The sequence below is a fragment of the Schistocerca piceifrons genome, chromosome 3 (assembly GCF_021461385.2).
Source record: "Schistocerca piceifrons isolate TAMUIC-IGC-003096 chromosome 3, iqSchPice1.1, whole genome shotgun sequence".
Taxonomy (NCBI): domain Eukaryota; kingdom Metazoa; phylum Arthropoda; class Insecta; order Orthoptera; family Acrididae; genus Schistocerca; species Schistocerca piceifrons.
In genome coordinates, this window is record NC_060140.1 from 708116520 (window position 1) to 708693235 (window position 576716).

Here is a 576716-nt window from a genome sequence, read left to right on the forward strand (position 1 = left end):
ATCACGCAAAGTAATATTAAGAACATATTCATCACACACGCGAGTCCTCAACTGATACCGTGGACGAGTACTTCACTTTATCCTTTGTCTCGTACACAGATTGAGACTCACACAGTACTCACCACGTGGAAGTACTCGTCTCTAATTTCAAGTCCTGCACATGCCATTTCTTAAATATTTCAACTTATGGTACACACGCTATTTCTTAAATATTCAACTTATTGTACACACACTAGTAATTCAGCTTAACTTAAGCGCACGGAAGTATTTCAACTTATTGCTACATGTGGTTTCATTGTGACCGTTGGTCACTTCTGAAGATTACTACAATCCCATTAATATTACCTGCCTGACATTTAATTCTCCCCACAAAAGTTCCTGAAATAGAGAAATTATTATTTCAAACTACTCTTAAATATTCCACATGCATACCATGTCTCCACTCTTTTGTCATTACGGATCACACCCAAGACAGGTCTTAACAGCACAAGATCCAGCTGCAGAGTGCTGAAACATGGCCATTCTTCAGGTCATCTCGCACCTCTGTCGAGGTGGGGGAAGACCATGCTACAGTATTGGTCAGCCATATTTCAGGCGCTCAAAGCTCCGGTAAGTTTCATCTCTTTGGTCCCACCAAAGGTGGCCAAAGGATCATCTCAAAGATGATCATATATTCACATTCACTATCTGCGGTTAGCAGACGACCATACATTCATTCATTTCACAGATCTCACCAAACTGGATGTAGGGATTTATTTTGTGGGAGTGCACATGTGATCAATTAAATAAATAAATTGTCATTCTTTCCCACACTGGTATCCGGCATCGCTGTATTAATTGAAATTGAGCTATTTTAAAAAAAAATATGTGTTGTTCTGACAAAAATAATGAAGTGTGTTGTACCTATTTTCAATGTCGGGCGGTACTGTACCCTTTCAATGTTATCCTGGTATCAGGATGTGGGGAGCCATCGGGTATGACTCTAGGACGCCACTACGTGTTTCTGTCGCTAGTAGATGTGTGGGACCAGCTCGAACAATAACCCCACCCCAGGGTATCAATGACCAGCTACATCAGCTGTCGTGCAGCTTGCCTCAGGAGAAGATACTCCCTCCTGAACCGAACCAACGTCCAGCGCATATTGATGACTGGACTCATACTGCCAAGTTGATTGCATACTTCACTCGATACTGTAGTCACTGAAATAACATCACATACCCCGTCAACTCGTGGTGTATCACTTCTTTCCCTGCTCCCCTCCTGCGTGCTTCATGTTTTTATCAGGCAGTGTAGTTCCAGAGAACATTTACAGATGGCGTCAGCGATCAGAGCTGTCACTGTATCTTCCAGGGAGTCCATCGTGTGGCTGGCGCTGTCCAGTGACGGCAGTCGCTAAGGGGATCGGTGTATAGTGGGTCCCAGTTCGATCCTCGTATCCATCGCTACTAAGCATAAGACGTGACGGCAAGCGTTCCTTATGGACGATGCTGACTGTCGTTGATGGTTGCACCAGCGGACGATGACTAAGGGCGATAGCCTGCTTGATGCTCTTTGCCGGCTGGGTGTGCGCTATTTATACGCGCGTTGACCATGTGCGTTGTTGTGTAGACTCCTTGTATATGTAGACACCTGTCGTAAAGATGAAGTGGCTTTCTGGAGTTCTGCAACCCTGTCGGTTGCCGAACGTTTCACAGTATGGCACAATACCGAAACAGCAGCTTCAGCAGTTTGCGGAAATTATTCAGCTGTCAGGTGGTGACCTGTAAGAGATGGCTAACTGTTACTGCCAATAGCAACATTTAATTGCCGGAATGAGAACATTTCTCCTCGCTCTCGTGCAAATAAATAATCTCCTCTCTGCACACTGTGACTTAGCAATAACCTTGTTTCCATGCCTTTGCCGTTTCTGAAACTTAACCAAAGACAAACGTTACTTTGGGCACTCTGTCAGTCTCTGCTGATAGTTCTGTGACTACTGGTAAACCATCTATTTTTTACGTAATGATCTTCCGCTATGAGCTTTTTGGCAGATCACCCAGATTCCAAGTGCCTGATGCGTCGACTCCGGTCGACGAGGAATTCTTCCTCTGGGATAAGTTCAATTGTGCGAGCCTATGCTTGAGCTACAGGAACGCTTGCTGCGGCTGCTCGTGACCTTGCAGCTAAACGATTTAGTTTGTTAGTCCCGGACATTGAACTGAAGCCACCTCTATCTGGGATCGACAAACGGTTGTGAGAGAAGAATGCTGAGAAATAGCGAAGACTTATATCGGAGAGCGAAGACGTTGTTAAGAGAAGTAAGTCTGAAAAGGGAGGGATTTGCAGCAAATGTAATCTGGATGAATATGGACATAAAGGCCAAAATAAGTGAGAAACAACATAAAATACTGTGAGAAACAACATTTAGGGCAAGAGAAAAGACAAGACCCAAGCGGGTTCTTGAACTCAGGAAGGCTTGCTCAGAACAGCGCATCGATGTGGAAGGAAGAACTGGAGAAGCAAGTACATAGATAATTATATCATAGTTCCGCTACAGAGAACGATACAGTAAAAACACAGCGAATGGATCAGACACGAGAGGCGAACACTGAAGGTCTCGGAAGAAGTGCAGGAAAGAAGAAAGGAAGGGATGAAAAGGTCGTGGAAGTAGTAGGAGAAAACGCAATCCATGAAGGGGTCACTCATGGTCCTACAGAGGACGCATCGTTAAAAGAAGAACACAAGTAGTATTGGTATGTGTGAGGGTAATGATATGTGATCCGATTACTATCGTCCTGCTCAGTATTAATTGCCTGTGGAATAAATAAGAGCAAGCGTAATTCAGCCGTTGTTCATTGCAACACATTGTCTATAAAACTCGGGATTTTATGTGTGTCACAGTTTCCCGAGAAATCTTGCTGTTTAGAGCACGCGGATACCTCAGTAAAAACGAATGCCTAAAAATTGTTGGTAATGGAAGGGTAAGCTCTGAAAATGAGGTGTTTGATCTACCTCCACATAAGACACAAATTCTAAACGCTGTTCTTTCGCAGAAAATGTGTATTAGGGAGATATTCAGACTGTTGTGAGAGACTGTGGGGACGAATTAATTTCTTACTTCCGTTAAAATTGAAGTTAAAGAAGAAGTTAAACATTTTCTTAACTTTAGCCACTACATGTGTGCGCTTCACGAACATTAAATAGTTCATTTTTGCGCACGTTATTACACTATCTTACTGAGAATCCGTGTGTACGTCTTTACGATTTACATATACTTGTAGGTCGTCAGAGAAAGAGAGCATCACTTGGATATTTATGTATTGAATAAATTATAGAATTCTTCACAATAAAGGATGGCAGCCAAAAACAGTTGCAGGATAGAATTTTTTTATTAAAATTCTTGACCAAGGTTTCGGTACATATAAATATACCTTCATCAGAAGTAAAACTTCCTGAATAGAAAGACACATTCATTAGAAAAGCCATATCAACGAAAGTGAGAAACAGAAGCTTAAATAACGGTGAAATTGCTAAAGTAATACAGGCATACAATCTTTAGTACTTACTAAAATTACATCATGTACTGGAGAATAATAAAACAATTATGCCAAAAGGCGTCGTCAGTAATTAAAATATCATCTCCATTTGTACAACATGTGTAATGGGCACAGGATCAAAGCGAACAGTTTAACAATGTTACTTCGCCTATGAACTGTTGAGACACGAGTGTGAAGGCACTAAGGTAGATTGTTTCGCCGAGAGAGGGCACTTGCATGTGCCAGACTCGCGCATATTACAATCCATAAATACATACACAAGCGCATCAAAAATTATTAAAGGTTGAGTTAATTCAAACTTTGTCTTAATAAATAAAGCGTATCACGCCAATTAAAGACATTTATGTAAACTAGAAATATAGAACCAAATTTACCTGTGTCCTAGTGTCAAACGGATAAAGCTTGCGCTTGGAACATCTAACGAGAGGGGGCACTACTGTAATGCGCGAGAGTCTCGCGTAACGTAGGCAGTGAAATACATACTAGCGAAACAACCAAAATGTTATAATAAAACGAAACCATCTGTCTGTATGAATAAAACATAGTAGTCATTTAACCACACATACACATTGAAATTCATAATTAACAAACATCACAATATGTAGATCCCAACAAGACAGGAAAAGCGCATTTCACTGGCATCAACAAGCAAGAAAATAACTCCTAGTCAGCCAGACCATATTACATTAAGGCAATGAGGGGTTTGAAACTGTCTAAAAAATTTTTGTTTCGAAGCTGCACCTGTTCATTAAGAACAAAACCATCTTTTAGAGACAGATGCTTGAAAATCTCTAATTCTTCGAGCAAGTCTAGTTTGTCACCTTTATCAGCTTCATGAAGCAGCTCTACGTCGTCCAGTTCACTTGGCGTGTGCTGTAAGAGCCATAGATGTTCAGCAAAGGTGGAATTGTATACGTTTTCCCCATTTTTACCTAACCTGTGTTCTTTATACCTAACTTTAATGGGTCTACCTGTCTGCCCTATGTAATAGTTTGGGCAGTCGTTCAGGAAGTTTTACTTCTGATGAAGGTATATTTATATGTACCGAAACCTTGGTCAAGAATTTTAATAAAAAAATTCTATCCTGCAACTGTTTTTGGCTGCCATCCTTTATTGTGAAGAATTTTAACAGTTGCTGCTGCAGCCATGTTTAAAATCTTGAAATATGACCTGCCCAGGTTTCAAAGGCTGTTTCGAAATACATGGACATCTCATTTAAAATCCTGAAAACAGGTATGGCTATTTACTTCACTAAACAGTGTGAGAGACGCCATTTGACACCGAATTATGTGAAGGCTTTTATCAATGTGAAACAGTGTAAGAAGTTTCCATCTACTAAAGCTAAACTGGTGAAACAAATTATGAGTGACAGAATCAGTGACCTTTATAAGAAGAAAGATAAACTAAATGAAGAAGCTTACTCTTTGTATCTCTGTATTACTAGAACTTTTAAAGATTATTTTAACTTTCACGTAGACAGTGTTTGGCATAGTGTTAATGAGTGGTTACACAATCGTAAGGTTGAAATTCAGTGTAGGCATGATTTTAAACTTCATAAACTGGAAAATGTTACCCCAAAATCTAATGTTGTTCATGCAAAAAGAACTGTCAATTGCGAACACCAATTTTTCGACAGAATACTAAACAAAACTTCTATAAGCTTTACCCCTCAAGAAAGCGCCATGCTAGCGAGAGGTTTTAAATACAATTTCATGCCTGATATTAACGATCCTAAAGTGATAGATAATTTTATTGTTGACCTTAAAGTTGGTCTTGACTCCGTAAAAACTGAAAAATCCCAACAAAATAGGATAGCTCATGAATGTAGCGCAATTATAGAAAGAGAGGTCAAGTCGGTAAAAAACAGTGATTTAAAACAGAGAGGTGGTAACATTATTACTAGTATTAACCGTAAATTAAAAAATAATGAGGCTCTCATCACTAAATCAGACAAAGGAAATTCGCTTGTTGTAGCCTATAAAAGTGAATACATTGCTAAAACTTTGGCTTTTTTCGAAGAAAATGGTATATTTGAAATTGAGCTGGATCATACCCCTACGTTACAAAAGCAAATTAGAGATACGTTAAGAAGAAGTAAACATCTTATGAAAGAGTTTCAAAAGAAAACCTTAATTAACATGAACCCTAGAGCACCTACGCTTAGAAGTCAGTTTAAGGTACACAAAAGTCAACACCCAGTTCGTCCCATTGTTAATGGAATAAAGAGCCCACATCACAAATTAGCGAGATTTTTACACACTAAAATTAAAGAAGCCTTTGTTTTTGAAAACAATTACTCGGTTAAAAATAGTGCTGAGGTAATAAACAAGCTAAAATCAATAGAGATCACTTCTTCCTCTCGTTTGGTTTCTTTTGACGTCGTAAGTTTATACACTAATGTTCCAGTGGATATCACTCTTAAGATTATTGAAGGTAACATTCGACAACAAAAAACTTTAAGTGAGCTACAGTTGTCGGAACTTATGTCACTACTGCAGGTTGTACTAGATTACAATTACTTTCAGTTTAATGGTAAAATGTATGAGCAACCATTCGGCTTAGCCATGGGTTGCCCGTTAGCTGGCATCTTTATGAATGCACTAGAAGAAAATTTCTTCAAAAACAACCCTACGTTAGGCAATAAGATTTCTTTTTATGCTCGTTATGTTGATGATATACTCATACTATTTCAAGGTTGTGACCAAGATCTACAACAACTGTTTCATGTTTTCAACAGTTTCCACGAGAAAATGAAATTTACAAAAGAGATACAAAATAACGAGAGAGAACTCAATTTTCTTGATTTGAAACTTAAGTTATCGGGTAACACTATTAGCTTCGACATTTTCCGTAAAGAAACTTTTTCTGATAATATTATTCCAGCAGATTCCTGTCATCCTCAAACTCACAAGATCGCCTTTTTTCATTCTGCAGTTCATCGCGCTGTGAGCACACCTTTAGCACAGAATTGTTTTGAAAATGAAATATTTTTATTAAAATCAATAGCTACTAACAATGGATACGACCCTAAATTAATTGACCAAATTGCTAAGAAAAAAACAGCTGTAAAATTTTCTACTTTAGGAGATAACAGGGCAAAAAACTATGAGAGTAATAACTTTATTTCTATTCCATTTTTAGGGAACGTTTCATATAAGATTAAAAGACTTTTACAGAAACAATACGGTTATAAAGTTGCTTTTTCCGTAAATAATAGCCTCAAACGTAGAGTAATTCATAATATTGGAGCACGAGAAGAACTCAGCACTAAGTCCGGTGTATACAAAATTACTTGTAACGACTGCCCAAACTATTACATAGGGCAGACAGGTAGACCCATTAAAGTTAGGTATAAAGAACACAGGTTAGGTAAAAATGGGGAAAACGTATACAATTCCACCTTTGCTGAACATCTATGGCTCTTACAGCACACGCCAAGTGAACTGGACGACGTAGAGCTGCTTCATGAAGCTGATAAAGGTGACAAACTAGACTTGCTCGAAGAATTAGAGATTTTCAAGCATCTGTCTCTAAAAGATGGTTTTGTTCTTAATGAACAGGTGCAGCTTCGAAACAAAAATTTTTTAGACAGTTTCAAACCCCTCATTGCCTTAATGTAATATAGTCTGGCTGACTAGGAGTTATTTTCTTGCTTGTTGATGCCAGTGAAATGCGCTTTTCCTGTCTTGTTGGGATCTACATATTGTGATGTTTGTTAATTATGAATTTCAATGTGTATGTGTGGTTAAATGACTACTATGTTTTATTCATACAGACAGATGGTTTCGTTTTATTATAACATTTTGGTTGTTTCGCTAGTATGTATTTCACTGCCTACGTTACGCGAGACTCTCGCGCATTACAGTAGTGCCCCCTCTCGTTAGATGTTCCAAGCGCAAGCTTTATCCGTTTGACACTAGGACACAGGTAAATTTGGTTCTATATTTCTAGTTTACATAAATGTCTTTAATTGGCGTGATACGCTTTATTTATTAAGACAAAGTTTGAATTAACTCAACCTTTAATAATTTTTGATGCGCTTGTGTATGTATTTATGGATTGTAATATGCGCGAGTCTGGCACATGCAAGTGCCCTCTCTCGGCGAAACAATCTACCTTAGTGCCTTCACACTCGTGTCTCAACAGTTCATAGGCGAAGTAACATTGTTAAACTGTTCGCTTTGATCCTGTGCCCATTACACATGTTGTACAAATGGAGATGATATTTTAATTACTGACGACGCCTTTTGGCATAATTGTTTTATTATTCTCCAGTACATGATGTAATTTTAGTAAGTACTAAAGATTGTATGCCTGTATTACTTTAGCAATTTCACCGTTATTTAAGCTTCTGTTTCTCACTTTCGTTGATATGGCTTTTCTAATGAATGTGTCTTTCTATTCAGGAAGTTTTACTTCTGATGAAGGTATATTTATATGTACCGAAACCTTGGTCAAGAATTTTAATAAAAAAATTCTATCCTGCAACTGTTTTTGGCTGCCATCCTTCATTGTGAAGAATTTTAACAGTTGCTGCTGCAGCCATGTTTAAAATCTTGAAATTACAGAATACTCAAACTGTCCTGTCACGATCCCTGAAGCTCTCGAAAGAAGTGCAGGAGAGAAGAATGGGTTTGAGATATAATTTTATTTTTGGGTAGCCGAAGCTGCATCCATACGCTGAAATTTTTTGCTTCCAAGTCGCCAAAGAAAGCTACAATGCATAGTAGTGCTCCTTCAGTTTCTTTTTATTCTTCTAGTGCGGTCCCTCCGCCGGAGGTTCGAGTCCTCCCTCGGGCTTGGGCATGAGTATTGTCCTTAGCGTTAAGTCAGTTTAAGCAGTGTGTACATGTAGGGACCGATGATCTTAGCAGTTTGGTCCCTTAAGAATTCACACATATTTGAACATTTGATTCTTCTACTTGTGAACGCACTACTTACCGTGGCGTTGGCGTAATATTCTGGCTGCTTTCTTGTCCCAAATAAAATGAGGGTCACCATCAGCTGAAGTTTTACGTCAGCAGTTGATAACCCCATCGAAGGTTTGAGAAAGATCTGCTTCAGTTCTAATTAAAAATTATCACCTTATCACCTTTTATTGTACATTCAAGCTGCTTCAGCCTTCGTTGGGGTGTTCAACGGCAGAACAAAGGATACTTTTGCCTCCTCAGATACGTGTATACTTTGGAAGAAATTACTGTTAATACCAAAGTACCTTGGCGTAGTTCAACAAAGATTACAAAAAATTTTCTTTCAAGTCACGACCGTGTCAAACTAGTTGTCAATTTTTTCGGTAATAACTGTAAAAATAGAAGCGAAGAGAATAAGGTTCTAAATACTGACTTCAACAGTTCAGCATGTCTCACTGAAGCTGTGGCACACAGTACGTGGCCTTGGCTTCAGGTACAAGAAATAGAGAGTCAAAGACTAAATTTTCAGTTTGCTGCAAAACAAATCGGCAATCTAGACAAGATTACTCAGACTGCTAAAGGAGGTCTCACTTCTCCATCACCTTAGTGCCTGATTAAATTGCTAGCGTTCGAGCATACTGTCGCGACTTTTCACGGGGAAAGGATTTCGAAAAGCGAAAAGCTCGCGGTAAGACTCAAACATTCCCAAATCGACAGTATTACCAGAAACGTCCTTTTCTTGTTTTTACGTGAGGATAAGGTCTTTCGTTCGAATCAGACGTCCAGACAGAAAGACTAAATGGAATGAAAGCAACAAGAAGAAAGCAACAAGAAGAAACCAGCTCTGGCTTGCATCTGTTTTTAGCTTTCATAGATTACACAAGCTCCGCTAATGTCGTTTAAGCCGACGTTTTTCGTGCGTAGCATATCTAGAACGAAATACTGTTATTTATGTTATTCTGATAATTATGTTAATCGGTAAACGTATGCAACTATGTGGGACGGCAAAGATTCCTGTGCATCGTTCTGCAAATGTGAGCCACGATGTTACATATTGCTTTCAGCTTAACTGGTTAGAGCAATAGTTTTCTGAAAATATACCGGAGCTAACAAGTATAATTAAATATGATCGGTATGAGAAATAAACCAGAAAAACAACACGGTCACTGCTTAGTGCAATAGAGAGTTTAAGCCCGTGGCACTGTTTTCTCCCCAGTGACCTCCGGGAACGCTGACTGGATTACTGGCCAGGAGCGGCCTGCCTATTAAATTTCCACCTTCATTGAGAGCAGCAGACAGAACAACGGCTTTCCTAGCAGTACAACAAGTGCATGTGTAGAGGAATGTGGGACCACCGAGCTTTATCAAACTGAGGCGAAACACGTCGGTCAAAGCAAATATTGTTTGTATTCAGTTGCACACAGACGATCCTAACTTAAAAACCATTAACCCTTTGCCGTAGTTTGACGTGTCCGATTCGTGAAAATTTGTGCGGACCAAACGTAAACATCACGAGACATACTCATGGGAACGAAAGTCGCGCCAAACCTCTTTTTGTGTCGGATAAGGCTCTGTTCAATACGTATATGAGTCGAGAAAAAACACACGTTCAGAGAAAATAAATATATGTTGATTGCCGAATAAATGAAGTAGAGGTAATGTTAAAAAATGTCCAATTGTCGGACTACGAAAAGCGTGGAAAAGATCACTAGATCACTAGGTGAAACACCTCTTCGACTTCAGACACAATATTGGGCCCATCCCCCCCCCCCCCCCCCAAAAAAAAAAAAATTATTCGACGCAAAAAAGTAGATGTGCAATGTCTGCATGAGACAGAAAGTACGAAGCGAAACGACGTGGGGATGCACTGAGTGTTCAGTAGCGTTAGATCTACCACAGCGCTTTCGAAACTACCTTCTAAAGCAGGACTACTGATGTTTGGTGTTGCAGGTATTTCGTTCGTATCAAGAATAAGAGGTCAGTTAGTGTTAATTTCAACGAGAGCAGTATCACGTGAAACCAATAAATGTGTAGCTACGTAACAGGTATCCGCATGTCGGTTTGTACTGCGGTTGTTTGGGCCATCAGGCTGTTCCGTTTCGCACGCATCGCCTCCAATTCCTTGGGCACGGATTTCGTCGAACGATACGGGAAGAGGTTAATATACTAATTATTATAGTTTTATGTCACTATTACAATCCATTTGGAACGGTGTGGCACCATATTAGCCAGAATGCGAGGTATCCTGGACCCACTTGGGGATAACTCTGCTTTCTCGACCAGTAGCACAAGTACATCATATTTCTATCGTATCAACAGCTGGCACTTATTCCCGTTTCATTTGCATTAACAGCTGATGTAGCTGTAGACGTATTTCGAAGCGCAAAGATACAGCTACCTCAAGCTATTGCGTTTGAAAGCTTTAATCGTCTATTCTATCTAGACATGAGATTTAACTGTGAGATTTAACTGCCTTCGCATTGGGTACTTTACAACCATGTGAGCTCTTGTTACCCTGCTTAAAGAACTGGCCTCTTAGACATAGATCTAAATTACACGTCCTAGCCTCCCAAGCCAGTGGAACTGGCACAAATGAAAGGGTAAAACGAAATAAATTTATTTGCGTATTTGCATCACCACACAAATTCAGTGTCTTCAGCCTCTCTCTTACAGCTGGGCAGTCATTACAAGCCTAACATTAGATTTTGTGCAGTATATGAGCAGATCATTATAATGATGACACACTGCAAGCACGATTTCAAAAAAAATATTATTCTTGTTAAACACAACTAGCCCTTTATTCCCTCGAAGTAATGAGTGCTATCGAAAGGGATTTCAAATTGATTCCGTGTTTCTAGATTTCCAGAAGGTTTTTGACAATGTCCCTCACAAGAGATTCTTAATAAAATTGCGTGTCTATGGAGTATCGTCTTAGTTATGTTGCGGGATCTGCGATTTACTGTCAGAAAGGTCACACTGCCTAGTAGTCGACGGAAAATCATCGAGTAAAACAGAAGTGATATTCGGTTCGCCAAGAAAGTGTTATAAGCCCTGCACTGTTCCTAATCTACATAAACGATTCAGGAGATAATATGAGCCACCTTTTTAGATTTTTTGCGGATAATGTTGTCATGTCCCGTCTAGTGAAGGCGTCAGAAGATCAAAACCAATTGCAAAGTGACTTAGTCACGATATGTGAATGGTGCGGAAAGTGGCAATTGTCTCACAATAAGGAAAAGTGTGGGTTCATCCACAAGAGTGCTAAAAGAAATCCGTTGAATTTGCATTACACGACAAATCATACAAAATTAAATGCTGTAAATTCGACTAAACACCTAGGAATTACAGTTCCAAACAACCCAAGTAGGAACGATCGCATATGTAATGTTGTACGGAAGGCAAACGAAAGAATGCGTTTTATTGGCAGAGTACTTAGAAGATGCAGCAAGACTGCTAAATTGACTGCTTAGACAACACTTGTTAGTCCTCTGCCGGATTACTGCTGTTCTGTATAGGATCCGTACTAGGTAGGATTGAAGGAGGACTTCGAAAAAGTTCAAAGAAGGTTAGCTCGTTTTGTATAATCGCGAAATAGGGGTGTCACAGATATGATACGCCAGTTGGGGTGCTAGTCACTGAAACAAATGCGTTTTTCGTTTCGGAGAAATGTTTCCATGAAATTTCAGTCTCCAACGTTCTCCTGCTAATGCGAAAATATTTTACTGTCGCCAACCTAAAATATTTTACTGTCGCCAACCTACATGGAGAGAAATTATCATCATAATAAGATAAGAGAAATAAGAGCCCGTACTGAGAGATTTAGGTGTTCCGTTTATCATGCACGCTGTTAGAGAGTGGAACGGTAGAGAAATGGTCTGCAGGTGGTTCGAAGAACCCTCTGCTAGCACTTAAGAGGGAACTGGAGAGTAGTGACATGGGTGTAGGCGTCACGTATGCAACTATCGAAAACTACCACATATCAACACTTTGGAAACCACTGTGAAGTGAATGGCAGCGAGCACATTCCATTGTATCACTTATTGGGGCTTCTTATCGTTCCATTCGGACAAGGAGCGCGAGAATAAAGACTGCTCAAAAACCACTGCGCACATTGTAGTAGTCGAACATTGTCTTGGCGATATCTGCTAGAGTAATAGGTGGGAAGTGGGAGTGTATTTCCACGGTTCTTACTTAATGCTCGTTCTCTAACTTTTTAAGTGGCTGCCTGCGATAATCGGCGTCCATCTCCAAGCGGCCTCTATTTGGCGTTTTTCACATCTCCGTGATGCTCTCCTATGTGTTATACAACTCTGTGACCACACATGCTACTCTTCTTCGCGTACGTTCAATATCACCTGATAGCCCTATGTGGTATGGGTCCCACACATTTCCGCAATATTCTAAGATGGGTCCCACGAGCGTTCTGTAAGAAGTTTTCTTCTTAAACTGACTGTATTCTTTTACTGGTTCCTACCACCGAATGCCATATGCTTTACTTACGACTGTGCCTACACGTTCACTGTATTTCACATCTCTGAGAATTGTACACGCAGGTATCTATGTGAGTTGACTGTTTCCAACTGTGGATCATGGATTCTGTAACGCAGGAGAATATGTTTTTTCTCATTTTGTGAAGTGCGCAGTTTTACAACGCTGGACATATTGCAAAAATGCTCCGCAGAAAAATCCATGAAAAAGGTTTCTCCAGCTACGGTTGGGAGCTGTAAATTATAGAACGTAACAAGAATTTGAAGTTCTACGTTGTATTAAAATGTTATCATAGCCCTATATTCGTAGTAAGTGTAGCGTGAATTGTTAGGTACGACTTCAGCAGACGAAAATTCAGACCAAGAACATCCTTACCGCTATAACTCCGACACAACGATTTTCAAAATTTTAATGTCCGTCGATTTGATACGTAAGGTATCCATAAGATTTTAACCATCGCCTCGAAAAAATTGTTACTTAACTTGTAAGTAGGCTGTTTTGGATTTTATGTTGGTAACGCCACGTAGCGCTCTATATTGAAATCACTGACTGTGCAGTGTGAAGGCTGTGGTTGGTTTGCATTGTTGGAGTATATGCAATTGTAGTGTTGGGCAGTTGGCTGTTAAAAGCGCGTAGCTACGCCGCTACTGCATGATTTCGCTTTGGTTACTGTGTCAGTGTGCTACGTACCGTGGCATGCGTAGAGCGATGTGTAACACAGCTGTAGACATGCGCCCGCAAAAACAATAACTATTTTTTCGAGGTGACAATTAAGATTTCATAACTATCCCTCGCGAAGGACCACCGGAAGCGGCAAAAGCACTTGCGTATGCAGTGCGTACAGTACACGGTCCTGCCATATTAAAGTGACCACCGCCTACGTCCAACTTCACCATGCAATAACCTCTCACACACGGCAAGTGGCAGCACTAGCAGTGGAGGGTACATAAAGCGTGCCGGGGGGACGCTGAAAACAGTGCACTCGTTATCGTAATGCGGGAACGGAGCGATTTATTTCAGGTCTGAAGGGCATAATCTTTGACTTTTGGGGCAAGGGTGGTAGTATTTACGGAACGATTGAGTCTGTAAACTGTTCGCATGCCGCCATGTTTAAAGTATACCGTGCATGGCAAAAAGGCGCTATCCAAAACCTGCGCTGACGCAACTGTGGTGCATCAAGGGCCATAGATGAAGGGATGAACGACGGCTGTGGAGATGTGTACGGGTGAATAGAGGTGCACTGGAGTCACCTGTCGGTACCTTCCACAACGTCAATGACTCTGTTCCTGCACATTTCGCATCGGTCCGCGCTGAAAAGATGGTTATTCGGGGTTTTGACAGGTGGCTATGTTACCGTTTTGTTAATGTAACTACATATTGCATGGTCAGGCATCCAACTCCAGCATCACCACGCACCTAAATACTTGGGAGTCACTCTCGATAGAACTCTGACGTTCAAAACTCACTGCAAGAACACCAAAATGAAAATCTCCGCTCGAAACAACCTAATTCGCAAACTAGCGGGGACACAGTGGGGGATCACATCCACAAACTATTCGCTATTCTGCAATTGCACTGTGCTTTTTTACTGCTGAATATTCTTCACCAGGCTGGTACAGGTCATCTCATGCCAGACAAGTAGACATTGCTCTCAACGAAACCTGCAGGTTGACCACAGGTTGCTTAAGACCTACCCCAACTGATAAGCTCTACTGCCTGGCTGGAATAGCGCCACCATGGGTACGCAGAACAGTGGCTGAAAGTGGAACAGGACAGTGCCCATCCACTGCACGGACATACGACTGAGATCGCGAAAGAACTTCCTGGGAACATCCGAGAAACTCACCATTTCACCAGAGGAGGCAAGGCTGGAGTTATGGAAGAAGTCGACGCCTCACCTGCAGACGCCAGAAGCTGAAGAACTACCACCTGGACACAACGAGAGCTGGCTGGTGTGGAAATCTTTAAACAGATTACGATAAGGAGTTGGACGATCTAGAGACAACCTGAAGAGATGGGGCTTCATAACAGAAGGTACGTCCTGTGATTGTGGACAAGAACAAACCACAAGCCACCTGCTCCAGTGCCTTTTGTGCCCTACATCCTGCACGAAGATTGATCTGCTGCAAGCCACTCCAAGCGCCTTGGAAGTTGCAAAGTACTGGGCACAAGTAATATAAATACAATTTGTATATATATATATATATATATATATATATAGAGATATATATATTGATATATTGATGCGTATGGCTACTGTAAATCTGTATGTTTCTGACTCGAGAATAATAATAATGTAACTTTAATCTATGCAGACCTCTAACTATGGAAGAACGTCGGCAAGAAGAAGGGGATGATTCCACCTTGAACCAAGCAGTGTTGAACAACACAAGTTACTTATTACGCAGATCCTGTCCTGACAGTCGGTCTTTCAATGGGAACAGAAGTTAAGACGTCAAGTTGTTTACTTTTTTTAAAGACTAGCACAAATTAGCCGACATGCCTTAATTGGCGTATTAAAATTAAAGGCTTCAGTTGGATAAGGATTCTTGGGAATTAGTTTTCAATTCGCACGCGCTGCCCTAATGGCGGTTAATTGCTATATTGAGCAGCGAGTGTGTTCCACGCGACGGGTGCGCCCTGCGGACGTGTCTGCGTATAAGCTGCAGAGCGGAGACCGGATTCGTCCACAAAAAGCCGGCGGCGCAACGCGCGTATAATTTGATCAGCCGCCGGTACACACTGCTGGAATTTAAATTAACATTTAAATTGGAAAATGCTTTACGGCGACCGGCCAACAAATTCTGAATGCTCTCGGATTTCTTGGCGCTGATACGGAACGTGAGGCGCAAGTTCAATTAGTCAGACTGGACGGTCTGACCGGGAAACAAGGCTTTTCCTATTTACCCAGTTATACCGATGGTCGATAAACAGTGAGGAGGAATGAGGTTTCCGAACATAAATCGAACTCTCGGGCAGAAAGCTTGTAAGGTGTTGGAACTAATCGGTGGGCGTGCCGAGCAATTAGTCAGCTGATGCTGCTGTTTATTGTCTTAAGGAGGACAGCGGCTGTTGGAATGGTACAGCCACCGAGAGATAAATAGAGGCTTTACGACGCCCTAGAATTTCTTCGATATTGCTGTCGGAGAACTTCTGGAAAAGAAGTGATTACTTATAGAGCCGCCCTGGCTTCCACAATCGGAGCCGTATAGTTCCGCACCATTAAAAAAATAAATAAATTGATTACGTCGACTTGAATTGTAATTGTGTTTACTGCATATAAATCTGCACTCCGCAGGCTGCTAAATGGTGTATGCTGGAGGACACGTTCTGTACCGCTATCACCACTTCCCCACTTTCCTTCCCCAGTCGTGAATGGTGCGCGGAATTGTTGGTAATTTTACTTTCATCGTATTTTCACGTTATATACTGAAACGCCCTGCTAAACCCGCAGGACAGGACAGGTAGTTTAAGTTGTGGAAAGGGGCCGAAATAAGAGGCTGTCAGTTACACTCGAACATACAATCTTTTATTTGGTCAAACATTACAAGGGCCAAGAAAATAAAAAAAAAGACCACAGCTTTAGTTTTGGAACTTAATTAGCGGCTGAATGCCTTAAGGCTGAAAGCCAGTAACTTAAAGCTCAACCAAAATCAGAAATTTAAAAGCCAAAGCCTTATCTTAAAACAGTTCTTAAATTAGGCTGAAGGCCCAAACCATCTGACGCCTTAAGGGCAAACAACCTTAACCTAAAAATCGGCTAGAAGTCATACAAGTACACACAACAAGAACAAACAAGAAAAGGCAGTACACCCAAGGGCGCTCAGAAGTCCCGAGTGTCGGCCTGGAATTCAAACACTAACGGTCGCTTAGGTGACACAGGCAGTCGGCCCAACCATTGTCGATCCGACGAAAACCCAACCGAAAAATGTTCAAATGTGCGTGAAATCTTATGGGACATAACTGTTAAGGACATCAGTCCCTAAGCTTACACACTACTTAACCTAAATTATCCTAAGGACAAACACACACAACCATGCCCGAGGGAGGACTCGAGCCTCCGCCGGGACCAGCCGCACAGTCCATGACTGCAGCGCCTTAGACTGCACGGCGACAACCCAACCGACAAACGGTCAACGGATCCACCGACAAGATAATCTCCGCTTCACACGGCCAGCACACAACAGGGAGTTCAATAGAACAAAGTGGAAGGTATTGGCGCCCACAATCAATTATACATTGAGCTGCAAAACTACACACCGTGCTGGACAGCGACAACACGATGAGGAAAATACACTGCCTGAATTTACGTCAACGGCCAGGGCAGGTAACCGGAACGTTAACGGCCACGAGGTAGAAGATTCCGCCGGTGCACTTCAATTCAAATAACCAAGTGCAGTTAAACCCCACCGGAGGGTGGCTAAAATTTGCCAACTTGAAAACACAAGTTGTTGCTCGCGGAAATATCCCAACAGCCGACAACGAACTCCAAACGACACAATGTGAACAGTCGTAACTTGCTGGTAGATTAAGTCAAGACTCAACTTTCATGTCCGGGATAGATGAGCCACGATCCTCGTAGCAATGGGAACAGCACCACACACTCCAACACCGTATAGATGCCACCAGCGGGCCTGGCCAAACTACGCGCAGTTGAGATTCCTCGCTGCTCCACGCCAACCGACCAACTGCCCGCACGCAGCCTAGCCGGGAACTATAAGCGCCAGGCCAAAGATAGTCCAAGGTGCGAATATCGATACACACCACTGCTGCCACCCACAGAAAGAGAGGACAACAGCATAACCGCAGGAGAATAAACACAGAATAGCAACCAAGGTTTAATCCAAAGCATATCATGAGCCAGCCACGGCTCATATACATAGTGATTCAGCTGCCCCTACCAATGTCGTTTTATGCAACCCGAAATGTTATATGTGGCCTTCAAAAAGCACATGCGAGATTTTCGTATTCATTCGTTCGCTACGGGCAAATATTAATCCTACAGAACAAACGAAGATGACCTTTTTGTAGTAAATGTAATGTACAGGGTGTTTCAAAAATGACCGGTATATTTGAAACGGCAATAAAAACTAAACGAGCAGCGATAGAAATACACCGTTTGTTGCAATATGCTTGTGACAACAGTACATTTTCAGGCGGACAAACTTTCAAAATTACAGTAGTTACACTTTTCAACAACAGATGGCGCTGCAGGTGATGTGAAAGATATAGGAAGACAACGCAGTCTGTGGGTGCGCCATTCTGTACGTCGTCTTTCTGCTGTAAGCGTGTGCTGTTCACAACGTGCAAGTGTGCTGTAGACAACATGGTTTATTCCTTAGAACAGAGGATTTTTCTGGTGTTGGAATTCCACCGCCTAGAACACAGTGTTGTTGCAACAAGACGAATTTTTCAACGGAGGTTTAATGTAACCAAAGGACCGAAAAGCGATACAATAAAGGATCTGTTTGAAAAATTTCAACGGACTGGGAACGTGACGGATGAACGTGCTGGAAAGGTAGGGCGACCGCGTACGGCAACCACAGAGGGCAACGCGCACCTAGTGCAGCAGGTGATCCAACAGCGGCCTCGGGTTTCCGTTCGCTGTGTTGCAGCTGCGGTCCAAATGACGCCAACGTCCACGTATCGTCTCATGCGCCAGAGTTTACACCTCTATCCATACAAAATTCAAACGCGGCAACCCCTCAGCGCCGCTACCATTGCTGCACGAGAGACATTCGCTAACGATATAGTGCACAGGATTGATGACGGCGATATGCATGTGGGCAGCATTTGGTTTACTGACGAAGCTTATTTTTACCTGGACGGCTTCGTCAATAAACAGAACTGGCGCAAATGGGGAACCGAAAAGCCCCATGTTGCAGTCCCATCGTCCCTGCATCCTCAAAAAGTACTGGTCTGGGCCGCCATTTCTTCCAAAGGAATCATTGGCCCATTTTTCAGATCCGAAACGATTACTGCATCACGCTATCTGGACATTCTTCGTGAATTTGTGGCGGTACAAACTGCCTTAGACGACACTGCGAACACCTCGTGGTTTATGCAAGATGGTGCCCGGCCACATCGCACGGCCGACGTCTTTAATTTCCTGAATGAATATTTCGATGATCATGTGATTGCTTTGAGCTATCCGAAACATACAGGAGGCGGCGTGGATTGGCCTCCCTATTTGCCAGACATGAACCCCTGTGACTTCTTTCTGTGGGGACACTTGAAAGACCAGGTGTACCGCCAGAATCCAGAAACTACTGAACAGCTGAAGCAGTAAATCTCATCTGCATGTGAAGCCATTCCGCCAGACACGTTGTCAAAGGTTTCGGGTAATTTCATTCAGAGACTACGCCATATTATTGCTACGCATGGTGGATATGTGGAAAATATCGTACTATAGAGTTTCCCAGACCGCAGCGCCATCTGTTGTTGAAAATTGTAACTACTGTAATTTCGAAAGTTTGTCTGCCTGAAAATGTACTGTTGTCCCAAGCATATTGCAACAAACGGTGTATTTCTATCGCTGCTCGTTTAGTTTTTATTGCCGTTTCAAATATACCGGTCATTTTTGAAACACCCTGTAATTTGTTCTGAGATTCCTTTTCACTACGCTCCGTAGTTTTTGAGTTATTCGAGAAAAACGAACAAAAGTCACCTTCAAATTCACCATCACTGCGACAGTCAGCCCCCATCAGTCAGGATTTCCAATTATTTCTCACATCCGACTTATTGGGTGTTCATTGACTGGCATTATTACGCCACAGGCAAAGTCGAGTACTTACAAATTGCAATTCTGTGAATTTTAACAACATAAAATAAACAATTACATCGTCGAATTCATCAGGCCTTCTGATTCCAGAAATACTGTGTTTGTAAAGGTTACGTTCGGATCGGATTGTCAACATAATTAGTTTTAGTGTAACGTTTATAGAAGTTTTTCTCTTTCCTTTCCCTCACAAGTTAATTTAAGTTAAAAATGTTAAAAAGGCAGCCGGCTATGCTGGTAGCGTAATAACCCAGTAAACAGAAATCAATAAAGGTCAAATATAGGAAACAGCTCATGTAATCGAAAATTTTCGTGCAGTAGTAGTAGGGAATGCCAGGAACAGCACACTAGAAATCCAGACTGGCGAAGCATGAGTGTAGGGATGGAGGTGTGTTTGAAGGTCACTTTTGTACATTTTTTTTGAAGGTCCTGTTCTTTTTTTCCGTTGAACTAAAAGTGTGCGCTTAGCGAGTGAGAGAAAAAAATGGTTCAAATGGCTCTGAGCACTATGGGACTTAATTTCTGTGGTCATCAGTCCCCTAGAACTTAGAACTACTTAAACCTAACTAACCTAAGGACATCACACACATCCATGCCCGAGGCAGGATTCGAACCTGCGACCGTAGCGGTCACGCGATTCCAAACTGAAGCGCTTAGAACCGCACGGCCACACCGGCCGGCCGAGTGAGAGAACACGTGGTTTGTGAAAACTAGGTATACAAGTGCAGGTTGCATAAAACGACATCGGGAGGGGCAGCTGAATCACTTTATATGTAGGAGGATCAATGTATTGGCTGATTCTTTTAGGAACGCACGCTCTCAGAATTGTTGCTGTAAAACGCAGCGCTCCCTACAACACCTCTATTACAACGTCTGCCAGTGGAGTTGGATGAACCTCTCTGTGACTTGTTCGCACTTAACTAGACGAACCTGTGACGAAACGTGCTGCCTTTCTTTGTATCTTCTCTATTTTTCTCCACCAGTAGTATATGGTGAGAGCCTCAGAGTGATCAGCAGTACTGCAGTTCCTTTCGAACGAGTTCTTTATCAGCTACCGCCTTTTTGGGTGGACTGCAATGGGGGTCACCAAAATACGACCCTCGGGCCGCATTCGGCCAACTACGTTAATTCATCCGGCTCGTCGACAATGCATGCAATTGGTTGATCAAACGTATGGAACACGAGGCGTTGTGATACAATTTAAATTTAAATATTATGTTTAGGGTACTAGGAGATCTTCTCGCGCGAGGAGACCACCTGGGTGCTATGCACATTAAATTTACTATAGTGAAGGCAGCAGAGGATCAAGTAGGTAAAAAGACGAGGGCTAATAGAAATCCTTGGGTAACAGAAGAAATATTGAATTTAATTGATGAAAGGAGAAAATATAAAAATGCAGTAAGTGAAACAGGCAAAAAGGAATACAAACGTCTCAAAAATGAGATCGACAGGAAATGCAAAATGGCTAAGCAGGGATGGCTAGAGGACAAATGTAAGGATGTAGAGGCCTATCTCACTAGGGGTAAGGTAGATACCGCCTACAGGAAAATTAAAGAGACCTTTGGAGATAAGAGAACGACTGGTATGAATATCAAGAGCTCAGATGGAAACCCAGTTCTAAGCAAAGAAGGGAAAGCAGAAAGGTGGAAGGAGTATATAGAGGGTCTATACAAGGGCGATGTACTTGAGGACAATATTATGGAAATGGAAGAGGATGTAGATGAAGATGAAATGGGAGATACGATACTGCGTGAAGAGTTTGACAGAGCACTGAAAGACCTGAGTCGAAACAAGGCCCCCGGAGTAGACAATATTCCATTGGAACTACTGAAGGCCGTGGGAGAGTCAGTCCTGACAAAACTCTACCATCTGGTGAGCAAGATGTATGAAACAGGCGAAATACCCTCAGACTTCAAGAAGAATATAATAATTCCAATCCCAAAGAAAGCAGGTGTTGACAGATGTGAAAATTACCGAACTATCAGCTTAATAAGTCACAGCTGCAAAATACTAACACGAATTCTTTACAGACGAATGGAAAAACTAGTAGAAGCCAACCTCGGGGAAGATCAGTTTGGATTCCGTAGAAACACTGGAACACGTGAGGCAATACTGACCTTACGACTTATCTTAGAAGAAAGATTAAGGAAAGGCAAACCCACGTTTCTAGCATTTGTAGACTTAGAGAAAGCTTTTGACAATGTTGACTGGAATACTCTCTTTCAAATTCTAAAGGTGGCAAGGGTAAAATACAGGGAGCGAAAGGCTATTTACAATTTGTACAGAAACCAGATGGCAGTTATAAGAGTCGAGGGACATGAAAGGGAAGCAGTGGTTGGGAAGGGAGTAAGACAGGGTTGTAGCCTCTCCCCGATGTTGTTCAATCTGTATATTGAGCAAGCAGTAAAGGAAACAAAAGAAAAATTCGGGGTAGGTATTAAAATTCATGGAGAAGAAATAAAAACTTTGAGGTTCGCCGATGACATTGTAATTCTGTCAGAGACAGCAAAGGACATGGAAGATCAGTTGAATGGAATGGACAGTGTCTTGAAAGGAGGATATAAGATGAACATCAACAAAAGCAAAACAAGGATAATGGAATGTAGTCTAATTAAGTCGGGTGATGCTGAGGGAATTAGATTAGGAAATGAGGCACTTAAAGTAGTAAAGGAGTTTTGCTATTTGGGGAGCAAAATAACTGATGATGGTCGAAGTAGAGAGGATATAAAATGTAGGCTGGCAATGGCAAGGAAAGCGTTTCTGAAGAAGAGAAATTTGTTAACATCCAGTATTGATTTAAGTGTCAGGAAGTCATTTCTGAAAGTATTCGTATGGAGTGTAGCCATGTATGGAAGTGAAACATGGACGATAAATAGTTTGGACAAGAAGAGAATAGAAGTTTTCGAAATGTGGTGCTACAGAAGAATGCTGAAGATTAGATGGGTAGATCACATAACTAATGAGGAAGTATTGAATAGGATTGGGGAGAAGAGAAGTTTGTGGCACAACTTGACCAGAAGAAGGGATCGGTTGGTAGGACATGTTCTGAGGCATCAAGGGATCACCAATTTAGTATTGGAGGGCAGCGTGGAGGGTAAAAATCGTAGAGGGAGACCAAGAGATAAATACACTAAGCAGATTCAGAAGGATGTAGGTTGCAGTAGGTACTGGGAGATGAAAAAGCTTGCACAGGATAGAGTGGCATGGAGAGCTGCATCAAACCAGTCTCAGGACTGAAGACCACAACAACAACAACAACAACAACAACAATATCCATTGACTAGGATTCAATTGGAAGATTTGGAAATTCTGGGCGCTCTGTTCATACACTGCAACATAAACAGCAGACACTCTGTTGGAAAAACTCTGATATTCCCTGAGTGTTGAAACTATTCTCTGCTGTGAACTTAATGTGGGGACACGCTCTCGGTCACAAATTAATTCCTGGCTTTTCTTGGAGAAATTAAATTCGAATTCTGGCGGTTGCCTTATCACACACCATTGAGATGATACAGTTGCGATAAGTCCTGTTTCGTTTTTTACAAACTCTTAAAGGGAATATTTTTCTCACTCAAAATATAGAACTGATCCACAGCTGTAAGCTCCCATCTGGCTGTCAAAGACGTCATTTTTTGGTGATATCACGTCCTCACCCTGAATGAGCTGAACTTGAAACTTCAGGAAAGGGATAACCTCGTCTGTGATCTCTACAGAATCATCAAGGGGTCCGAAAAAAATTGCTTTTGTTTGAAGCATAACTGCTGGATGCCATCCTCTATTTCCGAGAAAGCTTTTTCGTAACTTGAAGAAGCACTTTCTGAGAGTTATTCAGATTCTGACAGAAGTGCAAGTGATATTCTTCTGTTCCAGAATCCGTATGATTGTAACCGTAATGATATGCCAGTTACCTACACCAGGAATTCATTGATTTACAATCAAATGGCTTGTTTGAAAAGATTTACAAAGAAGAAAAACTTTTTGGATTTTATTGCTGCTTACCTGAAGTTGAGTGTGATACTGTAGGTCACTGGTATGGCATCAGTGGATGAGGAAAATCAAATCTGTGAGCAAACGATTTCGAAAATGAGGCATGTTAAGTCAGTACATCGAACGCGATTGACTGGTGAACATTTGAAAACAATTATGTTAACAGGATGCAGCAATAACGAAGCAAACACTGATGACATTTTGAAAGACACACATCAGTTTCACAAATCTCACTGCCATCTTTTGCTGCTTAGTTTGTGAGATTCGGATATATGGACACTAGACCTGATGTAACTTTATTTTCAATAACTCTGCCTCCGTTGAAAACTTTTTTCGTAAATAGTTATGTTGGTTGAATAAAATGTTCTCGGGTTTCCAACCGCGTCAATTGGTTTATTCAATGTTATCGCCGCGAGACTCTGCATTCATACAGTTATGTTGGTTGTCTTTGGTTTTCGTACTCTGCATGCCACTCACCCACGATTAACATGGAATCCTGAACGTATTTCTTCTGTTCCCCCCCCCCCCCCCCCCCTAGAGTTTTCGTTCTGGCTTGCAAGTACTGTGAAGAACGATGATGTGGCTCGCGCTCGTCATTTTGGACGTTACCCGGCTCCCTGTGAAAGAAGTTTGGTTACCTCTGTACCACATTACCTGAGGATCCTTACAATGAATCTCAGTTGGACACCTGGCTTTCCACTTCTAGTCGTCGCGTACGCACACTTTCAGATATTTAACGGATGTGACTGTTTAGCAACGGCGTTCTCATACAGTAACGACGATTTTCATCTACTTTTCGTAATACATAACATGTGTTGATGGTGAACTGCCACTCGGTCTCAAACTGCTCTCTGAAGATCTTCTTGCATGTCGCTACAACTTTATGGCATTGCGACTTCTCTATATGCAACAACATCATCCGCGAACAGCCTCAAGTCGCTTTCGACACCATCCGCTCGACTATTTACACAGTGTGTTTCGCAATTGCTCTTACAGACTTTTAGGGCCTCTAGAAGGGTCTTAGAAGGTAAAGGTTTGATACCATGGCCGAAAGTGCACCGTTTGGATATGAAATAAGTTTGACGATCGGAACACTTTCAAATCTCCCGCTTCACGGTACGGTACGTAGTTGTAGAGGTGCACAGCCCGTGCACCGAGAAGATTTTCCGGGTGGCCTCAACAAAGTCTGCGAGAAATTGTCACGTTCGCAACTAAGAGGGTTCAGTGCGGTGCTCCACAGACGAGCACCAGGATTTGTGGACCGTGTGTATGAGAAAAAAGAAATAAAAACGATTTTTCGGAAGTTTCTAAGAGGACTATCCCCTTAAGATGAGGGGAGCGAACATGTAGAAGTACCATTAGCAGATCTTTTAATCAAGCTAATAGTCTAATGAGAGAGAAATGAAACACAGAATGTCAGGAGTCATCCAGAGACACGTGCAAAGATTACGTCAAAATTAATCCGGTACTGGTGACTAAGTTTAACCCACTCGTCGAGACGAGAAACATCAGTACCCTAAAAATTGTATAGGAAACATTGCAATGGATTCTTTACACCTCCACAAAGGGGCTTCGGTAAGGAAGAGGATGTCAGAAACGTTTTCTTTGCCTGTTCGAACAGGTACGACACGACCAGTGGACAATTACAGTTCCTAATCAACTTCTCTGCCAACCTCTACAGTATGTGACTGTTGTTGTGGCTTACAGTCCGGAGACTGTTGGATGTTGCTCTCCGCACTCGGCTTCCTTGTTCAGATTTCTTCTTTTCTTCATAACAATTGTAACCTATTGGAACCTGCTTACTATCTTCCAGCCCCTGTCTCCCTCTACACCCCCCCCCCCCTTCCCATCCCCTCGTTGGTAATCCTACAGTTGCCACCATTAGGGAACTGACGCTCTCTTGAAGCCTCAGAACGGTTCTATCAAACAATCATTTTTTGAGTCAACTTTATTGCTTACCGCCAATTATACTCATTTGTAACTGAAGTACAGGCTATAGACCACGGGTTCCTTATTCATATGAAAAAAGTACAAAATAAGTAAAAACTGAGTAAACACTGGGCAATGACTGCAAGAAGTAAAGCCGGTTATCTGACAGCATGGATATGGTGGGTGCGTGAAACGCGGGAAAGCTTCCTCCACAGCATACAACGGAGAGTCATTAAAGTCATATCATATGGATGCTTGACATTGTTCACTATTATCTGCTCTTTACTTTCTGTACCTGTACCACAAAAAATATCAATATTCTACCAAGCTATTGAAGTAGTGTTACAGGTCCTCTGCCGTTCCTTATCTATATAAACAATTTAGGAGACAATCTGAGCAGCAGACTTAGGTTGTTTGCAGATGATGCTGTCGTTTATCGTCTAGTAAAGTCATCAGAAGATCAAAACAGACTGCAAAACGATTTACAAAAGATACCTGTATGGCGCGAAAATTGGCAGTTGACCCTAAATGATGAAAAGTGTGAGGTCATCCACACGAGTGCTGAAAGGAATCCGTTAGACTTCGGTTACACGATGAATCAATCAATAGATATAGTAAAGAGACTGCCTACACTATGCTTGTCCACCCTCTTTTGGAGTAATGCTGCGCCGTGAGGTATCCTTACCAGATAGGATTAACGGAGTACACCGAGAAAGTTCAAAGAAGAACAGCACGTTTTGTATTATCGGGAAGTAGGGAAGAGAGTACCACTGACATGACATAGAATTTGGGGTGGAAGTCGTTGAAAGAAAGTTAGTTTTCGTTACGGCGTAATGTTCTCACGAAATTTCAATCACCAAATCTCTCCTCCGAATGCGAAAATATTTTATTGACGCCGATCTACATAGCGAGAAACGATTATCAAAATAAAATAAGGGAAATCAGAGCTCACACGGAAAGATGTAGGTGTTCGTTTTTTCCACGCGCTGTTCGAGATTAGAATAATAGAGAATTATTGATAAGCTGGTTCAATGAATCCTCTGCCAGGTGCTTAAGTGTGATTTACAAAAGTATCGATGTAAATGTAGGAACTAATTTTTCTAAATATATGAACGGAAAAAAGTCTAGTACATGTTGTCGACACCCTCTGAGCCATAGTTGAGTTGTCTTGTGACAGCCAGAGCGAGAGCACCAGCAGCAGCGAGTACTGTTTGTATAAAGCGTTTTTGTACTTATTTGCTGCGCTTAGCTTTTAAATAGTTTTTCTGGGAAAATCTAGCGTAGTTTTCGCGTCTCGTATTTCAGTGAGTGTTTCTTGATTATCAGAGTAGCTCATCAGAAGATTATCTTGGGAATTTGTCACCGTATAGAGTAGGGTAAACATAGTCATGTGTAGGGACTGTGGTTGTTGTGAGCGGACGCAAGGAGAATTGGCCACTCTTCGGGGGCAGGTGGAGGCTTTGTCTGTTAGGCCGGTATTACACTATCAAATTTCTTTGTCAAAGATTTGATCAAAGATGTGATCCAATATTCCGTCCAATATATTTGACAAAGATCTTTGACGTAGCGCTACAAGGGGTATTACACTATCATCAAATTTTTCGTCAAAGTTCAAGATGGCTGACAACAACTTGTTATTAACCGCAGCAGTTCTACGTACTCCAATTGCATTGTGTGCACATGCGGAAAAGAAGTGGGGGGAGAAAATGGAACCATACATACGAGGTTGACAGTCTTAAAAGTCCTGGGATTACAACTTGATAATAAATTCAGTTGGGAGGAGCACACCACAGAACTGCAGAAACGCCTTAACAAATCTGTATTTGCAATTCGAGTGTTAGCAGACATAGGCAACATAAAAATGAAAAAGCTTGCATACTTTCATTCCATAATCTCATATGGGATAATATTTTGGGGTAAATCTTGAAGTCAAACAAAAGTTTTCAAGGTCCAAAAGCGTGTAATACGTATTATTTGTGGAGTAAATTCACGGACCTCCTGCAGAAACCTCTTCAAAGAACTGGGTACTTCAGATTCTTGCATTGGTACTGGGGGAAAATAAGAAAGAAAATGAAACTGTTGGCGGGCCAGAAGTACAGTGAGACTGTCGTTTGGAGGTACGAGATTTGCAGGTTAGCTTTTTTTGTTTTGTATTTCATGCCTAGATACTTCCGTAGAGATATTGTTGCATGTGGATCATTATATGTAATGATTATTACAATACATGCAACGATATGTTTGTACAGTTATCTAGGCAAGAGAAAGAAACAAAAAAAAACTATAACTCTCGTAGGCCAAAATGACAGTCTCACTATACTTCCGGCTCGCAGGTTAACTACTGCCTCTCAGTATATTTACTTCTTAATAAAATTTGTCGTAAATAATATATCTCTTTTTCCAACAAACAACTCAGTTCATACATACAATACCAGGAACAAAAATAATCTGCACAAGGACTTAAAAACACTTACTTTAGTTCAAAAAGGGGTCCACTACTCAGGAACACTCGTCTTCCATAATTTGCCAGGAAACATAAAAAATTTAGTTAGAAATAAAGATCAGTTTAAAAGGAGCCTGAAAGACTTACTACTGGCCAACTCCTTCTACTCCATTGGCGAAATTTTTAATAGAAACAAATGATGTATTTATTCATACTATTAGTATTTTTATTTCAGCTTAAAAAAAAACGACATGTTCCACATCCACGAGGATCTCCTCAGCACGGATCTATGGAACGAAAAACTAATCTAATCTGGGTGAAGCCGTGGGTTTTACGACGACACGATAAAAGCATCCAACAAAACTTGTTACGTGAGCTTACAGTGGAAGACGTCAAGTCGTACATCAATTACTTAAGAATGGATGAGCATACATTTCTGTATGTGCTCAATGAAGTGTATCCTCATATCACAAAGCACAATTTTCACTTAAGAACTGCTACATCTTCAGAAGACAGGCTCACTATAACACTCCGATTCCTTGCTACAGGAGAGGGTTATGTTATGTTAGGTTAGGTTAGGTCAGGTTAGGTCTCCAATCTTCTTAATATATTTTTTATTCAGGGTGCCTCACGTTGTAAAGCGCCTCATAAGCTTCAGACATCTTTATTAATTCTGTAGTTGTCAGCACACACCAATTGTACTTACCGGCAATGGTTATAAAAACACTACAGACGACAGAACGCTGCAGCGATGCTAGCGCTCCGCGTGGTAACATATCGCATTGCAGTGAACAGAAGACAAGCGATTTCTTTGATCAAATATACGGCCTCGGCCTAGATTTTATCAAATATTGGACGACATTTGTCAAAGATCCCTATTACACTATCAAATATCTTTGACAAAGATATTGGACAAAGATATTGGACAAAGAAATTTGATAGTGTAATACCGGCCTTAGGCTCATCGAGCTCGAGGCGCAGGCGTCGGCTCGTAGTGGCGTTGGGGCAACTGTGGTGAGACCTATGCCTACTTCGGTGGCCTTGGAATCACATGGAACCCCTGATGTCGCTGCGTCTTCCGGCAGTGAGCATCTTACCGGTCAGCCATCACTCCAGGGTGAATGGCGGACAGTGGTGGGCTCGCGCGTGCCTGGCCGAAAGGCGAAGGTGGGATCTGGCCGCGTGGCAGCTGCCTTACCCCTTTCCAACAGGTACGGGGTGCTTCCTAGTGGTGATGACATCGTTTCCGAGCCACCACAGGATGCCTCGCCTGTTGGGCCAGTGGCCGATTCTCCGGCAAGGTCCCGACAGTCACAGAGGGCGGGCCTATTAGTTATAGGGAGCTCCAACGTTAGGCGGGTTATGGAGCCCCTCAGGAAAATAGCGGGTAGGTCGGGGAAGAATGCCAGTGTGCACACGGTGTGCTTGCCGGGGGGTCTCGTCCGTAATGTGGAGGAGGCCCTTCCGGCAGCTATTGAACGCACTGGGTGTGACCGGCTGCAGATAGTAGCACATGTCGGAACGAATGACGCCTGCCGCTTGGGTTCTGAGGCCATCCTTGGTTCCTTCCGGCGGCTGGCTGATTTGGTGAAGACAACCAGCATCGCACGCGGAGTGCAAGCTGAGCTTAATATCTGCAGCATAGTACCCAGAGTCGATCGCGGTCCTCTGGTTTGGAGCCGTGTGGAGGGTCTAAACCAGAGGCTCAGACGACTCTGCGACTATAATGGTTGCAAATTCATCGACCTCCGTTATTGGGTGGAGAACTGTAGGGCCCCCCTCGACAGGTCAGGCGTGCACTACACACCGGAAGCAGCTACTAGGGTAGCAGAGTACGTGTGGCGTGCACACGGGGGTTTTTTAGGTTAGAGGGACCCCCCCTTGGGCGAAACGATAAAATACCTGACGGCTTACCAGAGAGGACATTATCATCGTTGATAAAGAACGTCCGTCCTCAGAGACCAAAAACAGGAAAAGTTAACGTAATATTGGTAAACTGCAGGAGTATCCAGGGCAAGGTTCCTGAATTAGTATCTCTTATTGAAGGAAATAGTGCGCATATAGTATTAGGAACGGAAAGTTGGTTAAAACCGGAAGTGAACAGTAACAAAATCCTAGACACAGAATGGAATATATACCGCAAGGATAGGATAAACGCCAATGGTGGAGGAGTATTTATAGCAGTAAAGAATTCAATAATATCCAGTGAAGTTATTAGCGAATGCGAATGTGAAATAATCTGGGTTAAGTTAAGTATCAAAGGTGGGTCAGATATGATAGTCGGATGCTTCTATAGACCACCTGCATCAGCAACCGTAGTAGTTGAGCGCCTCAGAGAGAACCTGCAGAACGTCGTGAAGAAGTTTCGTGATCATACTATTGTAATAGGGGGAGACTTCAATCTACCAGGTATAGAATGGGATAGTCACACAATCAGAACTGGAGCCAGGGACAGAGACTCTTGTGACATTATCCTGACTGCCTTGTCCGAGAATTACTTCGAGCAGATAGTTAGAGAACCAACCCGTGAAGCTAACGTTTTAGACCCCATAGCAACAAATAGACCGGAACTTTTCGACTCCGTGAATGTAGAAGAGGGTATCAGTGATCATAAGTCAGTGGTTGCATCAATGACTACAAGTGTAATAAGAAATGCCAAGAAAGGAAGGAAAATATATTTGCTTAACAAGAGTGATAGGGCACAAATCGCAGAATATCTGAGTAACCACCATCAAACGTTCATTTCTGAGGAAGAGGATGTGGAACAAAAATGGAAAAAATTCAGAAACATCGTCCAGTACGCCTTAGATAAGTTCGTACCGACTAAGGTCCAAAGCGAGGGGAAAGATCCACCGTGGTATAACAATCATGTACGAAAGGTACTACGGAAACAAAGAAAGCTTCATCATAGGTTTAAGAGTAATCGAATCATAGCTGATAAGGAAAAGCTGAACGAAGCGAAAAAGAGCGTAAAGAGAGCAATGAGAGAAGCATTCAACGAATTCGAACATAAAACATTGGCAAACAATCTAAACAAGAACCCTAAAAAGTTTTGGTCATATGTAAAATCGGTAAGTGGATCTAAATCCCCTATTCAGTCACTCGTTGACCACGATGGCACCGAAACAGAGGACGACCGAAGAAAGGCAGAAATACTGAATTCAGTGTTCCGAAACTGTTTCACTGCGGAAAATCGTAACACGGTCCCTGACTTCAGCCGTCGCACGGACGCCAAAATGGAAAATATTGAAATAAACGATATCGGAATTGAAAAACAACTGCTATCACTTAGTAGCGGAAAAGCATCCGGACCAGACGAGATACCCTTAAGATTCTACAGTGATTATGCTAAAGAACTTGCCCCCTTTCTATCAGCAATTTATCGTAGATCGCTGGAAGAACGTAAAGTACCTAGCGACTGGAAGAAAGCGCAGGTCGTTCCCATTTTCAAGAAGGGTCATAAATCAGATGCGAATAATTATAGGCCTATTTCGCTTACGTCAATCTGTTGTAGAATAATGGAACATGTTTTGTGTTCTCGTATTATGACGTTCTTAGATAATACAAATCTCCTTCATCATAACCAACATGGATTCCGCAAACAGAGATCATGTGAAACTCAGCTCGCCCTATTTGCCCAAGAAATTCACAGTGCCGTAGACACTGGCGAGCAGATTGATGCCGTATTCCTGGACTTCAGGAAGGCATTTGATACGGTTCCGCACTTACGTTTAGTGAAAAAAATACGAGCTTACGGAATATCGGACCAGGTTTGTGATTGGATTCAGGATTTCCTAGAAGAAAGAACACAACATGTCATTCTTAACGGTTCAAAATCTGCAGATGTAGAGGTAATTTCGGGAGTACCGCAGGGAAGCGTGATAGGACCTTTATTGTTTACAATATACATAAATGACTTAGTTGACAACATCGGTAGCTCCGTGAGGCTATTTGCAGATGACACGGTTGTCTACAAGAAAGTAGCAACATCAGAAGACTCGTACGTACTCCAGGAGGACCTGCAGAGGATTAATGCATGGTGCGACAGCTGGCAGCTTTCCCTAAACGTAGATAAATGTAATATAATGCGCATACATAGGGGCAGAAATCCATTCCAGTACGATTATGCCATAGGTGGTAAATCATTGGAAGCGGTAACGACCGTAAAATACTTAGGAGTTACTATCCGGAGCGATCTGAAGTGGAATGATCACATAAAACAAATAGTGGGAAAAGCAGGCGCCAGGTTGAGATTCATAGGAAGAATTCTAAGAAAATGTGACTCATCGACGAAAGAAGTAGCTTACAAAACGCTTGTTCGTCCGATTCTTGAGTATTGCTCATCAGTATGGGACCCTTACCAGGTTGGATTAATAGAAGAGATAGACATGATCCAGCGAAAAGCAGCGCGATTCGTCATGGGGACATTTAGTCAGCGCGAGAGCGTTACGGAGATGCTGAACAAGCTCCAGTGGCGGACACTTCAAGAAAGGCGTTACGCAATACGGAGAGGTTTATTATCGAAATTACGAGAGAGCACATTCCGGGAAGAGATGGGCAACATATTACTACCGCCCACATATATCTCGCGTAATGATCACAACGAAAAGATCCGAGAAATTAGAGCAAATACGGAGACTTACAAGCAGTCGTTCTTCCCACGCACAATTCGTGAATGGAACAGGGAAGGGGGGATCAGATAGTGGTACAATAAGTACCCTCCGCCACACACCGTAAGGTGGCTCGCGGAGTATAGATGTAGATGTAGATGTAGATAGTAATGTTTCACTAATTCAGATGTCCATAAACAAAACGTACATCAGATGACTTAAATCTGTTGGCAAACTGAAGAGCGAGGCCGCGGGTTCCCATTCTCGCTGCCTAGAAATTTTGCAAGGAACACATATACTGCCCCTTACGCAGCTTCCTATTTAATCAGTGGTGACGCAGTGAACCGACACATCTCGGGGGTGTTCACTTTTCAATAAGAGAGTTTCACTATACCAAATTCAGATCATGGTTTCCTTCTTTTAAATTCCCGGCGGGGTCAGGGATTTTCTCTGCCTCGTGATGACTGGGTGTTGTGTGTTGTCCTTAGGTTAGTTAGGTTTAAGTAGTTCTAAGTTCTAGGAGACTGATGACCATAGATGTTAACTCCCATAGTGCTCAGAGCCATTTGAACCTTCCTTTAAATCACTATATTATACAGGTTGTTTCAAAATGAATATACATATTTCGAATGCATATATTTATTAAACTACAGGACATGCGTATATGAAACTTACACACATATTTACGAACCTCTCAAATTCAGATTACAGATGTTCAATATGTCCTCCATCAGCGACACGAACAATATCACATCGACACTCAAATTTCTTCCATACGCGGGCAAGCATGTTCTTCGTCACTGACGTTATGGCAGTACGGATCCGGTTCTTCAACTCGTCATGTTCTGTGGTAGTGGTGGTACATAAACGTAGAGCTTAACGAAACCCCACAGAAGAAGTCACATGGTGTCAAATCCGGTGACCGTGGGGCCTAGCTGAGACATACTAAATCTCCAGCTCCTTGACGACCACTCCAACGGTTCGGTACAGAGTTTCATTCAGATTTTCACGCGCGTGGCGACTCCAGTGTGTGTGTGTGTGGGGGGGGGGGGGGGGGGGGCGGGGTGCCCCATCTTGTTGAAAAATGAAGTTGTCTTCGTGTAGCTTAGGAAACAACCAGTTTTGTAACATAGCATGTAACGTAACATGGAAAGCAGTTTGAATTCGTGCAACATTTTCTTCAGGAAGACGAGGCCGGCCAGGACTCTTTCCTTTACGTACACATCCTGTATCTGGAAACTGTCGATACCATCTGCGAATGTTCCACCCATTCGGAGGATCAATTTGGTACCTTACCCTGAAACGTCTTTGCACTACAGTCACGGAGTTGCACTTCGCAAACTCGAGACCACGAAATGATTTCTGCTGCGGAGCAGCCCTTTTAAAAATGTGACGGTTACCAAGCAAAACAAAAAACAACTGATATCTAGCGGCTATTAATATAAACTAGACTATGAATTCCTTTCTCCAATAGCCGAGCCGAGGCGCAGCGATCGATAGTTTGGACAAAATAAAAAAAAGGCAAAGGTCCCCCGAGTTCGAGTCTCGGTCGGGCACACAGTTTTAATCTGCCAGGAAGTTTCATATCAGCGCACACTCCGCTGCAGAGTGAAAATCTCATTCTAGAATATGTATATTCTTTTTGAAGCACCATGTAGATTTAATTGGTTAACATAGGAGGGTAAATCATAAGACTAACAAAAATCAAAGTAATAATTATGTATTTATTGATTCGAGTGAGATGCTATTGCCATACAAGCTAATTACCGTTAAACGCAAATGAAAGAAAGAATTATCAAGTTCCTCTAATGTTGGCCAAAATCTTGCAACATCTATTTTACGCATTCGCAAGCAGATAACCTTCCGTGCAAGATGCAGGGCGTAGTCGACAATCCAATAGTTGTTCCGCTGTCTGTAATTCTTCGCAGTCAGTTGGTGGTATCCGCAGGGAAGTGCCATTCCTGGAGATTACTCATATTCCGGCTTCAGAACGAAGACGGGTGACCTTCACACGATTCAGTTTCGTTCTTGGCCCGGTGGGAGGGCTGCCGAATTACATTAACACAGAAAAGAAACTCTTAAAGGTAACATAATTTCAGGTAGAGCTATTTTAAAATCGAGAAATCCACAGCTGCTGTAGCTGCTGCTATTTGCAAAACTGAAGGGATCTTGAGGAAAATTCTTCTGGACCTCAACTTTGCGGCTGCCAGAAGGAGCCCATATAATGGCTGGTTTTTCTGAGGAAGCTGGTTTGTCCTCTCCGCGTTGGCAGCTATCTCGTGGCGCTATGTCTGCGATCTGATAGAATTTTACAAGTCGCATAGGTATCAGACAACCTGTAATAAGCCTACGAGTTTCGTTTAATGGCTTGTCAACTATGTCTGCGAGGGCAGAATTCAGCAGGGCTGGGCACGCCTACTTTGCAGCACTGTAACGTGTATCTATAGATCTTTCGTCCTCGGGGTTTGTGGTCGAGAGTCCCAAGTGCTACAAATGACCTTGTGAGTGGTATTATTTCTGGCTTCCTTCTTCTTCCTCGTATTCTCGCAATGTTTCTTGTACATCAGCTTACGATCCAGGGAGACTTCCAGATATTTCGGACGGGGCGTATTTATTAACTGTATCCCGCCCTTCTGATATTAAGTTTGCGGGCTGCCTGATTGTGTATTTATTTATAAATGTAGGACGCAATATCTGTCCGTCTCTATGCATGATCGTACACTATCTCCTCTTCAGTAGATACATGTACCTCAATTGGAATTTCATCATCGTTCTCTGCAATTATTCCAAAGAATTTCGGACTTTTTGATATACGGTGAGTGGGGAAAAGTCATGGCAAGGCGATGACTGTGATGTTAAGATTTTAAGCTTTTCATACGATGTCGGATTTGCTCCTTGTCGTACGCTGCAGTTGTTCTTGCACATTTGCGGTATAAGTAAGTCTCTGTGAACGAAACTGCTGGATTTCAAGTTCACCTATTACGCAACTGTCTTTATATATACACTTTGTAGCACCTTTGTTCCATCATCTCAGTGGGTCTGTAAAATATCAACATGTCTAAGTAATAATTAGTCGAACGTAATTAGGTCTAGAAACATGTAAGTCTGCAGGCTTTCGTGGCCGTTGCCACTAAAGTTAAAATCTTCTGGGTTGTTAGGTCGTGTCATATTTTCTTCTAAAATAATCAACGTTTCGACGCCTCTGCTGGGATCTTCTTCAGGATGTTTCGGTGTCCACTATTTCTGAAGAAGTCCCAGCGGAGGGGTCGAAACGTCGATTATATTGCTAGCAATAAGGGACACCGAAACATCTTGCAGATCCCAGAAGAGGGGTCGAAACGTCGACTACTTTAGGATGAAGTATGACGCGGCCTAACAAACCAGAAGATTTTAACTTTAGGTCTAGTAACAGTTCCTGTCTATTGTTATAACCATATTTTTTTTCCTATATTGGATTCGCTACGACCTTCTTTACATTAATGTGTACTGATATCTTCTCACAAACATAATTGTGTGTTTCCACCTCTCGCTATATGAGGAACACTGTCGCACCGAGCGAGGTGGCGCAGTGGTTAGACACTGGACTCGCATTCGGGAGGACGACGGTTCAATCCCGCGTCCGGCCATCCTGATTTAGGCTTTCCGTGATTTTCCTAAATCACTCCAGGCAAATGCCGGGATGGTTCCTCTGAAAGGGCACGGCCGACTTCCTTCCCTAAACCCATGAGACCGATGACCACGCTGTCTGGTCTCCTTCCCCAAACAACCAACCAACCAACACTGTCGCAAATGATCGTTTCGGTAGTCCAGGCGTTATGGTGTGGGGAGGCATACGGTTGCACGTCTGTACTGACTTCCAAATCTTTGAAGACGGTAAACTCGCTGTCACAGTTGTCGTGACACTGTAGTCCTTCCCCATATGCGTCTTTTAAGCTGCAAATTCGGCCCTGACTTTATTTTTATGGATGACAAGGCGCTCGACTGCATCGAACTGTGCAGGTGGACGAGCTCTTGTAACTAGAGAATATTCGGAGAATTGACTGGCCTGCCCGCTTTCCCGATTTAAATCCCATCGACCACGTCCGCGATTCGTTGGAGAGATATATTGCACCACGTCCACGTGTATCAACAACCATCCAGCCTTGTCAACCGCACTGTTGGAGGAATGGAGCGCCCACCACAATAATTCCTTACCAATATTGTGCCCAGCATGAGAGCACATTGCAGAGCATGCACTGCCGTCCGTGGTGATCATACAGCGTGTTAAGAACCGTGTCGCGCTTATGTCCAAGGCACTTCGAGGGGACGTTAAACTCTAGTCTTCCTTCCTTCTGCCAGTGGAATATCATAAATCACGGTGGCTTCATTATAATTATTGTCTTTGAATAAAAGTGTCAGTTCTGATTGTCTCACTGAGTATTTCTTTGGTTGCATGGTTGGCTGGTTTGGGGGCGGTGACCGGACAACGAAGCCATCGGTCCAATCGGATTACGAAAGCATGGGGAAGGAAGTCGGATGTGCCCTTTCAAAGGAAAGTGATTTGCCTGAAGTGATTTAGGGAAATCATGCGCATTTCTAACAATTAAGTTCTGTACTATACAGTAGCAGTTTTTTCAATGTACGGTCCAAGTTTCATCGAGCTATGTTACTTAGCAGTGAGACATCACGCGGAAGCTACTTTCGTCCTTTGAGTTTTGCACACCAGTGTTTAAAAGCACTATTGGGACTTAAAACATCTGAGGTCATCAGTCCCCTAGACTTAGAACTACTTAAACCTAACTAACGTAAGAACATCACACACATCCATGTCCGAGGTAGGATTCGAACAGTGAAAATCCGATGAAACTTTGCACAGATGTTTTGGGATATGTCTCTAGCATGCCTGTTGATCGCATCACGTCGCTCTTGGGGTTCCCAGCGCACATTGAACACTTAAAGGCGCCTATAAAATAGCATGCCCGCCAAGTATGAGGGCCTGGTGAGAGATTTCGCTTGATGCCATTCAGCCCACATAACATATCTGTCATGTGTTTCCTTCCTCTTGACAATTCTCGGCCGCACTCGGCAGGGCCAATGAAGCGACTCTGCAGCGTTTTCGGTGGGAAGTGTTTGATTACCCACGATACAGCTCGTCATTGTCTCCCCATGAGTTTCATCTCTGCTCCCATGAACCGCTGGCCACGATGACAACATCTAACCACGAACAATGAGCTACAGACCAACGTAGAGAATTGGTGGAAAGCACAAGCTGCTGCCTTCTGCGACGAGGCCATGCGAAAGTTGGTACAAGGCTACGACAACTGTCTAACACGGAGCGGCATTATGTAGAGAAGTAGCTGGAAGCTGTAGCTGACTGTTACAAATAACACATTTTCGATTTTCGCAGTGGTTTCCGTTTCGTGACAGATCGAACCTTACTTTCCGAACAGCCCTCGTACTTTGTGGTTACGTACAGTTAGTTTATACAACATCCGTTCTTTTTAAGTTTCTTTCTTTCCTGGGGCCTTTGTCCTGCTTCAACATGGGGTCGGTCATGTTACCGATGATCTGCCATTGTAAGTTGCAGAGGATGGCTGGATGCCCTTCCTGCCGCAACCCGAAGCCCCCCCCCCCCCCCGGACGGAATTAGCGTACCTCAGCTGTCTGTGTCTAGTGTAAGCCATGGAATGTGCGAATGTTTTCAAATGTCTGCGAGTCATGTAACTGAGGTGGAACGTGGGGACCAGCCCTGTATTCATCTAGTGGGATGTAGAAAACCGCCTAAAAACCACATCCAGGCTGGCCAGCATACCGGCCCTCGTCGTTAATCCGCCGGGCGGATTCGATCCGGGGCCAGCGCGCCTACCCGAGTCCAGGAAGCAGCGCATTAGTGCTCTCGGCTATCCTGGTGGGTTATCTGTTCCTTGTAAGTAACCGCAATATTCCCGAAACATTTTCGCGCAAAAATTACTTTTATGGAAAAAGTGATTATTTTATTAACTTTCCAACCAAACACATAATAATATCAATTAGTTGCATTTCACGGGCTATCAATATACAGAAATGTACAGAAGGTCCTACAGAGATGTATAGAAGGTCCTACAGAAATCAATCCAGAAAAAATTACGATAATAACAACGGACAAAAATGTTTTAGCGTAATTTCACTATTATAACTATTCCTTAAAACACTTTACATCTTACAGAAATGAATAAGAGTATCCACTGATGGTGTCACAAAGCTGCTGAAACATATTTGGGAATTTATAAACAAAATTTCTTCATAATAGGTGGACCTGTAATCCACTAATTTTGTCTGCAAACCAAATGATGAAAAATCTGAGAACGACTATTATTATTTATTGTTTTGCTAGAGAATTTAGAGAATAGACTTTCAGAGTCCTGTACACACTGAGGATGTTGCACTAGGCTGCAGATGTTCTTAATAATTTTTATTTTTTCTTCCTATGTTTTTATTCATTGTGTCTGAGGCTGGCCCTTTGCGTCACATTGTATTTATGCTGGACGCCGCCTAGAATCTTTGACAGCGATTTTCTGCAGGGTTGCGACGGGGTAGAAGAACGCGACAAAGACCGGAATCCGCGCAGGCGCAGCAGGGAGCCGCGAGATAGTCCACCCCCGCAGCTGCGCCCTCCGCGGGACAATCGAGTCCTAAATGGGCCTCGACCCGCGCATGTGTCGGCGACTGCCGACTGGTGTTTGAGTTCGTGGCTGGCCATAGCGGCGGCGGCCAATGCACGTGCGATACAGACATCACTCAGCGCTCAATTCCGGAGGGTAGTGCTGAAAGAGGCCACCCCACCCTTTAATGATGGCCGCTTAGGGCGGCTGCGCGGTGAGAAAAGGCTTATTTATTGCAACGGCGCGGTCAAATGGAGGACTGCAGCCCTCGCCTCTGGGCGGGAAGGGGTGTGCCTGCCGCGTAGCTAAAGGCTGCATTCAACCCCCGCACGAACTTCCCACGTCTGATCCGCAGGAATATCGCGTGCACACGGACGGCCCAGGAAGATTTCTCGTATTTCACCCCTGCTCGGGTGGCCTTAAGCCGCAAAATTGTCGTCTTACAACCCCTCCCCTCCCTGCTGCTGACCTTCGCAGCTCGGAGTGGAGGGGTTGTTTACCTTCTGATCTCTGCTACATGAATGTACGATTACGGTACTAAATTCTTTAACGTAACACAGGATATTCGAGGAGAAGGGATTAATATTCGGGGATATTACAGGAACGATTATTCGAAGCAAAAACGTCTAGCAAACATGGGTTCTGAAATGCGTGCTTGAAGAGCTATGTGCACTTCATCTTCGACAACGTGAAACAAATCTCTTCTACGGCCACTAGGAGAAAGGATTAATATTCGGGGATATTACAGGAACGATTATTCGAAGCAAAAACGTCTAGCAAACATGCGTTCTGAAATGCGTGCTTGAAGAGCTATGTGCACTTCATCTTCGACAACGTGAAACAAATCTCTTCTACGGCCACCTATTTTCTTTCCATATTTTGTGGGGAGGTAGTGTGGACCAAGAGAAGAAAAATTATCAAGTAAACGTTGGCTCTAAAAGGCACTATATTAAGAGCTGCGAGGACTCGTTCGGTAGAAGAGATTTTGTCCACATTATCGAAGATGATAATGTCCTCTAAGATCTTAAGATATGAATTTTAGAGCCCATATTTACTAAACTTTTTTGCTTCGAATGATTGTTATTGACATGTCCCCGAATACTGTCCATTAAAAACGGTGGCTCGAGTGATATTCTGTTAGTTTTGATATTACGTTCTTATTTACGATGAATCCTGTGAATGAAGCTATTTCATTTCATAAATAGCAGATATTTTCCGTACCAATAATGTAGCTTTATTTAAATACTGTCTCATTACAAACTATTTCCAGTACAGCAATGAATATTATGGGGAAAGCCTAGCTGTTGTCAATATGTTTATGGAGATCTTCTAGCAACGGGCGGTGCAGACATCGAATAAAAGAGCAGCTAAGCTGTTCCGTTATGTGGATGATACTTCTGTAGTTTGGACACGCCGTCAGGAGGAATTGTATGTCTTTTTAGTACATCACAATAGCATCAATGTAAAAATACAGTTTCCGATGGTGAAAGAGAGCAATAAGCAACTTCATTACGTGGATGTACGAGTGATAAAACGTGTCGAGGGGACAACGACCCATCCGTTTTACAGGAAAACTATACACACTGATGGATAGCTCCAGAAAGAATCCAACCACCATACAAGACAAACACGGAAGTGTAATTAAAACCTTGATGCTCAAGGCTTCAAAAATTTTGCAGCTGGTAGACTTACAGGAAGAGCTGAATACATACAGTCTGCTTTCAACAGAAATGTTTACTCCAATAGGATTTTTTAAATGACCTCATATTCGTTATGTGTACCATTTATTACAATATTAAATACTGTAGTTTTGACTTTTGGTTATTTTAAAGTGGTTACAGATGCCGTAAATAATTTCTACTTCCGGCCATTTTCAAGTCGTTACAGGTGCCTAAAATACAGCAGTAGTCGCCCAGATGGTTCAAATGGTTCTGAGCACTATGGGACTTGACATATGAAGTCATCAGTCCCCTAGAACTGAGAACTACTTAAACCTAACTAACCTAAGGACATCACACACATCCATGCCCGAGGCAGGATTCGAACCTGCGACCGTAGCGGTCGCGCGGTTCCAGAATGAAGCGCCTAGAACCGCTCGGCCACTCCGGCCGGCTAGTCGCCCAGAGAGCCGGCCTTGAGAGACTGCAGTACATCACCCGAAACTGCGGCTTCGGCCACACCACGAATAGAAGCATGGCTTCAACTGCTACCCTTTTAAGGCCGAAATCTTACGGTCACAACCTCGTGGATATAAAATCAACTAAAATGGGTTATCAATGGCCCTGAGGCATGCCCCTACGATTCCACATAAAGTACGCGAGCTGGCAACAATCTGCCAGAAGCTGCTGGAGGAACGATGATTGGGAAAGTAAGGAAGTCATTGCCATCATTAAGACGCACACAACTATAAATCTATATTGATGAGGTCATTCTGTTGTAGAATTTTAAAACACGTTTTACGTCCGCGTACTATGACCTTTCTGAAGATCGAAAATTTCCTATACAGAAAGTAACATGGATTCCGAAAACTATGATTATGTGAAACCCAGGTCGTTCAGATTGTCCATGATACCCAGAGGGCAGTAGGCGCCGGTGCGCAGGTTGAAGCTGCGTTTCTTGTTTTCCGGAAGACGTTCGATGCAGTTCTCTCTGCCACCTAGTCAACGTGTACACGGCATGTTAGACCAGCTCCTTGATCGGAATGAAGATTTCCTGCAAATAGGACCCGTATACGATGTATACCGGTCTACATCTACCAGCGATGTATTATATGTCAAATGAAGCGTAAAGCTTAAAATATGTGCTTGAAAATTACGGTTTAACTTGGCCAATTGCCCGGATAATAAACAGATTATAAACTACTTGGACCATGTTTTCATTCGTAAACCAGTTGAGGCCGTGGATCGTTACAAAAACAAAATTTTAAAAAGAGTGCAGCTTGTCATTTTTAACAGAAACATGCAGACGTAAATGTAGCTTAAATTTCCTTTACTTCACGTCTATAGTCACAAATTTTTTTTCATCAGACTACCGGTTTCGGTCTACAATGACCATCTTCAGATCTGAGTCCTGCTGACAAAATGACTCATGCATATTCTGTTATTTCTACACTATGTGATCAAAAGTATCCGGACACCCCCAAAACATACGTTTTTCATGTTGAGTGGATTGTGCTGTATCCTGCCGCCAAGCACTCCATATCAGCGACCTCAGTAGTCATTAGACATCGTGAGAGAGCAGAATGGGGCGCTCCGCGGAACTCACAGGCTTCGAACATGATCAGGTGATAGGGTGTCACTTGTGTCATACGTCTGTACCCGAGATTTTCACACTCCTAAGCATCCCTAGGTCCACTGTTCCTATGTGATAGTGAAGTGGAAACGTGAAGGGACACGTACAGCACAAAAGAGTACAGGCTGACATCGTCTGTTGACTGACAGAGACCGCCGACAGGTGAAGAGGGCGGTAATGTGTAATTGGCAGACATCTGTGCAGACCATCACACAGGAATTCCAAACTGCGTCATGATCCACTGCAAATACTACGACAGTTAGGCGGGAGGTGAGAAAACTTGGAATTCATGCTCGAGCGGCTGCTCATAAGCCACACATCACGCCGGTAAACGCCAAACGACGCCTCGTTTGGTGTAAGGAGCGTAAACACTGGACGATTGAACAGTGGAAAAACATTGTGTGGAGTGACGAATCACGGTACACAATATGGCGATCCGATGGCAGGATGTGGGTACTGCAAATGCCCGGTGAACGTCATCTGCCACCGTGTGTAGGGCCAACAGAAAAATTAGGAGGCGATGGTGTTATGGTGAGGTCGTGTTTTTCATGGAGGGGGCTTGTACCCCTGTTGTTTGGCGTGGCACTATCACAGCACAGGCCTACATTGATGTTTTAAACACCTTCTTGCTTCTCACTGTTCACGAGCAATTCGGGGATGGTGATTGCATCTTTCAACACGATCGAGCGCCTGTTCATAATGCACGGCCTGTGGTGGAGTGATTACCCGACGATAACGGAATGGCTACTTTGTGCCAGGCCTCACCTAGCGACATCGATACCTTTCCTCAGTGCAGCACTCCGTGAAGAATGGGCTGCCATTGCCCAAGAAACCTTCCAGCACCTGATTGAACGTATGCCTGCGAGAGTGGAAGCTCTCATCAAGGCTAAGGGTAGGCCAACGCCATACTGAATTCCAGCATTACCGATGGAGGGCGCCACGAACTTGTAAGTCATTTTCGGCCAGGTGTCCGGATACTTTTGATCACATAGTGTATATATTTGACGATGCTGGTGCTGATTTTGTATTTAACATTTGACGATGCCACTATGGCTCTAGTATGTTAGGACATGTTTCTGTAAAACAGATCTGGAGATGGTCATTACAGACCGAAACCGGTAGTATGATCACAAAAAATGTGTGACCATAGGCGTGAAGTAAAAAAAATTATATTATATTCGGGTCACCATGTCGCAGCTTGTGTAAATGTAGCTTTACTATTACCCCAGAGTGACCGTTAAGGGTTACAGTACACAGGGCGAGGCAGCTAAGACAAGCCATCCCAAATGTATCCAGAATGAATAAACATGTCGAAGTGTGGTTTTTGCCAAGTTTCAGCTGACAAAATCGAGGATTTCTTAACTTTCAAAAGTAAATATTATCGTTCATAGTCGTTCGAATTATGACACTGGCTTCGTATTTTTTTCTAATCGAACTATACGCTTTGTATCCATGTCATTTGAAAAGAAGCTTCTAAGAGAACTTCAACGGCGTAATGTGTATGGAACTTGATGAAATTTTTTATCAATATAACAGCACCACAAACCACTGTCCCACCGTCAGGAGAAGAGGTTCGACAAATGTCTTCCCTCTTATGCCAAACGTAAGGAAACACGGAACTTTGGTAGGGTTCTTGTATTTATTATCACTGCTGTCATACTACGTACTCAGAATGTTGATTTTGAGCGTTGCTACACGCTATGAAATGATTCTGGAGAAGAAAGACTGCATGTTCATCTGGAGTTACCGGCAGCGCAGGCCCGAGTATTAACAAATTCCGTGCTAAGGGGAGTCATCGGTGTTTCGTAATACACCTTTCAATTTATTATACCATTTACTTTTCGCCACAGATGAAAGTGTACAAGTATAAATTTTGTAGAGTGTATAGACCATTCTGCGTTTACTGAACGACCATTCTATTGTCCTCCAAATATTATGTTTAGGCGGACTTCCATTACACGTTCGGAGTGGGAGAGGCATCCGTCATGTTGGTAGCACACTGATTGCCTTATTTCCAGTGTCACGTCTTCCAATAACCGTGGCAACAGCGTATCCTAGCAGCTGGAGGTACTCGGGTGTATTTAGATTCCCATCCATTAAACAGAGACGAAGGAAGAGGGTCTTGAAAGAGAAGCACCAAACGGTGATAGACCAAAGTTGTCGTTTCTATCCACTTCTTTCGGTGAGCATGGATTTTCAACTGGCGACTAGTTTACATTGCGAAATTGACTTGCCCGTGGCTCGTAAACGATGCTTCTTACTTAAACAAAAACTTCCGCATCACTTTGCACTTTTCGTAGACGGAGAACAACAAATCCCAGTTATTATTTGATTGACGTTAATCTCTGATTAAACGATTGCTCATAATCATTGTAAACACACCTATTAAATGCCAGGTAATACACTCACGGAGCGATTTAAAGTCGATTGAGCACATTAAACTGGTCACAGCAAAGGCAGATACAAGTCTAACATCCATTGGAATAAGTGTAGAGGATAGAGGTTGAAGTAATAGAAAAAATATAAAAAAGACCTAAGAAGTGCAGTGCGTTTCGTCTAGAATTTGTTTACTAATGGCAACAATCACGGAAATGCTCAGTCACCTCGCGCGCCAATACAAGATAGCCGATCTCCACTACGGAGAGAATTACTGTTAAAATTCAGGGAGCGTGCATTCCAAGTCTCACTAAATGACCGTTATACAGGAAAATAATAGAAATGAGAGATCTTACGGATGATTTCCGACAGACGTTCTTCCCACTCGCCATTTGTGAATGGGAGAAGAAATGGAGGAAACAATAGCAATACAGGAACTGCCCTCCACTATACACAGTACGGTGTATTTCGGAACAGAAATGTAGATGTAGATATGAACCGAAGTTATCTCTACAAGCGCAAAAACACTGACTTATAAAAGAATCATAACACCAAGAAGCAGTTGTGCGACATAACGACAGTTGATAGGCGTGTTTCTACATCTGAAAGATGATGTCTATTAAAGTTTCGCTCCATTCGCGTAATCGTGCCACTAGTAGCGCCACTATGAGAATAGAAATCAAGTTTGCTTTATATACACCCTGTAACGGTCGTGAGTGTTAGTTACGTTTGAGATTGGACGTAGTGAGTTGATACCTTTAAGCCGACAAAGACGCCATTATCAACACATCACTGAGTTTGAACGAGATCATATAATAGGACTGCGAGAAACTGACGTTACTTCCGCGACTTGGCATGAATGTAGCCAAAGTTCATGACTGCTGAGAGCGCTGGTCACGACAGTGTACGGTAGCAAGAAGACCGGGCTCCGGACGGCAACGTGGCACTGCCGAGAGGCAAGACCATCGTGTTCGGTGTATGCCTCTGGCGCATCGTACTGCATCTGCAGCAGCAATTTAGAGCAACAGTTGCCACCATAGTGACACAAAGAACTGTTACAAAAAGATTACTTCAAGGACAGCCCCGATCCAGACGCCCTGTAGTGTGCGTTCAACTGACCCCAAACCACCGCGATTTGTGACTTGAGTGCTGTCAAGCGAGAACTCATTGGAGGGCAGGGTGAAAGTCTGTTGGGGTTTCGTGATGGAAGCTCATTCTGGCCTGGTGCCAGTGATGGCCGTATATTGGTTAGAAGGAGACCAGTTGAGGGCGTCTGCGTACTAGACACACAGCCCTGTACCTGGAGCTACGGTCTGGGAAGCGATTTCGTATGACAGCAGGAGCACCCTCTTGGTTATCCCACGCACCATGACTACAAATTTGTACGTTATCTGGTGGTAAGACGTGTTGTGCTGACATTCAGGAACAATATTCCACAGGATGTTTTCCTATAGGTTAACGTTCGCTCATATATCACTGTTGTAACCCAATATGCTCTACAGGCCGCCTGTTCGAATACCAAATCTGTCTCCACTCTACTACATATGGGACATCATTGGGTGACAAATCTGGCGTCATGCACATACAGCATTAATCGTCCGTGTATCGACCGACCAAGTGCAACAGTCATGGAATTCCATCCCACAACTGACATTCGACACCTGTACCATACAATGCATGCACGTTTGCATGCTTGCGTTCAATATTCTGGAGGTTACATCGATTATTAACAAAATTTCACAATTGCAATAGCTTATCTCGCGCTTACATTAAATTGTGATCTTTCAATGTTAATCAGTTAAATATGTTACATAGACATTTGTATTCCCGAAATTTCATTATTGCATATTAATTATTTTTTGATGTTGCTGTTTTTCTCCGTCAGTGTAACTGCACCTACAGAAGCTCAATGAGTTAATTGCAGTCTCATAGCATCGTTATGTGGACTAAGGGCGATAAACCTTTTGCATTTCCTTTATGTTTTCGTCTTCTTTAAAGGCAAAGAGAGAAGATGAAGCGTAGCTCATCATAGAGCCTATGCCTACCGTCATGTATTTTTTGACTTTCAGTTGTTAAAAAACAGAGGATTTTTTCTGGTACCAGTAGGAGGAAGGAAGGATTCGCGCTCAGCTAGTGAACGAGTGAGAAGCACGCCATTTTTAGCGAGTAATTGTAGACCGCCATTTTGGGGTCGCTATGAATAAGTGAGGAGTATGTATTTCATATGTGCACCGTTTAGAAAAGTACAGTATTGTTTTATTAACAGAAAGGTCGTGTGAGTTGTTATTTCAAATAGTACAATAATTACAAGAACTGAAGCCCACCTGTGTACTTTGGAAAATTACGAAGATCCGATAAGCTTAATGGGAACACGGTGAAGACTTCAAAGGTGAACACGGCGACCAAACGTAGCATTATAAAGAATGGTAAACACAAATCTACAGTGGAGAAAGAAACTACTTCGCCCTGCAAAATAATATGAACTAAGACGAACTTATTTCCAGGCATAGCTCAGCTTATTGTGCTTGTCATTCGTGCCGAAAAATTAATCTCATTAACTCAATACATTTTAAAAAGCCACGCATTTCAACATTTTATTATTATCTATTCCATTATTTTATTATATTATAAAGTGGCGACCGTGACAGGACGATACGTAGTGGGCAAAACTGTGTGTACAAGTATTGTTAGGAAAATGAATATACATGTATGTTCCATGTACGCTGATGATGTGACGGAGACGGTGATGTGATACTGAAGAAATACTATCAAAAGGAAATAAATTAGAAGGAAGAAGGCGACAATACCAAGAGCACACAACAAAGCACAATAGAGGAAGTACCATTTACAAGACAACAATCAGGTAGGACCGCGCAATGCATATAGAGAATGCGTTCCCAGTAGACCTATTAGAAAATCCATCCACCTATTTCCCAAAATCCAGAACCTAAAACTTCAGAGATTAACGCTATTGTAGTCAAGTAGAGATAATGACATTTCTTTATTGGTACGGAAAATATATTGATTGAAGAACAGTTGAGACTACAATTACATACAACTGTATATGCATTTTTTCGCGTGAGAAGTAGCGCGGAAGTAAAATCTTAAAAAAGAAAATTTTTATTTTCATAACTGCAGTGGTATAAGGATTTCTATAATGGAGGGTCAAAACAATAAGGAAATGTCATTCGAAAATCAGAATGCCAATGTAGTGGATGTTCATTTGCAAAATGCATCAATGAGTGGTTTGGAACTGTTTAGCGGTGATTATTTGGATGCTGGGCGCAACATGCCATTGTTGCATTCGACGCCCGTGAATACAGAACATTTAATTACAAGCAATACGTTGATTACAGTAGACGTAACTAATGGCACCTCGAGGCCAGAGAGTATTTTAAATGAGAGCAGTACGCGTAGTACGGACGCAGATGCTGACAGGCGTAGGCCGGAAGTGAATACGGAAGATATGCAAGCCTTATTTCGAGCCTTAACAGAAACCATACAAACAAGCATGAATGCAATGAAAGCAGACATAAATTCAAAAATGTCGGGTTTAGGGACTAAAATGTCAAGTTTACAAACGATACAAGCAGACATGACCACAGTAAAGTCCGAGATCGGGAGGGTTAATACAAACATGACACACATTTCAGACGAGGTAAAAAATTTGCGCACGGAACTCAACAGTCTGGACACGAAGTTCACACAGCAGATTTCACAAATCTCCACGGAGGTGGAAAGGAAAATTAATGAACAAGTACAAATTTCGGTTCACGATATGGGTGAGAAATTAAAAGGCATAATGGGCGAAAAATTTGAAACACTAACACATACGTATCGACAGGAGCTATCTGGAATTAGAGAAATCCAAGAGAATTTACAGGCAATGCAAAAGAATACGCAGATCAACTTAGACAATGTACAATCAGAAGTAGCGAAACTGCATTCTTGCTGTGACGACCTGCCAGAAAATGTAGAAAAAATCACATTGGAGGTAGGATTACTCAAGTTAGAAGACAAGAGGATCAACTCAGACATTATGCAGCTTTATGAATCGGTAAAGAGCAATGCAAAGGACGAAAATACAACGTTCGCAGGAAACGCGTACGTGAACAGCGTACCTATGTGGAAGCGGTAAAGGAAGTAATGGGGGACAAGGAAGAAAAAATCTTAAAACGCGTAGGACATGATATCAGACAGTTATAACAACGGTTAAGAGACGAAATAGTTAACAAACAAAGTACGGTAATATCATCGCCGGGGGCGGTAAGCGGAGCGATAAACGGCCATCCGCCAGTGGGAGAAATCAGTGGCGCGGACAACAATGCCCAACCCACGCAGCGCGACCGCATGTCGACGCGCGAAGCGAGCAGTGGGCAAAACTTTGCTGAAACAAATATACCATCACCGCAGGGACATGCTGTTCCGTCGTGCTGGACAGCGTTGTTAATGGATGAGAGCTTAATAAAACATCGACAGTTTCCCGTATTCTCAAATGAGAAAAAGCGAAAGCGCCCGGTAGTGTTTGTCCGAGCCTTTAGAAATGTACTGCCCGGAACTTGGACAGAAGCTCAAATGATTAAATATGTAGTAGGACACACCGAGGGTGATGCCCTTTTGTGGGCTACGGAGATGTCAGAACTTTGGGAGAAATATGATCAGTTTGAGAATGCATTTTTAGGTAAATATTGGTCAACAGCTATCCAAGAGAGGTTAAGACGAGAGGTATTTAACCCAGTACCGTATCATTCAAAATTCGGGGGGCTAAGAAGCTATTTTGAAAAATACCTAAACAAGACCCGTTACTGGAATAATCCGATATCTCATGTCGATGTACTGAAAATCTTAAAGAACAAGTTACCTGCAAATGTTAGGGAAAAGTTAATAACTGTTCCCGAAAATGATCTCGAGTATTTTCTTTCAGTGCTCGACTCAATAGATCTGATTCATGAGGATGGGCAAGCCACGCCTAGTTATCGTAACGATAATGGGCACAACCCAAGCGGGAAGAACTACGTTAACGGCAATGGCTTTGGAAATTATAACGGTCGTGTGCGTATGAATGAATGGCATCCGTATGCACCGCCGCGCCACAACGGAAATCCTACAATCGGTCTACCCATCAGCCACAGAGTGACCGAGGGTACGAAACTAAATATCAGCCCCATAGGTACGGTAATGTCCGAGACAATAGAAATTCGAGGGAAAACTTCGCAATAGGCGACAAGAAAATGCAAATTTCCAGGAACGGAATATGCAACACAGGGATCCGAGAGATAACAGGCAGCCCATACAGTCAAATCGAAACAACCGGGACACGAACTGGCGAGCACGTGAACATACGGTAAACATAGTAGAAGTGACGGCAGAAAATGAAACAATACCTTTACCGGTCCCAGGAAATAATAATCGAGCGTGACTAGAGCATATCCGGAATCTATTTTTAAGGTATGATAAGGACGCAGAAATGAAAGAAGACTTGTTTATCGAAGAGAAAGAAACAACACGCAAGGTAAGTGAAATTATTCAAGCAACAATAAAGGTAAAGGTGGGAAACATAGATGTACTAGTTGTTTTGGATACTGGCGCGTCGACAAGCCTAATGTCTACTAGCTTGTTCAAAGAGATAGTGAGGGAAGTAAATGTTCCCACACTACCTGTAGAGAACTGTAAGATCGTAACGGCGATGGGAAGTAAATCTAAAGTTATGAAATTACAGGCCAGCATACCCATTAGCATATGTGGTGTAATTTTGCAGTGTACTTGCAGTGTACTTGGTAGACAAACTTATAGTGAACTGTATACTTGGTATGGAGGTGTTCAGAAGATATGGGATAAAAATAGATATGGGCAGCGGGGAATGTCAGTTTCATGTAGGGGAGCGCACACTGACTGTGGACTTAATAAGAACTACAATGACAAATCAGATTAGGCCGATACCAGACATTAATGTTAAACTTGTCTACCCTCAATCCTTAATGGCAAAGGAGATGGAACTTGATGACGCTGGTAGGGTGATCCTCGATGAGCAAATAGTAGACAGTAAAATAAGTAAATCCACTTGACTTAACAATGAACAGCGAAGTGAACTGACAAAATTACTCTTCAAATATCGTAACATTTTTCGTAAACAACCTAGTGTTATTAAGGGATATGAGTATAAAATGGAAGTATACCCGAATGAAACATATTGTAGAACGTCAAATGGCTCCCCCTGGGCAAAGAAAGAGGCAGTAAGAAAAGAAATAGAGCGTATGATTAGGTTGAGGGTTATTGAAACATCGCACTCACCTTACTGCAGTCCGATTCTCGCAGTTCGTAAAACTGCCGGAACGGTTGGTGTTAGACGCGAGGGAAATAAACAAAATCATCGTTCCTACAAGAACAAGGCCAGAGCACCTAGAAGAGCAGCTATTAAAGTTTCATAGCGTTAAGTATTTAACATCCCTTGATTTGAAAGCTTCGTACTGGCAAATTTTATTACATGAAGAGAGTAGAAAGTATACAGCTTTCATGAATGCCGGGAGGAGCTACCAATTTAGGATGCTGCCTTTCGGATTAAATGTGAGCGCTGGTGTATTTATTGAAGCATTAGACAGGGTACTTGGACCGGAACTGCTTAGCCAGGTTACACTCTAAGTTGATGATCTATTAATTGCAACTCAAACATGGGTTGAACATGTATTTTGGAAAGGATTTTTCAAAAATTTGATGAATACAATGTCACAGTTAACTTTAAAAAGTCTGAATTCGGAAAGGAAAAAATAAAATTCTTAGGGCATGTTATTTCACCAGTAGGAATTCTACCTGACCCCCAGTAAACTAGATGCGATACGGAATTTCCCAACACCCTATACTAAGAAATAATTAAAAGGTTTTTTTAGGAAAGGCCTCGTTTTTCAGGAAGTTTCTGCCACAACTGTTGAACAGTAGTTCACTATTAAACTTACTGCGTAAAAACCACAGTTGGTTGTGGACTAAAGAATGTGAAAATGATTTTCAGCAGATTAAGCAGGCGCTGATTAACGCGCCTATCCTGAGACACCCAAATATGGAATTGGATTTTTGTTTAAGCACCGATGCTAGTTATCAGGGGCTCTGTGCGTGCCTGTTTCAAATAATAACAAAGGATGGTAAGGAATAAGTCAATGTAATCAGTTTTGCCAGTAGAACCCTCACAGAATGTGAAAGATCTTATTCCGTAACTGAGCTAGAAGCGTTAGCAGTAGTTTGAGCGTTTCGTAAATTTCAATATTACCTTTGGGGAAAACATACCAAAGTTTACTGTGATCATCAAGCCTTGTACTTTCTTCAGACGTGCAAGTTGTTACATACGAGAATAGCGAGGTGGTGCATGTATGTCCAAGAGTTTGATTTTGAGATAGTGTACATAAAAGGGGTTCAAATGGTTCAAATGGCTCTGAGCACTATGGGACTTAACTTCTGAGGTCATCAGTCCCCTAGAACTTAGAACTACTTAAACCTAACTAACCTAAGGACATCACACACATCCATGCCCGAGGCAGGATTCGAACCTGCGACCGTAGCAGTTCCGCGGTTCCGGACTGAGCGCGTAGAACCGCACGGCCACCGCGGCCGGCCATAAAAGGGGGAACAGAATATTTTGGCAGATGCATTATCACGGTTGCCTCAAGGTCTTACCGATTTGCATGAGTTAGAGGAACAAACATCAGACTTCAAGGTGCTTTTAATAAACGATGGAACTTTTAAACCATGTTATATTAAAATGTGCAAAAACATGCAACGTGTACAGGAAGAAGACCCGAGATGGAGCAAGGTAAGGAAAAAGTTGCAGGCTAGAACACGCGAACGCTTAGACCAGTATTACATTATACATAATGGCGTCCTCTTTCACAGAAGAGATAGACGAATGTATAAGTGGTGTGTGTGCATACCTCAGGAATATGTGGAAAACTTAATTCAACACACGCACCGCATATGGGGGCACTATGGAGTGCTGAAGTGTGCCGCCAAAATTTCTACGTATTGTTATTTCCCTAATATGAGGCGACGTATAGAGCAAGTAATCAGACGCTGTGCGGTGTGTCAAAAGGTCAAACATCAGAATAGGACATGTCTTAACATACTACACCCAATAATGCCAAAACAACCAAGAGATCTTGTATCTATTGACGCCGCAGGACCTTATCCCCAAGCCCGCGGCGGAGTTAAATACATCGTAGCCCCGTCTGATGTTTTTAGTAAGTATCTCCAGCTGTACGCAGTAAAAACAGTTAGGTCAGGGCCAATTATAAGGCGAATTCTGGAAGACTACATACCACGCAATGGGAAACCCCAAGCAGTCCTAACTGATAACGCCTCAAATTTTCCATGTGACCAATGGAAATCATTTTTAAAATCACAAAACATACGTCATATTTTAGTATCCCAGTTCCACCCGGAAGCAAGTCCCGTCGAACGGTGCTTCCGTGAATTTAATAGGTTTATCCGCACATATATACCACAGAACCAAAGGAAATGGATAGAATACCTGGGTTCGTTTCAGCACATAGTAAATCACCTACCACACACATCAACAGGGCACACATCGGCCGAACTAATGTTTGAAAAGGTGGACCTAGATGAATGGGCAAAACCGATACCTAAATTACGGCACAAAGACGTAGTCTTAGATGAGAAAGTACGGCGAGCGCCAACAACATTGGAAGAGCAAGCTCAAATAAGGAAAGGAATTAACAACAGGAAATTGAAAAACGTAACAGAATTCCAGATTGCACAGGAGGTACTACTAAGAACGCATCCGAAATCATCGAAATTAAAGGCACTGAATAAAAAATGGCAATTGTTATATGTTGGTCCGTATATCATTGTTGACAAGCCACATCCGGGGTGCTACTTGATAGGAAATATAAAAAATGGTAAAATAAAAAAAAGGCATGTATCCACATAAAGATTTGCGGAAATTTATTAAATGAAAATTCAAATCTCATTCTGTCCTTATCTGTTGCATCAGTAAAACGCAAGAAGGTAGGAGGTTTGTCGCTCTTTGACGAATAAACCGACTGGCGCTCGGTCCCTCTCCGTCTATGGGGTACAATATTTATATTTCCGGTGCCCTCTCCCTCTTCTACTATCCTGCTTAGTCAATAAGGAATGTTCAATTTTCTTTTACTATCTAACATGCAGAGAGTGAGATGCAGCCTAGTGAAAATAAATTTTCCTTGTATTTTGATATTGTACTTACTTAAGACTTAATTCACAGCGCGTGAGCTTTAAGCGAGAGGCATGAGCGATGAGGTATACTGAGCCGTGCTGCCGCGCTTAAAGCAGAGCGTACTTCAACAATTATATACGAAAAGGCTAACAGCTGATCGTAGGGGCCAAGTAGGCAAAAAGCAACTGCGCACCGCGACGGAAACCATTCTAGAATTTAAGGGAATCGGCATCCACACCGCGCAACCAGCTGGACAAAACGGAAGCGACACGAAGTGGGGTACCTATCAGCTAGTTGCTCTGACGTAGATGAGCAACACAAACTAAAAGAATAGAGAATTTATTCCTAAGTCGGCGACTATACTGTAAAGAACACTAATTTTAAGAGTATATCATTAAGTTAAGCATATGCAGCTTTAATAAAATGAGCGCATTGACGCAAGTAAACTATAAGGAGAGTAGAATACGCTAAATTTGTGAACTTAACACAATCCATTGAACGTACATAGTTATACTTATTTCTCAGTATTCAACGTAGAAGAGAATAAACACAGGAAATGACCTATCTGACTATATACAACAGGATTAAGACAAGTTGAAAAGGGAAGTAACAACATGTACACTTGAAAGAACGCGATTAGCACATAACTTAAGAACTAAGCGACTTACATAAAACACATAAGTGAGCGACGATGTGAAAGGTAGAATGAGATATAAACATAGAAAAATGCGTGTGACTGAGACGTAATCTATAAAATAACATATCGTACAAGTTTTAGCGAGAGGAGCAGTTGTACACTTATAGAACTACACTTTTTTACAGACAACATTAGAAGTAGTGAGCTTAACGTACAGGGAGAATACATATCCACAAATTTGTTATTACAGAACTCACTTATGTTAGTTGCTATTAATTACACGATACCTTATAGTATAAGCAGCAAAATAAAACTGTGAACATGAATTGAACAACACGCGGGAGATAAGCTAAGTAAATACAAATACCAACCAATACGCACACAACGTAATTACATGAGCTTAAAACAAAATAACTGAGGTAAGTACTGTATGTTTACAAAAGCGATATGGAGAAATAAATGAAATTTCACTGCTGGATAATATTTTGAGGTAGAGAGAGTGAAAGGTTTTATTAGATTCGATTGAAGGTATTAATTAGTTAATCTAAGTTTGTGGTGACGTACCGTGCATGGAGTGAATCTAGGAAGAGAATGGAAGTGTATTAGAGTAATATGAGTTTATTTATTTTTGTGGGAAGAAATAAATAGGGCGGTGGTTCTAGTGTGAGAACCCTGTAGGTAGTACATGAGTATAAATGGCGATTTATGTGGAATATTTTTAATGAATAATTATATGGGTATACGGCGATGAATATGAAGATTAATATTACAAGGGTACCTAGGAAAGGACCACGAAGCCGACGTAAGAAAGAATACACTATATAGTTTTAAGTCTTAGAATGAATGGTTGTATGAGTGTAGAAAGCAAGGTATGATGATGTATGTACGGTAAGTAATTATGAAAACGAACATCACGAGGAAGCAGTGAGGAGTATAGAAGAAACAGTGAAGTCGATAGTAACAATGGTACATGATAACATTTAAAACACACCACAGCACAGTGATTTGCTACACAGACATCAGAATGTAAAAACCTAGTATGAAAAAAATTTCCTTAACGACGAACTGTTACAGCTCGAGAAACTATAAGGTTAATATAAATGAAAATATGATACACGATTCGTATGAGGAATGAACACACAATGCCGTGAGACAATATTTTCTACACTGAGTTCTTGACGCACGCAGGAGCGAAAGCATTATTTTAGCACATGCGCGCTCTTACTTAGCGGTAATGAATTATGAGTGGAGCTACACCTGACAAAAATACGGTAAAATTATCGGTCACACGTCACAAAGGTAAACATTTACATGTCGTCGCATCAATAAGGCAGAAATATGGCTTGAAATATGCGTTAACGAATGTGGAATATTACGACGATTAACAAGCAGTGATGAAGTCAGGATTGTCAAGGGATAAAACATCCCCCACACTCGCTCACAAACGAGCACTTGTAAATATTATACATAGTATGAAGATTTATCAAATGCCAAGGATAGAATAAGTACACTAACGACGCACAACAAATAGCAATCCTAGAAGTAGCTTGATCTCTGAAGCAGACCTTAGCAAATCCTGTTTTCCATGTAGTGAGTAGTGCTGGGACGTATTTCTGTGTGTATTTGTGATGGTAAAAACGCGCAGGAGGTTGGGCCTGCAAGTCAAGAGAAAAGCAAAAATTCAGAACAAATGAGAGATTCCTTCTAATTCACTTATTAGTGTGTAAGATGGATGATGCCTAACATGGAACCCATATAGGAAATGTGAATGTGACTTGTAGATTTATGTGTCAACTTTATTATTGCCAATGTCGATGTCTATGAAAATATGTATGTAGTATTTTCTATTGTAGTTGTGGATGTAAAAACGTGCAGGAGGTCGGTCCTGCAAGACAATAACAAGAAAGAGCAAACATTCAGAGCAAGTGCAAGATTCCTTCTAATTTACTTATTGCTGTGTCACATGCTGCTTAACATAGAGTCCATATACGAAATGTGAATGTGAATTCGACATTTATTTGCCAACTATATTATTGTTAATGTCGATGTCTATGTAAAATGTATGTATGTACTCTTTTCTTCTTTTCTATGTGTAGTTGTGGACGTAAAAACGCGCAGGAGGTCGGTCCTGCAAGACAAGAATAGAAAATGCCAATATTCAGAATAAATGAAAGATACCTCCTGATTTACATATTAGTGTGTAAGAGGGTGCATGTCATGGAGTCCGTATATGAAATGTGAATGTGAATCGTAAATTTATGTGTCAACTCTATTATTGTCAATTTTTATGTCTACGTATGCACTATTATCAATTTTATGTGAGATTTAATTCTTGAAGAAGAACAACTTATGTATGTATGTGAAGTGCAACGCGACGGACGAGTAAAATACTTGCACGTGTGAAGTGATACAAAACTATTAAGGCTTAATAATATTGAAAATAACGGCTCAGCCGTAATATGAGTAAACGCTACAGTCTAGCAAAGTGAATACAGAGAGTGTGATGCGTGTGCGACGGAGATATCAGAGGAAATCCGTATAACCACGAGTTGAGGTGTGAGAACCGCTGAACCATAATGCACGACGGAAGATAATGCCGTATCCTGCAGTGCGGCTCTTACCTTCAATGTCACTGGCCGAAAACCTCGCCCAGGCGCGAGATGAGGTATTGGTGTTCTTCGGGTTGAGCGTTGGAGCTGAATCCGTTGTATCCAGTCTCCGGACTGGACGGCATATACGACACCGACTTCATGAGCCTGGAGCGACATTACAGTGTGTGCGCGGGCAGTGCTGCTGCTCACGTGGCGCTTGCATCACTGCGTCGGGCGCGTTAAACAATGAGCTGCTGCTGGCCATAAGTGCAGCGAACAATGAGATAACGTGTGCAGAAAGGACAGCTTCTCAGAATGGCTAATGAACCAAAAGCCAAGGAGAAAAACAATTTTTAAAATATAGTGAAAGGACAATTTACGAAATGTAACATTTTCCCCCTGGTAATACTCCTTAACAAATGTAAGGAGAAAAAGAGACTACGACGTTAGCACACCATGGACGTGCGATATGTAATATGAATATATGTGAATGTAATTACGTGATATAAGTATATGTGAATGTATTTGTATGTATGAATTTGTAATGGCCGAGAAAATGAGCTTTGTAGATATACTTGTAGTAGCATAAGGATATTAAAACTCCATTGACGTGCACCAAGTGACTGAACTATGAGCTCCAAGGTTAATAAGGCTACTGTATACTGTCTCCCTAAATAAAGAGACTTATTTCCGACAGTATACAGTAGGGAGGAATTTGTGATAAACCTTTTGCATTTCCTTTATGTTTTCGTCTTCTTTAAAGGCAAAGAGAGAAGATGAAGTGGTAGCCCATCATAGTGCCTATGCCCACGGTCATGTAGTTTTTGACTTTCAGTTGTTAAAAAACAGAAGATTTTTTCTGGTACCAGTAGGAGGAAGGAAGGATTCGCGTTCAGCTAGTGAACGAGTGAGAAGCACGCCATTTTTAGCGAGTAATTGTAGACCGCCATTTTGGGGTCGCTATGAATAAGTGAGGAGTATGTATTTCATATGTGCACCGTTTAGAAAAGTACAGTATTGTTTTATTAACAGAAAGGTCGTGTGAGTTGTTATTTCAAATAGTACAATAATTACAAGAACTGAAGCCCACCTGTGTACTTTGGAAAATTACGAAGATCCGATAAGCTTAATGGGAACACGGTGAAGACTTCAAAGGTGAACACGGCGACCAAACGTAGCATTATAAAGAATGGTAAGCACAAATCTACAGTGGAGAAAGAAACTACTTCGCCCTGCAAAATAATATGAACTAAGACGAACTTATTTCCAGGCATAGCTCAGCTTATTGTGCTTGTCATTCGTGCCGAATAATTAATCTCATTAATTCAATACATTTTAAAAAGCCACGCTGTCCAACATTTTACTATCATCTATTCCATTATTTTATTATATTATATAAGGGAAACAACTGGGCCAGTTTATTTCAAATGACCATCGACCTACAGAGGCAGGCTCCTAAAGGCACACAGATTCATCGACTATGTCCATGGAAATTCATTGTCTGGAGTTGCTTCTTCTCCTTTCATTGTAAAATTTAGAAAAGTTTCGTAAATCCTACCGACATTTTTCTTTTAAAATTGTTGTGGTATTACTTCTTTTAAAGCCCGACCATTTTGCATTTCTGAGAGAGATGCAAATGTTAACAGTCTGATAAACCATCGTTGATGACACAGATATATCTATATTTCTCGTCATATTTACCCAATAGAAAAATAATAATGAGTCAACCATCACGTTGGAATTACTACAAGAGGTTCTTCGACGATCTAGATAAGGGACTGAATCAGATTTTAATTTCCGGAAGCAACAAGATAATTAACATCCAATGACGTCACTACCCCGTAAGTGGGTAAGAGATTACAGGAATTTTAAAGAAAAGCACTGAAGAAAGCACTGAATCTCTTATGTAAGAATCAAACTCTACTCTGAAAACGACAGTAGATGGTGGCGCCCAGTTTGATATCGTGTTCCTTGACTTCCGGAAGCCGTTCGGTACAGTTGCACACTGCCGCCTAATGAACAAACTAAACCCGTACGGAGTATCAGAGCAGCTGTGTGATTGGATTGCAGACCCTCCAGAAAGCAGAACACAGAATGTAGTTTTCAACGGCGTGAAATTTTCAGATGAAAATATAACTTCGGGATACCCCAAGGGAGTGTTACAGCACCACTACCTTTCAAAGCATATGAGGGTTGAAACTTTAATAGTGGCAACTGTTTACTTACAACTTACACAGAATGGAAGTAAGTTGCAAAGTTTTACTGCCCTTCAGAGTAGTCACCAGCATTGCGTGTAACCCTTTGCCAGTGACAGTTGCAGGCAGAAAACCCAAAGAGATTCTGGTCATACATAAAGCACACCAGTGGAAAGACGCAATCAATACCTTCACTGCGCGATAACAACGGTGAAGTCGCTGATGACAGTGCCGCTGACGCAGAGTTGTTAAACACGGTTTTCCGAAACACCTTCACCAAAGAAGACGAAGTAAATATTCCTGAATTCCAATCAATAACAACTGCCAAGATCAGAAACATAGAAGTAGATATCCTCGGTGTAACAAAGCAGCTTAAATCACTTAATAAAGGCAAGGCCTCCGGTCCAGAATGTACAGTACACCAGTCAGGTTCCTCTCAGAGAATGCTGATAAAATAGCTCCATATTTAGCAATTATATACAACCACTCGTTCACAGAAAGATACCTACCTAAAGACTGCAAAACTGATCAAGTCACACCAATACCCAAAAAGGAAAGTAGGAGTAATCCGCTGAATTACAGGCCTACATCACAAACGTCGATTTTCAGTAGGGTTTTAGAACATAACACTGTATTCGAACATTATGAAGTACCTCGAAGAAAACGATTTATTAACATACAGTCAGCACGAATTCAGAAAATATCGTTCTTGTGAAACACAACTAGCTCTTTACACCCATGAAGTAGTAAGTGCTATCGACGGGGGATGTCAAATTGATTCCTTATTTTTTGATGTCCAGAAGGCTTTCGACACCGTTCCTCACAAGCGTCTTCTAATCACTCTGCGTGCCTATGGAGTATTGCCTCAGTTGTGCGACTGGATTCGTGATTTACTGTCAGAAAGGTCACAGTTCGTAGTAATAGACGGAAAGTCATCGTGTAAAACAGAAGTAATATCCGGAGTTCCCCAAGGAAGTGTTATAGGCCCTCTATTGTTCCTGATCTATATTAACGACATAGGAGATAATCTGAGTAGGCGTCTTAGATTGTTTGCAGATGATGCTGTCATTTACCGCCTTGTAAAGTCATCAGATGATCAAAACGACTTGCAAAATGATTTAGATAAGATATCTGTATGGTGCAAAAAGTGGCACGTGACCCTGAATAAAGAAAAATGTGTTATTCACATGTATACTAAAAGAAATCCCCTAAATTTCTATTACGCGATAAGTCACACAAATCTGAGGGCTGTAAATTCAACTAAATACTCAGGGATTACAATTACAAATAACCTAAATTGGAACGATCTCATATATAATATTGTGGGTAGAGTAAACCAAAGACTGCGATTCATTGGCAGAACACTTTGAAGGTGCAAGAGGTCTACCAAAGAGACTGCTTACACTACGCTTGTCCGCCCTATTCTGGAGTACTGCTGTGCGGTTTGGGATCCGCATCAGGTGGGACTGACGGATGACATCGAAAAAGTACAAAGAAGGGCAGCTCGTTTTGTATTATCGCGAAATAGGGGAGATAGTGTCACAGACATGATACGTGAATTGGAGTGACAATCTTTAAAACAAGGGGTATTTCGTTGCGACTGGATCTTCTCATGAAATTTCAATCAGAAGTTTTCTCCTCCGATTGCGAAAACATTCTGTTGGCACATCCTACATAGGGAGAAATGATCATCACGATAAAATAAAAGAAATCAGGGCTAGCACAGAAAAATTTAAGTGCTCGTTTTTCCCGTGTGCCGTTTGAGAGTGGAACGCTAGAGAGACAGCTTGAAGGTTGTTCATTGAACCCTCTGCCAGGCACTTTATTGTGAATAGCAGAGTAATGACGTAGATGTAGATGTAGATACGCTTAGCAGCGCCAGCTGTATTGGTAGCTCGAGTGGAGCGGTCTGTTGCCCGACGAATCTGAAGCGAATGCCATGAAGTGTTTTCTTCATGTTAAGAATCGAGTTGAAGTAACAAGAGCTGAAGTCTAAGGTTTGTCGAGGGTGGCTACAGAACACCCCAGGCCCATTGATCCAAAAAGTCAGTCACAACCTGTGTCATGTTCGCCCGAGCATTCTCCCGCAAAATGACAGGCGGGTCCTGCAGAAAGTGTCGCCGATTATTTGCCTAAGCTGTTCATTTTATGGAAGCCAATCTGCGGCCAGCTTAGAAAAATAAGTGGTGACGTGACGCTTTCTGTCGGACCCGCCCATCATTTTGCAGCAGAATGCTCAGACGCGTATGACGCCGCTTTTGACTGAGTTTTCGATCGATGGGGCCAGGAAGTGCTGTATCGCCCACCACACTCCCCCGCCTTAAACTCTTGTGACTTCAACTTGATTCTTAACATGAGAGAAGCACTGCACGGAATTCGCTTCAGAAATGTCACAGGGATTCGTCGGGCAATAGACCGCTCTACCAGAACTGCCAAATCAACTGGCGCTCCTAAGCGTATCCTGAAACTTCTACATCACTGGCAACGGGCTACACACAATGTTGGTGAGTACTTTGAAGGACAATAAAACTTGTAAATACATACCTATTTCGTATAAGCTGTAAATAAATAGTTGGCTCCATGAAAGTTCCAATCGTCGTATGTAAATGACTAGGTGTATAATGTCAGAAGTTACATGAGGCTTTTCGCGGAATGATGCTTACGGTAATGTCGGATTTACTTACGAAAAATACCACCATACAGGACAAGTAGCACATTATACGCAATATTCTGCTTGCTAAATCAGTTGCACACTACTACTGAAATGGTAATGATGGGGGGAACCGGGGATTGTAAAAACGCGACTGGAGCCCGCACTCATCAGAAAGACTTTCTATGCATTTTTCCACAAACAATTTACATAAGACACAAGTTGGTAAGCGAAGCCCATAGTTGAGCACTCGTAAGATGATTATTGGATTGTTTAAAAGCGCCAATGAATAAAGCATGTACTATAAACACCAAAATAGTTCAAAGGCGCCCATGAGCAACTCAAACACTATAACATCAAAAAAGTTACTTAAAAGTGCCAGTAAAGAAATCACACAGTAAACAAGGAAATAATTAAAAGGTGCCAACGAGCAAATCAAACAAAATGAACAGCAAAATTTATTTAAAAACGCCAATAAACGAATAAGTGACTATAAACATCAGAATAGTTTAGAGGCGCCATAAGTAAATAAGACACTATGGCGTTCATTGGCTTTAAACGTAGTAACTGACAAAGTTCCAGGAAGAAGAATTAAATTAGAACCACAGTTTCTTTATAATACCAAAACAGCCGGTCAATAACCGACGAAGAATGTCAAAGACTCAACCTCAAAAACTTCGTTCAGAAGCTGGTATGAGGATCTTTACGTCCAGCCTTTTTCCAACTGGCCTCCCGCATGATTTAAACAGGTAAAATTAAACAGGTTTTAGAAATCTAAAACAGCGAAAAACGATAGTATAACATCTTAAAATAATTACACATAATTTGAAAGATGGTACCAGCGCCTTACCGTAATTCACCAGCGTACGTCAGATTACTACCACACGGCCTTAAAACAATAGTATATAATTCAGAAGAAGGAACTAGAGTTGCGATATGTACAGGGTAAATTAGAGGTGCACAAAAGCTACTATAGGCACCCCTTTTAGAATCTTAAAATAAAATGATTTCGTAAATGTAACATATTGTTGCACGATACATGGCTCCTGTTTCCAAACACAAACACGGAACCAGCCTTCGGTGACACTTAAATGATAGGACAGGCAATCACGCAAGAGCAATGTCAAACTTCTCCCACGCAAGTACTGTCGTCGTGCGCATAGGAACAACTAAGCGCCATTACAGTGTGACTCGGCTAGCGGTATCTCAGCGCTAACTTGTTTTAAATGCTGATAATGACTACTACGCCGATCTCAGAACAGGTAGACCTTCGTGAACTATCTCCGAGACTGGATCGCAACCTGGATTCACAACAGTGAAATGTTCCAGACCAGCAGCAGAAGGCCACGAAGGAACCTACGAATTTATGTGTCTAGCAGTCACATAGCCAGCTTCGAACTGAAAAACCCATCGCTTTTCCAAGTTGCCGATCGTTATCGTGCGTGGTTTATCTTTAAGTACTCGCCGCTGCCAAGAGACATAGTTCAGTGTCCTACCCGAAAGCCTTCCCCTGCCCGGCGCGCGTGTACCGTCTTCAACGCGGCGCTGCTCTCTCGCGACACGCCAGAGGGAAGCCAAACGTCGAAACACAGACGCTAGCTCATAGGATGTCAGTAAGAATATATTAATAACACCTGACAAAAATTCAGTTTCTGTAAAACAGTGGAAACCAAAGAAAAGGGAAACTACGAGGTTCACACCCCCGTAATAACGGTTTGGCGCTGTATAAACAAACAAAGATAATTTTAAAAAATAAATAAGTTTGGTCGAATATAATGAGATCACTACCCGCTGCTCTCAGAGCTCTGAATTTCCTCTCTTCCCTTCAAGGGGAACGTGTTATGTACAAATATTTTGATTCGTCACCATATAGCCGGACTTGTGCTAACGAGGGATTATTATATATTTGTAGACATAATTTTCAAACAATGAATGACGTCTGTAAGGGCGAAAACAAGCAGCATGGCGTACATTTGACAACGCATTTGCAGCGAATGATGTCGATTGTGTGATCCATGATCTTCATAATGGGGATCACACAACTAAATAAATAAACAAAGTAAATATGTAAATACCTTTGTTTTGGCGTAGCACAATGAATTATTTTATAGTATAGCAATTGTAAAACAACAGTCAGATTCAGTGAAATGTTAAGAAATGGCAAATACTGTCAACGAGGACAATAGAAACCTTGTTTGGTCAGGCTCCAGCCCCAAGCAAATGTTAATTTTTTGGGCTCCCTTCACTCCCCAGCCATGTTTGTACTTGCAGGTACTTATTGAAACAATGGAACTTAACGGATCACTTGTAGGTAGTAATCTGGCCAGTTCATATTTCTCTTTTGTCACAACACTGGACGGGAATACTCGGTAACGCAGATCCTCCAAATCATCTACGTCGAAGATTTTATCTACTTCTCTCCTGCCTTATAAATGTGGTTGGTGTTGCCTCAGCGTCTTTGGGAACACAAATTATGTCTGAGAGCCAAGGGTTTTTCTCATAAACTTACGTTACCTTCTTCTTCCCAATTCCGAAGGGTGCTGAAGTGGTGTCACTCCTACTCATTGGGGGGTGGAAGAGAAAGTCTTGGCTGCTGACTTTGCAGGAATCGAATGAATACAAAACACTCGAGGTGTTACCTCTCCCACTATTCTCGAAACAAGAGTTATTTTTCGAGGAAGCTAACACTGTCAAAAAAAAAAAAAAATCAAAAGATCGATGCCTTATCCTGTTATGGTGACACTATCGAAGTTGCCAGTTTTTGGTAAATCAGTTTCCACTATAATGAGATCGGCATCATTCGTTGCGTGGTCCATCTGTATTTCTTTGGCTTGCATTTCAGTCATCAGAAATGTGATGAATTTCTTCTTGTTGGTATCGTTGGAAATTGTGGTAACAGATACTGTTTTGGAAAATTCAAACTTTGTTGATGCGTACATCGAACACCGTCGATATCGTTCTGTTGTTTTGTTGATCTGATACCTTCTGCCAACAGAATAACCATCGGAAACCACAATGGCATTGCTCCCAAACTGTCTTTGAACAAATTCTACGCAATTCTGGCACACCAGTTCAAGTATGGCTTTTGATGGTGTTTTCTGTACAACTTTATGCAGTAGGTACCCGCCTTCAATAACTGCGCATTTGTTGCTGCCGAGGTCTACTGGTTCCTATGTAGGAGTGAATGCCTCATACAACATTGACTTTCGGTCATTTTGCGTACCCTCATCTATGAAGAGAGACATCGGGAAGGGACTAGCTCGTATTCGAGCAATGTCCTGAGGTCAGCAACTGATTGTTTGGTGAAGCAAATCCGCTGAAATAGAGTCAGAGGGTGTACTGTGAACTTTTTGTACTTAATTTTCAGATAACAGGAAACAGATGCTAGAGTAACCACCTCGCTCCTCCGCCTCAACGTCATATCCTTAACAGATCTTCATGGAGGTGATGCCAAGAGTTCACGCTCAGTGGCAGTTCACAGCTTCAGGAACAACAGCTTCTGTGGCTTCTGACAATAGCTATTGTGTATCAGTGAATGGTGGAAAGTCAGCCAAACAAACACCAAATATCTTGATGTCTAGAATATCCCTGGCAACTCAGGAAGTCCTCATACTCACGTGCTGTTCAGCTGTCTCTGAGCGTACTGCAGTGAGCGCCTCCATCGGCCTCCATCAGCTCAATGAACCGTAGCATACCCACAATCCAGAGAGACAGTACACTATCACTGACACCACGCCCACGAGTCGGTCCGCCATAAATCTGCATGACTCGCACAAGAACCTGATCTGTGGTCATGTCTGATTAAATTCCTGCCAGGAATTTGTCAGTTCTTCGAACAGTGAAGTAGTCCTTACTGATAAACTTTTCATATTCTTGAGATCCATTTTGTCCTTTAACGTAATCATATCCCAGTAGTGCAGGTATCCGCTGTTGGCGCAGTTTAAAAAAAGTGCTGCATGGAAGTAGGGGATTTCTCTGACTGAGTTATGGTGGAGGTTCCGGTCGCCCGTATGTTCAGCTCTGATAAAAATTTTCATTAGCGTACACATACGAAAGTACTGGATCCACAGCACAGCAATTGGTCCTCTATCCTCAGTTTCCTTCAGCACCTTCGTGAATTTCACAGCATGTAATGCTGGATCCTTAGAATTTATCTCGGATTGGTAAGAAGAATCAGTAATTGCATCTAGTGTGAACAACTCTTCTTCTTTCAACTCCCAAGAGTTTACGCATTTACAACCCTGGCCTAAATACTCGTATGTCCAGATAGTGTCTTATCATCACCTTTGGCAGCAAAAATCTCGCATAACTGATTTTCAAACCACTCCGAGCCATAATAGTCCCTATGGCATCCTTGAATGACCTTGTGTAAACCTCCTAGCCTAACAGCGATGTTATTGACATCACGAGTATTCCAAATCAATGGGTGATTAAAAATGACAACACATGTTTGTTGCTTAATTTGCTTACAATCTGTGGATGTATGTACTGTAATCATTCACAGGTGTACTGATGAAAGGGAAGCACACAATCTTGAAGTATGCATATTTCTCTCCCTGCATCGTCACGTCCATGGATTTATTCCAACAGGGTACGATTATGAATACGTGTTCTTCCTATACAGGCAGGCAGCATCAGAGGCAGAAGACTCGATGTCCTGTGCAGGAATGATATTTATGTGAAACAGTTATACAGTTTTTAATTCTCCATCAGCTGAACGAAGAAGCCGCTTAACTTCAACAGTGTCAGCCTTGCTAGCTACGTCTGATGCTGAGGTGACTTTCATGAGAAATACACGTGTCTGACTGGATGCAGCATCTCGGGGAGAGAAGGGTGGGAATTTTTACTCTCCATTCATCGCCTCGCAGTCTTGAATGTGACAAAATCGTGTTTGATACCTCTAAGAGTGTCATTTTGACCACGACACTGCGCCTTTCCTTAGGTAATTTGGTCCGCTTTCGCCAGTACTCTTCAGTAACCTCTTCCTCTCATAGGAAGCACTTGTTGTTGAAATCAGATGATAATGATGACCTACCTGAGCGCTTTGGGTCGAGAGCAGTTGCAACGGTGTGACGTTCACGACGTAATGAGACCAAAGTCTATTTTCTGTTCTTGTAATTCTTTTGACAGTCCGCTTGAATTTTAATTTCTTCACTCCTTCTTGTAAACGTTGATATTCAGGCTTCTTGCTTTTGACACTGGATGCAAGAAGCGTAGCAACTCCTCTCTTTTGAATTACAGCCAAACTTTCTTCAAATATGAAACATTGGTACACAGTTCCATAACCACTGAAGATGCCATATTAGCACAGTACCACCACGTAAATAATTAGAGTTACAGCAGATCCAAGAAAAACACGTTGCAATGTCACTGAAATAAGAAGTCACCAACGAATTTATTGTATTTTTGAACCACTGTACCCCGGTAACTGTTGGGTCAAACAATACTTTTGACGAGTGGAATGTGCAGGAAATTTAATGCTCTTCAACTCTTTAAATAGATGTGTACTGCTAAAAATCGCCCTGTTTGGAAGTTATTAGCAAGATAATGAAGAAAAGTGGAAAATTTTAAGGTTTTTCCTACTCCCCCCAGCCTCCAAACCGCCAAGTTAGCATAGGGTCCTTTGAATTCGAAAACTCAGTTCTAGCCAGCAGAGAACCAACAAACGACATAATAAAGTAAAATTATCTTTGCAATACTTCGTATGTACTCCTCGTCATTTGTTGCCTGCCACCGGGACCTTTTTTTTTTCTTTTTGAGTCGTCAGTCTTCTCACTGGTTTGATGCAGTTCGCCACGAATTCTTCTCCAGTACCAACCTCTTCCTCTTAGAGCAGCACTTGCAACATATGTCCTCAATTATTTGTGTTCCAGTCTCTGCCTTCCTGTACAGTTTTACCCTCTACGGATCCCTCTAGTATAATGGAAGTTATTCCTCAATGTCTTAACGATGTCCCTTCTTCTTTTCCGTGTATTCCTTTCTTCACCATTTCTTCAGAGAACCTCCTCAGTCCTTACCTCTTCAGCCCACCTAATTTTCAACACACTTCTGTAGCACCACATCTCAGATGCTTTGAATCTCTTCTTTTCCTGTTTTCCACAGTCCAAGCTTCACTAAAATACAATGATGTCCACTAAATGTACTTCTCAGACGTTTCTGCTCAAATTAAGGGCTACGTTTGCCACTTCTCTTGGCTACAAATGTCCTAGTTGTCAGTGCGAGCCTACTTTTTATGTCCTTCTTGCTCCGTCCATCATGGGTTATTTAGTTGCCTAGATAGCAGACTTCCTTAGCTTAATGTACTTCGTGACCAACAGTTTGTAATGTTAAGGTTCTCGTTGTTCTCGTTTCTGCTACTTCTGATTACTTTCATCTTTCTTCGGTTTGCTCTCAATCCATATTATGTACTCATCAGACTGTTCACTCCAATCGTCACATCTTGAAATTATTCTTAGCTTTCACTGAGGGCAGCAATGTCATCGGCGAATCTATCATTGATATCTTTTCACCTTGAATTTTAATTCTACTCTTGAAACTTTCTTTTATTTCCGTCATTGCTTCTTCGATGTACAGATTGAACGGTAGAGGCGAAAGACTACATCCCTTCCCACACCCTTTTTAATCCAAGCACTTCGTTGTAGTAGGTCTTCACCCTTATTGCTCCCTCCTGGCTCCTGTACATATTGTATATTACCCGTCTTTCCCTAGAGCTTAGCCCAAATTTTTATTTATTTATTTATTTATTTTTTTAGAAATTTCAATCACCTTGCATCATTTGACACTATCGAACGCTTTCTCCAGATCGATAAATCTTATGATCATGTCTTGATTTTTCTTTAGTCTTGCTTACATTATGAACCACAACGTAAGAACTGCCTCTCTGGTGCCTTTACCTTTCAGAAAGATAAACTGGTCGTCATCTAACACATCCTCAATCTTCTTTTCTATTTTTCTGTATGTTATTCTTGGCAGAAATTTGGATGCATGAACTGTTAAGGTGACTGTGCGAAAATTCTCGCACTTATCGGCTCTTGCAATCTTCACAACTGCGTGGTGATGTTTCTTCGAAAGTCAGATTGTCTGTTGCCAGACTCATACATTCTCTACACCAACGCGAATAATAATTTTGTTGCCACTTCACCCACTGACTTTAGAAATTTTAACGGAATGTTATCTATCTCTTCTGCGTTATTGGATTTTAAGTCTTCTAAAGCTCTTATAACTTCTGATTCTAATACTGGACCCCCAGTCTCTTACCTATCGACTAACGCTTTTTCTTTTATCATGTCATCAGACATGTATTTCCCGTCATAGAGGCCTTCAATGCATTCTTTCCATCTACCTCCTCTCTCCTCTGCATTTTACAGTGGAATTCCCATTGCCGTCTTAATGTTATTTCCCTTCCTTTTAATTTCACCGAAGGATGTTTTGACTTTTCTGGATTCTGGGTCAGCCTTTCATCAATCATTTCTTTTTCTATTTCTTGACTTTTTCATCGAGCTGTTTCGCCTCAGCTTTCCTGCACTTCTGATTTGTTTCACTCCTAAGTGATCTGTATTTCTGTATTCCTGAATATCCCTGGACATTTTTGTACTTCCTTCCTTCATCGATCAACTGAAGTATTTCTTCTGTTACCTTGGTTTCTTCGCAGTTACCTTCAAGGTACCTATGTTTTTCTTTCCTGCTTCTGTGATTACCCTCCAAGCGATGCTCATTTCTCTTCTACTGAATTGCCTACCGAGCTATTCATGACTGCAGTACCTATAGCCTGAGAGGACTTCAAGCGTGTGTCTTCTTTCTTTAGCGCTTCCGCATCCCACTTCCTTGCACACTGATTCTTCCTGACTAGTCTCCTAAACTTCAGCCTGCCCTTCCGCACTGCCAAACTGTGATCTGAGCCTATATCTGCTGCTGGGTGCGTCTTACAGCCCGGAATCTCTGGATGCCCGTGATGTAATCTAATTGAATTCTTCTCGTATTTTCGGCAGTTTCCAAGTATACCTCCTCCTCTTGTGATTCTTGAATTAAGTATTCGATATTACCAGTTGAAATTTATTGCAGAACTCAATTATTCTTTCTCCTTTCTCACTGCTAGTACCAAGTCCATATTGTTTCCTAACTCTTTCTTCAACTGGTTCCCTTACAAATGCATTCCAATCCCTCATGACTATTAGATTTTCATCTCCTTTTGCGTACTGGGTTGCGCATCCAAGATCCTCAAGTACTTTCTCTATCTCTTCTTCTGTCGCGATGCCACCAAGTATACCTAAAGTATTGTTACCGGTGTTGGTTTGCTGTCGATTCTGATAAAAACAACTTTGTCACTTAATTGTTCACAGTAACTCACTCTCTACGCTACATTCCTGTTCATAAAAGCTTCTAAATCCGTTACGCCGTTTTCTGCTGCTGTTGATATTACCCTATACACTCCTGACCAGAAATACTGTCTTCTTCGCACGTCAGTTCAGTGACACTTATTATACGAGTATCTAGATTGAGCCTAAGCACTTCCATTTTCACATTTTTCCAGTTTCCCTGTCACGTTCAGACTTCCGACGTTCCGTGCCCTAACTCGTAGAACGTTGTCCTTCCGTTGGTTATTCAATCTTTTTCTCATGGTCACCTCCTACTTTGCAGTCACCTCGTGGGGGCTAGTCCGGAATCTTTTGCCACTTGCAGGTCACATGTCCTGCCCCCGACCATTACATCTCGCAAAATGACCGCGACGACAATCATTCTACAGATGCACCATTCGCAAAACCGAATTGGGAAGGAGGGAAATTATAAATGATGGTATACTCAAGCCGTAGATACAGATGTAGAAATTCGGATACTGACAGCCGAGGCAGCGGGGGGGTTAGATGTCCCTCAATGTGTACCTGTAACGCGGGTTGCCTGAGGAACGGGCGTCTTTCTGTTTGTGGTGTATTTCACTTGCCACACTTCACAAGACCGCTGCCTCCTCAATACTGCCTACATATACGTCTTCATACATACTCCGCAATCCACTGTATGGTACGTGGCGGAGGGTACCTTGTAACACTACTAGTCATTTCCTTTCCTGCTCTGGCCTCAAACAGAGCGAGGGAAAAAGTTACTTGCCTTGACCTATTTTCGCGGTCTTTATGCAAAATGTACGTTGGCGGCAGTAGATCGTTCTACAGCAGCCTTCAAATGACGGTGTCTTCTGATTCGATTTTCTCAAACATTTCTGTAATACTTGCACGTTGATCGAACGTACTGGTAACAAATCTAGCGACTCGCCTCTAGATTGCTTAAACGTCTTTCTTCAATCCGATATGGTATGGATCCCAAGCATTCGAGCAGTAGTCTAGGATGGGTTGCACTAATTCTCTACACACAGTCTCCTTTATACATGAGCCACACTTTCCTAAAATTCTCCCAATAAACAGAAATCTACCATTCACCTACCCTACTACCGCCCTTACGTGGTTGGCCCGACTCTTTTTGGAAAGTATGCTGTGGGAATTTCAGCTGTAAATCCATCCGTGAAAGACATCGCCTCTATTGTAGCGTCTGCCAGCGGATTTTGCTTAACATCTCCGAAACGCTCTCGCGCCTGTTAAACGACATTGTGATGAAACGCGCCCCCAATGAATTTCAGCCTGACATCTCCTTTTCCTACAGTTTGTTTTACGTGGTCACTCCAGTCTGCCATGTCAGAAAGGACAAGCACGATACATAGACGAGACAGTCAATGATCCCTTCAATGCAAATGCACACCAGGCTTGAACTCTTACGGGAATCGGCGAAATGCCGAGGGTAATGAGGATAATTGGCAAGAGGCACTAAATTACTAGCGTATGGATAAGTTGAGAATTTGGGTCTGACGGGAGGCATGCTCAAGTAGTCCATACGGTTGCAATTACTGCTGTGTCCGGATGGCTCAGATCATCTGCCTAGTAGCGGGAGACTTGGGTTCAAGTGCTAGTCCAGCACAAATTTTCAGTTTTCTCCACTGATTTGAATCAATGACCTCTCCCAGTCAGTGTCTGATTCCTTTGTGTCCGTCTTCATTCCACTTCATCCTCTTTATAAGACAACATCGACTGAAAACAGCTTCATGGAATTTCCAATGATATCCGCTAGATTACTGATATACATTGTAAATAATTAAGGCTCTATAAACACTGCCTTGGATACTCCTGAAATTAACTTGTAATCTCCCCTTTCCTAATCGGCCTACTGGTTTGTGATATGACTGGCCGCGATCGCATGTGCCGAATGAAAATCTACAGTGAATAAAGCATATCGTTACCAAAGGAAAATAACACAGGTTTGTTGGAGGAAAGTGTACAATAGACTCTCCTGAAGGAAGAACTATTCTAAATTTAAGCTGAATTTAGATGATAATTCTGAAATGGGTGAAATGTAGTGCAATCGCTCACGAACCGCACAAGGGGGAAAAAGGGTACTACGCAATATTTGCTACAAAATCACTGTTAACACAAAGGAAACGCTGATTAGCTAAAAAAATGGATAATTAAACGGTCGCCACCCCGCTAAGGCAATGAATCTCCAGAATTTTCAGAAAGGTAATAATAGCAAAGAAATTTAAGCAAATAATCACTGGCGTGGCAACAGAAAGTTGTCACTCTTTTCCACAGCACAACACTTCACAAGAAAACAAATGAATCAGAAAGCACTGAGTTTGCAGTTACTTTTTCTGAAATACTAAATTTTGAAAGTAACGAAGTAACGTTAAATGACATTACTAGTCAAACAAATAACTGCCTCAACTTAAATTTCGTTATGGAAAAAAAAGAACTTTCAGTAACCTCAGTGAAACTAATGCAAATTTTAGGAAAAGTCAAGCGATTTGCTTTTGATTATAGAAAGACAGAACTAAATTCACTTTAAGCAATTGAGTAATTGGAGTTACTTTCAAAATAACAACAACAAAAATACATACCAAGCTAGCAGAAGTCACTTGCTAAGCTAAATACAGAATAAATGAATTTGCGCTCTCTTAGTTTGAGCTGAATCGTTAGTTCTTGGTTTTGCCAGTGAAATTTTACTTCGCTTTAATTAGCCTCTGTTAAGCAATACAAGAATGAACAGTTACTGTGGCAGAAAATTTAGACTGAAACTGGCGGTAAATAGTTAATTTTTGAAATTCTTTCGACACTCAGTGATTGCATGGAAAGGGAAGGGACTTGTTTGGTAATAATGTCGGATGACAATGACAAACAGGTGCTCCACAAATTTTAACTGTTGAAAGTTATTATTCACGTTATTCATGCTTTGTGAAAGAAATGTTGCTGGGCAAAGCCTCTACATTACTATGTTTGTCAGTTTACAGTCTTACAATGTTGCAGCTGTGCAGATGATGAAGAATGTAGCCAACGACAATGCTAAGCTACCGTTTTTGCTGTTGCTGCTGCTGCTCGATGAGAAGAACTAAGAGTCGTCTTCAGAGCCACGGATAATTATAGGAGAGGCAGTGGTAGAAATTGCAGCTTCCTCCGCCTGTCCACTCCTACCGTGCGCTCAATACTCGCGGGTTAACAAGTCAGGCGCGTCTACACTGATGCGAGCATAGCTGCACGCCGCGGCGGCGGGAGCGCCCAACAAACACGTCCGCACTCTTTCATGGCTCAAGCTGCTCTGCTCCCTCTCTGCTCGTAAAGCGACGGAGGCTCTCTATACACAAAGATAAACAACGGCACAGCTACTACCATTTCGTCATTGCTATCTACACATTTCAAAAAAGTTCCCTTGGATATTAGCCAGCAATGTACAATATTTTTATAATAATTACAATCAGTTGCATACAGTAAAAAATAAATACACTAGTACATCGATTACGTATTAAATATAGTTTTTGTACTAAACATTACGGCTTCAGAATCAAAAGCACAGTGCAAGTTATAAAGGAATAGTAAACGGCGAAAAGTTTGGATGGTGCAGAAGGTACTTTATCTGCATTTTCGGTGTTACAACCCTTACACAAATTATGTCAATTTTGTGCCGTTTGGAAGAAAGTGCTGAGTTCTGTTGGCAGGGAAGTCGTGAATCATGTCACAAATCTGCCTCGATATTCGGGAAGCTCGTATTTGTTCATTAAATGACAGTATAAAACTGCTCTGAACGCCAATGTAAAGTCTAGAAACGCTGCAGCACCTGCGCGCCTGTGTCTGCGGCGCTCTGGGACATTTGGATGGATACAGCGAGCTGACTATCGCAACATCTCTGTTTGCAAACTCCATGCTGCTTTTTATAGAGGAGATATTCACCAAAAAGATTCTAATGCGTGAGCATTAATCATGTTCGATAATTCTACAACAACTTGTCGTTAAGTATATATTCCTATGATTATATGTATCATTTACCATATAAGAAACACTCAAGTTCGAAGTGGTTACGAAAATTTCGGGCTTTTGATCTGGCCCTTAACGTGGCTATCACTTATCGAATGCAGAAAATTTTATATTGTGGACATCCACAGCAACAAAACTGTATCACGATGAAAAAGACCATATCAGCTGTATGATAAATATTTATTTATGATCCTTCTAGTTTCATAGCTTTAGAGACACATCTTCAAGGGTACATATGCATATAAAGAAGAGCAAAACGTACAAAAAAGTGCTTCGGTCAAAATTTTGTTGAACTGTACACGATACTATGTATGAAAATTACGTACTGACATTTATTGCATAACTTAGTTCAAGCGTTAACCTGTAGACGACCCAATATTCTCCGTTCAACTGTAATAAAATTTTTCTGTCGTCAAGAGGTCGGTAGTCAAGGTCAAACACGACAGAACGTAGAGAAGAGCATTCCGATAAAGGAAGCTAACAATAAGTAAAAACGATAAACCAGATCGAAGTAAAAGGATAAAACAAATGATATATGCAGGTGATGAAAACCTAGGGTAACCTAGTAAGATGAAGTAAATCCCAAAAGCAGAGCCTACAAATTTTTACGATAGGTAACGACTATCAACACTAAATAAAATGCTGCTTACAAAACAGACCGTCATGGAGATAAAAGAAGGAATGGAGAAAGGAAAATTAAAATATTACATAGACATACCAACGGCGTACTGTCGTCGTGCGACGTGCGATGTGAGGCACGAAGCGACCGCCAAGACTGGAAATGAGGTGAGGAAGGAAAGATAAACGGATGCACGCGAGTAAGAACATATACAGCAAGAGGCGACGTAGGAATAGAGTCATAAAACGTACCAGAGAAAGTTTAGTAGCGTCTTCACAAGTAGTTTTACAAACGAAAGGTACAACAGCTGTTCCATTGTCCAAACAAGGAGTGGCAAGCATGCGCAGTGGAATGTAATTATAAAATGTAACGAATAATATAGAAAATTATTAAAAACATATTTTAGAATATAAAATATATAAATGACGATGCATGATTCACGTAATAATTAACAATTCTAGAGCTCACTTATTAAATTAGTTTGGATTTGCGAGAATCACAAATTCACACCATGGTTCAGGCGTTATCTTAAGTAGCAGGAAGTCTCTTAACTTGATGGATAAGGACGTCTGAATACAGAAGGGATATGTCTCATGCAACGGTGGATCTCTGATACAGCAATGGGTACGCAAACAATCATCCATTTTGATGCAGCCTTTATTTAACACGGGTCACAAAGACAAATGAGCGTATTTAGAACCAGTATACAGTGCAACTGTAGTTCTAAGTTCCGAAATGCCAGAAAATGAAACTACAATCTTGTGATGTGTCTCACTTGACGCCAACTACAAATGCTGATCAGCTGGTTGGCAGTTTTCATCTATCGACACGCTGCTGACTCGTCAGTGGTATTGATTCTGTTGTGTTACATGTTCTTATAGTTGACACCTAGTGTAGGGGTAAGTTTGTTTCAACCAGTTTAAGCGCTCAATCGTCGTAATGTCACAAACGCAGCGCTCGATTTCCGTCGTTTCGTTTCAAAACAGTATTCTCCAACGCTTCGGTTCATTAAACCACTGCTGTGAGTCATTGGAGCCATAACGTGAGCAATGCAGCGATGTTCACTGATTCGTTTTCTGCCAACGTAAGTCATCTGTTCGTAAGAACATGAAAGTTAAAAGTGTCAGCCCGTACTGTATTAGACACAGATAGATATTATGTTTAAAAGTGGGCCATCCAAGGCTTGTCATTTGTCTTGTTTAAAGAACGTTGAAAGTACTCGTCTGGGATGTGGAAACCCATCTTCCTTACATGGCCTACATCAGTATACCGCTATATCTGCTGAGAAACTTGAAATCGATTTTACACTCTTTGAAACAATGATCATCTCCGTTATACGGACGACGTTGCGCAATTAAATTTCGTCATTGTTTTTCACAAGGAAACTTTATTTCCAAAAACAAATACATCATGGCCTCATGAACTATGCGCCTGGCACTGTTTTCCAACATAGTCACCACCAACGTTAAGACATATATGGTAGCGTGCAATCAGTTTGAAGAAACTACTCTGATAAAACTCGGTACCCTACAAAGCAAGGAATTGTCACACAGCCTGCTCCACCTCAGCATTGATTTAGTAGTACTGACACAAGAGAGCGGCTTAGGAAGCAGAGTACAGGTGGACGATAGCTGGGTGATCCAGTCTTTCCCAACCGCTGTGACGAATCTGATCTTGTGTGACCCTGGATGACGTACACACTAGCCCCACGTGCCATTCATACGGGATAACAGCAAGCACTTCCATTGGCAGCCACGTTGTCAGTAGGCGTCCCTGTGGCATCGTGGTGTGTACTCGAATAACTTTGGGCCGGTGTACTACAACTCTCTCTTCTACGGCACTCTGTGCATGAAGCATTCCTGCTTCCCTGACGCTCCTACCGTCGTTGAATCAGCAACGGGATTCATATGGCGTGATTTGTGTCATCTGGTGTACCATATTATCTTTAAAGAAACGCTGACGAAACTTACTTTCGGAACATCCCTAGTAATATGTTTCCGTTCACCAACTGTGCGTACCCAGCAATGTTGGCCACACCACTTGAAAGAGTTTTAAGAATTTTACTAAAGAGCCACAGACCATAGCAAACCGAGCTGGTATCAGAATAGGAGTTCGGCGGCGTGGTGAAGAGTTTCCAAAGCAACAATGACAGATGGTGCTGTCTTAGGTCTGTAGCGTCCGCAAACATATAAAGTTTCATATCTTGGAGGACGTCGTTATCAGGAGAAAGAAAACTGGCATTGTACGGATCGGAGCGTGGAATGTCAGATCCCTTAATCGGGCAGGTAGGTTAGAAAATTTAAAAAGGGAAATGGATAGGTTAAAGTTAGATATAATGGGAGTTAGCGAAGTTCGGTGGCAGAAGGAACAAGACTTTTGGTCAGGCGAATACAGGGTTATAAATACAAAGTCAAATAGGGGTAATGCAGGAGTAGGTTTAATACTGAATAAAAAAATAGGAATGCGGGTAAGCTACTACAAACAACATAGTGAACGCATTATTGTGGCCAAGATAGACACGAAGCCAACGACTACTACAGTAGTACAAGTTTATATGCCAACTAGCTCTGCAGATGACGAAGACATTGAAGAAATGTATGATGAAATAAAAGAAATTATTCAGATAGTGAAGGGAGACGAAAATTTAATAGTCATGGGCGACTGGAATTCGGTAGTAGGAAAAGGGAGAGAAGGAAACGTAGTAGGTGAATATGGATTGGGGGTAAGAAATGAAAGAGGAAGCCGCCTGGTAGAATTTTGCACACAGCACAACTTAATCATAGCTAACACTTGGTTCAAGAATCATAAAAGAAGGCTGTATACATGGAACAAGCCGGGAGATACTGACCGGTTTCAGATAGATTATATAATGGTAAGAGAAGGATTTAGGAACCAGGTTTTAAATTGTAAGACATTTCCAGGGGCAGATGTGGACTCTGACCTCAATCTATTGGTTATGGAATGTAGATTAAAACTGAAGAAACTGCTAAAAGGTGGGAATTTAAGGAAATGGGACCTGGATAAACTGACTAAACCAGAGGTTGTACGAGGTTCAGGGAGAGCATAAGGCAACAATTGACACGACTGGGGGAAAGAAATACAATAGAAGAAGAATGGGTAGCTTTGAGGGATGAAGTAGTGAAGGCAGCAGAGGATCAAGTATGTAAAAAGACGAGGGCTAGTAGAAATCCTTGGGTAACAGAAGAAATATTGAATTTAATTGATGAAAGAAGAAAATATAAAAATGCAGTAAATGAAGCAGGCAAAAAGGAATACAAACGTCTCAAAAATGAGATCGACAGGAAGTGCAAAATGGCTAAGCAGGGATGGCTAGAGGACAAATGTAAGGATGTAGAGGCTTATCTCACGAGGGGTAAGATAGATACTGCCTACAGGAAAATTAAAGAGACCTTTGGAGAAAACAGAACCACTTGTATGAATACCAAGAGCTCAGGTGGAAACCCAGTTCTAAGCAAAGAAGGGAAAGCAGAAAGGTGGAAGGAGTATATAGTGGGTCTATACAAGGGCGATGTGCTTGAGGACGATATTATGGAAATGGAAGAGGATGTAGATGAAGATGAAATGGGAGATATGATACTGTGTGAAGAGTTTGACAGAGCACTGAAAGACCAGAGTAGAAACAAGGTCCCGGGAGGAGACAACATTCCATTAGAACTACGGACAGCCTTGGGAGAGCCAGTCCTGACAAAACTCTACCATCTGGTGAGCAAGATGTTTGAGACAGACGAAATACCCTCAGACTTCAAGAAGAATACGATAATTCCAATCCCAAAGAAAGTAGGTGTTGAAAGATGTGAATATTACCGAACAATGAGTTTAATACGTCACAGTTGCAAAATGCTAACGCGAATTATTTACAGACGAATGGAAAAGCTAGTAGAAGCCGACCTCGGGGAAGATCAGTTTGGTTTCCGAAGAAATATTGGAACACGTGAGGTAGTACTGACCCTACGACTTATCTTAGAAGCTAGATTAAGGAAAGGCAAACCTACGTTTCTAGCATTTGGAGACCTAAATAAGGCTTTTGACAAAGTTGAGTGGAATACTCTCTTTCAAATTCTGAAGGTGGCAGGGGTAAAATACAGGGAACGAAAGGCTATTTACAATTTGTACTGAAACCAAATGGCAGTTATAAGGTTCGAGGGGCATGAAAGGGAAGCAGTGGTTGGGAAGGGAGTGAGACAGGGTTGTAGCCTCTCCCCGATGTTATTCAATCTTTATATTGAGGAAACAGTAAAGGAAACAAAAGAAAATTTCGGAGTAGGTATCAAAATCCATGGAGAAGAAATAAAAACCTTGAGGTTCGCCGATGACATTGTAATTCTGTCAGAGACAGCAAAGGACTTGGAAGAGCAGTTGAACGGAATGGATAGCGTCTTGAAAGGAGGAAATAAGATGAAAATCAACAAAAGCAAAACGAGGATAATGGAATATACTCGAATTAAGTCGGGAGATGCTGAGAGTATTAGATTAGGAAATGAGACACTTAAAGTAGCAAAGGAGTTTTGCTATTTGGGGAGCAAAATAACTGATGATGGTCGAAGTAGAGAGGATATAAAATGTTGACTGGCAATGACAAGGAAAGCGTTTCTGAAGAAGAGAAATTTGTTAACATCTAGTATAGATTTAAGTGTCAGGACGTCTTTTCTGAAAGTATTTGTATGGTGTGTATCCATGTATGGAAGTGAAACGTGGACGATAAATAGTTTAGACAAGAAGAGAATTGAAGCTTTCGAAATGTGGTGCTACAGAAGAATGCTGAAGATTAGATGGGTAGATCACATAACTAATGAGGAGGTATTAAATAGAATTGGGAGAAGAGGAGTTTGTGGTACAACTTGACTGGAAGAAGGGATCGGTTGGTAGGAAATGTTCTGAGGCATCAAGGGATCACCAATTTAGTACTGGAGGGTAGCGTGGGGGGTAAAAATCGTAGAGGGAGACCAAGAGATGAATACACTAAGCAGATTCAAAAGGATGTAGCTTGCAGTAGGTACTGGGAGATGAAGAAACTTGCACAGGATAGAGTAGCATGGAGAGCTGCATCAAACCGGTCTCGGGACTGAAGACCAGAACAACAACACATCTAGCGAGGAAATAAATTCAAATCAGACCTAGAAGTTAAACCTGCTACACCAGAAACGCAGCGTGACCAATTAAAATCTCTTCTATCTCATGTACCTTTACTTGCTGAATTCAGTCTCAGAGGGGAAGACGAAAAATTAATATCATTGTATCTTAAACCACTATGCTGGCAAGAAGCGATTGTTTGTTACATGCGATTAAGGCGCTAATTTTTGTAAGGAGTTTAATAATAATAAAAACAATTACATACTAGTAACCATTATAAAAACCACTGACTTCATTATTTCATTATTCTTGAAATTACTACTGATGGATATATATGTTACAGTGTAGTATTTTTGTATTGGTTGCAGGGAAGAAGCAGAGCAAGTGCGTAGAGCAATAACATTATTTTAATATGCCATCTCTCTCTAAATAAATCGTAGTAATTACTAACGAAGTCGCAACAACTTTGATCTCTGTAAGTGCTATGACACATTTTGACTTCCGTATTGCCAACGATAAAATTTTATGATTGTCGTTAGTGATGTATTGATTTTGCTAATAAAATCATTGAAAATATTTTATAAATGAAGTTGTGTGGATCGCTTAATATACGTCTCTGTTTATGACGACGATTCGGCTATGACGTCATCAGATCAAAACTTAGAACTTGCAAAACAACGTTCAGGTGGGCCAAGTTGACAATTGACGCATCGATTAGACATAGATGGTACTGAATTTGACGCTGAACTTTCTTCTACAATTCCTAAATTTTGATCTGATGGTGTAAATAGCCAAAAAGGCGTTCCATATAAAGGCATCTATTAACCGATCTAAGGTGTTTTATTCACAAAAAATTGCGTATTCTTTCATGTAGAAAGAATTAGTGATACCAGAAATTGCCCCTGAATTTCCATGATGGTAGATAACGTGAAATATAGCAGTTGGAAGAATTTATAGTTCCTTCTCGTATTACAATTGTTGTGTATTCTTTTTTCATGAATAAAAATCTGATACAATGATAAAGGGAAAAAAAAACACGCTGTTGGCTGGAAAACCCTAGAGCAAGATCCAGGAATGAAATTTCTAGTACGAGACGAACGTCACTGGATCGAGCCCTTCAAAAATATCGTCATAATTACTAACACTTCCAGTGCGGTACCTTTCATTGCTATAAGTGTTACAATGTATTTTGTCTTTTATGTTGTCAAAGAAAAGAATTTTACCATTCACATTCATTACTGTTCAGGCAACAGTTTCATACGGAAAGTGTTAGCAAAGGTAGAGTCACACGCGAGAAGGCGAGGGGAACGGCAGACAAGCAGGAGGGAAGACGCTGTCAAACGCTTGAATTATTTCGAGCCAAGATTGATAGTTTCAAATGTAAAACAATTCGTTATTGCTTTAAAATATACAAGGAAGAAATTATTTACCTTAGTGTACTAAATTATGCTTTTTCTAAAAAAATGTGGTTAGTTTCATGAAAAAAAAAATATTTCGTGAAATTCTGATCAGTTATGAACGAACAGGGAACAATGAGATGTTCGATGCTATTGAGCAATGTCAACGTTGCTCGAGGGAAACCTCGCGTTTGGTCGTGAGAGGGTTTGCACGTGCCTCTGTTCATTGTAAAATATAGAATGTTTCTGCACTGTTGTTTAATTATAGAATTAACATTAAATTTTTGTAAAGTGCAACTAATCAGCTCTGTGAAAGTATACTGATCTGACAGATCAACACTATAATTTCGTCTCCAGTAGTGACAACGATGAGCATCATCGGACAAAATTCAAGAGCATTATTCAACACGCTTTAGACAGGTATGTGCTGAGGAAAACTGTAACCAATGGGAAGGACCAAACATGGCTCGATAATGTGTTAAAAAGCCGCTACAAATGCAAAGAGAGCTTCTCTGCCAATTTAAACGTAGCAAAAGCCTCACAGACAAAGAAAAACTGAACGAAGCCAAAATTAGCGTAAAGAGGACTATGCGTGAAGCGTTCAAAAGATTCTAAAGTAAAATTCTACCTATTGACTTACAGAAAATGTTAAGAAATTTTGGTTTTGCGTTAAACCAGTAAGCCGTTCGAAGCCATCTCTTCAGGCAGTGCACAATGACACTGAAACAGAGGATGACACAAAGAAGGCCGAAATACTAAATGTCTTTTACGAAAACAGTTTCACGAAGGAAGATCGCACTGTAGTTCATCCTTAAAATCATCGCAAGAATGGCAGAGTGACAGATATCGAAATAAGTTACCGTGGGATAGAAAAGAAACTGAAATCGTTCAACAGTGGGAAGGCTACTGGACCTGACGATTCTACAAGGCGTATGAAGAAGAACTTGCCCCTCTTGTAGCTGCAGTGTACAGTAGACCTGTAGAGCGGCGAAGCTTTACTAATGATTGAAAAAAGGCTCAGTTCATTTCCGTTTTCCGGAACAGTTTCGGACAGACGCGAAAAAATATTTGTCTATATATCTGACGTCGGTCTCTTTTAGAGTTTTGTAACATGGATTATGCTCGCGTATCACGACGTTTGTGGAGGCCGGACATCTCGTATGTAGGAACCAACATTGGTTCCGGAAACAACGATCGTGTGAAACATAACTCGCTCTTACGTCCACGACGCCCAGAAAGTAGCAGATACAGGCGCCCAGATAGATGCAGTGTTTCTTGACTTCCGGAAGTCATTCGATACAGTTGCGGACTGCCGCCTAATGAACAAAATAAGACCTACGGAATATCAGACCAGCTGTGTGATTGGACTGAACACTCTCTAGCAAACAGAACACAGCATATCATTCTCAAGAGAGTCAAATCTTCAGAGTTAAAGGTAACTTAGGGGTACCCAAAGGTGCCTGCATCTGTTAGTTCGCTCTAGTAAATCTTATATTTAATATCATTTATTTATTAATGCCATATTTATTAATACCATTTTCTAATAAATTGGTTTCTGCTTGACTTGGTTGTACATCAGTGAGATTCTTTATTTTTGGGGAAAATATGTGTTTCGAAATGTCATGCCTGTGATAGGGATGAGCAAAACTGTTCTTTTCAGAAATCAGCTCAGAATTGCTCACTGAATGGAGTAAACTATCTCTTTTTCGTGACTCACCGCTCATCATTAATTAAAAAAAATAAATAAAAGGAAGACACCTTGTGTTTTTAGTTCAGGTCATTAGAACTGTATTTTTATCTGATTCAGTACTATTTTGAAAAAGTGTAGACAGGGAAGTAATAATTTTATATTATACTCCTATTAGTTTGGAATTTTAAATCATCTGCTGCGAAAATTAAAAATATTACAACAAAATCGTCAATATTTTTTATCAAGTAGGAAAATTTCAAAAGGAAGACTAATTCTTGTTCTATTTTAGTACATTTATTAGAGATAAATTGCAATACAAGAAATACAGCATAATTTTAATTATTTTAAGTATTTACAGTGTTCAGTTACTATCAGTTTGGCAATATATGTACCCAAAAAGCAAAAATTAATCAGTATTATGATTTATAAACAAAATTTGATCTTTTACTTGAAATGAGTCAGTTTCTTTTATCCGTATGTATTTGTCTTGCTTTTGAAAAGATGCACTTACAGCGCACTGACACAACTGGGATACATAATATTTTGAGAACCAGCTAGTATAGCATTGGATACAACAATTATCTGGTTTCTCAGCAGTTTAGGGAATCGCAGTTTCTAAGCAAGTATGCCTGAGACAGATGTATGTGCCTATTTTGACAGTAGCTGCACATTGCTTCCTTGGGGTTCCAGATAGAGTTTGATATTTTATCCACAACTGCAAAGGGATATAATCTGGTTGTATGTTAAATGAAAATTGAAGTTATGTCCGTCAGGGACCAGAAGCCAGTTCCCAACAAAATAATAATAAGTGACCAGAAAGTATAAAGTGTAAACTCATTCAGTCTCGTAGGACTTATTATCTCATTCATGACAGAAATGACCATACAGAAAAAGTAGAAAGCTTTAATTACATTAACAGAAAAATATGTAGAAACTTCATAACCAAAATGAGAAATAAATCCCTACCCAGCCCTTACAAACTGATGCCAGAACCAACTATGACACTTAGAAATGAACTGTGCACTGGAAAAAAAGAAATGAATAAAGACTACAAGCATTTGAGATGTGACTCCTAACAAGAGTCGCTGGGCGCACATACTCTGACAGTATTATTAATGCTGAAACATCAAGGGATCACCAGTTTAGTATTTGAGGAAAGAGTGGAAGATATATATCGCAGAAGGAGACTAAGAGATGAAAACACTAAGCCCGGTGCTGACATCAGAGAATGTCTCCTATCAACCGATCCCTTCTTTCAGTCAAGTCCTGCCACAAATTTCTTTTCTTCCAAATTCCATCCACTACCTCCACGTTAGTTATGTGATATATCCATCTAATCTTCAGTACTCTTCTGTAGCACCACATTTCAAAAGCTTCTATTATCTTCTTCTCTAAATGTTTATTGTACATATTTCACTTCCGTACACGGCTGCACAAGACAAATACCTTCAGAAAAGACTTCCTAACACTTAAATAGATATTTGATGGTAACAAACTTCTCTCTTTCAGAAACGCTTTCCTTGCCATGGCAGTCTATATTTGATAACCTCGCTACTTCATTCGTCATCAGTTACTTTGCTGCCCAAATAGCAAAACTCATCTACTACTTTCAGTGTCTCGTTTCCTAATCTAATTCCCTCAGCATAACCTGAATCAATTTGACTACATCCCATAATCCTTTTTTAGCTTTTGTTGATTTTCATGTAATCTCCTGTCACGACGCTGTCCATTATGTTCAGCTGCTTTTCCAACTCCATTGCAGTCTCTGTCAGAAATACAGTGTCCCTGCACGTCCATCTTTTTAGAGATGGTTGCGGAACTCGGCTGTTCGACAGAGGATGCCAAATTAAACACCTTTCAGCCGTCAAATTTCCAATCTTATTTTATTTGGCAACCAGTTTCAGCGTTTTACTACGCTATCCACAGGCCCCTGACTGACGTGTAGGAAGAAACTGCCCCTTCTTAAGGCTACGCGATCGAATGTGATTAACGCGAGACGACTGACATCATTCCGTACCAAACACTAGCAGAAACTACTTTCGAACATGATCTACAGTGGTGAACTCACGTTGATGTGTTGGACATCACATTCTGCTTATCTGAATCCGATGAAACTATGTGACGCTATCAGGCACCATGTCCGCGCCCACAAACCAACCGCCCGTAAGTTACGGGAAGTGTGCGATCTAAGCGTGGGCGTCTGCTTCCACAACCTCTGGAAACCTATCAGTACTTGTCGAATCCATGGCACACAAATCACTACTTAAACGCTTTCCTACTTTTACGTAGGTAGTCGTAGTGTTCTGGCTCATCGGTGTATGTCGATATGTTGCTGCTGTCTCTACTGTTGCGCGAACATGCATGATCGACCAGGGTTCAGCAATGATTAGTGCAAACTGTCTGCCACACTCGTGAGCTAAACACGCAAAAGATAAACCAACCAATTCTATGCTCAGATAGAGTCGTCACAATCATGCAATTGTCAAGTTGATAATTATTCGCGCTGCTACGTACTAATACAGAAATATGACCCAGCCAACTTTCAGGATTAAAGAAAGCAACGTATTTCTCGTTATGGAACTTGATAACATTAGAAATACTGTCACTGCAATCCATAAGCGTGAATCCCACTATGATAAAGAAAAACGATAAAATGCATTCACAAGTTGTGAAACAGACTGATTAATTGTGTGCCATACAATATGAAGACAAAAGCATATGCTAAACCCGATGCTTACTCGTAAACGGTAAAGGCACCCAAACTCAAGCCGTGCACAGAAAAGGAACTCTGCAACGAACGAGACATGAAAAACCGCTGTGTGCTCGCCCAGAAATCGCTACGTCCACACTCTAAGCGGACCTCGACTGGACTGTCCCTCTCACTTCTCAGAATTACCATAGGAGGGAAGGAAATTGTAAGGTTTGCCACAGTGATTACTGAAAATCTCCCTCTCTCTTCCTGCCTACAGAGAAACCATTGAGAACTTTCTCATCCAGCATTTGTTGTATTCTTTGTTAACAAAGTGAAGTTGGCAGAATACGACCTCACCCTTATGATTGGCGGGAAGGTATGTAAGCATGGCAGGAAGATATCTGAGCACGTAAATGTAGCTCGCTTCCTCCACATCCAACGGGAATATAGCGGTGGCCCTGCTTTTTGTTCAAATGTCTCAGGATCTCTCACGGTTAGGATGGTTCTGAGAAACACCTTTGTAGGACTTTGGCGTAAGAGACGCTTAAAGCGGCTTTTTCGCGCGATCGTTTCTCGTCAGAAGTTCTGTTGGTGAACCTTTCGGAATTCCGATACTGTCAATGCACTCCCTAAGACTTGCAGATGCCGCGCTTCGGCACATTCCACGAAGTGAGGAAAACACGAGCTAATGTGCAGATTCACCGGTTCTGCTCTTATGTTCAGAAAGTTTACGTGAATACGACATACAATGATTGCGTGAATTGTCATTTAGCGACATGTGACAAACCAATGTGGTCATGGGTTGCTGAGAAACTGGCACGCCATCACTCGCCAGCCGCTGGGATTGATCAACTCTTTGATGCAGTTGAAACGGCGTGGAACTGTGTACCCGTCTCTGACAGCCAAACTTAGTTCGGCTCTATTTCCAGCTGAGTCAGAGCCATTTTTTTACTAGAGGTGGTGAACCGTAAAATTACTACTGGTTGACCAAAGGTTATTAATCTCAATCAATACACAAAATGTAAGGAGGAAGTAGGAGCCAAGGAATAAGTGGTGAAATTAGACACAATTTTCTCTTTATTCAAATTTGGTGGAAGACTTTACGATATTTAAAAAAACCAACTATCATTTAACAAATAAGTCACAATTTATGATAGGAAAGGACTTTTAAATCATTAAATTATTATAAAAAAAATTCACGCCAGTAAAAGGCTACAGGCAAGCAATCTAACATATACAACACGACACTGTATAATATTTCAAGCTCAGCTAAATTACAGGCGAATTTCACTCCATTCATTAAATGGCGCAGAATCTAGCTTGTCTGCAACATATGAAGACAATCCTGTTTACAAAAGTTCTCAAAATAGAAAAACCAAAACTCATGAGTCATGCACATGGGGAGGGGGGGGGGGGGACACTCACAGTTAATAACATTAACCAATAACCTTTCCAAAATATATAACAACACAAATTTACAAATTTCTGCCAGTTAACTTACGGCAAACACACACGCTCGCCAGGTAGGACTTGCGAACTTTCACAACATTCTCCCTTCAGGGCAACAATTTCTACCCGTAATAAAATGGCAACTGTTGCATGGCAAGAAAACACACTAATAACCAACTATCTGTATAAGACATAAGCACGTTGTGTAAAAGCCTTAAAAGGGATTGGATAGGAAAAACAACAGTTTTTGGTGATAGAAACCATATAAAAAATCCACAACGGCGTACATTAACAGCTTAGCTTATTATAGCCAAATATACATAAACAAATTTACGTAAGTTACAGCTTCCAGATGAGCCGGAAATCGTTATGCAATCCACTAGCCCTTACCAAGAGGTAAAGGAATTTTTCTTCTTTCTTAGAGTACCTTTTACACGTGAATCTAGTAATACGAGTTATGGCATTGCATTTCCTTGCATTTTAAACAGTAGAGTCATTAGTGCGTTAGACTTTCACAGACATGGCAGAGGCTAACAGTCGAATAAACCGGTAGGTAAGCTGGGAGGGGAAAGAAGCAATCCGAACCACAGATTTACTCTGATTCCCCCCTTTTCGTCCTCAAAAGTGGACAAACGCAACACCCTTTCTAATAACACCACCTTCCCGCGGGTAGGCAGACGAGGATAAATGGCGGGAAACCCATCAAAAAATTACGGCTGGTATAATTAACAAGAATAATTAAATTGAATTATATTAAACTTCATAAAATCCGTTAACAATCAATACTCAACTTCCGGTGCGTTACGACTCCCAGGACTGAACCAACGCAGCACCTCCAAATGCTCTGCCGAGCCGCCCGCTGCCAGCCCTTTCGACGGACGCAGGAAGGCGTGCCGATTTTCAGAACCTCCTCGCCGGTCGACAGCATACGGCCGAACTGCAGAGTAGGCCCCTTGCGGACCCACGCTGAGGAAGATTCCTTTCGCGACGAGCAGTTAACGCCCCATACCACGGAGCCGCTGTTCGCGTCGCTTATGCTGATGCCGCGGTCTGCGTGCTGTCCCTCTAGCACCGGCAGAGAAGTCGCTTCATGGTGCCCCGACTACCAACTCTTTGAGAGCCCACACAGCCACTTCTTAAACCCACGCGAACAGCCCACTTTTCCCCTTTCCCGCTAGAGGGAGGCACCGAAGCCTTCAATTGCGACAACGACGCCACCGCCAGAAAGCGGAGGGCGACTACTTCACGCTCCGCTCCGCGGCGCGCTTTTCAAAACTAACTTTACTACGGCTCAGGTGGCAGCTCTTTGTACTAAATTTCACGCACTGTATAAATCGGCTACAAGTTCAGTCATATGTTATTCCTACAATACTGTGTATGCATAATCAATAAAATTTCGTTATATGCTCTATCCTTCCTGGTGCTGTTATTTTCATGCCCTGCAGCGTGTTATGAAACCGCTGGATGTATTCCACAGAGCTCCGGCAGCAGTGGTGGTTTTCTGGGGTGGATAATACAGGGAAAAATGTCGTAAGGTGCAAATTAGGAAAGGAGAGATGTACTACACGGAACATCAGAGTAAGTGAAGACGCTTTTCTGCCGAGCTACTGCGCGGCCGCAGGTGTGAAAAAGGGAGGCGCGTTTAAACGCCGCACCACTGGAGCGTTGTAGCCCGGCGTCGCGTCCTAATCGCCGCCGGGGCTCAGTCTCTCAGTCCTGGGCCTCTTTCCGCGATACCCTCGCAGCTGGGCGCCCAGGTCATTTGTGAGCCGACCGGACCTTACGATAGGCTCCCGAAATCGCTTCAGGCCGGAGGCTGGCTGGCCAGAGGGGCAAAGGGCAGCTGCACATCAAAGGGCGGCCGCCGCCGCCGCCGCCTCCCCCACAATCGCCCTCCACCACCCTCAGCCCCTACCAGTGCCCTGTCCCGCAGGTCCCACCGTCTAGATTAGCGCTGTCCCGTAAGCACAGTGTACTGTTTAGAAACTTTCGGTGTCTTTGCTTTTATTATTCAATGCATGCGGCATTAAGTGATTTCTTTTATCCTGTACCCCTTTGTTTTTTCATAGCACCGAATTTTAACGCTTAATCAATAACTCCCTGGTGTCATTCAGTCCGCACACTGAGCAGGCGGTAACGGAAAACGAGGGCCAATTTGAAGAGGGAATTAAAGTGGAGGGAGGATAAATAAAAGAAAATTTAGGTTTACCAGTCATATTGTAAGGAAAGGTCAATCTATATATCGAAGAAGCAATGACGGAAATAATAGAAAGCTTCAAGAGCGAGTTAAAATTCAGGGTGAAACAATATCAATGACACGATTCGCTGATGACATTGCTATCCTGAATCAAAGTGAAGAAGAAGCACATGATCTGCTGAATGAAATGAACGGTCTAATGAGAACAGAGTAAATCGAAGAAAGACGAAAGTAAGTAAGAAGTAGTAGAAATAAGAACAGCGAGAAAGTTAACGTCAGAGATGGGGATCACGAAGTAGACGAAGTGAAGGAAGTCCGCTACCTAGGCAATAAAATAACCGATCGTGGACGGAGGAAGGAGGACATAAAAAGCAGATTAGCACAGGTAAGAATGGCATTCCTGGTTAAGAGAAGTCTACTAGTATCAAAAATAAGCCTTAATTTGAGAAGAAACTTCTGAAAATGTACGTTTGGAGCACAGCATAGTATGGTAGTGAAACATGGACTGTGGGGAAAGGGAAACAGAAGAGGATCGAAGCATTTGAGTTGTCGTGCTACAAGAGAATGTTGAAAATTAGGAGGCCTGATAATGTAAGAAATGAGAAGGTTCTCCACAGAACAGTGGAGGAAACTAATGTATGGAAAACACCGACAAGAGAGATGGACAAGATGATAGGACACCTGTTAAGACAACAGGGAATATGTTCCAAGGTACTAGAGTGATATCTAGAGGGCAAAAACTGTAACGGTAGACAGAGACTGGAATAGTTCCAGCGGATTGTGAGATAAAACCGTTGGCACAAGAGCGAAAGTCGTGGTGGGCCGTATCAAACCAATTACTGTAGAAGACTGAAGACTAAAAGAAAATGAATTGGTAATTGTGTCAGAGACAGCAAATAACCTGGAGAAGCAGCTAATCTCGTAAAGAGGTTACAAGATGAACATAAAGAAAGCAAAATAAGGATAATGGAATGTAGTTGAACTAAATCTGGTGATGCTGAAGGAATTAGATTAGGAAATGAGACACTTAATTAGTAGCTGAGTTTTGCTATGCAGGCAACAAAATATCTGATGATGGCCAGCGTAGAGAGGATATAAAATGCAGGTTGACTACAGCAAGAAAAACATTTTTGAAAAAGAGTTATTTGTTAGCATCTGACATACATTTGAGTCTTCTGTGAAGTTATTTGAAATCTGCGTAGCCATGTGTGGAAATGAAACGTGGACCTTAAGCAGTGCGGACAAGAAGAGAACGGAAGGCTACTTTTGTTAAATCAAAGAAAATATCTATTGTCCTCAACATATAGTTTTGCTACCACTAGTACCTCGCACACAGCAGTATAAAAAGCGTTTCTTGTGGACTCACCCATTCTGTAGCCACATCGAGCGTCTGATAGCAGTCAGTGCTGAGATGTGCCACTAAACACTTATGCATTGCTTTCTACAAAACTGTTAAAAGGACGGTAGCAAAGAAAGTGGCCAGTAATTACGAGGGACGCTCTGAAAGTAAGCTTCGTCTTTTTTTCTGAAAGAGAAGACGATACGCGAGGTGACACAAACAAACACTATATGAAATCACACCCGGTTCACAACGGAAGCAGACCGGCGTGCTCTAGATTATTTGAGTACACGTGACGATGTCAAACGGACATGTAACGCCAACGTGGTTGATAATGGAGGCGGGCACTATTATCCGGTATGAAAGAGCACGCGGGACTACTGTGGCCCTCATCCACGAACTTCTACAGACAGTATTTGTTGAAGAGATCATGACTTGTCAAATGTTGGGTCACTCACTTCTACGAATCAAACCAACATTGCTGAAATACAGGGCATTGTGTTACCGGACAGACACCGAGTCAGGCAGCGAGCTTTACCAGATTGGTTTCCCCAAACTGATTGCGCTCTACAACAAATGTCTCAATGTCGGTGGTAATTATGTCGAAAAACAGTCAAGGTGTATAGTTCATGATGCTATGGTGTATTTGCTTTGGTAATTAAGTTTCCGTGTGGAAACAATGACGAAACTTACTTTCGGAATGTTCCTCTTACATACGTTACGTCTTTTATCCTGCTTATTTAGTGATTTGACTAAAGAGTGTTTCATTCGCTCAGGAAACTGACCGTACCTGAAGATAGATTGTAAAGGTGACTGAGTGCGTAACTAATGTATGGTAGACTGATCTTCATAACCCTACTTAAAATTTGATCACACCCGTGAATTATTTAATTTTTACTCTGGTACATATGTAATAATTGATTAATTCTCATCTTTGCTTGTTTCCTGTAGCTGCAGGTGATGTAGCTGCCTCGGTCTGCCAACTTTCAAGAGTTCTACATATTAACCTGCACCAGTAAGAGTTTGATTTAATTCGCTGATTATTATTGACAAGAAGTGAGTATTACATAGTTTGCACGACTCTGGTCAATTACTGCCGGTTTCATTCTCACATAAGAGAGGTGTAATATGTTGAGCACCCCCACCAGGGCTGTTACCTCTATCACAAAAGACCATATTTTAGTGTTAACTTCTTTTTGAAAGATTTCTACTCTCTTGGTGTAATGCATTCTTTTAGTCCGTCCGATGGTGTTCCTCAACACCATGCACTATTTTCCGTAGTAAAATTCTTTTACCAAGCTCTGATAGTCCTTCATATTAAGATACAGCTCCAGTTTCCTCCTATATGATGTTCTAAAGTCATTTGTTATCCATATTGTTGTTGTGGTCTTCAGTCCAGAGATTGGTTTGATGCAGCTCTCCCTGCTACTGTATCCTGAGCAAGCTTTTTCATCTCCAAGTAACTACTGCAACCTACATCCTTCTCAATCTGCTTAGTATATTCATCTCTTGGTCTCCCTCTACGATATTTACCCTCCACGCTTCCCTCCAATACTAAATTGCTGATACCTTGATGCCTCATAACATGTCCTACCAACCGATCCCTTCTTCTAGTCCAGTTGTGCCACAAATTCCTCTTCTCCCCAATTTTATTCAGTGCCTCCTCATTAATTACGTGATCCACCCCTCTAATCTTCAGCATTCTTCTGTAACACCAAATTTCAGAAGCTTCTATACTCGTTTTGTCCAAACTATTTATCGTACACGTTTCCCTTCCATACATGGCTACATTCCACACAAATACTTTCAGAAAAGACTTTCTCACACTTAAATCTATACTCGATGTTACCAAATTTCTCTTCTTCAGAAATGCTTTTCTTGCCATTGCCAGTTTACATTTTATATCCTCTCTACTTCGACCACCACCAGTTATTTTGCTCCCCAAATATCAGAACTCATCTACTGTTTTAAGTGTCTCATTTCCTAATGTAATTCCCTCAGCATCATCTGATTTGATTCGACCACATCCCATTATCCTCGTTCTCCTTTTGTTGATGTTCGTCTTACATTCTCCTTTCAAGACACTGTCCCTTTCGGTTCAACTGCTCTTCCAGGTCCTTTGCTGTCTCTGACAGAATTACAATGTAATCGGCAAACCTCAAAGTTTTTATTTCTTTTACATGAACGTTAATTCCTACACCGAATTTTTCTTTTGTTTCCTTTATGGCTTGCTCAACATGCAGATTGAATAACATCGAGGATAGGCTACAGCCCTCAGTCACTTCTTTCCCAACGACTGCTTCCCTTTCATGCCCCTCGACTCTTATAACTGCCATCTGCTTTCTGTACAAATTGTAAATAGCCTTTCGCTCCCTTTATCTGACCCCCGCCACCTTCAGAATTTGAAAGAGAGTATTCCAGTCAACATTGTCAAAAGCTTTCTCTAAGTCAACAAATGCTGGAAACGTAGGGCTGCCATTTCTTAACGTAGCTTCTAAGATAAGTCGTAGTGTCAGTATTGCCTCACGTGATCCAACATTCCTACGGAATCCAAACTGAACTGACCTTCCTCGAGGTCAGTTTCTACTCGTTTTTCCACTCTTCTGTAAAGAATTCGGGTTAGTATTTTGCACCCGTGACCCATTAACCTAATAGTTCGGTAATTTTCGCATCTGGCAGCACCTGCTTTCTTTGGGATTGGAATTATTATATTCTTCTTGAAGTCTGAGGGTATTTCGCCTGTCTCATACATCTTGCTCACCAGATGGTAGAATTTTGTCTCCCAAGGCTATCAGTGGTTCTAATGGAATGTTGTCTACTCCAGTCTCATTGTTTGAACTTAGGTCTTTCGGTGCTCTGTCAAATTCTTCACACAGTATCATTTCTCCCATTTCATGTTCATATTCTTCCTTTTCCATTTCCATAATATTGCCGTCAAGTACATCCCCCTTGATAGACCCTCTATATACTCCTTCCATATTGGTTGCTTATTACTACTGCAAATGAGCCTGCACTATTGTAATGGAAAGAACTGTTAAAAAAAGCGAGAAAGTTTTGAAGAAATATAACACATATTTGATTTAAGTCAGCTATACTCTGTAATACAGGCTTGGAGATTGGCTTTAAATGTCTGCGCTGCAAGTGGACTCATACCACTAAATGTTTTGGTTACTACTTTTCGGATAGGGCTCTGTCTTGATTCCTTTCAGTATTACTACCTGCTTACTAACCGCCACTAACTACTTACTTTTACACTCTAAAGGAAACATTGACAGCTTGTCTTTCACCTACTGTATCATTTGGTTTATTTTTAGCAATTTACCTGCATCGATTTCTTGAAATGTTTCATGGACTTTATTGTTAACCTGTATATCGTGCAATAGAAAGTTCTCTCTGCCATATTTTTCCTGGTCAGAGCTTGCGCGTATGGAGATATCTCCGGATATATCAGCGAATACCCACTGTAATAACTGTGGATAAAAGCAGGTGCCGATGTGATTATTTACGGGAATAACTGTTGATACAGGAAGTGCCAATGCGAATATGCGCAGGTACATCTGCAGATTGCCGCAGTAATAATTACTTTAACTGTCTAAAATAAAATGCGTTAATGACGCAAGCAACAAGGATATACAGACATCTAAAATTTGAGACCTACGGGAAGTCGAGTATGGCAAGGCAGGGATGGCTGGACGAGAAATAAGGGTGCAAAGCGTATATGGCTAGGGTAAAGACAGATGCTACATATAGGAGAGTCAAACAGCTTCTGAGATAAGAGAAACAGCTGCATGAATATCATGACCAGGAATGGCAAGTCTGTACTAAACAAGGAAGGGAGACCTAAACGGAAGGATTGTCCAGGATGTTAAAAATTGTTTTTCTGTGTTCTGAGAGGTGGTAAGATGGACCAAAACAATAAAAAAATGTCCAGCAATCATGGGCTCTAAAATACACGCCTTAAAGAGGTACCAGCACTTGTTCGTTACCACTACTGTAAGATATCTCTTCTACTGCAAGCTCTTTACTATTGCGAACGACTTGTAGAAGGCAGTAAACAGATGAGGGCACATTATTTCGTTGCTGTGCAACAGCAGAGCTTCTAATGTAATGTTATAGCTGTTGCATACTACCTGCACTTGCGAGCCATTGCTGAAGAAGTTGCTCAATATGATGTCTATTCGTAGAAGAACAATAGATTTCCGTTATACTTTTATGTGCAAAGATAACACTGCCATGAAACAGCGTTTCACAAACTCACCGAAGCAGAAACTGGTTCCATTACAACTAATGTATGCACTGCTCTTAGCCAGAGCAGTGAATACAGTTTACCGCAACGCCTCTAAAAGACGTTTACTGTTTTTTGTATCCATGGACATTAATAGAGGAATGTATCATTTTTTTACTACATTCTGTAGGTCGTTCGTAAAAGCAAAGAGCGTAGAACAGAAGAGATGTGTTTCACTATAGCGGAGCCGATAAAGTGCTCGTAGCTGCTAAGATACGCATTTCCGAGCCCATGTTTACTAAACGTTTTTGTTCTTTTTTGGTCCGTACTGCAACCTCTCAGAATATGAAATACTTTATTTTTGTAACCCTGTCTAGAAGGCCTGTACAAGGGAAATAAATCTGGAGAGCACTCAGGTGACCTAAGTGAAACACTGACCCTGGAGTAGACGACATTCCCTTTTGCCGAGGTCCGTGTGATAGCCATGACAAAGCTATTCCACTTGGCACCCAAGGTATAGGGGAAAGACGAAATAGCTTAGTACTTCACGAGTTCTCAAAGTCTGACGTTATTGCGTCTTTCTCATGTCCGTAACAACTCATATTCCAAGGACGGCAGCTACTCGAAGATGAAAATATTATTGGTCAGCCTAATCAGCCATGGTTGCAAACACTGACAGGAATTATTCACAGACGCGTGTAAAAACTGGTATAAGTAAACCTCGGGGAAGCTCAGTTTGGGTTCTGGAGAAAAGTAGGAAATCGGAAGGCAATGTGGATCCTACGATTTATTTTGAAAGACAAACTGTAGAATTGCAAAACTAGGTTCACAGCACTTTAGATCTAGAGAAATTCTTTTGGCAATGTTAAGTGGAATACTCTCTTTCAGATTCTGAAGGTGGAAGGCGTAAAATACAGGGAACGAAAGGCTATTTACAATTTGTACAGAAATTCTGAAGGTAACACGGATAAAATACAGGAAGGGAAATAGTTGTATAGAACTTGTACAGAAGCAGGACTGCAATTAAAAGAGTCGAAGGACATGAAAGGGAATCAGTGGTACAGAACGGAGTGAGGTATAGTTGTAGCCTGTCTCAGACGTTATTCAATCTACACATTGGGCAAATTGCAAAAGAAAGGAACGAGAAATTTTGAGAGAGACAGCTGAGAAAAAAGAAATTCTGTCAGAGACGGCGAAGCTCGTGACAGTGCAGTTCAACGGGATGGATACCGTCTTGAAAAGAGCTTATAAGTTGAACATCAACAAAAGTAAAACAAAGGCAATGGAATTTAGCCGAAAGAAGTCAGGTAATGATGAGGGAATTAGATTAATAAATTAGATTAAAAATACAGATGTGTTTCGGTATCTGAGCAGCAAAAAGGCTGATAACAGAAGAAATAGAGAGGCTACGAATTCCAGAGACTAGCTGTAGTAAGAAAAACAATTCTGAAAAAGAGGAATTTGATAGCATATAATTTAAATTTTAGTATTACGGAATCTTTTCTGAAGGTATTTGCCTGGAGTATAGCCTTAGAAGGGTGTGAAGCGTGGAAGGTAAGTAGTTCACACAGCAAGAGAATAGCAGATTTTGAAATGTAGTGCTGCAGAAGAAATGTAGTGCTACGGGAGAATGTTGAACATAACATAGGTAGGTCCATTAACTAATGAGCAGGTATTAAATCGAACTGGGGTAAGAGAAATTTGTGACAGAGCTTGACTAAAAGAGGAAATCGGTTACAAGACACACCCTGAGACTTATGGAAAAGTAAACTTGTAAATGGAAAGAAGTGTGAGTTGTAGAGAACAACCAAGGCTCGACTGTAGTAAGCAGGTTCGAATGGATGTGAGCTGAAATAGTTAAGCATAGATGTAGATTCTGGCTCAGGACAGACTTCAGTGGAAAGCTATATGAAACGTCTTCGGACAGCAGATCACAACAGCAGTTACGTCTCGGTTAAAAGTTTAAAATCAGGATATGTATTACGAATATCGTGTATTTGTATTAATGCAATCGACAACAGTAATTACTGTACTGCTTTTTTAAGCACCTTGGATGAAATGGCATTATGTTTATTTCAACGAGCAGTGTCCGGGAAAGGGTAAAAGGTTGCTGACCTCTACAAAGCGTAAGACAACGATAACCCTTTGTTTCTTGTTTACAGTGCAATTTCATACATCCTGTTTCCGTTGTAACAGGAGATTCGTTACGTTCGAGTCATCCCTGTTTCGTTTGCAGAAGTAGAGGCGACTTATAAAATTATCGAAAGTTGCCACAAACCTACCTGAAGGCTCTTCTGAGATAATCCATGCATTTGAATCTTCGTTTCACTGTCTCACTACTATTAGTGTATCATATGCAGCACAAATAATGTACGGTAAGGAATTTGTGACTCCATGAAGGTTTCTCTGAAGTCTATTTGCAAATACGTGAAGTTTGGTAAGTTAACATGATGTAACATTATAATGCGTTATCATACATTTGATAAATGAAATGTATGACTAACTTTAAACAATATGCAGCAAGCGACGACATCTTGTAACAGGACCCCAACTGACGTCGGATTATTTCAGAAATGTTCTACAGAAAAATATCGCAACTCTATTTTATTAATTACGACAGTACTGTAATTTTAACTCATGGAATATATCAAGAACATGAAAGCCCGTGCCGTATTAAAATGCGGTCCTTCTCGGCCTATAAACAAAAAACTTACTCATCCATATGACAAATGCGCTACCCTAAAGATCGGAAAACTAAGAAGGAAACCGGGACCTTCAGCAACTGAAGAACTGAAACAGCTCAGGAATCTCAAAGACGGTGCACATCGGGAATACAGACTGTGGCCCACGCCTGAAAATCATGTGCTTACAAGCACATGCCTCCCCCCATGAACCATGGACCTTGCGGAGGTGGGGAGGCTTGCGTGCCTCAGCGATACAGATGGCCGTACCGTAGGTGCAACCACAACGGAGGGGTATCTGTTGAGAGGCCAGACAAACGTGTGGTTCCTGAAGATGGGCAGCAGTCTTTTCAGTAGTTGCAGGGGCAACAGTCTGGACGATTGACTGATCTGGCCTTGTAACACTAACCAAAACGGCCTTGCTGTGCTGGTACTGTGAACGGTTGAAAGCAAGGAGAAACTACAGCCGTAATTTTTCCCGAGGGCACGCAGCTCTACTGTATGGTTAATGATGATGGCGTCCTCTTGGGTAAAATATCCCAGTGGTAAAAGGTAAACAAGTCCCCCATTCGGATCTCCGGGCGGGGACTACTCAAGAGGACGTCGTTATCAGGAGAAATAAAACTGGCGTTCTATGGATCGGAGCGTGGAATGTCAGATCCCTTAATCGGGCAGGTAGGTTAGAAAATTTAAAAAGGGAAGTGGATAGGTTCAAGTTAGATATAATGGGAATTAGTGAAGTTCGGTGGCAGGAGGAACAATACTTTTGATCAGGCGAATACAGGGTTATAAATACAAAGTCAAATAGGGGTAATGCAGGAGTATGTTTAATACTGAATAAAAAAATAGGAATGCGGGTAAGCTACTACAAACAGCATAGTGAACGCATTATTGTGGCCAAGATAGACACGAAGCCAACGACTACTACAGTAGTACAAGTTTATATGCCAAGTAGCTCTGCAGATGACGAAGAAATTGAAGAAATGTATGAAGAAATAAAAGAAATTATTCAGATAGTGAAGGGAGACGAAAATTTAGTAGTCATGGGTGACTGGAATTCGGTAGTAGGAAAAGGGAGAGAAGGAAACGTAGTAGGTGAATATGGATTGGGGGTAAGAAATGAAAGAGGAAGCCGCCTGGTAGAATTTTGCACAGAGCACAACTTAATCATAGCTAACACTTGGTTCAAGAATCATAAAAGAAGGTTGTATACATGGAAGAAGCCGGGAGATACTGACCGGTTTCAGATAGATTATATAATGGTAGGACAAGGATTTAGGAACCAGGTTTTAAATTGTAAGACATTCCCAGGGGCAGATGTGGACTCTGACCACAATCTATTGGTTATGAACTGTAGATTAAAACTGAAGAAACTGCAAAAAGGTGGGAATTTAAGGAGATGGGACCTGGATAAACTGGTTAAACCAGAGGTTGTACAGAGTTTCAGGGAGAGCATAAGGCAACAATTGATAGGAATGGGGGAAAGAAATACAGTAGATGAAGAATGGGTAGCTCTGAGGGATGAAGTAGTGAAGGCAGCAGAGGATCAAGTATGTAAAAAGACGAGGGCTAGCAGAAATCCTTGGGTAACAGAAGAAATATTGAATTTAATTGATGAAAGAAGAAAATATAAAAATGCAGTAAATGAAGCAGCAAAAAGGAATACAAACGTCTCAAAAATGAGATCGACAGGAAGTGCAAAATGGCTAAGCTGGGATGGCTAGAGGACAAATGTAACGATGTAGAGGCTTATCTCACTAGGGGTAAGATAGATACCGCCTACAGGAAAATTAAAGAGATCTTTGGAGAAAAGAGAACCACTTGTATGAATATCAAGAGCTCAGATGGTAACCCAGTTCTAAGCAAAGAAGGGAAAGCAGAAAGGTGGAAGGAGTATATAGAGGGTCTATACAAGAGTGATGTATTTGAGGACAATATTATGAAAATGGAAGAGAATGTAGATCAAGATGAAATGGGATATATGATACTGCGTGAAGAGTTTGACAGAGCACTGAAAGACCTGAGGTCGAAACAAGGCCCCGGGAGTAGACAACATTCCATTAGAACTACTGACAGCCTGGGGAGAACCAGTCCTGACAAAGCTCTACCATCTGGTGAGCAAGATGTATGAGACAGGCGAAATACTCACAGACTTCAAGAAGAATATAATAATTCCAATCCCAAAGAAAGCAGGTGTTGAGAGATGTGAAAATTACCGAACATTCAGTTTAATAAGTCACGGCTGCAAAATACTAACGCGAATTCTTTACAGACGAATGGAAAAACTAGTAGAAGCCGACCCCGGCGAAGATCGGTTTGGATTCCGTAGAAACACTGGAACACGTGAGGCAATACTGACCATACGACTTCTCTTGGAAGCTAGATTAAGGAAAGGCAAACCTACGTTTCTAGCATTTGTAGACTTAGAGAAAGCTTTTGACAAAGTTGAGTGGAATACTCTCTTTCAGATTCTGAAGGTGGAAGGGGTAAAATACAGGGAACGAAAGGCTATTTACAATTTGTACAGATACCAGATGGCAGTTATAAGAGTCGAGGGGCATGGAAGGGAAGCAGTGGTTGGGAAGGGATTGAGACAGGGTTGTAGCCTCTCCCCGATGTTATTCAATCTTTATATTGAGTAAGCAGTAAAGGAAACAAAAGAAAATTTCGGAGTAGGTATCAGAATCCATGGAGAAGAAATAAAAACCTTGAGGTTCGCCGATGACATTGTAATTCTGTCAGAGACAGCAAAGGACTTGGAAGAGCAGTTGAACGGAATGGATAGCGTCTTGAAAGAAGGATATAAGATGAACATCAACAAAAGCAAAATGAGAATAATGGAATGTAGTCGAATAAAGTCGGGAGATGCTGAGGGTATTGGATCAGGAAATGAGATAGTTAAAGTAGTAAAGGAGTTCTGCTATTTGGGGAGCAAAATAACTGATGATGGTCGAAGTAGAGAGGATATAAAATGTAGAGTGGCAATGACAAGGAAAGCGTTTCTGAAGAAGAAAAATTTGTTAACATCGAGTATAGATTTAAGTGTCAGGAAGTCATTTCTGAAAGTATTTGTATGGAGTGTAGCCATGTATGGAAGTGAAACGTGGACGATAAATAGTTTAGACAAGAAGAGAATTGAAGCTTTCGAAATGTGGTGCTACAGAAGAATGCTGAAGATTAGATGGGTAGATCACATAACTAATGAGGAGGTATTAAATAGAATTGAGAGAAGAGGAGTTTGTGGCACAACTTGACTGGAAGAATGGATCGGTTGGTAGGACATGTTATGAGGCATCAAGGGATCACCAATTTAGCATTGGAGGGCAGCGTGGAGGGTAAAAATCGTAGAGGGAGACCAAGAGATGAATACACCAAGCAGATTCAGAAGGATGTAGGTTGCAGTAGGTACTAGGAGATGAAGAAGCTTGCACAGGGTAGAGTAGCATGGAGAGCTGCATCAAACCAGTCTCACGACTGAAGACCACAACAACACACAAGCACATGCGGAACAGCCAGTCAATGAAAAACTCAGGCGTGCCGGACATTAACCGACACCAGAAACAGATCAGCTGCCCTATGGAAAAGCCTGCATGATCTTGGTATACGCAAAGTAAACGCTGCAGCTGATCCCATTATCTGAGCCGAAGAAGCCGGTACTTCACATTACCTACAGGCACAGGCGAACCGCAAACGAGACTCACTGATTACTTCAGACGGGTAAAAGACTGTAGCTACGAACAGTTCTATTTAAAGCATGTTATAATTAATACCGTCAAAGAACCCATTGTGGGTATCATATCAGCATCTACAGGACACAATTGCATCGCAGTTCTAATGATGAAAATTATTATTGACCCACTACTGCCCACAATAACAGATATCTTCAACTACTCCGTAACGGCAAGTGTTTGGAAACAGGAACTAATTAAGCCACTATCTGAAAAGTGCGTTGCAACACCACACTCTGATTACCGACCAATTTGCACTCTTCCTGCGCTGTCCAAAGAATTTAAATATATAGTCTATGGCTAGCAAACAAACTACCTAATTACAAACAGCCTACTAGACGAATACCGTTCATGTCTCCGTAAACATCGCGGCATGACATCTGCTTTAACAGATGACTTGAAGCTTGTCGTGGATAGACAAGAAGCATATATCAACATTTGACACTATTGACCTCTACGTTTTACTCGCCAAACTTAACAGCCTTAATTTCTCGCAAAATGCTGCACTATGGTTTCGCTCATATCTGACGACTCACCAGCAGAACGTCATGTTCAGCGCCATAAAGTCACAACGGAGGCATGCGGTACCAGTGGCCCCGAGGATTCGGTAGTGGGTCCTATACTCTTTTGATTGCATGTCAGTGATGAATCATCAGTTTTGTCCTACTGCAAATACCACATGTACACTGATGACCTCCAGTTGAATCCAAGTGCAAAACCAATAAACCTGAAGGCAGTATCGACTATCTCAGTACCGACCTGTGAGCACTATCAAAATGGGCGCAGGATATACAGTTACAGTTCCACCCATCCAAAACCAAAGCGGTACTGGTTGGTCATTCTAGGTTCATTAGCCTGAAGTCCCTAAAATCCTTAGCAACTTGTCTCCCTCAGCAAAGACTCTGAACAATAAATGAAAATTTAAATTGAGCGAGCACCTAACAGCGATGTGCAAGAATGCATCAGCATCTCTCCATGCCCAACAAAAATATAAAACACTCTTCCCTCTTTCCATGAAAAAGAACCCTGTGCAAATATTTACGCTTCCAATGGTTTATTACAGTGATGTTATCTTGCAAGACCTTTCCCAGTAAAGTTCACGGCGCCTGGAACTGGTTATCAACGCCTGAGTTCGCTGTATTTGTGATGTTCGACTCTTTCATCGAATTTCACCATAATGTGTACAGCTATCCTGACTGCGTGTCAATAAGCGCAGAGATTTCCATCCCTCTGTTTCTCTGTTGTCTTATCAAGGAACACTCTACCTCATCTCTTTAATGGACCTTAATGCGCTTATCTGAACGACATGGCAGACACGCTCGTTCCCATCAGAGCAAAATGCTTTCTGTCCCACTCCATCGTTCAGCCACTTTCTCGTAGTCCTTCTCAGGAGCAGGGATCCAATCCTGGAATAGTCTCCCACATTATATTAGAGCATAAATAACATATCAAGCTTCAGAAGACAGTTAATGACGTGTCTACTAAAGCAACAACAAGGATCACCATTGTCCCTGTATTCCCTTTAGGCACTCTTTGCCCTAGTACATCGTTCTTTCTATCAAGATCTTCCTCATTTCCCAGTATTCCCAATATTCTTAGATGGTGCAGTCTCCTTAAATTTCCTTTCGCCAGAACTCGCTGTACCAGAAAACATCTATCTCGTACACCTATAAATTCTTTTTATGGCTGCCACTATCATTATTGCTATTATTGTGACAGTAATTTTCATTATTATTATTATTATTCTTTCCTTTCTCAGACGTTTTGTCTGGTTAAAAATGGAAAGTGACATGGACCTTGATCAAGCGTGACTTCCTTTTAACTGTACGGTATATGTTACATTGAATTTAGGAACTTTCGGGTAATTGAACATGTATCAATAATTACAGATTTCTGTAGTTGTATATATACGTTTGGATGTAGCTGTACTGCGTTGATATACTGATGGATATCGTGTGGTATGACTCCTGTAGTTGACAGTATAATTGGTATAATGTCAACTTTATCCTGACGCTGCATGTCCTAGGCTTCCTCAGCCAGTTGGATGTATTTTTCAATTTTTTCTCCTGTTGTCTTCTGCATATTTGTTGTATTGGGTATGGATATTTCGATTAGTTTGTTAATTTCTTCTTTTTATTGGTGAGTATGATGTCAGGTTTGTTATGTGGTGTTGTTTTATCTGTTATAATGGTTCTGCTCCAGTATAATTTGTATTCATCATTCTCCAGTACATTTTGTAGTGCATACTTGTATGTGGGAACGTGTTGTTTCATTAGTTTATGTTGTATGGCAAGTTGCTGATGTATTATTTTTGCTACATTGTCATGTCTTCTGGGGTATTCTGTATTTGCTAGTATTGTACATCCGCTTGTGATGTGATCTACTGTTTCTATTTGTTTTTTTCAAAGTCTACATTTATCTGTTGGGGTATTGGGATCTTTAATAATATGGTTGCTGTAATATCTGGTGTTTATTGTTTGATCCTGTATTGCAATCATGAATCCTTCCGTCTCACTGTATATATTGCCTTTCCTTAGGCATGTGTTGGATGCGTCTTGATCGATGTGTGGCTGTGTTAGATGATACGGGTGCTTGCCATGTAGTGTTTTCTTTTTCCAATTTACTTTCTTCGTATCTGTTCATATTATGTGATCTAATGGGTAGTAGAAGTGGTTATGAAATTACAGTGGTGTGGCCGATGTATTTATATGAGTGATTGCATTGTGTATTTTGCTAGTTTCTGCTCGTTCTATAAAGAATTTTCTTAAATTGTCTAACTGTCCATAATGTCAGTTTTTTATGTCGATAAATCCCCTTCCTCCTTCCTTTCTGCTTAATGTGAATCTTTCTGTTGCTGAATGTATGTGATGTATTCTGTATTTGTGGCATTGTGATCGTGGAAGTGTATTGAGTGCTTCTAGGTCTGTGTTACTCCATTTCACTACTCCAAATGGGTAGGTGAGTATTGGTATAGCATAAGTATTTATAGCTTTTGTCTTGTTTCTTGCTGTCAATTCTGTTTTCAGTATTTTTGTTAGTCTTTGTCTATATTTTTCTTTTAGTTCTTCTTTAATATTAGTATTATCTATTCCTATTTTTTGTCTCTATCCCAGATATTTATAGGCATCTGTTTTTTCCATCGCTTCTATGCAGTCACTGTTGTTATCCAATACATAATCTTCTTGTTTAGTGTGTTTTCCCTTGACTATGCTATTTTTCTTACATTTGTCTGTTCCAAAAGCCATATTTATATCATTACTGAATACTTCTGTTATCTTTAGTAATTGGTTGAGTTGCTGATTTGTTGCTGCCAGTAGTTTTAGATCATCCACGTATAGCAAATGTGTGATTTTGTGTTGGTATGTTCCAGTAATATTGTATCCATAATTTGTATTATTTAGCATGTTGGATAGTGGGTTCAGAGCAAGGCAGAACCAGAAAGGACTTAATGAGTCTCCTTGGTATATTCCACGCTTAATCTGTATTGGCTGTGATGTGATATTATTTTAATTTGTTTGGATATTAAGTGTGGTTTTCCAATTTTTCATTACTATGTTTAGGAACTGTATGAATTTAGGATCTACTTTGTGTATTTCCAATATTTGTAGTAACCATGAGTGGAGTACGCTATCAAAAGCTTTTTGGTAAACAATGTATGCGTAGTGTAGCGACCTTTGTTTAGTTTTAGCTTGATATGTCACCTCTGCATCTATTATCAGTTGCTCTTTACATCCTCGTGCTCCTTTGCAACAGCCTTTTTGCTCTTCATTTCTAATTTTGTTCTGTGTTGTATGTGTCATTAATTTCTGCGTATCGACTGAAGTTAATATTTTGTATATTGTTGGTCTTCCCCCATGAACCATGGACCTTGCCGTTGGTGTGGAGGCTTGCGTGCCTCAGCGATACAGATGGCCGTACCGTAGGTGCAACCACAACGGAGGGGTATCTGTTGAGAGGCCAGACAAACATGTGGTTCCTGAAGAGGGGCAGCAGCCTTTTCAGTAGTTGCAGGGGCAACAGTCTGGATGATTGACTGATCTGGCCTTGTAACATTAACCAAAACGGCCTTGCTGTGCTGGTACTGCGAACGGTTGAAAGCAAGGGGAAACTACAGCCGTAATTTTTCCCGAGGACATGCAGCTTTACTGTATGATTAAATGATGATGGCGTCCTCTTGGGTAAAATATTCCGGAGGTAAAATAGTCCCCCATTCGGATCTCCGGGCGGGAACTACTCAAGAGGACGTCGTTATCAGGAGAAAGAAAACTGGCATTCTACGGATCGGAGCGTGGAATGTCAGATCCCTTAATCGGGCAGGTCGGTTAGAAAATTTAAAAAGGGAAATGGATAGGCTAAAGTTAGATATAGTGGGAATTAGTGAAGTTCGGTGGCAGGAGGAACAAGACTTTTGGTCAGGTGATTACAGGGTTATAAATACAAAATCAAATAGGGGTAATGCAGGAGTAGGTTTAATAATGAATAAAAAAATAGGAGTGCGGATTAGCTACTACAAACAGCATAGTGAACGCATTATTGTGGCCAAGATAGACACAAAGCCCATGCCTACTACAGTAGTACAAGTTTATATGCCAACTAGCTCTGCAGATGATGAAGAAATTGATGAAATGTATGACAAGATAAAAGAAATTATTCAGGTAGTGAAGGGAGACGAAAATTTAATAGTCATGTGTGACTGGAATTCGTCAGTAGGAAAAGGGAGAGAAGGAAACATAGCAGGTGAATATGGATTGGGGGGAAGAAATGAAAGAGGAAGCCGCCTTGTAGAATTTTGCACAGAGCATAACTTAATCATAGCTAACACTTGGTTCAAGAATCATAAAAGAAGGTTGTATACCTGGAAGAATCCTGGAGATACTAATAGGTATCAGATAGATTATATAATGGTAAGACAGAGATTTAGGAACCAGGTTTTAAATTGTAAGACATTTCCAGGGGCAGATGTGGATTCTGACCACAATCTATTGGTTATGAACTGCAGATTGAAACTGAAGAAACTGCAAAAAGGTGGGAATTTAAGGAGATGGGACCTGGATAAACTGAAAGAACCAGAGGTTGTAGAGAGTTTCAGGGAGAGCATAAAGGAACAATTGACAGGAATGGGGGAAAGAAATACAGTAGAAGAAGAATGGGTAGCTCTGAGGGATGAAGTAGTGAAGGCAGCAGAGGATCAAGTAGGTAAAAAGACGAGGGCTCGTAGAAATCCTTGGGTAACAGAAGAAATATTTAATTTAATTGATGAAAGGAGAAAATATAAAAATGCAGTAAATGAAGCAGGCAAAAGGGAATACAAACGTCTCAAAAATGAGATCGACAGAAAGTGCAAAATGGCTAAGCTGGGATGGCTAGAAGACAAATGTAAGGATGTAGAGGCTTGTCTCACTAGGGGTAAGATAGATACTGCCTACAGGAAAACTAAAGAGACCTTTGGAGAGAAGAGAACCACTTGTATGAATATCAAGAGCTCAGATGGCAACCCAGTTCTAAGCAAAGAAGGGAAGGCAGAAAGGTGGAAGGAGTATATAGAGGGTTTATACAAGGGCGATGTACTTGAGGACAATATTATGGAAATGGAAGAGGATGTAGATGAAGATGAAATGGGAGATACGATACTGCGTGAAGAGTTTGACAGAGCACTGAATGACCTGAGTCGAAACAAGGCCCCGGGAGTAGACAACATTCCATTAGAACTACTGATGGCCTTGGGAGAGCCAGTCATGACAAAACTCTACCATCTGGTGAGCAAGATGTATGAGACAGGCGAAATACCCACAGACTTCAAGAAGAATATAATAATTCCAATACCAAAGAAAGCAGGTGTTGACAGATGTGAAAATTACCGAACTATCAGTTTAATAAGTCACAGCTGCAAAATACTAACGCGAATTCTTTATAGACGAATGGAAAAACTGGTAGAAGCGGACCTCGGGGAAGATCAGTTTGGATTCCGTAGAAATGTTGGAACACGTGAGGCAATACTAACCTTACGACTTATCTTAGAAGAAAGATTAAGAAAAGGCAAACCTACGTTTCTAGCATTTGTAGACTTAGAGAAAGCTTTTGACAACGTTAACTGGAATACTCTCTTTCAAATTCTGAAGGTGGCAGGGGTAAAATACAGGGAGCGAAAGGCTATTTACAATTTGTACAGAAAGCAGATGGCAGTTATAAGAGTCGAGGGGCATGAAAGGGAAGCAGTGGTTGGGAAAGGAGTGAGACAGGGTTGTAGCCTCTCCCCGATGTTATTCAATCTGTATATTGAGCAAGCAGTAAAGGAAACAAAAGAAAAATTCGGAGTAGGTATTAAAATTCATGGAGAAGAAGTAAAAACTTTGAGGTTCGCCGATGACATTGTAATTCTGTCAGAGACAGCAAAGGACTTGGAAGAGCAGTTGAACGGAATGGACAGTGTCTTGAAAGGGGGATATAAGATGAACATCAACAAAAGCAAAACGAGGATAATGGAATGTAGTCAAATTAAATCGGGTGATGCTGAGGGGATTGGATTAGGAAATGAGACACTTAAAGTAGTAAAGGAGTTTTGCTATTTAGGGAGTAAAATAACTGATGATGGTCGAAGAAGAGAGGCTATAAAATGTAGACTGGCAATGGCAAGGAAATCGTTTCTGAAGAAGAGAAATTTGTTAACATCGAGTATAGATTTAAGTGTCAGGAAGTCGTTTCTGAAAGTATTTGTATGGAGTGTAGCCATGTATGGAAGTGAAACATGGACGATAACCAGTTTGGACAAGAAGAAAATAGAAGCTTACGAAATGTGGTGCTACAGAAGAATGCTAAAGATAAGGTGGGTAGATCACGTAACTAATGAGGAGGTATTGAATAGGATTGGGGAGAGGAGAAGTTTGTGGCACAACTGGACTAGAAGAAGGGATCGGTTGGTAGGACATGTTTTGAGGCATCAAGGGATCACAAATTTAGCATTGGAGGCAGCGTGGAGGGTAAAAATCGTAGAGGGAGACCAAGAGATCAATACACTAAGCAGATTCAGAAGGATGTAGGTTGCAGTAGGTACTGGGAGATGAAGAAGCTTGCACAGGATAGAGTAGCATGGAGAGCTGCATCAAACCAGTCTCAGGACTGAAGACCACAACAACAACAACATATTGTTGGTAGGCATGTTATGGGGCGATATTTAGCTGGGTTTGCTGTGTCTGCTTTATCTTTAGGTTTCAGATAAGTTATTCCATGTGTAAGTGTATCAGGGAATGTGTATGGGTCTGCAATGTAACTGTTAAATAATTTAGTTACATGTGAATGTGTTGAGGTGAACTTCTTTAGCCAGAAATTTGCTATTTTACCATTTCCAGGGGCTTTCCAATTGTGAGTAGAATTAATTGCTTCGGTGACTTCATGTTGCAAAATTATCACTTCAGGCATTTGTGGTATCATCTTGTATGTGTCTCTTTCTGCTTGTATCCACTGTGCATGCCTGTTATGTTGTACTGAGTTTGACCATATGTTGCTCCAGAAGTGTTCCATGTCTGTTATGTTTGGTGGATTGTCTATTTTAATGTGTGTATTATCAATTGTCTGGTAAAATTTCTTTTGGTTTGTGTTGAATGTTTGGTTGTGTTTCCTTCTGTTTTTACTTTTTTGTATCTTCTAAGTCGTTTGGCCAATGGTTGTAATTTCTGCTTCATTTCGTCTAATTGCTCTATCGCTTCTTGTTGTGAGATTTTACCTAACCTATTTCGTTTTTTGTCTGATATTTCATTTCTTATAAATTGTGTTAGCTGTCCGATGTCTTTTCTCAGTTTTTCTATTCTGATCTGTAGCCTGTGTTGCCATGCTGGTTTTGTGGGTTTCTTCTGTGTGTTGGTTGGCTCTGATCTCTGCCTAGTGTTTATATTTAGTGTAGTGAGTGGTCCTATATAAACCAGTAGTTGTAACTCTTCCATAGTTGTATTTTCATTTATTTTAAAAAATGGTTTAAATGGCTCTGAGCACTATGGAACTCAACTATTGAGGTCATTAGTCCCCTAGAACTTAGAACTAGCTAAACCTAACTAACCTAAGGACATCACACACACCCATGCCCGAGGCAGGATTCGAACCTGCGACCGTAGCGGTCTCGCGCTTTCTGACTGCAGCGCCTAGAACCGCACGACCACTTCGGCCGGCTTTCATTTATTTTGTTGTGTATGATTGTGTTGATAGTTGTTATGACTTGTAGGTTATTTGGTGGTCCATGCAAGAATGGTCTAATGCCTATATTTATGTCTTTGTATTCTATATATGTCAGCTGAAATTTTTCTTCTATATCTAACATGTGTGTCACTTCGTGTTCTATTTGTGCTTGTTCTGATGGCTATCTTAAGATTTCGTTTTCCTCTGATTGTTTAATTGATGCGTGTTGTTCTTTGTTTCTTTGCTCTGGGATGTTTGAGTCCATTACTGTATTTTCTTCTTCTTCTGATTGCACATTATTTTGTTCCAGTAATTGTTGTACTTGTTGTTTGATGTTTTCTAATTCTGACTGGGGTATCCTGTTATTTTTGATTATTACACGGATCTGATCAGATAGTCGTTGTTCTGTTAAAAATTTTAATTCTGAGTATCTGGTAATAAATGTTATGTATACTTGTGATCTGTATCCAGTTGTGTTGGTTCCTAAGTTTGTTGCTTGGTAATAACAGAACATGAGGTGTGTTAACTTCATCTGACCATCTCATCCACTATCTTTGTTTTCCGTCTAGAGTGGTTGCAGGAAGCATATCCAGCAAAACACCTCTATTTGGATTTAAATCATTTTCCGTGTGGCTAGCAGTGTCGTTACCATTGTGGACGGGCATAGGGTTCAAGCGTCGTCCCCGACCACGACAGCACTTGTCCGAGGCTTCATTACTTCTGTCCTGAACCAACTAATCACACTAAAATTATTATTATTATTATTATTATTATTATTATTACTATCACCACTTGTGACAGCAGCGGCGGTAGTAGAAGTACTTCTGGTATTAACTTCATTAGTTCACAGTGTTATTACTGCCACTGCCAGTATAAGTATGAAAATCCTTTTAATACTATTTGTCATGTTAAAACTGTTATGTCTTAGGTAACTATGATGTAAAAAGGTACTGTATGTGTGAAACCCTGGTCCCATGCAAGAGGGGGGCCTAGTGGCCCTAATCAGATCAGGTTAAATAAGTAAATCAATAAATAAAGCGCAGCTGGCATCGGAAAATACGGTTTCGTTGTATAGCTTAAGTAGAGGTTTCAATAAGAAGTTTTGAATGCATTTCCTTTTCAAGTAGAATATTAACTACGTACTTGCCAGAAACAAACAGATTAGAATACATCACACAGTACGAACGAAGGAAAATTATCAAAAATAAATCGAAGCTAGTATTGAGAAATACTCTTTATGTGCGTATGTCAAGTGGAGCCCGCGGTATGCAGTATGCAATTACTAGTATATGTATAAGGAGGAAGGTCAGTGTTAGCCGCAATTTTGATGGTTTATTAACAGCAAACTCGATTTTTAATCACATAGTTATCATCTTCAGTGATGTGGTGTATAAATTAAACTCATAGGCACTGGTGTCAAGTTATTATCAGTAACCAAAGCTATGAAACGATCACAATAACTCATTGCTGTCAATAAACCATCAAAATTACAGCCAACGCTGACCTTCCTTCTAATTTCACGTATGTGGTCGTTGTGCACACAGCACTCTACGGAGTCGCCAATCAAAGAGTATGTGTATGTAACATGAGTCAATGGAAGTGGGTATGACAAAAAGGAGCAACTTTTTTACTGAAGAAAAACGGATCCAGGATTTTCAAAAAGCATTGCAGTTGTAGTGGTGACCAAGATAAACAGCAAGAATTAAAAAAATTCTCCAAAGGAAAATAATCGATTAAATATTGCGATTCTCCCCGAAAGAGATGAGACAGTATTTTGTTTCTTTTACGCAGCAGAGATTAAAGGTATAATTTCTCTCGAAATCAGTAGAGATATGACACCAAACAGCGCAATAACGAAATGCAATTAAAATGCACACGAAAGAGTGACGTCATAGCAAACATCACCATTACGTCACTGGTCAGAGCTGATGGTTTGTGTTGTCGACCCAAGAAGGATGATTCATTCGTTGTCTAACTCTAGTTTTAAGGCTCTGCGTTGCACAACTTTGCATATCTCTGTGTACAGTAGTGAGAGACGTGAGGATTCTTCAGCTCCCGCCAGCGGCGTAGACGAGGTCGGGTGGGACACTGGATCCGTACGTGTGAGGGAGCCGGCTCGGCCTGATGGGCCACTGAGGCGATTACGGCGCGCAGATCGGTTTCGCGTCCCCGTTGCCTGGAAACAGTCGCAGCGGGGCGCGCCTGATCCCCTAATCAGGGCCCGGCAGAGGCGAGGCTCAAAGCCGACAAAGGGCGCTATTTGCGGACGGCTGTCCGCTCGACGGAATCGGCACAGGGAAAATATTTAGCCTGGCCGCGGGTCTTCTGGGAGGTGGGAGGTGTTTGCAGGAAGCGGGCATTATCCGGGCCCAGCACAAGCGCCTGTGAAATCGAGAACTGCCGCGCCGGTGGAGGAGGCAGGGGGGAGGGTGGAGGCGCGTGCCGGCGCATAGGCGAGCGGGATCCACGCCCTGACCTCGCGCGGTCAAAGGCACCCACCAGCTGTCGCGCCGAATGGCCTGTTTTGTGGAAAACATCTCGCACTGCCCTGTGATAGCCCGCAGACGCTACTTACCCACTTGCGCTTTAAAACTTTATGAGGGATGATTAGTGTTATACAGTTACCCCGTACATGTAAAGCAAATCATCGATTTTGTACTGTGTACAGATAAACTGATACATTTTCCCATACACTGACATTCAAACTTTTTGTCTGGGACATAAAGTCCCGGGAATTAAATTAGAATTCTTTGTATCTCTATCATTGTTACATATGGTTATAAGGACTTCAGCTGTTCCATATGTAACGAAAATTGAATCACTTGCAACCTTCTCACCGCCACTGTGACCGAACGGTTCTAGGCGCTTCAGTCCGGAACCGGGCTGCTGCTACGCTCACAGGTTCGAATCCTGCCTCGGGCATGGATGTATGTGATGTCCTTAGGTTAGTTATGTTTAAGTAGTTCTAAGTCTAGGGGACGGATGACCTCAGATGTTAAGTCCCATAGTGCTTAGAGCCATTTGAACCATTTGAGCAGCCGTCTCTTTTCAATTTAATTCATTTAAGCAATCATATTTGTTCTATTAAATGGTCTTTAGGCCCCTTGACCAACATATATTGGAAGGAATCCAATCTCATGTATGCTCATAACAGGAACCAGCATTAAATAACCGGTGTCCTTAGGTCTCTCGTTTACGCGCCACTGATGAACGAAGGGACAGTGTCGTGTAAACCAGAGATCCATAGACACCAGTTGTTTAATACTGGATCCTGTTATGACCGCACACGAGATTGGAATCCCCCAAATTTACGTTGGTGAAAGGGCATGAAGATGGTCGAGCGAAACACAGAAAATGGTTGCGTAAATAAATTAAATGCAAAAGAGATGGTTGCAAGTGTTTTAAATTTTATTTGAGTGAGAAATATTTAGAAATTTGTGGTAAGTCCCTATGAGACCAAACTGTTGAGGTCAACGGCCCCTAGGCTTACGCACTGTCTAATCTAACTCAAATTAACTTACGCTAAGGACAACACGTAAAGCCATGCCAGAGGGAGGACTCTAACCTCTGACAGGGGGAGCCGCACGAACCGTGGCAAGGCGCCCTAGACCGCACCACTACCCGGCGCGGCCAAGTCAGAAATAGTTCCTATACCGGTTCTGAATAAGGTTTTGCTTGATTATAAGGTAAATGTGGTTACATATGCACAGGGTGTTACATAACTTGGAGGGTTTTTAGAGGGTGTCTTAAGGAAGAAATCGAGGACAGGGTTCTGTGTCTGCAAACGCCATCCAACGGCGCTACAGTGCGTCGAAGCCGCAAGGCCAACTCTTCGGCAGCAAACGTGACTTTGTACGCTGACGGACCGTAGGCGGAACGACTCGCAATACTGTTTATTATTCAATGTGGCGACTGAGTGGCACGATCGCTAGTGGAGAAATGGAGCTAGCGGCTGCATAGCAGGTCTTGTCTTCTATGACTGCGATGCTGCCTTGCTTCGGTGGATGATAGTTTCGGACTCGGCTTTCCAACTGCACTTAATTTTTCTCCATGATCTCCAATGTTTTTTGGTATGCAGAAGAAAAAAAAAACTGCCGATGGAAACCCGTGTCCGAAAACGTCATCCACGGAAACAACAGAGAATAATGTTCATAGGAGTAGGCCTCTCTATGCAACAGCTAGCTCCGTCTTCTACACTGGCGATCGTGGCAATCAGTCACGATCACTGAATAACAACAAACAACATACATCGCACACCCGCTCCTCCATACTTCAACAAGCGCCGCGCGGGATTAACCGAGCTGTCTAGGGCGCTGCAGTCATGGACTGTGCGGCTAGTCCCGGCGGAGGTTCGAGTCCTCCCTCGGGCATTGGTGTGTGTGTTTGTCCTTAGGATAATTTAGGTTAAGTAGCGTGTAAGCTTAGGGACTGATTACCTTAGCAGTTAAGTCCCATAAGATTTCACACACATTTGAGCTTCAACAAGCACGCTTGCACAAGCGACGTGTTGGCTCGCGGCAGCGGCGTGGATGCGGGCAGACTGTGTGTGTCTCTCGGCAGCTGCCTGAGCCGTATGTCTGACGTTGGCGGCTATGATGCTCAGAGTCCAAGTCACATCAAGTCCATCATCGATGTGCGTGCTCTGTCATCTCGAAGTGACGTCACTACTATTAAGTCTCTCTAGCAAGTGTCTTTTCTTCTGTACCGAAGACAGGTCTCTTCCTCTTGGCTGGTGTGAAACGCACACGATTTCCCAACTCATGTTCTTTTAGGACCAATAAAATTATGTTGCAACATCTTCCTTAACTGGTACGTAACAATGTCCAGCGGACGTGTCCACCTGTCACTTCTGCATGTATATCTGTGAATGTCTCCTTTCCCTCCATCCGGGGTGTATGTGTTTGGGTCCTCGACCTGTTTGGACATACACATGAGTGAATGTCCTGTGGCGTTCCTCGACGTGTAGCTCCAAATTGTACAGGTGTTTGCTGGTCCCATTGTTAGGCGACTATTGTGTCTGGGTGGCGGGCCAAGCATCTCGTCTGGCCAGTACATTACGTAGATACTGACATAATTGGTGTAAATTTTCAACAACACCAAAATTTCTTGTGTTTAAGTCTCAGTGGTCAGAAAATAAAATCCTAAATCGTCTTTCCATGCTCCACACATTTAGCTATTTGCGCTTCTCGTTTGTCTCAAAACGATTAAGGGCTGCATTTAACGCGCTCACCAGTATCTCCCATAACCTTGAGCATGTCTTACTATACGCTTGCAGTTATCAAAAAAATATGCCTTTACCCACCCTGTGATACAAAGATTGAATATTCTGACAACTTGAAAACAATGTGCACCTACGAATGCATGTAAGTACAAAAAACACATAATAGATTAGCCGTTCTCTGACGTGTGGCAGATTTCTACACAAATAAATAAAAACTAGTCTAAAGAGATGTACAATAGGAAAACAAAAATACTTCAATATTCCGTGGCCAAATCTAAATACAGTTCACATAAAAATAAAAATAAAAATGTACTTACGTGTTGGCGACATATTCGCCTGAGACTATTATACAGATGCAGAAAACATAAAGAGAAATGCAGTAATGCATATAAATTAAAATAAAGTAACTTACGTATTCACTCTCATCGGTAAACATTAGTAACATGGATATCACAGTCTTTCCGCCGTTCTCAGCTTACAAAAAAGCTCTTTCACCCACAACATCTTTGCACTGTTTTTAACTATTCAGCCGTCAATATTGGCTGTCATAAGGACTTGCAATTTTCACTATTTGTGGAAGTAATTTTCCCTCGTAGCTTTCTGTAATTTTTGACCCATTGACTTTATTCGACCGTAACTTTCACAAAGCAAAACATACTACATTCACAGCTCAGTCTCCTTCCTATATGATATTAATTTTCCTTTAATAACAAAAAAAATGACCTTATACTGAGAAAAAATAGCTCATATTAATTTCAATAAAGGTTCCACTTGTATCGTGCCCTCTAATCACAGATACAAAACTTCTAAACAACATGTCTCATTTCACAAATGGAATAATCTTAAAGTTTTTTCTCTGTGCATCAGCTAGTTCATTGTTTTTATGAACATCATCTCTCTTTCTGAACATTTCCATCGGATCGAACCCTTGCTCTTTGGGTGCATTCATAAGCGTTACCCAGAATCTATTCACGAGCCTTTTCAATTCGCTCTGTGAGGTGTCCACAAACTTTCGCTTGCAGAATCGGTGTTATTTTAACACCCTTGAAATTACTTTATTTGTCTGTATTCTTCACTCTTTCAAAGCTACTATAGCTCTCAGGAATGGTGTATTCTTCCTAATTCAGACTGCTCCAATGACTCACATACATTTACGCGGCTCCTGTCTTACTTTTTTGCTTTGGTGCATATTCCAGAACTCTTGTGCCTTAGGGCATTCTAAATCCTGCTCTGGGCCGGCCGGTGTGACCGAGCGGTTCTAGGCGCTTCAGTCCGGAACCGCGTGACTGCTTCGGTCGCAGGTTCGAATCCTGCCTCGGGCATGGATGTGTGTGATGTCCTTAGGTTAGTTAGGTTTAAGTAGTTCTAAGTTCTAGGGGACTGATGACCTCAGCTGTTATTTGCTCAGAGCCATTTGAACCATTTTTGCTGCTCTGGTGCATAAACACAATACCTGTCGGTGTATCAACAACTTTTATGAACAACTTATTACTTCTTTCTCGTGACTTTCATTCATCTCAACTTCAATAAACTGTCTACCTTCACTAAATATCGACGACGAGGACGCTCCTTTTCCACAGCTACGACGGTCGTTCAATAAGTAACGCCCCACTTTTCTTTCTCAGGACTTACTTATTGTTAACAGTTAGAATCTGGTGACAGTAAACATCAACGTGTCTTGTCCATGTCCTATTTTTCTACGTAGTCTCCATCATGTTCCATGGCCGTACGCCAACGTTGAGGAAGAGCATGTGTTCCCTGTTGGTAACAGCTCTTGTCCTGTAGGCGTAGCCATGTTTTCACTGCATGACTAACTCTTTCGTTATCTTCAAAGTGTGTTCCCGTAGAGAATCTTTAAGCTCCAACAGTTCAGATGAAATGGTCTTTCTTTGAACCCTGTGGTCCGTTATGAGCATTCGTGGAATCCATCATAGGCATCTCTTTGAATATCTGAGAGTCTCGATCCTTACAGGCGGATTTCCAATGCTGACCGGCAACTTTAGAGCCAATTGTCGAGTTGTGATTCGCCGGTCGGCACGAATAATGGCATCCACCCTATTCAGCATATCTGGAGCAGTGGCTGTGACAGGATGTCCCGAGCGTGCCTGGTCATGGAGCTCTGCTTCTGCGTTCCCTGAGGCTGTAACTTTCTCTACCCATTGCCCAACCGTACTCCTATCAATTGCAGCATCGCCATACACTGCACAAAAATGTTTATGGATGTTCGCCACTGTTTTTTTTCTGCACACAAGAATTCAATAACAGCACGCTGCTTGTAACGTGAGTCGTATGTAGACGCCATTTTGACCCTGTACTACGGTTCTGTCATCTGCCAGAAGGGTTCGGAACTAGACCGGCGCAGAGAACAAACATCAAATGTGAAGCAGCAACAAGAACGTTTATCTGCGTATATTAATGGCTTTTCAAAAAATGTGGGACATTACTTATTGAACGACCCTCGTATATCCCCCTTGCATCACTTGCTCCATCACCTCGAATACTTCATCAACAAATTAACTACCTATAACTATACGCCACTCGGGATGGTTCATTACTGTGAAAATCTCACGTTATGTCCGCGTTCCCTATTCCTGGAATTAGTCATACGTATTCCAACGCTAACAACGTAACTACACAACTTTTCTTATATTTATAAATAGACTGTAGGTGTTACTATTTTTCTGAATTATCATGAATTTTGCTTTTCATACATTATCGCCACCAACCATAAGTATACTGCTGACTACCGCAAAGAGGTCACTTCTCACTTCAGATATATCTAATGCCGACTACAGACAGAAAAATGCATTCCTGCGCTTACAATGACTTGGAAACTTCATATATAAACTGATTTTCACTTTTAAATCCTGCCACCAATGCCACCTTATCGCTGTTTCTGTAGCATTTTCCACACCTCTGAATACTTCGTATCATACAAAATAATACCAGTTATCTTCATTCAGTTATCTGTCTCAACATTAATATTAATCCATCAGCCTATAGCCAGATTCAGAGACAGACTGTTGGCTTTTTGACATTGTTTTCGTGGGACTTTTTATTTGGTGTCTAACAGCTCGATTTTGCACTCGAACCTATCGTGTCTCCTGACACGAACAAATTTAAATGGAACACTGCAGTTTCTGGGGTGGTTACATCCCCGATTTTCTTTTTTTCGCAGCCTTATTATTCTACTTTCGTCCCTGTCGTCAGTCTATAAGTTGCGAGAAACATATTTTGCGACTTGGTGACAGCAAATATACTTCGTAATTTTCTGAACACGCGATCTCGTACTGTAACTCCATCCAATGTCAGACATCTTACTAGTTCCAGTTGCTGGTGGGCTAGGATTTATGCATACTGTAGGAGATCTGCTCAGTTTACAACTTTTCACTGCTCCACAACTGTTTCCTGCAGTGTTATATCTGTATCCTCATTTTGCACAACATTTGAGCAGATGTCTTGTCAATTTCACCTGCGCCGTCTGCGATTCCTTCTCTGATGACTTTCCTTCCAGGATGATCTCTCTCTTAGCATTCTGCTGTAATCTCTCTCTACGTATGCGGATCCAGCCGATAGGCCAGTTCATGCTCTTTTTCTCTCCAATGTTTTTTCTCGACGCACCACTACCGGAGTGCCGTTCTCTGCGAGGGAAGCCGCAACAGTAGTCAATCTGCTGGCAACTCCTGGTGCGTGAGACATCGTCGCACCGCCCATGCGGCCAATTGTCTTCCTGCCAAGATGTTAAGTACCTTGTGTAAGTGGCTGTTTAGGTTTTTATATTGGTAACGCCATGTAGCGCTCTGTATGAAAATCACTGGCTGTGCTGTGTGCAGTCTGTGGCTAGTTTGCATTGTTGTCTGGCATTGTAGTGTTGGGCAGCTGGATGTTAACAGCGCGTAGCGTTGCGCCGTTGGAGGTGAGCCGCCAGCAGTGGTGGATGTGGGGAGAGAGATGGCGGAATTTTGAGAGCGGACGATCTGGACGTGTGTCATAAGAAAGAGTAAATTTGTAATATTGGATATCATGGACTGATATATATATTACGACTTTTGAACACTATTAAGGTAAATACATTGTTTGTTCTCTATCAAAATCTTTCATTTGCTAACTATGCCTATCAGTAGTTAGTGCCTTCAGTAGTTAGAATCTTTTATTTAGCTGACAGTAGTGGCGCTCGCTGTATTGCACTAGTTCGAGTAACGAAGATTTTTGTGAGGTAAGTGATTTGTGAAAGGTATAGGTTATTGTTAGTCAGGGCCATTCTTTTGTAGGGATTATTAAAAGTTAGATTGCGTTGCGCTAAAAATATTGTGTGTCGGTTTAAGCACAGTCATGTATAATTTTTCCAAGGGGACGTTTCACTGCCTCAAAGCTCGTGACGTGGCTGTATACGGCTGCTTGTCCGAGCAGATACATCTATATCTGATTATAAAATGTAAATTTTCACGGTCGTAATTGTGACAATTTATAAAATATTCCGGGATATTATGCCGTGGTCGATTGGATTTCACATTTAAACCCAACGTTTCGTCCCCATTTTCAAGGGGTGGCTTCTTTGAGTGTCCGACTCACACCCAGGTTTGTTACTGATTACAAAAAAATTCCTCCTCCGCGTGCTTCGGCCCAGTGGCATGACGTCACTACGGACCCCCTTGGAAGCTTCCTCCGCAGATGGGGACGAAACGTTGGCTGGAAAAGTGAAATCCATTCGACCATGGCATAATAGCCTGGAACATTTTATTAACTGTGACATCTGCATCTACATCATATTCTGCAAGCCACTGTGGCGGAGGGTACTTTCGGTACCACTAACTGATACCCCCTTCCCTGTTAAACTCGTGAGTGGTTCGTGGGAAGAAATTGTCGGTAAGCCTCTGTATTAGCTCTAATTTCTCGAATATTCTTGACGTGGTCACTTCGCGAGATATATGTGGGAGAAAGCAATATGTTATCCGACTCTTCCCAGAAAGTATTCTCTCCAAATTTCGGTAGTAAATCTCTCTTTGATTCATGAAGCCTCACTTGTGACGTCTGCCAATGGAGTTCGCTGAGCAGATCTGTAACGCTCTCGCGCCGACTAAACGATCCCGTAACGAAAAGCACCGCTCTTCGCTGGATCTTCTCTATCTCTTCTATCAGTCCTGCCCGGTCAATGTCTCATATTAATGAACAATGCTCAAGAACCGCTCGAACAAGCGCCTTGTAAGCCACTACCTCCGTGGATGAGTTTCATTTCCTTAATGTTCTCCTATGAATCTAGTCTGGCATCTAAATTTCCTGCTAATTATTTGTTTTGCGTGATCATTCCTCTAGGTCGCTCCAGATAGCCACTACTACATATTTTACAGGAGATACGCTTTACACCAGTTTGTCATCAATAAGTTAGTTGTGAAGCAGTGGATTTCTTTTGCTATGTACGCGCAGTATTTTACGTTAATTCGCTTCAACGGTCAACTGCTAGAGCCTGCGCAGTCCTCCGCAGGTCATTGTGCAAATCGATTCTGTCTTCTGCAGTTGCTACTAGACAACTGCATCATTTACGAGCAGTGTTACAGAGCTCCGGATGCTTTCTGCTGGCTCACACACTGCGAACAGTAACGGTCCTTTGGATATTAGCTTAACATGGGTCGAGTTTGTCCCTTTAAGAACCATGTGTTGAGTTCTATTGATAAGGAAGTCTTGAATCCAGTCCTATAATTACGTGCATGTGTCCCAAGTCCCTTCTTGAAAAAGAGAATGATCTGCGATCTCTTTCAGCCGCTAGGTACCCTTCGTTGCTCTAGCGACCTACGATAAACTGCTGCCAGAAGGGGAGCAAGTCAAGTGATTGTAGTTGTTTTTCTGTTCCACGATCGCTTATCTCAATGTCTGCCATTTCAATGTTCGTACGATGATTGAAAGGAGGGACCCTACTACAGTTTTCCGCAGTGAAACGATTTCGGAAGGCCGAATTCAGTATTTCGAGCTTTATTATCTATTTCGGTGCTACTACGGGCACTGAGTGAATGAATAAGGATTTCTAACCGCTTATCGATTTTGCTTAAGACCAAAACTTTTTAGGGTTTTTACTCAGATTGGTTAGCAAAATTTTTATTGCAGGGCCACTGAACGCTTCTCTCATTGTTCTCCTTATACTTATTTTCGCTTCTTCTACCTTTTGTTTGTCAGCTAGGTTTTGACTTCTCTTGATTGTGAGATGAAGTTATCTTTGTTTAAGGAGCCGTTTATTAACACGGCTATTAAACCACATCGGGTCTCTCCCTTCCATTAGGACTTCGCTCGGATCAAACGTGTCTAAGGCATATTGAACGATGCTTTGAATTTTCACCATTTATGCTCCACCTCTCCATCCTCATCAGTGAATAATTGATGCTGGCTGCTCAGATATTCTGCATTTTGTATCCTGGCACTCTTGATAAGCAAAAATATCTTCCTACTTTTCTTAATATTCCTTGTAAAACCCGTAGTTGTTATCTGAAGCCCTCTACCGCTACATCACATCTTACAAGTAGTCTATGAAAACATTCGATTACCATTTTTGACCGACCTTTGATGCTCCACCTCTCCATCCTCATCAGTGAATAATTGATGCTGGCTGCTCAGATATTCTGCATTTTGTATCCTGGCACTCTTGATAAGCAAAAATATCTTCCTACTTTTCTTAATATTCCTTGTAAAACCCGTAGTTGTTATCTGAAGCACTCTACCGCTACATCACCTCTTATAAGTAGTCTATGAAAACATTCGATTACCATTTTTGACCGACCTTTTATGCTTAACTTCATCCATATTAATTCACATTCGAAATCCGTGGTAATCTTGCTATATTTGATCCTTTTAATTGTCCTCTCGGCTGCTAGTCGCATGGTGCTGTTGCAGTCGTGCATGACGCTGAGCATGGCTTTCCTGAATCCCCGGATTACATATTCCCATGTCAGTCTGGGGTTTCCGCGATCCGATCGAACAGCAGTATCGCGGAACAGTAAATCGGAGTCTCGAGCACCCTCTGACAATTGCTGGTTGACGTTTCTCCTTATACGAGCCATAACACGATCTTCTCACAAACAATACTGAAAAGCGAATTCTGAATTGGAAACGCTCCGCAATCTGTTCTCATATACAGAATGTACTGGGTGATTATAATCTAACTTGCGCTACTTAAGAAAGCCTTCATGAAAACGTTGATCGTAGGGCACTGCTACTTTGCGGAAACATTTGTAAGGACATGCGGAAGAGAAATGAAGAATAACCCATTGAAAGAAATCCATTTTAATTTCCACACGAGAGGGTTCAGATCTGACGATCTTGGTGGTTACGCAGTTTGGAATGATCGGACAATGATTCGGTTTTCTCCAAATCTGTTACGAAGTAACCGAGTGACCTCACGAGCAATGTGAGCTTGAGCTCTGTCGTGCATCACAACAGCTGAGCCCAAAACACATCTCTCCCGTAGAGGAGGCATCACATGTTGTAGAAGCAGATCGCAGTGACGTGTGCCGTTCACGCAGCATGTCTGTGGTCCTTGGACACCGAGTTTCTCGACGAAAATGGAGCAATCAAGAACTGTGCCGTGAAGCCATACCATACAGTGACGCATTCACTATGCAGGAAATCTTCATGAATATTTGTTGGAATGATGATCCCCAAATGTGACTATTACGAGTGTTCACAGCTCCACTGAGCGTTATATGCGAGCCATCAAAAAAAAAAAAAAAAAAAAAAAAAAAAAAAAAAAAAAAAAAAAAAAGTCCAAGGCCATGTGTGGTCAAAGTCTGTTCGAATATCTATATAATGTATTAAACTTTGATTCTTAATTTTGTTGTACGGATAGCATTTCGCAATTGTTCGCATCACTTTTCGAGCGGAACGTTATACCCAGTCTTCCGTCGTTTCGTTTTTAGTTTTCGAACGCTGGACCGTGGAATGTTCAGCTTTTGCACACACAGCTCGTACAATGCTTGAAGATTGCACATTGCGCCCAGCATTCTCAGCTATGTTAACAGTAACTTCTTCAACAATTTGTGACGCAATTGGCGGCTGACCTCTTTCAGGAATAAACCGAATCATTGGCCGATCATTCTAAACTACGTAATAAACAAGATGATCAATTTTAATCCTCTCAAGTGGAAACTAAAATGTGTTTATCGCAAAGGTTTATTCTTTATTTCTCTTCTGCATGTCCGTAGAAATGGTTCAACGAAGTCTCGTTGTACTACGATCACTCGTTTTTCATGGCGGACACTTCGAGTAGCCTACACTTCGTGTCACTTTATCTGTTTACTGCCTTCTTGATGGCGTTGAAATGTTAATGGCTTGCAGCGTAGATATAAATATATGCCATTACTAATATTTTAATGTGATTACTAATATTTTAATGGAAATATAATTTACGTTAGAAATATTAGTGTACAGAATAATCCATATCTACTCTCGTCTGGGGCTCTTGTCAGTTGCGGGCACTCGTTGCTGCGCTCAGTTGGGACGAGCTCATGTGCAGACGAGAACCAGTATCAGTTTGGCGGCCTTGGCCATGGGTGCCATTCTTCTCTCTTGCGCCTCTTTTTGCGTCTGGAGAGTGCAACGTCCACGCAGCCGAAAATGTTTTTTCTCCTTGTTTGTGTAAAGAAGCACGCCGTGCAGATGCATTCGATGGCAACGGCCACGGAACAGGTTCCTGCGCGGAACAATTGGAATCTGATGGCTGCATCTACAGAAGCGGGTGCAGCTGCCACGTCGCGCCTTCAAGGGGAGAGCGCTCTCCCGTCGTTGTCCACACGGTGGGTGCTACCTGCGCATAGCTGACTTTCATCAGAGAACTGTTCTCCAGCGCACCAAAGACGCTACTACAACGAGTAATTGTTGTTTTTGTAGTCTTCAGTCCGAAGTCTAGCTGCACCTCTGCATGCCACTCCATCTTGTGGTTGCCTATTCATCTCTGCGTAACTTCTGCTGCGTTCTACATCCATTTGAACCTGCTCACTGTACTGAAGCTTTGGCCTCGCTATACAGCTTTTATCCTGCTTTTAATCAGCTTGAGTCGTACCGCTCATTTCTCCCCGTTCGCATTAAGTAACTCTGCAGTATTCTTTTGACCTACCTACATTTCAATAGCTTATCTTCGAGTCTATACTAGTACCCGTTCATGTTTCACATCAGTACACAGCTACACTCCGGACAAATACCTTCAGAAAAGACTAAATATGACCTAAATTTATATTCAGTATTAACCAATTTCTTCTTTCCAGACTCAATGTTCTTGGCATTATGAGTCTGCACTCTCATCATCATTAGTTTTCTGCTATATCAACAGTTGCTTTGTGCCTCCATATCATGCGATCGTAATGCCGGTGTATGTGTGCTGCCCTCCATCACATCATACAGAACCTGAAATCTCTTTCCCCCTCACCTTGCCTTTCCTTCCACATACCCTTTTATAAGCTCCTCTTTCGTTCTTAATGTATGTCTAATCCAGTTTTATTACATCTTTTCTTGGCTACTTTTCTCAGTACCTCTTCATTTTTCACTATCTCAATCCAGTTTATCCTTTCCATCCTCTCCATTGTCCACATTTCAAAAGTCTCCAGCCTTGCTACGTCTTTCTTCGTCAGTGTCCATGTTTCAGCACCATACAGGAGGACACTATATACAAAACATTTTACTAGCTTTTTCCTCGTCTGTGCCCATATTGCTGCAGAAAATTTCCTCGTTGCTATTCTGGTTTAATTTCTGTGCTGCTCTTCCAATTTGTTTCTATCCTGCTCCCGAGGTGTTTGGAACTTTGCACATATTCTAATACTTCTCCATTCAGAATTATCTTTATCTTTTTATTTCCTCCCAGTGCCGTTACTATTGGTTTCCTTGTGTTTGTTTTCAGCCCATAAATTTCTCCTGTACGATGTAATTCTTTTTGACCTGTTGCTAGGAGGGCAATGCCGTCTGCAGACCTCAAACACCATATTCTCCTTCTTCAAATGTTTACCCTCTTGTCATTTAGCGGACAGTTGTCATTCGTATTTTGCGGGTATAGACTGAAAAGGGGCAGGAGTGAGGCATCAGCCTTGTCTTACTCCTTTTCCTAGTTCTGTCCAGTTGGTACTTTCTCCTCTCATTTCCACTGACGCTTGTTTATTTAAAATGATGAGTTTATAAGTCGTCTGGTTTTCCAGTCTACTCTCTATTCCCTCATTATAGTTGAAAGATTGTCTCAAGCCCAATCCACATTACTGAAGGCATTTGCCAGTCTATCAAACACGTTCCCATCTCAATAAACTTCTCTCTCAATATTCGATAGATTCCTGTACTTTATATTCTCTTTATTTCGGTCATAGTCAGTTATTTTGATGCAAAAAAATGTAACATCGTTTGCTATGTCTAGGGTCTGATTTCCTGATCTAATTATCTCAACATCATTTCAAGTAATTCGACTACATTCAATTAAACTTGTTTTACGTTTATTGATCTTCACATTGTAGCCACTTTTCAAGACACTATACATTCCTTCAATGGCTCTTGCAAATCCTTTGCCGTCTCAGACCGAAGAGATATGTCTTCGCCAATCATTACAGTTTCAATTTCTTCTCCCTGAACTTTAATTTCCTTTCAGAATTTATTATTGGTTATTTGATACAGATTTTTGACGGGACACAGCAGTAACCAGCTACATCTTTTTTGCTTTATTAAAAAAGAACCCTCAATGGTTTCTAATTTAAACATTCGTCTTCAGAGGGATTACTTGCCTTTAGCAAAGCAGATGGACGTTATTTTAGGATGAGTTGCCGTGAAATGAGCACCAGTAATATTTGTTTTTATCGTAGTTCTAGAACGTAACGATCATTTCACGCCAACTCATCTTTAAACCAACGTCCACGTGTTTCCGTAAAAGCATGTAAGCCATCTGAAGATGACTTTAGAAGTTCAATACTGGTATCGCCACCTTTTTAATAAAGCAAAACAAAACCATGTTGTGAATCAGCTCAAAATTCATTGACGCTCTGGTCAGGCAACAGAAAAAGGGTTTTGTGTTAGTAATAACGTCATGTCGTGAGAATGTGACGATTATTCACTTTACTCAGTGTCCTGCCTTCTCATGTGGTACACGTTAGGAAGTCAAATGTCGTTGCTCGGAATTAAACTTTGTGGTGGGAGACGCCGCTAGCACTGGCATAGGAGCCAGTGTCGACACTCAGCAATGGCCATTAAAACTCCAAATTGAAAGAAAGTGCCGCCAGTCATTCTAACAGCCGACAGTTTGGCCGGAAGTTCATTAATCTGAAAGTGTAAAGAGAACAGCTGCTTAGTGTTTAGTTTGTGATATGTATTTTGGAATTGATTAAAACGAGCGGCAGTCGGAGAAGAGTGGTTCTCCCTACCGGAAAGTCGCGAAAGATAGGGCTACAGAGAAACATGAAATTGTGAAAAAGAATGCAAAAATCAAAGCGTTATTTAAGAATCAAACACAGTCAGCTATTCCATCTCGAGGTCGACTCTTGAAACATCAGAGTGTGGTGACACCGAGTGTGACAATGTGGTGAATATTATCGAAAATATTGCAGTGTGTGTTTTAACTGAGTGAGGTGTTTCCGATATTAGAAACAATAATAATGGCGCGGAAACAGTCATTCCAGTTGACCCAGATGACGTATATAAAGCGAGTTATGATAGTGATTCAGTTTCTGATGATGATGTGAAGTGGATAATAAATCAATTCCTTCGCAATTATATCGCCAAACAAGATCATGTGGAGCCGGGCGCTGTATCCGAGCGGTTATAGGCGCTTCAGTCTGGAACCACGTGACCGCTACGGTCGCAGGTTCTAATCCTGCCTCGGGCTTGGATGTGTGTGATGTCCTTAGGTTAGTTAGGTTTAAGTAGTTCGAAGTTCTAGAGGACTGATGACATCAGATGTTAAGTCCCATCGTGCTCAGAGCCATTTGAACCAAGGTCCTGTGGCACAGAATATGGATTATAACTACAACCATATACAGCTGAAAACACCTTCAAAACAACTAACACAACAAAAATTGACAAAATACTGAAGATAAAAAGAAGAATTATTACACCATGCATAAATAGACAGTGTCAAGTAAATGAGCATTGGAGAATAGCTTCAAATGAAACGGAATACAAGAAAATAAAACCAGTAATGATCACGATCAGGAAGAATCTCACCCCATTCCGAATATTGTAGAAAAGTAAGAGCAACAATAAATGCATCACAGAAATCAAGGAAGATTTAAGACAACTCCAACTTATTTAGATGGCCTAAAAAACAAAACAGAGAAAATCAGAGTACTACAAAACACATAAACCAGACTATAAACGAAGATCACTAAAAGGGCTACAAAAAGAGCGATCTCAAATGAAGAAGGAAAGAAAAATTATAAAGAATGAAGAACTACTGGACAGATAGAATGTAAGTAGGCTGTTTACGTTTTCTTATTGGCAACGTTACGTAGCGCTCTGTATGAAAATCACTGGCTGTGCTGTTTGCAGTCTGTGGCTAGTTTGCATTGTTGTCTAGCATTGTAGTGTTGGGCAGCTGGATGTGAACAGCGCGTAGCGTTGCGCAGTTGGAGGTGAGCCGCCAGCAGTGGTGGATGTGGGGAGAGAAATGGCGGAATTTTGAAATTTGTAGGACTGGATGTCACGAACTGCTATATATATTATGACTTTTGATGACTATTAAGGTAAATAAATTGTTTGTTCTCTATTAAAATCTTTCATTTGCCAACTATGCCTATCAGAAGTTAGTGCCTTCTGTAGTTTGAATCTTTTATTTAGCTGGCAGTAGTGGCGCTCGCTGTATTGCAGTAGTTCGAGTAACGAAGATTTTTGTGAGGTAAGTGATTTGTGAAACGTATAGGTTAACGTTATTCAGGGCCGTTCTTTTGTAGGTATTTTTGAAAGTCAGATTGCGTTGCGCTAAAAATATTGTGTGTCAGTTTAAGCACAGTCATGTATAATTTTTCTAAGGGGACGTTTCATATGTCGACCCTTAGCTGAGGATACCTCACTGGAATCTTCTGATTTTTTCTTGTAGTTTGTGTAATTAGTGTAGCTTTTGTTTACTGCTAGCGCGTAATTGTAGAGAGAATCTCCTTTGTAGTTGCAGTCTTTCATTGTTGTACAGTAAAACAGTTGTGGCATGCTTGTAGATTTGCACCAAGTATTTCGCAGCTGCGCTTACAATTAACGAGATATTATTTTCAGTGCTATGTTAATGTGTTCTCTTATTTTTGCTCTTCAAATTGTGCTTTTCTGTATTATCGTGTGAAATATTATGACAATAATGGCGTGTGAAAAACGTAATACTAGGCTCCAAAGTAAACTGAGAAATGACAGTGAAGACGAAAGCAGTCTGTTAGCGCCGCCGAGTAATGAATTAACTAATGTTCAAAGTAGTAATTTGGTAATTGTGCATAGGGAAATGGAGCGGGCTGCAAATAATGGCGTAGACAGTGAAACAAATAGTGAACAGGGAAGCATTATCGATCGATCGGTCGGCAACAGCTCGCCTCAGGAATCCGAAATGACAGGGCACAATCTAGCAAATACTGTAGATTCAGGTTTTGCGTCCTCACCGTTTTCTCAAATAAGTCAAAACACATTTTCTGCTTGTCAAAATGTGAATGCTGCCGGTGCAAATGCACTGCCGAAATGCATAGAGGAACAGATTCCAGACGCTAATACATTATTACTGCAATTAATGCAGCAAATGAAACAAAAGCAGAGACAAACACAGCAACAGTTAGACACAATGGAACAAAATCTTCAAAAGTTAGACACAATGGAACAAAATCTTCAAAAGTTAGACACGATGTAAGAAAATCTTGAAAAGTTAGACACAATGGAACAACACCAGAGGCAAACACAGCAACACTTAGACGCACTGGAACAAAAGCTTCAAAAGTTAGACTCAGTGGAACATAAGCTTGAACAAACACGTGAAGATTTAACTACTGAGTTACATAACATTGAATCGAAATGTCAAAAAGTCTCTAATCACGCAAAAACACAAAATTTGTGAGCATTTTCAACCTATTTTTTCGCGGCATGAAAATGCATTACAGAATCACGAAGCAGCCATAAAAGAACTGCAAACTATTGTTCATGAAAATCATGAGACCTTGCAAGCTAAAATTGGCTCAGTTGCATCTACGGATTCGGTTACGCAACATGCAAAAACTCAGGAAAACTTAAAGGACACAGTAGATACTCTGAAAATTGGTTCAGAAAGACACATCGAGGAAATAAGTTCATTATCAGGGAAAGTAGCTGAACTTTCGGATCAGCTAAATAATTTATCTACGAAGGTAGATGATAATCTGAATGAAACAAAACCGGTAGTCTTTAATGACACAGAAGAGTGCGAACAAATTAGGAAATTCAAACAAAATCAGAATCAAATTAATACGCAACACCAAAGAGAAATCCGGGAAGTAAAAGATCAGCTGACACAGGTAATACAAGAATTACGTATTTCAGAGGACACTCGCGCCCCAATATGGGAAGAGGGACATAGAAATACGGAACAGCCACAAAATAATAACACAGCGCATTTCGGAAATTATGAAAGAAATTGGCAAGGTGCACCGAATTTTGAAATGGAACCGCCGAAACGATGTAACAATGACCGATATGCGACTCACCGACATGATGATTTTGACTATAAGCTGTTCATTACTACACGTAAATTTAAAACATTTAAGAATTCTGGCAACGACATTCGTTCACAAGCGTGGCTTCATCAATCCTCTCATTGTTTTCCTTCCAACTGGTCATTAGAGCACAGATTAGAATTTATGTGTGGCTATTTAGAGAATGAACCAGCTGTAAGAATGCGATCTGTCATTCACGATTGTCACAGTGAAGGAGAATTTTACCATGCCTTCCTCTCAGCATATTGGTCTCAAACTACACAAGACCGAGTAAAACATAGCATCATAATGATGAAACATTTCGAAAAATCTGAATTATCCAGTCTTGTGAAATATTTTGAAGACATGTTGCACAAGAATCAGTACCTGTCAAACCCATACAGCCCCTCAGAACTCATCCGCATTTGCTTAATCAAATTAACTGAACATTTACGACATATTATTTTGGCAGGACGTTGCAAAGACGACATTGAAGCTTTTCAGGGACTCTTACAAGAATTAGAAATTGACTCTGCCAATCGCGGAACGCGAAAACAGGAACACAACAGTTACAGGTCACATCCGTCGCAATTCCGCGATGAAAGAAATAATAACTGGACACGACAAGACTATTCTCACAACGCAAATCGTGACCAAAACAGACACCACCCGTATGACAACCGTTGGCAGAGTAGTAATAATTACAGGGAAAGATCACCTCTCCGCGGTAGTGACTATCACAGAGACAATCATAGAAACAGACAATATGGGAACCAAAATAATTATTATCAAGGGAGACAGAATAACTTTAGACGCAATGGTCCAGCACGCAGTTGCGATTCAGGGAGAAATTCTCCACCATGTGACCGACAAGAAAGAAACTATGGAATCTACCGACATGACGACAGACGATATAATCGTAACGACAGATCTGAATGCATCAGAACTGGCAGGATTCAAACAGCGCGGGGCCCTCTCGACAAGGTGAATTTGTAGAAGTTAGGTCTCCAGATCCCAATAACGACGCGCGCCAACAAAGAGACAATAGGCAATGACTCATACCGCTGTCAGCCACAAAACGTACTTATGAAACTGACGACGCAGCTGCCATAACTAGTAATTACTTAAAAATGGAAGACATTAGGGACATCTTACTCCAGGAATACGACGTAAAACATAACAACATTGCATATCCTGTGATTCGCATTACAGTAAATGACGTAAAATTTACGGCAGTACTTGACTCTGGCAGTCCCATTTCAGTAATTAGTGAAACAGCCTTTAGCAAATGCAACAAATCGAACGATTGCCCCACACTTACGTTAAGTAACATTAAATTACAAGGTGCAATCGTTGGAAAAAGTGTAGATGTACGCCAACAAACCAACTTAGAATTCTTTTGTGAAAGCCACAGCTTCTCTATGAACTTTCTTATTGTTCCATTATTGTCGACGGAAATTATATTTGGAGCAGACTTTTTGAATGAATACAAAGCAATCTTAAACTTTCACGATGCTGAAATAAGTTTAGAGAAAGAAGTTAAGTCAATAGCTTTGAAATTTGAAGATTGGCTCTCAAACCATGACGAAGAAATTAATCGGCTTTACCTCCTGTTAGACAACAGTTCGGAATTTTCGACGGAACTTGACACTAACAATCACTCTGCAAGTACTGACAGGGATGATATCGACGGCGCATTTGATAGTAATGAGTTAATTCAGAATAAAATTCAAACAATTGAGAAATGTAATGACAATGATAGGCAAGAGCTTTTTGAGATTTAACAAGCGAATTCCACAGTTTTTACTCACAAAACAGGAACAATCAAGGGATTTCAATACCAATTTCCTGTTCGTGAGCATACTAAATTTTGTGTTAGACCATACGTAATTCCAGCACATTATAGGGACCGTGTTAGAACAGAAATATAATCTATGCTTGACGAGGGCTTTATTGAGCCTGCAGTAAGCTCATACAACAATCCATTACATGTTGTTGAGAAGAAAAATGGATCGATCAGGTTTGACTTGGATTCGAGACAAATCAGTACCATCATCATTCCTGAAACAGACAGGCCGCAAACGTTAGAAGAACTTCTTCAAAATTTTAATGGTGTAAAAGTGTTGTCTTCTATTGATCTCAGATCCAGCTTTTATCAGATCGAACTTCATCCAGAATGTAGAAAATACACAGCTTTCCTTTGCTTCGGCGTTTGTTATCAGTTTCGGAAACTTCCTTTTGGTTTGAACATTTCTTCGGCAGCATTCATTCGCGGGCTAAATTCCATGTTACCTGAGTTCTTAAAACGTCACATCACCTTATATGTTTACGATATTCTGATAGCAGAAGCCTCATGGGAACAACACAATCGCATCCTCAACAGCGTGTTACATATTTTTGCAGAATCTGGAATTAAAGTTAACTTGGAAAAGTCTGAATTCGGTAGGACAAACGTGAAATTTTTGGGACATATTATTTTTTCTGAAGGCATTCAGCCGGATCTTGAAAAGTCAGAAGCAATCAGAGCCATTCCAGTTCCATCCACAAAAAAACAAGTCCGCAGTTTTCTAGGTCTCGTAAATTATTACCGTCGTTTTCTGAATATGCAAATACTAGTTACACCAAAACTTTGTTCTCTCACTGGAAAAAATACTATTTGGAACTGGGACGAACAAGCACAGTTGGAATTCAATTCTTTGAAAGAATCGCTACTTAACGCGCCAATACTAGCTCATCCAGATCTGTCACAAGATTTCTGCCTTAGCACGGATTCTTCTAAAGTCGGTCTTGGTGCCCATTTATTTCAAGAAGCCACAGAAAATGACACTACTGTTCAGAAAACCATTGTTTATGCTAACCGAGTGCTAACAAAATCTGAAAAAAATTATTTCGTTGCTGAATTAGAAGCTTTAGCTATCGTTTGGGCATTTAACAAATTCCGTTTCTTTCTTTCTGGTAAGCACGTAAAAGTATACAGTGATCATCGTGCATTACAATTTCTTATGTCTTCAAAATTAAATCATGACAGGTTAAAACGTTGGGCATTGTTTCTGCAAGAATTCCACTTCACAGTAGTCTACATTCCCGGCAAGGACAACATTGTTGCGAACGCACTGTCACGCGCACCGGCTGGGCTTGAGAAAAGTAACACAGAAGGCAACCTCGAGAAAAATTTCAGTATTCTTTACATTCAGAAAGTCGCCTTTGAAAACTTCATCACCACATCTTTAAAGGACATTGCTCACGAACAAGATAAAGATCCGATTTGGAAAGACATCAAAAGTAAATGGCATGAAAAGACATACACTCAGATTCGGCATTATTACCTGGTTAGAAACAACATACTCTTCAAACGCTGGACTGTTGATGACAAGCTATGGGTACTTTGCATTCCAGACGATTTTGTTAATAAGCTCATTTGGTACACTCATTTCAGCTACGCACATTTTGGTCCACGAAAATGTTATCATGTTCTTCGAACGACTTGTTATTTTAACAATATGGAAAAGAGAATTCGAAGAGTCTTGTCTATTTGTAAACTTTGTCAAAAGGCGAAACCATCTACTATCTCACATCGTGCTCCGTTGTTTCCTATCATTCCTTCTAAATTAAAAGAATATGCTGCTGTTGATCTCTTGGGACCCCTTGTCAGAACATCGAATGGATTTTCGTATGTTCTAGTCGCTGTTGAACTTACTTCAAAATTTGTTTCTTTCACTCCGTTACGTAAAGCCACTGGACGGTCTGTATCCAACGCCTTTGTTAAAAATTTCTTACGTGAAGTTGGCCACGTTGCTAAAGTCATTTCAGACAACGGACCGCAATTCAGATCTGCTGTTTGGTCATGCATGCTTCACAATCATAAAATCAAACCTGTTTTTATTTCATTGTACTCACCACATTGTAACCCGTCTGAACGTATTATGAAAGAAATCAATAAGCTTTGCAGACTTTATTGTCACAGAAAGCATCAGCATTGGGACAGATATTTACACTTATTTCAAAATGTGCTGAATGTAATGCCTCATGATTCCACTGCTTTACCACCTACTCTTGTACTAAAGAATGAAGAACCACCGAACAGAATCAGAGAACTTGTACCTTTCCAGAACACACGTAAACTTCGACACAAAGACATAATTGATTTGGCTATTAAAAATATAAAATCTGCAGCAGACAAAAGGAGAAAACTACACGGTAAAGCAAATGCAAAGAAATTATATATTGGTCAGAAAGTTCTCATTAAAGCTCATTCATTGTCACATAAGAAGAAACACATGAGTCACAAATTCTTTCTAGTTTACAATGGACCTTACAGAATCCGACGTATACCACATGATAACTGCGTTGAAGTTGAAACTCTGCGTACTAGGAAGAGTAAAGATTTACACCACATTTCACATGTAAAACCGTTTATTGAAAGATAATCTGCTTTTTAACTTTCTCTTTGCCATAAAACTTTTCACTTCACATTTCTAGTATGCATTGTCAGACTTAAAAACTGTTACCATGCAACAATGTTTGAAGTTAAATATCCAGTCAGGAACCAAGAGAACTTATTTAAACAGAAATTACGAAAGCATTGTTATAGTGAACAGATGACACAGTGTTGTTATTTGTACATTCTTGCTTGTTAGCTGCACGATCACGTAACGACTAAAAGGCTCATATACTTAGAACATACACAGGTACTGCTAATGAGATTTTAATGCAACATTTTGGTTCACTTGAAAATACATTCTTTATTTGGAGTACTTTCTGTGGGACTAAAGATGACTTATCATTTGGTTTCTTTGACAGCTACACGATTATATCACGACGCTACTAATGGGTGACACAATTTACATTGTTGCCTTTGCAGTGTATCTGTTTTTCTGAATTCTTCTGGAAAGTAAAACATGTTTTAGTAGTAAGCTACAATGTGACAGTCTTTTTCGTAGCACAACAATACGTTACAGTATAGCACTTTCTTGATCACGGTAATGTACGTAATAACTATGATATCTATACACAAAGCATTTCACTTTCGTTTATGATGAGGTAAGTACATTGACTTCAGCAGAACTTTGCTTACAGAGGACGATAATTACGACACTTCCACAGAATTATCTTACAGCAAGACGCACATTTAGCGCTACAGGACACGCATTTGAGTGATTAATTTTGTACTTAAGCCATTTATTTTTCAAGATTTTTGAATTACAAAAACGTTTTCCGTGATACATTTCATTCCATTGCTGTAATCTGTAACACCTGAGGGTATAATTACATTAATCCTCAGGGGGGTACACGCTTGCTTTGTGTACCATGTGTGTGGCAAGCACAAGGATCCCTAGCTAATATGGTATTTGCTTATACAACTTTACACATCGGTACCATATTTCTCCAACACAGAATTACACAGCTATCTGATTATTTAATAGAGAAACAAACATTTTTTTACTACGTTGGTGACAGATGTTTACACAATTACACGGCTGGATAACTTCACACTTATGAAATGGTATTTTGTATGTACTTTGTGAACTCTTCATATCTTTTCAGAACCATTGTGATACTATGAGAGCTTTGAATGATGTATTTGGTATGGGATCACGATTTTTAAAGTACATTTGAGGTAGGTGACACTTTTGAAATGAGGAGAGAATTTTTTGTAGGTTTTAAGATATTCATCTGTTATGATGAAATATTGAAGAAGTGTCGACGAATATGTATATGTGTAAAAAGGTAAGGCATAATGAGCAGTGGTTAGGGACTCTGGTTTGTGAAAAAGGTTGTTGGAAACCAAGAATCGTACTTTAAGAGTTATGAAATGTATTAAATGCGTGCATGTATTACAATGCCGACGAAATTTTTTTGGATACTGTTATATCAATAGGATTTTGTTTCTGCAGATTTGTAATGCAAATTCTTGACCTGTGAAATATTTTTATGTGAGACTGTCTGTCACTGTAGTGGAAACTGCTGTCATAAATATTTCAGTAAGAAAGTTAAGTGAGCACCTTCATGTAATGCGTCATGGGCAGCTGCGTGACAGTCGCCTGGAAAAAAAAGCCATTAGTGTGTGGCTTTCAGAGGTACAGGTGGAGAAGAAAAAAAAAAAGAGGCCATTATCCTTGCTATTGACATTCCTTTGTAGAAAGCATCGTAAATACGACACCCTCAAACTTGAAAACATGATTACACTGTAGAATTCTTAATTTATGATATTTACTGAAATGAAATGATGAGAAACATTTCATGTCTATTGTCTTTCTAGTTGAAAGATTGTTTACTGCATTATGAAGTGCCATAAGGCTAGTGAATGACGTTTCACGCCTTCCTTTGCCTATTTTGTTTAATATCTAGTTCCTAGCTGCACTGCAGCATTGGTTAAAATAAAATTTTATAGATGTACTAATATAAATATTTTATGCCTACAGATCCAGTAACAAATAACTTTACGATGGATGTACTCCAAAAAAATGAGGGAGCACAAAAAGACATTTCCACTTCCCAGGAATTGCATACATAATTTTTGTCAGTGACTTGGTAACTTGTCTGCTAGAGCAAGTTACACTGATGCATCACTCTAGTGTTAAGATGTGACATAGGTATTAAACATGGCCATTTTTACTGTAATATTTTTTCTGCTTGAACTTTCTCATGTTTGTGTTAATTGTTTTATGCTGCTGCATTGCCTCGTCCCTTAGTTTATGCATCTGAGCTCAGTAGATTTAAGTTAGCTTAAGAGGGGGTAGCCTATAAGAGAGTGAGTTGCGATGAATTTGAAGAAATGCACTGAGAGGTTATACGAGAAAAGTACAGAAAGCAGGTATAGATAGGACTTTTTGGAAATAATGAAGAATGAAGGGAGATCTCCGAGAAGTAAAGAAAGTTTTGTTTACAAAATACTCCAGTAAAACAAACCCTGTCCTTTCCTTGTGTTATCCCACTATGTGTTTGTGTACCCTTGTGTATTTACGTTCTTCCTGTCTTTATATGTTTATCTGATAAGACTTATGTTGTAGAATTTTTCTAATACTCAGCTACATGAACTGTGATGAGGACTACTGTTATCCTCAAATATAATTTGCATTAATAATATGTTATTTACTTTGTACAGATGTTAGACATTATTAATTCTGTTATGTTTTAATGCTCATGTGTGAAGTTGATGTTTCAAAAGTTATTCTGATCTTTTATGTATGTACTTATGTCATAATTCCTGTAACACTGATGTATATGTTTATTTCTATTCTTTTGTAAATCCTGTGTTACTACAAATGTTATCTGTACTGTTATGTTCTTTAATGATGTATTTTGTACCTTTGTAATAGTATTCTTATGTTACAGAATTGTAATTGACACCAGTTCATCAAATTAAGTAACTTGTAAGTTACATTTCACTGCACACGTTTCTGTTGGTCATAGTATATGGACAATATGTGAGAAGTAGGGACTGTTAGTGTTTGCCCGTGTGTTGATAAGTCAGCAAGGGACTGGATAACAGCATTGCTGGTTCTAAGGACAATTCCAAAAACTTTGTGAGTGCACAAGTGGTGGTTTATGGACTTGCTATATTGTCCGCAAGACTCCTCGATGGTGATTGTGCACCTGCACAGTCGCAGCAGATGGCTGCTGGCCATCTCTACGAGGACTACAGTGGGTCTACACCTTTGATGACTCACCAATACCATTATTTCTACAAGGACTGCAGTGGGTCTGCAGCTCTGGTGGCCCACCAATACCATAATCTCTACCAGGACTACAGTGGGTCTGCTCTGTGATGGCCTACCTACCAATATTCTTCAAAACTTCGACTGACTCTGCTGTGGGTTTGCTCTGTTGTGGCCCATTACCTGTGTGCATGTCAAGAGTCAGCACTGTCTTTCCGTTGGAAGGACAACACTACTTCTTCAAGATGGCATGGAAATCCACTACTTCCGTGTGCATTCTCTTTTACTACTCAGACTTTGAGAAAAAAAAAACACTGTAATTTTACTGTGATGAATGATCAGGACTGTCTTTATGGGACTGTGAGAAAATTTTAGCTTTTGACCAACATTGTATCAATAAGTGTGTGCATTTGATATCTTTGTTATTGTAATTATGAAAAATTTTATCAAATCATTATTGGCCACTGCCCAAAACAATTTGTAAAATTTTTTGTGGGGAGCATGGGGGCTGTGTAAGTAGGCTGTTTATGTTTTCTTATTGGCAACGTTACGTAGTGCTCTGTATGAAAATCACTGGCTGTGCTGTGTGCAGTCTGTGGCTAGTTTGCGTTGTTGTCTGCCATTGTAGTGTTGGGCAGTTGGATGTGAACAGCGCGTAGCGTTGCGCAGTTGGAGGTGAGCCGCCAGCAGTGGTGGATGTGGGGAGAGAAATGGCGGAATTTTGAAATTTGTAAGACTGGATGTCACGAACTGCTATATATATTATGACTTTTGATGACTATTAAGGTAAATACATTGTTTGTTCTCTATTAAAATCTTTCATTTGCTAACTATGCCTATCAGTAGTTAGTGCCTTCCGTAGTTTGAATCTTTTATTTAGATGGCAGTAGTGGCGCTCGCTGTATTGCAGTAGTTCGAGTAACGAAGATTTTTGTGAGGTAAGTGATTTGTGAAACGTATAGGTTAATGTTAGTCAGGGCCGTTCTTTTTGTAGGTATTTTTGAAAGTCAGATTGCGTTGCGCTAAAAATATTGTGTGTCAGTTTAAGCACAATCATGTATAATTTTTCTAAGGGTACGTTTCAAGAAGTGCAAAATACTTCCAACAATAAGAAATTGTAGTAGTCCTTGTATAACTACAGTATTATTGAGCTGTCTTATTGAGTTATTATAGAACTGATTGAATTTATTGAATTACAACAACATGTATGAACCTTTGTATAACTGACTAAAGTCGTCCAATGAAGATCATAAGATAAATAATAATAAAAAGACTCGAACCCAATATTACAGGTGTGGATCAGCTGTCTCTTGTTATAAGCTATTTATCAAAAGATTTATGTGTTTTGTCCAAAATCAAGGACACAAATCAGATCAATCATCTGATTCACTAATAAATTTATTAAGTAAATATGATTTGGACATTCACTTACCAAGGTTCAGTCATACGACAATGCGAACAGTGTGGTTGGTTTATCTCTTTCCTGACCGGAATTTAAAAAAAAAAATCAACCCTTTTGCTGAGCATATTCCGTGTGCAGCTCATTCCCGTTACTTAGTAGGATCAAACGCGGCGAGCGTTGCTCTGAGTGGCTTCGTTTTTATGTTTTTGCAACAATTTTACACTTTTTCTCCGCTTCGACGGGCCATTGGAATAGTTTGCATCAAAATTAAGTAGCTCAGTTACTGTAAAAAGAAGTTCGGAAACACTCTGGTCGTGGCAAAGAGAATTGATTGCGATTACACATATATACAGTTGAAAACATATTCGAAACAACTAATACAGCAAAAATTGAGAAATTACGAAAGATAGAAAGAAGAATAATTAGTCCTCTCTACTTTAAAGTCTCAGTGTTAACTGGAAAGAAAAAACTCAGCTTTGATAGTTATCCAAGATGATGAAACTCAAAAGGCTTCACTAAGAAGTGAGGCGAACGGAATTCTGTGCATTCTGCACAGTCTGGAAACTGTGATAACGTCAATGTCTTGGTCAGTGATATCGAGGAGGAAACGCCGGATATACACTATCTGTATGCGGATACCCCTGCGTAATGCAGAACTGACCACAGGTATCACGAGAGGAGGAACCAATAGCATAAAAGGAGTATGGGAGTATCGTGCAGTCAGGAGCGAAGCAGTAAGAGCAGAATAGATCTGTCGGGACTGGTCATTGGATGCCACCTGAGTGAAAAATCAATCAGGGACATTTCAAGCCTTGTAAATCTGTCGAAGACGACTGTTTCTGATATGACTGCGAAGTGGAACGCAAAGGAACACCCAAAACTAAACCAAAAACAGGCAGGCCTCATGTACTCACGGGCAGCAATTCTCGATCACTGCGGATGCCAGTTGACCAAAATCGCTTACAAGTAATCCAGGCCGCACAATGGCTGTGTGTAGGGAGTTAAAAAAGAACGTGGAGCAACGAATGAGCACCTGCTTATATACCACACATTTCTGTAGTCAATGCTAACGAACGCTTGAGGTGGCGTAAGCACCGGTGACACCGGACAATGGACGCCCAGAATTGAGTGATTTGGAGAGTTGAATATCACTATACCCTGTGTCACTCCGATGGAGGGGTCCGAGTTTGGCTGCTGTGTTATGGTATGGAGGTATTTTTCGTGGTTATAGTGTGGCTCTCTTACTGTGCTTCGCCAAATGCGGAACGATATAAAAACATTTTACAGCGAACAGTGGAGAAACATTTCGCAGAAAATGACCGTTTGTATCACCATTGCAATGTACCCTGTCATAAAGCAACATCTGTGAGGCGAAGGCTTGCGGACAAGCACATTCTTGAAATAGACTGCAATCCTGACCTGAATCTGATGGAACGTCTTTGGGATGATTTAGAACGCTACCGCGTCTGGTTTCGGCTCTTGAGTAAGGATGGGCTGCCATCCGTCACAGACATTCAGACATCTCAGCTAAAGCGTTGCCAGCAAAGTTCAAGCCGTCTCATAAAGGCCAAGGACGGACACACTCCGTTTTAACGTCCACTAACAGACGTCCAGATACTTTTGGTCGGACAGTGTTACACGTAATGCGGAATGTACAGGAACAAATTGATACTGCTAACCCCCCTACAGATGATGAGGCTGAGAGGACAAGTACTAGAGCTTGGTAAACTAAAAGCGAGCTATCACTGGCTAACAGAATTGGTTACCTATTCTTGTGAGGGGCTAAGCTGCGCAAACCCTACAAGGATGTTGAAAGTTTCAAGTAATTAAAAACCTTTCGTTAATGAAACAAGATCCTCTGCAGAACTTTTCTCAACAACAGTGAGGTACTTGAGAATTTGTGTCTGTTTACATGCCAAAAAACATTAGCAGCAGTGAAATATCGATGTGCTAGAAGGTTGTTCAAGACTGAGTGGGATATTCAAGGCTGGTTGTGAGAAGGACAAGTTATAACACACACTTCTCATTGAGCTGCAGGACTTCTTATTTCAAGTTAGCAGCACTGTAATGGCTAAGTAGATAATTGCGTATGAAACACTATAAAACCGCCTCAGGCTTTTAGTCCATACATCTTCCATTCCATATACCTGAGACGTGCTGCTTGTTGAAAACGACCTCTTTCGTTTCAGCTAAATATCACAGTTGACTGGAGTGGGGAAGAGGTATGACTCAATTGCGGTTGCTAGGGAATGAACTCGTGACGCAAGCAACTCAACTACGAGATGAATTTAATATTGAACTGCATAAAATTAACTTTGACTGTAAAATGTGAAACAGGTAAGACAGGCCAATCGAAATATATCCCGAACAAGTAATCACATCAACATGCGTTTGTAGCACTGTTGTAACGGATTGTTGTCGTGGTCTTCAGTCCGAGGATTGGTTTAATCCAGCTCTCCATGCTACTCTATCCTGTGCAAGCCTCTTCGTCTCAAATTAAATGCTGCAACCTACATCCTTCTGTATCTGCTTACTGTATCCAGCTTTTGGTCTCCTTCTACGACATTTAGACCCCACACTTCCTTCCAGTACTAAATTCGTGATCCCTTGATGTCTCAGAATCTGTCCTTCAAAGCGAGCCCTTCATATAGTCAGGTTGCACCACAATTATTTCTTCGCTAGTCATTAGTCACGTGATCTACCCACCTAATCTTCAACATTCTTCGGTAGCAGCAGATTTCAAAGTCTTCTATTCTCTTCTTGGCTAAACTGTTTAGCGTCCATATTTCACAACTTTACTACGCTCCATAGAAATACTTCCAGAAAAGACTTCCCAACACTTAAACCCATATTAAATGTTAACAAATTTCTCATCATCAGAAACGCTTTTCTTGCCATTGCCAGAGTATATTTTATAATGGAAAATGTGGTTCATTTTCTTAATGTACGCAAGTAATTTTTTGAGGTTTGTAGCCAACGAAGTACGAAACCTGCCTTTTGTAAATGAACTTTTGTAACTTTTTGTTTGTTATTCGAAAGAGCCTTCGAAGAGTACTACATAAACAAAACGTCTACATTTACATGATTACTCTGCAGTTCACGCTTAAGCGTTTGGCAGAGGGCTCGCGGAACCACTTTCAAATTATTTCTCTACCGTTCACTCTGTTATAGTATTTGGAAAAAATTAACACCTACATCTTTCCTATGAGCTCTAAATCAGAGCTCTTGCTTTATCGCGATTGTGTTTTCCCTCTATGTAGGCGGGAGTCAACAACATATTTTGCCAATCGGACAAAAGAGCTGGAGACTGAAATATCATGAAATAATCCCGCCGCAAGGGAATGTGCTTCTTTATTTTAATGCTTGCCATCCCAACTAGTTTATGTGTTCTTGAATAATTATGACTCATCAAAAATATACTACTGCTTCAGAATTTCGTTCAATAGTTGACAGACTTTCGAGGTAGGATTAACAATAGGCCTAAACGGAACATGAGGTTTATGGGCCTTGAGTTGAGCTCTCAGTCTTGGGGCTGTGGGATTAATTAAATCCCACGTTTTTGCACGTTTTTCTGTGAAGAGCAAATTGCATTTATTAACCATTTTTCTGACTTTGTTTTGGAATTTTACAGCTGGATCTTGTTTAAACTCTGTTCTGTTTTTCTCAGAGAAGAAAGACAGTGCTTTAGTGATGTTTTCATCTTTGTTCATAATTACTACAGAATTGCTTCTGTCAGCTTTCAGAATCATGGCATTGTTATTATTGAGTTTCATGTTTATGCTGTTTACTCGCTTTTTCTCTTGATAAATTGCTTTGGGGGATTCTTTATCGTTACTTATGAATTTTTGTATAATTTTATTTATACTGTGTCCTAGAACGTTTGTTCAGTGTTATTTAGGTCAGCTAAATCAACTGTTTTTTTTTTTTTTTTTAGTGTGTATGATGAGGTTTTAGGTTACTGTAACTTAATCTAGATTTTGCATTTTCTTTTAGCCTATTCCTGAATAGATGTTGGTTAATGACTCTTTCATGAAATTGCGTTTTGTTGGACGGTTAGGTGTAGTGTATTAGCTGATTGTAAATATGTGTAATAACAGTTCTTAATAATATCTTGTTTCTTCTTATACTCAGATTTTACTTCCGACCTCATCCACATTATCTCACATTTCTTTTTGGCGATCTGGGCTGCAACAGACTAATTTTTTATCTTCACTTTGACATAATTAGGACGAAAATCACAAGCTAGACATTATTTGGTCAACTTGATAATAGCACTGGCTCTCATAAGTTTTATTTTGTAATTCATATATGAGTATACTGGATGGGCAAATTCAATTTAATTTTATCCGATTTTGCAGCTTCAGACGTGACTGTATTCAATACACTGGAATTATTAATTAAAATGCGCTTTCAGTCACAAATTTTCGTGATTTATTAAATACATAATGCATTTCAGGCCCTGTGGGTCCATCATCCGGTGTAACTTGTCTTAGTAGATAATTTATTTTTGCTCTTGAATGAGGTGCATTGCATATTCCTGTCATGAAAACCCGCTGTCAAGAACACAATTATGCTTTCAAATTCAACAACTTCGAAAAATCAGTTATTACATAACGGGTGTTGGAAACGATGCATATAATTAAGAGTGTAGAGAACAAGTTGGTAGTACTACATAATGAAACCAATGGTAAGACCCTAAATCTGTTAGAACAACTGGAGATACACCTCCATAAAATGAAAGAACCAGAATGTATGTTAAATGAACAAAACGATTCCGCAAGCCACAGTTATTTCAGTTATTTTAAAAATTTATTCAAAAGTTATTTCCTGTATGTGTCAATTGTTTAATAATTATGTCTCATTTTCATCATCGACCACACCAGTACAACAACATCTGTGAAGTGTGTATGCAAATGTGCCTCTTGAGTGATGTGATATGCATGAACATGCTGTACCTTTTAATAAATGCAACGGACTGGAGTAACGAGGGGCACCAGACTTGCTACAAAACAAAGGAAAATGTGAGTAAACAGTGATTTTCCTTGTTTAAGTCATTTCACAGAAACAATAATGCAGCCGAGGTTGAAGCTGGGACCAAATGTAGACTCAAGTAGCGGATGATGTCCATCAGCTGCTGCGGGAAGGTCGCCCGCCTCTACACCTCCAGGGAGCCACCTGTCTTCTGCCGCCCACTGTCCACCAACCGGCCAATCGTACTCCATCACTCCTGTCGTCGTTGTCGGGTCGTAAACGCTCGCGTAAGTGCTCCACAGGCGGCGTGCAATCATGGCGACCGAGTTGTGCTCGTTAAATGCGAAACGCAAAAACCAGTGATGTATGAAGGCCTGCTGAGAGCAGCAGAATTTACCATGCAGGTAAAGAAGTTTCATATAATATAATTCTTCTTCATGCTGAAAATTGTCCTTGTCGGATACATAAGAGTAAACGGCTGAAGGATTACAACAGTTCTTAAAATAACTCACGGGAATGCAGTCTTGTGACGCCTTCTACAACCACCGATATTTCGACAAGAACGCACCCCTTATTTTCAAAGCAAAAACACAGTAACAGAACGTTTTGCAAGGAAACATAGAACCTATGGAAGCGTGGCATATTTAGAAACACTACACACGCCGTAAACAACTAGCGGCAATACACAACCAAAGACGGCCAACGTAGGAAGTTATTGACAGTGAACGTTAATTACCACCGGGGGCAAGTGTCATATACTCTGTCCCTCTTTTGTTTGACCAAGCTGAGATCGGGATTCCAAGCACAATCTAACCAAACACATCCGTCTCTATTTATAAGGTCACTTGCAATTTGATTGCAACTGCTTCATTAAGGCCATGTTCGTATTCAAATGAGCAAAAAATAGGCGAATTATTAATTTACTTTGAGACTGTGAAGAGATATACAACGGATCTGCTTGGAGACTTTGATTGATCATACTTTGAACTTTATTTTAGATTTTCAATAAAGACAAAAAATCAAATCGGGCCCGTCATTATAGTTTGAAATAGGGCCTGCGAGTTTGAAATAAGCAGATTGCGTGCAGTGTAGGCCCGCAGGAGTTGTCTGAAATCAAAGATGGATAACACCAGTCAACACTACATTATATTTATGGGAGCGAATAGCTAACCACAACGAAATAACCTTAAATTTAACGATATGGTGCTAACCCTAACTCGGCGTTCGATTTTTGAAGGTTTGTTATTATATATTTTTGATGTCGCTGAACATAAATCTGAAGTTAGATTTACAAAATTAAAAGTAGCAAATCCAATATGGCGGACCAAAAATTATGTTTTGACCAGTTTTGACCAAAAAACAGTGTTTTCATCACTGGCGTTTAGTCTGCAATTCGAGAATCGTATGTCAAGTCTTTATCTAGCTCAGAGTGTTCCTGTAGAGCAATTTCCTTGTTCTTCTTGGCGACAAAACCCGATCTGACTCAACTGGATTCGCTGCGTTCGGCAGCCTGCACACGTTGTCCGTCGGCTTTTTCGGCAAATATGTTTGCGTGCATATTGCAATATAGATCATTTTGTGAACGTGCATCACAGAACGACAAGTTTTCTATCTCAGGCGGGCGTCTCCGGCTGAGAGCGCACCACAGCGGCCGTGACACTGCCTCGAACAATGGGCCGTAGGAACTTTTGTAACGAACGGATTAAAAAACCTTTTTGTTCCAACATTAAGACACATACCTTTCAAAAAAGTGCAATAAAAATCAAATTTTCGACCATTTTGAATCAAAACCTGGCCTTAATGATACTATCTCAGTAGCTGGAAGTCACACAGAATCTTTTTTGCTATATTTCCCTTAGGAGACTGATGTCAAGGCAACGTGCTGCAGTAGCAAATTTACCTGCCTATTGCACGCGTGTGTATGGTCTGACCAATGCATGACGTGCCACAACTGCAAGTGATACTATACACGCCGCATTACGCAAGCCGGGATCATCCTTTACAGATCATAAAGTGGCTGTAATCTTAGATGACAGTTGAAAAACGCAATTTACCCTGTATTTACGAAGAATACGACCAGTCTTGATGGATATGGTACGGTATAAGGCAAGAAAACCGTGGACTTTGGTTCTACCTCGTTGTTTTCATCACTCATCCGCTTTATGTTAGATCTATAGCGCTATTCATATTTGATCTGTCACTGTAACGATTCTAGCGAAACATGACTTCGAGGAGGACTAACTTGGTGCACAGATTTTCACTGTCTGAGGTGCCGTGTGCCCTATCAATAAAGGTACGAAGCATCCTTTCACGCCAAGCCATATGTTGACGATTATCAGCCTAAAGATAGAAATCAATGTCAGCTGGCTTCCAATAAACGACGTTTCCCAACGTGCTATCAACTTTCCCCCTGACCAACGCATCAACGAAAGGAAGGCAGCCATCCTTTTCTACCTCCATCGTGAAACGAATATTCAGGTGGACTGAACAGATATTCTAAAAAACTGTTTCAGTTATCACTTTCACGAGACCGAATAACAAAATCATCGTGTAAGTATCTGAAAGAAGACGTTGGTTTCAGTGCCTGTTACTCCAAGGCCTTTCCGGAAATCTTCCATAAACGGGTAGATAATAACAGATTACAAAAGGCTCCACTTCGCAAATCTATCGGTATTTTGATAGAACTAGTCACTGAATAAAATGTAAGCGGAAATCATCATATTTGGCAACAGGATAGTTAATCCAACACCACCCGCACTTCAACCAGCCGAACGAATCAGAGGAACGCGACTGAAGAGAGAGACCACATTAAAACTTCCTAAAATATCAGGCATTCAAACACAATCTAATCGACATACAAGATCCAGTGAGTTATAAATGTGATGTGTACACCACCCCACTGGTTGGCTCAAGATAGTAGATGTTTTGCTACATGGAACGTTGGAGCTCCAATGTTATTCATAACAAGCCTAAGAGGAACCTCTTTCTTGTGGATCTTTGGAAGGCCATGCGATGTATGGGGGACAGCTCAGATTTTAAACGACGTAAATGTGTCACGCACGGGACTACTAATACCATATCCTAACATTATGGGTTTAATCTTTCTATTCAATACTTCCATTTTTCCACATTTAGAGCTAGCTGCCATACATTGCACCAACTGGAAGTTTTGGCTAAGTCGTCTTGTACCTTCCTAAAGTCACTCAATTTCAACACCTTGCGGTTCACCACGGCATCATCAGCAAACAACCGCAGATTGCTGCCCACCTGTCCGCCAAATCATTTGTACGTATATAGAGAACAACAGCGGTCGTATTATAATTCCCTGAGGCACTCCTGGCAATACCCTTGTCTCTCAGCCGGCCGGGGTGGCCGAGCGGTTCTAGCTGCTACAGCCTGGAATTGCGCCACCGCTACGGTCGCAGGTTCGAATCCTGCCTCGGGCATGGATGTGTGTGATGTCCTTAGGTTAGTTAGGTTTAAGTAGTTCCAAGTTCTAGGGGACTGATGACCTCAGAAGTTAAGTCCCATAGTGCTCAGAGCCAACCCTTGTCTGTCATAAACACTCGCCGTTAAGCACAACATACTGGGTTCTATTATTTGAGAAGTATTAGAGCCACTCGCATATTTGTGAACGTGTTCCATATGCTCGTACCTTCGTTAACAGCATGCAATGTGGCACCGTATGAAATGACTTCCGGGGAAATAGAAATATGGAATCTGCCTGTTGCCCTCCATCCACAGTTCTCAGTATGTCATGTGACAAAAGGGCAATGTGACTTTCGCACGAGCGATGCTTTCTAAAACCATGCTGGTTCGTATACATGAGTTTCTCAGTCTCAAGAAAGTTTATTATATTACAACTGAGAATATGTTGAAGGATTCTGCAGCAAACAGAATTTAAGGATATTGATCCATTCTCTTATCCTTTTTATATACTGGAGTCTCCTGCGCTTTTTCCCAGTCGCTTGGGAATTTGTGCTGGGCGCGAGATACATGATAAATGCAAGCTTAGTAAGGGGCCAACTGCTGTAGAGTACTCTTTGTAGAAACGAACTAGGACTCCATCCGGACCTGGTGATTCATTTGCTTTCAAATTTTTTAGTTAGGGAAGCCTTAGACCCACTCAACGATTTTACATACAATCAAAATTTTCTCAGGTTCTCTGTAAGATCGTTTGCTAAGGTGTGACGGTAATGTTTGTTGTATGCTTCGTGCATACATCTTTCCACAGCTGCACGAATCTCTACTAACCTTCGCTTGTCGTCATTTTTGCGTCCCCTTTTGAACCTAGAGTGTAACAGCCTCTGCTTCCTCTGCTGCTGCTATATTATTAAACCATGCAGGATCTTTTCTATCCTTCATCCACTTTCTAGACATGTAACTCTCGAGACCACTATTTACAATCTGCTTAAACTTTGCCCATAATTCCTCTACATCCATCTTACTAGAACTAAGTGATGCTAGTTCACGGTGTAAGTGCGATGCTAATAATAAATTTTCTGTACTATGTAGTACAAACGCTCTCCTAGCCTTCTTGACTGATTTATTAACCTTTGTAATCGTAGTTGCTATAATGACATCATGATCGCTAATTCCCGTTTCTGCGCTGACTTCTGCGTCGAACAATGACATCTCATGAAGATACCGGCTCGGTGGAGGTCTTATATCTTTAGTGCCTTTTTGTGATTTGCTGCCGGCCGGAGTGGCCGTGCGGTTCTAGGCGCTACAGTCTGGAACCGAGCGGCCGCTACGGTCGCAGGTTCGAATCCTGCCTCGGGCATGGATGTGTGTGATGTCCTTAGGTTAGTTAGGTTTAAGTAGTTCTAAGTTCTAGGCGACTGATGACCTCAGAAGTTAAGTCGCATAGTGCTCAGAGCCATTTCAACCATTTTTGTGATTTGGTAAGATACAATAAAGCCCCTTACTCGTCCTGCTACTGAAGTACAGATGGAGACAATTTTCTGTCTGTGGTAACACTGAAAAGAGAATAGCGCTCTAGTTCTACATTTCCACTAGGTACTATCTAATAGCCACACATTCAATGGCTGGTGGGAAAGGGTTTAGAAATCTACTACTTTCAGTGCATAATTTTCTACTCCAATTCCTTCAGAATCGGCAGATTTAATTCAATCACATTCCATTACGATGTTTATATTTGTTGGTGTTCATCTTATAACCACCTTATACGTTCCGTTCAATTGTTTTTCCAGATCGTGGCTTATTTCTGACATGTCATTGGAAAACCTCAGTATTTATTTTATCCTTCTTGACCTTAAAATTCCTTTCCATATTTCCAAATGGTTTCCTTTACTGATTGCACGATGCACCAACTGAAGAATACGGAGAACAGGCTACATCCTATCTCACTTTCTTCTCAACCACTGTCTTCCTTTGATGTCCTTTGGCACTTTGACTACCGACTGGTTTGCGTTCGAGATGTAGATAAGCTTTCGCTCCCTATATTTTACCCCTGCTGCTTTCAGAATCTCAAAGTGTGTATTCCAGAAAATATTGTTGAAAACATTATCTAAAGCTACGAATTCTTTGCTTTTCTTCAGTATATCTCCAAAGACAAGTCGTAATGTCAGAACTGCATCGCGCGTATCTAAATTTCTCCAGAACCTACACATATCTTCCTCGGGATTGCCATTTACCGTCTTTTAGTTTCACATTAGATAGGGCTGGTTCTAACCAAGTCTTTCAGTTTCACATTAAATAATAGTATTTTGCAGCCACGACTTACTGAATTGATAGTGCGGTAATATTTACACTTGCCAGCACATACCTTCATTGGGGCGTTAATCTCTGTGCCCCACTGATGCATAATTTCTTTCTCTCCCTTCTAATTCATTAGCAAGTCAAACAGGAGAATACCTCCCAGATGTGCAATCACAGTCACCTGTCCTTGTTAAAAGAGCTGAGGTCGAGCAGACGGAAAGGGAAGAGCCAGTATTGCACGAAAACAATGGAATATATATGCAATGTTATTTCCCTGGGAACTTAGTCACAGACACATATAGATGAAGCACATACTCCTGCAGCAACAAAATGAGTTTACAATGGGTGCAATAATGCAGACAATATATGCAGCACGTAGCTGGTCATGATCACCAAATCTGGAGCACATTTCACTTGACATAGAGAGTTATTGCAACACTACAAAAACTCTTACAAAACATGAAAATACACTGTCCAGTCATATTATTATGAACACCTGTCAGAAGCCTGAATAACCACCTTCTGCAGTTGCGGACCACTGTAGGACAGGCAGGATGAGAGTCGCTGAAGTTATGGAAGGTACTGACAGGGATTTGGACCATACCGACTCTAGTGCCACGGCCACCAGTAACAGATTTCTTGGTTGAGAATCCGGTGAGCGAACAGCCAGTTCTGTGTTGTCCCACAGATTCTCAGCTGAGTGTAAATTCGGGGAGCTTGACGGCCAGGGGAGTACGGTAAATTCGTCTGGTGCTCTTCCAACCACGTGTGTACCCTGAGCTGTGTGACAAGGTTGCATTTCCCTACTGGTGGACCCCATCATTGCCAGGAAAAACAGACTGTCCATAGTGCTGTACATTGTCCCCCAGGATTGCTGCAAACCTATGTTGATCCACTGTACATTCCAGAGTAACGAAATCACCCAGGGCATGCTACAAAAATTTTCCTCAGTAGTGAGACAAAGAGAGTGTCACCCCACGTTGCATTGTTGGCAAGTTCATTCAAGATGGCGGATCCAAGATGGCGGCGATAGATGTGGCAGTGTCACAATGATGTCATGAGCGGAAGTTCAAATTTTTGGGGGAAAATAGGTCATTTGGGCTACCTTCACTAATCTAAGCCCTGTACCATCCTCCCTTTCCCTTCTCTCCCCTCCCTCCTCGCCACCTCAAGAAAATGGCGGGGAGTTCTAACTTTGATGGAAAAAAGGTCACTTGAGCTACCTCCACTAATGTAAGAAAGTGCCAGGAAAATTTTGACGGAAAAATAGCTCAAATAGGCTACCTCCACTAACCCAAGTCATCCAGTCGCCATCTCTTCCTTGGAAAAGGACTCAGTCTTTGCTGGGCTGCTGGATAGGATTTTATTTTGCATTCAATGTTTATTTGAACAATTTGAATTGTCATAGGCAGTAGCTCCATCCAATGTGATCACCATGAGCTCCAGAGTCCAACTGACCTAGTACACAGTACTGCCACCAGAGGACACTGTCGTCCCATGGCGGTCTGGGTAAAAATAGTGGGAAAAGGACTCAGTTCAAAAATGGTTCATATGGCGCTTAGCACCATGGGACTTAACTTCTGAGGTCATCAGTCCCCTAGAACGTAGAACTACTTAAACCTAACTAACTTAAGGACATCACACACATCTATGTCCGAGACAGGATTCGAACCTGCGACTGTAGCGGTCGCGCGGTTCCAGACTGTAACCCCTAGAACCTCTCGGCCGCCCCAGCCGGCAAAGGACTCAGACTGTGTCCATTTGCTGGAGAGAAGAAGGAGTGTACTGTATTTATTTTCAGTGGTAAGTTGGGACAGATTTAATGTAGTTTATTATGCTGATACAAAACACTCACCCTGATGTGCTTGGGGTCACAATAAACCGTCTACAGACCTGCAAACTACTCCTAAATTATCTAAATAATGCGGAACACTTACGTACAGATACACAAACAACTCATGAATTGTCAAAATAATGCATCTATAATGCTCTGCAAACGAGCTTGCCAATTATAAACTGTCGAAATAACGCACTGCACAGCCAAAAGACCTGTTCACAAAATAATGCAACAGATATGTGCATTATATTGGCAAAAAATAATGCATGTCTAACAAAAACGCTCCCAAAGCTCCCAGAGCTGGGAATTTAGATGGCTGATGCTCACATTGTTTCTGTGCAGAATATGCTCCAGCAAATGGCGGAGTGTCAGGCATTTGTAAAGATGGCTAAGTTACGACTCTTTGAGATTCGACAATAACTCACATCAAATGTTAATGCAAATCTGAATACATCTGCGATCTCACAAAAATGAGGCGCATCCAGTGACACAATAATATCTCAGTATCTTTAAAACTACAGAATTTAATATCTCACAGCGAATTAACATTTTCAGAATGATCCTCTGAATTAACAACTTTTAATCACTTCATGATATTTAAACAAACGTTACCTCAGATAATAGCATTGCACTATAGCTATCATCCCTGAAAGCTACGTATCTCTATTTTATTTATCGATTTACGACATCTTATACATCTCTTTCACTATGCAAATGTTTGTCAGAACATGTTATTCTCCACATTTAAACAGCAAATGAATGCAACATGAATACCTCACATTATGTCATACTTACGTATTTATTTAATGAATAGTTTGCTATTTTGCCAGCAAATTTATTTTAATGTTAATTGCATGTACTATCAAAAACTGAGTTAATTTAAAAGTGGTGAATTGCCTATGTTAGCGTACACTACATTTGTAAAAGACTGCTACAAGATACTTCTGACAAGAAGGCCTAAATAATTGTTTACGCTTCATTTAACGATAATTCCTTGTCATTTAACGGGAGATCTCTGGCGCAAGAACACTGGCTTATTTATTTATGAACCAACAAACACTTTCATTTATTGTAAATGGTCTGAATGTAGCCGAAAGTTTACAACATTCCATTTCTTTAAATATTGTTATAATAGATTAGTTTAGTGTGAGTCAAATAATGTCTGTAGAGATTGAGGACGATGTATTTTTGGTGACGATGACCTCCACTTATGAGAGTTGGACAGTAGCAGAGTACTACGGGAGTCAAGTGGAGACAGGGGCTTTTCGAGCGAAGATCTCAACTGAGCTATTCTGGACACTTGGTGTCCAGTGCTGGAAGAAGGCAGACCTGCTTATGATAACGCGCGTGATTCAGTCGTATAGCTGATTGATTCTGGGTGGTGAACGGCCGCTACAATACTCTGACGTTTGAAGGAACTTGGTACTTGGAGAGTCTCAATGTGCTTCAGAGTAGGACTCAAACTCTCTCCGCTTAATTTATGGAACTAAGAATATTCAGAGAATGAGTTACTATTCTTCATTATTCTTTATATCGTCTGTGTTAATTTGTGAATAACCGTGGTGAAGTCTGCTCTATTTTGAGTTGGAGAATTTTTCGTGTGTTGTGATCACGACATGGACTTAGTTTTCGCGAGTCTTTGATTACTTTTTGGTATGGAGATTTTGCTACAATTCTGGTAACGCTCTCAACTTAACTTCGCTGCGTTTCATAACGGTATTTTCTGTCTGCATTTTAACTGAATGTTGTACGACAATTTCCTGTCATCTTCGTCAGTTACAGACGTTACAAAAGAAACATTTTTTGTTAAATGCATTCCTCTTTTATTTTACATTTCTGTGTATTGTATTAACTCGCAATTCTAGCCAATGCATACACTATTTGATTGCAGGTTAACATGTTATTATTTGCAGTGAATTAGATGAGGAGCATAGAGCAGACGTGCACTGCTAGATCCTATGACTACATCGAGGTATGCTTTCTAAACACAGCCGTGCACAGCCCCAGTACCTGAAGTACGAGTAATCACAGGTAAAGACGCAGCTATTTTGTACTTATGGGATCCTGTTTGGAAGAACAATTATACTCTGCAGCAATCGCAAGGCCCCTAAAGCCAATGCCGTTATAGCCCCCAAAATTAAAACACAAGTGAGGGGGCTGCCACATTAAATAAACTACGAAACCAAAATAATGAGCAACTTACAACAGGAGTAGCTTCACGCAGTCATTAAAAAATTTGTCCAGGTTAAAACAAGGGGTACCAAACCGGCTTCGAATAACTGCCCGCTTACGCCCTTAGAATGAGAAAAATAGTCACATAAAAGACTTACTGGATTTCAATTAAAAGTTAGCAAGTGGCGACCTTCGCTGATTGCTTAGGCCTTTAGAATGAGGAAAATGCAGTTACATGAAGCAGCTAGCAGATTACAATTACGTAACTTGGCCAGCAGCGACCTCCTCGCTGGAGATGGTACAGGCCGGCGTGGCGTGTAGAAGCATAGCTGCAAGGGCACTACGGTCCAAGAGTCCCATAAGGCGGCATACCACACTGTCCTTGTTGCTGGAACAGACTAAAGTGTGTCTAAGCCTTGGCTGCCATTACACGCTCAACACTGCCGCAGTTGCAGCGCTCAGCACGGCTGGTATCACAAAATATGGTAGAATAGAAGAATAATTCCAGGAGTACTGCCGAACATGGACTAAGAAACATAAACAGCCACAAATTTGTAACTTAGATTAGGTTAGATCAATACTAGTTCCATGGATCATGAGTACGATATTTCGTAATGATGTGGAACGAGTCGAATTTTCTAATACATGACATAATTAGGTTAATTTAACAACATACTTAAGTTAATATAACAACTTTATTTTTTTGTTTTTCTTTATTTTTTATTTGTATTTTTTTATTTTTTAAATATTTTTTTCTTTTTTTTTCTTAATTTATATCTAAAAATTCCTCTATGGAGTAGAAGGAGTTGTCATTCAGAAATTCTTTTAATTTCTTCTTAAATACTTGTTGGTTATCTGTCAGACTTTTGATACTATTTGGTAAGTGACCAAAGACTTTAGTGCCAGTATAATTCACCCCTTTCTGTGCCAAAGTTAGATTTACTCTTGAATAGTGAAGATCATCCTTTCTCCTAGTATTGTAGTTATGCACACTGCTATTACTTTTGAATTGGGTTTGGTTGTTAATAACAAATTTCATAAGAGAGTATGTATACTGAGAAGCTACTGTGAATATCCCTAGATCCTTAAATAAATGTCTGCAGGATGATATTGGGTGGACTCCAGCTATTATTGTGATTACACGCTTTTGTGCAATAAATACTTTATTCCCCAGTGATGAATTCCCCCAAAATATGATGCCATATGAAAGCAATGAGTGAAAATAGGCGTAGTAAGCTAATTTACTAAGATGTTTATCACCAAAATTTGCAATGACTCTTATTGCATAAGTAGCTGAACTCAAACGTTTCAGCAGATCATCAATGTGTTTCTTCCAATTTAATCTCTCATCAATGGACACACCCAAAAATTTGGAATATTCTACCTTAGCTATATGCTTCTGATTAAGGTCTATATTTATTAATGGCATCATACCATTCCCTGTACGGAACTGTATGTACTGTGTCTTATCAAAATTCAGTGAGAGTCCGTTTACAAGGAACCACTTAGTAATTTTCTGAAAGACAGTATTGACAATTTCATCAGTTAATTCTTGTTTGTCAGGTGTGATTACTATACTTGTATCATCAGCAAAGAGAACTAACTTTGCCTCTTCATGAATATAGAATCGTAAGTCACTAATATATAATAAGAACAACAAAGGACCCAAGACTGACCCTTGTGGAACCCCATTCTTGATAGTTCCCCAGTTTGAGGAATGTGCTGATCTTTGCATGTTACGAGAACTACTTATTTCAACTTTCTGCACTCTTCCAGTTAGGTACAAATTAAACCATTTGTGCACTGCCCCACTCATGCCACAATACTTGAGCTTGTGTAGCAGAATTTCACGATTTACACAATCAAAAGCCTTTGAGAGATCACAAAAAATCCCAATGGGTGGTGTTTGGTTATTCAGATCATTCAAAATTTGACTGGTGATAGCATATATGGCATTTTCTGTTGAAAAACCTTTCTGGAAACCAAACTGACATTTTGTTAGTACTTCATTTTTACAGATATGTGAAGCTACTCTTGAATACATTACTTTCTCAAAAATTTTGGATAAAGCTGTTAGAAGGGAGATTGGACGGTAATTGTTGACATCAGATCTATTCCCCTTTTTATGCAAAGGTATAGCAATAGCATATTTCAGTCTATCAGGGAAAATGCCCTGTTCCAGAGAGCTGTTACACAGGTGGCTGAGAATCTTACTTATCTGTTGAGAACAAGCTTTTAGTATTTTGTTGGAAATGCCATCAATTCCATGTGAGTTTTTGCTCAACTCAGTTCCTCTCCGATTTACAAAGGCACCGGCAATGAGACATGCGGAGAGCAATCACGCTACTTGTAGAAGTTCGATGTACCCTTTCAGAGAAGAAGTGGGTATCTTGGAAGCAAAATTCAGACTAGACGAACGAGCAACAACGGGGCTCAATTCCACAGCCACGAGTCATCTAACAAACGCAACTAGATTACTACACGGAAAATTAATGCGAAAAGTCAGCATGCTTCGCCACAAATTCGTGACCCTGAGAGAGGAGGACATCGCTGCCCAAGCACCACCTTTCCCACCTCACTACTGCATGTGGCAAAGTCTCCCTTCCCCGATCACGACACCACCACTACGTCCCCTAGATAAACAGCGCACTCTATACAGCAGCTGTGAGCTCATGCGGAAGAGGCCAGTAACTTGTAAAATGAAAGGGACTTTAACCTCCCCCATCAAAGCTTGAAAAAGGTGGAGAGGGTCCGGTCGCCCCCCCTTTTTTTATTTTTATGGAATTATCAAATTCTCATTGAAGGCTCTCATGAGCCAGCAACAATCTGCCTGTGTGGAGATTCCTCAAAAGAAGATCAGCAGGACTTAATTTCTGCACAATCTCTCAGGGACCGAGGAACCATGGAGCCAATTTATAGCGTAACCCGCCTTCCCTTTTAGGTGACGTTGGAGTTCCACACAAAAACTTGGTCCCCTGCTCTACCCTTAAATTCCTTATGACCACGATTGTAACTCCGCACTAACTTCTAACAGGAGAGCTGGAAGTTGCGTCTCGCCCTGCTCCAATTCCGCTGAATAATTCCAGGATTAATCTGCTCTGGAACGTCATTAATAGACCACAAGTTAGCAAAAGGTGAATTCACCAGATAAGTAAATATAAGTGCGGATCATGTTGGGACACTTAGAACACGAAATTGAATCAGGGTTTCGAAAGACTCCTTTTTCTTTCAGAACTCAAATGAAAATCGATCAGTGCTGCCTTCAAATAACGATTAACTCGCTCCACAAAGAAGGGTTGCGGATAGTATTGAGTGGTGCTGATATGACTAACAGCATTCTCAAAACTAAACCTTTTGAATACTCTGGAAGTGAAAGCTGGAGCACTATCACTCACAAGAGCCCGGCGTCGAGTGGCTAAAGGAGTCACAGCCCACTGCTCGGAATCAACCAGCAGAAACGGGAGAAGGTATCAACAACCACCAGAGCATACCTATTGCCATCACAAGTACGAGGACGGGGTACTTTGTAACCAATAATTAGTTTCTCCATAGAACAATCCTCCCAAATCGATGCAAGAGACCCTTGGAATTGGAGTTAGCACTATTGCTGCTTTCACACTCCCCCACCAACCTCTGAATACACATATCAGTGACAGACCAAGTAACATGTTTCTCTACATTAGCATAGTTTTTATGCATACCCAAGTGGCCACCCACCACGGTATCGCAAGCGTAACGAAGTACAGGTCAAATATGTTCCACGAAAAGCAAATTTATTTTAGGATCGTGCCCGCCTCGCCGCAGCGACTATAAAATAATATGTCAGTTTACCCACGCAATCCACCACAGACATGAATAGATAATCGAGCAAGTTATTTATGTGGCTTAAAGACTCCTTAAGACTGTGACAGTCAGATTATCTTTGACTCGTGATACACAAACTCTGTGGATAGAATGTGGAACATTACGTGTGCAAAGGACTTACTTACTTCTGATTGAGATTGCGGAGAGTAGGATCGCAGTGGAATTGTAATCAGCAGCATTGTCGTAAGCTGCCATTTCGAAAACCGAATGTAATTTGATGAATTATGATAACATTTCATCTCACACAAGAGAATGATGTATACTGAAACGTAGCAAAAAAAAAAAAAAAACTATAATTTCGTGAATGGAAAAAGCATGTTCAGTTTTGTTTTCTCTCACCCAAAAGTTTCTATTCAACTAACTGAATATTAATTTAACTTGCAGTTTCAGAGGTGGAGGAAAGCTAAACTTTGTACAGGCTGTAATGACAGACCTGTTCCCCTTGTAATAACCTCTCTTGAATCCCAGAAGTTCTAGGGTCAAAATCTTGCTTCCCCTTCAAATCAGTAAAGAGTTCTGGGACCTCCGTACAACACTCCTGTTACACAATGCTCAGGTGCTCCCCTCCCCCTGATCATGGTGATCCTAGACCTCGCCTTCGAACATGCGGCTGAAGGCATCTGCCACCTGACTGTCAGGACCCTTAATATGCCTAGCCTTAAAACGGAAGGCGGAAATCCGAATCGCCCAGCGCGCTATTCTCCCAGTCTTCCGGGAACCTGCCAGAACCCAACTCAGGGCCGGTTATACGTTTCTAGAAGAAATTCCTTGTACTGAAGATAAAACTTACATTTCTCAAGGACAAAGAGGATTGCCAACGCTTGCCATTCATAAACTCAATATTTAGTTTCAGGGTGCAACAACGTTCTAGAAGAGTGAGCTGTGGGACACCACTCCCCTTTTTGTTCTTACAGAAGAACGGGCGCTATTCGACGAGCAGAAGCATCTGCCTGGACAACAAACAGGCGCTCAAAATCGGGAATAGCCAAAATGGGGAGATTACTAACGGCCTCTTCAGTTGCCTCATAGGATACCTGATGACTCTCGTCCCAATGAAAAACAAACTGTTTCTTACGAAGGTCATTAAGGGGCCCAGCTAACTTAGCAAAATTGGGAACAAACTTACAAAAAAAAATTGCCATACCTATAATGTGAGTCACTACTTTCTTGTTCCTGGGCTCAGGAAGTCTACGCAAGTCCTTAATGCGATCTTGATCCATTCTAATACATCGGCAGAAGCTAAATGCCCCGAAAATTTCTGCCGAAGCGCCAATGTAATTTTAGAAGGCTTGACGGCCAACCCCGCCTCCCTGAAGAGCTCCAGATCCTCCTCCAGACATTCTTTATTTGAAGTACTTTCTGTGGGATTAAAGATGACTTAGCACTTGGTTTCTTTGACAGCTACACAGTTATATCACGACGCTACTAATGTGTGACACAATTTACATTGTTGCTTTTGTGCTGTATCTGCTTTATATCTGCACAGTTTTTCTGAATTCTTCTGGAAAGTAAAACATGTTTAATAGTAACTTTGTGGTATAGCTGCAATAAGACAGCCTTTTTTTGTTTTGTAGCACAACAATACGTTACAGTGTAGTACTTTCTTGATGATGGTACTGTACGTAATAACTACGATATCTATACGCAAAGCATTTCACTTTTGTTTATGATGAGGTAAGTACATTGGCTTCTGCAGAACTTAGCTTTCGGAGGAAAATACTATGACACTTCCACAGAGATTATCTTACAGCAAGACGCACATTTAGCACTACAGGACACATATTTGAGTGATTAATTTTGTACTTATATCACTTATTTTTAAAGATATTTGAAGTACAATGATACAAAGGTTTTCCGTGATACATTTCATTCAATTGCTGTAATCTGTAACACCTGAGGGTATAATTGCATTAATCCTCAGGGGGGTACACACTTACTTTGTGTACCATGTGTGTGGCAAGCACAAGGAGCCCAGCTAATATGGTATTTGCTTATGCAACTTTACACATCGGTACCATATTTCTCCAATACAAAATACACAGCTAACTGATCATTTAACTGAGAGAGAGACAAACATTTATTTTACTACATCAGTGACAGATGTTTACGTAATTACACCGTTGGATAACTTCACACTTACGAAATTGTATTTTGTCTGTACTTTGTGAACTGTTCATATTTTTTTGGAACCATTGTGAATGATGTATTTGGTATGAGATCATGATTTTTAAAGTAAATTTGAGGTATATGACACTATTGAAATGAGCAGAGAATTTTCTTTAGGTTTTGATATTATTGGAGGGAGCTACGACGATTTTGAGATTTGACTGAGGTGTTATGATGTTATTATTACGACGACCATGTGTATTTTGCTGTTGAGGTATGTTTATGATCAATAAGCTGATGCTATATGAGGAATTTGATTATGCTACATATTTATTATGATGAAATATTGAAGAAGTGTCGACGAATATGTATATGTGTAATAAGGTAAGGAAGAATGAGTAGTGGTTAGGGACTCTGACTTGTGAAAAAGTGTGTTGTAAACCAAGAATCGTACTTTAAGAGTTATGAAATGTGTCTAAAAGGGTGAATGTATCACAATGCCGATGAATATTCTTTGGACACTGTTATATTTATAGGATTTTGTTTCTACAGATTTTCAACGCAAATTCTCGAAACGTGAAATTTTTATATGAGACTGTCACTGTAGTGCAAACTGGTGTCGTAAATATTTCGGTAAGAAAGTTAAGTGACCACCTGCACGTAATGCGTCGTGGGCACCCAGCTGCGCGAGTCGCCTGGAAAAAAGCATTAGTGTGTACCTTTCAGAGGCACAGGTGGAGAAAAGAAAAAGAGCCCATTATCCTCACTATTAACATTCCTTTGTAGAAAGCATCGCAAATACGACACACTCAAACTTGAAAACATATGATTATACTGTGGAGCTCTTAATTTATGATATTTACTGAAATGCCCTGACTAACATTAACCTATACCTTTCACAAATCACTTACCTCACAAAAATCTTCGTTACTCAAACTACTGCAATACAGCGAGCGCCACTACTGCCAGCTAAATAAAAGATTCAAACTACGGAAGGCACTAACTACTGATAGGCATAGTTAGCAAATGAAAGATTTTAATAGAGAACAAACAATGTATTTACCTTAATAGTGTTGAAAAATCATAATATACATAGCAGTTCATGACATCCAGTCTTACAAATTTCAAAATTCCGCCATTTCTCTCCCCACATCCACCACTGCTGGCGGCTCACCTCCAACTGCGCCACGCTACGCGCTGTTAACATCCAGCTGCCCAACACTACAATGGCAGACAACAATGTAAACTAGCCACAGACTGCACACAGCACAGCCAGTGATTTTCATACAGAGCGCTACGTGGCGTTACCAATAAGAAAACGTAAACAGCCTACTTACACTGTTTCTGCATTATTCCAGTTCAACTTATGTCCATTTCACTGTTACCTCTATGAGTTCATCATCAGATATCAAAGACCAAATATCTTCTACCTTAGGATTATCACCTAAATTTTTGACAGTCGTTGTTATACCCGGTATTCCTCGGATTATGTTATTACGAGATACTCGTCTAGCTGTTGTTGGTTCTTTTGATTCCCAACAAAATCCATTTCTGCCTTTGTAAACAAAAGATACTGACATATCGTTATTTGCTTGCTCACCCCTGCAGGAAAAGTCAACACCTGCAACAATATCTCGTTCATCAGAGGAAGACCTGGAGGCCTCTATATCCATATCCTCTCCATCCACTTCTTCCGACATCCTTGCAAGTTTCTCCTCAAAATTGGGATCATCCACTCTCAATACTTCTGTTTGTCTTCTTTTCCGTAATGTAGATGGAACCTGCTCCATTTTTCCCATTTGTACAATATTTACAAAAATACTAGGACTTGTAGCTTAGCAGAATGTCTAAAAGAAAAAGCAATTAGCTGCAAGTAGTTCTATTCACCAGAAGTAAAAGAATAGATTTTGGAAATACGTATCTAATAGGCACGTAATAAAACTTGAGTTACTGGAAATATGTCTCTCACAGACACTGTGGTATGCGAGGTAACAACAATTACTTCATATATAACCGTCACCGTCAACAATAAGCCACACCAGAAGATCGGCAAAGAAATTGTGGTGAAGCTACAGAGGCATTCCCGCCAATAGTGCAAACAGTGTTGCCAATATAACCGGATAAAAATGCATGTGTGCCCCTCAGACACAAATTTCCTGTTAAGGAATAAATGTGTAGATAATAACGATGAAACGGTGGTACCTGTGCCTTTGTCTATCTTTGCTTATGGCAAGTCTCTGTCATGATGCGAGCAGAGAGGAAGCAGAATGGCTTGAGTCATGAAAGAGTGCGGAAGTGTACGTTGGGCACTCACGCAGCCGCGGTGTGCAGCTATGATCGTACCAGTGTAGGCGCACCTGCTTCGTTAACCCATGAGGACTGAGAGCACGGTAGGAGAGAACAGGCGGAGGAAGCTACAATTCGAACTATTTCCTGTCCCACAATTATCCGTGGCTCTGGAGACGGCTCGTGGTTCTCAACCAGCAGCAGCTCAGCATTGTCGTCCCCTACATTCGTTGTCGTCTGCACAGCTACTATAATGTAAGACAGTTAACTGACAGAGGATAACTGATACTGCACTGGCATTTCCCAGTGACACTTCTTTCAGAAAGTGTGACTAACTTTCTTGAATAATAACCTGCAGTAGTTAAAAATTGTAGGGCACCTGTGTTGTCATTGTCCTCAGACATTATTACTAAGCAGGGTCCCTTTCCGTTCCATGCAATCACCGAGTGTCGTAAAAATATGAAAATTGAGTAACTACACTCCTGGAAATTGAAATAAGAACACCGTGAATTCATTGTCCCAGGAAGGGGAAACTTTATTGACACATTCCTGGGGTCAGATACATCACATGATCACACTGACAGAACCACAGGCACATAGACACAGGCAACAGAGCATGCACAATGTCGGCACTAGTACAGTGTATATCCACCTTTTGCAGCAATGCAGGCTGCTATTCTCCCATGGAGACGATCGTAGAGATGCTGGATGTAGTCCTGTGGAACGGCTTGCCATGCCATTTCCACCTGGCGCCTCAGTTGGACCAGCGTTTGTGCTGGACGTGCAGACCGCGTGAGACGACGCTTCATCCAGTCCCAAACATGCTCAATGGGGGACAGATCCGGAGATCTTGCTGGCCAGGGTAGTTGACTTACACCTTCTAGAGCACGTTGGGTGGCACGGGATACATGCGGACGTGCATTGTCCTGTTGGAACAGCAAGTTCCCTTGCCGGTCTAGGAATGGTAGAACGATGGGTTCGATGACGGTTTGGATGTACCGTGCACTATTCAGTGTCCCCTCGACGATCACCAGTGGTGTACGGCCAGTGTAGGAGATCGCTCCCCACACCATGATGCCGGGTGCTGGCCCTGTGTGCCTCGGTCGTATGCAGTCCTGATTGTGGCGCTCACCTGCACGGCGCCAAACACGCATACGACCATCATTGGCACCAAGGCAGAAGCGACTCTCATCGCTGAAGACGACACGTCTCCATTCGTCCCTCCATTCACGCCTGTCGCGACACCACTGGAGGCGGGCTGCACGATGTTGGGGCGTGAGCGGAAGACGGCCTAACGGTGTGCGGGACCGTAGCCCAGCTTCATGGAGACGGTTGCGAATGGTCCTCGCCGATACCCCAGGAGCAACAGTGTCCCTAATTTGATGGGAAGTGGCGGTGCGGTCCCCTACGGCACTGCGTAGGATCCTACGGTCTTGGCGTGCATCCGTGCGTCGCTGCGGTCCGGTCCCAGGTCGACGGGCACGTGCACCTTCCGCCGACCACTGGCGACAACATCGATGTACTGTGGAGACCTCACGCCCCACGTGTTGAGCAATTCGGCGGTACGTCCACCCGGCCTCCCGCATGCCCACTATACGCCCTCGCTCAAAGTCCTTTAACTGCACATACGGTTCACGTCCACGCTGTCGCGGCATGCTACCAGTGTTAAAGACTGCGATGGAGCTCCGTATGCCACGGCAAACTGGCTGACACTGACGGCGGCGGTGCACAAATGCTGCGCAGCTAGCGCCATTCGACGGCCAACACCGCGGTTCCTGGTGTGTCCGCTGTGCCGTGCGTGTGATCATTGCTTGTACAGCCCTCTCGCAGTGTCCGGAGCAAGTATGGTGGGTCTGACACACCGGTGTAAATGTGTTCTTTTTTCCATTTCCAGGAGTGTATTTACTGTCACTTTTGTTTGTTTGCTAATGACCAGTTTAAATCTAAATTTTGCAGCCTCAGTAACTGTTCATTCTTGTATTGCATAACGAATTTGCAATTCTGAGTATTAACTTCATTCACTTAATTAAAGTAACGTAAAATTTCAGTGGCAATGCTACTAACTAAAGATACAGCACAAGAGAGTGCAATTTCACGTATTCTGTACTTACTTTAGCGAGTGACTTCTGCTGGGTAGGTAAGTATTTTATTGTTATGTTAAAAGTAAATCAGCTGTTCATTTGCTTACAGTAAATTCAGATCAGTCGTTCAATTATTAAAAGTAAATTGTTTGCATTTTTCCAAATTTTGCTTTACGTTATTCTGAGATTATAGAAAGTCATTTTTTACGTACCAAAGTTTCGGTTACAGCCACTCATTTATTTAACCAGCAACTTCGTTTAAGTTTGCTTCCAAAATTTAGTATTACAGATTAAATAACAGAAAACTCAGTGCTTTCAGATTCATTTACTTTGCTCGTGAACCGTTGTGTTGTGGAAAAGCATGACAACCTTCTGTCACCATTACAGTGATTATTTGCTTAATTTTCTTTGCCATTGCCTTTTCTTAGGATTCTGCATGTCCATTGCCCTAGTCTGCTGCTGACTGTTTAATTATAATTGTTGTTTGCTAATCAGTATTTTTCGTATTGTCAGTAGTTTTTGTATTAAAAATATTACGTGGTACCCTTTTCCCACTGTGTGCTTCATGAATGATTGCTCTATGTTTCACCCATTTCAAAATTATTACAAATATTTAAATTACGTTTAGAATAGATTCTTTCTTCAGACGGGTCTGTTGTACACTTTCCTTCTACTAATGGGTATTATTTTCGTTCGGTAACGATAGCCTTACTCACTGTAAATTTTCATTAGGCATATGCGATCACGGTCTGTTACACCACAGTCCCATAGGCTGATTAGGAAGGAGAAGGTTACAAAGTGTTCCATGAGAACTGATGGATCTGTACAAAGCCCACCTGGAAGGGCAAGGCTTGGAATGGAAGACTGTCGCTGACAGCCTTGGAGGTTATGGAGTATAGCCACACACGTGATGGAGGGACAGAAGCGCCTAGAGAGAAGGCAAAGTTTTCCCAAAACACCCGTTGGCTCTTTTTGATTAAGTAACTGGCTTTGGCGTTAAGACGTTTAAAGGTAATAGACTGGAGAAGGACGGGTGCCACTTAAGATGTTGCAGAGAGTGATGGTGATCACAAGTACTGGTTTCAATGGCCATGCTCCACCACAGAACTGGCTAACAGCGAACAGAGGAACTGTAATGCTGGAGGCTCATAATATCTTATCGGATAGATTACAGACGACTTCATTAATAAAATCTGACAAAGAGGATGGAAAAAAGACTTGGGACGCATGTAAATGCCAATTAACACCATGGGAAGCCCACTGGGGTAATCTGGTCAGTGGGAGGCGGAAAGGGAATGAGGGAATCAACAGAAAGTGATCACTGTCACAAAGGTCATCATGTGGCGGTCGGTGTAAGGAAGTAAGAAAGGGGAGAAGGGGGCAAGAGAGCGAAAGATCAGTGGCAGAAAAATGTCATAAACGGCACTAAAATGAGTAGGGGAACCATCATTAAGAAGGCACAGGTCGTGGTCCGCAAGAAACTGGTCAAAGAGAAGCCCCGACTAGATGAAGAGGCAGTGCCCCACAAAGAGCGATGGGCATTGAAATATCCAAGGAGGAGGAAGTGGGGAACGGGGAGAGTTGCTGAAGAAGGGCAGTTAGGACAGAAAATGTAGATGGCCTGTCAGGAGCGGGATAGAGACAGCAAACTATGACAGCTGAGTCCAAGTGGCAACTGCTTCAAATGGCGTACGAAGTGGGATCCATATACTAACAATATCCATATGGACCAACGTGGAGACGTCACCAGAAGCCTTCAAAGGGCCGACCAAGTTCTGACAGAAAGCATGGAACCCAGAACCCACAAAGGCTCATTGACTGAGTATCAATAAAATGGGATTCCTTGAGCACGACACAAGTTGCCAAGTAAAATGCAATAGGAATTGTAACTCTGGGAGGTGATAGTAGTATCGATTACAGTTCCACTGAATAATCATAGAGTGGGTATCGAAATGGGAGACGAGTGGCCTGGAACCAATCATGCTGTCGGCTCACCATCTGTCACCAACGATGATTGGGTGACATCCATAAATAAGATGTCAGACTCAAGTTGGCACCACTGGGGGCACACACACACACACAGAGAGAGAGAGAGAGGCGGCTTCTGCAATATTTGGAACCGAAAGAGACAAGGCGACCTTGGGGTACACAGCGTGTGTCCCATGGCTGAGTTATGATAGCAGGACTCCTGCCTGAGAGAAGCTGGAGGAAGAGACCCTGGGAGGGAGGCCCATCACCAGTTGCACACGTCAAACAAAATGAACCACCCCGCAGTTCCATTTTGGCTCAGAGTTCCTCATCAGTTTGAAGGATGTGGTCCCTATAAAAAATTACTCCCTGGACCACATTCAGGAGCTGATGAGGCGTAAGAGACACCAAGACGTCGCCAAGACGGTCATAAGTACAAAGAGCTGCAGACTGGGTGGCAGAAGAAGTTCTGATCATCAGGGAACCCAAGCACATCTTACTGAGACATCACATCACCAAACATGATTTTGATATTTTCCACAAAAAATAAAGGCTTTCTGGCGGTGAATGTGTCCCCATCTGCCCTAGCACAGACCAGGTAGTGGGGAACGTGTTTCACAACAAGGTGGCGAGCCTGGCCATCCTGCTAGAGTTCAGCCAGGGAAGGGAAGGCCACAGGGTCAAAGAAGCAGAATTCAGTGATCCATTATCACTCAGAGAGGCAGCTGTAGAAGAATGGCGAAATTTTTGGAGCTTGACACACTTCATGTGCAAATCATCCACCCTGATACCACACATTCCGATCAGGGCGTCTCCCCATGGGCACCACCCAGCCACAGCAAGGGCCGTCTGGCATATGGTCATTGTCGGGTGTTGTGTTGCTCTGGGAAGACAAGCAACCACTCGTAGGCATACATGGGGAGGCAACAATTCAGGTATCAGAAGCGTGACCACTGTGTTGTCATGGTGCTCAGCCACATGTGTATGTAACACTAACTGGCTGCACACGCTGGTGATCTAGCAGAGCAGAGGGGTCTATAGCAGAGACGGAAGAGAGGAAGGACTGGAGGAGATGATTCCACGCTGTAGACGATAAGGAGGCAGTTCTTCCACAAATGGCTCACATTACAGACAGAAAATTTAGAAATGGAGGGAAAACCCCAAAGGGGGACCAAAATCGGTAAAAAGGATGAACGACAGAGAAAAGGCAAATGGAATAAAACTGCAAGGAATACAGGAAACCAGATGTGTAGTCATGTCGATGTAAGTAAGAACAACGAGAGAAGGGATGAAAGGGGCAGAGGGGGATGAGCGAGGACAGGGAGGGAGAGGCTTAAAACCCCACATGCTGAAGGATACAACATTTGAAGTGCAATATCTTGTGACATCGCCAGAGCGCCAGCATGGAATTCAAACTTAACAGTAAGCCACGAAGTGGATTCTACCTCACTGAGTTTCTCCACCGACAGTTGCTTAATACTCTGCTGTAAAAATCCGATAGGATGAGGCGATTTACCAAACACCCCCAGACTAGTTTGTAAATCCCGCACCTACGCATGCAAATCTTGAGCGAGTTTATCCTGCTCAGAACGAAGTTTAAACTGCTCAACGACGCTCAAGCGGTTACCCCAGTGAAAAAGTAGGGCTTGGATCCTATCCACTTGTTTACAGGCGGGTTGACTAGTTTCTAGAAAGTCTACATTTTGGTGTAAGACGGACACAGCAGCGGGGGAATCAGCTAGTGCGGCTTCTACCCCACCTATGGTGTCAACGGTGAGGATCAACGGGCTGTCCAAGGCTGTACGCAAACGAGCTACTAATTCAGTGACACTTCCATCAGAAGGGACTTGCATCCTGGCCTCATAGGCCAAATATCTTTCTTAAGAAAGGAGTTACCAGAACAAGGCGCGACGCCATGATTGGCAATACGTCTGCAAATAGGCATAATTGATTACAATAATGAATTACAATAAGCAAAAACAATAAAAGAAACAGCAAAGACTTAAAAAATAGCCCAAGAGATGATGAAAGACGCAATAGGTAAGATTCTCTACTTTAACCCAGAAAACCACTATCCCAACGAACATTGAAATTCCTCCTTGCAGACTACGGGACCTGAGCTGTGGTTTTAAGCACACATCGTTCACCATCTGACAAATTTTATTATCATTAAAAAACATTATATATATATATATATATATATATATATATATATATATCCTGCTCAGAACGAAGTTTAAACTGCTCAACGACGCTCAAGCGGTTACCCCAGTGAAAAAGTAGGGCTTGGATCCTATCCACTTGTTTACAGGCGGGTTGACTAGTTTCTAGAAAGTCTACATTTTGGTGTAAGACGGACACAGCAGCGGGGGAATCAGCTAGTGCGGCTTCTACCCCACCTATGGTGTCAACGGTATATATAGTAAGTGAAATAATTTCTGAGATCAGTAACGTTCACTCTAAAAAGGAAACAAGAGTGTGGGTACCAACAATATTTTCAAAATGAAACAAGGCCTTTTATCAAATTATAACTTTTTATACACAAGTTCATAAACTGGAAATCTTTACCGTGAAATCACGACCAAATGTTATGATCATTTAACCCACAGGCTGTTTAGTAAACGGCTCAGCTTGGGAAACCAGTAACGGGTACAAACAAGTTAAATCACTAGACTGATTCAATATTTAAAAAACAGCCTAAATTTCAGAATTAAAGAAGATAAATAAGAAAAACGAAATGTCAGGACTAGGCGCTGTCTCTATACCTTCAGCTAGAAACAAATTCCGGCACCGTTGGTAACCTTAGAATTCAATGAGTTTCTTTTTTCTTCTTTTTTTAAAAAAAATAAGGAATACGTTCAGTATCAAGGAACTCCACCCGGTGCAAGATGGGTCAGAGTTAAAAACGCGCGGCCAGAATGATCGCCAGAGATAAATCCCTTAAGCACAAGAATTAAGCTATGAATTGCTGATTATACCCTTTTCGTCTTACAAGATTGACTAGTAACACCAAACACAATAAATAGAAGACACAGGCCACTGACGTGACAAAATAAGGAATAACTAAAAACAATCTGTTTGCGCCTAGATGTCGCGCCTACGAAACACAGTCAACTGTGGCCAAACCAAGCACCATGTGCCTTTAAAGCCCCCGACATTAAAGGAAAGGGTGGGGGTAAGGAGAAGTTGCTCCATTAAATAAACTATTAAAGCAAGAGAACGATCAATTTACAATACGTGTAGCTTCCCGCAGTAATTTAAAAAAAATTGGTTAAGTTTAAAAACATATTACACTGTTACAATAAGGGACACAAAATTGACATAGAATAACTGCCCGTTTAGCCCTTACAATTCGACGCTCAAGTCGCCGAAATGGCGTCAAATCGAAAGACTTACACCCGGCGAACGGCCTACCTCTACGCGATGGGAGGCTGAAGTCACACGACATTTGAAAGGGTCCTGTAGCCACCTTTCATTAGTCCGGTAGCTCATTTTCATTACCATTTCTCTTTCTTTTCCTCGTTTCTCTATTCTCTTTACTCTCATAGTAGTGTGATTGAATGAATGTGGTTGTGTGGCACGTTGCTAGACGGTGGCGTAGTCTGCTGCAGAAAGTCTGCGATAGTCGTACAGATTCAGCAGCAGTTGTACAGAATAGCCAACTCTCGTAGTGGTCAAGTCGGCAAAGTGGTTTCCGCTACTTGTGAGAAATCCACCTGCGTTAGGTTGGTGGCGGAAATGGCATCTTGGGGTTTTCCGGTCCACGCGGAGCGTGGAAGAGGCTGGAGAAGCGGGAGGCAGTCTGCCGCCGGTACGGGAAGCGTCCACAGCTGTGCTCCAGTCGAAGAAGGGTGAGTTAGACTGACCGCGTGGCGCGTTGTTACTTGGCGAGGGGAGAGCTGTTAGCCTTTGGTCTCGCTTTTCAAATCTGGAAGATTGCTTTGTCTTGTCGCAGCAAGGAATGCAAAACTTTGGCAGATTTTTCTTTTAGAAATTTCTGCAGCAGACTTGGATCCGCCGGAAGAGCGCCACACAAAGGTGCCGATAAGAAGTGAGCACTCGCTTCTGTATGAATGTCTGTTTGCCTTCAGCTGTGCCTGCATAAGCTTTCACCTTTCTAAATATTTAGAGCCTTCCCTTATCGTAAATTTTCCTTGCTTTATGTGTCTTTCGTGCGTGGGGAGCCAACCACGTGGTAGAACATTATAGTTGTTGGGCTACCGGCATCACTAACTGTCCGATCGCATGTTTATTTTAGATAATGTTAACATGATTGTGTGATGTGATATTGTTGGAATTTGGCACTATACCTAGAAATTCTGTCTCCACAAACCACGTGTTATCAGGAATCGTGTACATGCCTCACATCCTTATCTTAGGAATAAATTATTTTATCTACAATTTTCTCTTATGTTCAGAGATTACGTTTATGCACCTGAGCCACTCACCTCGTAGCTTTCCCGTTAGCACATCCAATGCGTTTCCTTATGCACAGGTCCAGTGATTAGTCTCCCCTTGTATTTCATAACAGATTCTTTAGATTAAGCCTTATTTTCAGGTGTGTTGCTGGGAGCTGATCTTATGCAGTGTTCATGCATTTTCTATTTTATTTTAAATGTTTGGTTGTCGTGAACAGTGCACGGGCAATACTATTAATTACATCGTATCCGCTATGAGCCACCTCACAACGTATGCATTTTTGTGAGTTTTTGGTCTGTGATCAAATTAATTTATTTTCCGACTCGACCAAATCTTTGATTAGTTGTATGGTTTGAGTCGGTGGCGACCCTATTCTTCTCACGTTGATTTCATAAGCAATAAGTATTTTCCATTCCCAATAATAAGGAATAACCCGTAGTAACCGGTTAGTTACACATTTACATTTAGCCCTTAGAATGAGAAAAGCAGCAGTTACATAAAAGAGTTACTAGAGATTACAATCACTTAAGTCAGGGAATGGTTACCTCCACTGACAGCTTAGGCCTTTAGAATGAGAAAAACGTGAAACAGTCCATAGACTACTATTACGTAACCTAGCGAGCAGGTTCTCGTCGGCGATGGTGGTGCAGCCCACCGTGGCTTGTGGAGGCAGAGCTACGGAGGTACAAGGGTCCAAGAGTCCCACAAGGCGGCATACCACACTGTCCGTGACGCTGGAACAGACTTAAGAGCTTCGAAGCCCGGACCACCATTTCACGCTCAACACTGCCGCAGTTACGGCGCTCAGCACTGTGTGTTTCACAAAAGATGCTAGAATAGTTCCACAAGTACTGCCGAGCAGGGACTAAGAAACCTAAACAGACAGAAATTTGCAACTCAACTCCGTTCCTCTCCGATTTAAAAAGATTCTTGCTCTGAGACATGCGGGGCAGTGAGACTCATACACGTCCTGAAAAATCACGCTCACTTGTAAAAGTTGTATGTACCCTTTCAGAAAAGAAGGGGGTTTCTCGGAGTCATAATTCACACTAAGTGAACAAGCAACAAGTGGGATTAATTCCACAACCACTAAGCAGCTACCAAGCACTACTAGATTAGCACATGGAAAATTAATCAATTGTGGAAGACTTGAGTGAGTTCTACACTAAGAAAGCCGTTGTACACACACAAGCTTCCCAATGGTCAAAGTCAGAATGCCTAGTCACAAATTCGAGCCACGTGACCCCGTTGACGCCGACGGAGAAGGACATCGCCGCCCAAGGACCACCGGTCGCAGATCAGTGCTCCCCGCGGTAATATCTCTTTTCCTCTTTCGCGACACCACCACCACGCCCCCTGTATAAACAGCGTACTCTACACAGCGGCTGCGAATTCATGCGGACAAGGTGGGCAGTTTGTGAAAGGAAAGGCGGCGGCACAGCTCAGTTTCGTTCATCTGTGAAGGACACTGGACATAGGACGTGAGGTGCGACCTATTCTCGAGCACTGCTAGAATGTTTGAGATCCGCACCAGGTCGAATTAAACAAACACCATCTGAAGTGGCCTTGGAAGCCCAACGGTACCGACTGGCCGCTGTCTCATCCTCAGCCGTTAGGCATCACAAGATGCAGACGTGGAGAGGCATATGGTCAACACACCAGCCTTCCAGCAGTTGTCAGTTTTCGTGCCGGTGCCACAACTTTTCAGTCAAGTCGTTCCTCAGTTGGCCTCACAGCGGCTGACTGCACCCGCTTGCCAACAGCGCTCGGTAAACCTGGACGGTGATCCATCCAAGTGCTAGCCAAGCCCGACAGCACTTAACATCAGTGATCTGTCGGCAACCAGTGCTACCACTGCGGCAAGGCCGTTGGCGGGCTAAAGGAGAGGATCAAAGCCATTCTAGATTTGTTACTGGTGGGTTCGAACAACATGCAAGTGTTACAGAGATGCTTCCGAAACTCAAATGGAAATCCCTGGAGCGAAGGTGACGTTCCTTTCAAGGAACGCCATTGAGAAAATTTAGAGAACCGCCATTTAAAGCTGACTGAAGAACGGCCCTACTGCTGCCAACAAATATTTCGCGTACGGACTACAGAGGTAAGATACGAAAAATTAGAACTTATATGGAGACATGTAATCAGTCGCTTTTCCCATGCTCTATCTTCAACTGGAGAAAATAACTGATAGTAGTACAGGATACCCTCCCCCATGTACCATAGTTGGATTGTGGAGTATGTATGTAAGGTAGATGAAACACCATGAAACTACTATTCTGTCTCAATGACACCACTTGAATCAAGTCATCTAGTCAGGGTCCAAGCCGCCCCGAGGAAAACAAACGGGGAGAGACGAGTCTTCGTGCGCAGCTTTCTCTACCTTAGCCGGCGGCTCTGCTATTCCCTGTAGCGGGACGGCGTAGCACTGTTGTTCGGTAATGAGTTTCAAAGATAGCGGACAAGGAAGACCTCTGTCGATAATAAAAATGGTTCAAATGGCTCTGAGTACTATGGGACTTAACATATGTGGTCATCAGTCTCCTAGAACTTAGAACTACTTAAACCTAACTAACCTAAGGACATCACAAACATCCATGCCCGAGGCAGGATTCGAACCTGCGACCGTAGCAGTCGCGCGGTTCCGGAATGAGCGCCTAGAACCGCTAGACCACCGCGGCCGGCTCTGTCGATAATAGTTGCATGATACAATAAGTGGCTCACTTATCTGTCACGCATAAGACACAACACTTTTTCTGCATAAAAAGGAAAATAGCCAGTGGGTGCAAACGAGAAACTATTTCAGATTTAGCCAACAACACCGTGCGTCATTTCACTATTTTCCTATTAACGGCAGCGTCACCCATAAATGACCTCAGATATAGAATAAATTGTTTAGGTATAGCGCGATGAGCACAGTACCTGTCAAACTTATTCTCTACCAAAGAAGGTGACAGAGCGGTGGATATTGGACTCATATTCTACAGTATTGGAGTTCAAATCTTCGCCCAACTATTCTGAAATTGGTTTTTGGTCTTCGCCCTAAAATCACTTTGGGCAGTGTGACATCTGTTGTGAAATATGAAATCTTAAACAGGAAATAGAAGGTTTCGTTACTCGTAGTTTTCCGAGTTTAAGGTCGATTCGCATGGAATGGAACGAAAACATTTCACAAAGCATTTCACATGATAGCATCCACAAACAAAGATGGCAGAATGGAACGTAATGTCACCGCCAACGTGATAGCCACGTCTGCTAGAGTCGAAAGATAACCTATTCCCACTGTACTCATCAACTCGATAGTAGTGGATGTTATTGTGTTGTGTCATCTGAAATTTTATTGTGTTGTTGATTTTGTTTTCGAGACATATTCTGAATGTTGCAGCACGACTTTATACTTGAGGCGTTGGGGAGTTGCTGGCGCCAGAGATTCTCTTATCTAGTGGGGGCAGTAATCCCGTTCGTTCCGGCATGTGCATTTTCTCTATGGTTTTCCTCTTCTGGCCGCTATTTGAGCGCGGCCCTTCCGGCTATGGCTCTCTTGGTTTTCCGCTCCGGGACCCTAGTGGTCGGGTTTGCCCGTTGCCTGGGCGTACGTTCTTTTGGCAAGTCTTGGAGTGACGTTACGGAGCAGCGTTGGTTGCTCGCGGCGCTGTGTTATGATTTAGGAGTGTGTCGGCGGATGGTGATGACCTCCATGGCACTAGCAAGTGCGTATATTGTACTACCTACTGCTGGATGCCTATTTATGCTATGTGGATTCTCGCCATTTGCTGATACTAACAGTGGGCATCTGCTATTTCTTTGATGTTGTGCCGAAAATGGTGATTTGTATGTGATTATCCCCGCCGTTGCGGGAATAAGGGATTCACTCTTGGTTCCCGTATTTGTTAAGTAGTGGTGTTAAGAGTGTAAAAAACTGCTCAGTGACCGGAGCACTAAGCATGAGTAGTGTGAAGGCTTCATGAGTCATTCTAGGGTTGTGCGCAGGCCATGTTTAGTGTTAAGACAGTGTGCTTGTAATGTTATTTGAGTATCTTATAATTTATTCTGTGGTCTCTGTTTGAAAGGGGCTTGACTTTGGTGTCTTATATTATGAGTTTTATGCTCTTGGTTCGGCAGGCCGGTAACTTATCCAGACCTTATGCTTGTTATTGGCGTCTGCCATTAAGAGTAAAGAATTATGAACTGTAAGAAGTGAATAATTTTCATGCTTTTTGTTTGAGGACTTGCACGTGTTCAGGGTATTAAATTTACAAGGGGGGGGTGGGGGGGGGGGACATAACTCTGAAATAAGAGGGTTTGTGTTGTTTCTTTGGTTTGGTTGCCTGTCATTTCTTCCCTTTTTTTTTAACGTGACAGTGTTACAGTGTACTACGAGCGGCGGGCACAGTCAGTTCCGGATTGACCAATACAGGGGGCGGCGCCTTGATTGAAATATGTTTAGCTCGGCCAGCTACGGTTTGGTGATGCTCGGTGCTACTTGGCTGTATTCTGTCAGAGTCGCTGCTCTCCCCAGTAGTTGACAGGAGCTGAATATTCTCTCTTGTAACTAGTTAGAGATTCTTCTCGTTAATGTGCTTGGGTTGTGCCAGGGGTGCGTCCTCTGTTCCTAGTAGTTTGGTCACTCTTGTATTAAGGTGGGTCATCCGGTAAGGTATTGCCCGCTGTTGCGTGGCACTTAAACTGACTGTTAAGATAACTGTCCTTTCTGCCTAAATATTGTTGTTATACTTTAAAGGGATTTCACGAGTGATCTGTTTATTGGTCGAAGGTTCCCTTGTGGAATTTGCTCTTTTACTAAAATTTTGGTATTTAATATTCTGTTCTCTTGCTTGTTTTACCAACGGGGATTTAGTCCCGGTAAATTCCTGTTAAATCTGTGGGCAATTATGCTTGTCATTTATATTTATCTGGGGATATTTGTTATTTACTTAAAAGGAAGTTAACTTGTTTCATTCCATATGCTCTTGTAAATAATGTATAAGATTTTAATTATATTTGTTACTGGTTTTGTAAAAGACTTTGTAAAACTATTTTGGGGGATATGTGTAACAAATATTTGAGAACTAAAAGCCTGTGTTTGCGTTTTCTTGTGATTTGCCCTTTGTGGCTTGTTTGAGGATAGTGAATTTCAAGTCGCATACTTTTGTTTCAAATATTATGCAATAAAAGAGACCCAATGCCTACGAGTGAAAATTATTTACATTTTCAATAAACAGACAAAGGAAAACGTCTATTGTGTGCTAATAAGAAAGTAAAAGAACTTTCAAAAAAAGTATTTTAGTGAAAACTTTTTCAGCAGTCACACAGTCGTCTCTGTTCAGAGAAAATGGGCTGCTCAATTAGTAGGGCAAAGGATAAAGCAAAAAAATAAAGCAAGAAGTGTATATTTACTGCCTATGGGCGCATTCTGTGTCGGCAGCTTAGGGTAGTTATCTCCGTAGGGAAAAGATTCATCACATTACTTGTAGGATATATGCGTCCATGGCAGAGGCTGACGAACATTCAGAATTCGCACAACTTTGAAATATAGAAAGGTCCTGATTGCATAATTCGCAAAACTTTATAGTCAGACGGAAGCTATGGAATAAATTGTACAAGAAAATTAACGATATCAAATATAAGTATGCATCTTATTTTTAGTATTCCATATACAGAAATTTCAATTAGTATCGTACTTACGTTTAAATCAAACTTTAATAAAAAACTTCACGAAAGTGAGCACATAGACGGAATATAATACAGATTTCACCTCATGTAGGCATATTTGACAGTGCTGTTGTCTATTAGAAGAGTTCCAGAGTGACTGTGGCGGTTAAGCTATTAAAGATGTAAACGAAGGCCCTTTAGGTGGCGCCAGCACTAATCGTAGAAATGAAGTCAAAGGGTAACTTTACAAACAACTATACATTGCTATTAACTACTTGTCAGAACATCGTGGAAGAACTTGACAAAGATACATTTGCGCTTCTTTTATGGAGGAGAAACTTGTGTACTGACGGCATGAAATGTGTGTCCTTAGGTACTGTCGTGAACAACGTCACAGAGATAGTCGTTAGTCAATAATCAAAATAGAAGACTTATTTGCAGCAGATAACTGGTGTGGTGCAATATAAACATAAAACCGATAGTAGATTGGAAATAAAATACAGTGTGAAAGAATAAGTTTACAACCATCGTTGCTCAAATAAAATGTTAAGTAAGTATCGCCAAATGTAGTCATATTACAATCTAGGCTCAGCTAAGCGATTCTGTTTTATGTTATTTATTTTATGTTCGACTATTCTAGGTTGACAACATTTGGCGATACTTATGTAACATTTTATTTAGTGATGGTTGTAAACTTAGTCCTGTCGCAACAGTTACTTTGTTTTTTGATCTATATCGGTTTTATATATATATTGTACCACACCAGTTGTTAGTTGCAATATATGTCTTGTGTTTTAATTACTGACTAACAAACTATCTCTGTAACACTGTTCACTGGTCACGAATTCCTTCTCCACAAAAGTAGCATAAATGTACTTTTGTTTGTAAAGTTACCCTTTGACTTCATTTCTATGATTCGCGCTAGTGCCATCTAATGGCCTTCGTTTACTTCTTTTATAGCTTAATTGCCACAGTCAGTTTGACAATGGTTCTCTTCGAACAGACAACGGCACTGTCAAATATGCGTATATGAGATGAGATTCGTATTATATTCCGTCTATGGGCTCACTTTCGTGGGCTTTCCACTAAAGTTTGATTTAAATGTAAGTACTACGCTAACTGAAATTTCTGTGTGTTGAATACTTAACTTATTATGTACATATTTGCCATCGATAATTTTCTTGTATGGTTTACTCCACAGCTGGAGTCTTGCGATGAAATTTTGAAACGCTTAATAAAGAATTGTGTGATCAAGACCTTCTTATATTTCAAAGTTGTGCCAAAAATATCATCTCCGCAGATCTAATTGGTATTCTGTTCCAGCACACAGACAGACGTATCAGTTTCAGTTTCAGTCTGATGAAACCAGAGCGTGTAATGGATATTGACCATTATCGAGTGTATCCAGAGCCCATCCTCCGTCCCATTGTAAGTTCTGATCCAGCTTCCTCTCTTTGTTGCTACCTGCTGTTGATGCCATGTCAAGTTTTTGTAAGACTGACGGTCCCTCATAATTTCATTTCCTACAGTCAGTATCACAGCGACGCGGCGTTGTATTGACGTCCGTTAGTGTAAATGCACGATCATTTTACGGTGGCGCTAAGTTCCGTTAGGTTGCCTCAAATGTGGTTCGACCTTTATATCTGCATCAGAATGACAAAGTGACCAACAGGTATTTGTTTAGAGGGCAGCTACCACGGCAAGAGCCAGACTTAGTCACATCTTTTGTCCTGTGCACAGTTGTCATACTGCTCTGCTACCTCAGCTGCACATGACAGCTGCGGTCCTCTTACATAATTATTGTGATTTATTCTGATATGTTTTATTACTCAGTTTGATATATTCCTTATAAGTGAAATTGTTTTCTAAAATGATAGGTTTAGTAGTATCACTGTGAGCTCAATACTGCACGGTAACGCTGGACGTATGAACATAAATCAATTCATAACTGGACAGCTGCTGCTTTTGGGGACTATATACGTAGTGCTTTCGCGTAACGGCGAACCGATAGTACCCTCCCCCTCCGCCTCCCTTCCCATGCTCAAATGTCAATCAGTCTGTTATTCTGATCCCAGATATAGTAATCCACCACATATGGCGTTCATGTCGGTGTGACATTGAACTCTCAGCCTGCTGTCATTGAGTCACCGTTTCCAATGATTCTCCATTCAGGATTACAGAGTGCTCAGGTGGACACATCGAGTGGTTTGAGGAGGCACCGATTAACCAGATAGTTAGCGATAAATCGGGCAGTAGACGAAATATATTTCCGGACCCTACGGAAAGTCGTCTTGAGCAGGACTTGAGTCCAGCACATGATTTACGGGGCAGCAGTTTTGAGGTATACGAGAGCAGCTGCAGGGGGTCCACATGGCGCCCCGCTCGGCGTGCGGACTGCGCTTAGAGTCATTTTTACGATGACAGGCGGCTTGCTTGGCTCGTTCGGCCTTCTGGGCAGGTAGCGGACGAGCGGCCCCAGGTAGCGGATCGGGAGCGAAGCCGCTCTTTATGAGAGATGCCTAAAGCCGGGCCGTCGTTTTGTTTACGGTCGCGGGTAATGGCCACTGGCTTGCAGAAGGTCTGCCTGCCCACCATCTGGAGGTGACCGCTCCCTAAATATCGGCCTAGGTGGCTCCCCTACCGACCTGACAAAGTTTACGGCACTCAGTAAATTCCGCCGCTGAGAGCCCATCCGCCCCCACATTCCCCCCCCGTCCCCACCCGGTCTTCTCTTTTGGAAGTAGGAAAGCTACACCGTTGACATTGCCGGCTTTTCACGCTAAGAGAACTATGAAACGTAAAGTGTCGTTCCTAGAGCACTGACGACATGGTTCCACCTGTATGCTGAGAAGTGTGAGCTTCACAAATACTACGTTGTTGTTCAGCGGAATTTGTTGCAACAATTTCACATGATGCCAATACCATTTCGTTGTTAAAGTGTTCTTATCTTCATCCTGAAGAGTGATTGGATACCAGCGCTCCATGCTTGTCTATTCTGTGTGTCTTCATGCTTAACACACGCTTTCTAGCCTTGATTTCCATCTACAATGTGTCCCCCCACGCCGCACCACCAAGGCCACCAACATGCACAATCCATGACTTTCAAACTGGCTGTTCCTTAAATTATCCTACTAACTGGTCCCTTCTCTGAGTCTAGATGTGTCATAAATTTCTTTGTCCTCCATTTCAATTCAGTATAACTTCGTTAGTTACCTGATGTCCCATATAACCTTTAGCATCCTTCTGTAGCCCCACATACTGCGCTTCGCACGGCACCCCTCGTCGGAGTTTCGAGTTCTCCCTTGGGCATGGGTATGTGTGTTGTCCATAGCGTAAGTTAGTTTAAGTTAGATCAAGTAGTGTGTAAGCCTAGGGACGGATGGCATCCACAGTTTGGTTCCATAAGAACTTATCAGCACCACCACCCACACACCAAATCATCTTTTCTAATCCCATCTGTACCGTCCACATTTCATATCCTTACTGCAAATACTTCAGTTACCTGAAAATTCAAATACCGAAGCACTTTTCCATCATCTAATTTGCGAATTTCATCTATTACACTACCATTTATCAAATTTTGGGGTTTTTAAAGTCCGCCTCATGCGAAACAAGTCCCTCTGCGTATCTGAGTGGTTAGCGCTGCTGACCGCGATCTGGGAGGAGTCGAGCTCGATTCCCTGTAATTGTAGATGGAAATCAAGGCTAGAAGCGTGTGTTAAGCATGAAGACACACAGAATAGACAAGCATGGAGCGCTGTATCCAATCACTCTTCAGGATGAAGATAAGAACACTTTAGCAAGCTCTACTTCTGCAGTACCACGTCTCCTACCTTCCAACTTTACAGAAGCTCTCCTGCGAACCTTGCAGAACTAGCATTCCTGAAAGAAAAGGATACTGCGGAGACATGGCTTAGCAAGTTTTGAAGGTAAGGACGAGGTACTGGCAGAAGTAGAGGTGTGAGGAGAGGGCTTGAGTCATGCTTGGGTAACTCAGATGGTAGAGCACTTGCCCGCGAAAGGCAAAGGTCCCGAGTTCGAGTATCAGTCCGGCACACAGTTTTAATCAGCCAGGAAGTTTCATATCAGCGCACACTCCGCTGCAGAGTGAAAGTCTCATTCTGGAATTAAATATAAACCTGGAAATTTATAAATCTAAATGTGTATTGATTTGATTATTTACTATGAATAGCCGGTCCCGCAACCATTTTGTATAAAGATGGACTTACCGAGTGTCACTGATATGTTGAAAAATACTGAACTGGCAGACTGTTGGACGATAGACGGAAACTATCTTGAGGAAGTCTAAGTAACAAAATTTCAAGAACCAGCTTTAACTGATGACTATAGGAATATACTACAACCTCCCATGCAGGTTGAACATTAATAAAAGCGACTAGCTGCGTGGGTGGAATCCTGATTGGAAACGGAGGAAGAAAGGTTCTGTGAACATGTGTCCAGAAATGGAACACAGAGAGAGGTGCACCGCATGCACGTCACAACAAATGTTTAAAGTGGCCTCCATCGGATTGCAGTGTTATAGGAATAGTAGCGTTTGTCATGTAGGATACACATAATCGTACTTTGGCTGAGAACCATGTTGATGGCGCACTTGCCTAAAGCTTGTGCTAGGCATATCGCTCCACAGGGATAGTGAGGATAAGATTATGTTAATTACAGCACGCACAGAGGTATTTAAGCAACCGTCAGACGTACCCTCTGCGATGGGACATCACAACTGTTTGTAGAGTATAGATACAGATGCTGACATTTTGACAGCATATCTATCAAACTACTAATTAAAAATTTTAGCTACTACTTGCAGTCAAATAGTAAGTATCGACAACTATAGAATAAAACTTCTTTTTATGCGTAGATTAGCGACTAGATTTTAATTATCAGCTGCAAAAATGTTTATATAACCTTGTTTTCTTTAATTGCTGTGATAATTAAAACTTTATGACTTGTCCTCGCACGAAAAATGAGACGTGTATTTTCTCATTTTTCCATCGTATGAATCTATGCTAGAAACGTCAGTTTATCAGGTGCTCCAACGATGATATATGGTGCTCCATCCGTTCGGAAGTTTTCTGCATTACACCGTTGTATTTAAATTAGCTTTTCAGAAGTGGTGAAAGTAAAGCAAAGTCACACAGAAGTGTTTGTCTGGAGATCCTGAAAGATACAGCCTCCGAGTTTAGAAAGGTTTTTCTTGCCTTCTGGCCTTCGCGTCAACTGAATTCTCTGTATCGTGAAATAGTGCATTGGACTCTCCACGTGACTTTTTGGTATAGAAAGCTGTGACAACAGTATACATAGCACTGTTTTTCGTTTGTGTTAAAGCAGCGTTTGAGACAAATAGCGGTGCCAGCATCTTCCTCCCTCTTAATACCTCCAACGTAACGGCTGACTTAATTCCGACTGACGGTGGATCCTTATTAGCCACCTTACATTCTCTCAGTAATGCATCACTGGCGCTGTTTGGGATTAGCTTAGTACACTGGTACTCAATGTGATGTACGTCAGTACCTCTCTATTCAAACACTAGCCAAATCCAAAAGACAAATTTTCTTTCACTGTTGGGATTTGCAGTGCTTATCTTCGAGTAGGCGATCAATTACACGAAATATTAAAAGCAGTTTTCTTTAACTATCTTAGCTGTTCTGCGTACTGTTTTTGATTATCGAGTTAAGTACTACGATTTCAACTATTCAAGTAATTAAATCTGCCCCAGCTTGCTGTTAAGGACTCTGTTCAGTCCCAGACAGTAACGTTTAATTCTTTTAGTAGGTGTGAGAAATCATTCTCTCTCCTATGTTACTTTTAGTTTCCATTACACTGTATATTGAGTAAAGACTGGAAGCCCGGTAGGTTGGCCTTGTGGGCTAACGCACGGCTTTCCGGGAGGGAAGGAGCGCCTGGTCCCCCGACACGAATCCGGCCGGCGGATTTGTGTCGAGGTCCGGTGAACCGGCCAGTTTGTGGATAGTTTTTATGCGGTTTTTCATCTGCCTCGGCGAATGCGGGGCTGGTTCCGCCTCAGTTACACTATGTCGGCGATTGTTGCACAAACAAGTTCTCCACGTACGCGTACACCACCAATTACTCTACGACGCAAACATAGGGGTTACATTCGTGTGGTTGTGAGACGTTCCCTGGGGGGGTCCACCGGGGACCGAACCGCACAATAACCCTGGGTTCGGTGTGGGGCGGAGGGGTGAAGTGGACTGCGGTAGTCGTGGGGTTGTGGACCACTGCGGCTGCGGCGGGGACGGAACCTCTCCGTCGTTTCTAGGTCCCCGGTTAACATACAATACAATACAAACATTGGAATATTTTTCAATTTTGTTACTGTACTAAAAACTACAGTTCTCACTACCAAGATTCTGTCACCTGATACTAACGTATTGCTTCCATTGATAACTGCTTTGCTCTTTCATTCCCTATAATTAGTCATTTCCTTATGGATGACTATTTTTGGTTTTCGCCTCTATTGTCGCTTTTATTTTTATGGGTATTTTACGCCCCCTGTACTGAAGCTAATAATTTTATCGGACCCACGAAGAGAGACCCACTCATCCAAAGTCTTCGTCAGTTTGCTTGTACTCGATGACAGGTACGTCCTAGTCTAGCCGCAGACAACTTAGAATGGAACTCGAGTTGGGCACCGTATTGGTTTCAGACTGCTTCTGAGCGCCTTCGCTTTGACTAGATCATTCAAGAGGAATTTATTTTGATGTACGCGAGACACTGGTAAACATTAGATTAACTGAGGAAGCCGAGGAATGGTCTTCAAGAAGAATGTCTGTAGCCGATGCCACGATATATCAAGACCACCTGGCCAGACAATCTGCTAATTTGGCAACTGTTCCACTGCCCCCCCCCCCCCCCCCCCGTCCCCCAAAATATCTCCGTCTTCCTTCTTTCTCTGTTTCAAACTGGCATTTTGCTTCAAATACTTTTATGCGCTGCTTAAAGTTGATTGTTGCTGGGCGTGTTAAGAGTTAACTGAGAATTTAATTTTATTACTTGAATTTTTTATGTTTTACTCTGTTTTTGTGGTCGGAATCTTTGGCATGCCTCCAAATGTTATTGACTGATGCACGAGCCGTTTTTGTTCATAGAGTAATGGTCAAGTACGATCCACTTGTGTTTGATACAATGCAGATCTTTCATTGACGTTTATGTTTTTCAGCTTGGAACTGTAAATGGATAACGTATTCACATAGTACTCAAAACGTCATGGGTCCCGGGTTCAAACCCAGCCACTGTTTAAATTTTGAATACTAATGACAGCCGAAGAATTCCGGCATAAGAAGTCACTCTCGTTCTGCCAACGGCCTTATCAAAGAGGACGGAGCAGACAGAGGTTCAGGGCACTCTCTTGCCCTTGGGGTGGGCAGTTGACCCTAAAAGACGGAAGAATCAACAATGATGAACGGCGTGAGGATACAGAAGGCAATGGAAACGACTCCATTAAGGACAAATAATGTGTATCCGCAGGGCATGAGGCCTGCAATTCAAAATGCGTCGTAATGATCTCTCCACTGACAATAGATTCCGGATTAGTTCCCCATTCGGATCTCCGAGAGGCGACTGCCAAGGGGTCGGTGACAAAGGGAGAAGGATGGAATAACCGACATTCTACGTGTCGGAGCATGGAGTGTCAGAAGTTTGAATGTAGCAGGAAAGCTAGAAAAACTGAAAAGTAAAATGCAAGAGCTCAGTCTATATATGACTGGTGTCACTGAAGTGAAATGGAAAAAAAGAAACAAGGATTTCTGTTAGCCAAATATAGGGTAATATCAACAGCACCAGAAAATATTATGACAGCAGTAGGATTCTTTATGAATAGGATAGTAGCGCAAGGCGTGAACTACTGTGAACAGTTTAGTGATAGGATTGTCTTCAACAGACTCGACAACAAATCAACGGCGACAACGAAAGTTCATATACATATACCTGAGTCTGAAGCTGGAGATGGAGAGACAGAGTAAGTGTATGAGGATATTACACTGGTAATACAGTCCGTATAGGGAGATGAAAATCTAATAATCATGGGGAATTGGAACACGGTTGCAGGAGAAGAAATAGAAGAAAAGGTTACGGGAGAATACGATCTAGCCACTGGGAATGAGACAGGAAAAAGACTAATTGAGTTCTGCAATAAATTTCAAATGGTAGATAGCCGGCACTCTGTTCAAGAATCACAAGAAGAAAATTTATACTGGGAGAGTATAACGGGAGGAAGAGATTAGTGTTTAATGTCCCGTCGACAGCGAGGTCATTATAGACAGAGCACAAACTCGGATTAGGGAAGGATGTAGAAGGAAAGCAGTCATGCGCTTTCGAAGGAAACATTCTGGCATTTGCCTTATGCCATTTAGGGAAACCATGGAAAACCTAAATCAGGATGACCGTACCCGTGTTTGATACGTCGTACTCTCGAATGGGGGTCTAGAGTGGTAACCAGTCCTCTACCCCTGTCTTTGATAACCTTGGGAAAGAGACGGAGAGACGGAAAGATTCCAGATGGATTACATTATGGCCTCGCAGATATTCCGAAATCAGATACTGGATTGCAATGCGTATCCAGGATCAGATATAGACAGAGATCATAATTTAATAATGATAAAGACTAGACTGAAGTTCAAGAGAAACGTACGTAAGAATAAGTATAGAAGGAAATTGGATATTGAAGTACTGAGGAATGATGAGACGAGTTTGAATTTCGGTAACGTGTGGATGCTACGATAAGGGATATCACAGTAGGTAGTTCAGTTGAATAGGAGTAGATATCTCTAAAATTGGCAGTCAGAGGTGTTGGACAGTCAGCCACAGGTGCATGGGACTCCGAATAAACAATACTTCAGTTTGTTGAAGAAAGGAGGAAGTACAAAAATGTTCAAGGAAATGCAGGAGTACAGCAATACAAATCACTTGGGAATGAAATAAAAAGGAAGTGCAGTGAACCAAAATCTAAATGGCTGCATTAAAGATGTGAAGATATCGACAAAGAAATGATAGTCTGAAGGACTGTCTGAGCATATACAAAAGTCAAAATAACCTTTGATAAAATTAAAACATGGATGGTAATATTAAGAGCTTCAAACGCAAAGAAAAGAGCGGATAGGTGGAAAGAGTCCTGGGAAAGTCTCTATGAGAGGGAGGACTAGTCTTTGATGACTTGATAGAAGAAGAACCTGGAGTCGATAAGGAAGACATAAGGGATCCAGTAATAAAGCCAGATTGGTAAAGAGCTCCGGAAGCCTTGAGGTCAAATGAAGCAGTAGGGATAGATTCGATGGGCATTTCTAGCCGTGAGGGGAAATGGCTACCAAACGAGTATTCAAGTTGGTGTGTAGAATCTATGACACTGCAACGTACCACCAGGCTTTAGGAAAAACATCATTCACACAGTTCCGAAGAGAGTAAGGGCAGGTACCTTTGAAAACTATCACACAATCAGCTTAATATTTCACGCATTCAAGTCGCTAGCAAAAAGAACCTACAGAAGAATGGAAAAGAAAATTGAGGATCTCTTAGATGACGATCAGTTTCGATTTAGGAAAGGTAAAGACACCAGTGAGGCAGTTCTCAGTTCGCGCTGGATAATGGAAGCAAGGTTGAAGAAATGCTTATAGTATTCATCGACCTAGAGAAAGCGTTCAGCAGTGTAAAATCGTGCACAATGTTAGAAATTCTGAGGAAAATGGTAACAAGCTTTTGTGTACATAGTTCCGGGTAGTCAGCGCGTACACAACTTTCCCACTAGAGCGCGCCCCGCTAAGCACAACGCAGGCGCAGCGCTCGTCCGTCTCCGCAATACGAGATGGCGCTGCCATAAAGATGGACCAAATTCTGCTTCCGCCGATCCGCGTATTAATTGTCACGCAGCCAATGAGATTGCTGCTAACGTAGAACCTTTTCTCCTCGCAGATCATACTCGCGCAGTGATACCTGAACGCGCAAGGTATTATAACGAGTGTACAGACCTCCGACTAGTCAGTCTGTATTTATCTGTACCTGTCTGCATTAGTCTGCATTTGTCTGCACCAGTCTGTACCAGTCTACATTTGTCTGTACCAGTCTATAGTCAAGTTTCAGTCTGCGCCTAATAAGATTATCATATTCCTGTACATAGCCATGAAGAGAAGTGTATAGACACTTTGTCAAGTATCAGAGATATGTGAGAATAAGATTAACGTACCAAGACCAAAGGAACTTCAGATTGTCAACTGTAAATAGCATCCAGAACCAAGTTAAGTTATTTTTATGCTTGTTATTATTTTAATAAATGTGTGTGAAAATTAATAAAGTTCTGTTTAAGGTTGGTCGCCGTCAATCTGCTACTCTAAGCGTGCAAGTGACATTTCTATCGTCTGACATAACGGCAGAAGATAAACACGCCACTGTAAGACCACGAGACATATTGCTGACACTCGCCTACTTCGTTAGAGCGACAAGTCAAACAATCTGATGGTGTGTGTACCGAAGGTCTTACAGTACGCCCACCACACAAGCTATAGGAAAAGACGGGTAACATGGTTAATATACAGCATGTACTAGAACAACGAGTGAAGACCAGCACCGAGTGCAGTGATTAAATGTCAAGCAGCGTATAAGACAGGAGTGAAATCGGTTCCTCCTACTGTTCAATCTATACATCGAAGATGCAATGACGGAAATAAAAAAAAGGTTCAAGAGTGGGATTAAAATCAGGACGGAAGGATAAATTTCGCTGATGACATAGATATCCTCAGTGAAAGTGAAAAAGAATTACATGATCTGTTGAATGAAATTAACGTGTTTTCAACCTTCAAACATGCATTCATGTAAGTTTATTTACCTAGAAACACACACAAAGAATCAGTGGAACTTTTTTCTCTCATCGGAGAACCAGCAGGTGTTGTGTATCTGAAGCGGGATCCGCGACTTATTTAACGACTGGCAGGTGACCTCCGGAACTGTGAGCTGTCGCCGCCGCCGTCACTGGGCCCCATAAACACATATAGGTAGATAAACAGCCGTCCAGCCGGGCTAATGGTTCGTGGATCAGCTTTATAACAACCAGTGGCTGTCCAACAACGGTAGGGGTACCGGGCGCAAGCACTTGCGGTGCTTTTACAGCTCGCAGCCGAGGAACTGCCGATTACCCCACGAACTGTGCTTTTGCTCGCTTCTCTGCCTTTATTGCCCGCTGTAAAAGTGCCCCCCTTTTGTTAGATGGCGAGCGACTGAATGCCGCTAACGGAAATGGCGTATCAGAGCTCTACGCCCAATACACCGAATGTGACTCGAGCTTTTCTTCTTCTTCGCGATGGAAGCAGCCAGACGCAACACGACATTGTTATAAGTCTGAGTGACCATCCTTTTCTTGTTTACCTTTGATGTCTTTTCCGCTTTGTTGGAAATTTTATGAATCTACACAGATGCGCGCAGATGTGCTCAGATGCACGCTGTTAGATGTGAAATGGCGAGTTTGAAAAGGGGAAACATATTACTGGAACCCGAGTTAACCATTAAGGGAGAACACCTGCGATCTAAAAACTCGGAGAAACGATACTAGATAAAGATAAGTTTCGAAAATGTGCTGTATTTCAATGAACGAGCGGGAAATGTCTGTTAGAGAGACCCTTGTAGTTGGGACATATAAGAGGCGATGACAAAGTTTCCGTTCGAAAGCCATACAGTCTAAAACCGTCTGCATCGAGGCCATCATCCCAACGACGCACCAGGCTGAAGATACCCGTTTGGTAAAACAATGCGCCCTGCTGCGCGAATAAGTCCATAACAGTCTCCTGCATATCATCGACACTTCAAGGCCTTTTTTAAGGAACCGAAGGCGTGATAATTCCTTGGGTAGAGATCTGGACTAGAGGGCGGGTTCCTGAGGTTCTCCCACTTAAGCTGGGGTAATTTCTGCGCTACGAATTTTATATATGCGGAAATGAAAACAGCAGCACACCTTGTCACAGTTTTCTCGGACGTTTCGCCTAAACTGCACGCCGTAATTTCTCCAGCGTTGCGCAGTACCGTTCTCCAATGATGAACACAACAGTTTCCTGGGAATCAAGAAGCAATGGGCCTCAGTAATCAAAGAACAGGGTCAGCATATCTTTTCCAACAGAATTAAATGACAGAAAAGGTGTAGTCTAAAATCGCAATCCCAAAGGAATGCTTGATATTCAATACAGTACCTGTTTCATAAACCGTATCTCAACAACTGGAGTTAATATAGGATAAGTAAGAAAGAAATGATTCACCAAATTACACGCACGCACGCACTCACGCACGCACACGCACACGCACACACACGCACACACACACACACACACACACACACACACACACATAACACACAGTCATACCAGTAACCCACACACATATAGACGAAACTGTAAGGATAATACCGTACACCACACTTGTGCTCGATGGGACAGATATCTATTAGGTATACTGGTCAACCACATGGTCAGTAACTTGGGCAGATATGGAAATATTTAGAAATAAAGTAAACTGGCACACTATTTTAAATACAGGTTGAACAATGAACCTGGACAAATAATAATGTTGAGCTGAGGGCTCACCACATGGCGGGTATGCACGTGGTCTAATTCAGATAATAAAACACAAAGTAAAACACAGAATTAACGAAAGATATCCGACTAAAATAAACTGAAACTGGCACAGAAAGATATTAAAAGAAGTTATAGTAAAAGAGGATTGAATTACCAGAGCACAAGGCACAATATAAGTAGTAGAAGAAAACCAGCGTCATCCCACTCTGCATTGCACTATGCACTGTTGCTAAATTTATTCAATATGGCGGGTCCAAAATGGTTTCCGTAGATGTGGCAAAGTTACACTGACGTTATGGTGGGAAGCTCAAATATTGGTAGGAAAAATAGTTCAATTGGGCTAACGCCACTAACCTAGCTCCAGCCCCTTTCCCCCTCCCCTTCCCATTCCACCATCTCGAAATTGGCAGGAGCAGGTCTCAGTCTGTGCTGAGCTGCTGGATAGGACTGACATAATTCTTTATTTTATATGCATTGTAGTATATCGTTTATTTAAACAATTTGAGTTGTCATAGACAGTAGCTGCACCCACTGCAGACCTTGAGGTCTGGAATCCAACTGACCTAGTTCACGACACCACCACCAGAGGGCGTTGTTGGCCCTCCCACTTCGCCTCCTGTGACATAGTCTAAAATGGCGGCCTCGAGAAAAATGGCGGAAAATTCGTTCAGTCCGTGCTGACCTTCCCAAGACAATTGACTAACACTTTACTGTGTACCATGTGTTCAATGGATGAGATGTCTGTGCTGGAGAAGGAGGAGTTTACTATACCCAGGATGGTGACAGCTCGCATGTGGTTGGGTACACTGCGATTGCGAAGTTGCAATAGCTGCTATCGCACACGCCCACAACTCCAAAGTACGTTTTGTAAATGTAAGCTACAATCAACGTCTATACGTAAGTGCAACAAAGTACGTTTTTCTAACAATGGAGGGAACGATGACAAAGACTAAGCGTTTGATAGTATATTAAATCGAGAAATAAAATAACCGAAGTTAGTGACGATATCTATGAAAAGTCGTTCCAAATTGTTACAGAAATAGCTGCATGTAAAACGGCGTATAAAAATGTAAATCTAAGCACACCAAATACCACGCTATCCACACTCATAGAAAGAAATAAAGCAAAACATGCATAGCCTACCCGACTGCAGAGAGAAAAAGAATTAATTCTGTATACATTTACACTCACCAATTTACGATGTCAATGGCGCTATTCCATCCAGTTCTCCTTCACTGTCATCGGAATCGGAGCCAAAACCATTGCCTTCGTTATCATCATCGTTATAGTCATCATCAACATTAAGAGAAATCATTAATTGTTCTTTTTCATTTATTATGCCGTCTATGGTCTGTGCTTCTCTTATCAGTTTAGCAACATGGTCTACTTTTTTCCTCCATGAGGTTGCGTCTACAGTAGCAAGACCTTCACGTAGCAGTCTTTCCACTTCTGTTATAGTAAAAGTCTTGTTGTTACTTCTAATTTACGCCTTGACTTCACTCCAAACCAATTCAATTGGATTTAAATGACAGTGATAAGGCGGTAGCCTAATTACCAAGTGACCATGTTCGCTTGCAGTTTCATCTACAACATATTTAGGCGTCACAGGCTGATTTTGTTTCACGAGTGAGTATAACAGCAGCTTTGTCATCCTCATGTCCGCAGCAATGTCTCTCGCCTGCAACCACTGCACCATAGTTTTTTTACAGTCACTAGTGGTGGGAGTTTTATCTAAAATCACGGAATGGTACGGTGCATTGTCCATCACCAAAACTGTCGGAACACTGAACTGGAGCAACAAATTTTAAACCACTGTAGAAACCGTGGGTGGTCCATATCCTCATGATAGTCACCGGTTTTTTTCGATCGAAAAACCAGAAGTCCTTCAGGCACAAAGCCGTTTGAAGATCCTGCATGGGCCACAATTAATCGGGATCCTCTTCCTGTTGGCTGATGACCGCTGCTATTTGGAGTATCATCCGTCCAGCATTTCTCAACTGAATCTCCAGCGTTGACCCGGGTTTCGTCTAACCATATGACTGAGTGTATGTCCTTTCCTATAATTTTGGGTAAGAAGATGGTACGAGCTGCAACGACGTGAGCTTTTTCGAGTAACTGTTTTCGTCCATCTAACTTTTTAAAACGGAAGCCCATGCTTTTTAATGTCATCTTAAGTGCGTTTTCCCTCTGAGAAAAGTTCACTTTCTTTTAAAGAAATTAGCAACCTCGCTATCGTGGGGTATTCTTTCCTTTTATAGTATCGGTATATGTGCCGACGAATTGCGTCAGATTGGAAAGAATCACTGTTTCTTCCACAGGGGCTTTCTTCCACACTGTTTACTTCACTGTCTTGTAAGTCTTGAAGTAGCACCCCTTCCCGTATAACTGTTCTTTCACGGAGTCCTAGAGTTTCCGAGGTACGCTCTAAAACTTTATCGGCAGGAATCGAAGCATGCCCATGAACAGAAACAAATTCTTTTTCTTGCACGTAAAACTCTCGCGTCCTCCGTAGTAATTCCAAAGCCTGACTATTTAATGGTACTCCACGGCGCAACGGATTGTCGCTTGGTGAACAACATAGTTTTGGTGACATTGTTTAACAAACAAAAACTGTAGTTGAGGCGGTAACACAACACAACAGCAGGCGTTCGCGCACTAACATACAATGTTTACACGGAAGCCGCCAATGTGGTAGCGTCGACACCGGAAGCGGCTTTTGTTCGGTGCTGTTATTGGTTCATAAGACATGGCGCCTCCCGTTCCTCACTTGTTTGTTAGTTATATTACAAACTCTACGGCGCTTGGAGAGTGACGTTGAAGTGACATGTTTCAGCGACCCGGGTGTACTTACATTAGTTGTAACTATGTAGCCACCTGCACGAAGCTTGGAAAGCAATGATATTTGGTAAATATGTGAAGAAGACAAATACACTTCACCAAATAATGAAGGTACGGAAGGATGGGTCAAAGTTACAGTTCACAACTCATGATGATAAATGCGTGTGCTGTAACGGTAGATCATTCAATAAATCTCCAGTCAGTCTTCCAAAGTGCAAGAGGCGAGACATTCACCCAGTCCAATGCAAGCGCTCGCTGCACCAGCGCACGGTGGCTGCAGGGCGACTGTGTGATAAACACTTGCTGTCAAGTTGGGAATACCCGCGACCTTCCTCTTTCCATGCCTGGTGCACGGATACACCTTGTCGTTGAACATGAGCTGCTTCAGGAGTTATTAAATCTGGTGTTTAAGCGATGTAGGGAATATTTGTCACATACATATCTTGAAGATATCACAGAAACAAAATGTACCATACACAGAGAGTGAGAGAGAGAAATCGGAAATTTGTGGTAATATCTTATGGGACCAAACTGCTGATGTCATCGTTCCCTAAGCTTATACACTACTTAGGCTAACTTAAACTAACTTACGCTAAGGACAACCCATGCCCGAGAGACGACTCGAACCTCCGACGCCGGGAGCCGCGCGGACCGTGACAAGACGCCTCAGACAGCGCGGCTAGCGCGTGCGGCTGAAAGAGAGAGATAGGGAGCGAGCGAGCGAGCGAGAGACAGAGACAGAGAGAGAGAGAGAGAGAGACAGACAGACAGAGAGACAGAGGAAGGGAGGATGAGAGAGAGGGAGATTTGCAGATGATGCAAGAACATTTAAACAATTTAAGAATATTTAAACAATTTGCTATGTAATTATAAATTTTATTCCAAGGAACACCACCACCACTCTTGAACACGGATTGTAAAAAAAGATCGTGGCACACTTGTGAAACCATCCCTGAGACACTTCATGCACTATTGTCTTTGAGCACGAGCTGCTTCAGGAGTTACTAAATCCAACTGAATATGCCTCTGAATACGGTTTCAAAAACATCACTGCAGAATACTTTGCTTCAAGAAGTGTCATAAATACATCGCTACACAATCTGACAGGATGGATTTCACAAATTGTGTATACACTTCCACAGTTGGAAATATTAATTAAATATGCAGATCGACACTGCTCTGGAATATTTGGATGCATTAACAAATTAGGTAACATCTTTAACACCTTGATACATTTGTAAATGTTGCTTTAAACAATTTGTTTCTGATACACTCCCACACAAAACACTGTAGTGTCTTCCCAGGTGTATGTGGAACAGAAAATTAATATGCAAGGAAAAAATGCAAATACACTCAAAAATAGATCCCAAGGGAATATTGTTTATAAATTGAAACTAAAATAAATGAGCGAAAATATGCTGTGTTGAAACTCTGAAAATGATCCTACATCACACAAAAAAATTGTTAAATACACTGTCGCAGTAGTTTGCTACACGAGGCATGGTCATAAGTTGCAACCCACAAGTAGTAGGGCAAAGGGGTGTGGCCCCACTCTACATTGTTGTGAAATCTAATCAAGATGGCGGATCCAATATGGCAGCCATAGATGTGGCAATGTCGCAGTGATGTCATGGTGGGAAGTTCAAATTTTGGTGGGAGAATAGGTCAATTGGGCTACCTCCACTAACCTAACTCCAGCCCCTCTCCCCCCTTCCCCTCCCCCTCCACTCCCCATACCCATCACCTTCCCTCCATTCCCCCATCTGGAAATTGGCGGGAAAAGGACTCAGTCTGTGCTGGGCTGCTGGATAGGATGCACGTAAGTCTTTATTTTGTATGAATTGTATATTTAAACAATTTGAGTTGTCATTCAGTGTGTTCACCTTGAGGTCCAGAATTCAACTGACCTAGTTTACAACACCATCACCAGTGGGCACTGTTGGCTCTCCTCTTTCCTTCCCCTCCTTTGACGTTATCCAGGATGACGGTTCAGAGCAAAAGGGGGGTAATTCGCTCAATCTGTTTCTAGTTGCTGGACTGGGAGGACAGATATAATTGTTTACTGTATCTTTTATGTGTGCAATGGAAGAGATGTCTGTGCTGGAGAAGGTGGGTGTGCTAGCTGTAATAATGCTACTGAGGCAGTGGTGGATACAGAAAAACCTCAAGGAGGGAGATATTTTGAGCTACCTTTACTTTTACTGTAATGAAAAATAATCAAGCCACATTCAAAGTTTGAGAAAGTTTTATTTAAACTGATTATACACATTTAAAAGACAACGCCACCTTATGATATAAAAAAGTTACAATTGTGGTTCTCTTGCTTAAATGATGAATTCTATGCTTCTATTCTTCCTGGCAAATTGGTTAATTACATCGTCAATAGTGCAATCAATGCCAGTGTGATTATTCAACAGAGCTAAGCCATTAAGTCGATCCTCCTCCACTGTCGACCTCAGTCATGTATTTGTATGTCGCAGTGTTGAGAAACTACTTTCTACTGTGGCAATAGATACAGGTAGACAGCAAATATTCTGAACAGCGTATGCAAAGTAGGATAGTCAGATCTAGGACAAACAGACAACACTTGCGTAGCAGAGTCACGATCGTTAACGGCGTTTATGTTCGTTTGCTTGTATTGAAGAATCTCTCCCATTAGTCTCCTTTTAATTGTAAGGAGTTGTTAGGGCAAAAGTATGTTGAATTTTGAGTGATAAATATTTTCTTCAGCAAACCGTTCTCTCATGTCAGTCGTAACATGGTCCAGTGTTGGAATAAAAACAGTTCTTTTCCAATATGTCATAACATCATTATGATCGTACTTTTCCCTGTGTCTTTGTCTGCCTGTAAGACGAGGAACACTCATCTCCACGTCTCACTCTTCCATAACTGCCTTTGTCTCTTCAGCAATAACGGCAAAGTGGCTATCAGCATTAGCTCTCATGCCGTCGTACACCTTGAGCATCGTCTGGAACCGCGCGACCGTTACGGTCGCAGGTTCGAATCCTGCCTCGGGCTTGGATGTGTGTGATGTCCTTAGCGTAGTTAGTTTTAAGTAGTTCTAAGTTCTCAGGGACTGATGACATCAGATGTTAAGTCCCTTAGTGCACAGAGCCATTTTTGAACCTTGAGCATCGAATCTAATTTTGCTTTTTCCATTGCAACGTTCAAGCTAGGGTCTTATAAGATTTTGCTGACTGGATATATTATACTCATAATGTCACATAGTGTAAACAGAGTGATAATAAACTCGCAATTAGAGAGAGCTCGAAGAAGAATATTGGCTTTGGCAGCCGTTGTTCTATCCCTTCAACACCGTATTTCTTTAAGAACTTTCCAAACTCTTCCGAGATCAGCTGCAAATTGAATAACAGCATCATGTCGCTCAAACCATCTCATTTGACACTGTGACTGCAGTGAGTGCTGCAGAGGAAAGTGCAACTACTCAATAACTCGATTCAGTCGAGTCGCTCCGAGGGCCCCCCATATGTATCCTCCACTGTGCTGAAGACTGTGTAGATAGTGACTTGCGCAATGTTTGGGAAGCAATGATATTTGATGAATGTATAAAGAAGATGAATACACTTCATCAAATATGAAGATGCAGTTGTATGGGGCTAAGTACACTTAGCAACTTGTGCTGATAAATGCATGTGCTGTAAATGTGGATCATTCGATAACAGTCCAATCAGTCTTCCGAAGTGCAAGAGGAAAGACGTTCATCCCAGAGTCCGCGCATCCATTGAACAGAGACCTCTCACTGGGCTCACGGCACCGCCATATGGTAGCAGCAGGGGCAGCCACGTGCTTGCTGTCACATTGGAAATATCCACAGCCTTCCTCCTTCCCATTGCCAGCGTGCAGATCCTCTTTGACATTGAACACGAATTGCTTTGGGAGTTGTTAAATCTGATGTTCAAGTAATGTCCGAGACACTGTCATTTACGTAACTTGAAGATGTCACAGGGACTAAATGTACTAGTGCACAAGAGAGAGAGAGAGAGAGAGAGAGAGAGAGAGAGAGAGAGAGAGAGAGATAGAGCTTTGCAGATGAAGCAAGAATATTTAAACAATTTGTAATGTATTTACTCGATTTATTCCAAGGAATACCACAACCACTATACTTGAAAATGGACTCTAAAAGAAGCTCGCTGCACATATGTGAAACCTCCCTGAAACAAATCTCACGCTTTTGTCGGAAGCATCTCAAAATCGCATTAAGCTGCAATGTCTAATTTTACACGCCAAAATGATATTTTGAAGTCGAAATAAATATCTCAGTAACTCTAAACAGGACGAACCACTTTTAGAGTTTCTCCTGCATGTTTGAAGGCACTGCCAGAGAGAGAAAACTTTCTGTCATACAGCTGTTGTGGTGTACATCACGTTTTAGCAACGGTGAGTGGGCGTAGTATATATTTGCTGCTGTTGGAGTCAGGGATATTATTTTCTTCACTTCTCGAAGCACACACTGCTTTCTGTGTACAGACAGGGAAACCAGAACAATTACACCATCAGACTTCGAAGTAATATACTAGAGGCTAGAAAAAATGGCTGGAATTTTCGGAGAATTTTCGATATCTTGCAGCTGCTGGTCAGGACATGCTCCAAAGCCACAATGGTGGGTGAGGGACAGCATCTCGCCTGACAGAACCAGACGAGGATGGTCTGCTCTGACTTGCCTCTCAACGCTCGAACGAAGAAGATATCACGTGACTCTCAGATGTCACAGAACTTTCCCCAGACACCTTGCCCCGTCTTGTTCGAGCCAGTCTGTAAAGGCACCTATGCTCCACACACAGGATGTCTTGTGACTCTCTGACGTCATGGAAATTCTTGTGAATTGAGCATTCTGACTTGTTCTTACTGAATTTAGCTGCCAAACTTCTGCTGCTGCTATCGGCCATTCTCTGCAGACAGACAAGTTACGAGCCTTTCTGTGGCAAAACTATTTTGTACGTATCGAAAAAAGAAAAAACACATACCAGTAATTTTCCTCCAACAGTTAAACCCTGCAAAAGTGGTCTACGGATCATGAAATACAGAAAATATTGCCAAAGACACTTCCTCAATTACACTTCTCTGTTTCTGTCGATGAAAGCTTGAATATTTTCTGTGTGAAACCCGCCAAATTGCTGCTGTTGCCAGTGTGGGAGCACTGTCCGCCATTTTCTGCAGATGGAGAAAAAAGAAAGTCGTACAGCAGTCATATTGCACTGACAATTAACCCGTGCACAAGTGGTCTACAGATCATGAAGTACAGAAACCGCCGCCAAAGACACTTCCACAATTGCACTGCTCTGCAACTGTCGAGGGAAGCTTGGATTTTTCATCGTGAAACCGATCTCCAACCGGGGTATATCACCACATATCATATCAATGTAGTAAGCACAGTTCGTATCTTGCATCATATAAAACCATCACTACTGCATCCTGTATATAGCTTTCGGCCACCAGACACTCGTACATATACTGCGAATACAGACAGACCCCACAAAGAAAGAAACATCCACAGTACAAAGGGCGTTAAAAAGTTTTGTTGCAGGAGAAGAATGAAATTTTTTGTGAACATACTTGGAACATTTAGCTATACATTGAGCCTACTCAATGTAGCCTCCATCAGCTCTGACGTATCTGGCCCAGCGTACTTTCCATGATGTAAATGCACTTTGGTAAAATTCTGGGGATTGACTTTTACACCATCGATTGACACAGGAAATAAGGTATTTCTCACTATCAAATGTTTTACTTCCCAAATGGCCCTTTAGACAACCTAAGAGGTAAAACGGAGCCTAGTCCGGATTATAGGGAGGATGAGGAAAATTTTTCAACCTATTTCCCTGATTTTATCCTGCGTAATGGGGTTTGGCATTGTCATGGTATAGTCTGATGAGCTGACCGTGAAGCAGTGGTCTGTGGGTCTTGATGGCACATCGCAGCTTGTCCAACGACAAATAGTAAACTGTCATTTTGGATGATTTGAGCAATGGTCTCCTTATTCACATCATGCACTGCCATAGATGGTCTACGGCATCGTGGGTTGTCTAGTGGAGAAATCACCTTCTTTAAACCTCTGCAACGTCCGCTGGATACTGCTGCGATCCACTGCGTCCTGTCCATAAACAGGGAGCAACTTCCTGTGAATCGATGTGGCAGAGTCTTGAAGAGGAACTCCATCACCGACTGTTGTCGCAACCTTTCATCTGCTTCACGGTCCATTATGGCTCACCTGTAAAGAAAAATAAATAAATAAAAACTTTTATACATCAACTTATAGCTAAATGTTACAAGTACGTTCACAAAAAATAGAGACGATTGTGCAAAACTTTTTGAACGGCCTTCGAACATAGTCCTTGCAGTATTAAATATTTCATACGAGGTCAGTCGGTCATCCACAGCGGCCAACGGACAGGAGTCAACTGCCCACTGCGCATTCTTGCAAAGTCTCGCCCGCTGAAAGAGACTGAAGTTATACAGTCTGCTGATGTTGATGTCATTCTGTCTGACGTCTCTCCCGACTGCTCTTCAGAGGCCATGGAGGTTGATGTCAGACTGGGGCAATCATCTCGCCCCAAGACTGAGCCCCCACCTGTTGTGGGCTCTCCTCCTCAACAGAAAGTCATGATGAATGTACTCCCACCCTGATAGATGGCTCCCATTACACAGTGGAACGTGAATGGATTCCGATCACATGTGGAGGAACTGAAACTCCTAGCACAGCAACGCCCCCTGTGATTGTGTTTAAAGGAAACACATTTAAAAACATCTGATGCTCCTGTACTAGGGGCTATACGTTATATCGCAAGGATGACTTGACTGGGGACAGGGCCAAAGGCGGAGTCGCCGTGTTGGTCAATAATAGACACCACTCCTCTGCTCTCCCCCTGAATGCTGACTGCAAGCTGTTGCAGTTGATATTCATTCACGTTGGAGGCTTACCGTTTGCTCCCTTTGTTTACCTCCTCTGGATGCAGTGGTCTTAGAGGCTCTCACAGATCTTATCGAACAGCTCCCCCACCCATTTCTCTTCCTAGGTGACTTCAATGCCCATCATGTCCTGTGGGGCTCAACTTCTATTTGCGCTCGGGGTCGGGTTTTGGAGAGCCTCCTGACATCTGAAGTGTTGTACATCCTCAACACTTGTACTCCGACTCATTTCTCTGCTGCTACTGGGTCATTTTCAGCCATTGACCTATCTTTCTGCTCTCCAACACTCACCGACCTTCACTCCAGTGATCACTTCCCCATCTGCATTCATCTCCTGGATAGTGTATTGCTGGAACAGAAGCTGCCAACATGGATGATTTTCAGGGCTAACTCGCCGCTGTTCAGTCGGTTGGGTGTTTTTGGATGCCGTAACATCGTCCGGGAATGGGTGTATCACATCACACTTGTGATTCATCATGCTGCTGACCTGTCCATACCAAAATCTTTTGGCCCTCTTAAGCGGCGACCTGTACCTTGATGGACAGAAGAGTGCCATTCAGCCATCCGGGACAGGCGTGAAGCTCTTCGACGATTTAAATGCCGCCCAACAGCGGTCAATCTTAATACCTTTCGAATCGCGAGAGCCAGGGCACGCCATGTCATTAAAGAGAATAAAAAAAGGTCATGGCAGGAGTTCCTGGATTCCATCAACTGTTCCACTTGTTTCACAAAAGTATGGGAAGCCATGCAGAGGATTTCCGGTACAAGCAGTCGTTTATCGATTGCAGCAGTGATGAAACAGGGGTTCCTCCAAACGGCACCCAGAGACATTGCTCAGATGGTGGCCGAACATTTTGCGCAAACTACTGCCAATGCAAGCCGGGATTCCGCGTTTTGTCGCACACCGTGCAACTGTAGAGAGGGCAAAGTTGGACTTCAGGTCCAATGGTTCTGAGGCCTACAACTCCCCTTTCTCTATGTGGGAGCGCGAATCGGCACTGGCTGAGACTGCTGACACTGCACCCAGCCACGACCACATCCGGTATTGCATGCCTCGTCATTTACCAGGAGCATCCCAGGAAATCCTTCTCGAATGTTTCAATCTAATATGGCAGACAGGTAACTTCCCCAACTCGTGGGGGGGGGGGGGGGGAGGCAATTCTGATCCCTCTGCTCAAATCAGGAAAGGACCGCATTTGCCCAAGTAGTTATCGGATCATTGCCCTAACGAGCTGTATAGGAAAGACCCTGGAACGGAGGATTAACCGTCGTCTGGTCTGGCTTTTGGAGACCAGGCAACTTCTTAGCTGCCCTCAGTGTGGATTCCGCAAATATCGGTCCACGGTCGACAATATGCCCCTCATAGAGGCAGCTATTCAGCAGGCTCTCCTCCATCAGTATCACTGTATCGGCATATTCTTTGATATCAGTAAGGCATATAATACTACTTGGAGACACTGTATTCTTGCACAACTGAATGAATGGGGCTTTCGTGGGCACCTCCCCATTTTCATTCGGTCTTTCCTGTCTCAGCAGTTTTTTCAGACCCGAGTGGGTAACATACTATCTGATCGATTTGAGCAGGAGAATGGTGACTCCCAGGGCAGTGTTTTAAGTGTTACCCTCTCTGCCATAGCCATCAACAGTATAATGTCTACAGTGAGGAGTCCAGTACAGTGCTCCTTATTTGTGGATGACTTTGCTGTTTTCTGTTCCTCCTCCAGTGTTGCAACAGTGAGCCGTCAGTTGCAACTAAAAGTGCGGCGGTTAGAGGAGTGGGCTGCAAAGACGGGTTTTCAGTTTTCTGCCGATAAATACGTTTGTGTTCATTTTAATCGTTCTCGTCGACCTTTTAATTTGCCTGCCTTACATACGGAGGATACTGTCCTACATTTTACAGACACGGTGCGGCTTCTGGGCCTAATTTTTGACTCCAGATTGTCATTTCTACCACACCTACGAGACTTGAAAGCCAGAACCCTGAAGGCACTGAACATTCTCAAGTGAACATTCTCAGGTCTTGGGGAGCGGACAGGGCGCGTCTCCTTCAGTTTTATCGGGCTTTTGTGCGTTCACGGCTGGACTATGGGTGCACAGTGTATGGGTCAGTGAGGCGGTCTTATTTGCAGATCCTTGACACTGTCCGTCATACAGGGATTCGACTGGCCACTGGTGCTTATCGGACCAGTCCCACACCCAGCCTCTGTGCTGAGGCCGCCTTTTTTTCCACCGTCCCCGGGCTACGTTGCCGTTTGGGATCCGTGTGCAACATGTGCTAGAGTCACTTGGTGTGGAGTCTGTACGACCCCAAATCCAGGGTTTTAACCGCCTGCCACCCTGATTACGGGAGAGGCCCAGAGTGATTTTAGATTTGGTGCGGTACGGGAGAGATAGCACTCCTGCTTCCGTTTTTAATCGGATCTTTTCTGCCCTTTTATCTGAGCGCAGCGACCATGTAGCTGTTTTTACGGTTGGGTCCAAACAGGGTGACTCTGTTGGTTGCTCTGTCGTCTTCCCGATCGTGTCATCAAGGTCAGACTGCCTCCCGAATTCACCATCTTTGACGCAGAATTATATGCCATCTTGCGGGCACTGGAGCAGATGAGACTTACTCTCAGTGTTAGATTTCTCGTCTGTTCAGATTCTTTGAGCATCCTTTACTCTCTCCAGCGTTTTTACCCAGCAGATAAAGGAACCCAGGCTATCCACGACGCCCTCCTCCAACTACAGCGACTGGGGAAGCAGGTGTATTTCTGCTGGGTACCAGGGCACTCGGGAATTCTGGGGAATGAGAGGGCTGATCGAGCAGCCAAGGAGGCATGTCATGACCATCAGGTCTCTCAGTGTGCTATCCCACTGCATGCCCTCACCTCGTTGTTGAGGTATAAAGTCCTGTGTCGTTGGGAGCATGAGTGGCTAGAAGTGACTGACAACAAGCTCCATGTGATCAAGCCCACAACTCGGTCGTGGCGTACTTCCTTCCAGACACGTCGAAAGGACGGAGTCATCCTTACTCGCCTTCGCATCGGCCACAGCCCTATGACATATGGATTTTTACTCCAGCGAGAGGACCCTCCGATGCGTGGTGCTTGTGGCGTGCACATCACGGTGCACCACATTTTATTGGACTGCGTTTTATTTGCTGACCAGCGGACTGCAGCGGATCTGAAGGCGGATCTGCAGTCTATTTTATGCAATGCTCAAACGAATGTGGTTCGGGTTTTAAAGTTCCGTGAATTGTCCCACATTTTTAACAAGATTTTGGGGAGATATTTTTAATGTGTCAACGAGGTGGCTGGCTCACCGAAATTTTTTCGTAAGTGGTCAGCCAGTCTCATTTCCCTGTGCTGTTCTTTTAGCTCTTTTGTGGTTTGTTTTCCCTCTTTTACTTTCTTGAATGGCTATCTTGCCTCCTCATTGGTTCTAATGCATGTGGGAGTGCCTGTGCGATAGTCCTTGCGTGGTCGTTTCGTGTGAATGCGTGTACGACAGTTTTCATTCTTATCCACATTCTTTTGTTTTCATCGATGTCAGGGTGCTGATAACCTCGCCGTTGGGCGCCCATAAGTTCCCAAGCCACATACACACTCCAGCACCGAGCGAGATGTTTGCATAATGGTTTAGCCTCACAGGAGCACCTAAAACGTTGTCAGTGTTATATTGACGTCACATGTCTATGTAAATAGGAGAAAAGTCTCCCTCTCCAAAATCGAAAAGTGTCTCAGAAATTGTTAATGGTCGCTTTTGTTGTTGCAGGAGCTTTCATGATGTCTCACGTTGTCTGTATGAAAATTCTTGTGCTAACAGGACATATTCATGAAAATAGTCCACAATAGCACCAAATGCATTCTTCCTGATGGTCCTACTGAGGCACGCTGTCCATCACATATTATCCTTTCTGCAAATCGTGACATCATGCTTTCAACAAACGTCTCCGAAACGGTAAATGTACAGGGTAGGTCATTAACTGTTGCCAACTAGAATAACTCCGAAAGTATTACAGTAGCTGAAAAGTTTGTGGGACAAATGTAGCATGGGAGAACGGGGGCCATAATACAGTACAACGTTGGTTTGTTATTGCTAGGTGGGGTCGTGTCAGAGATGTGAAGGTCAACTTTGTTTTTTTAAATGGGATGCTATAGTTTGGTACTTATTTTCTGATAGCAGCTATCGAGACGAATCCAATGATGTGTAACAGTAAGGTGTTTGAAGGTCAATGAAGGTCAAAAAGGTGGCATGAACATCCATTTACAGAAGGTGTTCGAAGTGATGGCCATTGGTATCAGTGCAGTGGTGCCATCTTGTTATCATGGATTGAGTGGTATTCCTTATCACTTCAGCATTTATTGAAGCACATGGTTTCTCGTATGTTGTGTAAATAGTAAATATTCACAGAATACGGCAAATCCATCTAACATGCCACTGACATGTAAACACCATTCGATGGTTTCGCAATACAACACTAACAGAAATTGTAAGACTAGTATTGATGAATCAAGCGAACGTGAATGATGTATTCCTTTGGAGAACAAGACGATATGCTTCTCATTTATGGAGAATGCCAACGAAATTCAGTGAGAACTAGAGACTTATACGCTGAAAGATATCCTCAATGTATTCACCTGACACACGTATGATAAATTGAGAACGACTGGATCTTTAATGCCTCGGAAACATATCTGGCAATGGAAAATTACTAACGAGGGAATGGGAATTGGTACTCTGGCCACTGTGGTTCGAGATCCTTGTGTTAGTTCATGTCAAATCTCAAGGAAATCAGGCATGAGCCAGAGTAGAGTTCTTTGTATCCTGCATCGCCACAACTATCACTTTTACCAGTCCAGTCTCCACCAAGAATTGACTGACATGGATTGTATGCGTTGCATTGAATTCTGCCGATAGGCTCAACTTCAGATTCAGCGGGATGACATGTTTATTAATTTGATTTTATTTACTGATGAGGCTACATTCAAGAACCATGGAAATGCTAATTTGCATAACATGCATTATTAGGCAACTGAAAACACATGTTGGCTACAGCAAGTTGCACATCAAAAACCGTGGTCGGTGAATGTATGGTGTGGCACTCTGGAGGACAGAATTATAGACCCCTATATCATCAAAGGAAGTCTTAATGGTTGTAAGTACACCACATTCCTGCAAGAAACATTAGGTCTGTTATTGGAAGAAATGCCTGAACAAGGAACAGAGTGTGGTATGAACATGATGGGTGTCTGTCTCATTTTTTGCTGATGGCCAGAAATGAGATGCAGAGACAATTCCCAAATCGTTGGATTGCATGTGGAGGAGATGTGTTGTGGCCGGCTCATCTGCCAGACTTGACACCTCTGGATTTTTTCTTATTGGGAATCATAAAAGACGTTGTTCATAAAGATGTCTGAACTACACCTGAAGATATGCGAGAGAGAAATGTCAGAGCATGTTTTCGATAAGTGCCAATGTGATAGCCGGCCGCGGTGGTCTAGCGGTTCTAGGCGCTCAGTCCGGAACCGCGGGACTGCTATGGTCGCAGGTTCGAATCCTGCCTCGGGCATGGATGTGTGTGATGTCCTTAGGTTAGTTAGGTTTAAGTAGTTCTAAGTTCTAGGGGACAGATGACCACAGCTGTTAAGTCCCATAGTGCTCAGAGCCATTTGAACCATTTGAAGCCAATGTGATAAGCAATACCACTCAGTCTGTAATTAGAAGATTGCAGCTCTAAACTGATACCAAAGGTCAACACTTCAAACACCTTCTGTAAATGGACTTTCATGTCACCTTCGTGACCTTCACTGACCTTCAAACACCTTACTGTTATACATCATTGGATTCATCTCGATAGCTGCAATCAGAAAACAAACACCAAACTATACCATCCCATTTAGAAAAACAATGTTGACTTTCATATCTCTGAAGCGACCCTACCCTGTTGTCCCACGCAACTTTTGGTGCACAAACTTTTCAGCTCCTATCATACTCTCAGAGTTATTCTTGGTGGCAATAGTTAGTGACCCAACCTGTTTAGGGGCTCCTAAGTCCCTGCACAAAGGATGTCTTGTGAATGAATGCAGCATTCTGACTGACTCTTACTGAATTTACACATCAAATTATTGATGCTGCCCATGTGTGAACACTGTTTGCCTTTCTTTTCTGCAGATGAGACTTTCAGTGGCAAAACTATTTTGTGCAGATCACCATATTGCACTGACAGCTAAACCTTGAAAAAGTGATCTATAGATCAAGAAATATGGAAAGACACTTCCTCAGTTACACTTTTCTGCCACCGACGACAGAAGACTGAATATTTCAGCGTGAAACCGATCTCCAAACCGGCTATATATCACCACATGTCGTCTCGATGTAGTAAACTCACAATTCACATCCTACACCAAACAAAATCATCACTTCTGCATCCTGCATATAGCTAGCGACAACCAGGCACTCATACATATAATGGAAGACAGACAGGATAAGCACATGGACTGTATATAACCCTCACAGCACTAGATATTTCCCACGAGGTTGGTAGGTTATCTGTCCTAACCAGCAGCCCATCACAGACTGAATCCTTTTCCTGCCGATTTCCAGATGAGGAAGGGGTGGAGATGGGTGGAGTGGAGAGGGGATGGGAAGGGAAGGGGGTGAAGTTAGGTTAGTGGAGATAGCCCAGTTGACCCATTTGCCAATCAAAATTTGATCTTTCCGCCATGGCGTCAGTGCGACATTGCCCATCTATGGCCACCACCTTGGATCCGCCATCTTGAATAAATTTGGCAAAAATGCAGGGTTGGGTGAGATCGGTGTTACCCAACTTCTTATGATAACAAATGACAATATTCTGAATGTGATATAAATAGAAATCAACACTTTTCGGATTTATCCATTTACTTGCACAGTGAAACCTTGCAGCTTGCCAAATTTCATAATTCTAGACCAACAGTAAATACCCTTTAGGTTTTGATGAGTGATTTTGCGAGTATCAATATATGTAACGTAAATATCTGTAGCTTTTGATTGCATTGATTTAGGAGCTTCAATTTTTTACATCGGCAAGGGCCCATAGACTATGTGACATAAATTTCTACTTCATATGTCAGACCGTTGCTGAGAAAAAGGTGTTTTAACTGTGTGGTGTCACCGCCAGACACCACACTTGCTAGGTGGTAGCCTTTAAATCGGCCGCGGTCCGTTAGTATACGTCGGACCCGCGTGTCGCCACTATCAGTGATTGCAAACCGAGCGCCGCCACACGGCAGGTCTAGTCTAGAGAGACTCCCTAGTACTCACCCAGTTGTACAGCCGACTTTGCTAGCGATGGTTCACTGTCTACATACGCTCTCATGTACAAAATGGTTCAAATGGCTCTGAGCACTATGGGACTCAACTGCTGTGGTCATCATTTCCCTAGAACTTAGAACTAATTAAACCTAACTAACCTAAGGACATCACACACATCCATGCCCGAGGCAGGATTCGAACCTGCGACCGTAGCAGCAGCGCGGCTCCGGACTGGAGCGCATAGAACCGCAAGATCACGGCGGCCGGCTCTCATTTACAGAGACGACAGTTTAGCATAGCCTTCAGCTACGTCATGTGCTACGACCTAGCAAGGCGCCATATTCAGTTACTATAATTACTTCAAGAATGTATTCTGAACAGATAATATTGTGAATCATGTACTGTCAAGAGCGACGTTCATCATTAATGGATTAAAGTTAAGTATCAAACTAATTACATCCGCTTTCTGAAATCTCATTCCTTGTCATGTTCCAGACCTCAAGTCAGTATAGTTCTTCCCTCCTCACGCTAGACTGCGTGAGCTAAAACGCGTGCATTTCAGCCTCCACTCGTAGCACGGTGTTGGCTCTTCTGCTAACACAAAAAACTGTCAGACACACAGACAGGAGGACAACAAAGTGATGGTATAAGGGTTCCGTTTTTACTGGTTGAAGACGGTACCTTAAAAATATTAATATGTCTGAACGTGCCTAAGACACTGGCTCCCTTTCACTTTTGCAGTGAGGTAGAAACCAAAACAAAATCTACATTTATATGAAGTCACAGTCTTACGAGCAGCAGTTCTTGCTGCTTACAAGGGAACCTCCCCATCGCACCCCCCTCAGATTTAGTTATAAATTGACACAGTGGATAGGCCTTGAAAAACTGAACACAGATCAATCGAGAAAACCGGAAGAAGTTGTGTGGAACTATGAAAAAAATAAGCAAAATATACAAACTGAGTAGTCCGTGTGTAGCATAGGCAACATCAGGGACAAGATAAGCTAAGGAGCGCCGTGGTCCCGTGGTTAGAGTGAGCAACTGCAGAACGAGAGGTCCTTGGTTCGAGTCCTCCCTCGGGTGAAAATTTTATTTTCGCAAAGTTACGATCTGTCCGTTCATTCATTGACGTCTCTGTTCACTGTAATAAGTTTAGTGTCAGTGTTTTGCGACCGCACCGCAAAACCGTGCGATTAGTAGACGAAAGGACGTGCTCCTCCAATAGGAACCGAAAACATTTGATCGCAAGGTCATAGGTCAACCGATTCCTCCACAGGAAAACACGTCTGATATATTTTTTACGACACTGGTGACGGCATGTGCGTCACATGACAGGAATATGTTGTCGACCCATCTAACTTGCACACTTGGCGAATAGGTAAAAAGATTCTTCTACCTTGCCCGATTTAGGTTTTCTTGTGGATGCGATAATCACTCCCAAGAAAGTGATGAAAACATAAGAGTTTGTCACATAAACTGCAACAAATGAATGCAACAGTTTCACGGTCGCACAGTTTTCCCTGTGCTCTGTCAAAACATATGTTTTTACGTTTTCAAATGTTTCCGTGCGTAGACAGTCAAATCCTGCATATGTCCAAGCAAATCTGAACATGTCCTGGAATTTTGGAGAGCGAAGTTGATTATGTGTGAGTGCCTGAACTTTGATAATTATCTGAAAATAAAAAATTAAACTTTTCATCCGAGGGGAGATTTCAACCAAGGACCTCTCGTTCTGCAGGTGCTCACGCTAACCACGGGACCACGGCGGTCGTACGCTGATACTGTCCTTGATGTTGCCTATCTTGCACATGGACTACTCAGTTTGTATATTTTGCTTATTTTTTTCATAGTTCCACACAACTTCTTCCTGTTTTCTCGATTGATCCGTGTTCAGTTTTTCAAGGCCTATCCCTGTGCCAACTTATAACTAAATCTGAGGGGGGTGCGATGGGGAGGTTCCCTTGTTAGTATGGGACGTTGCCTTTACAAAGGACTGCAACTAATCCAGGCCGCCCGTAGTGGCCGTGAGGTTCTAGGCGCTGCAGTCTGGAGCCGAGCGGCCTCTACGGTCGCAGGTTCGAATCCTGCATCGGGCATGGATGTGTGTGATGTCCTTAGGTTAGTTAGGTTTAATTAGTTCTAAGTTCTAGGCGACTGATGACCTCAGAAGTTAAGTCGCATAGTGCTGAGAGCCATTTGAACCATTGAACTAATCCAGAATAAAGTGCTTAGATGGATGCCAAAGGCTTCTCCTTGAGAACGAATTACCGATATGCACGAAACTTTACAACTAGATACCATCGAGATCGCCATAAGAAAACATGAAGAAAACTTAATAAAGTCGAAATAATACGTAGTAGCATACCTGAAAGGTTAAAGGGTGCCACATAATCCTAGAGATAAAGTGAATGTGCCGCTAAGTACCTTGGAAGACATACGGTATGAAATGGTGTTCAATAAGTAAATTAATAGATAACAAAAAGAGGAAGAAGATATTGACTTTATAAGTCCCACAGCTGTCCCACTATGAGTCAAATAAAAAGTGGCCCATGAAACTCAATCACACAAAAATACTTTAAGTCGGTGGATCCGACATCAAATGATCATATGGTAAGAAAATAAATCACGGTGCGATCGAAGTTCAGGCAGCGACTATACATAACGGTACAAATCGCAGCATTTGAGGAAGACGACTGCATCGATGGTCTAAATATTGTGTATAAAATGGAATCAACAAATCGGCTGTACAAGCTGCAGGCTACCACTAATCAGTCATGCAGAGAATACCTAAGATATCATACGAAAAGTTGTTTTTGAATCAGATAATATACCGCTTGCGTTGTAAATAGTTTTATTGGTTCAGTCACGACCTGTTTCGTGCACTTATAAGCCCATCTTCAGGTGAAGAAGAACCATGAGGCGCGTGGGCGCCTCACACTGGACACCAGGCTGTGGGCAGACGATAGCATCACCTCTTCTCCTACACAGCAGCCTCCTCCCCACTCTGGCCGGCCGTTGTGGCCGAGCGGTTCTAGGCGCTTCAGTCTTGAACCGTGCGACCGCTACGGTCGCAGGTTCGAATCCTGCCTCGGGCATGGATGTGTGTGATGTCCTTAGGTTAGTTAGGTTTAAGTAGTTCTGAGTTCTAGGGGACTGATGACCTCAGATGTTAAGTCCCATAGTGTTGAGAGCCATTTGAGCCATTTGAGCCTCCCCACTTTTCCACAACAAATAATTAAATGTCTCATCACCTAATAAATGGTGGACATAAATGTAATAATAAGATTCTTAGAATGTTTGAAAAACCATCCAAGTAGCTATCGGTAATTCACTTCGTTCGGCGCGTGATAAAAGAGTTGCCCATTCGGTTGGTTATGATCCATGTGATATCCTTAGCAGGGATAGAACTTCAGTTGTGGAAGATGTCTCAGCCTGGACGCATTCGTGTTGCCTACACCCTCATTCCTGGTACATTAGAAAAATCTTAAGCTGTAGTGTAACTGAACGACAGTTCTTATGTAATCAAGTAGTCGTCTGGACGCGAAGAGTGGCCAACAGAAATGGTGAAGGATGGTGAGGAGCGATTAAGCAACAGTTTCAACAAGGAATGCGACCTCAAATTTCCAGTTTCGGCCGATAATTTTATTACCTCAGCAAATCACTAAACAAGAAATTTGTTCCAAAAACATTTTAATGGGTGATTTTGCTAATAGACTGGAAAATGTAGCAACGGTGGTAAATTATTAAGTGAGTTATAATATAAAATGAAACGACCGCAATAAAAGCAGGAAGGCTTACACTGGTCAGTGGATAGCTTTGCGTTGTTAATTGCTAATCCTGAGGACTTTATAGCAGCCCTACGGGATACCTAAACCTGTTTCGCTGGTACTGAATCGTTCATGAGGCTCACATTTTGCACACAGCGGGACAGTCTCATCTTTCTTCGACATTAAAGAGAGCGAATGTGCAAAACGGCGTACACTACAAGACATTTTTGAACGTAGTGACTGATCACCAAAAAAAGTAGAAATCTGACTGAACAGCACAAATGCCACACCTAATGGGATATTGTAGACTGCGAAGAGACAGTCAGAGCTAAGAATATTATTGTATATGTTCATAATTGGAAGGAAGTATTGCCATCTGATCCTTAAGACACAGATATTCTAGAATAAGATTAGGCGTTTTCTTTAAGTTACCCGTATGCGCTAAGGACATATTAGCTAAAGGAACCTGACCCGATCCCACTTGCAGTTGTGAACGAAGAACTCACTTCGAGCATCGATTAATCGAAGCGAATCGTGGGGGTGTAGGTGAACAGGAAAGACAGTACGACAGTCATGACACTGAAAACAGCCAAAATTCGACTATTTGACTGCAACATATTCCAAATTCAGTATTTACATAGTAACTGGAAACAATATTAAGCACTGAAATCTGGGGAAAAGAGTGCATTAGTGTTCAGTACCAAATTCAAATTTTACCGATTATAATATAAAATGGAAGTTACAAGAATGCAGTCAGTGAAACTCCTATAAAGGTCAGACAAGCGAGAGAGAGAGAAATGCTAGCAATCAGGCACAAAAGTGGAGCACAATGTCGCGTAACTCATCCTGTAGTCTGTAAACCACGCTGCGTTGTGCCGACGGCGGCTGGCGGCTATCCCAGAAGTCCTCTATGAAACCCAAGAAAGTTGACGCCACCCCGTGTGGTTTCGAAAGATTCTTACTCGGCCTACTTGCTGGTGTGACTCAGGCGGTCACAGCACGCAAGACTGCTCCAGGACGCCGATAAGAGGTAGTCTGAGTGATCTTGCTGCGTCCTGTTCAAAAACTCGCTAACAGCAAGAAAACAACAGGTTATTACAGAACAACTATATCTGTCTTACCACCGAGTTCTGAATTTGCCAAATCTGTTAGGTATCATTACCTGGCTGGTCCTAACCGCCAACCATCTCTAGGAATCCATCCCTCCGCTGCTGTCATCCTTTTCCAGACCAAGAAGCTTCTCTAATAGTCACTGCCATATTGGTGACCACCAACAGTTATAGTGTGATGTCCTTAGGTTAGTTAGGTTTAAGTAGTTCTAAGTTCTAGGGGACTGATGATGTTAAGTCCCATAGTGCTCAGAGCCATTTGAACCATTTTAGATATAGTGTGAAAAGTGCTACCTTAAAACTGACGTGATTCAAAATTAGTCCTGTGCAAAGAGAATAACATTAAGTAATTTCCATCTAACTCAATCCTCAGACACGCGGAAAATCGGGAGGCTTATGTTTTTAAACTTTTAATTTAGTGCCTCCCCCCCCTCTTCCCCCCCGCCCAAGAACCATGAACCTTGCCGTTGGTGGGGAGGCTTGCGTGCCTCGGCGATACAGATAGCCGTACCGCAGGTGCAACCACAAAGGAGGGGTATCTGTTGAGAGGCCAGACAAACGTGTGTTTCCTGAAGAGGGGCAGCAGCTTTTTCAGTAGTTGCAGGGGCAACAGTCTGGGTGATTGACTGATATGGGCTTGTGACACTAACCAAAACGGCCTTGCTGTGCTGGTACTGCGAACGGCTGGAAGCAAGCGGAAACTACAGCTGTAATTTTTCCCGAGGGTATGGTTAAATGATGATGGCGTTCTCTTGGGTAAAATATTCCAGGGGTAAAATAGTCCCCCATTAGGATCTCTGTGCGGGGACTACTCAGGAGGACGTCGTTATCAGGAGAATGAAAACTGGCCATCTACGGATCGGAGCGTGGAATGTCAGATCCCTTAATCGAGTAGGTAGGTTAGAAAATTTAAAAAGGAAATTGGTAGGTTAAAGTTAGATATAGTAGGAATTAGTGAAGTTCGCTGGCAGGAGGAACAAGACTTCTGGTGAGGCGAATACAGGGTTATAAATACAAAATCAAATAGGGGTAATGCAGGAGTAGGTTTAATAATGAATAAAAAAATAGGAGTGCGGGTAAGCTACTACAAACAGCACAGTGAACGCATTATTGTGGCCAAGATAGATACGAAGCCCACGCCCACCACAGCGGTACAAGTTTATATGCCAACTAACTCCGCAGATGATGAAGAGATTGAAGAAATGTATGATGCGATAAAAGAAATTATTCAGGAAATGAAGGGAGACGAAAATTTAATAGACATCGGGGACTGGAATTCGTCAGCAGGAAAAGGAAGAGAAGGAAATGTAGTGGGTGAATATGGATTGGGGCTAAGAAATGAAAGAGGAAGCCGCCTGGTAGAATTTTGCACAGAGCACAACTTAATCATAGCTAACACTTGGTTCAAGACTCATAAAGGAAGGTTGTATACATGGAAGAAGCCTGGAGATACTGACAGGTTTCAGATAGATTATATAATGGTAAGACAGAGATTTAGGAACCAGGTTTTAAATTGTAAGACATTTCCAGGGGCAGATGTGGACTCTGACCACAATCTATTGGTTATGAACTGTAGATTAAAACTGAAGAAACTGCAAAAAGGTGGGAATTTAAGGAGATGGGACCTGGATAAACAGACTAAACCAGCGGTTGTACAGAGTGTCGGGCAGAGCATAAGGGAAAAATTGATAGGAATGGGCGAAAGAAATACAGTAGAAGAAGAATGGGTAGCTTTGAGAGATGAAGTAGTGAAGGCAGCAGACGATCAAGTAGGTAAAAAGACGAGGGCTAGTAGAAATCCTTGGGTAACAGAAGAAATATTGAATTAATAGACGAAAGGTGAAAATATAAAAAATCAGTAAATGAAGCAGGCAAAAAGGGATACAAACGTCTCAAAAATGAGATCGACAGGAAGTGCAAAATGGCTAAGCAGGCATGGCTAGAGGACAAATGTAAGGATGTAGAGGCTTATCTCAATAGGGGTAAGATAGATGCTGTCTACAGGAAAATTAAAGAGACCTTTGGAGAAAAGAGAACCACTTGTATGAATACCAAGGGCTCAGATGGAAACCCAGTTCTCTGCTAAGAAGGGAAAGCAGAAAGGTGGAAGGAGTATATAGAGGGTCTATACAAGGGCGATGTTCTTGAGGACAGTATTATGGAAATGGAAGAGAATGTAGATGAAGATGGAGTAGGAGATACGATACTGCGTAAAGAGTTTGACAGAGCACTGAAAGACCTAAACCGAAACAAGGCCTCGGGAGTAGACAACATTCCATTACAACTACTTACGGCCTTGGGAGAGCCAGTCCTGACAAAACTCTACCATCTGGTGAGTAAGATGTATGAGACAGGTGAAATACCCTCAGACTTCGAGAAAAATATAATAATTCCAATCCCAAAGAAAGCAGGTGTTGACAGATGTGAAAATTACCGAACAATCAGTTTAATAGGTCACGGATGCAAAATACTAACGCGAATTCTTTACAGACGAATGGAAAAACTGATAGAAGCCGACCTCGGGGAAGATCAGTTTGGATTCCGTACAAATGTTGGAACACGTGAGGCAATACTGACCCTACGACTTATCTTAGAAGCTAGATTAAGGAAAGGCAAACCTACGTTACTAGCATTTGTAGACTTAGAGAAAGCGTTTAACGATGTTGACTGGAATACTCTCTTTCAAATTCTGAAGGTGGCAGAGGTAAAATACAGGGAGCGAAAGGCTATTTACAATTTGTACAGAAACCAGATGGCATTTATAAGAGTCGAGGGGCATGAAAGGGAAGCAGTGGTTGGGAAGGGAGTGAGACAGGGTTCTAGCCTCTACCCTATGTTATTCAATCTGTATATTGAGCAAGCAGTGAAGGAAACAAAAGAAAAATTCGGAGTAGGTTTTGAAATCCAAGGAGAAGAAATAAAAACCTTGAGGTTCGCCGATGACATTGTAATTCTGTCAGAGACAGCAAAGGGCTTGGAAGAGCAGTTGAACGGAATGGATAGTGTCTTGAAAGGAGAATATAAGATGAACACCAACAAAAGCAAAATGAGGAGAATGGAAGGTAGTCGAATTAAGTCGGGTGATGCTGAGGGAATTAGATTAGGAAATGAGACACTTAAAGTAGTAAAGGAGTTTTGCTGTTTGGGGAGCAAAATAACTAATGATGGCCGAAGTAGAGAGGATATAAAATGTAGACTGGCAATGGCAAGGAAAGCGTTTCTGAAGAAGAGAAATAGATTTAAGTGTCAGGAAGTCGTTCCTGAAAGTATTTGTATGGAGCGTAGCTATGTATGGAAGTGAAACATGGACGATAACTAGTTTGGACAAGAAGCGAATAGAAGCTTTCGAAATGTGGTGCTACAGAAGAATGTTGAAGATTAGATGGGTAGATCATACAGCTAATGAGGAGGTATTGAATAGCATTGGGGTGAAGAGAAGTTTGTGGCACAACTTGACTAGAAGAAGGGATCGGTTGGTAGGACATGTTCTGAGGCATCAAGGGATCACCAATTTAGTATTGGAGAGCAGCGTGGAGCGTAAAAATCGTAGAGGGAGACCAAGAGATTAATACACTAAGCAGATTCAGAAGGATGTAGGTTGCAGTAGGTACTGGTAGATGAAGAAGCTTGCACAGGATAGAGTAGCATGGAGAGCTGCATTAAACCAGTCTCAGGACTGAAGACCACAACAACAATTTACTGCCTAAATACCCAATAAAATAAATGTGGCATCACAGTCGCCCCACTAAAAGGAATCTAATCAACACATTACGTATTCTGTCTTACACGATTGATAGGTGTTTTTAAGTAGATTGTTTTGATACCGACTTGGTAAGCAAATTTTAGTAGCATTTGGTAACTGTATATGCCTATACTAGTAATATGAATATTAATGTCAGCATTTTGACTCAACGGTCTGAAATTACATGCACTGCTCGCCAAAGAAAGTGAAGAATCCAGAAGGGGAAGAGGAACTGAAACTTGACAGTCTGACAGGGCATGTGATGTCATTTCAGTGCTCACAAATTCAGGTCAGATTTAGAAAGAACCTGCCAATATTAGCCAACTTATCAGTATGGTATTGTACCCTCTCTGGGCTGGATGTATTTACTGACTCAACTGGGAAGGGTGTCATAAAGTTGTTGTACTATCTCTTGAGGCAACATGACCCGCAACTGTTATAACTGGTACATAATATCATTGATGCTGGTACTGCTATAGAGTCGACGTCCGAGCTGATCTCGCGCATGTTCTGTTGCCACAGGTCTGGGGATCTCGATGGTGACAGCAGTACCCCAACATCACACACACAGTTCTTAGAGACAGGCTCAATGTATCAGAGAGCATTGTCGTGTTGAAAAATGCCATCACGATACTGTCACACGATAGATAACCCATGTGGACGCAGGACATCCATGACATGCTGTTTGTTATGCGGTCAGAATTCCCTCAGTCGCTGCCAGCCATGACCTGAAGTTCTACCCAAGATGGTAGGAGCAACACCACTGAGCCTTTCCAAAAAGTTATCAGAATGGGTGCTCTCCAGGGGTCGCCGCCATACTCATCGACGATGGTCATCTGGAGTAGTGCAGAACCGCGGTAATACAGTGTGATGCCATTCATCAGCAGTGGATCCTTCCTGATCACGACACCACTCCAAATGCAGCAGTTTGTGTAGTGGTTTCAACGACAGCCTACACATAAGACGATAATACCCTACTCAGGCTGCTGCTAGTCTCATACCACTGGTGCCGGATGACCCAGGATGCTGTTGGGAGTTCCTTTTTTTTCAGGTAGAAAGCACAGTTGCAAAAAGCCACGATGCACTTGGTACACAATACATCAATCCACTTTTGTGATGGTCAGGCGTGGTTGACAAAAAGCTTGACGAGCAGTATGTCTGCCGTCGCCAACGGCCTTGTCGCAGTCGTAGCACCGGTTCCCGTCAGATCACCGAAGTTAAGCACTGTTGGCAGGTGGGGTGCTCCCAGCCCTTGTGAGGCAAATTGAGGAGCTACTTCATTGACAGGTAGCGTCTCCGGTCACGAAAACTGACTGACATACGGTGGAGAGAGCGGTGTGCTGACCACACGCCCCACCATATCCGCATCCCGTGACGCCTGTGGGCTGAGGATGACACGGCTTCCGTTCGGTACCGTTGGGCCCTCATGGCCTGCTCGGATGGAGCCTAGTTAAGTTTATATGCCTCCCGTCACATACCCATTCACTCCAACACTATGGCACTGTAACTTCTGAACGCTTCGCAAAGCTGTGTATTGCACAATTCGATCACCCAGCCAAGAGGAGAACCACAATGGGGTCACTTTCAGTGTTTGTCAGGGTGCCAATAACACTATGCCACACAGTACACGGCCGGCCGAAGTGGCCGAGCGGTTCTAGGCGCTACAGTCTGGAGCCGCGCGACCGCTACGGTCGCAGGTTCGAATCCTGCATCGGGCATGGATGTGTGTGATGTCCTTATGTTAGTTAGGTTTAAGTAGTTCTAAGTTCTAGGGGACTGATGACATCAGAAGTTAAGTCCCATAGTACTCAGAGCCATTTGAACCATTTCGTACACAGTACACGGTACCCCTGTTTCCTCCACAGAGATCACTCAACAGCTGACGCTGTTCGCAACTCTCGTATACCGATGAAGGGCTGGTCACAATACTAAACAAGAACAACACGAATGCACTTATGTGGCTGTTCCAGCTCTAATGAGTTACACACGCATCAATGGTGTGTATGCGTACAAAGTTACATTGACATCTGACCACGTTTTTTGCGTAGTTTAGCTAGGCAGTATACTTCTTATGATTAAATCTAGGGTATTCGACAAGTGATTACAAGAAATATTGTCAATCACATACAAATATTATTAGCTCCTCGCACATAATAATTCTGAAATAGAAAAAAGTTTCAGAAGGCTTGAGGAAAGAAACATGGAAAAAAAATCTCGAATTAATACTCTTCAAAGTGGAGAAACAGAAATAAATATTAAAAAACAATCCTTCCCTTCGCCTTCGTCAATACTAAATGTACGATTTAGTCGAACGAAAATAATTGCTGGAAACGCGTGAGGATGCCATAGATATTATAAATGCGAAAGTTTGTGTGTGAATATGTTTGCTAAGCTTGGTGCTGAAAGGGCTGGACGGATTTGGGTGGAATTTGGAACGGAATTAACTTATACGTAGAATTAACACGTATGATACTTTTAAAAATGTGTAGTACAATATATCTATTCATTTTAAGAATACGAGAAATGTGGAACAATAATTACTCACAGAAAAAGTTATTTTCTTATTGATTTTGAACTGTATCGCATTCATGGAAGGGCTCTTATTGTTTAATATGTACTACATAATACGATCCCATATAATGGATACAATACTCATACAGTCCTCAAAGCGTTTAATCCCTACAACCCCGTTACATTTTATCCGATGAGCGTCAGGCGTATCTTATAGATTCTGAGACGCTTGAAGTTTCACAAACGACGGTGTCATTTAAATGCTGTTAGACACAGAGAAGTCGTGCCTTTAAATGTAGAACGTGGTAGACTTTTAGCGAAGCTGGACTTGATTATGGTATGCGATCCTCTGGTAACAGACACACAAGTGAGGCAGATGGCGTTGTTGAACGTACAAATACGAGTATTATAAAATTTACGCTGCACTGTATTAGAAATTGCTCATTTTATTTCTTCTTCCAGTTAGTACGTTTGTTACACCTTCACGCTGAAGCGGCGTGACAGATTTGAATGTACTTTGGAATGCAGATAGCCTGCAGCCTGAATAAAGACGTGAGATACCCTTTATTCCATGTTATGGTCAAAGTGACTACTGTCCCCGTGGAATGGGTAACGTGGCTACAAAGTCGTCCATAGAAGTTAACTATCAACTGAATGCATTAAGTTTAGCGTTGAGATTAGCTCTATCCTGAGGTAAACGAGTGAGTTGGGATATTCTGTCAGCTCCTCCTATTGTCTGAAAATTTGACGGCTTTTTTTTCGGATTTTTCGTGGTTGGCTGGAGGCATACAAATGGCTAGCGCCTCAGGGCTTTCAAGCGACAAGATTTGCGATGGCGCTTACGCGTGGATAGTGAGTTTCGGCGTTAACATTTCTTTATAAATAATTCTTTAACCGTGGGCAACACCGCGGGAAGGGGCTAGTTTTTCTAATAAATATAAAGTTCCTACTCTCAGACACCCAGAAGGGGAAATTGCTCCCTTCCTCACACCCCTTAACCTCCCCACCTCTTCCTGCTTTTCAGGACGCCTATGGGCAATTTACACGGATAAAAACATTTGATACACAGGACTTGTTCGTAAGATGCTGCAGAGCTTACATTGTTTCCGATCAGAGAGCAGTTTCTAAATTCACGAGCTTCTGTCCGCCGATGCTCGCTTGATCGCTACGAATGCGATTCCTACGCGGCTGCCGGCGTTTCCTGTTCGTAACTCGCGCTTTATCTGCAGCGGCAGCCGTCGAGGTTCTCGCAGCTGCCCAGAGATGGCGATACGATCGGATTTACGAGGACGCCGGTGGAGGCAGCAACTGGGCAAGGAGCTGATGGATGTGCCTAGCGGGCTCGCTGCATTATCGCCAAGTCTGTTTCAGCGCATCTACCGCTCCTCGGTGTTTTCCTTTTTCCGTCTCCAGTGTTGTGATGCGAACGTGAAATGCTACAGGGAGCTGATCGTAAGAAAGAAGCTGACAACTTGTAGACGTAGCTTATACCAAAGCGGCGAACTTCTCAGATGTTCTGTGGGGTTCAGGACACTAGTAGTCTATGATCCTGTTGATGTGTAGTTCTGTTTATCTCAGTTTGTCAGCAAAGTTGGAAGTGAATGCCTGGTGGAACTGGTGGGATCGAAAATTTTATACGAGTCTGATTAAACATCAGGAGTCTGATACTACCCACTAAGACCCAACGTTTTCTCGATTTTAGGTTGTTTAGTGTTACAACTGGAAAACTTAGAGCAATAACTGATTTCAGAGAGTGATTCATGTGGCCTCATTTATGTATCTGGTTTCTGAAAGATACTCAGTCGCACGTTTACAGCAGGCTACGTTATGTTCATTATACACAAAGTGTTCTACAAATATTGTATTTCTTGTTTTATACATGGTGTTCCAGGAGAAACGGTCAAGATCCATGGACATGACAGGAACGCGCAATGAAGCAAAAGACTTCATATAGACATACGCCCTGTTCAGAATAAGACACATTAAATGTACAGTTCATTTGTTTTTGGGCTATTAGCGCTCACGTATTTGTCTTACCCACACAACCTGACGTTTTATTCTAGCCGATCCTTTCTCTTTGCTTCTAACTTCGGGATGTCTTTTCACTATTTAACTTGCGCGTTGGTCGCGCAGTTTTTCATGATCTGTTGTGAGTGAAGTTGTGCCAGCGATTGAGAGTGCGTCGAACAGAAGCATCGGTTAACTGTGTTTGTACGCAGGCTGGCTAAAATGCCACACATCTACACTAATGATAATAATAATAATGAGCGTATGGCATTAGTGGCCGGGAGACGCCTCGCGGGGCTGTTCGGCCGCCGCTCCACAAGCTCTTTAACGCCACTACGGCGACTTGCGAGTGAATGAGGATGACATGATGATGAAAGACACGCAACACCCAGTCATCTCGAGGCAGAGAAAATCCCCGACCCCGCCGGGAATCGAATCCGGGACCCCGTGCGCGGGAAGCGAGAACGCTACCAGACGCTTTTATTTGTTACACTAATGAAGAATATGCAGACGTGGTGGTGGTGCTGCTGCCAAACACCGCTTCGCTTTCCGGTACGTCGAATCCTGATCATAGAGTGTTTACTAGAGTATTTCAGCACAATGCGTGAAGTGTGTATTCTTCTAAGTTTCCAATTTTCTCCTGAACGTGTACTTTAACAGCATGCGCAGCCACAGCAACATCTTGTTGTCTAGTCCTACCACCAGCGCTTGCCAACTTTCTGCTCGTATCAATATCCCACGAATACGCCTATGGTGAACTTTACATGCGAAAATCATGTGTGTCCATAATCTTCACATAGGCGACATTCGCTAGTTAAATAAAAATCGTCATTTACTATTATTATTCACTCTTGAAGTCACGTTTGCACGGAATGGAATCAACAACACACGCAATGAAAATGCACACGCGGACAGCAAACGAATTTTCAAATTCGTTTTCGATCACTATTTGGTATGGTATGTCAATAAGTGCAGTCATTTTAGAAGAGCTAATGACGGGACGGAATTCCATCTTTTATAATTCGTTTGTTGAGCGTCCTGAAGACGTTCCTTTGGCCAAGCGGACTGCAGTGTGGTTTCAGCACGACGGAGCCCCTCCACTTTTTACCAGACGTGTGAGGGAACATCTCAACCGCACGTACCCTAACAGCTGGATTGTTCGTTGTAGTACAGTGAACTGGCCGTCAGGATCGCCAGACCTCATGGCATTAGAGTTTTGTTTATAGGGTTGGATGAAGTCTGAGGGACACAAAGAATAAGCGAGATGAACTGCTCGGTCGCGTCGTGAACACTGCTGTCATTGTTAGGGCACGTGAAGAGGTACTCATACACGTGATACGACACATTCTCCAAAGGGTGCACAAATGCACTCAAGTTGACAGTGTGGTATTCGAACATTTATTGTGAACTGTACAACAGCTATATTGTGACCTGTGCGATAATGGTTAGAGGTCAATGTGTTAATAGTACCTATTTTTCAAATTATCCTACGTGTAACATCTAAAACATGTCAAACGATACTACGTGTAACATCTCAAATGCTTCGATTCTCTTCTGTTCCGTTTTTCCACAGTCCATGTCATACTACCAGACAATGCCGTGCACCATATTATATTCTCAAAAATTTCTTCCTCAGATTAAGGCCTATGTTTGATAACAGCAGACTTCCCTTTGCCAGGAATGCTCCTCTCGCCGAAGCTAATCTGTTTTGATATCCTCCTTGTTCCGTCCATCACGGGATATTTCGTTGCCTAGATAGCAGGATTCATTAATTTCGTCTAATTCATGATCCCCAATTCTGATGTTAAGTTCCTCGCTGTTCTCATCTCTCTATTTCTTATTACTTCCATCTTTCATCGGTGTACTCTTAATCTACATCTACATGGATACTCTGCAAATCAAACTTAAGTCCCTGGCAGAGTGTTCATCGAACCACCTTTACAGTTCTCTGTTATTCCAATCTCGTATAGCTAAAAAATGGTTCAAATGGCTCTGAGCACTATGGGACTCAACTTCTGAGGTCATTAGTCCTCTAGAACTTAGAACTAGTTAAACCTAACTAACCTAAGGACATCACACACATCCATGCCCGAGGCAGGATTCGAACCTGCGACGGTAGCGGTCTCGCGGTTCCAGACTGCAGTGCCTAGAACCGCACGGCCACTTCGGCCGGCTCCTCGTATAGCTCGCGGAAAGAACGAACACATCTTTCCGAACGAGTTCTGATTTCCTAATTTTATCGTGGTGATAATTTCTCCCTATGAAGGTCGGTGTCAACAATATACACTCCTGGAAATGGAAAAAAGAACACATTGACACCGGTGTGCCAGACCCACCATACTTGCTCCGGACACTGCGAGAGGGCTGTACAAGCAATGATCACACGCACGGCGCAGCGGACACACCAGGAACCGCGGTGTTGGCCGTCGAATGGCGCTAGCTGCGCAGCATTTGTGCACCGCCGCCGTCAGTGTCAGCCAGTTTGCCGTGGCATACGGAGCTCCATCGCAGTCTTTAACACTGGTAGCATGCCGCGACAGCGTGGACGTGAACCGTATGTGCAGTTGACGGACTTTGAGCGAGGGCGTATAGTGGGCATGCTGGAGGCCGGGTGGACGTACCGCCGAATTGCTCAACACGTGGGGCGTGAGGTCTCCACAGTACATCGGTGTTGTCGCCAGTGGTCGGCGGAAGGTGCACGTGCCCGTCGACCTGGGACCGGACCGCAGCGACGCACGGATGCACGCCAAGACCGTAGGATCCTACGCAGTGCCGTAGGGGACCGCACCGCCACTTCCCAGCAAATTAGGGACACTGTTGCTCCTGGGGTATCGGCGAGGACCATTCGCAACCGTCTCCATGAAGCTGGGCTACGGTCCCGCACACCGTTAGGCCGTCTTCCGCTCACGCCCCAACATCGTGCAGCCCGCCTCCAGTGGTGTCGCGACAGGCGTGAATGGAGGGACGAATGGAGACGTGTCGTCTTCAGCGATGAGAGTCGCTTCTGCCTTGGTGCCAATGATGGTCGTATGCGTGTTTGGCGCCGTGCAGGTGAGCGCCACAATCAGGACTGCATACGACCGAGGCACACAGGGCCAACACCCGGCATCATGGTGTGGGGAGCGATCTCCTACACTGGCCGTACACCACTGGTGATCGTCGAGGGGACACTGAATAGTGCACGGTACATCCAAACCGTCATCGAACCCATCGTTCTACCATTCCTAGACCGGCAAGGGAACTTGCTGTTCCAACAGGACAATGCACGTCCGCATGTATCCCGTGCCACCCAACGTGCTCTAGAAGGTGTAAGTCAACTACCCTGGCCAGCAAGATCTCCGGATCTGTCCCCCATTGAGCATGTTTGGGACTGGATGAAGCGTCGTCTCACGCGGTCTGCACGTCCAGCACGAACGCTGGTCCAACTGAGGCGCCAGGTGGAAATGGCATGGCAAGCCGTTCCACAGGACTACATCCAGCATCTCTACGATCGTCTCCATGGGAGAATAGCAGCCTGCATTGCTGCGAAAGGTGGATATACACTGTACTAGTGCCGACATTGTGCATGCTCTGTTGCCTGTGTCTATGTGCCTGTGGTTCTGTCAGTGTGATCATGTGATGTATCTGACCCCAGGAATGTGTCAATAAAGTTTCCCCTTCCTGGGACAATGAATTCACGGTGTTCTTATTTCAATTTCCAGGAGTGTATATTCTCAAAAATTTCTTCCTCAGATTAAGGCCTATGTTTGATAACAGCAGACTTCCCTTTGCCAGGAATGCTCCTCTCGCCGAAGCTAATCTGTTTTGATATCCTCCTTGTTCCGTCCATCACGGGATATTTCGTTGCCTAGATAGCAGGATTCATTAATTTCGTCTAATTCATGATCCCCAATTCTGATGTTAAGTTCCTCGCTGTTCTCATCTCTCTATTTCTTATTACTTCCATCTTTCATCGGTGTACTCTTAATCTACATCTACATGGATACTCTGCAAATCAAACTTAAGTGCCTGGCAGAGTGTTCATCGAACCACCTTTACAGTTCTCTGTTATTCCAATCTCGTATAGCTAAAAAATGGTTCAAATGGCTCTGAGCACTATGGGACTCAACTTCTGAGGTCACTAGTCCTCTAGAACTTAGAACTAGTTAAACCTAACTAACCTAAGGACATCACACACATCCATGCCCGAGGCAGGATTCGAACCTGCGACGGTAGCGGTCTCGCGGTTCCAGACTGCAGTGCCTAGAACCGCACGGCCACTTCGGCCGGCTCCTCGTATAGCTCGCGGAAAGAACGAACACTTACATCTTTCCGAACGACTTCTGATTTCCTAATCGTGGTGATCATTTCTCCCTATGAAGGTCGGTGTCAACAATATATTTTCGCATTCGGAGGGGAAAGTTGGTGACTGGCATTTCGTAAGAAGATTCCGTCGCAACGAAAAAGGCCTTTCTTTTAATGATGTCCAGCCCAAATCCTGTATCATTTCAGTGACACTCTCTCCCATATTTCGCCATAATACAAAACGTATTGCCCTTCTTTGAACTTTTTCGATGTACTCCGTCAGACCTATCTGGTCAGGATCCCACTCCGCGCAACAGTATTCTAAAAGAGGATGGACAAGCGTAGTGTAGGCAGTCTCCTTAGTAGATGTGTTACATTTTCTAAGTGTCCAGCCAATAAAATGCAGACTTTGGTTAGCCTTCCCCACAACATTTTCTATGTTTTCCTTCCAATTTAAGTTGTTCGTAATGGTAATTCCTAGGTATTTAGTTAAAATTATGACCTTTATATTCTTCTGATTTATCATGTAACCGAAGTTTAAAGGATTCCTTTTAGCACTCATGTGGATGACCACACACTTTTCGTTATTTAGGGTCAACTGCCAATTTTCACAGCATTCAGATATCTTTTCTAAATCGTTTTGCAATTTGCTTTGATCTTCTGATGACTTTATTAGTCGGTAAACGACAGCGTCATATGCAAACGACCTAAGCCGGCTGCTCATATTGTCTCCCAAATCGTTTCCATAGATAAGGAACAGCAAAGGGCCTATAACACTACCTTGGGGAACGCCAGAAATCACTTCTGTTTCATTCCATGACTTTCCGTCAATTACTACGAACTGTGACCTCTCTAACAGGAAGTCACAAATCCAGTCACATAACTGAGACGATATTCCATTAGCGCGCAATTTCACTATAAGCCGCTTGTTTGGTACAGTGTCAAAAGCTATCTGGAAATCCCGAAATACGGAATCAATCTGAAATCCCTTGTCAATAGCATTCAACACTTCATGCGAATAAAGGGCTAGTTGTGTTTCACAAGAACTATGTTTTCTACACGCATGTTGACTGTGTGTCAATAGACCGTTTTCTTCGAGGTAATTCATAATGTTCGAACACAATATCTGTTTCAAAATTCTGCTGCATATTGACGTTAATGATATGAGCCTGTAATTAAGTGGATTAATCCGTTCTTTGTGAATCTTCAGGTTTTGGCGGCGCAAAGACTGTTCCATTAAGTTTCGGGTGTGCAGCCGCAAGAAATCTCCTTCTTCTTCTAATATTTCGGCAGTATAACGTTCAGCCGTCTTCAGAGTGAGCCGCAAAACTGCCGCTCCAGTGCTCACTTCGTCCCTTTATACTGTTGTACCGCGCCACTGAGCATGCGGCCACAGATGCAAATGCGCCAGAGACGTTGGTCGGCGGCAGAGACGTGCATAATGCGCGAGTTGTTTCTATGACTCCGCAGTTTATCTGTGTTGGCATATCGATATATCATTGTGAGCTGCACTGTGACGACGTCTTTGCGAGTTTATTACAGCAAGTGCCGGATTCCATGATTTATCAAGATTGAAACCGCTATCTCTATTATTAAATTCGTCGTCAAGCGAATTTCAATTGCCTCCTTCACTATCGAGTCCCAAAAGGATAATGTAGTTGCCAAAATTTCGACGTTGTCATACAACATACTGTGACCATTATCAATACAGTGCTCTGCCACTGCCGACTTGTTAGGTTGTAAAAGTCGTGTGTACTTCCGGTGTTCTGTACATCTTTCTTGGACAGTACGAGTTGTTCGTTCGATGTAAGAAAGGCCCTCCAAATTTTCGGAGCAGCAAATCATCTTTGACGGAGCCCACGAGAGCAGCTGTCTTGGGTGGAGGACGAAAAATCACTTTACTTTGTACGTCTGTTCAAAAAATTCGTTGTTAAATAAGAAATATTGGAGGTCAGAACATGTTTAAATAAAGCTGAAATCTCTTTGTCAAACGGACGGACGGAGTCGCCGTGGGTAGTCCCTTATCCCCTCTGATGGCCAATTTATTTATGGAGGACTTCGAGGAGAAGGCGCTTGAATCTGCTGACTTGAAACTCACGGTATTCTGGAGGTATTTTGATGACACCATTGTATTTTGGCCCCATGGTGAAGACAACTTGCAAGACTTCTTAAGACATCTGAACTCCCTCCACGATCAAATAAAGTTCACAATGGAAATTGAAAAGGAGGGATGCCTTCCATTCCCGGATGTTTTGGTTCGACGCAGAGAGGATGGCACTTTCGGACATGAAGTGTATAGGAAGCCGACGCACACCGATCTGTATTTACGTGCAAATAGATGCCACCATCCTACCCAGACAATGAGTGTTCTCCGAACTTTGACTCACAGAGCGCATATTATTTCTGACGAAAGCAGTCTGCAAGATGAACTTTCCCACCTACAAAGAGTGTTTGAAGACAATGGGTACTCTCCACAGCAAATACAGAGGGCAGTGAAAATGAAACCGAAAGAGGCCACAAAGAAAGCAGAAGAAGATGAAGAAACCTTTAAATCGATGGTGTTCCTGCCATATGTGGGTAGCCTCTCATCAAAAATAGGATTCATTCTCGGTAGACACAAAGTAAAAGTGATTTTTCGTCCTCCACCCAAGACAGCTGCACTCGTGGGCTCCGTCAAAGATGATTTGCTGCTCCGAAAATTTGGAGTTTACAAAATTCCATGTGAATGTGGCCTTTCTTACATCGGACAAACAACTCGTACTGTCCAAGAAAGATGTACAGAACACCGGAGGTACACACGACTTTTACAACCTAACAAGTCGGCAGTGGCAGAGCACTGTATTGATATTGGTCACAGTATGTTGTATGACAACGTCGAAATTTTGGCAACTACATCATCCTTTTGGGACTCGATAGTGAAGGAGGCAATTGAAATTCGCTTGACGACGAATTTAATTAATAGAGATAGGGGTTTCAATCTTGATAAATCATGGAATCCGGCACCTGCTGTAATAAACTCGCAAAGACGTCGTCACAGTGCAGCTCACAATGATATGTCGATATGCCAACACAGATAAACTGCGGAGTCATAGATAAAACTCGTGCATTATCCACGTCTCTGCCGCCGACCAACGTCTCTGGCGCATTTGCATCTGTGGCCGCATGTGCAGTGGCGCGGTACAACAGTATAAAGGGACGAAGTGAGCACTGGAGCGGCCATCATCAGTGTTTGTGCGCCCTGCCAACGTGTTTCAGTGTAATTTTCGGCGAGTGTGAACGGCTCCGTGTTTTGTATTTCTGTGTCTACTGTTTTTTGCCCGTCAATATATCTATTCTGTATCTTCTTCAGGTTTTTCTCATTGTCGACTCGAAGGCTGAAGAGCAGCGTAAGATGCTGCTGCCAGGCTACCTACGTATAGGTATAAAAATTACAATAAAGGAAAAAAAACTGGAGCGGCAGTCTTGCGGCTCTCTCTGAAGATGGCTGAACGTTATACAGCCGAAATATTAGAAGAAGAAGGAGATTTCTTGCGGGTGCACACCCGAAACTCAATGGAACAATCCGTTCTTTATTCGTAAAACCGTGCATTCCATTCAACAGATCCGGTAATTCTTCATTTTAACAGAGGATAGGACGGTTCTCAGGGAAATATATCACTGATATCTGTCCGCCTCGTATCGTAGGTGCAACCACAACGGAGGGGTATCTGTTGAGAGCCAGCCAAACTTGTGGTTCCTGAAAACGGGCAGCATCCTATTCAGTAGTTGCAGGGACAATAGTCTGGATGATTGACTGATTTGGCCTTGTAACACTAACCAAAACGGCCTTGCTGTGCTGGTACTGCGAACGGCTGAAAGCATGGGGTAACTACAGCCGTAATTTTTCACGAGGGCATGCAGCTTTACTGTATGGTTAAATGATGATGGCATCCTCTTGGCTAAAATATTCCGGAGGTAATATTGTCCCCCATTCGAATCTCTGGGCGGGGTCTACTCAGGAGGACGACTTTATCAAGAGGAAGAAAACTGGCGTTCTACGGATCGGAGCGTGGAATGTCAGATCCCTTAATCGAGTTGGTAAGTTAGAACATTTAAAAAGGGAAATGGATAGGTTAAAGTTAGATGTAGAGGGAATTAGTGAAGTTCGGTGGCAGGAGGAAGAAGACTTCTGGTCAGGTGAATACAGGTAATCAATACAAAATCGAATAGGCGTAAAACAAGAGTAGGTTTAATAATGAATAAAAAATAGGAGTGCGGGTAACCTTCTACGAACAGCATAGTGAAGGCATTATTGTAGCCAAGATAGATACGAATCCCACACCCACAACAGTGGTACAAATTTATACGCCAACTAACTCCGCAGATGATGAAGAGATTGATGAAATGTATGATGCGATAAAAGAAATTATTCAGCAAGTGAAGGGAGACGAAAATTTAATATACATGGGGGTCTGGAATTCGACAGCAGGAAAAGGAAGACAAGGAAACGTAGTGGGTGAATATGGATTGGGGGTAAGAAATGAAACAGCAGAAATGAAAATAAAACTGAGGATTTGTTAAATGATGATCAATTTGGGTTCAGGAAAGGGAAAGGCACCAGAGAGGCAGTTCTGACGTTGCGGTTCATTACGGAAGCATGACTGAAGGAAAACCAAGACGTGTTCATACAATTTGTCGACTTGGAAAAATCATTCCACAACAAAAAATGATGCAAGATGGTCGAAACTCTCGGGGAAATAGGGATGAGCTATAGGAAAAGACGGGAAACACACAATATGTATAAAAAACAAGAAGGATCAATAATACTGGAAGACCAAGAACGCAGTGCTTGGACTGAGACAAGAATGTTGTCTTTCGCCCCCATTGTTCAATGTGTACATAGAAGCATCACTGACGAAAGCAAAAGAAAAGTTCAGGAGTGGGACTAAAATTCAAGGTGGACAGATGCCGTTGTTTTGGTCTTCAGTCTAAAGGCTGGTTTGATGCAGCTTTCTATGCTACATTATCCTGTGCAAGATTCTTCATCTCTAAGTAATTTCTGCAACCTACATCATTCTGAATCTGCTTAGCGTATTTATCCCTTGGTCTACCTCTGCGATTTTTACCCTCCACGCTTCCCTCCAATACTAAATTGATGATCCCTTGGTGCCTCAGAACGTGTCCTACCAACCGATCTCTTCTTCTAGTCAAGGTGTACCATAAATTCCTCTTCTCCCCAATTCTCTTCAGTACCACCTCATTAGTTACACGATCTGTCCATTTAATCTTAAACATTCTTTTGTAGCACCACATTTCGGAAGCTTCCAATATTTTGTTGTCTGAACTATTTATCATCCATGTTTCACTTCCATACGTGGCTACACTCCATACGAATACTTTCAGAAAGGACTTCCTGGCACTTAAATCTATACTTGACGTTAACAAATTTCTCTTCTTCCTGAAACGCTTTCCTTACCATTGCCTGTCACCATTTTACATCTTCTCTACTTCGACCATCATCAGTTATTTTACTCCCCAAATAGCAAAAGACATCTACTAAGTAAAGTGTACAATTTCCTTATCTAATTCCCTCTGCATCACCTGATTTAATGGGACTACATTCCATTGTCAAAGATGGTTCAAATGGCTCTGAGCACTATGGGACTTAACATCTGTGGTCATCAGTCCCCTAGAATTTAGAACTACTTATACCTAAGGACATCACTCACATCCATGCCCGAGGCAGGATTCAAACCTGCGACCGTAGCGGTCACGCGGTTCCAGACTGAAGCACCTATAACCGCACGGCCACACCGGCCGGCCATTCCATTATCCTCGTTTTGTTTTTGTTTATGTTCATCTTATATCCTCCTTTCAAGACACTGTCCGTACCGTTCAACTGCTCTTCCAGGTCCTTTGCTTTCTCTGACAGAATTACAGTGTCATCGGCAAACCTCAAAGTTTTTATTTCTTATCCATGGATTTTAATTCCTACTCCGAATTTTTCTTTTGTTCGCTTCACTGCTTGCTCAATATACAGATTGAATAACATCGGGGATAGGCTAGAACCCCTTCACACTCCCTTCCCAACCACTGCTTCCCTTTCCTCTCCCTGGACTCTTATAACTGCCATCTGGTTTCTGTACGAATTGTAAATAGCCTTTCGCTTCCTGTATTTTACCCCAGCTAATTTCAGAATTTGAAAGAGAGTATTCCAGTCAACACTGTCAAAAGCTTTCTCTAAGTCTACAAATGCTAGAAAAGTAGGTTTGCCTTTCCTTAATCTATCTTCTAAGATAATTCGTAGGGTCAGTACTGCCTCGTGCGTTCCAACATTTCTGCGGAATCCAAACTGATCTCCCCCGAGGTCGCCTTCTACCAGTTTTTCCATTCGTCTGTATAGAATTCGTGTCAGTATTTTGGAGCCGTCACTTATTAAACTGATAAATCGGTAATTTTCACACATGTCAGTTCCTGCTTTCTTTGGGATTGGAATTGTTATATTCTTCTTGAAGTCTGAGGGTATTTCGCCTGTCTCATACTTCTTGTTCACCAGATGGTAAAATTTTGTCATGGTTGGCTGTCCCAAGGCTATCAGTAATTTTATTGGAATGTTGTCTACTCCCGGAGCTTTGTTTCGACTTAGATGTTACAGCAGTCTGGCAAATTCTTCACGCAGTATCATATCTCCCATTTCATCTTCATCTACATCCTCTTCCATTTCCATAATATTGTCCTCAAGAACATCGCCGTTGTATAGACCCTTTACATACCACTTCCACCTTTCTGCTTACCCTTATTTGCTAGAACTGGTTTTCCACATGAGTTCTTGATATTCATACAGGAAGTTCTCTTTTCTCCAAAGGTCTCTTTAATTTTCCTGTAGGCTGTATCTATCCTACCCCTTCCGATATATGCCTCTACATCCTTACATTTGTTCTCTAGCCACTAGCCATCCCTGCTGAACCACTTTGCACTTCCGGTCGATCTCATTTTTGAGACGTTTCTATTCCTTTGCGCCTGCTTCATTTACTGAGTTTTTATATTTTCTCCTTTCGTCAATTAAATTCAATATCTCTCCTGTTACGCAAGGGTTTCTACTAGTCCTCATCTTTTTATCTAATTGATTCTCTTCTGCCTTCACTGTTTCATCTCTCAAAGCTACTCATTCTTCTTCTACTGCATTTCTTTCCTCCGTTATTTGTCAGTCGTTCCCTAACGCTCTCTCTGAAATTCTCTAAAAACTCTGGTTCTTTCAGTTTATCCACGTCCCATCTTCTTAAAATGCCACCTTTTTGCAGTTTCTTAAGTTTTAATCTGCGGTTCATAACCAATAAATTGTGGTCAGAGTCCACATCTGCCCTAGGATATGTCTTCCTATTAACAACCTGGTTCCTAAATCTCTCAGTCTAACCAATATAAAATCTACACTCCTGGAAATTGAAATAAGAACACCGTGAATTCGTTGTCCCAGGAAGGGGAAACTTTATTGACACATTCCTGGGGTCAGATACATCACATGATCACACTGACAGAACCACAGGCACATAGACACAGGCAACAGAGCATGCACAATGTCGGCACTAGTACAGTGTATATCCACCTTTCGCAGCAATGCAGGCTGCTATTCTCCCATGGAGACGATCGTAGAGATGCTGGATGTAGTCCTGTGGAACGGCTTGCCATGCCATTTCCACCTGGCGCCTCAGTTGGACCAGCGTTCGTGCTGGACGTGCAGACGGCGTGAGACGACGCTTCATCCAGTCCCAAACATGCTCAATGGGGGACAGATCCGGAGATCTTGCTGGCCAGGGTAGTTGACTTACACCTTCTAGAGCACGTTGGGTGGCACGGGATACATGCGGACGTGCATTGTCCTGTTGGAACAGCAAGTTCCCTTGCCGGTCTAGGAATGGTAGAACGATGGGTTCGATGACGGTTTGGATGTACCGTGCACTATTCAGTGTCCCCTCGACGATCACCAGTGGTGTACGGCCAGTGTAGGAGATCGTTCCCCACACCATGATGCCGGGTGTTGGCCCTGTGTGCCTCGGTTGTATGCAGTCCTGATTGTGGCGCTCACCTGCACGGCGCCAAACACGCATACGACCATCATTGGCACCAAGGCAGAAGCGACTCTCATCGCTGAAGACGACACGTCTCCATTCGTCCCTCCATTCACGCCTGTCGCGACACCACTGGAGGCGGGCTGCACGATGTTGGGGCGTGAGCGGAAGACGGCCTAACGGTGTGCGGGACCGTAGCCCAGCTTCATGGAGACGGTTGCGAATGGTCCTCGCCGATACCCCAGGAGCAACAGTGTCCCTAATTTGCTGGGAAGTGGTGGTGCGGTCCCCTACGGCACTGCGTAGGATCCTACGGTCTTGGCGTGCATCCGTGCGTCGCTGCGGTCCGGTCCCAGGTCGACGGGCACGTGCACCTTCCGCCGACCACTGGCGACAACATCGATGTACTGTCGAGACCTCACGCCCCACGTGTTGAGCAATTCGGCGGTACGTCCACCCGGCCTCCCGCATGCCCACTATACGCCCTCGCTCAAAGTCCGTCAACTGCACATACGGTTCACGTCCACGCTGTCGCGGCATGCTACCAGTGTTAAAGACTGCGATGGAGCTCCGTATGCCACGGTATACTGGCTGACACTGACGGCGGCGGTGCACAAATGCTGCGCAGCTAGCGCCATTCGACGGCCAACACCGCGGTTCCTGGTGTGTCCGCTGTGCCGTGCGTGTGATCATTGCTTGTACAGCCCTCTCGCAGTGTCCGGAGCAAGTATGGTGGGTCTGACACACCGGTGTCAATGTGTTCTTTTTTCCATTTCCAGGAGTGTATCTGAAATCTTCCAGTGTCTGCAGGCCTCTTCCATGTATATTCTTAAACCAAGTGTTAGCTATGATTAAGTTATGCTCTGTGCAAAATTCTACTAGGCGGCTTCCTCTTTCATTTCTTACCCCCAATCCATATTCACCCACTACGTTTCCTTGTCTTCCTTTTCCTGCTGTCGAATTCCAGACCCCCATGTATATTAAATTTTCGTCTCCCTTCACTTGCTGAATAATTTCTTTTATCGCATCATACATTTCATCAATCTCTTCATCATCTGCGGAGTTAGTTGGATGCTTGATCTGTCAAGCTGATTGTGCGCTAATTTTTGCACTTGTCGCCTTTTGCTATTTTCGGAATTGCTTGGATGATGTTTTTCCGGAAGTCCGATGGTAAATCCATAGTGTCACACATTGTATACACCAACATGATAGTCGTTTCGTTTCCACATCCCCCAGTGATTTTAGAAATTCCGACTGCAAGTTTTCCATCCCTTCTGCCCTATTTGATCTTAAGTCTTGCAACCCTCTTTTTAAACCCAGTACTGGATACCCTTTCTCTTCCATACCGACTCTTGTGTTTTGTTGTATCACTGCACCAGACAAGTCGTCCCGTCACAGAGGCCTTCCGTGTACTCTTTCCACCAATCCGCTCTCACCTCTGCATTTAACTGCGGAATTCCAGTTGCACTCTAAATGTTACCTCCGTTGCCTTTAATTTCACCGAAGGTTGTTTGGACTTTTCTATATGCTGAGTCAGTCCTTCCAACATTCTTTTTAGAATCCTGCAGCCATTTCATCTTAGATTCCCTGCACTCCATATTTATTCCATTCCAAAGCAGCTTGTATTTCTTTATTCCTGAATTTTCATGAACGTATTTATTCTTCCTTTTTTTGTCCATCAGCTGAAGTATTTATTCCGTTAGCCATGGTTTCTTCGCAGTTAGCTTCCCTGAACCTATTTTTCTTTCCAACATCAGTGATCGCCCTTTTCAGAGATGTCTATTCTTCTACAAATGAACTGCCTACTAAGCTTTCCATTATCGCAGTGTCTATAGCCTCAGAGAACTTGCAGCGTACCTCTTAATTCCTTTGTACTTCCGTATCATACTTCTTTGTGCACTGATTTTTTCTGACAAGTCTCTTAAACTCCATCCTCCTCTTCATTATTACTAAATTGTGATATGAGTCTATAACTGCGCCTGCGTACGCCTTACAATCCAGTATCTTATTTCCGTGTCTCTGGCTGACCGTGATGTAATCTAACTGAAATGTTTCCGAGTCTACTGGCCTATTCGAAGTGTACCTCCTCCTCTTGTGATTCTTGAACAGAGCGTCGGCTATGACCACTTGAAATCTATTACAGAACTCATTTTGTCTTTCTCCTCTCTCATTTCTGCTACTGACACGTTCAAACTTCTGACATTATACGCCCCGACTCGTAGAACGTTTCCCTTTACTTCGGTATTTAATATTTTTCTCATGGTCACCGCCCTGTTGGCAGTCCTCTCCCGGAGATTCGAATGCGGGACTATTCCAGAATACTTTTCCAATGGAAAGATCATCATGTCACTTTTTCAGTTATGGGCTATGTCCTGTGGATACACGTTATGTATCTTTAATGCAGTGTTTTCCATTGCTTTCTGTCTCCTCATGTCGTTGATTACTGCTGATTCTTCCTCCTTATAAGGGTAGTTTCTCACCTGAAGGACAAGACAGTGCCCTCTCTGACAAGGCCATTGGCAGAACAAGGGTGATTTCTTATGCCGAAGTCTTCAATCGTCACTGCGAGGCTACTTTGGAAAGTAAAAAATAAGTAGACCCGTAAGAGGTTGATACAGGAAATGAAACACGTTGCATAATGTACAGCTTCTTGAATAACACGATCCACAGAAGAAAGTTTCCCTCCACCGCGCCTCCACATGCACCGGTCAGCAGTGCCCTGTGCGTGCTGCTGCGTCGTTCGTTGCGGCAACTAGACAGGCAGGCACGTGAAGGCAGTTGCCATCATTGCGCGCTTGCATACTCACCACCACTCATCACCATAACAAAACTATCGATATGCGGATGCAGCTGTGGTTGGCAGCCAGTTTTGCTGTGAAGAAAAATCTTCAAATACAAGAATCTGACAAATTCTTGAGAGCTTGCTCCATATCCTCTGTGAAGTTGAAATAAAAGTTATCACAGTCTTGCCTAGAAAACGAGAATTATTAGTACCTCAAGCTCCATTCAATTTAAACGCCCAAGGCTGAACTAAATGATTAAAAAATAAGAGCAAAATTACATTTACAATGTCGCAGATTCCTAAGTGTATCATGTGATACCTTCTTGCGCCGAAGAAGACTTTTTAAAATAGTAACAACACCGAAAAATAAATTTAACAATAACGGAACAATTAACAGCTGTTTATATAATTGACACCGTCTTGTATCCCTTACAGGAGGCATTCTACATCTGCATCTACATAAATACTGCGCAAGCTACGGTGAGTTGCGTGGCGGAGGGTACCCTGTAGCACTACTACTAGCGTCCATTCCTGTTCCGCTCGCAGATAAGACGAGAGATAAAAGACTATCTATATCCCTCCGTATGAACCCTAACTTCTTCCGTCATCTTCGCAGTCGCTGCGCTAAATGAATGTTGGCGGCAGTGGGATCGTTCTGCAGTCAACAACAGTGTTCGTCAAGAGTGTTCGTACACTGGCTTGTTGTTCGAACCTACCGGTAACACATCTAGCAACACGCCTCTGAATTCATCGATGTCTCCCTTTAATTCTACGTGGCGCTGATCCCAAACACTCGAGCAGTACTCATGAATAGGTCGCACTGGGGCTCTACATTCACTTTCCTAAAATTCTTCCAATAAACTGAAGTCGACCAGTCGCCTTCGCTATCACAATACTCGTATGCTCGTTCCATTTCATATCACCGCTCAGCGTTATGCCCAGATATTTAAACGGTGTGACTGTGTCAAGCATGACACTACAAATGCTGTACCCGAAAATTATGGGTTTGTTTTTCCTACTCATCTGCATTAACTTACATTTTTCGACATTTAGAGCCAGCTGCCATTCATCACACCGATTAGAAATTTTGTTTAAGTCATCTTGCATCATCATATAGTCACTCATCTTCGACATCTTCCCCTACACCACAGCATCATCAGGAAATAGCCACAGATTGTGTAAGTAGGCTGTTTAGGTTTTTATGTTGGTAACGCCACGTAGCGCTCTGTATGAAAATCACTGACTGTGCTGTGTGCAGTCTGAGGCTGGTCGGCATTGTTACAATATTTGCTATTGTAGTGTTGGGCAGTTGGATGATAACAGCGCGTAGCGTTGCGCAGTTGGAGGTGAGGCGCCAGCAGTGGTGGATGTGGGGAGAAGTTATGAGAGCGGATGATCTGGACGTGTGTCCATCAGAGACAGTAAATCTGTAAGACTGGATGTCATGAACTGCTATGTATATTATGACTTTTGAACACTATTAAGCTAAATACATTGTTCTCTATCAAAATCTTTCATTTGCTAACTATGCCTATCAGTAGTTAGTGCCTTCAGTAGTTTGAATCTTTTATTTAGCTGGTAGTAGTGGCGCTCGCTGTATTGCAGTAGTTCGAGTAACCAAGATTTTTGTGAGGTAAGTGATTTGTGAAAGGTATAGATTAATGTTAGTCAGGGCCATTCTTTTGTAGGGATTATTGAAAGTCAGATTGCGTTTCGCTAAAAATATTGTGTGTCAGTTTAGTGTTGATCAGAATAGGTAAAGAGCGAAATGTATGAGTACGTTCAGTTCTGCTCAGCTGTTTGAAAATCAAATAACGTAAGGGGTTTGCCAGCACAGTAATTCATTCTGCCTACCGTGTCTGCCAGAAGATTTACGTGTACAGAAAATAACAGTGGTCCTATAACACTTCCCTGGGCACTCCTGACGATACGCTTGACGCTGATGAACCCTCACCGTCAAGGTAACATACTGGCTTCTATTTAAGAAGTCTTCGAAGCACTGACATATCTGGAAACGTATTCCGCATGTTCGTACCTTCGTTAACAGTTTCCATTGCGGTACCGTGTCAAATGCTTTTCGGAAATCTAGAAATATGGAGTATGCCTGTTACCCGTCATCCATATTTCACAGCCGGCCGCGGTGGTCTCGCGGTTCTAGGCGCTCAGTCCGGAGCCGCGCAACTGCTACGGTCGCAGGTTCGAATCCTGCCTCGGGCATGGATGTGTGTGATGTCCTTAGGTTAGTTAGGTTTAAGTAGTTCTACGTTCTAGAGGACTGATGACCACATATGTTAAGTCCCATAGTGCTCAGAGCCATTTGAACCATTTTTGAACCATATTTCACAGCATATCATGTGAAATTACAGAAAGCTGAGTTTCGCACGAGCGATGCTTTCTAAAACTGCCTCTGGGAAAGTTATTGTATTCGAACTCACAAAATGTTCTACAATTCTGTAGTAAACCGGTGTCAAGAAAATTGATCTGTAATTCTGCGAGTCCGTTCTTTTCCCCTTCTTATATACAGGAGTCATCTGAATTTTTTTCTAGTCTCTTGGATCTTCACGCTGGGCGAGAAATTCGCGATAAATGCAAGCTAACTAAGGGGCCAGTGCCATAGACTAATCTTTGTAAAGCTGAATTGGGATTCCACCCAGACCTGGCGATGTATTTGTTCTCAACTCTTTCAGTTGTTTCTCTACGCCAGAGATGCCTGTTACTATGTCCTCTGCAATTGTCGAATGACGGTATGATTGCACGATTCTCCTGCTGAACAATTTCTTAAGCGTGGAATTTAAAACTCCGGCTTTCGCTTTGCTATACTGACTGGTCAACGACTGACTGTATGGAAGCCTTAGGCCAGCTTACCGCTTTTACATAGGATCAAAATCTTTCTCTAAGGTATGACAGTGGTAGTTATGTGCTTCGCGCATAGATTTTTTTCACAGACGCATGAATATCTAATAACTTTTGCCTGTTATCATTTGCGCGTTCACTTCTGAACCGAGAGTGCAACAGCGTTTGTTTCCTTAGCATTTGCCGAATTTCGTTTCTAAACTCACGGTGGGTCTTTCCCAAATGGCTCTGAGCACTATGGGACTTAACATCTGAGGTCATCAGTCCCGTAGAACGTAGAACTACTTATACCTAACTAACCTAAGGACATCACACACATCTATGCCCGAGGCAGGATTCGAATCTGCGACAGCAGCAGTCGCGCGGTTCCGGACTGAAGCGCCTAGAACTGCTCGGTTACACTGGCCGGTGAGTCTATTCCGCCCTTAATCCCCTAAGTAGGCCCATATTTATCCAGAGCACGATTTAGAGTCTGTTTAAAATTTGACCATAATAAATCGTACTGGAAATAAATGCGAGCAATTCATTGTCTAAATGAGATGCTAATAACTACGTATATGTTCTTTCTAGCAGAAACACTCTCCTAGCCTTTTTACCGATTTAACTTTCGTTACCACAGTCGCTAGGATGACATTTTGGTCTCTAATCCCCGTCTCTATACTGACGCTATCGATAAGGTTCGGCATGTTTGTAGCTACAAGGTCTAAGATATTTTCATTGTTTGTGGGCTACTGAACAGGCTGCTCAAGACAGTTATCAGAAAACATGTTCAAACGTACTTCGCAAAACTGTCTGTCTGTACCCACTGCAATGAATGCATAGACGTCTCACTCTATACAGGGTAGGTCAAAGTTGCCTCTAGTTAGTGTCGCGTCATCTAAGTGATACGGACCTTGACGCTCTAAGGATTTCTGGGAAGGGACCCAGATGGGAGGACTGGACCCCACGGGTTTTCTCTTCAGCAACATTCACCGTTTGAAAAAAAATTCTTTATTACACAAAGTGGTAGCAACAAACAAATCCAACTGATTAATGAGAAAATTGAAAGGGCCCACTAAAATTGTTAACTGGAAAGATCTGACAACAAGGAAAATATTTAAAGCTACACGATATTAATCCATAAAATAACAAGAAATAAGACAAATATCTTCTAATTACGGAACAATATGTCTCCAAAAACGTTAAAACCAGTAGACTAATACAATACCCATGAAATTATTGTCTTTTACCAGGGAAATAACATGAAAAGCATTTACCTCCACAACAGTTTAAGTACTCAACTTTACTCCAGGAAATAACTGCGTCCAAAAACAAAACAAGTAATTAATGAGAAAAACTCCAAGAGGTCCTAAGAATAATTAAGTTGCCAACAGCCGGCCGGGGTGGCCGAGCGGTTCTAGGCGCTACAGTCTAGAACCGAGCGACCGCTACGGGCGCAGGTTCGAATCCTGCCTCGGGCATGGATGTGTGTGATGTGCTTAGGTTAGTTAGGTTTAAGTAGTTCTAAGTTCTAGGGGACTGATGACCTCAGAAGTTAAGTCCCATAGTGCTCAGAGCCATTTGAACCATTTTGAACCTTGCCGACAAGAAAAACAGCTTTGAAAAGTTCAATATCAAAAGTTTGCTTTTAAAGAAACAGACAACTTGAACAACTTCTTTCGCCAGTACACTACAACAGGAAACACATCAGAATGTGACAAGATAGAAAATAAAACAATTAGATCAAATCTCAAAGCACCGGGGCCTAAAGTTTATAAATAATTTTTGACAACTTAACTTGTCCGCGGGATCCGCACATTGAGAAAGGCAGGCTCCATGTACAAAGACTGAGAACCCGTTGCCGCCGTTACACACACCGGCTAGCTTTTCCGATGTATACGTTGCCTTTGCGGAAAGCAGGAAGCCGGTGGTACCGATCGAACGCTCCGAAGGGACGCGGGCTTTCTCCTGCGGCTCGTAGAGCCCAAGAAGAACTTAAATAAAATATGTGGCAGGTGCATCTGAGATACGGAAAATCTTATTAGCTAAGGTACAAATACCAGGTCTTCAGCCGGCCGGAGTGGCCGACGGTTCTAGGCGCTACAGTCTGGAACCGAGCGACCGCTACGGTCGCAGGTTCGAATCCTACCTTGGGCATGGTCGTGTGTGATGCCCTTAGGTTAGTTAGATTTAAGAAGGTCTAAGTTCTAGGGGACTGATGGCCTCAGAAGTTAAGTGCCATAGTGCTCAGAGCCATTTGAACCATTTTGAACCGAGTCTTCATGCTTAATGTTTTTAATTAAGACTGACAGAGTCGTAAATTATCGGCCGAAATACGAGAACGCCTACAATTCAGTCACCTTAATAGCGTTTAACTTTGGAGAACATTTCTCGTGGAGGCATAAAACTCTCTCCGTTCATCACCATCTCCTATCGTCATGATGTAATGGTCTGAGGATAGTCACATAGTGACCGAAACCGGTAATCACTGAACTAAATATTTTACTGCATTCGAGTCTGTTTGTAATCCATTTTTGATAGGAAGAGCTGACTAACAAATATAAAGCAACAAGACCCTTTATACAATTTTCACCCCGGGCGATACAACAAATATGAATAAATGTAATATGTTTTCTATTACAATAAACATATTGTCAACTTCTTTAAATGGAATGCTAAAAACAACTCAGGGCCCTGAGGGTTCTCAGCTAATTAGCATTCAGTAAAACTCAGAAAGCAGAAGAAGCGAAAACCTCTGCTAGATTACTGTTTGCGTCTCTCCCGCCAGCAGCAGATGGAAAAAAAAAAACGCTCTGGACATCAACCGACACAACCGCACTGTGACACAGGACAAACATTAGACCTAGCAGGCTGTGCAGACAGCAGTAAGACATACTACAATACACATCAATTCCACATGCAAGCAAAGCGCTCTAAGGATTAAATTAAGTCACTCACATGCTACCTTAAGAGCAGTAGCACATCATACACATAAATATTAAAATTCGCCGGGGCAGCAAGGCTCCAATCGTAACTGAGACGCTATTTTCCTCTCACATCACCAAGAAGTCGAAGTCAGAACAAAGTGGTCGCAAACCATGGACTGAGAATGCAAGGACATATAGTATTTCAGCTTTCAAAATAATAATCGTAATTCCTTACAAGTTCGCTCAGAGACATCAAGAGGAAAGGCCGCAGCAAATAAAATCTTGCATGCAAGGAGACGTGCGACAAATCCTCTTCTGCAGTTTAAGGATGATGACAGCAACGCACTGGCAGGCCCAGAGCGGCGCGGGCCGAAACCGCCGAGCTGCACGCCGCAGTACAGGGCTTCACAAACTTTCGCCAGACCCCGGCTCCACTTCACCGTCCCAGCCTAACTTGCATCTCTCCAGGTACCACACCTCGCTTCCCGAGCGCGACGTGCCTGCCTCGTACGGAGACCGACCATAGATTCTCCTTTCGGTGGAAGATCGACACAGAGCGAGCTGCCACGGCTTACTGGGTTTTTACGCTCTAATGACGGCAGACTTTCATCGAATGACTCTAGAACTGTCGCAGAGGAATCGGGTGGCCTGTAAAAACATCCAACAATTAACTTCGTTACACCTGGACCTATTATACACGCCGAGATAAATTCGCTGTCGCACTCAGTTTGGACCTCAATAGAGACAATATTGTTGTCAACTGCAGTGAATACTCCGCCTCCTACGGAGTCTAATCTGTCATTCCCATAAATGTACCACCACTCGTTGAATATGTAAGAGCTTTCTACTGCGGTTCTCAGTCTCAAGAATAATTTGACTGCGAGAACTTTCCCAGAGAGCAGTAAATTCGTAAATTAGGGAACTTTGTTACGAATACTTCGACAATTTAGTGATAAAATTTTGACACTCGAAGTGTCTTTGCTCTGAACGCGATCATACGTCCCTATCTGCATATCAACTGCCTAGTGTTCCCCAAATTGCCCCGAACTACAGCCTAGCCTAGAAAACGCCTGTGTATTCTGCTACCTGAATAGCAGCTTCCTTTGTCTAGTGCACCCCTGACCTACCGCGGGGAGTCCTACAATCCTCCACCTGATACGTGATATCAGGCCTAGAAATCGACAGCCAAGACCGTCACAGAGTCAACGAAGCCATCGATTGAGACCTACCAGTCGGGTCCAAACTAAAGACGCCAGTCAACTCTGGGAACAATTCTACAAATTGCGAGCTATGTTTGCACGCGAGGCCAACGCCTTCATACCTCCGCTAGCCGCGTGTTTGATCCGAGGACGGCCTCTGAATCCACGTGACAGGCGTCATTGGTGCCGCCATGAGCCATAACTTGCAGACAGTTGCATCCTGCACGCTCGATAGCCACGGGCAAGGTCGACTCAGCATCTTGGATGAGGCCCCCTGGCAGGCACATCAGGGGCACATTAGCTTTCTTTCTAGCCCTGAACGCTATCTTCTTAAGGCGCACCATAACGCGCTTAATGTTAGCCCCCAATAAATAGCAAGCCCCTGTCTAAGTGTGCCTGCTCTGACCCTGCTGAAGGATGATGATGATGATGATGTTTGGTTTATGAGACGCTCAAAAGCGCGGTCATCAGCACCCGTACAAAGTCCCAATTTTTCACAGTCCAATGTATCCAGTGTCACGAATGACGACGATGAAATGATGAGGACGACACAAACACCAAGTCCCCGGGCACAGAAAATACCCAACCCGGCCGGGAATCGAACTCGGGACCCCGTGATCCAGAGACAGCAACGCTAGTCACTAGACCACGAGCTGCGGACCCCAGCTGTAGGAACGGCCACCAACTCACTCACAGAGCGAATGGGAGAGGCCAGACCCCCAGCCTCCACATTGGCCCTCTGCCTCAAATGACGCGGATGCGTTACTTCCATCCACTCACCCTGCTGTGAGGGCGGATCCACCGCGTCATGTATGCAAGGAGGTTCCTCGGCAATAGCCTGCGCGTGGCTGACCGTAACCGAAATCACATTCAACAGTTCGCGAACCACAGTCAACTCCTCCTGCACACAACACGCAAAAGTCCTACTCATCCTAGCAAAACTATCTGAAAAAGGAAACTACAAAAGCTCACAGATACCTAGATATGGAACTTGTTACCCTCCAGACGTATCACCAATGGATACTGATACCATAATGAACTATGTAGCTGGCTGTGCAAAAAAAAAAAAAAAAAAAAAAAAAAAAAAAAAAAAAAAAAAAAAAAGACAACTGAGCTACAGACTCCTGAATTTACACTGACAAATCGCGAGATTAAATCTCTAAATGTAGAAAAATGCATGAAATTTAAGCAATGTATACTACTAAGAAAACACAGGAAATCTTGCTGCCCTGGAGATGTGTCATAGGCGTACAGCTGCAACCGCACTACGTGGCTAACTAGGCTGAAAAGAACGGTCATATGTCTTCAAAACAAACAAATGGACAGCTACTGCGATACCGAATCCCCGAACATACAATTACAAAACACGACGTTAAACTCTTCAGTAGAAAAACACGCATGATATTTAAGAAATATTACTAAGAAAGCACAGGATAAACTAAATACTCAACGTGCTGTGCTGGAAATGTGTCAGAGGCGACAGCTGGAGTCGGCGTGAGTGGCTAACTAAACTAATCCGAACGGTCACCTGTCTTCTCAACAAACAAATGAGCAACGATTGCGCTACTGACTACATGAATACACACTTACAAAATGCGATGGTAAACCTCTTAAATACAAAAACACGGACGAAATTTAAAAACTATATTCTGTTTCTAAGTGTTCTGTAGAAGTGAGGGGCTTTGGTGAAAAACAATTAATATTACAAGAATTCTCTTCCCTCTCTGTGTTTGCAGTGTGAAGCACATTTAATCACGACCTTATTAAAACTTGGGAAAGCGCAGCAAATATTCCCTCCTCTTCTTTACTATAATACCGTGTAGCTGCATTAGCCTAAGCCAGCATTTTCTGCCACGTGTCATACTTTTATATTTTTTGGTGTCTTCTTGATTTCGCATTTCTCGTTTCTGCTTCCGCATAGCTTATTTACCTGCATCATGGTTTTTTTTATCCGTCTGAAATCTGGATTTTAAAATTTCGCCTTCTGCAAAATAAAACTTTTGTCTTTTCTTGTTCTTTCCAAACTTGTTTCAACTCTTATCTGCATTTACATCATACTCCGCAAGCCACCTAATGGTGTGTGTCGGAGAGTACGTTTGTACCACTAACTGAGCCCTCGAGCCCTGTTCCATGAGCCAAAAGCGCTTGGGAAGAATGATTGTCGATAAGACTCCGTATTACCCCTAATATCTCGAATTTTCTTCTCGTGGTCATTAAGCTAGACGTTTGTGGGGGAAGTAATATATTGTCCGACTCTACCCGGAAAGAGCTCACTCAAAATTTCAATAATAAATCTCTACGTGATGCACAACACCTTTCTTGTAACGTCTGCCAATGGATTTTGTTGAGCATCTCCGTAACGCTCTCGCGCCGGCTAAACGATTCCCGTGACGAAACACGACTCTCTTCGTTGGATCTTCTCTATCTTTTGTATCAGTCCTACCTGGTAGGGATCCCAAATAGATGAACAATACTCAAGAATCGTTCGAACAAGCACCTTATAAGCCACTTCCTTCGTGGATGAGTTATATTTTCTTACGATTTTTTGTGAATCTGATTCTGGCAACTGCTTTTCCCGTTATTTGTTTCGTGTGGTCATTCCACTTAAGGTAGCTCTGGATAGTTACTCCAGTTACGGCAGATACTGTTTCCAGCGGTTTGTCGTCAACAGTATAGCTGTACAGTGATGTATTTCTTTTCCTATGAGTGTGCAGTATGTTACATTTATTTACGTTCAGGGTCAACTGTCAGAGCCTGCACCATTTATTAATTCTGTGGAGGTCGTTTTGCAAATCGTTACTATCTCCAGACGTGCTACTTTGTTATAGGCAACCGCGTAATCTGCGAACGGCCTTAAAGAGCGTTCGACGCTTTCTACTAGATCATTTATATCTATCTTAAACAGTAACAGTCCTATCTCACTTCCTTGGGGTACTCCGGTCAGTTTTGTTCCGTTAAGAGCGACGTGGTGAGTTGTATCTGCAGGGACATGTTGAATCCAGTCGCAAATTTGGTCCGGCACTCGATAACCTCGTATTTTCTTCATTAAACGGCAGTGCGGGACGGTGTCCAATGGCTTCCTGAAGTCAAGGAACACGGCATCAAACTGAGCGCCGTTGTCTACGGCGCTGTGGATCTCATGGGGGAACAGAGCGAGCTGAGTTTCGCAGTACCTCTGTTTGCGGAATTCATGTTGATTTTTATAGAGGAGATTTTCATTCTCCAAAAACGTCATAATTCTGAGCATAGAACATGTTCCATAATTCTACAACAGATTGACGTCAACCATATAGATCTATAACTGTGGGCATCTGTCCTACGGCACTTCTCAAAAACGGGAATGAACTGTGCTTTCTTCCAGACGCTACGTACCCATCGTTGCTCAAGTGATCTATGTACGAAAATTAGTGCTAGAGGGGGAGCAACTTTGTGGAATCTTATAGGTATCTCTTCTGGTCCTGACGCCTTTCCACTACTAAACGATTGTTTTTCTTTTCCGCGATCGGTTATTTCCGTATCTGCCATTTCGATATTCGTACGGCTATGGAAAGGAGGGACCGTGTTATCATCTTCCGCGGTGACATAATTTCGTTAAGACCGAATTCAGCATTTCGGCCTTCTCTCTATTATCTTCCGTTTTGGTGACAGTACGGTCACTGAGTGAATGAGTAGATGATTTTGACCCACTTATCGATTTTACATACCAACAGAATCTCTTAGGGTTTTTACTCAGATCGGTTGACAAAGTTTTACTTTCAAATTCATTAAACACTTCACTCATTGCCCTCCTTAAGCTCATTATCGCTTTGTTCACTTTTTGTTTGTCAGCTAGATTTTTACTTCTCTTGAATCAGAATAGTCCTATTTGTTAACGTATAAGTTTTCTAACACATCTATTTAACCATGGTGGGTCTTTCCCGTCCCTTAAGCCCTTAATCGGAACGTACTTGTCTACAGCAAATTGCACGATGCCTTTGAATTTTTTCCATTTGTTCTCCACATCTTCGTCCTCATCACCGAATTTTTGATTCTGACTGCTCAGATACAATGAAATTTGTCCTCAATCGCTCTTGCTAAGCAAAAATTTCTTCGTACATTTCTTAACAATCTTTGTAAGACCCATTGCTGTAGATGCTATCACAGCCTTATGATCACTGATACTTCGTCTAAGTTAAGTGAATTGAAAGTTCAGCGCTATTTGTTGCCAAGAGAGCTAAGACGTTATCCTCACGAGGTATGTGTAACCTTCAGTGGTTATAGTTTCATTTTTAAAAAAAATGCTATACAAACTTCCTGGTTGATTATTTTAGGCATAAAAACTATAATATACTCACTTTATTTTGTCACGATGGCTCAGCTGAAACTAAATTAATTTCAAATATGTAACTGTACAGAATGGCCTGCATTTATGAATTTCATGTCTTGACAATAAAACTCTGCAAAGACTTGGCGAAACATGTTTCTTATCTCAGAGAGTAATTGTTTTTGTATACTTTAACCAACAGTGACGGCAGAGGATATTATACACTAATGGCCATTAAAATTGCTACACCACGAAGATGACGTGCTACAGACGCGACATTTAACCGACAGGTAGAAGATGCTGTAACATGCAAATAATTAGCTTTTCAGAGCATTCACACAAGGTTGGCGCCGGTGGCGACGCCTACGACGTGCTGACATGAGGAAAGTTTCCAACTGATTTCTCATACACAAACAGCAGTTGACACGCGTTGCCTGGTGAAACGTTGGTGTGATGCCTCTTGTAAGGAGAAGAAATGCGTACCATCACGTTTCCGACTTTGATAAAGGTCGGATCGTAGCCTATCGCGATTGCGGTTTATCTTACCGCGACATTGGTCGAGATCCAATGACTGTTAGCAGAATATGGAATCGGTGGGTTCAGGAGGGTAATACGTAACGCCGTGCTGGATCCCAACGGCCTCGTATCACTAGCAGTCGAGATGACAGGCATCTCATCCGCATGGCTGTAACGGATCGTGCAGCCACGTCTCGATCCCTGAGTCAACAGGTGGGGACGTTTGCAAGACAACAACCATCTGCACGAACAGTTCGACGACGTTTGCAGCAGAGTGAACTATCAGCTCCGAGACGGTGGCTTTGGTTACCCTTGAAGCTGCATCACAGACAGGAGCACCTGCGATGGTGTACTCAACGACGAACCTGGGTGCACGAATGGCAAAACGTCATTTTTTCGGATGAATCCAGGTTTTGTTTACAGCATCATGATGGTCGCATCCGTGTTTGGCGACATCGCGGTGAACGCACATTGGAAGCGTGTTTTCGTCATCGCCATACTGACGTATCACCCGGCGTGATGGTATGGGGTGCCATTGGTTACACGTCTCGGTCACGTCTTGTTCGCATTGACGGCACTTTGAACAGTGGACGTTACATTTCAGATGTGTTATGACCCGTGGTTCTACCCTTCATTCGATCCCTGCAAAACCCTACATTTCAGCAGGATATTGCACTACCGCATTTTGCAGGTCCCGTACGGGGCTTTCTGGATACAGAAAATGTTCGACTGCTGTCCTGGCCAGCACATTCTCCAGATCTCTCACCAATTGAAAACGTCTGGTCAGTGGAGGGCGAGCAACTGGCTCGTCACAATACGCCAGTCACTACTCTTGATGAACTGTGGTATTGTGTTGAAGCTGCATGGGCAGCTGTACCTGTACACGGCATCCAAGCTCTGTTTGACTCAATGGCCAGGCGTATCAAGGCCGTTATTACGGCAAGAGGTGGTTGTTCTGGGTACTGATTTCTCAGGATCTATGCATCCAAACTGCGTGAAAATGTAATCACATGTCAGTTCTAGTATAATATATTTGTGCAATGAATACCCTTTTACTATTTGAATTTCTTCTTGGTGTAGGAATTTTAATGGCCAGTAGTGTATGTTTACTTTTACCTTCTTATTCCGCACTTTTATCTCTCTCTCTCTCTCTCTTTCGCCTCCCGCTCTCTCTCTCTCTCTCTCACACACACACACACACACACACACACACACACTCACACACAAAATGAAATATATTTACCGCAGGTTCTCTACCAAATAAACTCGGACCACAGATTTGAAAATACCGCCGTAACTAGACAGAAGTATCACGACGAACGATTGAGCAAAGAGGTTAAAATAACTTCTCTGAATGCGTGTAGCGACAAAAGTTTTCGTAAATTTCGTTGTCTTTTTGAAGATTTAGATGCCAGGTGAGAGTGAAGTGAAAAGGATGTGAGAAATGTTGAACATAATTACTCTCTACAAAGAAATAAGAAAAGAATGTGCAATATATAAAACACACAAATACAGACCAGATTATAAATCACATCTTTAACATTTGTGGAATTTCAGGTGAGCCATCAGAACAAAGTGAAATGAAAATGATGTAATTTATAGGTCCAAAACAGAGAACCAACCAAACATTTTGTTTAATATTTTACATAAGTAAAACAGGACCCGCTGAAGATAATCTACGGGTGTCGTAGCACATTTCCGTGAAGAATAATAAAACAAAAGAGAAAATTTTGTTCGGGAATGGCAGAGTTTTCAAAAGTGAATTTAGAGTAATAGCATTTATTTCACCTCCGGTCGGTGGAGCAGTCCTCTGAGTGAACTAGAGTTCGCCGGCGTGGCCCGAGCGTTCGTGCTAGTGGCAAACGAGCTGATAGATCGATCAATCGATGGCTCCTGCGAGTGTGATGGACTGGTCACGCCCGGCGGTCGCACCACCCACTTTCACTGCCGCCTCCCACGCGCAACGGCGTTCTGACTTGCCCCCGAGCTAGCTCACAGATACTTCCGTCTGTGTGTCCGCCAAAGACGTACGGCTTCGTGTTACATTTGCCTCCAGTTACGCAACAAAAAAGGGTGTTTGTTAAAAAAAGTGCCAATGGAAAAGCCTCTCGAATTAGGTTCACTATTTGAAATAGCTGTGAAATAGCCCCCCTGTCAGCCAGACAGAACTTTTACCAACTGACCCATACAGGAGGCCACAATGGAGCTCCAGTAAAGGTTTGTCCAGCGAGTTGGAAAGAAAGTCTTAGCACAACTGAACTGTTTCAAATGCTTTGGAAGTGTGATGAAGAAACATAGGGTCTGTGTTGAGAAAGAACGAGTTGTTCAAATGATGAAAGATTTCTTGACAGCAAGAAGCATTTCAATAGAGGCACGAGGTCCTCTGTGTGCCTTTTTTCTGGAGTGCAGTCTTACATGGCAGTGAGTCATGGACAATCAGAGAAAAAAAGACAAAAATACCTGTTTGACGCCTGTGTGGGATGAAATGGGAAGTGGATTGACATACGGAGGAAAGTGTATATACTACACTTTTTCACATCTACACTCCTGGAAATTGAAATAAGAACACCGTGAATTCATTGTCCCAGGAAGGGGAAACTTTATTGATACATTCCTGGGGTCAGATACATCACATGATCACACTGACAGAACCACAGGCACATAGACACAGGCAACAGAGCATGCACAATGTCGGCACTAGTACAGTGTATATCCACCTTTCGCAGCAATGCAGGCTGCTATTCTCCCATGGAGACGATCGTAGAGATGCTGGATGTAGTCCTGTGGAACGGCTTGCCATGCCATTTCCACCTGGCGCCTCAGTTGGACCAGCGTTCGTGCTGGACGTGCAGACCGCGTGAGACGATGCTTCATCCAGTCCCAAACATGCTCAATGGGGGACAGATCCGGAGATCTTGCTGGCCAGGGTAGTTGACTTACACCTTCTAGAGCACGTTGGGTGGCACGGGATACATGCGGACGTGCATTGTCCTGTTGGAACAGCAAGTTCCCTTGGCGGTCTAGGAATGGTAGAACGATGGGTTCGCTGACGGTTTGGATGTACCGTGCACTATTCAGTGTCCCCTCGACGATCACCAGTGGTGTACGGCCAGTGTAGGAGATCGCTCCCCACACCATGATGCCGGGTGTTGGCCCTGTGTGCCTCGGTCGTATGCAGTCCTGATTGTGGCGCTCACCTGCACGGCGCCAAACACGCATACGACCATCATTGGCACCAAGGCAGAAGCGACTCTCATCGCTGAAGACGACACGTCTCCATTCGTCCCTCCATTCACGCCTGTCGCGACACCACTGGAGGCGGGCTGCACGATGTTGGGGCGTGAGCGGAAGACGGCCTAACGGTGTGCGGGACCGTAGCCCAGCTTCATGGAGACGGTTGCGAATGGTCCTCGCCGATACCCCAGGAGCAACAGTGTCCCTAATTTGCTGGGAAGTGGCGGTGCGGTCCCCTACGGCACTGCGTAGGATCCTACGGTCTTGGCGTGCATCCGTGCGTCGCTGCGGTCCGGTCCCAGGTCGACGGGCACGTGCACCTTCCGCCGACCACTGGCGACAACATCGATGTACTGTGGAGACCTCACGCCCCACGTGTTGAGCAATTCGGCGGTACGTCCACCCGGCCTCCCGCATGCCCACTGTACGCCCTCGCTCAAAGTCCGTCAGCTGCACATACGGTTCACGTCCACGCTGTCGCGGCATGCTACCAGTGTTAAAGACTGCGATGGAGCTCCGTATGCCACGGCAAACTGGCTGACACTGACGGCGGCGGTGCACAAATGCTGCGCAGCTAGCGCCATTCGACGGCCAACACCGCGGTTCCTGGTGTCTCCGCTGTGCCGTGCGTGTGATCATTGCTTGTACAGCCCTCTCGCAGTGTCCGGAGCAAGTATGGTGGGTCTGACACACCGGTGTCAATGTGTTCTTTTTTCCATTTCCAGGAGTGTATATTGAGGGTCTCATAATAAAGTGAAAGAACGAATTACATGAAGACATGCGACTGAAAGAAGCTCTCATGTGAATGCTATGCCATTTGCAGATGATGTAGATTTAATACAGAATAAAGAAGTAAAATTACAACATTCGTTATACCGATTACATGAAGTAGAAATACAATGCTACAATATGGAAATATTCACCACTTAAAGTAATCGCTCGCTATGAAAAACACGCAGTCCGATCGAAAATTGTTGTTGGATACAAGGCAAGAGAACAAGTCTCCTATTTTAGATACTTAAGGTCTGATAGTAATTCAAATGACGATAACTGTGTACAAAATAAAAACAAATTTCAGCACGTATATGGAACTTGGAACTACAAATAAGACATTAAAGAACATGACAAGGAAAGACACGAAATTAAAGTCTTACAGAACAACGGCTATGTCTATCTGATGCTACAACAGTTGCCCGAAAAAAAGGAAGACAAAAACAGCATAAAGTCGGCTGAAATGAGATTTTTAATAAATGTCAGTGTCGCTCAAGCGTGGATATTATTAGAAATAAGCATATACGAGACGAATTGGAATTATTTAACTTATACGTCATAGTGAAAAAATGTAGGGAAAAGTGGAGGCAACATGTTAAGCATGTGGAAAAATACAGAACTGCAGTCATTGCAAATATTTACCTCCTCTCAGGTAACAGAATGTGGAAGATTGAGAAAAAGATGCTCTTTAAACTGTGAAGTTGGAGGAGGTATGTACTCTAAATATATTAGTGAAGAAAAATAAGAAGGTGTAATATTTCTTATATTAGGAGAGGCAGTAAAACTATTGGAAACGATTAGAATGAGGAAAATTGTGAAGTGTGGTATACCTATTCACAGCAGTTTCAGTAAAATTCTGAATTCAACAACAGCAGAACAAGGAGATATGTACGAAATCAAAAAAATAGAAAAGCGGCTCATAAAAATTACAGTGGTCGTAACACAATGATTTTTGGAAAGAAACTGTGCTATGTGACAGCGTTCGATGGGGCCGACGAGAAGCTAACTGATTCGATTCTTGACGGGTAAGAAATTTTTGCAATCGGTATTCATGCAGCAAGGCGTGAGACGTGGTGGCGTAAGGTTCCTGATCAACAGCCCTAGTGCCAGTGTCCTTAATTAAACACTAAACCTTTCGGGCGGATCTCATGAAATAGGAGTGTGTGGCGATGGTGATCCATCCGTCGGGACGTTCAGTGGTTTCCTTGGTGCTATTTGAGAGGAGTAATCCGAATGCTGGCACCGGGTTTCTTTCCTTAACATTATATAGCTGAAGCGTGGAATCACACTATACTCACATCAATAATAGTCATCTAAAATAAACAGACAGACTTAAGACAAAGCTCTCATACATTGAGCAAAAACGGACAGCTATGCCCAAAAGAAGAAAAAGCCTTATCAGTTAGACACTGGAACAACTCCTCGGGTACTCCTCCGGATCTCTCAGTTAACCATGCCATGTGACTCCTTCTATACTGTGAATCAGTTGCCCGTAATGAAGAACCACAGAAAAGCAGATGACAAGTAAGAGAGAGAAAAAAGACGAAGAATGTTTGGAATACTCAATGAGTTCGGTAAATGGACAAAGTAACCAGTAGATTACAGAAGAATCGAATTACTGTCTCGTTCACAAAAGTGGAAACCACAAGAAAACCCGGGCATGTAGCAACGATATTTCATGTGCTGAAACGCGGGTCTGCTGATTCGAACAAATCAATTGAGACAGTATTTGAAGACGTATGCGAGATCATTTGTGCAAGACTCAGCATTAACTCTTAGACGTAACTGACAAATTCTCAACGGTTTAAGACACATGTTATCCAATCATACAGTCATTATTGGAAGACACATTAATCATTCGGAATTCAAGTGGTTTAATTACAGGTTTGTAGTGATAGGTAAGACAAGACAACCTGTGAAGTAATACTAAATGCTTTTTTTGAAAACTGCTTGCAACCAATAGCTCGGAAGTCCACTCGTGATGGAACTGGGATTAAGTTTGTCTAGGTAACTCATTTAAGTGATTAACATTGAAAGATCACAGATTAATGTAAGCGGGAGACAAGCCACTGAAAATGTAAAATGCTGGTTCAGTAATAACCGTTTAACCGTCAGAATCTTGAATGCAAGCATGCAGACGTGCATGCATTGTGTTGCACAGGTGCCGGATGTCAGTTTGTGGGATAGAGTTCTATGCGTGTTGCACTTGGTCGGTCAACAGAGGTTCGGTTAATGCTGTTTGTGGATGACGCTGGAGTTGTCGTCCGATGACGCCCCATACGTGCACGATTGGAGATATATCTGTGATTGGGCATGCCAAGGCAACATGTGGACAATGTGCAGAGCATGCTGGGTTACAACACCCGTATTTGGACGAGCGTTATCCTCTGAGAGAACACCCCCTGGAATGCTGTCCATGAATGGCAGCACAACAAGTCAAATTACCAGATGCACATACAAATTTGCTGTCTGGGTGCGTGGGATAACCAAGAGAGTTCACCCAGACCATAACTACAGGTGTAGGTTCAGCGTGTCTAGCAGGCCGAGAAGTTGATTGCAGGAGCTGAGCTTGCCTCCTTCTAACCAACAAACGCCCGTCACTGACACCGAGGCAAAACCAGCTTACATCAGAAAACGCAACAGAGCTCCATCCTGTCCTAGAATGAGCCCGTGCTTAACACGACTAAAGTCGCAAATGGTGGTGGTTTGGGGTCAGTGGAATGTTCCCGACAAGACGTCTGGCTCGGAGCTGTCCTTGAAGTAACCGACCTGTAACAGTTCGTTGTGTCACTGGGATGCAACTGCTGCTCAAATTGCCGATGCATGCAGTACGTTGTACCAGAGCTGTACTCCGAACGGGATAATCTTGCCTTTCGGTAGTTTCATGTGGCCTACCGGAGTGCGGTCTTCTTCTGACCGTACATTCTCGTAACCACTGCTGTCAGCAACCTTGTACAATGGCTCAATTCCTGTCAAGTCTTTCTCCAGCATGGCGCTAGGAACATCCAGCTGCTCGTAACCCTATTATACGACCTCGTTCAAACTCACTGAGGCATTAATAATGGCGTCTTTCTCGCATGAAAGGCATTCTTGACTAGGCGATGGTCGGTGGAATGGAATGGGGCTGCAAATGCTTCTGCTCGCTGGCTCTCGTCATCTAGTTCGGGGATGATCTATTATCCTATATACGTGCGTTTAACACCTGTTAATGTGCATAAATAAAATATTCTCGATGCTGCTCACCGACAAATACAAATATTAACCAGGGTGCAGTCTAGGAAGATGAAGTCATATGACGAGTCGAATGTGTGTGCTAAACTCCTTAAAATTCACAAGTTTTTATTCATAACTAAGTAGAGTTCATTGGTGGTATCTTCCAAAGAATTGCGTGCCGTTGTAATTATTGCTCGAGCCCCCAATAGCAATACTGAACAAGCTATAAATTTTAATAAAAGTTGTTGAATGCTGAAGAACGTCGATTGATATTTAGCAAATCGATTAGTTCGCTAAAACACGGCCTAATCTCGATGATCTTAAGTTCACTCGACACTAGTACGAATTCCTAAATGTTTAGTGCCACAAAATATTCAAAGTTCCGACTGGTTTAACCACAATTTAACTCCAGTGGCACGGTTTCAGGATCGATCACCTAAATGTGGTGAAAAGAATTAGAGTCCAATCTGACCGTACCAGGTGGTGCCTGAGTGATGCACGTACATAGACGGCGGTGCCACCGCCGGCTGTTGGCCTGTCATTGCGGTAGCAAACATAGTTTGCTACACGCACGTGGACCCCAGGTTTAAGGTGAGTTTCGCCGACCAGGCAGAGGTCAGTGGCCTCGTCTTGCATGAACTGGCGAAACTCACCTTGTTGGGGGAACAGGCTGTTTGCGTTGAAGCCGCAAACGGTCAGTCCATGGATGAGTGGATTATCCATGGTGCGGCTTCATGGTGACGGTAGCAGCCTGGAGGGCCTCCGTGACTGCCGTGACTAGCACGGGCAGTTGTTGCAGCAGGGCAAAGAGAGAACCCAGAAGGGCTCCCAGGTCTGCGCCTCCTGGTCCTGTTGATGGTGCAGTTACAGCTGCAGCGGCGGGCGCGGGGGCAGCCGGGCGCGGCGTCGCCGTCGCGTCCGTTCGCTGCACCTCGCGCCCAGCAGCCTGCGGCGCGGGAGTGTTGAGTAGACGGGCAGTGCGTCGTACACCCTGGTGGTGGTCGGCCTGGGAGGCAGCCTGTGGGGCTGACGAGCCAGGTGCGGTGGATGGTGCGGTCTCGTTCGAGTCCCGTGGCGGAAGTGGCGGGAAGGCCGCTTGTCGTCTCGTGGTGGCGTCAGCGGACTCCCCCTTGGTGGCGGAGGCGTAGCTGGTGCCAGGTTGCACCTTCCTGGCAGGTGCTGATCGTCCGTTCTGCCGTGGGCGGCGGCGGAATGCAGCGCAGCCTCTGTAGCTCGCCACATGTGGCTCGCTACAGTTGCAGCACTTTGGCGCCTCCTCTCTCTTCTTCGTACAGTCCGGACTCTGGTGGGAGTCGAAGCACTTGACACAGAGGGCCAGCATGGAGCAGTAGCGAGCCACGTGGTCAAGGCCTTGGCAGGAGAAGCACTGGGCGCGCCTCCCCTTGGCCTTGAGCGGCTCCACTTCCACCCCAATTCGGGCCACCATCTGCAGCTGGAAGATTTTTCGGTTTTCGAAGTTGTCTGGGAGGACAACTAGGAAAAGAGGCATGTCTCGCCTCGTCCTGGGCGACTTCATGATGGTCACGGAGCTGGCCATGTAGCCCAGCCCCGCCAGTTCTTCTTTGAGGTGCGAGGACTCCATTTTCAGCGGGAGGCGGCGGAAAACCACCTTCAGCTGCTTCACGGGCTCCGCATTATGTGTAAAGCAGTGTAGCTTGTCGGTCTCAATGATCTTCATGGCTGCGCGGTAGTCATCCATGGTGGCGGTCGAAACCCGGTATAGGTCTCGCCCGACACATTTGACCTTGGCAGCGGACGAAACTGTCTCAAATTTATCAAGGAAGGACTTGTAAGTGCCCGTCCATGAGACAGTTATCGGTGGTGAGGCGGGTGCCCGCCTCTTGGTTGGCTCAGTGGCCTCCATGGCCTCTGGCTCGTCGACGACATCGATGAATGAGTTCGTCGTCGGGAGCGGCTGCACTGTTTGGAGCCGTTTGGCCCGAGCAGTGTGCCGCCGCTTCGGGACGGTGAACCCGTCGTCTGGTGTGTGGTCTGCCTCAGTGGGGGCAGGGTCGTCTACCATCTTCTGCTTCTGGCTTCTCCTGCAAGCAGACTGAGAGAATGTGGAGGAGTCGTCCTCCTCTATTGCTGCCGGCCTCTTACTGGAGGGCTGCGGTGTTGCCATGGCTTCCACCTCGAGCAGGTCGCCAAGGTTGGCCTCTACGACAGTGTCGTCACGTGGCAGGACGGTGACGTCTTCTCTCGTCACGCCTGGCGGTACAGTTTCCGGTATATCTGTGGTCTCTTCACTGGAAGAGACCGAAGTGGCAGCCAGCAGTGCACCAGTTTCTTCTGGAACTCGGACTGGTGGCGCAACACTCATCGGGGCCGCCGCTGACAGAACAGTGTCGTCTGTATTCAACACGCCTGTCAGGGCTCCCGACGGTATTCGTTCCTCTTCATTGACCACGCAACCGAGCTACTTGAGGTACTGGTGGAACAAGTGGAGAGCTCGTTCGTCGGCTGCTCGTTCCCAGTAATCAGTAGCCCGTGACATTCGGTGCAGGATGACGTACAATTGCGCCGCTGTAAGCGGGCCTGTTTCCCTAGAATATGCCGTCTTGTGGTCCATTGTCGTTTGCTGCGTCGTCGTACGTGGGGGCCGGATGGGGCCGCAGACGGGGCGGAGTCGGTCGCCCGAGCTCGTCCCGCCTGGCGGCGATCCGCCACACCCTTCGCTTGAGTAGCATGGTCCTGCTTGCACTGCATCGCTTACTCGAGTGAAACGGAGCGGCAACGCTCCAACAGGTCGTGGTGAGCGGGCGCGGACCGCAGGGGGAACGCTTGGTACCTCAGACCGTAGATGAAACCCCCAGGAGCGGGTTTTGTGGGCGCGGACCGCAGAGGGAACACCTAGAACCGCAGCGGACGGAAAACGGAGCAGCAACGCTCCGGCAGGTCGCAGGGAATGGGTGCGGACCACAGAGGAAGCGCCTGCAGCCGTTCGTGGAGGGGGAAGGCCATAGGCATAAATACTGGACCAGGTCCACTCGAGGAACAGTCTCAGGTCGCACCTGATGAAGGTCACGAGCTACGTGACCGAAATATCATGCAAGTACGACGTTGATATCCGGCAGAACACCCGACAACCCAAGACGTCGTTAGATCGCCGGGAAAGCCTGAAGAGATGTTGAAATGTGTATACTACACCTACTATCATACACTACCTTCCTGTTCGTGCATCTGTCTTGTATTATTCGCTTTAATTAATTATTAACAACAAACTAATGAAAAATTGGTTTTTACCAGTTAAGTATTAATGCTGCAAATTATACAATTATGTCAGTCGGGCTATATTCATCCAGTAATTGAGAATGAGAGTACTTAGTGAAAAAAAAAGTTATCGCTTACTATATTTTCTGTGTTTCTGCAATCAAATTTAACTATCAGGTATGACGTTTTAATTTATTATTTCCTTTCTACTTACTCCATCCGCACATCCGCAGCACATGTCGCAGAAGGCATCTAAGTATACCACTGAATATGCCTGCAAAAGTATGTCGTTGTATGACAGTTCAGGGGATATGACGCAATAAAGATTGAGATGAGTGAAGAACTAGTTGGCGGTTAGAATGGAGTGCAAATTACGCAATCTTCACGTAGGGTTTCATAATGAGAGAGAATTCCAACTAACTTAAACCAAAATTTCGACTCTTTTCTAAACCTTTTCTCACGTACATACTTCAGGTCAAATACTGATCACATTAAGTCATTTGTAATGCAGTCAGACGTTTGAAGCTTTTTTATACACGGGATATCGATTCTTTACGGAATAGGGAGTTTGTTGGTGTTGAAAGTAATTCCAAATAACACATCGTGTTTACTATATCACGTAGTACTACTCTGCTAGACAGGAAACGAGTTCCTGTATGCATGCAACCTGCGAATTGACGCTTACCACAGCCAGTGCCCCCTGATGCGCAGATATGTCTCCCCGCAGAAGTGTGTCTCTGTAAAAGCGTTCTAACTAATCTCCACCTCCCATCCCTCCCCTCCTCCTTACCGGATCCTTTGTTTTCGCTGAGCAGGGCTCTTACCGTCTGAGCTATCTACTCCAGACTCACGACTCGCCCTCACAGCTTTACTTCTGCCAATAACTCTCTCCTACTTTCACAACTTCGCAGAATTTCTCCCGCAGATCTTGAAGGAAGAAATGATATCGCGGAGAATTGGCTCAGCCATAGGGCAGGGGCTTGTTCCCAGCATGGACGGGCGGTGAGTCGTGCCTGGGTAACTCAGTCGATAAAGCATTTGCCAGTCAAAGGCAAAGGTTCCGCGTTCGAGTTCCGATCTGGCACATAATTTTTTTTCATTACAGAGTTTCATAATTACATTAATGTTCTGTAACGAGCCAGTGGAGAGCACGGTTCCATTACGCCGAAATGCTGACCTGACTAGGGGAACCTTACTGACGACTCCTCTTCGAGTTTGTTCGTACTTACAAAATCTGAAAGTAAGTGATCAGACATCAGTTTCGAAAGCAGTATGATGCACTTCTCAAACAAAAAAAATTGAAGGAATTGCCTTTGATGTTTTGAAGACTTTCGAGCCTTTTAAGTATAAACATATCGAGCAGTTTCGCAGAGCCACTCGTATCTGAGATAATACTGTGTAAGTCTTGTGACTGCAAAATCGTGGTTAGTTTCTCGCTATTGCCCACGTTTTTGCACTTTTATTTGAATTTTATATTGATTATCAAATGGGAATGTTTGTTAACAAGTACTGAATCATAATTTATTTCAGATAAAAACATCATCTTTTATTTTTCATTACTCATCATAAGAAAATAAATTATTAATTGGTACAGAAATGCAAAAGCCTCTTTGTTAAATTGGAAAAGTATATGTCAATAATAGTGTTCAATATCTATAATAATGAGTATTTTAATTTCTATTTGATGTGTCGTATTTATGTGGTAGAAACAGCTGGAAAACACTGCAGCGAAGATACCAACTAGGATCTCCATCCTATATGAGCTGTGTGCAACAACCTGGGGCTCTGCTGTTGGAACACTGCTCACTTCAGCACCTGGACTAGTTTACTCAATTGCAGAATACGTTGCACCTGTATGGCTCGACAGCGCGCACTCACAAATGCTCTAAGCACAGCTGAACATAAAATGTGAACTATATGTGGTACACTAAGATCAAACCCCGTATGCCTGTCCGTACTGAGCCCTATTCCGTTGTTGAGTGATACGTAAGATAGGTAAATAAATTAGTGAAATCAATGTGAAGTGAAGTAGAAATTAGAAAATAAATGAAAAACTTAGTTTAGAAGAATTACACACTGGCAAACAGCGGGCAGAGCAGCAATGACAGAAGAGCCAATGACCATGAAGTCAGCACGTTTAGGAGAAGCCATCGCCCTCCCCACATAAGTGGAAGCTGTCGATTCAGCCGTCAGGGCATCCCCCGACCTGCTCACGTGTTTCTCAATTGTCACGTGTGATCAAAGGCCCTCGCCTACATTCCAAGAGCCAATGGCCGACGTTAAGAAGATTCTTCGAGAAGCTTTTCAACGTGACAGAAGAGGCAATGACCGTGAAGTCGTTCACCTCCAGTGAACTTAAGTGAATAAATACGGGAGACACAGTGGGCCCGACGAGAAGAGCAGTTTCAGTTCAGTTTTGGAGCTGAAGACCGTCATGCAGGAAGAGACTACATCGTACACAGAAGCACCAAGTCCGCCGCTGCAATGGAACAGCAAGCAACATCCTCGCCGCCAGAAGACAGAAGTTAGAAGGTATTCGAAGACTGATTTTTACGTACCCGGGTGACTCGTGAGGACGGGAAGGAGACGGCCTCACATCAGCAGTCACCTGTGAACAGGGATGAAGATCTGACAGCCGAAGACTGGCAAGCTGGAGTCCGTTGTTCGAGTCCGGGACACTGGCCTTCCCCAGCCGCGCCGCTCCGCTGGCCGACGCACAACACTGTCACACGCGGTCGCTTAGAGAAGAGAAACACTGGGACGCCACATCCAAGGTATCATCATCCGATTCACGACTTCGTTTTCAATAATTAAACGGGACACAGCACGATGCGCATCGCCAGTCGACTGGGCGAAAACCGAGCGAGGTGGCGCAGTGGTTAGCACACTGGACACGCATTCGGGAGGACGACGGTTCAATTCCGTCTCCGGCCATCCTGATTTAGGTTTTCCGTGATTTCCCTAAATCGTTTCAGGCGAATGCCGAGATGGTTCCTTTGAAAGGGCACGGCCGATTTCCTTCCCAATCCTTCCCTAACCCGAGCTAGCGCTCCGTCTCTAATGACCTCGTTGTCGACGGGACGTTAAACACTAACCACCACCACCACCACTGGGCGAAACGGCGACACGAGGTACACACCGCCAGGCGTAACCAGACGCCGCCGCTCACGCAGCATGAAGGCTTCGCAAACGACACAGCTGCCGCTCTCCCAGCCAGAACAATCCAGTAAAAAAACCATTGTACAAATCTTTAATAAAAGTTATCTTATGTAAAAATGCTGTTTCGCCCTGTTTCATTCTACCTCATACCCGAGCCAAGGAAGAACCCACCCTGCCCACATGTTGTTAAGAGAGAGAAAGTAATTTATTTAGTGTTTCTCACCCTGACATAATAGTTCAGAATCAAATGCCCTTTGCAGTAATGCTCATCCTGACAATTGACTAGCATCAAAAGAGAAAACCCAGTTACACCGCCTCTGGCCTCCGATGGAAAACAACTCTTCTTCGTTAGTTTAAATGCACACAAGGCAACCCGCAATTCCCCATCTACCAAGGCGCGGTTATTCTAGAAACGGACCAACCTTAATCAAGAAAACCATCCATGAAAACAGCCATGAAACTGCACACTCTCAGTTCGACTTCATGAGATAGAGGGCGGATACAGTCTTTCCCTACACATTGCCATAACTTCCCCTACGTAAGAAAGAAACCCCCCTACCTCCAACTATCGAGCAAACATCGAAAATGATTAACAGGACACACACCAGTCATGGCAGAAGCGCAGACTTCCTTCACAGATGGGTAAGGCTCCATCTCCAAAACAAAATGGAGGAGTAGCCAGAATACCCCTGTAGGGCATGTGGTGGAACTTTCGACGATTTCCTGACGGCAACTAGCGACGCAAGTGCTTGTATTAACAGTCGCAATACCAAGGCGAGAAGGGGGGGCGGGGGTATTTTATGCCCACATTTTGGAAATATTGTGATCTAGTCAGTTACTTTACATTATAAAATTTTGGAAAAACATTTATTATTTTTCATGAATTACCCTACCAAAAATTTTAGCCTTGGTAGAAGATGTCACTATCGACAGTGAATATCATGTTCAATATTTTCATGTTCAGGATCTTCCTTGCACATCAACATTTGTTAGAAGAGTATGTTGTGAGTAAAAGTCAACAAAAGTTAACCAACATAGAGGCTGGTTGTATGGTGTCAGGCAAATCCAACACCTTCCATGAAAACCCTGACATAATATGCAAATCCAGTAGTATGTCACATGGCTCCGAATAAATCGTGACATTAAATTAACCAAAGTAATACGAGTAACGAATGAGCAAATGGAATACCACAGACTAACACAAGAATGCCTAAATGCATGTCATACCTTCCCACCGTGAGACAGACGCAGTTCCGAGGGGAGAAACGAGAACAGAAGCCGAGAGCAGAACCGTGTTAAGTTGAAGGCCCTGCGATAAGGGACGGACACCCACGTCGCCAGCTAACCGCTACGACCACACCCCAGCCGCAAGTTTTAGCGTGAGACTTTTTCGCATCTCTGTTACGTCAGGACCACCCCCCAGCCCATGTTAAAAGCTAGAGCCCTCCAGAAGAACAGTATAGATCTTACGATAACACAAAAAGGGCCACCCCCAGCCGCAACTTTTAGCGTGAGACTTTTTCGCGTCTCTGTTACGTTGCAAACTTTAAAAACATTGCCCCACCACGAAAAGTATAACGTTTCTCATTGGATAGACAGAATTTTTGTAGGTGGAGCTTAAGGTTAACATTGAGACCCTGATTGGTCAGATGAAAACACAGCCAGATAGTTTTTTTAAATCAACTTCGGTAAACTGTAGTAAGGAGAAGTTAGGAGAGAGTTGCCTCCGAGACGGCGAGGTGAGCGGAGCTGTGCTGTCCCCCGCCCCCTGACGAACACCGACAAGGTAATGAACGCACGCGATGCCGCATAACAGCGCATAAAGCTTCACTCAGAACTGCAGAAGTCTCATCTGTTACACCCCCTTTTTGCGTAATACTAGTGTCGATCGTCAATTAAAGCTCATGGTGTTCACATTTGCCACTTGAAGTAAAATTCTGAAACGCGATGATTTTTCTGTTATATACTTATTGAGAAGCCACATCAGCCACTGTAATTTACGACAAGTTAGATAAGTAATTAAAGATAATTGAGGGTCACTGTAGACCATTTTGATAGTTTTCTCTTTTGTGAAACTTAATTTAAACCTAGATTATAGATGTGATATGGCATAGGTCATCCTTCAATCCATTGTAGAACTTGGAAACCCATTCAGGGAATATTCGTTCACCTTTTTTGTTGAACGCAGTTGGTTTTTACCATCCTGTATTAAAACATTTCCTTTCATCAATAGTGCAATTTATAAACAATGTTTTGTGAGTAGAATAAAATTTCCAATGGTAAACTTAACTGCTTTTTCGACGTTATTTCACCAGCTAACTAAACATAGGAAAGCCTTGAACCCCTTCCACTAAATTTAGTTAGTATTAAGATTCTTTTACAGGGAGTGCAGTGGAGCTGACGCTGAAATCATTAAGTATTTGGTTATATCATCGCTAGTCTCACTGAACTCTTCTGAATTCTACATGTCATGTGTGGTCTGGCGTCTCCTTACCAGCAACAGGTCCCAGGTTCAAAGTAATCAATTCCCTAAAAAACACGCTCAGAGCGTCGTTGCGCGAAAGTGGTAGGGAGACACGATATAGAACAAACAGACACCACGCAGAATGTTAGATGGTAATACATGTTATTGAATATGAGCTGATAGTGCTAAGAGTGTTCTAAAAAATACTTTGCGGGTTCTGGGCCTTACTTACACACCAGTACGTCTTTAAAAAGCATGTTGTCAGTGTAAGTCAACAAAAAATAACGGATACTGTTTTTTTAACTTTTTTTAGGTTGGGCATAAATTATACTTCCCCTCCCCCTCGCCCCTCTTCCCTCTAATAAGCGGTCTAGACATGCTTTGCTCGGCCATGTGTCGGCCTTGCACCACGCCACACAGCACGAAAAAGAAGCGTCGTCTGTCAGTGTCGAAGCGAATGACAGGCAGTGTACCGAGCAGCGTCTCACGAACGCGCCTGAAGGAACCCCGTTGGCATCGCGCATTATGGAAAATGCGTTGGTGTTGTTAGGCTTTAGCGTTTAAATGCTTGTACGTAAATTGTAAGTCTCATGGTTGCTATTTTATTTAATATCATGATTAAAAAATTAAACTATCAATAAATAAATATGTACAGTATTTTAGTTTACTGCGAATACTCCCATTTTCACGCGATTAATAAGTAAAAATCAAAAATCTGTCAGAATTAAACAGTTTTAGCTTCGTCATTACTTGCATTAAAGGATATATTTTTTACTTCTTGATGGTGACTGGTTTTGGACACCTATGTACATTCTCAAACCATCCTACAAAGAAAATTACATGTGGCATGGCAGTTTTATACAAACGAGGCACACATTTCCAGTACAATTTCAGTACACTAATCTGCAGATGATGAAGAAATTGATGAAATGTATGATGAGATAAAAGAAATTATTCAGATAGCGAAGGGAGACGAAAATTTAATAGTCATGGCTGACTGGAATTCGAGAGCAGGAAAAGCGAGATAAGGAAACATAGTAGGTGAATATGGATTGTGGGTAAGAAATGAAAGAGGAAGCCGCCTGGTAGAATTTTGCACAGAGCATAACTTAATCATAGCTAACACTTGGTTCAAGAATCATAAAAGAAGGTTGTACACATGGAAGAATGCTGGAGATACTACAAGGTATCAGATAGATTATATAACGGTAAGACAGAGATTCAGGAACTAGGTTTTAAATTGTAAGACATTTCCATGGGCAGATGTGGACTCTGACCACAATCTATTGGTTATGAATTGTAGATTAAAACTGAAGAAAATGCAAAAAGGTGGGAATTTGAGGAGCTGGGACCTGGATAAACTGACTAAACCAGAGGTTGTACAGAGTTTCAGGGAGAACATAAGGGAACAATTGACAGGAATGGGGGAAAGAAATACAGTAGAAGAAGAATGGGTGGCTCTGAGGGATTAAGTAGGGAAGGCCGCAGAGGACCAACTAGGTAAAAAGACAAGGACTAGTAGAAACCCTTGGGTAACAGAAGAAATATTGAATTTAACAGATGAAAGGAGAAAATATAAAAATGCAGTAAATGAAGCAGGCAAAAAGGGATACAAACGTCTCAAAAATGAGATCGACAGGAAGTGCAAAATGGCTAAGCAGGGATGGCTAGAGGACAAATATAAGGATGCAGAGGCGCATATCAAAAGGGGTAAGATAGATACTGCGTACAGGAAAGTTAAAGAGACCTTTGGAGAAAAGAGAACCACTTGTACGAATATCAAGAGCTCAGATGGAAACCCAGTTCTAAGCAAAGAAGGGAAAGCAGAAAGGTGGAAGGAGTATATAGAGGGTCTATACAAGGGCGATGTACTTGAGGACAATATTATGGAAATGGAAGAGGATGTAGATGAAGATGAAATGGGAGATACGATACTGCGTGAAGAGTTTGACAGAGCACTGAAAGACCTGAGTCGAAACAAGGCCCCGGGAATTGACAACATCCCATTAGAACTACTGACGGCCTTGGGAGAGCCAGTCCTGACATAACTCTACCAACTGGTAAGCAACATATGTGAGACAGGCGAAATAACCTCAGACTTCAAGAAGAATATAATAATTGCAATCTCAAAGAAAGCAGGTGTTGACAGATGTGAAAATTACCGAACTATCAGTTTAATAAGTCACATATGCAAAATACTAACGCGAATTCATTACACATGAATGGAAAAACTGATAGAAGCCGACCTCGTGGAAGATCAGTTTGGATTCCGTAGAGATTTGGAACAGGTGAGGCAATACTGGCCTTACGACTTATCTCAGAAGAAAGATTAAGGAAAGGCAAACCCACGTTTCTAGCATTTGTAGACTTAGAGAAAGCTTTTGACAATGTTGACTGGAATACTCTCTTTCAAATTCTAAAGGTGACAGGGGTAAAATACAGGGAGCGAAAGGCTATTTACAATTTGTACAGAAACCAGATGGCACTTATAAGAGTCGAGGGGCATGAAAGGGAAGCAGTGGTTGGGACGTGAGTGAGACAGGGTTGTAGCCTCTCCCATACGTTATTCAATCTGTATATTGAGCAAGCAGTGAAGGAAACAAAAGAAAAACTCGGAGTAGGTTTTGAAATCCAAGGAGAAGAAATAAAAACCTTGAGGTTCGCTGATGACATTGTAATTCTATCAGAGGCAGCATATAAAATGTAGACTGGCAGTGGCAAGGAAAGCGTTTCTGAAGAAGAGAAATTTGTTAACATCGAGTATAGATTTAAGTGTCAGGAAGTCGTTTCTGAAAGTATTTGTATGGAGTGTAGCCACGTATGGAAGTGAAACATGAACGATAAATAGTTTGGACAAGGAGAGAATAGAAACTTTCGAAATGTGGTGCTACAGAAGAATGCTGAGGATAATATGGGTAGATCACATAACTAATGAGGAAGTATTGAATAGAATTGTGGACAAGAGGAGTTCGTGGCACAACTTGACAAGAAGAAGGGACCGGTTGGTAGGACGTGTTCTGAAGCATCAAGGGATCACAAATTTAGCGTTGGAGAGCAGCGTGGAGGGTAAAAATCGTAGAGGGAGACCCAGAGATGAATACACTAAGCAGATTCAGAAGTATGTAGGTTGCAGTAGGTACTAGTAGATGAAGAAGCTTGCACAGGATAGAGTAGCATGGAGAGCTGCATCAAACCAGTCTGAGGACTGAAGACCACAACAGCAACAACAATATACATTTACCGTATACAAATTTGTCTTGGTCATCTAGTTTTGTAAGTTGCCTTACTAGTTGCATACCATATGCCCGCCCCGTTACCCGTGCGGTCTAACGGACGGCTTTTCGGGAGGAATACGCCCGGAGGATTTGTGTCGAGGTCCGGTGTGCCGGCCAGTCTGTGGATGGTATTTAAGGCAGTTTTCCATCTGCCTCAACGAATGCGGCGTGGTTCCCCTTATTCCGCTTCAGTTACACTATGTCAGCGATTACTGCGCAAACACTGTCTCCACGTACGCGTACGCCATAATTACTGTACTACACAAACAATGCGGTTACACTCGTCTGGTGGTGGCGGGGGGGAGGGGGGGGGGGGCGGGTCCACTGGGATCCGAACCGCACAATAACCCTGCGTTCGGTGTGAGGCGGCGGGGGGTGCGTGGACTTCTGTAGCCTGGTGTGGGGTTGTGAACCACTGAGGGGGGGCTGCGGCGGGGACAATGCCTCTCCGTCGTTTCTAGGTCCCCAATTCCACACAGTACAGTACAGTGCAATAGAATACAACACATACCGTATAGTAATTGTGACAATACATGCAAAAGAATATGTACAAAAATTTCCCCTGCAGCGATGATCAAAGCGACACTACTACCCTTACGCGTTACATGTCTTTATTACTACTCAAAACTCGAAACCGAAAAGTGCGGCAGCCCACGCTCCAAAATTAAAAATATGGCTCTGAGCACTATGCGACTTAACTTCTGAGGTCATCAGTCGCTTAGAACATAGAACTAATTAAACCTAACTAACCTAAGGACATTACACACATCCATGCCCGAAGCAGGATTCGAACCTGCGACCGTAGCGGTCGCTCGGTTCCAGAATGCAGCGCCTAGAACCACACAGCCACTCAGTCCGCCGCGAGGGATTAGCCGAGCGGTCTAGGCGCGGCAGCCATGGACTGTGCGGCTGATCCCGGTGGAGGTTCGAGTCCTCCCTCGGGCATGGGTGTGTGTGTTTGTCCTTAGGATAATTTAGGTTAAGTAGTGTGTAAGCTTAGGGACTGATGACCTTAGCAGTTAAGTCCCATAGGTTTCCGCAAACATTTGAACACTCAGTCCAGCTAAAGAAAAAAGAAAAAAAATTAATCTGTCAGTAATTTGCAAGAAGACTATCCCTTCAATAGCGTCTTCTGCAGTTGACGTCATGTAATAAGGCAAAGCACATTGGTGTAATTCGACCAGTGGGTGGTCTTAGCACAAAAAATAGGGTTTTTGAATCTATATTGAGTTAATAAAACAAAGAAAACGAATATACTGTTTAATCAGTAAACATTTTTCCTTCGACGAGCGCCGCTGTCAGCGGCCTCTAGGGTTTTACCTGGTAAGCAATGGTGTCTCGCACATCATTACTCCAATGTCTGTCCTACGTGGTCTGTTTACTGTTTTTAAGTCGGCCATAGTGCCGCTTTGATCGTCATTGCAGGGTCAGTTTTTGTACACAGGCTTTCTTTTGTATTGTCACTCCTACGATACGGTATGTAACTAGTACGGCAGCTCATAAAACTAAATGAGCATGAAAAGTTTTGGAAGGTCTCTGTTGGATTCCTTTCATGTTAATTTCTTAAATATGTTGTCATTTACGGCATAAATTCCTCTTCTAAATTTACTGTGGTGTTTCTGACTATCTGGGAGGAGACTGAGCAGTGAAACGTGATACTTTTACACATAAACAAGAACGATCTGTCACACTACTACACTTTAAAACACAGTTTATATGTAATTTATGTCACACAGTCTCATACGGAACCTACATCCGCTTTCGTTTATATACTGTATATGATAAGATACTGTCATCCCACTTCCCTTCTGTGTGAGAGGATGAATGAGCAAAAGTATTTCTAGTTGCATGCTTGATGGTAGCAGACAAGCCTGTCTGCTAGAGAACAGTAGGACCAACGTTGGAACAGGTAGCTACGCTTTCTAAAAGCAGAGAGGTTTCTATTCTTAGTATGGTCCTGTCCGTCCCTTGTCATGTTGGTATAGGGAGCTGCCTCTCTGGTCACTTCTGTTTGTATCTGTGAGGCACCCATCAGGAGGGACCCACGGCAGTCTGTCCGCGGCGAGCGTCTGAAGTGGTAAGATCTCCGGCTAAGCGCGTGTCTGCTAAGTCCGTAGGACAATGGATTTCTTAAGTTCAGCCTAACTGAAAATTTAATCACCTTTATTTCAGGTTTAGCTCTAAAATATCTATTGTTATCTCAAATTGCAACGCAGTGTAATTCGAGTGTGAAGTTCAGAATGTCTTCCGGTAGTTGCTTTGTCACTACTTTGTGAGTAAAGTGGAACCACGTGTTGATCAGTAACTCTAACTAAGATCATCTATCTTAAATGCGAATGTGGATGAGATTATAACGTCTCGTCTTGACAATAGGTTTCAATATAGCAACTTTTCTTTATGTCCAACCCACGTGAGGTGTACTTTGTGAGACCAGTACCACGTGCTTATACAGTTGTTTGACCCATCAGGTTGACAGTAAGACGATAGTAACCAGTTCGAGATTTTTCTTTTGTAAATTGCGTTTCGATGTAATTTATTTTAACTATCAAAATTATTGTGGAATTACACTCTTTGTGTAAACCAAGTTGACCACGTGAAGCATGTGGTGTAAGCATCAAAGTAGCCCTCAGCTATTCTTTTCGGGAAGATTTCACAGAGAGTTAGTATGAATTTAGTATACCAGTGTGTGGTAATTTCATGACGGACAGGATTGCGCTACGAACGTAACTTCTTTGGGTGAAAATTGAATCGGTTGGTTGTGGTTAATTTTCTCTTGCATATGTTTCAACGTTCTTTGTCTGTTATTTTATGAATGCAGTGTTGTATGCAGTCTCCCAATCTTGGCTCCCTATTTTATGTGTTCCATAAGATTACAAACTCACATTTTCACAATCCTAAATAAGGCACCAGTTTAGTTATGAATCAAGTTTGATATGCTGAAATTTTAACGGAACACTTATCAATGTTAAAATAAATGTCCAAATATAAACTGATTTATTTCTTTTTATTTAAATTGTCTTTATATATATATATATATATATATATATATATATATATATATATATATATATATATATCACCGGTTATCGTAAGATGAGTACTAAAAGATTATAATTAATGTTAGTCTGGTTGGGAATTTGGTAAGCTAGACTGAATACCTGGTGAAACAGTTGCGCAGTAATGCAAGGTTAACTTCCTCACATAGCTCACAGCGGTTAACCCTCTTTTATTGTCTATCAGCACAGCTTTCATAGCAAATTAAAGCAACAACGTTACAGTTTGTATACCCGATATGTATACTGAAGCGCAAAAGCAACTGGTACACGTACGCGTATTCAAATACAGAGATACGTAAACTGGAACAATACGGCGCTGCGCTCGGCAACGCCTATACAAGACAACAAGTGTCTGGCGCAGTTGTTAGATCGGTTACTGCTGCTGTGCACAATGGCAGTTTATCAGGATTTAAGTGATCCTGAGCGCGATTTTATAGTAGGCGTACGAGTAAAGGGACACAGCATCTCCGAGGTAGATTTTCCCGTACGACTATCACGAGAGTACTGAATATCAGGAATCCGGTAAAACATCAAATCTCCGACATCGCTGCGGCTGGAAAAAGAGACCAACGACGATTGAAGAGAATCGTTCAACGTGACAGAGGTGCAACTCTTCCGCAAACTGCTTCAGATTTCAATGCTGGGACATCAACAACTGTCAACGTGCGAACAGTTCAACGAAACATCACCGATATGGGCTTTCGGAGCACGACACAAAGCTTTATGCCTCGCCTGGGCCGGTCAACACCGACATTCCACTGTTGATGGCTCGAAACATGTTGCCTGGTCGGACGAGTCTCGTTTCAAATTGTATCGGGCGGATGGACGTGTACGGGTATGGAGACAACCTCATAAATCCATGGATCCTGCATGTCGGCAGGGAACTGTTCAAGCTGGTGGAGGTTCTGTAATGATACGGGGCGTGTGCAGTTGGAGTGATATGGGACCCCTGATACATCTAGATACGACTCTGACAGGTGATACGTACGTAAGCATCCTGTCTGATCACCTACAGCCATTCGTGTCCATCGTGCATTCCGAGTGACTTGGGCAATTCCAGCAGGACAATGCGACACCCCACACGTCCAGAATTGCTACGGAGTGGCTCCAGGACACTCTTCTGATTTTAAACACTTCCGCTGGCCACCTATCTCGCCAGACATGAACCTTATTGAGCATATCTGGGATGCCTTGCAAAGTGCTGTTCTGAAGAGACCTCCACCCTGTCGTACCCTTACGGATTTATGGACATCCCTGCAAGATACACGGTGTCAGTTCCCTCCAGCAATCCAGCATTAGTCGAGTCGATGCCACGTCGTGTTGCGCTCGCGGGGGCTCTACACGATGTTAGGCAGGTGTACCATTTTCTTTGGCTCTTCAGTGTATATTAGTGCAATATAATTGTGTTACAAATATGTATGCCCAGTTTGCATAAAGCTGTCATGCCACCTGTATTCGAGGATGAAATAAAAGTATATTTCTTAATGCAACTTATAATGGAGCAACAACCACTTATTTCAATTAAAACACAAGTTGTGGATATATTTTTCACCTGCACCACGTTTCAAGTTCGAAAAGATACTTTATTAAAATTTGTGAGTCATTATTTGTTATTGTTTTCATCAGATAATGAATATGGAATTCGAATAAAAGTTTGAAAACATTACTAGTCAAAAACCGAACCAGTGACTTTGTAATTAGAAGACTTCACACTCAGGTATTGGTGGCTTTGTTGCAGAAATGTTGAAATAATGGAAAAATTTCAAAGGCTGTTGCATTTCCGAGGCTGTTTTTGAGAAGTGTGTCACAGTGCTTTAGGAATTTGTTATCCAAGCAACGACTTTCAATCGCTACAAGTCTCGAAGATGGAGATTCCGTACCATTGTGAGGTGAAAAGATTGCCACAAGGGACTCAACTATGATGGGATGCACGAAACCAGAGAGAAGATAGCAAAGCCAATGTTTCGAGCTACGCTCACATCGTCAGGTCCGTTTGGCCGCTGCTCGCTAGTGACGGACCTCAGCACAGCGGTTTCCCACGCGATGGAGGCTGCGCGATAGTCCAGTGGCTTCTCCGCCTCTGTCTCTCTCTCTCCTCCCGCTCGCTCCGGTCGGGCAGGGCCAGCTGTTGGCGCTCGTCTTTCTGCTCTTGCGGGTCCGCCGCCCGCTCACAATGGCGGCGTCGGCGCGTCGCGCCTCGCTAACAGGATTTATGCCGCGACACTTAATCCGCTGCCCAGGGTCCAGGACCAGGCTCCAGGCTGAACGCTCTGCCGGCGGAAGAGCGGCATCGGATTTCCACGGCGGTCCAGAGCCGCCCGGGGCCGATGCCCTTCTGGCTTTACTGGCAAAAATACCACCTCCTGACAGAAAAAGGTCGAAATATTGCCCCCGTCCGGATGCCCTTCGCGTCGCCTTGCGAGGTTTTCTGGAGATAAGGATGAAATATACGGCGCTGCCCGGGAGCGGCAGCTGCTTCATGGGGCGCTGGGCAGGGAGCAGCACCCCAGCTGTTTTCCTTCCCCCTCACCTGCTGTCTGCTTTCATAATTTGATCTAGTAGCTCTTAGTCTCCATCTCACCGGTCATCACATTGACAGGACCCAGAATTATGTCAGTTTAACATTCACTAAAATAAAGAACAATCGACTTCAGTCACAATCATGAGTTTATTCCAACGCGCGATACATTTCAAGCCGTGGGGGTTCATCTTCAGATGCTCTGAGAGTTTAAATCAATTTTTTTCCAAATTTATGTTAATTCTGGTCTATTTCCAGTAGTCGATTCATGGTTTTGAAGTCGTTTGAGTAGAAATGTTTGTGTACTTATACACATCTTCCATTATACAACACATTTGTAAACGCGTTTCAAAACAAATTCTGACATGTGTTGACAAATGTACAGTATAATGGAAAGTGCATATACGTACATACCCATGTCTAATCATATTGTACTTCAAAACTATGTATCCACTGCTGGAAACAGACCAGAATTGACCTAAATTTGGAAAAAAATAATGCAGACTGTCCGAACACCTAAATATGAGCCCCCAGGGCTCGAAACGCCTCTTGCATTGAAATAAACTCACGAATGTGATTGAAGGTGGTTATTCTTCATTTTAGGAAAGTAATACAGTCACGGAAGAAATACGGATAACAATGGCTAAAATTAAAATGAACGTTTATTACTTGTATTATCTCAGTTTTCCGTCGGTGCTTGTCAGAACATGATAACAATATTAAATAGTACACACCTCATAATGCACTACAAAATTCTATTTATATTGCCACGAACTAGCTCTCGGCTGCTTAAACAGTCGTCATGTGACAAATGAATGTCTCAACACAGATAAAGTGACGTGTTACACAGATATTATTTATACAAAAGATACGAAAGAAACAAACAAAAAAGTACATTTAGAGTGTTTACATAGGAAAGTATTATATTATTACGTCACGTAGAAATATTTACATTTAACTCTAAAAGCGAAAGAGAGAAAGCTTCAATATTTCCAGGGTATCTTTTAACAGAAAACCACCCGTATGAGGTAGATTATGAAATTTAACATCGTGTTTTACATTCATGTACCAGCTCACACACCAAAAACGTGCTGGTACCTGCTCTTCATTCATCAAACTGCAGAATAAAGTCTGTGCGCACACTTTCTGATACATTCGTTCAACTTCGCACTCATTGACATTCGGACGGCCGTGCACAAAAACCATATCTATAAGCATACGAAATGAATATCCTCCTGTGGTTAAACACTTATCACACAACAAATATGAAATGTTCAGTATAGACGAACCTCTAATGGACACCAACGACGAATGTAAATGTTCTTCAGTAATACTGAGGGCCTGCCTACTCTAGATGCTTGTTTCGACATAAGTCTTTCTTCTAGTAGAACCATATCTCACATCTCTTCTTCATTTACGTCCCCTACCTTTTCCCGCACATTCTCTTCATTTCGTTTGTACTTTACTGTGTGATATGAAATGAGATGAAATGTGCTAGTAGGATTGTAACCGGAAGATCCTATACATCTGGAGCAGTCACAAGCGTCTGTTATGGGAATCTTTGGCTAAAAGATAATGTTCCATTCTTGAGATGCCGTTACAACTGTGAAACCATTTTATGCCACATAGTTCACGTACAGTCACATTCCTACTCTGCGAATTTATTATTGCACAGTATGTTATGGCTTCTTCCCCTTCCTTTGCGTAACTGACAGCGTGAAAAATCATTGCTTCCAAGCCTCCAAACATCCTGTTATTATTTACAGTCTTTCTGGACTGATACCAATGGAGTATAAGAGTATAAGGTGGTTCTTGGAAGTTTCTAAATATTTTTTGATGAGATATTCAGCTTCTTTCTCTGCGTCTTCGGCATTTGGCCTATGTCAGTACTTCTTTTACAGTCATCTCTCTCCAAGTCAGTTCTTACCACAATGTACTTAAGTTTTGGTAAGGAGTGATGAGTAATTAGTAACAGAGACCATATCCGTTGGTCGTAATCATATCTGCGAAGCTTGTAAACAGTGATAGTGAAAGTTCAATAGTGTATGTCTTTATACTGAAGAAAATGTAGCAACCAGAAAACATGAGACTGTGAAAGAAAACAAGCGCTAAAAAAAACCATAAAAACCCGGGAAAACAACAGCACGTGGTAAAGCCGACTGATGATACTGTAACATCAGCGAACCATATATGAGGAAGAAAAGGAAAGACAAAATTTTGGTTCGCTCACGGTGGACCCCCTCCAAAAACAAATCTCTTCTTATGACGAAGTTTGTCTCCCTCTAAATAGACGTCAAGTGCTTTGTGTGCCGGTCTATGCTTCTACTTGTTTGTACTGATCGAGGTAATATACATTCCATGAACCATTCGTGATATCATTTCGTCATGTTCCCACTTACTACTTCTGGAATCCATTTTCATACCTTTAATGCGACCAAGCACCTCGCCTCCAACGGTGGTCCCAGACTCGACAGACTGCACACTGTTGATTCAAATCATGAGCAGTACAAGTGGAGTCTTCCACGGCCTCACTTTTATCTCTGGTGGACAGTATGTAAGGCCATCCACTCAGGCCCTTGAGACCAAATGAAATGCTGCTGAAACAAAGAAGCAAAGAAACTGATCCACAAGTCTCAGCTTTAATGACGTCAAACCGAAAGTCTCGCGACTGAATGGTTGCCTCTTTACATCTTTAATTTATTTATCTTTCTTTATAAGTTAAGTAAGTGTATGACCACTTGTTCTTCCAATCTCTTTGCACACTCGTTGCTTCTCGTTAGGAGCTAGTGAATAAAGATTCCAAACACTTGAGAATTTCAGTATGAAGTACGAATGTTTTGTAAGCAAACGCCCCTCTTTATATAAATAGATGTTTTCTCGGACTCCTACCAAGAATTCACTGCTTATCACTCGATTATCTGCTACAGAACCTCTGTGATACTTACTCTGCATATAATATTACCTCCAGGTTTTAATACGTCATGACCGACATCAACAATCACTCCTTAGTCAAAGGTTTTATGTTTTCACGTCCACGCATAGAGCACAGGAAGCAGTTAGTCAATCTTTTGCTGCCTTAGATGTATACTGCCAGCTCATCACGAGTGGGAGAGGAAAGGAAATCATAAAGAACGCTTCAAAGTAGCCTCTGCTATGCACTGTGCACTCACATAGTACCGTTGTACCACAGAAAATAGTTCTAGCTGAACGTAATTTCTTTAAAATTTTTCCCTGGGGAGTGCAGAGACGAGCCAACACAGGTCCGAGTGCAGTGTCACAAATAGAGTGCAACCAGGAAGTAATGCCAATGTAGCAACTAGCGAGGCACACGACTGGAGCAGTGCCACGTCACGCTCGGGTAGAGAGCGCGGAGAACGACCGCAGCAGAATGACTGCATCGTATCGTCATTCTGAGAGCACTGCAAGGTGCCATAACTGATATAGCAGAAAGCACCATGCTGAAGAGCTGTAAGCCACAGTTCGGACACCACAGTACAGTGAAAAGAGCTGTCAAAATTACGAAACCGAACAAAATTCGCTCTTTGCCACAGCTCACTAATGTAATGAGCGCCAGCTGACAAGTATAAATACTGGAACTTCTAAAGCACACAGGCCCCCAGGGCCTCGATTCTTTTCTACGTTGTTTAGTTGCAAGCAGTTCAGGTGTCAGTCGTGTCACAGTCTTGTGAATTACAGAAAAATACTTGGATGAATGAGCTGTTAAACTCACTGTGCGATTGTGCTCGCTCTTATCTGCTGTTGCTATCTTCGGAATTGTGTGGACGATATTTTTCCAAAAGTCTGATGGTACGTCACCAGTCTCATAGAGGTTTGTCGTTTGGTTGCCACATCCCCCAATGGTTTTAGAAATTCCGGTAGAATGTTATCTATCGCCTCTCCCTTGTTTGAAAGCAAGTCTTCCATAGTTCTTTTAACTTCTGACTCTAACATTGGATCGTGCCGGCCGGGGTGGCCGAGCGGTTCTAGGCGCTACAGTCTGGAAACGCGCGACCGCTACGGTCGCAGGTTCGAATCCTGCCTCGGGCATGGATGTGTGTGATGTCCTTAGGTTAGTTAGGTTTAAGTAGTTCTAAGTTCTAGGGGACTGATGACCTCAGAAGTTAAGTCCAATAGTGCTCAGAGCCATTTGAATCATTTTCTAACATTGGATCCCCTATCTCTTCCGTGTGAACTCTAATTTCTTCTTCTATCATGTCATCAGCCAATTCCTTCTCCTCATATAGGCTTCCTTCCTGCTATCGGCTCTGCCCTGCACTTAACTGTGGGATTCCTACTGCAGTCTTAATTTTGCCGTCTTTGCCTTTCATTCATCGAAGGACGTTACGACTTTTTAGTATGACGAATCAGTCCTTCCAAACGTAATCTCTTTTGCGATTTTTTTTACAGTTTTCCGGCAGCCATTTCTAGTCGGTTCCCCTGTACTTCCTATTTATTTCATTCCTAACCGATTTACATTTCTGTATTCCTTTATTCATTGAAGTATTTCTCCTGTTAGCCAAGGCTTCTTCGCAGTTAACTTTCTTGTACTTACGTTTGTCTGTCCAACACCTGTGATTACCCAGTTTAGATGTGAACTTCTCTTAACTGTCTACTGTGGTATTCCTTATCGGAGTATCCACATCTTGACGAACTGCAAAGGCTTTATACAGTATCTCACTTCCTTCCACACTGGTTCTTGCAAATCATTCTCTTAAACTTCAGTTTACTATTCATCATCACAAAATTTCTATCTGATTCTACACTTTCCAATGGGTCCGCCCTACAATTCAGTATATGATTTCGAAATCTCTGTCTGCCCAGTGTCTGTATTTTTTCCCAAGTATATTTTCTCTTTTTTTGATTCTTGGGCACAGTATTCGCTATTACTAGATGAAATCTATTGCGGAAGTCGATTAGTCTTTCACCCTTTCCATTCCTCCCTAACTGTTTCTTCTAGTCCTTCCTTTACAATCACATACCAGTCTCCCATGACTATCAGACTGCCATCTCCCTTTACATATTGAAGTAGACGTTCAATAACATCATATAATTTCGCTATCTCTTCACCGTCTGCTCGCGATATCGGCAGATATACATGAATTGTAGGTGTCGCCATTGGTTTCTGTCGAATAGGTTAGGAACAACCCTGTCGCTGAACTTTTGACAGTAGTTCAATCTCTGCCCTACCTTCCCGTCCATAATTGATCCGACTCTCGTTATACATTTCCTGCTGCTGTTTATATTAAACTAAATTCATCTAATCACCTACAAAGGTAATTATGTATTCTTCTTTAGTATCCTGTGTACTCACAATAAGTAAATTGTCGTTTTTTCTGTCCTTCTTGGTGTCGCAATTTTAATGTCCAGTGGTGTGGGTATGAAATGTTCCGCTTCTCTGGTATTCCGAAAATCGAACAATTTCAGAGTAATAAAAAAAGAAAAAGGTTTCTGTAATTAGAAGGGGCGGGCTTGCAGACGGAGAGAAAGAGGAGAGAGAGGGAGAGCTCTCTCGCGTAATGACTTTCCACTTACTCGCTCGATGGGCCCTCATTAATCGCTGCCCAGGCCAGCTTCCTGCTGCCGTCCCGCCCGTGGTGTTCTCCCGCTAGCGTTGCCGACCCCGCAATCACTTGTCCAGCGGATCGTGAATGATTTATATCTGCCGGAGCGGCGATCGGCCGGCGGTTCGCCATTGTTTCGCGCGTAATGCATACACGCAGCTGGCGGCCCCCGCAGCGGGGAGATCTCAGCCCGGCTACCGCCTTTCATCTCCGGGACGTTGCCGGCTTGCGCTGCGGCGAGTGCGCGGCTTTCTCGTGCCGCGGGGTTCGGCCGCTACCCGTCACACGTAGCTGGAAGGGAGGAGATTAGGGTGTAACGTCTCTTCGAGGAAGTTTTCGTTAGAGACGGAGCACAAGCTATAAATGGGGAAGAATGAGGAATATTATCGGCTATGTCCTTTCAAGAAAACAATCCTCGCTTTCAAATTAAGCTATTTAGGGTAACTATGGGAAAACTAAACGTTATTTTATAAACGACACAATATGCCGCTTCATTCACATTTAATAACTAGCGTGACACGTTTCGGCACCATGCTGTTATCATCAGGTGCTCATCTTTTATGGTTTAAGTAATGAAAATCTGCGACGGTTACCTATTTTTTCACGCTCAGTTCAACCCGTTTCGAACATTTATACTCATTTTTAAGTGAATTCGTTTACGTAAATATTTTTGTGGCATTCTCCTGTGGGACTTTCCACCTCTCTTGCGCTGTAGTTGTCTTTTTGAGATTATAAAGTACTTTTCATCCACCATTACACAGAATATCACACACAGGCAAACCATCACTTACGCTCTTTATTTTTGTAATCAAAGAATGCAAACGTCACCAAACATATTTATGTGGACAAACACACTTGAAAGTGAGAATAAATTCTCTAAACACTTCGTGTTAAGAATGAAGAAATAAATAACTTGTGCAATTTGTCATTATTTAAATCACTAATCACACAGTTTCTGGCTTTCCAAAGCATCGATTATGATGAACGAAATCAGCACATATTTTCAATCTGTACATTTTCTTATGACTACGGCTTTGAAGTTTTTGTTGTTGTGTATGCTAGTGAAAGTAAGTGGCAACGTTATAGAGAAAAACCTATTGTAGATAAGGGTCCAACTTTTCTTTTTATTGTTATTTTACTTAAATACTACTTGTACTAATTGAAATAACCAATTACTTACTTACATATGGAGTGAATACACATTGCAATTTCTGGGACATAGATAACTAAACACAGCAGTTACATCCTTTACAGTTCCAGAAGACTATGCTGAAGTCGAAGGTGACTGCACTAGTACAATATTGAACACAGTTATTATAATCCTTGAATTACGGACGCACAATGGCTTCCCATGGGTAGTAGTAAGCTTCTACAGATGGATAATTTGTATGACATAGCAGTAATTTCGTTGACAGCTTATTGCGTACAGTCGTGATTAAAATGCACAGAATAACGCTAGATAACTGAATATCATCGCTTTCAAATAACTTAAACGACTTGAGCAATGCACAGTGTGAAAGTTCTCAGGGATCACGAATATTATCTCACCCATATTTAACTGGTGTTCGCAATTACGTATTTTAAAATGATGGGAGCCGTGAGGTAATGTTCTGTCTGGTCTGCTCAACAGTAGGGCCAGTCTGACATGAGTTGCAGCAACATATCAGCTACGCGACTGCAGTAGCAACATGGCACAGTCCACCTGGCCACTATGGGTTTGCCACGAGCTATGGACACCCACAGGCAGGCCTAATCCAATGCCATTCCAGTATATGACACATTTTATGTGTGACCTTTCCTGCATTTCTCAATGTAACATCACTTTCTACTGTGTAACATTGGTAGAATCCACTCTTTGCTTGGAACACTGGCACAAAGCACCCTCTGTCACCCAGAATCAGTACAGGGCACCACTCACCGCACCACATGCAATGAAGCATTCACTTCCACCCAACATTGGTAGGAAGCACTCTCTGTCATGCAACATTGCTGTCTCACAACATCATTGCACAGCACTCTCTGCCATTAACTTTGATATGAAGCACCTGCCTCGATCAGATATCACTAGGATGCACCCTCTACCATGCAAAATTAGTAAGAATGCATTGGTACGATACACCATATGCAACGTAACATCGCTACAAAGCGTACTCTCTCATGCAAAATTGGTGCAAAGCACTCTCTGCCACACTTAGCTGGTACAGAGAGTTTGCAGCATGGTACGAAGCAACCTCTGCCATGCGCAGCTGCTACAGACCACCCTCTACCACTCAGCGTCGTGTTCCCTGGCAGCTTTCTTCCACAGCCGTCACGCAACCCATTTATGATATTAAAAGCCATCCCTTGCTCAATGTAACTTACACTGTATCATAACTGCAGAGCCGGCCGGTGTGGTCGAGCGGTTCTAGGCGCTTGAGTCTGGAACTGCGCGACCGCTACGGTCGCAGGTTTGAATCCTGCCTCGGGTATGGATGTGTGTGATGTCCTTAGGTTAGTTAGGTCTAAGTAGTTCTAAGTTCTAGGGGACTGATGACCTCAGATGTTAAGTCCCACAGTGCTCAGAACCGTTTGAACCATTTGAACCATAACTGCAGACAGTATTCACTATTATCAGTGACTTCCCAGTTAATTGCACCTTCTCTTCCCTTCATCTATTATGGTGAGGGCGTTATTGTCTTTCCATTGAGCTGAAGGTTTCCAGGCTACTTAAAAGGGCAAGGAGAAGCCATAAATGTGTTCGGAGCTGAACGCTAACTTCAATGGAGGTAGTTGTTAGTTGAATGCGTTTCGCCCAACCCTGCACTCTGGGCGGTACAGAGGACCAACTATCTGTCAAAAAACAGCATTAGTCGAGACAAAGGAGAAACTTTTTACGTAAGATAAAAATATAAGCCAGGTGTTGCCATACAGACACACTGCCGCTTCAAAAAATGGTTCAAATGGCTCTGAGCACTATGGGACTTAACTTCTAAGGTCATCAGTCCCCTAGAACTTAGAACTACTTAAACCTAACTAACCTAAGGACATCACACACATCCATGCCCGAGGCAGGATTCGAACCTGCGACCGTAGCGGTCGCGCGGTTCCAGACTGTAGCGCCTAGAACCGCTCGGCCACACCGGACGGCACTGCGGCTTCAGAACCGCTGTTTGGCACGACAGCCACACCACGGAAGAAATTCGTTCCAGATTCTTGCAACCGGCTTTCTAATTGGTTCATAGCGTTTATTTCTGTAGAGTACACACTTTCTCATATGTGCCTATGTGCAAGCATTTCTACACTCATGTTCAGAAAAAACAAAGCTCCTTCGACGACTAGGACAGAACATTCATATTCACAGGCCATGTACATTACTATGTTCTGCAGAAATGATTAGCATTTCAGTCATCTCGGTTCATTATGTGTCCAGACACAGGGTTTGCCATGGACTCTGATAACTTGCTCCAAGCGTAATGGCGTCGCCGAGTGTAAGGCGAGACGGCGTCCTGTGATATAGCCATACGTGCTGCATTCACCTGGTCCCGAAGTTCATCTGTGGTGGTTGGTATTGCGTCATAACGTTGCACCCGATATTTCATCATATTTCCCCCCCCCCCCATTTTTCGATTGGCGACAAGTCTGGTGATGTAGCGGGCCAGGAGGACATCCTAAGACCCCACAGCGCGGGGTAGCAGCGCGGTCCATGTCGTCTTGCACGTTTCGCGCGGCTCCCGCCCCCCCCCTTCCCCTCATCGGAGGTTCGAGTCCTCCCTCGGACATGGGTGGTGTGTGTGTTGTCGTTAGCATAAGTTAGTTTAAGTTACATTAATTAATGTGCAAGCCTAGGGACCGATTACCTCAGCAGTTTACTCTCATAGCACCTTAGCACAAATTTCAAAATTTCCTGTGACAACAAGAAGGCACGTGTTCGTGCAGCAGCATGTGGTCATGCATCGGCTTGCTGAAAAATGGCGTCTGGGATGTTGTGCGGAAAGAGTATGGCTACCATTCGCAAGATGTCATTCACCAAGGTCACACTGGCCACAGTGCCCTGAACGCCCACGAATTGTGATAAGTGGTTGTACCCAATAGCACCCCAAACCGTATATAAGACCTTTAGTTGGGGCAGTATTCCTTGTGCGAATGCCGCTCCCTCTCTCTGCAACGAACCAAAATGCAGCCATCATTTTCAAACAAACAGAACCTGAATTCGTCCGAAAACACTACCTGATTCCATTCGTGCCCACAGTGACGTCGTTCCATACTCCATTCCCGTCTAGCATGTATCTGCACATTCGTGAAAAGCAGGTGGAGAATCGGACAATGTACACGTAACCCACGCCGTAATAAACAGCAACAGACTGCCACACTTGATATTGTTCTCTGTGCTACACTGTTCCACTGTTGCGCCAGAGCCGAGGAATACGCAGATCTCTCGTGCAGTGTCATTAGGATGAGGTGTCGATCTCCTCAGGCGGGTGGTCTGGGTAGCGCGACCTCACCCATCTCGTCGTGTTCTGTGGCATTCCGTGAACCATTCTGCACACACCCGTTGCACTACCGAAACACTTGGTCCTATATGTGCAGCAATTTCTCGGATGAATGCATCACATTTTCTCATGCCAATAAGCACTCCCCTTCAGACTCACTGATTTGACGGTACGGTAGCGCTTACGTCTGCTAGGCATCCTGCACGTCTGTTCAGGTCACAGTGATCCGTTACCTTCGATTTATAGCGACAACGATAACCGCAGGCGATATCGATGCTAATATTGAACCTGTGGGCCGACATACACTCCTGGAAATTGAAATAAGAACACCGTGAATTCATTGTCCCAGGAAGGGGAAACTTTATTGACACATTCCTGGGGTCAGATACATCACATGATCACACTGACAGAACCACAGGCACATAGACACAGGCAACAGAGCATGCACAATGTCGGCATTAGTACAGTGTATATCCACCTTTCGCAGCAATGCAGGCTGCTATTCTCCCATGGAGACGATCGTAGAGATGCTGGATGTAGTCCTGTGGAACGGCTTGCCATGCCATTTCCACCTGGCGCCTCAGTTGGACCAGCGTTCGTGCTGGACGTGCAGACGGCGTGAGACGACGCTTCATCCAGTCCCAAACATGCTCAATGGGGGACAGATCCGGAGATCTTGCTGGCCAGGGTAGTTGACTTACACCTTCTAGAGCACGTTGGGTGGCACGGGATACATGCGGACGTGTATTGTCCTGTTGGAACAGCAAGTTACCTTGCTGGTCTAGGAATGGTAGAACGATGGGTTCGATGACGGTTTGGATGTACCGTGCACTATTCAGTGTCCCCTCGACGATCACCAGTGGTGTACGGCCAGTGTAGGAGATCGCTCCCCACACCATGATGCCGGGTGTTGGCCCTGTGTGCCTCGGTCGTATGCAGTCCTGATTGTGGCGCTCACCTGCACGGCGTCAAACACGCATACGACCATCATTGGTACCAAGGCAGAAGCGACTCTCATCGCTGAAGACGACACGTCTCCATTCGTCCCTCCATTCACGCCTGTCGCGACACCACTGGAGGCGGGCTGCACGATGTTGGGGCGTGAGCGGAAGACGGCCTAACGGTGTGCGGGACCGTAGCCCAGCTTCATGGAGACGGTTGCGAATGGTCCTCGCCGATACCCCAGGAGCAACAGTGTCCCTAATTTGCTGGGAAGTGGCGGTGCGGTCCCCTACGGCACTGCGTAGGATCCTACGGTCTTGGCGTGCATCCGTGCGTCGCTGCGGTCCGGTCCCAGGTCGACGGGCACGTGCACCTTCCGCCGACCACTGGCGACAACATCGATGTACTGTGAAGACCTCACGCCCCACGTGTTGAGCAATTCGGCGGTACGTCCACCCGGCCTCCCGCATGCCCACTATACGCCCTCGCTCAAAGTCCGTCAACTGCACATACGGTTCACGTCCACGCTGTCGCGGCATGCTACCAGTGTTAAAGACTGCGATGGAGCTCCGTATGCCACGGCAAACTGGCTGACACTGACGGCGGCGGTGCACAAATGCTGCGCAGCTAGCGCCATTCGACGGCCAACACCGCGGTTCCTGGTGTGTCCGCTGTGCCGTTCGTGTGATCATTGCTTGTACAGCCCTCTCGCAGTGTCCGGAGCAAGTATGGTGGGTCTGACACACCGGTGTCAATGTGTTCTTTTTTCCATTTCCAGGAGTGTAGTTAAAATGCTAATCCTTTCTGCAGAACATACTAATGTACGTGTCCTGTGAATATGAACGTTCTATCTCTAGCCGTTCAAGGTGTTCGATTCTTTTTTTTCTGAAGATGAATCTATTTTTCAGCTTCGAAGTTCTATCATGTTTTGGGGGAATGTTCCTAGCTTCTTCCTTATGCCACAGCACTATTGGTTAGCAATAGCAAAATCTGCACGAGTAGGAATTCGTTTAAACTCTTTACAAAGACTCTTGTGAACGGGCTACGGAAGAGAACACTTCCACTGGGTGATGGAAGAGGACAGCTGCAGATGGACGATGGAAGAGTAAGCACTTGTAGGTCGACGAGAAAAGAGAAAAGACTTGCTGCCAAACTATATTTGGTACCACTTAGAACAATTCTCTATTTCAATACTGAGTACAGAGTCTGAGCTAGACTTTTAGTTAAGTCCCATCAGGAGATAATTGTACAGTTTTAACGGTTTGCTGGCAGCTAGTTGTTTCCATCATGCTCTTTGGCGAACTTACTGGAGTTCATACTTATTTTTCTATTACCCTTTTCTAATCCATTAAGGTCTCTTGCAGTTATTGGCCATATCCATTTACTATTCTCATAGTTGTGCTTATATCGTGGCCACCCACCTGCAGCAAGGTTAGATTTCACGATTAAAATCCCTTGTCCTTTTATTAAAAGTTGATTTGCTTATGTCAGTGGGTAATATATACGTATATGTTTTCGGGTAATGAACCTGATTGTCATAGTACCCATTGGTTTCTTCTATAGGCAGATGATCCCCCCTATCATTAATATATCCTTGAGTGTTGTGACCCATATTTTCATTCTTGGTAGGGCTACACCTATTAATTACGATTCAGTATGACATTTCCTTAAATTTCGCATGAGCTTCCCTTCTAGGTCACAACAAGGGATCGAACTTATCCTAGGTGGACGCTAAGCAACTCAGTCGCCACCAGACAATTGGTACGAACCACTCTCGAAAACACAACGTTGGTACTGAGCACTCTCTGCCATGTAACAATAATGAGGAGCATTCTCCGCCACACAGAAATGGTATGAAGCACCTTCCACCACAAAACACTAGTAAGATTCAACTTATGCCACACAATGTCGGCACAAACCACCTTCTGCCACGTAAAGTTGATAAGAAACATCTTCAGCTCATAACACTGGCACGGAACACCTTCTACCACCCAACATCGGTGCGAAGTGTCCTTTGCCATGCAACATCGGTACAGACCACCCTCTACCACACAACTGCTGTACGAAGCATGCTCTGCCACCTAGCATTGGTGCGTAACACGGCGCGAACAACCTCGATTCCAAGGAGCTCTGCCATTCACTGTTGCATAGCAATAGCGTCGATTCACGAGCAGCGTGAGACTTTAATTCATCGTAGTTCAGCTAGTTTGCACGAAATATTTATAAACTAACCACACAAGCTCTCTTTGTAAATTAATCAATCTAATGAATCAGTCAGTCTCTTAGTGAAAACTGTATTAAAATCACTTCAGTAGTTTCAGAGGTAAACCTTCACATACCGGTAGAAAGAGGCATGGATCTCCTTACAGCATTAAAACAATTTAAATATGAGGAGGTATAGAATAGAATTGCGGAGAAGAGAAATTTGTGGCACAACTTGACTAGAAGAAGGGATCGGTTGGTAGGACATGTTCTGAGACATCAAGGGATCACCAGTTTAGTATTGGAGGGCAGCGTGGAGGGCAAAAATCGCAGAGGGCGACCAAGAGATGAATACACCAAGCAGATTCAGAAGGATGTAGGTTGCAGTAGGTACTCGGAGATGAAGAAGCTTGCACAGGATACAGTAGCAGGGAGAGCTGCATCAAACCAGTCTCTGGACTGAAGACCACAACAACAACAGCAGTTACATCTAAACTAGCCTGTGACTACATTTTTGAAAACTTTCAAAATTATGCACTGTGCTGTACTTTATTTCGAGATATCACAATAACTATGAGCAATAACGAAAGAAAACCATTTCACTGTTAAGCTGTGATGTGTGGCTATAAGGCGTCGAAAAATAATTTTTTTACTGAATAGTTTCCTCAAAATCGAATGAGATAGAATGGTTAGCGGAACACACGTGAATCCCAAAAAAGTAATTTTCAATTTTTTGTCCAAAAAGTAAATGCCTTACTGAGAAACTAACTACAGAGATGGATGTAGTTTTGCCTCATCTACATAAAACAATTTTTTTTAGGCAAATAGGATGACTTGACATTTCAATCCCTGTGTATCGTATGATAAGAATTTCGTGGAACAACCAGCACACCGTGTTGCGCCGAGAGATATGAAAGACGTACATATCGGTGGGATAGCATTGTTGTCCCAGTGTGAATCGTTTAAACTGCTTCCACTATGTTTCCGTGTACTCCGCTGATGCGAGCTGCTTCTGCATCGCATCGCTTATCGTTTAGCATACCTTACAGCATGTTATATTGCCTTGTATTGTGAACCAGATCTTACTGAAAACGGAATCAGAATCCTTACAGTAGCACCTGGAATTAGCCTGAACATACAGACACAAACCTCGGTGGGAGACCCTATAATATGAATATGTACGGCGTGTTGCAGGTTTAACTGAAGATATTGCATCATTGGTACCTTAATATGTATCCACTTTATTGTGTTAGTGTTTCTCCTCTGCTTCTAACAGTCTTCCCACAAACACGTCACATAATTTTCTGCCTGATGTTTTCTGCACAACCGTAACTGAACCACTATATGGACTACGCCTGTCGTTGTAGACTATCTGGGTGCACGTGTACGAACTTCAACTTGTGATCTGCTGACCAGGGCAAAATAAATATCAATGGCGTGCTCTTGCCACATGTGCTTGTAGGTACTAACCAAACTAAAAACATACTGCTGCTAACAGCTACGATTATTAGCCTTCAAATGAAGTAAATACTGATGCACACTCATTCATTAATAAAAGTATGGTTCAAATGGCTCTGAGCACTATGGGACTTAACTTCTAAGGTCATCAGTCCCCTAGAACTTAGAACTACTTAAACCTAAGGACATCAGACACATCCATGCCCGAGGCAGGATTCGAACCTGCGACCGTAGCGGTCACGCGATACAGACTGTAGCGCCTAGAACCACGCGGCCACTCCGGCCGGCAATAAAAGTATCTGCACTTACACCCCTGACATACTGTACATATTATAGATAGAAAATTGATGTGAATGATTTGCTAAAATTTTGCTTAGATGAAAATGATTTGTCCAGGTTTTTATTAACTCACATGTATATATAATGAAATTAGACGTGAGCTGCAAAACATTTTATGTTCATTTCTCAAAATTAAAAAAAAGTTCGAAGTTACACGAAAAATGCTTTGTCTCTGTATCACTCTCATATATGATCCCAAAACAGTCTGCATGTAAGTCTATTTCCTTTGTAACTTCACAGGAGTTTCCATACTGTAATTTTACATCAGGTGATTGTGTTACTGGATACATACTCTTCATCGTCATTTTCCGTTCTTCACCCTGTGGCGAAAATCACAGGAAATAATCGTGCTCTGACGGTACATATCTGGCTCCTCGACAAGGTTGCAATGACAAATAGCCGATAAATATCTGAATTTTAGCGTCCTTGACTGGTGAGAAAATCGTCAGGCGTGTTGTAACAGCGACCGGACCGGTCACGGGGTTGCCGAGTACGAGGCCGGGCCAGTTCACGTGCGGGACCAAACGGGAGCGGCCCGCGAACAACAAACGAACGGGAAAGGACGGACACGAACAATGACGGACGACCGAGTGAGACCTTACGACGACAACATACAAGAAGCAACGGTGACAAGAGACAACCAAACGAATCCACAACGTTCAATAGTTACGAAAACATAGTACTGTAAACATGCTGTCTGTTGCTGAGATGTCGGTAGACTGCACGAAGTTCAGACTGCCTAGCTGAGCGAGAGGCAGGCGCTTGTATACAGGATAAGGTATGCCGCTGTTGGCTGCTGGGACCACGTGATCCACCGTGATGCCCTCACGCTATGCGTGAGCCAGGAACGTGCGCAGCCGCGGCTTACGGCGTGACGGCTGTAGAGACCTCTAGTGGTAATCGAGGTCCATGCCGTCTGGTGCGGATTCAAAACCCGCGGCGCTCGGTGCCAGATCCCTCCCTCCTGAAACTTGCGCCTAGGGGCGGAAGCATCCCGGACGGTGCCGAGGTGGGTGACAGATGGGAGAAGACTCGGGCTCATCAACCACCATTAGCGGGGAGGAAGGGACGTCCGAGGTGTCCATGACGGCTAACCCAGAGGCCAGGACGGCGGAAGCAGCTGCCGAACCACCTGGGGGCGGGGAGGGCCTTTGGCAGGCCCGCGGGGAGACAGAAACCGGGTGGCAGTGGTGGAGACTCGAGAACCACGTCCGTACCCGAAGGCGGTAGCGGAGGAGGAGGCTGCAGTGGCAGGAGTCCTGCAAGGGCACGCGGGCGGAGCTGGTTATGATGGCGGCGCTCCAACCCTTTCGATGTGTGGACCGAAGTCACACGCCGCCCATGAGCCGCGACGACCGTGGCGGGCGTCCACCCTGGCTGGCGCCCGTACACGCGGGCCCACACGACGGCACCGAGAGCATAGCACTGAGTTGGCTGGGAGTGGGGGCGGGAGGGTGACGTCATCAGCAAATGGAGTAGGGTCCGCAGCTGCCACCCATAGAGTAGCTCCGCCAGACTACATCTGTCAATTGGCATGATGTGATAGATGCTCAGAAACAGTATGAGGGCCAATGTATTTGGAGATGTTTCAACCACCTTCGTGAACTGTTGTGTAAATGTGCGGACCAGCCTTTCTACTGCGCCATCGGAGGAAGTTTGGAAAGGTGGGTTACGGACATGTTTGATACTGCTAGCCCAACAGAAGTCTTGGAAGGAAGATGCCGTGAATTGGGGGTCATTATCGGAAACCAATGTGTGAGACAGGCCCTCTATGGCGAGAACCTGGGCCAGGGCCGTGAGTGTGGCTCCGTGGTTGTGGACGCCATGCGGACATCATATGGGTATTTGGGGTAGGCATCAACGATAAGCAACCACATGACCCCAAAAATGGACCGGCAAAATAGAGATGGATGCGATACCAGGGCCGGCGAGGCACAGGCCCGGGTGCGAATGACTGAGGGGGGCTTGCCTGGTGTCGCGCACACTCAGCGCACCCGCGGACCAGATGGTCAATATCGCCATTGATGCTGGGCCAATATTCGTGCCGGCGAGCTAAAACCTTCATGCGGGACAGACCCCAGTGCTCGAGGTGTAACACACGTGATGCCATAAATCTGGAGGGATGACCACCCGACGGGCATCCGACTCTGTGGCAACAGAAGGACGTCGTCGACCATGGAGAGCCTGCGGGACAGGTGGCGCCAGGGCTGAAATCGTTCCGCATCCGACGAGTAAGATAGGAGGGCCACCCGTGGACCATGTAACGGAGAACCTGCAGCAAGATAGGGTCTCGGCGGGTAGCCATGGCAATGTGAGCAGCTATAAGAGGCAGACGGTCCAGCGCATCCCGGCAGGCGGAATCAGTGTGAAAGCAGAGGACCTCTTGTTGGTCAAACGCAGGATCAGGGCCCGCTGAAAGACGTGACAAAGCGTCGGCGTTAGCATGACTGGCGGTGGCCTCTTACTCAATGGTGTAAGCGTAATTTCGTAGTAATAACGCCCAGCGCTGGAGACATCGAGCTGTTCGTTCCGGAAGGTGGGAGTGGGGTCTGAAAAGCATAACTAAAGTTTTATGGTCCGTCAGGATGGTGAACTTTGCCCCAAGGAGATATGTGTGTCATTTTTGGACTGTGAACACGATCGCCAGGGCCTCCTTTTCAATCTAGGAGTAGTTTCGTTATTTGCGGATCAAAGTCTTAGATTCATAAGCGATGGGCTGTTCTGAGCCATTGGCATTCCGATGCGCGAGGATGGCCCCAATGCCGTATGGCAAGGGGCGGACTTTAGCATCGCCTTTAAATGAAGAAAAGTCTGGTTACAGGCAGGAGTCCACTCAAAAGCTACCCCTTTGCGACGAAAGTGATTGAGGGGTTGAGCAACGGAGGCAGCCTGGGGTAAGAACTTTAAGTAATAAGTAATCTTGCCCAAAAACACCTGGGTTTCAGATAAGTCCTTGGGACGAGGAAGGGCCTCAATAGCCATGACATTACGACCCGAAGGATGAATGCCATCTTTGCTAAGCCAGTGGCCTAAGTATTCCACTTCCAGTTGAAAAAAACAACACTTGTCCAGCAGACAGTATAAACCTGCAGACTGCAGAGCGTGAAATAAGGTACTGAGGTTTTGCAAATCTTCCTGGTGGGAACACCCGGTGACCAAGATGTCACCCAGATAATTCATACAGGCGGGGATAGGCTGTGTAAGCTGCTCCAGGAAGCGCTGGAAAATGCCCGGCGCCAAAGGGACACGAAAGGGAAGGCGCTTGAACGTGTTCAATCCGAAAGGCCTGTTGATAACCATGATGTTCTCAAATGGACTTTCATAATCTTCAAAGCATTTTGCCTGTATATCGAAAATATATTTCGCCGTAGCAAATTCCACGTCCGAATTTTGCTCATAAACTTGGCAAAGATTCCAAAATTTGCTAACGACTCGACCCTGTTCGACATGAAAAAACATGTTTTACACAGTGCAAAATATAAAAATATATACACATAATTGTAATCAATACATACAGTGAAAAACATTTATTACCTCACAATGACTGACATCGTTTGCACGCTCCCAATGTCAGTGGATTCGTCTACTAGGACGCTAAACAGACTGGTCTGCAATTTTTGGTGTGGCAGTTCCTTTTCGGCGATGGTGATGACCTTTCCTATTATTGTAGTTCCATTTGTTGCCTTTAACTGCACGTTTCTAATAATTTCAGACTCAGGGACAATACTCTGCAACATTGTTGTCAGACGAGTCAAAGTAGTGTAGGACACAGTATGTTCACTAAAAAACCCATCCTCGTTGTCAAAAATGTTGTAACCATGACCGGAACGGTCACGGGGTTGCCGAGTACGAAGCCGGGCCAGTACACGTGCGGGACCAAACGGGAGCGGCCCGCGAACAACAAACGAACGGGAAAGGACGGACACGAACAACGATGGATGAGCGAGCGAGACCTTACGACGACAACACGCAAGAAGCAACGGTGACGAGAGACAACCAAACGAATCCACAACGTCCACTAGTAACGAAAACAAAGTACTGTAAACACGCTATCTGTTGCCGAGATGTCGATAGACTCCACGAAGTTTAGACTGCCTAGCTGAGCTTTTCTTTTTCCTTTATTGATTTTCAATTCCCCCCGAAGGGGGCGGGCTGGCAGCAGCCTAGTACGCTGCTCTACAGCCTACAGACTTTTATTTTAAAAACAGAAGAAGAAAAGAAACAAGAAAAACAGGCGATAAAACGATGACGTAAAGTGTAAAATGGCGGAAAAATGCGGAAAGTTAAAACAGAAAGCTAAAGGGGTTGGCAATGTTAATAAAAGACACAGGAATCAGACAAGTAACACAGTACACACACAATTAAAAAACACGGCGACAGGCTGGTTTCTGTTCGCAAGAGATAAAAGGCACACCCAGCGACAGTATGATGGCCATTCGCAACACTTCCCAAAAAACACAACACGGAACACTCACTGTAGAACACTCACTGTAGAACACTGCACGAAAGTGGCGGCACAAAGATGACACTCCCGAGCCAAAGGCAGATGGGGGGGGGACCTGGAGGAGGGGGAAGAACAAGGAGAGGGGAAGGAAAAAAACGAAAAAGGGGGAAGGGAACCAAGGAGGGAGAGAACTAATAAAGGGGGAGAAGGGCAGACGCGAGAGGGAATGAGAGGAGGCAGAGGAGGGAAATGTAAAAGGACTCGGGGGAGAGAATGGGGCAAAGAGAGGGGAGGTGGGGATGAAAGAGGATGGAAGGGGGGGAGAGAGAGCCCGGGAAAAGGACAGAGGAGAGGAGGGGGAGTGAGGATCAGAGTTGATAGGAGGGATAAATGGAGGGAGAGAGGGCATCATCCGGGAAGGGGAGTTGATGGAAACCACCTTGGGAAAGGAGATGTAGGGTGTAGAGATGGAGGGTAGCGCGGACACAACAGTGAAGACGTGGCAGGGGGCGGGGATGAGACAGGAGAGGAGCAACCAGGAGGTGAGGGGGTCAAGGCGGCGGGAGGTGTAGAGAATGCGGATATGTTCGAGGAATAGGAGCAGATGGGGGAAAGGAATGAGATCATAGAGGATCCGTGTGGGGGACGGGAGGTGTATACAGAAGGCGAGGCGGAGTGCATGATGCTCAAGGATCTGGAGGGACTTATAGAATTTGGGGGGGGGGGGGGGCAGATATCCAGGCAGGACTCGCATAACAGAGGATGGGACAGATTAAGGATTTGTAGGTGTGGAGGATGGTAGAGGGGTGCAACCCCCGTGTCCGGCCAGAGAGGAGTTTGAGGAGTTGGAGGCGGTTGTGGGCTTTGGATTGGATGGAGCGGAGAAGCGGGATCCAGGTGAGGTGACGGTCAATGGTGAGGCCAATGTAGGTGAGGGTGGGGGTGAGGTGGACAGGACGGGTGCAGAAAGTATGGGAGAAGTCCAGGAGCCGGAAGGAGCGAGTGGTACGACCTACGATGATTGCCTCGGTCTTGGAAGGATTGATTTTCAGGAGCCACTGGTTACACCATGCAGCAAAAAGGTCAAGGTGATTCTGGAGAAGGCGTTGGGACCGTTGGAGGGTAGGAGCGAGGGCGAGGAATGCGGTGTCATCAGCATATTGCAAGAGGTGTACTGGAGGGGGGGGGGTTGGGGCATATACGCCGTGTACAGGAGGTAGAGGAGAGGGGAGACCTAGCTGAGCGAGAGGCAGGCGCTTGTATACAGGATAAGGTACGCCGCTATTGGCTGCTGGGACCACGTGATCCACCGTGATGCCCTCACATTATGCGCGAGCCAGGAACGTGCTCAGCCGCGGCTTACGTGCGACGGCTGTAGAGACCTCTAGTGGTAATCGAGGTCCATGCTGTCTGGTGCGGATTCAAAACCCGCGGCGCTCGGTACCAGGACGTGGAAAACTTGTCAGGTTGTACTGTGTTCAGTGCCACGGAAAAAATTCTAGTCTGGTCGCATAACTTGGTCGATGTTTATTAGACGAGGATAAATCAAAATATAATGCCTAGTGTGTCAAAAAATATTAATGAATATAAATAACAGTGGAATTATTACAGATCATAGCGTGAACTCTCCTCTACAGAACACTACCTTGCAACATTGTCATCATACATTTGTACACATTTGAGCCATTGTTTGACCTTGGCATCAAAAGAAGTTTTGAAAAAAAATGGAATTTTTGCATCTTGATCCATGATTTTAAAGCTGTTTAACTTCATGCTTGAAGAAAGTGTAAGGGAATGCCGATATGGACATTTGCAATGTGCAGCGATGGTTGAAGAAGTTTCGTAATGGAGAAACGCACATTGCAGATAAACTGAGCAACGGCCTGCCAACATCAGTACAGACGCCAGTTGAGGATTTGCTGATGACGTGTTTCGGTGAGACAGACGTGTCGAGTTGACATTCAACATCCAAACCTATGTAACCAGACATTAATACGAAGGTGAATGAAAAAGTAATTCCTCCTGTGTCATAAAAAAAAATTTAATGAAGATAATCCAGCAGCGGAATTACTACATTTCATAGCCTGAATAGTCCTACACACAACACCAACGTTAAAAATAATCACCATGAGTTTGTGCCAGGATAGAATCCAGGCATCAGAATCTGTTTTGGAAAATTCCAAATGGGTCAAGAAGCAAAACTTGGAATTTTCCAAAACAGATTCTGATGCCTGGATTCTATCCTGGCACAAGCTCGTGGTGATTATTTTTAACGTTGGTGTTGTGTGCAGGACTATTCAGGCTACGAACTGTAGTAATTCCGCTGCTGGATTATCTTCATTACATTTTTTTATGACACAGGAGGAATTACTTTTTCATTCACCTTCGTATTTACGGAAGTCCTCAAGATGACAGCTTTATCTCCTCACCCAGTTTCAAATAGTAATCATTTTCTTGCTTAGTTACATATACAACACGTTCGAATCATCATTACGCACTTCGCATGAAGCTTCTGGTGTCAGATTTGGGTAGGCTTCTGTGACGATGTCTAACGACATAGCTCTAATATATGTGGTCGAAATCTTTGTCTTGTCATTTCTCCAAAGTTGAGACCAGTTTTTGCGAAGAAATTTAATTCGATTGAATGCCTAAGAACGCGTTGGGTTAACTGTTGATTGACGTTTTCTGGACTGCTTCACTGTGTCGTCTCCGATTTAGCTTATTTCCATATAGTAGATGCAGTCGTATCTGTAAATTTTGCATTCTGGTTCTAGATAAATCGGTGGCCTTATATCTTCTTCTTCTTATTCTCTTCTTCTTCAGTAGCGCTACAGCCCTTGGTGAGCCTTGGCTTCTTCAACGATCTTCCTCGACACTTCTCGGTTATTTGCTGCTCTTTACCACCCCGGGACTCCCATACTGGTGAGACCCATTATTACGTCGTCGATCCATCTTCTTCTAGGTCTCTCTTTTCGCCCAGCTGAATGGATCACACCTTTCATCATTTTCTTTGGAATTCTATCCTCTGCCATTCTCTCCAAGTGTCCTAGCTATCTTATTCGCTGTAATTTCACAAATTTTACTATGTCCCCACCTTGTGTTAACTCTTGCAATTCGGCATTGTAGCGTATTTTCCAGCCTTCCTCCTTCCTTATTGTCCCATAGATTTTGCGTAGTATTTTCCGCTCAGTGGTTCTTAGTGCATTTTTACCGTGTTCTGTCAACGTCCATACCTCTGACCCGTGTGTGATAACTGGACGGACTAGGAAATTATATATTAGCAGTTTTGTTTTTCTTGTAACAAGGCTATTTCTGAAAAATTGCATATTTGCAAAGTAAGCTCTGCTTCCGGCTTGTATTCTTTCCCTTATAGCCTTTCCAATACTGTTATCATTGTCCCAAGCAGCTAAAAGAAGACACTCCTTTGAAGCATTTCCCATTAATGTTTAGGTTTTTAGGCGTTCTTCTGCCTCACATTGTGATATTACCATATATTTTGTTTTGTTTTCATTTACTATGAAGCAAATTTTTAAGGATTCTGTTTCCATTGCTCGGAATGTTTCTTGGAGTGTATTGATATTTCTTCCTACAATATCTGGCTAGTTTTCGTAGAGATGGTGCCTATTTTGTTGATTTTCTTTACAACACCATGCAGGCCTATCTCGAATAGGACAGTGGAAAGACTATCGCCTTGCTTCACACCTTTATTGAAGTCAAAGCTTTCACTTGTTCTGGTAAGGACCTTTACTTTTGCTCATGTCTCTGTCATTGTCATTCTGATTAGTCTTATTAGTTTAGCACATATACCAACTTCTTTCTGTACTCTGTATAGTTCTTGCCGATTTATGCTGTCAAAGGCTTGTTTGAAGTCGATGAATAGGAAATCCAGACCTATATCATATTCATAGAACTTTTCCATCATTTGTCTTATCACGAACATTTGATCAGTTGTTCCTCTGTCTGGTCGAAAGCCACACTGATTCTCCCCTAGTATGCCTTCTGCACACTTCTCCATCCTTTCGTTTAATATACCTTTGAAGATCTTATAAGCTGTGCTTAGGAGTGCTATACCTCTATAGTTTTCACATGCTGTTCTGTGCCATTTCTTATAAATGCGGATTATTATGCCAGTTTTCCAATTATCTGGCACAGTTTCTGTTTCCCACATATCTGATATTAATGTGTGCAGTTCCTTTATTACAGCCTCACCACCAGTTCTTATTAAATCAGCAATTATGCTGTCTTCCCCAGGGGTTCGATTGTTTTTTGACTTGTGTATAGCCTGGGAGACCTCTTGTTGTGTTATCTTTCTTGCCTCATTGGTATCATTGTATACTTCCAGCTCCACTCTTTCCTCCTGTGCGCCTGCCTCTTCATCTTCTAGGCTAGTGCTTAGTGTATCTTTGAAATACTATGCCCATCTTCCCACTATCTGTTCTTCCTCCCTTATCATTTTACCATCTTTACTGGAACAAGCCACTGTTTTTGGTTGGAATCTACTCTTCATTTTGCTTGTAGCATGATAGAACTTTATTATTTTACTCTGTTCCTTTAACTCTTCTATTTCTTAAAATTTCTTCTTTTCTTTCTCTTGCACAGTCTGTTAGCTCTTCTCCTTAATTCTCTATATTGTTCCACATTATTTCTGGTTTCTCCCTGTAGCACTTTTGTTCTTGCCCTGTTCTTTTCCTCTATTGCTGACCTGTAATCTTCATCAAACCATTCCTGGGTTCTTCTATCGCTTCTTATGCCTATTATTTCCTCTGCAGCATCTTTAATGGCTTTTTCATTCGTGTTCCACCTTTCGTCTACTCCTAATGCGGTCTCTTTATTGCTCAACTTTCTGTTTAGTGTTACTTGGTATTTTTTACTTCATCAGGGATTTTCAGTTTGTGTGTATTCCATTTCATCGTCTTTCCTATTCTGTTGACATTTGTTAGTGACAGTTTCTCCCTCAAGACTGATTTTATCACAAAGTGGTCTGAGTCACAGTTTTGTCCTCTGCAGCTCCGTACATCCGTAACAGAGGTGGAGTGGCGTGCAATCACTAAAATATGGTCAATCTGATTGAACACTCCGTTGCCTGCAGACTTCCATGTACCCAGATGAATCATTTTGTGTGGGAAGCAGGTACTTTTAATAATCATCTTATTCCTTGCTCCACTCTCGTTTTCTTCATGTAGTGAATCTTTTCCAGAAACTCCATATGGGTGTTCATTCCTCCCTATTTTTGCATTAAAATCTCTTATTACTAACATCAGGTTATATTTAGGTACTGCGCAGCATACTTTTTCCAAGGCTTCGTAGAACTATTCTTTAATTATATCCTCTTTTTGCTCTGTTGGTGAATGTGCATTCACTATTGATATATTCCTAAATTAGCCTCTTAGTCTGAGTCTGCACAATCTTTCATTTATGGGTTCAAATTCTTGAAGGCTTTTCCTAACTTCCCCGTTTATTATAAACCCTGCTCCAAGTTAGCCTGTTCTTTCTTCTGGTCCACGATAAACCAATTCCCTTGCCATCATATTTCCTATAGCCCCACGACATCACATTTAAATTTTAAAATTTCATTTGCTATTTCTTTCATTTCTCCAGGCTGAAGCATTTTCCTCACATTCCATGATGCTGTTCTTAGATCCTTAATCTGTTTCCTTTGCCGGGGTCGTAATACATGTTTTCTATCCAGTTTCCGAGCCTTCTGTTGAATTTACGTAATTTTTTTTACAGTATAGTGATATTAACCCCACGCCCACCTAGAAGACCAGGATTTGTAAGAGGTTTACTCCTCTAGGGAAGCTGGCTTCACTGCGCCTCTAGAGCCCTCCCTGCCCTGTGTTGTGGGACACACTTCGTCTGGCTCCTCAGTCAAGCCCAATCCGGCTTGAGTGATCCTCCCAGTAGCTATGTTACCGCCGGCATAGCTCTCCACTTCAACGAAGTACGCAAACCCTGAAGGTGCCGTAGTATAAGGCGGTGTCCCCTGGGAGGGGTCGAAAAATTTGAAAGATCTTTATTCTGATGCTTGAAACACATCGAAAAACTTATGTTCAAAACATTAATGAAGTATTTATCCAACAGAACAAGCCATAGGAAGAAAACACTGTTTATAAGTGACTGTGTTCCGTTCGACAGTCAAAGAAAATAACAATAGTACGACGGCGTGCTGAAAAGTAACGCCTCCGAAATTTGTGTGTGAAAACTCTTAAAGTATTTTAAATAAAACTAACGTTTTTAATAAACTACATATTTATTATCCGTGGCTATATATTTATTTCTCAATATAGTCACTCTGCGGACGAGCACATTCCTTCCAACGAGAGACCAATTTGTTGGTAGGGTCATGTAGTATGTTTGACCTTATTGAGGGAGCCACAATCTCACATCTGCTAGCACCGCTTCATGATTATCACAGTAAAGTCCTCGAAGGTGTTCTTTAAGTTTTGTAACAGACGAATATCGGATGGGGCCAAGTCGGGACAGTACTGAGAATGATCGATAACAGTGAACCCAAAGCGAGGATTGTTGCAGATCTCGCAGCGCTCATGTGTAGTATGGAACTGTAATGCTGAAGGAGAGGGTGCTCCATGTGTGGACGAACTCTTCGAATGCGAAACACGATTACAGCACGCTGTTTCTCGCGCATCGACGTAGTTACCTTACACGGCGCCATGTTGTACGCTACGATTCGGAGTTCTCTAGCGGCAAGCTGCAGAGGGCTACAAATATGTATATATATACGATAACAATAAAGATGTAGGATGTTAATAACGTGGCTTTAAGAGTTTTCAGATAAAATTCGGAGACACTGCTTTTCAGCATGCTCTCGTATTCTGCGTTATTCGTTAACTAAGTTACGAATAATAAATAACAAATAAATAACTATACAGGGTGTCCGAAAAGTCTTACCCTGATTACATAAATTGATAACTCAGGCTAGAAGTAAGATACAAATATGAAACTGCTGTCTAATTGTTTACAAACTATCAAAGTTTTTTTCACACATCAGTAAACTTCCACTTCCATTGTTGCTCAATAACAGTACACGTCGATATGATTTTGCGGTCGAAATGCTATCACGTATTGAGGACGATGATGGTTATCTCAGACGAATTGCCTTTTCCGACGAAGCGACCTTTTTTGTCAGTGTAGTAATGAATCGCCATAATGTGCGCATTTGGGGTTCACAACCCCCTGGCGAGGTCATGGAGTGCACCAGAGGCAGTCCAAAGGTGAATGTTTGGTGCGCGCTATTGCATGATCGAATTATCGGGCCATTCTTCTTTTCTGAGGCTACCATCACATCTGCAGTGTATCTGAACATGTTGCAACTGTATGCTGTTCCTCATTTGCTTCAGTATCACCCCGATGTCTTGTTTCAGCAAGACGGTGCACCGCCTCATTGGGGTTTGGACGTCCGTCCCTATCTCGATATGACCTTTCCTGGACGATGGATTGGTCGTGATGGGCCAACGGTTTGGCCTCTACGCTCTCCTGACATAACCCCATTAGACTTCTTTTTATGGGGTTATGTCAAGGACGCGGTCTACCGAACACATGTACCAGATCTTGAAACCCTGCGACAACGGATAATCACAGTCGTTGAATCGATCCCTCCAGTGATGTTGGCTAATGTGTGGACGGAAATTGAATATCGCCTAGATGTGCTACGTGTTAACAAGTGTGCTCATGTGGAAGTTTACTGATGTGTGAAAAAAACTTTGATAGTTTGTAAACAATTAGACACCAGTTTCATATTTGTATCTTACTTCTAGCTTGAGTTATCAATTTATGTAATCAGGGAAAGACTTTTCGGACACCCTGTATTTGAAGAGAGGAATTATTCTTGATCGGCGAATAACTTACTCGCAAATAAATTCTTTGGATGACCTGTTTATTCAAATACTAATATAGATAGGTATTTATTGTGCACAGCATTCGGAGCATTCGGATGTTTGATCACACCAATACTTCCTATATTCAGTTGGGTTGGATACGACTGTATAGGCAACGCGATGTTCACACGCTCTTTGTACTTCATAGGTTTAGTAGTAACTGGTGTACTCAGTGACTCTCCTCACATTTCACATATCTTGATCATTCTGTTGTTGCCACGCCACATACGTTATGCCCAGCATCATTTCTGTACTTTTCCATAACAGTAACTCTTTCTCCATCTCCTTCATTTTGACCTTACGACTGGAGGACAAATTGCACCGCCAACTTGCATCTTATCCAAAGACACTCTCTGTTCCAACGGAGATTAAAAGATTAAATGTGTTATCGTCGGCGTAGCTTCGTTCTCGGTATATCCCCGCTATTTTCATTCTGTCCAGTATGGAGCTAGCATACCTATCAAAGAATAAAAGAATAAGCTATTTGTGCTTTTCTTATCCCTTTCAGAATTCTGTCTCTCTCTCTCTCTCTCTCTCTCTTTTTCTCTTTTTTTTTTTTTTGCTCACCTTCTATCAACTTTGGTTCTTTCTCGTCCCATTTTGATTCCTATTGAACTCTTGTCAAAATCTTATGTTAGCTGTCATTAGTCATATAGTCATATTCTGCAAGAGCATATTATTAAGATCATTATTTTTATTAATGTTGTTATATATTGCTCCTGAACTATACAAATTCTAAATTGTACGAATTGGTACACCAGCCTAATATCGTGTGGGGCCCCCGTGAGCACGCGGAAGTGCCGGAACACGAGGTGGTATGGACTCGACTAATGTCTGAAGTAGTGCTGGAGGGAACTGATACCATGAAACCGGCCGGGCTGTCCATAAATCTGTAAAAGTACAGGGGGATGGTGATCCCTCCTGCACAGCACTTTGCAAGGCAACGTAGATATGCTCAATAATGTTTCTATCTAGGAAGTTTGGTGGCCAGTGGAAGTGTTTAAACTCAAAAGAGTGTTCCTGGAGACATTCTGTAGCAATTCTAGACTTGTGGGGTGTCGCATTGTCCGTCGGAATGCACAATGGACATGATTGGATGCTGGTGATCAGACAGGATGCTTACGCACGTGTCACCTTTCAGAGTCGTATCTAGACGTATCAGGAGTCCCATATCACTCCAACTGCACACGCCCCACACCATTATAGAGCCTCCACCAGCTTGAACAGTCCCTTGTTGACATGCAGCGTCCATGGATTCATGAGGTTGTCTCCATACCCTTACACGTCCATTCGCTCGATAGAATTTGAAACGAGGCTCATCCTATCACGCAACATGTTTCCAGTCATCAACAGTCCCATGTCGTCGTTGACGGTCCCAGGCGAGGCGTGAAGGTTTGTGTTGTGCAGTCATCAAAGGTACACGAGTGGGACTTTGGCTCCGGAAGTCCATATCGATGATGTTTCGTTGAATGGTTTGCACGCTGACGTTTGCTGATAGCCCAGAAATGAAATCTGCAGCAATTTGCAGAAGGGTTGCACTCCAGTCACGTTGAACAATTCTCTTCGGTCGTCGTTGGTCTCGTTCTTGCAGCATATTTTTCCGGCCGCAGCGATGTCAGAGATTTGATGTTTTATCGGATTCCTGATACTCACGCCACGCTCGTGAAATGGTCGCACGGGAAAATCCCCACTTCATTCATCACTACCTCCGAGATGCTGTGTCCTTTAGCTCGTGTTCCGACTCACCACGTTCAAACTCACTTAAATCTTGATAACTTGCCATTGTAGCAGCAGTAATAGATCTAACTATTATGACAGACATTTGTCTCATATAGGCGTTGCTGACGGCAGTGCCTTATTCTGCTTGCTTACCTATCTCTGTAAAAATTGGAAATTTGTGGTAAGGACTATGGGACCTAACTGCTGAGGTCAAGGTCCCTAGGCTTACACACTAATTAATCTAACTTAACCTAACTTACTCTAAGGACAACACACACACCCATGCCCGAGGGAGGACTCGAACCTCCCACGGGGGGAGCCGCGCGAACAGGTAAGATAGCTGTAGTACAGCGCTTACTTCAAATGGTTCAAATGGTTCTAAGCACTATCGGAGTTAAAATCTGAGGTCATCAGTCCCCTAGACTTAGAACTACTTAAACCTAACTAAACTAAGGACGTTCTCACACATCCATGCCCGAGGCAAGATTCGAACCTGCGACGTAGCAGCGGCGTGGTTCCGGACTGAAGCGCCTAGAACCGCTCGGCCACAGCGGCGGCAGCACTTATTCCGATTACCAGTTTCAGCAAGCTGTATCGCCATCTTCAGGTCATATGAAATACATTTCAGTGAATCAGGACACATCATATCCGAAGATGGAAACACAGATTGTTAACACGGTAATCAAAATAAATACTGATTTTGGCTGTTTGTAGTGTTTGCTTCTAATTTGATAATCTTCAATACTTTCTGTGACAATTGCAAGGCATAACTTCTTGCAACGTTTTGTAATATTCCCTTTAACATGTATAGTTACTGCGGCTCTAACAGACTTATGGTCACTGCTTCCCTCTCTGCTGAGTGATTCGAAAAGTTGACTTCTTTTAGTTTCAAGGAGATATAAGACCTTAACTCACGATTAGGTGGACGCAATTTTCAGAAAAGAAGTTCTGATCAAATCCCTGTCCCTAGCACCCGTTTTAACTGAGTGACTCTCCACACTACAGCTAGTAAATTGAAGCCTCCCCTAACCAGTAGCAAGATCAGGAAATTTATAGAAGGTATTGCCGATGTCATCAACGGAAAGCCCCTATCTAACACCAACTTGTCGTTAATTGGTGATTAGAAAACCACTTTCTCGCGATTTCATTTCCTCAGGAGTGCTAGTCCAGCTGTAGGCTAATTTATATAACATTTGACTGGTAGCCGTAGATAATGGGAGAACAGACCGTGTGTAGACGTGTCGTGAGTACCGCCTGGAGTAAGTAAGCTAATAAGAGCAATGTTCGTGAGAAGGATTACTTCGGGTTTGAGGCTTGATGCGGCACAAATTAATAATCATACAGGACCGTTAGATTCGGAAGTTCAATAAGGAAGCAAGGTGAAAACCGGAAAGCTTTAATTTATTGTTCAAGGTACTTAGAAGTGAACGATTTATTAAGCTGTGCTACATCGATAGCTCCGCTAGTAATAAAAATGGAAAACCGTTTAACAAAAGAACAGTTCTGAAACTCTTTACAAGGGCCGATCGAAGGGTCTGTGTCCGAAGGTCGTACATTCAAGAATCGGTATGCAGGTCAGGCAAAACCGCCGTGATCATTGAGACAATCATCCTCCGACGTACCAGACTGAAAATACCAGTTTGGTAAAACACCGTGCCTTGCTGCGTGAAGAAGTCTGTAACTGCCTTCTTCACATCCTCGTCCCACTGGAATCACAGATCCTTCAACGCCTTTTTTTGCGGGACCGAAGGCGTGATAATCGCAATGGGAGAGATCGAGACCACAGGGAGGGTGCTCGAGTGCCCCCCCCCCCCCCCCCCACTTGAGATGAGCAACTTCTGCGTTACTGTATTGCGATATGGGTGTCATCGGGGATTACCAGGATCAGGAAAATGACATGGAAGGACTAGGTTGAAAAATGGTTCAGATGGCTCTGAGCAGTATGGGACTTAACTGCTAAGGTCATCAGTCGCCTAGAACTCAGAACTACTTAAACCTAACTAACCTAAGGACAGTGTCTTGAAAGGAAGATATAAGATGAACATCAACAAAAGCAAAACAAGGATAATGGAATGTAGTCTAATTAAGTCGGGTGATGCTGAGGGAATTAGATTAGGAAATGAGGCACTTAAAGTAGTAAAGGAGTTTTGCTATTTGGGGAGCAAAATAACTGATGATGGTCGAAGTAGAGAGGATATAAAATGTAGGCTGGCAATGGCAAGGAAAGCGTTTCTTAAGAAGAGAAATTTGTTAACATCCTGTATTGATTTAAGTGTCAGGAAGTCATTTCTGAAAGTATTCGTATGGAGTGTAGCCATGTATGGAAGTGAAACGTGGACGATAAATAGTTTGGACAAGAAGAGAATAGAAGCTTTCGAAATGTGGTGCTACAGAAGAATGCTGAAGATTAGATGGGTAGATCACATAACTAATGAGGAAGTATTGAATAGGATTGGGGAGAAGAGAAGTTTGTGGCACAACTTGACCAGAAGAAGGGATCGGTTGGTAGGACATGTTCTGAGGCATCAAGGGATCACCAATTTAGTATTGGAGGGCAGCGTGGAGGGTAAAAATCGTAGAGGGAGACCAAGAGATGAATACACTAAGCAGATTCAGAAGGATGTAGGTTGCAGTAGGTACTGGGAGATGAAAAAGCTTGCACAGGATAGAGTAGCATGGAGAGCTGCATCAAACCAGTCTCAGGACTGAAGACCACAACAACAACAACAACCTAAGGATATCACACACATCCATGCCCGAGGCAGGATTCCAACCTGCGACCGTAGCAGCAGCGCGGTTGCAGACTGTAGCGCCTAGAACCGCTCAGCCACTCCGGCCGGCGAAGAACTTAGCACCTTTAACTAAAATCCTTTATCCTTTTGACAGCAAACATTTATTTTTCAAACTAACAACAGGTTTCCTTTAAGGAAAACAGGTAGGGAAATTCAAAATTAATTTTCCATTTTTGATTTACACACTTGAAAAGCATTCAGAATGGTGAATAACACAATTACCTTCTTAATGGTCTTAAAGAATATTCAAACTCTGACAACATTGGTCTTAAAAATTTAAATTTAAAATAAATTTAAATAAGCAAGCAAACAATTAAAACTGACTGCAAGCAAGTTCAAAATCAAGACGTTGGGTAGATCCAAAAAAGTAACTATTAACCAGTTAACAAGACATAAAAGTTTACTTTTACGGTTTACTCAAAGGGCTTACTACAAATAATTTAATATAAAAATTTAGTGCAGGGTTACTATATGTATTACACAGAACAATAATATTAAAGAGAAAATCCCCTGCAGAAAGCGAATTAATCAGACAAAGGCCTCTTGATCGGCAGCAAAATGTAATTTACAGTTCAAGTCAGATAACAGAAGATACTCAGGTAGAGCACAGACAGTCAGGAGACGCGTCTGCAAAGAAACAGCAAGCCCCGCTAGGAAGAGCTCGAGAGTTGCCCACACGGCCACAAGCAAGTAAGGCCCACGCGGCATGAAGCCGCCGACACGGAGCGCTTCCCGGTAACTTAGTTGGTGCTGTCACTGAATTATACTTCAACTGAAAGTTGTTGTTTAACCATGACTGCTCTTGTAGAACCATTCCAATAAGATCATGCGCTCAACTGCGATGAGCCTCGCAAAAATGTAAGATGTCAAAGTAATCTACTCAAAGGGAGCCGCAAATTCTTCCAGGAAGGAGTATAAACAACAACCCCCTAAGAATCTACAATACCTGGAGGTCATTACACACAAAACTTAAAGAACTGGATAATGATAATATCAGAGAGTACACCAGCTTCTAAAACATAGGGAAAGCAAATATTAAAATTCGCAAACTGTTTGTTCTCTCACACAAAACAATTTTAACACAAACTCAAAACAAAAAAAGAACTAGGTAATTCATAGGCCCCTTGCAATAATAATGCGTGACAGCTGGGATCATTTCATAGTAATACAAATCACCCTAACGACATCAACCATGGCAAATATTTAGAGAGAATTCTAGTCATCAGACAGACACGAGTCATTTCAAAAACACACAGAGCAGACAGGGCAATAAGTTTGTTTCAGAATCACACTAACTCACGTGCATGACGCCTCAATGAATATAAATACGAAGCGGGAAATCGGTGCACGGAGCTGAACAACCATATACGCACGGGATAGGCGAACGAAACCTTCTGCCTTCTACCGAGTCCTGGCGAACAAGAGTGAACAACGACTCGGAAAAAGACGTGCAGATGCGCACCGCGTGTCTGTTGCTCCAGGCGCTGCCGCTGGCCCCAGCTCCACACTAAGCGAAGACCACGCTGCCTGCACTGTGCTGTTCGAAGGCCTTCCCGACTCCGCTCTAGCGGCCGCTATTGAAACCTGGCCGGGGCAGCGATATCTGCACAAGGAAGTACCATGGCCACCTGGTGATACGCCAGCTAGAAGCTAGCGAAAATTAGAAGGTAAAATGAGCTGCCACGGCTCAATGGAAAAGCCCGATATCGCGACCAGCACGAAACTGGGAGCACCATTCCACAATCGTATGCTGCCCCATACAGATTCTTCATTTTCCAAAGTTTGTCTACCACTGTTTCTTCTTTGTCAATCAAGAAAAGAATAGCAGATTTTGGTCCTGTTTGGACACATTTGGTGATAACGTCGCCACAGTTCACTTTTCCACATTTACCGCTCGCGTGTCCGAAAGACGCGAATACCCCCCCTCCCCCCCCCCCCCTAACCCCGTGCCTACATGTCCGCATCGCAGCCACGCTGCATTGCGTGTATACTGCAGCAACGTCCCCAAAAGGAAACCCCACTGTGCGGATTAATTTACTTTGCATGAAGTAAGGCACGCACAGGGCCATTACAAGTTCTACATCTACATCTACATCCATACTCCGCAAGCCACCTGACGGTGTGTGGCGGAGGGTACCTTGATTACCTTTATCGGTTCTCCTTTCTATTCCAGTCTCGTATTGTTCGTGGAAAGAAGGATTGTCGGTATGCTTCTGTGTGGGCTCTAATCTCTCTGATTTTATCCTCATGGTCTCTTCGCGAGATATAAGTAGGAGGGAGCAATATACTCCTTGACTCTTCGGTGAAGGTATGTTCTCGAAACTTCAACAAAAGCCTGTACCGAGCTACTGAGCGTCTCTCGTGTAGAGTCTTCCACTGGAGTTTATCTATCATCTCCGTAACGCTCTCGCGATTACTAAATGATCCTGTAACGAAGCGCGCTGCTCTCCGTTGGATCTTCTCTATATCTTCTATCAACCCTATCTGGTACGGATCCCACACTGCTGAGCAGTATTCAAGCAGTGGGCGAACAAGCGTACTGTAACCTACTTCCTTTGTTTTCGGATTGCATTTCCTTAGGATTCTTCCAATGAATCTCAGTCTGGCATCTGCTTTACCGGCGATCAACTTTGTATGATTATTCCATTTTAAATCACTCCTAATGCGTGGTCCCAGATAATTTATGGAAGTTTGGGATGAGAATGCAGAATTCAGTTGGAACGTATAGGTGCTCCACTACCGAATGTGTGACATACTTTAGCCTGGTACATTAACATTGATGCAACAGTGCGATGGGCTGAGGCGCTGCTTTTCTCATGAACATGTCATCAGACGCTGATTGCAGGGTATCGAATGAAGGGAACATTTCCGTAGGGGAACTTGTAACCGAACAGTGTTGATGTTCATGTACGTATATAGAGTGTTATCGAATTCTGATGTGCTTGTTTGGTAAATTTTCTAAAACCTCCTAGCAGATTAAAACTGTATGCCAGACAGAGACTCGAACTCAGGACCTTTTCCTTTTCCGGAAAAGTGCTCTGTGATCTGAGCTACCCAAGTACGACTCACGACCCGTCCTCATAGCTTCAATTCCGCCAGTACATCGTCTCCTACCTTCCAAGGTTCTCAGAAGCTCTCCTGCAGGCCTTGCAGATCGGCACTCCTGGAAGAAAATATATTCTGGAGACATGACTTAGCCACAGCCTGGAGGATGTTTCCAGAGTGTAACATTCACTCTGCGGCGGCATGTGCGCTGATGTGAAACTTCCTGGCAGATTAAACCTGTTTGCCGGACCGAGACTCGAACTCGGAAGTCTCGGTCCGGCACACAGTTTTAATCTGCCAGGAAGTTTCATATCAGCGCACACTCCGCTGCAGAGTGAAAATCTCATTCTGTCTTCACAAGAAGTTCGATAGCCAAATTAAACTTTCAAGAGGTAAATATGCGGTCAAGATTAGTCAAAGAGTGCATTGTTGTTGAATATAGCGTTCAAAGTGCAAATATTGCTGCCTGGATTCACAAGGCCGAATTTAGATGCGACGGAAGACACACAAAATCGCAGCAAGGTCACGCTGTCCCACAGACGCTTCCAGATTCTCAGAAATACTATCGTAAGGAGAACAGTGTATTTGGGTGCAAGGAAAAGGAGCGGTGATATCGTTTCAAGTTGTCCAAACAGACTTTTTGGAGCAAGTTTTGAGTTTACATGCGAGTCGCATCTTCACTTTTGGGTCGGAAATTCGGTAACTATCTCAGCATTTGCTGTTGCCAGGATTCACGGCATTTCGCAGTGGATTACCGCACGGTTTCAAATGCTTGCTGAATACACAATGAAGCATCCATCTCATGCCTTGCACAAGCTAGGATGTTTCAATCTCTCTGTAAATAAAGCGAAAAACAAGATACAAGGATACCATTCCTGTTAAGTCCATATACACCGATGAGTCAATCTTTACGAACAGTCCTGACCGCGAGACTGGTATTCCATTCGCTATCACGCAGAGACTCTTTATGATAGAAGAAATATGGATGCTCTGTAATCTCTGAAGGATTCAGAATTTCATTCGACACCAGGTCGTCGAAAATCGTAGAAATCAACAGCAGAATAATACAGACAGCCCAGAGTCAACCAATCCCTCAGTAACACACAGAACAGGAATCCAAAATGTAGTCCAGCTAAAATCCAGTAAACAGTCAGGTCACAAAAGTCCCACGTATCGATTTAGAGACACAACACCACTCGAAGCTTCCCGGCGGCAGGGTTTCATCTCTGGTTCTACGTCGACGGTCAACTGGTGCCTCTAACCAGTCACCGAAGAGTCGTTGATAACGGGCATCGCAGGGTATCAACCTCGTCTGTCAGATGGCAGAGATAGTGCAACTGAATGTGGGCTGGCGACGACACGACCTCGTAACGTGGTAAGGAAAGTGTGAGGGATGATGAAAAAGTTTTCGTTCGAAGGCCGTACAGTCTAGAATCGGCATGCCAATCAGGCAAAACCGCCTTGAGCATTGAGGTAATCATGTCAGCGACGCACGAGGTTGAAGTTACCAGTTTGGTAAACCACTTGTGTCCTGCTGCGCGGATAAGTCCGTAACGGCGTGATGCACGTCCTCGTCCCACAGGAATTGTCGACCATTAAAATATTTTTTTAAGGAACTGGAAGTATGATAATCGTTTTGGGAGATGTCAGGACTACAGGGCGGGTGCTCGAATGCCTCTCACTCGAGGTGTAATTTCTGCGTTGCGAAATTTGTGATAAAGGGAAGTGGACTATCATGAAACCGCAACACCCCTTGCCGCAATTTCCTCGCACGTTTCGGCTTACTTGTAGCCCACAATTTGTTCTGCGTTGCGCTGTACCGTTTCCCAGTGTTGGAGGCACAAAATAGTGGATGAGACTGGCCTCCGAGATTGACCGGCGTCTTGTGTCGAATCGCGATCAGCACAGAACTTGGTACACCATTTTTCAAGGGTGCATTTCGACGGACGTGTGGCCCTATACCACTCCTCATTCTTCGGTGGATGTCTATCGGTGATTGTCCTTCGGCAGGCAAGAAAGGATTAATAGCACGTTGCGCTTGTCTGGACGCATTTGGTAATAACGTCGTCATAATTCACGTTTCCGCATTTATGGCACTCATGTCAGTGCTTATACACCGGCATCGGATTCGCGCTTTGTTCAATATACGCTATAGCAACGTCCTCAAATGGAAACTTATTGATCGCTCCTTCTATATATGACACGAATGAGGAACTATTCTAGTGACGAAACGCATCCGAAAATTGGGAACTCCGCTGACATAGGGCACTCTGACAAAGGATAGATTTTTCAAAGGTGTAGGACGTCAACGTGACATCATAGAACGAGAAGGTCGGGCAACCGCCCGCCCTTATAGTGCACAATGTTAAACACTGCGCTCCACAGCAGATCAGTGGGCGCGCAATCGTCAAAATTGGACCACGAATCACTGTAAACGTGTAGCAATGTCGGATGAAATCACGTTCGTAGCTACACCATGTCGATGGTCGTGTCCGGGCACACCATCATCCAGACAAACGGCTGCTCAAACCATGCACTCCACCACAGACGCAGGCAGGTGAGAGCAATATTATACTGTACGGGACATTCACCGGGGCTTCCATTGGACCTGTGATGGTAACCGAAGGCGGCGTGGTAGCCGTGGACTACGTGACTACGTGAAGTTTGTTGGAAACCATCTCAGGTTCTGCAATAAATTTCAGCTGGCAATACCACATAAATTGTTCAGAAGCAGCAAGAAGTGAATGTAGACTTTGCCCAGAGACGCAGGAATGCTGCAGCTAGGTTTCATTATTTTAAAACATAGCTTCAGTAATTATATGCTTGATGTCTTCTTCGACGGCAATAGCGTTACCCAGTAGAATAACTGCATGTCTCGTAAAGTCAAAACTGTGCTACAATGGCATGACAGTTCAACCACGATGATGTCTTGGCCACAAAATTTGCTTGAGCTATGTCCGATGTAATACATCTGGGCATGCAAACGGGCACCAGCTCGGCGTCCACAAACCGGCGCCCCCAAACCACCGACCCGTAACTTATGGGGATTGCATGACCAGTGCGTAGCTATATGGTGCCACGTGCCCATGGAAACGTACCGAGGACTTGACAGTTCCCTGACACACAGTATCACTGCTGTATACCGTACCGAAGGAGGACGTTACCACGAAACCTTCTTAATGCCATGCTGAAGTCACAAAACTCATGGGGCCGGGCGCGGTGGTCTAGCGGTTCTAGGCGCGCAGTCCGGAACCGCGCGACTGCTACGATCGCAGGTTCGAATCCTGCCTCGGGCATTGATGTGTGTGATGTCCTTAGGTTAGTTAGGTTTAAGTAGTTCTAAGTTCTAGGGGACTGATGACCACAGTAGTTAAGTCCCATAGTGCTCAGAGCCATTTGAACCATTTTCAAAACTCATGGGCTAGAGATACTCACATTACAGGTGGCTGTAGTATCGCGTCCACGAAGTATAAAAGGGCAGTTCAGTGGCGGAGCTGTCGTTTGTACTGAGGTAATGCGTGTGAAAAGATGTCCGACGTGACTGAGGCCGCATGACGGGTATTACCAGACTTTGAACGTGAAACAGTAGTTGGAGCTAGACGCATGGGACATTCCATTTCTGAAATCGTTAGGGAATTAAACATTGCGAGATTCACAGTGTCAAGTGTGTGCCGAGAATACACAATTTCAGACATAACCTTTCAGCATGGACAAACAGTGACCGACGGCCTTCACTTAATGACCGAGAGCAGCGGCTAACAGACAAGCAACACTGCCTGACATAAGCTAAGAAATCAATGTAGGACGTACGGAAAACGTATCCGTTAGGACAGTGCGGCGAAATCTGGCGTTAATGGGTTATGGCAGCAGACGACCGATGCGAGTGCCTTTGCTAAAAGCACGACATCGTCTGTACGCCTCTCGTCAGCTCGTGACCTTGGAGCCTAGACTGCTGGGAAACCGTGGCCTGGTCAGATGAGTCCCGACTTCAGTTGGTAAGCGCTGTTGGTAGGGTCCGAGTGTGGTGCAGACCCCACCAAGCCATGCACCCAATATGTCAACAAGGCACTGTGCAAGCAGGTGGTGGCTCCATAATGGTGTTAGCTGCTTTCACATGGAATGGGTTGGATCTTATGGTACAACTGAACCAATCATTGACTGGAAATGGTTATGTTCGGATACCTGGAGACCATTTTCAGCCATGCATGGACTTCATCCTCCCAAACAATTACAAAGTTTTTATGGATGACAATGTACTATGTCACCGAGCTACAATCTTTCGCGATTGGTTTGAAGAACATTCTGGAAAAGTCGAGCGATTGATTTGGCCACCTGATCGCCTGGCGTGAATCCCACTGAACATTCATGGGACATAATCAAGTATTCTGTTCGTACACCAAGTCCTGCACCGGAAACTCTTTTGCAATTACAAAGGCTGCAGAGGCAGCATGATTCACTATTTCTGCAGGGGACTTCCAACGACTTCTTTAAGTCCACGCCACGTCGGGCTGTTGCAATACACCGGGAAGAAGAAGATTCGACACGATGTCAAGAGGTATCCCATGACTTCTATCATCTCAGTGTAGTTCTCGGCCATGCGCGATCTTTTACCCCCCCCCCCCCCTTATTAATTCTACGACACTAGACGCCTATTGTTAAATAAACCAGTTCATGAAACTTCCTGGCAGATCAAAACTGTGTGCCGGACTGAGGCTCGAACTCGGGACCTTTGTCTTTCGAGGGCAAGTGCTCTACCAGGCTGTGGCTAAGCCATGTCTCCGCAATATCCTTTCTTTCAGGAGTACTAGCTCTGGAAGTTTCGCAGGAGAGCTTCTGTAAAGTTTGGAAGGTAGGAGACGAGATACTGGCAGAAGTAAAGCTGTGAGGACGGGGTGTGAGTCGTGCTTGGGTAGCTCAGTTGGTAGAGCACTTGCCCGCGAAAGGCAAAGGTCCCGAGTTCGAGTCTCGGTCCGGTACACAGTTTTAATCTACCAGGGAGTTTCATATCAGCGCACACTTCGCTGCAGAGTGAAAATCTCATTCTGAAAACAGTTCATAGTCTTCAACTGACCCCTTCAATATATAAAACAAATCAGTCAATAAACAATGGTTTCCAAGTTCTGCATTCACTAGTTCATGGTTCCCTCGGTATTATTGTTAAGCACTCACGAATGGGCGTATTAGTAGCGAAAGATCTAACTGTAACGTGGAGGTGTCAGTGTCAGAGCAGACTCACCAGGTTGTCAGTCTCGAGTGACTGTCTTTCTCACCGACTACAGAATTACCTACATTAGAGCAGACTGCCGGAGCATTAAGAACGCAATAAAGGGAAAAGTAGGTCTGGCGGTGAACTCGTTGCCGTCAAGGGGAGTAACAGTAACTGTATTCCATCGTTAATGAGGCCGAAAATTGCAGTGCAAGTTCTGTAATCCGCGACCAAGAAGCGACGAACATGTCGAGAGAGGAGAGGGATGTTTATGTAAAGATAATGCGAGTGCTCTACAACGTTATTACCTCTTGCACCACGTTCGAAAGTCTGCTGCTCTGAGCTAGACACAGCAGGGAAAGGCAGAGGTATTACTTTGGCGAATTCAAGAATATGGAGCATCGGTGTAGCAACGTTAGTACGCCAGCGAGGTGAGTGAACTCTCCACTGTTGACGACAAGGAAGTGCTGAATTTAGAAGACATTCACTGGCTACACATGTTGTAACAGATCCTCCCTCGAGCAGTGGGCAAGTGTGCTGTGTCATTTCCGCCACGGGTGCTTGTTATTCATTTTCCACCAGCGTAATGACACGTCAGTCTGCCTATACGGCATCTCATGGTACAGATGTCGAAACAATTTTTTTCTTCATACTTTTATATGAAGACGCTGTGTAGTTTTTTAGATGTCACATACGTCAGAATATAATAGAGATGTGAAATTGCAAATAAAATGAGGAAATAATGCACGATATTGACAATTTTGACTCCTCAGCTGAAACAACTAAGACGCACAAAACTTAAGGACGAAAGTAACTTACGCATGATGTGTAACTGCCAGGTAACATAACTCGATGAAACTTGGACCACACAGAGAAAGAAGTGCAGGTGTACAACAAAGAAGATAACTGAAAGAAATAAGTAGTGAGACGAACAGAAATGATAATTTTATTTCAAAGACAATAATTACCCTGAAGTCACCGCCGGTCTTGAAGGTCTGCTGGACATAACATACGGCGAGACATGGTTCTCAATAGGGGGTGTGATCACGACAGAAGGCAATGCACACTCTGCAAAGTGCTCCAATGATGACCACAAGGTTGGTAAGGAGTTCTTGTGGTAGGACGTTCCATTCTATCACGAGCGCGGTTGATAACAGCTGGACGGTCGCTGGTGCATATGGATGTGTCGCAATACGTCTCTTCAACGCATCCCACAAGTACTCGAAGGTGTTTAAGTCGTGGAACAGACAGGCCAGTCGATTCGCCAAATATCCTCTAGTTACAAAAAAGCCTCTGCACCTTCCCTGTTTGATGCGATCGCGTATTCTCAGCCACAAAAATGAAGTCAGCGCTGAACATCCTCCTGAGAAGACCCACATGTGGGTGGATGGGGGGGGGGGGGACTGAGTACAGTGTCATAATAACGTTCATCGACGAGTGTACCGCGTTCAAAAATTTGGAAGTCGAATCGCCCCAGCAAGAATTATGATCCTCTACACCATAACACCTGAACAAGCAAAAGGAGGAAGTTCGATAACTTTCCTGGGCGCATTTCCCATCTCTCGCCATGTGAGGGTGGTCCAGCACTGTCGAACATAGAACGGAGCGCGCAACCACAAGAACTCCTTAATAAACCTGTGGAGCACGCTGCAGAGTGTGCACTGCCATCCGTGGTCATGGAACGCGTTATTAAAATCTTTTCTCGCCTATTTTAATGTTTAGGGGGCCACCGTAAGTCGCGGTGACAATAATTAATTGTCTTTAAATAATAGTGTTGTTGTTTTCGTCTAATTGAGTATTTTTTGAATTACCTTCTATATTATACTGTAGCAGTACTTTCTGTAGAAAGTCCGAGTTTCATCGAGCTATATTACTTGTCAGTGACACATCATACCAAAATTACTTTGTTTCCTAAGTTTTGTACACCAGTGTATTTGTAATATATAGCACAACAAGTTACAGTTATGTGACTCAGTTGTGAAGTGATAAATTAGGCATCTGCAGATTTCCTGTTCCGCTCCCGCTCAATTCCACCACTTCTCATTTCTTTCACCTCTGGTAGTGTTTGGTAAGATGAAAAATGCTGAGCTGTTCCGTAGTTAGATGACTACGTGAAGCTGTGGATCCCACTGGACTGGTCAGTTCCAAGGTAGGATGAAGGCAAAGGTATACCATTTCGAATAGGATCATGCCTATGAAGCGCTGTGGTGATCAATCCAACCTTTTGATTAGTGACAGGGTTGTCTTTTATAGCACTACGGGACATGGCTAAATATATCACTTTTCAGATCACCCATCGATTTTGCCAAATGCCCAAACAATACCAAATGCTTCGACATGGATGAACGAGGAAAATGATTGGAAGATATAACTCCAACCACAACGTCAAGGATACTGCGATAACGATAACAGACTTCCCAGGGGACGTCTTGGTGAAAAAGCTAACATACGAGTACACTACAGTGGCATTCCAGCTGTTTGATGGCGTCATTCCAACACACTGATGTGGCGATGAAAGCACTGCCCTGATTCGATACTGAATTACTCAAATGTTTACAGGAAGAAATTAACTTTACTGTGAAAATTGTGAATCTTCGGGCTCATTACACAGTTAACTTCTTGAACTTCTGGGGTGTGTTGGTTGCTACAGAAAAAAGTTAATAAGAACCTAATTGACTGATACCCCAGCCCTCCTCTCGCTCAAAATAATTTTTTATTCAAATCTAGAATCTAATTTCACGTTTCGTTTTCAGATACTACAAAATACAATCCGCCAGGTTAGCTGAGAACGCTAATGCGCTGCTTCCTGGACTCGGGTAGGCGCGCCAGCCCTGGATCGAATCTGCCCAGCGGATTAACGACGTGGGCTGCTGTGCCAGCCAGCCTGGATGTGGCTTTTAGGTGGTTTTCCATATCCGACAAAGTGAATACCGGACTGGTCCCACCTCCCGCCTCAGTTACACGACTAGCAGACATTTGCAACACATTCACACTATTTCATGGTTTACACTAGACACAGACAGCTGGGGTACACTGATTCCGTACCAGGGGGTATGGGGTGGCGGCTGGAAAGGCGTCTGGCAACCCCTTTACGTTAACCATGCCAAATCAGTTTGTAACCACGCCAACCCTGCGAAAACTGCAGGAGAAAGGCGGAAGCGAAAGAAAAAGCTACAACAAAACACACTTCATGCGCCCCAACCCCTTCCCATACCTAACCACATCCAAAAGAGGCCACTGTCAGAGTATGACATGTCAACCGGTTGACATCGTATAGCCTCTGGATATGAACACAGACTACATTTATCATGAAAATACTAAAAAAAAGGCGTTTTTAAAACCTTTATTGTTAATTGTAAAAACTGTATCTGATACTGTTATTTTGTTATATTAGGACTGCGCACACAGAAACCACAAAAGAAGATCAACCTGTGTAATATGTGTTGCTATACGGTCAAAAGTGACCACCCTCTTACCTCTGTAATCTGGCCTCAGGAATTGTAACAATGATAGGTCCATGTTAGTGGTGGTGCACGTAGAGAGGTCCCCCTCTCAAAGCCCAGCTGTCAAACAATATCTCACTAAGAATGCACTGTCTAAATGTAGAGGGCATTATAAAAATACAGGGTGATTCAGAGAAATGCGAAACTGAAAAATTTAAACACTATTATGAAAAATATTTTAAAATAAATGTATATTATTTAATAGTAAGAAAACATGCAATTTAAGGAATAAAAATATGAAATTTATTTTTTGAAGATATCTTGCACGTGATCTCCATCCTTGTCCAAACATTCCTGTAGAGTGGTAGACAAATTGTGCACGGCTCGAAGTAGAACGTCAACAGTAATTTCGGCACAGTGACCCCACTAGAAGAAATACCATCCTTATAGTGCCTGTTCAATTAAGCTTCTGATCGTGGTAATATGAGTGTAAAACCAATGTCGTCCTAAAAGAAATAAGCGTCAGTTGTGTCATATAGCGACACAGCACACTGCATGGTAACTTTGTTGGGGCTCAATCGACGTTGGCTTAGCTTAGTTGAATTTTACCGTGCCCAATAGCGAAAATTTTGTTTGTTAACAAACCGTCCGACATCCACACGTTATTAACAAACATACTGTCGTCATTTATCATTTCAACCATTCGTTTACAGAATAGTTATCGCATTTGGTGATCTTTGGGTTTCAGTTCCTGGACGGACTCCAATTTGCATATGTCGTGATGTATATCCTGTGCCCATATTCTGCGAATACTTGAACTATGCAAGAGTAAAGACGATTCATCCCGAACTTAACGATATGGGTTTCTTTTGAACTTCTTCGATAGTGTCCGGTGTACGAACAATTCGCACACGACCGGGAGGTTTCTTTTTCATTGCTGAAAATGTTTCCTCAGAGTTATGTATCCATGTGTTAAATGCATGTTCTGAAGGAACGTTACCGTGGAGTCTTAGATCGAAGTGATAACGAAGTTCTCTACGTGCAGCCTCCACTCTGCCATTGTTTTTGTAAAAAGCTTTGACGGTAGAAGTACGTTCCTCGCCATTCCAAGACTCCATGTTAATTAAACGTCAAAATGACACTTGCTGGTTTATAGATGTTAGTGTTAACAGTCGCCCAGAGCTAGAAGCGCAAATTTCAAAATTTCCCGTTTCTCTTAATAACCCTGAAGTTCCTGCTGTGGAACGACTCAGTTTTTCCAACATACCTACAAATATGATATAATTCACTGTTTGTTCGTAGGTAAGTCCGATAAAATCAGACGCATACCTACCAGCGGGAAAATGCTCCTATAGGAGCACAAAAAAGGTGAATGTGCTCCTGTTGAAAAGACTCTGACTGAAGACTGGGGTACAGCCCGCCTCTCTCTATCTTCCGCACTACGTTTAAAAATTATCCCCAACATTTTGGCACGCAAACGTATTCGAGCTCTTTTTAAAATACCGTAGGATAGGTACAGTAAAACGATCCTTCCTTTGAATAGACAAATGATCCATAGCCCGAAGGCTGCCCAAAACACTTGATCCTTATTTTCAGTCACGAATGGAATCCGAAGTATGAGGCCGGGAAAATACCTGTTTTGTTGTGCGGTATTTTTGAACATATCTGTAACCTCTCTCATACTCTTCAGATTTTTCTTTTGCAGTTCTGGCCGTTAATTTAATAACTTATGTGGAATGAGACCTGCTAGTGAAGTAGCTGCGTAACTTCAACAGTCGTTTGATAGAACAGAATGAATATTTCCATCGTGGATGGAAGAAATTTTATAGTACATTGTAGGACGTCAACTTCGGTATTTTCAGGTGCCTATCCACGTAAGGAATGGAATTTCCAGAAATCCGTACCAACGATGCTTTTTATCTCTCGATATGAGTCATCACTTCCTGCCTGCTTGCCCCAGTGATGGGTTGTTGCATATAGGAGGACATAGGTGACGGTATCATTATAGGTACGTAAACGCTTTTGACGCTGTTGATATCATTAGAGTTTGGCTCTGTGTCTTCTGTACGAAATTTTCACTGTCTGCCTGTCTCGATTCAGCCGAAGCGATTACTTATAGTCCACGCGTTTTGTGTGAGAGTTTAGTATTGTCTGCCTTACCGTTACTATAACGTGAAACTCTGCCATTCGCCAGTCATGCGTAACCAACTTCGTTACCGTAGACTGACTTCACATTGTAGGTCCACGCAGTGTGTACGTTTTGCAGTTTGTAGCACGATGCGTACGAAAGACGAGGTATGGGTTCGAATCCGGATCAAGTATACATCTTCAGCTTGTGACATACAATCAATACTTCATTAATTCAGTCTCGACAATATTCTGTTTTGTTGTTCAGACGCAGCGAAAGTTCAGCCGAATATATGGTGCGTTAAATGTTTGCGACAATTTAAAATTTTGTGCCAGATTGGCATGCGAACTCTCGTTACTGCCGCTTGTAAGTTATGGAGTGAAATAGTGACATTCTTAAACTCTGAAATTGTCTGTAAGACGTGCATGAAGGGATGGAGAGAGCAATAGTGCTGCACTGTCCAAGAACGGGATGACATTTCGCGTCCCGGATGGGCACATGATTTACATTGTCTCAGATATTCAAAATACACAGCTTGATAAAGAAAGTGAAGGACCCAGAAGGCATGATAGATGTCAGTGTAACTTTATACACACATCAAAAGGAGTTTTGCATCACCTCGGTTCCGAGAGTTCCGGAATCTGTACAGGAAATTGGAATATAGATCAACATAAATATCATTTCCGCCCTTTTTATTGCTCATGAAAGACACACTTTGCATGTTGTATCACCATAAAGCGAGACCTTCAGAGGTGGTGCTCCAGATTGCTGTACACACCGGTACCTCTAATACCCAGTAGCGCGTCCTCTTGCATTAATGCATGCCTGTATTCGTCGTGGCATACTATCCACAAGTTCATCAAGGACCCGTCGGTCAAGATTGTCCCACTCCTCAACGGCGACTTGGAGTAGTTCTCACAGAGTGGTTGGTGGGTCACGTCGTCCATAAAAAGCCTTTTTCAATCTATGCCAGGTATTTTTATAGGGTTCATGTCTGGAGAACATGCTGGCCACTCTAGTCGAGTGAAGTCGCTATACTGAAGGAAGTCATTCGCAAGATGTGCACGATGGGGACGCGAATTGTCGTCCATGAAGACGAATGCCTCGCCAATATGCTGCCGATATGGTCGGAGGATGGCATTCACGTTTCGTACAGCCGTTACGGCGCCATCCATAACCACCAGCGGCGTAGGTCGGCCCCACATAATGCCACCCCAAAACATCAGGGATGCTCCACCTTGTTGCGCTCGCTGGACAGGGTGTCTCAGGCGTTCAGCCTGACCGGGTTGCCCCCAAACACGTCTCCAAGGACTGTCTGGTTAAAGGCATATGCTACACTCATCGGTGAAGAGAACGTTATGCCAATCCTGAGCGGTCCATTCGGCATGTTGTTGGACCATGCACCGCGCTGCACGGTGTCGTGGTTGCAAAGATGGACCTCGCCATGGACGTCGGGAGTGACGTTGCGCATCATGCAGCCTCTTGCGCACAGTTCGAGTCGTAACACGACGTCCTGTGGCTGCACGAAAAGCGTTATTCAACATGGTGACGCTTCTGTCAGGGTTCCTCCAAGCCATAAGCCATAATCCGTAGGCAGCGGTCATCCACGGCAGTAGTAGCCCTTGGGTGGAGCCATAATCCGTAGGTAGCGGTCATCCACTGCCGTAGTAGTCCTTGGGCGGCCTGAGCGAGGCATGTCATCGACAGTTCCTGTTTCTCTGTATCTCCTCCATGTCCGAACAACATCGCTTTGGTTCATTCCGAGATGCCTGGACACTTCCTTTCTTGAGAGCCCTTCCTGGCACAAAGTAACAATGCGGACGCGATCGAACCGCGCTATTGACCGACGAGGCGTGGTTGAGTTACAGACAACACGAGCCGTGTACCTCCTTCCTGGTGGAATGACTCCAACTGATCGGCTGTCGGACCCCTAAGTCTAATAGACAATGCTCATGTATGGTTGTTTACATCTTTGGGCGGGTTTAGTGACATCTCTAAACAGTGAAAGGGACTGTGTCTGTGATACAGTATCCACAATCAACGTTTATCTTCGGGAGTTCTAGGAACCGGGGGACTGAAAACTTTTTTGATATGTGTACATTCACACACTAGCGGTGAGAAGGGAAATGTTAAGAGCACCATTTCTCTACGACAGGTAGAAGTCCATTAGAATGCATTAGTGTTGTTTTCGTGTTTAGTGTTACTACCAGGCCTGATGAGATAGATAAGGGACGTGAACAGCGTCAGATACTGAGTGATCAGTGTGAAGGACACGGAGATACCGAGTACTCGGGTGAGTGTTATCAATACCTAGCAGAGTTTGATAAGGAACTCATTGTGCGTCTCCATTTGGACGGCTGGTCGAATTGTGCAATATCCAGATCTACGGGTGACTCGAACGCGATAGTGAACCGATGTTGGACTGCTGGACTGCTTGGGGACGTGAGGGCGGACATACCGGTCGTCAAGATTCCTGTCTACCACGTCTGACAACCACAGGAGACGGTCGCCGTATTGTTCTCCAAGCGGCATCCGCTCTTGCCGTGCGAGGACAAGTAATGGACTCCATGCAACATTCTATATCGTCTAGTACCATTGGTCAGAGAGTAGTAGCAGCAGGATTAGGGAATTACCGTCCCACGCTTCGACTGCCGTTAACAGCGCAGCACAGGCGACTGCATTTCGTGTGGTGCCATGACCGGAAACACGGACTGCCGAAGAATGAGGTCGCACTGTGTTCAACCGTGGGTCTTGGTTGTGTAGGACTACGAATGACCATCGGCGAGAGTATGGCGGCGACCTGGGGGAGGCCCATTGTGCCGATGTTTAGGAGAGCCACAGTGGTATCACTCCTGTCGTCATGGTGTTAGGAGCCGTCGGATGTGACTACAGGTAAGGTTTCTGGCGGCACAGCGGTACTTCACGGACATACTGCATTCTCATATACTACTTCTCATGTGGCAGCGTCGTGGTGCCATTTTTCAACAGGACATTTCTCGTCCACACATGGCACACGTCTCTGTGAATTGTCTGCTTTATGTTGACGAACTGTTATGGCCAGCAAGGTTCCCAGATCTGACCCGATAGGACATGTTTGTTTGTTTCGTTTTAGGGCGCAAAAACAACTAGGGTCATTTCCGGCCATGTCAGAACTTTAGAACACGTTAGTCCCCGTAGACGGAAGACAAGACAGGTAAACACAGGGAAGTGGAGAAATGTCTATAAAATACGCCGTAGAGAAACGGAGGTCCTGAACTAAAAATTAAATGTCATTCGCCATATTACTACGACCGATAAAAAGTAAAACGCGGTCGACAGCTCGCATGCCGATCGCTAAAATGGCAGATAACTCAGATGGCAAACACAAACGATAACGTAAGTGGTTAGCAAAAGGGCATTCCATCAGGAAATGGCGGACCGTCAGAGGTTGAGCGCAATGAGAACAAAGCGGCGGGGGAGCACCACTTAACAAATGGCGATGGCTAAAAAGACCGTGCCCGATACGCAACGTATCTAAAATGGCCTCCTCACGGCGAGAGGACCGAGAGGAGGTCGTCCAAGCCGCTGGGAGAGGCTTGATAACCCGGAGCTTGTTTCCATGAAGGGAGAACCAGTGGTGATGCCAAAGTGACACCACTTGCTGGCAGACGGCAGGGAATGTTTGTTTCGTTTTAGGGCGCAAAAACAACTAGGGTCACTTCCGGTCATGTCAGAACTTTAGAACACGAAGACAAAGAGAGGAGTTAAAAACAACTACACGTTAATCCCAGTAGACGGAAGAGAAGACAGGTAAGCACAGGAATGTAAGAACTAGCGGACTGAGGTACGGGGACTGCAGCCTTGGCAGCAGCGTCAGCAGCCTCGTTTCCCGTCAGACCGACGTGACCAGGAACCCACATAAACGTCACAGTGGGTCCATCGAGAGTAAGTGAAAGCTTTCCTGGACCCGTTGCACTAAGGGATGGACGGTATGCAGCATACAGAGGCTTTGAGTAGCACTGAGAGACTTGGAGCAGATGATGCAATTGAAAAATCTGTGTCGCCGGATGTACTGCGTGTCCTGATACAGGGCGAAGAGCTCAGCTGTAAATACTGAGCAGTGTTCCGGAAGCCGATACCGAAAAACGTTGGTGCCAATGACGAAGACACACCCCACACCACGGTCAGTCCGAGAGCCATTACTGTACACAAAGATACTATCGCGAAGTTTTGGCTGGATTAGTGTCTTATGAAGCGCGTTAAGGCTAAGGAGAACGCGGGCAACCGGACGAAGTTAAGGTGGTGAAGGGTTCACACCCTTCGGGAAAGTGGCAGGCACCGTGAAGTTTAGCTGCAAGAGCAAGAGCTTAAAGCGAACTACAGGAGGTAACAGAGAAGAGGGACGCGCCCCATACTGGCAACCAAAGGAGTCATCGAAGAAGGAGCATAGAATGGGTGGCCACGCATGGCAGACAAACGACACGCATACCTGCTGAGGAGAAAGTCACGGCAGTATGGCAGCAGTAGTTCAGCAGCTTCTGTGTACAGACTCTCAGCCGGACTAGAGTAAAAGGCGCCAGTGGCCAAACGGATGCCATGACGGTGAATAGTGTGTGAGACGGCGTTAGAGGGACGGACGTGAAGATGCATAAACGAAACACCCATAGTCTAGTTTGGAACGGACAAGGGACCGGTACAGGAAGCACCATCGAGGACACGTAGGTCACTGAGGGACCGCATACAGCAGGCTGCGAGGTAAGACACGTGGGAGGACCAAGAAAGTTTCCTGTCGAGCATGAGCCCCAGCAATTTCGTAGTTTCAACGAACGGAAGAGAGACCGACAGAACATCTGTGGGGCCAGTTCGGCCGTCAAATACGTCCCAGTTCGTATATCCGGGATATAAAGGACCGGTTACTACAGCTGTCGGCCAGCTTGCCTCAGGAGGGGATACAATGACTTTGTGACACCCTTCCTATCCTAATCAGTGCAAGCATCCAGGCCAGAAAGGGCGCAGCGTCATACTGATAACTGGATTAATACTGCCAAATTCTTTGTGCATTTGACTCTGTTGCGTAATCACTACAATAATACCACATACGCTATCAACCTGTTAAGCTTCATTTCGTTTCCTCCTCCCTTTCTGCTTCATGTTTTTTCCCCCTCCAGAAAGTGTATATTGGAGTTCTTCTTTTTAGGAAATGTATTCGAACTTGTGAATATGAACCAACATTGGCTGTGCATCGGAATGACGGCAATGAAAACATGTGCCGGGCGGTAACTGGAACCCGGATTTCCCGTTTTACGCGAGAGGTCACCTTAACCTGTTCGGCTGTCCAGGCACGAACCACGGCCAGACCCAAACATCTGTATGACGTCGTCCATGTAGCACGACCAGAACTCACACATTACGTGGATTGCCGTCCAGTAAGGACATATTCGTTGAGAGTCGAGGGCCCGGTATTGACGAATAACTATGAAATCGTAGTGCGCGCATGTCTGAAGGAATACTGCATCGCATCTCTTAATAACACAGGCACTATGACTTCGTATTCTTCTTTTCACTTATGTGGACAACCGTACACAGCGCGTTCAGATATTCAGTTCACGCCTTTCGCAATACCATTCCCTGGCATCCTATTTCGTTATAAAGGATTTCCTCCCCATACTTTGAACAGTCTAATGGGTCGTCATGGACGCAGCCCTACAACCTAATCTTCCTTTTTGTGTAATTTGGAGGCGTTATTCAATGTCATGTAATTCTACGGTTGTTATCATTTCTCTGTAACTACGTCTGCTTGCAGCTTTATAGGCCAATCTTGACAGTAGCGAAAATCAATTACTACTTGCAACTAGTTTAAGGTAGTAAAAATTCAATAATTACGTTTAATGTTTGCGACTTGTCTGACGGTAAGAAACGCCCTTCAGCTCACTCTAGTGACACCTGTCACGTCGTTGTTTTTTATGTTGGTTATTCCACAGCACGTAATTGTAACAAGGAACGTGCAGTTAACTGCGGCTAATGCTCGTTTTAAGCAGTCTGTCGCCCGCCTAGTGTGTCCCCTTTTGAACACATCGAACAATTCACCGACGCCTCTTCTGCGTCACGGAAGTGGTAATGACCATGTAATGACAACAATTTTGAGGCATCGGCGTCATTGAGGTGGCCCGTAAAAAGTACTATCACGGTTCTCCTCCTACAGGTGTCGCTGTTTCTACAAGCAGTATAGCGGGAGCGGGGGATTTATCTCGAACGAATATCTTGAGCTGGTGCTGCAGATTTTATAACAGGTAGTTGCAGTATTGTATGTGTTTTTACGACACACTAATCGGTAGCATCGGATAAAAATGAGTGTAGTGGAACCGGTAATCAGTCCCTAGACGGACAGCAAGAGAGTGTTTAGCTGCCTCTTTACGACGCACGCAGACAGCGTCTTCAATGTCCGATGGATAACTGCCTCCCTAAATTTTTATGTAACGTCTGCAGCGTCAGGAGATAGTCATACTCACCACTGTGGATATTAATGAAATATGAAAGGGAGTCTAGAGCGTCACATTACGGGCGCCTCTGCTGTGTAGTTATCGTGTACTTGGACACCAGTACAGCTGCGAGGCGGCGCAGGTTCGCCAGTGATGTGGAGTACCCTCTAATTAGAACACCTGCGTCTTGGCCGCCGCCGTTTTCAGAGGTGGTAATTTTGCAATGCGTGTCCGCGTCCTGTTTGTTAGCTTCGTCGCCGCAACCCTATCGGGGGCCACTAGGGTGACCTCCGGAGAGGCTGCCAAGCGTGACCAGTCGGTGGCGGCTGCACTCTTACTGTCTCAGTCCACGCCTGCGCCATCTGCTCTGCCTATCCACCGAGTAAGTCACGACTACTGTTCTTTTATCTTTTAGCCAGCATTTTACTCGCCTTGTCGGACTGCGTGCCACCCTCATTAAGAGGCACATTATTTAAAAAGGAACATTAAAGAAGAAACGGTGGCCTAACGCTCTCGGTAGCCTGCAAGAAAAATTACGCTCCTACTCGCCTCGGCCTCGGATTGCCGTACTTGCTGGCCTGTGCAGGCGACAATGATAATACAGCAACAATTCAGCTATAAGCTAGGAACCAATTGGACACGTTTCACCGACTTTGTGTCCAATTACCACTTAAAGAGTGGTGGACTGGAGGAACTCTCATGGAACTTGCGATGGAATAGTGGTGTGTACGTTACAGGTTTGCAAAAGAGCTGATATACTATGCCTGTGCGTGGAGATATCGTGGCCTGCTGAAAGCAGCGGACCGAAATTTTCTTTGTGCTGTTCAAACACGATTGACCCTCATTTATGTGCCGTGTTGCGCAATGGATACACCCACCATTCTGCATACGGCATTTGTAACAACGCCAGTAGGAACTGATAAAAACGCCAAGGTCGCCATCGGGCTTCGAACTCGGAATAAACGAAGTTACGTCAGCATGAGACTACTTATTAAAATTTCCACATCCCAACTTAAGTAACTTTTGATTTTCTTTGCCGAAGCACTATCGGTATCTTACGCTAACGTTATTTATACTGAAATAGCTAGTCCACGAATTGTACCTGTAGAGGGAAAAGCCATTGCCAGTGGTTGATTAACATCATCTCACCGATGTTGTCCAACACCACGGTCAAACCTACCGATCAGCTCGCCGGTGTCGAGGGAAGAAGAAAGATGCAGGATGACCTGCGGGGGATTGATGAACGGTGCGCTCTCTGGCAGTTGACCCTGAACGTAAATAAATCTAACGTAAGTGTGCATTCGAACAAAGGACAAGAAATTTACTACTGTACGACTGCACTATTGATGAAAAATTACAGGAAACGGTATCTACCGTAAAATTCCTAGGAGTAACGATCCAGAACGACTCTAAATGGAATGACCACACAAAGGAAATAGTAGGCAAAGCAAATGTCAGACTGAGATTCATAGGACGAATCTGAATCCACTAAGGAAGTGGCTTACAGGGCGCCTGTCCGACCGATTCCAGAGCATTGTTCATAATTTGTGATCATTACCAGGTATAAATGATAGAAGAGATAGAGAAGATCCAACAAGCGATGCGTTTCGTCACGTATTCGTTTAGTCGGCGTAAAATCGTTAAGAGATGCTCAACAAAATCCGGTAGCAGGCGTTACTAGAGAGGCTTTGACGAGAAAATTCAAGAAATTAGAACTAATACGGAGGCTTTCCTACATTCTTTCTTCCCACGCGCCCTTCGACAGTGGAATAGGAAATGGGGGATCAGTTAGTGATACCAGAAGTACCGCCAGCCACAACGGTTAGGTGGCTGGCGGAGTACAATGTAGACGTAGACGTAGAGAAATCTCCTGCTTTCGAGTGCCTATTTAGGCCTACGTATAGTATCTGTTGTATTTTATTATCGTCTGTATTACTCACTGCATGTGAAATGCGAAGATGTAATTGCAAATTATGGCCAATAAATTTAATTATTAAGCAAAGAGGATAAAGGACTATCGTGTTTGGTATTTTCTTCTGACCAGCCTATGCAACGAAAGCTTGTACCAGTAAATAAAAGGCCGGTACCTTCTTCCTTGCTGCTTTAGCTTTCAACGTAAATTATATTACAGATGAATTGATGGGAGACCGACGCCGTTTGCCTATATTTCTTGTCTGTAGGATGCAGTTTTTATATCACATAGCACACACACAGTTTAAGATCCGGGCTGTGATCCGTTAGCTCATTTTTTGGCGGACTCTGGTACATTTTAGGCCGTACCGTTCACTCTCACCGCAAGAAAAACAGAACAAAGGTTTTGCGTAGTGCCAGCACTCTGATGGTTTCCCTCTGAGAAGCTGGGACATACCGGCTCACAAACCTTCTGTCAGCATGTAAGGCCTCCCCATTTTTCCACTTCTGCACCACCACTTACACCGTTTATGAGCGTAACTACAGCACTCACCGTTAAACTAGCTTTCTTCTTAGATATGTGTTGTGTTCCATTAAAATTTGAATGAAAATTACGGCAAAAGTTTGTGGTGGTAAGCCAGTAGTAAGCAGTTGGCTCTAACATTGGCCCTCAGTTTACAAGCTTTATCACAGAGAGAAGCTGAGCCTGGAAAAACATGGAGTGAGACACATCGGAAAGGCCTCTTGACGCATACAGTATCCGAGAACGTCAACAGGCATTACGCCGATTGCCTGACTGATCAGCAATAGTAGTCAGAAAGGAGAGTGTGGGGAGGAGATAGTCTCAGCTAAACTGGATTTCGAAATAGCTGATGAGCTATCAGAATGACCTGTTGGAGGGAAAGATAGAGAAGAGGGATACGTTAGAATAAACTAGCTCTTGAAGTTTTGGATGGTTTTGGATTGAGAAGAAAGGAGGATCCACGTTGAAGGCCGATCTGTGCCGAAGGAAGGCGAGCAGCGACATTTCGCCAATCAGAGAGCAGATATGTTGTAACAGAAATTGTTTCGTAGTACCTGTAAGGATTTCAGAACCACTGGAAGAGTAGTAGAGACCTTTGGAATAAGAAGAGATTGGAGAGAAATTAACGGTTCAGGCGAAGCATTATTTGGTGTTAGCCATCATAATGAAGTCATCGTTTAAATGAAATATGTGTCACGTAATGTTACGAGATTTTATCGGTATAATCAAAGCGAACGAGTTTGACCAGTTTGACTCGTATTCGGAGATGATGGTGGCTGTGACCCCGTCTGTAAACCAGGTTTACATTATAATAGGGTTCCCCATATCGCTTAAGGTGCATGACTAAATGATTCTTTTGAAAACGCATGGGCGATTTCCTTTCTCATTATTTCCAATTACAGCTACAATTACAGCTCCTTGTGTGAATGACTTTCTTGTCGACAGGACATGAAACTCTATCCTTCCTTTCTTCGTAGCTGCTCGTGCCCTTAGACAGAATCCACACAATCTTTGCGTTGTGTAGTGCGCAGCACAAATTACGCTATGCACTACTCCGTAGATTTACAACAAAATTTGTAATGGTGGACTCGCATTAATTCACTGCACTGATACTCTATGAAATCAGTCTAAACAAGAGATGCTAGCGTCTCTTTGACCCACGAGGCAGAGTTAAGCTTCTCACTAACAGCATCCGGCAGCAGACTACAGAACTATATGTATATTCACTGAAGAAACGAGTGGATGAGAAATATTTCCGTTTACCAGTTTTGAAGATGTGATTTTTTCGATACTGTTTACTGTTTTCTTTTTAGATATACTTACACCGTCACCAAGATTGAAGTCATGCTTGTGTGGATCAACTACCTGTGAAGTCTATTGTTATGATTATCAATTGGTCTCACGTTAACTGCTCGAGGTACACTTGTGTTAAAGAGATAAATTATTTGAGAGATAATTTCAGCTCATTTACATGAGCCAAATGGGCTGAAATGTATACACAGGCAAGATTTTTTCGATTTTGTTGAGACTTTCCGTGATACTTTCTGTCACATGCATGAAATTGAAAAATAATGTGCGTCATATCACTCCATTACTCTTTTGAAATTTCTATTATAAATCCCACCACTACTATCAGTTTGAAGATTTACTTGTTAGCAAATTCTACATATTAGGATCCTGTCCTCAGCAACCACCTTATCTGTTTTGTTTTTAAAAATAAGTGCCCTGTTAATTTTTATATGTATGTACAATTATCAGAACATATTTTCTTGAAAAATGTTTTTCCTTCATACCTAAGCCGCTCTTACTTAGACCATAAAGACCTCTCTGACGTAAATCTTCATCCGTTTTTATAATCGATTGTAGAAGTGTGAAATGTTTGTCCAACCACAGTCTCTATTACTGTTCAATCATACGACACTGTCGAGCTCTTAAATGACTGAAATTAAGCAGTATTTCCAGCTGTAGCCAACACGATATTATTGTACCTGGCCTCCCGTAGTCATTCGGGAAACATGTGGTGACATTACAGTAAACGAAAACAATATCCCGGCGGGGTCAGGGATTTTCTCTGCCTCGTGATGACTGGGTATTGTGTGCTGTCCTTAGGTTAGTTAGGTTTAAGTTGTTCTAAGTTCTAGGGGACTGATGACCATCGATGTTAAGTTCCATAGTACTCAGAGCCATTTGAACCATTTTTTAGAAAACAATATCCATTTTCCGATTGCTTTATACACTATAAAAACCCGAACAGCTTCAGGAGCAAGTTGTCTGGTCGTTAGAAGAGCAGAGCACATTCTGACTGTTTTAAAGTACCCAGGTAAACACCCAAGAGGACCGAGGCGATCTGATTTCCAGGTGCAGTAATATTGTGGTCAACTAATAACGCTCCTACAAGACAATTTGGATCAGTATTATATAGAGTGTCCCAGGAGGAACGGTTAGTATTCATGGATACGATAGGAACGATAATTCGAAGTCGAATAAAACTATATGGCTCCAGAGACTTTTCTAAGTCTTGAACACCTATGATGCATGCAGTAGACTGAAGTGAGAAATGAAAATTTGTACTAAGGCTAGGATTCGGACCCGGTCTCCTACTCACTAAGAAAATGCGATGCTGGCACACTGCCTCTGCTCAATTGTTGTGTAGTTGTGTAAAGCCTCTGTGGCGTAGTGGTTAGCACATCTGCCTAGTGAGCAAGAGACCTGAGTTTGAGTCCCAGCATTGGTGTGGTGTCACCGCCAGACACCACATTTGCTAGGTGGTAGCTTTAAATCGGCCGCGGTCCATTAGTACATGTCGGACCCGCGTGTCGCCACTGTCAGTGATCACAGACCGAGCGCCACCACACGGCAGGTCTTGAGAGACTTACTAGCACTCGCCCCAGTTGTACGGACGACTTCGCTAGCGATGCACACTGACGAAGCCTCGCTCATTTGCAGAGTAGATAGTTAGAATAGCCTTCAGCTAAGTCAATGGCTACGACCTAGCAAGGCGCCATTAGTAACATTGCATGTATCTACAGAGTCTCACTTGTATCGTCAAGAGCGATGTACAACAATGATGGATTAAAGTTAAGTATTTCAGCAGCTACGTACTTTTCTTTATAGCATTCATTACGTATCCTGTTTCAGACCTATCTCTAGCTTGCTTGGGTTAACGCGTGCATATCGGCTTCCTCACTCAGGTAGTGTTCGTAGTGTTGGCTAACTGCTAACACTACATATATTGGCGACGAGGCTTAAAAGAGGATTTCGCTTTCGTATTGCACTAATTTACTTGTCATGGCTTTGCCACAATCTCCAGATGTACTGTCCGAATTTTATCGCTTGCAGAAACAGCAGGCGTTATTGGATGCCCTTGGACAGCTCGTTCAGGGTCGACGTGCAATGCAAAACGATGCGGCAGCTGCCGCTCCACCGCTACCGCAGCCACAACATGCTGTTGCACCCCCGTTCCGGCCATTTGACCCGGCTATGGAAAGCTGGACGGAGTGGTCACGCCCATTTGGATTCCATCTCGCCGCCTACAGAATTCAAGGTAACGAGCGGCAGCCTCACTTATTATCATGTGTAGGGGTGCAAACGTACCGTGTGATAGTGAAATAATTTCCCCGACGCGACATAGCAACTCTGTCCTTCGAAGAAATTTTGTCTGCTTTAGATGCCTATTTCAAGGAATCAGTCAATGTAGTTGCAAAACGGTATACGTTCTTTCGTACAAAACGTACGGCCGGTCAGACTAATCGGGAGTAGGTTGCAACTTTGCAAGGCCTTACAAGGGATTGTGCTTTTGAGTGTGAATGTGGACTCCCTTATTCAGATACTATGGTACGTGATGCAATTGCACAGAACGTTTCTGATGTTCGTATACGGGAGCAAATTTTGAAACTAGTCAATCTCTCCCTTCAACAAGTGATAGACATTTTGGATAGGCAAGACACACTCGACTTTGCTCAGGCCTCATTTGAAACTTCGCCAGCTGTGTGTCACATTAACCGGCCCGCCGGGCGAGCTGCACAAAACGATAAATAGCCCTCGCGCCCGTCCGCGCAGCTGCCGCCACGCTCTAAACCTGGTGTGCCGCGCCAGCATGCAAATGCAGTTCTAAAATCATGTCCGCGTTGTGCCACTAGACATTCGCGTGAGAATTGCCCGTCACCCCAAGCTATTTGCTTTTTCTGTAATAGAAAAGGACATGTTCAAAGTGTTTGCCAGAAAAAGCTCAGATCGGACACTCACAACGATTCCAGGCCCTTTGCTTCGCGCCGGAATCGAACCAAGAATACTCAGGCTCGTGAACCTTCGCCCATGGACATTCATGTAGTTCAATCCGCTCTGCCCAGTGCCACTCCTTCTACCAGTGACTGTGTTCGTCCCACAAAAAGTGTGCGTCGACATCGACGGAAATCACGTCAAGTCGCACGTGATTCTGTACCAGTGTCTGTTCACGTTGCACAAAACAGTCGCTCTTGTCGTCAGCAGGACAATAAACTTTTTGTCGACTTGGACATTAATGGCAACGTGATACCATTCCAGCTCGATACCGAAGCTGCAGTTTCGCTAATCAATCACGACACGTACCAACAGCTGGGAAAACCTCCGTTGCGTGCCGCAAATGTTAAGCTAAATACATATTCAGGTCAGAATATCCCTGTGTTCGGACAGTGCAGCCTTCTTGCCACATACAAGGGACAAACAAAACTTGTGTCATTTTACGTACTTCGTTCTTCTTCTGCAGTGAACTTGTTTGGTTTAGATTTATTTAAGTTGTTTAACTTCTCTATAGTAAATCAGGTCCTATCAGTGAACCAGACTGTGCCTTCAGCCAGTGTTTCTAGTCTATGTGAAGAATTTGCAGACATTTTTGCACCGGGCCTCGGTTGCGCTAAGAACTATAAAGCACATTTGGAACTGAAAGTAAATGCGCAACCGAAATTTTTCAGAGCGTGCTCTGTTCCCCACGCATTGCGTGGTGAGGTCGCCAGAACATTACACGATTTGGAATCACACGGTGTGATTGAATGTGCGCAATGCCTCTTCTATTTCAGCTCCGCTTCATCGCTTACGCCGTAAAGGTGTTCCGTTCGTCTGGACGACGGAATGCGAACGCGCCATTCGCCAGTTGAAATCGGCGTTGCTTTCAAATACTTGCCTTACGCCATTCGATCCCCAGAAACCCCTTTTGTTGATGGTAGATGCATCGGATTTCGGGATCGGTGCTGTGCTTGCGCCCAAAGATGGTTCGCATGATCGCCCTATTGCCTTTGCGTCCAAATTGCTCTCGTCTGCGCAAAGAAATTACTCACAGCTCGAGAAAGAAGCTTTGGCTCTCGTCTTTGGTGTTACAAAGTTTCATGATTTCTTGTATGGTCGGCACTTTACCATCATCACCGACCACAAACCTTTGACATCGCTTTTTCATCCGATCAAGCCTGTACCTCCACGTACAGCGCAAAAATTCATTCGCTGGTCTATTTTCCTCTCGCAGTACCGCTACGATATCTTGTACCGGTCCACTGCTAAGCACGGCAACGCCGATCGATGCGTTGTCCCGTTTGCCTGTTGCTGAGGATAAAGCATTCGATTCTTCCGAACTTGCTTGCATGTTCATTGATTCGGAAACCGATGACGTGGTCGAATCGTTTCCGATTGCTTTTCGTCGTGTAGCTGCAGCCACAGCTGCTGACCCTGTCCTTGCTCCCGTTCTGCGTTTTGTTGCTACCCAATGGCCCTTGTCAAAGTCACGGATCGAGGATCCGTTGGTTCGCCGATTTTTTGCTCACGAAGAGAGACTTTTTGTACGACGTGGTGTTTTGTTGTTGCGTTCTGATAATGATCAGTCCAGAGTCATGGTCCCACGTTCATTACAGTCCTCTGTCTTACGGCTTCTCCACCAAGGACATTGGGGTATAGTGCACACGAAACAACTTGCTCGTCAGCAATGTACTTGGTTCGGAATCGATGCTGCGATTACGCATATGTGCTCTTCTTGCATGGCGTGTGCCGAACAACAATCCGCACCGCCGCGGAACTTCTTTGCATGGCCAAAAGCCACTTCCCCCTGGCAACGCTTGCACATAGATTTTGCTGGTCCATTCTGGAATGCTCGATGGTTGGTTGTGGTCGACTCATTCAGTAATTTTCCTTTTGTTGTACGGATGCCTCCCACGACGTCATCTGCCACCATCCAAGCGTTATCCGCTATCTTTTGCATTGACGGTCTTCCACAGACTATTGTTTCCGACAATGGCCCACAATTTATGTCCGCAGAATTTCAGTCATTCTGCAAGGCTAATGGTATTCAACATCTGACATCTGCGCCGTTTTCGCCTCAGTCAAACGGTGCCGCTGAACGATTGGTCAGGACTTTCAAGTCGCAGATGTTGCAGCTGAAAGAGTCGCATTCGCGGGAGGACGCGTTATTGCTCTTTTTGTCTTCGTATCGCTCTCAGCGCCGAGATGGTCGCTCGCCGGCTGAGTTGCTCCACGGTCGTCCTCATCGAACCTTGCTGTCTTTGCTGCATCCGCCGCATCAGGGTCCTGTGCAGCGGCAGCCACCTGCTTTTGCTCCAGGCGACGTTGTATACTATCGCAACTATCGAGGTTCACGGCGTTGGCTCGCAGGGCGCATTCTTCGCTGCCTCGGCCGCGCTATGTATCTGGTTTCGGGGGCCTCTGGTGAGGTGCGTCGGCATCTCAATCAGCTGCGCCTCTGTCGTCGCGCGGGTTCTGCCGCTCCCCGTCTGCTTTCAGCGACGGTGCCGTCCGGTCAGCGCCCTGGGGACCCATCTACTGGCTCGCCTCATCCCCAGGTGTTACCGACGCTGCCTTCCATTTTGCCCCATGGCGACGCGCCGCCGCCGCCGCCGCCTGTTCTCCCGCCGACGCCGCCCGCAGTGGACGCGTCGCTGCAGCCGCCAAGCGCCTCCCTGGGTCACGCGCCGCCGATCGCTTCTCGTGACCAGCAGTCCTCCGCCATGGAACTCTTGCCCGCTCCGGACCACATGGCGTCTTCGCGCGTCCGGTACCCCGACGCGATGGAGGTCGACCCTTCGGCCCCTCCTATCTCTTTACGGGCGCATACACCGCATGTTGGCGTGCACCCTGTACTAGGTTTTCAGGCGTTTCCTAGCTCCCCTCGGACCGAATGGCCGGGTGCATGTGGCACAGCCTCGCCTGTTGCTAGGCTCCCCACCTCATCGCATACGCCAACATGGGGTCCTCCCCACGGCGGGCGGAAGCCTTATAACACGACCGTTCGCCGATTTGCGGGGGAGGAATGTGGTGTCACCGCCAGACACCACACTTGCTAGGTGGTAGCTTTAAATCGGCCGCGGTCCATTAGTACATGTCGGACCCGCGTGTCGCCACTGTCAGTGATCGCAGACCGAGCGCCACCACACGGCAGGTCTTGAGAGACTTACTAGCACTCGCCCCAGTTGTACGGACGACTTCGCTAGCGATGCACACTGACGAAGCCTCGCTCATTTGCAGCGTAGATAGTTAGAATAGCCTTCAGCTAAGTCAATGGCTACGACCTAGCAAGGCGCCATTAGTAACATTGCATGTATCTACAGAGTCTCACTTGTATCGTCAAGAGCGATGTACAACAATGATGGATTAAAGTTAAGTATTCCAGCAGCTACGTACTTTCCTTTGTAGTATTCATTACGTATCCTGTTTCAGACCTATCTCTAGCCTGCGTGGGTTAACGCGTGCATATCGGCTTCCTCACTCAGGTAGTGTTCGTAGTGTTGGCTAACTCGTAACACTACAATTGGTACAAGCTTTCATCCATTGCTACAGTCTGCATGTATAATCATTTAAATCATTCGAAGCAGAGTCTATTATACACGGGCTGTTAAACGCATACCTTAATATCTATGAGCACTATTTCGTCTTCGATTTGTAGGAACAAATCTCTTCTCTGCAGAATCTCTACCTTCCATATTTTGGGATGAGGTGGTATGGAACAAAAGAAGTAAATGTTGTGTAGTATACATGGGCTCTATAGTGCATGCCTTAAGAGCTATGAACATATGTTCAGTAGAAGAGATGTGTTTCAGCGTAGCGAAGATGAACAAATGCTCAAAACTCTGAAGGTATGCATTTCACAGCTCTTTTTTACAAGAAATTTTTACACTGCGTTCATCTACACTACCATCTCTAAAAACGTGAAAGCAAAGACGAAAAAGTGCTTACAGCTTATCAAATATGTACGAGGGATATTCGAAACGTGAGGCCCGGTCGGGTGCGAACTATAATCACAGTGAAAATCGGATAAAGCTTTGCACAGATGTGTTGGACAAAGTTTCTAGTACGCCCGTCGATTGCGTCATGACGCTCTTCTTTGTTTTGAGCGCAAAGTGAGCACATAAAGATGCCTAGAAAATAGTGTCTCACAGCAAATATCGAGGTCTGGTCAGAGATTTTCCTTGATGTTATGCAGCCCACACAACTATCATGCGTTCCCTTCTTAATGACAATTCCTGGACGCATTCTGCAGGGGCAATGAAGGTGCCCCTAGAGCGTTTTCGATGGGAAGTGTTTCATCATCCATAATACAGTCCGTAAATGGCTCTCCCTGAATTTCATCTCCGCTCACATAAACGATAGCCTTTTTCTCGATTGATGAATACACTACAGACGTCAGAATAGCTTCACGAACAAGTTGTCTGGTCGTTAGAAGAGCAGCAACATTTTGGCACAGCCAACAAGCTGTAGACCAGCGTAGAGAAAATGGTTCAAATGGCTCTGAGCACTATGCGACTTAACTTCTGAGGTAATCAGTCGCCTAGAACTTAGAACTAATTAAACCTAACTAACCTAAGGACATCACACACATCCATGCCCGAGGCAGGATTCGAACCTGCGACCGTAGCGTCGCTCGGTTCCAGACTGTAGCGCCTAGAACCGCACTGCCACTCCGGCCGGCGACCAGCGTAGAGAATTAGTGGAAAAAAATAGCTGCCTTGTATGAAGAGGATAGAGTGAAGTTATGTAACTGTGACAAATAAAACCTTTTATTACTTTTAGAGTCGTTTCCATTTCGCCTTCGTATTTTAGAGCCCAAGTTTGTTAGACATATTTGCTTCAAATGATCTCTTCTGTCTTATCACTGAATATTGACCGTTCTTCCCGGGACATACTGTACACTCAGGATTGTTTGAGTGAGCTGTGTGGGGAACGTCGTCGCAACTTTACTGTAATGACGTTCGTTTGATAACGTGCCGGTAATTGTTGCTGTTCAAATCTACCCTCATCCTGTTGGATAATCACCTTTGCGAAGCACATTCGTTATGTTCAATATTTCTTCACAAATATTTAAATGTTTTGGTATACATTTACGAGTATTTCGATTAAACGATTTAAGAAAATAACTTTCAGTAAGCCAGGTGCTATAGCGTGCAAGGGAATTGCAGAATGCTACATTTCAGTTATCGTCTTCTACTGCTGCAGTTGTTTTGCATTTATTCTGAGCTCGTTGTACTGCTGCTGAGAGTTACACAGTGGTTTCATTATTGTTTTAAATTTACTATCATACTTTCCGGCAGACTGATTTGTGTGCTTCAATGACTGCGAATTTTGTTCCGTGTTTGTCGTGTTGGGGTGTGTAATACGGAGAAATCAGTACAGTGTAAAACTTTTGTACACCAACATTAGTTAAGACTTTTCTGCTCGAGTGCAATAACTTTAGCTTTTATTACGTTCAGTGCGCTTCTGAACTTCTTGGCGCTAATTTCAAGTATTGTGGCAACGTGCTGAACAAACATATATTTTGGCTGGCTCTGAGCACTATGGGACTTAACATCTATGGTCATCAGTCCCCTAGAACTTAGAACTACTTAAACCTAACTAACCTAAGGACATCACACAACACCCAGCCATCACGAGGCAGAGAAAATCCCTGACCCCGCCGGGAATCGAACCCGGGAACTCGGGCGTGGGAAGCGAGAACGCTACCGCACGACCACGAGATGCGGGCCATATATTTTGTTAAAATATTTTTCAGTCTGTGGTATCCGAGTATATATAAATAGTAAATGGTTATCCAGAACTGTTATTAAGTTATCCTATGGAGTTTCATTTTGGATTATTCTACAGATGAATGTTTTCGTTACTTGGTGATGCTCTTCTACTGTTTTACGGTTGATGTTTCACACGACTGAGTTTGTCTTCGGTTCACTTAGAACTCTTCATCAAAGACATGATTGAATTTGGATTTATCTTTTCAGGAACCCTATTGAAGATGGTGTATGTGTTGAACCATCAGTCTCTGACAAAATCTTTTATAGTAGTCGATAGTTTAGTTGGAACAGTATTTGTGAGGATGCATACACATATTCAAATCATACTCTTTTCGGACGTGTGAGATCCTCAATAGGGGCAAGGAACCTAAATTTAGGCGCATATGAAGGGAAGAGGTAATTGACATAACCTTGTTTCCACTTTCATGGGTAGTTATGTCAAACAGTGGCATGTGGCTTTAAAGCCATCCTGATCAGACCACATGCATATTAAGTTCGAGGCTGAAATGGGCATTAGACACACTATGTCCTGTAGGAATCCCAGGAGAATGGAGTGGGAGGCGTATAGGAGGGTCCTCAACTCAAGCCTATCGGAAGTCAGTACTTCGATAAGGAACTCAGTAGAGTTTGAGGAGGTAGCAGAGGCAGCAGTTACCTCTGCCATCATGACCTCATACATGACAACTGCTCAGTCACCAGAGAGTGCACGAATAGAAATGTATCTTCGTGGAACAACAACTTGGAATCACAGAGGAAACAGGTACGAAGGCTGTTTAACTTTGTGAAAGGACAATCAGCAGAATATCTGAAGGCCCTTGTCAAATACAATCTTGCACTTAAGCAAGCAAAGGGGGCGTCCTGGAAGGTATTCTGTGAAGAGCTAGAGGCTACGGCTGCTCAGGCCAGACTTCACAAAATCCTCACTAGGATACCAACTAACTCAGGAGGAACTTTAAGGAAGAGGATGGGGAGTTTTCAAGGAGAGCACATGAAATTCTGGAACTACTCCTCAAGACTCACTTTGCTCAGTGTTCTCTGACAGACAACATAGACCAGGACGAGATCCCTGTGAGATATCGGTTTTCAGGTATTCGAAGAGAGAACTGGAAATCTGCCAGAGAATGTGTTGACCATAGTTAAATCCAATGGGCGGTGGGAACATTCCAACCGTTCAAGTCACCTGGCCCAGATGGAATTTTACAGCACTCCTGCAACAACCAGGAGTGAACTTAATAAGATTCCTAAGCAGGTTATTTCGGGTTAGCCTAGCAGCAGGAATCATTCCTAACGTCTGGGGGACTGTGAAGGTTGTCTTTATTCCAAAGCCAGGGAGAACTGATCATACCAATGCCAATGATATGAGACCAATCAGTCTGTCCTCCTTTCTTCCATAAAACGTTAGAAAAACAAAGGTCCCTCTACACATAAACCAACATGCATACCAATCAGAATAATCGATGAAACTGCACTCCACTAACTTGTTGGGAAGATGGAGAAAGCACTACACTTTCAGAAAATCTTCTTGGACATCAAAGGGGCTTTTAACAACACGATCTTCGAATCCATGGTTAAGCCGGGAGAGGTGCATGGCTTGAAGACCACCACTTGCAGGTGGGTTAGAGCCATGCTTAGTGGTAGAAAGGTAGATGCCATCATGATGCAAGAAAAAATGGTAATCAACGCCACCAGAGGCTATCCACAAGGAGGGGTCCTGTCTCCTCTACTGTGGAACCTTATGGTGAATGAACTCATTATAGAATTAAAATCTATTAAAATCTAGACAGTACTTTTGCAAGGGATATGGCGACGATCTTGTCATAGTAATACTTGGCAAATTCTAAAGTACAGTCAGAGCTATGGCACAAAGAGCAGTGAACATTGTACAAAATTGGTACAGGAAGCGGCTCCTAGGACGCAGGCCCTTCCGGTGGTGGAACAAACTTCGAACATAGAATACGTGTCCGGACGTAACGTGTGGTTGGTCCACCCGCGAACCCTATCACAGATGTGACGTGAGGTGGATCCACCTCCGAACATCGGTCCGGATATATAGTCCGCGGCAGACCCACACTCTAACGCTAACTCGGATGTGGTATATTGTGGATCTGCATCCCAACACCGCTTCGTACATTGCGTGTGGTGGATCCACCTTCAAACCCTATCCCGTGTGTGGCATATCGTGAATCCGCATCTCAACATCGCTCTGGATATAACGCGAGGCAGATCCACATTCGAACGCTAACTCGGGTCTACTGCGGGTCCTGGGAGCCTTCTGCGAGGCATGCATTTACACAGACATACAGAAAACAGAGCAAACGCTCTCCAGATGTGGAGGTAACTGGATACAGCCGAGTACAGCGCTATACTACGCCTTCCGATTAGTGCATTTGGGTTACGTGTTGTCAGCTGTGCTCCATTTACAAGCAATTTTAGAACAAAGAACGAGAGGTTATGTCATGATCGCATGGATAGATCTGACATAAAATGATAGAATTGCAAAAAATGACGAGGGAATAGGTATAAATTGACCGAATATACATCGAAATGCAGGGAAAGTGAGGAAGTACTTGCGTATCTTCTGGTTCACGCCGAACAATTTGTACATGTGAACAAGTATGCGGCAGCAAGAGGAATCCGAGAAAACGTCGACATCGAAACGAAGGAAGTCAGGATGGCAGTCAATTTTTCTCCTTCGAGGCAGCATTATGTACATCTACATCTACGTGATTACTCTGCTACTAACAATAAACTGCCTGGCAGAGAGTTCAATGAACCACCTTCATGCTGTCTATCTACCGTTCCACTCTCGAACGGCACGCGGGAAAAACGAGCACTTAAATTTTTCCGTGCGAGCCCTGATTTCTCTTCTTTTATCGTGATGATGATTTCTCCCTATGTAGAAGGGTGCCAACAGAATGTTTTCGCAATGAGAAGATCCCGTCGCAACGAAAAACGCCTTTGTTTTAATGATTGTCACTCCAATTCACGTATCATGTCTGAGACACTATCTCCCCTATTTCACGATAATACAAAACGAGCTGCCCTTCTTTGTACCTTTTCGATGTCATCCGTCAGTCCCACCTGATGCGGATCCCACACCGCACAGCAGTACTCCAGAATAGGGCAGACAAGCAGTCTCTTTGGTACACCTGTTGCACCTTCCAAATGTTCTGCCAATGAATCGCAGTCTTTGGTCTGCTCTACCCACAATATTAGCTATGTGATCATTCCAATTTAGGTTATTTGTAATTGTAATCCCTAAGTATTTAGTTGAACTCAGATTTGTGTGACCTATCGCGTAATCGAAATTTAACTGATTTCTTTTAGTACTCATGTGAATAACTTCGCACTTTTCTTTATTCAGGGTCAATTGCCACTTTTACCACCATACAGATATCTTATCTAAATCATTTTGCAAGTCGTTTTGATCATCTGATGACTTTACAAGACGGTAAATGACAGCATCATCTGCAAAAAATCTTAGACGGCTGCTCAGACTGTCTTCTATGTCGTTAATATAGATCACGAACAATAGAGGGCCTTTAACACTTCCTTGGGGAACGCCGGATATTACTTCTGTTTTACTCGATGACTTTCCGTCTATTACTACGAACTGTGACCTTTCTGGCAGGAAATCACGAATCCAGGCGCACAACTGAGGCGATACTCGGTAGGCACGCAGTTTGATTAGAAGACGCTTGTGAAGAACGGTGTCGAAAGCCTTCTGGAAATCTAAAAATATGGAATCAATTTGACATCCCCTGTCGATAGCCCTCATTACCTCGTGAGTATAAAGAGCTAGTTGTGTTTCACAAGAACGACATTTCCTGAATCCGTGCTGACTATATATCAATAAATCGTTTTCTTCGAGGTACTTCATAATGTTTGAATACAGTATATGTTCTAAAACCCTACTGCAAATCGACGCTAGTGATACAGGCCTGCAATTCAGCGGATTACTCCTACTTCCCTTTTTGAGTATTGGTGTGACTTGAGCAATTTTCCAGTCTTTAGATACATATCTTTCTGTGAGCGAATGGTTGTATATAATTGCTAAATATGGAGCTATTTTATCAGCATTCTCTGAGAGGAACCTGACTAGTATACAATCTGGACCGGAGGCCTTGCCTTTATTAAGTGATTTAAGCTGCTTTGTTACACCGAGGATATCTACTTCTATGTTTCTCATCTTGGCAGTTGTTCTTGATTGGAATTCAGGAATATTTACTTCGTCTTCTTTCGTGAAGGAGTTTCGGAAAACCGTGTTTAATAACTCTGCTTTAGTGGCACTGTCATCAGTGACTTCACCGTTGTTATCGAGCAGTGAAGGTATTGAACGCGTCTTGCCACTGGTGTGCTTTATGTCTGACCAGAATCTCTTTGGGTTTTCTGTCAGATTTCGAGACAGAATTTCGTTGTGGAAATTATTAAAAGCATCTCGCATTGCAGTACGCGCCATATTTCGAACTTCTGTAAAACTTTGCCAATCTTGTGGATTTTGCGTTCTTTTAAATTTGGCATGCTTTTTTCGTTGCTTCTGCAACAACAATCTGATCCGTTTTGTGTACCATGCGGGATCAGTACCATCACTTATTAATTTATGTGGTATATATCTCTCAACTGCTGTTGATACTATCTCTCTGAAAACATTCCACAACTTTTCTACACTTACATGATCAGATCGGAAGGAGTGAAAACTGTCTCTTAATAAGGCGTTAAGAGAATTTTTATCTGCTTTTTTAAATAGATATACTTTGCGTTTCTTTTTGATGGTTGTTGGTGTTATGGTATTCAGCCTAGCAGCAACTGCCTTGTGGTCGCTGATCCCTGTATTTGTCACAACAGTCTCTATTTGTCCAGGATTATTTGTTGCTAAAAGGTCAAGTATGCTTTCGCAACCATTTACGATTCGAGTGGGCTCATGAACTAATTGTTCAAAATAATTTTCTGAGGAAGCATTCAGTACAATTTCGGATGACGTTTTATGCCTGCCGCTGGCTTTAAAAGTATAATTTTTCCAGCATATCGTGGGTAGATTGAAGTCACTACCGACTATAATTGTATGAGCGGGGTACTTATTTGAAATGAGACTCAAGTTTTCTTTGAACTGTTCAGCAACTATGTCTTCTGAGTCGGGGGTCGGTAAAATGATCCAATTAATAGTTCAGTCCGATTGTCAGGTATAACCTCTACAAACACTATTTCACATGAACTATCTACTTCAATTTCGCTACAAGGCAAACTACCTCTGACAGCAATAAATACTCCCCCACCAACTGTATTTAATCTATCCTTTCTGAACACTGTTAGATCGTTTGAAAAAAATTCGGCTGAACTTGTTTCTGGCTTTAGCCAGCTCGCTGTACCTACAACTATTTGAGCTTCAGTGCCTTCTATTAGGGCTTGGAGCTCAGGTACTTTCCCAACACAGCTACGACAATTTACAACTACAATACCAATCGTTTCTACAACTACCTTACTGTGTTTTACCCGCCCACTTTCTGACGGACGCCCCTTCTGTGGTTCCCTGAGACCCTCTAACCTAAAAAACCGCCCAGTCCCTTCCACACAGCCTCCGCTACCCGTGTAGCCGCGTCCTGTGTGTATTGGACTCCTGACCTATTACTCGGAACCCGGAAACCCACCACCCGATGGCGCAAGTCAAGGAATCTGCAGCCTAGACGGTCACAGAACCGCCTGAGCCTCTGATTCAGACCCTCCACTCGGCTCTGCACCAGAGGACCACAGTCCGTTCTATCGACGATGCTGCAGATGGTGAGCTCCGCCTTAATCTCGGAAGCAAGACTGGCAGTCTTTACCATTTCCGCTATCCGCCCGAAACCAAACAGAATCTGCTCTGATCCAAAGCGACACACGTCATTGGTACCGCCATGAGCTACCACCTGGAGTTGGCTGCACCCTGTACTCTTCATGGCATCCGGAAGCACCCTATCCACATCGCAATGACTCCCCCCGGAATGCACACAGAGTGCACACTGGCTTCCTTCCCCTCCTTGGCAGCCATGTTCCTAAGGGGCCCCATTACGCGCCTAACGTTGGAGCACCCAACTACCATCAAACCCACCCTCTATGAATGCCCAGACCTTGCCGGCCGAGAATCTTCCACTGGAACGGGATGGACGACTGCATCCGGCTCAGAGACATCTTCAGCCACAGATAACGCCCGAAACCTGTTCGTCAAACGAACCGGGGAGGCCCTACGAAAGGACCCACGGGAAGGTTTTCGCTGCCTGCCAGACTTTGAAATGATCTCCCACTCGACTATGGGTGAGAGGTCAACCGCAGTGCAGGCAGTACCCGGAGAGGTCACAGCAGTGGACCGATCGGACGCACGTGGGACGTGCTCGACGTCCCTCGCATCCCCGCATCCGATCCCCCACAGTGACGCCCCTTTGCAGCAGCCTCAAGCTGTGTGACGGAAGCCAACGCAGCCTGAAGCTGTGAGAAAAAGGGTCGCTAGCTCAGCTCGCATCTGTACACAACAATCACAGTTCCTATCCATTACTGCACTCCTCCTGTTTGAAGATCGTAAGAAAATATGTAATAAACGAACGGTGTACCAGCCTTAGTAGCAGCAGGAACTAGCAATCTGCTCTCTCTGACGGTCTAACTGACGCTCTGATACTGTATGTCTATTGAAGTACCAGTGATACACGCGAGTTTACTACTGTATTTGATGCCTTTCAGGAAGAGAGAGAACCATCCACCTCTAAACTTACTTGCATCTGCGTTAAAGGATAACAGAGTGGATGGGGTGACCGATTGAGATGGAGCTGTAACGAGATACGATTTAATGGTTGACTGATGATGCATTCTAGAGAGGGAGAAGATGCTGCAGGTCAATTTTTACACTGTTCTGTCAGCATGCATCAGTCGCATGACATAGCCCGCATTCAACTCGTATACAGCCACATGTTCTGTATGTAATTTAAAGCACTGTCTACTTGCGATCGTTAATGGCGAACCTGTCGGTCATCAGAGGACTTCCATCTCATGTGTGATGCAACGTGACACTTTCCTCTAAACGAACTTTGATTTGTGCGGTGTACTCCATCCACCCTGTCGCATCGTGGGTGTAAAATCGAGACTTCAGCGTCATAACTAAGTTAGCGATAGGTGCTTGTGAGGCGCTGCAGTCCCCATGTACACATCTGCCTGACAGGTGTGCTGTTTACAGAGTTAGTGACGGAATGACTTGTAATTTTCACATGTCAGACGCTGCTGCTATGCAATTATCTGTTTGCTTGTAAGAGATATTCGCCGTTACTAACGATCATTTTATATGGGGCTGATGCAGGCATAGTATAATTTCCGAACCGTGATTGGATGCGAACAGTGGGCGCTATACATCTCCGGAAAGCTATATTGTACTCGTATCACACAGAGCCAATGTTTTAAGGAAGTAGTTTTTTCGTTTTACGGTTCGATACATAGTTTATCGTAGAGGAACCGAGAAGAAGGATGTATGTCCTCCGCTTGAAATACATTAGATCGTAAATTAAACACAGTGCTTGAGATGTCTGAAACATGTAGAGCGCTGTCTGGTATACTTCGATGAGTTATGTGTTCGAGAATTAACACTGAATGGACGTTCCATACAATCATCTATCTACACTCGCAGTGATGCTCACAAAGTAGAGAAGGGGCGGTTTAGCCATGATACTGAATTTCGGGAAACATGCTGTCTCATCATTAGCCGGTGTTGAAATTAAAATTGCTAAAATTATTCGCGCTATGAACGGTGATGCTTATTATTACATCAGCTGTGTCTTTTCCATTCCATCTGTGCTTTGTCACGTTGTTGGTTACCACATAATGACTGACAGCGCTTGTTTGAGTTGGGGAATGAGTTTTGTGGATGGGAGTCACCTTCTGGGGGTTGCTAGAACCGAAACAGTGATCGCGCACATGAGTGCAATATGAGGAATCAACGAAAGGGAACGCAGAGCCATCATCTGTTCCGTCACTGTGACAGATGAGTTTAAATGTAGAGGTCGTCAATCACTTTCGGACATCAGTTTGGAAACTCTCCACAATGCAGTCAAACTCTTCTAGTTTCCTTATTTTGTAACTGTCTTTTATTTAAAATCATCCACTGTGTGTCACGTGTTATGGTAGCCATAGTAACAAAATGATTTACACTGTGCGATGTCTAGTTTTCTGCGAGAGGCCGTGGATCAGAGCGTCTTAATGTCAGTTTAGGACCCGACACAGACCTAGAAATCGTGGCAGAAAAACAAAATGTATGGCAGTGTACAAAGTGTGTTAGGAAACAATGTTTCAAACAACGACACAGGGTCACAGGGAGCGTCTCTTGCGACTTACAGTGTAGTCTGTGGGATGCGGTCATCATCCTAGAGTACGGGTGATGAAACCTTAAACTGCCGACTGTAAAGGACTGAAAGCCATATATTTAATAGGATCAAAAAATGGTTCAAATGGCTCTGAGCACTATGGGACTCAACATCTTAGGTCATAAGTCCCCTAGAACTTAGAACTACTTAAACCTAACTAACCTAAGGACATCACACACACCCATGCCCGAGGCAGGATTCGAACCTGCGACCGTAGCAGCCCACGGTTCCGGCCTGCAGCGCCAGAACCTCACGGCCACCGCGGCCGGCTTTAATAGGATCGTCCCGCATAGGCAGCAGCAGCAGTTTGACAGGTATATTCGATGACGGACGTGGTGTCCTGTTAGGAATGCTATTCTGGGAAGCATCGCACAACTCTCTTTCTGCGCTGGATCCACATCGCAGCTATGCCGGCAATGAGGCCTGGGTGAGTTCTGTATCGGATGAAGTTAGTGGAGCTTTTATAGTTAGTAATTTTTCTCTGTTGGATGGTACAGAATAACGATGATAGCATGTTGGACTGATAGATGCGAATGGACGCGGATCTTCCTCGGGCTGTAGTATCTGTATCTAGTTTGGAAATGTACCACACTGCGCGCATTTCCACCGAATGGTCAAAACATGGTCCTGTTTCATTAACTCAGATCGTTCTCTTTTTTCATGTGTTGCAGAAAGTGGTGGATATATCTTTCTCCGACTTTTGCTCAGTTCTGACATAAATTGAAACGATTACAAGCGCAAAGCTGTAGAAACGGGAGCAGTTGCAAGATGTGTACGGGCTGACTAAAACCAGAATGGAATTTTACTGTAGCAGACAGGTTCGAGTTAGGTGGCTCGTTTCGAATTATGGGAGTACCAGAAATATTATTGAGTAGACGTTGTAATCATTACGAGTACTGAATTTATCTATACATCACTGTGCTGCATTATTTAGGAGCATTTTGCATGTCTGTAGTGAAATTATTTTGGTAAGTTAGGAGTTGTCTGCGTGTCTGCTGATCGTTATTTAGGAGTAGTTTACAGGTCTGTCGGGTGTGACCGCTAGCATGTGTTTTGTATCAGTGTGATAAATATGCTATCTCTCAAAATCATTCCCTAAATAAATTGTTCCAAAATAAAAAAGTACACTCCTTCCTTACCCTCTCCAGCAGCCTAGCCCAGGCTGCGTCGTTTTCGAGCCATTTTCCTCCTCAAGACCACCATCTCGGATTACATCACATGAGGGATGACAGCGCTCGCTGGTGGCAGTATTGTGTACTAGGTCAGTTGGACTCTAGGTCTCGTGGTGGAGACACTGCCTGCAAAATATAGACTTATGTTCAGCACAGGCAGAGTCGTTTTCCCGCCATTTTCCCCCACCTCAGACCGCCATCCTGGGTTACGTCATGGAATGGATGACAGCACCCTTTGGTGACAGTACTGTGTACTAGGTTAGTTGGACTCTGGACCTCATAGCAACCACGCTGTTTCCCACCATTTCTCCCCACCATCTTGGATTGTCATGGAATGGACGACAGGGCCCTCTGGTGGTGGTACTATGTACTAGGTTAGTCGGGCTCTGGGCCTCATGGCGAACACACTGAAGAGCTGTAGTGCTTCAAATTGTTTAAATAAAGACTGGTGCGTAATATCGACAGTTGACGATTAGCAAGTGTGTTTGCTGAGTCCTTTAGTGGTTTGTAGGTCTGTAGGCTGTGTGGCGTGACCCCAAGCATGTCAGAGCGTGTGTTTTGTATCAGTATAATAAAATCTCTCGAAATCCGTCCCTAAATAAGTTGTTCCAAAATAAATAAAGTACACTCCTTCCTCTCTCCAGCAGCCCACCTCAGGTTGGATCCATTTCCCACCAATCCCTAGGAAGAGGTGGCAGTCGGGTGCCTTGGTTAGTGGAGGTGACCTTTCTTTTCCGCCATTTTCTTAGGTTAGTAGAGAAAGCCCAAGTGACCTTTCTTTACCATCTAAATTTAAACTTAGCGCCAGTTCCTAGCAAGAGGTGGCAGTCAGATGACTTAGGTTAGTGGAGGTAGCCCAAGTGATGTATCTTCCAGCGATTTTTTTAGGTTAGTAGAGATAACCATGGTGTGTTGCATTATCATGTTGGAATTTGAACTTCCCGCCATTTTCTGAGGGAGGGAAGGGGAGGGGTGTAAGGTTAGTGGAGGTAGCCCAACTGCCCCATCTTCCTACCAAAATTCAAACTTCGCGCCAAAATATGCCATCTTGAATTACGTCACAGCCGTCATATTGGATGATGTCTTGCACTGTTGCTAAATCTACACGCTGCCGTCTCGGATGACGTCATCACCGCCATCTTGGATACATCTGGCAACAATGGAGAGTGGGGTAGCACGAAGGTAGTCCCAATACTAAAGTAAACTATTCTCTTTTCCGAAACGATCAGACTTCCTGTGGCGTAAGGTGTAATGCACACATGACAAAAATGTTCTAAGCTTTGCTGTAAACCATGAAGATGGGTTTTACTTTTTAGAAAATCGGTTTTGAGAAACCAAACTCTGATTGTTGTGAAAAAGAGTGCTTGACATAAGAAGACCAAAAATTACAGGGAAACTACAAACAAACCTTTAAAATTCCTCCGAAATCTTCTCTATCAGTATAAAAAAGCAAGGAAGTATTATAAATCGGTTTTTCTCCCCACAATAAAGAGTTCCGTACAGCTTCTTCCAGATTCACAGAAAACTGATCCCACACTCCGAAAAACTCAACTGCTCGGCAACTGTGCCTCAAGTAAGGATGTCCCAGCGCTGCACAGCTGACTGACTAGCATGTCATCCACAGATAAAATTACACACAGACACAAGGATCTGCACGAGCAGTGACCTTATTCACCTTTACCCAGTACATTAGCGGTTATTTACAATAGCAGAAAACATACGAGAACCTTACGGTATGTTGCTATCTGCTTCGAACGGGGCAACTAGGTTTCGTCCCTGACTGCAGGAGACTTGGGTTCTGTGTCCCAGGTGAACGCTGGAGGGTCCGAAAGACAAGGGCCCTACTTTTGTGAGCAAGGGAAGCTTGGGTCCTGCGCCCGTCAGTGTTGCGTCACGAGACGGATTAAGCCGGCAGCTGCCACAGAGAGAGAGAGAATGAGCGAGTGTGGCGCGTCCAGTGGTCGCATTGAGCCTGAGCAACAGACCGTGCACCTCCGTCCCGAAGGCAGGCCGCGCCGCGGCGCTGGCGTAGGCGTCCAGACGCCAGACAGATGGCCGACGTGCGGCGCGCGGCGTGGCGCAACGGTAGCGGGCGCTGCTTCCCCGTTCCAGATTCGGTCTGGCACGCGCGCCGCTTTCACCGGCAGATGGGCCCCGCTGCGCGCTCTGCTTTCAAGGAAGCCGCCGCGCCTCGCCTAGCCGGTCGGCCGGCAGCGATTACCGCTCCTCCTGTAGTGCCGGCCGGCCAAATACGGAGCGACGCCGTTGCATCAGGGGCGGGAGAAAACACGGCGCTGTCAAAACAAACGCAGATAAGTGACGCCTCCCCGTAAAGATAACCGCACGGCCCACCTTTTCCCCCTCACCGGAGTTAATTTATTACTGACCGGCTCGGAAACAGTCGTGAGTACACCAGTTCCATTTATTTCCCCGTTCATTTCTTATCTCTTCCACGAGAGCCTCGAATACCTCGCGTTCGTGCGTCGTACATCGTCTTCCCAAAACTGGTGCGGTTCGCAGGAAGATTCCTTTAAAGTCATGTCTTATCTGGAGGGAGTCGTGTCGGTCGAAGCTGTCTCGGGTAATGTCATAATTGTGTGGAGAAAATACTGTAATTGACAGCAATAAAGCGTCCCCGACGTAACCGAAAAAATTTGTTTGATTCCTCCTCGGTGCTTGGCTGATAGTGATCCTTACCAAGGCCGTAGCCAAAGAGAGCCAAAGAGCGAGTTCAGGGGATCCAGACAGCCCCCCCCCTCCCCCAACATCCCACTTCAATCAAATAAATTAAATTACACACGACTTAATTACTTTACGATGGTAAAGTGATATGTATTATTTTCAATTAAAAAGAATGGTTCAAATGGCTCTAAGCACTACCGGACTTAACATCTGAGGTCATCAGTCCCCTGGACTTAGAACTACTTAAACCTCACTAACCTACGAACATCACACACATCAACGCCGGAGGCAGGATTCGAACCTGCGGCCGTAGCAGCAGCACGGTTACGGATTGAAGCACCTAGAACCGCTCGGCCACAGCAGCGGGCGACAATTAACAAGGCCAACGATAGATTTAAACTATATAAATCGAAGCGCCAAAGAAACTGGTACAGGCATGCGTATTCAAATTCGGAGATCTGCGAACAGGCAATATATGGCGCCGCGGTCGGCAATGCCTATTTAAGTTCAAATGGTTCAAATGGCTCTGAGCATTATCGGACTTAACTTCTGAGGTCATCAGTCCCCTAGAACTTAGAACTACTTAAACCTAAATAACCTAAGGACATCACACAAATCCATGCCCGAGGCAGGATTCGAACCTGCGACCGTAGCGGTCGCGCGATTTCAGACTCCTAAGTAAGTGTCTGCCACAGCTGTTAGATCGGTTACTGCTGCTACAGTGGAAGGTTATTAATATTTAAGTGAATCTGAACATGGTATTATAGTCGGTCACGAGCGATGACACAGGATCTCCGAGGTAGCGAAGAAGTGGGGATTTTCCCGAACGAATATCAAATCACCGACGTCGCCGCGGCCGGAAAAAGGTCATGCAACAACGGGACCGACGACGACTGAAGAGAATAGTTCAACGTAACAGAAGTGCAGCCCTTCCTCAAATTGCTGCAGTTTTCAATTCTGGGCCATCAACAAGTGTAAGGGTACGAACCATTCAACGAAACATTATCGATTTGGGCTTTCGGAGGCGAAGGCACACTCCTGTATCCTTGATAGCTCCACGACACAAGGCTTAACGCCTCGCCTGGCTCGTCAACAACGACGTTGGACTGTTGATGACTGGAAATGAGTTGCGTGGTTGGAAGAGTCTGGTTTCAAATTGTATTGAGCGGATAAACGTGTACATGTGTCGAGACAACCTCATGAATCCATGGACCCTGCATGTCAGCAGAGGAGTGTTCAAGCTGGTGGAAGCTCTGTAAGTGTGCGCAGTTGGAGTGATGTGGGACCCTTGATACGTCTAGATATGACTTTGACTAGTGACACGTACGCAAGCACCTGCATCCATTCACGTCCTTTGTGCATTCCGACGGACTTGGGCAATTCCAGCAGAACAATGCGACACCCCACATGTCCAGATTTGCTACAGAATGGCTCCAGGAACACTCTTCTGAGTTTAAACACTTCCGCTGGCCATACTCCCCACACATGAACATTATTGAGCATATTTGGGATGCCTTGCAACGTGCTGTTCACAAGAGATCTCCACCCCTTCGTACTCTTACGGATTAATGGACAGCTCCGCAAGATTCATGGTGTCAGTTCCCTGCAGCAGTACCCTCAGACATTAGTTCAGTCCATGCTACTTCGTGTTGCGGCACTTCTGCGTGCTCGCGGGGGCCCTACACGATATTAGGCATGGGCACCACTCCCTTTGGCTCTTCATTGTGTATATCCGTAGTACTATCGGCTATCGCCCATCCCTATTTTGGCCAAGTCACGTTGTTGGTTTTGTTTGAGCTCAGGTGTTCTTTTGTTAATCAGTTCAGTTCTTACTTTCAGTTCGATTTAATGTACGTGCTACCGTTTACTGTCTTTGTTCAGAATGCTGTTGTGATGGTTTGTAATTATGGATAAGTTTGTTAGAAGAAAGAAGAAGAAAATAGGGTTTGACTCATCCAGTAGCGTTATGGTAAGTTAAAAATGTGTACGCAGTACTATAATAGCCTAATTAAATAACTGTAGCTGTCTAATGTTAGCACTGGAATCGTTATTTGGAAGCTGGTAGAATTTTGGGGTGCAAAGTTTCAGTGTTTCACGAGGCGGAGTATCATTGAAAATAACATTAAATTAAAATCAGTCATAAAAATTCACCTCAAAGTGTCTGTGTCGCCCAAAAATCGCTTAAATTGACAAAAATATCGCCCAAACGGCGATGGATGCATTCCTTTAAAAACTTTGTTCAATATTTTATCAGTACCATCCCAAATGGTAAAATGTCACCCAATCTGGTTACTTGGGTACGGGTTTGTGGAGAGTGGAAGCGTTACGGGTGATGGCATATTCATAGTTCGTTTGTTTCTAAAATATTTTTTTCAGGGGACTGCTTGATTTCGTTAGAGCCGACTGCAATCTGCATCTCTCCCTCCCACTTGCGTCCTAAATCTGTTAAAGCTCTTGTAATACCGTAATAACTGAACCCAGCAATTCCATGCACAATTAAATCTTAAAAAATGCATGCATTCATGCACTATAAAATGACTAAACATGCACAATTAAAGGAAAAGCGTGCATTGCCAGAATTCAGTCTTTTGTTTTGATGCATTTTATTTTTTGCAAAATTCTACGCCGACTTGGGATAGCAGTACGTGTTGTGCCGCTGAGCTAACAATCCCTGCATTCGGGAGGCTAGGTGGTTTCAATCAATCTGCCAGCAACCATGAAAATGGTTTTCTTTCGATTCCCATTTCCAATTTAGGCAAATGCCGTTGTTGATCCCTTACTATAGGCCACAGCCAATTCCTTCCGACTACCTTTCTTTCCTGAAAGACTGCAGTTCCCTCAACGACACAGCCCCTCTGCTTAAATGAAAAGAGCTCCATCGAAAGCGACCCGGGCACTTCTTTGGAGAATCCCGGCTATAAAGCCATGTGATAAATAAATAATAGTCGAAATTCTCCTCATTTAGACTCATGCCTCTGTCTGCCGGGACATTCATTAATGCATAAAATGATCCTTCCTGCATTGCAAGAAGTGAGAGATGCGTACTTAAACTAGGAAATTTGTGCAGTGTAAGGTTGAATTATTACGAATCATTTGCATTTTCGCCACTAAGAAGTGTTCTAGCTTTTCTGTCGAACAGAGATCTCTTTATTCCAAAATAATCACAGAGTAATAACCACAGAGACCCAAAAATTAGCGCTCCTCCGTTCCAGATTACTTCCTCAGTTCATACCCAGGCTGAAAGGAGGAGAGTGTAAAATTACCTTGGAGGTTGAACGGAGATTGGAGGTAGACTGTTTCTTAGCAATTTGCCAAAATACCAGACACGTAAGTAGCGAGATTATATCTCCGTTTGATGACAACTCGAGATCATTGCCGAATAAAATGGTTTATTGTTCTTTAGGGAAATTTTAAGAATAAAGAAAAACAAGAGTCCTTTGTAAGACCCTCTTTAACAAATTGGACCCCCGTTTTGACAAAATCCTGGCTACATCCATGCCTTGACAGCAAGAAAAACTTGTATGAGTAAGTGGGTAAAAATAGAAACAAAGTCTGGATCAAGCAAGTTTTCCTCCTTCTAAGGAGTGCCAAAGGAAAGGAACATGTGGCGTAGGGATAAGACACCTGAGTCCCAGAGAAGAGGACGTCATTTCAAATACCGTCCTGTTCATATACACCATGTGATCAAAAGTATCCGGACACCCCCAAAACCATGCTTTTTCATATTAGCTGCATTGTGCTACCACCTACTGCCAGGTACTCCACATCAACGACCTCATTATTCATTAGACGTCGTGAGAGAGCAGAATGGGGCGCTCCGCGGAACTCAGGGACTTCGAACGTGGTCAGGTGACAGGGTGTCACTTGTGTCATATGTCTGTACGCGGGCATTTCACACTCCTAAACATTCCTAGATCCACTGTTTCCGATATGATAGTGAAGTTGAAACGTGAAGGGACACAAAAGCGGACAGACCGACCTCGTCTGTTGTCTGACAGAGACCGCCGACAGTTGAAGAGCGTCGTAATGTGTAATAGGCAGATTTCTATCCAGACCATTTCACAGGAAATCCAAACTGCATCGAGATCCACTGCAAGTACCATGGCAGTTAGGTGGGAGGTGAGAAAACTTGAATTTCATGGTCGAGCGGCTGCTCATAAGTCACAAATTTCGCCGATAAATACCAATCGATGCCTCGCTTGGTGTAAGGAGCGTAAACTTTGGACGACTGAACAGTGGAAAAACGTTGTGTGGAGTGACCAATCACGGTATACAATGTGGCGATCCGACGGCAGGGTGTGGGTATGACGAATGCCCGATGAACGTCATCTGCCAGCGTGTGCAATGCCAACAGTAAAATTCGGAGGGCCGGCCGCTGTGGCCGAGCGATTCTAGGCGCTACCATCCGGAACCACGCTGCTGCTACGGTCGCAGGTTCGAATCCTGCCGCGGGCAAGGACGCGTGTGACGTCCTTAGGTCAGTTAGGTTTAAGTAGTTCTAAGTCTAGGGGACTGATGAGCTCAGATATTAAGTCCTATAGTGCTTAGAGCCATTTGAACCATTTTTTTAAAATTTGGAGGCGGTGATGGTATGGTGTGGTCGTGTTTTTCATGCAGGGGTTTGCAACCCTTGTTGTTTTGCGAGGCACTATCACAGCACAGGTCTACATTGATGTTTTAAGTACCTTCTTGCTTCCCACTGTTGAAGAGCAAATCGGTAATGGTGAATGCATCTTTCAACACGATCGAGCAGCTGTTCACAATGCACTGCCTGTGGCGGAGTAGTTATACGACAATAACATCCCTGTAGTGGACTGGCTTGCACACAGTTCTGATCTGAATCCTATAGATCAGTTTTGGGGTGTTTTGGAACGCCGACATCGTGCCAGGCCTCATGGACCGACATCGATATCTCTCCTCTGTGCAGCACTCCGTGAAGAAAGGGCTGCCATTCCCCAAGAAACCCTTCAGCACCTGACTGAACGTCTGCCTGCGAGAGTGGAAGCTGTCATCAAGGCTACGTGTGGGTCAGCACCATATTGATTCCAGCATTACCGATGGAGGACGCCAGAAACTTTTAAGTCAGCCACGTCCCCGGATACTTTTGATTACAAAGTGTAGATTACAGTGGTTGGACAAAAACACGGAAACAAAGCCCGAAACGCATACTTGATGTTAACGAAACCTGCAGGTTGCGCTGTTGTATTTGATCACGAACGGCACCTGTGCAACGTCCTAATACGTTGCAAGTGTCAGTCGTGGCCAGATGTCGGTCCTTCCGGACGCGACTATGTAGCACTTATATCGATTACGAGTAGGTTTATTTTATGTAACTGTGTATTTTCAATTTATGAAGTGTGTATTCCGTGTTGTTTAATCTGCTTGATCTATGGCAATAAAATTAGAGTTTTGTAATGTATATATGAAAAAAGCAAAAGAATATATTGAAATTTTAAATTATTATAATATAAATATGTTTATAAAAAAGAGCGTATTTCTTAATAGCTGGTACATGATTAGGGCACTTGTATTTGTAATATGTAAACGCTGTAGTGAAATCCCTCCGCAACGGAAGTGGCATGGTGCGATGTAAAAGGTGGGTTTGGCGGTCGAACTGAGCGGCTTCTTTGTGTGAACGACACGCAGTATGTGGCTAGCCTTAGCACGGTACACTTCGACGGTGCTAAGAGAGCCAATTGGAAGATTCATTAGAAGGGATTTGCCTCGGATGTGGATGTGGCTATTATTTGGTGTTCACGGCACAATAGAATGCCTCTAATACGTTGAAAATCCGACGCCAAGACGAGAATTTATAGAGCATTCGCACATCATTAGCTGTGAGTACAGTTAGCCGCCCTTGCGCCTAACACCAATCTTCAACACTGTTTTACAAACTTCATACATTCAGTTAAGTAATGTATATGGGCGTGGACCAGTTAATTTGTGTGTTGTTTTTATAATAATCACATAAAACATAAATTCGTGTCCGGAACCATATTTTCAATCCTGATCACGAACCCACGCAGGGTACGCACCTAAGTGCTACTAAAACCGAGTATCCTGATTTAAATGAACAATTCTTGCATTCATGTGTTTAAAAGTGATTTTTTGTTTGCAGTAAAAGGAGTAGTAAAAGTTAAAACTAAAGCCACAAAAGTAAAGTTGAATAAGCTTTTTATAAAGTATCCTTAGTTTACTAAAAAATATAGTTTTGTATACAGGGAAGAATCCTGGAGATACTAAAAGGTATCAGATAGATTATATAATGGTTAGACAGAGATTTAGGAACCAGGTTTTTAATTGTAAGACATTTCCAGGGGCAGATGTGGACTCTGACCACAATCTGTTGGTTATGAACTGTAGATTAAAACTGAAGAAACTGCAAAAAGGTGGAAATTTAAGGAGATGGGACCTGGATAAACTGACTAAACCACAGGTTGTACAGAGTTTCAGGGAGAGCATAAGGCAACAATTGACAGGAATGGGGGAAAGAAGTACAGCAGAAGAAAAATGGGTATCTCCGAGGGATGAAGTAGTGAAGGCAGCAGAAGATCAAGTAGGTAAAAAGACGAGGGCTCGTAGAAATCCTTGGGTAACAGAAGAAATATTGAATTTAATTGATGAAAGGAGAAAATATAAAAATGCAGTAAATGAAGCAGGCAAAAACGAATACAAACGTCTCAAAAATGAGATCGACAGGAAGTGTAAAATGGCTAAGCAGGGATGGCTAGAGGACAAATGTAAGGATGTAGAGGCTTATCTCACTAGGGGTAAGATAGATAGTGCCTACAGGAAAATTAAAGAGACTTTTGGAGAAAAGAGAACCACTTGCATGAATATCAAGAGCTCAGATGGAAACCCAGTTCTAAGCAAAGAAGGGAAAGCAGAAAGGTGGAAGGAGTATATAGAGGGGATATACTTGAGGACAATATTATGGAAATGGAAGAGGATGTAGATGAAGACGATATAGGAGATACGATACTGCGTGAAGAGTGTGACAGAGCACTGAAAGACCTGAGTCAAAACAAGGTCCCGGGAGTAGACAACATTCCATTAGAACTACTGACAACCTTGGGAGAGCCAGTCCTGACAAAAGTCTACCATCTGGTGAGCAGGATGTATGAGACAGACGAAATACCGTCAGACTTCAAGAAGAATGTAATAATCCCAATCCCAAAGAAAGCAGGTGTTGACAGATGTGAAAATTACCGAACTATCATTCACAGCTGCAAAATACTAACGCGAATCCTTTACAGACGAATGGAACAACTGGTAGAAGCCGACCTCGAGGAAGATCAGTTTGGATTCCGTAGAAATGTTGGAACAGGTGAGGCAATACGACCTTACGACTTATCTTAGAAGAAGGATTAAGGAAAGGCAAACCTACGTTTCTAGCATTTGTAGACTTAGAGAAAGCTTTTGACAATGTTGACTGGAATACTCTCTTTCAAATTCTAAAGGTGGCAGGAGTAAAATACAGGGAGCGAAAGGCTATTTACAGAAACCAGATGGCAGTTATAAGAGTCGAGGGGCATGAAAGGGAAGCAGTGGTTGGGAAGGGAGTGAGACAGAGTTGTAGCCTCTCCCCGATGTTATTCAATCTGTATATTGAGCAAGCAGTAAGGGAAACAAAAGAAAAATTTGGAGTAGGTATTAAAATCCATGGAGAAGAAATAAAAACTTTGAGGTTCCCCAATGACATTGTAATTCTATCGGAGACAGCAAAGGACTTGGAAGAGCAGTTGAACGGAATGGACAGTGTCTTGAAAGGAGGATATAAGATGAACATCAACAAAAGCAAAACGATGATAATGGAATGTAGTCGAATTAAGTCAGGTGATGCTGAGGGAATTAGATTAGGAAATGACACTTAAAGTAGTAAAAGAGTTTTCCTATTTGGGGATAACTGATGATGGTCGAAGTAGGGAAGCTATAAAGTGTAGACTGGCAATAGCAAGGAAAGCGTTTCTGAAGAAGAGAAATTCGTTAACATCGAGTATAGATTTAAGTGTCAGGAAGTCGTTTCTGAAAGTATTTGTATGGAGTGTAGCCACGTATGGAAGTGAAACATGAACGATAAATAGTTTGGACAAGGAGAGAATAGAAACTTTCGAAATGTGGTGCTACAGAAGAATGCTGAGGATAATATGGGTAGATCACATAACTAATGAGGAAGTATTGAATAGAATTGTGGACAAGAGGAGTTCGTGGCACAACTTGACAAAAAGAAAGGACCGGTTAGTAGGACATGTTCTGAGGCATCAAGGGATCACAAATTTAGTGTTGGAGGGCAGCGTGGAGGGTAAAAATCGTAGAGGGAGACCAAGATATGAATTCACTAAGCAGATTCAGAAGGATTTAGGTTGCAGTAAGAACTGGGAGATGAAAAAGCTTGCACATAATAGGGTAGCATGGAGAGCTGCATCAAACCAGTCTTAGGACTGAAGATCACAACAACAACAACACTATTACAGTGCAAGATTGCGTAAATATTATTGCAAAGAATACCTGCTTCACAGGTGATTAAAGTTCAAGTACACATAAATCTTTAATGAACAGATTTACGACAGTATCTTTAGAAGAAAAATTATGCACAATTTTAAAGAAGGTGTATTTTTGGCAATCATGAAAGGTTCCTTTTTTTAGTATAATTGAGCCAAGTGTTGTGTCTTATTGTCTTGCAGAGTAATTTAAGTGAATGGTTAGCTTTTAGAGTTAGTCTTTATTAATGCAATAATCAAAAATCTTTGGCTAGTGAAACTATACTAGTTTATAGGTTCCCACCATTTTCTCTACTAATTAAGAAAAAAATGAGCTATTACTTTTACCTAGGAAAACTGGTATCTGTAGAGGAGATTAAACAGTGTAATTAAGATGTTATTCATTTGCTCCCCATAATCTGCTGGTGTATTTGTTATTAGTAGCTGCTGCTACACACAGTACACAGTGCACTGTATCCTACTTGTTATTCAAAGGGAAATCTCTACAAAAGTAGCTTCAATGACTAATATTCAATTTTCTCATACACTCCTGGAAATGGAAAAAAGAACACATTGACACCGGTGTGTCAGACCCACCATACTTGCTCCGGACACTGCGAGAGGGCTGTACAAGCAATGATCACACGCACGGCACAGCGGACATACCAGGAACCGCGGTGTTGGCCGTCGAATGGCGCTAGCTGCGCAGCATTTGTGCACCGCCGCCTTCAGTGTCAGCCAGTTTGCCGTGGCATACGGAGCTCCATCGCAGTCTTTAACACTGGTAGCATGCCGCGACAGCGTGGACGTGAACCGTATGTGCAGTTGACGGACTTTGAGCGAGGGCGTATAGTGGGCATGCGGGAGGCCGGGTGGACGTACCGCCGAATTGCTCAACACGTGGGGCGTGAGGTCTCCACAGTACATCGATGTTGTTGCCAGTGGTCGGCGGAAGGTGCACGTGCCCGTCGACCTGGGACCGGACCGCAGCGACGCACGGGTGCACGCCAAGACCGTAGGATCCTACGCAGTGCCGTAGGGGACCGCACCGCCACTTCCCAGCAAATTAGGGACACTGTTGCTCCTGGGGTATCGGCGAGGACCATTCGCAACCGTCTACGGTCCCGCACACCGTTAGGCCGTCTTCCGCTCACGCCCCAACATCGTGCAGCCCGCCTCCAGTGGTGTCGCGACAGGCGTGAATGGAGGGACGAATGGAGACGTGTCGTCTTCAGCGATGAGAGTCGCTTCCGCCTTGGTGCCAATGATGGTCGTATGCGTGTTTGGCGCCGTGCAGGTGAGCGCCACAATCAGGACTGCATACGACCGAGGCACACAGGGCCAACACCCGGCATCATGGTGTGGGGAGCGATCTCCTACACTGGCCGTACACCACTGGTGATCGTCGAGGGGACACTGAATAGTGCACGGCACATCCAAACCGTCATCGAACCCACCGTTCTACCATTCCTAGACCGGCAAGGGAACTTGCTGTTCCAACAGGACAGTGCACGTCCGCATGTATCCCGTGCCAACCAACGTGCTCTAGAAGGTGTAAGTCAACTACCCTGGCCAGCAAGATCTCCGGATCTGTCCGCCATTGAGCATGTTTGGGACTGGATGAAGCGTCGTCTCACGCGGTCTGCACGTCCAGCACAAACGCTGGTCCAACTGAGGCGCCAGGTGGAAATGGCATGGCAAGCCGTTCCACAGGACTACATCCAGCATCTCTACGATCGTCTCCATGGGAGAATAGCAGCCTGCATTGCTGCGAAAGGTGGATATACACTGTACTAGTGCCGACATTGTGCATGCTCTGTTGCCTGTGTCTGTGTGCCTGTGGTTCTGTCAGTGTGATCATGTGATGTATCTGACCCCAGGAATGTGTCAATAAAGTTTCCCCTTCCTGGGACAATGAATTCACGGTGTTCTAATTTCAATTTCCAGGAGTGTATATATATATATATATATATATATATATATATTTCCAAATTAATGTGTCTAATTGGGCTGGCGACCGTTCATTTCTTTTCATTCATTTATAATTTTACCACTTTCGTCAACTCCCAAGATTAAAGCCAGTTTTGGTTTTTCTGTTATTTCACCAAAATCGAAATTATAGACCGATATCCTTGTACATTAGAGACACGCATAATCGAACTTCACGGCATGTTAGTGTTATAACTACACTTCCATAACTCATGTGAATTAATTGAACTGTGCGCTACGGATAATTTTTTTAATAAAAATGGCTCTATGAGACTTGGATTGAGCATCTAGTAATGTAAAGGGTGAATCAGGAGAAAGGCACATTCTTCGAGGGATGATAGTATTAATGAGTCTCCATAAAAAACATACGCCATATGCCGAATGGTTTTCGAAATAGAACACATTTAATGTTCTTTCTTATTTATCTTCTGTGTTATTCAAACATTGCCATTGTTTACAACGTACCACATTAGCGTAGAGGTAGCTGAGACGGACAATTTGGTAAAGGACGCTTGTTATCTGCCAAGTCGGGAAACTACCTCAAACTGGCCTACCAAAACTACCTAAGCTAGAGCGAATGCGCATGCTCGTCGCGCGAGATTTTCGATAATCTAGCGCTCCATACGCGCAAACTGTTAATACTAGAGAAAAATTGAGCAGGACCTTTTTTGTAGGACATTTAAATTAGTTTCATTTTGTACAGAGACACGATTTTGCAAGAGGATGCGGTTTTCGAGTTATTCAAAAAAACGTACAAAAGTGATATTAAATGTGTTCTATCTCTGAAACCATTCAGATTAGGGCACATGTCCATTTGAAGCTTTTCGTTCAGAATCATAATACTTTCACACTTCAAAGCATATACCTTTCCTCCTGACTCACCCTGTATTTAACTAGTGCTAAGGACGTCGTTTAACTACTAAGTGAAGCAGGATTGCAAATCAAATTAATTCGTTACAAATCGCGGATGGAAAACAAACACATGAATAGAATCATGCGATCTGATTGAAGAGCAGAAATCACAAGTAGAAAGGTTATACAAGTATTGAAAATGAGTAATACTAAGGTCTTGCCAAAGACCGGAATAAAAAGGGGCTGCGTAAAGTTATCACCTCATAAACCATCTGTTCATTCAAGAAATAGCGATATCTGTCCAGTAATTAGGTGATTACGCTGAAAGTTTCGTTGTGTAATGCATGCATACTACCTCAGAAATCAAGCTGAACGTGCCCTTAAACTCTTCATGAAATAACAAAGTCCGAAACTAATGTTCAGTCATAACACTACGCCTGCCAGTACCCTCTGAGTCTCCTAACTCGTTTGCCCAAGCCGGCGTCATCTTACCAGGCTCTGTATGTAGCGGAGCAGAATTCATTAACAGCTGCGGAGTATTGCTGGCGCATAGAAAGCCAGCCCTCTTCGGTTCGCGGTAAAGAAGTGTTGTGCTCGGCTCTCGGCAGACGTCTTCAACCCCCAGAGGAGAAGTCTTCTCTTCGGCGGCCAGAGGAGAAGTGTCTTCGAATTAACTCCCCCTTCTTCTTCTGTGAGCCTTTCGGTGCACCTGCGCACGATTTTACGACTCTGCCTGGTTGCATGACTGTAAATAAAATAACAATTTCCGCATTTGTAAAGTTAACCTACGTCAGGACTCAGTTCAGAGAAAATCTTCCTGACATATCCATTCTGCTGTCGAATTCGCTCTCTGGCAAATCTGCTGGCTCCACATTTTGGACTGTCATGAAGCCAGCACTCGTATCCACCGCTCTGCTGAATTACTCGTGTTAACCAGTGTCTCGTTTTAAATTTACAGTAAACTGCTCGAGTTACACAGAAGCGCCAAAGAAACTGGTATAGGAATGTGTATTCAAATTCATAGATATGTAAACAGCCAAATACTGCGCTGCGGTTGTCAACGCCTATACAAGACTACAAGTGTCCGGTGCAGCTATTGGAACGGTTACTGCTGTTACAATGGCAGCTCGTCAAGATTTAAGTGAGTTTTAACGTGGTGTTACACTCGGTGCACGAGCGATGGAACACAGCACCTACGAGGCAGCGATGAAGTGGGGATTTTCCCGTACGACGATTTCACAAGTGTACCGTGAATATCAAGAATCCGGTGCATCATCAAATCTCCGACATCGCTGTGGCCGGAAAAAGACCCTGCAAGAACGGGGCCAACGACGACTGAAGAGAATCGTTCAACACGACAGAAGTGCAACCCTTCTTAAACTGCTGCAGATGTCAATACTGGGTCATCAACAAGTGTCAGCGTGCGAACCATTCAACGAAACGTCACCGATATGGGCCTTAGGAGCCGAAAGCCCACTCGTGTACCCTTGATGACTGCACGACACAAAGCTTTATGCCTCACCTGGGCCACTCAGCGTCGACATTGGACTGTTGATGACTGGAGACACGTTGCTTCGTCGGATGACTCTCGTTTCAAATTGTATCCAGCGGATGGACGTGTACCGGTATGGAGACAACCTCACGAATCCATGGACCCTGCGTGTCAGCAGCGAACTGATCAAGCTGGTGGAAGCTCTATAATGGTGTAGGGCGTGTGCAGTTGAAGTGGTATGGGACTCCAGATACGTCTACGTATGACTCTGACGGATGACACATACGTAAGCATCCTGTCTGATCGGTTGCATCCATTCATGTACATTGTGCATTCCCACGGGCTTGGGCAATACCAGCAGGACAATGCGACATCCTGCACCTCCAGAATTTCTACAGAGTGGCTCCAGGAACACTCTTCTGCGTTTAAACACTTCCGCTAGCCGCCAAACTCCCCAGACGTGAAAATTATTGAGCACATCTGGATTGCCTTGCAGCATTCTGTTCAGAAGAGCTCTCCATGCCCTCGTAGTGTTACGGATTTATGGACGTTCCTGCAGGATTCATGGTGTCAGTTCCCTTCAGCACTACTTCAGACATTAGTACAGTCCATGCCACGTCGTCTTGCGTCAATTCTGCATGCTAGCGGGGGCTCTACACTATGTTAGGCAAGTGTACCATTTACTTAGGCACTTCAGTGTAATTCGTGTGAAGATTTGGGATTCATTGTTTTTCAAAGATGCACGCACTCTTTTCTCAGCACCACACACTATTGCTTCTGGGAACGTCTTTCCAGCTTGAAATAAGAAAACAGCTTTTGAGAAAGAGTTACGCCACGCTGCGTGGACCACCTAAGCTCATCGAGTCGTCTGAACTGATTTGTTCTCCTGCTAAGTTATCTCATCTATAGGGAAAGCACCTGATCACATTTAGTGCGAAATACGTCACGCAAACTGCTAGGGGACTCACCGTAGATGCGTGGGTGGTACGCAAAATCGGGCAAACGCCGCGGCCGGATGCTTGTACGCTGGACCGCGCTGATCTTCCGCTACCTGAACTTTTGCCGCAAAGGATGGCGACTCTGAAGTGCAGAACGGGATTTTGCTTAGCGGAGGAAAACAAGATCCTCGGGTTGCGTCTTGGTCTGAGATTCTCCATTCCCATAGTTATCGAACGATTTGCATACAATACCAGTATATATAGGATGTTCTACAATTCTTGTTATGTACGTCTAGAGGTTGTAGAAGGTACTTAGTAAGTCGAGTTTTAAGTAGGAACCGATATTCAAAAGCGCTTCGTTTCCATGTCACGAGAAAAAAAATGTACAGATGTCACTGCTGTTTACTGTGATATTACAACAGCTGCTTTATATGACGACCACCAGGTTCGGTGCACACAGTGTGTCAGGGAAGAAACTTCACATAACTATGTCCAACATGCGTGGTGTATAGTTACTAATTTCTGCGCAGTCATTATCCTTGCAACACGATCTTCCTCCCACTGGACAGGGGTCTCGTAAAAAAGATTCTTCATTCACCCCAACAAGAAAAAGTCCAAAGAGGTAAATCTCGGGATCTTGGTGGCCAAGCATGTGGTCCACCTCGACCGATCCATCTGTCCCCGTTGACTACGTTCAGCTGGTTTCGGGCGCAAACAGCAAAATACACTACTGGCCATTAAAATTGCTACACCAAGAAGAAATGCAGATAATAAACGTGTATTCATTGGACAAATATACCAGAACTGACATGTGATTACATTTTCAAGCAATTTGGGTCGATAGATCCTGAGAAACAGTACCCAGAACAACCACCTCTGTCCGTAATAACGGCCTTGATACGCCTGGGCATTGAGTCAAACAGAGCTTGGATGGCGTGTACAGGTATAGCTGCCCATGCAGCTTCAACACGATACAACAGTTCATCAAGAGTGGTGACTGGCGTATCGTGACGAGCCAGTTGCTCGGCCACCATTGAGCAGACGTTTTCAATTGGTGAGAGATCTGGAGAATGTGCTGGCCAGGGCAGCAGTCGAACATTTTCTGTATCCAGAAAGACCCGTACAGGACCTGCAACATGCGGTCGTGCATTATCCTTCTGAAATGTAGGGTTTCGCAGGGGTCGAATGAAGGGTAGAGCCACGGTTCGTAACACATCTGAAATGTAACGTCCACTGTTCAAAGTGTCGTCAATGCGAACAAGAGGTGACCGAAACGTGTAACCAATGACACCCCATACCATCACGCCAGGTGATACGCCAGTACAGCGATGACGAATACACGCTTCCAATGTGTGTTCACTTCGATGTCACCAAACACGGATGCGACCATCATGATGTTGTAAACAAAACCTGGATTCATCCGAAAAAATGACGTTTTGCCATTCGTGCACCCAGGTTCGTCGTTGAGTACACCATCGCAGGCGCTCCTGTCTGTGATGCAGCGTCAAGGGTAACCGCAGCCATGGTCTCCGAGCTGATAGTCCATGCTGTTGCAAATGTCGTCGAACTGTTCGTGCAGATGGTTGTTGTCTTGCAAACGTCCCCATCTGATGACTCAGGGATCAAGACGTGGCTGCACGATCCGTTACAGCCATGCTTATAAGATACCTGTCATCTCGACTGCTAGTGATACGAGGCCGTTCGGATCCAGCACGGCGTTCCGTATTACCATCCTGAACCCACCGATTCCATATTCTGCTAACAGTCATTGGATCTCGACCAACGCGAGCAACAATGTCGCGATACGATAAACCGCAATCGCGATAGGCTACAATCCGACCTTTATCAAAGTCGGAAACGTGATGGTACGCATTTCTCCTCCTTACACGAGGCATCACAACAACGTTTCACCAGGCAACGCCGGTCAACTGCTGTTTGTGTATGAGAAATCGGTTGGAAACTTTCCTAATGTCAGCAAGTTGTAGGTGTCGCCACCGGCGCCAACCTTGTGTGAATACTCTGAAAAGCTAATCATTTGCGTATTACAGCATCTTATTCCTGTCGGTTAAATTTCGTATCTGTAGCACGTAACCTTCATGGTGCAGCAATTTTAATGGTCGGTAGTGTGTAATGGCGCGCAACCATGCCGGAACCACAATTCGTGCCGAATATCCAATAGTACATCTTCAAAAACTCCGCCAGCACTTGTTGCAGGAATATCAAGCACCTGGCTCCCGTTAGGTAGGAAGGAAGGATGTACACCCCAAATCATCGTAACTTCTGAACAGTTTGAGTTAGGTCGTGCTAACTGCACTGTTCGTCGTGGGACATGATGGGAATTAGTATGGTTTAGTTTAGCGACGAATCCCACTTTCATTTGGATGGGTTTGGCAATAAGCAACATTGGGCTGAAATCGGCATTTCGCTATCCAAACGTCTCTTCACCCTCAACGAGTGACTGTGTGGTGTGCAATCTCCAGTCACGGAATAATCGGTGCGATATTCCTTGATGGCACGATGGCTACCGAACGGTACCTGATGGTTTTGGAAGATGATTTCATCCCCATTATCTAAAGTGACCCTGATTTCGACAAGATGTGGTTCATGCAAGACGGAGATCGACCCCATCGAAGCAGGAGAGTGTTTGACGTCTGGAGAAGCAGTCTGGTTACCGCATTCTGGCTCTGGGATACCCATAGGTCACTGACATGGGCCTCAATTGGCCGCCCTATTGTCCTGATCTGAACACATGCGCCTCCTTTTTGTGGGGCTATATTGAAAACAAGGTGCACAGCAATAATCTCAAAAGCATTGCTGAGCTGAAAACAGCCATTCAGGAGGTCTTCGACAGCATCGATGTTCCGACACTTCAGCGGGTCACGCAGAATTTCACTATACGTGGCCAATGATGAAAGGCATATCGAACACGTCATAACCAAAATTCGAATATCTGTAGTGACGTTTATATGTTCAATAAATAGTGTGCACACCTTTTTTTGTAACTAATTTACGTTTTTTTCATGTAGTTCAATAATTGTCACTCTGTACTGTTTATGAACGTGAATAGCCTACCATAACTGGCGAACTAAGAAACATCTAGCGCGCCACTGAGTAGCTCTTGTTTTCCTCGTAACATGGAATGAACCATTACCGGACTTGGGTTCCTAAGTAAAATTTGATCTACTAAGTCCCCTCTACAACCTCTAGAAGTGTGTAAAGAACTGTGAAACGAACTGCACACAGAGAAATGTAAGACCTTAATTGACGACCTAATCTCCGCCATCACTGGATATTGTTTTCTACAAACTGAGCATCCACTAGCACCAACTAGCTTCTATCAGGCTCAAATCAAATGACTCAAAAAATCTTATCACAATCAAAGATGAGACTATCAGTCCAATAATTGATGCCTAGGTATCATTATGAGTGCCTTATGTTGGAGCTAAGAGAATTCGAAAGTGGGAAATTTATTGGTCCTCGTATGGTGGATGCTGGCTTAACCAAGGTAGCTAAAGTGTTTGGTTTTCAAAAGGTACCTGATCGAACATTGAAATTGGACACTGGGAAACGGAGACATCGTCTGTTAAGTTACAACGAGGGCCCTAGTGTGTATTAAGTGATAATGACAGACGGTTATTGAAGCGGATTGGACGAAAAATAAGAAGACGACAGCTGCAAAAGTCACTGCAGTCGTGAACTCTATCAGCACCAAAGCAACACGAGTGGATCTGCATAAGCGAGGTGAAGGGCGAGGTGGAATTCCACAACCGTTTATGAATTATATAAATGCCCACAACAGGGAAACGTGGTGCCGAATCCATAAAACATGGACTATGAAGCAATGGAGGAAAGTCAGTTGGTCGGATGAGACTTGTTTCACAAAGCTTCCTACTTCTGACCGAGTTTAAATCCAAAGAGTGGAACATGGCGGAGTACGGTGATGATTTGGGTAGTCATATCGTGGTATTTCATAGGCCCCTTGTTTATCCTGCAAGATCGCGTTATAGCCAAAGCTTATGTGACCAATGAGGCTGATCGAGTCCATCCCATGGTACACCGTCTGTTACCCAATAATGGTGGGGTGTTCTACGACGTGCCTTGTTCACACAATTGGCATAATCCAGGACCGATTTTTTGAGCACGATAATGGCTTGTGGCATCTCCCACGTACACCACAATCACTAGACGGAAGTAATACTGTGCCTTGGTGGCCAACTTCGGTGATAAGGGTCCGTGATCGCCGTGCTGGAACACTTGCACGGAGTGACACTTGCACGGAGTCTCGGATTCTTGCAGGGCCAACCGGCTTTTCACGGGTACTGGTGCACTAAGAACTCCCCAGCAGTTCAACACAGCTGCTCGTGCGAGCTGGCTGGGTCTCACATCACAGCAGTGAGCAGCCATATATTGGTTCATTTCACGCGTTTCGTGGCAAATTTATTTTTAAAACTGTTGTATTAATGAGAACTGACAATGGAATTCAACATAATGACTGACGATGAAATTAAAAGTCTCTTTCAATATTTTGATGTTGCAAAGAACGGGGGCCCGCTAAGTGAGAAGCAGGGCGTTTCTAACGGCTGTCGCAGCCTTATGACGTCTGCCGTTTTAGGACGAGATTCAAATTGACAAATTTACATTTCGTTACCATTTTATCTAAACGGTAAACTTGAAAGCACATAATGTCAATGAACAGTGCTTACTTTGGTTTTCACTAAGGAATCAATGTCTGGTACCAGTCTTCGAATAATGTTAATTGAGGACAAACTCTTAAGTTCAAGTCTGCCGGTGAGATTCTGTGGGTGGATTTTGTTCTCTTTATTGCTTAAAAAATCAGCATGTAGATGAAAGTCTAAACTTCGAGACAATCGTAGCTGCAGACTTGAGAAGTCGTGAAAATTTATATTGACGAAAAAGAAGTCTACGAGACTAATTTTGCCTCGATGTTCATAGCAGTTTTGCCTGTTTGGCATGCCAATTCTGGATTGTACAGCATTCAAACAGAAACTTTTTGATTGTCCCTTATATGACTTGGATAAGTGGAATATATTCTCAAGACTGAAATGACAGAAGTAACTACAAGAACACCAGGGAACAGTCTTCAGCAGTGCAGACGATGCAATACGATACAACAGCAACAGTTTCAAAATAGTAAGGAGTTTTCAAAATAGGGAGAAGTAACTCTGGATGACAAAAATCTTAATTTTCCCAAGCAGTGCTACAGTAGAATATTTGATTGGAACAGTTATATTTTTGGTGTGTTGAACAGCATGTGATAATTCAGTGCGACCTGCGTTAGAATTGTACCTTATGTGTTTACTCAAATTGTTAAGCATGAACGAAAACAAACCCAGTATGGCTGAAACAAATTAGAAGTACAATGAAGTCATTCGGGAAAAGTATAGAGAGAACATGGCGAAACGAGTAGAACTGCATTGGGGAAATGAAATTTGCTGAAGAAATTCATGGAAGAATGGAAGAGGCAATAGTTAAATGGAAAAGAGATAGAGAAAGAAGAACAATGCCCAAAGGAGGCAGCATGACAAGCACAAGGAAGGCATTTTGGAGGGAACAGGATGAACTAGAACAACAATTGAGTAAAACAGGAGAAGAATATCACAAAAAAACAATAAAAGAACTTGAAAGAATCACGCAACCGTCACACTGTAGGTGTGTAAGTTCTAAGTGCAGCCGAGTTTCCACACTGTCAACATAACCCGACAATCTCTGAAACTGCACAAACCTTTGCAAGCCGAAAATCAGTATGGCAAATTGATCTAACTGCAGATTCATTCTTTGAGTGTTTCTGCTGAAAACGAAAATGTAGTTTCAAAGTGAAAATGCTGGGAAAATTACTGAGACGTTTGTTTCTCCGCTCCCATATGATGAATACTTTCTTAAGTCATATCGCTTAAAAGCATTTTCCGCTTTTTTATTTTTTCAAATCGGCTTCTCACTGTTCGCCTTCCAAGTGATCATAATCTTTTGTGTGGAATTTATTGTAATATTGTTGTAAACTGAAATTTTTCGCTGTTTTGAAGAACATTAATAGAACTCTAAGCGTAACAAGACACCATCATACACAGTGAACATATAGATTAGGCATTTTGCTCTGATATGTTATGTAAATGTGTCTTACCGCTTTGAAATTCCTAACCCGACCATCACACTAATTTTCATCCTCTTAAAAACAGGTGCTCTCCATTTTAAGGGGAAATCTTCAATGTTTTTTCAAAATAAATGTAACGGCTGTTTCACATCTTTGGAGTGTTTATTCTTAGATCCCAAAACGATTTGACTGTATTCGTATTACAAGTACGTCTAAGAAATGCTTTAAATACGGACTGCGTAAGGGGCTGTGGCGCCGAAAGACGTCAAATACAATTTTTGATTTGTATCACCATCAAAACATCTTTAATCCAAACTTGGCATAAATTGAGACTGGGAAAAACAAGCTGCAAGATTTCGGCTAGCCTGAAAGAAAAGGACGACTGATGGCTGTTCTCTATCGTTTTGAAAGTCAATCACAGTCGTTGAGTGCATACCTCACCCCTAATGGAAGGTAACTTGATGAAAATGCAAAAATTTCTAGGAAACTGAAGCGAAATAATTGGCAGCCAGTCTTTTTAAATCAGTTGCTTTGCCTGTTGACAGTGTAAATACCAATTTAGGGGATACACTGATAACACTACCACTGCAACACCTCAAGAAGACCGCGAGTAGATTATTAATCAGGAAATTCAAAAGAAAGGCTTCGCCGGCCGCGGTGGCCAAGCGGTTCTAAGCGCTCCAGTTCGGAACCGCGCTGCTGCTACGGTCGCAGGTTCGAATCCTGCGTCGGGCAAGGATGTGGGTGATGTCCTTAGGTTTAAGTAGTTATAAGTCTAGGGGACTGATGACTTCAGATGTGGAGTCCCATAGTGCTCAGAGCCATTTGAATCAAAAAGGCTTCACTGATTTTGAATTAACGAGAAGAAGCGTGATATAAGCAGAAGGGAAAAATATTATGATGAACTTTTTGATAAAATGTTAAAATCTATTTTACCGTAAATATATTTTTCTAAGCTCAATGCCCAATTTTTATCACAAATATTAACCAATCTGAAAGAAATTTTGGCAGGAAGTAGTCTTGAGGCGGTTTCATATATCTGTGCACTAACATTATCGAAAACGTAATCACATTTTTTACTGATCATTAAAGAAAATTAAAGGTTGAATTCGAAATAAACAATACAAACGAATTATTAATATTTTCTATAAAATGAACGCACAGAACCGTTGAACTATGTCTTGTGAATGTACCTAGGAAATCTAGCACGTGAAAATTGTGATGTGAGTGCCATTGATTTCCAGAATACCATTAAAATCATATTAAAAATTCAAAACTCGAAAACGAACGAAGTTATGGACTTTAGAACTTGGGTACTGTTACATTTTTACGTAATAGACACGATTTCAAAATTCAGTTACTATCGGCAAAGTAGAAGAAAAGTCAAATTTTTGGGTCAGACAAGCACGGATCCATGCAGGCTAGGATGGGGCTCGAAGGTGGATCAAACACGCCTTACGTCCGAAGATGTGTTCCATGTTCGTAATCGGACCCACCAGCGGGAGGACCGTGTCACGAGAGCCATCCGCGATTCATGCACAGACACAGTCATGCAGAAAACAAAGCAAACGCGCTGCAACTGCAGAATATGTGGTTGGAGGTTACTGGATGCATTCGAGTACGGTGCTGTGCTATTCCGTCCGACTAGAAAAGTTATGCATTTGCGCTAGGTATTGGCAACTGCACTACATTTACAAGCAATTTAGAATATGGAACAAGAAGTGATGTCATGATCGCACAGGTAGAAGAGACATAAAGTCGATAAAATTAGGAAAAATTATGAAAAAAAGTATTTAAATTACGGGAAAATACGCTGAAATGCGGGGATATTGAGGGAGTACTTGGATGTCTTGTGCTTGGTGCAGGACAGTTCTTGTAAATTGGAACGAGTATACGACAGCAGTAGGAATACGAGAAAACGTTGACATGGAAGCAGCGGAACCAGAGAAACAGTCATTCTTCGTCGACAGCATTAAGATGGTTGGAACAGAATGCTTATCGTGAATGACCGCCAAACGTAGAATAATAAGTTAACGTATGTCGGATCAGAAGCCAAAGTTATCGGCAATCGCCTTGTAAATTTTTATAAAGTGTCCTTAGCTAAAGAGCGTTGTATTACCAGCTGGATGACCGCAGTATACAGCTACAAAATGGATCCCGTGTTTGAGCCTGTGCGGGACTCTTTAGGTGTTTCAAACCTTAACAAACAGTATTTACAATGTGCTTCTCTGTGGTCTCCGCCAACCACAGCCTTGCGGCATCATCTAACAAAGAGTTGCTGCATGGGAACATTCTACTGTATGTTGGTTGAGATAACAGTGATACATAAAAGTCATTGCTGTCTTTGATGTTTCCTGGGAAAGGGAGCCATCTGCCTCTAAACTTAATGGATGTGCGTTAAAGGACGATAGGAAGTAGATGGAGTGATAGGTTGAGATCGAGAGAGAAAGATGTTGCTGCAGGTCATTTATCACGCATTTAACCATTTTTAACTGTTGTTATTTAGGGGTGCATCAGTTGTATGATATAACCTCCGATCGACTCGTATACAATTGTGTGTTCCGTGTGCTATTTAGAGCACTATCTACCTGCGGTCGTTAACAGCAAATCTCTTCAAACCACAGTAATCAAAGGACTTTCAATCCATGTGTGATCAAACATGTCCATCGATGGAAAATCTGTTTCGGTTCAGTCCTCTAGACGAACGAAGATGTATGTGAAGTAACCCATTTCTCTGCCACATCTTGGGCGTAAATCGAGCCTTCAGACCCATATAGGTACAAAACGACTGTTACTATACTTTTCATTTTCACCTTATCGTAATCACATGTAAGTGGATCATAGGGGAGAGGGCAGGTCATGCACCTCTGGAAACCTCTGTAGTGTTTGTGTCACACAGAATCGTGGTTGTCTTTGGTGTGCAAGGTAGTAGTTTAATCACTTTACAGTTTGTCGCCATAGTTTTTCGTAGAGGCACTTGAATGGAGAATGTATGTCATGCACTGGAGATTTCTTACACTGGAGTATTAACAGCGCTGCATTCCGCACGATTAGTAGGTCGGAAGACGCACCGCTCTAGTGTTAGAACGTGTTTTATGTTTGGAACCATGTGGCCTTAGGAATGTATGTGTTTATGTTTTCCCTTACCAATACCTTCTTGGTACTGATCTCTGATACTAGAACAATACTTCTGAATTGACAGCGTAGTAGATTTACGTAAAATGCTTCAAACTATGTCCATCTGGAGCTCCAACATGCATAAACCATACGCCTCGTCTTCATAGCCCTCTGTTATATCGTCACAAAGCTTTCAGGAATGTTAACCTCCTCGACATGCGAGCTTTTGTAGATCTTGTGCACTTGGATGGGTACCATGAGTTAAGATCGTCGCAGAACAGCGGGGACGAACTCGGCTCACCCTCCTCCTTTATGAGACGTCGAATGTAGCGGTCTACATCCGGTCAGCTGCAGATTATATCGGCGATTACCCTAAGAATGCGAGAATGCTCTGTGACTCCCATCCACATAGGGAAAGATGGGCAATCGTAGTCGTAAATTACACTCTGTGATCGAGATGCTAGAAATGGGAAGATCATATTTGCTTCTGAGGTTCCGGGGCAAGCAGTGTATTTAACACTAAATTCCAGAATCTACATATGTAAATGATGCTGTAAGCCCCCCCCCCCCTATTCTAACTCCGACTTTTGCTGTCGCACAAGGTTTAAAAAATATACGCGAACTGACTGTAATCAACCCTGCAAGTGGAGTAGAAAAGAGTTTGGCACCTGCATTAATTTAATTTGATAAATAAGTTAAATAAAGGAAGGTTTCATTAACATAGTGAGAAATGATGGGTTGCTCTACCGATTAACAGAATGAAAGTTCTGTCCAAAATAACACTATGATTTATTAAGACTAAACACAAAATAATAAACAAAAACACATGAAACATTTATAATACATCAAATTGGCTCAAATTGGATACTCAAACAAACGCTGTGAAGGTGAAGTTGTTCCTAAACTAGATTGTGAGGTTTATGACGAAGTGGTATGTGGAGCCAATTCCTTGCCACTCAAATCTTAAGAGAGACACACAGCTAACCCAACATTAATTGCTGCTACTCAAGACAGAACAAAGTTAGAAAAAGACGAACAGGCGCGCTCTGCTGAGCTCTGATTATCACCTAGGAAAATCCCTATCTGCCGGTGCTGCGGACATACATTACCAAACTGTCTTCTTAACTGCCAGAACACGAGCTGGCGTACCGGAGGCGATGGCTGGTTACTTCGACGTCCTCGACCGAAAGGCGAGAGCCGACTACTTAGAGCACCCGTACAGGCCGAACACACCACATTCCCGCCCCCACGACAGTGGCCGTGGTTAAACGTTCCAATCAGCAACTCGAAAACCGGCGGAAAATTCCACCAATGGAGATTCTTGCGCCAATTTCTGCGCTGATTTTGCTACGTCACGGAGCTATGCCCTGAGTAAGCCAATCACAGTTACTATTTTGCAGAAAGCGCAGGAATTTTCCCGCCACAACTGCCTGGGTACACAAGTCATTCCCACGCCTCGCTGGTAGCCCGCCAGAAAGTGTTTTCGCTAAGTTTCTGCGAAGTAACGGAACCTCTAGCCCAGCCGCTACTTCAGGCCCCTCCGGGCGTGTCTTTTGACAATGTCGGCGTCTGGAAAGCATTCACTCGACTCCCTCACACCCTTTCAAAATCAGCAGAGCCCGCCTGTCACCGGACCACCTGGGTGACGAGAGACGCTGCGTGGGAAGTCCGCGTGTGAAGGAATAGCAACTTTCCACCGCATGCAATTAGAGAGGAGAATCGTAAGATAGAAATATGAGAGGGGGCTCATGCCACCTCTCATGTTGACTCTCATTAAATATATGGATATTGATCTACTCAGTGATCGAAGTCCCTTGCACAAACCAGTTTAAAGTTTCATCGCCAATACAGTAGGAGGACCATATCCCACAGACTGTCAGTCGCAAGAGAGGATCCCTGTTTTGTTGTTTGATATATTGATTTTTCTGCAGTGACACGTCCAAGCAGCGTAGGACTACAGATTTGAACACTGCTATACATTTGGTTTTGTCTATCACCACTTTGAGGTCCGTGTCAGGTTTTAAATTGACATTAACACGTTTTGATTCATTGGCTCTGACTGAAAACTGGACATCGCATGGTTAAATTCGAGTCCTCCCTCTGGCATGGGTGTGTGTCGTCCTTAGCGTAAGTTAGTTTAAGTTAGATTAAATAGTGTGTAAGCTTAGGGACCGATGACCTCAGTAGTTTGGTCTCATAAGACCACAAATTTCCAATTTTGCATGGTTAAATTATGTTCTGCTGCTGCTGCTGCTCTCTCTCTCTCTCTCTCTCTCTCTCTCTCTCTCTCTCTCTCTCTCTCACACACACACACACACACACACACACACACAGTGTGTGTGTGTGTGTGTGTGTGTGTGTGTGTGTGTTCGAGAATTAACAATTAATGGACGTATTGCACAGTCATCTCTGTACATTCGCAATCTAGTACATGGTACTTGCATGGTAGTGGAGGGGTGGACAATGATGATACAGACACTGGGATGCATGCTACCATCTAACTGATAAGCAATGAAAAACTTGTAACACTGCTAAAACTGATCACACTATCAACTGTGATGCTTATTGCGCTACATAGATAAGTGTCTTTTCCATCCCATCTGCCCACTGGCACACCGATGTTAACCACATAATGATTGACTGACATCACTTGTTTGAGATGGAGGAAGAGTCTTCGTGAGACCAACACCTTCTGGGGATGGTCAGCACCGAAACAGTGGTCACGTACCTGACTACAGTATGAGGAATCAATCAAAAACAAAACACAGAGCCATCTGCTACCCCCTCACTGTAAAATATCAATTTAAATGAGGAGGCTGTCGCCGGCCGTTGTGGCCGAGCGGTTCTAGGCACTTCAGTCCGGAACCGCACTACTACTACGGTCGCAGGCTCGAATCCTGCCTCGGGCATGGACGTGTGTGATGTCCTTTGGTTAGTTAGGTTTAAGTAGTTCCAAGTTCTACGGGACTGAAGACCTCAGATGTTAATCCCACAGTGCTCAGAGCCATTTGAACGACTTTTTTGAGGAGGCTGTCAATCATCTCCGGACAGCTGTTGGAAACTCTCCACAATGCCGCAAAACTCTTCCAGTTTCTACATGTTGCGACTGTCTTTTCTTTTACTTGAAATTATTCTGTGTGTGTGTTTTGTGTGAGGAGTAGAACATAATTATGCGACGCCCTGTTTTCAGTCAGAGCCAATGAATCAAAATGTGTTAATGTCAATTTAGAACCGGACGTGGACCTCAAAGTCATAATGGAAAAAACAAAATTTATAGCAGTGTACAAATGTATAGTCCTACGCTGCTTGGCCGCGTTACTGCAGAAAAACAATATGTCATACAACAAAACAGGGATCCTCTCTTGCGACTGATAGTCTGTGTTATATGGTCCTCCTGCACTACAGGCGATGAAACTTTAAACTGGTTTGTGCAAACGACTTCGATCACTGAGTGGATAAGTATCTATGTATTTGATAAGGGTCAGCGGATATGCTCAATGTCAGCACACAGATGGTATTTGTTTTCGATATATACATATGTATCGTTAGACAGTCACATGGTAATACTTTGTCGAGTTCTCTGTTGGATGACATTAGCGGAGCTTTTACAGTTTGTAGTTTTTGATTCTCAGTTGGATGGCACATGATTGAGCGAATGTTTGGGTGACAAACGGGAATGCATCCTGAGGGACGAAAATCTCCTTCGGACTACAGTACCTGTATGTAGTTTGAAATGCATGGCAATGTAGTAGCAAAATGCTCGTCCTTTTACCACCCTCTGTAACTGTATGTACTGTCTTTTCTACTACCTCATGTTGCAGGAGAAAGCTTCATTTGGCGTTGGCCTTACACATCATACACAGTTGACAGAGCTACGACAACATGTTCCCATTTCTAGTAAATGGTCAAAACAAGGCCCTGTCATACTAACTCAACCCACGCTGTTTCTAAATGGGTTGCAGAAGGTGGTAAATATAGCGCTCTTCAACTTGTGCCCTGTTCCGATTTAAATTGGAACTATTACACGCACAAAGCTGCAGGGAGGGCAGGGCAAAGACAGAGGAACAGCTACTAGATGCATAGGGGCTGTGAAAAAAACCATGCTGGAGTTTTACTGCAGCAGGCAGGTTCGAATAAGGTGACTCGTTTCGAGACAGGAGAGTGCCACAAATATGATTCACCAGTGGCTGTAATCATTGAAAGACATCTCTAAAGGATACAATGCAGGTATGTGGTTGAATGGGAAGACTTAATTCCAAAACGCAGACAGCATTTGTACCAAAAAGCATAACACTACAGATCTGAAAAGCCAGAGTACTTAGTACATTTCTTATGACCCCAATCTAGCATTGCATTTTTAAAGTGATTTGTTGCATAGCACAGCATCTACTGTATGTGATCATACTCAATCAGTCATCACCTATAACCAGTGGATATATCGCAGAACCTCTGACAAGGCATTGAGATAGAATGCATTACAAATACTGGAGAAATACCTAGCAGTGTCTTCACTATTAGGTAACTCTACATTACCAGTGAAATTATTCGTGCCTACTTCAGAAATTCTCAATAACATGATTGGATATCGAATTTACTATTTCGGATTTATCACGAAAGATTGAGTCTACCTTCTTACATGAATTATTTTCGACTAAATTTAACAGATCATTGAACCCATATGTGACTTCACTACCATTTATTAGTATCCGACCCACTGGATCGTCACTACAGAGAGACTAAACTCCTCTACTTCTGAGAGCGCACATGTTGCCCGTGGATGTCTCGCGCTGCTCTGCATGCACATTGCGCCGTCAGGTAGCATGAAGAACCTTGATGTGATGATTTGTAACTTAATCACATGAAAGCGCACACAACGTTAATTTCTTGAAACTTCATTATTAAATATTTTACTTCCCTGGTGAGTGAAATTGAATGCAAGTGAACCTACTTTCTCATTACTTATTCTTACCATGTCAACACTGACCCACAATATTCCAGCGCAACGCAATCTGACTGCTAAAAAAAAAACCACTAGTACAAAGGCATATAATCATGAATAATATTCAGTCTCCAAGGTGAACATGTACAGATCGTTAGCCTGCGCTAACGCTTCAGACCTCTACCCTCCATCAATGTTAACTTTTCACATCTAACTTCTCAGTTCTAACATCTAACATCCATGGCCGTTCACCTCCAACTGCCTAAAAGTACTTCCATCACTGCTGGCGACTAACTTCCAACTGCCCAACACTACTGGCGATTAACTTCCAACAACGAGTCCGACCAGCGTACAGAGTTTCTTACAAAGAAAGCGCAGTCAGAGATCCAATGCAAAGCGCAAAGCGCTGCCAATACATAAGCAGCCCACTTACACTCTATTCTCGTTGCAGTTCTGCACTTCCAATTCCTGCTTTACATCGATACCTCTTTCACGGTAACAAGAAAAATTTGATTTTGCGGCATCAGTTGTTATACTTCAACTAAAGTTCATAAACAGTTCAAACACAGATTCAAGACTACTTCTCACAGTTCTTAAGCAGTTCTCTAGTCATTTACAACCTACACATATCACAGTCATTACACAGTTCACTGGTCGGTTACAGTTCAGCTGATAAAATATAGCCTCATAATTCCAAAGCACTTCGACGTCAGATTTTCGCCACCAGGTATGCCATTTACCGCGAGTGAAAGAGGGAGAGAGAGTGAGAGAGAGAGAGAGAGAGAGAGAGAGAGAGAGAGAGAGAGAGAGAGAGAGAGAGAAAGAGATGTGGCGAGAGGGATTTACGTGTGTGTATGATAAACCCCTTCTCTCGAAAATTTCCCTCCTTCATACCACCTCTGTGCCACCACAGAGGACGTTTCACTGACCACATTTGTACTAAGACTGCAGTACACGCGAAGTGCCTAGTTGCCTCCATTGCCCAGAGAGGAATGCATGAGTTGTGAATAATGTTCACCAGTCTGAAATCTTCTGTAGTAGTTACTTCCTGTGCAGAAAACAGCACTTACGTCCTGAGTCAGTTCTCTTGAGGCTGTAATAAATTGTTAGCGAGGAACTGGTATTGTATAAATAATTAAATGCTGAACTGGTTTCTTTAAACTGGATGCCACTCGCTTTTTATTAGCAGAATAAGAGAAACTGCCCAATTATAGTCCACTTTATGAATCACAAATAATTTCCATTATTCACACTTTCAGCGAAACCAAACAAATAATGAACTGGGTAGTACTGTAATTACTATCAAATTGCTCTCAATAACATAACCCAATAATTAGAGATTGCTAATTAAATTCTTAACCGGTACCGAGCAAGGAAGATAGCATGTCTGTCCTCCGAGACTGCCGAAACACCACTGATCTTACAACAGAACCACTTCGGTCGCCATGCAAGTTAGGGGTGATCCGAAAATCTTCGAAGAGCTTCGTCTGCCTTTTCGTTTAGCAATTGTTTATTATTCTGCCTCTAATTAACACTTTCGAAATCAACCATGATAGCCTGCTATTGAGAGATGCCTTTATATGAAATGCAAGCTAATTCACTGTTTGGTTTTTCTAATATTAATTACAGAAGTTTATCATTTTGGCGCGGTGCCTCGGAACGCAGCAGCCAATATCGGATCAGGTTCACAATTTAGGCGGTGTTCCTCACGATATCCCTACCGAACAAGCCAAGTGCCACCGCTACCTCGTACCACATTACGTCATCTTCCCCCTGCTGCCATCTCAACTGCTCTAAGAAGAGCTTCTTGTAGCTGAATATGATAGCTGTAAAGCACGAAATATTACACTTGACCGACCAAGTGCCACAGACATGAAACTTCATCCCACAAACCAATATCCGGCACCGGAGCAACATGATTCATGCACGTCTGCATACTTTCATTCAACATTCTGGCGTGTACATCGGATACTAATGTACCAGCATTTCACATTTGCAATGAATTATCTCGCGCTTACTATAACTTGTAATCTTGCAATGTTTATGACTTAAATATGTTACCTAGACAAGTGTATTCCCTAAATTTATTTACTCTACATTAATTATTTTTTGGTGTTGGGATTTTTTCCCCGTCAGTGTACTGAACACTTCCGGTTAATTAGGATTTTTAAATGACACGTGCACCTAATATTCCCTGTTGTTTGGCAAAGGTTTTTGTTCCAAAGACTAATGAAAATCCTGATGAGTGCAGAGAAAGTTACAACCGAATCGTTATCGCGCTACTACTTTCGCGCGTTAAAGATCGAAAGAATTTTTGAGAAAAATGGTAAAAATAAGAAGCAGTCAAATTTGGAATAAATGAACTGAATCTGTTATAATTTTAGACTGAAAATTACTTAAGCACGGTCGCCAGATCACTTTGAGAGCAAAAGTTACTGTGTAAAACTTAATTGTTTATCAAATGTAATTACGAACTAATCATTGAACTGTAATCGGGCGAGAACGGAACCGGAGACACTAACTGGAGTTCAGTTGTAAAAACACTGTTCATATAATGACTTAAAATTAATCAGAAAACTATCAAAATAATTTGTGCTGAACACTTACACGCAAAAGATAATTGTCTGAAAAACACTTTGCGTAATGAATAGCTTTGCATTACTCACAGTAATGCTAACGTTTACTGATTTTAGGAATGCAAATGTTCATAAACAGTTGTTTTCTATTATAATAAGGGATTTCTGAAAAGTTGCCGAAATTAAATAAGCTCATCACTTTCAATACTTTCCTGTTCTTCCAGTGGTGGTATTTTTGGAATAAATAATAGTAACAATATTGGACCCTGTTAGGCAAATGATGATTGAGGTAAAGTTCATTTGCGCTATAACAGTTGCTGCGCCAAACACTCTATTACTCAGTTAAGGAAAACTACTACGCTGGCTAACCTTGAACCATCTAAAGATGAAACTGGTCGGATCTAACTACGATCAGTTGTTGGTGGTGCGATGTAAGGCATTACTCGTCGACAATGTATGGTAACAGGCTCTTCTCTATCGTCACTCCATATAACAAGTTTGGGACTACAATATTCTTCTAGAATAAAAACTCCTCTTGATGACAATGTACTGTGCTCATTTACAACCGCATAATGTGCCTGGCGAGGTACTAAAAATCTTGCAGTTTATTCCTTACATTCCCTTGCACAGCGTCTGCACTTGACCACTTGTCGCTAGCAACTCTCTCGGCCGACTACTTCTGCCCGACTCCGCGCTTAAGCGCCCAGCAACAATACTCCATACTTCAAACGTGGTCCTTGACTCTATACAACTTCTGGCTTCCCTGACTAGGCCAAGGTTTTTATTGTATCATAATTAAGATATTCTTTTTTAATTAGTTCATTTGAATTACTACTCCTACATTTAATTATGTGTTAACACACATAAAACAGTAAAAGGCACATATGACAGAAATTACATCGCAGTTACGGAATAGTAGTAGTATGGTAGTTTGCCTTTCGGCAGGTCTTGTCATGGGTTAAGCCTCTTCCACTTTTGTCTGTCCATAGCCAGTCTTTTCATTTCTGAATATTTGTCTCCTTTGATATTGTGCAGCATTTGATATCTTCTTTTTCCTCTTCTCCTTTTTCCCTCCACCATTCCTTCTATTCCTTCCGTCAATAAACAATCCCTCCTCAAACAATGTCCAATCCAGTTCCGTTTTCTCTTTCTGATGACTTTCAGCATGTTTCTTTCTTCTCCAACTCTTCTTAATACTTCTTCATTCCTTACTCGGTCTTCCCATTTCACTTTCTCCATTCTTCTCCATATCCACATCTCTAGTGCTTCCAATCCTCGTTCATCAACCATACGTAATATTTGGCAAATCTTTTCCTCAGATCTTTGTTTAGTGGTCCACAAACTCATTTCTGTTTCATCTTGAATTCTTCTTTTGCCACCGAGCGAGGTGGCGCAGTGGTTAGCACACTGGACTCGCATTCGGAAGGACGACGGTTCAATCCCGTCTCCGGCCATCCTGATTTCGGTTTTCCGTGATTTCCCTAAATCGCTACAGGCAAATGCCGGGATGGTTCCTTTGAAAGGGCACGGCCGATTTCCTTCCCCATCCTTCCCTCACTCGAGCTTGCGCTCCGTCTCTAATGACCTCGTTGTCGACGGGACGTTAAACACTAATCTCCTCCTCGTCTTCTTTTGCCATTACAATTCTTTTTCTAATTTCTGTTGAGCAACACATATCATTCATTATTACACTTCCCAAGTAATTGAAGTTACCCACTTGCTCTATTTTCTCTCCCCCTATTTTCATATTGCATTTTCTCACCTTTCTTCCAGTTACCATGGTTTTCGTTTTCTTCTTGTTAATCTTCATTCCATATTCTTCTAATTTTGTGTTTAGACCATCTAACGTTTGTTCCATATCTCTTGCACGCCATGTTGGTGATAAAGAACAACCTTGTCTTGCACCTCTGTCCAGTTCAATTTCTTCACTCATCACATCTCCTATTCTTACTCTTGCTCTCTGGTTCAAATATAAATTTCTAATTAGCCGTCTATCCCTCGAATCAGCTCCATGTTTCCTTAGGATTTCCATCAATTTATCCCATCTGACACAGTCAAAAGCCTTCTCGAGATCAATGAACACAACATACGCCTTCCTTTTCTTCTCCATGTACCTCTCCCCTATCACTCTCAGTAGCCCAGTAGCATCTCTAGTTCCCACTCCTCGCCTGAAACTAAATTGTTCATCTCCTATTACGCAGTTCAACTTTCCGTATAGCCTTTTGTTGAGCGTCCTCAGCAAGACTTTGGCTGCATGCAATATCAGGCTCACCATACTATGTTATTCACACTTTTTGCTGTTCTTTTTCTTTTCTGTAGGTATTAAGATACTTTCTGTAAAGTCCTTTGGCCATTTTCCAGTCATGTATATTTGATTACACAAATCAATCAACTCCTTTTTCCCTTATTCCTCCAATGACTTTAACAGTTCCACAGGAATCTCATCAATTCCCATTGCCTTTCCATTTTTTATCTCCTTCATAGATTCTTCAATTTCACTAGTTAGTATTGCATTTCCTTTGTCATTATCTGCAACTTTATCTTCTTCTTCTATCCCAAGGTCTTCTTGACTTGCCGTGCGGGATTTGCCGAGCGGTCTACGGCACTGCAGTCATGGACTGTGCGGCTGGTCCCGGCGGAGGTTCGAGTCCTCCCTCGGGCATGGGTGTGTGTCTTTGTCCTTAGGATAATTCAGGTTAGGTAGTGTGTCAGCTTAGGGACTGCTGACCTCAGCAGTTAAGTTCCATAAGATTTCACACACATTTGAACATTTTCTTCTTCACTTGGTCTGCAGTGTAAAGCCATTCTACACTCCTGGAAATTGAAATAAGAACACCGTGAATTCATTGTCCCAGGAAGGGGAAACTTTATTGACACATTCCTGGGGTCAGATACATCACATGATCACACTGACAGAACCACAGGCACATAGACACAGGCAACAGAGCATGCACTATGTCAGCACTAGTACAGTGTATATCCACCTTTCGCAGCAATGCAGGCTGCTATTCTCCCATGGAGACGATCGTAGAGATGCTGGATGTAGTCCTGTGGAACGGCTTGCCATGCCATTTCCACCTGGAGCCTCAGTTGGACCAGCGTTCGTGCTGGACGTGCAGACCGCGTGAGACGACGCTTCATCCAGTCCCAAACATGCTCAATGGGGGACAGATCCGGAGATCTTGCTGGCCAGGGCACGTTGGGTGGCACGGGATACATGCGGACGTGCATTGTCCTGTTGGAACAGCAAGTTCCCTTGCCGGTCTAGGAATGGTAGAACGATGGGTTCGATGACGGTTTGGATGTACCGTGCACTATTCAGTGTCCCCTCGACGATCACCAGTGGTGTACGGCCAGTGTAGGAGATCGCTCCCCACACCATGACGCCGGGTGTTGGCCCTGTATGCCTCGGTCGTATGCAGTCCTGATTGTGGCGCTCACCTGCACGGCGCCAAACACGCATACGACCATCATTGGCACCAAGGCAGAAGCGACTCTCATCGCTGAAGACGACACGTCTCCATTCGTCCCTCCATTCACGCCTGTCGCGACACCACTGGAGGCGGGCTGCACGATGTTGGGGCGTGAGCGGAAGACGGCCTAACGGTGTGCGGGACCGTTGCCCAGATTCATGGAGACGGTTGCGAATGGTCCTCGCCGATACCCCAGGAGCAACAGTGTCCCTAATTTGCTGGGAAGTGGCGGAGCGGTCCCCTACGGCACTGCGTAGGATCCTACGGTCTTGGCGTGCATCCGTGCGTCGCTGCGGTCCGGTCCCAGGTCGACGAGCACGTGCACCTTCCGCCGACCACTGGCGACAACATCGATGTACTGTGGAGACCTCACGCCCCACGTGTTGAGCAATTCGGCGGTACGTCCACCCGGCCTCCCGCATGCCCACTATACGCCCTCGCTCAAAGTCCGTCAACTGCACATACGGTTCACGTCCACGCTGTCGCGGCATGCTACCAGTGTTAAAGACTGCGATGGAGCTCCGTATGCCACGGCAAACTGGCTGACACTGACGGCGGCGGTGCACAAATGCTGCGCAGCTAGCGCCATTCGACGGCCAACACCGCGGTTCCTGGTGTGTCCGCTGTGCCGTGCGTGTGATCATTGCTTGTACAGCCCTCTCGCAGTGTCCGGAGCAAGTATGGTGGGTCTGACACACCGGTGTCAATGTGTTCTTTTTTCCATTTCCAGGAGTGTATATATTCTTCCCATCTTCTCATTATTTCTTGGGGTTCACTCACCATTTTACCGTCTGGTGCCTCTACTTCCTTTAGTCCATCGTTGTTTCTCTTTTCCCTGAATGTCAAATCCATTGCTTCCTTGTACATCAAATCATATTTTCCTTCTTTCTCTTATTTCTCTATCTTGTCACACTTTTCTGTCTCCTTTCTTAATTTATTATTTAACATCCTGTAATTGCGCTTCCCTTCTTCTGTATTTACAGTTTTCCATTTCCTGCGATCATCCATCTTGGTTATCATATCTGGTGTTACCCATTCTTCCTTTATTTTTTTCCTCTCCTTGACTCTAAGCGTTTCCTTAGCTGCCTTTTTGATCCCATTTTTAAAACGATCCCATCTTCCTTCTGTGCATTCCGTTTCCTGTCCTTTCATCATGATTTCACATTAAGCATCCTCTAATTTTTCACAGTTGCCTTTGTCTTTTAGTTTCTCAAAGTTGATCTGCTCCCTCTTCTGTCCCTTCCAGGTTCTTTTCAATGTAACTAGAACCTCAGCTATTACTAATACATGATCTGTATAAATATCTGCGCTTGGATAGCTTTTGACACTCTTTAGGCGATTTCGATTTTTTTGGCAAATCGAGATATCCAAGTGTACCGTCGTCTTTTGTACTTATCAAATAGTGTATTTCCAGCTACCATGAAATTTTCATTGCAGTATTCCAACAATCTTTGCCCTCTCTCATTTCTTTCTCCCAATCCAAATTTTCCCAGAGCTTTTCCTTCTGGTCCTTTGCCAACTACCCCATTCCAATCACCCATTATAACAATAGATTATTATAACAATATTATATCGTAGTGTTTTTACCTGTTCTGACGCAGGCGAAGCTGTAGATGCATCCGAACGTTTCCATAAGGAAGGTCGAGCATTGAAGATGCATTCACAAAATCTCCTGCAGCGGCAGGTGACAGCACCGGAGCCAGGTCCGTGTGAGCGGTCCACAACGGGCTCCATTTAACGCCGGTAATCCCCGTAACCGACAGGATTACGACTGCCGTGCGCTACAGCTGCCGCTCGGGTTCGTCGCCTACCCGCGCGTTGTAATCTCCAGACCAGGGCCGACCTTGCAGCCTGTCGCTGCGTTTCGCCACCGGTCGGTGCTTTTCTAACACGGTGTCCGCTCTTGGGCCAGGGATGAATATTAAATTCAGACTTTAGGTGATGTTACATCGCTGCTCTGCAAGATTTCTGGTCCCGTCAGCTGTCCCATGAAACACAAAAAAGGTATTCGTGCTTGGCGCGTTTCGTATTTTTGCTCCTGAGTCGAGGGAAGTCTAAGCCAGGTGTTCTATTTCAATGTGGACTCGTGCGGTGGAGTTATAGTTGCAGCCAACGACGAAATGTGTGTACGAGGATTATCACATGAAAAAATACCCCTTCCTCCAAGGCTTAAGAGATTAAGTTGGTTCATTGAAGGCGTGATGTGTGATTAACCTTAGTGTTCTGTTATATCAATAAAATTAGCAGAGAAATGGCAGACGGGTAGGGACGATCGAATAAAGATCTATAAAACAATAAAACAGTGTGGAAATCAAGGTTCACTTGACTACCACGGGTAAAAATCGAGAATTCCAGTAATTTACATAGCCTATTCTGTAAGTATGCAAGCAAAATCATTTTCATTAATATTATTATAATTAGAATCATTTTTATTATTAGTACTTGTCACATGTAGCTGCACAATGGTCTTATGAAAATAATTCAGGTGTTCTCAGAGAGCAAAAAAGATTACCACTAGTTGCAGAATTTTGAAAAGAAAGTAATCATTCATACTAAAGGAATAAGGGCCTCTTGTATTGTTTTGATTGTTTCCAGGAGCAGCATTTGTTATTATTGTTCCCCCACATAGTGACCTTGGACACCTGTTTTCACAAAACCACTTCGTATACTAGAGAATCCGTGCTCTGATGACAGGAAATTTCAATAAAAAGATACTGTGATGGTCTGACCTTTTCAATCTAGTAACAAAGTAGCTTGCTGTAACCTCTTGTCGTAGCGTCAGTATGAAATGCACACAGCTAATTATGGAAGTAGATATCTATAGTATTAATAATGCATTTAAAATGTCCTCTATAATTCAGTAAAAACACTTTCAAAATATAAAATTCAAGTCGTCCACAATGTTAAGTGTTCATAGGTTCTGGGACGCTTGCTTTGAGAGCAACTGCTGGCCCCTAGATGCTTCTGCTTCACTGTGCTTTATATTACAGTACTGTAACAAGCTACGGTAGCAATGATTCTGCTGCCCCCGAGTGGGACAATCGCAAAACGGACTCACACTGTGTCTTCTAAAACCGAGACGCTGTAATTCCTGACTTGCCTCTAGAGTACCATCAAAAACAGGTACAATTTTCCCATTTCAGTTTCTTTTCTATCAAAATACTAAAACTTTATGCCAGATGACCTCCATCAACAATAGAAGATGATTAAGTTTCACTTCTATGTAATCACAATGAGCTAGAATGAATCTTCTAATAGTCGTCATATCGATCACGAGTTGCTTTTTTATAATATAACAAGATTTCAGTGTGTTTAATTCATTTCATTATAAGTTGACGCCAAATAAAGTTTTTAATTCTCGGAAGTTCAATGCCCGATATCCAGTTTTCATATATTCCAATTATTAAAGTCTTATATTTCTCATTACGAAATTCACACGTTGATAACCATGTTAACACATGCAAGAAACTGTCTTTCAGGATGTTACTTAATATTACAAATGCACCTTGTAGGGAAATTTGCTGTTTGGCTGCTTCTTCGTACGCCTCTAAATATTTCGAAAAATTACGCTTTCCAGGTGAAATTCCTATCTTAAGCAAGTGAATCTGCGGATTTCTTACTGTCAAAAGATAATGCATCCGAACTTATAATACAGTTTGACACTCCCAGTGTCTGTTTTCTTCTATTTATTTATGAAATACGAAGAGCCATATCCGGCTGACAGAGCAGACAACTTGAGTGTTAGAGCAGTTACACGCTGCCGTTACGTGGTTTTACCGTGATGTGGCAGTTAGCATGCACGGGACCCAAAGATCCACGGTACTGGCCTCTGATTACCTCTTAACATGCGCATTCGCTTCAGTACGATCAAGCATAAATAAACAGCACATAAAAGGATACTGCTACTGTACTAATTAACATAGCAGCGCATAGTTGGAAATTGAACTCAGCCTTGAGAATGTAGTGCTACTTTGAAAGTTTCCGTTGTGCAAACTTCTAAAAATGTTAGAAATACGTTTGTTAATGACTTTGAACTATATCAATAACTGAGTTCTTCATATTACAGTCCATGTTACCGACACTACAACTCTGACGCACAACAGAGAAACTAGAAAATTGTCTTGGAGAATAATACTTTAAGCAATGATATGACAGTATTTCGTACAGTATACTTAAACTGAGTGATTTCAGGTGTGTATAGCTGCAATGTAGCCATGCATCGCAAAGACAATAAGACTACGCTTAAATTTTTTTGCTGTTGTAAAGATCTATGGCGGCGTTTTTAGTTAGCATAAGTAAGACCAAGACTTCGATACTTGGATGACCTATGACATACAAGAAGATTTAAAAATTATTGGTTTCAGAGGATGGAGACGCAAGACACTGGACAGGGATAATGGAATGATGTTCTAGAGCAGGCGAAGGCAGATCAAGGACCGGACATCCAGGATGAAGAAGCAGCTTATCATGTTCTTTTAGGTCGTACAGGCGCAGTCACACTGTTTTCCTCATCATCTCCACGCCACTAGTGTAACCATCCTACTGCCTATCGACAGTCCGTCCTTCCAGCCTCGTGTCTGTACCACGTGATAGCTGCCCGCAGCGGCGCGCTAACCGATCTTGTAATAAAAATAGCCGTAACGCGAATATTGGTCTCACACTCATCACCACATTGTGTATTTCAGACCGTTCTACCTCTATCATACATTCCGTAAATGAAAAGGCTACTTCCGTCTTATAAAATATATGAATCAACTGCATACTTTCAGATAAGTTACTAGTCTGCAGTACTGCGCGGTATATTGGCAGCACATTTACCTGGAATCTATAACCACCTGCACAACGTTTTAGGACAGTAATGCTACTATTTTGTTCTTGTTTTGCTTTTCTTTCTTCTCAGATCTTTTCCATCCTTTCGCCTAGACATTTACTCGGTTCTTGCCATTAGTTATCTCCTTTCTTTTTGAAATATAGAAGTATTAATTACGAAGACGTTTTCAACAACACGTCAATCTAATTCTACGTAATAACACATAAGTAAGGATAAGTTACATGTAATATGCCATAATTACAACGCCAGTATTGTCAAGAGCTTGTAATATGCACATCAGTTAGCAATTTTCGTAACAGTTGAAAAATACCTGTGTGTATTTTTTTTTTAAACATTTCCTCCTAAGTCGAATATTTATGTCTCTAACACATTTTTGAGACAAATTTATTGTGGTAAATCTTTAATGTAAGGATTCTTGTATGTTCAATCTTACATACTATAGTGATTAACTACAGTGCCACAAGTAACAAGTGGAAAACAATGAGCAAGACGCAATCGCCAATATAAAATTCCTGTGCTTTAAAGAGATCAAAAAATGTAAAGACTTCGTAATGGTTTCACAGTTTTACTCCGTCTTTATCACAGGTGAAATCGACGACTGTATACATGGATATTTTGGTGAAAATTAACATGTGACGGAATAAGTATGTATTAAAAGTGTATATCTTATGGATGATAAGCCAAGAAAGTTCGAAATCAGTATGGTGTTACTGATGAAACAAATAAACGACTATAGTAAAAGGTTGCGACTTATTCCATCCAATTTCTGTTACGAATTTTTCTTTGCCTCAAATTGTCTTCACCGTAATAATCCTTTCCTTTGCGACGGCCGGAATTTCATTTATTCCATTATTTATCGATTCTGGTGACGAGTTTAGATATTTATTTTGTTAGATTGTTTTTACATATTTTCCAGTGCACAGATGAAAGTGTGTCTAGAACACATGTCACACTAACACCATTAATTACTCTAAATGTTTCTGAGATTAGAATACCTTCAGATGATGCCTCCAAGTGAGAGGCTTGCAGAGTGATACCTGCCAGAGTTTTACGTTTTTCATAGCCATATAATTCTTAACATTCTCAGGTTTTACCTTTTATTTTACTGTGGAGTCGTCCAGCCGTTCAGAAAGAAGGGGAATCCACTGCAAAATTTTCGGGCTAGGACACATTTCATAACCATCCGCCAATCTTCGAAGCTTCCAAAAACGGCGGCTGCACTTGCGCTCCACTGACTTGTGGCCCGCGATCAACACCGCCCCGCTACGTGTCCCTTGCACACCCCGAGCACTTCTTACACTCGTGAATTACGACCGACCAACCAAATTATAACGTAAACATCTCGACAGCTGTTACTCGAATCGTGTTGTGGTTTTCGTCTCCAGTAATCTAGTAACATTATCTCTGCAGCTACATATGCTAATAATTGCTGATAATTTCTTTACTGCCGCGCGGGGTAGCCGCGCGGTCTTGGGCGCCTTGTCACGGTCTGTACGGCTCTCCTTGTTGGAGGTTCAAGTCCTTTCTCGGGCATAGGTGTGTGTGTTTTCCTTAGCGTAAGTTAAAGTTAGATTAAGCAGCGTGTAAGCTTAGGGACCGATGACCTCAGCAGCTTGGTCCCCTAAGATCTTACCGAAAAATTCCCAAAAAATTTCTTTACTCATTTTAATTTACACAATCTTGGACGAGGAGCCTGGACAGTGAACACGAATGGGACTACTACGTCTCAGTGCGCCCCCAGTGTTTTAAAATTTTCATGAACTTTAAAAGAACAATACTAAATCCTTCTATTCTTCTGATTATTCAATTGTAAAGATACATTTCGTTTTCTTTTCTATTTTCTTACACTATATAGTGTTCTATACTATACAATCTCTGAAAATGGGTTTCTCATCTACTTTACCATTTTCGATAGAAAATAACTCTATTCTAAACTTAATACCAATACATCAAATTATAATCATGCCATGTATTTGTTTCTAATTACTTACTGCATTTACTGTTACTTTGCAGCACCAGGTAACACATCAGTTCCGATCTCATCCCATTTTCTCACGCAACAGTGTTGATGTAGTAATCACAAGGACATGGGAGGACCAACTCTTAATCTCCACCGTGAGACTACCACTGCGCACCTGACCAAGGAGGGTACTGACACACTACTGCTCAGTCCATTAATTCAGTTTGACAAGATTATATCTATTAACTCAGCCCAGTAGTTACTCAACTATGACCTGCTCATGTATTCCACTTAAAATTATTCTTTGGCTCTGCGCTGCACGCTCTTGGTTTACATAGGCTAAATACATACGCTTTACAATTTAATCATTTTTCTACCCTGCCCTGCACTCATTACCTGACAAACATAATTGTTCTGACTTTCTGACTGTTACTTCAGTTACAAGCTGCCTTTCTTTTTACCACTTTACTAGTTCAGACTTTTTAAATTAAGCACCGAAACTACTATTCATACATAAACATATCAGAGCAGTACGTGCCGTATATTGGCATCTGAAGAATTACATCTTGTCTGTACTTATCTTAAATCTGAATGCTTTCCTTGCATTTCACAACTATATTTACACTGCTTTATCTCTGGTACTTTGTTTCTCCCGCTGCCTTCGTAATCTTTTGATTACTTCGACCAATCTTAATGGGTACAACAAACATGCCACAAGTTCAGTAATGCACTAGAAAACATTATGGCGGCGTTTCAATTCTCTTGACCAATTGCACCGAACATTTAAAAACGATACAGTTCCTTTAGAAAGCTAATCACACGTATATGGCTAGAGTTATTATTGAGAATTCATTACTGAACACACAAACACCGAATATTTTCCGGACTGGCACTGAAACTGAGTTCATAATTATCAGAGACGTTCTGACAGTTAATATGTGTCTACACTAGGGGCACAGTTCTGTGCGGTAATATTGTTCTAAGTTTATAAGCAGTACAACTGCACATGCTACACAGGGAGTGGACCAAAACAGTTCGAAAAGCTTGTAAGGGTGTAACAGTGTAGATTGTGCTGCGAAATAAGTCTTAAGATAAGTATTCGATACAATTGACCTTTTCCCGGTTAACTGGTACTGAAGTTAGCGAATCGGGCCGTTGCGTGTGAAAATTCAAGCGGCCGTTTGAATTAATTTGCTCGCACAACAGGTTGAGTGTTTAACTTCAATGCTCATTAGCTGGCAAACGGTGCAACGTATCGAAATGTTTTCTTTACAACTACTTCTCAGCACAACCTAGCCCGCAACACCCTTACAAGCTTTCCAGACCGTTTCTTATCAACCTGTGCACACTGCGGAAAAAAAGAAAAATGCAGCACCATCAAGGACAAGGTCACTCTTTTGACAACTGAGTTCACGGGTAGTTCACCACTGAAAGAGTACACGACGACAAATTGTGACCAAACGAAACACACCTGTCGCAGTAAAGGGTATCCTAACACTCTCATTAATACAGAGTGTATCGCTCTCTGGCGTCAACGCAGGCGTGTACTCTGGCATGGAAACGGTCACAAAGTTGCTGAATGGCATCCAACGATAGAGTGTCCCAAGCCTCTTGCGCCTTTTGTTGCAATCTGGCAATGTTTCTTGGAGGCCCTGGGGATCGAGTTAGTTTCCCCTTCATCATGTCCCGTACGTGTTCAATTGGCGAGAGATCTAGTGATCTTGCTGGCCAACGCCAACGCACGTTACGTCCCAGCAGCCGTATGTGGAATTGCATCGTTCTGCTGAAAAAGTAACAGCACCTTCATGTCAAAGAAATGGGAGTAACACAGGGATAACAGCCTGCGAAACGTAGCAGGCACTGGTTACTTTTCTCTGGACAAACACCAAATGTAACCGTACGCTGTAACTGATGCCTTCTCACACCTTGAAGTCTGGGATGAGACTTGTGTGTCGTGTGCAAGTGCACTCTGGAATAGAGCGCTCACCAGGTCTCCACCATACACGTGTACATTCATCACTCGCATACATACAGAACCTACTCTTATCACTGAAGACAACAGAGTGCCATTCCAATCGCCAGTTGGCTCTTTCACCACACCAGGGTCACACTTGGCACTGTTGAGTTATCAGTCGCAGCTTGGCAATAGACACTTGTGATATTAATCCAGCTGCAAGCAGACGATTCTCACGGGTCCCTGATGACACAGCAGGTGCAACACGTGCCCGGATTTCGTTCCTGGATGAGGTTCGTTCGGCCGCCGCTGTTCGCACAGTGCGTCGATAATGATGTGCGTCTGTACTACGCAGGCGTCGATAACCTGGTCTACAGTTATGGGAATGATCCACAGACCACTACTGAAAGCAGTGGCTCCCCGCCGATACCTTGTGCCCAACATGTGCAGCAGTCCGTCAATATATCTATCCAGCTTTCCGCAAGCCCATAATGCAACCCCTTTTAAATGGCTGAAGCTGTTCAACTGGAGTACGTACGCGTCCGTGGAGCAAGGGTCGACTCTAGAATTAATATTTGTAAACACTGTTCACCTTTAAATTCAGCACGGTAAATGCCAGCAGAATCAAAGAAGAGTGCGTACAGGCAGACTCCTGAGCAGCTTCTGATTACTGATGACCGCAGCAAATGAATCACTAACGCCACTACCCTTCAGTACGCACATACTATACAGGGTGTCCCATTTATCTTCACCACCCAAAATAACTATTTGTCCAGATGCAAATTACAAAATGTTTCAAGCAAATGTTCTTTAGCCGTCAGGAGGACAACAATCAGCATGATTGCATTCGTTGTAGCTTTGTTTTTTTTACAAAGATATGAACAGCGGTATGACTGTTTTAAATAGCACCCTCTATTTTTTATTCGGTAATTCTTTTCCTCTCCTAAAGACCTATTCAAAAATGTACCACAATGTGCCATTCACTAAAACACAACGTTATTAATTACATAACACAACAATGACGTTGACGCTCCCAGCGCTTAGTGCAGGTACTCAGGGTAATGGAAAACATCCACGTGGTGCGTTGACAAAGGACAAATGTAAAACATAAGTAGAATGCACACCCGTCATTCCGTCAACCATCGTCAGTTGAAGAGTTGTGAGAGCAGAATGTACACCAACGGAGAGAAGGTAGAAATGCTACTCATCTATGGAGAATGTAAGTTAGCAGAACACTAATTGCAGTACTGTTTCCTTAGTTCTTTTAAACACTGTTGTGTACAGTAGGCATACTGTAAAAGCAAACTGCATCGACATATCATTTCTTTTATTGTTGTTGTTGAAGGTAGGCTTAAATGCTACGAAGGCAGTGGACCTGCACAGAGAGCGATATCCTGACAAGAACCAGATGTTTTCTCGTCTTGTTGCGACGCTTCAGGAAACCGGAAGTTTCAGCCCACGACAACGTAATCGTCGCAGCACTCGCACAGATGCCGAAGTTACTGTTCTCACTTTGGTTCTTATGAATCCACATGTGAGCACACGACAACTTGAACACGAGATTGCCATTCCTAAAACATCGTATTCTTACATGTCACCGGTTCCATCCTTAGCATGTACACTTACGTCCAGAATTGCATGGGAATGATTTCCAGAATCGTGTGCACTTCTGTCAGTGGGCACAGCAGCAACCCCAACTTCTTCTCCAATGTTGTGTTTACCGATGAATGTTCCTTCTCAAACAAGGGACAGGTAAATACATGGAACATGCATTATTCATCCAGCGACAACCCACGAGGACTTGAACAGGTGGAACATCAGTGTCAATGGAGAGGTAACGTCTGGTGTGGGATGCTTGGTACTACAATTATTGGCCCTTATTTCATCAATGATAGTCTAAACGGCACAGCGCATGCCAACTTTCTCAGACGAATTCTTTCTCCTCTTCTGGATGAAGTGCCGCTAAGAACCAGAATGCTTATGTGGGATCAACACTATGGATGTCCAGCACATAATGCCTTGCGTACACGTCGTGTTCTGAACCGAAGGTATCCTGCCAGATGGATTGGTCGAGAAGGAGCAGTTACTTGGCCTGCTAGGTCTCCTGATTTAAATCCTCTGGACATTTTTCTTTGGGCATGAATTAAAGATGTCGTCTATCGCGGTATTCTACCAACTCCAGAGGACATGCAGGAATTTATCGTGCTTGCTTGTAATTCTCTTCAGCAGGCACTACTGGAAGTAGAAAATAATTCTTTCGTTCAACGACTGCACCATGGTGTCGGTGTCCAGGGTCACTACTTTGAGCACCATTGAATGTTTTACTCCTGGGGAATGGTACAGCAGAGTCAAAGTCAATTTTGTGTTATTTTTTTACTTGTTTTTCACTTGTTTTCTGACAACTCCAACGAATGGACGAGTTTGTGATCCCGGAATCGAAGTCAATGTTGTGTTATGTAATCAAACGTTGTGTTTCAGTGAGTGGTACACTGTGATACATTTTTGAATAGGTCTTTAGGAGAGAAAATGAATTACCGAAAAAAATACGGGGTGCCATTTAAAAAAGACATGCCGCTGTTCAGATCTTTGTCAGAAACAAAGCTACAACGAAAGCAATCATGCTGATTCTTCTAGCGGCTAAAGAACATTTGCTTGAAACATTTTGCAATTTGCATCTGGACAAACAGTTATTTAGGGTGGTCAAGATAAATAGAACACCCCGTATACTGGTGCCACTGAACGCAGTTCTTGAGCATGCTCCATTTTCTTCCGGCAGTGTATATTGCGAGATAACACTGATAACATTGTTTGACATGTTTATGGAACAACTAGCACGGCAACTCGCTCATGGAATACATATTTGAGAAGAACTGTTAACAAACAAACCCCATCTTTTCGAGTGTGTTACCAATTAGAGAGGGATAAGCAACCATGACGGTATTACATAGGAAATTGTCAGTAGTGGAAGACAAGGTCACCGAGAAAGTTAAAAGGGACAAATAGATACAGTTTAGTTCACGTCTGACAAACGAAGAACAATTGTAGTTAAAGCTGAAAGGCGTCACAAACCGCGGTCTGGACAAATGCGGTCTAAGTAGAGTAATAAAAGATGGCAAAAACGCATCCTGGTTTAATGTTGTCATTCGGAGAACGTTGCGAAAACGGAGACTACAACACTCTGGCTACAAAAGAGACGGCAGGGAACTTGCAATCAGTATACGCAGGTGTGCAAGGATATTCCGTCTTCCTCCATTTTCGAAAAGCGTTCGGCACAGTACCAAATATGCGATATGTTTTTGACTAATGGAATCTGTTACGCTGTATTGGGCAACAAATGTTGCACAGAAACGAAAGAAACATCGGTTGTGGCACAAGGAAGCGTAATAGGGCCAGTAATGGTCGCAATGCACATAAACGATTTACGAGATCAGATTCAAAAATGGTACAAATGGCTCTAAGCATTATGAGACTTAACATCTGAGGTCATCAGTCCCCTAGACTTAGAACTACTTAAACCTAATTAATCTAAGGACATCACACACATCCATGCCCCAGGCAGGATTCGAACCTGCGACCGTAGCAGCAGCGTGGTTCCGGACTGAAGCGCCTGGAACCGCTCACTCACAGCGGCCGGCTACGAGATAAGAGTAGCACGTCCCTTGACGACGCTGTTGTGTACATGAAAATATCGTCGTCCGACAATCCAAGGAAATGGAGAAAAACTTAGAGAAACTTTCAATCTGATGAAATGAATCGCAGCTCTCTTTAAATGTGGAGAAATGTAAGGCAAGGCGTATAACATAGAAAGAGAACCCGATAATAACTAACTGCAAGATTAGTGCTGGGCGTTATCAGACGTCACATCGAGCAAATGTTTAAGGGCAATACTAAGGAGCGAAAGCCGGCCGGAGTGGCCGTGCGGTTCTAGGCGCTACAGTCTGGAACTGAGCGACCGTTACGGGCGTAGGTTCGAATCCTGCCTCGGGCATGGATGTGTGTGATGTCTTTAGGTTAGTTAGGTTTAATTAGTTCTAAGTTCTAGGCGACTGATGACCTCGGAAGTTAAGTCGGATAGTGCTCAGAGCCATTTGAACTATTTGAAGGAGGGAAATGAAATTGGACGATCAAGTAAAATCAGTATTAGGGGAGGCGTATGGAAAACTTAGAAGGGTTCTGCCACAATGCAGTGCACTCGGAAGTAAATCACACACAAGTAGCCAGTGCGACCAATTAACGAATATTGTTCCTGTGCTTGTCCTTATCAAATAGACATCAGAACAGGCATCGAACTACAACAGGAACGATACGCTCCGACCGTAACGGGTCGGTATAGTTCTTACGAAAGCGTAACAAAAATAATTGGAATCTTAAATAGGTACCTTAGAAAAAAAATATCATTAGAGGAAAAAATGGCGTAATTCTCGCAAAGCACAGCATTCGTAAAAAGTGTACCACCCTTTAAGTTGTCACTACCGTATATTTCTTGTAGTAATTATGGGAATAAAATGATAGAGATTGGGACCCTGTAGGGTGTTTATAAATCGGTGTGCACAAATCTGTGGCAGATCGGTTCTAGGCGCATCAGTCCGGAACCGCGTGGCTGCTACGGTCGCAGGTTCGAATCCTGCCTCGGGTATGGATGTGTGTGATGTTCTTAGGTTAGTTAGGTTTAAGTAGTTCTAAGTCTAGGGGACTGACGACCTCAGATATTAAGTACCATAGTGCTTAGAGCCATTTGAACCTTTTTTTTGTGCATAAATCTAAAGACGTGTTTCTGGCATCACAACATTATAAAAAGACTATGTAAACATGGGTTCGAAAATCTTTCGTTAGCGATTTAAGAAACGTATCCCCTCCAGTGACCCCTAATTATGCGACCCACCTCATGCGTGTATTTTTATTTACATTGTTATTTAACCATAGATTTGGTGTTTCTTTTTAGTTTAAGTGACTGTCTTTTATTCTGCAATAATGTGTGGTATGGAATCATTCATGATCATTTTATTGCTCTCCGTATCTTACCAAAATGTCTTACTGGACAAACACATCTACGGCCTTTCAGAAACCAGGTGCTTTATTTACTTAATAATGTATATGTAGACGGATGTTGTTTGCTCATGGCAGTGTTCCGCCTCAGTTTACTCTAAATGCGCGCTGGCATCACGATCAACAGTAACCAAATCTACATCTACATCTACATCTACACCTATACTCTGCAAACCATCGTGATGTGCATGACAGAGGGTACATCCCATTGTACCAGTTATTAGGGGTTCTTCTCATTCCATTTGTGTATGGAGCGCGGGGAGAATGATTGTTTGAATGCGTCTCTGCGTCCAGTAATTATTCTAATCTTATCCTTGCAATCCCTATGTGAGCGATAGGTCGTTGATTGTAGTATATTCCTAGAGTCGTCATTTAAAGCCTGTTCTTCAAACTTTGTTAATTAACTTTCTCTGTATAGTTTACATCAGTCTTCAAGAATCTGCCAGTTCACTTTCTTCAGTATCTATGTGACACTTTGCCATGGATTAAACACACCTGTGACCACTCGTGCTGCCCTTCTTTGTATACATTCAATATTCCCTGTTAGTTCTACTTGGTACAGGTCCCACACATATGAGCGATATTCTAGGATGGGCCGCACGGCTGTTTTGTAAGCAGTCTCCTGTGCAGGCTGATTGCACTTCACTAGTATCCTACCAATGAATCGAAGTCTACCACCTGTTTTACCCACGAGTGAGTCTTTATGATCATTCCATTTCATACCACTACAAAGCGTCACACCCATGTATGTATTCATACGAGTTGGTTGATTCCATCAGTGAGTGATTGATATTATAGGATACCATGTTTCTTTCGTTTTGGTAAGTGCACAATTTTACATTTCTGAACATCTAAAGCAAGTTGCCAATCTTTGTACAAATTTGAAATCTTTCAACCTCAGACTGATTATGTATGCAACATGTTTCAGATAGTACTTCATTACGGGTAACTGCATCATCAGCAAGAAGCCTGATGTTACTAATAATATTTTCTGCAAGGTCGTTAATATAGTACATGAACAGTGAGGATCCCAATACACTTCCCTGGGGTATACCCGACGTTACTCCTACATCTGACGATAACACTCTATTCCAGATAATGTACTGTGTCGTGCCTACCAAAAAGTCCTCAATCCAGTCACAAATGACACTTGCTACCGCATATGACCGAACATTTGACAATAAGCGTAGGTGTGGTACTGAGTCAAATGCTTTTCGGAAATCGAGATATACTGTAACCACCTAATGGCAACAAAGAGATCTGTCCCCTTTGAAGATGTCTACATCGCAACTGCTATTAGTGACCACGACGCAGTTGAGCTAAAACAAGCAGAAAGCTACCCAAAGAAATTCTGGTCGTATGTAAAGGCTGTTAGTGGCACCAAAGTTAGTGTCCAGTCCCTAGCGAATGAGACAGGAACTGAAACTGAGGGTAGCAAAGCAAAAGCTGAAATGCTTAACGTTGTTTCCAAATGTTCCATTACAATGGAAAACCCAGGAGATTTGCCCGAATTTAATCCTCGTACCGCTGAAAAGCTGAATGAAATAAGAATTAGTGTCAGTGGTGTTGAGAAACCGCTGAAATCGTTAAAATGAACAAATCTCCAGGGTCCGATGGAGACCTTGTCGGATTCTGTTCTGAGTTTGCGGCTAAGATAGCCGCCCTCCTGACTATAATCTGTCGTAGATGCCTTGAATTCGCTAGGGGTAAAGGTGAATTATGTGTACAAATATGTGCGAAAAATGTTAAATATATGTAAAATGTATGAGACATGAGCGTACTTTGACAAAGCTGCGGGCATAAAGATCCTCCTAACCCTCCGGGTCGATTTCAACCAAACTTGTACATATACACTCCTGGAAATGGAAAAAAGAACACATTGACACCGGTGTGTCAGACCCACCATACTTGCTCCGGACACTGCGAGAGGGCTGTACAAGCAATGATCACACGCACGGCACAGCGGACACACCAGGAACCGCGGTGTTGGCCGTCGAATGGCGCTAGCTGCGCAGCATTTGTGCACCGCCGCCGTCAGTGTCAGCCAGTTTGCCGTGGCATACGGAGCTCCATCGCAGTCTTTAACACTGGTAGCATGCCGCGACAGCGTGGACGTGAACCGTATGTGCAGTTGACGGACTTTGAGCGAGGGCGTATAGTGGGCATGCGGGAGGCCGGGTGGACGTACCGCCGAATTGCTCAACACGTGGGGCGTGAGGTCTCGACAGTACATCGATGTTGTCGCCAGTGGTCGGCGGAAGGTGCACGTGCCCGTCGACCTGGGACCGGACCGCAGCGACGCACGGATGCACGCCAAGACCGTAGGATCCTACGCAGTGCCGTAGGGGACCGCACCGCCACTTCCCAGCAAATTAGGGACACTGTTGCTCCTGGGGTATCGGCGAGGACTATTCGCAACCGTCTCCATGAAGCTGGGCTACGGTCCCGCACACCGTTAGGCCGTCTTCCGCTCACGCCCCAACATCGTGCAGCCCGCCTCCAGTGGTGTCGCGACAGGCGTGAATGGAGGGACGAATGGAGACGTGTCGTCTTCAGCGATGAGAGTCGCTTCTGCCTTGGTGCCAATGATGGTCGTATGCGTGTTTGGCGCCGTGCAGGTGAGCGCCACAATCAGGACTGCATACGACCGAGGCACACAGGGCCAACACCCGGCATCATGGTGTGGGGAGCGATCTCCTACACTGGCCGTACACCACTGGTGATCGTCGAGGGGACACTGAATAGTGCACGGTACATCCAAACCGTCATCGAACCCATCGTTCTACCATTCCTAGACCGGCAAGGGAACTTGCTGTTCCAACAGGACAATGCACGTCCGCATGTATCCCGTGCCACCCAACGTGCTCTAGAAGGTGTAAGTCAACTACCCTGGCCAGCAAGATCTCTGGATCTGTCCCCCATTGAGCATGTTTGGGACTGGATGAAGCGTCGTCTCACGCGGTCTGCACGTCCAGCACGAACGCTGGTCCAACTGAGGCGCCAGGTGGAAATGGCATGGCAAGCCGTTCCACAGGACTACATCCAGCATCTCTACGATCGTCTCCATGGGAGAATAGCAGCCTGCATTGCTGCGAAAGGTGGATATACACTGTACTAGTGCCGACATTGTGCATGCTCTGTTGCCTGTGTCTATGTGCCTGTGGTTCTGTCAGTGTGATCATGTGATGTATCTGACCACAGGAATGTGTCAATAAAGTTTCCCCTTCCTGGGACAATGAATTCACGGTGTTCTTATTTCAATTTCCAGGAGTGTATTACTATCTACAAAGAAGTACTGCGGGGGAAGTTCCAGAAATCTCTTGTTGGGGTGGAGGTGATAAGGTTGAGGCCTAATGAGGAGGAGGAGATGGATAGAGGAAGGCGGAGGGAGGGGGCAGGAGATGAAGAGAAAAAAAGGATGAAATAGGAGATGGGCTAATGGCATAAATACATCCCGTGAAACGCCGGATGCTCAGTTAGTAATGAATAAATAAAATGAAAAACACCGAATGAGAATGTGTGGCCGCAGCATCTGGGCACTATTCGGTGGTATTACTTCTTTCCTGGCGTGACCAACTGATGTTTAACCTCCCGGTCATGGAAGTTAGCACACCTGAGACCCGAAGTCAAGATACGTCCGTCAACATTCGGGAAGCTCGCCCTATATGTGCGAGATAGCCAGCTTCCCAGCCCTGGCTTGGCAGTACGGAGATGTTCCCATAATGCAGTTAGATGTCGCTGCGGGACGGCTCCCTCGCTCCCTTACCCGGGGTCGGACGGCGCAGTGTATTCCGGATGTCCTCACAATGCTCCATTATCGGCTACTTCAATGAACACCCCTGCTGTGCACGAAAACGGCACATGAAAGCGACCTCAAAAAATGGGCAGGAATACGTGAAAGAACGACAGAGATTCATTTTTTTTCCTCTTTTGCCCCCGCTCGGCCAGTGTGCTCCCTTTCCGTGTTCCCCCTCAAAAGTTGAGCGCGGGGCAGTCCGCGACAAAGCTGCGTGGGGGAGAGGAGGCCGTAATCTGTGTTTTGTTGCGAGGGCGGCGGGCAGCTGGCGAACCTCTAGCCGGGGCCAGACACGCTCCACGGCGCCCTTTGGCGATCGCTGCGTCCGAGATGCGATATCTGACAACACTCGCATTAATAAGATCGGAGGAAACCTGTCTTCCGATCGAATACTGCGCAGCCCCACATTGTTACAGTCTGTATGTAAACGTCATAGGGTCGCAGCCAGAAATAACGTACCGAGAAAATTAGCTGACAGGAAATGGGGAGCTAGATTAAAGGTGGTGAGACCCACAGCTGAGAAACTCTTTGCTTCTCTACGGCAGAATATGCTTGCCCGATGAGGTCGTGATCTCTACATGCCATGGTAAGGAGTCAACATTAAGATTACGTGAAAAAGTCGGCTAATAACCGGTTGTACGAAACAGAATTTGACATAAAATGAGAAGTACGAATAGGTAACTCAACATTTCAGAGGAACAGCATCCTGCTTGCGTTCTTGACGAGAAACGTTTCTTCACCCAACACATTATTTTAGAATTTTTGAAGTACTTAATTCATGATATTTGAGTTCTTACTGAGGAGGGTTATCCCGCACCACCGAAGGCTTGCAGAGACCAACAGTGCCGCCGTCATCTGCAGAGCTTTGTAGACGCACAACGCACGGGGAAGTACGGCTTTCCCCCCACCAACGTCCGCTACCTTGAGTAGCACAGTAAGAACTGTAGCCGATAGGGAAAAATCATGGAACTACGAGGAACCTGCGCCATCTAGCGATGGCATCTGCACATTACTATCTCCTCACTATAAATTGTACTATCTGTTATTTATTTTATTGAAATACTTTTGTAATTTACAAATGGCTCTGAGCACTATGGGACTTAACATCCATGGTCATCAGTCCCCTAGAACTTAGAACTACTTAAACCTAACTAACCTAAGGACATCACACAACACCCAGTCATCACGAGGCAGAGAAAATCCCTGACCCCGCCGGGAATCGAACCCGGGAACCCGGGCGCGGGAAGCGAGAACGCTACCGCACGACTACGAGCTGCGGACTGCAATTTACATCTAATCGTTCACATCCGTTCCCGTTTGATTTTCATTTTTAGTACTTACTGCTCTGATCAAAATATAGACTAAAATATGAGGAACAGGACAATATGCATGTCATCAAAGTTTATTCAGCCGGTCGGGGTGGCCGAGCGGTTCTAGGCGCTGCAGTCTGGAATCGCGTGACCGCTACGGTCGCAGGTTCGAATCCTGCCTCGCACATGGATGTGTGTGATGTCCTTAGGTTAGTTAGGTTTAAGTAGTTCTACGTTCTAGGGGACTGATGACCTGAGAAGTTAAGTCCCATAGAGCTCAGAGCCATTTGAACCTTTTTTTTATTCCGTCTTATACCTTAATTCCCCCCCATGAACCATGGACCTTGCCGTTGGTGGGGAGGCTTGCGTGCCTCAGCGATACAGATAGCCGTACCGTAGGTGCAACCACAACGGAGGGGTATCTGTTGAGAGGCCAGACAAACGTGTGGTTCCTGAAGAGGGGCAGCAGCCTTTTCAGTAGTTGCAAGGGCAACAGTCTGGATGATTGACTGATCTGGCCTTGTAACAATAACCAAAACGGCCTTGCTGTGCTGGTACTGCGAACGGCTGAAAGCAAGGGGAAACTACAGCCGTAATTTTTCCCGAGGGCATGCAGCTTTACTGTATGATTACATGATGATGGCGTCCTCTTGGGTAAAATATTCCGGAGGTAAAATAGTCCCCCATTCGGATCTCCGGGCGGGGACTACTCAAGAGGATGTCATTATCAGGAGAAAGAAAACTGGCGTTCTACGGATCGGAGCGTGGAATGTCAGATCCCTCAATCGGGCAGGTAGGTTAGAAAATTTAAAGAGGGAAATGGATAGGTTGAAGTTAGATATAGTGGGAATTAGTGAAGTTCGGTGGCAGGAGGAACAAGACTTCTGGTCAGGTGACTACAGGGTTATAAACACAAAATCAAATAGGGGGAATGCAGGAGTAGGTTTAATAATGAATAGGAAAATAGGAATGCGGGTAAGCTACTACAAACAGCATAGTGAACGCATTATTGTGGCCAAGCTAGATACGAAGCCCACACCTACTACAGTAGTACAAGTTTATATGCCAACTAGCTCTGCAGATGAGGAAGAAATTGAAGAAATGTATGATGAAATAAAAGAAATTATTCAGATTGTGAAGGGAGACGAAAATTTAATAGTCATGGGTGACTGGAATTCGAGTGTAGGAAAAGGGAGAGAAGGAAACACAGTAGGTGAATATGGATTGGGGGACAGAAATGAAAGAGGAAACCGCCTGGTAGAATTTTGCACAGAGCACAACATAATCATAACTAACACTTGGTTTAAGAATCATGAAAGAAGGTTGTATACATGGAAGAACCCTGGAGATACTAAAAGGTATCAGATAGATTATATAATGGTAAGACAGAGATTTAGGAACCAGGTTTTAAATTGTAAGACATTTCCAGGGGCAGATGTGGACTCTGACCACAATCTATTGGTTATGACCTGTAGATTAAAACTGAAGAAACTGCAAAAAGGTGGGAATTTAAGGAGATGGGACCTGGATAAACTAAAAGAACCAGAGGTTGTACAGAGATTCAGGGAGAGCATAAGGGAGCAATTGACAGGAATTGGGGAAATAAATACAGTAGAAGAAGAATGGGTAGCTTTGAGGGATGAAGTAGTGAAGGCAGCAGAGGATCAAGTAGGTAAAAAGACGAGGGCTAGTAGAAATCCTTGGGTAACAGAAGAAATATTGAATTTAATTGATGAAAGGAGAAAATATAAAAATGCAGTAAGTGAAACAGGCAAAAAGGAATACAAACGTCTCAAAAATGAGATCGACAGGAAGTGCAAAATGGCTAAGCAGAGATGGCTAGAGGACAAATGTAAGGATGTAGAGGCCTATCTCACTAGGGGTAAGATAGATACCGCCTACAGGAAAATTAAAGAGACCTTTGGAGATAAGAGAACGACTTGTATGAATATCAAGAGCTCAGACGGAAACCCAGTTCTAAGCAAAGAAGGGAAAGCAGAAAGGTGGAAGGAGTATATAGAGGGTCTATACAAGGGCGATGTACTTGAGGACAATATTATGGAAATGGAAGAGGATGTAGATGAAGATGAAATGGGAGATACGATACTGCGTGAAGAGTTTGACAGAGCACTGAAAGACCTGAGTCGAAACAAGGCCCCAGGAGTAGACAATATTCCATTGGAACTACTGACGGCCGTGGGAGAGCCAGTCCTGCCAAAACTCTACCATCTGGTGAGCAAGATGTATGAAACAGGCGAAATACCCTCAGACTTCAAGAAGAATATAATAATTCCAATCCCAAAGAAAGCAGGTGTTGACAGATGTGAAAATTACCGAACTATCAGCTTAATAAGTCACAGCTGCAAAATACTAACACGAATTCTTTACAGACGAATGGAAAAACTAGTAGAAGCCAACCTCGGGGAAGATCAGTTTGGATTCCGTAGAAACACTGGAACACGTGAAGCAATACTGACCTTACGACTTATCTTAGAAGAAAGATTAAGGAAAGGCAAACCTACGTTTCTAGCATTTGTAGACTTAGAGAAAGCTTTTGACAATGTTGACTGGAATACTCTCTTTCAAATTCTAAAGGTGGCAGGGGTAAAATACAGGGAGCGAAAGGCTATTTACAATTTGTACAGAAGCCAGATGGCAGTTATAAGAGTCGAGGGACATGAAAGGGAAGCAGTGGTTGGGAAGGGGGTAAGACAGGGTTGTAGCCTCTCCCCGATGTTGTTCAATCTGTATATTGAGCAAGCAGTAAAGGAAACAAAAGAAAAATTCGGAGTAGGTATTAAAATTCATGGAGAAGAAATAAAAACTTTGAGGTTCGCCGATGACATTGTTATTCTGTCAGAGACAGCAAAGGACTTGGAAGAGCAGTTGAATGGAATGGACAGTGTCTTGAAAGGAGGATATAAGATGAACATCAACAAAAGCAAAACAAGGATAATGGAATGTAGTCTAATTAAGTCGGGTGATGCTGAGGGAATTAGATTAGGAAATGAGGCGCTTAAAGTAGTAAAGGAGTTTTGCTATTTGAGGAGCAAAATAACTGATGATGGTCGAAGTAGAGAGGATATAAAATGTAGGCTGGCAATGGCAAGGAAAGCGTTTCTGAAGAAGAGAAATTTGTTAACATCCAGTATTGATTTAAGTGTCAGGAAGTCATTTCTGAAAGTATTCGTATGGAGTGTAGCCATGTATGGAAGTGAAACATGGACGATAAATAGTTTGGACAGGAAGAGAATAGAAGCTTTCGAAATGTGGTGCTACAGAAGAATGCTGAAGATTAGATGGGTAGATCACGTAACTAATGAGGAAGTATTGAATAGGATTGGGGAGAAGAGAAGTTTGTGGCACAACTTGACCAGAAGAAGGGATCGGTTGGTAGGACATGTTCTGAGGCATCAAGGGATCACCAATTTAGTATTGGAGGGCAGCGTGGAGGGTAAAAATCGTAGAGGGAGACCAAGAGATGAATACACTAAGCAGATTCAGAAGGATGTAGGTTGCAGTAGGTACTGGGAGATGAAGAAGCTTGCACAGGATAGAGTAGCATGGAGAGCTGCATCAAACCAGTCTCAGGACTGAAGACCACAACAACAACAACAACAACATACCTTAATTTAATTTTAGAATTGTTTCTGTAATTAGTTTTAATTTTTGTACTTTTTGCTAAGTTCTGACTAGCTAGAAACTGTCAGAGAACGAGTATATTTTCCTTAAAGTTAAACATTTTTGATAAACCTTATTTTGTCATATACGAGTGAGAGTATTTAATAGAACTGTACTTTTAAATGAAAATCCTTTTAATTACTTTGTATAATTATCTGAATGTTATGCTTGCGTAAAGGAACTCTTGGGTAGTTTTGCATATTATATAGAATGCGTTGAGTTAGGAAGTACGTACATACACAGATGGCGGTTGTATCGCATACACAAGATATAAAAGGACGGTGCGTTGGTCAGGTTGTCATTTGTACTCTGTTGATTAATGTGAATGGGTTTCCGACATGATTATGGCCGCACGACGAGAATTGACAGGCTTTGAAAGCGGCATGGTAGTTGGAGCTACATGCATCGGACACACTGTTTCGGAAATCGTTACGGAATTCAATATCCCGCGATCCACAGTATCAAGAATGTGCCGAGAATGCCAAATTTCAGGAATTACCTCTGACCGTGGACAACGCAGTGGCCGACGGCCTTCACTTAATGACAGAGAGCAGCGGCGTTTGCGTAGAGCTGTCAGTGCTAAGACACAAGCAACATTGCGTGAAATGACCGCAGAACCGCAGAACAGCAGAACGGTCTACCCGACGGGAGGCCCTAGCCACACGACATTTCCATTTATACCGCAGAAATCAACACGGGACGTACGACGAACGTATCTGTTAGGAAAGTGGAACGAAATATGATGCTAATGTGCTTTCACAAGAGTCGACAGACGCGACTGCCCTCGCTAAAAGCACGCCATCGACTGCAGCGCCTCTTCTGGACTTGTGACCATATCGGTTGGACCCTAGACGGTTGCAAAAACCAAGGCTTGTCAGGTGAGTACCGATTTCAATTGGTAAGAGTTGCGGTTCGCCGATGACATTGTAATTTTGTCAGAGACAGCAAAAGAATTAGAAGAGCAGTTGAACGGAATCGACAGTGTCTTCAAAGGAGGATACAAGATGAACATCAACAAAAGCAAAACGAGGATAATGGAATGTAGTCGAATTAAGTCGGGTGATGCTGAGGGAATTAGATTAGGAAATGAGAGACTTAGAGTAGTAAAGGAGTTTTGCTATTTGGGGAGGAAAATAACTAATGACGATGGTCGAAGTAGAGAGGATATAAAATGTAACTGGCAATAGCAAAGAAAGCGTTTCTGAAGAAGAGAAATTTGTTAACATCGAGTATAGATATAAGTATCAGGAAGTCGTTTCTGAAAGTATTTGTATGGAGTGTAGCCATGTATGGAAGTGAAACATGGACGATAAATAGTTTGGACAAGAAGAGAATAGAAGCTTTCGAAATGTGGTGCTACAGAAGAATGTTGAAGATTAGATGGGTAGATCACATAACTAATGAGGAGGTATTGAATAGAATTGGGGAGAAGAAGAGTTTGTGGCACAACTTGACAAGAAGAAGGGACCGGTTGGTAGGACATGTTCTGAGGCATCAAGGGATCACAAATTTAGCATTGGAGGGCAGCGTGGAGGGTAAAAATCGTAGAGGGAGACCAAGATATGAATACACTAAGCAGATTCAGAAGGATTTATTTATTTTATTTTTTATTTATTTATTTAACCTGATCAGATTAGGGCCATAAGGCCCTCTCTTACATCGGACCAGTGTTCCACACATGCAGCATTTCACACATCAGAGTTACATCATGAACATAGTTTAAATGAGAAAATTAGCTTACTCTAGTGACAATATGAATAAAGAGTAGTGGCTAAGACCTAATAAAGTAAATGCGGAAGTATTTTTACAACAGTTGCTATACATACAGATTACGATAAAAGCAATAATAATAACAGTAAAACAAAAAATCAAATAATAATGATAAACATGACTAAGACCTAATAAAGTAAATGCTGGCAGTATTTTTACATCAGGTGCTATACATACAGATTATGGTGAAAGCAATAATAATAACAGTAAAAAAAATCAAATAATAATGACAAACATAAGATTGGCAATAGTAATGAAGGTTTGTGCAGATATACATTAATATTTTGGTGTGTAAAGTAGATGTTTACTAGTATAGCGAGTTTTGGGTAAGGGAGGTTTAAGGAGGGGGAGAGAGGGAAGTAATGAGGTGAAGTGCACTCATGTACAGAGGAAAGCATTACTGTTGCTTAAGTAGATACGTCATTAACTGTTTTTTGAAGCCGGTCATGTTTTTAAGTTCTCTAACATAACGAGGGAGGTTATTCCAGAGTCGGGTTCCCGCTACTGTAAAGGACTTGGAGAAGGTGACTGAGCGATGCAGCGGAACGGAGAGGATTTTATTATGATGGGAACATGTGTTTCTGTCATGTTGTTCCGACATGAGTGTCAGGGACGAGGAGAGATATGAAGGACAGTGTACATCTATAAGGCAGTAGATGAGACAGAGTGTATGGAAATCTCTGCGTTTGTCTGCACGCAGCCAGGACAATTTTGCATATGCTGGTGAAATGTGATCAAAAAGTCGAACGTCACAGATATATCGGACGCAGGCATTCGTGACCAGTTCTAGACGTCGGGAATTTTCCTGAGAGAGGCCTTGTAGGATAATATCGCTGTAGTCAATGATTGGGAGTATAAGCGTTTGTACTAATTTCTTTTTCAGATCGAAAGGGAAGAGTTTTTTATATTTTTGTAGGACATGAAGGGATGCCGATGCTTTTTTGCACACTGCAGTTACGTGCTCTGTCCAATTTAGATCTTCATCTATTATTACTCCCCAACTTTAGGTTGCAGTAAGTACTGGGAGATGAAGAAGCTTGCACAGGATAGGGTAGCATGGAGAGCTGCATCAAACCAGTCTCAGGACTGAAGACCACAACAACAACAACAACAAGAGTTGATGGTAGGTTTCGACTGTGGTGCAGACCCCGCAAAGCAATAAACTCAAGTTGTCCACAAGACACTGTGCTGGCTGGTGGTAGCTCCATAAAGGAGTGGGCTGTCTTTACATTAAGTGGACAAGATCCTCTCGTCCAAGGGAACCGATCATTGACGGGAAGTGGTTCTCTTTGGCTACTTGGAGACCATTTGCAGCCATTTATGGGCCTCATATTCCCAAACAACTATGGAATTTTCATGGATAATGATGCGTCACCTCATCGGGCCACAGTTCTTCCCTATTGATTTAAAGAACATTCTGGACTATTCGAGCGAATGATCTGGCCAACCAGATCGTCCGACGTGAATCCCATTGAAATGACAAATGAGAAACTGACCTATTAAGTTAGCTTTACAATTACTCATGAAATAGCTGAGAGTATATGCAGCGCTTTTGATATTGAGTTCAAACTGGATAAATGTTTAGAAATTCAAGTACAATTTACATCGTGCAAAAAGCAATACCTTTATTGAAGTAACCGTGAAGCAACCGTTCAGAGTTAGGTTTCCCAAGGTTTCCCTAAGTCGCTTAAGGGGAATGCCAATGTGATTCCTCTGACAATGACACGGCTGCCTTCCACGCTACGAGCTTGTGCTCCATCTCTAATGACTTCGTCGTCCATGGGATGTTAAACGTAATCTTCCTTCCATTTTTGACAGAAATATTGTCGGATGTGCAGTAGCCTTCTTAATACAAATCACACATTGGTAATTTCCAACAATGTTTGCCTATCGACACTGCGGACTCCAAACGATAGATATCGAACGTGCAATTCTAAATCGATCACGCGGCTTTGGTGGCGGGCGTTATGAGTATGTTTATAGCGGTCACTACAGCGACAACGAGAGAAGAGCGTTAACAGAATACATGTAAGTACAAAGGAAACTACTTACCTCAGTCGTCGTCGACGTTGTCGTCATGAGAAAGTCCGTTTGATGTGTATTCTACGGGAGCATCTCCTTTTTGCCGTAAAATGGGTAGACTCTGCCAATGTCACGCAAATATATGAGTAGAGTGTCACCTTGCAACCTCAATTTATGGGAATACAGATACTGAAACAAGTAGAGTTGGTCTCTTTCTCCTGGACGACCTTCGCTTTTAATGGAAGACTTCTCTGATTTTTCATAGATGCTCGATTTTCTGCTTGTGCACTCTCGGGTCATCGGAAGACATGAACTCTACAGTACCTTTTAGGACTGAAAGCCGTCTGTAATCACTTTGCTACCGAGCAGTATAAAGTGGTTTGGAGACCACTCTTACCACAAAGCTCTTCCGTGCAGCTGTTGTGGCTGAGCACCTGAAGGATAATTTGGAAAATATTTCGAGTAGATTTCCCCACCATGTTATAGTTCTGGGTGGAGATTTTAATTTGCCAGATATAGACTGGGAGACTCAAACGTTCATAACGGGTGGCAGGGACAAAGAATCCAGTGAAATTTTTTTAAGTGCTTTATCTGAAAACTACCTTGAGCAGTTAAACAGAGAACCGACTCGTGGCGATAACATATTAGACATAGACAGACCCGAACTATTTGAAACAGTTAACGTAGAACAGGGAATCAGCGATCATAAAGCGCTTACGGCATCGATGATTTCAGCCGTAAATAGAAAAATTAAAAAAGGTAGGAAGATTTTTCTGTTTAGCAAAAGTGACGAAAAGCAGATTACAGAGTACCTGACGGCTCAACACAAAAGTTTTGTCTCAAGTACATATAGTGTTGAGGATCAGTGGACAAAGTTCAAAACCATCGTACAATATGCGTTAGATGAGTATGTGCCTAGCAAGATCGTAAGAGATGGAAAATAGCCACCGTGGTACAACAAACGAGTTAGAAAACTGCTGCGGAAGCAAAGGGAACTTCACAGCAAACATAAACAGCCAAAGCCTTGCAGACAAACAAAAATTACGCGAAGCGAAATGTAGTGTGAGGAGGGCCATGCGAGAGGCGTTCAATGAATTCGAAAGTAAAGTTCTATGTACTGACTTGGCAGAAAATCCTAAGAAATTCTGGTCTTATGTTAAAGCGGTAGGTGGATCAAAACAAAATGTCCAGACACTCTGTGACCAAAATGGTACTGAAACAGAGGATGACAAACTAAAGGCCGAAATACTAAATGTCTTTTTCCAAAGCTGTTTCCAGAGGAAGACTGCACTGTATTTCCTTCTCTAGATTGTCGCACAGATGACCAAATGGTAGATATCGAAATAGACGACAGAGGAATAGAGAAACAATTAAAATCGCTCAAAAGAGGAAAGGCCGCTGGACCTGATGGGATACCAGTTCGATTTTACACAGAGTTCGGGAAGGAACTTGCCCCTCGTCTTGCAGCGGTGTACCGTAGGTCTCTAGAAGAGCGTAGCGTTCCAAAGGATTGGAAAAGGGCACAGGTCATCCCCGTTTTCAAGAAGGGACGTCGAAAATGTGCAGAACTATAGACCTATATCTCTAACGTCGATCAGTTGTGGAATTTTGGAACACGTATTATGTTCGAGTGTAATTACTTTCTTGGAGACCAGAAATCTACTCTGTAGGAATCAGCATGGGTTTCGAAAAAGACGGTCGTGTGAAACCCAACTCGCGCTATTCGTCCACGAGACTCAGAGGGCCATAGACACGGGTTCACAGGTAGATGCCGTGTTTCTTGACTTCCGCAAGGCGTTCGATACAGTTCCCCACAGTCGTTTAATGAACAAAGTAAGAGCATATGGACTATCAGACCAATTGTGTGATTGGCTTGAGGAGTTCCTAGATAACAGAACGCAGCATGTCATTCTCAATGGAGAGAAGTCTTCCGAAGTAAGAGTGATTTCAGGTGTGTCACAGGGGAGTGTCATGGGACCGTTGCTGTTCACAATATACATAAATGACCTGGTGGATGACATCGGAAGTTCACTGAGGCTTTTTGCAGATGATGCTGTGGTGTATCGAGAGGTTGTAACAACGGAAAATTGTACTGAAATGCAGGAGGATCTGCAACGAATTGACGCATGGTGCAGGGAATGTCAATTGAATCTCAATGCAGACAAGTGTAATGTGCTGCGAATACATAGAAGGATAGATCCTTTATCATTTAGCTACAAAATAGCAGGTCAGCAACTGGAAGCAGTTAATTCCATAAATTATCTGGGAGTACGCATTAGGAGTGATTTAAAATAGAATGATCATATAAAGTTGATCGTCGGTAAAGCAGATGCCAGACTGAGATTCATTGGAAGAATCCTAAGGAAATGCAATCCGAAAACAAAGGAAGTAGGTTACAGTACGCTTGTTCGCCCACTGCTTGAATACTGCTCAGCGGTGTGGGATCCGTACCAGATGGGGTTGATAGAAGAGATAGAGAAGATCCAACGGAGAGCAGCGCGCTTCGTTACAGGATCATTTAGTAATCGCAAAAGCGTTACGGAGATGATAGATAAACTCCAGTGGAAGACTCTGCAGGAGAGACGTTCAGTAGCTCGGTACGGGCTTTTGTTAAAGTTTCGAGAACATACCTTCACCGAAGAGTCCAGCAGTATATTGCTCCCGCTTACGTATATCTCGCGAAGAGACCATGAGGATAAAATAAGAGAGATTAGAGCCCATACAGAAGCATACAGACAATCCTTCTTTCCACGAACAATACGAGACTGGAATAGAAGGGAGAACCGATAGAGGTACTCAGGGTACCCTCCGCCACACACCGTCAGGTGGCTTGCGGAGTATGGATGTAGATGTAGATGTAGACTCTCGTTCTATACCACCGAATACCCGAATATGTTTCATTTCATTCTTTAAAGGTCATCCTCTCTGGGTTTCCCTTCTTGCTTTATGCGTTTCGTCCATTTCAACAACTTTATTTGGTACACCGTTGTCGTTCGTCACTATTACATAACACACTTCTCTGCAAAACCCGAAATAGTCGCACACGGAATAGGTAGATAAGTCAGCTTCCGATGCTGTTGCTTGCAGCGTGTAGTCCTTAATCTAGAAAGATACTACAATTATGCTGGTCTGGATCGATAATTTGAAATAGTCAAACCTGGTAGTTGTTCGTTTACCACAGTTTCCGCAATGAAATTGTAAAGGTATTTCACTATCAGAACTCTTCTTACGAACTTTTGTAGCCCTCGCCCCACCGCAGTCTGCACAGTCCCTCCTTTCGTCATCCGCTATTAGTCCATATTTCCGACAAAAATTCCAAGAATTTTTTTCATAGCATAAGCATGGAATTAGATTCTTCCATGTGAGGCAATCGGCCGAATAAACGTCTACAATACCAGACATCCCACTCACTGCCGACATAAATCAGTTGGGTTTCCCTAGCAACTGACAAATAATTTATCATAGCGCCCACCACCACAGTCGCGTGATCGATTACGAATCGCACGTTAGATATTTATCGATTGAAGCCGGCAGCTTCGATAGGGAAACATTCTCGGAAATTACTCACATATTTGGCATTAATCCTTCTATTGTATTATCTCGTCACAAACATGCATTATATATTAGCGCACATTAATAAGTAACATAACTGCTGTGTTGTTACCAAGCTGTATTTCTCGATAGCAGAGAGAATTAGTGTGGCCTGCTGCCGAGCTTACCTCTTTACCGGAAGTGCTGGCTGGCGCTCCGTGGGTCCGGTTCGTTCAAACTGTCGCAGGACGGTGGCGGTCTCTGCAGCGGCCCTCGTAGATCTGTTGCTGGGCAACGACACCGCTGTCACAGCCTTTTGTTTACGGTGCAGCGCGCTGCAGAGTTCGTGGTCATGTAATGGAAGACTGATGGGCATTGACAACGAAAATGTATAATGTCACAAATAACAGCTAACGGTTTATTTTTTGTACTCACCTCCACGGCGGTAAATCCGTAGTTAACCAGAATAGTGCCTCGGACCGTTTAGTACCCGGCCCAATGACATTAGTGTGACCACCGACTATATTCGACGTCAACGTGCGATAACCGATCACAGGGGGCAGGTGAAAGCACAATCAGTGCAGGGTATATAAATCGTGCCTGGGGACGAAGATAACAATCCAAAACCCAGGCGATCATAGTAGGCAAAACCACCCCTTCCTTCCGCCTCCTCGATTTCTATGTCACCGTCTATGGCCGTCCTATCGCCCTCACCCCCACCCTGAAGTACCTTGGCGTTGCCCTTGACCGTCGCCTCTCCTGGACTCCCCCACCTCCGGACAATCCAAGCCAAGGCACGCTCCCGACTCCGTCTCCTCAAGCTCCTTTCTGGCCGTACATGGGGTCTGGACCCCTCCACCATCCTCCATACCTATAAATCCTTCATCCGCCCTAACCTTTGCTACGCCCATCCTGCCTGGATCTCCACTCCCCCTACCTTCTACAGATCCCTTCAGATCCTAGAACGCCATGCTCTTCGCCTCGCCTATCGCATCCGTCTCCCCTCCCCCATGCGGATCCTGTACGATCTTATTCCGTTCCCCCACCTCCTCCTTTTCCTCTCCCATCCTCTCCCGCCCCCGTCCGCTGCCGCGCCTGTATTTCCACGTCCCACCTGCTCTCCATCTCTCCACTCTCCATACCCTCTCCCAAGGTGGCTTCCGCCAGCTCCCCCTCCCTGATGATGCCCTCCTCCCCTTCCATCTACCCCTCCTACCAACTTTGATCCTCCCTCCCTCTTCCTGTGTTTGTTCCTATGGGCACCCTTTCTCTCTTCTCTCCCCCTTCCCTCCCCCCTCCCTTTCTCCCCACTCCTCCCCCAGGCTTCCCCTACCCCCATACCTTCATTCCTCCTACCATCTCCTCTGCCATTGGCATCTTTGCTCTCCCCTCTCCCTCCCCCACCCCCTTCTTCCCCTCTCGATAGGTCTCCGGACTCGCACACGTTATGTGGACATTCGCACGCCGGAGATCATCGCCACCAGTTTCTCGTGTGTGTGCCATCGTGTTTGTGGTTTAGTGTTCTTCGCCGTCACGCTCCTTCGTTCACCTGTACCGTCTAAGTCGTCTGTGTTTGTGCACAGTGCCGACAGTTTTTAATGTTTTTCCGTCGAGTGTGAACGGCTTCGTGTTATTTGTTTTTGTGTCTACCGTGTTTTGCCCCCCACTTTGTTCAGTATCTTCTGTGTCTCCTTTGTATTTTCATTGTAAAACTTGTGGCTGAAGAGCAGCGCAATATGCTGCTGCCAGCCCACCTTATGTAAGGTGTTTAAATCACAATAAAGGAAAAAAAGAAGATAACAGTGCAGTCGTTGTCGTAATGCGGCGTCCAGAAGGGCATGAGTATTGGATTTCGGGCCAAAGGTGGAAGCGTTTCCGACATAGCTGTTTGTAAACCTTTCGTGTGCCTCCGCGGTTGAAGAATACCGTGCGTGGCAAAATGGCACTGTCCGAAACTGGCGCCGAGGCAACTGCAGTGCGCCATGGATCATAGGTGACAGGGACGAACGAAGATATATGCTGGCGAATAGACGTGCAACTGTTGAGTAACTGTCTACCAGATGAGCCAGGTGACTAGCAATAGTGCCTCCTCAACAACCGTTCAGCGAACGTTGCAGCTTATGGGCCTCCACAGCAGGCGCCTGGTTCGTGCATTCAAGCGGACTGCAGTTCATCAGCGACGAAGGCTCGAATTTTCCCTCCGGTATCGCAAATAGGCGTCCACTGAGTGGTGACAGGTGGCGTTTTAAGATGAATCGCGTTGTATGCTCCATCGGACAGACGGCTGTTGACGTGTGCGAAGTGAAACGTCTGTAAGCAAACACCCTGTAACAATCATCCGAAGGCTCCAGCTGGAGGAGGGTATGCGGTATGGTTTCGTAGCATTCCCTGGATGATCTCGTCACGTATCAACGCAAGTATCCATCTATCCTTGGGGAAGATGTCCACCCCGACGTGCAGTTTGTCTTTTCGTCGGCGCTATGGCGTCTCTCAGAAGGACAATGCAACGTCTCTCAGATCGTAGTGTACATGCGCGGTTCGAAGAGCACCGGGATGGTTTTACTGTACTCCCCCGGCCATCAAACGCCCCAGATTAAAACCCAGTCGAGAAATTGTGGGACTAACCTCGATCCGGGTGCTCGCTCCAAGGATCTTCAGCCGAGAAACCTAGCGAAGTGGACATGGCACTGGAGTCGGCAGGGCACCTTATCACTGTCGGTACCTTCCAGAAGCCCGCCCGGTTAGCCAAGCGGTCTAACACACGGCTTTCCGGAGCGGGAAAGAGCGCCTGGTCCCCGGCACGAATCCGCCCGGCGGACTTGTGTCGAGGTCCGGTGTGCCGGCCAGTCTGTGGATGGTTTTTAGGCGGTTTTCCATCTGCCTCGGCGAATGCGGACTGGTTCCCCTTATTCCGCCTCAGCTACTCTATGTCGGCGATTGCTGCGCACACAAGTTCTCCACGTACGCGTACATCACCATTAGTCTACCACGGAAACATAGGGGTTACACTCGTCTGGTGTGAGACAGTGGTGGTGGTGGTGGGTAGTGTTTAACATCCCGTCGACAACGAGGTCATTAGAGACGGAGCGCAAGCTCGGGTTAGGGAAGGATTGGGAAGGAAATCGGCCGTGCCCTTTCAAAGGAACCATCCCGGCATTTGCCTGAAACGATTTAGGGAAATCACGGAAAACCCAAATCAGGATGGCCGGAGACGGGATTGAACCATCGTCCTCCCGAATGCGTGTGAGACAGTCCCCGGGGGGGGTCCACCGGGGGCCGAACCGCACAGTAACCCTGGGTTCGGTGTGGGGCGGCGGAGGGGTGAAGTGGACTTCGGTAGTCGTCTTGGGGTTGTCGACCACTGCGGCTGCGGCGGGGGCGGAGCCTCTTCGTCGTTCCTAGGTCCCCGGTTACCAGAACCTCACTGACTCGCTTCTGCACGTCCGCGCTGCAAAAGGTGGTTATTCAGGTGTTTGACAATAGGTGACATTAATGAGACTGGACCGTGTATATTACAGGGGAGGGTCCTAACTGTAGTGATGCGCCTTCATTTAATATTCGTCTGAGAACCAATTCATTTAAGAAGTCTGCCAAAATGTTGTTATAAGATTAGGCGAAAATTACATTAAATCCCAGTAAAAGGCCCTGTACCAGCCTCGAATCGATCTTCGAAACAAGCGCACACTGAATTACCAAAGTTACTGAGAGGAATCAAATTGCTTGTAACGAGTAAAATTTAACTTATATATGCAGTGCGATTCCGACAATTTATTACTTTATTTCAAGTACTCTGATAAGCGAAAACATTATTGCCACTGCCTACCGTGAGACTGAATGGCTCCTGTACCGCTGTGGATACGTACCGTAGTATATGGAGCAGAGACGAACGAGGAATCATTCTAGCACCGACACGGTCCGAAATGGGGAAATCCATTAACATTAATGACTTCGACGAAGGGAAAGTGGTTATGGCATGACGCCTGGGAATTGTCAACTCGAAAACGTGAAGCTGGTCGGCTTGTCGTTTGGTACATTCTTAATTAATTATGGAAAATGTATGACATATGGTGAGGGATAAATTGTTGGGCGTCGACGCCTCATCACCGAACTTGCAAGTCAGGGGCTTCACCTCTCTTTAAAACAAGGTAGGCAGATCTGACGACAGATTACAGTGCTCCAGACGCAAGTGTTTCGGAACACATCATTCAGCCCAAATGGCTGGAAATGGCACTCCATAGCGGATGAGTCCTAGACGTTCCCATGCTGACTCAACGACATCGTCAACTTCGATTGTACCGGGCATGTGTTCATGGAGAATGAACCTTGGATCAACGTAAACATGCTGTCTGGTCGAATGAATCACGGTTATTGTTTATTGTTTCACCAAGTATATGCCCGGTTCTAGATACGCTGTTATTTAGTCGAACGGATGCGTGAAACATGGGCGGGACCACGGATGCTGGCCAATAGGAGCAGTATCGTGCTGTGGGACACCACGCTCGTGCAGTTAGATCATCGGCGCTCTGGCACACTGAGTTCTTTGATGCGGCACTCATTCATCGTTGTGTAGTAATTTTTGTCCATTTCCCTTCGGGCTGTTAGCGCTTTGTTTAGTGTGGCGTGCACGCAGGTCAGGTTTTTTATGGAGTTAGGTGAGGTCAGCTCTATGAAGTAGGGAGAGCCATGGACTAGGAAGTATTAGGTAAATACCTCATCCATTACGAGCATTTTGTTGTTTTCAGGTATCACATTACAACACAAATTCGAATAATTTCGATACCCTTTTGTCTTTTCTTTTTTCCACAGCACCCGCTACCGAGCGATATTCTGCTACTGTTAGCACAATGGACTTCCATTCGACTATCCAGATTTTTAAGTTTTCCTTAGCATCCTTAAATAACGTGACGCAAATGCCGTGGTGGTTCCTTTCGGAATGGGCACTGTCGATATCCCTCTTATCTTTTCCTCAATCAGAGTTTTCTCTCCATCTCTATGGGCATCACCGTCAATGGCAATTTCAGCCTTAATGTTCCTACCTTTACATCTGAGAATACGGATTATGTTCCCACATATATGAGTCGCTCGCAGACTTTTTAGGTAACAGAACCCAGTTACATGGTCCTCGTCGGTAAATGTCTATTAGAGACAAGTGTACCGTTTTGATAGGACCGATTTTACTGTCTGTATACATAAGCAACCTGGCGGACAGGGTGAGCAGCAATTTATGGCTGTTTGCTGATGTCGCTGTGCTGTACGGCAAGGTGTCGTCGTTGAGTGACTGTAGAAATATACAAGATAACTAAGTCAATATTTGTAGTTGGTGTGATGAGTGACAGCTTGCTCTAAATGTAGAAATGCGGAGGAGTTGGGAAAACAATCCTGTAAAATTAGAATTCAGCATTAGTAGTGGGCTGCTTTATGCAGTCATTTCGATTAAAGATCTAGGCGTAACTTTGCAACATGACGTGAAATGGAAGGAGCACTTTAGTTTATAGACGGGAAGGCGAATGCTGGCCTTCGTTTTGAGTGGAGAATTTTGGGAAAGCGTAGGTCATCTATAAAACAAACGGCGTGTAGAATGCTAGTACGACCCTTTCTTGAATACTCTTCCAGTGTTTTTTATAATATTTTGAAGAATGAGCCTCAGTTGCCCAAAATTCGTGGACTTTACCAGGTCTCGGCTAAATTAATCTAGCCTTCTTCAGAAGCATAAAATTAATATAACATGCCGGAGTAAGGCACAGTCAACATTAAAATTAAAACCTAGAGTACCGTGGTACGATGTCGAATTAAAACTAATTAACTGAAGTTCAGCTCCGGCATCTCTTCATCACGCCCTCGGTCGGCAGCGGCAAATATGTTGCTAAAAATTATTAGTGTTTTGGATCCCCACCACGTCGGATTAAAGGAAGATGTCGAAACAATTCAGAGGCATGTTACTAGATTAGTTATCGGTAGGTTCGATTAGCATACAAGTATTACAGAGGTGCTTCGTGAACTCAAAGGGGAATCCCTGGAGGGAAGACGCTGCTCTTTCCATAACGCGTTATTGCACAAATTTCCAGAACCGACATCTGAGGTCAACTGCAAAACGATTCTACTGCCGCCAAAGCAGATTTCACGTAAGGACCACGAAGATGAGATGCGAGCAATCAGGGTCGTACGGAGGCTTATAGACGGTCGTTCCTGCCTCTCTCTGTTTGCGAATGGTGGAGAAAAGGAAATGACTAGCAGTGGTACAGGGTACCCTCCGCCACGCACCGAACGTTGGACTGCGGATTGTGAATGGATATCACTGCGTCACTTATCATCCTACTCTGATATCAACGTAAGACACAAGCAGATTACAAGGCCGTTTGTTTGCATGTTATAGTTTTGTACACTGTGTAATGGTTCTTTATTTACGTGACCATTACGGCACTCCAACCCCAGTTCTCCATACCAGTAATAACGTACTACTTTTCTGCGAAGTAACAGACATATTTTTGTGACAACATTCACATTTGGTTTTATTAATGTAGAGGTACTACGATGTATCGATATATTATAGAGATATGGTTCTTGTGTGTATTCATTTCTGTGAGACTGTCGTAACCTTTGACTTACTTGTAACCGTTTTGGCGCGAATACGCACAGAGCAGTCTTTGTTTCACTTTACTGAAGTTAAGTTGTTATTTCCCTTTGTAAAAGAACAGTCAAGTCTTGTGTTTGGTTAAAGTGGAAATTAAATTTATGAAGATTGATACAAAACTGTTTTCTTGATGATGTGACAATTAAGAAGAAGTATATGTGAATTTACAAGAAGTTTAATAGAAATGTGGATCGTGAACACCAAGTCAAAAATTATTTCTACCATACCATTGTTCTGATCTGGGATTGTTTGATCATTATGAATTTCCTGAAAAACGCATTTGTTAGGTCTTCAAATATTGCTAAAATACAGATCTGGACCTTCTAGCAGTCAAAGTGGGATCACCCTAGAATCAACAAGATGAGCCATAACAACTTCGACGAAATCTACGTGGGAATCCATTCAAGGTAAGTGCCAAAATTAATGTCTTTTTTACAGTGACTTCATTATTTCCATTCTGACGATATCATCCACAGTCAACAACTTTGTTGTTGCCCGATAAAGCGAACATATGCTACGTGAGCAACACTATTAATCTGATTTCTAACCTATTTTGCAAGTGGTGGTATTGTTAGAACTGCTATGGTAACAACATCTTCAAATTCCATGCTCACTGTTTGTTGAGATTCCTTATCTTTTCCACAGTTATTACTGTTAACGCGACTCTTGCGTAGTTATATCAGCCATTGTAGACGATGGTATCGCTGTAGTATTTGTCTGAGTTTACACTGCTAACGACAAGCATATGGTTTCAATGCGATGGTAGCATGAGTGTTTCTACATTATGGCTAAGAGGAAAACACAGACCACTGACTGTTTGGTCAGTACCTTTAGCGTAACACAACTAATAAACAATATTAGGAACAGCACATTTACAATAAGCGGTACGTTGCTCTTCTTTTGTAGTGAAGAAACTAAACACCACTAAAAAAGTCTTTTGTTGAATTTATAATCTATAGAAGCCCGTAAATAAGCAGAAAAAGACGCGCCAACAAAAGTTTCGTATTTCAGGGTTCGCCACAAACAGCGGGAGGGCTGTTTCCATTAGAGGATAAAAAAATATTGTTTGATTGCCAGACGGCTGTTTTCCCGGTGAATAAGTGGTACAGAATGTTCGTGTGGGAAAAAGAGCAGGCAGAAAAAGACGAAGAGAGAGAGAGTGAGAGAAAGAGAGAGGGTGGATAAACTGAGGGGAGGGATAATTCGTTTCTTGAGGCTTACGTAACTAATTTCCCTGTGAGGCGGGCTCCTTCCCTGTCCGTAACTTTTCTGCTTTGTACTGCCGGCACTGTGGGCGCGCGCTTAAGAAAGAGAAAGTGAAAAATGAAAGGCAGAGATCATTTTTCAGAATTTGAGATTGGGTTTCGGCTCACAGTGCTCCCCTGGTCCACTTATGTGAGGCTCCCTCCTGCCCCCTCCCCTCACCCGACCTCTGAGGTGCACGGCCGCGCTCATGTATCATCATCTATCCTCGTTCTGGGGGGACGGCTGCCACAGGATGTATAAATCACAGGCTGCCCGCCCCCGCAGGTGAGCCACGGTCCCGTGCGACAGCTTATAATGCCGGCGAGCTGACACTAAATAACATACTAATTATCAGGACCCAACGTTGGCAGACGGGAATGCCCTGTGACGCAACCTAGCACAACTGGAACGACTCGAGCAGATTACGTCACAGTCCGGGAAACCTGGGGCTCTGTTCAAGGTTTCTGTCGCCCCGTGCTCTATTAACATCTTTGCTACTATCTTCATGACGTGTGTTGCCATTATTAATGGATTATGAATCTTAAAAACAAAAATAACTGTGTAAATATGGGAAAAATGTAAAAATACTACATTACTGCCCATTAAAATTGCTACACCACGAAGATGACGTGCTACAGACGTGAAATTTAACCGACAGGAAGAAGATGCTGTGATACGCAAATGATTAGCTTTTCAGAGCATTCACACAAAATTGGCGCCGGTGGCGACACATACAACGTGCTGACATGAGGAAAGTTTCCAACCGATTTCTCATACACAAACAGCAGTTGACCGCCGTTGCCTGGTGAAACGTTGTTGTGATGCCTCGTTCAAGGAGAAATGCGCACCATCACGTTTCAGACTTTGATAAAGGTCGGATTGTAGCCTATCGCGATTGCGGTTCATCGTATAGCCGACATTGCTGCTCGCGTTGGTCGAGATCCAATGACTGTTAGCAGAATATGGAATCGGTGGGTTCAGGAGGGTAATACGGAACGTCGTGCTGGATCCCAACGGCCTCGTATCACTAGCAGTCGAGATGACAGGCATCTTATCCGCATGGCTGTAACGGATCGTGCAGCCACGTCTCGATCCCTGAGTCAACAGATGGGGACGTTTGCAAGACAACAACCATCTGCACGAACAGTTCCACGACGTTTGCAGCAGCATGGACTATCAGCTCGGAGACCATGACTGCGGTTACCCTTGACATTGCATCACAGACAGGAGCGCCTGCGATGGTGTACCCAACGACGAACGTGGGTGCACGAATGCCAAAACGTCATTCTTTTCGGATGAATCCAGGTTCTGTTTACAGCATCATGATGGTAGCATCGGGGTTTGGCGACATCGCGGTGAACGCACATTGGAAGCGTGCATTCGTGATCGCCATACTGGCGTATCACTCGGCGTGATGGTATGGCGTGCCATTGGTCACACGTCTCGGTCACCTCTTGTTCGCATTGACGGCACTTTGAACAGTGGACGTTACATTTCAGATGTGTTACGACCCGTGGCTCTACCCTTCATTCGATCCCTGCGAAACACTACATTTGAGCAGGATAATGCACGACCGCATGTTGCAGGTCCTGTACGTGCCTTTCTGGATACAGAAAATGTTCGACTGCTGTCCTGCCCAGCACATTCTCCAGATCTCTCACCAATTGAAAACGTCTGGTCAATGGTGGCCGAGCAACTGGCTCGTCGCAATACGCCAGTCACTACTCTTGATGAACTGTGGTATCGTGTTGAAGCTGCATGGGCAACTGTACCTGTACACGCCATCCAAGCTCTGTTTGACTCAATGCCCAGACGTATCAACGCCGTTACTGCGGCCAGAGGTGGTTGTTCTGGCTACTAATTTCTCAGGAGCTATGCACCCAAATTGCGTGAAAATGTAATCACATGTCAGTTCTAGTATAATATATTCGTCCAATGAATACCCGTTTATCACCTGCGTTTCTTCTTGGTGTAGCAATTTTAATGGCCATTAGTGTATGTAATAAAGTCTTAAAAGATCGAAATCACGACTCAATCTACACTACTGTTCGTGAAAATTGCAACAGCAAGAAAGGAAGGTCTGAGTCACTCCAAAATCGGAGGCTATGTAGACCAGTGTGCCCATGATACGTTATTTTAAGATTGAAGAGAGAAGACGAGCACGTAGTCTCAGAAGCGCCCTCTTTTGTATGATTGGACAGGTCTGTGTTACGCCATGCTCAGTCGGTGCAGAGTCTACAAACGAAATGGAAAGGTGCCAGCATGTGCCGATATATCTCATCGACTTCAAAGGACACAATATCAGCTTGTCAGCTAGTTCGAATGGGGGAGGTTTATTGATTTAAGTGAAATGTGTTTGTCGTACCCTGACGTTACGGATCGTACAGGGCGCGCTGCTACGACAGCGATGTGTGTGTGGAATCAGTGGATAGATGAGGATCTTGTGCAGCGACGAGCAGGTGCTGAATAACCACTGTGGCCACAACAGAGGATGACCGTCACCTTTTCTGCACAGCCAGAACAGCTTCGTCCACAGTCTTGACTTGGCGCTGGAGCACTGCAACGGATGTGGGCATGTCCGCCTCGACTGTACGACACCATCTGCCGAGAGCTGTACTGGTGGCACGCATGGCAATGACCAGAAATCACGAAAGCGTCAGACTGCAGCGGTCACGTGAATGCCGTCACTTGTGTGCTGAATGTCAAAATGCAGTATTTTCGAACGAGTCCCGCTTCGATTATCCTACAATGTAGGTCCTGTACGTGTTAGACACTGCCTCGGTCAACGCAGTCGGGCAGATTGCATTGATGAGTAGCATAGCGGTCAGACGCCTAATGTGATATTTTGGGGCGCCACTGGTTATAACATGTGATCTCATGTCCTACTTATTGAGGGTAACGTAATCAGCAACAGCAACCTTAGACAGTTTTTAGAGCCTGAGGCACTGACTCTTCTGCAGGCAGCTCCACATGCCGTATATCAGGTGGACAGTGCCCAATGGTGAGTAGACCGCAAGCCTTCTCCGAAGAACAAGGGGTACCGCTTCTTCCCTAGCCTGCAAGCTTTTCTGACATGTCAGCCGTCGAACATGTCTGGGATACGGTCAGTCGGCCTGGTCCTACCACTGACGGTGCTTTGTGGACACACCCACAGGCCACTTGTGTTACCCAGTGGTATAATATCCATGCCCTCTTTGATTCCATGCCATGACGTCTAGGGGCTCTGATTGCAGCATTCGGCAGCCTCACACCGAACTGAATTCTCACGGTCGATGCGCATGTACGGTTCTACAATTATAATCTACCCGCAGTCTAGTGACAACTGTTATTTCTGTCTTCATGGCGTATCTTGTTGTTGAAGGTTTATTCGAATGGTCGGAATTACATTCTGCTCAATATGTAGCGGAGAGTGTGGTGACGTCAAAAGAGTGGGGTGTCAAGACAAGCAAACACAGTCGCTACCAAAGGCAATCACGAGTGAGAGACGGTAGCGTAAATACGCCTCGGAGAGTTTCCGTACACCTCTGTATCAGCTCGTTCACTTACGTCTGAGTGCAGTACCGCTCGGCCCAGTCAGCAATCATCGCCGAAGACGACAGCATCGTAACTCTACCGACCCAGCACTGCGACAGTTGTATTAGACAAAACTCTGCGTAATTGTTTATCGTCACTACTACTCTGTCAGAAGAGGCGAGTATCTATTTCAGTATAGAGCGAGACGTTGATGTTGAGTGACAGTAATATTGCTCACGACATTCCTGTGGACATCGATTCCGACAAAGTTAAGTATTTCATCTTGTTTAAGATTTAATAGTTACTTTTTTGTAGTATCATCTCGGCCCTTGTCCAGTACGACAGAAAGCTTTGAACCTTGGTACAAATCTCAGACGTCGACGAGTAGCTAGCTCCGTAATATAAGTTTAACACATTTTTCTTATTTAGTTTTTAAAAGATGGCATTCAGTTTTTACGTGGTGCAATTTTTATATGAAATTGCAAAGAATAGTCCGGAAAATTAAACATTTTCCAAACCTGGAAACATGTTCCAAGGTAAAACATGGTCACCTATCCAAGTACAAACATTACATTCAAGTTTAAAAGCCCTGCAATCGAAAATATCTCGTCGATGCCGTATTTCTTCGTCGATGTTTCACATTATGACTCTACTACAGCTACTGAGCATCAGCATTAAGTAAGTGAAATAAAATTAAGCAGAAGTATTATCAAAAACTAGTTAGAACTTAAATACATATTGAAATAGAAGCTGTTGGAAACTGAAAGCAGTTTCCATTTTCAAGACAGGTCAAATTGTTAAGAGATGTAGAGAATCATGTTCATTTGCAAGTATCTTTTGTTCCATAGTACAGAACTTCTGTTACTTCAAGTTAGAAGACGGTGGAACACTGGAGAAGTATGGCTTAACTATCCAAATGTTACATCAATAGTTCTGAAGACATGAAATTTTACTCACCATAAAATTTTGTTTTTGAAGAATTAACAAAATGTCGCAAATAGCTTCAATATAATTTACAGTATCGACGGCAATTGAAAGATATATACCACATAAATTAATAAGTGATGGTACTGATTCCCCAAGGTACACAAAACGGTTCAGATCGCTGTTGCAGAAGCAACGAAAAAGCATACCAAATTTAAAATAACGCAAAATCCCCAAGATTGGCGAAGTCGTGTTGAAGTTCGAAATACAGCGAGTACTTCAATGCGAGATGCTTTTAATAATTTCCATAACGAAACTCTGTTCGGAATCTGCAGAAAACCCAAAGAGATTCTGGTCATATATAAAGCTCACCAGTGGCAAGACGTAATGAATACCTTCACTACGCGGTAGCAACGGTGAAGTTACTGATGAGTGCCACTACAGCAGAGTTATTAAAAATGCCGGCCGGGGTGGCCGAGCGGTTCTAGGCGCTACAGTCTGAAACCATGCGACCGCTACGGTCGCAGGTTCGAATCCTGCCTCGGACATGGATGTGTGTGATGTCCTTAGGTTAGTTAGGTTTAAGTAGTTCTAAGTTCTAGGGTACTGATGACCTCCGCAGTTAAGTCTCATAGTGCTCAGAGCCATTTGAACCAAGTTATTAAAAACGGTTTTCCAGAACTCCTTCGCCAAAGAAGACGAAGTAAATATTCCTGAATTCCAGTAAAGAACAACTGCGAAGGTGAGAAACATAGAAGTGGATATCCTCGGTGTAGCAAAGCAGCTTAAATCACTTAATAAAGGCAAGGCCTCCGGTCCAGATTGTATACCAGTCAAGTTCCTCTCAGAGTATGCTGATGCAATAAGTCCATATTTAGCAACCGCTCACTCACAGAAAGTTCCATACCTAAACACTGCAAAATTGCTCAAGTCACGCCAATACCCAAATAGGGATATGAGAGTAATCCGCCGAATTACAGGGCCATGTCACTAACGTCGATTTGCAGTAGGGTTCTGGAACATATACTGTATTCGAACATTATGAATTACCTCGAAGAAAATGATTTGCTGACACACAGTCAGCACGGATTCAGGAAACGTCGTTCTTGTGAAACACAACTAGCTCTTTATAGTCATAAGCTAATCAGTGCTATCGACAGGGGATGCCAAATTGAACCCATATTTTTAGATTTCCAGAAGGCTCTCGACACAGTTCCTCACCAGCGTCTTCTAACCAAACTGCGTGCCTACGGAATTTCGCCTCAGTTGTGCTACGGATTCGTGATTTCCTGTCAGAAAGGTCACAGTTCGTAATAACAGACCAAAAGTCATTTAGTAAAACAGAAGTAATATCCGGCGTTCCCCAAGGAAGTGTTACAGGCCCTCTATTGTTCCTGATCTATGTTAACGACATAGGAGACAATCTGAATAGACCTCTTAGATTATTTGCAGATGATGCTGTCCTTTACCGTCCTGTAAAGTCATCAGATGACCAAAACGAATTGCAAAATGATGTAGATAAGATATCTGTGTGGTGCGAAAAGTGGTAATTGACCCTGAATAAAGAAAAGTGCGAAGTTATTCACATGAGTACTAAAAGAAATCCGCTGAATTTCGATTACGCAATAAGGCACACAAATCTGAAGGTTGTAATTTCAACTAAATACTTAGGGATTACAATTACAAATAACCTAAAGTGGAACGTTCACATAGATCATGTTGTGGGTAGAGCGAAACAAAGACTGTGATTCATTGGCAGAATACTTCAAAGGTGCAATAGATCTACTAAGAGGCTACACTTGTCCGCCCTATTCTGGAGTATTGTTGTGCGGTGTGGGATCCGCATCAGGTGGGACTGACGGATGACATCGAAAAAGTTCAGAGAAGGGCGGTTCGTTTCGTATTATCGCGAAATAGGGGAGATAGTGTCACAGACATGATACGTGATTTCGAGTGCCAATCATTAAAACAAAGGCGTTTTCCGATGAGACGGGATCTTCTCATGAAATATCAATCACGAGTTTTCTCCTCCGATTGCGAAAACATTCTGTTGGCAACCACCTACACAGGGAGAAATGATCATCACGATAAAATAAGAGAAAGCAGGACTCGCACAGAAACATTTAAGTACTCGTTTTTCCCTAACGCCATTCGAGAGTGGAACGCTAGAAAGACAGCTGGAAGGTGGTTCATTGAATCCTCTGCCAGGCACTTAATTGTGAATAGTAGAGTAATGACGTAGATGTAGATGCAGATACAGCAGTTAAATATGTAGATTGCAAAATATTTACATATACTGCACAAAACTAAATCCCATGTGCAACAACAATGAAACCTGCAGAAAGTGGCAGAAATTGTTTATGGCGATCTGTAGTACCCATTCCTTCATTTGATTTTAGAAGTGCCTACCAAAAAACGTGTTCCTGGGTAAACTACCCTGTAGATACAACTCTACAACCACCTAACTTGTTTTCTTCAATGTTCCATCTAAATTTTACTAACTTGAAGAAAAGTACGATTTAAAGCGTGTAACCTACTTTTACCCTTCATTCTAATGTGTATACGGCAATCTAAAAGCTCATTTTCAGTCCTCTTTGTAAATCACTGTATAAACAAATAAGCTATTGTAGTAGCTTCGGAACCCAGTAACATAATCAGAAGAACAACTTCGACTGTTAGATTTAAATGTTTATGTATTAATAGGTACTGTTTGAGAGCTATTACAGCAAATTTGTTAGATTAGGAGCTTGTGTGGTGGTTGGATTTCATGCTATTTCCTCTTATGTTTCTGGACATTGTTAAATATTCAACAGAGCTGTAACTTATTGTTGCGGCTATTTCGTAGTTTCTTATGTATCGAATGTCACGTGATACTTCGAGTAGTGTTCGATCCTGTATAGAGCTCTGCGGTGATCGTAAAATCTGTGGCCAGTTCGAAAGCAAATATCGTTGGCCCGTGTACCGTAGGACTGCAGCACTAAATACGGTGGCTATCAGGGGGATACGACCTGCCGCTATTAACAGCCATGAGACGTTATGGCTAGCAACTTGGTGACCATACGAAAAATTATTTCAGGTTTCAGATGAACCATGTAATCAAAACAAATCTTTACTGATCTTCGGAAATCTGTATTTTTCACTCAGTCAAAAAAATTATTCTGACTGAAGATTCCACGATACTAAAAGAAGTTTTAATTTTTTTTGCTTCCAGGCTCTTTCGTTTCCAGAACAGAAGGAGCAGTGAACTCTATACCACAACAGCCACAGAGATACAGCAGAGAGCTGGTTTATCTCGAATTACCAAAATTTACATCACACAGACTACAATAAATCACGGTTCCTCACTTACTGATAGTAAAAAGAAGGAAAAAGAAAACTACCGTAAACACACCGCAGAAAGCGACACATCGCCTTTATGCGTTTCATGCGCCCTCATGGTTTTCCTGGCAAACAGCCATTCTACTTCTTCTATTTTTTTAAACTTTGCGACATTTGTTTGCGTAGAAAAAATCTCTGGCAACGTAACAGTATGGTATAAAACTTTTGAAATCCTAAGGACTCAATAAACTAAGGTTTCTGTCATATTATTAATGAAAATAAAAAATAAAGGTTATAATTGCACCGCTGGAATAAGAAACCGCCTTTCTGCTTCTATTGTTATTAAAATTTGGTGATGTTTATGCGTCTGGCGGAAACATTCGACAACATAATGTGGTGAAGTAAAAAGTTTTAAGTTCTAAATAAAACAATCCTGAAAGGCAAGGGGATGATTAACATATGAAACTGTAAAAAAAAAAAAAAATAAATAAAAATAAAAGGGAGAAGGAGAGAAGAGAGATGCGTTCGTTTTGATAAATATACAAGGCAGAATTGCAGCTTGTAGCATTAACTGCGTAAGAGGCGATCAAAAAGTTTCCATTTATGAGCATTGTGCAGCGTAGAAGTAACATAGCATGACTCCGATGCGGGTTTATAAGCACTGACACGTAGGCAAGGAATTATTGTGGCATTCGTGTCTTTCTGACGTGCGTACTATAAGTGCAGAAATGTGAACTATGGCTACATTGTTAACAAATGCTTGCAAACAGGACTAACGTGCTGTTGCTCTTTTCTAGGCTAACGAAGGATGAACATCGGTAGACACATATCGGAGAACGAAGAATGTGTACGGAGCAGCATCTCCGTCAAAAATCAGCGTTGAGTAATGAGGCGCTTAGTTCATGATAATGCGTGTGCCCATATCGCAAATGCAATAAAGTAGAAGTTACAACTAATGTGGTAAATAGACGAGCACCCGCCCTGTAGACCTGATCGCTTCCCCTGCTATTACCACGCTTTCGATCCCTAAAAAAAAAAGGCCTTGAAGGACCAACGACCAGGGCGCGCAGACTTCTTCACGCAGAAAGACACTTTTTTTTTTTTTTTTTTTTTTGAGGGTGTCTTCAATCTGGTGCGTCGGTGGAGTGAGTGCCTCATGCTCATGGCGATTCTGCCTGATTGACATATCAATTATAGACTGTACGGTCTTCGAACGGAAACTTTTTTATCGCCTCCTATATTAAAAATGGTTCAAATGGCTCTGAGCACTATGGACTTAACTTCTGAGGTCATCAGTCCCCTAGAACTACGTAAACCTAACTAACCTAAGGATATCACACACATCCATGCACGAGGCAGGATTCGAACCTTCGACCGTAGTTGTCGCACAGTACCAGACTGTAGAGCATAGAACCGCTCGGCCACTCCGCCCGGCGGCTCCTATATTAAAAAGGAGCACTGGAAACGAGAAGATTAACGTTTTGTCGACGTTGAGGTCATTACAGACGGAGCGTCGGCTCAGGAAATCGCTGGAAGAAATGGGCTGCAATCAAATCCCTCACAGGCGGCTCCTAATCAAATCTCGAGGCTATGGAGCATCGTCTCAGTTGTGAGACTGGAATTGTGATTTCCTAATTGACAAAAAGGCATGAACTAAATAGAAGTGATACCTGGTGTTGCCCCCCTCTGCAGTTTCTAATCTATATCAGCTATTTAGATGACAATCGGATCAGACCTCTTATAATGTTTGCAGATGATGCTGCCGTTTACCATCTAGAAAAACCATCAGCACATCAAAACCAATTGCAAAGCGGTTTGGACAAGGTACCTGCATGGTGTGAAAATGGCAGTTGGCTCCATATAATGAAAAGGGTGAAGTCCACTTTAGTACTAAAAGGAATTGTTTAAATTTCTTTTATTCGACAAATCACACAAATGTGAAGGCCGTCAATTCAGTCAAATACGTAGGGATTACAGCTACGTACAACTTCAGTTGGAACAGACACACAGACTGTGTTTTATTGGCAGAACAAGTCTACTGAAGAGATCGACCTGCGAAAGAAACTGCCTACACAGCTCTTCTCTGTCTGGAGTACTACTGCGTGGCGTGGGATTGACGGAGGACTTCGAAAAAGTTCAAAGAAGGGCAGTCCGTTCTGTATTATCGCGAAATAGGGGAGAGACTCTCACGGACATGATACAAGAGCCGGTGAGGCAATCATTAAAATTGATGCGTTCTTGACTGCCACGTGACATTTTCACAATAATTCAATCATCAATATTCTTCCCCGAATGCAAAGATATATTGTTGATGCCCACCTACGTAGGGAGAAATGATCATAGTAATAAAATAACAAAAATCAGAGCTTGCACGGGAGGACTTTAGTGTTCATTTGTCGCGTGCACTGCTTCAGAGTTGAAAAGTACAGAAATGGTGTGAAGGTGGTTCAGTGAACGATCTGTGAAGCACTTAATTGGCTATATCACAATAAGTGGATTGAGTGCACTTAACAGTCAGTCGAAAATGATGGACATTAGCAGAAATGAAATGAGACATTAGAATAATTGAAAGAATACTGGTATATACAACTATGCAAGAAGACGGAGCCAAACTGCGCATAATGCTAGACATTTGAAGAAAGATGTTCCCAACATAATAAATTCACTGGTATCAAACAGTAAAGTAGAACTGAGGAAGAAGTTCTTGAAGTACTTTATCTACATCACATCATTGTGTGATAATGAAACTTAGACTGTGAACAAATTAACTAAAAAAACGAAGCTATAGGAAGCATTCAAAATGTGCTAATTACAGAAGAACATTGATATGTAAGTGAGCAAAGTGATTACTCAATGAAGAGGTAATGAATGGCGCAGGCGATGAAAGCAATTAATCGAACGTCTTTAGCACGGAGGAGTAAAGGTTGTGAGCAAAGGAGTTAGATCCTAGCGTGACGAAGCTCGGACGCTACAAACTATTAATCGTGACCGAAATTTCTAGTGCATGTGACCGATTGAGTTCACTGCTTCCAAACAACTTTACTGATGTAGTACTTTAATTCAGAGAATAGATGGGAGTAGCGGACTATTTCAAACATTTTTGGATATGTGAATCAGTTTTATCTGCATTTGTTAACGACATACTCGTATTTTGAAAAAAATTAGAATCATTCTTAAATTATTTCATAATCAGAGATGCCTGTTACATCATTGTAGAAGATTTTGGCATCTTCTTTTTTTGGATTGTGTTTTCTTACTCCAGTTCCTTCCCTTTTCAACTTTTTAGTCACGATGTCAAACTGTAAATAAGACATACAACTTGCTGCGAGGAGTCCAAAGTTTGGTTAACTACTAACACAATGAAATTATTTTAAGTTCTATCGTGCACCACATTCAGCTAATCAGTTACTATGAAATGTGGAATCGTAGCTCTAAAAGGTAAGTTACAGTAAATCTATATATAATAATAACTGAAGAATTAAAGAATTACAATAGAGTGCATTGCTACTAGAAAGTACTGACAGTCGTCACAGGTGCCGCACTTTTTAAAGATTTCAACCAGACGATGCAACTTATTGTCCCAAACAAAATTATATCATAGTTCCTTAATATGAAATGCTTACATGCCACAACTGCGATAAAACTGCTGACAGAAAACTATTAATTAATCAAGTGCAGTTTTGAAGCGAAACCCGTGGCATCCGACGGATACGTCCTTAGGAGAGAAATAATCTTTGAGAATTACATAAATTTAATCTATTCCTTTGCCATTGACACTGAGTTCTGAGAAGTAATAGATGAAATAAGTTCTGACAAGCAGAGGTAATACCTACACCAAACACAGAAGTGTATTTACGAAGTATTTACGAGCCAGAAACGCTTAAGTACTCCATATTGGTGAAGTTGAAATTATACGGCGATGCTCTGAAAGCAAACGACAGGGAACTGTGGTCTTTCTAACTGGACTCTACTATCGGCTTCATGCACATAATAACAGTTGGTTAGTACAAATCTATATTGCGGCTTCTGGCACTGTTAACAATGTGTGTGCATGTGTGTGTGTGTTTCTCTAGACGTGCGTTACACAGGGAAGCTAAAGAAGGTTCCCCAACTTACGCCGTATTAAATTGTTACGCGTAGTATGGTCCCCGCTGGAGTCAATTTACCGACGCGCCCACGTAAAATAACGTGCCTGGCAAGCTATCAAAAACACATTTGGACAGGAAGGCTCGTTAAACCATGTCTTATGAGAAAATAATGGACAGTTAGTGAATACTGCGACTTGGGGCCTATTTATTAAATTAAGCTGTTGCAGTAAAGTATAGCACAACTCGAGATAATAGAAATAATTATAAAGTTACGTCGCGACGACCATGCAAGCATTTCTTGTGTGTCGTTATTTATTTCAATTAAGATATCAGAAAAGTGCAAGTGAGCCGTAATTTTCCTACAGATTCGTTGATTCAGGGGAGAGAACCAAACAGCGAGGTCATCGATTCCATCAGATTAGGGACGGATGGTGAAGGAAATCGGCCGTGCCCTTTTAAAAGAACCATCGCAGAATTTGACTGAAGCGATATAGGGAAATAATGGGAAACCTAAATCAGGATGGCCGGATGCGAATTTCAACAGTCGTCCTCCCGAATGCGGGTCCAGTGTGCTAACCATTGCGCCACATCCCTCGGTTTTCCCACAGACTTTTCCGTATGTTTCACTGGGGTCATTCCTCGTGGTGACAATTATCGAAATATCTTCCTAATTGTTTCCTCATTCTTCGTAAACAGCTTACGTCAATTTATCTTTTATCCCATGTACTGGGAGAGAAAGACATCTGTCGACCAATTACTAGAGCCTGGTCAGGAATGTTTGCGGAGTCGCCTTATATAAGTAGCCTACTAACTGTAATCGGTCATTACCGAGTTAGTTTGAAGTTGGATCAGCTTTGTTTCTCTCAAGCCAGGACAACTTCAGATATTATAAATAGAACAGTTATGTTCCTCTCACTATGACACAATGTGTACACGAACTGATAATCAAAAGAAAGAAACAAATTACACGAGTATTGCAACAACTTCTGAGTGAAAAATCTCGGTTCTGCTACGTAAGAATCAAGTGGATGTGCTTTTACTAGGTTTGCACAAGGAGTAATGACCACTATGGAAGAATATTTCCGAGCGCCGGATTCAGGTTTGTGTAACTTGAACGGCTGTGACAATTTTGGCAGACTGGTCTGTTCAGAAAGGTCAAAACACTCGTAATTTCGCTCTAAACATGACTGAAGAAGACATCTTTCAGTGTTATATCTGTAGACGGAGGGTCATAGAAGTGGACCATAACAAACATTATATGGTTCAAATGGCTCTGAGCACTATGGGACTTAACAGCTGTGGTCATCAGTCACCTAGAACTTAGAACTACTTAAACCTAACTAACCTAAGGACATCACACACATCCATGCCCGAGGCAGGATTCGAACCTGACACCGTAGCAGTCGCGCGGTTCCGGACTGCGCGCCTAGAACCACGAGACCACCGCGGCCGGCACAAACATTGTATCCTAGCTCGAACTGGACTTCAAAGTATACAAGTAGGGTTACGCTCTACAAAATCTATGGCTCGGTGGTTTTGTTACAGTACATAAAAGACGTACTAAATGGTACGATTACCGGTAGTATTGGTAGCGAAAGAGAGACAAAATGTGAGCAGACGACTTCTCTTTGGTTTTTGTTCATTCGTTTTGCACACAGTTAAAACAGCACATCGTTCAACGTTAGTCCATTGTGCATTTCATACCCTTACAAGATATAAATTCCATTGTATAAGTAATAAAAATCAGTTGATCGCGTAACTTCCGCGATACTATGTAACCAAAGCAGTGGCTTTTGATGCTAGTACAGTTTATATGCACAGATATAAAAAATCTATAGTTATTGTTGTTATTTTGTATTCAACGACCCATCGTTAAGGAGATATGCCATTATGAACACTGTGATGCCTCAAAAACTGCCACATCATGCAGGAAGTCTTAGTTTATTACCTCTTTACTACTAACTCTATTCACAACACTTTTCTTAGACAGTAGCCATAAATAAGATTGGATGTACTTGCAAAAGTATATCATTGTACCGTCCATTGTTCCGGAGAAACGACGTGATAAGCATTCAGCCTGGGCGAAATTCGGTAGACATACAGATGAAATAAGTGTAAAAATGCATATGAAATATGTTAAATATGTGTGAAATGTTCTTCATATGTGCGTATGCGGTCAAAACCACGGGTAGAAAGCTTATCTTACACTCCTGGAACGATCTGAACCAAATTTGGTACACTTCTTATTTCCAGTCTGGAAACTCACACTGTAGGGATAAGAACCACCAGCGTCCTACTGGGGTGAGCGTGATAACATGGAGAGCCAAGGGGAAGGTGGGGGTGGAGGGGGGCAGGGGAAGAAATGGACAGACAGTGAGGGGGAACCAGGAGATAGGCACAGACAAGAGGAGGAGGTGGCGGACAGAGATATGAGAAAGAAATATAGACAGGGAGAGCAGATAGGAGGAGCAGACAGAGAAAGAAAAAAAGGAAGAAATAGAGAGAGGGGGCAGGAGGAGATGAACAGACAGAGAGATCGTAAAATGGATGGAGAGAGAGGAGGAGGAGATTGACAAAAAGGGGGAAGACGAGATGGAATTAGAGGGATGGACAGATAGGAAAAGAAGAAATGGACAGATTGGAGGAGGAGACGGAGACTGACAGAGGAGAAAATGAACAGAGAGAGGGCAGGAGGAGATCGACTGAGAGTAGAGGGTGGTGGATATGGACAGAGAGAGGGGTTGATGGAGATGGGCAGAGGGGGGTGAAGGACGAATTAGACATTGGCCGGGGAGGGGGGAGGGGGATGGAAGGAGGAGATGGACTAATAGAAGACTGGAATAAATGCATACATGGGCAACGCCAGGTACTCAATTGGTCTACTGATGAAATAGATGTGAGAGGAAGATTTTTAGACTTTGGACACATATGCTGTGTTCGGAATTTACCATTTCCATTGACTTTATTATGGCTTCTTGGTGAAGCATGTAATAAATTTCACTTTGTTGCGTTTATTTCACAACGTTTTTGTATTTGTATAAACTAGGTTTCTCGTTTTAAACCCATTTCCTAGTGTTAATTTTCCATTGGTGTTATTCATATTTTTCGGTGTATTATGAAATAAAGAATTTACATCCACCAAAGAAATTATCTGCCCTTTCTGCCCTGGGTACATTACTTCGACAATTATGGAATATTTACTGTTGCTTTATAAAAAGTTCTGTACAAAGGTGGAGTTTATTTTCTGCTGTTCTCAACATCATAATGTTCCTTCAGTCTGGTGAATACGGATCTCTCTGTTTTTCGCTGTGTGATGCAAGTCACATTCTTGACAAGTGGTCTTACACAAACCACTTTTATTCATAGAAAGTCTATGTCTTCATAGTTGAACAGATTCTTAAATGCTTTCTCCATGCTGGAATACGGCCTCTGAATTTTTTTTCAACAAAATGCCTGTTCTTGTTCACAATTAGCCAATGGAGGCAGCAGGTCTCTCTTTGTGCTTGAATATGGAAAATTAATGAGGGATACATCAGTGCATTTTCTTCTTTTCTATTCTTTCCGTGGAGTGTACTTTCAATTAGGAGGAGTTGGTGACCATAGTTTTGAGCTATTGTCCTTAATACTACACAGTTCCTCGTCGCAATAAATTGTGGGTATACGAGCTGCTAACGAATCATGTACCATAAGGTACTGTGCAGTATGTTAATGGGTAACTGGATTAACTTAGCTGGAATGAGAGAATCTTCGTGCTTGTCCTTCCTATGCACACCACCTGACAAACAAATGAAGCAACCAGCAGGCACGATCGGATTTCCAATTTAATTTCGCATATGTACGTCTGGAGTACAGCATTGTATGGTAGTGAAACATGGACTGTGGGAAAACCGAAACAGAAGAGAATCGAAGCATTTTAGATGTGGAGCTACAGACGAATGTTGAAAATTAGGTGGACTGATAAGGTAAGGAATGACAAGGTTCCGCGCAGAATCGGAGAGGAAAGGAATATGTGGAAAACACTGAAAAGGAGAAGGAACACGACGGTAGGACATCTGTTAAGACATGAAGGAATGACTTCCATGGAAGGAGCTGTAGAGGGCAGAAACTGTAGAGGAAGACTCAGATTGGAATACATCCAGCAAATAAATTGAGGACGTAGGTTGTAAGTGCTACTGTGAGAGTTGAAGATGTTTGGCACTGGAGAGGTATTCGTTACGGGCCGCATCAAACCAGTCAGTAGACTGATGAAAAAAAAAAAAAAAGTACACACCATAGGCTGGTACGTAAATGATTAGAGTTGCAATTCTCTGTGACAAGTAGGAAGGGTACCATATTGCTACAGTCTTATAAGGTTGTTAGTGGTTAGTGTTGTTACCAGGTCTGGTAGAGCACATAAGGGACGTGAACTGCATCAGATGTTAAGTTATCACTGTGAAACACTCGGAAACGCCGCTTACTCGTGTGAGTCGGCGTTATTAGTACCTGACACAATTTGAAAAGTGCCTAATTGTGGATCTCAATGTCGCAAGCTAATCGAATAGTGTAATATCCAAATTTGTGGGATATTTGGATGTGACAGTGTACCGGTGTTATACTGCTTCGGAAACTGTGGGGAGGCATACCTGTCGTCGAAGTTCCGGTGGACCACGTCTGAGCACCACAATTTTTCTAGGAAAGTTTGGAGCTGAGTGGGAACACCTCTCCACGCACATCATTCACATATCTCTATTAGAACACAACAAATTTTGCCACAGGTTCAGATTTCCGTTATTCTGTTTCGGCTCTATTCCCGTAGGCCGTTATAAACATTGAGACGAGTGGTGAATGCAATGTTGAGCCGTGTACTTGACGGTAGTATGCGTTTTAGAAGAAATAATTCTGCTTTTAATACAGTGGTCTTCAGTGCGAAGACTGGCTTGATGCAGATCTCCATTTTATTCTTCCAGTAACTACTGAAACTTACATTCTTCTGAATCTGCTCAACTCTTGGTCCACCTTTACGATTGTTACCTCTGCACTTCGTTCCAATACTAATTTGGTGATCTCTTGATGTGTCAGAATATGCTCCAACAACCGATCCCTTCTTGTAGTCAAGTCGTACCACAAACTTCTTGTCTCCCCAGATGTATTCAGTATGCCTCCATTAGTTACGTAACCTACGCATCTAATCTTCAGCATTCTTCTGTAGTACCATATTTCGAAAGGTTTTATTCTCTTCTTGTCTAAACTGGTTATAGTCCATGTTTCACTTCCACACATGGCTACACTCTAGACAAACGCCTTCAGTAAAAGCTTCCTAACACGTCTACATCCGATGTTAACAAATTTCTCCTCTTCAGAAACAATTTTAGTGCCATTACTGGTCTACATTTTTATATTTTTCTACTTCGGCCATCATCAGTTACTTTGATGATTAAATAACAGAACTCATCTACTACTTTAAGTGCCTCGTTTCCTAATCTGATTCCCTTAGCATCGCTTGATTTAATTCGACTACATTCCATTGTGTTCATGTTCATCTTATATCCTTCTTTCAGGAAAGTGTGGATTCAGTTCAACTGCTCTCCCAAGTCCTTTGATGTCCTTGACAGAATTACAATGTCATTGGCAAACTTCAGAGTTCTTATTTCTTTTCCCTTAACTTCAATTCGTAATCCAAATTTTTGTTAGGATTCCTTTACTGCTTGCTCAATGTATAGACTGAATAACATAGGGGATAGGCTACAATCCAGTTTCACCCACTTCTCTACCTCCGCTTCCCTTTCACGCCTCTCTACTCTTAAACTGCTGTTTGGTTTCCGTACAAGTTTTAAATAACGTTTCACTCCCTGTATTTTATCCCGATTACCTTCAGAATTTCAAAGAGAGTGCCGTAGTAAACAGTGTGAAAAGTTTTCTCTGAGTCTACAAATGCTATAAACATAGATTTGCCTTTCCCTAGCCTATCTTCTAAATTAAGTCGTAGGACCAGTATTGCCTGGTCGGCTGTTACCGGTTTTTCCATTCTTCTGTACAGAATTCGTCTTAGTATTTGCGACCACGACTTGTTAAACTGATAGTTCGGTAATTTTTAGACCTGTCAGTAACTGAAACATTATGACTTGCGTAACGTATATTTGTTCATTGGAAGTATTGTTCGATTTTGTGGACTCCGTACATCAAATAAAATAATTTAGTATTACTCGAGATATAGTATTGATCTAATTCTTGCATTCGTCCTTGGCTTTGAAATGTAATATTTTATATTTCTGTAGTAGATGCTTGGTGTACCCGCATACACACGTGAATATTCGTGTGTGGGTGTGCGTGTGTGCGTGCGCTTGCATGCGTGCTCTTCATGTCTTCTTTATTATTCAAGTACAACCATTTGTGTGTAAAATGTAATTTGATTTTGTAGTTTAGTTTATTGGTATTTTACAATCCCATTTTTCTTCTTTTTGGAGAGATGTGTCGATGATGACAGGCTAAAAAATGGAACTTGTTAATGATAACACTTGAGTGACTTCACGCTGAAATATGTAGTAAGAAAAGTCGTTTATAAGACGATTACTTTGTTCCCATAGTCTGTTTAACTAAGTGCAACGTTATATGAGTTATCCGAGTTTTTGTGTGTACGTGTTCGCTGGTTGCAATAAAAAAAATGGTACTACAATGCACATGTATCGCTACATATATGTCTAAATAAATGAGAGGGGTATGACTGCAAATGGAATTTGTTACATAAATCCTTCGTGCATTACGCAAATTAGCAAAAACGACTACAGTTGTTTGAGATTATTGAAAGGTTAAAAATGAGAATAGTGACGGCCGTTAGCAGTTGAGGTGGTGTACTGAATGGAACATAGTAATGGACACCTTAGACACAGGCCGGCGACTGATCGCTCACGCCTTTGGTGCCTCTCCGTGACCAATGTGTGATCCCGGGACCGCCTTTCGGTAAGTCCGAGGAATTTTAAGTCGGAGCACGTTGATATACGGCAGGTAGCTGGCAGCCGCCTGAATCAGGGCTCGTTAACGGAACTGTCAATCCTAGATTATCGCTGCTTCTCAGGCGTCAACTGGCGCCCAAACGAAGACAAATCCGCCGTGTCGGATCTCGCCGCCAGGGGATGGCTCCGAGTTCAACCCCGGCTACGAATTTTACGGGAAGCCACGGCAGAGGGCCGCCTACCGCAGCCCTCGCCCTAGACACATAGTGATACAATCGTGGCTCGCGAACTGTGCTACATCACTGCTGCACCTTCCAGTAATTATACATAGCGCCCAAGCCAGCGATACCCTTTCCTGTGTAACACGACGATTTCCTCGAGGCCTAATCTGTATAAAATGACATCCCTCAAATAATATTATAAATAAGATTCCGCCCCGTGAAGAGATCGGTTTCCCTTCTCCACCCTCCGCGCAAAACCAGAACGAATTCGCCCTCTCCCGAAAAAAAAAGAAAGAACCCTCATCGACACCGTGGCGTGTGACTGTGTTTAGCTCGACGGGGTAAATGGTGCGGTGTTGGAGGGACGACCACGAGGGCGTAGCCACAGGCTGGCTGATAGTTTTTTTACGAGCTGGCTTTTTGCGCTCCAGACGGACGGGGGCTGCGTACCGTCAAAGGGTTGTTATCGTCCTTTTTTGCGTCGACTGGGGATTAACAATGGCTCCTCGAGTGAGTGACAAGTATTCTGATACTCGACGCTGAAACGCGAGGACTAAATGGGGGAGCGGCGGCGGCGATTCCATCTGGAAAGCTAGTCCGTCACGAGGGAACACAGGCGGATGAGAGACTGGCAGGCGTGACGGCCGGGCGCCTACCTGCCACGCCAAACGTCAGTCACGTGATCGCACGGGCCTTGTCTGGTGGCGGCGCTGTTAGCTGCCGCTGATGTATGTGTGATTTGGGCGCCTCACCATAGCAAGGTATCAACAGAATACACACTGAAGTGACAAAAGTCCTGGGTACAGCGACATGCACATATACAGCTGGCGGTGGCATCGCGTACTCAGTGCTTTGGCAAAGTGGTCAAGCGTATTTAGGTGATACATGTGAGAAACTTCCTGTGTGATTACGGCCGCATGACGGGAATTAACATATTTTGGAAGCGGAATGGTAGTTGGAGCTAGACGCATGGGACATTCCATTTCGGAAATTGCTAGGGAAATCAGTATTGCGGGATCTTCAGTGTCAGGAGTTTACCAAGAGTACAAAATTTCAGGCGTTACGTGTCAGCACGGACAACGCAGTGGCCTACGGCCTTCATTTAATGACCGAGAGCAGCGGTGTTCGCAAAGAGTTGTAAGTGCTAAGAGACAAACAACACTGCTTGAAATAACCGCAGAAATCAATGTAACGGCAGCGCTGCGAAATTTGGCGTTAATGGACTATGTCAGCTGACAACTGACGCGAGTGTCTTTGCTAACAGCACAACATTGCCTGTGCTCCTCTCCTGGTCTCATGGCTATAACAGTTGGCTCCTCGACAACAGGAAAACCGAGGCCGGGTCAGATGTGTCCCCATTTCATTTGGTAGGGTTTGAGTGTGGCGTAGACTCCACAAAGCCTTCGAGCTATTTTGTCAACAAGACGCTGCACAAGCTGTTTGTGGCTCCATAATGGTGTAGTTTATGTTTATATGGAATGGACGGGGCCTCTGGTCCAACTGAACTGATCATTGACTGGAAGTGGTTATGTTCGGCTACCTGGAGACTATTTCCAGCCTTTCATGGACTATATGTCCCCAAACAACAATGTCACGTCACTCGGCCACAATTTTTCACGTTAGAGCAAATGATTTAGCCACTCAGATAGCCCGACGTAATTCACTTTTAATTGTCTCTTGCAAGTACTAAAATTCCTTGGAAAAAAGTTTAATAGTCAAGATCGCATTCAGTACTATTCATTCCTAGTTAGCAGTTTCAACATTTGAAACAATCATCTGATGTTTAAAAAAGATTTTGTTACACGCCCTGTTCGTTTATAACTGTAGCACACGTATCATGCTGTCAGTCTAGTGGATATTATGCGGGACATCCCACACAGGCTTGCTGAAAATGAAAACCAGTTTGTCATGAATAAAAACAATAGAGTTAAAAAGCACCTCGTTTTCGTTTAAATTTCGACTTAAATACATCACAGATCCACATTCTTTGAAGTACAGAGTTCTACTAAAATTCTGTCTTCCATCACCATATGCGGTTCGTTTTATTCAGTGAAAACATCATCATAAGAATCTGAGAGTACAAATGACCCAACTGCACACGAAAATGATCTAATTACACGTTTGCTAACTAAAGTGTGCTTCTCTTCAGAGTAGAGTTGTAAAACTACCATAGGCTACTGTACACTACCATAACTAAGTGTGGACTACGATAGTTTTCCTAGAAGCTTTGCTCAGTTACCGTCGTATTCGCATTGCCTCCACTTTAAGTGTGTCGCAATCTATCGGGCGTTATAACGATCGCTTCCTTTATGTATGCGATCAGTGTCTTACTAAAAAGCACTCCATCTTCAGGCCACAAGTGGCCCATCGGGACCATCCGACCGCCGTGTCATCATCAGCTGAGGATGCAGATAGGAGGGGTGTCTGGTCAGCACACTGCTCTCCCTGTCGCTGTGATGGGTTTCTTTGACCGGAACCGCTACTATTCGGATGAGTAGCTCCTCAATTGGCATCACGAGGCTGAGTACACGCCAGTGTCTTACTAGATTCCCTTTGAAAGCAGCGAACCGTCTGGAAATTGAGTGAGGTTATATAAAGAGAATATTTTTGTTCCACATAGTTAGTCTCCTGTCTGTTACCTAAGAATAAAGAGAATTTATAGCAAAACTGAAATTTCCAACGTTTAATTCAGCTTTTACTCGAAAATTATTTGATTTGTAATGTGAAATAGAAGGATCTTGTAGTAAAAATAAGAAAAACAATACAGATTTGTCAGAGAGCGCTATAAAACGCAGTTTCCTCAACAACAAGTTAAAAAAATCAAACATCGCTTCTATACTTCAACGAACTTCCGAAAAACAAGTTTCTGTCCAGAATGAAATTTTCACTCTGCAGCGGAGTGTGCGCTGATTTGAAACTTCCTGGCAGATTAAAACTATGTGCCAAACAGGGACTCGAACTCAGGACCTTCGCCTTTCGCAGGAGAGCTTCTGTGAAGTTTGGAAGGCAGGAGATGAAATTAATGCCATGAATAGGAGGCGTCAGTCGTAGTTCGGTAGCTCACTTGGTAGAGCACTTGCCCGCGAGAGGCAAAGGTCCCGAGTTCTAGTCTCGCTTTGGCACAGTTTTAATCTGCCAGGAAGTTTCAAGTATTTGTCATTAATAAACACTTCCGCATTCACCAGTAATAACTGGACACTTTTGCCTTTCATCATGATGAAGAACGTTCTATAGAGTACAAAATAACAACAATAATCACGTTTTTTTTTTTTTATTTTTGTGCATGTTAACTTTACTTCCATCAAAAGTAATTGCACTGATTACAAAAAAGCACAGAACTTACACGACCAAATAATTTTTATTATTTATGAAATGCAATTTATATTCTGTAAGGATATAAAATACACAATGGGCTAACACTGAATTATGTGCGGTTCTAATTATGTGCAAAGCAAACAACCAAACAAAAGAAAAAGGGGAGGTAGTTGGCTCCCAGTTCCTGCCTTACACTTTCATTTGGGTTTCTTTCTGTACCAATTCCAGGAATACTACCTGTTTATTATCATTTACTACATTATTTATGAAGCGTACCAAAACTACTGAAAGTAGTGTTGATAGAGCGCAACTCTAGTTCAGAATAAAAGAATTACAACCGATCTCCTGCATAGTGCTGCTCTCTGTGATATAAAGTTTACGCTCTAAGCCAATTCCCGGACTGCACTTAGATTACAAACAGCAAAACTGAAACGTTGGACGAAAGGATATTGCTACTATCTTTAATGAAGCCTCAGGAGTGTACCCTGCACATCACAATTAAAGGGCCACTTTTATGAAATCCTATCATTATCTCCCACTACTAAGCAGAAGTTCGAAATTTTGTTCGTAGGTACCTGAAACCTTCCTCTTCAATGATGCAAAAGCGTGGCGACCTATGACGTCACTGACGGGCTCGCAAACGCTCCAAACTACAAGGTGTCAACACTCGTGCCAAGAAGGCCAGAGCACAGAAATTCATGTTAGGTGTAAGGTTAGCTACAATGTCGCAGTGGTACACAATTTCACCAGAATTCTCCTCAACTCCACGGTAGACTTGTAACATGATAGAGAGGTCGTAACGTGTACCATTAGCCGCATTTCTCTCCTTCTCCTGACGCCTCTACAATGGACGTCACAACCGCAACGCTCAGTATTGAAATCATGGAGCTTTCTTCCAAAACGCCGCTGAGAATCAATACGAAAAGGCCTCACTTGGCCTACGGGGCGTCAGTGAAGCAGCCCTGCCCTTGGGACGTTCATTTACACATGTTTCGAGGGCGATAAAGACAGTTTGGAGTGGGATGTGTAAGAAACTACGTTCTTTACTATCTTTGATGTTACTGAGCCCCCCTACCCCCCCCCCCCTCCCTCCCGAATGATTCAACTATTCTCTAAGGACGCCGTGAAGCTGCTACCGTATCAAACGAGATCCGTAAGACCATTCGACAAAATTTGAAAGTTATCCAAAGCAGCAAAGAATTTTTACGCCTTTTCAGACCTGCTGTGGAATGATCATGAGGGAGTACGATATTGATACATGAATGAATAAAACACCAGAAGTCCCTCTTAAGACTCTAAACTTCGGCAACATCGTCAGTGTCATCCGCACATCTTTAATAGGGATTTGAAAAAACGTTCCTCTACATGCATTGACCAACGACTACGTGCTGGCGGGATAGGTAACAAAAACGACACACTTTTTGCTGAGAGTCTTTATATCGCTACTTTAGCCCCTGCCGCCCACATGCGATACCTGACAGGTGTCGAACGTGTTAACTATCCCGTTGGTGAACGAATGTCCCTGTACAGGGACATTTTTGAAGTGTTCAGCAAATATGTGTGGATGGTACTGAGGGTTTTCCCGAACTGGGAGTCTTAGGAGCGCCCTTTGCCATTTTCTTCACGCACATGTCAATATTGCACTCCGCCATGATCAAGTCGCAGGAGGGCCGAAACAGAAGGGCTGAAACAGTAGGGCTGAGAAAGCATAAACAGCATCTGCTTCCTCGGTTTACGTTCAAATTTCTTCGAGTGATTTTTTCGGTCCCTAGCACTTGCACACTGAATACAAGAATAAAAATTTCAGTCGTAAAACGTTGCAAAAGAGGCAGATCTCGCTCAGTGGGGTTTGCAGAACCACGATGTACTTAGAGTAGTGTTGTATCATCCCAGAGCATCTCAGCAGTGTCTAAGGTTGCCGAGAACATCGTTCTGTCGCACATCGTACTACAAACAGTCGTTATCTACGCGAAATGTGTGTAAATGAATGACCCAAAGGAAGGGATGGTTTTATTGACAGGCTCCACGCCACTTTCTGAGGTGTTTCGTGCCCATTCTGAGCAACTGTGTGTTTGAAATGTTATCCTTGACCAGTATATAAGAAAAGGGTATGATTCCAACGCTGGACGTCGCGGTTGTGACCTCCATCACAGAGGGTCGGTTGGGATGTGACGACTTTCCCATCCTGTGACTCATCCTCGGTGACGTTGCACAGAATTGTGGTGAAATTTGGTGCCAATGTGGCATGATGAACCCACTTTACAGCTCACATGAACTTCAGAGCTCTGGCCTGTCTTCCGTGTGTGTGGACATCTTTCTGTCTGAAGCGTCGCCGAGCCCGAGGGTGACGTCGCAGGGACCCTCGCCTTTGCACCACTACAGAGGAAGGCTGTTAGCATCTTAGAGCCAAATTTAGAACTTCTGCGTAGCAATGGGAGAAAACGACGGGGTATCAAAAAATGGCCGTACAGTTCTGGTGCGCAGTGCACTTAATTGAAACTACAGCAACAATATAATGTGTGTATGCTTTCAAGAGTATAAGTAGTCACGTATAATGCATGTTTAAATAGGCCATATTTTGAAATAGTGGAAGTACATCTTGAGGCAAAATCATCATACTGGTGCAATAAATCACAAGTTCTTTGAACCTGGCCATATTACATACATACATGGATGTGATCTGGATCTTTGTCTCATTGAATAGAGGAAGAAACACTTGTTACCCAAGGCAGGGTGGAAGCAGTGAAGAAGTTCAGCAGAAACTTTTGCATAGTGGAAATGAAAACAGAAAATCTTCTTTCAGTTAAATACACTGGATTCCACAGCAAAGCACAGAATTGCTAAAGACTGTAGGAAACAAAATATAGTGGGAGAATATTATGTGGTTCCGAATCAACGAACAAAATCCTCTGATAATACAGTTCAAGTGTTCTTTACATCGTGATGGTGAGTTTGTAGAAGCGAATTCTAGGAGGCACAATACTGGTTGCCCATCAATATCTCATCTGCAGCTTTTGCCTGAAGATGACTTTGAAATAAAATCTGAGAAGTGGTAAAATCTTCAGGAAGTAAAGAACTACACACTCCAATAAATCATGAGTTCTTTACCAATATATCCCATTGCTAGCATACAGTTGGCGTTGGTGCAAGAACAGGGAGGGGAAGAATGTGGCGAGGAAGACTGAGAAATGAACAGCACTATGGTACAGCTTCATAGTGCGTTGCCCCAAGAAGAACAGTCTCCAACAGATACCACAGGAAGATATGATTCTGATTATGTAGGCACTGATTGTGAGGGGATTATAGAAAGTGACTATGAATACTTTCTCGTACGTGATGGGACGACACAAATACATTTTCGTTTTCGTATCTTCATTTTATTTACTATTTTCCTGTTACTTTTCAGCTTGTTGTATCAGTCCTGCATTAATTACTCACATATCCTTATTTCATAATGAACGTGTGTTATACCACGCATATCACCTGTGTTGCACAAAAAACTTTTCACGATAAACTACTGTAAACAAAATGTATTTGCACTTGTGCCTGTTTTACACTAAAAAGTTTTAAGACGCAGGATTACAAGCATTTTTAATGTACTATAAAACGTACTCATCCTCTAATCATACCTACAACTATACACAGATTAACTGACCATTAGAAAAAAATCTAATGTTTCGATAGTAACTCACATAATTTGCTATGTCTGGAGCTCCCGCTGTTCTAAAGACTTCTACGGAATCCAGTTACTTGAGTGGTTCCTGTACTATGCACGTATACGACTGGAATATTTTTGTGACGGATTTACGATTACAGCAAAGAAGTTGTCAGCGGCTTGAATGTCGGAAGAGAATTTTACATGACACATCAAAAGGAGTCTCTTCAGGGCAGGCAGAGCTCGGTGCCTGGGAATGGTGGTCTGTTTAGGAATGGCAATCCTAAATATTATTCAGTAAGCCTGGAAACTGCGAAATGGCAGCTCCATCACCTAGCTTAACTCGCGCAGAGCCGGTAACGTGAAAATTGTACTTCACGCATCCTGGCTCTCATCGCAGTACGCAGCCTGAGATTAATAAGGATGAATCATGAAGACGATCTATGGAACTGAAGGACAAAAGATTATGTATATACACACGATAAAATAGCAACGTGAAATATAAGAGGGACTGGAATCAGACAAATAGAGTTATATGACAAATTATATTGTAAACAGAATGATGTAACTATAATTAAAGAAACAAAGAAAATAAAGTTAAAAGGCGCAGCATATCATGTTTATATGCAGCGTAGTACCTCAAAATACACGAATGAACTGTGAGGCGGCAATCAATGAAAATAATAAATGGAAAAGAAAAATTATAGAATATTTCTTTATTAATGAAAGTATTCTCACATGCAAAGTTAAAAATGACAGAGGATATTTAGTCACTGTAGGTGTGCATGCACCTTAAGTAAGGAAAGAAAACAGAAACAAACTATTCTATGACGAAATGAAAACTACCCTAATTAAAAAAAGATGTAAGGTTCTTATTTCTGGATATTTAAATGCTACAATAGGAAATGTACCTACCTCAGGAGCTGTGGGTGCATTTGAATAACAACACAGCAACAAAAATTGTGAATAAATTAGAAAGTTTACTAGGTTCGACAGTCTTAAGATCACCAACACATTTTTAGGAAAAAGGAGACACACCAGAGAACACGGAGTGCTAAGGTATATGGATCTTTATTATAGACTACGTAATAGCATGCGACAGGGTATGTAATAAGGTTCAAGATCTTATGCACACCAAGAAAGAGATATCAGTTCTGATCACCATTTATTCATCGAAACAGTGGCAATGATAGTTAAGTAGAAGAACTTAGGCGAAGAAGACAAACAAAGCCTGATGATGTCTTTGAGGTGTACGATCTGAAACGAGAAAGTATTAGAAAATTTTATGAAAGTGACGAAATTATGATTTTCTTGACACTCCAACTGATCAGGATATAGAGAAAGAATGGGAAAATATTAAATAACGCATAGAAAATGCGGCGTATGACGCAACTTGGAAAAAGAAGAAGTTATGGAAAAAGGAAGCATTAAGGGTTTCAAAAGAAAACATCGCAAAAGCCATTGAAGAAAACGGGTCCATAAAGAAGTCCTGTAGAATGAAACACAAGATGACTGAATTTTTTCACATGAAGAAGTCAGAAGGAGCGATCTGTTTTACTTGGTAAAATTTTTCTATGGCCAAGATGGCATACATATTTCATTATTTACAACAGTCGATTTTGACAAATTTGCTATCATCTTCAGGTATTCAAAAATTTTTATCATAAAACGTGTTCATTTTGAGTTGGAACTTCACGCCAAATTGTCATGTTAGGGCTAAAATGCAGCATAGAAGATAAAGGTTAGTCATAAATAAAACATTTAAAACCAAAAAGCACCGTGTGCATATGGCCATCTCCATAGATGTTCGCCCACAGGTGTTTTCTATATCACAAAAATTACAGTAAACAATAAAATAATAAATAATATTCTACATTTTAGCCCTAACAAGACAACTTAGCTTGAGGTTCCAATTCAAAGTTAACACGTTTTAGAAAAACGTTTTTGAAGACCTGAAGATGACAAGCAATCTGTCGAAAACGGTTATTGTAAATAAAGAAATATTCATGTGGTCTTGGCTTTAGAAAGTTATAGTAAGTAAAACGCAAGAAACTGAACAGGAGTATAAGCAAAAACGGAACTGTGCCAAACAAATAACTATGCTAGCACATCATGAGTCTTGGGATCATTTTTCAACTAAAGTAAACCAGTATACACATGATATGCAAACTATTGACTGTAAACTAATGTACACGTAAACAGAGATGAGAGAAGATCAGTAGAAATATTTTATAAAAATTGTGACAAAAAGAAAGTTCAGAAATGAAGGAACATTACTCTAGGCATTCAATCACAATAGAATAGCTGGAAGTAGTTTTAAAAACAAAAGAGAATGTAGACCAAATGGCACTAATATGGACAATGCAATATGCCAGTCCCTTTTGTGATTTTACATTATTACATTTGTTTAATGAATGTTGGTACTGGTGTAAAATACCGAACTCACGGAACATTTCAGAAGTAATATCAGTTCTTTCAATAGCCCAAGAAAAAACTATGAAATTGTTGAGGAATTAGCCTCCTAAACTCTTGCTATAAAATATTTTCAAAGATAATTAACAATCACATAAAAACCCTAACAGACACTCACCAATAATAAAAACAAAGTTGATTCCTGAAATGATAGTCATGCAATGATAACACATTTACCATAAAATAATTTTAAGGAAACGACAAGAAGTCAGTTTAGAGACACATATAGGCTCTATTGAATTGATCAGAAAGAAGCTATGGAACATAATGACTAAAGCTATATCCTGTAGATCTTACTGAAGCTAAAAAAATCTTATACAAGGACACATAGCTAGAAATAATAAAACTGAAGAAATCACTATGAATAGGAGACTTAAGCAAGGCTGTAGCCTGTCATCAACCTTACTGGATGTGTGTAAGGGCGTTCAAAAAGTTTTTCACAGTGGTCTCTAATTTTTTAATTTTTTGCAGGAGGAGAACGAAATTTTTTGTGGACTTACTTGGAACATTTAGCTATACATTGAGCCTATACAGTGTAGCCTCCATCAGCTGTGACGCATCGGCCCAATGTTCTTTCTATGATGTAAATGCACTTTGGTAAAATTCTAGGGATTGACGTTCACACCATCACTTGACACAGAAAATAAGGTCTTTCTCACTATGAGATGTTTTATCGCGCAGGTGGGCCTTCACACGACCAAAGAGGAAAAATCAGTCGGAGCCAAGTCCAGACTGTAGGGGGGATAAGGAACAATTTTCCAACACATTTTCCTGATTTTCTCCTGCGTCATAAGGGCTGTATGGGGTTTGGCATTGTCATGGACCATGGTGTAGTCTGATGAGCTGACCCTGAAGCTGTGGTCTGTGGATGTTGATGGCACGTTGCACAAATAGTAAAGGTCCCGGTTAATTGTGGAGCCAGGTTCCAAAAAGTCAATGAAACTGACACCACACTGATACCAGAAGAAGGAGGCCATCACCTTTCGGTCTGCTCTTCATGAAAGTCTTGGTTTCTTCTTCCGAGGGGAACCTGGATGACGCCGCTCCATGGACTGGGTTTTGCTACTCTTCAGTAAATGTCTTCATGAGACCCTCGCACACATTATTCCTCACCGTTTTCATTTCTCTTGTCAATAATCTAGGCACCCGAAGTGTACAGATTTTTCTGTACCCTAGTGACGGTACCAGTGATACCACACTACCCAATGACAATCGAGTCATTTCAACAAGCTGTCGTGTCGTCACACATTTGTCATTTTTGATGATATGATCAGTGGTCTCCTTATTCACATAACTCACTGCCGTCGATGGTCTACCGCATCGTGGATTGTCCAGTAGAGAAAAATCACCTTCTTTAAACCTCTGCAACCACCACTGCATACTGCTGCGATGCACTGTGTCCTCCCCATAAACAGGGAGCAACTTCCTGCGAATCGATGTGGCAGAGTCATCGCGGAGCTTGAAGAGGAACTCCATCACTGACCGTTGTCGCAACCTGACATCTACTTCACGGTCCATTATGGCTCACCTGTAAATAAAAGAAAATACTTTTATACACCAACTTATAGCAAACTGTTCCAAGGATGTTCACAAAAAATTTCATTCTCCCCCTGCAAAAAATAAAAGAAATTAGAGACGACTGTGCAAAACTTTTTGAACGCCCTTTGTAAATGACCTGATTAACTGCTGGAGACAGGAAGTAAATCCAGGTATTCAGATTAATAAACAGAAATATGTTAATATCCTCATGTATCGAGATGTAAAGTAAGATTTCATAAAACCGTAACTACAGCTGCATTTTTATGTATAAGAGAGTCTTGACAACCTGAAAAACATGGTAAAAGTAAACTACAAGCTGCATAAACGGGATTTCTCATGAAAATCTGAGGTGTTGCCAGGGAAGGCCCTGTAAAAAGAATTGGCGAGCTGCGAGTAGGAGTCCCGCAATGAGGGTTCCGTACAAACGTAGTTATATATATATAGATAGTTCACCCATTCTGAAAATCAAGAATCTCGACCATTTTTGTCTGTTGCCGACATTGATAATGCAAGATATCAGTCCCAGCGACTCCAAGATTTTCGAGAATTTTTTAATTCCAATAATATAAATGTTTCATAAAATCACGCAGGAGGGAAGAAACCATTCTTATAATAATCAGCAGTTCTGTATTCAGGCTGACTGGGTCGTAGTGATAAAAGCCTGCGAATTTTTGTTTCACGTACAACTTGAAACGCCATATCTAAAAGCAGTAATCACTCGTGGACATCTGATGATGGATAAATTCCGAAACGATCATATGAGCAATAAAGTCATTCCTTTCCCGACGTATGACTTTTATCATTGCGGTCCAGTCAGCCTGTACACAGAACTACTGATTGTTTTAATTTCAAGTTTGACGTTGGATAACAAATGAAAAAAAGAAATACTTTTAGTATTATAATTGCAAATCAACAGTTTTCGAATTTTTCCTTTAAATGTACTGTGAAACCTTGCTTCTTCTCTACCTTCATGATTCTAGGCGAACAGGGAGTAGTCTATAAATTTTGATAAGTGAGCCTGCGAGTATCAGAATATGTGACCAAATGGCCGTAGATTTTGGTTGCGTTGACATATAAGCTTACATTTGTTACATCGCCAAGGGCCTGTAGGCCTTAGCATGTGACATAAATTTTGAATTGTACGTCTACTCGTTTCTGAGAAAAAAGGCGTCTTAACAGATAGATGAACTGACAGACAATCAAATAAGAAACGAATTTTTTGTGTGATTTAATTACAAATTTACAGTTTCGGTATTTTTTTCTTTGGCTGTACTGTCAAATGTTTCTTTTTACCAAATTTCGTGGTTCAAGGCAAACAACAAGTACACTATGCGTTTTGATGAGTGACTTTGCGAGCAAAGTAAGTGATGCAAATGGTGGTACATTTCGATTCCATTGACTTAAAAGCTTCCATTTTTTATACCGGCAAGGGACTAAAGACCTCTCTGTATGTGACGTAAATTGCAACTTGATAAGGACACCTGTTCCTGAGGAAGAGCAGGGGTATTAACAGCCTGACAGACAGATGGACAACAATGCGATCCCATAGCAGTTCCTTTTTTACCGATTGAGGCACGGAACTCTAAAAATGAGAATATTAAGAATCAACTAAATGTTTATAATATTAAGACTGAAGAAAATAAAACATTGTGGAAAAATAACCCGCAAGGAATGAATGTAGAAAGGATCCCACGTCAGGCCATGCTTTATCAGCCAAGAAGAAGAAGGGACATAGGAGGACCCAGAACGAGGCGGCAATGAAAAACGAAGACGAAATCGGCACAATTGCCCAAGAAGAAGACGAAAGAGCGGGAGAAGAAGGAGAAGACTTAACGATATTGCTTTTCTAAAAAATCCAAAAACAGGCAATTTATCACGTGGAGTCTATTAGAATGAAATTCACTCAGTCACTACTTCTTCACCATCTGTTCTTCGCTTACTTCTACATCCACCTTTATACTCAGCAGACCATGGTGAAGCACATGGAAAAGGATACTTTCCAAAGTACCATTTATTCCATTCGCTCATGGAGCGTGGAAAGAATGACTGCCCAAATGTCACTGTGTCCACTGTATTTTATCTAGTCCTCTGTCCAAGGTGTCTACAGGAGTGCTAAATGGGGGTGGTACTATATTCGTAGATTCCTCATTAAAGCTCGTTCTTGAAACTTTGTACATGGACCTTGTTGGAATAACCGACATTAGTCCTCCAGAGTCTATCAATTCAGGTTTTTCAGCATCTCCGTCATGCTCTACCTTGTGTCAAACGATCCTGCGACCATTCATGCTACCCTTCTTTGAATACAACGTATATCTTCTGTTAGTCCTTCTTTCATAGCTCCCACATGTGTAGAATCTCCTAGAATGGGTCACATGAGTGTTTTATCAGCCATGTACTTTGTATACTGACTGCACTTTCCCAGTATCTTACCAATGAAGCGAAGTTTGCCTACAACTGAGCCTATGTGATTGTTCCATTTCATATCCCCAGAAATGGTTACACCCAGGAATTTACATTGATTTGTTCCAACTGTGACCTATTAATATCGGATGTCTTTGGATACTACGTTATTTAGGTTCGTGATGCGCACAGTTTTACACTTCTGAACACTTAAAGCAAGTTGTCAATCTTTGCACCCCTTTAAAATCTTATCAAAATGTGACTGAATAACTGAACACCTTTCTTGAGAAAATACTTAGTTACATATAATCATCTGTGAGGAAACTGAACTTAGTACTGAGACAGATCATTAGTATACAACATGAACGGCAAGGGCCCCATCACACTTCCCTAGGGTATACATGAAGAAGCCTATCGAAGCCTCTTCATCCAAGATAAGATACTGCTTCCTCCATACCAAGAAATTCTCAGTCTAGTCATAAATTTCATTTGATAGCCCCTATGATTGTACTTCCCGTCTATAAGTGTTGGGGTGCAACTGAGTCAAACGCTTTTCGGAAGCCAGAAAATGCCGTATCTGAATGATTGCCTTGATTCATTGCTTTCAGAAGTCCATCATCATTAAAGGCCGTCTGCATGCACATTTCACAAAATTTCCCACCTTTGGTGCAGCTTTTCCATTCCCTATAAGGTTAGCAGTAGTATACAATTTCTATTTGATATAACACACATTTAAATACGTCCATTTTCCTTCTGTTGATGTTGCGTTCCCTGTCTGGATTTGATTTTCCTCTCTGTATTTTTCATTTATAATGCCGCCAGCTTAGCATTTACGTTTAATGTTCTTTCTGTTTCTAATGTAACTCTGTAACCTACTGCTTTCGTTGCATGTCTACTGTGTCATTTATATGGAGACTGAGTGATGTACGAAAGAGGCCTCAGAGACAGTGGGGGGCAGAGGAAGAGAGTTTGAGTGTGCACACTAATCACGGTCTGCTCCTGCAACTTTTCCTTCCTTAGCTCTCTTCGTTGCAGCATACCTTTTCCTGAATGCCTTAGCACACCTCCCACCAGCCAGTCCTATGTAATGTGTTATGCCTTCAGTAGATGTTTTCTCTCTGTTACTGTATAACAGTATCTCTTCATTCGTGCTGTATATATGAATTTATATCATTATCAAGGTTTTATAGCAACCCATTAACCCATGTTAAATTATTGTTTCTTCTTACTCTGTTGGCGCCTTGTAAGGTAAACGCACATCAGGAAGGATCTAATAATTCAGAATTCCGGAAAACATTGCATGGAAATTACGCAAAAATGACACTAGCAATAAAGAAATACATTATCCAGTAACGCAGTCCGATGCTTTTGGTAAAGCTGGTAACTTATCTCCGTAAATCCATTGTTCTCACATTATGCCTCCTAACACAAACATGATCACGATACGAACCCCACTGTTTCTTACTGGCGACGCAATAACATTCTTCAGAAATTTGGCTATATATTTCTTCTGCAGTCTGTGGACTGCAGCTTATTACACAAAAAAGCCGGCACACAATTTTTTAAAGGCAAAATAGTCTTTCTCGTAAAACAAGGATCTCAACCTTACTGCTCATTAAGTTACTAACAACAAACATGCCCTTTTTACTATCAGATGCATGTTTTTGGCCCGGTAACCTGGCGTCCGATTTTCATACATTTACTACATACAGTACTTCGTTCCGTTTCACTGACAAAGTCTGATTAAAATTAATGTTATGTGCTTGAACGTTTCTTGTTGACCACTACTGCAGGACGAGTTTCATCCTTACCAAATGTGTAACATGCAATCAGGCGGTTTGCTATCTTGCAATGGATACTAAATGAATTTGCTTGTCATTTGTATAATACGATAAGCTTTAGATAAACTGAGTGCTGCTAGAAGTGCCTTGTTTGCAGCTGAATGTGTCTGTATGGAGAGCGGACGAGAGACTTTGAACGCGTTGTACCGCGAGTGAAAGAGAGACTTACATCAGCTTTGTAATTGGCGGAGCGATAATGGGACAGTCTGGTGGCGATTAAATAAGGACCATTTTTATGGAAGACAGGCTACAGAACTCGTCTAAGGGGTAAGGTAAATTTTTCGTCGAAAATAACAAATACTTTCTGCATGTGCGTCTACTGATCTTAGTGGACAAACTACGTGTTGTGAAGAACCAACGTAACATTATCGGTGTATTCGTGGACCTCCAGCGGTGACTGTAGTGATTTCAGGTTCAAAAACGTTAATTTATGTCTTATATTTCTAAATTTGAGAGCTGATTAATTCATTAATAGCATCAATATAAAATTTATGCTTTGCAAGTAAGGCATCACTGACATTATTGTTTCGATTTAGTTGGAAATATTAAGAGGATACACTGTAATTTACTTCTGTATTCTAAAACAGTTTTTCAATTTCGGCAAAATGATTATTTGCTATAATAGAGGAGAGCGTTTTACCGCTCGCTGGAGAGTAATAAAATGTTATTAGACGATGTTTAAAAGGAACTGCCAGAACGCAGGAGAAAGCGAAATAGGTGGATGAGATAAAGAAATATTATTAGATGGCTTAAAAAGGCTATGGGATTGCAGAAAAGGTGAAGACGAGTATAAGAAAACATTTTAATCTCATGTTACAGGACAAACAGATAAAATTACAAATCAAGTCAGGCATTTGAACGAGGCAGTATTGAACGAACAGTGGAGGAAGCAAAGGTGTAAGAAAATACTGAAAAATTGCGATCTGGGGATAGGAAACTCAAGACTCAGCGTATCTAAAGATACGTTGCTGGAATTCTTAGATAAGAATGATGTTTTAGAGATGCAGAAGGGGGTAGTAAAAAAGTTGAGGAATTGAGATTTATCCAAGGAAAGTGTGAGCCTGAGAAGTGTAGAAGTTTTTGGGTAGAATAGCAAAAGTAACAAAATAGTTCAGAATAGTGATGAGACAGAGCCCCCTTACAACATCGTAGAAGATAAGAACTTGTTACAACAGAGGGTTAGACAGCTATGAAAACATTCTGAAAGTTATCTGGGACATTTAGAGGGAAATAAAGGAAGAATAAATTTTAGAAGTAGCGCTCCTTTTTAAGCAGAAGTGAGAAGTTGTGGGAATCCGTTTGAGAATGGTTTGGATTTTAAATGAACAGAGGTGTAAATTTTAAATATCTCACCTTTGACACAGAAAGAAGAACCCATACAGGACTTTTCTGTAAGTTCCTTATGGAAATTTGCCAGTAGCTTCAGATTACACGTGAAATATACGTTTTATGAGAAATCATTTGAAGGGAATTGCTTTACAGTGGGGACTGTTGAAAGTAGACATATCTGAATGTTATAAGGGGTTTGAAAGAAAATGTATGTCAGAGAGTTCACAGAAGAGACTAAAGTGGTAGCTCGTGGGTCCAGGTCTATACAGAGAAACGTAGGGTGGTTAGAGAAATTTTATGGAATGGCATCTCAATCAAGAAAAATATTTTGATGAATGTATTGATGAGCCAGATATGACAGAAGCGATTATCAGAAGCTTATCCACGGTTCCTGAAGAAAAATTAATAGGGAGAATTTGAGACAATGCTCAGTAGTTGTTATAATTTTTTGATCTAGTTAATCAAATTTTTCCAGGGATAATTGTAGTAAGTAGTAAGGGGGAACAGAATGGCTAAGAAATGAATATCTGGGTTACAAGGGAGAATAAGAAGGAAGAAGCGTCCTACGAAGCGAATGAGGGACACATGTAATAAACCAGAAAGGAGAAGAAACAAGGGACACTGAAACGATAGTAATAATAATAATAATTATGGTAATAGCGGTTATTGGTGGATATACGGAATAGTTACTCCAGCTCCGGGGATTCAAGAAATGTGGCTAGCTGTAACAGATACTAAAAGATTGATGAAAGATGCAGTTGCTGCAAAAGGTTTGAGAATTAGTGACCATCTTTCTGAGGCAGGAAATAGCTTGGCTGACTATACCATACCCAACGCAGGAGCACGTGCTAGCTTTTATAAGATGTCAAAATGGGATAGGTTAGAAGAATTGAGGAACAGTTAAAGTAGCGGTCGGACTTGTCAGAACCATTGCTGGGTGGGCGTGTCAATGACGGGGAGGTAACATTAACGATTGACACTGGAATTGATATACGTTTCCTCGACATAACGTCTATGAAGGTATTAAGAAACACGGAGGCAGTTACCTTACCTATAGAATATGTGATTTTGTATCGAATGACTGAAGTTCTTAGTAGAACTGTAAAGATAAAAACTAACAAAAAATTATGTCTAGAAGAAACGAATTTGGAGCAAACAATTTATGTAGTAGTGGGATTAGGAGTGTAAATTTTGTTGTGATTGCACTGGCTTGGAAAAACCAAATCAACACCTTTATTGAGGAACGATAAATGTGTGTATGTTATGAGGAAAAGAGAAGAGAATTAAAGTTCTGGGTGATCAATTGGCATTTCATGTGCAGGAGGACTCAGAGAAAGATGTATATCAAATCACTACAGATGCACCTGGCCAGCAGAGCTTAATGATTTGGAAATAGAAAGGAAGAATATCTTGTAAAATAGGTAGCCACAGTGGAAGAGTTGTAAGCAAAGTTTGAGGAACATGAAAACTTGGAATCAGTACAGAGACTACAAATAGTAAAACTGTTAAAATGATAAATTTCTTTTTTGGAATGTTGATTCGTGGTCTTCAGTCTGAAACCAGGTTTTATGTAGCTCTCTACATCTACATCTACGTGATTACTCTGTTATTCACAATAAAGTGCCTGGCAGAGGGTTCAATCAACCACCTTCAAGCTGTCTCTCTACCGTTCCACTCTCGAACGGCGCGCGGGGAAAAAGAGCACTTAAGTTTTTCTGTGCGAGCCCTGGTTTCTCTTATTTTATCGTGATGATCATTCCTCCCTATGTAGGTGGGTGCCAACAGAATGTTTTCGCAATCGGAGGGGAAAAGTGCTGATTGAAATTTCATGAGAAGATCCCGTCGCAACGAAAAACACCTTTGTTTTAATGACCGCCACTCCAATTCACGTATCATGGCTGTGACACTATCTCTACTATTTCGCGAACTCCAGAATAGATCGCACAAGCGTGGTGTAAGCAGTCTCTTTAGTAAAACTATTGCACCTTCTAAGTGTTCTGCCAATGAATCGCAGTCTTTGGTTTGCTCTACCCACAACATTATCTATGTGATCGTTCCAATTTAGGTGTCTTGTAATTGTAATCCCTTAGTGTTTAGTTTAATTTGTGTGACTTATCGTGTCATCGAAATTTAGCGGATTTCTTTTAGTACTCATGTGAATAACTACACACTTTTCTTTATTCAGGGTCAATTGCCACTTTTCGCACCATACTGATATCTTATCTAAATCATTTTGCAATTAGTTTTGGTCATCTGATGACTTTGCAATACGGTAAATAAACCATCATCTGCAAACAATCTAAACCGTCTACTCAGATTGTCTCCTATGTCGTTAATATAGATCAGGAACAATAGAGGGCCTGCAACACTTTCTTGGGGAACGCTGGATATTACTTCTGCTTTACTCGATGACTTTCCGTCTATTACTACCAACTGTGACGAGCAATTTTCCAACCTTTAAGTACGGATCTTTCTGTGAGCGAACGGTTGTATATAATTGCTAAATATGGAGATTGTATCAGCATACCTGACTGGTATCCAAGCTGGGTCGGAGGACTTCGCTTTATTAAGTGATTTAAGCTGCTTTGTTACACCGAGGTTATCTACTTCTATGTTTCTCATCTTGGCAATATTTCTTCATTGGAAGTCAGGAATATTTACTACGTCTTCTTTGGTGAAGGAGTTTCGCAAAACCGTGTTTAATGACTCTGCTTCAGTGGCACCGTCATTAGTGACTTCACCGTTGTTATTGCGCAGTGAATGAGTCTTGCCACTGGTGTGCTTTATGTATGATCAGAATCTCATTGGTTTTTCTGCCAGACTTCGAGAAAGAATTTCCTTGTGGAAATATTAAAAGCATTCCGCATTGAAGTAAACGCTATATTTCGAACTCCTGCAAAAATTTGCCAGTCTTGGGGATTTTGCGTTCTTTTAAATTTGGCATGCTTGTTTCGTTGCTTCTGCAACAGCGTTCTGACCTGGTCTGCGTACATGGGAGATCAGTACCATCACTTATTAATTTATGTGGTATATATCTCTCAGATGCTGTCGATACTATCTCTCTGAAATCATCCCTCAAGTTTTCTAAGCTTACATGATCAGATCGGAAGGAGTGAAGACTGTCTCTTAAAAAGGCGTTAAGAGCGTTTTTATCAGATTTTTTTACTAGCTATACTGTGTGTTACTTTTTGATGGTTGTAGGTGTTACGGTATTCAGCCAAGCAGCAACTTCCTTGTGGTCGCTAATCCGTTTATTCGTCCCGATACTCTACATCCTACTCTATCCAGCGCAAGCCTCCTCATCCCCGAAATACTACTGCAACTCACATTCTTTTGAATTTGCATACTGTATTCATCTCTTGCCCCCACCCCTCTACTATTTTTATCCCCTCACTTACCTCCAACACTGAATTGGTGATCCATTAATGTCTCAGGATGTGTCCTATCAATCAATTCCTTCTTCTAGTCGGGTTGTGTCACTTCTTTTTTCTTCCCCATTATGTTCGTCTTTTCCCTATGAGTTATGTGACCTACCCATCCAATATTCAGCATTCTTTTGTAGCAACACATTTAAAAAGCTTCAGTCTTCTTCTTGTCCATGTTTCACTTCCACACATGCCTACACTCCATACAAATACTTTCAGGAAAGATTTCATAACACTTAAACCTGTATTTGATGTTATCAGATTTCTCTTCTTCAGAAACACTTTACTTGCCACTGCCGGTCTACAATTTCTATCCCCCTACTTTGGCCATCATAAGTTATACACTACTTTAGTGTCCAAATAGTAGAGCCGATATACTTTAAGTGTCTCGTTTCGTAATCTGATTCCCTTAGCTTCACCTAATTTAATTTGACTACAATTCATTATCCTTGTTTTGCTTGTGTTGATGTTCATCTTAATTCCTTCTTTCGAGACACTGCCCATTTCGTTCAACTACTCCTTTGCTGTCTCTGACAAAGTTACAATGCCATCGGTAAACCTCAAAGCTTTTATTTCTTTACCCTCAGCTTTAATTCTTCCTCCAAAGATTTCTTTGGGTTCCTTTACGGATTGCTCAGTTTACAGATTAAATAACATATGCGATAGGTTAGAACTCTGTCTCCCTCCCGTCTCAGTCACTACTTCCTTTTCATTGCTCTCGACCCTTATAACAGCCATCTGGTATCTGTATAAATTGTAAATAGCCTTTCGTTCACTGTATTTAGTCCTGCCACCTTCATAATTTCAAAGATAATATTGCAGCCAACATTGTGTAAAGCTTTCTCTAAGTCTACAAAAGCTATAATTGTAGTTTTCCCTTGCTTAACCTATCTTCTAAGATGCGTCGTAGAGTCAGTATTTCCTCATGTGTACCCACATTTCTCCAGAATCCAAACTGATCTTCCCCGAGGTAGGCTTCTACCAATTTTTCCACTTTTTGTAAATAATTTGTGTCAGTATGTATTTTGCAGTTACGCTAACTTTTTGCAATCATGATTTATTAAACTAGCAGTTCTATAGCAGTCACACCTGACAGCAGCTGCTTTCTTTGGGATTGGAATTACTACATTCGTCTTGAAGTCTGGCTGTATTTCGCATGTTTCATGTATATCTTACTCACTGGATGGATGAGCATAGTCATGGCTGGCTCTCCCAAGGCTCTCTGTAGGTCTGACGGAATGTTGTCTACTCCCAGGGCCTTGTTTCGACATAGGTCTTTCAGTGTTCTGTCAAATTCTTCTCGCAGTATCTCATCTCCTATTTTCTCATCAGTTATGTCCTCTGCCACTTCTTTAATATTCCCTGCAAGTCCATCTCCCTTATATAGTCCCTCCATATATTCGTAGCGCCTTTCAGCTTTTCCTTCTTTGCTTGGTTCAAAAATGGTTCAAATGACTCTGACCATTATGGGACTTAATTTCTGAGGTCATCAGTCTCCTAGAACTTAGAACTACTTAAACCTAACTAACCTAAGGACATCACACACATCCATGCCCGAGGCAGCATTCGAACCTGCGACCGTAGCGGTCGCGCGGTTCCAGACTGCAGCGCCCAGAAGCGCTCGGCCACCTCGACCGGCTCTTATTTGCTTGGAATTGGTTTTACATCTAAGCTCTTGATATTCATGTAGTTGCTTCTCTTTTCTCCAAATATTCTTGTATGCAGTATCTATCCTACCCTTTGTTATAGATGTTTCTGTATCCTTATAATTGACCTCTAGTCATCCCTCCTGAACCATGTTGCACTTCCTGTCAATCAGTTCTTAGACATCTGTATGCCCTTTTGTCTGCATCATTTGCTGCAATTTGCATTTTCTCCTTTCATCAGTTATATTCAATGTCTCCAGTGTTACCCAAATATTTCTACTAGGCCTTGTCTTTTTTCCTATTTGATCTTCCGCCGCCTTCACTATTTCATCTCTTAAAGCTATCCGTTCTTTTTCTGCAGTATTCTTTTACCCTGTTCTACTGAGTCGTTGCCTAATGCTCCCTTTGAAACTCGCAACAACTCCCGGTTCTTTCAACTTATCCAGATCAGATTTTACTAATTTCCTAGTTTTAAAACGTCCCCTTCGAAAAATTAATGAATTACTGTGCTGATAAACCCCTTACGTAATTTGATTTTCAAACAGCTCAGCAGAACTTAACGTACTCAGACATTTCGCTCTTTACTTATTCTGATCAACACTAAACTGACACACAATATTTTTAGCGCAAAGCAATCTGACTTTCAATAATCCCTACAAAAGAATGGCCCCGACTAACAATAACCTATACCTTTCATGAATCACTTACCTCACAAAAATCTTTGTTATTCGAACTAGTGCACTACAGCGAGCCATCTAAATAAAAGATTCAGACTACTGAAGGCACTAACTACTGATAGGAATAGTTAGCAAATGAAAGATTTTGATAGAGAGCAAACAATGTATTTACCCTAACAGTGTTCAAAAGTCATTATATATATATATATATATATATATATATATATATATATATATATATATATATATATATATATATATATAAGTTCATGATATCCAGTATTACAAATTTACTCTTTCTGGCGAACACACGTCCAGATCGTCCGCTCTTAAATTCTGCCATCTCTCTCCCCCATCCACCACTGCTGGCAGATCACCTCCAACTGTGCAGTGCTACGCACTGTTTGCATCCAACTCCCAACATGGCGAACATTCCAACAACGCCAACCAGCCACAGACTGCACACAGCACAGCCAGTGATTTTCATACAGAGCGCTACGTGGCGTTACCAATAAAAAAAACCTAAACAGCCTACTTACATAGCCCCCATGCTCCCCACAAAATATTTTACAAATTGTTTTGGCAGAAGCCAATAATGATTTGAAAATTTTTTTCGTAATTACAATAACAAAGATATCAAATGCACACACTTATTGATGCACTGTTGGTCAAAACCAAAGATTTTCTCGCAGTCCATAAAGACAGTCCCAATCGTTCATCACAGTAAAACTGCAGAGTTTTTATCAATGTCTGAGCAGTAAAAGAAAATGCACGCGGAAGTAGTCGATTTCCATGCAGTCTTGAAGAAGTAGTCTTGTCCTTCCAACGGAAAGACAGTGCTGACTCTTGATATGCAGACAGGTCATGGGCCACAACAGAGCAAACCCACAGCAGAACCAGTCGAAGTTGAAGAATATTGGTAGATAGGTTATCACAGAGCAGACCCACAGTAGTCCTGGTAGAGATAATGGTATTGGTGGGCCACCAGAGGTACAGACCCATTGCAGTCCTAGTAGAAATAATGGCATTGGTGGGTCATCAAAATGCATATCCACTGCAGTCCTTGTAGAGACAGCCAGCAGCCATCTGTTGCGACTGTGCAGGTGCACAATCACCATCAAAGAGTCTTGTGGACAATATAGAAAGTCCATAAACCACCACTTGTGCACTCACAAAGTTTTTGGAATCGTCCTTAGAACCAGCAATGCTGTTATCCAGTCCCTTGCTGAATTATTAACACACGTGCAAACATTAATAGTCTCAACTTCTCACATATTGTGCATATACTATGACCGACAGAAATGTGTCGACTGAAATGAATGCTTAAAAGTTACTTAGTTTGATGAACTGGTGTCAATTACAATTTTATAACATGAGAATACAATTACAAAGGTACAGAAAACATCATTAGAGAACATAGCAATACAGATAACATTTGTGGTAATACAGGATTTACAAAAGAATAGAAATAAACATGTACATCAGTGTTACAGGAATTATGACATAAGTACATAAATAAAATAATGAGAATAGTTTTCGAAACATTAATTTCACATATGAGCATTGAAACGGAACACAATTAATAATGTCTAAAAATCTTTAAAAAAGTCAATAACATAGTATTAGAAAAATTATACAACATATCTCTTATCAGATAAACACATAAAGACAGGAAGAACACAAAAACACAAGGGTACACAAACACCTAGCGGAATAACACAAAAGGAAAGGACAGGGTTTGTTTTACTGCAGTATTTTGCAAACAAAACTTTCTTTACTTCTTGGAGATCTCCCTTTATTCATCATTATTCCCAAAAAGTCCTATCTATACCTGTTGTCCCTAAACCCTACTGCTTTGTACATATCCTCTTTATAATTAATTATTTCTCATTGTACAATATTCATTTTGCCCAAATCTTTTTCATATAACTTCGCAATGCATTTCTTCCAATTCATCACAACTCATTCTCTTATATAGCCTATCCCATCTTAAGCTAACTTAAATCTACTGAGGTCAGGTGCTTAAACTAAGGGACGAGGAAATGCAGCAGCACAAAACAATTAACACATACAGCAATGAGAAGAAAATGCAAATTGGCAAAGCAAGCAGCAGTATATCTAAATTAACAAGGCAAATACAACATTACAACTAATATGAGCCAATGTGTAGCAACGTTAAATATAAATCAGTTGTAAAACTGGCTTAATACAATGTAAAATTCAGTAGAACTATGTCTGGCAAACAGCAGCAGCAAATGCTATAACTTATACCTAAACATGACAAAACTCAAGCAGAAAATATATTACAGTAAAGATGGCCATGTCTAATACCTATGTCAAATCTTAACACTAGAGTGATGCATCACAATAACTTACTCTAGCAGACAAGTTACCAAATCGTTAAAAATTATTTGTGGAATTCCTGTGAAGGGAAATGTATATTTGTGTTCCCTTTTTTGAGAAAGTAGATCATAAAATTACTGTTTAACGGATCTGTAGATAGAAAATATTTACATTAGTACATCTATTAAATTTTATTTTAACCAATGCTGCATTGCAGCTAGAAACTAGATATTAAACAAAATAGGCAAATATATATACAAAGCAAAGCATGAAACGTCATTCACTAGCCATATGCCACATCATAATGTAGTAAAAAAATCTCTCAATTAGAAAGACAGTAGTCATAATCAGGTGTATAGACATAAAATATTTCTCAAGTATGAGCGTGTCTTATTAGAAATGCTTTCTACACATAAATATCAATTTTTTCTCCAGGCAACTGGCACAGCTGGGCGCCCATAACGCATTACATCAAGGTCACTTAGCTTTCTTACCGAAATATTTACGACAGCAGTTTGCACTACAGTGAAAGTCAGATATAAAAAAATTTCACAGGTCGAGAATTTTCGTTACAAATGTGTAGAAACAAAATCCTATAAATATGACAGTGTCCAAAAAATTTTCGGCGGCATTGTGATACATTCATGCATTTAAACACATTTCATAACTCTTAAAGTACGATTGTTGGTTTCCAACATCCTTTTTCACAAATCAGAGTCCCTATCCACTACTCATTATTCCTTACCTTATTACACATATACATATTCGTCGACACTTCTTCAATATTTCATCATAATAAATACGTAGTGTAATCAAATTCCTCATACAGCTTCGGCTTATTGATCATAAACATACCTCAACAGTATAATACACATCGTCATCGTAATAATAACATCATAAAACCTCAGCCAAATCTCAAAAACGTCGTAGCTTTCTGCAATAATTTCAAAACCTAAAAAGAATTCTGTGCTCGTTTCAATAGTGTCATCTATCTCAAACGTACTTTAAAAATCATGATCCCATACCAAATACATCATTCAAAGCTCTCATAGTATCACAATGGTTCCGAAAAAATATGAACGGTTCACAAAGCACAGACAAAATACAATTACATAAGTGTGAAGTTATCCAACTGTGTAATTGCGTAAACATGTGTCAGTGACGTAGTAAAAAAAAAAAAAAAATTTTTGTCTCTCTCAGTTAAATGATCAGATAGCTGTGTTAGAGAAATATGTGTTAGAGAAATATGGTACCGATGTGTAAAGTTGTATAAGCAAATATCATATTAGCTAGGGCTCCTTGTGCTTGCCAAACACATGGTACACAAAGTAAGCGTGTACCCCCCTGAGGATTAATGTAATTATAACCTCAGGTGTTACAGATTACAGCAATCGAATGAAATGTATCACCTAAAAGTCTCTTTGTATCTGCGTGATTCAAAAATCTTTAAAAATAAATGTTTTAAGTACAAAATTAATCACTCAAATACTTGTACTGTAGCGCTAAACTGTGCGTCTTGTTGTAAGATAATCTCTGTCATTACTTAACGGTAAAAATGTGCCAAGTGTCGTAATTATCGTCGTCCATAAGCAAAGTTCTGTAGAAGTCAATGCACCTACCTCGTAATAAACAAAAGTGAAATGCTATGTGTATAGATATCGTAGTTATTACGTACAGTACCGTGATCAAGAAAATACTATAATGTAACGAATAGTTGTGCTACGGAAAAGGATGTCTCGTTGTAGCTATACCACAAAGTTACTACTAAAACATGTTTTACTTTCCAGATGAATACAGAAAAACTGTGCAGATATAAAACAGATACACCGCAAAAGCAACAATGTAAATTGTGTCACACATTAGTAGCTTCGTGATATAATCGTGTAGCCGTCAAAGAAACCGAATCCTAAGTCATCTTTAATCTCACAGAAAGTACTTCAGATAAAGAATGTCTTTTCAAGTAAACCAAAATGTTGCATTACAATGTCATTAGCAGTACCGGTATATGTTCTAAGTATGTAAGCCTTATAGTCGTTACGTAATCGTGCAACTAACAAGCAAGAATGTACACACAATAACACTGTGTCGTCTGTTCACTAGAACAATGCATTCGTAATTACTGTCTAAATAAGTTCTCTTGGTTCTTGACTGGATATTTAACTTCAAACATTGTTGCATGTTAACAGTTTCTAAGTCTGACAAAGCATACTAGTAACGTGAAGTGAAAAATTTTATGGCAAAGTTAAAAAGCAGATTATCTCTCAATAAATGGTTTTTCATGTGAAATGCAGTGTAAACCTTTACTCGTCCTAGTACTCAGCGTTTCAACTTGAACCGAATTATCATGCGGTATACGTCGGTAAAGAATACTGGAACTTTTCTCAAGGTTAGCGTCAATGTTACTTTTCTCTGAGCCAGCCGGCGCACGTGAGTACCTGAGGTGTGAGTCATTGTCTGTCTCTTTGCTGGCGCGCGTCGTTAATAAGATCAGGAGACCACCTAACTTCTACAAATTCACCTTGTCGAGAGGCCCCTGCCCTGTTTGAAGGCCGGCGGAGTGACCGTGCTGTTCTAGGCGCTACAGTCTGGGGCCGAGCGACCGCTATGGTCGCAGGTTCGAATCCTGCTTCGGGCACGGATGTGTTTGATGTCCTTAGGTTAGTTAGGTTTAATTAGTTCTAGGCGACTGATGACCTCAGAAGTTAAGTCCCATAGTGCTCAGAGCCATTTGAACCATTTGAACCTTGTTTGAATCCTGTTAGTTCTGATGATATTCAGGTCTGTCGTTTCGATCATATCGTCTGTCGTCATGTCGGTAGTTCCTGTAGTTTCTTTCTTGTCGGTCACATGGAGGAGAATTTTTCCCTTAATCGTAACTGCGTGCTGAACTGTTGCGTCTGAAGTTATTCTGCCTCCCTTGATAATAATTGTATTGGTTCCCATATTGTCTGTTTCTATGGTTACCTCTGTCATATTCATTACTACAGAAATGCGATCTTTCTCTGTAACTATTATTTGACAACAGTTGTCATACGGGTGGTGTCTGTTATGGTCACAATTTGCGTTGTAAGAATAGACTTGTCGTTTCCAGTTATTATTTCTGTCATCGCGGTATTGCGACGGATGTGACCTGCAATTGCTGTGTTCCTGTTTTCGTGTTCCGCGATTGTCAGTGTCAATTTGCAATTCTTGTAACAGTCCCTGAAGAGCTTCAATGTCGTCTTTGCAACGTACTGCCAAAATAATATGTCGTAATTGTTCAGGCAATTTGATTAAACAAATGCGGATGAGTTCTGAGGGGCTGTATGGGTTTGACAGGTACTGATTCTTGTGTAACATGTCTTCAAAATGTTTCACAAGACTGGAAAATTCAGATATGTTTCATCATTATGATGCTATGTTTTACTCGGTCTTGTGTAGCTTGAGACCAATATGCTGAGAGGAAGGCATGATAAAATTCTCCTTCACTGTTACAATCGTGAATGACCGATCGCATTCTTACAGCTGGTTCCTTCTCTAAAAAGCCACACATAAATTCTAACCTGTGCTCCAATGACCAGTTGGGAGGAAAATATTGAGAGAATTGATGAAGCCATGCTTGTGGATGAATGTCGTTGCCAGAATTCTTAAATGTTTTGAATTTGCGTGTAGTAATGAACAGCTTATAGTCAAAATCATCATGTCGGTCATTGTTTCTTCTTTCCAGCGGTTCCATCTCAAAATTCGGTGTACCTTGCCAATTTCTTTCATAATTTCCGAAGTGCCCTCTGTTATTATTTTGTGGTTGTTCCGTATATCTATGTCCCTCTTCCTGTATTGGAGTGCGAGTGTCCTCTGAAATATGTAATTCTTGTATTACTTGTGCCAACTGATCTTGTACTCCCCGGATTTCTCTTTTGTACTGTGTATTGATTTAATTTGATTTTCTTTGAATTTTCTAATTTGTTCATACTCTTCAGTGTCCGTGAAGGCTACAGGTCTTGTGTCATTCAGATCATCATCTACCTTTGTAGATAAGTTAGTGAACTGATCTGAAAGTTCGACTACTCTATCCGATAGTGAACTTATTTCCTCAGTGTGTTTTTCTGAACCAAGTTTCAGAGTGTCCATTTGTGTTGAAATCGTTTTTCAGAGTATCTACTGTGTCCTTTAAGTTTCCCTGAGATTTTGAAAGTTGCGTAACCGAATCGGTAGGTGCAACTGAGTCAATTTTAGCTTGCAAGGTGTCGTGATTTTCATGAACAATAGTTTGCAGTTCCTTTATGGCTGCTACGTGATTCTGTAATGCTCACAAATTTGTATTTTTACGTCATTACAGACTTTTTGACATTTCGATTCGATTTTAAGTAACTCAGCAGTTAAACCTTCACGTGTTTGTTCAAGCGTGGTGTCTAACTTTTGAAGCTGTTGCATTGACTGTTTTTGATTTTGTTCCATTGCGTCTAACTGTTGCTGTGTTTTTCTCTGATTTTGTTCCATTCTGTCTAACTTTTGAAAATTTTGTTCCATTGTGTCTAACTGTTGCTGTGTTTGTCTCTGGTGTTGTTCCATTGAGTCTAACTTCTGAAGCTTTTGTCCCATTTGTTGCATTAATTGCAATAACAATGCACTGGTGTCTGAAACATGTTCCTCAGTGCTATTCGGTAGTGCATTTGCACCAGCAATATTCGCATTTTGAAAAGCAGAAAATGTGTCTTGACTTATTTGAGAAACCGGTGAGGACCCAAAACCTGAATCTACAGTATTTGCAAGATTGTGTCCTGTCATTTCGGATTCCTGAGGCGAGCTGTTGCCGACCGATCGATCGATAATGCTTCCCTGTTCACTAATTCTTTCACTGTCTACACCATTATTTGCCACCCGCTCCATTTCCCTATGCACAATTACCAAATTACTACTTTGAATGTCTGTTAATTCATTACACGGTGGTGCTGATAAGCTATATCGTCGTCACCATCATTTCTCAATTTACTTTGGAGTCTAGTGTTACGTTTTTCTCACGCCATAATTATCACGTATTTCACACGATAACAAGAAAGCACAATTTGAAGAGCAAAAACAAGAAAACACATTAGCATAGTACTGAAAATAATATCTCATTAACTGCAAGAGCAGCTGTGAAATACTTGGTGCAAATCTATATGCATGCCACAACCGTTTTACTGTACAACAATGAAAAACTACAACTACAAAGGAAATTCTCTCTATAATTACGCACTAGAAATAAGCAATAGCTACACTAATTAAACAAACTACAAGAAAAAATCAGAATATTCCAGTCAGGTATCCTCGGCTAAGGGTCGACATATGCAACGTCCCCTTAGAAAAATTAATGAATTACTGTGCTGATAAACCCCTTACGTTATTTGATTTTCAAACAGCTCAGCAGAACTTAACGTACTCATACATTTCGCTCTTTACTTAATCTGATCAACACTAAACTGACACACAATATTTTTAGCGCAACGCAGTCTGACTTTCAATAATCCCTACAAAAGAATGGCCCCATCTAACAATAACCTATACCTTTCATGAATCACTTATCGCTTATTAATGTTTCTAACTTACTTGTTGGATTAAGGGAGCTAACATTCCACACTTCGATGTGTAGAATTCCAGTTTTGTTTCTCCTGATGAAATCCTCCTGGTCAGTCTCCGCCAGGAGATCCAAATGGGAGACTATTATATCTCCAAAATATTTTACCCAAGAGGACGTCATAATTATTTAACCATACAGTAGAGCTGCCTGCACTCGTGAAAAATTATGGCTGTAATTTTCCCTTACTTTCAGCTGTTTACATACCAGCACAGCAAGGACATTTTGGTTGATGCTGCAGAGCGATATCAGTCATCCAGACTGTTACTTCTGCAACTACTGAAATACTGCTGCACCTCTTCAGGGAACATTTGTTTGTCTGGCCTCTCAACAGATACCCCTCTGATGTGGTTGCATTTATTGTACGACTGTCTGTGTTACTGAGGCATGCAAGCCCACCCACCAGTGGGAAGGTCCATGATTCATGGGTGGGGGTTGGTGGAAGGAAGACCTGTAACTATCCCGACGTATGCAAGCAAACGAAAACTGAAAAAGAATTCAGTGTTTTACAAATCTACGTATCCTCTAGCTTAGAGTATCAGAGAGCAAGTAAAATTAGGAATCAATAAAATTCAGATGTGGGGAGATCACTAAGAGATTAGCCTCCTTAACAACCCTGTTATTCTAGTAATGAAAGCAAATGGTGATATTCGGTTAGTTCTAGATGCAAGTATACTTAAGATGAGAGAACTCAACCATTCATAATTGAGGAGTTATTAGCAAAATTTTCAGAAGTGAAGTATTTGAGTATTATGGACCTGAATACAGTTTACTGTTAAGTGCATTCAGCAATTGTATTCAAGAAACATGCAGCCTTTTATTTGAAGGGAAAAATTGCCAATTTAAAGTACTGCCTCATGCCTTAAATCTGTCAGCCTCAAAATTCATATGAGCTGTGGACCAGGCGCTAGGGGAGGATATTCTAGGAAGAATAATTTTATGTGTGGATGACTTCTTAATAGCAGTTAAGACATGTAAGGAAGCCATCTGTTTTTTGGATTTAATGGTTAAGCAACAGGCAGAGAAGATCAACTGTTAAGTTTCCAACAGAAAGCTTTGGCTGTGAAAAAAAACGAGAAAACAGATGAAATCTTTTCTGAAGTTAGCAGGTTTTTCAGTTTTTTTAATTGTGAGCACATGAAGAAATTTCTCAGGAGTTTAGCATCTTGAACATGGGGAACAGAAAGGAACAAAGTTAAGAAAGCAGGAAGAATTAGTGGAATTTTGTATTACAATGTGTGGTATAGGCAGCAAATGTTAGTTGTTGTTAGCATGAGTATGGAAGATATATTGGGAAAATGTAGTAAATTAATGTATTGGTGAAGAAAATGAAGGAACTGAGCACAAAGGAGGGAAAAAGGAGCTTGTTAAGAAAATAGGATGAGACATGTCACTGTAAAGTTGAAGAAGGAACATAGGTATGCATAGTGTGTGAGCGTTATTACCTTCCAATACATTGTTTAGTTTTAGTAGAGAGTTGCTTATTTTTTAGTTTTTAGTTTTGGTACTGGTTTGTTTATTAATTTTTGAGGTGTAAAATAATGATCAAATATATTCTGAATGTTAGCATAGAGTGAACACTATATGCTGTACACAGTGCAATTGGAATAATGTGAATAAGTAAAGAAATAGGTACAATACAAAAGAACTTTATTTAAATGAGTGAACCGGAACATATTAAATGGGAGGTTGAGTGAAGTTCAGTTTATTGAATGCTATGAGGTGACATACAAGAAAAAAAAAGGAAAAAAAAATAATTTTGGCATGTGGAAACAGTAACTAACAGAATGGGTATTTTTGCTTAAAAGTAAAATCTCGATTTTGTGTGCCCCAAACGTCATGTTCGAGAGTAGTGTGTGGTGACTGCTCGTAAGTGTTGTTGAAAGAGTAATATGTAGCTGTCATCCAGGAGGGATGTGAATTGACATAGAACAGATTGTTATACACTCCTGGAAATGGAAAAAAGAACACATTGACACCGGTGTGTCAGACCCACCATACTTGCTCCGGACACTGCGAGAGGGCTGTACAAGCAATGATCACACGCACGGCACAGCGGACACACCAGGAACCGCGGTGTTGGCCGTCGAATGGCGCTAGCTGCGCAGCATTTGTGCGCCGCCGCCGTCAGTGTCAGCCAGTTTGCCGTGGCATACGGAGCTCCATCGCAGTCTTTAACACTGGTAGCATGCCGCGACAGCGTGGACGTGAACCGTATGTGCAGTTGACGGACTTTGAGCGAGGGCGTATAGTGGGCATGCGGGAGGCCGGGTGGACGTACCGCCGAATTGCTCAACACGTGGGGCGTGAGGTCTCCACAGTACATCGATGTTGTCGCCAGTGGTCGGCGGAAGGTGCACGTGCCCGTCGACCTGGGACCGGACCGCAGCGACGCACGGATGCACGCCAAGACCGTAGGATCCTACGCAGTGCCGTAGGGGACCGCACCGCCACTTCCCAGCAAATTAGGGACACTGTTGCTCCTGGGGTATCGGCGAGGACCATTCGCAACCGTCTCCATGAAGCTGGGCTACGGTCATGTGATGTATCTGACCCCAGGAATGTGTCAATAAAGTTTCCCCTTCCTGGGACAATGAATTCACGGTGTTCTTATTTCAATTTCCAGGAGTGTACTTTCCGGGATGTGAGGTCGTGGTCCAAGAACTTTTCTGCTCCTTACGTTTCGTCCAGGACTGCGCTGGACTTCCTCAGAGGCGCTGCTCCGCTGAGTCTTGCCGAGGAAGTCCAGCGCAGTCCTGGACGAAACTTAAGGAGCAGAAAAGTTCTTGGACCACGACCTCACATCCCGGAAAGTATATCAACAGCCATAATGAACACTGTCTGTAAAACTTGTTGCGAATAATGTTAGTAAGAGGAAAGTAAAATTTAAACGTCACACTTCATGTTGCTGTTTCACTGCATGAACAGTGAAGATGTATTAAGCTATAATTTTTTTTTTTTTTACTTTCGTCATTTTATGGGGGCCATCAGTGAGAAAAAGTTTCGTAAAGCTTTTAAGTTACGTAAAAAGTTTGGTCTAAGTCACTAAGTGCTCTCAATCTTAAATAGAGTATGATTCAAGTATGCCCATTCCTTTTTCAACCTCACGCCTACCCCTTTGACAGTTAGCTGGTTCTTTACACCGACACCGATTATTTCCTGACAATGAGTGATAATTGTACCAAGTGTGGCTGAAAATATTGCAGTGGCTTAGGAGGAGATGTGGAACACTGAAGTGACAAAAGTCATGTGATAGCAATATGCATATGAACGTATGGTGGTAGTATCGCGTACACGAGATATAACAGGGAAGTGCATTTGCGGAGTTGTCATTTGTATTCAGATGATTCATGTGAAATGCTTCCAACCTTATTGTGGCCCCACGACTGGAATTAATAGACTTTGAACGCAGAATGGCAGTTGAAACCGGCCGCATGAGACGTTCCATTAAGGAAATCATTAGGGAACTCAATATCCGAGATCCACAGTGTCAATAGTGTGTCGAGAATACCAAATTTCTGGCATTACATCTCAACGGGTACAATGCAATGGCCGACGGCCTTCGCTTACCGACTGAGAGCAGCGGCGTTTGCATAGAGTTATCAGGTCTAACAGGGAAGCAGCAGTGCGTGAAATAACCGCAGAAATCAGCGTGGGACGTACAACGAACGAGTCCGTTAGGGCAGTGTTACGAAATCTGGCGCTAATGGGCTATGACAGCAGATGATCAGCGCGACTGCGTTTGATAGCAGCCTCTCTCCTGGGCTCGTGACCACACCGGTTGGACCCTACATGACTGAAAAACACTGGCCTGGTGAGATGAGTCCATATTTCAGGGGGTAAGATCTGACGATGGGGATCGAGTGTGGTACGGACCCCACGAAGCCATACATAGAAGTTGTCAACAAGGTACTTTTCAAGCAGGAGGTGGCTTCATAATGAAGCGGGTTGTATTTACATGCAGTGGATAGGGTCCTCTGGTCTAACTGAATAGATCATTGACTAGAAATGGTTATGTTCGGCTAGTCGGAGACCATTTGCAGGCATTCATGGACTTCATGTTTCCAAACAACGATGGAATTTTTATGGACAACATTGCGCCATATCATAGTCCCATAATTGTTCGCGATTTGTTTGAAGAAAATTATGGGAAACTCGAGCGAATGAGTTGGTCACCCAGATCACCCGACATGAATCCCATCGAACATTGAAGGGACTCGACAGGTCAGTTCGTGCACAAAATTGTGCACCGTAAAACTTTCGCGATTATGGTCGGGTATAGAGGCAGCATAACTCACTATTTCTGCAACGAACCTCCGCCCACGTCACGTTGAGCTGCTGAACTACGCCGTGCATGAGGAGGTCCGACACGATGTTAGGAAGTATTCCATGACTTTTGTCACGTCAGTGTACATACATACATACATACAAAAGTACATCCATTGTTATAATGTGTATGGATACAGTAATAACAAACTACGCATAATGTTTTCACGATAGAAGGATTGAAGTTTAAATAAATTAAACGTGCTAAAATTCTAAAATTATTTTATTTTTTAACTGCATTAAATAAGATTCTTTCTATTACTGAAATACTTAATACACTACTGGCCATTAAAACTGCTACACCACGAAGATGACGCCCTACAGACGCGAAATTTAACCGACAGGAAGAAGATGCTGTGATATGCAAAAGTTTAGCTTTTCAGAGCATTCACACAAGGTTGACGCCGGTGGCGACACCTACAACGTGCTGACATGAGGAAAGTTTCCAACCGATTTCTCATACTCAAACAGCAGTTGAACGGCGTTGCCTGGTGAAACGTTGTTGTGATGCCTCGTGTAAGGAGGAGAAATGTGTACCATCACGTTTCCGACTTTGATAAAGGTCGGATTGTAGCCTATCGCGATTGCGGTTTATCGTATCGCGACATTGCTGCTGACGTTACTCGAGATACAATGACTGCTATCAGAATATGGAATCGGTGAGTTCAGGGGGTAATACGGAACGCCGTGCTAGATCCCAATGGCCTCGTATCACTAGCAGTCGAGATGACAGGCATCTTATCCGCATGGCTGTAACGGATCGTGCAGCCACGTCTCGATCCCTGAGTCAACAGATGGGGACGTTTGCAAGACAACAACCATCTGCACCAACAGTTGCACGACGTTTGCAGCAGCATGGACCATCAGCTCGGAGACCATGGCCGCGGTTACCGTTGACGCTGCATCACAGACAGGAGCGCCTGCGATGGTGTACTCAACGATGAACCTGGGTGGACGAATGGCAAAACGTCTTTTTTTCGGATGAATCCAGGTTCTGTTTACAGCATCATGATGATCGCATCCGTGTTTGGCGACATCGCGGTGAACGCACATTGGAAGCGTGTATTTGTCATCGCCATACTGGCGTATCACCCGGCGTCATGATATGGGGTGCCATTGGTTAGACGTGTAGGTCACCTCTTGTTCGCATTGACGGCACTTTGAACAGTGGACGTTACATTTCAGATGTGTTACGACCCGTGGCTCTACCCTTCATTCGATCCCTGAGAAACCCTACATTTGAACAGGATAATGCACGACCGCATGTTGCAGATCCTGTACGGGCCTTTCTGGATACAGAAAATGTTCGACTGCTGCCCTGGCCAGCACATGCTCCAGATCTCTCAGCAATTGAAAACATCTGGTCAATGGTGGGCGAGCAACTGGCTCGTCGCAATACGCCAGTCACTACCCTTGATGAACTGTGGTATCGTGTTGAAGCTGCATGGGCAGCTGTACCTGTACACGCCATCCAAGCTCTGTTTGACTCAATGCCCAGGCGTATCAAGGCCGTTATTACGGCCAGAGGTGGTTGTTCTGGGTACTGATTTCTCAGGATCTATGCACCCAAATTGCGTGAAAATGTAATCACATGTCAGTTCTAGTATAATATATTTGTCCAATGAATACCCGTTTACCATCTGCATTTCTTCTTGGAGTAGCAATTTTAATGGCCAGTAGTGTACTTCTACAGAATGTTACGATAATGATACGGCAAGTACTTAACGAACTGCGAGAGAAGTCCAGGACTCGGAGTGTTAACTCTGCAGTGGTTTACAGAGTTTGAATGTAGCTGCAGCAGTCTGTTTCTGATTCTAATAATTCAACAAGTCTCCCGCTTTTCCAGTCCGTTTGGTACCTCTCATAATACTGAAGCACAAAACGCCGACAACTACCGCCGCATTGATCTCGCAGAGGGGCGGGTCCAAGACTAGCCGCGCAATAAGAAGACCGTCGCAGATGTGTGTGTATATTCGTCGCCGCCGCAGAGGGCTCCCACTCACCATTACGGTACTGTGGCGGGGAGGGACCGCTTTCGCGACACAAAGACCGCGTCTGGAGTGTCGCCCTCGAGACTTTCGAACCGCCGCCGCCGCCACGGCTGCGGTACGTCGAGCGCATACGCGCTGCGCTTACCCTCCCAGCCCACAAGTACCACCTCAATGGGAGCTTGCGTGCCCCCTACACACACGGCGCGGCTGACGGATGGACAGAAGGAGAGGACGAGTGGAGAGGCTGCGGGTATGCAAACGACGGCGGCGCGAGTCATTAGGCGAGCCCGTCAGGTGGACGGCGCGACAAAGCGGCCGACAGGTCCGCCGTTGGCCGCATTACTCACGCGTCTTCATATGCATATCGCCGCCGCTGCCGCCGCGTCCCCGCCCCTGAGCGCCGCATCCGCAGCTGGTGAGCGGGTTATCGCGGCGGGAGGCCCCACTCTGCAATTGAAAATAAATGCGCGTCCTGCAGCTCGGTCGCGTCTTCCGTCCGTCCTGCGTAATGGAACACTTGCGGTCTCTCATTATTCTCCTGTTTTTTCTGCCACTACCTCACACGATTGTCGCACAAGTGTTTGCGAAGGCTATTAATCGCAGGATCAACGGTTCTGCTGAAGTGCAAATAGTAAGCATGTCCCAGCGACAGAGCTACACCGTCAAACAGAAGAAAAGAGTTGGATAGACAAGTCCAGTAGCGAAATTCCTTCTTTCTCTTTCCTTCCTATCCATCTACCACACATTCGTAAATGTCTCGCAAACGGTTTCTTTGCCGACTAATGGGTACTGGAACACTTTTGCTTCTATTACGGTATATTCTCACTCGTCTAAGTTTTCTCCATTAATTATGGTAACCCCATACAAACTTTTGTAATAAAATGAAATATCTACGGCAGTCGTTTTGATGTTATTTTATTATATTTCATGCAGTACGGTGACTCAATATTCCATCTTAAGGCTAGTATGCATAAATAGTAATGACAGCATCATCACCTTGGTAACCTTGGAAATACAAAGACAGGTTAAAACATAATAAAATCAAGAAAGTGCTGTATAAGACACTTTACAGTAGTAATTTGATAAAAACCGACAGATACACCCATTGTCACATACCTAAAATAGAATTACGTACAGCGTACCATAAAGAATTTCTGCTGTATTCGTTGTAGAAATGGACTATTTATTGATGTAATCACTAAGCAATTACTCCACGATTAAAAATTTGTCGGTTAGATGATACAATAAACTGCAAAATCCTGAAGTAACCTACCAAACTACAAAAATAACTGTAGAAAATGACATGTATGAAAGAAACTACAACAAGAAATAAGTTAACCAAAGATATAGGCATCAATGTGCAATTAGTCCTTGCAAAACGACAGCATCAACAATGACTCAGAGTCATTATAGGCAAAGCTATCAAAATGACAGTATAAATATGTCTACATGTCAGGTAGAAGTTATAAAATGCTGGGGTGAAAACGACATTTGGGTGTAAAATGAATGTCCAAAAACGAGTCAAAAGACCAAATGCCTGTCTATGTCACACTATACACAGAATATACAATACCCAATATAATGTTCAGCATGAACAACGTACAAACATCGATGTGCAAGTAGCCCCTCCAAAAGAACAGCATCAACGAAATCTAAGTGTCAATACCAGTAAAGTAGTAAAAATGAATACAGGCACGGAGACTGTGTATTGAGTCGTCGAAACTGGTTGCAACATACTACAATTACATCAAAACAACAGCTGTAGGTGCCAGCCGGAGTGGCCGAGCGGTTCTAGGCGCTACAGTCTGGAACCGCGCCACCGCTGCGGTCGCAGGTTCCAATCCTGCCTCGGGCGTGGATGTGTGTGATGTCCTTAGGTTAGTTAGGTTGAAGCAGTTGTAAGTTCTAGGGGACTGATGACCTCAGAAGTTAAGTACCATAGTGCTCAGAGCCATTTGAACCATTTTTTGAACAGCTGTAGGTATTTCATTTTATTACGTAAGGGAACGGTGGAAGTCCCAACGACGATCAATCGCAAGGACTGACAATCAAAAACATATAAACTCCATCTTTTTGCATGACTGTCTTCTACAGCAGTGGTTTCATATTAATCATTATTGTTTTTCCCGTCTTGGGCTTACTACAGTTACGAGTGTTTCTCACCACATGCGTTCCGCTTTTATTTGCGAGACATCTTTATGGCTTGTCCGCCTACGCACCGTGTGGTCAGCGCGGCTGACTGCCATGCGGGGGACGCGGGTTCGATTCCCGCTACAGCCCAGGATTTTCTTTGGTGGGAGGACTGGAAAGGCGTGCAGTCAGCCTCGCGAGGCGAATCTAGAAGCTAGTCGACCGATCAGTAACGGTTCCAAGATGAAGAAACCCGACCGACTGGGAGAGGCAGTGCGCTGACCACATGCCCCTCCATACCGCATGCGATCTGCGATGTTGCCATTGGCAGAGGATGACACGGCTATAGGTCGGGTCCAATTGACGCGTCTATGGCCAGAACGTGGAACTTAACCCTTCTTCATTGGTCATTCGCGAAATATAATCGAAGCGTACATAATAGAGTATCTTTCTAGATTTTCCTATTTTTACATTAACAATAGATTATCTTTATTAATTTGGCATACAAACGACTTCCCTCTTGTTAGTATATTTTGAATTCCACTGACTTTTTTCCCTTCGTTGTCAGCGGAAAAAGAAGTTGGAAAAAGCCTGATGGCAAATTCACCTCTAACGTGTGTGAGACTGATTCTGATCTATCTTCTTACCACAGTTGGTAAGGACGCTCAACGAGTGTTTTAGGAATTTGTGTTGAACCTGCAAGGTAGGAAGATAACAGCTCACCATGCAGAGTTCAGAAGAGTGCAACAGTACGGACACTGATGTAATCAAACAACGATCTCAATGTCAGTTCCACTACACTCCTTGTAAAGGAAAAGTTATCACTAACAGAAATTAGTGTACGGGTTCTGGCGTAACTCCATGTTAGCAAAAATAAAAAACCTTAGATTTTCGTTATTAAGGTTTATTTTTTCACTCTAAGTATGACTTTCTGATATATCAGTCATTATTGCAGTACGTACAGGATGGTAAAATATTGATATTGGGTGTTCACAAATGTGACGTGAAATTCCTAACTATTCTAAGGTTCTTTAATAGTAAGATGGTTGATGACCATGTCTGGGGGGCCATAAAATACAGACAAGTTAAATACAATTGGGGCCAGAGATATCAATTAAGCTAAAAGTGCACAATGGAAATAACCAGATAATGGGTAGAGATCGGTAAAGAGCAATCAAAAAGAATTACACAATTAAAACAATTTAATAACTTCAGAGTACAAAGCACTCTACAGTGGCTGATCAATTCTCTTTGTTAAATCGGGTATCTCACGTGTCTGCTTCAGTTAAACCCAACAATCGTGAACATGTTTAGCTGCAGGTCATGGTTGAATGTACGGAAAAAAATAGGAGAGATGGTGACGAACGCAGTTCTGAGTGTCAACTGAATATCACTTGCTGACATAACGTGAGCGCGCACGTTTACCTTTCGTCGGCGGCGGCACTGGCTGCTGTTGGCGCAAACTGTGAATTTGAGAATCTATTCTAAATCTCTCACTAATGTTAAACACCAGTCATACATTTCCTACGTTTCTGGTGAAGCCGAGACTCCTAGTTGTTCCGTAGCTAAGTTAACCAGCATGGTACACGTAATTTGGCTGGAATAGCGCGTACGTCATTGCCCAATTGCTTGCATGCATTAACTGTCAGTGCTTGGTGGAATTCTCTGTACTAGGAGACTGTGCAGCTTAACTACTTGCGTGTTATGACGATCCTGTGAATAAGTGTTCACATAATGACTCTCGCAAACGTCTCAGTGCGGCGCGAGTAGCCTTGCTCAAACACTCGACGATTTGGTGCAAGAGAAAGGGCCAATTTCTCTGTCTGTAATTTGCCCATTATCACAGCTGTTGGCCACGCTTTCTCTTTATGGCCAATCAAGAGTGTTCGTACCTGTTATAACTCCACCCACTAGAGTTTCTGCAGCCTACCACAGGCGTCGTTTCTTTCGTAGGGCAGACTTTAACTCCTGCTACGTAATACTGTGATAAACAGCTTCCTTCCATGCAGATTTTTATGCAGGTTGTAACCTCCCCCCTCACTTATCGACCTTAATGACAGTGAAAAATTAAACCGCGTGTACCCAATGGAAATTTGGGAAAAGCAATCGTCACCGAAGTTAATCTATCGGTAAAGAGGGAGGAAAGGGTTACATCTAAATGAAAGGAAAAATGCAAATGAAACTGGTGGAAATTAATTTTGAAAAGGGGTAAAGTTAATAAAGAAAGTAAATGTGCGGCCGTTACGTTAACAATTAACTAGCGGTAATTAGATATTTGAGATTTGGGGGAAATCACGGTCGCCAGTCCTAAGGACAATTACTATAGTAACTGAAAAAGAAAGGTTATTACACATATAATTAACACTAGAAGCGTGGCAACTGAAGGTTGACACGTGTAGTGTGAAAACTGAAAGTTTGTCAGAAGTAATAAATTTCGCTACACTCTGACTTAATTTAGCAAAAGAATTAATAAAAGCGGAAAATCGAAAGTTAAATTTAGTGACTGAAGTTAATAGTGAGCTTTCTTTCTGAAGCACATCGAAATTCAGTAAAATACGGTTAGTCTTGGACTACCTCAACAATCATTTCAAAAACTACTTGAATCTACGCAATTTAGAAATAAGAGATTTAACTTTGAACTTGAATTAAATGATTCTGAACAATTAACAATAGTAAAATTTAGTACGTACCAAGCTGAGCTGCAGTCACAGGTAAGCTAAAATACGGTAACAAAGCTCGCACTCTTAATTCGTGCTTGTGTAATCTGAATATTGTAGCCAGCTATTAATGCCATAATTGAACTTTGAAATTAAAGCAGTGAAAACGAGTTAGCTATATTACTTTAATGCTGGCGTTTGAATTTCAACGACACTCGGGTTCATTTCGGAAAAGGAAGGGACCCTGCTTGGTAATGCAATTGGGACAATGAGCAACAAAGGTTGATGCTAAGTTGCTGTAATTTTGCGAGGCAAATGGAACAAGATTAAAAAGCTGAGGTCTGCCATACAGTTCTAAAACTTTACGTGCGTCCAGTCTTCCTTGTCGGTTGATTGAAGGTTTGAAGCCGTCGGTCGAGGAGGTGGCGACAGTCACTCATTGTCGGCCGTCGCTGTTGTAGAAGCTGGATGTTGGCGCGCCTTCTTCTCGACACGGTCACCAGGCGAAACGGGCTCTTGATGTGCGCCAGCTAATGCTTCCCGTCCGCGACACCATGTCAGAAACTATCATCGCGAGTCGAGCGCAATTACATGCTGCCAAACCCCGAAAGCGCGGCAACTCGCGGGAGCGTCACACAACACCTGCTCCACTGCACTACAGCCGGACTCTCACTGCCCCGCCCGCGCTCCACGCGGCAGAGTTAACACTACCAAAGATCCTACACACTCTGATTCTTCACACGACCCATCGATGTAATCGTTCGATAGCAGTTTTCCCTAGGCAAGACCCAGCGTAAAAATACAAATAATATTTACGAAACAAACCAATTATACATCGACATGAGTGCATAAATATATATATACAAACAGTAAAACAATTACAATATATAAAGAGACAGAAATGTCATATCTTGAGGTAACAAAACAAGGAAAAAAATAATAGTACAATAGATGGAAATAGGAGGATATGCATTTCCGGCGTTACACGTGCCCCACATTGTCTGAGGATGTTCGTGTAACGTAAACAGACTCAGAAAATGTCCCAAAAAAAGAAACAGCGGAAATGCATATGCTCAAAACATCAACAAAATTTAGCATTCTTCTAATTAACCATAAACCAATTTTTAGACAATAATAATTGAGTGGAGACACTCCTAATCTTATTCCACTCTGTCATCTTGCACAAATAAAACAGGTTGACAACATATTAAAATTCATAGAAAACGTAGAAAATGGTTTAGCTATTCTAAAATTGTCAAAATTCCCAACAGTATCAAGAAATGGAATACTATTTACAAAATTAATCAGAGTACATGGTCATAAAAACAGGTAGATCAAAATACGCAAATTAATAATTAATTACATAGAATACACATTTTTACATAACCCTTTCATAATTAATATTCTCGTCATGTCCAATTAACGCTAAACAAGAAAATAATATACAGCAGATAAAATAAAACATAAATATTGACAGCAGAATCCTTTCACATCAGCTGTCCGGGAAGAAAAGCAACTCCACATTCCGAACTCGCGAGTACAAAGGATGCCGACAGCGGCACAAGAGCCAACAGCGGCACAAGAGCCGACAGCGGCTCGCCTCGCCAGTATTGTTGCGCCCGCGTGTGCGGCACGCTTGATCTCACTCGCCCTTATGACGGCGTTTCCAGAACGTCCGTTTCACTGAATTCTTTAGGAAAAACTCACTCCCGAGTAATCTCAAGGAGTCCATAAACACTATCACAGTGGATAACTCAACACTGTCCATCATCACACGCATGTACTAGCCTGAAACTTAAAACAGCGTCTAAGTACATCGGCAATGACTAGTAAATCACATATTTATGGAATCTTACAGCTAGTTACAAAATCATACTTACATTCCTTAATCTACTGTGACTCAGCTGAAAACTTAAACTAGCAGCTTGGATTTTTCAGTTGATTAGATCATGATTAAATTGATTAAAATTAAATTGATTAATCAAAATTAATTACTTATTAATTATAACTTCTTTAATGACCTTGGTCAGTCAAAAGCATGGCAATCTAGCAAATCGTTAAATCTTACACTCTATTTTACATACTGTATAAATTACCCATTGTGTGGTATTAATCGATCCTAGGTTGGTACAATTTCAAATCTACTATATTTCGTATACCTAATAGCTTTCCAGAGCTTGGATACTCTAAGCAATAAGCATTTGTGTGAGGTATACCAATGACTTTATATGGTCCATTATAAACAAACTTAAATTTAGAGATTTCATTGTCTATCTCGCTCGATTTCTCATGAGCTTTTACAAGTACTAAGTCTCCGATCGCAAACTTAGCAAAACGCGCTTTAGCGTCATGACGACGTATGCGAGCATCGGCTTTAAGCTTCATTACTTCTCGCAAACGATCTTTTTTCACACCAATACTAATGTCAATCCGTGGAGGGAATTTTATTATCTCCTCCACTAAACTTTTACTTCTGTCATCCAACAGGATTTCCTCTGGAGAAAATCCCGTAGATTCATGTCTCAAGGTGTTCATAATTCTCTTAAATTCTGCTTCATATTTGCCCCATGCCCTATGGTTGTGATGGCAGTAGGTACGGGAAAGTCGGCCTCGTCTTTGTTCGTGTGTTACGTTTGACACACCTTCTACAATACTTTCCAATTCACTTTCTACATTATCGTCAATGCCGAGATTCTTCACATTACAGTAGTTCAGATTCATACCTACATCAATAGCATCTGGCCAGTTAACAATGCGTATAGGCTGGTATTGCCTATGCACACAGTCTCCTGCCTCGTCAAAACTAACAACTATTGTTTTATCTTGGGACGTACATGTCAAAGTTTTGTTTTCGCAATTAATCACTGCACGATTCTTTAATAGCCAATCTAACCCGATAAATACTTCCGTAGTTAAGTCTGGCACGACGACAAACTCTTGCTCAAATCGTGCCCCACATATCTCGAAGTTGACGAAAATCTGTTTTGTGACCGGTTTACTGGCCTTCCCAGTAGCACCGATAATTTTCACTCCTGTTACTGGCATAACTACGATGCCAGGTCTGTCTTTCAGTAACTCAAATATTTTCTCAGATACAGCACTCAATTCTGCACCGGTGTCAATCAACACGTTTAGTTGTAGGTCGTGCATATTAACAGACACTACTATCTGTCTACACTTGTCCTCGACTGTTTCTTTATTTTCCCACAGTAAATCCTCGTCTATATCCAGGTCATTCCAGAAAAAACCATCCGGCTTTGATCCTAAATCCGGTTTATCTGGCGGCTTTTTCAGCCTCTGTTCACATACAGTTTTAATTTCAACACGTCTGTCCTGAGGCTTAGTCTGTAGCTTCGCCTCCAATACCGAAACCTTTTCCTGTAACTCGTCAACTAGTGAGTGTTGCTTTGCTATCGATTCACTAATTGTCACCTTCGTTGATTCCTCTTTGGTCAGATTGATCTCATCTGCCAATCTACCTGGAGGAATGTGCCTAGTCGCATCTGAAATTACTTCCTCTGGATCTGCGCAACCCACACTGCTACCGTCTGACCGCATAACGTCAGCTCTAACCTCATACACGCTGAAATCTATGTGCTTTTCTACCAATTGTGTCCGGCTATCACTAAAATTTTCGTAATCTTTCCCCTTAATACTCTCGCAATGTTTAAACTGGAGGTTTGCGTCGGATGGGTCGGCTTCTTCTACCACTATAACTTTCGGTAAAGTCTGCCGGTTAGGGCCATAACTTTCCGTTACTCCTTCAACATCTAACTCCTGCGGGACGAAACACGACGAATCTTGCTCGTGCTGCCCATTAACATCAACTATTTCTGGTAAAGTCTGCCGGTTAGGGCCAGAACTTTCAATCACTTCACAAATACTATCTTCCTGTGGGACGAGACGCGGCAAATACTGCACGCGCTCCCCATAAACACTTCTCCCATACAGACCCCTATAATCTCTTAGTTCGTCGTATAAGCGACCGAACTGCCTTAACCAGACCTCATCCCTCTCTGCATCCCCTCGCTCAATGACGGACGTTTTATCCGACATCTGATCTTCTCTCAACAATTGCGAATCATTCTTAAACTCAATCTCCAGTTCCGCTGTGGGTATTACAGCTGCCACTTTATGATCGATTTCCGGAACACTACTTAAATTGTTCTCACTGACAGCGAATGTATTTTCTACTGCCGTGTATACAGCTGATCTACTACTTGTGGGCGCACTCTTTTCTCTTAACACTGGCACACTCTCCCGCCGTTGATTATTCCATACGGAATTTTCATAATGACGATACCTGGGTTTTCTCCTGTTATTGGGCCGCCAAAATTTCTCCACGCCCGCTCGGCCCCTCACCGGCGCGGCTAATGGTTTCCCTGTCTCGTCCCAGCAGATACGCTCCCCAGATGCTGCTGAGGCGGCTGATCACACCCTCTGGCGTTATTACTATTCTGTGAAGCCCGTATCACGTTAGTATGATACTGGTTTCTGTCATTCCTGTTATCATTTGCATTGTACCGATTGTTATTACGGCCCGAACCATTATTGTTATTGCTGCGGTATGCATTATTCCCATGGTTATCGTTGTTATGGTTGGGGTGGTACCCGTTGTTGTTACCACGGCCTCTACCACTGTCGCGATTATTGCGCCAATTGTCCTCGTCCTCAACTCTTTCCAGGAAATCATTGACTGTCCTATAATTGCTTCCTACGTAGCGTTTTGCATCATCTGGAAGCTTCTTGTAGAGTTCCCAGACTATTTCGGATTCCGCGCGGCGATCACGCAAATATTCCAACTTGCGGATCCAGCCCTCACAAAACTCCCTCATCGAACCGCGCGAATTCGCATCGAAAGGCCTCGATACGACAAATTCGCGCCAGACACTTTGCTGTTTTTGCTCTGACCAGTATTCAGCCAGAAACAAATTTTTAAACTCGTCAAAAGTCAGGTTCGTAATGTCGAGGTTTAAGCCCCAACGCTTGGCATCACCAGCCAGCACATCAATAACCGCATTAATTTTTCTCTCATTAGTCCATGATCTGGGTAAAACTCTTTCACAATTTTTAATGAAATCCGTCGCGTGAATACCGCCTTTTTTCAAGGGGTCGAACCGCTCCTCTTTCGTCAACAATTCCGAACTATGTGCACAGATTGGCACATAGCTCTGTTTTTCGTCAAGTTTCTTTTCTAATTCCGACACTCTCGTAATTACTTGGCAAGTGGTTGTCGCAAGCGTTTCCACTTCCCTCTTTTTCTCTTCGCAGGTATTAGCCTGCTTCGTCACTTTAGTGTCTACTTCGGACACTAAAGCCTTTAAAGTTTCCACCTTCTGTTGATCCTCTTTTTTCACTAATTGAATTTGTTCCATCACCTTATTCTCGATGATCGGAGCAACTGCTTCTCCTACACTTTTCTCGATTCTGCTAATTTCGGAATCAAAACGAGTATTTATGCTCGCAATTTCCGCCTGAACGCCTATCATTTCCTGTTTAAGATTACCGATTTCGGTATTAATTACAACAATATCTTCTTTGATTTTATCAACTTTTGTATTAACAACTCCAACATTGTTGTTAACAACACTAATAGCTTTGTTCTGATTGTCTAGCTTTCGTTCAATCTTTTCAGACTGAGCTTCTTGCTTGGCAGACAGAGCTATAATTTCTGCCGATTGACTCTTGATTTCATTAATCAAAACATTCAATAAATCAGTTAAATTCCCGGAGACTACCGGTTTTACTTCCGTAGCTGGTTCCTCTATATATGTTCCCCCGTATTCATCATCAAGGGGTACAGATTTGATTTTCGCTTCCGATTCCGAAACATTTTCTAAAGTTTGGAATTCCATTTCTGCTCTTTGTTGCGTTTCGGCGGTCGCGTCTTTCATGCTAGCCGCCTGCCCCTGAACAATGGGAACCGCCGTGCGCGTTTCCCACTGTTCGACCGATTGTTCCGTATCCAAGTCTACCAAATTTTGGTAATTGTTGCCTTCACTCATTTTAATAATTTTCAATATAAATACCAAACCTCAAATATAATTAGGATTACTCCCACTACTTATTCTCGCTGACGTAACGGCCTGTACGTAACCAGTACTTTGTTACGAGATTTGCACAATGCAAAATTCGTGTCCAGAACAACCTCAAATCCGAAGATTGTCCTGTCACGGTCGCCACGTGTAACCTCCCCCCTCACTTATCGACCTTAATGACAGTGAAAAATTAAACCGCGTGTACCCAATGGAAATTTGGGAAAAGCAATCGTCATCGAAGTTAATCTATCGGTAAAGAGGGAGGAAAGGGTTACATCTAAATGAAAGGAAAAATGCAAATGAAACTGGTGGAAATTAATTTTGAAAAGGGGTAAAGTTAATAAAGAAAGTAAATGTGCGGCCGTTACGTTAACAATTAACTAGCGGTAATTAGATATTTGAGATTTGGGGGAAATCACGGTCGCCAGTCCTAAGGACAATTACTATAGTAACTGAAAAAGAAAGGTTATTACACATATAATTAACACTAGAAGCGTGGCAACTGAAGGTTGACACGTGTAGTGTGAAAACTGAAAGTTTGTCAGAAGTAATAAATTTCGCTACACTCTGACTTAATTTAGCAAAAGAATTAATAAAAGCGGAAAATCGAAAGTTAAATTTAGTGACTGAAGTTAATAGTGAGCTTTCTTTCTGAAGCACATCGAAATTCAGTAAAATACGGTTAGTCTTGGACTACCTCAACAATCATTTCAAAAACTACTTGAATCTACGCAATTTAGAAATAAGAGATTTAACTTTGAACTTGAATTAAATGATTCTGAACAATTAACAATAGTAAAATTTAGTACGTACCAAGCTGAGCTGCAGTCACAGGTAAGCTAAAATACGGTAACAAAGCTCGCACTCTTAATTCGTGCTTGTGTAATCTGAATATTGTAGCCAGCTATTAATGCCATAATTGAACTTTGAAATTAAAGCAGTGAAAACGAGTTAGCTATATTACTTTAATGCTGGCGTTTGAATTTCAACGACACTCGGGTTCATTTCGGAAAAGGAAGGGACCCTGCTTGGTAATGCAATTGGGACAATGAGCAACAAAGGTTGATGCTAAGTTGCTGTAAATTTGCGAGGCAAATGGAACAAGATTAAAAAGCTGAGGTCTGCCATACAGTTCTAAAACTTTACGTGCGTCCAGTCTTCCTTGTCGGTTGATTGAAGGTTTGAAGCCGTCGGTCGAGGAGGTGGCGACAGTCACTCATTGTCGGCCGTCGCTGTTGTAGAAGCTGGATGTTGGCGCGCCTTCTTCTCGACACGGTCACCAGGCGAAACGGGCTCTTGATGTGCGCCAGCTAATGCTTCCCGTCCGCGACACCATGTCAGAAACTATCATCGCGAGTCGAGCGCAATTACATGCTGCCAAACCCCGAAAGCGCGGCAACTCGCGGGAGCGTCACACAACACACCTGCTCCACTGCACTACAGCCGGACTCTCTCTGCTCTGCCCGCGCTCCACGCGGCAGAGTTAACACTACCAAAGATCCTACACACTCTGATTCTTCACACGACCCATCGATGTAATCGTTCGATAGCAGTTTTCCCTAGGCAAGACCCAGCGTAAAAATACAAATAATATTTACGAAACAAACCAATTATACATCGACATGAGTGCATAAATATATATATACAAACAGTAAAACAATTACAATATATAAAGAGACAGAAATGTCATATCTTGAGGTAACAAAACAAGGAAAAAAATAATAGTACAATAGATGGAAATAGGAGGATACGCATTTCCGGCGTTACAAGGTAGCCACAGTACGTCAGCAGTGTTTTGAGTTGGATTTCTCTGGACGTTTATCTGCTGTCTCTAGCCGTGTTCCTGTACAAAGGGTTCCGGAGAGTCCTCATTACAAGCAGGGACAAGGGCGGCTTTTGCCACCGGTCTGTGCAGTGGCTCTGGCGTCGCACTGTGTCTGCTAATGTCCCGCTGTTGAAGGTTTCGGCCTAACATTGGGATGGGCGTTGACGTTATAAAATTCTCCTTCCCTCAGAACTACGCCTCGTAGCTTGGGTCTGGGAAATTACCTGCGTGCAATTACTAGTGAGGTTGTTATTCGTTTTTATTCGTGAAATGTCAGCTTGCTTGTTCGATCTGCGTATCAATAGAATGCGCACATTTTCATGTAACTGTGTCGTGTGGCACATCGATTTAACCGGAATTGTTTCAAGAATTCAATGTAAAGTGTGTTATTTGTTTGACACCTTACACACCTTCCGCGATTTTAAAAAAAAATGGCTCTGAGCACTATGGGACTCAACTGCTGAGGTCATTAGTCCCCTAGAACTTAGAACTAGTTAAACCCAACTAACCTAAGAACATCACAAACATCCATGCCCGAGGCAGGATTCGAACCTGCGACCGTAGCGGTCTTGCGGTTCCAGACTGCAGCGCCTTTAACCGCACGGCCACTTCGGCCGGCGCGATTTTTCGTCTTTTATGAACACGCTTTCTCTTTTGATGCATCTGCGTTTTTTCCACTTCAGTTTAGCAAATTTTATAAATGCCTTCATAGCAACAGCACATATTCCACAAGCAGCACACTTTTTCTTTCTGCTTTTCCCGTAAGTTGGGAATCAATTCTTTTGATACATATTCGAATTTCGAATCTCTCTCTCTCTCTCTCTCTCTCTCTCTCTCTCTCTAAATACACACACACACACACACACACACACACACACACACAGAGAGAGAGAGAGAGAGAGAGAGAGAGAGAGAGAGAGAGAGAGATGCGTATGGAAATCTAAAATAAATTGTTGGAATCAGGTTGGCAAGACTCAGAACCAACACGAAAATCAAAAGAACAATAAAAAAACATTCAGCTGAGTGTGAAACGGGTGAAACTGTGGTACTATTTCTATGAATACAATTATTGAGAAGTTACAATAGCATCGTGACTTGCAAAAATCGCAAAACTAATGCAGTACCATAAAGGCCAAAGAATCGCGGAAAATTAATTACGGATATTTTCCGACTTCATCCTGTGCTAACAAATACCAAATAAGCAGTGGACATAAGAACATGCAAACGAGAAGACGAAAAATGCACTAAGTTAATTTGAAACGTCACCTTAGAAAAATTATTGAATTACTGTGCTGATAAACCTCTTATATTATTTGCTTTTCAGACAGCTGAGCGAAACTGAACATACTCAGACATTTCGCTCTTTACCTATTCTGGTCAACACTAAACTGACGCACAATATTTTTAGCGCAACGCAATCTGACTTTCAAAAATCCCTACAAAAGAATGGCCCTGACTAACATTAACCTATACGTTTCACAAATCACTTACCTCACAAAAATCTTCGTTACTCGAACTACTGCAATACAGCGAGCGCCACTACTGCCAGCTAAATAAAAGATTCAAACTACTGAAGGCACTAACTACTGATAGGCATAGTTATCAAATGAAAGATTTTGATAGAGAAGAAACAATGTATTTACCTTAATAGTGTTCAAAACTCATTATATATATATATATATATATATATATATATATATATATATATATATATATATATATATCAGTTCATGGCATCCATTCTTACAAATGTACTGTTTCTGATGGACACACGTCCAGATCATCCGCTCTCAAAAATCCGCCATCTTACTTCCCCACATCCACCACCGCTGGCGGCTCACATCCAACTGCGCAACGCTACGTGCTGTTAACAGCCAACAGCCCAACACTACAATAACGAATATTGCAACAATGCCGACCAGCCTCAGACTGCACACAGCACAATCAGTGATTTTCATACAGAGCGCTACGTGGCGTTACCAATATAAAAACCTAAATAGCCTACTTACAAATTGCAATCCAAATTTATGAGAAAAAATGTGTTTTAATCTAAAAACAGCAAAATGTAGAAACATATATTATTCATCCATCTCCAGAAGGACCACTGAAGATGATTAGAAAATTTATTTATTTATTCAATCGTATGACTAGGTTCCCCGTCGGGCGGACCGTTCACCAGGTGTCGGTCTTTCAATTTGACGCCCCTTCGGCGACCTGCAGTCGATGAGTTGATAGAATGAAGATGAGGGCAGCACAACAGGCAGTCGCTGGGCGGGGAAAATTCTCCAGCCAAGCCGGGAATCGAACCCGGGCCCAGAGGATTGACAATCCGTCTTGCTGACCATTCAGCTACCGGGCGAGGACGATTTTAAAATGAAAGCGAAACACGTGCAGGGAACAAGACTCTTAAGCTGCAATAAGCTCAAGGCGAAAAAAAAGTATACAGAACAAAGATCCGTAATAACACTGACTCCTCACCAAATACTACGTTATTTCATAAGTTCTTTTATTTTAACACAAAACAAAAATCATTTGAGTGTAAACTTAGGCTTTCGCGGCCGTTGTCACAGTCAATAAAATTCTTGGCTCACGCAAAGCCTCCGGAGCAAAACATCAGTAAGGAGGAACGTTGTGCCATCAAGAAGCTGAAGAACAACTCTCAGATAGTGTTAACACAAGCGGACAAGGTAAATGTCACCGTAGTGTTGGACACAGTAGATTACAACAAGCGGATGGAGAATCTATTGAGTGAACTCATTTACCATAAATTTGAGGGAGATCCGACAGCCAAGATAATGAAATCGACGCAATCGCTGCTGAAGCAAACTAGGATGAATTTTGATACGGCCCGAATACTCATTCCACTAGTGCCATAGGCACCAAGATTATATGGTGTACCAAAGGTTCCCAAAGAAGTCTTTCCTTTAAGGCCGATAGTGAGCAGTATTAACTCACCGACATACAAACTAGCGAAAGAATTGGTTCCGAAGCTTAGACGTCTAGTAAGCCACACAGATTCATACGTCAAGGACTCCACTCACTTCATGGCTCTTTTTCAAGAAAAGCGTGTCTCGGGTACGGATCTGATGGTCAGTTTTGACGTGTATTCTTTATTCACAAATGTACCCGTGACGGACACCACGAACATCTTAGAAGAACGCATGGCACCAGATATCTGCGAGCTAGTGCGGCACTGTTTGACGACCACCTATTTTAGGTGGAAAGGGGATTTCTATGAGCAGATGGACGGTGTAGCTATGGGTTCCTCTCTATCACCTGTCGCGGCAGACATTTTTAGGCAAGCGTTCGAAAAAACAGCTCTCCAGTCGGCACCATTAAGCCCAGAATACTGGTTCCAATATGTTGACGACACATTTGTCATCTGGCCCCCGGAGAAGAAGAGTGTCAGAACTTCCACCAACATCTCAATCAGTACAACAGCTAAATCCACTTTACCATGGATATATAAAAGAACGGAGTATTGCCTTTTCTCGACGTGGAAGTTTACTGTAAGCCTGACGGGAAGCTTGGACACAGAGTTTATAGGAAGCCCACCAACAAGGACAGATGTATGCATGCATCCTCCCACCACCATCGTACGCAAAAGAAATCGGCCCTGAAAACTTTAACTAAGAGGGCCTACTGTACCAGGGACGAACACCGTCTCAAAGCTGAACTACAGAACCTCAGGTCCATTTTTGGAGCTAATGGCTACAACATGATGACGGTACATAAAACTATGGCGCCGAAGGAGGAGGGCAATAGGGTAATGCAGAACGAAGAACGGAACACCGTCGTGCTACCACCCGTACAAGGGGTTACTGAAGGTCTGGGCAAAATTCTACATCGGGCAGGTATTAAGCCGATTTTTCGTAGCAACAACAAAATAACAGACGTTCTGGGCTCGACAAAAGATACAATTGACAAGTTTCATGCCGCCGGAGTTTATGAAATGGAGCGCGAATGTGGAGTGGTATATGTAGCTGAGACTGGGCGACCAATAAGCACAAGGTTATCTGAACACGAGAGATTTATCCGTCTCAAACAATACAACAAATCAGCGGTGGCAGAACACCAGGAACAGGGCAAGTGAAGATCGAATTTCTAGAGGCCCGCGTACTGGCAAAACAGCCGTTTAGTTTGAGGAGGAAGATTAGAGAGGCTATAGAAATAGCCAAGCGACGCGACAACATGAATAGAGAAAACGGGTACCGACTTCCAGCGTCTTGGCTGCCAGCAGTGAAAGCTTTGCTGAAGGACAGCTCCCGCAGAGCAACAGGCGCGCGGTAGACCTCAGCGGCGAAGGGTACACAGAGTGATGATGCGCCCTAGCCGATACTAAGCAGTTGGTAAACAACGCTACGCTGCAGTCGTCCTTCAGTTTCCTACTCGCCAATTTCAACCAATGGCAAGCAATAAAGGAAACTGCAATGGAAAACGCCTGTTTCCGCCAGTGGCAACACGCAATGCAATGACCAATAAAAGACACCTAATACCCTTCCTCTTCACCCTCATACCCAATGATAGCATTCCTCCATAGAATACAGGGTGAGTCAGTAACTATTGCCAAGCTAGAATAACTCCGAAAGTAGCCGGCCGAAGTGGCCGTGCGGTTAAAGGCGCTGCAGTCTGGAACCGCAAGACCGCTACGGTCGCAGGTTCGAAACCTGCCTCGGACATGGCTGTTTGTGATGTCCTTAGGTTAGTTAGGTTTAACTAGTTCTAAGTTCTAGGGGACTAATGACCTCAGCAGTTGAGTCCCATAGTTCTCAGAGCCATTTGAACCATTTGAACTCCGAAAGTATGATAGTGGCTGAAAACTTTGTGGGACAAATGTTGCATGGGGCAACGGGGGCCATAATATGACGTTGGTTTTTTGTTGCTAGGTGGTGTCGCGTCAAAGATACGAAGGTCAAATTTTTTTTTTTTTTTTAATGGGATGCTATAGTTTGGTTACGGCTGGTCCCGGCGGAGGTTCGAGTCCTCCCTCGGGCATGGGTGTGTGTGTTTGTCCTTAGGATAATTTAGATTAAGTAGTGTGTAAGCTTAGGGACTGATGACCTTAGCAGTTAAGTCCCATAAGATTTTACACTTTTTTTTGCTATGGTTTGGTACTTACTTTCTGATGTCCACCCCCGGTAGTTGAGTGGTCAGCGCGACAGACTGTCGATCCTAAGGGCCCGGGTTCGATTCCCGGCTGGGTCGGCGATTTTCTCCGCTCAGGGGCTGGGTGTTGTGTTGTCCTAATCATCATCATTTCATCCCCATCGACGCGCAATTCGCCGAAGTTGCGTCAAATCGAAAGACTTGCACCTGGCGAGTGGTCTACCCGACAGGTGGCCCTCGTCACACACCTACACTCTCTGATACCGTCTATCGAGATTAATCCAATAACGTGTAACAGTAAGGTTTTTGAAGGTCAACGAAGGTCAAAAAAGTGTCATGAACGTCCATTTACAGAAACTGTTCGAAGACATATCAATGCATTGCTGCTATCTTCGCGTATCAATGCATTACTGCAATCTTCTTATCGTGGATTGAGTGGTATTCCTTATCACTTCAGCAATTATCGAAGCACATGCTCTGACGATTCTCTCTCGTATATCGTGCAAATAGTAAATATTCACCGAATACGGGGCATCAACGTAACGTACCATTGACATGTAAACACCATTCGACGGTTACACAATACAACGCTTACAGGAACGGTAAGACTAGTAGCGTCGAATCAAGCGTACGCAAATGATATATTATTTCGAAGAAGAAGTCGATATGCTTCTCATTTACGAAGAATGCCAACGAAATTGAGTGAGAGCTCGAGATTTGTACGCTGAAAGATGTCCTCAACGTACTCACCCTACACGTCGTACATTTAAACATGTGTATGATAAATTGAGAACAACTGGATCTTTAACGCATCGGAAACATATCCGGCAATGGAAAGTTACAAACGAGGAAACGGAAATTGGTACTCTTGCCACTGTGGTTCGAGATCCTGTGTTAGTTCCCGTCAAATCGCAAGGGAATCTGGCATGAGACAGAGTAGTGTTGTTCGTATTTTGCATCGCCATAAATATCAGCCTTACCTTATCAGTCTCCACCAACAATTAGCTGGTACGGGTTGTACGCGTCGATTGAATTTTGCCGATGGGCTCAACTTCAGATTCCGAGGGATGACACATTTATTAATTCGATTTTAGGTTTTTATTTACTGACAAGGCTACATTTACGAACCAGGGAAATGTTAATTTGCATCACATGCATTATTGGGCAAATGAAAATCCATGTTGGCTCCTGCACGTTGGACACCAAAACCCGTGGTCGGTGTATATATGGTATGGGATTCTGGAGGACAGAATTATAGGCCCCTATGTCATCGAAGGAAATCTTAATGATAGGAAGTACACCACATTCCTGCAAGAAACAGCAGGTCTGTTGTTGGAAGAAATACCTTTACGAACAAGGAACAGAATGTGGTATCAACAAGATGGGTGTCTGGCACATTTTTCGCTGATGGCTAGAAATGAGCTGCAGAGACAATTCCCAAATCATTGGATTGGAAGCGGAGGAGATGTGTCGTGGCCGGCGCGTTTGCCAGACTAGACGCCTCTGGATTTTTTCTTCTGGGGATTCGTGAAAGACATTGTTTATAATGACGTTCCAACTACACCTGAAGATATGCGAGAGAGAATTGACAGAACATGTACTTCGGTAAGTGCTGATATGATAAGGAATACGACTCAATTCTTGATAAGAAGATTGCAGCACTGCACTGATACCGATGGTCATCACTTCGAACACCTTCTGTAAATGGACGTTCATGGCACCTTTTCATGGCACTTTCGTGACCTTCGTTGACCTTTATACACCTTACTGTTACACATCATTGGATTCATCTCGATAGCCGCTACCAGAAAATAAGTACCAAACTATAGCATCTCATTTAAAGAAACAAAGTTGACCTTCATATCTCTGAAGCGACCCCACCTAGCAACAAAAAACCAATGTCATACTATGGCCCCCGTTGTCCCGTGAAACTTTTGTCCCACAAAGTTTTCAGCTCCTATCATACTTTCATTCTTGGTGGCAACAGTTAGTGACTCACCCTGTATAAGTAACCAAACTAGTGGTCATTCAGCAGATAGCAATACACCCTGAGGAAGGCGTCTTGCAATAATCGCCGAAACGTCGGAATTTTATATTTGACAATGCGGCCTCAAACCCACAAAATTTTCTTGACTGACGCGAAAAATTTCACTTCTCGAATGTACATATATACCTTCTTTCTGTATTCGCAACGTTGTCTACATTTATTGGCTCATTTTCTTCATTAGACGGAACTGAGCAAACAAAAGGAGACAGGGATAATGTTGACAATTATAGACGTATTTCTATGCCGTCGGTGTTTGCTAAAGTTATCGATAGGGTTGTATATACAAGGTTACTGCAGCATTTAAATTCACATAATTTGCTGTCAAATGTACAGTTTGGTTTTAGAAATGGCTTAACAACTGAAAATGCTATAGTCTCTTTTCTCTGTGAGGTTTTGGACGGATTAAATGAAAGGTTGCGAACGTTAGGTGTTTTCTTTGATTTAACGAAGGCTTTTGACTGTGTTGACCACAAAATATTACTGCAGAAGTTGGAACATTATGGAGTAAGGGGAGTAGCTTACAATTGGTTCGCCTCCTACTTTAAGAACAGAAAGCAGATGGTAATCCTCCGCAATATTGAGAGTGGTAATGATGTTCAGTCCCAATGGGGCACTGTTAAATGGGGCGTTCCCCAAGGGTCGGTGCTGGGGCCACTGCTGTTTCTTATTTATGTAAATGATATGCCTTCTAGTATTACAGGTGATTCAAAAATATTTCTGTTTGCTGATGACACCACCTTGGTAGTGAAGGATCTTGTGTGTAATATTGAAACATTATCAAATAATGTAGTTCATGATATAAGTTCGTGGCTTGTGGAAAATAATTTGATGCTAAATCACAGTAAGACTCAGTTTTTACAGTTTCTAACCCACAATTCAACAAGAACTGACATTTTAATCAGACAGAATGGGCATGTTATAAGCGAGACGGAACAGTTCAAGTTCCTAGGCGTACGGATAGATAGTAAGCTGTTGTGGAAAGCCCATGTTCAGGATCTTGTTCAGAAACTAAATGCCGCTTTATTTACCATTAGAACAGTATCTGAAATAAGTGACATTTCAACACGAAAAGTAGTATACTTCGCATATTTTCATACGCTTATGTCATATGGTATTATTTTTTGGGGTAATTCTTCTGATTCAAAAAGGGTATTTTTGGCTCAAAAACGGGCCGTTCGAGCTATGTATGGTGTAAGTTCAAAAACCTCTTGTCGACCCCTATTCAATAGTCTGGGAATTTTGACATTGCCCTCACAGTACGTATTTTCTTTAATGTCGTTTGTTGTTAGCAATATTAGCTTATTCCCAAGAGTTAGCAGCTTTCACTCAGTTAATACTAGGCAGAAATCAAATCTGCATGTGGAATGCACTTCCTTGACTCTTGTGCAGAAAGGAGTGCAGTATTCTGCTGCATCCATTTTCAATAAGCTACCAGAAGAACTCAAAAATCTTAGCAGTAGCCCAAACACTTTTAAGTCTAAACTGAAGAGTTTCCTCATGGCTCACTCCTTCTATCTGTCGAGGAGCTCCTGGAAGAGCTAAAAAATTAAGCAAATTCCAGTGTTACATTCTTGAGTTTCTTTATTTAAACTAACGACTTGTCGCCTGAATATGTTTCTTATATTTCATTTTATCTGTTTCTATGTATCTATTTCATGTATTGACTCGTTCCATGACCATGGAGACTTCTCCTAAATGTGGTCCCACGGAACAATAAATAAATAAATAAATAAAAATAGTTGCTATTGTTACTATTTTACTGTCTGCCATTCGGTACTGCCACTGTCAAAACACTTCGTCACTTCTTGAATTCTGTGTTGCATGTGGCAACGTCGGTAAATCGTGTGTCGAATTAAATGCATTTTATGTCAAAATCGTTTCGTGTTTAAATACAGCTACTGTATATTTATATTCTACACGCTATGGCTGCGAAATCGGGACACAAACAAAACACTAGTTCACTTAGAATGAAAATAGAGGCACTTAATGCCGTTGATAAAAAACAGGAGTCGAAAACGGATCTGTAGAAGATTCAGCCTTGTTAACTCTACGCTGTCAACCATAATTAAAAACAGAGCTCAAAATACGGTACCTTTTGACTGGAGTATGAATAGGTTTGTCAATCGCTGTACACGAAGATGTCGAGACCGGGTTGCTTATTTGCGTTACACAAGCAAGATTTCGGAATGATCCCATATCGCAACATTTATTCTCGAAACAGCTGATGAATTTTAGATTTCTGCAGATCTAGGCTGATTCGAAAGTTGAAAGGAAATGAACGATATAATGTCAACAAATGTTTGTGGTGAAGCTCCCCACATTTTAGCAACTATAATATTACTGCGTGGTGGTTGTAGTCTATGCTGCTTTCAGTACTTAAAACCGAGAGAGACGCCGCAGTGGTTAGCACAACGGACTCACATTCGGGAGGACAACGGTTCAAAACCGGGTCCGGCCATCCTGATTTAGGCTTTCCGTGATTACCCTTAATCACATGAGGCAAATGTGGGGATGGTTCCTTCGAAAGGGCACGGCCGCTTTCCTTCTCCATCCTTCCCTAGCCCGAGCTTGTGCTCAGTCTCTAATGCCCTCGTTGTCGACGGCACGTTAGACACTAATCTCCTCCCATTTCCTCCTTCAGTGACAATATGACATGAATCGCTGCTTACGGAATAAAACTTCAGTATTTGGCAGCCATGTTCGAGAGCCGATTGTGGCTGTTTGTGCGGAGGGGGGGGGGGGGCAAGATCAGTGTATTGTTACAGTTTGGATGCAACAGGAAAATTGCCTTCATTGACACAGGGATTAGTTTAAAATCAGTGTTTTGAAAATATGCGAACATTACCAGTTAAATACAGGGCGAGAAAAAGGCATGGGCAAAGATATCTTTGTTCAGGTCAGATTTTCAGTTTGATATTGTTTTTTAATAGAAAATCATAAAGTTGCAGTTATTTTTGGTAACTGTCCTGCATATCACCACATTAATTTTAAAGCTATGAAGTTATATTTTTACCTTCGAACTCCACAAATGCTTGACAACCGTGCGATCAAGGGATTACGAACACTTTAAATGTCTTAATCGAAAACAACTTCTCCGAGAAAACTTCTCATTCATATTGTTAGATGCGTTACGTATATCTGACTATATGAAATTTGGTGATCTGAACCAGGATTAAAAATTGTTTTTGTTTTCGCACTGTAGGTTCCTCCAAAATACCACATTCTTTGATGCCTCAAGAATCGGCGGAAACTGAAACTTAACTGACATTTAACGAAGTTTTGGGAAAACTCCGTTCAGTGTTAGACTGTCCTATAGTATCGCTGGATTACGACAGACGAAGGTATTTTGGAGGCCGTTCAGAGCTCAAAATATCGCACGACGCATTCAACAATCAATTAACAGTGCAGTTGCTGGCCCACTTCATCAGATGCAGAATATCATGCAAAGTATACACAGGTATTTAAATGCGTATTGTAAAGACGGACTGAATGAAATCGTATGTGATACTGAGCAATATATCGAAAATATGATACTGAAAAACAGACGGCAAAAAAATAGAGATATTTCCCAACAAACTATAGTGAGCACAGTGGAACCTCCTTGAGCCGAATTATGTGGGATAGTAGGTAATTCAGATAATACACAAACTAAGAAGAAATAGGATGACATGAGAACAGTGCTTAAACACAGGTGTTATATTTCATTTCACATAACTACACTAATTATACATTATTTTTACGTACATGTTGACCCAAAATTAGTTATTCCCGTCAAATATGCGCGTTATGTCAGGCAGTTTTATTCTCTGTGATAATAGATAAGTTTCTATGTCGTTTATGTGCAGCAGGATCACGCGGGAATTTCAGCAGCAATAGCTGGGCCAAAATTTTTTTCGTCCGGGGTTCCAAAAATAAACCATTAATTTGTTCTGCTGAGTTGTTGCTCCTGTTTGTGTCGTAATGTTTTCAGACTGAACAACAGTTTCACCAAGTAACCTCATGATCAATATAGTCATTGTCTAAAGACGAACAAACGGCGGTGATTTCATTGTCATTTTGCGGCCAATCACTTACGGCATTCATACGTTTGAGAATACTGCATTGCTATTCTATGAGTGTGATACCGTTGGAGCTACAACATCAAATTCAGCAGCATTTTTTTTCAAGAATTCTCCTATACCCAGTCTCAGAAGTGCATCCATATGTCCATGGACACTGCCATCTCCGATCTCTGTGATGCTATTTCGCACTCGCAAAAACGGTGGCACTATCGCTCTGGCCGCTCGTCGCCGGCTTGTTGTCTGACACTTCGCCGGGAACTGCGCAGAGCGGTTGGCTGAATTTAAATTTAATGATTCTTGCCGCAGATTGTTGCTTCTATTACATCCAGAGTAAAAAAAACTGTGCAGATACTATAACAAAAAAAGGAAACAGTGGTCCTTAGAATCAGAGTTCCAATTAACGAGGGCCGGATAAAAGACATTCCACTGTATACAGACTTCCAATATAGGGCGTGTATCCATAACTGTAAGTTTAAGCAAGAAATCATGTTATTGCACTGTCATTAAATTTTATAATATCTTAAATATAGCATTTGCTCGCATGCATTTAACACGAAGTTCTTATGGCATGGAAAAATATAATGGACCACTCAGTTTCCTGTGGACACCTAGTGGCGTTCGATCGGTGATTCGAGGGGAGGTCCAAATACGAAGAAAGAAATCGTTTCTCCATGACAAACTTAAACGTTGTGGCTTAACTGTTTAGTCACATATCTCAAAGCGAGAGCAAGTAAATTGATAGCTGTAATATTATGTGTAACTTTCCTGGAAAAAGGCAGAAGGTCTGTTAAGTCTGGAATGTGAGAGCGGAATTTCTCCGCTGTTGCTGCGACGCGGAACTAGCTAGCGGCAGGTTTGCTGGTAGTGGACGTACAAACCAATGATTATGGGAAAGGACACTCCTGTTTCCGTGGCCGAAAGACTTGAATGGTCTCCACTCCGGTTTAAAAACCGAGCTGCAAGAAAAACGTCGGCGACTGGACCGCAATAAAGTCCTTTTCCATCACAACACTGCAACAGCACACACCTCACCAGTTGTGGTCGCAAAATTAATGGAAATGGGATTCCAACTCGCTTCACGTCCCCCTTATTCTCCAGACTAGCCTCCCTCAGACTACTACTTGTGTCCCAATTTGAAGAAATGGCTGGTGGGACAAAGATTTTATCCAAACTATTCAACTAATAGTTATTTCGCAGACTTGGACAATTCCTATTATTCGGAAGGGGGTCAACAAATTAGAACAGAGTTGGACGAAGTGTGTAAGTCTAAATGAAGACTACGTCGAAAAATAAAAGAGGTTTACCCCAGACACGTAAGTAGTTTTTATTTTCGCACGGACTTTTCAAACGCCCCTCGTATAAGGCATCGAACAGACAACATACACTACTGGCCATTAAAATTTACTACACCACGAAGATGACGTGCTACAGACGCGAAATTTAACCGACAGGAAGAAGATATGCAAATGATTAGCTTTTCAGAGCATTCACACGAGGTTGGCGCCGGTGGCGACACCTACAACGCGCTGACATGAGGAACGTTTCCAACCGATTTCTCATACACAAACAGCAGTTGACCGCCGTTGCCTGGTGAAACGTTGTTGTGATGCCTCGTGTAAGGAGGAGAAATACGTACCATCAGGTTTCCGACTTTGATAAAGGTTGGATTGTAGCCTATCGCGATTGCGGTTTATCGTGTCGCGACATTGCTGCACGCGTTGGTCGAGATCCAATCATTGACTGTTAGCAGAACATATAGTCGGTGGGTTCAGGAGGGTAATACAGAACGCCGTGCTGGATCCCAACGGCCTCGTATCACTAGCAGTGGAGATGACAGGCATCTTATCCGCATGGCTGTAACGGATCGTACAGCCACGTCTCGATCCCTGAGTCAACAGATGGGGACGTTTGCACAACATCAACCATCTGCACGAACACTTCGACGACGTTTGTAGCAGCATGGACTATCAGCTCGGAGACCATGGCTGCGGTTACCCTTGACGCTGCATCACAGACAGGAGCGCCTACGATGGTGTACTCAACGACGAACCTGGGTGCACGAATGGCAAAACGTCATTTCTTCGGATGAATCCAGGTTCTGTTTACAGCATCATGATGGTCGCATCCGTGTTGGCGACATGGCGCTGACCGCACTTGGAAGCGTGTATTCGTCATTGCCATACTGGCGTATCACCTGGCGTGATGGTATGGGGTGGCATTGGTTACACGTCTCGGTCACCTCTTGTTCGCTTTCACGGCACTTTGAACAGTGGACGTTACGTTTCAGATGTGTTACGATCCGTGGCTGTACCCTTCATTCGATTCCTGCGAAACCCTACATTTCAGCAGGATAAAGAACGACCGCATGTTACAAGTCCTGTACGTGCCTTTCTGGATACAGAAAACGTTCGACTGCTGCCCTGGCCAGCACATTTTCCAGATCTCTCACCAACTGAAAACGTCTGGTCAATGGTGGCCGAGCGACAGGCTCGTTACAATACGCCAGTCACTATTCTTGATTAACTGTGGTATCGTGTTGAAACTGCATGGGCAGCTGTACCTGTACACGCCATCCAAGCTCTGTTTGACTCAATGCCCAGGCGTATCAAGGCCGTTATTACGGCAAGAGATGGTTGTGCTGGGTACTGATTTCTCAGGATCTATGCACCGAAACTGCGTGAAAATGTAATCACATGTCAGTTCTAGTATAATATATTTGTCCACTGAAGACCCGTTTACCATCTGCATTTCTTCTTGGTGTAGCAGCTCTAATGGCCAGTAGTGTACAATATGTTCCGTGACATTTGTACTGGTAGTGACCTTTAAATTTCGTAGGTAGCATGAGAAAGAGAAGAGTGAGTGAATGGTTAAGTCGCCAAAGATTCAGCTTAAAACGCTAACTGGTTACGTTAAAAGCTGACTGGCCTCGTCTTATGACTGTAATCTGTAACCGTGACGAACTTGGGAGTTTTCGCATTACGAGGACGAAACGGCAAGCAGACCTAGTCTCACGAGGGGCGTCTGATCCCCTCGGCGTGTGTTCCCCCAACTTTGCCTCAACAGATTACTCATCCTCTAGCATCGCGGGGAATGATGACAAAAGCAGACACACGCGCGAATGTCCTCTTAAAAAGACTTCTGGGTCCTGATTTACTAACAGAAGGCGCCCTAGACGTTTACAGAGTGCAGTCGCGACCCGGGGTAATGAAAACGGAGAGTCTAGTCAATTTTTCTCTGATGAAAACAGTCGGGTTTTTCCGCGCGCTCCAGTTTAGCATCAGAAAGGGGCGCTGCTTGTGCGCCGGTCCCCTGCCCGCCACTCGTTGTCCATTCAATTAGACGCCGCCGGCTGCGCTGCTGCAGGGAACCAGTTCCGCGCCGCCGCCTGAGCACGCGGCGGGTCCCCGGCCGCTAAGTGACGAGTCCATCACTCAGCGCGCGCCGCCGCCAGCCGGGGAGTCAGCGTACGGCTGTCCGCAAGTTAGTGCCGTCACTTGCGGTCACTAACCTACGTCCACATGCATATTCTGCGAGCGAAGGGTATCTCTGGTACCACTACATTTTCCCGCCTTTTCTGTTGTACGAAGTGTGATTAAAAAGCAACGGACTTTTTTTTTTTTTTAAATTTCACTAGAAGCCGACCTCTGGGAAGATCAGTTTGGATTCTGTAGAAATGTTGGAACACGTGACGCAATACTGACCCTACGACATATCTTGGAAGAAAGATTAAGGAAACGCAAGTCTACGTTTCTAGCATTTGTAGATTTAGAGAAAGCTTTTGACAATGTTGACTGGAATACACTCTTTCAAATTCTGAAGGTGGCAGGGGTAAAATACCGGGAGCGAAAGACTATTTACAGTTTTTACAGAAAGCAGATGGCAGTTATGAGTCGAGGGGCATAAAAGGGAAGCAATGGTTGGGAAGGGAGTGAGACAGGGTTGTAGCCTCTCCCCGATGCTATTCAATCTGTATATAGAGCAAGCAGTGAAGGAAACAAAAGGAAAGTTCGGAGTACGTATTAAAATCCATGGAGAAGAAATAAAAACTTGAAAGGAGGGTATAAGATCAACATCAACAAAAGCAAAACGACGATAATGGAATGTAGTCGAATTAAGTCGGGTGATGCTGAGGGAATTAGATCAGGAAATGAGACACTTAAAGTAGCAAAGGAGTTTTGCTACTTGGGGAGCAAAATAACTGATGATGGTCGAAGTAGAGAGGACATAAAATGTAGACTGGCAATGGCAAGGAAAGCGTTTCTGAAGAAGAGAAATTTGTTAACATCGAGTATTGATTTAAGTGTTAGGAAGTCGTTCCTGAAAGTATTTGTATGGAGTGTAGGCATGTATGGAAGTGAAACATGGACGATAAATAGTTTAGACAAGAAGAGAATAGAGGCTTTCGAAATGTGGTGCTACAGAAGAATGCTGAAGATTAAATGGGTAGATCACATAACTAATGAGGAGGTATTCAGTAGAATTGGGGATAAGAAGAGTTTGTGGCACAACTTGACTAGATGAAGGGATCGGTTGGTAGGACATGTTCTCAGGCATTAAGGGATCACCAATTTAGTATTGGAGGCCAGGGTGGAGGGTAAAAATCGTAGAGGGAGAAAAAAATGGTTCAAATGGCTCTGAGCACTATGGGACTTAACTGCTGTGGTCATCAGTCCCCTAGAACTTACAAGGGAACCTCCCCATCGCACCCCCCTCAGATTTAATTACAAGTTGGCACAGTGGATAGGCCTTGAAAAACTGAACACAGATCAATCGAGAAAACAGGAAGAAGTTGTGTGGAACTATGAAAAAAATAAGCAAAATATACAAACTGAGTAGTCCATGAGCAAGATAGGGAGCATCAAGGGCACTGTAAACCGTCAAGCGCCGTGGTCCCGTGGTTAGCGTGAGCAGCTGCGAAACGAAAGGTCTCTGTTTCGAGCCTCCCTCGTGTGAAAAATTTTTTATTTTCAGACTATTATCAAGGTTAAGGCACTCAAACATAATCAACTTCGCTCTCCAAAATTCCAGGACATGTTCCGATTTGCTTGGACACATGCAGGATTTGACGGTCTACACACGGAAAAATTTGAAAACGTTAGAAACATATGTTTTGACAGAGCACAGGGAAAACTGTGCGACTGTGAAACTGTTGCAGTCATTTGTTGCAGTTCATGTGACAAACTCCTATGTTTTCATCACTTTTTTGGGAGTGATTATCACATCCACAAGAAAACCTAAATCGGCAAGGTAGAAGAATCTTTTTACCCATTCGCCAAGTGTACAAGTTAGATGGGTCGACAACATATTCCTGTCAGGTGACGCACATGCCGTCACCAGTGTCGTATAGAATATATCAGACGTGTTGTCCTGTGGAGGAATCGGTTGACGTACGACCTTGCGAGCAAATGTTTTCGGTGCCCACTGGAGAGGCACGTCATTTCGTCTACTAATCGCACAGTTTTGCGGTGCGGTGGCAAAACACAGACACTAAACTTATTACAGTGAACAGAGACGTCAATGAACGAACGGACGGATCATAACTTTGCGAGAATAAAGAAAGTAAAATTTTCACCCGATGGAAGACTTGAACCAAGGACTTCTCCCTTACGAGCTGTTCACGCTAACCACGGGACCACGGCGCTCCTGAACTCACAATAACCTTAATGTTGCTCATGTTGCGCATGGACTACTCAGTTCGTATATTTTGCTTATTTTTTTCGTACTTCCACACAACTTCTTCCTGTTTTCTCGATTGATCTGTGTCCAGTATTTCAAGGCCTATCCACTGTGCCAACTTATAGCTAAATCTGAGGGGGGTGCGATGGGGAGGTTCCCTTGTTAGAACTGCTTAAACCTAACTAACCTAAGAACATCACACAACACCCAGTCATCACGAGGCAGAAAAAATCCCTGACCCCGCCGGGAATCGAACCCGGGAACCCAGGCGCAGGAAGCGAGAACGCTACCGCACGACCACGAGCTGCGGAGGTAGACAGAGACCAAGAGATGAATACACTAAGCAGATTCAGAAGGATTAAGGCTGCAGTGGGTACTGGGAGATGAAGAAGCTTGCACAGGATTGAGTAGCATGGACAGCTGCATCAAACCAGTCTCAGGACTGAAGACCACATGTCATGTCTCTTTATACAGACATTTTCAGTATTTTTACTTTGTTGATACACATTGTCCCCGTGTATGATCGGATTTTCAGCTTTTTTATGTACAAGGGTCCCTCCAAAAGAAATGCACACTATTTTTTTTTTAAATCCAGCTTTTATTCTACATGTTCGAAAGTTTTACAGTGTGTAGGTACATCCCTTAGGAACAACATTTTCGTTTCTCCACATAATTTCCATCCCTCTCAACTGCCTTACGCCATCTTGGAACCAGCGCCTGTATACCCGCACTGTAAGATTCTGGACCAACCTGTTGGAGCCATTGTTTGGCAGCGTGCACAAGGGAATCATCATCTTCAAACCTTGTTCCACGAAGAGTCTTTCAGTTTCCCAAAGAGATGATAGTCACATGGAGCCAAGTCAGGACTGTGGGTGGGTGTTTCAGTATTGTCCATCCGAGTTTTGCGATCGCTTCCATTGTTTTTTTACTGACATGTGGCCGTGTATTGTCGTGCAACAGCAAAACATCCTGCTTTTCCCAATGTGGTCGAACATGACTCAGTCGAGCTTGAAGTTTCTTCAGTGTCGTCACATATGCATCAGAATTTATGGTGGTTCCACTTGGCTCGATGTTCAAAAGCACGAATCCTTCGGAATCGAAAAACACCGTAGCCATAACTTTTCCAGCGGAAGGTGTGGTTTTGAATTTCTTTTTTTTTTGGGTGAATTTGGATGATGCCACTCCCTTGATTGCCTCTTCGTCTCTGGTGAAAAATGATGGAGCCATGTTTCATCACCTGTCACAATTCTTCCAAGAAATTCATCTCCATCATTCTCGTACTGTTCCGAAAGTTCGCTGCATAGCATTTTTCTTGTTTCTTTGTGAGCCACTGTCAGCATCCTGGGAATCCACCTGGCACAAACCTCTTTTAATGACAACACTTTCAGTATTCTGCAAACACTTCCTTCTCCTATCCCAACGTAGCGTGATAATTCGTTTACTGTGATGCGTCTGTCAGCAGTCGTTAACTCTCCGCACATTGTCTGGAGTGTGTGCAGTACGAGGCCTGCTGCTGCGAGGACAATCCTCAATATTCCCGTGCCCGCTTTCATCACGTAACCTGCTTGCCCACCTACTAACTGTACTGTAATCGACAGCAGCATCTCCATACACCTTTATCAACCTCTTGTGGATGTTTCCCACTGTCTCGTTTTCACAGCACAGGAATTCTATGACAGCACGTTGCTTCTGACGAACGTCAAATGTAGCAGCCGTGTTGAAGACGTGCTGTGACGGCGCCACTCACGGGAACAGGTTGAAATGAGTTTGAAAACAAGCGGGAAGGATGTAAAACTTTCACACATGCAGAATGAAAACCATATTTTTACAAAAATAGTATGCATTTCTACTGGAGTGACCCTCGTACTTTATAGCTGACAGTCGAAAAAGTTATCCGTGTTTCCGAGTGCTCGCCGAATTTTGTTCTTCCGAAAAAGTGGGATTAAAAAATTTGAAAAATGGAATAAAGTGCAGCATCGCGTTCGAAATGTTTTGACGGATCTACTATGAGTAAGACAGGAGTTTAAGAATGGTATAAATGTTTCAAAGAGGGTCGAGAAGACGTTGAAGATGACTATCGCCCGGACGCGCCAGCACATCAATTACTGACGATGATGTGGAATAAGTAAAAAAGTGGCTCTGGAAAACGCCGAACCACCATCAGAGAGGTTGCTGATCATGTCAGCTTATCGCTTGGCCCTCGCCAAGGAATTTTTTCGGATGTTTTGCGCATCAAACATAGAGCAGCAAAGTTTACCTCGAAATTGTTGAATTTCGACCAAAAACGATGTCGTAAGACATCCCACAGGAATTGCTGAATGAAGCAGACAAAGATCCAGAACTTCTAAAGAAAGTTACAACAGATGATGAAATATTGGTATACGCAGATCCGATGGCCAGTGACCTACAAGGGCCATTTGAAAGTAAGTATAAATGTTGCAGATTTTGTGAGAGATGTTCAAAATATTAGGACAGTTTTCCAGAAACTAATTATCCACAAATATATCATTGTTGTATAGCAGAAATTCTTCGTTACAGAGCATAATTTCCTACCATGTGATAGAGCTTTGCCTTGTAGAGAGAAAAAAAAATTATTTCACCCAGACGACTGGATTTCACTCACCACCAACGCCAAGTAGAAGGGATTGCTTGTCTGCAAGGATTTCAGGTACCTTGGCGCACTACAACAAGGTTTGCAAAGAGGCTCACTGGAAATTATTTAATATGTCTGACTACACATTTCACCTGACAACGCTACTACACTAAGGGCCAGAAAAAATTCATGACATCCAGCAACCACGAATTTTTCAAAGCATTAGAAAGAAGCCGAGAGTCATCCGGAGAAGAAATCTGCTCCTAGATAATATTTTAGCTTCCCCTATCTTTTATGATAAACTTCTGACAGTAAAGAGAGACAAAAATAAGTCTTAAAACCATACATACCAGGCGATAGTTCATCCCAGCTGAAAAATGAAATTTGTATGAGAAAGTACCAAGTGAATAATGGATTTTCTCATCTGTCTAGCAAAACCCATGCAATAAGGACAGAAGATATAATGCTAATTGTACATGTTTAGTATGATAGCAACAAGAATAATGTTAAATTTTTCCGTATCGTCTACTGGAATAAACATCGTGTTTTGAAGTGTGTTATCGTGTTATCTCAAAAGAAGCTTTTTATTTCTGCAATTCGTAACATAGAAAAACCAGAGTGTTGCAGCAGCACAACGCAGTAACTGCACAGATTCACATTGTTCATCTAGGAAAATAAAAAACTGCTATTTTTTCAGAGACAACATAAGTAACTGTGTGCAGTCATAAAAAAATTCAAAATGGTGTTTTTTTCTCATCTACACCGCCTGCTTCGAGACAGAGTCGAGGCAAAAATCAGAAACACTCCACTATGAGTTTGGTTTCACATTGCAGCCAATGAGAGTGCCTGCACGTAGGCACTCGCGAATTTTAATCACCTTTACAAAATTAAATTTGGTGAACCAATCCTGGGCTCTCCTAAAGGACTTACACATCAGTTACAGCTAATCTCGTTGGACTCTGGAAGACTCCTCTGGCTCTGAGTGGCTCATGTTTTCCCATCCCCCTACTGAAGTCTATCGTTTTAAGATGCGTTCTTTTCACCGTGTCTCACAACGGCAGTTAACAACTTGCCGAGTTCAGCGTACTCTCTGATATCGTGGCCGACATAGGAGTACCTTGGCCCCAAAGAGCAAGCATCTCCTAGTGGAGACCTGTTAGAGACTGGGCCTTTTAGCGTACGAACAGCTTTACGACACATTTGTTATCCTACCTTTGCAGGCCTCGTGTTCTACCAGCCAGTCAGCGGACTCAACTCACAGAAAAATTACACATAGACTTCACCAATGAATAGAAACGAAGAAGCATCTATTATATTCACAATTATTAGCGTTGATTTCAGTTACTTACGTACCTTCATGCTTCATTCGTAATTTGAATTGATTTGGTAGTCTAATTAGAATAGCAGATTATTAGTCAGGTTACACCGTAGTTTTGGAGAAACTATTCCATGACACACCGTTTCCCCACTAGGGGTCCTTGAAGGTTTAACGCTGATCTTCTATTAGGCCAACGTTCATAGATGTTTTGACTCTTTCATATACAACACACTGACATTGGAATCTAACTTACAACACAATTACGCCTGACAGCTAGCACTATTGACGTCTGTTAATAAATAATTACATTATTACTGTTTATGTTATGTTGTGTTAACATGAAAATTCTACTTATGTTTACAGGTTCTTGTTGGCTGATTAAACACTGAGTTAGTTGACGTGTAACTCATTTGTGGGGAATCATGATACAACGGTCGAGCAGCAAGCCACCTAAATGCAGAACAATTTTTGGGGAGGAAGGTACCAAATCGTGTCACATTTCAGGGATTTGATGGCTCTCGTTATGAAGCAGGATCACTTCGACCAGACCGCCTGGAGGTTGATAGTCTTCACTATAGGCAAACTGTTCAGTTTGAGGGAGCTGTCTTACAAAGAGTTGAGGACAATCCTGCTACCAACACACAGTCCATAGGAAAGAAACCAATGTGTGGAACGTCCTGCAGGAGATGGGTATGCATCTGTTATCAGTTGCAAAACTATAACCAGTAACGGTTTCGTCTGATTGTGTGTTGGTACTTACATCCATATTACATCGTGGCACTGTCGCTGTCTTATAATCTTATTGCTGCTTAATGGACTTCAGTTCCAGCCTAATTTATTTGGTAATCATTTACTTTACTTACGATTGCTGTTGTTGGGATAGTATATACTGTTGTATATCGATGATATATACTGTTGTAGTTTTGACAGCTACGATTGGTAGCCAATCCAACGATACTGTATGGTCATATTTGTCTGTGCATTATCATGATCTACGGCGTGGTAGTATAATCTTTGTTATGTTTTCGTAGTGTGTATGTCTTTATTTTCTTTCCGATTATCCTAAATCGAGCTGTATTATTTCAATATATTTATCTACACAATTGTTATGTTTCAGATCCGTTTGCTCGTTTGATATTATTTCAAGTTCTTTTCATGACTGTATAAAGATATCGATTTCTTCTAAATCGTTCCTTTTAGATCCGTTTGGTTTTATGTGTAAGATTTTCATTCCGTTTGTTATGTGATCAGCCTCACATTTATCTCTTTTTAAGTGGTTGAAGAACGTGGGCAGGTTTTTGTCGCTATTTCTTGTGTGTTCGCTGTACCTAATTTCGAAGTTTTTGCCTATTTGCCCTGTATAGAGTTTATCACAGTCGTTACAGTTAATATTATGCATGCCTGATTGAGTGTGTAGTGGAGGTTTTGCTTCATCGGAATGGATCAGTGTTTTGACGTTTGTGTCCGGTTCTGTACAAAAATTTAACTGTTGTGTTCTTTAGTAATGCGTTCAGTTCGTTGAATATATGTCCTGTTTAAGTTTGCGAAATGTGTTTGAACTCTTTTTTGAGATTATTTCTTTTGTTGGTTTCATGTCGTTATGGATATCAATGGGTTTACCTGTAGGTTTACTACGTTTTTTATAATTTTCTCACTAGGAAAAGCTGCTGAAGTCCCAGCTTCTATCGAGATCCTTGTAGGTTACGATTTACAGGACATTAATACAAACTATCGTCCTATACAAAAAGGAGGCCAGGACTCTGGCACAAAACATAGAAAGAATGCTCGTGACAGTTCGGAAAGCTGTTCTAAGACAGGTTTTAGGGCCGGGGAAGGATGGAGATGACTGGAGGAGAAAGAAATACCACGACTTGCAGGAATTGTTCAAATCGATGGACATTGCGCCTGTGATTAAAGAGAGGAGACTTAAGTGGAATGGGCATATAACGAGTCGAGAAGGCCAGACCACCAGGCAAGTGGTGGAAGTAGACATAAGAGGAAACAGACCAAGTGGAAGACCACGGCTGAGCGGGACGGGCTCAGACAGAGTATGCCTACGAAGGGAGTAGCTGGAGAAGAATACATGGACCGAAGAAGATGGAGGACGCTGATTGGCTTTGACAAGGACTGACTGCAGCTTGTTTCGCCAATGTAGTAACCTAGTAGTACGAAAGGCGGTCAATTAGTAGTGCAACACGTTTTTATCGGTCGGTTTCGATTGAAAACTTGCAGAATTTTTTGTGGGACATCGTGGAATATTCCCGCTTCAGCCCCTATAGTTTCATGACGTTCAGATAGTTAGCGGCGCTATATGTAGCCTTCAAAATGGCGTCTGCAACAGAGGTGCGCTCCAAGAAGGGAGCTGTCATTGAGTTTCCTTTGGCGGAAAACCAGAGCTTCGCACGTATTCATAGGCGCTTGCAGAATGTCTATGGACTTAACAATGAAGTGAGTCGTTTGGCGAGGTGACTGTCATCATCCCAACAAGGTCACGCAAACGTGTCCAATCTGGCGCTTGCTGGCCAGTTGCACACTGCTGTGAGTCCTTCAATTTTAAAACCCACAGACTCTCACTTTAGAAGAGATCAAACACCTCACCGCTCAACTGGACGTCTCTGTTGGTAGTGTTGACACACTCGTCCACGATATTTCATTGGGCTGCTCTTCTTTATCCATACTAGTGCGCGGATCTCACATGTTCTGACTTCCAACTCTTTGACCCAATGAACGATGCACTCTGCGGCCAGCAGTCCGTGGATGATTGGGAGGTTACTGATGCAGCAAGACGCTGGCTCTGACGTCGGTCAGTAGAGTGGTACCATGTGGTCATAAAAGCTCTCCCAGTAAGGTGGCATAAGGTCTTCTCACTGAATGGACATGATGTTGAAAAACAGGGTTTTGTAGCCAAAAGAGTGGGGAATAATATGGTGCATTGGAATTCCGAATAAAACCACCCAGCTTTCAGGAAAGAAATATGTTACATTACTTACTGAATGCCCCTCGTATTTATTCTGTAACCTAGCGGATAAGGCAGAAGTCTCCATGAGACTGTTCATGGATAATACTGTTGTGTATAGTAAATTCCCAACTCGAGAAAATTGAGGTGAAATGTAGCAGGGGAATCGATGCTTACTGCAGTGAGTGGGTTTCAGACTCATTATAAACATATCAACATATTTCACATAAACAGGCGGAAACCTCCGTAAAAGGACGATTATACAATTGCCGAACCGTCAATGGAAGCAGTCTCGTGCATTAAGTATGCGTGCGAAGCGATTTAAAATAGAACGACCACATACAAATAATCGTAAGAACGGCAGATGTCACAATGAGATTCATAAGCAGGATCCTCAGGAAGTGTAGCATACCCACGAGGTAGCTGGAGGCAGCTTTTAAAACTCTCGTACGACCTATACCTAGGTACTGATCGTCAATATGGTAACCTTACTGAATAGAACTGATAAGGAAATAGAAAGGGTCCAAACAAGCGTAGCGCGTTTCGTCACAGGTTCGAGCAATAAGCGCGTAAGCGTCATGGAGAAGCTCAAGCAGTCGGCAGATAATACAAGAAATATGTTGTGCATCATGATCTCGTTTACTGTTAAAGTTCCAAAAACGCACTTTACTACAAGACTCAACCAGTATATTTCTACCTCAATTAGTATATCTCGTGAAAAGACGATGAAGCCAAGAATCATACCACTCGAAACAGGAACTGGAAAACGGGGAGGTGACGGCGATACCGATAGTACCCTAGACTCACAACTTGAGGTGGCTAGTGGAGTACAGATACACGTAAGGAGAATCCATTCTCATTACTGAACGCAGCTACGAGCTGTTCTTTATGCAATCAGAGGCAGGTGATATCGTAACGACGTGTGTGAAGAAGTCTGGCGAATAACATCCTTTCTTCAAGCGCAGCTGCGTACAACTTTCAAATATGTTTTCTTATTTCTTGAAGGAAGTCATCATGATGCGTAGGCTGTTGTTTTATTTTTAAATACTTCATTTCATAATTTCCCTAATATCTAAGCCATCTAATTTGCGCATTATCGAGCTACATCAAGTAAAAATTGTTATATTCCAATTAACCATGGGGGGAAGCAATATATGATGGCATCCTTAATAAAAATTCTGCACAACCACAACTAATGACTAATCTCCTATCTCCTTCCGTCTTCCGTCTATTGGACGGTCCAAGTAATTAATAAGCAAAGTCTTTTATGAAGATTTGCGAGAGCGAAGATTAAAATAAACTTTCGAGTTTACTTAGCTTGTCGTGTTGAAAGGGCTCCTGTTCTTCTTGTCTAGGGGACTGATTCTTGAAGCTGAAAATCTAACATCAAGTTCTCACGATTGATTTGAACCAAATAAATTGGAAGATTCTTGTTGCAAAATTTTTTTCACGTAAATATATTTTCCATAGATTTTCTCACATTTTAGTATATCATACAGTGTTTTGATTTTTCACATTAACAAAGCTGAAATTATATTCTTCACATATATTGCACAAAAATACATCCGATCACATCACAGGCAAACTTACGGCTCCCTCACGCTGCGGAAATAACAACATTCCAAAGGGTTTACAATTTTTCTTAACAAATGAATTCCTACCAGTTTTCGTTACATTATTAATTTCGATTATTACTTCATAAATGAATCCAGAAATGAACATAGTAAACGGTACAGGATTACGTGATTAATAATATAAATTTTAAGTGTGCAAATAATCCATAATTTCAAATGTTTCTAAAAAAATAATTTTAACCGTACATTCAGAACTACTATTTATCGAAAATAACATCGAAACTAAAATATTTTATGAAGTAATTCCTTTTCATAAATTTTAGCTTGACATGTAACATACTGTGTATAAAATTACATGAAAGTTTTCAGAGAGACGGAGATAATTCTGACCTGTCCAAAATTCGGAAAATAATACTGGTATCGACAACTAGTGTTGAGGAAAAGTGATGCTAGAGGATGGTGTCCCGTCACAAGTGGACCCATCAGTATAAAAGGGGGCCAGTGGTGTTATCAGCAGAGAGGCAGTAAAAAGAGAAAGAGTCTATCAGGAGAGCTCATTGACTTCGAATGTGGACTAGTTACTGGATGTCACCCGAGTAACAAATCCCAGTCCGAATTGGCTGTTGGTGGTGTGACTGACAAGTGGCAATGCGAACGAAGAATCACATCTAAAGCAAGACCATGTAGATATCGTGAACTGACGGACAGAGATCATCGACCATTGCCGAGGATGGTTGTAAGAAATCACATGAAATCAGCGGAAGAGATCACTCGTGAGTTCTAATGTGTTACCAGGAGTGCAGCTAACAAGCCTGTGCATAGGGGGTTAAAAAGTGTGGACTACAGTGGTCAACAGCTCTACATTAGTCACATATTTCTGTAGTCAATGCTGAGCGACGCTTGAAGTGATATAAAGAAAGGACAGTGGGAAACTGAAAATGATTTCGAGTCATGACTCACACTGCACCCTGCGGCAATCAGATGGAAGGGTTTGGGTTCGGCTAATGCCTGGAGAACGTTGTCCCTGAAACGTGCTGTCCCAACAGTAGAGTATGGAAGAGGTGGAATTCCGGCATGGGTGTATTTTCTGTGGTGAGGTCGTGGTCCCCTTATTGCGCTCAGGAAAACGCTAAATGTCATTTCGGAACGATTGGTTTTTCAGCATGACAGCGCACTCTGTCACGAAGTAGGATCTGTGAAGCAGTGGTTTGTGGACAGTAACATTCCTGAAATGAACTATAATGGACCAGAATCCCAACTTGGACCCACTTTAACATCTTTTAGGATGAGTCACAACGTCGACTTCCCTCGAGATCCCAGGGCCCAACGTCACTTCTCTGCTTTCGGCCCTTGAGGAGTAATGAGCCGCCATTCCTCCAGAGACTTAAAGACACCTCACTGATTTGTCCCCGACAGCGTTCAAGCCATCACGAAGGGTGAACAGCCTTCACATTAATGCCCATTAGTAGGGTTAGAATTCTTTTGGCGCTATACTGTATCTAACTAAATGAAAAGTCTACAACGTTTATGTTATAAGCACCCTTCTCTATAGCTGTGAGATATGGACAACTCTTTCTAAGCATGAATCTCGACTCAACAGCTTCCATCTTCGCTGTCTCCGGAAGATCCTTCAGATCTCTTGGAGAGATAGAGTACCCAATACCGAAGTCTTTCATCGTGCAAACACAACCAGCATCTTTGCACTCCTGAGTCATCGACGTCTAAGATGGTTGGGGCATGTCAGGCGCATGGATCCTGAACGGATACCGAAACAACTGCTGTACGGAGGACTTCAGGAGGGTGTGAGGCCAGTGGGACGACCACATCTTCGTTTCAAGGATGTCTGCAAGAGAGACCTGACCGAGACCAGAATCAATCCAAGTCGCTGGGAAAGCATTGCAGATGACCGCGTCAAGTGACGAGTAACTGTTCCCAGCGGCGTCAAGCTCTCAGAGGACGAACGCACACAGGAACAAATCAGGAAGAGGGCAAAGCGGAGAGACAGAGCGGCTTCTGTTAGAAGTCCTTCAAATTTCACATGTCCAAACTGCAGTAGGGACTGGCACTCTCGAGTGGGACTTTTTAGCCACAGCATACGCTGCAGACTCTGAATCAAGCATGTTACACCATCATCCCTCAAGGATGGACGGATGCCATTAAATACTGTATCTCCCAAAAGCGGCGACCGTGTGCGTAAAACGGAAAAATCGCAACCCGTTTGTGTGTTCTGTCACAGTGCCAGTCTCATAACATTAAAACACGTTAGGTTAACTATTTAACTGAAACCAAACATTGCATGGTCAGCGTCTCAAAATCAAAATCCCTCCTAGAAAATAATCCACAACGTCAAAAGCCGAACCACATCACATCGCCCTCAGTAAGTAAAGTGGGGAGGTCGAAGGAGTGGCGGTGTCGCCCCTCAGAGGTGGAGGAAAGCCTGCGGGGAGGAGAAGGCTTTCTCGGAGCGTCTGCTGCGTGACAGCCGTCTGCTGGGACAACAGACAGCCACTGTGCGTGGATCGCAGGCCTTTGTGAGGCGGCGGGCGCGGCCCCGGAGACGCAACGGCGCTCAAAGCGGGATGCGGGGGAGGCACAACAGCGCTTTGTGCGTTCCAGCCGCTGTCACGAGGCCCGCGTGTCGGTCGCGCGTCCTCACCTCACCTCACGTCGCGGGCTGGAGTAGACGCGCGCGAGTCGCCGCCGGGGGCGGGGGAAGGGAGGGGAGGGGCACACAATGCCGGGCGCGCGCTCTCCGGGTCGGCCGTTGTCTGCCCCATAACTGTGCCAGCGAAACAATGCATTCCGCTGTGTGGCAGTTCTACAACTTCCGGCGATCTCCGGCAGCATCTTCTGAACGACATGATAGCTCTCCCGTCCACTAACTGTTCGACAGGCAGATGGGCTGGATGTTCTTTCCGTATAACGTTACTTTTTGCTTATAGGTATTATTGGATGTGATTTATAACAGTGTTCATCATATTTTACAAATTCACATTTATCCTTCCCCGTTCTTCATAACCAATGTTTTAAGGTTTCTTGTTTTTATTTATCACAGTAGCCCTTAGAATGTGATTATTAATGTTACTTTTCGGTAACAGATATTTTTGGTTGAAAGTCTTACACCACATTTTACGAATTCACGACATGTATCCACCCTCATTCGCTATAACCTACGTTCTAAGTTCTCTTGGTGTTATTTATCACGGTAGTTGTTAGATTGTAGTTATTAACGTTAGATGGCTAAGCAGGGATGGCTAGAGGACAAATGTAAGGAAGTAGAGGCTTATCTCACTAGGTGCAAGATAGATATTGCCTACAGGAAAATTAAAGAGACCTTTGGAGAAAAGAGAGCCACTTGTATGAATATCAAGAGCTCAGATGGAAACCCAGTTCTAAGCAAAGAAGGGAAAGCAGAAAGGTGAAAGGAGTATATAGAAAGTCTATACAAGGGCGATGTGCTTGAGGACAAGGATGTAGATGAAGATGAAATGGTAGATACGATACTGCATGAAGAGTTTGACAGAGCACTGAAAGACCTGAGTCGAAACAAGGTCCCGGGAGTAGACAACATTCCATTAGAACTACTGACGGCCTTGGGAGAGCCAGTGCTGACAAAACTCTACTATCTGGTGAGCAAGATGTATGAAACAGGCGAAATACCCTCACACTTCAAGAAGAATATAATAATTGCAATCCCAAAGAAAGCAGGTGTTGACAGATGTGAAAATTACCGAACTACCAGTTTAATAAGTCACAGCTGCAGAACACTAACGCGAATTCTTTACAGACGAATGGAAAAAATGGTAGAAGCCGACCTCGGGGAAAATCAGTTTGGATTCCGTAGAAATGTTGGAACACGTGAAGCAATACTGACCCTACAACTTATCGTATAAGAAAGATTAAGGACAGGCAAACCTACGTTTGTAGCATTTGCAGACTTAGAGAAAGCTTTTGACAATGTTGACAGGAGAACACTCAAATTCTAAAGGTGGCAGGGGTAAAATACAGAGAGCGAGAGGCTATTTATAATTTGTACAGAAACCAGATGGCAGTTATAAGAGTAGAGGGGCACGAAAGGGAAGCGCTGTGGGAAGGGAGTGAGACAGGGTAGTAGCCTCTCCCCGATGTTGTTCAATCTGCATATTGAGCAAGTAGTAAAGGAAACAAGAGAAAAATTCGAAGTAGGTATTAAGATCCATGGAGAAGAAATAAAAACTTTGAGGTTCGCCGATGACATTGTAATTCTGTCAGAGCCAGCAAAGGACTTGGTAGAGCAGTTGAACGGAATGGATAGCGTCTTGAAAGGAGGGTATAAGATGAACATCAACAAAAGCAAAACGAGGATAATGGAATGTAGTCGAATTACGTCGGGTGATGATGAGGAAATTAGATTAGGAAATGAGACACTTAAAGTAGCAAAGGAGTTTTGCTATTTGGGGAGCAAAATAACTGATGATGGTCGAAGTAGAGAGGATATAAAATGTAGACTGGCAATGGCAAGGAAAGCGTTTCTGAAGAAGAAAAATTTGTTAACATCGAGTATAGATTTAAGTGTCGGGAAGTCGTTTCTGAAAGTATTTGTATGGAGTGTAGCCATGTATGGAAGTGAAACATGGACGATAAATAGTTTGGACAAGAAGAGAATCGATGCTTTCGAAATGTGGTGCTACAAAACAATGCTGAAGATTAGATGGGTAGGTCACATAAATAATGAGGAGGTATTGAACAGATCTAGGGAGAAGAGGAGTTTGTGGCACAACTTGACAAGAAGAAGTGACTGGTTGGTAGGACATGTTCTAAGGCATCAGGGGATCACAAATTTAGCATTGGAGGGCAGCGTGGAGGGTAAAAATCGTAGAGGGAGACCAAGAGATGAGTACACTAAGCAGATTCAGAAGGATGTAGATTGCAGTAAGTACTGGGAGATGAAGAAGCTTGCACAGAATAGAGTAGCATGGAGAGCTGCATCAAACCAGTCTCAGGACTGAAGACCACAACAACAACAACAACAACGTTACATTTAGGTGATGGGTATTATTGGTTGTGATTTATGACAGTGTTACATCACATTTTACGAATTCATAACATTTATCCTTCCGCATTCGTCATACCCAATGTTATAAGTTTTCTTGTTTTTATTTATTACGGTAGCTGTTAGAATATGGTTATTAACGTTACTTTCTAGTAACAGCTATTTTTGTTTGCGATTTACTACAGTCTTACATCACATTTTACGAGTTCACAACATGTATTCCTCCACACTCGTCATAAGCAATGTTATAAGTCTTCTTGTTGTTATTTATCACAGTATTTGTTAGAATGTGATTATTAATAGTTTTGCATCGTATTTGACGAATCCACAACATGTACCGCTCCACACTCAGCACAGCACTTTTCTTGCTATTACTTATCACGTATCTGTTAGAATGTGATTAGTAATGTAATACTGTCAGTCAAATGTTATACAGCAATTACAAGCTGAGATCTTTACTACAACAGAGACAATCGCTTTACTGTTAAGTATTAAAGCTGCAAGTGCTCTATTGTCATGGCGAATGATTGAACAAGTGTTTCCTCAAGTCGGTCATTGGTAAGGGCTGTGGCGAGCGTTTAAGGCGGACTCTCATGGGTACTACGTTGCGTTGCCAAAAGCCCAGCGGTATGCCCAATTGCCGTACCATGTGTTAGAGGAACTTCGAGTTCAATTTATCGCGATTGGAGTGATGCAGTTCGAAACGCAGGTGCTATGGAAAATAAATAAAATTACATTCCTATGCTCAATAACAGATTTTCCGTATTAACTTCTTACAACAACGTACTGTTTTTTTTCAATATTACTAACGCTGTTTAATGCAGAATGCAGAGAAAAAAGTAATTACATGTGTCATAAAGCAAACAGACATTGCCTACCTCAGACATCACACGGTCCACAGATGTTGATGGCGAATTTGCTCCAAATGTCACTGACGGTGTCCGGCCACTTGCGAACGCAGACATCTGCGGTTTTACCTGCTCCGAAGAGTTGGGTACCTATGTCTCCTACTCCTGCCTCACCACCTAGCACCTGGGATTCCCGCGGACATGTCCAGGTATTTGCGGTTTTACGTGCTCCGAAGGGTTAACGCCACGCTGGTCGAAACACAAGTTATCATTCTCACTTTGCTTCCGAATTTCGTGGCGCGACTTTCAATGTGGAAGTTATTACAAAGACCATGGGCAGGCCTTTTGTTCATTACAGTGCTTACCGTATCGTAAAGTGAAGCACTCTAAAACAGTTGTTGTTACGTGGGTGTGCTTACGCCAATAATCGGAACATTGCAAATGAAGAATGATTCTAAGAACGGAGAAGCGTTTAACGTATCAGACTATTTCTGTGGACCACCTGATGATGCACTTCTGGAAGTAAAGAAGCGAGTGGAGACGGCGAAGAGGAGAGATCGAGAAGAAACTTCGCAGTTATCTGGGATATACGTGGATGAAATGGGAAACCTTCATAATAAAGGTTACGACCTTGTTACAGTGACGCCTATCTAAGAATCTATGAAGATGACCTTGTGTCGTCAGCGGAGTCAAACGCGTGTGAACCAACAAGAGCACAAGACCTCTTATGAAACTGGTCCTCAAGAAGATCTCTTAAAAATGGGAGATGGCGGTAGTTTCCTTCCAGAAGACCGTAGATTAGAGGAGAGAATAATCACTTTTAGTAGAAACAAAGGAAAAGAAAGCTTTAAAACGTCTTCCTGTTTTTTATGGATGGAACAATTAATGGCTGTAGAAAGCAGTTTGCACAGATCTATTCCATACACTTTGCCCGAGTGACGAAACAAACATTCTTTCTGCAGTATTTGCAGTGCTCCTTATTAAAGAAGCAGTCACTCAGTTGTGCTCTAGAGAAGTGAACGTCGATTTTGAGGTAGCTGCAATACCAGCTCTTCAACAAGTTTTTCCCTCAAGTGAAATAAAGGCGTATTATTTCCATATGAAGAAGAGTCTGTGAGGGAGACTTCAAGATCTCGCTCTAGCTGAAGATTACCGCCAGAACGAAGGCTTAAGACTCCGCGTCAGCAAGTGTACAGCGCTGGCACTTGGAAAACCGATGGACGTGAGTTACAGATGGGTTGAGACTTATGCACAAGCTTCTGGTAACGGAAGGCTCGCTCAGTTTTTTAACTTCTTCGTGGTCAACTGTCTACAGAATGAGGTATCCCCATATAAATGTGGAACTGCTACGGAAAGAGGCACCGAAGAAAGAATGCTGTTGAAGGGCGGCAAATCAAAATAAATTAGAAACTCTAAATCTAGAGTTACTTATTTCGTGGAGTACTTGCATAAGGAAGTGGAACTCGGAAAATGCGTGTACTTGACGTGCGAGACGAATCTTGAAGGAAAGAAGAGGAAGAAGAAATAGAAGAGGAAGAAGAATTACTTGAAGTTGGATGACTGGATAGAGAGAGCCGTAAAAAATTAAGAGAGATGACAACGCTAGGGCCTCCTTTAAAACCATTGTTCATGTTCAGAAGCTACACAAAAATATGTTAAAAAATAATGTATTAAAAAGCTAGGAAGACTGCCGAGTTCTCACAGATTATTTACCTAAAATTATGAAACGTACTGAAGCAACATAATGGGCTCTAATATTAAGTTACAGTAATAAATAAAGTATGTGGTATAAAAATAATGAGGCCTATTTAGGCTAACTTTAAGCACACCAGAATGGTAAATGATCATCTATTACTTTGACAGTCCAGTGTCTGTACGAAATGCGGTGGGAATCAGCCTTTACTAGTGTTTCAGGCCTCACAATTGTATCCCTAAATAGCTTAATGATGAAACTAGCTGGTCGCAACTTGGTTCACTAGCGTTTAATCACTGAACAGCGGGATTTGGCTGAACCTAGCCAGCATTAAATATCACTCAGATGACCTTCCTGTCACTAGAAATTACAATTCCATTTATTTTCAACTGTAATTTCCTATTTAGCGACCATATCTCCTTACTCTGTCATGAACGTTGCCCGTCGACACATTATTAATGCATGGATTTCAGTGAGTATCGCTCTTCTTTTAGCCACTCGCATACCCATTTCTTATTTCCTTGTAGTAACTACCATAGCCACGAACGCAGCGTTCAAAATGATTAGCGAACATTCGCATTCTTTTTACATGGTTCCTTTTCTGGTCTTGTCATGGCGATGGGCTGTTTCAGTGACAATCAATAAGTGTGGAAAGAAGCTACCGTACAGACGGAGCAAGGATGAAGCTATATTTATTCTTGAAAGAACTAATTACATATTGAATAGTCGATGGTATTGTTCGTATTGCTTTCGTTTCCACAAAAGTTTTAAACATTTCGATTTTCGGCATAATGGAACGGTTGTTGGAAATATATTGGTATTAGATGCAGCTACTGTATCTAAAAGTCATCAAAGTAGTGGGGCACCATCAATAATTACATCAACAATTACATTTGGCAACATGAATTCAAGAAGGCAAGCTGTCGAAGCAGGAGGCCCCTTACGTACAGCCTGTATAGAAAAAGATGCGGAGACGGCGGCATTAAAAGTAATAGGAAGGGCTTCCCATGCCTTAGGGAAAGCTGCTCGAACCATCTGGCGAAGGGAGGTGACCGCAAATGTCCGGAAAACCATGCCGATCGCAAGAACGCGATCGATGCTGTCCAGAATTCTCACTGACATGTGTGACCTTTGACTGTAGTTCTTCAAGTTCGTCGAACTTGATATGTACGACTTTTCGCGCACAAACTGTGTTTCCCATACCTTTAGTAGTACGGTAAAGAGAGCATCAAGCCACTTTCCTAGTGTGGGTTGCCTACATCAGAGGCAAGCATTCATTGTTCTCCTCCATGTTAGCCCTTAACCTATTGTCCACTTTTGATTGACAAAAATTCCAGTGTATTTTCCCTCAATTTATATGTATTTTCTGTGAACTTTCGTAATTTTCCTAATTTTATGTCAATTTTGTCGATGTCATTATGACATCACTTCTCGCCACATATTCTGAAATTGCTCGGAAATTTAGTACAGTTGTTAACAGCCCTCCCTCAGGAGCTCAGTTCGTCAGCGCACCTGACGACGGCGATATGTCTGATCGCCGAAATATTGTGCCCGTTGTAAACTATGAACCGGCAGTATACCCGTGGACTGTTCGAGCAACAAATACGCCGGGAGGAACTGAAGAATCATTATTTGTTTTGTTTGATGGTATAGTATAGCACTGTCTCGAATGCATCCAGTCACTTACGACTAGATATTCTACAGTTGCGGTGCATTTGTTCTTTTGTCTGTGTATCTGTGTCCGTTCATGTGTCAGTGTCTGTGTTGCGGATAGCTCCCATGACTCAGAGTATAACCGAGTTAGTGTTTGAGAGTGGATACATTATATCTGGAGTGGTGTTCAGATGTGGAATATGCCACGTTTGGGTTAGGGTTTGAAGGTGGATCTTTCATGCATTGTATCTGGAGATGTGTTTTACATCTGAAGGTGGACCCACCAGGTGGAGGACTGGACCATAGGAGCCATCCATGACATACGCACTGACGCAGACATACAGAAAACAGAGGAAATGTACTGTAACTGCAGAATATGTGGTTGAAGGTGACTGGCTGCATTCGAGTACAGTGCTACACCATACCGTCTGGCGAGAAAAGTAGTGCATTTGCGCTAGGCGTTGAGAGGTGTAATACACTTATAAACAGTTTTAAAATATATGACAAGAAGTGATGTTATGATTGCATGGGCATAAGTGAAATAAAATCGATAAAATTACGAAAATTTGCGGAAAATTTATATAAATTGAGAGAAAATACACGGAAATGTGGGGAAATTGAGGGAGTACTTGCAGGTCTTCTGCTTAGTGCAGGAAAATTCTTGTACCTGGGGAAGAGTATGTGACTGCAGGAGGATTATAAGAAAAACTTGACATGGGAGTATTGGAAACTGGGGAAATAGTCATTTTCCGTCGACGGCGATAAGACAGCTGGAAAAGAACGTTTAACATGGATGACCAATATACACTGAGGAGCCAAAGAAACTCATTCACCTGCCTAATATTGTATAGGGCCTCTACACGCAAGCAGAAGTGCCGCAATACAACATGATATGGACTCGACTAATGTCTGAAGTAGTGCTGGAGGAAACTGACACCATGCATCCTGCAGGGTGTCCATAAATCCATAAGAGTACGAGGGGGTGGAGAACTCTTCTGAACAGCATATTGAGCATATCTGGGAAAGACATGCTCACTAATGTTCAAGTCTAGGGAGTTTGGTGGCCAACGGAAGTGTTTAAACTCGGAAGAGTGTTCCTGGAGCCACTCTGTAGCACTTCTGGACTTATGGGGGGTCTCATTGTCCTGCTGGAATTGCCCAAGTCCGTCGGAATGCATAATGGATATGAATGGATGCAGGTGATCAGACAGAATGCTTACATACGTGTCACCTGTCAGAGTCGTATCTAAAGGTATCAGGGGTCCCATATCACTCCAACTACAAATGCCCAACACCATTATAGAGCCTCCACCAGCTTGACAGTTCTCTGCTGATATCCAGAGTCCATGAATTCATGAGGTTGTCTCCATACCCATACACGTCCATCTGCTCAATACAATTTTAAACGTGACTTTTCCGACCAGGCAACACGTTTTCAGTCATCAACAGTCCAATGTCGATGTTGACGGGCCCAAGCGAGGCATAAAGCTTTGTGAAGTGCAGTCACCAAGAGTAACGAGTGGGCCTTTGCCTCTGATGTTTCGTTGAATGGTTCGCACGCTGACACTTGTTCATGGCCCAGCATTGAAATCTGCAGCAATTTGCGGAAGGGTTGCACTTCAGTCATGTTGAACGATTCTTTTCAGTCGTCGTTGGTCCCGTTCTTGCAGGATCTTTTTGCGGCCGCAGTGATGTCGGAGATTTGATGTTTCACCGAATTCGTGATATTCACGGTACACTCGTGAAATGGCTGAACAAGAAAATCCCCACTTCATCGCTACCTAGGAGATGCTGTGTGTCATCGGTCGTGTGCCGACTATAACACCACGTTCAAACTCACTTCAGTCTTGATAACCTGCCATTATAGATGCAGTAATCGATCTAACAACTGCGCCTGTCACTTGTTGTCTTATATAGGCACTGCCGACCGCAGTGCCGTCTTCTGCCTGTTTACATATCTCTGTATTTGAATACTCTTGCCTATACCAGTTTATCTTGTGTGTATGATTACCGAAGTGCAGATGGAAAACCAATTCTAAGCAAAGAAGGGAAAGCTGAAAGGTGGAAGTAGTGTGTAGAAGGTCTATATAATTGAGATACACTGCTTTACTTCAGCCATCACCAGTTATTTTGTTGCCCAAATAGCATAACTCATCTACTTCTTTGAGTGTCTCGATCCTAATCTAATTCCCTTAGCATCACCTGATTTAATTCGACTACATTTCATTATCCTTGTTTTGCTTTCGTTGATGTTCAGTTTATATCCTACTTTCAAAGCACTGTCCTCTCCGTTCAGCTGCTCTTCCAAGTCCCCTGTTGTGTCTGAGAGAATCACAGTGTCATCGGCAAGCCTCGAAGTTTTTATTTCTTCTCCCTGAACTTAAAAGTGGATTGTGGTGCATGACTTTTCGTAATAGGACAGAGTATGTATGACAAAAAAAGAGAATCAGGGTTAAATGTTAAAACAACTAGAACCAGAGCACTAGGTGTATGTATGATGGAAGATTATGCTGGCTGCAGGTGGTGCTCTTTTTCTGACAGCAAGATGTATTCGTTACTGATCATTTACAGTAGAAAAAAAACATAGCACTTGGCACATCCAAGCAGATCGTTGTAGGTATTTTAAAAAAAAGCGTAGCAGCAAATTCATTTTCTTAACCAAGTAGTCTTTCTTGGTTTTCATTTTTTGCAACGTAGATTTTCAGATCTCCAGTTCCTCCAATACATCTTCTCACCTGGTCTTTCTGTTTTGTGCATCATTTCTATTTGGTCTTTAGTGTTGTCTGTGCAGACATGATTGTTCATTGGGTCATCCACTGCAGTGGGCGAGGACTTTTGGAGCACCGGTAGTCCGTGACTTAGTGAGCGGGTCTTTTCCAGAAATACTATGCCCAGATTTCACAGAGTTTTGTATGGCCGCAAATTTCAGTGGACGCAGTTTTCCTGTGCCAGTATTGTAAGTTTTGGTGAAGCGTATTACGAGTACAAGTTTGATCGCTGTCGTGGGGGTAACTTCAGGCAAACAAAGTACCGGGGCAAAAAAAAAAGCAAATAACAAATGTACTCGTATAGTGAGGGCTTTCACGATCGGATGTTGCTGATGAATCTTCAGTGCTGTATGATCGTGCTCGAAGAAACTTTGCATTTCCTGGCGTTTCTCCAGAGCTGCGCTGGACATCTTCGGAGGTGCTCCTGGCGATGCTGTCGTACTCTGTGACGTGTCACCGGCGATAGGAAGTTGCTTATACGAAATTACTCAGAAGGTTGTACATCGTCCTAAATTTTGTCGGTGAAGTTCAAGTTAACGCTGAGTAGGAAATTGGAGGGAAAGTACAACACTCCACATGTTTGGCCAGTAAATATTGAGTTAATGAATGATTGCTTAGAGTTTTTCCACGAGTTTAATAAACGTAACATGTACACATAACAGAGACTTTAGTCTTCAATAATACATTCTCGTTCACTACTTACAGCAGTCTGCCAACGGTGGGATAACTTTTCGATTCCGCGACTGTATATGAGACGAAGAATACATCGAGCTATGTTCGAAGCGTATTTTCATTCGGGAAGAAAGCTCCTTGAAGGTTGTTCTGTAGAGAGCGGAAAAGGTGAAAATCTGAGGGCGAAAGATCAGGTGAATACGATGGGTACGGAATGACTCCCCAAACCAACTCACGTATAGTGTTTTTTGTCAGTCTAGCAGAATGCGGGCGAGCGTTATCGTGGAGCAGCCACACTTCCCGCAGTCTTCCTGGTCGTTGTTCTTGGATTGCATCTGCAATAAATGCCAGCAGTGACTGTTACCCCTCGGGGAAACAATTCGTCACTGTTCCATCAGATGGCTACCATCATCTTCTCATCATTAGTAACGATACAAGTAACGAACCAGTTGATGACGAGTAAGCAGAGATGCACATGTGACCATCCTGCTTTCTTTTTTTTTTTTTTTTTTTTTTGGCTCAGAGCTTGCGGTAGACGTACACTGGATTTCTTAAACTTCACTATTGCATGCAAATGCCGCACGACGGTGGTATGATGGAAATTCATCACATATGCCTGGTCTCGAGCACACTGACGTGGCTCATTGTGGATTAATGCGTTCAAACAATCTTTATCAAACCTGGAAACTTTCTGAGCATGGAAAGACACTAATGTCAAAACGATCCCCCTTAAAACTAGAAACCTATTTTCTTGCTGTACTCTGTCCAGTGGCATTACCCCACACACGGCGCAAATGGTTCTAGCTGCTTTCGCTGCTGTCACACCTGTACTGGACTCAAATGGAAGAATGTGTTGGTATTGTGATTTCTGCACTTGGCACCTCATATTCTAGCGTCCACAGCTGCACTCACTATCTCCAGATGACAAAATGACAGTGTGTAAACTGAAATAGTAACAGTGACCTACACATAAAAAATGAAAATCGGTGAATAAACCCAAAACAACCGGAAGAGCAACGGGCAAAACAAAAACGCTACTAAATTACGCACCAAGCCAGTAGTTTCAGCAGTTTTTGTTTGTTGTGGGGTTTCTATTGTAAAGCTACCTGGAGTTGGCTGTGCCGCGTCCTGTGATTACGCCAATTACGATCCCAGTGGCCGCGGTCCGCTTTGAGGCGGCTGTCCACGTCACACGCGCCACGTCACTTCCGCCGCCGCCGCCGCCGCCTTTCTTGCGCACGCCGGGTCCGCTCCCCGCCTGGACGCTGTGTCGGCGTAATTGGCTGAGGGCCCGCGAGCCGGCGCAGTCGGCGCTGTTTCTTGCGTGTCCGTTTCCATTTAGCCGACAAACACAGCCCCTCCCTGCGGTCGTTAAGCGAGGCGCTGGCCGTCACATCACGGCGCCCCCAAAGTGGCACGTTGTAATCCTACTACCCACCTGCGTCCCTGGATTCGCACTGGGAACCGGAAGGGTAATAAAAGATAACTGGCGAGTATAGCGCCCTGTCAGAAGTCATTATTGGGAACAAAGGCTAAAAACCGGCGAATGGCTCTTCATTTTTTTGTTTTGTTGTTAGTTTATGGCGTCTCGACAATTATCTGTATTGTTACACGCACAGTTACATTTTGCTGATGTAATAATGTACAGTGCACACACTTTTGCATATTACATTCCACTGAGCGATCGTATTTTAGGTGTCAAGCAGTGGTACCTTTTCTTGCCCTAATCTACTGCAGAAAACATTTCTTATAACAGAGAGCATGTGGTAATCGTCCTGTGTATTTTTCAAATAAAATATGCTACATTCCTATCTCATCCAGTCCAAATACTGTGATAATTTATCCAATGAAGCCTCGGCTGATATCCTTTTATCCTGATCCTGCCGAGATGGTACTCTTGCCTCTAAACATCTTATTATGTAAAAGATGTAAGGTGTAATCTCCTTTCCTTCATTCATTACAGCGACATATGTGCGAATTCGCTCATAGAAAGCAGTGGTTCCTGCGCTTCCTTGATTTTCTACTTGCTCGCGCAGTGCAAGGCAATGGATGTGAGCAAGTGCAGATTGGATCTCCGTGTCAGATTTTAACCGTTGACTTGGAAAACTGATCAGCCAGTAAGTCGCATCAGGTAAATTTCTCTTACCCGGTTCGGAAATTCAAGAATGGTTTCCAAACGTTTTCTCATAAACGAGATACTAAATACTGTATACGAAAACGCACGAAATGGAGTTTCCGCGATTCGCAGACTGTTGGGGGACACAATTTCAGCTCGTGCACTAAATGTGCGTTAGGAGGTAAGAACGGACGTTCCAACACACACACACACACACACATATGTCAAGCCCTCGATGAATTACGGATATGTTTATACATATCTACAAAAGAGGGTAACGCCTGCTCGACGTATGTATCAATGCAAATGTACAAATATTGTCCGAACTGATTCGGGAATCAGGGTCTGGAGCAGAGAGTTTAATGGACGAGGTACGCTGCATTGCAGCGTGCGATAAGCTAGAAATTTATGTCGGTCAGGGACCGTGTCCAGATGTCCGAAGCTGTTAAGGCAACAGCTGTTGAGGAGCGGTACTCCCGGTTCGATTCCCGGTCTGGCACAAGTTTTCAATTTTCGCCATTGCAGTACCATAGTACCATGTGCAGTTAGCCGTTATGGTTTCCCACCCCTGCTTTCTCTTCATTCTGTTTTCTATTTTTCGTGTTTACATGAATTACGAATCATTAAGGATGGACACTGGAGGGCGTCAAAAAAAGAAATACACGACTCTCATACTTTTTTCTTTGACGGCCATCCTCTTTCTTCCCTGTTAACACCAGGATCGAAACTTTCTGAAAGATATACTTTAAGCTTTAATAAACGTCGACATGAATGTGTATTGTATACTACTGCGAAACTTTTCCTTTTCTTCCCATTTCGTGCCGCCTGTCACGGGGTCCACCGATGGCACACGACAGTCCAACGTCTGGAAATTCATTTCAATTTAATACCGTAATCCGGTGGCCTTGCTGTAGTCACAAACGAAAGTAATGACAGTCTGCACCTCGTTCGTTCTAACAAACACATCTAAGACAGCCGGCCGGTGTGACCGAGCGGTTCTAGGCGCTTCAATCTGGATCCGCGCGACCGCAACGGTCGCAAGTTCGAATCCTGCCTCGGGTATGGATGTGTGTGATGTCCTTAGGTTAGTTAGGTTTAAGTTGTTCTACGTTCTAGGGGACTGATGACCTTAGATGTTAAGTCCCATAGTGCTCAGAGCCATTTGAAGCATTTCTGAACATCTAACACAAAAAAGGACACTCTACGAAGGAATTATCTGAACCGAACGCAAATCGATAGGTGTGATGTACATATAAAGACAAAAAGATTATTACAATTTCGGACGAATGGATTATTTATTCAAGAAAAAGAGTATCACAAGTTGAGCAAGGCAATAGCACCACCTCTGGCCTTATGCTAGCGGTTACTCTGATTGCAATTGGTTGATAGAGTTGTTAGATGTCCTCCTGAGGGTATCGTGATAAATTCTGTCCATTGGGAGCATTACATATTCGAAATCCCGAGTTGGTTGGAGGGTCCTGCCCATAATGCACATCCTCAACTAAAAAAAAAGAAAAATGGAAATGAGTGTTTGGCGTAATTGGCCGGGAGGCTCCTTGAAACCTCCCCTGGAAAACCTCTACGTTATTTGATTTTCAAACAGCTGAGCAGAACTGAACGTACTCAGACATTTCTCTCTTTACTTATTCTGATCAACACTAAACTGACACACACATTTTTTATTTATTTAGCTGCCAGTATTGGCGCTCGCTGTATTGCAGTAGTTCGAGTAACGAAGATTTTTGTGAGGTAAGTGATTCATGAAAGATATAGATTATTGTTAGCCAGGGTCATTCTTTTTTAGGGATTATTGAAAGTCAGACTGCGTTGCGCTAAAAATATTCTGTGTCAGTTTAGTGTTGATCAGAATAAGTAAAGAGAGAAATGTCTGAGTACGTTCAGTTCTGCTCAGCTATTTGAAAATCAAATAACGTAAGAGGTTTATCACCACAGTAATTCATTAATTTTTCTGAGGGGATGGTCCTGTAATTACTGTTGTGATAATAATAATAATGTCGTGTGGCTAGGGCGTCCCGTCGGGTAGTCCGTTTGCCTGATGCAAGTCTTTCGATTTGACGCCACTTCGGCGACTTGCGGGTCGTGGAGGAGGAAATGATGATGATTAAGACAACACAACACCCATGGCCTGAGCAGAGAAAATCTCCGACCCAGCCAGAAATCGAACCCGGGCCCTTAGGATTGACATTCTGTCGCGCTGACAACTCAGCTACCGGAGGCGGATACTACTCTGGTGAATAATCAGGACCGTCTTTATGAGAACAGTTATTGCTTTGGACTAACATTGCATCAATAAGTGTGTGTATTTGATATCTTTGTTATTGTAAATATAAAAAATTTTATCAAATCATTATTGGCCACTGCCCAAAACAATTTGTAAAATTTTTTGTGGGAACATGGGGGCTATGTAAGTAAGTTGTTCAAGTTTTTATGTTGGTAACGTCACGTAGCGCTCTGTATGAAAATCACTGGCTGTGCTGTGTGAGGTCTGTGGCCGGTTGACATTGTTGAAATATTCGCTATTGTAGTGTTGGGCCGTTGGATGTGAACAGCGCGTAGCGTTGCGCAGTTGGAGGTGAGCCGCCAGCAGTGTTGGATGTTAGGAGAGAGATGGCAGAATTTTGAGAGCGGACGATATGGACGTGTGTCCATGAAAAACAGTAGATTTGTATTACTGGATATCATGAACTGACACCCTTACAAGGCAGGTCCGGCCGCCGTGGTGCAGGTCTTATTTCATTCGAAGCCACATTGGGAGAGCTGCGCGCCGGATGGGGATGAAATGATGATGAAGACAACACAACACCCAGTCCCTGAGCGGAGCATATCCCCGACCCAGCAGGGAATCGAACCCGGGCGCCTTAGGACGGCAGTCCGTCACGCTGACCTTCAGCTATCTCGGCGGACCTCAACTGCGAAGAGACCTGGTGACCTTGCTGGCTAGATGGGGTTTGACAAGCACGAAAACAAGCATTATCTTGCTGAAATGTAAGCACAGGACGGCTTCCCATGAAGGGCAATAAAATGGGTCGTAGAATATCGTCGACGTACTGCTGTGCTGTGAGGGTGCCGCAGATGACAATCAAAGGGGTCCCAATATAAAATGAAATGGTACCACTAAACACCACTCCTGGTTCAAAATGGTTCAAATGGCTCTGAGCACTATGGGACTTAACTGCTGAGATCATCAGTCCCCTAGAACATAGAACTACTTAAACCTAACTAACCTAAGGACATCAAACACTTCCATGCCCGAGGCAGGATTCGAACCTGCGCCCGTTGCGGTCGTGCGGTTCCAGACTGTTGCGCCTAGAACCGCTCGGCCACCCCGGCCGGCCCACTCATGGTTGTCAAGCCATAAGGCGGGCTAAATTCAGATTGGTATCCCATCGCTGTCTGGGACGTCTCCATACACGTCTTCGGTCTGGAATATCATTGACTGGAGTAGAATTGTCTTCGATGATGAATCTCACTTCGAACTGAGCCCCGATGACCAGTGAAGACATGTATCGAGACGCCCCAGACAGCTATGGGATGTCATCCGCACTGGCGCTCACCATACGGCCTGAGAACCAGGAGTAATGGTCTGGCGTGCTACTTCATTTCATAGCAGGACGCCTTTAGTTGTCATCCGCAGCACCCTTACATCACAGCGGTAGGTCGAAGATATTCTACGTCCCGTTTTGTTCCCTGTCATGGAAAGTCATCCTGGGTTTACATTTCAGCAAGACAATGCCCTTCATGGTAAGCCATCCTGGACTTGCATTTCAACAAGATAAAGCCCGACCGCGAGAGTTTCCATTGCTTGTTTTCGTGCTTGCCAAACCCTAGCTTGGGCAGCGAGGTCGCCGGCTCTCTCTCCAATTCAGAAAGTTGGGAGCATTATGGACAAGGCCTTCGGGATTTTGAGGATGTACCGCTGTCACTAGACAGAATTTGGCACATTATCCAAGGAGGACATCCAGCAGATCTATCAATCAGTGCAAAGCCGAATAATTGCTTGCAAAGGGCCAGAGGTGATATAACGCTGTGTTGACTTGCTTAATTAGTCATCAGATCTACCAATTTCCATCCCATTCGGATAATTTCTTCATGGTGCTTCGTGTTTATTTGTTTCATAATCTACGTATTCGTACACTTCTGGCCATTAAAACTGCTACACCAAGAAGAATTGCAGATGATAAACGGGTATTCAGTGAACAAATATATTATACTACAACTGACATGTGATTACATTTTCACGAAATTTGGGTGCATAGATCCTGAGAAATCAGTACCCAGAACAACCACCCCTGGCCGTTCAAAAAAAAAAAAAAAAAAAAAAAAAGGCTCTGAGCACTATGGGACTTAACAGTTGACGTCATCAGTCCCCTAGAACTTAGAACTACTTAAACTTAACTAACCTAAGGACATCACACACATCCATGCCCGAGGCAGGATTCGAACCTGCGATCGTAGCGGTCGCGCGGCTCCAGGCTGAAGCGCCTAGAACCGCTCGGCCACACAGGCCGGCCCCTGGCTGTAATAACGGCCTTGATGCGCCTGGGCATTGAGTCAAACAGAGCTTGGATGGCATGTAAAGGTACATCTGCCCATGCAGCTTCAACACGATACCACAGTTCATCAAGAGTAGTGACTGGCGTATTGTGAAGAGCCAGTTACTCGGCCACCATCGACCAGACGTTTTCGATTGGTGAGAGATGTGGAGGATGTACTGGCCAGGGCAGCAGTCGAACATTTTCTATATCCAGAAAGGCCCGTGCAAGACCTGCAACATGCGGTCGTGCATCATCCTGCTGAAATGTAGGGTTTCGTAGGGATCGAATGAAGGGTAGACACATGGGTCGTAACACATCTGAAATCTGACGTCCACTGCTCAAATTGCCGTCAATGAGAACAAGAGGTGACCGAGTCGTGTAACCAATGGCACCCAATACCATCACGCCGGGTGATACGCCAGTATGCCGATGACGAATAAATGCTTCCAATGTGCGTTCACCACGACGTCGCCAAACACGGATGCGATCATCATGATCCTGTAAACAGAACCTGGATTCATCCGAGAAAATGACATTTTGCCATTCGTGCACCCAGGTTCGTCGTTGAGTACACCATCGCAGGCGCTCCTGTATACGATGCAGCGTTAAGGGTAACCGCAGCCATGGTCTCCGAGCTGATAGTCCATGCCGCTGCAAACGTCGTCGAACTGTTCGTGCAGATGGTTGTTGTCTTGCTAACGTCCCCATCTGTTGACTCAGGGATCGAGACGTGGCTGCACGATCCGTTACAGCCATGCGGATAAGATGCCTGTCATCTCGACTGCTAGTGATACGAGGCCGTTGGGATCCAGCACGGCGTTCCGTATTACCCTCCTGAACCCAGCGATTCCATATTCTGCTAACAGTCATTGGATCTCGACCAACGCGAGCAGCAATGTCGGCTATACGATGAACCGCAATCGCGATAGGCTACAATCCGACCTTTATCAAAGTCGGAAACGTGATGGTGCGCATTTCTCCTTGAACGAGGCATCACAACAACGTTTCACCAGGCAACGGCGGTCAACTGCTGTTTGTGTATGAGAAATCGGTTGGAAACTTTCCTCATGTCAGCACGTTGTAGGTGTCGCCACCGGCGCCAACCTTGTGTGAATGCTGTGAAAAGCTAATCATTAGCATATCACAGCATCTTCTTCCCCTCGGTTAAATTTCGTGTCTGTAGCATGTCATCTTCGTGGTGTAGCAATTTTAATGGCCAGTGGTGTATTTCAACCTTTTGAATGAGATAAACGAGCAGCAGGCCTAAGCGAACTCAAGTTAATTACCAAATGTTTTACCGGACACCTATTCTGTCTTAATAAGCGTATATTCATTCAAGGAAAGTCTGCGCTCAGCAGGCGCAAATACCCAGATCATGCCGTATTAGTCGGAGGCTACTTTAGTCTGCCGAGTATGGACTGGGGCGTCTATGAATTCACTGCAGGTGGTATAGGAGATAGTCTTGTGAAGTACTTTTGAACACGTTCTCCGAGAACTGCCTTGAATAACTAGACACTTCACTTTTCGTCCTTATAACCACAAATTGGCATGACGTTATCGACAGTGCCAGTATAGAGACAGGGATTAGTCATCGTGATGTCATCACAGCAAAGATGCTTACTAAAGTTAATAAATCCGTCTGGAGGGCTGGAAGAGTATTTATGCTAGAAAAATTAGATAAGCAGTTAGTTATTAGCATCCCACTTAGACAGAGAATGAACATCATCTGGCCCCAGTATGACAGACGCAGAGGAATTATGGGAAAGTTTAAACTGATCGTAAATCGCAGTCTGGAGACGTATGTGCCAAGTAAGTGGATTAAGGATGAAAAGGAGCCTACGTGGTTTAATAACCAAATTCAGAAAATGCTAAGCAAACAAAGTATCTCTCGCCCAGTACAAAGTCCCAAGTGACTGGCAAAAAGCGCAGGCGACACTTGTAAAGAAAGGACCGCATAATTACAGACCAATATCCAACATCGGTTTGCTGCAGAGTTCTTGAACACATTTTTACTTGGAATATAATAAAATTCCTTGAGACGAAAAACCACCTGTCCACAAATCAGCATGGATTTAGGAAGCATCGTTTGTCCTTTTCTCACGTGGTATCCTGCGAACTATGGATGAAGGACAACAAGCTGATTCCATATCCTAAATTCCTGGAAAACATCTGGCACGATACCCAATTGCAGACTGTTGGAGGTCCGAGAATATGGTTTAAGTTCCCAGATAAATGAGTGGCTCGAAGACTTCATAAGTAATAGAAGCCAGTAGGTTGTCCTCGACGGAGAGTTTCGTCAGAGACTAAGGTATCGTTAGGAGTGCCCCATGGAAGAGTGATAGAAAAGCTAGTATTCTCTATACACATAACTGATACGTAACACACATTCTCTACACATATAACTGAGTGACTGCAGGAGTGTAGAAGATGACTTAGACAGAATTTCTAATTAATATGATGTAATAATAAATAATCAGCATTGGCGGCCGAAGACTTCCGGCATAAGAAGTCAGCCTCATTCTACCAACGGCCTTGTCAAAGAGGGCAGAGGAGCGGATAGAGGTTCAGGGCACTCTCTTGTCCTAGGGGTGGGAAATTGCCCCTAAAGGCGGAAGAATCAGCAATGATCAACGAGATGAGGATGCAGAAGGCAATGGAAACCACTGCATTAAAGACACGTAACGTGTATCCACAGGAAATGTGGTCTGTAATTGAAGAAGTGTCATGATGATGTCTCCATTGGCAAAAGATTCCGGAATAGTCCCCCAATCGGATCTCCGGGAGGGGACTGCCAAGGGGGAGGTTACCATGAGAAAAAGATTGAATAATCAACGAATGGATAACGTTCTACGAGTCGGGGCGTGGAATGTCAGAAGCTTGAACGTGGTAGGGAAACTAGAAAATCTGAAAAGGGAAATGCAAAGGCTCAATCTAGATATAGTAGGGTTCAGTGAAGTGAAGTGGAAGGAAGACAAGGATTTCTGGTCAGATGAGTATCGGGTAATATCAACAGCAGCAGAAAATAGTATAACAGGTGTAGGATTCGTTATGAATAGGAAGGTAGGGCAGAGGGTGTGTTACTGTGAACAGTTCAGTGACCGCGTTATTCTAATCAGAATCGACAGCAGACCAACACCGACAACGATAGTTCAGGTATACATGCCGACGTCGCAAGCTGAAGATGAACAGATAGAGAAAGTGTATGAGGATATTGAAAGGGTAATGCAGTATGTAAAGGGGGACGAAAATCTAATAGTCATGTGAGACTGGAATGCAGTTGTAGGGGAAGGAGTAGAAGAAAAGGTTACACAAGAATATGGGCTTGGGACAAGGAATGAAAGAGGAGAAAGACTAATTGAGTTCTGTAACAAGTTTCAGCTAGTAATAGCGAATACCCTGTTCAAGAATCACAAGAGGAGGAGGTATACTTGGAAAAGGCCGGGAGATACGGGAAGATTTCAATTAGATTACATCGTGGTCAGACAGAGATTCCGAAATCAGATACTGGATTGTAAAGCGTACCCAGGAGCAGATATAGACTCAGATCACAATATAGTAGTGATGAAGAGTAGGCTGAAGTTCAAGACATTAGTCAGGAAGAATCAATACGCAAAGAAGTGGGATACGGAAGTACTAAGGAATGACGAGATACGTCTGAAGTTCTCTAACGCTGTAGATACAGCAATAAGGAATAGCGCTGTAGGCAGTACAGTTGAAGAGGAATGGACATCTCTAAAAAGGGCCATCACAGAAGTTGGGAAGGAAAACATAGGTACAAAGAAGGTAGCTGCGAAGAAACCATGGGTAACAGAAGAAATACTTCAGTTGATTGATGAAAGGAGGAAGTACAAACATGTTCCGGGAAAATCAAGAATACAGAAATACAAGTCGCTGAGGAATGAAATAAATAGGAAGCGCAGGGAAGCTAAGACGAAATGCCTGCAGGAAAAATGTGAAGACATCGAAAAAGATATGATTGTCGGAAAGACAGACTCAGCATACAGGAAAGTCAAAACAACCTTTGGTGACATTAAAACCAACGGTGGTAACATTAAGAGTGCAACGGGAATTCCACTGTTAAATGCAGAGGAGAGAGCAGATAGGTGGAAAGAATACATTGAAAGCCTCTATGAGGGTGAAGATTTGTCTGATGTAATAGAAGAAGAAACAGGAGTCGATTTAGAAGAGATAGGGGATCCAGTATTAGAATCGGAATTTAAAAGAGCTTTGGAGGACTTACGGTCAAATAAGGCAGAAGGGATGGATAACATTCCATCAGAATTTCTAAAATCATTGGGGGAAGTGGCAACAAAACGACTATTCACGTTGGTGTGTAGAATATATGAGTCTGGTGATATACCATCTGACTTTCGGAAAAGCTTCATCCACACAATTCCGAAGACGGCAAGAGCTGACAAGTGCGAGAATTATCGCACAATCAGCTTAACAGCTCATGCATCGAAGCTGCTTACAAGAATAATATACAGAAGAATGGAAAAGAAAATTGAGAATGCGCTAGGTGACGATCAGTTTGGCTTTAGGAAAAGTAAAGGGACGAGAGAGGCTAATAATGGAAGCAAGGCTAAAGAAAAATCAAGACACTTTCATAGGATTTGTCGACCTGGCAAATGCGTTCGACAATATAAAATGGTGCAAGCTGTTCGAGATTCTGAAAAAAGTAGGGGTAAGCTATAGGGAGAGACGGGTCATATACGATATGTGCAACAACCAAGAGGGAATAATAAGAGTGGACGATCAAGAACGAAGTGCTCGTATTAAGAAGGGTGTAAGACAAGGCTGTAGCCTTTCGCCCCTACTCTTCAATCTGTACATCGAGGAAGCAATGATGGAAATAAAAGAGAGGTTCAGGAGTGGAATTAAAATACAAGGTGAAAGGATATCAATGATACGATTCGCTGATGACATTGCTATCCTGAGTGAAAGTGAAGAAGAATTAAATGATCTGCTGAACGGAATGAACAGTCTAATGAGTACACAGTATGGTTTGAGAGTAAATCGGAGAAAGACGAAGGTAATGAAAAGTAGTAGAAATGAGAACAGCGAGAAACTTATCATCAGGATTGATGGTCACGAAGTCAATGAAGTTAAGGAATTCTGCTACCTAGGCAGTAAAATAACCAATGACGGACGGAGCAAGGAGGACATCAAAAGCAGACACGCTATGGCAAAAAAGGCATTTCTGGCCAAGAGAAGTCTACTAATATCAAATACCGGTCTTAATTTGAGGAAAAAATTTCTGAGGATGTACGTCTGGAGTACAGCATTGTATGGTAGTGAAACATGGACTGTGGGAAAACCGGAACAGAAGAGAATCGAAGCATTTGAGATGTGATGCTATAGACGAATGTTGAAAATTAGGTGGACTGATAAGGTAAGGAATGAGGAGGTTCTACGTAGAATCGGAGAGGAAAGGAATATGTGGAAAACACTGATAAGGAGAAGGGACAGGATGATAGGACATCTGCTAAGACATGAAGGAATTACTTCCGTGGTACTAGAGGGAGCTGTAGAGGGCAAAAACTGTAGAGGAAGACAGAGATTGGAACACGTCAAGCAAATAATTGAGGACGTAGGTTGCAAGTGCTACTCTGAGATGAAGAGGTTAGCACAGGAAAGGAATTCGTGGCGGGCCGCATCAAACCAGTCAGTAGACTGATGACCAAAAAAAAAAAAAAATGATGTATGGAATCGTTGTCTAAATGAGGAAAAAGCGAGTTAATACGGATGAGAAGGAAAATAAATCTTGTAACGTTCGAATAGAGTATCAGCGGGGTGCAGTTGACACAGCCACAACGGTTAAATGTCTATGTGTAACACTGCAAAGTAATATGAAATTGGATGAGCACGTCAGGTTGGTAGTAGGGTAGGCGAGTGCTAGACTTGGTTTTATGGGGAGAAATTTGGTAAACTGTAGCCCATTTGTAACAGAGACGGCGTATAGGACGCTAGTGCGACCCATTCTTGAGTACTGCGATCCCCACCAGATCGGCTTAAGGGAGACATCGAAGCTATTCAGAGGCGGGTTACTAGGTTTGTTACCGGTAGCTCGATCAACAAGCAAGTATTACCGAGATGTTTCGGATAATCAAATGGAAATCCCTGGGGGAAGGGTATGTTCTTTTCGAATAACATTATTGATAAAATTTAGATAACTGCATTTAAAGCTGACTACAGAACAATTCGACTGCCGCCAACGAAGTTCTCGAGTAAGTACAACAAAGACAAAATAACAGAAATTAGAACTCGTACGGAGACTTTTAGACAATCGATTTTCCTCGACTGACGAGTGAAACACGAAAGAAATAACAGCGGTGCAGGTACGCTAAGCCATGCGCCTATGGTGGCATACAGATAATGTATGTACATGTAGATGCAGATTTTTCTAAAGGGTAAGCCAATTAGGACATTGTTGAAAATAGTGTCGACAGAACCTAAAACGACGCTCGGGTAGGGCTTGTACCAGACAAACGGTTGCTATTCGCTGCGTGTATTCAATCGGATTCATACACACCTCCTGATCTTGCAAGCTATGACGCAGCACATTAAGCAACAGGAGTAGGCTTTTTACAACTTTGTTCATCATTGCTGTAAATGCAGCGCATTTATGGAAGGAGAAAATGCTCCTTTATTAATTGTTTTCAGTTGTCAGACAGTTGCAATTCACACACAATCCTCAAAAACAAACGATACACAGTTAACTAGTGCCGGAGTCGACAAAATGAGTAAACTATTCGCTGTCGGGGGCCAATCAACGCATCAAAAAGCGTGATAACAGTATTTAGACATACTTATGCATGGAATGATTATATTTCAATGGCAATACATTTAGTATAAAGGAAATAAATTAGAGGTTGTTACTCTCGTTGTCGTTGAAAAGCATTCATTGGATTCCTCTTTATCTATCAAGGAGCAGAATTTCGTACTTGTAAACTTACGGTTTCTGCTTGAGAATGAAAACTGAAGAGTATAACGTTTATATGAAGGGACCACAAAGACACAAATGAGACAAAATTACAGAATATCTAAGGACGTTGCGCACCTGCGAGCTGTAGCGACAAATTAAAACCCAAGATTCTCTAGACGGAGAAAAGGCTGTAAAGCGTTTCGTGATCGATGAAAGTAAATTATAATGGCTGGTTAGATTTTTACGCCTTTTTCGCGTGCATATTTTGTGTAGGATGTGAAATATATTACTCATTTATTTTTCTTTTGAATGAATAAATTTTGATTTTTCTGTGACATATATGCATTTGAAAGGCGATTATTAAAAGACCAAATTATATGGCTGTTACATCCATCAAACATCTCTCCTTCTGGGCTCAGTGATACATTAACTTAGTACGCTGAGCCGTTAGTTACGTCCTAAGAACATCTAACACTGCGATAATAAATATATCCAGATTCTTGTAATATTTGACAAGGCGTAAAATTTAAGTTAAAAAGGGGACTGATGCATTAAAAGAACTGTCATGAGATCTCGTAATGCAAAAAATAATTCAGCAACGTATTTTTGTTGTGATAGCTGTTGATCAACCCTAGACTGGAGTCGTGTAGCCGCCATTAGCTGTGACGACACCATAGCAAAACACGAGTTCACAGAAGTTCAAAAATGGTTCAAATGGCTCTGAACACTATGGGACTTAATTTCTGAGGTCATCAGTCCCCTAGAACTTAGAACTACTTAAACCTAACTAACCTAAGGACATCAAACACATCCATGCCCGAGGCAGGATTCGAACCTGCGACCGTAGCGGTCGCGCGGTTCCAGATTGGAGCGCCTAGCACCGCTCCAATTTTGCGGTCAAAGTTCTCCACAAGAAGGAGCTTAAAACTCAAAAATCCACACAGTTTCTGAATGAAACGCACTACTACCGTATCCAATTCATTTAAATTCGCCTCATATACTTCTTTAGTCACTTAACACATTAAAGATGGAATGTTTTTGTACCAACTTCCGTAGTGGCCACGTATTGCATTCATGCAACCCGCTCAACGTAACTGTCTTGCAGGTCCTCAATTTCCTTTCGGTAGAGTCGTTTGACTACCGTACACAAAATGACGTTTTTCGAGTAGCTGTTTTGTTTTTGCATGTAACTAGAAACAAATTTACATCTCACTATCTTTTATTTTAAGTTTTCAGTGTTTGAACATAAAACGTTTTTCGAAATTGTTGTTGTGGTCTCCACGCTACTGTAACCTGTGCATGTCTCTTCATCTCCGAATAACTTTTGCAACGTACATCCTTCAGGATCTACTTCCTGTATCCATCTCTTCTCTTCGATTTTTATCCCCCATACTTCATTGTAGTACTACATTGGTGACCCCTTGATTTCTCGGAATGTGTTCTATTATCCGATTCCTTTTTCTCGTCAGGTTGTGTCACAAATTTCTTATGGCACTAGTGCAATTTAGTACCTCATTAGTTACCTGATTGACACACCTAATCTTCAATATTCTTCTGACACACCTCATGTCAATAGCCTCTATTTTGTTCTTGTCTAAATTGTTTATCATCTTAGATTCACATCGAAACGTGGCTACAGTCCATACAAACACTCTCAGAAAAGACTTCCTAATACTTAAATGTATATTCGATGTTTATAAATTTCTGTTCTCCAGAAACACTTTCCTGGCCACAGTCAGTCTACACTTGATATCTTCTCGTTTCAGCCGTCATCAGTTATTTTGATGCCCAAACAGCAAAACTCATGTACTACTCTGAGAGTCTCGTTTCTTAATCTAATTCCGTCAGCCTCACCTGATTTAATAAGACTGCATTTCATTATCCTGGGGGTTGTGTTGTTCTTATCATCATCATTTCATACCCATCGACACGCAAGTCGCCGAAGTGGCGTCAACTCGAAAGACTTACACCAGGCGAACGGTCTACCTGACGAGAGGCGCTATCCACACGGCATTTCCATTTTTATTATCCTTGTTACGCTTTTGTTAATGTTCATTGCTTACTCTCATTTCAAGACACTGTCCATTCTGTTCAATTACTCTTCGAAGTCTTTTGCTGTCTCCTACAGAATTACAGTTCCATAGACAAACATCAAAGTTTTTATTAAATTCCTGCTCCAAATTCTTCTGTGGTTTCCTTTACCGCTTGTTCTGCGTACACATAGAATAACATTTCCAATAGGCTATAACTCTGTCTCACTCCTTTCTCAGCTACTACTTTCCTTTCATGCCCCTAGCTCTTATAACTGCCATCTGATTTCTGAACAAGTTGTAAATAGACTTTCGCTCTTTGTATTATACCCCACCTACCTTCAGAATTTCAAAGAGAGTATACCAGTCAACTTTGTCAAAAATCTTTCTCGAAGTTCACAAACGTAGGTTAGCCTTTCCATAACCTATCTTTTAAGATAAATCGTAGGGTCAATACTGGCTTCTATGCTCCTGCACTTCTCTGGAATCCACACTGATCTATCCCGTAGTCAGCTTCTACCATGTTTTCCATTCTTATGTAAAGAATTCGTGTTAGTACTTTGTAGCCATGACTTATGAAATAGATAGGAAATATTCACAACTGTCAGCATCTGCTTTCTTTGGAAATGTAAATATTATATTCTTCTTGGAGACTGAGGGTATTTCACCTGTCTCGCAATTCTTTTGCTCACCAGATGCTAGAGTTCTGTCATGACTGTCTTTCCCAATGCTGTCAGTAGTTCTGACGGAATATTGTCTACTCCCAGGGCCTTGTATCGACTTATGTCTTTCAGTACTTTGTCAAATTCCTGTCGCAGTATCATATCTCTACATCCTCTTGCATTTCTATAATACTGCCTTCACGTGCGTCTCCTTTCTATAGACTCTCTACATACTTCTTCCATCTTTCAGCTTTCCATTCTTTGCTTAGGACTGGTTTTCTATTTGCACTCTCGATAGTCATATAGCTGCTTCTCTGTGCCCCAAAGGCCTCTTTAATTTTCCTGTGTGCTGTATCAATCTTTCCATTAGTGACATCTGCTTCTAACTCTTTACATTTGTCGTCTTGCCGTTCCTGCTTAGACATTTTGGACCTCCTGTCAGTCTCATTTTTATACGTTTGCATTTCTTTTCGCTTGCTTCATTTGCTGCATTTTTAGATTTATTCCTCTCAAAATTAAATTCAGTGTTTTCTGTGTTATCCAAGGATTTCTACTAGGCCTTGTCTTTATCTTATTTGATCCACTGCTGCCTTCAGTATTTCATCTCTCGAAGCTACTCAGTCGTCCTCTACTATATTCCTGTCCCCTGCCCTAGTCAATTCCGCCTAATGTTCCCCCTGAAGCTCTCAGCAAGCACCGATTCTTTCAACTTACCCAGGGCCCATCTCCTTAATTTCCTACGTTTTTGGAATTTAATTAGTTTTAATCTACGGTTCATAATCAATAAATTGTGGTCAGAGTCCACATCTGCCCCTGGATATGTCTTAAAATCTAAAATCTGGTTTCTAAATCTCTGTCTTACTATTATATAATGAGTCTGAAACCTTCCTTTACCTCTAGGCTTCTTCCACATGTACACCCTTCTTTCAAACGTTCTTAAACCAATGTCAGTGATGATTTCTACCAAGCGGCTTCCTCTATCACTCCATTCCTCCAATGCATATTCACCTTCTATTTTTCGTTCTCTCCCTTTTCCTACTACCGAATTCCATTCCCCCATCACAATTAAATTTTTGTCTCCCTTATTTATCTGAATGATACATTTCTTCAATCTCTTCATCATCTTCGGAGCTAGTTGTCATATAAACTTGTACTACTGTGGTGGCTGTGGGCTTCGTGTATGTCTTGGCTACAATAATACGTTCACTATGGTGTTCATAGTAGCTCATCCCCATTCTCGTTTTCCTATGCATTGTTAAACCAACTTGCATGGCTTCTCTTTTATTTTGTATTTACAAGCCTGTATTCACCTGACCAGAAGTCCTTCTCCTGCCATCAAATTTCACTAATTCCCAATGCATCTAACTTCAACTTATCAATTCATCTTTTTAAATTTCCTAACGTACCTACCCGATTAAGGGATCATACATCCCAGGCTCCGACTGTAAAACGCCGGATTTGTTTCTCCTCATGACGACATCCTCCTGAATAGTCCCCACCTGGAGATCCGAATGGGGGATTATTTTACCTCCGGAATATTTTACCGAAGAGGATGCCATCATCCTCGCTGAGCTCTACTCAGGAGAGCTGCGTACCCTCGAGAAAAATTACGGCTGTAGTTTACGCTTGCTTTCAGCCGTTCGTAGTACTGACACAGCAAGGCCGTTTTGGTTGATGTTATATGGTCAGATCATCCAATATCCAGACTATTGGCCCTGCAACCACTGAAAAGGCTGCTACCCTTCTCCAGCAAGCAAACGTTTGTCGGGCCTCTCAACAGATACCGCACCATTTGGTTGCACCTTTGGTAACGCCATCTGTGTCGCGGAAGCACGGAAGCCACCCAATAAGCTTTAAGGCCCATGATTACTGGGGGTTTTTCCACATTATGAAAAAAAATATGTAATACATGCAAAAAATATCACTTTTTAGAAACTATACTCACTATTACAGTTTATAAAAAATGAATCCACGATGTCAGTGTGCAGAAAAATGCATTTATTATTACAAAATAGCTATTGCTGCAGTGTCCATTTGTTGATCTGGTCCTATGTTATAAAATTTGCTAGCTTCACTATACATGCAGCACCGTATTGAGAGACATAAAGACAATTTACAAATATTATCACTGGTTTGATTTATCGGTGTGACCTTATCCTTAACAGTTACTATGATTTCATGTATCACATTTAGGCTAGAGTCTATATATAAACAAAGTTCCTTTTAATAATATTGTGAGAAGGGAAGTTGCTACTCACCATATAGTGAGCAGCAACTTTCCTTCTCATAATACTGCTACATCCCATCCTGGATTCTACAAAGTTCCTTTAGTTTTTTAATGTATTGTGCTGTGTAACATATTTATCTCTACGAAGTGAGACAGTACAAAATTTGCAAATATGCCATGTTTCGCTTCTTTTTCCGCAGGCACCACAGTCTCAGCAGACTCTGGTAGGAATTTTCTTCCTTCTATTATCTGAAATGGACACAGGTTCAGGTTGCTTCATGTCACCCGACAGCCCTCCAGGTCCATCTTGAAGTGGAGCTCTCCCTGTTCCTCTCTCCCGCATCTGGCGCATTGAGAATTCCACAGTTTATTAGACAAAGAACGACTCTTTTTCCATTTCATCGATTTTCTTAGAACAGTATAGAAAGAAAGTTACTGATCCGCACGATCAACTCCTCCCATGTACGAACTGCATTTTCTTAGGTACATAAGCTTCAGTACAGCCCCATCGGTTTCTCTACTGGTCTTTCAATTATTTCAAACAGAATTGGAATGAATTGTCTGTATAATTCTGACAACCGTCTTGTCTTTCTACTACAGGAGAAGAATTTAATCTTTTCTAGAGAAAATTACTATCTTCATTCTTGCTGCTTTGGTTTTCAGAGTTTGCGGTTCGCCCTAATAGTACCATAGACTCCAGTTTGGTTTTCCAGTAGCAACGTTGCAGTAGAGGTACTTTTGTAATAACTATCGTGGTAGATACGACACGACATAGCAACATAAAGGCCGAGGGCGGAGAGAAGGGGTTTGTTTATAAATAACTTTTCTGCTACCACTCACGATTTTCTTTCATTCACATTTTATACGACACGTTTCGGGAAATGATTCCCATTTCCAAGTGTATTTCCCTTTGTACTATGCCTTTCTAACATAATATGTTCATTGTGTAAGGTTCTAGTTCGTTCTGCTGACTTTATTGCAGTATATAAAAAACGTGCTATTTTTTAGTTAGTTGTCAGTTTTTATATGTAGTTAATGGCGAAATTTGGAAGAACTTATACTTACAGATTTCTTATGGTCTATTTTTACAGAGTTTCATACGTCCAGAATGAAATTTTTACTCTGCAGCGGAGTGTGCGCTGGAAACATCTCCCAGGCTGTTGTTTAGCCATGTCACCGCAATATCCTTTCTTCCAGTAGTGTTAGTTCCGCAAGGTTCGCAGGAGGGCTTCTGTGAAGTTTGGAAGGTAGAAGACGATGTACTTGCAGAATTTCAGCTGTGATGGGGGGTTCGTGAGTCGTGCTTGGGTAGCTCAGTCGGCAGTCTGCCTTCGGCAGGTCAGCAGTGCGGATCGCGCTCGGCTGTCCACCCCGCTGCACGCGCCAAGTGTTTGTTTACTTCCCCGCCACCGCGCTTCTCAGCCGAACAAGCTATAACGGCCAACTCTTACAGGAAGAACACTCTTAAGGCGGGTCCACACTGAGCGCGCAATGCCGCGCAAGGCCGTTTTGCGCAGCGCGGCGCGGCGCGCTCAGTGTGGACCCGCCTTAAAGTTCACCTTTCCATATGAATACACACGTCCCAAAGCACTGGCCGTCGAACGCTTCCTACGCGAAGATGTGAAGATCCCTAGTGATGGCATTACACCTATCGATCATTAGCAGCGTCGTTTAGGTTAAGATGACTTCCGACGCTGCCTGCAACGAGATTATTCAACGGACGTGACATGGACTAAAATTCCGACACTCCGAAGGCAACGTAGGGCCTGTGGATGTCAACCATGAAGGACTTGGCCTTCGAACGATCCGTGAATTCGAACGGCCTTTCGAGATGAATGAAGATTAAGTCATCGCGGTACTAAGCCCGTACGGAAAAGTCCGAAGTACGTAGCTGAGACATGGACACAGTTTACGACGTATCCGGTGCTTAATAGTGTGAGACAAGTCCGAGTCTAAGACGCTACAGTCATGGACTGTGCGGCTGGTCCCGGCGGAGGTTCGAGTCCTCCCTCGGGCATGGGTGTGTGTGTTTGTCCTTAGGATAATTTAGGTTAAGTAGTGTGCAAGCTTAGGGACTGATGACCTTAGCAGTTAAGACCCATAAGATTTCACACACATTTGATCTCAAATGTCACGTCCCATCGTACATTTCTATCGGTGGCTGCCGTGCAGTGGTCAGTTACGAAGGACAACCTCGAACATGTTCCGGTTATGGCAAAGAAAGCCGCGTCCTTAATGAATGCCTGCAACGCCGCATCGCACAGCTACGGCACGACGATACCAACACAGACGAACCACAACCGCTCTTCCAATCACTTACGTGGTGACACTACACGTCCAACCCTCACAAGATGCAGTTCATGAGTGTCTCTCTGACACCCGAGGCGTCACAGCACCTTGCCACCGGCTGTGCCGCCCGCGAACATGACTTACAGCCGGACACACCCACGCCAGAAGATCACAATGATACCAGCGAGCTTATTATGGAGACAGAAGACCACATCATAGCACCTGCAGCTTTTGTATCGGAACGACGGAAATCACTTCCTTCCTCAGACACCGAAACACATTGCCGGAGGCAAAAGTCGTCCAAACGACGAATAAAACGCCGCAAGACATCAGACTCGACCACTGAGCCCTCTCCGCAGGACGAAGGGATGGAACATAAATCTGACGGAGTACACGATAATTCTTTTTCCTCTGCCATGGAGACCTGTCATCCACAAGACAGTGAGTCGTCCAAATAAATACCGTGAGCAAGCCCTGCACCCAGAAGCCATGGAACATGGCAGTAGTGGAACAATGCCAGTGTCAACCCACTCTCCATTGTTGCCAGATGTATCCAAGATGTCGGAGATGACGTCATCCAAGATGGCGGCCTGTAGACTTGGCAACAGTGCATGATGTCATCCAAAATGGTGGCCGTGACATCAGATGATGACACGAGTACTGTTATCCAAAACAGTGGCTTTTGGTGGGAAAGTGCCACTCCCCCTGTTACACCACCCTGGTGGGAAGTTCAGATTCCATCAGGACAATGCAACACACCACGACTACCTCCACTAATCTCAGGAAATGGCGGGAAAGTAGCTCACTTGGGCTACCTACACTTACCTAAGTCATCCGACGGCCACCTCTTCCTAGGAATTAGCGGGAAAAGGACTCAGCCTGTGCTGGATAGGATGGACGTAAGTCTTTATTTTGCATGCAGTATTTATTTAAACAATTAGAGGCAGTACCACCATCAAGTGTGTTCACCACAAGGTCCAACTGACCTAGTAGACACTACTGTCACCAGAGGGCACTGTCATTCCTCCCATGACATAATCCAAGATGGCGGTCTGGTGGGGAAAATGGCGGGAAAATGACGCAGCCTGTGCTGAGCTGCTGCAGAGAGGAAGGAGTGTACTCTATTTATTTTGGAACAATTTACTTAGGGACAGTTTTCACGTAGTTCATTTATTACACTGATACAAAATACTTGCTCTGACATGCTTGGTATCATAATACACAGTCTGCAGACCTGAAAACTACTCATAAATAATGCAGTACACTGACGTACAGACATGGAAACAACTCGTAAATTAACGAAATAATGCAGCACACATCATACAGACCTGTAAACTACCAGTAAATCATGGAAATAATGCCATACACTGAAGTGTAGACATGAAAACAGCTAGTAAATTATCAAAATAATGCATGTAAAACACTCTGCAGACACGCTCACTACTCGTAAACTGCCCAAATAACGCTTAGCACAGCCTACAGAGCTGCTCGCAAAATAATGCAACAAACACATAAACAATGCGCATACGCACCACCCACCACCCTATGCCCATTGGACCACACAGGACTATCACACACACTCTAAGAAGTTGGGGTGCACTGGCAGCCCACCTTCAAATGACTACACGAGCATCAGCTGCCTAGCCACGCACAGGTGCCTGTTTGGGTCCTGCAAACATGAGGCAGTGGCATCCCTTTCATACTTGACACCTGAGAAATTCCTCTTGAAATACGTGTTCACCTCGGCACCATTGCTGACGCAACCAGATGAGAGTGAAGACCTATTTGCAGAGTGACTCACCCTCGCAGATGTTGCAGAAATCCATTCCATTGCTTTCCAGAATAGCTCAGGCTGCTTTCTCTTCCCCAGCATCCTAACAGGACATTCCAGCCATGTCTAGCAGTGCTTACCTGAGCAAAGTGGCTGACAAACTGCCGCGAAATGTGTGCGTTTAGCTACACACCATCACAAGTGCATTTGAAAAGATTCTCAATGTTATACTGATGTCACATGGCTATGTAAAACAAGAACAATGTCGACTCTCAGAAATTGTAGTGTCCAAGAAATAGTTAATGCTCGGTTTTCTAGGAGCTTTCGCGATGTCTCAGCTTGGCTGCAGGGAAGTTCTTGCCCTAACACAACCTGTTTACGAAAATAGAACAGAATAACTTCGAATACATTCTTCCTCACGGTCCTAACGTGGCACCCCATCCATCACATGTTACACTTCCTACTTTCAACATATGCAAACATTCTCACTGCTATGTAGAGACTTCTATATATCAGCACAAAGATGTATTGTGAATGAATGGAGCATCATCATTGGCTCTTATCGAATTTGCCCGCCGAATTACTGATGTAACCGGTATGGAAGCACCGTCCACCTTTTTTTTCTTTCTGCAGATGAGACTTTCAGTGGCAAAAATCTATTAGACACAGATCGCCATACTGCACCGACAATTAAACCTTGCAAAGTGCCCTAGATATCGTCAAATATGGAAAGACTCTTACTCAATTACACTGCTTTCCCACTGAGGACAGGAGCTTGAATATTAGAGTGTGAAAGTGTTCTCCAACTCAGCAATATATCACAGTGTACTGTGTCGCTGTAGTAAACATACAATTCGTATCCTACGACATACCAAATCACCCCTTTTACATCATTTGTACATATACCGAGAAGACAAGCAGCAAAAGCACATGCTCCATAGGTACACTCCTCGCTGCACTAGATAGTTCCCACGAGGTCGGGTGGTCATTCACTCCCGATACATAACCAAAGCGCCCTCAGGGTATCGAAGTTACTCTCAGACCTGTTGTGCAAAGACGTGCTCGTTTCCCCTCAGCAAAAACGCGTTACTGTTTCTGGTCTGGACTGGCTTGCTTGCTTGATTTTCTGCTCACATCTCCAGACTCTGGGATTACAAGAACATAGGTAATTTCGCATGGTTTAGTAGAATATCATACCATTTCCGTGGTACTTTTCGATATCAAGCACATAGCAATATCGCTTGTGCAACATAATTCCGAAGATATAGACTGGAAATCATTTCTCTACAAACCCGAAACTTTAGCGATGTGGAGCGTGCTGTAAGCCATTGAGTAACTAGAAACTTATCCTGTCTGTGAAGACCTTTACGTGAAAATACTCGAAAAAAATTTGAGCAAACTGATATTTCCACTCGCGAATACTGATGTTGGTTATGTATAAGATTCCAAATCATCCCTATAATTTACAAAGTCGACGAAGGTGTTTTTCATGTCTAGAGAACCAGCAAATGTGTATTTCACCAGAAAGGTGCACACGCCACAAGCGGTGTTCGCTCAACTAAATATAGACGCGAAATGTGCAGGAGCAGTCAATCTGACAATTTACATGGATGGGAATAATGGCCCAGCGCAAACACATGTCCATATTGAATCTTCCCAAATTTCCACGCGATCGCGGAAGCTACCCAACACATTCTAAGTATTAGTTCACTATTCGGCCGTCTAGAGGACGTCACGGTTAAGTCAGCTACATTCCTACACTCCTAAGAGACCTTTCCATCCGGACAGCTCCTGCCTTTAGCGGGAAACGTGAATCATTCCCACCACAGGCCACCGGCGCTGCATGCCAATCACCCCTAGACAGAATCGTCCTAGCAAAACACCAGTCACATATATATTTGATCGCTATACTGACAATTAAATGTTACGACAGCAGTCTCAATTGAACGACATTCGACAATCAGTGAAGTATCGAAAAAACACCCTGCTGACGGCTGTGGCTCTGGAAATAGAAATATCTGTACCATTCTTATGACGTGATATAGTCTTCCCTTTGCTATCACAGTATTCCATGTCAAATTCATACCTTCCTTACGACTGGACATAGTCATTTCCTTTGCACATGTCGGAACATAAACACATACTTTATAAGCCTGCAAGGCGGTTCTAGGTGCTGCAGTCTGGAACCGCGCGATCGCAACGGTCGCAGGTTCGAATCCTGCCTCGGGCACGTGTGTGATATCCTTAGGTTAGTTAGGCTTAAGTAGTTCTAAGTTCTAGGGGACTGATGACCTCAGAAGTTAAGTACCATAGTGCTCAGAGCCATTTTTTTTTTTGTCTTTAAAAATCAAGGTATGACATTACCTACGAATGTTGTGATTTTTTTTTCAGACAAATACTGCGACACAATATAGACGGTGATCGCTAGAGTATATATTATCAGACCAACAGTGCGGTTACACGTCACGAACGATGCACCTTCGTAATAAAATTACCGAATTTTGAAAGTGCTTCAGCTAAGGAGCGAGGAGTGAAACCGGAATTTGCAACCCCTCGCGCCACCACCGCTATGTATTTCCCCAGTATTTGTAACACATTGAGTCTTGATGCCACGTCATAGATTCTGCACTATATCGACTGAGCTATAGGCGATGGTTGATTGAGAAGGATCACAAACAGTAGTAGATGATGTGCTGATTGAGGTCATAAGAAATGTACGCTAGCTTTTCAGATCTCTAGTGCTACGCTTTCAGTAGAAATGATGTCTATGATTTGGAATCAAGTCTTTCCATTCAACCAAATACCTGCATTGTACCTGGTGGAGAAGTCTTTTAAGGATTGCAGCCACAAGTGAATCATATTTCTAGCCTCTCGTATCTCGAAACGAGCCACCTTCCTCGACCCTATCTGCTACAGTAAACAAAACAATACAATTTCCTTCTTAGCTTTGAATGCCATGGCCAGTAGCTTTGCACCAATGTGCTTTCTGATAAATAAATTAAGAACAAAAGTAACTATTATGCACTAAACTTTACAACAAATATTCTATTACGTAATGATTCAATAAGGTGTTATGCTATCATCAGTGTGATTTGTGTGGAGGAAACGATGTTTTGACGCTTAATTGAAAATACTGATCATTTAGATTTACTATATCTTTTTAACAAATAAAGTTACGGAGTTGATATTTACAACATTTGTCATTTTAATGATTCGCTTCTATATGAAATATCGATCGTTAAGATCTACGAAAGCGTTCAGATTTTAGCATTCAGGTCTTTGTTCCAAAACATGTTAATTTCACTTTAACAGTGAATCCTAAACTATTAAAGATATGATCAATATTTAAGTTTTACTGGGACCACAATAAAAATTTATGAAGGATGGTAGATTAATATTACTGTGGTTTCATTCCCTGACTTACTACAGAATTAAATAGCTTTCATAATTTTTTTTTCCTTTATGGCCGATCTTAGGGCCAACACAGCTACATCTCCCTGGCCACAAACAGCTTCTACAGGGTTTCCCTATGACGTAGGTTCACGTCTGTTTCACTTGCACACCACAGTGATTAGGCTTCATAAAGTACAATAGACGCCTGTGAATTTCCTCATCTTGTGGCGAATCTGCGCTCTTTGTGGCACACGGTCCTGGATGACAGGGTACATTTCACAATTTCTGAAGGCTGACTCTTTCGGCCATATACTTAAATGAGAGCAAAATGCTCGTTAACTCACAGTGTGTAGGCTTCATTGTGTCCCATGTATGTTTTGTTGCAATTTCGACCTGTTTGTCCTCGGTAGAATGTGGAGCATCCCTGCAATGCTGCTTTGTACCCACATCAATAAAAGTTTTGCATCACCCTAGTTCCCAGAAGTCCAGGGTTGACTGTGGATATTGTATCGCAAATACAGTCCCTTTGATTGTTCAGACATGTCACTAAACCTGCCGAAAGATGTAAACAATCGTGCGTGAAGAGGGCCCATTAGAAAAAAATGGTTCTTATGGCTCTGAGCACTATGGGACTTAACATCTGAGGTCATCAGTCCCCTAGACCTTAGAACTACTTAAATCTAACTAACCTAAGGACATCACACACATCCATGCCCGAGGCAGGATTCGAACCTGTGACCGTAGTGGTCGAGCGGTTCCAGACTGTAGCACCTAGAACCACTCGGCCACTCCGGCCGGCGGCCTATTAGACGGAGGGGTTCCGACAGCCAGTCAGTTCCCGCCATTCCACCAGGAAGGAGATACACTGCTCGTGCTGTCTGTATTTCAATTATGCCTAGACGGTCAATACCGTGGTTCGATCGTATTTGCATTGTTACTTTATGCCAGGAAGGGCTCTCAACAAGGGAAGTGTCCAGGCATCTCGGAGTGAACCAAAGCGATGTTGTTTAGTCAGAATGGTTCAGATGGCTCTGAGCACTATGGGACTTAACTTCTGAGGTCATCAGTCCCCTAGACCTTAGAACTACTTAAATCTAACTAACCTAAGGACATCACACACATCCATGCCCGATGCAGGATTCGAACCTGTGACCGTAGTGGTCGAGCGGTTCCAGACTGTAGCACCTAGAACCACTCGGCCACTCCGGCCGGCGGCCTATTAGACGGAGGGGTTCCGACAGCCAGTCAGTTCCCGCCATTCCACCAGGAAGGAGATACACTGCTCGTGCTGTCTGTATTTCAATTATGCCTAGACGGTCAATACCGTGGTTCGATCGTATTTGCATTGTTACTTTATGCCAGGAAGGGCTCTCAACAAGGGAAGTGTCCAGGCATCTCGGAGTGAACCAAAGCGATGTTGTTTAGTCAGAATGGTTCAGATGGCTCTGAGCACTATGGGACTTAACTTCTGAGGTCATCAGTCCCCTAGAACTTAGAACTTCTTCAACCTAACTAACCTAAGGACATCACACACATCCATGCCCGAGGCAGGATTCGAACCTGTGACCGTAGCGGTCGCGCGGTTCCAGACTGTAGCGCCTACAACCGCTCGGCCACCCTGGCCGGTGTTGTTCCGTCATGGAGGAGATATACAGAGACAGGAACTTCCGATGACATGCCTCGCTCAGGCCGCCCAAGGGCCACTACTGCAGTCGATGACCGCTACCTACGGATTGTGGCTCGGAGGAACCCTGACAACAACGTCACCATGTTGAATAATGCTTTTCGTGCAACCGCAGGACGTCGTGTTACGACTCAAACTGTGCGCAATAGGCTGCATGATGTGCAACTTCATGCCCGACGTCCATGTTGAACTCCATCTTTCCAACCACAACACCAAGCAGTGCGGTACAAATGGGCCCAACAACATACTGAATGGACAGCCCAGGATTGGCATCACATTCTCTTCGCCGATAAGTGTCGCATATGCCTTCAACCAGACAATCGTCGGAGACGTTTCTGGAGGCGACCCTGCCAGACTGAACGCCTTAGACACACTGTCCAGCGAGTGCAGCAAGGTGAAGGTTCCCTGCTGTTTTGGTGTGGCATTATGTGGGGCCGACGTACGCCGCTGGTGGTCATGGAAGGTGCCGTAATGGCAGTACGATTCATGAGTACCATCCTCCAACCATGCAACCATATCGGCAGCATGTTGGCGAGGCATTCGTCTTCATGGACGACAGCTCGCGACCGCATCGTGCACATCTTGTGCATCTTGAATAGGGCTGTTTATGGACGATGTAACCCACCAACCAATCTGAGGGATCTTCGCCGAATCGTCGTTGATGAGTGGTACAATCTGGACCAACAGTGCCTTGATGAACTTGTGGATATTATTCCACGACGAAGACAGGCATGCATCAATGCAAGAAGATGTGCTCCTGGGTATTAGAGGTACAGGTGTGTACAGCAATCTGGACCACCACCTCTGAAGATCTCGCTGTATGGTGGTGCTACATGCAGTGTGTGATTTTCATGAACAATAAAAAGGGCGGAAATGATGTTTATGTCGATCTCTATTCCAATTTTCTGTACAGGTTCCGGAACTCTCGGAACCGAGGTGATGCAAAAGTTTTTTTGATGAGTGTATATTCCACGCTCTGAGTATGGGTCGTGATTACTCTTTATATTGTGTAGTAGTTTTTGTTGTAGTTTATTTGATATAGAAAACACAATATTTATTTTTTGAAGTTTTGAAAATATTTGCGGTCTTCTGTGATATATTGCCAATGTATGGGATGCTGGAAATACATTTACTTTTGTCTTCCTCTTCTGTGGTGCACTTTGGGTCTTCCTCCACTTTTTGCAGGACTGTGTCAATCCTGGGAGCAGTATAATCATTACCAATTACAATCTCTTTTATTATATTTATTTCTTGTTGCACGTTTTCTCGGTTCATATATATTTTAGTTGCCCTATGTAGCACTGATCTGTATGCTGCCTGCTTATGGATGTCAGGGTGACTTGAGGTCGCAGGAATTGTGATGTCGGTTATTGCATTTTTCGTTTAAATTTTGAATGTACAGGTGTTGTTGGTTTTAGTAATATTAAGGTCCACGTAATTGATGCTCTTGCTTTTTTCACATTCAACTGTAAATGTAATTTCTTATATAGTTTACTGAAGCAATTCAGAATTTCTCTTCCATCTTTGGTATCCTCTTTCACTAACAGTATTGTGTCAGCTACATGTTTACTATAAAAATCAGTTTTCTTAGGCAGGGCTCTTGACTGCTACATAACTTTTGTTCCAAGCGATTTGTATATATTTTAAGTATGGTACCTGATTACATTATCCCATTGCGAGGTCATCTGGTTGCTTATAAATGTTGCTGTTAAAGCTAAAGTAGTTGTAACTTGGATTCAACTGGAGGAGTTACATAAATTCAATGACCTTCTTGTATGCAAGTTTCTTATGTTTCACAGAGTTATTTTCGATTACTGTTGCAGCTTTTTAAGTGGTTATGTATGAGTGAAGGTAGATAGTGTCAGATGATAAGAGCTGAGCATCTCGGGGGAGTATTTTGTGTTTTGGTTCTTGAGCTAATATCATGCTATTTTTTATGGAACATATTGCTTCACACGCATAATTTTTCCTCGGCATATTACTCAGTTTCTGTGCCAGTTTGTACGCTGGGCTATTTAGAGACTTTGTCACCGGAACTATCAGATTACCTTCTTGGTGCGCCTTTGGCTGTGCTCTTAGGCATGGTGCCTTTGGATTCATGCTTTTAGGATATTTCTTTTCACTTTCTGCCAATAGGAAATTTATGTTTTTAGTTGTTCTTTAATTTTACTTTGAAACGGTTTTGTTGGGTGTCTTTTAGTGTGTTAGGTATTATTAGCAGCTAAAAATTCATATGTTTTGTCTATGTACTCCTTTTCTTTCATCACAAATAATGTACTGCTTTTGTCTGACTTTGTCACCCAAATATTGTGTCTATCATCATTATTTTGTCATCCGCTGCATATATACTGTCTTAAATACACAGGTATTGATCAATTGGAGCATGTGGCCAGTAATCGAAGTCACAAACGAGTGTAAAGTTTCATCGCCTGTACTGTAGGAGGTCTATGTTCCATAGACTATCAGCTGCAAGAAAGGGATCCTGTATTGTCTCTCACAGAAAACTGAATATTGCGCAGTGTAAATTATGCTGCTTGTTCCATAATACACAGAATGATAGAAATAAAAGAGAGAGGCGGTGTTTCATATTGACAAATATGCAGAAGATATCACGCCATATGGAAACTGGAAGAGTTTTTAGACACTGTGGGGCATTTCTGAACAGCTGTCCGAAGGTGACATCCTCTACAGTTGAACCTATCTTTCACATTGATGGCATAACAGATGGCTCAGTGTTCTGTTTTGACTGATTCCTCATATTGTGGTCATGTACGTGATCACTGTTTTCGTGCTAGTCGCTCCTGAAAGGTGTTACTCCTCCATCAAGACTTTTTCTCCATCTCGAACAAGTGATGTCAGTCAGTCATTATCTGGCCATGAACAACATACCAGAGGACAGATGGGATGGAAAAGACACTGTTGGTATACTGTAATACGCACCACAGTTGATAGTGTTTCAATTTTTGCTATTTTACCAGTTTTTCTCTAATTTCAACACCGACCAATGACATGGAAGCATGCTTCCCAATTTCTGCATCATTGCTAAACCACTCCACCTCTACTTTGCGAGTACCATATACTATACTGCAAATGTAGATAAATGACTGTGCAATGCATCCATTCATTATTAATTCTCGATTATATGTGTGCACCAAAGTATACCAGACAGTGTCCTACACTGATATACGTATTTCTAGCACTTCTATCATCATATACAAATGGGAGTCACAGAGAATTCTTGTATTCTTAGGATAAAGATAGAGATTGAAAGATCTCCTTGCACTGTCTTCGACCAACCCTCCCTATAACACTGTCACCTATTTAATCTGCTGCTGACCAGAAGTAGACTGCTACATTTCACGTCTCATAAAGGAAGAGAGTGAGCCGAGTCTGTAGCTGCTACTCCGCACCAGCGTTACTCATGGCACCCATCCAAGTGCATTATTGGTGTATAGTAGATACGAGAGTGTTGTGATGATATAAGAGAGGGTTACGAAGAAGAAACGTATTGTTTATGCATGATGGAGCTCCAGACGGACGTAATCTGAAGTATTTCGCATAAATCATCTGCGCCATTAAATTAGAAGTCGTGTCCTAGTGCCTGAGGTCAGTGCCAAAAAGGTATTGGCAGGAGAGAAATGCTCATGGAACGTAAACACATGCACTCTTACGGCTACACGGTTTTGTACTTAAAACACACCATAATGCTAGAGTGGTACAGCTTCCGACCTATTAGTAGTGAGGAATGCAACATTGTTAATATCATAATGTAAGAAACGTATTCCCAGCAGATGATATACTTTCTCCCTGCGGTAATCTATGGTGACAAACTGTAAAGTGATAAAACTACAAGCTTGCACACCAAAGAAAACATCGACTCTTTGTAACACAAACACTACATAGCTTTCCAGAGGTAGTGGTAGAATCCTTCTGCAGTCAGCTTCAAATGTCAGTTCTCAATAGTGTTCCTCGAAAAGAACAACATCTTCCATTCAGAGAGCCCCATTTGAGATACCTGGTAAGTGCAATCCGATTGCTCGAAAAAACTTACTCGCCGTGCAAATTGACTCTCACGATCACTTTAATTGTGTAGCCTACCAATTTGATATCAAAGACATGCTACCTGGAGGGTGGAAGCGATAGCTAGGGTACAGAAGATATGGTTCTTGGCTTGGAGCGGTAAATAGGCGTTTTTTTCATTGCGGCGACATATTTTAACGATATTTCAATCTCTCACCTACACAGGGAGAGAACTATAGTATAAAAATGACAAGAGGTATAAACCTGATATTTACAGCCCCCCTGTGCTGTTGCCTTAAGAGACTTCGTATGTGCCTGGCGGAGTGGCCGTGCGGTTCTAGGCGCTACAGTCTGGAGCCGCGAGACCGCTGCGGTCGCAGGTTCGAATCCTGCCTCGGGCATGGATGTGTGTGATGTCCCTAGGTTAGTTAGGTTTAAGTAGTTCTAAGTTCTAGGGGACTGATGACCTCTGAAGTTGAGTCCCATAGTGCTCAGAGCCATGTGAACCACTTCGTATGTGACGAGACATTTGGGTACCTTAAGTGAGTTCGAAAGGTAGGAGGCGTCCTGTGATAGGAGTCGGTCTTAGTACCTTGACATCAACCAAAAATGAGTTTAATATTCTAGTCCTATAATGCATGACATAATAGATAAGAACAGCTTTCTTTCTACCTGATGAGAAAATAGTGGAAATGTAGTCTGTGCCATACTATCCGAGGATTTTCACAACAAGTAACGTTACTTTAGTGATGTGAGAAAGCGTGAATGCCTCGATTTCTTCTGTCTTTGAAAATAACTCATATAGGGAGAAATCTACATTTCACGTGGGAAATTCGAGGTCTATGGTCAACAATGTCGCTGTGTCGGATGGGGAAAAGTTGATTTCTTAAACTAGTCGATCTCTTTCGGGGTGGAATTGCTTAGGTCTACTGTATATTTCCAAGCTGCACCTGGTTGTTACGCAGTGCACCACGGTTAGCTGCAAGGGCAGACACGAGGCTTCGCCGATCGGAAGTTGCGGATAAACTCAGCCTGTGACGGGTACAAGAATGCGCCGATCTATCTGATCTCGCACACGGCAGCGAAGGCGGGCGAAGTGACCAGTGTGCTGGGTGAGCACGACAGAAGCGGACGTGTGTGTTGCGTGAGGGAAGATTCAAAATGACAGGTGTTTGCGCTGGACGTACTGATAACATCAGAACTCATACCACTTCAGTGGTTCCTGGATGCCCTCCATGGCCGGGGGTGGTGCGCTCTGGCATATACGTGCGTTCGCGACTGTAGTTGAGTTAGCGGCGCTAGCTTTCACCGACCTTTGAGCGTTGGCGCCGGCGCCATATGAGAGTGTTGGCGTGCCGCATGTGGATCTCGGAACATGAGTGCGCAGGGTGTACGAGTGCTTCAGAGATCTCCGGCGTCTAGCCGTGACAACTGTTGCTACGGACTGGATCGCAGCTTAAGAGTGTCGTGTTTTGTGCTTCTCAGTACATCGCAGTGGACTCAGTCTTGCAGAAGTATTTGTTGTTGTCGTTGTTGTTACTATCCCATCACGTGGTATACCCTTTCCTCTCTCCTTCTTCGTGCTGGTTTAGCAGAGAGAACTAGTCAACTTTGAAATTCTATAGCACTTTAAAAAGGAAGTACACTTATGAGAACTATAGTGGTCGAGAACCCTGTAACCGTGATGGTATAAATTCACGTCTAAACTTGAAGCTTCTACTATCATTTCATACATCACCTCTTCCAGTATTAATGTCAAATAGTAATAGGTTCTCGTCAAAAACATAACACTGATGTTTTTGCACACAATCTACTGTGCAGTGTCGATCTTTCTTTATTTGGAGTAGTTTTAAATTGCACGAAGCAAATTATTTAAACGCATCTATTAGCAATTCACCTAATGTATCCCATGGTATATCATCTGAAGCAACACTTGTGACATCTTTAAAATGTCATATTCCCCACCAGATTTAATAACTATTTGTATTTCGAGTATGCCTGCTACTAGTTTTGTGACATTGTCAATTGTGTGTGTGTGTGTGTGTGTGTGTGTGTGTGTGTGTGGAATGGCTATCGCATTCGCCTTATATTCCTACATCACGATCATGTGACCGTAAATTAATTATTTATTAACTTCAGCAGTATTTCACGATCGATTCGCAGTCAGATATTTGCTTTGGAAGGAAGGAGCCTCTCGTATGGGCAACAAGTGTGGTATACAATAAGCAGGTTAATGCATGAAGAACACGAGGTGGCAGCCGACAGCCGTGTGGGGAGCCCACTGTCGCCTCCAAAATCCCTCCGCCGCGCCCCTACTCCAGGCAGCCCGCGGGCGCGGCGAGAGGCAAGAAAGTCCTTCAGATATGTTTCAGCGGTCTGTAACAGTGTAGTTATAGGTTTCCTTAAGCGATTGAAATGAAAAAACGTCACAGTTGTGTAAATATTCCATACATCACCTTGTATCCCATAAATTGTTTAATGTACAATATCCACACATTTTCTAAACTGTTTAAACAATAGACTGCAGTCGATTTCTCAACAAATACTTTAAATAAATAAATAAACTACATTTCATACGCCGTCTTGTATACCATAAATTGTTTAAACAAAAATATTTCACACACTGCCTAAATTGTTTACATAATATTCCATACACTGCAATCGATTTCCCAGCAAATTCTATAAATAAATAAATAAACCATATTTCATGCACAGCCTAGTGTCTCACAATTCTTTAAATAAACAACATTCCACACATTGTCTAAATCTTTTAAACAATATTCGATACATTGCAATCGTTATCCTTCCAAATGGCCAAACAACTGATTCTTTTCCGGAAAATTTCCAGTTGGGGGAGGGTGGGGAGGGCTGAGGGCTTTCCCAGAGGGGGAGGGGATAATTAATTGATAACCCCCATGTCATCTACTGATATGTAAATGACACACTACTGTTAGTGGAAGAGGATACCAAAAACATAAAAGACGTTCTATATTGCTTCGATAATCTACGTACGAAATTACATTTACAGTGGAATATGGAAAAACAAAAGCATCAGTTACCTGGACCTTAATTTTACAAGAAACAACAGCACATGCACATTCAGAATTTATCGGAAAAATACAGTCACCACAATCCCTGCAAAATCATGTCACCCTGACATCCATAAGCAGGCAGGATACAGATCAGAGCTACATAGGGCAACTAAAATACCTATGAACTAAGAAAACATGTAACAAGAAATAAATATAATGAAAGAGTTTGCAGTTGGTAACGAATTATACTGCTTCCATGATTGACACAGTCCTCCAGGAAGTGGAGAAAGACCCAAATGCAAAGTGCACCACAGAAGGGAAAGATAAAAGTATATATATATATATATATATATATATATATATATATATATATGCAAAGTGCACCACAGAAGGGAAAGATAAAAGTGTATATATATATATATATATATATATATATATATATATATATATACTTTTATCTTTCCCTTCTGTGGTGCACTTTGCATTTGGGTCTTTCTCCACTTCGTGGAGGACTGTGTCAATCATGGAAGCAGTTTATAGGATGCTGGGTATATATATATATACCCAGCATCCTATAAACTGGAAATATATCACTGAAGACCGCAAATATTTTCAAAAATTCACCAACTAAATGTTGGGTTTCCTACATAAAATACACTACAACAAAATCTAATACATAATATAAAGTGTAAACACGACCCATATTCAGCCTCTGGATGATACGAAGTAACATGCCAGCAATGCACCACATTCTACTTAGGACAAACAGGCCGAAATTTGAACACCAGGTACACGGGGCACATTAAAGCCTTCACACACAATAGGCACGCATTACCAATAGCGACACACGTACACAATACAGGACACTAAACTGCCAAAGTAGAGCAATATGTCAACGTTCTCCAGTGAGTAAACAAAAGGCATAAAATGAATTTGTTATCAGACCTTAATGTATACACACTTTACAGAAAATATGAAGACAAAATATTAAACGTAAACTTGAAAGTGAATCGGTGAATTTCTTCAGATGGTCAGACAATATGCTAAAATAAAAGTATTAACGCATAGAAATAAGCACCATTGTAAAACAGATGTAAGCAAATTATTATCCATATTGTGAAGGTAAATACCTTCCGTACAATAACATATCTCTGAAAAACCTATAACGTTATCTCTGTCAACTACGTCCAAAAACATCTTTGTAACTGTTTGTTTATGTTAGTTATTTACGATGTGTAATGTGCACTGAAAGTTGTATGTGATGTTTAACACGTTATTTAACACGTCGTGGACGGATCCAGAGTTTACTCGTTTTCGCGCACCATCTGTTGCGAAAAGGATCCGGAGACAACTCGTGTTTACTACACACTGCCTGGAGACTTTGACTGGTTAGAAGTTTACTCTTAGACATCGTAAAAAATGTGATTGTCTTTATGTACATTTTGCCTACTTAGCAGGGTGCATGTATTTTGATATTTCAAATAGTTACCATTTACTTCTTGAATTTCATTCTGCTTTTAGAAATGGGCTTGTTCAGAAAATTGAATGAAAAGAACAAGTCTGAAATACTTTACGAGCTTTCACGTCGACAAGTATTCAGATGTTCCCTATGAGAATGAAGATCCGGATGAGTTTGTGAAGGAATGCATCTACAGTTCGGATGACCCATAAAGATGAGTAAGGTGTCAGTTTTGTCAAGTGGTTCCGAAAATAGGGATGAAGGCGATTCAGTTAGTATGAATGATTCGTTTTGTCATACCGTAACGATGATAATGATTAGTGCGAAACTGACATTAAACTAGACATGCAACTGCTTGAGGGTCATCCTATGGTCGCTACATTTCCAACACAACGTCACTCCGTGGTTCCTCTGATAAGCCTGATGTTTGGTGACATCTTTTCGATTTGTTTTCCAAAGTGTTGTGCTCCTATCATGATACAATTTCAGTGCGATCTAAAACGCCGGGGGTAAGCCCTCAAGTGGTCCCCTTTTATACAAAGAGACATAAAGTAATTCCTTGTATTAATTATTCTAGTGGGACGAGACAGATGGAAAGATTGTTGGCTAACAGATTCTCTAACAGCTACCTCAACAATGACACAATCTGTGAGTCGCAATAGATCTGAACAGATTTAGACATCCTGGCTTTTTAATGACAATACTATATTGAGCAACAGCTCTGGGAAACCCTCTAAAGTTTTCTCGATCTGGCGCTGTTTATTGTTTGACGGAGGACGTCTTTACAAGTACTAATGAATAACATATCGCCGGTTTGTATTTCCTGTGACATAGCTAACGCATTTGACTGTACGAATCCCATATTCTCTTAGATAAATTGAAGTTTTATAGGAGTGGTGGAATAACTAACGAATGGATAATGTTATATATAACTAAAAAGATGCAGAAAATTGCACTTAGTAATTCAACCAATATAGTCAGGGGATATAATTCTGACTGCGAATAAATCACGTACGGGGTTCCCCAGGGCTCAATCTTACGTCCAGTATTGGTCCTCAAATATGTGAACTCTCTTTCGTATAATATACAACAATCAGGATTAATTCTTTTGCCGATAACACCAGTATTATAATAATTCCAAGAAAACATACATAAACAGAAGAAATGGTAAACAAAGTTCTTAAAAGCATCACTGGTTTTCTGCGAAGTTTTCACCCCCAATTTTAAAAAGACACAACATATTCAGTTCTGCACATCTAGGGGTATTGCAATAGTTGTAAGAGTAACACGTGGTGAGAAAATAATAAATAGGGTGGAAACTTGATGAGAATCTAAACTCGGAAAAGCACATTTTGGAACTCCTAACACAACCTAAATCAGCCACAGTTGCACTTGGGACCATTTCTACTCTTTGGGGGGAACAAATCAGTAAGTTGCCATAGTTTGCATGTTTACATTCAGTAATGTTATATGGAATAATGTGCTGGTGTAATTCTTTAAGAAAGGAAGTCTTCGTTGCTCAAAAAAGTGCAATAATCTTGTAGACAACTATTTGACGAGTTGGTTATTCTGACTACTGCTTCACAGTATATTCATTGCCACATGAAGTTTTTATAAATAATCCACTACAGTTCAAAAGGAACAATGACGTAGATGAAACTTCCAGGCAGATTAAAACTGTGTACCGGACCGAGACTCGAACTCGGGACCTTTGCCTTTCGCGGGCACGCACGACTCACGACCCGTCCTCACAACTTTACTTCTGCTAGTATCTCGTCTCCTACCTTCCAAACTTTACAGGAAGTCTCATATCAGCGCACACTCCGCTGCAGAGTGAAAATCTCATTCTGGAAACATCCCCCAGGCTGTGACTAAGCCATGTCTCCGCAAATCCTTTCTTTCAGGAGTGCTAGTTCTGCATGGTTCGCAGGAGAGCTTCTGTAAAGTTTGGTTCAAATGGCTCTGAGCACTATGGGACTTAACATCTGTGGTCATCAGTCCCCTAGAACTTAGAACTACTTAAACCTAACTAACCTAAGGACATCACACACGTCCATGCCCGAGGCAGGATTCGAACCTGCGACCGTAGCAGTCGCGCGGTTCCGGACTGCGCGCCTAGAACCGCTAGACCACGGCGGCCGGCGTAAAGTTTGGAAGGTAGGAGACGAGATACTGGCAGAAGTAAAGTTGTGAGGACGGGGCGTGAGTCGTGCTTGGGTAGCTCAGTTGGTAGAGCACTTGCCCGCGAAAGATAAAGGTCCCGAGTTCGAGTCTCGGTCGGGCACACAGTTTTAATCTGCCAGGAAATTTCATATCAGCGCACACTCCGCTGCAGAGTGAAAATCTCCTTCTGGAATGATGTACATAGTTGCAATACCAGAAGGAAAAATGACATTCATTACTCCACATTAAGGTTATCTTAAGCACAAAAAGGAGTGCACAATGCTGCAATAAAAATTTTCATCACTTACCCAGTGATATAAAATGTCTGACACACAGCACGCTGGGAAATTTTCTCCTTGATATCACCTTCTGTTCCGAAGAAGAATTTCTATTATTGTAATGTGTGAAAGGTGGTGGGTAGTAATTACTAACTCACATAATTATATCTTCTTTCTTTGAAAAAATAAAATAAAATAAAATAAATAAAAATAAAAAGCACTTAGAAATGTTTAGGATGTAACCATATGTGGAAATTAACGTACCTTGTTAATATAAAATGACTTTGTTACGTAATTACGATCGATGGAACGTGAACCTAAGTAACCATCGTCCGATAGTTATTTGACGTCGACGTATCTACGACATAGGCCTGTACAAAACTTCTAAAAAACACAAATAAATGTGATGAAACGGTAAAGTGAAAATAATTTTTTTTTGCAGATGACAACAGATTTTCATTTTGGTTAAAAGAATGTCCACAGGATATTCCTCATGGAGATGTAGAAGAAAGGGGAATAACTGGACACCGAGAATGTTGAGATTATAGGTTAATGTCCACTGTAATCTAAACGAGTGGGCCAAGTTCCGATACGGGAAACACTACAGAACGTCACGGAACCACACCCACTAGAACTAAACCCTCACACATTGCTTCTTAAACGCCTCATTGGACTTTCGGTACATTCAGCAGTTTCTATCATTTGGAAAAAGGCAAACTCGGGACTCGCAAAACTACACTACACAACTCCAGTCAAACACTGTCCAGTTTCCGCGTTTTCTGGGCCACTGAGAGCCTGCCGCTTTATGTGCACCTTTTGCCTACAGGCTTTTACGTCGTACCCGTGTCGAAATATGCACTTCCCTACGTCATAATCTTTAGAAAACTGGCAGGGATGGGCCTACATTCATTGACAGCAACAATTTCTGTGATTTTTGTCATTGACAAGGCGTGACATTAGCCTCCGATTCCAGTCAGTTAATATATTTCTACGACCATTGTTCCAACCTGCTGCTTCATGGTAGCGAATATTACACCACTCCTGGTAGATTCATTGCTCACTTTCCGCTGATACACCAACAAATCGAGCAACTTAATCCATGATGTGGTCATAAGGACTTTGAAATATAAGGCGTGCTAAAAAAAGAAATAAGCCGGAGGTGACAACCAGAGGAAGGATCTCAATGCATTGCCTGTGGAAGACGTTGCTGTCCCTATAAGAGCGCTGATGTTCTAGACAAGTTGCCAGAGGGACACAGGTGCACACCCACGAGGAGACAGAGCGAGGGTGGCCACGCATCAGCTGTCCACTGAAATCAGTTGTACTGGAGTCAGTGAAATGAAGGTTTCAAAAGACGAGCAAAGGAGGTGGTGCGCTTCCTGACAGCGAGAATGGGTCAAGTGTACGGAGAGCACCGTATAATCGTTGCAATTCCTCGTTGCAATTCCTACGCTCAGTCCGATCTCTGCCGGAAGTCCCTGGGTCTCGAACAATAATGGTATCCACCTAATAGACAGTGACATCAGTAATGCGGTGTGGGGTTCCAGGCCGTGCACCATAGACAACAACATCCGTCCTTTTCTGCAGCGCCTGTGCCACTTACAACGGGCATGCAGTGCTCTGCAAACATTTGCGTTATTCTTCATTGCATTTCTGTTCCCCGCGCTCGTTCCGCTGTCAGGAAAAGCACTAGACCATTTCGGTCCTTTTTTGGAGTATCCATTTCACTGGTTAAGGATAACTAACGATAAGAATACGGCAAACGCCATAACTCGGTATTTCAGAAACTTAGCTAACTAGAAGAGGAGTTAAAAAAAGCGAATACGCGTCTCGGCTTATCTATAATACTCGACTGTTTTTCAGAAAACTACAATCGAAGGTTTCGAGGTGTGTCATGAAACTTATGGCTCGAGACACTCTCAGCTGTAATTGGGGCACAGTGGCTAACGTCGGGATCTCTTAGTTTCGTGATACGTTTTCGAAACTTCATTATTGTCTTTATTTATATGATTTTTCTTACTTATCTTCCCCTGTCCGTAGAAGGTTACAACAAGAATGTTTATTATCAAGTTAGGAGATACAAGAGTATTATATTAATTTCAAAATTAAAACTGTACTTAACAATATTTTTATATCAATTCTTACATTAGATCTTATATGTTATTCTTGTGTTTATTCTTCAGGAAGATTCGATGCATTCCCTTGGATGGTACCCATGACAGAGATATTGGAAACATAGAAATTCCGAACAGGATGAAGGTAGGTTTGCCACAGTCACATTTGTTCGTATGAATCTCACTCGGGAAAGAAACGCCGTTAACATTGCAGATGATTTCACCATTGGCAATAATTTCGTGGATAACGAATCACTTTACTGAAAACTGGCACTTGCAGTTGATTGTGAATTAAGATACATACAGGAATTACACGAAAATAGTTTCAAATAATTTTAAAAAATGTTCAAATATGTGTGAAATCTTATGGGACTTAACTGCTAAGGTCACCAGTCCCTAAGCTTACACACTACTTAACCTAAATTATCCTAAGGACAAACACACACACCCATGTCCGAGGGAGGACTCGAACCTCCGCCGGGATCAGCCGCACAGTCCATGACTGCAGCGCCCGAGACCGCTCGGCTAATCCCGGGCGTTACTCACCCATTTACTTACCTTCTTATTTATTAAATTCATTCGCCAGACATCCAATTGGTAGATGAATTAGGACAACGTTATTTCAATATATATTAGAAACAGTCATGTAGTAATCTTCTACGGATATGGATGGATAAATGGGACACAAAAATAAAAATAATAATAATCGGAACTGGAGTAAGACAAGGAGACGGACTATCTCCAATTCTGTTCAATATAGTTTTGGACAAAGTCATAACGGAGTGGCAGAGTGGGCTTAGAAAACGTGGCCTATGGAAACCAATGAGGATTGGAAGGAAAACTGAAGTCACTTGCCTAGCCTTTGCCTATGATCTTGCAATTTTGACAGACAGTGAACAAAATGCAATACATCAAATTGAAATACCCGTACTCAAGGAATGCGCCGAGAAGGTTTGCTTGCAAATTTATTTTGAGAAAACGGAATTTATGTGTACAGTCCCAAACATTCAGAATCTCCCCACAAAATATGGACGTATAAACAGAGTCCCACATTTTAAATACATGAGGGAAATTTTGGAACCCAGTGGACTAGAAAAAAAAAAAAATTTTCAAGAAACTCGAGCACAGAAACTAAAGAGAACCTACGGTCGGACACACCAACTTTACAACTAAAAGTGCTTGTCCATGCATGCAAAAATCAGGCATTACAGCATTGTCATTAAACCCGATCTGCTATACGCAACAGAAACCTTGTCACTCCATAATGTACAAAATCTACAAAAAGAAGAACGAAAGATCATTAGGAAAATCCTTGGACCACGAAAAACTGAAGCTGATATAGACTTGCCAACAAAACTACAGAGAAAATTTCAAATATTGCTGCTGACATTAGAAAAAGACGCCTAAAATTCTATGGACACATACAGAGACTTCCTAAGTATAGATTCACACGCCAGATACTCACAACCACTAAAAACCTTACAGGTATGACATGGGCCGAGGAGACCTTACTGACACTCAACTCACCGTTCAGGACACTGCAGACCGTAACATCCACAGAAGCAAAATAGACAAGTGGGAAGTCGAGCCAAGGACAAGAGCCAAAAAGACCTGTACAAAGTGGACGGATGAAACAAAGAAAGCCATGAGCGAGAAAATGAAGGTCTCATGGAAAAACCGCAGGAGAAACTGTAGAAGCTTCACCTGATCCACAGAGGGTCTACTGCGTGTATAACAATAATAATAATCCAGTTTCGAATATGGGGCGTAACCAGCTTTCACCACATCGGTTAAGCCATTTACTCGCTAAAAGGCACATAAATTATCGAAAACTTTGACGTCATTTCCTCAGAGATGGTCAAATATCCACAGATAAACTGACACACGGGTTCGCTTATTTTCCCGCCTCTTCCACTGAGCGAACTTGGGAAAATGGCTTAAGCACTTTGCCGTGTTCTCTTGAGTGCGTTGGACGGACGAGGTGTGCCAGTGCCCGCTCTGTCGTCACGTTGGTACGGGCCCGTGACCCTCTAGCGGCGAGTTTGGGACCTCAACGCTCTGGTAGTGATCGCAAGTTCTTTCTGGGGCAAGGACATTGCAATCATTTCAGTGGTTTTCATTTTACAGCCTCCAGCTCTTTTCTTTTTGAATCATACCTTATATGATACCTCCTTTCTGCTGTTCTGTCACGTCTTCTCCACATCGATCCCTGTTGACTGCGCTGGGTCCCGAAAATCAACTGCTACGTACACACAGCACTTTACTGTCACTGGGCCCACGAGAAACACGGACCTCAAAATGAACTTGTGACTTGACACTAGTAGTCCTGACCGTCATACTTCGCGAACAATCGGCTCCGTGCAGGGCCCATGGGAAATTATTATGCCAACGAAGAAGTACTCATTACCGGTCTTAACTCCGTCGTGTGCTATAGAGATGTTGCATGCATTTAAATGCGCGCTTAAGAATTACTAAACTCGCCTGAAATAGTTAAACGCTCCCCGCCGGGGACGGCTGTTGGCACTAGTAAGATGGTTCAAATGGCTCTGAGCACCATGAGACTTAACATCTGAGGTCATCAGTCCCCTACTTAAGCCTAACTAACCTAAGGACATCACACACATCCATGCCCCAGGCAGGATTCGAACCTGCGACCGCAGCGGTCGCGCGGATCCAGACTGAAGCGCCTAGAAACGCTCGGCCACTCCGGCCGGCCACTAGTAAGACCTGCAGTGTCACGTGCCGTGACGTACACGCCACGGCCTGTCTTTCTCGTGGGCCTCTGCATTGCCATGACACGTAAGTGACGGAGAGCCATAAGACCGCTTGGTACCACTTCCACACCATCTGCAGCTCTCCAAGTGAACAGGAAGGGAATGAGTGATACGATGTTTGGTGAGCTAACTTTATCCATGTACACGGCCACGCTGAGAGTGTTGTCGAAAGATTTACAACATTGGGAAGAAAAGCCGTTTTCGCAGATCGCCAGCCAATAAAACTTGGAGGATTCGACGTTCGTGACACTCAACCTGTGAATGGCGGGAGGAGGAAGAAGTCAACACAAGGTCAGCTTAGGACGAGCAAACCTCTAGAGATTCGTAGTGTCGACAGCAGAATGTCCCCTGTCCTCGCCGAGTGTTTGCGCTCTGAATAATTCGTTTAGTGGCCTACCCAAACACAGCCGTGACGCGCTATCGGGGCAGCGTCCGAGCCTTATCGCGTCTCATCTGCAGGCCATCCTGCCGCGCAACGCTGGACCGCGTCTCTTCCCCGGAACGGGCCGAAATGTTTGCCTAGGCCGGCAGTGGCAGTCGCTGCGCCTTTGTCCGCTTCTGTTTGTGTGGGTTTGGGTTCCTTGTGGCAGCAGTGCTACCAACTGTTGCCACAATAGCGCTGCCGCGGAGCCGCGAGATTGGGGCGGTTGCTCGGGGCGTGGGCGGGGTGGCGGTGGGGGACGCGGGGAGTCTGAGCTCGCGGACAATGGACATCGGTCGGCCGACAGCCCGGCGTCCCTGCGCCGATGCCATTGTGCCGGCCGGTAACAAATCCTTCAGCGGCGCCGTTGCCTCGGAAACGCTCCTTCTTCCGCGGGGCCTCTCATTTCGCCCGGACAGGGCCGGTCGCGGTTCCTCGGGTCCCCGGCAATTGTATCGGAAACGCGTTTAGCGGCGTCGCGACACGGCCTGCCCCGAGTGGACGCCTGTTCCCACCGGGTTGTCTCTCTGCCCTCGTGTCGTGACAAATAGCCCGCCGACCGAACGCCAGTATTTGTTTAGCCGCGAGTGCCGGTGAGCGGCGGGAAATCCCCGCTTTACTGCCGGCAGACGGTAATCCGCGCCTGCTGTGCCATTGTGGCAGACGGTCCGGCCAGGAATCACCCATAAGGCCGCCGCGTATAAGCTCGTATACTTCGGGAATCGCCACAGTGCGACGTCTAATAGAGAAGTGAATATCGACAGCTTTGCAGTCACCCAGTGGTTGGAAAGGTGAATTACAGACGACAAAATGAATTTACCAAAACATTCATCGATGGAATCTTAAGCCCTACTGTGACTGTAAGAAAGGCCACGGCTATGAATGGAATGCCCGCTACAAGGAAGAAACATCCAGGCGAACTTAGTGCAAGCTCCTGTTACACCCATCATAATCGTTCAGTTTTGGAGTTTGTAATATTCCTTTGTAAGGAATTGTTTTATATGTAAAATTTTGTTTAAAGATTTGTGACCAATGAGTCGTTGTTCATATTTGCGTTATCTGTACAAATAAAGGCAGGTGCAGCCTTCAATTTTTTTTCTGAGAGCAGCTACGAGAAGCATGGTTGTTCACGTTTGTTTCCTTTTCCAGACATCCCCGAATGTAAGCATTGTGGGCTGAAGTTATTAAAGATTTCTAACATACGAGGTCTGTCCAACGAATTCCGAAACTTTGTCCACAAAGCGTTTCTACGCTTACCTTTTACTTGTCGTGCATGGCCTACTTCGAAACACAGTCCTCCACGGTTGATACACCGCTCCCAACGCCGTTTCCACTTTCGGAAACAGTCTTGGTAGGCCTGTTGCTGGATCGCGCGAAGCGCCTTCGTCGTACTTTATTTTATCTCTTCTATCGTTGCAAATCTTCGTCCTTTCAACGGGGATTTTAACTTTGATAATAAAAAAAAGTCCGCAGGGGCCTGGTCTGGACAGTACGGAGTATGAGCAGCACAGTGATTTCGTTTTTTGCGCAATGATCACGCACCAACGAGGAGCGTTATCGTGATACGAGAGCCATGAATTGTCAAGCCACATTTCAGGTCGCTTCCTTCTCACATTTTCTCACAGGCATCGCAAAACGTACCAATAGAACCAATGACTAACAGTTTGTCCCTGTGACACGAATTCAAGATGAAATAATCCTTCGAAGTCAAAGAAAACCATAGACATGGTTTTGACATTTGACCTGACCTGACGAACTTATTTTGGTCTTGGAGAACCTTTCCTGACTCTTTGTGAAGACTGAGCCTTGGTCTCAACATTATAACCGTAGACCCACGTTATGGTTCTCTTAAGGAACATCTCGTTCTCATTTGCGCGAACCAGAAGCTCTTCATCTTGATTCATGAGCCTTGGATAGAACTTGGCGGCAACACGATGTTTTCCAAAATGTTATGCCAAAATTTTCACGTCGTGATCCGACTGAAATGTTATTTTATTCTGTAATCTCGCAGATAGTCAGTCTTCGATTGGCCACCACAATTTCGTTGACCTTCCTGACGTGAGTGTCATCGGTAGACGTCGAAGGTCGGCCAGAACGAGGGTCGTCTTTAGCTTCCGTCAGGCCGTTTTTTAAACCATGTGTACCATTCGTAACACCGGGGACGGTTTAAGCACTCATCACCGTGGGATTCCTGAATCATTTGGTGTGTCTGTGTAAAGGATTTCTCGAGTTTTGCGCCAAATTTAATGTAGCTGCGTTGCTCCTTTAACTCTGCCATCTCGAAGTTCACTATGCGACACAGCTTTGTACTCAATACATTACTGAACAATAACCAACAGACATACAACAATGAAACTTCCAGCAATTACACGTTAAACACAGTTTTGTGCAGGGATACCGATAGCATTTCGCTCCAACACACTATTGGCGCGAAATTACAAGTGCTCCGGAATGTTTTGAACAGATCTCGGACGAACTGAATTTGAGTTAATGTGTTGTATCTTTATCAGTTCACAATATCACCTGTTTATACCAATATTTATTGTACTACTAGTTCTACGTTTCAGCTTTTCTCGCGAGGAAGACGCAACACATCGATGTGGCACCAATTCTCCATTGGCATGATTTAATTACTAATTTTCAATGTTCATTTTTGCTTATCGTACGACCAGAGCCTGCTGTCATTCAGGGAAGAAGTAGGGGATTTTTTAGTGAATGATCCAGCGTAAACCGGTTATCTGAATGCTATATGCAATTTACATTTACTGAAATTCCATCGGTACACATCCTCTATTTCACCTCTCCCAACACCAGTCTGGGACACTTTCAGAGACCATTTCGGTAAAGTTTTGAAATAATTTAGTTATTGGAGGTGGAACCAACTCACAAGGTCAAATAGTAGTCGTCTTTTAGATTAAAGCATGGGAATTCGATCCGTCTAATGGGCAAGCAGCTATTCATTTCAATGCCGAAACATGTTTCAGTACATGTGTATCATCATCAGCGGGTATTGTTCTCCAGATCTGTGCCTCATATTAATAGCACTTGAAAAATCACTTCCTTACTGGTACTTATAACCAGTCATTTTCCTTATATAACACTTAGAACGTTCTTAACAAATTATTTGTTACTTAATTTACCTCAATACTTTTTGTAGTGATGAGGTGAGTAGAATAATTTTATGGTATCAGAAAACCTTCTGAGTTCTTTTGGATGCCAGTAAGTTATGGATAAAAAGAGATAAATTGCTTTTTGGCACTCGTGACAACTGTGAGAAATGACACTCAAGAAGGTTTGGCATTTCCATTCTTCAGTTGTTGGAAATGAAAATTACATCTAAATAAAATTATGTCTAGGATGACACTGGCCTTACTCGTTGCAATTCTAGGGTCTATATGAATGTTACCGTATTATCTCAAAGCTTCCCCTCCGAAACGGTATAATTTGATGTGGGACTGGTTTGCGAGTTAGCTAATCACTTGATCTACAGACACCATTTTGCTGGGCGAAAATATTTTACAGTTACTTAAGGCTATTTTCGTGGTACCTAGACTCATCTGCATGCTCATCACTTGTAGAAATCCATACAGAAACCCGGCTGCTGTTTTTAATGAGACTAACTTGCAAGTTACATTTCTGAAGTTAGAAAAACCCAGTGTTTATGTTATTACTACGTTTATGGTCCAGCAGTAAGTTAAACATTGTGTAGTGCCTCGTTGTAAAGGGTCGTTTACCAGAAACGTAGCAATAAGAGTAATGAGATACGATATGTAACACTAATTGATAAAATATTTGCTGCTAGTACAGATGAACTTCAGCAACGAATGGAAGAAGTGAGTGTACCATGTTCCAAGGTAGGTCTGAAAATCTGTTACAATAAATTAAAAAAATTATGGAATTAAGAAAGAAAACATTGCAGCAGTCGATGAGTTTTTTGTACTCACGTTGGATACAATGAGAGCATAGACATCAAAAGGAATAAGCAAGAGAGCAAAAATAGTTAGAAAGCCTTTGGCTAAGCTAAACAGGAATGTCAAAGATCTACTCCGCCAAAACTGTAACAGAAGTGACCCTTTATTTTAGTCTGAATTGTTTCTCATTTGAAGAAACATTATCAGTTATGAGGAACGGCTACATTTCTCTTGTTGACAGGTTCAATTTTCCTTTTTTTAGTCACGGTATAAACTGCACAAACCTAGCTTGCAATACCTATTGCGACAAAACCGTGAAACAGAATGTCTCATGAAAATGCAATAGGGAAAAAGGGTGGTCAATAGCTTATGGAAAACGTCTTTGATTCGGTTTGCTGTAAAATAAGATAGCAAATTTCCCGTTTACTTTCATACTAGCAAAATCTCTTTTCAATAGTTGTGTAAGGCTCTTAAAAAAGTTACAGTATTGGGTTGAAAAAATAATATAAAATCCATAGCTTCCGCTATATCGCCATAGATAAGAAAATTTCCTATGTTAGCCATATAGCAAAATGCTCTCCCCTGCGCATGCTGTCACTTCCCAAAATGTCGTGTCGATATCTCTTACTGTTTGGGAGATATGAGGAATGTTATGAATATTTCATTTCCGTGCGCTTGCGGTAGGAAGTGATCGAGCTACATAAATTTCATTTTCTCGAGACTGGAGACAGATAGAAATCTCCTTTTGAGTGTAAAGAAAAATTCAATATCTTAGCTAAGTTTCGTTCGAACAAACATATGGTGTAATATGCACCAAACGCAAAATCACAGCGATCCATATTTTTCATTGCAGACTCTTTCGAATTCCGCGCAGCGTCGTACTTAGATGCGAATAACACGTTGAGTATTACCATTATCGAAATTTTGGGCACTTCACCCTGAAGCTGACATTTAAAGCTGCAAGTAATCTGAAAATCATTTTTTACCGATTAGATTATGTAAAATCGTGTGGGCCAACGGAGTGCGCGTAACGTTCTACCCGTAATGGCATTGCTGCACTTTGACTAGCAGGCTAACCAGCCTTCTGTGTGCATTAGTATGTGAGTGCAAACTGCGATGAGTGCAAACTGCGACGAGTCGGCACGCAGACTACCGGCTTCTCTTTGATCTCACTCTAAGAAAAAGCAGAATTGTTGTGCCCTCTATTAGGGCGAAGTAGACCTAGACTTTAGGCAACCAGACTTAGGGACGGATAGTTAGAGTGTACTGAAGGTCACGCCCTGTACGAGGACTCTCGGCCCGCGTCTGCCGAGGCTAAGGCAAAGAGTTTGGGTCCAGAACTGGAAAACGCGAGTACGTTTAGCAGGCTACTGAATCATCCGATCTCCACCATGCGGAATCAGCGTTCTATGCGCCAAACGAGAAACCTGACAAAAAACAAAAAATCTGACACAACCACACCAGCCGAATCCCAGCAGTCACCAAGCGATCACCAACAATCTCAGCAACCTCAAACAGTCTCAGTCCAACCTAAAGCCAGGCACTCATTGCCAAACTGACGTTTCTCCTTATGAAACGATATCTCTTGAGATGACGACGAAGGTTTTCAAAAGGTACACTACAAGCGTAACTCGAAACTCCACTGCGTCCACAGAATCCGGTGAGATCCCTGTAAAGTTTGAACATTCAACCTTTAATTGTTATCACTGAAAATCTGGACCCCCAAGGAAACAGCCAAGGCTTTCCGTACAGCACTAAAACAATTCTGCCTTGCACAATTTGTGACTGACATGAATCTGAGAAGGGACGGCGTCAAACTCACCACCTATCAAACTGACTTTGAAACCCACCTAAAAAACTAAATAAATAAAGTACAATAAAAATATGGCACCACTTACACATTGGAAGCAACTATTAAGATAATAAATCACAACCTGATTGACAACCGCATGGACCCTTTGTAAGTGTCGTCATCACTAATGTCGATCACGACGTCGCCATTAAGGAAGCCGAAGAGGAACTAAAGATGCACGAATACCAATTTAAAAAAAAAAAAAAAAAAAAACGCACATCTACTCGCGACTCACAAAACGAACCATCAAAAAAGGCATGTCATCTCTAATCAGAAGAACACCACCGACAAACTTCTTCCACGCCGCTTCAGGATGCATTGCGTACTACACCCGGTTGAACCATCCAACCCACACAATGTGAAAAATTCAACAATTTTCATCACATCTCCAAAAATTGTCGCAATGAATCCAAATATGGGAAATTCAGTGGACGTCACCTGATTTTCAACAGCAAAACAGATTCTAAAAAAGAAACATCTAAATATAGCAAATGCAATGGTGTTCCCAACGCTACCGATCCAAATTGCTCTGAAAGGCCGAAGCAACCCATCCCCACAGAGAATAGAAGGATCCAGTGCACTGATGAACCAATTTACTCCACGCAGGGCTGCTCAAAACTAAAAACTTTCTCGAAGCTTTCACCACTGTACTCTTCAACGTTCTTGAAGAAGGCAGATCTCTCGTTACTGAAACGATGATATCGGTTTCCAGATAGTACGTCGGTGTGATAAGGAAATTACACACACTTCAAACAACATACGCATCTACATTAGCAACCCGCCACACTCATCTGCCAGGGTCTGCTATACTGTATAAATTTGTAATCTTTTCACATTCAATGCAAATGGTTTCTGTGCTAAAAAGGAGCTTCTGGAAAACTGGTTAGAGAATAAAACATTACAATTTGCCGAAACCAACTGCTTCGGCAAAGACATAAGCCTTCTCTATCATGTATGCCACAGGTTAGACAAATCCGAAACAGGTACAGGAAGATGTTCACAACGAAGAGTCGCCACGTTCCTACAAAACAACTGGCCGCTATAAGACTTGATTTACCAGAAAAACTCAACGTTCACCGAGCTATCGTCCTACAAATACTAGGGAAATATAGGAAACCGATCTTCTTGGCAACTGGGGATATGTACGTCCCACTGAGGATCTGCCAATAGTTTACTTTGCTTGCATCTCTACACTTGATCTACCAATCATCAGAGGAGACCTCAGTGCCAGATCTACTGTTCTTTTCGAAAAAAAAGACGGCGATATCCTCATTGCAGCTCTAAACGACAATCAGATCCAATTAGAAAATAACTCACCTACTTTCATCAATAACACTGGAACCTCTACAGCTGATCAAATTATTTTCACAGCGCAAATTGCTAATACCTGCATTGGAGTGGAAACAGGTGATAGCATTTCCAGTGACCACCTCCCCGTCATCACAAAAGCAACGTATATTACCAGCTTCAAAAATGACAACCACAATAGGGAAACTTTCATCGAGTCCAAAAACCTTAACATATGAAACTTCGGAACAGAATTTTAAGCAAAAAGCTCAACATGACAGCCATTAATACTGCAGAAGATCTTGACAACTATAACCAGCTAATTTTCCAAACGATACAATCTGCTGTCACTAACAATGCACCGTCATAGGGCATAAGGACAGTCTTCCTACACATACTCTTAACCCAATTAAAGGAAAAAGAAAATTATGTAGACCAATTAGACGACAACCTAAAGAATAAGTAAAAAAGGAATAGCCTCTGCTATACAAAGCAGTAAAAATATAGCTCCTGGAAGTGAAGGCATTGGACGATTTCATCTCATACTGCTTCTACCGCAGGGACTTGCTGAAACACTAAAACCTTTATTTAATGCAGCTTTAACTCAA